The sequence below is a fragment of the Falco cherrug genome, chromosome W (genome assembly GCF_023634085.1).
Source record: "Falco cherrug isolate bFalChe1 chromosome W, bFalChe1.pri, whole genome shotgun sequence".
Lineage (NCBI taxonomy): Eukaryota > Metazoa > Chordata > Aves > Falconiformes > Falconidae > Falco > Falco cherrug.
The window spans coordinates 5,670,353-6,247,068 of NC_073719.1; the positions used below are offsets into that span (position 1 = coordinate 5,670,353).

The following is a 576,716-nucleotide window of genomic DNA, read 5'->3' on the forward strand; positions in this document are numbered from 1 at the left end:
TTCATAACAGTATTTGTCCAGGTGTCCTTTATATCAGTGGAGTAGTTTCTACATAAACATCCTAATTGTAAGGTCCATGCTATTGGTCCTAATCTTTGAACTTCTACTTCTGATGTTGAGCAATTAAAATTCTAGCACAATTCCATTTAGGAACCTTTGTGTTTCTATTAGTTGTCTTTCCTTCCTCTCCGATCCAATCAATGCACCGGGGGTAGTTTGCATGTAATCCCAATTACCTTCTTCAGGTCTGGTCCAAACTTGGGATAAACCTAATTCCCCAACTTCACTGGAACCAGAGGATCAGGTGGGGAAACTTTGATTTTCTCCCTCAGTCCCCTAACTCTCTCTTTCCCTGCCGGGTAGGACACTTGCTCTTCCAATGTCTTTTTTTTCCCCCCTGCATATAGGACACTGATTCGGTCCCATGGGTGTTCAACGTTGTGGATTTCTTCCTAACGTCATTACTATTCTTCCTCTTCCTCTACCTGTTCCTCTGTTACCTGTATCAGTCTCAGTTATAGCTGCTGCCAATAGAGATGCTTGTAATTTCATCCTATTCTGTTATTTTTGTTCCTTTTTCTCCTCTCGGTTGTTATACACTATCTCTGTCAACTGCAAGACAGACATTCCTCCTGCCCCGTCAACCTTCTGCAACTTTTTCTTATGTCTTGTGACGATTTTCCAATGAATAATGTTAAACATTTTCTGATTAGCTTCCTTATCTGGATTTCAATCTGTCTACTTTTTGGTTACCTCACAACCTCTCATAAAAAGCTGACAGACTTTCTTTAGGACCCTGTTTTCCAAAAGCGGGTTCATTCCATCAGGGTTTTCCCGATAAGAGCTGACAGATTGTTTCCAGTTCAATAAATCAGAAGTAGCAAACAGCACGTATAAAAAAAATGATAAACCCTCCACCCCCACTGCTTGTCTCAGAGCAGTCCTGTTAGAAACAGGACTAAAGCTTTCATCACCCATCTGGGTTTGGTTATTTGGTGGGGTTTTTTTGGTTTCTTGTGTTGTTTTATTTTTCCAGTTTCTGAAGTATCCTGCATTTGTACCATATAGAGGTGGGGCTGTGGGCACCAGCAATTGTACAACCTCCAGTTCCTCCCCCTTCCCACCAACATACAGTCCCATTCTTATTGCAGTTGTCACCGGATACACTCTCTTCTGTTGCAGCACATACAGCATCAACACATCTCCCCCCAGTTTACACATTTTCTGAATATCTGGTTCTCTATGCAAAGTCACCACTATTCCTGTGAACTGCTCTTGAAGTTTCCTCCTTTTGCAGAAGTCTGAGGCATATGGTGTTTTGTGGCTCTTGACTACGTGAAGCTTTTCTTATGTGGCTTATAAGGTGAGGAAGGATAGTCTTTCAAGATACAGAAGACCACAAGCCAATTTTATTATACTGGAAAAGTGTTTTCTGTTTGAAATCTTCATATGATTGCATCAGTGCAGTATGTATACTATTCCATTCTACTTAAGTCAATAAAATAATGTTTTAAGTATATATCATTGCAAAGGTTCTGTGTTACTCTTGTACATCTGGACTCTTGTCAGCACCAGCTGCTGAATATAAAAGCAGATGAAAACAGGTGTGATTGACCAGTAGAGAAAAAATATGTTACAAAGGATGAAAGAATGATTGTTGGTGAATTTATTTGGGTTTTTTTAAGTCTAAGGTATTTCTAATTGCATCTATTAAAAAAAAAATGTTGAGGAAAATTTGGTGGTGAAAACTAACGCATGTAGACTTTATTACACACTTTGAAAAAGAAGACCTTTTTTCTGTGGCACTGTTTACTTCATATTGCAGTTTTATGGGAGGGAGTGGTATAAAAGCAGGTTACCTTGTGCTGCCAGGGTACACCAGCAACATCAGCAGATTTCATTATATTTCCAAGCCAGTCGTGGGCTTGCAGTTGATGGTCTACCATTGGTTCTGACATAATAGGTATTGCACATATATAATTCTGATATCTATATCTTATTAGAGTGCTTGATGTGCACAGAAAGTCACAACAGTTTAATCATGCATAGTAAATTATGCCAGAAACAGCTGTGAACGGGTATTAGGCTCTTTCTCCCTTACAAGTAGCAATACTGTTGGTGGCTTTGCCACACCATCGGTAGCCTGACCACACTGCCGTGCTTGCGCCCCAGCCAAGGGGCTGCAGTTTGAATGGACAAACCACCTGTGTCGCTCTGCCTACCTTCCGCAGGACCTAACAGGCTGGACCCCCAACAGCTCGTACCGTCGTCGCCCTTTGATTACTCTGCTCTTTAACAAGAGCAATAGGCACCGGAGTTCAGTGGCGAGAAGCCGAGAGCAGGGCGGTAACCCTAACGTCACAGTTCACAGACGCAAGGCGTGGAGTATCCACCCTCGCCTCCCCTCAACAGCCTCAGCCCCCTGTGAGGCGCACCACCCGCCTGCACCCACCGCCCGCAGCTCCCGCCCCGGAAGCTAATCGCATTCTCCCTCCTAGCCGGGGAACAGAAGTAGCAGCGCCTCTTCCCTCATTAACTAACCGCCAGTCACAGAGCGTCACCAAGGGACGGTGAGGGCCCAGATTGGTTGACGGCGAGAAGTGAATCTGGCGTTGATTCGTTGGCTCTGCTCATGTGATACTGGTGGGGTCGTGGCCTCTGCCGTGTTGAAGGGGCTCTGTTTGTCAGGTAGGTTGGTCTTGTGTATGGTACGGTGTAGTTGGTGGTGGCTACGCCCCAGGAGTATCGTTGCTGGGGTGGGATGTGGTTATACTAAGTAGTGTCTTGTTCACTCGCGAGGGAGCTGGGTATGGTGGGGGTGACGGCAGGTAGGCTCTGCGAGCTGATTTGCCTGCAGGCCGGACGCACCCGATGCAGCTTGCGCTTTCTTCTGAGGGTGTGGTGGTGGTGTTGCCGGAAATAGTCGGGAGTGCTTCTTGCCTGATGGCGGCAGCTGGTAGTGTGGTGGGTGCGGGGTCCCGCGGTCCCGCACCCGTCCAAGGAGCTGCCGTCGAGCCCTGGCCTGGGGCCCTGCGTTGGGTCGGGTAGGCCCTCGGGTATGGGAAGCCCGGGTTCGGCAGCATCCTCGGGGATGAAGGGAAAGAAAGGGCCAAGTCAGTTCGGTTCCTGCTGTGCCTGCCTCTGCCAGTACCCAGGATGCCTGGCCTCAGAGTTGCAGCTCCCTTGCTTTGCTCTTGGTGTACCAAGGCACACTGGCTGGGCTATAACTGCTGGGGGAGAGTGCCCTAGTCACCCCTTGAAGCTTTATGATGTGTGCCTCCCCTCAAATAAATGGAGAAATAAGTCCCTGTTTTTCCTCTAGCAATGCTGTACAGCTTAGACTTCATTAACTTTGAATATAGATTTGGAGGCTGTGTAGATAGGGCCTTTTTGGTGTTACTGTGTTGGCTTTTATATTCGTGTGCCTTTTTTGAATCTGCTATATAACTAAACACATTTTCTGTTTATGGGTTTGGTACTTTAAGAATACCAGATGCTGACGTTTGGTACATGAGGGCAAAAGCTATAGAAAGGCATTAAAGATACCTTTTTGTGTTGGAATATGTTTCTGTTTTGTTTAAACTTATGTGACCATACATACTTGGAAGTGACTCGTCCCATGTGGGTTGTTTTTTTTAATACAAGTTAGCTTGTTTTCTGACTTTCTAAATGCAGTGAGAAAGAATGTTTCCAAATAGATGACATAACTTTTTCCCACTTTGTAACAAACCTACGCAAAGTGACTTGGATGTTCTGCTATATCTTAACATAGTTTCTTTTAACAAGTTGCAATGTAAGAAAAACCTGGGTGACATCTGATTTTTTTTTTTATTATTTATTTAAGGTCAGAAGAATTTACTGGGTTAATTATTGCACACGTGAAGTTATGTTTATATATATAAAGGTATGTTGTCTGGAAAAGAAATGACTGATACATTTTGCTATATGTGTGTTAACTTTTGGGAGACTCAAGAAGTTGGAAAGTTCATACTTCTAAACAGCTCACAATTAAAGCAAATTGTAATTAATGGATATACTGTAGGTTCAGTTACAATAATGATTATTGTTGGTGAGATGAGCATGTTGTGTGTTTCTCCTTCTATAAATTTCTTTTCAATGTGTTTGTAGCAGATTATCAGTCCTGTTAAAAGTTCAGAGTAAACCTTTGTGGAATGTTAACCCCCAAAGAGTTGAGTTTTCAAAGAAGATACTTCTTTGAAGGAAAAGGTATTTATATATATGCAAGGTTACTTTTAAACTGAGCAAAGGCTTTGTTAATTATCACTAAGATCCTTCCCTGCTTTCCTACAACTTTAACTATTTTTCACAGCTGAATCTGTCAAAAGGTGGTTGTTCAGTTGATATTTGGATTGTCAACGTATAAAGTGATCAGCTGCCACTTATCGATGTTTTTTGTGCTATCAGCAGGGTGAGGGAAGATAAGTTGCTTTCTCTGCCTTCAGGGTAGGGAAAGCTGGCAGTAAGCCTGGAGTTGCTCCATACAAGGATGGATTAGCTGCATGAGGTCATCACTTCTCAGGGAGGAGTCTTTTTCAGTGTGGGGGAAGTGGGTCTAGAAGGAAGGGGAATTCTTTTGCGTGGGGGTGGGAGCGGCAGCAGCAATGGAAGAGAGCTTGTGCTTCTTCCAGCAGAAAGTAAACTGCTATGTGCTTTTATCTTAAGAGGACAAGACTTTCCATTTAATACTGTCTTAATGTAAATAAATTAACACTACAATTATAGAAATGGTTTTAGAAAACTTAAGGGAGGATTATTATGCAGGAGAGACATGGGAATTGTTGAGTATTCACCATTTTGTTAAGGAATAAAAAGATCTAAAATACTGTGTATGTAAATATGCTGTGAGTTTCTGCTCTGTAACATTTGCATTAGGTCACTGCAGCATTTCTGCACCAAGATTTATTTTGGAAACTTGTTAATAGTGAAGCAATGGAATTCTTAGCTTTATTTCCAGGGTTTGAGAAAAAATAGTTAACTTTAAGAGCTTCATGTGTGTGATGGTACACAGTGTATAGAATGTTTTGGAAGTAGTTCTTAGAAAGCAACAAGGGTGCTTCTAAAATGTCTTTTTTTAATCAACATTTTTTATCACATTAATGTGATGGGGAATTTGGATTCTTGTCATCTCTCATCATAAAATTATATTTTAGGGTATGACTTATTATTTTAATATTATGGTTTTGGAAGCTATGTTAACATGAGGAGCTGAATGAAACATTAAGAAATTAAGCTTGAGCATCAAAATAAACGACCATAATTAAGACAATGAAAAGTCAGTTACCTTTCAAGTAGGGACAACCTGTGAAAAGTTTGTGATTTGTTTAGTATGGTGTAAGAGCTCTTCGCAGAAGCAAATACAATTCAAAATACTATTAAACTGCATTAATCACGAGTCCTTTTTTCCCCTGAAATTGCCTGTTGAGAAAATGGGAGAGATTGAAAAACAAAAACTATCCCTTCTTACGTATGTGACAATAGAGTTTTTAGTGAGGAATGGTGTGTTTGTGTGCAGAAAGCAAAAGATACAGTTTGTCTGTGTTAAGTGGCTTAAATCAGTAATTTGATTTAATAAATGGAATTTTCAGGCAGGGGCATCTTACCACATGCAATTCTTCAACATTTAGTGATTTGTCCACTCAAAGTGAAATTTACAATATATTATTAAATGTACATTGGAAATTCTCATCGTTGATTAGTTTGCTATTTTGGGACTGATTCTAAAAAAAATATATTGGATCTGGGACATAATTTAACTGTTAATACTTATCAAATATTGATTAGCTAATTTGCATATCCACTAATTTTTATAGTGAGATATAGATCTCATCTTAAAATAAAGATTAAACTAGTTGAAACTCATTTGTTCTGTTTGGTGCTACTGGAATTTTATTACCTTTACAAAATGTGCTAGACTTCAATTTCAGATTTCACATGTTAAATTATGCAAGCATCGTTCATGTGTGGAAAAAGAGATAAAGTGCATGGGTGTCTGTCAGAACTAGGAAAGATCCCTTTACGGTAAGGGTAGGCAATTTTTGAAGGTCTTTCTGTATTTGTCATTTTGTGTGTTCATTGTCATCAGTTCTTGATCTAGCTACTTCAAAGCATGATGCCATCTCTGCTTTTTTTTCCCCATTAAGATAAAATATTCTTCTGCCTCTTTTTTTGAGGAATATTTTATTTGTAATATCTTTCACACTTTCTTTTTGTATTTTCTGCACTGGAGTTTCAAAAAGTATCTTTGTGTCTCAAACTTCCCATATTTTGTACTGGTTCCACAGTAAATCTTTTATGGATTTAGATTTTGCTTTGGACTTCTCAGTTCTACCACTAGTCCGTAGCTGTAAAACCTGTCTGGGAGTCTGTCTTGCATATTCAGGTCTACCATTATAATGTTGTGTGAGGAAGCAAAAAATGCAACTAATAAAATATCTTCCCTAATCCAGTAACTGAATATGGGCAAGCACAAGAATGAACAAGCCACAAAGAACAGCTGGGCTCATTCACTATAATGAAACAGCATATCCTGTTACCATGGTTGGAAACAGAGCACTAGCCTAAATAATCTGACCCAGTAGGGCAGCTGTCAAGCCATCTGTGTACACCAAGCAGAGGAATATCAAACCTGAGAAAATACCAGTCTATTGATGTGAGATATGGTTGGTTTCTTTGAATGCTGACCTTTTGAAATGTACATGTGCTTTTTTTAAGAGTATTCTAACTACAGATTGCATAGACCATGTCCATTAATCTATTTGGTAATTCTTCTCTACAGTTTTGGCTTCAAGTAAGTGACGGTGATATATATTGTTTTCACTTGATTTGTATATATAATTATTGGGTTTTAGGCTATAGACAGTTAAGTGGGTTAAATCTTGATACTTGTTTACCACTTCTTTGCCTCTGCAATATTGGAGTATTTGAGATTAGCTGAATTTGGCTACTGCAGTAAAAGACAAAAAAAGTTTCTATAAATACATTCGCAACAAGAGGGTTAGGGAGAATCTCCATCCTTTCTTGGATGAGGGGGGGAAACATAGTGACAATGGATGAGGAAAAGGCTGATGTATTTAATGCCGCCTTTATCTCAGTCTTCATCAGTAAGACCAATTGTTCTCGGGGTACCCAGCCCGCTGAGCTGGAAGATAGAGACTGGCAGCAGAACGAAGTCCCTGTAATCCAAGGGGAAATGTTTAGTGAACTGCTACACCACTTAGACATACACAAGTCTATGGGGCCAGATGGGATCCGCTCAAGATGCAGTGCTTAGGGACATGGTTTAGTGATTGACTTGGCAGTCCCGAGTTAACAGTTGAATTTGATGATCTCGAAGGTCTCTTCCAGCCTAAATGATTCTATGAGTACAGGGGGATGATCAATTCCCTTGTCAAGCTGGCCACACTATTTTTAATACAGGCCAGGATGCTATTGGCCGCCTTGGCCACCTAGGCACACTGCTGGCTCATGTTCAGCCAGCTGTTGGCCAGCACCCCCAGGTCCTGTTCCACCAGGCAGCTTTCCAGCCACTCATCCCCAAGCCTGTAGCATTGCATGGGGTTGTTGTGACCCAAGTGCATGACTCTGCACTGAGCCCTGTCGAGCTTCATACAACTGGCCTCATACCATCGATCCAGCCTGTCCAGATCCCTCTGCAGAGCCTTCCTACCCTCAAGTAGATCAACACTAACTCCCCACGCGCACACACACTTAATGTCATCTGCAAACTTAGTGAGGGTGCACTCAATGCCCTCATACAGCTCATTGAGAAAGACATTAAACAGAACTGGCCCCCATAATGAGCCCTGTGGAACACCACTTGTGACCAGCCACCAGCTGGATATAACTCCATTTACTACCACTCTTTGGGCTCGGCCAGCCAGCCGGCTTGTAACTCAGTGTAAAATACACTCCTCCAAGCCACGAGCAGCCAGTTTCTCCAGGAGAATACTGTGGAAGACGGTGTCAAAGGCTTTACTAAGGTCCAGGTCGACAACATCCACAGCCTTTCCCTCATCGACTAAGAGGGTCATTTTGTTGTAGAAGGAGATCAGGTTTGTCAAGCAGGACCTGCCTTTCATAAACCCATGCTGGCTGGGCCTGATCCCCCGGTTGTCCTGCACATGCCATGTGATGGCACCTAGGATGATCTGCTCCATAACCTTCCCTGGCACCGAGGTCAGGCTGACAAGCCTGTAGTTCCCTGGATCCTCCTTCCTGCCTTTCTTGTAGATGGGTGTCACATTGACTAACCTCCACTCTTCTGGGCCCTCTCCGGTTATCCAGGACTGTTGATAAATGATGGAGAGTGGCTTGGCAAGCTCTTCCACCAGCTCCCTCAGTACTCTCAGGTGGATCCCATCCAGCCCCATAGACTTGTGCCTGTCTAAGTGGAGCAGCAGGTCACTAACCATTTCCTCCTGAACTGTGAGGACTTCATTCTGCTCCTCCTCATCCCTGTCTTCCAGCTCAGGGGGCTGAGTATCCTGAGGTTAACTGGTCTTGCTATTAAAGACTGAGGCAAAGAAAGACATTAAGTACCTCAGCCTTTTCCTCAGCCTTTGTGGCAATGTTCCCCGCCACATCCAATAAAGAATGCAGATTATTCTTGGCCCTCCTTTTGTTTTTAATGTATTTGTAAAAACATTTTTTGTTATCTCTTACAGCAGTGGGCAGCCTGAGTTCTAGCTGGGCTTTCACCTCTCTAATCTTTGCCCTGCATAACCTCACGACTTCCTGATAGTCCCGAGTTGCCTGCCCCTTCTTCCAAAAGTCATAAACTCTCCTTTTTCCCCCCTGAGTTCCAGCCAAAGCTCTCTGTTCAGCCAGGTCGATCTTCTTCCCCACTGGCTCGTCTTTCAGCACATGGGGACGGCCTGCTCGTGCACCTTGAAGACTTCCTTCTTGAAGAATGTCCAGCCTTCCTGGACCCCTTGGCCCTTCAGACCTGTCTCCCAAGGGATTCTGTTGACCAGGCTCTTTAAACAGGCCAAAGTCAGCCCTCTGGAAGTCCAGGGTAGTGGTTCTGCTGACCCGCCTCCTTACTTCTCCAAGAATCAAAAACTATCATCTCATGATTGCTATGCACGAGATGTCCTTCAACCACCACATCACCCACCAGTCCTTCCCTGTTTGTAAACAGGAGGTCCAGCGGGGCATCTCCCCTAGTTGGCTCACTCACCAGCTGTGTCAGGAAGTTACCTTCCACACACTCCAGGAACCTCCTAGACAGTTTCCTCTCTGCTGTGTTGCATTTCCAACGGACAGCTGGTAAGTTGAAGTCCCCCATGAGGACAAAGGCTAGCGATCTTGAGACTTCTCCCAGTTGCTTGTAGAATGTTTCATCTGCCTCTTCATCCCGGTTGGATGGCCTATAACAGACTCCCACCAGGGTATCTGCCTTGTTGGCCCTCCCCCTGATTCTTACCCATAAACACTCAACCCTACTGTCACCATCATTCAGTTCTAGGCAGTTGAAACACTCCCTGACATACAGTGCTACCCCACTGCCTCCTTCCTTGCCTATCCCTTCTGAAGGGTTTGTAGCCATCCATTGCAGCACTCCAGTCATGCGAGTCATCCCACCATGTTTCCGTGATGGCGATGATGTCATAGTCTTCCTGCTGCATGATGGCTTCCAGCTCCTCCTGTTTGTTGCCCATGCTTTGGGCTTTGGCATAGATGCACTTCAGCTGTGCTATCAATTTTGCCTCCAACTCTGGCATGCCACCCCCAGGCTCGTCTCTAACAAGCTTGGTCTTATTCCCTTCCCCCTTCAAATCTAATTTAAAGCTCTCTCAATGAGCCCTGCTAACTCCTGACCTAGGATCCCTTTCCCCCTTTGAGGCAGGTGAACCCCACCTGTTGCCAGCAGGCCTGGTGCCATGTAAACTGACTAATGATCAACCCCCCCCAAAATTTAGCCATTGACGCCAGGCCCAGAGCCAGGTATTGATCTGTGTGACCTTCCAATTACACGCCCTATTGTTCCCTGCAACTGGCAGGATAGAAGAAAACATTACTTGTGCTCCTGATCCCTTTCAACCAGTCGCCCCAAGGCACTGAGGTCTCTCAGATTGCTCTCAGACTTCTTGTCGTTTGGACTCAGTCATTGCCCACTTGGAAGACCAGTAATAGGCAATAATCAGAGGTCCATACCAGACAAGGGAGTTTCCTAGTAACATCCCTTACCCGGCCCCCAGAGAGGCAGCAGACTTTCCTGTGGGTTGACTCCAGTCGGCATATCGGGCCCTCTGTTCCTCTCAGAGTGGAGTCGCCGATGACAACCACCTTTCTTTTCTTCCTAGCAGAGCTGGTCATGATGTGTGGGGTTGACAGACTCTGCCTAGGCAACTCCTCTAACCTGAACAGGCTTTTGTCCACATCATCCTTTTCCTGTCCCTCAGGCTCCAGAGCTGCATACCTACTGTACAGGGGTACCTGGGAAGGTGAAGTAGGCCGGGGGGTGATTTGCCTGCTGCCCTGAGCAGGGACCTGTTTCCATTCCTCTCCATCACTTAGGACCCCTCCGTTCACCTGGTGGCGAGTAGATAAAGGAGCCTCCGCTTCTTGTGATGTGTCCATCCAGTGCACTTGTCTCAGGAGATGGTAGAGAGTGGCTTCACCAGTCTATCTCCCTCTCGCACTCCCTGATACTCCTTAACCTTTCTGCTTCCTCTTTCAGCTCTGCCACCAGGCTGAGCAGATCATCCACCTGGTCACACCTCACACAGTTGTTATCTCTGCTGCCCTCAGGTAGCAGTGACAGGCTCAGGCACTCCCTGCAGCCCAGTGACCTGGACAGCTGCATGTTTACATGGGAGCTCCGTCTGGGTCACCACATTGGCCGAGTGGAAACCATGGCTAGGTTTCTTCTGGGGGGGGCGATGACCACTACTGGAGCTCGCCTCTTTAAACCGTTAGGGAGACGTCACCCTCCCTTCGCAAACTGCCGAGCCGCGCTACTGCTCCCTGGGGGCTACTTTTGTATATGTGGGGGGTTGACCGCCTCCACTCCTGGCCCCGCCTACGCTGAGTCATAGCTGCCGCTCGTCAGGGTCCCAACGCTTCCCGCTCGGGGGGTGGGAGCTGGGGCACTGGCATCCTCTCTCTGCGCTCGCTTCTCGTTTTTTGCCGGTTCACGGAAAGCTCCCCACGGTCCCTCGGCGCAGTCCTCCGCTCCGGAGCATGTCTGCTGGAATAGCATGCCTCGGAGACTTCGCTGAAATGGCTGAACTTAATCGCAGACTTGAGAATCAGACTCCGTTTCAGGCATGGTCAGTAGCTTCAGCCTCTCCGGTTAGTAAAGAAAAAAAAACCCGACCACGGACTAATTGTGTAGTCCTCCAAGATTAGTTCTGACCCGTGTAGTTTATATGAATCTTTATTCAATAATTAGGTCTCAACTCTTTGACTCTTGTGGGTACTTTATATTGTATTTCTTCAGGGATGAATGAGCACTGAAACAGGGATAGCCAAACTCTTCTAAGCTACAGTATCCTCTATAAAACATGCGTAATATCTTCTTATGTTGGAAGGAGTACTGAGAAGAAATACATTAAGTATTACTAAGGTGCTGAGCTACTCTAGTAATAAGGCCCATGTTAAGAACGTGAAGTAGATGGTCACAGTCTCTTCCCTTCAAAAAGAAATCTCTCCTCTTTTTAGGCAACAGCAGTGCCACAAGAGAACAACTGAGAAGCACCAGCATGTGTTTGCTTAAGACCTACTGAATGTTTAACCAGGGACAGAAGACATATAGCTAAGGCTGACAACCAGCTATATTTCTATACCTTGTATGTGGAACTAGAGTAGGGCAGCTTCCAGGCAACCTGCAGTTATCCTGAATGAATGCTGATTATGGGACACTAAGCCAACTAGTGCCATAAACTACTTCAGAGGTTAGATACCCTTTCTTAGGCTATTGTCAAGTCAGAATTAAGTAGTTTACTGATCCCAGTCTCCTTTTAATTCTACTTTTGATACCATACTGAGAATATAAAAAATAGGTTTCTTAAACACCACCTGACACTATTTAATAGGCCTACATGTATGTATGCTCTGAATGTAATTAATAATTATACAGACTTTTAAACTTGCAGTCACTTGTATGTATGGATAGTACATTAGATACAGCAGCTCTTTTTTATCAAGTCTTTTATGTTTTAATGCTCTGGGCTATTTTGATAGTTTTGTGCGTTTTTTACTTTGTATTTTTTACATTTTCATTTGTCAGATCTTGCTTTGAATAGGAACAACAAAGTGTTTCATGTACAATGGTTTTCAAAATTGATTGGGCAAAGATTTGGTTTCTTTAATAAGACTAGTTGTACTTAATACAGCTAATGTTCAGTTTCCAGAGTATTCTGTATAGCTACTGAAGTCCTTTCAGGTAACTGAAATAAAACTGGATTTGTGCACAGATTTCAGAAGTTTTCAGCCTTTTTCTCCTGATAATGAAAGTCATCACTTGACTAATTTCCACATTATTAATGAACATCTACATTAATTAAAGATATATAAATCAGTATTGTCTTCACTAAGGCTATCCTAGTCATTTAGTGTAACAAGTACATAAGGGCAAAAGTAGATTATGTGTAGCAAGTCTCTTGGTCTCTTAAGTTACTGCTCATTACCTGAGCAGCAATTTAAGTTTTAACAGTATTCTTTTTAGATGAAGCACATATTTCTCTCATTGTCAAGTCCAGAAAAAAATAATCACTTTCTGAGGCCCTGTTTTCTGGGAGGCCTCTGTCCTGTCAAATTTTCAAAAAATACTTAAGCAGCGTAACAAATTTGAATGAACCTATGGCTTTGGGCTGCAACAATTACCCTTTGAGAGACAGTGGGAAGGCAGGAGGTGCTTAGGAACAATTGGGGGGGGGGCAGGGAAGGAAAAGAAAAAGAGAAAGGGAGAGATAAAGCTGGACTAAAGACAAAAGAACAAGGAAAAGCATCAGCAGTAAATGGAGAATGTCTGCACAAGGTGGACCTGGATAGCGTTACAAAGAGGGATCAAGGGAACATGTGGCCCAAACTGGAAGGGAAAGAAACATTAGAAGCCATGCCACTGCATGCATACAGAAGCCTCTGTGGTTTTTCTGGGTTCTAGTATATCCCAAAGTTCAACATGTTTCTGATTCACTGTGAACCAGTTCCTGAAGAACCTTGTCAAACCAGATGTTGGGCTTGAGCATCTTAATATGACAGGGCTCGAGTTGTGAGAGTATCACAAAATCACAGTGACTGAGGCTGGCAGGCACCCCTGGAGACCGTCTAGTCCAACCCCCTGTTTCTCAGAGCAGGGTCACCTAGAGCAGGTTGCTCAGGACTGTGTCCAGTTGGGCTTTGAACATCTCCAAGGATGAGATATTTGTCACAACCTCTCTGAGCAACCTGTGTTTAGCCATTTCCAGGAAAGCAGGGCTTCATCACATGTAATGGTTACTTGGGAAGACAGGTGTCATCACTCCAAATGTCCCCACTTTTTCCTTCTTTGCCCCAGCTTTTATTGCTGAGCGTGACATCATATGGTATGGAATATCCCTTTTGTCCACTGAGGTTGGCTGTCCTGGCTGTGTCTCCTCCCAACTTCTTGTGCAGCCTATTTGCTGGCAAGGCAGTGTGAGAAGCAGAAAAGGCCTTCATGCTGTGTAAGCACTGCTCAGCAATAACTACAACATTCCTGTGTTATCAACACTGTTTTGGTCACAAATCCAAAACATAGCACCTTACAAGCTAAAATTATCCCTGCCAAAACCTGTACACAGGGGCAGCTGCTCTAACACAGACAGAAGTTTGGATGGTGGAAGCAGCTCTCCAAGTCCCAGGCTGGAGGGAGTGCCTGGGGCCTCTCTGATTCTAGGAGAGATGGCCCTCTGTCCTGCAGAAGGTGTGCTGTCTTGGAGGAGCTGTATTGCCAAGTGGAGGAGTTACAGGAGAAAGTGAGCACGCTGCACAGCATCAGAGAAGATGCAAAGGCAGATAGACAGGATCTTCTCAGAGATGCAACAGCTTGAAGAGCCCCAGTCCCCCAACTGCAGACTGATGCTTAATCACAGACTCAGAAAGATGGTGTGCTCTTGCCAATCTGCAAAATTAAATGTATGTTCATGGCTGCCCTCAGAAGAACCCTTCAGAGAATTCTGTTGGCAACTTTGACATACCTTGTTGTCCTGGTTTCAGCTGGGATGGAGTTGGTTTTCTTCTTAGTGGCTAGTGCAGTGCTGTGTTTTGGCTCTGATGTGAGAACAATGTTGATAGCACACTGATATTTTTAGTTGTTGCTGGGTAATGTTTATACTAAGTCAAGGACTTTTCAGTTTCTCAGGCCCTGCCAGCCAGAGGGCTGGAGGGGCATGAGAAACTGGGAGGGGACACAGCCAGGTCAGCTGACCTGAACCAGCCAAAGAGGTATTCCATACCATGGGACATCATGCTTGGTGTATAAACTTGGACGGTTAGCTGGGACCTGGGGATTGTTGCTCGGGGACTGGCTGGGCATCGGTCAGCGGGTAGTGAGCAGTTGTACTGTGCATCACTTGTTTTCCTTTCTCCCTTTTCCTTTGGATTTTATCCTTTTCCCCACCTTTCCATTATAGCTGTTAGTAGTATTATTATTGTTAGTAGTATTAGTGTTATTATTTTTGTTCTTACCTTTTAATTCTGTTTAAATTATTAAATTGTTCTTATCTCAACCCTTGAGTTTTACATTCCTTTCTGATTCTCCTCCCCAGCCCTCTGGGTGGGAGGAAGTGAGCAAGCGGCTGCATGGTGCTTGGTTGCCGGCTGGGGTTAAACCATGACACTTGTGCTCCAGGAGTTCACACATTCTTTCAGCATGAAGAGTTAGTCTGTTATATTACAGTGAATGGCTAACAAAATCTGACAGACCTGGCCCTGTATGATATAGGTATTAACAAGTAGATAGGGGAGAATTTTAAAGTAGCTATGGGAGGAAAGCAAGACCAAGAACACAATGGAGATGTTTTATTTGGAAAAAGTAATGGTGCTGAAAATAGAATATGAAGGCTAAGCTTTTCTTGCTAAGCTGTGTTTAAATGAAATCAAGGACTTTTCAGCTTCTCAGGCCCTGCCACTGAGAAGTCTGGATGGGCGCAAGAAATTGGGAGGGGACACAGCCAGGACAGCCGACCCAAACTAGCCAAAGGGATATTCCATACCATATGATGTCATGTTCAGTATAATAACTGGGGGGAGTTAGCCAAGGGGGTGGGATCGCTGTTTGGGGACTGGCTGGGCATTGGTCAGTGGGTGGTGAGCAATTGCATTGTGCATCACTTGTTTATTGGTTTTGTTTTTTTCCTTTTGAGTATTATTTCTCTTTCTCTTTTTGTTATCTCCCTTTGCATTACAATTATTATTATAATATTTTACTTTATTTCAGTTATTAAACTGTTCTTATGTCAACCCACGGGTTTTACCTTTTTATTTCTGATTCTCCTCCCCATCCCACTGGTGGGGGGAGGTGGGGAGTGAGGCAGCAGCTGTGTGGTACTTAGTTGCTGGCTGGGGTTAAACCATGACAATCCTTTTTGGTGCCCAACATAGGGCACAAAAGCTTGAGATAAAGACAGATCTGACCAAAGCATGTTAAAACAAATTTGTTATAAGCATTTATTGTATTGGTTTAATAGTTGCTGGTCACAATGTTGATTTGTTTCCTCTCAGAGTTGTTGCACTCATTCTCAGAGTTGCATTATGTAACACCTTACTTGCAGTATGTGTTCCCTGTTGTGCTGTTTATCATGTCTGGGGCCTGGGCTAAGGTTATCATTTTGTTGTACTTTTTAATACTGGTTTGTGATAAGATAGAATTGCTGGTCATGAAACTAACCTGGTCTGTGTACTCAGCGTTGCTGTCACCTCTGTACTTTGGGATTCATCTAATGGGAACTATTAATAATTGCACCTTTTGCCTTATCTCCTCAGAGAGCACTTGTGCTTTAACCACAGCTGGCAACCAAGCAGCATGCAGCTGCTTGCTCACTGCCCCCTCACCCAGAGGGATGGGGAGGAGAATCGGGATGTAAAACTCAAGGGTTGAGATAAGAACAATTTAATAGGTAAAGCAAAAGCCGCACACGCAAGCAAAGCAAAGCAAGGAATTCATTTGCTACTTCTCATGGGCAGGCAGGTGTTCAGCCATCTCCAGGAAAGCAGGGCTCCATCACGTGTAACGGTTACTCAGGAAGACAAATGTCATAATGCCAGATGTTGCCCTCTTCCTTCTTCTTCCCCCAGTTTATATACTCAGTATGACATCATATGGTATGGAATATCCCTTCGGCTAGTTTGGGTCACCTGTCCTGGCTGTGTCCCCCCCCAATTTCCCGTGCCCCTGCAGCCCTCTTGCTGGCAGGGCCCAACAAACTGAAAAGTCCTTGATTTAGTATAAACATTACCCAGCAACAACTAAAAACATCAGTGTGCTATCAACATTGTTCTCACGTCAGAGCCAAAACACAGCACTGTACTAGCTACTAAGAAGAAAAATAACTCTGTCCCAGCTGAAACCAGGACAGAGAGCCAACCTATGCAGGAGACACTCTCCCACATCTTGCCCTTCCCCAGCAGTTTAATTACAGTAGCATTTGAGAACTCTGAAAATTTTGAATATCCTTGGGATGTTGAAGCCAACATGATCCTATTGCTAGGAATGCTGAATATGTTCCAGGTCTTGTTTAGGGTTAAACAACTATTTAAGAACACCACTCAGAGATCTGCCCCAAAGTTGGATAGTTATGAGTGACAGGGTGTGTGGGATAGTATGGGTAAGTACTAGGACAGTGGGTACCTCCAGTGTTTTGGAACTTCACCCCTGAACAAGTGCAGTATCTGGAAAAACTAGTAAAATATTTGTAAGAAGTATGCTGTCACCCTGGCAATTCCCGAGAGGCACAAATTACTGTAACGTGCTGGGGCTTAGCCCATGCCTACCAAGCCCCGTTCAACACTATTCAGTATCCTCAAGGGGCAGAGAAGCTCTCTGGATCTGAGGGCAAACAAAATGTTTGAAGGTCCCACCACCCATTGCTTTTCACAGTGTGGTGCATCTCAGCAGCCTGATCTACCTACTGGTTGTTTTGATGTTCTTCAGTGGCCTCACTCTTTGGTATGTGAGCATCGACATGACGCACCTTCACAACCAGGTTCTCCACCCAGGCAGCAATATCTTGCCACAATGCAGCAGCCCAGATGGGTTTACCTCTCTGTTGCCAGTTGCTCTGCTTCCATTGCTGCAACCACCCTCACAGGGCATTTGCCACCATCCGTGAGTCAGTATAGAGGTAAAGCATTGGCCATTTTTCTCATTCAGCAATGTCTAAAGCCAGCTGGACAGCTTTCACCTCTGCAAACTGACTTGATTCACCTTCTCCTTCAGCAGTTTCTGCAACTTGTCGTAGGGGACTCCATACATCTGCCTTCCAATGCTTTCATACAATACAGCAGGACCATTAGTAAACGGGGCATATTGCTTCTCACGTTCTGGCAATTTATTATACAATGGGGCCTCTTCAGCATGTCACCTCCTCCTCTGGTGACATTCCGAAATCTTTGCCTTCTGGCCAGTCCATGATCACTTCCAAGGTTCCTGGACGATTGGGATTTCCTATCCAAGCTTGTTGTATGATTAGCATGACCCACTTACTCCATGTAGCATCAGTTGCATGATGTGTAAAGGAGACCTTCCCTTTAAACATCCTTTAAACGTTTCCTCTTGTCCTATGACTTGTTACTTGGGAAAAGAGACCTACCCCCACCTGCCTACAACCTCCTTTCAGGTAGTTGTAGAGAGCGATAAGGTCTCCCCTGAGCCTCCTTTTCTCCAGGCTAAACAGCCCCAGTTCCTTTAGCCACTTCTCATAAGACTTGTTCTCTAGACCCTTCACCAGCTTTGTTGCTCTTCTCTGGATGCACTCCAGCACCTCCTTCAATATCTTTCTTGTTGTGAGGACCCAAAACCGAACACAGTATTGGAGGTGCGGCCTCACCAGTGCCAAGAACAGGGGGATGATCGCTTCCCTAGTCCTGCTGGCCACACTATTTCTGATCCAAGCCAAGATGATATTGGCCACCTGACCACATGGGCACACTGCTGGCCAACTTGGGTAGATGGTTGTGGCGACTGAGGCACGGATTTTGCAAGGATGGTGAAGCAAAGACTTTTATTGTTAGTTAGTTACAGCTTTTATAAGTTTATACTCTGTACAGACGCTGCTAAAAGCTTTATTATTGGTCAAACTCTACTGTCCACGTGCCCAGCCGCTGTTCACTATAGGCTACTCTCTGCTGTTCACGCTGTTTCCTTATCTTCTAGAGGTGAGATCACATTCCTCCTTTGTTTCTGTCTCATCCAGGTTTCTTCTCATACTCCCTCAAAGTTATTTAAATCTTTGCTGCAGGATCACAGTTGCACATCGTCATAGCAAGGTCACAGCTGCACATTATCAATGTGAAAACAACCCACTGTCTCTGTTCTGTACAATTCCCCCTTTTTGTTTTTTCATAAGGTTGCTTTAACATGTTATGGACTGTTCATTCCTTTTTTTTCTCTCTCTTTTTTTTTCCTTTCATCACTTAATTACCAATTTTAGCCTTATTTTATGTGTACATTTGTACATTTCAATCAGGTTCACAAAATGCAAAACTTTTGTTATCAGCACATTTCATACGGAGGTCAACGCATAGGTTTATGATTACTTGTCAGAACATGCAATAAGGTATGGAAATTTTATGAAAATATTATATCAGAAACTTCTAATCAAATAAATGAGCATGAGAAATTGTGTTTAACTTGTAAATTCTGTATATAAGCTGTTAAGAAACATTTTCTTATCCTAAAAAAAAAGATAAAACCTACTTAAAAGCTCTTGAAATCTTGCACTTGGGCGAGTGTTCCACTGTGCCTCCATTCTGAAGCATGGAAGTGGAAATTGTGTAGAACAAAGTTTTACTTTAAATAATTGTTCAACTGTTATTGCTGCTTTTCAAAGAACCTGCAAGCATACAATGAAAACTTAGAACTAAACAAACAGCTGAATGGACACATTTAGATCGTTACTGGAATTAAATGTAGAAGTTAACTATAAAAGTTTCTCAAAATGTTCTGGATGCTTTGTGGTTGGTTTTTTTTTTTTAAGTAGAGAACTATACACAAACAGGGAAATAAAAATGTTGCTTTTCCTAAATGCTTCTATGCATTAGAACCTAAATGATTCTATGATTTTAATGTCTGTGTTGAACGTTGCCTCAATTTACATGGGAGGAGTACTAAGTCTGGCTTGCCCAGTTAGAATCATCAGCTCTGAAACTTTATTCTTGTTAGTCTTAAAGAATTAGAATTTTATCTCTCTTGCAAAACAAAATTTTGTTATTTTGCTTCTGTTATGGTGAATGGAATTATTTAAAACAAGTATCAGAGTCCAGTATTTATATGTTTTTTGTCAATGTATCCAGGCACCTGATAGTGTAATCTGGAAACGATTTGTTACTTAATGAAGGGAGATTTTGGAGGCTGAAATGAGATATTAGTGGGTCTTTTGTTCTACTGATTTACTGTGAGTCAGTAAAAGCTGAATGAAACATGCTGAGAACATTTCCTCCCTTGTCCTCCTGTCTTTCAGTAATAAAATGGAATCTAGCACTTTACTGATAGCACAGGGCCAGACTTTATAGTGAGATTCAGTTCCATTTTTTTCTGATTCTGAAATGTAAGTAGCTTATAACCCTGAAGTGTGGTAGGAGAAAAATGAACTTAGTTGCAAAAGCAGATATAAATCTAAAGCGTGTCAAAAATCACAAATGAAGCACTAGTCATGTTATAAGGGTCTTATTTTTTTTTCGTTCATCTTGCTAATTGTTTTTGCAAGACTTCCTAAACTTTAACTGTAGAAATATTAACATTAAAACAGCTAATGACAGAGACAATACTTTATAAATAGTCAATATAAGTTTGCTTTTACTCTTTGTAACAGAGCTCTTAATCATCGGTAAGAATTCTGAATATAATATGATGCTTTTGATGTTAAGAGCATATGAAAGCTTGTGACAGCAAGACTAAGGTTACTTGTATAACCTTCATTTGTCTTTATTGTGTACATGCATAACACCACAATGCTATTTTTATTTTCTTTATAGGATCGTGGTTTCTTTAGTTACATACCATAGCTTGTGTTCTGAGAATAAATATGTAGTAAATGAGGCTTATTTCAGTAACTTTTTGGAAGAGCTAACTGAGGCAGGAAACTGCAGGAAAAGAAGGAATGGTTTTGGGAGTAAGGCTACTCTGGAGATAAAGTAATTATGCTGCTCTTACCATGATGTATAATATTGGACAAATCATATACATGAAAATTTGCCTATGCGGTGGTTGTTTTTCATTATCTGATAGCTTTCAAATTGTAGATTATGATTTGCAGAAATTCTGTGTTGTAACTGAATCCGATTATGTCTTTGTTCTAGATGTTTGATATGTTAAAAATGCTGGGCACTGAAAAGTCTGCCTTTAAGCCTTGCAAATTAGGTATCCAGTATTAGCTGGTACAATGTTGACATGAATTTCTGTGTCTTAGTTATCTGTATAAAATAAGAGTATCAGTCCTGCTTCACCTCTTGGACTGTTAGGAAGAGAAATCTATTAATGTTTGTAAAGCACTGAGCTAATTTAAGTGGCAATGAAAAGCCTATGAATAAATTAATACCTCTGTTTTCAAAAGAACTAAGGCTTGTCTAGAGTGCAGGAATTGGTGAAAAAGCAACACGCAGGGTATGTTTGTACTGCAGTCTAGAGCTGTAATCGTAGTTTATGTAAGTTTATCTGACCAAGTTTGAAGCTGATTAGTATGGGGATAAGTTTTAGATGGATACATGGAAAATGGGGTTTAGCCCACAGGGAAAAACCTATGTAAGTCTTTGGAAACTGCTCATGTATGTGGACTCAACTCTTCTGTGATGTGGCTGCATGCGTATCAGAAGCAGGTGTTTTAAAGCTAGTTCAGACTTTTCTTTGACCTGCATTGTGCTTTAGGATTTAATACAGCAATATTCAATATTTCTTATCTGATTATCAAATTATGTCCATTTTGTGCAATGAAATGGAGGCACTTTAGGGTAAAATGGTATGAAATTAAGGACTCTGTTATGATGTGTTTATTTGGGGGGGATCAATGTAAGGTTGCACGGGGGAACCTGATTTGAGATATCTTCTAACTTTTGGGAGGTTGAATCTGAAACTTTTACCACAGTATTTAGGAACAAACTACCTAGTCATCTTTCAGTTATCCATTTCTCAGAGCTGCAGTGCTCTTAGGACTTAACACTGCAATCAAATATTTTGAGTCACTAGGGCTAGTCACTTTAGAGTTAGGGAGTGTGATGGGCTGGCCACAGCCAACAGCTAAGCACCCACCAGCTGCTCACTCACTTTCCCTGCAGTGAGATGGGGAAAGAACTGGAAGAGCAAAAGCAAGAAAAACTTGTGGGTTGAGATAAATACAGTTTAAGTGAAGGGGGGGCTGGGGTGGGAACAAATGCAAAAGCAATCACTCACCACCTCGCAAAAGCAATCACTCACCACCTCCCAAAAGCAGACTGATGTCCAGCCAGTCTCTGAGCAACAGCTACTGTGGAAAGACTGCTCCCTGTTTTTATTGCTGAACATGACATTATATGGCATGGAATATATCCATTTAGTTAATTTGGGTCAGCTACCCCATCTGTGTCTCCTCCCAATTTCTTGCCCATCCCCAGCCTACTCGCTGGCAGGGCAGTGCGAGAAAGAGAGAAGGCCTTGACACTGTGGAAGCACTGTTCAGCAATAGCTAAAACATCAGTGTGTTATCAACACTGTTTTGGTCACAGATCCTAAACATAGTACCATACAGGCTGCTATGAAGAAAATTAACTCTGTCTCAGCCAGACTCAGTACAGGTAGGTACTGTTACGCTACTGTATTTGACAGATGGGAAACTGGAGGCTACATACTGAGATTTAAGCTGACAGTTCAAAGTAACATGGAGGACCTGAGATCTCTTCAAGGCATAGGTTGGTCTACGAAATTTTTTTGACCTTTCTTTCAGTTGGCTTCCAAGTGGTATATATAAGGTAATACTTAATCTTATGATTATGTTATTTCAGAGTTTAGGCATTAATAGTTGTCCTTTGTAACACAAGTTTTTCTTTCAGTATGTTTCTGATGAATCTTGTTCTGCTTTCAGATGTGGTGAAGAATATATCTTACCTGTGTGGTACAGAGTGCCTTAAAAAAATGGGGTTTGGAAGTGACCTGAAGTATTCTCATGATGCTTTATTAAAACTGCAAGACTGGGAACTACGACTGCTGGAAACAGTGAAGAAATTTATGGTTATGCGAGTAAAAAGTGATAAGGAGTATGCTTCCACTTTACAAAATCTTTGTAATCAAATAGATAAAGAGAGCACTTGTCAACTGGATTATATCAGCAACATGTCCAAGGTAAGAAAATCCTTAGAAATCAAGAGGGTTGGGTTTTTGTTAGTTTGGGGATTTTGTCTGCTTTTTTTGTAAGTAATGAAGTCCAGCAATTTTCTTTATTTTCCAATGACCTACTGAAATGTGTCACAATAAATATTATTCTCCTGGCTGCTTTGTGAAGTGGCTCTGTCTTATATTCTGTCTGTTTTATTTAGAGGGAAATGGGAAAGATAGTATATGGAATGATAACTGGCTCAGCTCATAACAGTGTTTCTGTTTGATTCCTATTGATTCAGTCTCTTGAGAATTACTGTTGCTGAAGTGTTTGGTCCCTCAGTGGAATATGCAAAAATCAAGCTCCGGTCTTGCTTTAAGAACAATAAACTAAACCAGGATCCTGAATTTTGAACTTCAATATTTTAGGTTCCTGAGTTGTCTGCTATTTTGTTTAGCATACTCTGTTTTCAAAACGTAGTAAACTTTTCTTATAAAACAGTTAAATAGTAACTATTGTTTCTGTTATAGAATTGGTGACAGTAGTAAAAAAATGCCATTAAACCAAGACAAAGCCTAGCATTCCAACTGTTATTCACACCGTAGTATATTTTTGTGAAAACAAAGCATTAATTTAGGATGTTTCTCACAGTTGTAGATTTGTTTAAACATAATTTCATACCCAATTTGAAATAACTGTCTTGACTTTTTACGAAGGCAAGGCTGTCTTCTCCCTAAATGATTAATCATGACATTTAGAGAGGAAGTACAATGAAGGTAAAGATGACTTAAATTTCTGTATTTTACTTGTTAGTAAGCTTCATTCCTGACTTGGATTCCTTCACGACTAGAGAAAACAGTTCTGTTTTAAGGGCTTATTTAATTCTTGGCCCTTCTGCTGTAGCAGTGGTTACACAGTCACTTCAGCGTGGCGTAAATCCTGTTCTCCTACTCTGCAGGAAAGCATTTTTTTCAGTCAGGTTAAGTTTTAGACAAAGCAGTTCATAGTTGGCTTATGGAGTTGCTGCTTGAATGCTAGCCTCTTATGTATGAGCATCACATATATATAGTATATCATGCTCATAGGAGTAGGAACATTACTCCTTGTGTATCAGTCTAGATTTATACTAGATTAAAGTGGTTGTTTGTGTGATTTGAAGTCTACACTGGTATAACTAGCCTGTTTCAATTGTCCCAAAAGTATCAACACATAGTGTTTAACATAATTCCATCCCTCCCCAGTAATTATTGTATTTTTAAATTGATGCTCTGCCTTTTTTCACATGTGGATTTTAATGATGTATTTGGGTGTATTTGGAATGCTTTTCACCCAGTCATGTTTTTCATTCACAGTTTGTTATAGGTTTTATCATCTAAGCTGTGATGATTTTGGTAAACTGATTCAGACATTTTCTGCTTAATGGCAGAAGTCAGATATCTTCTTTGGGATCCATTGGTATAGAATATATGGCATAGAAAACTCAGTTTACATAGATTTATTGATGATATGTTTAACAATTCTTGCTACTGCTGCCTCAGTAGCATTGCTCTTGTGTTAGCAAAACTGTCTTGCAGTTATTTTAGGCAGTGAAACTGAGAGTGACTTAAGGCTAGAACAATAAAGGAGCATAGATATTAGAGTATTTAACATTGCAATCTTTAAGCTGTGTGCCTAGCTCAGTCTAGCACAACTTGTGCCAGTAATATGAGTTGGGGTTTTTTTTGTGAGCATATAATAAAACATAAAAAAGCTGAAGACTTATCTTAAGAGGTATCTGTGTCATATTTTGAAAATTTGTTTCAGACATTGGCACCTAAGTTCTTTCAGGAGTTATTTTAGCTGCCCCCCCCCCCCCCCCATCTTCTGAGGAGGCACTATGTTCTTCAAACTGCATTCTTGATCTCTGTACATCTTTGCACAATAGCAAAAATATTCATATGCTACTGGCAAATCTTTTGTATGGGCTTGCCTTGAAGTTTCACTGTCAACTTAGATTTTAAGGTTGTTTAGCAATACATTGTCTTACTGATTTTTGGCAATTAAAATGTCTGAATTATTGTTTTGATTACTGACATCATTCTAATTTACTTTGCTATTTCATGATACCTTTTCTTGATAAGAGAGGTTTTACGGAATCAAAATCTGACCAAATATTTTTGTGGCATAAGCCCAGTATCTTACATTTCCTAACATTTGAAAAACTGCACATATATAATTGATTTTTGGTGTTATGTGACATCAGAAATAAATGCCAAAATCTCTAATCTCTTATGTTTTTTTTTATTCAAGTGTACAGCAAAAGTGAGTAATTGGAGATGTTTTTTTGAAAATGTGTCTTTTTTTTTTTTTTTAATGAAGAGGCAGTAAACTTGGAAGGCACAGTGGCAGCATCTCCTAATGCCAGAAAAAGTGGTATTTTTAACTGCTTTTTTTCTGTGTGTATGTTTAAAAACCTTACTTGTTAAACCGAACAATATTTTATTTTGTTGCTTTTGACAGACTGTGGGTTTGGGTTTTTTTGTTTGAAAGGTAATGCTTTTCCTTTGTTGTTATCTGTCCCTTAGCTTTTTTTTTTTAATAGTTTTTTCCATTTAAAATTAAAAATGCATTTGTTGGGCTTTTCAGGATCGGTTAAAACTTTGTTTCATCGGTAATAAATCAGTCAAAGAGAAAATGCAGAACTTTTACAGTGTTCTACCTTTAGCGCTCTCATGAACTCTTCTATAACCACAAGACTAATTCCTGTAATAAAGATGTTTAATGTTGTTTTTATCATACACAAATTTGAAATATGTCTTTTGATGTCATTTGGAAAGTGTTCTGTAGTGAAAGAATTAAACAGTTTTCAGATAAAGTCAGGAAGCTTTAGGCCCTGACCTTTTAGAACATTACTTTTTAAGCAGTCTGAGGCAGCTCTGTGCCAGTCCATGGAATGTGTATGAGCTAAAGGAAATGTTAAAGATTAATAAGTATACAGGGGTTATCTGGTTTTCATTTTATTCTCTAAAATCCCATGTGACTTTTAGCATAGTCATGTAGAGAATGAAATATGTGTGATGGGTACTTCAGTCAGCAGCAAAGCACCATAAAGCTTCTCACTTGCTCCCCCCAAACCCCAGGGATGGGGGAGAGAACAAGAGCAGCAAATGCAAGAAAACTTATGGGTTTAGATAAAGATAGTTTAATAAGCAAAGGAAAGAGGAAGGAGAAAGGGGTGTGTGGGGAGGCAGGCAAGGAAGTGATGCAAAGACAGTCACTCACTACTTCCCACAAGCAGGCTGATGCCCAGCCAGTCTCTGAGCGATGACTACCTTCCCCAAAATCCCCATCCCCTCAGTTTTTTAATGCAGAGCATGATGTTATATGGTATGGAATATCTCGGTCAATTTGGGTCAGTTTTTCTGGTTGTGTCCTCTCCCAACTTCTTGCATACTCCTGACCTACTTGCTGCGGAGGGACAGAGTGCAAAAGAGAGAAGGCCTTGATACTGTGCAAGCACTGTTCGGCAATGGCTAAAACATTGGTGCGTTATCAACACTGTTCTGGTCACAAATCAAAAACACAGCACCATATGGGCTGCTATGAAGAAAGTTAGCTTCATTCCAGCTAGACTCAGTATAATGAGATGTAAGAAAACTCCAAAGCTACCAAACAAATATGTTTTTGAAAGTTTGATGATTTAAGGTTAATTTGTATCTTTAGAAAGAACAAAATTTAAAAAACAGCATATCAGCTGCCTTCAAAAACTGGTAATTGTATTGCAAATAGCCATTCTGCAATTTCAAGTGTAGCATAGCAGTCTGTAAGTGAATTATCTCTTAGGAATCCAATACCGTTCCCATCAACAAAGTGTAACAGGATTCTTTAGGGTATGAAATACTTTCCTTTTGTCTGAACTTTAATTTCAGGTCCATGTCTACTGTATGTTTGAAATCTTTGTTCACATTGCGGTTTGTAATTTATACAAGGTTCAAAACCAATGTATATTTTGCTGTCCCAAAAACTGACTAGCAGAATGGCCAAGGAAGTTATTAAAGTAAGGGTACAGAAAGATGTTCAGTTACTGTGACAAATGAGTAATCTGTTAGCACCTTGTTTTGCCATTGATAGACTGAACACTGATGATATTAATTAACATGGAGCAGCTGATGAATAGTATCCTCATAAACAGTTATAAATCAAATTTATATTACTGTGAAATATTTAAAGGCAGAAAAGTCAGCTCAAAGAGAGGAACTGTGATTAGAAAACAAGAGAACAAAGAACATGGGGACATGATGTCAAAGGTGTTGAGGATGTAATCTAGAAAAGGCTGTACAGCTTTCATGGATGTTCAGAAGTACTAAAACACTGCTGAAATATGACCATGCAATATTATGTTTTGCTGCAATGGAGAGACAGGACGCTGCTTGATGCAAGCAAATGTCGATTTATTGTATACAATCACAAGTTTATATATGTTATAAGAGGCCGCACGCTTTAAACAGATTGGTTCTTTAAATAAACATTACATACTGGGTGATCCCTAATTGGTTAACTACAAACAAAGGACACTTTAAGTAAGTTTTTACAGTTATCAATTAACAGCAACGTGTTACTTCTTGGCACCATCTGTTCCTCATTCTGTTATCTTTTCTCGGCCTGACTCATCCTGTCAGTTGTTATCTGTTCACATTCCTTGTCCTCCCAAAGTTTATGGCCGACAAGCTCCAACAAGTCCCCGCTTATCAGTTGGACCATACTTGGAGACATGCCACTCAGGTCTTGTCCCACAACGTTTTGCGTCTGATTTAAAGAATCAGTCACCACTATTCGAGTGAGCGGAGGTTATCTTTATTCGGCAGCGCTGGGCGCATGGGGGATCGCTCCTCCAAAGTCATGCACACCGAGGGAGCCTTTCAGTCCCCTCTTTATACAAGTCACTCATGTCTATTCATTAACTTTCTGGGAACTCATTAACATATATTGCACCTGGACGATTAGCACACTCCCATTCAAGGACCTAGTATATCTTCAAGTTAACAACATTAACATATCTCATGCCTGGACAGCTAGCACACTCCCTATGTCACCCATTCAAGGATTTAGTGCATCCTCAAGTAAACAATAAGGGTCTCCTCAGATAAACATGAGCACACTGTTCTTTAAATAAATCATATATGGCCCATTATTCATTCCCTCCTTTTCTAACAACTATTGTAAATTCTTTTACAACTATAAAAAAATCACTATGCCCTATGATCATTCTTTGACAGCACCAAACAAAACATTGAAGTAATACACATATTGGTATTCCTAAAACTATTACAATGAGTATTATAACAAAAGCATGCTTTAACCATTCCAGACTAGGTAACCACGAAGTTAATTTGTCCCATATAGCCTTAAAATTCCATGATAAGTCATTTTTAGTAATTTCACGTAAAATCTGAAACCTGTTCCATATCTTATGGATATCTGTTTCAATTTGATTACTTTGTTCTACGTATATATCCAGTAATCATTCCACCCATCAGATTGGGAACAAGTGTTTTGCCCTGGGTTTCCAGGACATGCTCCCCCTGTCTTGCTTCGAGCTTTCCAAGGACATTTATTATCACTTCAGCAGCACCAGATAGGGTCCTTCCCACTTTTCTTCCAAAGGTTTCCCTGAAAAAGTCTCTATCACCAGATTTAAAGGAATAGACTGGTTGATCTAATCCTCTGGCCCTTGTTAATTGTCTCTGGAGGGCCTTCACATATTCACACAAATATCTGTCTCCTAACTGCCTTAAATCTTCTCCGGCAAATTGTAACTGGTATGGTCTCCCATATAATATTTCAAAAGGGCTCAAATTCTCCTTTGTTCTCAGTTTAGTTTGTATTCTTAATAATACCAAGGGAAGAGATTGTGGCCAAGTTAGATTTGTCTCTTGTTCTATTTTAGCTATTTGTTGTTTGATTAAATGGTTCATTTTTTCAACCTGTCCACTTGCTTGGGGCCTATAAGGAGTGTATAATTGCCAATCTATTCTTAATACTGTACTCACTTGTTGTATTATTTTGGCACAAAAGTGTGAGCCTCTATCAGAAGAGATTGTTGCCGCAACCCCAAAGCAGGGGATAACTTCATTTAACAATCCTTTCGTTACCTCTCTTGCTTTATTTGTTCGACAAGGGAAAGTTTCTGGCCAACCTGAAAACATATCAGTCATAACTAATAAATATCGGTACCCCCCTTTTCCTGGGAGTTCGGAAAAATCAACTTGACACTGTTGTCCTGGATAATTTCCTCTACTAATGTTCCCTAGTTTTTTTCTATTTGCTGTATTGGGATTATTACGTAAACACACTTTGCATTGCTGAGTCACCTGTTTTATTACAGTATATAAGTTTTGCCCTATCAGTTTCTGATTTAGACTTTTATATAACATATCAGCTCCCCAATGAGTCTTATTATGTTCTGTTAGGGCTGTGGTCCATATTTAATTGGATGGTACCACTATACGGCCATCTGTCAAATAAACCCACTTATTTAATTCTATCTTACCATTCATGTCCTGAATTAGCTTTAGGTCTTCTTTAGAATAGTTTGGCTCCTGATCTGTACTTACAGTTTGGATTTTACCGTCTGGTATTAAGGATAATTCCTCCTTTCCCACCTCCTCTGCTACTTGTCTGGCCTCATGGTCGACCAGGCGGTTTCCAATTTCCAAATTGGTGCCTCCTTTCTGATGTCCCTGGCAGTGCATAATAGCAACTTTATCGGGACATTTTATCGCTTTCAATAGCTTCAAGATCTCTTGAGCATGTTTTATCTGTTTCCCTTGTGCAGTCAGTAATTCTCGTTCTTTCCAAATTGGTCCGTGTGCGTGGACTACTCCAAACGCATACTTCAGTCTGTCCAAATATTTATTTTTTTCCCTTCTGCCAGTTCTAATGCCCGAGTGAGGGCAATGATTTCCGCCTTCTGAGCAGAAGTTCCTGGAGGTAAAGGTTTAGATTCGATTACCTGTTGTGAGGTTGTGATTGCATATCCTGCTTTACGCTGTCCTTGTTTCACAAAACTGTTCCTGTCTGTATACCACGAGTCATCGGCGTCCTCCAGCGGTTCCTCTTTACGGTCCGGCTGGCTAGAATATATGGCTTCTATGGTCTCAATGCAGTCATGTGTTACCGGCTTGCTCGGGGCCCCACTGAGGAAGGAAGCTGGATTTATAACGTTAGTAACCATGATTTCAGCATCATCCTGTTCCACTAGTATAGCTTGGTACCTCAGAAATCTCTGAGGTGAGAGCCAATGATTTCCTTTCTGTTCCAGAACCATTGAAACAGTGTGAGAAACTAACACTGTTATCTTTTGACCTATTGTGAATTTTTGGGCTTCCTGAATATTGATGACGACTGCCACAACAGCCCGAAGGCATCCTGGCCATCCCTTGCTTACTTCATCCAATTGCCTGGAGAAATAAGCTACTGCCCATTTATACGGACCCAGCTTCTGCGCCAGTACCCCTAAGGCTATTCCTTGTCTTTCAGAAGAGATTAGCCAAAATGGTTTTGAAAGGTCTGGTAGTCCCAAAGCAGGAGCTCTCATTAGTTCCCGTTTAAGTTGTTTAAAGGCACTTCGCGCTTCTCCGGTCCAAATTAATTTTGACTGATTTGTTTTTACTAATTCATATAACAGTTTCACCATTATCCCATAATTATATATCCAAAGTCGACACCAACCTGCCATACCCAAAAATGTTCTCAATTCCTTTACCGTCTGAGGTTCTGGAGTTTGACAAATTGCTTCTTTTCACTCAGTTCCGAGTTCACGTTGTCCTCCTGATATTTCAAGTCCCAAATAGGTCACATGTCGTTTAACCAACTGGACTTTCTGTTGGGAAACTCGATACCCACTTAATCCCAAAAAGTTAAGAAAGCTTACAGTCCATCGAACACAACTTTCTCTAGTCTCTGTAGCAATCAATAAATCATCTACATACTGTAACAGGACTCCTTCTTTGTCAGGTGATTCCCAAGTCTCAAGTTCCTTCGCCAATTGATTTCCGAAAATTGTAGGGCTGTTCTTAAACCCTTGGGGTAATACTGTCCAGGTAAGCTGTGTCTTCCTGCCTGAGTCGGGGTTTTCCCTTTCAAAGGCAAATATATTTTGACTTTCTGTAGCTAAGGTTAGGCAAAAGAAGGCATCCCTTAAATCCAGTATGGTAAACCAAACTTGATTATCTTTTAATTTAGTTAGCAAAGTATAAGGGTTTGCTACTACTGGATGTATATCTTCAGTGATTTTATTTATGGTCCTCAAATCCTGGACCAGCCTATAGCTTTTTCCATCTGCCTTTTTGATTGGCAATATGGGTGTGTTGTACTCTGATTCACATTCGACTAGTATTCCATGCTGTAGAAATCTATCAATTATCTCTTTAATCCCTTTCCTATCTTCGAGCCTCAGGGGATATTTTTTAACCTTAATGGGTTTTTCTCCTGGCTTCAGTTTAATAATTATTGGGGCTGCATTTTTAGCTTTTCCAGGAACTTTAGTAGCCCAGATTCCTGGATATACTTGGTCTATGATTTCTGAAGGTTTTTAGATTCAGTTTGCATTAATGCCAGACTCAAAACATTAATTAATTGTTCTTCTCCTATTCTTAATTCCATTTTCCCTTTTTCAAAGACAATTTCTGCTTCTAATTGTTCTAACAAATCTCGACCTAATAAGGATTTTGAGGATCCAGGTAGATATAGGAACCTATGTATCCCTATCTGTTTTCCCAATTTATATTTCAATGGTTTTAAGAAAAAGGCTTTTTCTTGTTGGCCAGTAGCTCCCATCACAGTCACAAATTCTTTATCCTCTGGTATTAGTTTTTGGTTCAGCACTGAATAAGAGGCTCCTGTATCTATCAAAACTTCCATTTCCCGCTCCGCATTCCCTAGCTTTATTTTGACCAGGGGATCTGCTAGGTTAGATTCCCCCAGTTCTTTTCATTGATCAGGGGTAATGCTGGCTATCACAGGCTGGGCTCCGCTCCGCTTAGGACACTGTCCTTTCCAGTGACCTATTTCCTTACAATAGGCACACTGATCTGATCTTAAGGGCTGCCGAAGTCCTCCCCGCCTTCCAACTCCCTGACCTCTGCCTCGAAGGGGCTCTTCCTGTTTTCTTAATGCAGCTACTGTAGCTGCAGCAATAGTTTGTCCTAATTTCTGCCTTTCATCCCCTTCTCGATTTCTAAATACTCTCCAAGCCTCTTCCACTAACTTTTCCAAATCTCTTATATCTGGTTCCTTCAATTTCTGGAGTTTCCACCTTATATCCTCGGTGGACTGTCCTAGAAACAGTGAAACCAGATGTTGTTTGCCCCCCTCAGATGAAGGGTCTAAAGTGGTATACTTTTGCATAGCTGTTCTTAATCGGTCGAGAAAATCTGTAGGAGTTTCAGATTGTCCCTGTTTTATCGTATACAATCTTGACCAATTAACCGATTTTGGTATTGCAGTTTCTAGCAATTCTTATCCATTCTTGATATCTTTTTAACAATCGATAATCATTTTCATTATTATAATCCCAGTTAGGGTCTGCTCTTGGCACATGAACTTCTACCGTACCTGGTAGAGCTCCCATCACTGTTTGATTCTGTACCTGTGTCCGAGCAGTTTTAATTACTAGTTGTTTTTCTGTCTCAGATAACGCAGCTAGCATTATTACTATATCTTTCCATTCTGGATCTAAGTTTTTTACAATTAGCTCAAATCTTTTAGCAATTGCCTCCGGATCATCTCGGTACCCTTTTACTACTTCTTTCCAGGAATCCAGATCATTTGTTGTAAAGGGTACTTTTATTCTGGCAGGACCGTTAGTTCCCATAGCTTGCTGCAAAGGAGCTTGAATTATCGGACCTGTCCTGCTCCGAGTACGAGCAGTTACTGGAGTAAATTCCTTTTTACCTAATTCATCACTTGTCCCTTCAGCTGCCGCTTCTCTACCTGCATTGCCATTTTTGTGCGCCGGAGACAAGGGTGGGACAAAATCTTCTATCCTATTCTCTGGTTCATTCAATTTTAAACATCTTTGTCCAATACTACATGCTGAACAACATCTCTTCATTCTCCTGACACTGTCTCCCCTCTGATCCTTTTCCATTGCTAATATTAAGGGATCTTGTGGAGCTAGGTTAATACTGCACTCCTTTAGCCACTCTGGGTGGTTCCTCAAAGTAAAGAACATATCAGCATACATTACTTCATCCCATTTTTCCTCTCGCCTTAAAAATAACATTATTTGTAATAAAACATTATAATTCAGTGTCCCATTTAAAGGGCCATTTTTCTCCGTCCCCTAACTTATACAGGGGCCACCACTGATTGCAGTATTTAACCAAAGTTCTCTTATTCACGCTTCCTCCGGGTTGCACTCCTATTTCCTTCCAGTGATTTAGAACACATCCCAACGGACTCTTTCTTACTATTCCACCACTTTGTTTTCCCCCCATAATATCTCAATTGCTATCCCAGCCGCAGACCACTCTAATTTCACTTACAGCTCACTCTCTCTTATCCCAAGACGTCCAAACCTTACAGTTAGGGCATTCAATGTCTTGTCCCCACCATACATACAATAATTCTTTACACCATATACACTTTAAAACATATAGAGGTTTACATTCACCCCTCAGATGTTCAAGACAATAATCACACACCAACATTCATATTATACAAAAATGTTCGCACATTTCCAACATAAAGTGAAGTATAATATTTAATATTAATCCTATAATTATAAATCTTACATACACGGATTGACTCCAAATTATCAAACGTTTCAGTCTTCCGACTAAAACACGGATTTCCAATATTACCTTAATATTAAAACAACTACTAAAACAGAATCAAATACCAAAACAGAATCAGATTTCAAATACCAAAACAGAATCAGAGTTCAAATACTAAAACAGAATCAGAGTTCCGATATTACCTCAATATCGAAACAAATAACAGAATCGAATATCAATCCTATGTATATGGATTGGCTCCGAATTACCCGAAGTTTTAGTCTTCAGACTAAAACATAAATTACCAGATCAGAATCAGATGTATGCCTGCGGTGCTAGCTACCCGGCATACGCCACCCTGCATAAGCACACAGAAATCTTATGACTTACGGACAGCTTTACAGACGGACCAGTCCCCAGAACCAGAAATATCCAGAACAAAACAGTACTGTTCTAAATATAACATTAATATAATATAATATTTGAATAAAGATAGTACCTTTGCTCTGCAAGATGGAGTCCTTGTCTGCTCCTGCGGTGATCCAGATGAGACGAGGAGCCCCTCTGGGAAAATCCCCGGGGGTACCCTAGGGAGTCCCCGCTCTCAATGGGTCCCGCAGCCGAGCAGAGGAGGTCCCACCTGGGTCGCCAAATTGATTCAAAGAATCTATCACCACTATTCGAGTGGGCGGAGGTTATCTTTATTCGACAGCGCTGGGCGCATGGGGGATCGCTCCTCCAAAGTCATGCACACCAAGGGAGCCTTTCAGTCCCCTCTTTATACAAGTCACTCATGTCTATTCATTAACTTTCTGGGAACTCATTAACATATATTGCACCTGGACGATTAGCACATTCCCATTCAAGGATTTAGTATATCTTCAAGTTAACGATAAGGGTCTCCTCAAATAAACATGAGCACACTGTTCTTTAAATAAATTATATATGGCCCATTATTAAAAACTCACCTGTTGGGAGAAGGGTTCGCCGGAGTCAAGAAATTACTCAATATGAGTTATGCATCTTGCTCATCTTTATTAGTTTCTAACACTACTTATATAGACTCTATACACATGCATATTCCCAAAGCAGAAATATAATTGGTTATTAGCCTCTAAGCGCACGCTGTTCTCACACCCCTAATTATCATGACTAAAATAAGCATTCTATCCATGTAGCTATTTGCGTTACTATGCTTCAGCCTTGCGGTTTGCTACTCCCTATATTCCCATACCGCTCCCTATCTCTCTTGGCCTTGCACCTGCCTTCCCAGCAGCTGTAGCTTGTTACAGCCACGGCCTTTTGGCACAAACTTTGTCTCAGGATTCAAGAATAGCTCAAGGCTACTTTCTTGTTAACTTCAGCACAGCAACTTCAGTACAATTCTAATTACAGGCCTATTCTAATACCAGGCCTGGATTGTGCAGATCTTCAGAGACTCTAAGGCCACGCTTCTGCAGCCATTCTTCTACAATTCCCCCTTTTTTCTTATGCACAAGCCAGGCCTGGCTGGTTATGTTAAAAACTGCTCTCTTTAAACAAGAAAAAACACAGCTAAAAACTAAAAACATTACAACAATGATTATAACAAAGCGTATTCCTTCCATCAATAACATCTTTAACCAACCTGTTGTGCCCAATCCTCTCAACCATTCATCAAAGGGATTATCATCAGCAAGAATATGCTTCATGTTTCCCTGCAGTTGTGACAACTTCTTGTGCATAGATATGGAATGATCGGAAAGGTTCATACAACACATCCCTTCAAAATCCTCACAACCGTGTCCATGTGCTAATAACAAAAAATCTATTGCAGCTCTATTTTGTAACGTAGCATGCCTAACACTATCTACATCAAGCAATAACGAACTTAAAATCTGCGATGTAAGATTAAATTGTTTCTCTCCCCAGCATGCTAACCTTCGTATATTTTTAGCATTTAATGCAGCCATTGCTCCCAGCATAAATATGGAGGCTAAGACATTTGCTGTTACTGAATGTAGATTGACTCGGTCATTACACGTTTCATCAAAGGTGCGCAGTGCCCTCCGTGATCTATGAGATTGTGGAGTTATTTTTAATAAGTCTTTCATATGTGGAGCAAACAAAGTCAAACGCCCTAAATAACATGGTCCACCGACAGGATACAAAGGAATCCCTGGCCACGCTCTGTCCCCACATATCAAAAAGACTCCCGGTGGCAGCTGATAACCCCCTGATACATTTACATGGAAACCCCCAGTTTTCAATTCACCCCAAATAGGTGAACCGGTTAGATTTTGAAACCCTGTATAAAACCCCCGTTCACCTTGACGTGTTAGCCATAACTGCCACGGGTCACCAAACCAAATTACTCCAGTGCCATTCACGGGTTGAAGTGGTGATGACATGCGGGTACAGTCTGCCATATCAGTTGCAGTAACATTAACATATTCAACAGGTACAACGCTAGCCAATAGGACTAGCTCCTGCAAAGGTAAATGATGTGGCTGATTTAAGTTCTCAATAACCGTCTTCTGCCACGCTGCATTACGCACAGAAGGCCAAACATATTGCCCATTCAGACTCATACATTTACCATTCTGATTGGAAGTCAGATCCACTGTTTTAACATTCCAAAACCCATCAAAGTTTTTTTCATTCTCTTGCAGGGGAATACCAATTAAACAAGTTCTAAAGGGGTTGTCATCTTGTTGCAGACTCAAACAAAAGCCTGTTACTCCCGTGATATTTGCCCATGTCACCCATATGTTTTTTCTAGGCAAGATGTCAAAAATACTTTGGCCAATGGGTCATCAAGACCGTAAACCAAGTCCACCACTTAAACATGTTTAGTCCTACAATTTCCACCTTTTTTTTTTTTTTTTCATTCCACCCCACAAATCTGTGCTTTCACAGATTCTGATGATGTATACTGTCTCCAATCAGCATGGTATTACACTAGTCGTATGCTTTCTCTTGCTTCATGCCCGGCTACCAATCAAACACATACACTCTTTACACCATTTACATTTAAACTTTGGCTTACAGAACCATTTTACCCCACATAGCATACATCGGCACAATACCCACGTTTTACATCCCTTGCAACACAGACAGTTTATTCTGTCTGCTCGCTCTGAGTCTTCTCTTCCGTCTTCTGATCTTGACATACAGGTCGCACAAACTTGCTAGGGACCCATCTAGGTCCTTTATCTGTGGAGATACAAAAATAACCTCTACCGATAAATAACACCGGATTAGGTCCTTCCCATATGCCTGAAGCCATATTTTTATACAGGACATTCAAACCAGGAACTGTAGTTGTTTGGTTCCCTCGTGCTGTTTGGTGATGTATAACAACAGGTGGTCCCTCTCTATCCTCCATAAGGGAGGGATAGTTTAAGGTAAACACCTTAGTCAACCCTTTAGTTCCATCTATGTCCTGCGATACTTTCTGTCTCTGAAGATAATCCTTCAGGGTATGGTTTGCCCTTTCAACAACTGCTTTCAGTTCTAAGGCTTGAAGGTTGTCCCGTGGTTCACCGGTGATCACTTGTTTCTGCCACTGATTATCGGATTGCCAAACACACGCAGCCTTCTTCATCTTTCGTCCTGCATCTGTAAACACTGTTGGCCCGTCAACTAGTCTTTTTGAGCATAATGGTCTCGCAATCCACTGATAATGTTCTAACAACTCCAGAGAGGTCCTTTTGGCCGGTTGTTGTGTACAAAACCTGTATAACCCATCAAGGCTTCCTGTATGGCTGTTGAATGTCTCAGGAGCCACTCATAACTATCACCACGGACTGGAATACTGATATCTGCTGGTTCAGTCCCACCAATTTCAACAATCCTGTCTCTTCCTTTTCTCACCAAGGCCGCTACTGCTTCAGGGTGACTTAAAATACGATGTCTGGGTTGCAATGGCAAAAACAACCACTCTAAAATGATTGCTGTATTTTCCCTCTTTTTCTTTTGCCATTTCAAAATAAGGGCAAAAGGTGAAGTGGCAACATTACAAACCAAAAAGATAACGGATGATTTGCCATTTGGCGACCACACCAGCCAGTCTGAATCTTGCAGGACACAACTTCTAGGGCAGCCCGCTGCTCTGGTGAACAAGTTTGAGGACTGTTGGCTTTTGTACCAGGATCGGAACAGTTGCAAATCATCATTAGTTGGTCTCTTTGTGTGTCATCAGGGTGTAAGGGAATTGTATAGAAAAACTCCAGTCTTTCAAGTCTATCACAACAGTTTGCCAAATCTGAGGGATCATCATAAAAGGTGGAAGAGCAGGTTGCAACACTCCCATCGCTAAAATCTGATCATTAACCTTCCATAAATCACGTCCCAGTCATGTGCATCAAGATTATTAATCAGTAGTGGACCAGCTAACGAGCTGGTCACCTGCCAATCACCCTCCAAAATAGCATCATGAATAACACCAGACCAATGCTGTAGAATTGGATCTTTTCTCGAGTTCAGCATCGGTGGGGTAGTTGGGCTGACTGGAGGAATTATAGGTATTGAAGCAGTAGGCAGGTTCATTTTAACTCGCTTTACCAGTTTTCTTAATTTATCTATTACCTCCTGTAAGGATTTCTCTGTATTGTTATCACAAGACTTTTCATCGCCTTCCTCCTCAAACCCGTCCGATGATGTTTCAGGACCAGAAGGATACGACATCGAAGGGCACTTTTGCCCTCCCTGACGTGATTGGTGCAGCAGGACTCTCTGCCCCGCCCTCCTGGGGAGGCTCGTCTGCCTTTTCCGCATTCGGCTCAGTTACCGCAGGCTCTTGAGGAGTAACTTCCGGTTTGTCCGCTGTCTTATCTAAAAGCTCCTGCACTATTGAACACGTAGGGGTGGACATACCCTTCATAGGACGAGTATGCTCAACTCCGAAAAGTGTAGCTAAGAGTGAAGGCTTAGGTGAATCACCCTTCTGCTCCACCGGCTTTTCTACCACATTTCACCCCAACGCTTCTAAGGCTGCCGCCGCTACCTTTTTTTTTTTTTTTTTTTTTCGTGCTCAGCGAAGTAAGGTCTCCACTTCTTTTTCTTTAACGCCCTCCCCTCTCCCAAGGAGGATGCCAGTTAACAGTTTAATTGCCGCGTCTAATTCCATCGCGGTCTTCTCAGAGCTCTCCCCTTTTACAGAAAGGGTATCAGCGCGGACAAGCCCCGCCGCGATTTACTCGTCGCGGTCTTCCGTAGTGCCCCCCCCCCCCCCCGACAGAGTGGAATTTAGCGTAGAGCCCTGCCGTGATTTACTCTACACGGTCTTACCACCGTCTGGGGTGCAATCTGCAGCTCCACGCCGAACTCTGGACTCCGCTTTTCGCCAGCAGCTGGGGGGATCCGTGGCGGTGGTTGGGCGGGCGAGCGGGGGGAGCCGCGGGGCACGGCACGGCACGGCACGCTGGCGGGGCGCGGGGAACTGTGCTGGTGTAAGAAGCAATCTGGCTAGCGAAGTACAGTCACTGGGTGTCATGATTTCAGAGTCAAACACTTAATTCAGCAGGTGCTTGGCTGGTTCTGATTGCAAACCATATTGTGTAACGGCTTGTCGCAGCTGCTGCATAAACTTCCAATCAAAAGGTTTCCACTGTGCGGCTGCTGTACCGTCTGGTAACGTGGTGGTCCGCACCGGACATGCAACAGCAGAAGCAGCCTGCCACTCTCCCGCCAATATAGCGTCTCGTATAACCCCAGACCAACAATTTTGGGGAGTGGCAGGCTGGAGGATAACGCCTTGGACATTACGACCGGCAGTAAGCAGATGGCATTCGTTCAGTTGCTGCAGCAAGCGGTTTAAGGTCCGGTCGGACGGTTTTGTTCGGAGACGGGGCATCGGGGCAGCTGAAGCTGTGGTGGGCTCATTTTCTTTATCGGACTCTGCGCTCTCATTCAGAGGTGCTCTCGGACCCGCCCTAGTACCCTCTTCCTCATCTAGCAGGGGGGGCGGCTCTCGGTAGCTTTCAGGTCGGCGTGGAGCACCCGTTGCGGCGGCACCCTCCGGTGTCGGGTGTAATAGCTCTGTCGCAGATTTTTAACAGGCACAATTATGCCTTTCGCAGACGGAACGCCTTGACCAAATAATCGGGTAGACTCCGACTTGGTTTCCCTACCGAGGAGGTCTGAAGCAGCCATAGCCATTTTTTTCTCTGCAACCATTGATCGTAAATGGTTCATGACCTCCCGCCAGGTTGGTCCCAAGTCCTTGGCCGACTTGCTGCCGCTAAGGATCGCATACCAAAGGGAATCCCCGATCTCTCGCCCCTCAGTCACACTAAACAGCAATTGCGGGTCTTTTAAGTGTCCTTTTTCCTTCGCCCACCTACAGAGCTCATGGAGCTTCTTTGTGCTCACGCTAGCCTCTCGCTTAGCAAGAATATCAGATAATAGCGTGAGTGCTGCCTCCCTTTCCATTATTGAGGGAAAAACGGTCTTACCGGTGCAGGTCCACGCACGACGTCAATGCCGGATTCAGACACCTTTACTTCTTACGGACGCCTTCCTGCTTGAACTCCTCTCAGCGATTCTCAGTTCGCAAAGCCCACCATCACAATGCAAAGGCAGAGTTTTTCCAGCTTTCCCGTCATTCAGGCGCCAATTGTTGGGAAAAGGGTTTGCCGGAGTCAAGAAATTACTCAATATGAGTTATGCATCTTGCTCATCTTTATTAGTTTCTAACACTACTTACACTACTTACTCGATACACATGCATATTCCCAAAGCAAACATATAATTGGTTATTAGCCTCTAAGCGCACGCTGTTCTCACACCCCTAATTATCATGACTAAAATAAGCATTCTATCCGTGTAGCTAATTGCGTTGCTATGCTTCAGCCTTGCGGTTTGCTACTTCCTATATTCCCATACCGCTCCCTATCTCCCTTGGCCTTGCACATGTCTTCCCTAACAGCTGCAGCTTGTTACAGCCACGGCCTGTTAGTACAACAAAGTTACTTGGTCTCAGGATTCAAGAATAGATCAAGGCCACTTTCTTGTTAACTTCAGCACAACTTCAGCACGATTCTGAATACAGGCCTATTCTAATTCCAGGCCTGGATTGTGCAGATCTTTAGGGATTCTATGGCCACGTTTCTGCAGCCATTCTTCTACAACAGTCTCCCGCTCTAATTTCTAATTATGCATTCCAACACTTCATAAATTGATTTTTCAATCGCTCCGTTCGTCTCTGACTGGCCCCTCGCGGGGAACACGTAAACGCAGATCGGGACTCCCCACTCGCTTCGCAGTGACACCGCGTCTCTCACACACATCACACTCTCCGGGAAGCCCTCAGTCACACAGGCATATGTTACATGGTACCGTACACTTACATACAACTCCAGGAACGCTGACGGTTCGCCTTATCACACAAAATACGCATTTCAATGAACAATTGCCATAAAACAGATTCTAATTTTTTTCTGGCCTTAAGCAGAGTGTTAAGTTTTCAGCTATTTTCCTAGAATTTCCAGATTTATTTTTTTTTTCAACATACATTTCATAACTCCAATTTTGAACATGTAACGAGACAACACATAGAACAAACAAGACACAGAGCGTGATTTCAGTTGTTACATCCTAGGAATTCCCCAAATCTTAAGACAACCTAAAGGAAGTTTTTAGCTTCCCAAATCTTAAGACAATCAAATATTCAAAACAAAGAATAAATATAAATACCTTTCATGTTGTGCAAAAGTCCTTGTCCACCTGTGTCAGAAGTCGAGGGGTAGGAGAGTCTTGCCAACAGAAGATGCAGTCGGGGGCCCTGAGGGTCCCCAGGCCCCTGGATTCCAGCACTGGTGGAGAGTTCTCCTTGCTGGCTCACCAAATTGATGCCAAAACAGCACAGAGTAACTGCTCAGAGATTAATTTTGTCTTTAAGCAGCAACCCCCACCATATACGCAATAATTCTTTACACTATATGCACTTTAAAACATATAGAGGTTTACACTCACCCCTCGGATGCTCAAGACAGTACTCACACACCCACATTCACACCTAATACAGAAATGTTCTTATATTTACAACATAAAGTAAGTACAACAATTAATATTAGTCCTGTAATTATCAATCCTATGTATACGGATTGACTCCAAATCACCGATCGTTTTTAGTCTCCAGACTAAAACACGAATTTCTGATATTACCTCAATATTGAAACAAATACTAAAACAGAATCAGAGTTCCGATATTACCTCAATATCGAAACAAATAACAGAATCGAATATCAATCCTATGTATATGGATTGGCTCCGAATTACCCGAAGTTTTAGTCTTCAGACTAAAACATAAATTACCAGATCAGAATCAGATGTATGCCTGCGGTGCTAGCTACCCGGCATACGCCACCCTGCATAAGCACACAGAAATCTTATGACTTACGGACAGCTTTACAGACGGACCAGTCCCCAGAACCAGAAATATCCAGAACAAAACAGTACTGTTCTAAATATAATAGTAATATAATATTTACAATTAATATAATATTTGAATAAAGATAGTACCTTTGCTCTGCAAGATGGAGTCCTTGTCTGCTCCTGCGGTGATCCAGATGAGACGAGGAGCCCCTCTGGGAAAATCCCCGGGGGTACCCTAGGGAGTCCCCGCTCTCAATGGGTCCCGCAGCCGAGCAGAGGAGGTCCCACCTGGGTCGCCAAATTGATTCAAAGAATCTATCACCACTATTCGAGTGGGCGGAGGTTATCTTTATTCGACAGCGCTGGGCGCATGGGGGATCGCTCCTCCAAAGTCATGCACACCAAGGGAGCCTTTCAGCCCCCTCTTTATACAAGTCACTCATGTCTATTCATTAACTTTCTGGGAACTCATTAACATATATTGCACCTGGACAATTAGCACATTCCCATTCAAGGATTTAGTATATCTTCAAGTTAACAATATTAACATATCTCATGCCTGGACAACTAGCACACTCCCTATGTCACCCATTCAAGGATTTAGTGCATCCTCAAGTAAACAATAAGGGTCTCCTCAGATAAACATGAGCATACCGTTCTTTAAATAAATCATATATGGCCCATTATTCAGTCTAATACTTTTTTATTAAAGAATAAATTCAAGGGATTGTTTTGCTGTAGCAGGAAGAACTTTTTTAGAAGATCTCAAGTTTAGGGTAACTTAAAATAAAATTACTAAATTGTTTTAAATTGACGCATTTCCCCCACAGTTCCTGTTCACTATAAGGTTATTTGTAAGCCAGAATAAGTAACTGCTTTTCTGCCTTTTTTTTTTTTTTAATAGTCTTGGTTGCTCATGATGCAGCAAACAGAACAGCTGAGTAAAATAATGAAGACACATGCAGAGGATCTGAATTCTGGGCCTTTGCATAGGCTTACAATGATGATCAAAGATAAGCAGCAAGTGAAGAAGAGTTATGTATGTGTTCATCAACAAATTGAAGCAGAGATGTACAAGGTATTTTATTCAACTATGTTTTATAGATTTATTATAGTTGTTTAGAAAAGGATGAATTTTTTTTTTTGGTTCTGTTTTTGTGATATGGTACAAGTGATAACCTGTGATATATAGACTGTGTCTAGTTTCAATTTTCAATATTTCCTCAACATTTTCTCTCCCCTGCTAGCTGATAAGGCAGAGACTGAAAATGTTCTATATGCATTTATTTGGACAGATATGGTGGGTTGACCCCAGCCAGCAGCTAAGCACCACGCAGCCACTCACTCCCCCTGCCCCTAGTGGGATGGGGGAGAGAATAGGAAAAGCAAAAGCAAGAAAACTTGTGGGTCAAAATAAAGACCGCTTAAGTGGTGGTGGTGGAGAAACAAAGAAGTGAATGATCATCTTTGCATTACTACCTCCCACAAGTAGACTGATGCCCAGCCAGTCTCTGAGTATTGGCTGCCTCCCCCAAATACCCCTCCCTTCAGTTTTCATTGCTGAGCATCATGTTATATGGCATGTAATATCCTTCTGGTCAGCTGGGTCAGCTGTCCTGGTTGTGTCCCCTCCTAACTTCTTGCCCACCCCTAGCCTACTTGTTGGTGGGGCAGAGTGAGAAACAGAGACGACCTTGGTGCTGTTCATACACTTGTTCAGCAATAGCTAAAACACTGGTGTGTTAACAGCACTTTTAGTCACATGGGGTATCAGGTGGGCAGATATTTGGGATGACCCGCTGTCCTGGTTTCAGAGTGTGGAGTGCCTCCGAGATGAGTGTAGGAGTGTGTGTTTTTGTTAATGAGTGCCAAGCTGGACTAGCCAGTGAGTAGATCTGTGGAGTGGGTAGGAGGGCTCAGGATACAGGCTGGGGTATAGGAGTATGATGGGTTGACCTTGGCCACCATTTCTTTCTTCTCTTGTGCTTCCCCTGCTCCAGTGTGGGGTCCCTCCAATGAGATACAGTCCTTCACTAATTGCTCTGATGTGAGTCCTTCCCACAGGCTGCAGTTCTTCAAGAACTGCTGTAGCATGGGCTCCTACCATGGGGTACAGTCCTTCAGGAACGGACTGCTCTATTATGGGTCCCCCCCAGACCACAGTTCTTGCCAAGAGCCTACTCCAGCATGGGTTCCTCTCTGGAGGCTGCAGCTTTCTTCAGGGTATATCTGCCTGCTACAGCATGGGGTCCTCCATGGGCTGTAGTGTGGATATATGCTCTGACATGGTCTTCCATGGGCTGCAGTGGGACAGCCTGTGTCACCATGGTCTTCAGCACAGGCTGCAGGGGAATCTCTTCTCCAGTGCCTGGAGCACCTCTTCCCCTTCATTCTTCACTGACCTTGGCATCTGCAGGTTTTTCTCTCACTCCTCTCTCACAGCTGCTGTACAGTGGTTTTTACCCTTTTTAAAATATGTTATCACAGAGATGCCACCTGTGTTGCAGATTGGCTCAGCTTTGGTCAGCAATGGGTCTCTTGGATCTGGCTGGATCTGTCTCTGTCTGACTTGGGGGCAGCCACTGGTCTCTTCTCACAGAAGCTACCCATGCCATGTAAACTCAATACATGGAGGGACAGAGAGGCTCTTCCGCTCATCAAGGGATCTATGAATGCACTTGTGAATTGTGTGGTGTGTGTGCTTTCACTGGTGACCTTTAGTTCTTACTAGCCATGGAGGAGGAAGGCGACTTGGTTGTCTATGCTTGTTTTGTGCGAGTCCTGGCTGTTAAAGGCAGTGCATTGTCTGTGGCAGTCTGTGTAGCCCTCTGTCCTCTGTGTTTATGTGTCTGGCATGCACACTCAGCTTTGCTACTGGTTGTACCTGCAAATGGGAAAGCAGCAGCGACATCCGTTGGCCTGGGGTGGAGATCTCCAGGTCTCTGGGCTGGGCTCCAGTGGCTTGGCAGAAGGAATCCCTGGGCTCTGAAGCTGCTGGAGGTGGTGGCTACTTATAACATCCCTTGATGTCCTTGGAATAAGAGTTTTAAAAACTTTTGTTCATGAGTGCTCCTTACTGTCCAGAATGTTTTGGGTGGAAGTGGGATTCTAGTCCCTATTCTAAAATGTAAATCAAGCGTAAACCAAATATTGAGTCTGCAGGTAGAGAGCTGTTCAGGACCTTTTCTGTTACTTTTAGCATTAGTGGTAGAATAAAACCTGATGGCAGTCATCCTGTTGATGTTGAGAGTGCTGTGTCTAGGCAGTGAAGCTGACAGGAATTGGTTTCATTCAGGTGCTCTGGGGAAAGGTTAGTTGAAACTATCAAAAATCAGGTCTAGAAAAAAAAATCAGTCTGAAATCTCTACTGAGAGATGGAAAAGCACTGTTTCTTTTTTCTTCCAGCAACATGGTTGGTGTTGAGGTGGAGACTGAATATTGTATAAACTTTTTCATCTACTGTGATTTTAATAAGCATCCTTTTTGGTGCTTTTTCCCACTTGATTAAAATGTACTAATATTTATGATAAACTGTTTCCTAAACATTTGTTGTTACTGTACTGCACTGATTCAAATAGGGAAACTGTTTCAGGCCTCAATTTCATCCCTTACGTTTATTGGGTTTGGGTTTTTTTTACAGCAAGTAATAGCCTTTTAAGATAACCTCAAGCTAATGAAAAAATTTAATATGCTTATATTGGAAAATAAATTCTGTAATCTTGCCATTAGCAAAAAATAATTGTTTGTAATGTTGAGGTTAAGTATTTTTAATATGTTTTATATTTCTGTTTTCTTAAAGGTCACAAAGACAGAATTGGAAAAACTAAAATCTAGCTATAGACAACTAATAAAAGAAGTAAATTCTGCCAAAGAAAAGTATAAAGAAGCTGTGGCTAAAGGTATGTCTGACTTGTATTAATTTTATTGTGGTTTTACAATGTACTAAAACTCTTGCAGTGAAACAAGATTTTTTTATTATAAGCAACTCGATTGCAGTATTAAATACAAAGTGTTTTGAGAGGCTAATTGTCATCATATATACTTGATGATACTGTTCTTGAAAATGAAAATAAATGATAGCCCTTATTTAAAATAAATGGTAGCTCTGTTCTTTTAAACTCATAATTTCTTCAGTGGACATAGTTGGTATGTAAAGTTACTCAAATCAACTGTAATAGTTGTAAGCAGGTTGCAGTTCTGTCTCATCTACATTGTAGCTGCAGCCTATTTGCATCCTGTGATCTTTTATGGTTGCTGCAGTGGCAGCAGCATCAATTCCTGACACTTAGTAGAATGGATCCAAATTGTTTAACCTTAAGCTAAAGGGGGAAAAGAATTCATTGGTATGCTGGGATGTTTTAAAGCTTTTAAAGGAATGGTGTGTCCAAATTGTGTGTGTTTTGATTTCTGTTGATTTGTTCTAATGATTAAGTAAATGAAAGCTTTTGTTCTATTGTCTGTTGAAATATCTTGTTAATTGGTGGGGGTTTTTTACATGCCTTTCTAAGATTATTTTTTTCTTTAAAGAAATTGGATGGCAGTGTGTAAATATAATTCCAAGATCTATCTTTACTTTTTGTATAGCTGCCTAAAATGATACTTATTGTCCTTGGTTCTGTTGCGCTATAATTCATGATGCAGTATAGTAGCTATCGGTGCTGAGAGAAAGATTGTTTCTTTCCAAATTTGTCCAAAATTCTGGGTGAAAACTGATAAATGAATTTGTTGAGGGATGTTAAAGAGTATGGCTTCCTCCTCCAGCTGCTCTGGCCCAGGACTTCCTCCTGTCTGGCTTCTGGAGCCCAGCCTGGTGTGCCTGGGGACCTGGGGTCTCTCTGCCCAGGCTGAGGGACATGACTACTACTTTCCCTTTGCAGGTTCCACCAGTAGCAAAGCTGAGCATGTATCCCAGAGACACATGTGCACACACAGCCAGAGGATGCTGACATGACCGGTTACACAGACTATCACAGATAAGGCATTGCCTTCAACAGCTCCTATGTATAGGACTCTCATAAAACACATAGACAGACAAGTCCCCTTCTTCCTCTGCAGCTGGTAGAGATAGAAGTTCACTAGTGAAATTACACACACAACACTTTAGGTTCACAAGCATGTGCATGTTTGCGGATCCCTCAAGTACTGACACAGCTCCTCTGTCTGTCAGGCACCCCTGCCCAGATCCTGGGCTCTCTTAGCTGCCTCATGGGTCCCCTACTTGCTGGCTAGTCCAGCTTGATGTTCACTAGCAAGCATGCACATGCTTATCCTATAGGCACTCTGTACTTGCAAGTCCCTCTAGGTGTACCAGCACAGACCCTTGCCTGTCTGATATCCCTGCCCAGATCCAGGGCCTCCTACTTGCCAGCTAGTCCAGCTTGAAGTTTGCTAGTGAATACATATGCACACTAGGTTTGGAGAAGATACAGACATTTGGCCCTCACCAGCAGCCGGCACCAGGCACATGGGTTGTGACATGCAGTCCCACTCCAGCTGCTGGCACTGAGCCCCTCACTCACACCAGTCCCTCCCAGTAGCTGGTTTTCAAGACAGACACTGTTCCCACCCCAGTGATTGGAGTTTAAAGGCACCCCTATCCCCCCCCCCCCCATCTAGTAACTGACACCAGAGGCCACAGGGTGCCTACACTCCTGGTCCTACTCCTGTAGCTTGCACCAAATCCACTCACCCGGTAACAGGCATTCCAGGCACAAAATCTGTAGTACCCTACCTATGTCTAGAGATCTATGGCCCTCTCCAACTACTGATGCTAGGACCCTCGCTTGCTCTAGTAGCTGACAGCACAGGCTGCAGGGCACCTACACTCCCTGTCTGATTCCAGTATCTGGCACCAAATTCCACTCACACACAGGTCTCACCAGTAGCTGGTGCTTAATCCTTGCAGCACACATGCATGTGACACAGAGTGAGATTATGCAGAAAGATAGTTAAGAAAATATTTAATAAGAAGATATAAGATTATAGGATAGACTGCAGTGATCAGGTGCAGGGCTTATCCAGACAAGCATACTGACTGGCCCTGTTCTACCTGTGACCAGCTCCTTTGATAGTTTGCCTGCAGTTTCTTGATAGCCCCTCAGCGTGACTGACCAGTTTTGTTTCTGGTTATTGTCTTTGTTAATGCTAATTGATCAGGTTTTATGTCTCTCTGTGTTTGTCTCCCTTTCCTTATCCTACCAGCTGAAGAAATAAACATTCTCACACTCCACATATCCTAACCAATTAGTGTGACTGGCCAGGTTTGTTCTTGTCATGACCTTCCCTTATCACTTGTCCCTCAGGTTTGTCTCTGATTTTGTTTATGGCTCCTTTGACTAGATACCCTTAAAGGAGCAGACACTCTTTCCACATACCTTTACAGCATGTAAAGACAAAATGGCATTGGATAAGAGAAATTATACTTAGTGCCATTTAGCATTTTTTTTTAAACTGGTGTTATGTTCATTTAAAAACATAAATATATACTCAGTTGTTAATTTCATTTAGTTCCCTATCTGTCCTCTGTATTGCTTTAATCTGAAGTTTATCCCCAAGTAATTACATAACATGGGAACTTATAGTACAAAATATTAAAATTATGACAGGGTGTTGTGATCTGATATGTTTTAATTCTTTCTGTTCTACTTCTAGTCATTGTTCTTCATTCCTCATGCACTAAACTTTCCCATTGAAATCAAAGAGTGTTTTGCCTATTCAGGAACTGCAGTGTTTTGATGTTCTCCTGATTAACTGATGTGGTGGGTTAACCTTAAATGGTTGCCAGGTTTCCATTAAGCCATTCTCATTCCCCCTCCTCAATAGGACAGGGGGAGAAAATAAGATGAAAAAAGCTTGTGGGTTGAGAAAATGACAGGGAGATCCTTTACCAATTACAGTCACAGGCAACGCACTCACCTTGGGGATGATTAATTTAATGTCAATGCCAATTACTAATATAGTAGGATTATGTCCAAAGACAAAATTAAAAACACCTCCCCCCCCTTCCCAGGTTCAACTTCTCTGTTCCCAACTCTTCTGCCCTCCCCTGAGCAGTGCAGGGTGGATGGGGAATTTTGTATGACAAACTAAAACCAGTTTGTCTCTGCTGCTCCTACCTCCTTATGCTCTTCTCCTGCTCCAGCGTGGAGTCCCTCCCATGGGATACAGTCCTTCATGAACTGCTCCAATGTGGGCACTTCCTACAGGCTGCATTTCTTCAAGAACTTCTCCAGCATGGGCCCTTTCCATGGGGTATAGTCCTTCAGGAATGGACTACTCCAGTGTGAGTTCACCACAGGCCACAGTTCCTTCCAGAAAACCTGCTCCAGAATGGGCTTCTCTCCGTAGGCTGCAGCTCTTGCCAGGAGCCTGCTCCAGTGTGGGCCCTCCATGGGCTGCAGCTTCCTTCAGGTCATATCTACCTACTACAGCATGGGATCTTCCACGGGCTGCAGGATGGATATTTGCTTCAATGTTGTCCTCCATGGGCTCCAGGAGGACAACCTGCTTCACCGTGGTCTTCACCATGGGCTGCAGGGGAATATCTGCTCTTACCCCAATACACCTATTCCCTGTCATGGGGGAGATTTTAGACTGCTTAAAGAATCACTGCCAAAGGTATCAGCAAAAGTGGGTTTATTGAAGTAAGATGTTGTAAAAGTGAGACTTAACAAAGTCTGATGGCAAGGTTCACTCTATTACTTACTGCACAGAGGATGTAATAACAATTCAAAGTTTCCAATTCAGAAATCTTAGTGCACTACAATGCAGTGTTATGCATGATGTTGGTCACTTATCAAAGATCTGCAGTTGGTAAGGAGGGTCTCAACCTTGAAGAGTAACCTTGAGAGATGTCCCAGCTTAAGGGGAGATCACTGCTGTGCAGCTAGCTGCTTAGCAGCGAGCGTTCAAAAAAAGCTCTCCTGGGCTGTCATATTTATGGAATAAAGTGGTTGGCTTGTAGTCAAATTACATGTGATTAGAAAAGGTAAGTATGAGACTCCTTGTATCTACAATTTTCTTTGTTCCTTGACAAATTAGTCTTGGAAGAACCACCTGGTATTCATGTGTTAATTGCATGATTGGTGTTCCAGTCTCCAAGCTCATATGCATCAATGCTCCTCATGGCACCCTGTTCCTGTGTGGGTTTTCAAAGAACAGGAACAGATTGGAACTAGAGAAGTTCAAGGCCTGGTTATGGCCTAGGCCTTTACTTTGGAGCCTGAACCAAACTACCATAAGTTTGGTCAAAGAGTGCATCAGTTGCATTCCCTCTCCTTCTTCACTGACCTTGGTGTCTGCAGGATTGTGTTTCTGACTTCCTCCCCCCTCTTTCTCTTATACCTGCCGCGCAGTGGATTTTTTGGGGTTTTTTTGTTAGGTTGGGGTTTTTTTTACCCTTTCTTAAATATGTTATCACAGAGGTGCCACCAGCATTGTTGATTGGTTCAACTGGCCAGTGGTGAATCTGTTTTGGAGCTATCTGGAACTGGGTCTGTCCAGCATGGGGGCAGCCCCTGGTGTCTTCTCACAGAAGCCACCCCTGCAGCCCCCCTGCTACCAAAACTGTGTCATGTAAACTCAATACAACTGCATTAATATTTTTTTTTAAATAAAACCCTGCTGGTTTTGGCTGGGAAAGAATTAATTTTGTTCATAGTAGATTGTATGGGGCTATGTTTGGGATTTGTGCTGAAAATAGTGTTGATAACACTGATGTTTTAGTTACTGCTGAGCAGTGCTTACGCAGTGTCAAGGCCATGTTTTCTGCTCCTCACACTGCCCTATCAGCAAGCAAGTAGTTTGGAGGTGAACAAAAAGTTATGGGGGGACACAGTTGGGCACTGCTCAGAGACTGGCTATACGTAGGTCAGTTGGTGGTGAGCAATTGTTTTCATTTGCATCGCTTGTCTTTTTGGGGTTTTATTTTTCTCTCTCTGTTATTTCCCCCCCCCCCCCCTTTTCCTTACAGTAATAATAATAATAATAATAATTTATTTTTAATTATTAAACTCTTTTTATCTCAACCCACGTGTGAGTTTCTCCCTTTTACCCTTTCAGTTCTCCATCCCACTGGGTGGGAGGGTGAGTGAGCAGCTGTGTGGTGCTTAGTTGCTGGCTGGGGTTAAACCATGATAAAACCAAAAAAGCACTGTTTTTAAGACACTTAATTCTATTGTGGTTTTCCTTAACCTTCTTATTCTTTCTTCCATTTAGTATGTCTTCTATTATTATATTTCATACTTAATTTCACTTTCCCTACTATCTTAGTGTAAATCTCAGTTAACAGACTGATCCTCAGAAAAATGTTGCAATATTTTTGCCAAGAATTGCAAAATTAAATGTCTTACAGCTTCTCTTACACACACCTCCTTCTGGGCTGTGTTCTTGACTACAAATATTTTTGTAGTTGTAGTGGTGTAGATAATAGATCAGTAAATCAGTTGTAGGTCAGCTGAGCTGTTGTAATTTTTTTAAGCCATGGTATTTTCATAGGGTTTCTGAACCTTTGAATTGTCAAGCTGGTTTGTGAGGTGAATAAATTATGAAGGTTTGAGTAACTAGTGTGGGGTTTTTTGGTGTTTTTTGTTAAAAAATTATGTGCTATTAAGAGATATGGTTTTTCTTTATATGCAAACTGGTTCAGAGCTGTCCGGAACTGGATATGTCTGGCACAGGAGGCAGCCTGAGGAGAGCCCCATGCTGGAGCAGTGGGATACTTCCTGAAGTAAATGCAGCCATAGTGAACCTACACTAGAGCAGGAGAAAGGAGCACAGCAGAGAGGAACTGTTACGTACTGACTCTTTTGGAAAAATAGGAAGGAGGAAGTTGGAGTTGCACTTTATGTAAAAGACTAGTTTGAGTGCATGGACATAAGCTATGGAGTCTGTGAACATTGTTGGATGCCTTTGGATCAAGACTGGAGGGATCGTCACCAAGGGGGATCTTTTGTTAGGTATCTGTTACTAATCTCCCAATGAGGATGACACCCTTGATGAAACCTTACTTTGGCTACTCAAGGAAGTCTCAGGCCAACAGAATCCGGTCCTCACGGGTGACTTCAATTAACTGTACATTTGTTGGGAAAACAACACAGCAGTGCACAAGTCGTCCATCAGGTTCCTGGAATACACTGAGGACTTCTTCCTGCTACAGATGCTAGACATGCTGACTAGGAATGGCACATTGCTAGATTTACTACTCACAAATCAAGAAGACTTACTTGACAACATAACTGCCAATGGTAGCCTTGGATACAGCAACCACAACATTGTGGAATTTAAGATCCCGCCGAGCACGCCGAAGGTGAGTAGTAGGACAAAGACCCTGGATTTTAAAAGAGCCAACTTCAAGATGCTCAGAGTTGGGCTGTGAGGGATTCTGTGGGAAGTATCTATGGAGGACAAAGGAGCTTGTGAGTTCTGGGAGTTGTTCAAGAACAGCTTCCTGAAAGTACAAGAACAGTCCATCCCCTACAAAGGGAAAGGAAGAAGGCAGAACAAGAGGCCACCCTGGCTTAACAAAGAGCTTTTGGGTTTGCTTAAAAGCAAAAAAGAAGCGTATTGGCTATGGAAAGGCAGCCAAATATCCATCGAGGACTACAAGAACCTTGCTAGGGCATGCAGTCAGGAAGGCTAAGGCTCATCCAGAACTGAAATTGGCCAGAGATGTAAAGTACAAGAAGAAAGGGTTCTTCAGGCACGTGAGCAGTAAGCAGAAGCAGAGGGAAGACAGAGGCCCGTTGCTAAACAGGGCAGGGAAGCTAGTCACTACTAATGCTGATAAGACAGAGGTTCTCACTGCCGCCTTTTCCTCTGTCTTTACTGATGCAGCTGGACCCCAGATCACAGGATCAAGTAGCTATGACAATGCATGCGTTGACCCACCAGTAGTGGAGGAAGGGCTGGTCTGCAGCCTCTTGCAAGGCCTCAACCCACATAAATCTATGGGAAGTGGCTGACACTAGTCAGGCATTTGGACTAGATGATTGTTGTAGGTCCCTTCCAACTGAAACAGTCTAGTCTATTCTTACGTTGCTGACATTGTTACGAGGCCACTGTCTATAATCTTTGAAAAGTTGTGATCAGGGGATGTCCCTGATGACTGGAAGAGGGCAAATGTCATACCCATCTACAAGAAAGGCCCAAAAGAGGACTCGGGAAACTACATGCCCATTAGTCTTACTTCAGTCCCTGAGAAAGTAATGGAATGAGTCCTCCTAGAAACTATCACAAGCCAAGTGAAGCAGATGACTGGGAAAAGTCAGCCCAGATTTACCAAGGGCAAATCATGGCTGACTAACCTGATCACCTTCTACAGCAAAATAATATCTTCTGTCGACATGGGGAGAGCAGTGGATGTTGTTTGCCTGGACTTCAGCAAGGCATTCAATGCTGTTCGTCCAGGAGAAGGCTGTGGGAAACTGGCAAGATACAGAGTAGATGGGTGGTCTGTGAGGTGGGTAGGAAACTGGCTAACAGACCACGCTCAGAGGGTGGTGGTCAATGTTTTTTCCTCAGGCAACAAAGGCAAATTGGATCCTGGGCTGCATCTGCAGGGGTGTTGCTATCAGAAATAGAGATGTGATCATTCCACTCAGCCCTTGTCAGGCCGCACCTGGAGTACTGTGTCCGGTTCTGGTCCTCACAATTCAAGACAGACGTGGGCAGACTGGAGAGGGTCTAAAGGAGGGCCACAAAGATAGTCAAAGGGCTGGAGAACTTGCCGTATGAGGAAAGACTGGAGTTAGGTCTTTTCTCCCTGGAGAAGAGAAGGCTTGGGGAGGTCCTCATCGCAATATTCCAGTACTTAAAGGGTGGTTATAAAGAGGATGGAGGCTCTCTCTTCACAAAGAGTCACATGAAGAAGACAAGGGGCAATAAGTACCAGTTGCAACTGGAGAGGTTTCATCTTGATATAAGAAAGAATTTTTTTTATGGTGAGATCAATCAGTCACTGGAACAACCTCTCCCTGGGACATGGTAGAGTCCCCATCACTGGAGGTTTCCAAGATGTGACTGGACAGGGTGCTGGCTAATCTCATCTAGGCTCCCTTTTCCCCATGAAAAGTTGGACTAGATGATCTTTTGAGGTCTCTTCCTACTGGGCTGTCCTGATGCTATGATTGTAACCCCTCATCCTCCCCCTGTTCTATTAAGCCTGGGAAAAGGGGTTTGGGGGAAGGTGGAGGTTTGGATTTTTTGTTGGATTTGATTGGGTTTTTCTTTCTTTGTTTCTCACTACCCAAGTGTATTTTTATTGGTAATAAATTAAATTTCCCCAGATTGAGTCTGTTGTGCCTGTAATGGTAACTGGTAAGCAATCTACCTGTCTTTTTCTTGACCCGTGACCTTTTTCATCCTATTTTCTCTCCCTGTCCTGATCAGGAGGGGGAGTGAGCAGCTGGGTGGGTATCTGGCTGTTGGCTGAGGTTAACCCAGTACAATCCATTTTTGTGCCCAATGTGAGGGACCAAAAAGTGCTGTGGTCAGTCAACTCAGCCTGCCTCTCGTCCACTTCCCTCTCCTGTGGGATGCAGAGAAGAATATAAAGAAGGTGAAGAGTTGTGAATTGAGATGATGAAAGTTTAATAGAGAATGCAAAAGCTCTCTGCACAAGGAAAGCAAAAAGAGTAATTCACTGCTTCCTATGTACAGGCAGCTATCCAGCCCTTCCTTGGAAAGCAGGGCCTCAGCATGTGTAATGGTTGCTTGGGAAGACAAGGAGCATAACTGTGACTGTCCCCCCTTCCTCTTCTTGAGCTTTTATTGCTGAGCATGATGTTCTCGGGTATGGAATCTCTCTTTGGTCAGTTTGGGTCAGCTGTCTTGGCTATGTCTCTTTCTAACCTCTTGTCTACCCCTAGCCTACTTGCTTTTCCGGGGGCAGGGGCAAGCCTTTATGCTGTGCAGGTGCTGTTCAATAATAGCCAATGCATTGGTGTGTTACCAATGCTCTTTTAGCAACAAATAACATCATATGGGGTGTTATGAACAAAGTTAATATTGTCCTAGCCAGACCCAGTAGATAAGCATATAATTTCATCTTTTTATAACACATATGTGGAATTGCAATAGCATAGTAAAAATTAAATCACGTTTGCAGTCTCTAGGTTGCCTTCTGTTCCCTGGCAATGTTATGATTTAAAAAAGACTTAATAATATTAAAGTACACCTAGCATATTATACAGTATTATATTTGCTGGGAGAATGTTTTCTGATTCCTGCACACCTCGTGATTTAATACTTCAGGACGTGAAATTAGAATTGATTCAATTTTATTGGTATATAATGAAGCTGTACAGAACACAAGCTATATCTATGATAAATAAGGATGCTGTAAAAAAGCTTTGGTTAAACTAGGTTATTGCCCTACCGCTCTTTGTAATAGCTGAATGGTCAGATAATATTTTTATTAGGTTGTTGGTGCATTTATTTTGAGCTGTTTGTATAATCATGATTATACCATTATGTTTCCTGGTGGCATATGTTTCCTTTAGATATTACTGACATCAGGGAAACTCAGGGGTTTGAGTTTGTGTTTGCCTGAAACTCTTACATTGTAAGATGAAACTAGTAATGCTGGTTAAACTGGCCTGCGTTATGTACAGATGTTAGCAGGCTCAATGAAAGAAATATGGTGTTTTGCATGTTTCCGCTCAGAGAGAGAACACCAGTACTTGCAAGGCCTAGGGTTGTTTCTTGTGAAAATAAAGCTTTTAGCATAGGGAACTCTGGGGAGGGAGCATGGTGCCAAGAGATCTCGGTGGCTTTTTGTGGAGCTAGTTTGGGTCCAACTTAGGCATATTGTTTCAAATCAACATAGACGTACAGCCCCAGGATGTGCACTACTCTGTTCTCACAGACCAACACTCATAATTTTGAGAGAATTTGTTAGTGGTATTTATTAGCTCAAGCATGTTATGGCAGTGCATAAGATTGCATTTTTATTTTTCTTTCTGTTATACTTTATTATTTATCTTAACTGCTGATACTCATTAAACAGGTAACTTTATTGACCTAACTTTTAGCTCAGAAGTTTAGACCTTCAGTATTCTGAAAACTTTTAAGTATATACAAATAGTTTTTTCCTCCATCAGAAACCTATTTGACACTTGCAGTCATGAATTTGTTAGATAAGGTTTGGGGAAAAACAACTTATACTTTTTTCACAAATATATTGAGTAGAGGAGAGAATGGGTGATTTTCTTTTTTTGAAAAAAAATATTCATGTAAGTCTCTTGCAATACATAAAGGGAAAAAAAAAGACCTTAGAGACTAAAAGGCAACATACTCTATTCTGTCCATTTTTGCGATTTAGGTCTTATAAAATCCATGTTAATTAAGAGCACTGCACTTAAATCTCTATTTGGAGAGTGATGGTAATTCAGGCTTGTCAGTAAATTTTAGAGTTTGCTTCCTGAGATGGAACTAATAATGAAAGCTATCTTAGTTTAGTTGAGGTAGTTTGCATTAAAAATACTTCGTAGATCAGTATAAATTATTTTAAAGTCTCTTGACTTCTGGTCTTGTAGAAGCCTAGTGAGGTTGGGTTCAAAATGGGAAACAAAAATGCTTAAAAATCCATGTTGTTGGTTAATGTGCTAGCAGTTTCCCCAGGATGAATAAAAGCTATCAAATGAAGAAATCATTTTCATTATCACCTATGATATTTAGATGTACATGGTATTATATAAAATACTTAATTTAAGCAGATGATGGGATCAGGAAGATCCTAAGATCAACTAAATAGGTAATAGAATAATCAATTATAAGGTAACTTCTACTAGGTGTTATGACTTGGTCTTTTCTATTTAATGATGGAAGACTAGAGAAATCAAACTATGAGGAAAGGCTTAATAGAAGAAATGGACAAATTAGAGGGTTGCCCCCAAAAGTGGTAAGCAACAAAGCTTTCTTAAGAATTCACTGTAAATTGTGTAAATTTTTCTTCAGTATTGGGAGTTGGTTACCTTGAATATACCTATCTGCTTTGGCTTGGTATATCACTCTAAGTTTAGTATTTTTTTTTCCTCCCTATCATGCCTAGGTTCCTGTTTGCTTTAATTTTAGAAGTTTTTAGTCCATACCAAAATTGACTTTCTTAAACACTGGTAAATATCTAATGCATTATGGTATGGTTTGACTTAGTTTTACACTTCAGTGCTGATGTTTAGAAAAATTTTAAATTCTGAAATAAACTGAAGGGTTGTTTTTTGTCTGAAACATACTCTCAAAACTGGCATTTTTTTCTCAAAGTAGTATTGTTGCTTCATTAAAAATAAAAACAAAAACCTTGGTACTCCCCTAATATTATTTTCAGTTTCCATTTTAAATTTTTCTGAAATAAAATGCTGTGATACCTTAGTTGAAGCTTTAATAGAGAAAATTATCATAATCCAAAACCAAATTCCTTGGCTTTTCTTGGGAAATAAACAGATATACTAACTGATGCTAGAGAATTTTGGATAGGAATTTAAAATAAAAATATTGATTGTGTATCTGAGCCACATAAAGATAAACCAAAAAATGGATGAGATGACCAAAAGAACCCTCTAAATATACCCAAAGGAGAATAACTTGTTTCATGCTTGTATGTCATGGTCTGAAGGAAAAGAGAGAGAAAAGGTTTTGTGCATGACAGTGACTGATCCTCTTCCATGCAGTTTTTAACAGAACAGATAAAGCTGAGGAGTTTGAGAGTAGAGTTTTAGCTATCATGTTCTGTAGTATATAATAGCATAGAAATGATAAGATTTAATTGAAATGTTATTAATATAAATCAAAATATAAAAAAATATTAATCTAATGTGAAAAAATGTATGTGTAATTTGAGAAGTATGAAGACAACTGCAAGGTCAAACAAAGGTATGATTCAGCTACCAACCAAACATCAAATCAGGGCAAGTTTCAGACACTGTAGGGAATTGTTACTGGAAACAAGTAGTTTTAATGAACAAGCAAGAGATAAGAAAAAGAGACTATTCTGAATTCCAAAAAATCTATAGTCTTTTTGTGTGTTTTAAGAATGTTGTAAGAACAATGCTCCTGTATGAATCTTGTTTACTTTCCTCTCCTCCTGAGTTATCATTTGAAAGGCTTGACTGAGAGACAGTAACTCACATAATACAATGGAGCTTTTTAGAAAGTGTGCAAAAGTGAAGCTTGTGCAGGCCCAGAGGGCTCTAATAGACCTTACTGGCTCTTATCAGCCTCCTCCACTCTTGCCCAGGGGCCCTATTTCAGCTCAGCACAGGGCTGTCAGTCCCTGCCCCAGCAATACCATAGGAATGCCAGTCTCCAGCTCTGCCACAGCCCTGCCTTGCCTGGCCATGAGCATCACTGAGCTGGCCCTGACCCACAGACTGATGTCTCAGCCTGGCCTCTACCCAGCCCTATCATCATGTCCCTGCCTAGCTACCCCAGGTCTGATGCTGGGTACCCTCACCAGGCCTGATCCTGACACCCACCTGCAGGCTCATGTCCTGGCTCGGCCTCTGCAAATTCCAGTGGAAGGAAGTGCCTGATTCCCTGGTCTGAGGACTGCCCCCCAGCCTGCCCTGTTGCCTTGTTTGGGCTTGGTGGGTTAGGCTGGCAAGGCCTCTCCCCTGCCAGCTCAGAAATCCACCATAACCCCTGACTCCCCTCAGCAGGTAGCCACTGGCCCATGCTATCAATGCCCTGACAGTCTGAAGTGGCATGAGGGACTACTGATTAGACAGCTTGGGTCAGCAACTGCACAAAGGTAATTGTTCTCATTGGTTATCAATCAAACCCCATATGTCAAGATCCTACCTTACAGTTCAGGTAAAGCTCCTTCATGGGGACACTTGCATACTACTGTTGCTATGTATTATTCACATACAGTTTGGTATGTGTACCACACAGATATGCATGTGTAAACCACAGTTTGGGAGCATCTGCTCTAGTGTGAACTTTGTCTAATCATGTAATGCAAGTGCCTCTAATGTAGCCAGATAGTCCATTTTTTTCTTGCTTCATCTTATAGCCTATCTTACTGTTAAAATTTTATTAGGTTATTTGTTACCAAATTTCTTTCTTAGAAGCAAAATGGCACAAAATCCTTCAGCTTTCTCTGTTGTGCATTCCATTAAGAAATGAATCTCTTGTGTCCTTCAACTCTTACTTGTAATATATTTTTAGAGCTTTGTCTTTCTGCCTTTGTGTCCTTTAGTAGTTGCAAATGTTTTGTACCCTGTAGTGGGTTGACCTTGGCTTGCAGCACCCATGCAACCACTTGCTCACTCACACCCCTCGACCCAGCAGGATTGGGGGAGGAGAAAATAGGAAGAATGAGAGAGCAAGAAGACTTGTGGGTTGAAATAAAGACAGGGAGATCACTTGCCAATTACTGTGGGTAAAACAGACTCAACTTTGGGGAATTTAACTTAATTTGTTGCTAATTAATATAAATATTTGAGTACTGATTTGGGTATTGGGAAACAAACGCACTTAAGGAAAATACCTTTCTTCCCCCATTCTCAGGCTCAACTTCACTCTAGACTCCTCCCCCCTTGTTATTGCTACTGGCTACTCTCAGTCCCTTCAGTGGAAGGGATTGCAGTGTGTGTGTGTGCGTGCACGTGTGCAGTCAGGATATAGTGGTTTCTCTCTGTCACTCCTTCCTTCTCACTCTTCCTCTACTCTGGCCTGGGTCCTTCATGGGCTGCAATCCCTTCAGGAATATCTGCTCTGCCATGGAGTACATCATACTCCTCTGACTTTGGTGTTCCCTCTGTTGTTTCTCACTCTTTTGTTGTGTGTTGTTGTCCGTCATGTTTCCCCCTGACATTTTCTGCCCTTTCTTAAATATGCTTTCACAGAAATACCATCAACTTCACTTTGACCAGTGGTGGGGCTGTTGTGGAGCTGGCTGGAACCAGATGTGTCTGATACAGGACAGCCCCTGACCTCTTCCCACAGCAGCCATCCCTGCAGCCCCCTCTGCTACCAAAAACTTTCCACATGCGCCCAATGCAGTACTCTAACATCTCTGAATTCAATCTTGATTTTTCTCTATATATTAAGATCTAAAAGCGCCTTTCTCTTTCCACTTCTAATTCAACATTTCTTATAATTTCAATATTTTCTTATTTTCCTACTCAAGTTCAGGAAGTAATAATATTTACCATATACTGGCTGTTGTTCATCCTTCTCAGGATAATTTATCATCACCTTTATATTGTTGAGCTCCAGTTGGATATACTTTATTTTTAATTGGCATTAAACTAAATTACTCTTCTCCAATTCAAGTCTGTTTTGTCTGTGATGGTATTAAGCAGTCTCCCTCTCCATGAGGTTTTTCATCTTATTTTCTCCCCCTGTCCTGTTGAGGAGGGGGAGTAAGAGAGCAGATAGCCAAGATCAACCCACCACATATCCCTTCAAATATTTTTTTTTGTTAAACCACAAGTTTTTCATGTTCACAATAACCTTGGACAAAGGATTTTACAGCTTAGCTACAATCTAGGTGAAGAATGTCCTTTTACTTGTTTGGGACAAACTACTATTTTCATATGATACCTTTTAGTTATATTAAAAGAGGTTGGGAACATCTATTCACTGTTCCCTCTTGCATGTTGCTCCTCAGTCTTCACTCCTCTAGTTTCAAGAGTCCTCATCTTAGTCATTCCTTGTGCATTCCCTGTTTTCTACCTTTCTGATGTTTGATGCCCTTCTCTAAACCTTTTTCATTTCAAATATGTCCTTGAGTTGAGAGAACTGCATATCATGTTATGTGGAGTTACTCAGTGGTGGAATAATGCTGTCTAGTCCTTTATTAATAACACCTTTTCAGACAGCTGTGGAGCACTGAGCTAATGTTTCCATAAAACTATCTATACTAATCCCAAGATCTCATTCCTGAGTGCATTTAGTAAGCTTAGAACTGATTATTAAGCTTGGATAGTTTTCCCCCATATGCATCTCTATAAATATTCACACTTACTTTCAGTAAGTGGTAAAATAGTAAATTTACATTTACCATTTTGTAGTTCAATCATTGTGTCTCAAAGTTCTTTTTCAGTTCTTTGCATTTGGCTCTCATTTTCATTTCCTTTAGTCAGCATCTTCTTCAGTATCTTTATCTCCTCATTTTTCCACCTCTTCTAAATCACTTATCAATATGTTAAGAAACACAGGCCTCAACTGATGCACTCCATTAAGTGTCTACCTTCTCCTGTAAAAACTGACCATAATATTCCAGCTATAACATTCTCAAGTTCCTCTAAAATTCTAAAGCTAAGCACTGTAGAGTCCTGGTAATTTCTTCTCCTTACATTTGTTCTGTAACCTCTTCTTCTGATACCTCATCAGAGAGAGATACTTTTTCATAGTCTTTTCAGCAAGGAAATCTCTGAAGGTCTTTCATAATGAACACAGATGCCAAAAAATTCTTTCAGGTTTTTTCCTACCAGTTCCTTTTATACATTGCTCATCAACAGCCTCTTTAAATTTTCTGACAAGCTTCCTAACTCCAGTGTATTTGAAATAGGATTTATCAGTTTTGCTACTATTTTACTTGTTGTTCCCTCAACTCTTATGACCCGCCTTAACATTTTTCCATGTTTTAATTTAGAAGAGTTCACAATCCTTTGTGTATTCCTCATTTCACACAAATTTCATCTCTTCAAGGTCTGCTTTCAAGCCTCTATGCTTCCACCCACACCCAAGTGGTGCAAGGGGGGTGGGGAATGGGAGGTTGCGGTCAGTTCATAACACTGTCAGCCATTTCTTCCTTCTCACACTTTTCCCCTGCTCCAGTGTGGGGTCCCACCCATGGACTAGAGTCTTTCACAAACTGCTTCAATGTTGGTCCTTCCCATGGCCTGCAGCTCTTCAGGATAAGACTGCTCCAGCATGGGTCCCCCATGGGATGCACTTACTGCCAGAAAACCTGCTCCTGCATGAGCTCCTCTCCATGGGCCGCAGTTCTTGCCAGGAGCCTGCTTCAGTGTGGGCTCTGCACGGGTTGTAGTTTCCTTAAGGGCATACCTACCTGCTGCAGCATGGGGTCTTCCATGGGCTGCAGGGTGGATATCTGCTCTGGTGTGGTCCTCTCCATAGGCTGCAGGGGGACAACCTGACTCACCATGGTCTTCTCCATGGGCTGCAGGGGAATCTCTGCTCCAGTGCCTGGAGCATCTCCTCCACCTCCTTCTTCACTGACCTTGGTGTCTAAAAAATTGTTTCTCACAGTTTTTTTTATCATAACTTTCTCTCACAGCTGCTGTGCAGTGTTTTTTTACCCTGTCTTAAATATGTTATCACAGAGGCGCAACCAGCTTCACTGATTAGGTCAGCTTTGGTCAGCAGTGAGTCCATTTTGGAGCCAGATTGAACTGTCTCTGTCTGGCACAGGGGCAGCTCCTGGTGTCTTCTCACAGTGGCCACCTCTGCAGCCCCCCCACTACCAAAACCTTGCCATGTAAATGCAGTACACCAGGGAAGCATGACTGATTTGAAAATATTCTGTCTAGTACAGTGTTGTGGTTTAACCCCAGCCAGCAACTAAGCATCACACACCTGCTTGCTCGCTCCCCTGCAGTGGGATGGGGGAGAGAATTGGAAGGGTAAAAATGAGAAAACTCTTGGATTGAGATAAAGACAGTTTAATAGGGAAAGAAAAATTCACATGCACAAGCAAAGCAAAAGAAGCAATTCATTCACTACTTCCCATCGACAGACAGGGGTTTAGTTATCTCCATCATATGTAACAGTTACTTAGGAAGACAAATGCCATCACTCCAATTGTCCCCCCCTTCTTTCTTTATCCCCCAGCTTTTATTGATGAGCATGATGTCATAGAGTATGGAATATCCCTTTGGTCAGTTGGGCTCAGCTGTCCCAGCTGTGTCCCTTCCCAACTTCTTGTGCACCCCCAGCCTACTTGCTGGTGGGGTGGGGTGAGAAACAGAAGAGGCCTTGACACTGTGTAAGCACTGCTCAGCAGTAACTAAAACATCCCAGTATTATCAACACTATTTTCAGCACAAATCCAAAACATGCCCCCATACCAGCTACTGTGAAGAAAATTAACTCTGTCTCAGCCAAATTTAATACATACAGGCGCAAAACTGTTTGCATAAAGCTGCTTGGAGAATGGTTATTAATGGGATCTGTTGGGAGAGGGGTCCGCCGGAGTCAAGAAATTACTCAATATGAGTTATGCATCTTGCTCAATTTTATTGGCTTCTAACATTTCTTATATAGCCTCAATACACAAGCATGCTCCCAAAGCAAACATATGATTGGTTATTAGCCCCTAAGCACGCGCTGCTCACACACCACTATTTATCATGATTGGAACAAGCATTCTGTCCATGCAGCTATTTGCGTTAGCTATGTTTTAGCCTTGCAGTTTGTTACTCCCTTTATCTACATTCCCTTCTCTATTTCCCTTGGCCTTACACATGTCCTCCCTAACAGCTGCAGCTTGTTACAGCCACGGCCTGTTATTACAATAGGGTTACTTGGTCTTAGGATTCAAGAATAGATCAAGGCCACTTTCTTGTTAACTTCAGCACAATAACTTCAGCACAATTCTAATTCCAGTACACTTCTAATTTCAGGCCTGGATTGTGCACTCCAGGCCTGGATTGTTCAGACCCTCAGGGGTTCCGTGGCCACACTTCTGCAGCCATTCTTCTACAGGGATCCTGACAGGAGGGTGATGTATCCTATCCAACATTATGGGATATATATTGAGATTAGTTTTGGATGGTATTTCAGTGTTTCTGTTTGTAATCCTCCCTCTCAGGATGACTAGTTTGGAGTATGCTTATTAAATTCCTAGGCGTCAGTATGCCTGAAAGGATTGAAAGTGCATTGGAGAGCAGTTGCAGAGTTAAATATTATTTGAGAAACTGGAGAAATGGTCTGAAAAAAAATAGTGTTACTCAGCAGGAACAGATGCCATAGCAAAGATAATCAGTAATACCATGTTGCCAGAAAGGCATGGATTTTTATTTTTTTTTAGAAATAAATGTAACTCATACAAGTGTTAAAGGGATTCTTTGGCTTTCAAAGTTAATAGAACCTCAACTGAAGTATTGTCTGGTTTTGGGTACTGCATTTGAGGAAGAGTGTGAGCTACATGCAAAAAGAAAACAGGACTTAGAAGATGCGTGAATTGTTTGGTATGAAGGTTAGAAGATTGGCAGAGAAGGAGAGTGTATAATCTTCAAATAAGTAAAAGATGGATTGCAGAGGACTGTAGAATCTATTTTTCATGTCCATGGCAGGTAGGTGAAGGAAGTAAGGATTTAAATTAAAGCAAGAAATATTTAGGTTGGAGAGTAAAGGGGGGGATTGTTTTCAGCTCACACAGCACTAGACCTGAATTGTATTGAGAAGTTGCAAAGTTATCCATCATTGGATGTCTTAGGAAGATCATAAAAATATCTGCCACATAGTTCTGCAATTAGTCTTCCTGACAAAGAATAGAATAGGTGACCTCTTGAAGTACCTTATAGCTCTCTGGTTCAGCACTGAATTTGTCTTGTCAGTGTGGACTTGAGGATTTCTAGACTCTAATAGTGTAGTACTGTGTGATGCTGACCTCCTGATCAGGATACAGACAATGATGAGGAAATGTTAAATTGTACTAGAGAAGCTGTGAGCTTTGGACAGGAGTAACAATGAGAGAGTTCAGCTAGTCAAATATGAACTGAAGCAGTGCTTCATCATGATGATATGTAGCAATGGAATTTTTGCTCACAATAAATGACAGCTTCCTAGAACAATGAGTCTTAGAACCCACAGTAGAAGATGCTATAGTGGGTTTCATCTTAAGTGATATGCACTCAAAATGATGTAGCTACTGGTATGGTCAAGGGTGCTTGACCACCCAACTCATTACCTAAGGTGCTAAGACCTGGTCTGCAGCTCCTGGGGTTGTAAAACAGCCCAGAGAAGGGGAGAAGTGCACCACCACAAGAGAAAATATAACAAAAGGATTGTGGGTTGAAATAAGGACAGGGAGATCACTCAGCAATTACTGTCACAGGCAAAACAGACTCAACTTGGGGAAATTTAATTTTTTACCAAGCAAATCAGAGTAGGATAATGAGAAGTAAGACCGAATCTTAAAAACACCTTCATAGAATCATAGAATGGCTTGAGTTGGAAGAGACCTTAAAGATCATCTAATTCCAACCCCCCTGCCATAGGCAGGGACACTTTCCACTAGAACAGGTAGCTCAAAGTCATATCCAACCTGGCCTTGAACACTTTCAGGGATGGGGCATCCACAACTTCTCTGGGCAACCTCTTCCAGTGCCTTACCACCCTCACAGTAAAGAATTTCTTCCTAATCTAAATCTACCCTCTTTTAGTTTAAAATTATTACCCCTTGTCCTATCACTATATACCCTACTAAAGTCTGTCCCTATCTTTCTTATAAGCCATCTTTAAGTATTGAAAGACCACTATAAAGTCTCCCCAGAGTCTTCTTCAGGCTGAACAACTCCAGCTCTCTCAGCCTGTCATCATAGGAGAGGTGCTCCAGCCCCCTGATCATTTTCGTGGCCCTCCTCTGGACTCATTCCAATAAGTCCATGTCCTTCTTATGTTGGGGGCTCCAAAGCTGAACACAGTACTCCAGGTGGGCCTCATGAGAGCAGAACAGAGGGGAAGAATCACCTCCCTCAACCTGCTGGCCGCACTTCTTTTGATGCAGCCCAGGATTTGGTTGGCTTTCTGAGCTGCAAGCACACATTGCCAAGTCATGTTGATCTTTTCTTCCCCCAACACCCCCAAGTCCTTCTCCTCAGGGCTGCTCTCAATCCATTCTCTTCCCAGCCTGTATATGTGCTTGGGATTGCCCTGACCCACATGCATGAATTTGCACTTTCTTTCCCCTGCCCCTCCCTTCTTCCCAGGCTTAACTTTACTCCAGAGTTCTCTACCTCCTCCCCCCTAGCGGCACATCCGGATGGGGAATGGGAGTTGTGGTCAGTTCATCACATGTTGTCTCTGCTGCTCCTTCCTCATCAGGGGGAGTACTCTTCACTCTCTTCCCCTGCTACAGCATGAGGTCACTCCCACAGGAGACAGTTCTCCATGAGCTTCTCCAACGTGAGTCCTTCCTACAGGCTACAGCTCTTCATGAACTGCTCTAGCGTGAGTCCCTTCCATGGGATGCAGTCCTTCAGGAACAGACTGCTCCAGCATAGGTCCACCACAGGTTCACAAGTCCTGCCAGCAAATCTGCTCTAGTGTGGGCTCCTCTCTCCACAGGTCCATAAGTCCTGCTCCAGCGCAGGCTCTCTCCTTTTGGGCACATTCACCTGCTTCGGTGTGGGGTCCTCCACAGGCTGCTGGTGGATATCCTCCACCATGGACCTCCACGAGCTGCAGGGGAACAGCATGCCTCACTAATGTCTTTACCATGGGCTGCAGGGGAATCTCTACTCTGGTGCCTGGAGCACCTCCTCCCCCTCCTTCTTCACTGACCTCAGTGTCTGCAGAGTTGTTTCACATTTTCTCACTCCTCTCTCCAGCTGCAGTTGCTCAGTTTTCTTTCCCCTCCCCCCTTCTTAAATATGTTATCACAGAGGTGTTACCACTGTTGCTGATTGGCTTGGCCTTGGCCAGCAGTGGGTTCATCTTGGAGGCAGCTTGCATTGGCTCTATTGTACACAGGGGAAGCTTCTAGCAGCTTCTCACAGAAGTCACCCCTGTAGCCCTCTTCACTACCAAAACCTTGCTACGCAAACCTATTATACCTTGCCTTACCTAGTATAATCCTGTTGGTATCCCCTTCCCCCATCATTTCTAGTTTAAAGCTCTCTCACTCAGCCCTGCCAACTTACACCCTGACTCATATTCCCCATTGTGACAAGTGGATCCCATCAGGCCCCAGCATACCTTGTCTCTTGAATACTCTTGCATGGTTTAAAACCCCAAACTTTTGGTGCAGGCACAATTATTGGAGTCGGGTATTGATATACTGGGCTTGTGGGTTTCTGCTGAGGTCTCCCCCTATTACTGGGAGGACTGAGGAAAATACTGCCTGTGCTCCTGAATTTTTTACTATTCTTCCCAGGTCTCTGAAGTCTGTTTTGATTAACCTCAGACGTTTTGTTGTGACATCATTTGTATCCACGTGAAAGAGCAGGAATGGGTAGTAGTCTGAATGTTGAACTAGGCTCTTCAGTCTTGTGGTGACATCCCTAATTCGGGCCCCAGGGAGGCAGCAAGCTTCCTTGAAAGAGGGTCTGGTCTGCAAACAGCTGCTTCCGTTCTGCACAGGAGGGAATCACCAATGACCATAACTCACTGTTGTTTCTTCTTGGTGCTGGTCTTACTGTGGGTTTTGTTGTGAGGGGTTGGTGTCTCTCTGATCTTGGCAAGACTGCTTGCTCAGGTTCCTCCTCTTTCTCATTATGCACTTCATCTGCTATACCCAGGGCCTTGTACCTGTTCAGTAAAGTTATCTCAGAGGGTAGCTTAGAGGGTAAGGAGGGGTTTCTCTTACTGCTCTCTACTGTAACACTCTTCCACCCCTCCTTATCCCTTGTGACACTGCTTTCCTCCTGGCACAAAGCAGATCCAGGACCTGCCTCCACAGTGGTCATGCTGAGTTTTCTCCTATGCATCATAGGTGTCAGAGTATGTCTCCATTGGTCAATCTCCCTATCAGAGTATCGAATACTCCTCAGTCTGCTCACCTCCTCCCGCAGCTCAGCCACCAAGCAGAGTAGCTCATCAGTTTGGTCACATCTCCCACAGTGTTGCTTACAATCACTTTCCACCTCTAGGAATATCCCTTCACACATCCCACAGCCGGAAACCTGGGTGGTTGCATGCTTGAACAGGAGCTCTCTCTGTGTGGCTGTATCCTGGTTTCAGCTGGAATAGAGTTAATTTTCTTCTTAGTAGCTGGGGCAGTGCTGTGTTTTGGCTCTGATGTAAGAACAATGTTGATAACGCACTGAGGTTTTTAATTGTTGCTGGGTAATGTTTATACTAAGTCAAGGACCTTTCAGTTTCTTGGGCCCTGCCAGCAAGAGGGCTGGAGGGGCACAAGAAATTGGGAGAGGACACAGCCAGGACAGCTGACCCAAACTAGCCGAAGGGATATTCCATACCATATGACATCATGCTGAGTATATAAACTGGGGGAAGAAGAAGGAAGGGGGGGACATTTGGCATTATGGCATTTGTCTTCCCAAGTAACCGTTACAGGTGATGGAGCCCTGCTTTCCTGGGGATGGCTGAACGCCTGCCTGCCCATGGGAAGGGGTGAATGAATTCCTTGCTTTGCTTGCATGCGCGGCTTTTGCTTTACCTATTAAACTGTTCTTATCTCAACCCTCGAGTTTTACATTCGTTTCTGATTCTCCTCCCCATCCCTCTGGGTAAGGGGGAGTGAGGATGTGTCTGTGTGGTACTTGGTTGCCATCTGGGGTTAAACTATGACAGGCTGCATTGGTTCTACCAGGTGCTAGAAGCTCAGAAGTAGGGGACACTGCATTTTGCCAGATGGTCACCATGCTGCCCTGCACCTGCCTGCTGCCGTGCACCTGCCCACCAATCAAAAGTCAGAGTAGGGCAATGAGAAATAAAAACTAACCTTAAAACACCTCCCCCCCTCCCCCTTCTTCCCTGGCTTGACTCCCGGCTTCCCTAACTCTTCCCTTCAAGCAGCACAGAAGGAACAGGAAATGGAGGTTCTGATCAGTTCATCACACATTGTCTCTGCTGCTCCTTCCTCCTTGCTCTCTTTCCCTGCTCCAGCATGAGGTCCTACTCATGGGAGACAGTCCTCCATGAACTTCTCCAGTGTGGGTCTTTCCCACTGGCTGCAGCTCTTCACAGACCGCTCCAGCATGGTTTCTTTCCATGGAGTGTGGTCCTTCAGGAATGGACTACACCAGTGTGGGTTCTCTCCTTTGGGTGTGTCCAGCTACTTCGGTGTGGAGTCCACCACAGGCTGCAGGTGGATATCTGCTCCATCATGGACTTCACCACAGGTTGCAGGGGAATCTCTGCTCTGGTGTCCGGAGTGCCTCCTCCCCCTCCTTCACTGACCTTAGTGTCTGCAGAGTTGTTTCTCTCATATATTCTCACTGCTGTGTCTCCCAGCTGCAGTTGTGCAGCAGTTCCTTCTCCCCTCCTCCCTTTTTAAATATGTTATCACAGAGGCACTATCACCATTGCTGATTGGCTCAGCTTTGGCCAGCAGTGGGTCTGTCCTGGAGCCACCTGGCACTGCATCTGTTGGACATGGGGGAAGCTTCTGGCAGCTTCTCACAGAAGCCACCCCTGCAGCCCCTCCACTACCAAAATGTTGCCATGTAAACCCCAATACACATGGTTTCCCTAAAAGCAGTTCCCACTATCGCTATTGGAGATAGAGTACTGGTCTAAATGGATCAGGGGTCTGACCTAGTAGGACATTTCTTATTTTCTTAATTAAAAAAATGTTTATTTACTCTGAGACAGATAAAAGATTAGCATTTGTGATAGTCATGTGTTTAAATGGGGTTTATTTAATTCTTTGTATTTATATTATTTTTATACTTATGCAGATGATGCTTTTCATATACTTTCAGTTCAAGTATTCTCACATTTGTGCTCAGAGAAAGTGCAGCGTTTTTTTCTTAGTCTTGAATAGGAACACTAAGACATTTGGTCTTACTAGTGACCTGAGAACTGTAAAATTTTAGCTTCTTCAGAGAAATTGTTTAAACTTATTGTGGAATAAAGTGCAAACTTATCATGAATCTATTAGATTTATGTCAACCACAAGTATTGATGTTTGTATACATTGAAATCACCATAAGCATTTTCTTTATTTCTTTATTCTCAGGAAAGGAGACTGTGAAAGCCAAAGATCGGTGTGATAAAGCCACTATGAAACTTCATATATTGCATAATCAATATGTATTGGCACTGAAAGGAGCACAGTTACATCAGCACCAATATTATGACACTACACTTCCTCTGTTACTTGATTCACTACAGAAGATGGAAGAAGAAATGATTAAAGCCCTGTAAGCTGTATTTTCTTATATTTTTCTCATTTCCACATGTTATGTATAATATCCTAATTAATTTATAGTATTATTAGAAAATAATAAATCTTCATCAATTATTTGTATATCGAGGATAATGAAAAAGCTGTTTTCTTCTTTCTGTTGACAACAATTGTGCATGGAGAAGTCTGTTCAAATAAATGCAGATAGTAATTTTAAGGGGTTACTTAAGCATTTTAGTGAGAGACTGTCTTCTCATAAAACTTTTAAAATCTTAGAGATTAACTTCAGTGTTTATAGTTAACCTCATGCTTTATCCTTAGCTTCAGCTGGAATACTATGGCAAATTAACATGCTTTAACTTGTTCAGCCCTGAATTGGTAAGGCAGTTGGACTAGATGATTGTTGTAGGTCCCTTCCAACTGAAATTATTCTATTCTATTCTATTCTATTCTATTCTATTCTATTCTATTCTATTCTATTCTATTCTATTCTATTCTATTCTATTCTAAAGTTAGTTGCCTCTCCTGTAGCCTTATTTTTGTGAAATTCTGCCGGGAACCAATTTGGTTTAAAATGGCCAACAATCTTGAAAGTCATTTGGGATGAGGGCCAGGCAGGTGCATGGTTACTTATTTGTGTGCAAATAGCAGGATCATATAAACCTAATTTCATTGTATGGAATCCAGCCTTAAAAATACAATTACTTTTTTCTGAAATATCATTCCCCACATCACTGATGAAGATGTGCAAATTGATCTCAGAGAACTGTCAATGAGGACTCTAAGCTATCTTTTCTGATTTGTAACCACCATGCTGTGTCTTTGACTTTCCTTAAGAATATGAGTTGGTTTGGGAGACTGTTCTGTAGATCTTTCTCTAAGACATTCTGAGGGCTGCAATTAAAAAATATTGCTTGTAAATCACTTACTCTAAAAGAAAAACAAGTTACCTCTTTTTGTAAGTATTGTTCATTTAGATGGGAGACACTCTTCTATCTCTCATTTTCTTACCTTTTCCAAAGTCTACATTCATCTTGACTTCAGCACATAGGAAGTGAAGGAGAGTTGAGGGTTTCATGCTTTATATGCTTAGGTGATACAGACGATATTAACAGCCTCTTGAAGTTTCATTGCTCCCTTTGATTCTGGTACAGTTATGTAAATGAAATAGACCTCTATAGTAGTCTCTGCACAGTCCTTTTAATCTTAATTTTGTATGTAAAATCACAGCAAGAGACTTCAGTTCAATTTGTGTGCTGTAATTAATGTGATTTTTCATAACTGTGAATTATGATAATTCACTGAAGAGTTTCATCATTGAAAAAAAATCCATTGAACCCAATTTTCTTTGTCATCTTTGAAATAAAAACCTGTAAAAATATTCTTGTCACTAAATAAACATTTTCAGTGATATCTGAATCTATTGGAAAATTACTGTTGTCTAATATCTTTGGGCTTAATTCTACAAAAGGAGATGGTGATTTCAAGTGTGGGGTTGGTGTAGCTATCTGTGTGACATATACTTTGTTAATAATCTTGGTTTTGCAAATCAATTAGTTTGGTAAACTTGAAGTGTATATTAACATCACTAATTATTTTTTTTAAATAATTAACATAGATTCCATTTCTTTTAGATCTGACATTGCTGTAGTTGACATTAATGAATTCTGTTGTTTGTTTTCTTCTTAGAAAAAGTACTGAAGGAATACAAGCTGATAATATTTTTTATAAAATAAACATAACTTGAGATCTTATCATCCAGGAAAAATCTGCTGATACTTTTTTTTCCTGCACATTCCTCTGGGATGGTCAAAATTCATCAGTATTAAAAAAAAATACTCACCATGCTTCAGAAACTGAAAAACCTGTCAAAAATAAAAATGAAATAGGAAATTATTATGAAGGGCTATTTATGGAAAGCTAAAACTTGAAGACTAGGAAGGTGTTTTGGGGAAATATCACTGTATGCTATTAAATGTAGTGGTAAAATATCACATATTATTTTCTTTTACCATTCCCTAATCACTTGCTTTTGCCCACTGTTGCGGGCAGGTCATTAGACTAGATGGCTTGTACTTTTTCACGTCAATTTTTTGTTTGATTTTTTTTCTTCTTGTAAATATATGTGAACTTGTGACTTATGCTTATTTTTGTCCTAATGACCAAATAATAAAATCAAGATATGAAAGAGAACACTTAAGGTAATGGAGAAAGCCAGGTCTTAAAGGAAATGCACACTGACTATTTTTTTTTAATCTTTTTACCATATGTCAGAATATACTTATTTTGTCAGTCAGGAGATTGTGAAAAGCTTCTGTATAAATAATAACTAGCATAAGTTTTCTGGTCATAAAGCAGGGTGTCATCAATGAGCTATATATATTCCTTTTCCCTGTAATCTCTACAGCTTTAATTTAACTACACTATATGTAGATGCACTGTAATTAGTATAAAGGAGCATGGTCTTGGAGACTTCTCTACTCATAGCCAATCTGTAAAGAAGAGGTCACAATTGATCTGTTATTTTTTTGAGTAATATGTGGTCTTTTTTTTCCTCCCTTTTTAGCCAGTTGAAACAAGAGTTTGTCATAGCAGAAAACTGAAAGCTTGAAGCATCATCGTTATATGCCTTCAATACCATGTTATACACTATAGTTTTTTTTCTCTCTAGAAAAGGAATCTTGGATGAATATAGCCAGATCACCAGTCTTGTAACTGAAGAGATTGCGAATGTCCATAAAGAGATCCAGACTTCTGTTGAACAGATAGACCCTAACTCTGAGTATAATGACTTCATAGATACACATAGGTATAAGTTTTCATCTTGGTGTACATGTTCATGTTTCTTCTGGAGGAAAAATTTGTATTAAACTACAACACTTCTAAAGTGATCAGAGTTGTATTTTTTTGTTTGGTTTCTTTTAAATTGTTATTTGTAAAGTATTGTCCTACTTGAAAAGCTAATCCACTTGCATGCACAGACAGTTGCCTGAATGTCAGGTTTTTAACCTGTTTCTTCAACCACCCATCTCTTTGGCTGTCTCCAGAAAAACAGAATTCCAATTACTATTATCACATATGAAGAGCCATAATATTGGTACTAGCAGCAGACTATACATAGAATCATAGAATCATTTTGGTTGGAAAAGACCTTTGAGATCATCAAGTCCAACCATTAACCTAACACTGCCAGGTCCACCACTAAACCATGTCCCTAAGCACCACATCTATGCGTTTTTTAAATACCTCCAGGGATGGTGACTCAGCCACCTCCCTGGGCAGCCTGTTCCAATGCTTGACAACCTCTTCAGTGAAGAAATTTTTCACAATATCCAACCTAAACCTCTGCTGGCACAACTTGAGGCTGTTTCCCCTCATCCTATCACTTGTTACTTGGGAAAGGAGACTGACACTCACCTCACTACAGCCTCCTTTCAGGTAGTTGTAGAGAGCAATAAGGTCTCCCCTGAGCCTCCTTTTCTCCAGACTAAACAACCCCAGTTCCCTCAACTGCTCCTCATAAGACTTGTTCTCTAGACCCTTCACCTGCTTTGTTGCTCTTCTTTGGACACATGATAACCCAGATTCAGTGTGAGCTAATTTAGTGTGTATTTTGTATCCTGGGCTAAGTTAAGTTTCTCGGTTATATTTCTCTCATTGCCTATATTCTAAATAGTTTAAAGTGAACTCTAGGTACCCCTGTATACACTGCAGTTATTGCAAAGTAGTGACTGAAACAACAAAATATGCAGGTAATGCAAGAAAGTTTTTAATTTAAAAAATAAACTTTATTTGCTGTTTATTGAACTGATATTGCATATTGGTACATAAGTGGATAGTCCTAAGACTTCTTGTATTATCCTTTGTTATTAATGTGCAGATTGATAACTGTCATGTGCAGATTTATAGCTGGATCAGCTATATATATTTATATCAGTGGATCTATACCCCCTTTTATATATATATATTATATATATATAATAGATACCCCCTTAAAACCTTGATTATGTTGTGATATTAATTCAAAGAATTAAGACTGTGTCCTTTATTTAACGTAAAAAGAATATGTATCCTATTGTTGTTTTTGCTTTATCTTATATGTAATTTTAACTATATTCTAGTTATTAATAATTCAAAACACCAATTTTCTTTATGATTTAAAGATACATGTTAATTTTGCAAATATAACTTTTATTTGCTAAATTAGGTCATCAGAAGTTGTTGAACAAGCAATAGAGTTTGATATGTCTTTACTAGAAGAAAATGAAAACCTTCAAGCTAATGAGATCATGTGGAATAATCTAACAGCAGAAAGTTTACAAGTCACGTAAGTTTTCTTTAAAAATTTTAATCCTTCAGAAATTGTCATACACGATGTCTAGGCTCTATCATCTCATTGCATAGCTGTGTCCTGACTTTTAAGGTCCAGTTTCTGCAATAATGTTTTTAAGCTATAGACTTTTGCCCATTGCACTTTTTATTGTTCCTTTGCACAAAATACTCTCCCCCAAATCCCCCCAAATTAAAAAAGCAGCACTTGCCTGATCTTTCAATCTAGTCTCTCCTCCTCACTAGTTAATTTTTACAGTGCCCCAAATTCAACATGAATTCTCCCTGTGAACTTAATGATTTTCTCAAAGGTGCTTCCACATTCAGTATTATAGAAAAAATAGTGAAATCTGTTTATGAAGCCACTGAGTATAGTGATGTAGTCAGTTATGCAAATTGCCAACCAGGAAATCATAGAATTATAGAATCATAGAAACATTTAGGTTGGAAAAGACCTTTAAGATCATCAAGTCCAACCATTAACCCAGGACTGCCAAGTCCACCACTAAACCATGTCCCTAAGCACCCTACATGTTTTTTAAACATCTCCAGGGATGGTGATTCCACAACCGCCCTGGGCAGCCTGTTCCAGTACTTGGCCACCCATTCAGTGAGGAAAATTTTCCTAATATCCAATCTAAACCTGTTCATAAATACATTTGTTTTACCTGTTTTGTAGGTGTTGTGTTTTGTTTTCCAAAGAAAATTCTTATTCACTGTTATAACCTTTAATATGTATTAATTTACTAACATCAATGTAGCTGTACTAACAGAGATCTAATGTAGATTGAGTGCACCCTCAGCAAGTTTGCCAATGACACCAAGCTGAGAGGTGCAGTCAACACGCTTGAGGGAAGGGATGCTGTCCAGAGGGACCTTGACAGGCTTGAGAGGTGGGCCCATGAGAACGTCATGAAATTTAACAAGGCCAAGTGAAAGGTCCTGCACCTGGGTTGGGACAACCCCAACTATAAATACAGGCTGGGCAGAGAATGGATTGAGAGCAGCCCTGAGGAGAAGGACTTGGGGGTGTTGGGGGAAGAAAAGCTCAGCATGGCCCAACAATGTGCTTGCAGCTCAGAAAGCCAACCGAATCCTGGGTTGCATCAAAAGAAGTGCGGCCAGCAGGTTGAGGGAGGTGATCCTACCCCTCTATTCTGCTCTCATGAGACCCCACCTGGAGTACTGTGTTCAGCTTTGGAGCCCCCAACATAAGAAGGACATGGACTTATTGGAATGAGTCCAGAGGAGGGCCACGAAAATGATCAGGGGGCTGGAGCACCTCTCCTATGATGACAGGCTGAGAGAGTTGGGGTTGTTCAGCCTGAAGAGAAGGCTCCAGGGAGACTTTATAGTGGCCTTCCAGTACCTAAAGGGGGCCTGCAAGAAAGCTGGAGAGGGACTTCTTAGAAGGGCATATAGTGATAGGGCAAGGGGGAATGGTTTTAAACTGAGAGAGAGTAGATTTAGATTAGATATTATGAAGAAATTGTTTACTTTGAAGTGAGGCACTGGAAGAGGTTGCCCAGAGAAGTTGTGGATGCCCCATCCCTGGAAGTGTTTAAGGCCAGGTTGGATGGGACTTTGAGCAACCTGGTCTAGTGGAAGGTGTCCCTGCCCATGGAAGGGGGTTGGAATTAGATGATCTTTAAGGTCCCTTCCAACCCAAACCATTCTATGATTCTATGATATATTCTTCATCATTACTAAATTGAGATTATTCCTGCTTGAACTATGTATTTGTTGTCCAGCTAGCTGTACTTCAGCATAGTTACAAGGAAAAAATATATACTAAAACTCTCTTTTGAAAGGTCTTTCTTACAATTTTTATAAGATTCTACCTTCCACAGCTCAAAAACAGAAATAATTTCTTTTTTTGCTTGTCTTCCATATCCCAGTGTTTAGAAGTAAGCCATCAGCATGTCTAAGCAAAGCAGCTTAAACACTGCATTTTTAGCAAATGATCTTGTTGAAATTTGTGTTTGTAAATAAGTATCTTAATATTTTCATAAATATAATTTTTTAATACAACTTCCAGTGAGTCCTGTTACAAAGCTTTTAGTCATGCACTTTAAATTCTTTGATACATTTGAGAGAGAAATTTTATGCTGTGATTTTATTTTTGGAACAGGTATCAAATAGTTCTTTGAAGTGTTGCTGCATGCCTACTTTCTGGTATGGAGTATATTAGGGCCTCTGAGCAAATGTCTGACTATATTAGGTCAGACCAAAGACTGACATAGCCAACTTTCTTATCTCTGACATTAGCCCAAAGGGAAAGTCTTGGCAAGATAACAAGAACAGGATGTGTGTGCATTCCCCAGAATGTTCTCTCAGCCTCCCATAATTTGCAGATTAGAATTTTTTTGAGCCAGAAGTAATATTTGTTTGTAATAGCCTTAGATGTATTTTTCTTCATGAATTTGTCCAGTCAGTTTCAATATGTATAAGTATCTATTGTCCACCGGTCAAGAAATTCCAAAGATCAATTTAACATTATGTGGACCTGTTACTTCCTAGTTTCATTTTATGACTCTAAGCTCCTGTTTTGGAAGACAATAGGAACAATGTACTGCTTTCCACCCCATTCATGATATTGTAAATTTTTATCATACTCCTGCACTGTCATCTTTCTTTTCAAAGCAAACAGTCTTTAGCTTTAGTCCTTCCTTTCCCAAAACTTCTTATGTTTTATTAAGCTTGTTATCTATCTTTGATTTTTTTTTCAAGGTTACTGTACTGGTTTTGAGATAAATGATCAGAATTGCACAGGTAATCCAGATACATAGATTAGAGAGAGGCATATCAAGGTTTCCTATGTTCTTATTCTGCTTAATTTTTTTAAAAAACGAGACAATCCTTCTCTTTGATTTTTCTGACCACTGTTGAGTATCAAGTCAGTATTTTAATGGAAATGTCTGTTGTAACCCCAAGATTCTCATTTCTTAGTGGTAATGGTCAGCCATTAACTGTATAAAGTTTTGGATTTTTTCCCCCTTGTATATTTGTTTATTTTAATATACATTGAGATTAATTTTCCAAATGGCAGTCCAGTTACTGATTCTCATAAGATTCAGACAAATCCTTTTGCATTATTCACATTCAGCCCCTTCTTTACTACCTCAGATAACATTGTACTGTCAACATTCTTGGTCACTTTTTAAATTGTTGTTTCATCTCAGTTGTTATAAACATATTAAGCAGTGCAGATTTTTGTGGATCTCTACTAGTTATCTCCTGGCACTGTAAAAACTGACTCTTTATTATTATCCTCTTTCTTCTTTTTTTAATTGTTTTTAATACAAGCAAGAATCTTTCTTCTTATGACTGCTTAGTTTTCTTTAAACACTTTTGCTTGATATACCTTGTCAACTGCTTTTTAGATAGCTTTTACTAGAATCTTGCTTTAAAACTACTAGAAAAATATAGCATGCTTGCATCAACTTATTCTGCATTGACTAGATGTTCTCAAATAAGGTGTATTACATCCTTTCTTGATAGATGATAGCTTTTTAAAGATCCATTCTGTATGTTCTGAAACAATAGGAATTTGACCATTGACCTTTAGAGCTGAGATCATGGTCTTGGATCTTCAAAATACTGCATCGTTATGTTTCTGCAGTGGAAAACTACTTCCAGCATCTAGCAATTATCATAAATCTAATACATATACTGGGCTTATTTCCCAGACATTGAATGGATTAGAAGTTATATGTTAATTCAGAATCAAGAATTTTTGGTCAAACCAATAATTTTTTTGAGTATATGAGAATGACAATTTTATGTGCATTATTGAAGGCTTTAATAAAATATATTCTAGGGACAAGTTATGACAAAACTGGCTCAGTTTTACGCTTTCAGGTAAGTTTCTGTTTATGAATAAAAAAGATTTGACAGAAAGAGGTAGTTAAAAGTCAAGAGTTTATTAGGGAACTTTTTAAAGTAATTAGAGAGATGTAGTGTCTCCTGATAAATCATAGAACAGGGGTCCTCAAACTACGGCCCGCGGGTCGGATATGGCCCCCCAGGGTCCTCAATCCGGCTCCCGGTATTTACAGACACCCCCCCCCCCCCCACTGGGGATTGGGGGGGAAACCAAGCAGCCGCAGATGACCTCCTGCCACTTCATCCACGCCCCGGCCCCCTGGTTAAAAAGTTTGAGGACCCCTGTCATAGAATCATAGAATGGTTTGGGTTGGAAGGGACCTTAAAGATCAAGTACTATATAAGTATATAAGTATCAAGTACTATATGTATTTTACCTTTGTCCAACTTTTTACTATAATATCTTTTATTGAAATTGTGCTTGAAAATACAGGGGAAGCAGAGTAAGATACTTGAAAATGGATAGATAAGTGCCAAGAAGGAAAGGATATTTTTTTAATTATTCTCCTAGCTTAATTTGAAGTCAAAGCATATTTTTTGTTATGTGAGCCTTATGTCTGCTTTGTGTAGAGCTGACTGACAATTATATCTTAAAGTCTCATTTTACATTTGTTGACTTTTTTTGGTATTGGAGTGTTTGCCAGTATAATTGAAAAGTGTCAATAATGGTTTTAATGTGTAATAATAGTTTCTCAGTTAATGTTGAGTATTCTTGTAGAAATTTTACCTTTATTTTGGACTTACCATTACCAAAAATTTTGTAGATTTATAAAAGTTAGTCATATAGAGAAGAATATACAGATCACTCTTATACTAAAAAGTATTGTTTTAACTTGCAAAGCAAAACCTACTGATTCTGGTTTTATTATTTCTAGAGATTAATACATCACAACTACTGATTGTACATATTTATCTAACATACTTCAACAGTCTGAAGGGTTTCATTTTTCATATAAATTCTCATGAATTAGCAATTCTGGTGGTTTGGCCCTGGCTGGATGCTAGGTGCCCACCAAAGCTGCTCTATCACTCCCCTCCTGAACCGTACAGGGGAGAGAAAATATAATGAAAGGCTCATAGATCGAGATAAGAACAGGGAGATCACTCAGCAATTACTGTAATGGAAAAAACAGACACAACTTGGGGAAATTAGTTTAATTTATTACCATTCAAATCAGAGTAGGATAATGAGAACTAAAAAATCAAAACTTAAAAACACCTTCTGCCCACCTCTCCCTTCTTCCTGGGCTCAACTTCACTCCTGATTTCTCTACTTCCTCTCCTTGCGTGGCACAGAGGAACAGGGAATGGGGGTTGCGGTCAGTTCATCACACATCGTTTCTGCCACTCCTTCCTCCTTACACTTTCCCCTGCTCCAGTGTGAGGTCCCTCCCATGGGAGACAGTTCTCCACAAACTTCTCCAACATGAGTCCTTCTCACAGGCTGTAGTTCTTCATGAACTGCTCCAGCATGGGTCCTTTCCACAGGGTGCAGTCCTTCAGGAATGGACTGCTCAAGCATAGGTCCCCTCTGGGGTCATAAGTTCTGCCAGAAAACCTGTTTCAGCATGGGCTCTTTTCTCCACGGGTTCACAAGTCCTACCAGCAAACCTGCTTTAGCCATGCTTCCCATGGATCACAGCCTCCTTCAGGCATCCACCTGTCCCAGTGTGGGGTCCTCCATGGGCTGTAGGGGAATCTCTGCTCTGATGCATGGAGCACCTCCTCCCCCTCCCTCTTTACTGGCCTTAGTGTCTGCAGAGTTGTTTCTCTCACATATTCTCACTCCTCTCTCCAGTTGCAATTTTGTATTGCACAGATTTCCCCCCCTTAAATATTTTATCACAGAGGCGCTACCTACTGTTGCTGATTGGTTTGACCTTGGCCAGCAGCGGGTCTGTCTTGGAGCTGGCTGGCATTGGCCCTATCAAACATAGGGGAAGCTTCTAGCAACTTCTCACAGAAGTCACCCCAGTAGCCCCCCCGCTACCAAAACCTTACCACACAAACCCACTACAGCAATATATTAGGAAAGAATTAATCCACATAATGCGTCATGCATTCTGGCAGATTCAGGGAGCAGATAATTCTGTATGTTTGTATGTATCCACAATCTAGTATGGATTCTATAACATAGATTAATAATATAATATAAAGGTACAGCCAGAAAAAAGGCCAATGACCAGCAAATAACATATTTTGAAGACTAATGATCATTTTCATCTTTAGGAAAAATATTTGAATGTTTCCAAATATGTTCCATGTGCGTATGCATACAATAGATTTCTGAAATGTATGTATTACAGGTTAAAAACAGTAATAGAAGAATTGATTCAGACACAGCAGACACTTTTGAGCAAAGAGAAACTTGTGCTGGAACTAGAGAAAAAATTAGAAGAGTCCTCTAAGACTTGTGAAAAAACATCAGAGTAAGTACAACTAAAATATCAAAATATAATTTGAGATAAATTTGTCTGTAATGCAGTTCCTAAGACTTAAATATGAAATAATCTGCACTAACATTGTTTTTCTTTAGTAAGAAATTATTATTATCAATGACAACAAAAAGTTAGTTTCCCATGTCTTAAATAAACCTTCCCTGCTCCAGATCCTAATTAATTAGAGAACTGAGCAGCTCCTTTAATTTGGTTTAATTGTCATACTATTGGAATGGCTCAAGAAATGGACCTTTGGTTAGCAGTGTAACTTCAACTTGATGGAAAAAAGGAATCAATTCAGATTGTCTATCTGACAGTTAATTGTATAGATATGATTTTATGAAAGACTTTTCAGAGCCATATGCAAGATATGCAAACTTTCTTATGTAATAATGTAGAACCAATGCCCTGTAATACTGACTAGTAAATAATGAAAGTGAGGGATTAATTGGTGTTTTACAGTGCCACAAATAAACATTTATTATAAATAATAAATTTTGATCAAGATTATTGGTCTTTTTTCTAACTTTGATTAAGTTTCACATCACAGTCTGAAGTTATAACAACAGATAAATAACTTCTGTCTGTAGTGATGTTTTTCCAATTTTTGTGATTGATCAGAATCTTACTAACTTGGTCATAAATATTGGTTTGCAATACCAATGAAATGGAATGCAAGTCCTCAGATAATTGTCTTAATTGAAAAAGACTTCTAAGCTCTCCATTGAAGGCATCTTGTAACTTGATACACTGAGCAGTATTTTATTCATATATGAAACTTTATATATATAATTGTTCTGATTTGATGGTTTCCTGTTCTTTCTTTGATAGTCTACACATACTCACAGTATGTATATTTTCCCATTTTTCAATTCTTGACCTACCTTCTTTGCTGTATATAGCTTAAGGGATAAACACTTTGTAATAGATGAGTTTTGTGGGGTTTTAAGCATTATGACTTTGTTTTTCCCTCATGCTTCTTTTCCCTTAGGAATGTTTCTTCAGTATTGTCTTGTCCATTATATCTCCCTGAAAGTGTTTTTTTGTCTCTGCCTTTCCTGCTGTAGGTAGGCTCCTTTGATCCTGTAGCAGATGTTTGTATTTTTGAGGAGATGATCTCAGTGTAGACTCCAGCTGTATCTGTGAGTCTTTTTAAAAAGCATGGGATCTGGCTTAGATTTCTAGGTGTAAGACATAAGCTTCCCTGAAATCACCCATTCTGTTTTGGCATTGGTTATGTCTTCCACCAACAGACTTCATTTTCATTTTTAACTGAAGAATGACCAGGACATTTTTGATAGTTTAGCTCTTCTTATACAAGTACTTATGGACCCTAGAAGGTCTCAATCAACTGTTGCATATTCTTGACTGCTGTCACATGATATAGCAACAGCCTCAGCATTGCAAAGCAAGGTCAAAGGCAAGGGCAGTTGAGCAATGAATGAAAGCTTGCCTCTTGAGCCAGTGGTCATCCTGCTGGTGGATGAGCTGGTCAAGTCAGACTGCTTGACTGAGAGTTTGGCACCTTCAAAGAGCTTTAATGCAAGTTTCTCTCATGAAAGAGAGGAGGTAACCACCAAATTCAAGAGTTTTAAAGTCTGTTATTGTTGAGTCTCACGCAAGATGCTGAGGTTAGCCCTTCAGTGCTGAGGAAATATTCCCTGGTTCTGCTTTATCTGGGCAAAATGAAGGTCAAGTCTGCAAAATTGTTTTCTGTCTCTTCACTGGAACCAGTTTGGACTTCAGCTCGCTTCTTTCTGACACAACCTCAGCATCTCCAGTTCTGAGCTGTTGAGTGACTTTGCAGTGTGTACTAGATCTGACTGGGATGGAGTTAACTTTCCTCATAGCAGCCCATATGGTGCTGTGTTTTGCATTAGTGGTTAGAACAGTGTTCATAACAGACCAATGTTTTGGCTATTGCTGAACAGTGCTTGCACAGCATCAAGGCTTTCTCCCCCCTCCCCCCACCAAAGCCCAGATGAGTGGGGGTGGGCAAGAGGTTGGGAGGGGACATAGCCAGGACAGCTGAAATAAACTGACCAAAAGGATATTCCATACCATATGACATCTGCTCAGCAATAAAAGCTAAGAGAAAGGATGAGAAAGGGGAGACATTTGTGGTTATGACGTTTGTCTTCCCAAGCAACCATTACGTGTGTTGAGGCCCTGTATTCCAGACCTGCCAATGGGAAGTAGCGGATGAATTCCTCTTTTTGCTTTGCTGGTGCATGCAGCTTTTGCATTCCCTATTAAACTATCATTATCTAGATTCATGGGTCTTCTCACCTTCCTTCTGTTTTCTCTCCATCCCATAGCAGGAGAGTAGAGTGGGAGAGAGGCAGAGTGGGTGTTTGACAGATGGATGGGGTCAAACCACCACAGTGTTTTTTGGTGCCTCATGTTGGTCTTCTCACAGAGGTCACACCTGCAGCCTCCCAGCTACCAAAACCTTGCCATATAAACCCAATACCACTTTCCAATCTGTTGCCCTGATCCAGTCTCACAAGGACTCTTCACACAAGATCTTACTCTGTGAGCTCTTGTTAGCCTCAAGGACCATAAAGTTTGACTTGATGGAAGCCACAGCTAAAGAGTTTTATAGGGGCTACTTCTTCATGCATAGATGGAACAGGGAATGTTCTGTTTTGGCAAAATGAAAATATTTAGTGTTTCAGATACTTTTCAGCAGATTACCTGGTGCACATCTTGCCACAGTTCAGGAAAGAGAACAGTTCATGTCTTGTAACTTGCAGGATCCATCTTATTATCTCTGGATCATGATGAGCTGTAACCATTCAGAGTTTGGGGTGTTTTCATTTTAGCTGATGTGGTGTATTCACCAAAGTCTTGCTGATAGTGAAAGGCCATAATTTTCACAGGGAGATCTTTTTTCTTTTTTCTCTCTCATAATGAAGACCAGATGATAGAACATTATTTTGAGTAGAGATTGTTCACTTCTTTGTGTGATACTTTTAAACTTCTGCAGTCTCATGCCAAACTTCACTTCCAGGACCTCCAGTTGTGTCTTCATACATCATACTGATCCTTTCCCCATAAATGATCATTCTGCTGATTATCAGATATTATTTTTTTTTGTGACTTAGTACAATGCACGTTTTTAGGGATATGACTTTTAATCTTTTCCTGCTAACAAGAATTTTATGACAGAGTGTTCCCTTATTATTTTGGAACCTACTTGAATAATCATCTGACTCAGGATCACTTTGTGAAGAAACAGTCTATTGATATCCATGATATTTGGCCTGTAGTGCGTTCAGAATATGTCTATTTCACGTTCAGTGTTTACATTTACAGGTTATGACAGAGCAACTTCTTGCTGCATCAACAAACAAGGTTGAATCAGGTCTCCTCTGCTTTGTTAAGAGAGGACTGAAGATGTGGATGTATGGAATTGTTGATGAGGTTGACATTTGAATTGTTTTTTCTGGATTTTCCAGATCTTTTGTGGACAGTGTCAGCAGAGCTGTGTGAATCTTGTTCATGAGTAGAACAACCAACATCATTCGTAAGAGAGGAATTACATGAGCCAGATTTGTTTGTTGTTAGGGCAAAGAGAAATACTTTAATTTCTGCTCAGGAGTGGGTTGTTGTCAGGGATAACTTCTAAATTTCCTTTTTTTCCCCCTAAGAATTGGAGGACTGGCAGGAGGGTTTGTCTTCCAGAGGTTATTCTCAAGGCGTAGAGTGACAGAATACTATTATTTTTCTCTACACTGTCCTCATTCTTGGTAGTTCTGGTCTCTCAACCTGCTTCATCTGTCTTTTCAAACCATGAGAACTCTGCGCCTCTTTCTAGACTACATATCTCTAGGTTCCAGTTGAGTGCTTTTAAGGTTGTCTATATTGCACCATGGATGGTGGATGGTTCTCTGTGTTAGCTTCTGTTCATCTTTGGTTTTGGCAGTTCTTGGGGGTAATATGAAAGTGTCCTCTAGATACTTGTATATGCTCTAAGTAGTCTGCTTGTCCTTCACTACTGTTTGATTATGTCTGTTTTGGAACATCTCTTGGAGTTGAATGTGAGTGTTCTTCCATATTTTTATGTGAAAGTTTGTCTTATGGCCATCTTAATTTAATTAATCTCTGTTCTTTCTTAGTGAAGAAATTAGTTTTTCAATATTTCCTTATTCCTGAAGATTCATGCTGCTAGGAGTGAATTTATGCTTGATACTCTCAGTGTAAGGAGGACTTTTTCCTTTTATTGACACAGGTCTAGAAAGTTTCCCAGGTTAAACTTAATTTCTTGGAGGACTGAGGACTCTAGGGCTTTTGTGGTTGTTGGTTTTTTTGTTTGTTTGTTTTGGGTTGGGTTTTTTCCCCTCTGTGCAGAATCTTTTCAAATGGCTCTCTATTTGCATGCAACAAATGTGGAAATTTTGATGATTGCAGCATAGGGGATTGGTATAGTCTTTTAACATGGCTGTTGTGAGGCCACTTGCAGGGTTGTGTGTGTCATGTCCCCCGTCCTTGTCCTCCCCCCCTGTTTTAAGCACTATCATGTCCTTGAAGTATTTAAAGCTGATAGAGCCTTCAATAGGCTGTGCTACTAGTGTTGTTTTAGAAAAGAAAATCTCGGGTCTTCTACAAAGCACTATTTATAGGGTAACAGTTTGAAGTTTGTCAGTGTAAGAATGTAGATATGAAGTCTCTCAAAGAAAGAAGAATCAGTAAATAGACTAAAAACTGGCTAGTGGGCATGAAATATAACTAACTAAATCTTGACATGCAGAATCAAACTCTATAACTCAAGGAGAGTTATAAAGCAGGTATGTTTATTGCAGTGCCAGGTGCAAGGGGGATCGCTCCTCCTAACTTGCACACCGAGGGGTTAAGTAAGCAGATACTTATTACACAGAAGCATACATATTCATTAGATTCCCAAGAAAAGGTGGGGTTATTACAATTAGTTCCAGGAACTCATTATCTCTCCTTCCTCTGGCCCAGGCGCATTGACACCTTGTGGTCATGAGCCAGGATCTCTGAGAGGAAGGCTCACAGTCTTCTTCAAGATGTACTTTTCCCTTTGGCACAAAAATGCTGAGTAGTCCACATCAGCAACCGCAGAGCCAGATTGTACTGGTTCTCTTCCCGGGTAGTACATTTTGTAGACAACACAATTCTTGCTTACAACTTAGCTATTCGTTCTGTATCTACACATGCAGACAGTGTCCTGGTTAGTCAGTCTGTTATCTACAAGTGCTGAAGCACTAGTTGCAAGGTCCACATATTTACCAAATGGTTTTCAGCTTTAACTATTTCAATCTTCTTACTCTGAAGTTTCCAAATGTAAACTTATACACACAAAAAAGAAAGCTTATAGGGATTGAGAGTGGCTGTTAGTCTGTCTTTGGGAAGGTGTTAGAGTTAATGAGGGAAATCTGAAAATGATCTTGACATCTCTAAATCTATAAATTGTGAAATACTATATCAGAAGACTGTGATATAGGTGAGACTGCTAATAGAATATAGGGTCCAGTTCTGATAGATGTTGAAAAACATGTGTGTGTGTCAGCAAAAAGCCATAGAAGCATGTAGAAGACGAGAAAGAACTTCTTTTAGCCCCTTATGGAGTTCAATTTGCTTAGATTAAAAAGAAGGTTAGAGTGTTCTGACTGCAGTCCAGAAATACTTATGCAGTAGAGGACCTTTCAGTCCAGAAGATGGAGACAACAGGTATCTCTAACACAGAGCCAGACCAATTTATACTGGATATAAGGTGAGTTTAATAGTGAAGATAATTATTATAACAGCTATTTGGATTGCAGTGGATTCCTCATCACTGGAAATCGTAATCTGAAAGTGTATTTCTTCCCAAAAGGACAGGGAACCCTAATGGTTGTAAATTCAACTGAAGTGGATGAAAAGAATTCCTTCTGTATTTACTACAACATGATTTTTGTCTTTGGAATAGATAAGTAGGTGTCTGCTTTCATTGTCTTGAAGCTTTGAGAATTTTCTAATATTTGCTTCATGTGTTCATGCCTTTGAACAAATAATTCTGAGGACTTCTCACATTCTTACTTATAAAAGGTTAATAATTTCCTTCATTACATGGATGGATAAAGTGAAAAAAGAAAAAGATATCCAGTATTAAAAATGCTTTATTCTATATAGCTTTCATGAAGCAAAATATGTATTTTAAATCATGTGTTTTAAAATTGTTATTTTTCTCTGCAGTATTGTACTCTTGCTGAGCCAGAAGCATGCACTGGAAGAACTCAAGCAAACAGTTCAGCAATTAAGATGCTCTGAGGCAAAATTTGTAGCCCAGAAAGAACTACTGGAACAAAAAATTCAAGAAAATGATGGGAAAGAGCCACCACCTGTAGTGAATTATGAAGAAGATGCCAGATCAGTCACTTCTATGGTAAGCTTTGCATTTGTCTTTTCCAGCCTAAATGATTCTATGATTCTGTATCATGCATACTTGCTATTGTACTTTAGTCCTGAGGTCAGAGGCCAGTCAGGGTGTAGTGGACCTCAGATCCTCAGTAACCCCAGCTCCAAAATGCGGCGAATGAAGAGACGGGACGCAGCTTGATGCAAGCAAGTTGTCCATTTATTAGTGATTTTCTTACAAATATATACGTTTCTACCTTCTACATATTACACACTGATTGGTTAAATCTTAAGCGTAAAAAACACTGATTGGTTAATATTTAAGGCACACCGTTAGAACAATAGATACTTACTAGTTTATCTTGACCTAGCAATAATTTTTATTCCAAGGTTAGGGAGTTTCTTTCTACGCGGCTTTCTTAATTACATATTGGCGCCATCTGTTCCCTTATCTGGCTACTTGTTTCTCTGTCCGTCTGGTTGCCTCCTCAACTGTGATGGCTCAGGGGTCTGCTGTTAGCTTGTTCCTTTGTTCCCAGGGCTTGTGCCCTACAAGTTCTAACAAGTCTCTATTCATCAGGCTATCAGTACTTGGACTCTTGTCCTTGAGGCCTTGTCCTACATCTCCCCCTTCCTGTTGCACAAAAAGAACCCCTGAAATCGAATGAGTTATTAATTTTTGTAAGCATTGTAAAAGACAAGGTATAAGTAATAAAACAAATAAAAAACCAACTAAGACATATTATCAATGTTAAAATAACCCACTGTCTCTGTTCCGTACAATTTTACAATTTCCCCTTTTTGTTTTTGAACAGCTAGTACCAGGTTTGCCATGTTCTGCAGGGCCCTTGCAAACATGACAGCAACCAAGGTAATAGCAAACAAACAATACTGCCAATTGAATGAATGGATGCCAAAAAAGGCTGAAATTTTCTCAGATTTTGATAACATGTTGCTGCAATGGGGCGCCTAAAATCCACGCAGCACATACCATCAAAATCCTCACAGCCGTGTCCTTGAACCAACAACAAAAAGCAGTGGCAATTTTGACTCACATTCTTAACTGCCTACCAAACAAGGTGATTTAACTCTTTAATGCTTTCCCTGCTGTTACTCTGGATAAGAGAAGAACCGCTGCGACACGTTCCCATCATAGCCTCCTACTACATTTGTATCTACATAAAGACAATTATTGACATTCAAAGTGTAAAGAATATCAGCTTCTTTTGGATTAACATTATACATAGATGGAAGGGCACACCAAAGAAGAACTGGTTCAGTCAAAAAGTTTGAAACATCGCATGCCTTCTCTGAACATACCTCGGGGTCATTCCCTTCATTCCTTCTCTTTTTTATGCAAAGAGAAACACTTTTACCATAACAGAGAAGCCCCTATTTACATCTGAGCCTGGACACAAACCGCAGCTGTATGCTCCACCAGGCTCAGGGCAGAAATCATTCATGCAGTTACATAGCTATATATCACTACAAGCATGCAGACACCTATTAAACACTAGATAACCATGTTTATCTTTCCTAGTCTCCTTCACAATACCCAGCTGTTCTCTCATCTCTTGTTAGGTCAAATAATTCTCCAGTTTCCTCTCCTATCTCTCTTCAGACATTCTGTAACCTCCTCTTTTTTGCTTGTTAATTGCGAGGAGGCAAAGGGTGTGTGTAGCTGGGTGACCATGACCTGCTTTAAGTTACAATCAACTAAACACTGAATACAGAAAAAAAAAACCATGGGAGACATAAGGCAAACATCAATAAGGTGGTTAAAGATAATTATAATAAATCCTGTAATACTTTTGAGTCATGGCCCAAAGTTTCCCAGCCGTGAGAAGAGACCAAAGGCATCCCGCCCCTGGCTCTGTTGCAGATCTTTGTTTTAAGGCTTTTGAGTTTTGTATACTTTTGTAAATTAATTCACAGTGGTCACTCAGATTCACGTAACACATCCTATCAAAGTCTTCACACTTGTGTCCCTGTGCTAATAATAAAAATCAATAGCAACTCGGTTCTGTAGCAACATATGATGGACAGAATCAACATCTGTTAATAAGCCAGAAAAAAAATAGCATTTGTAGTATTACTTTGTTTAGCAAGCTAGCAGCCTAATTTACTAAGCAAGTTAAGAGCGTGTACTATTCTTACAGAAGAGATTAGAGAAGCAAAAATGTGTTATGCTGCATTCCAGAACTCAGCCTGAGAATTACAGTCTGCTGTGAGTTCTGCGTTACAATCATTTGACACATGTTGGGGTTGCGATTGTGAAAGTTGCCCATTTACAATTTTCATTGACATTATCACAGCTAGTTGTTTTAAAAGCAACCCTTGAGCTTCCTGATGTTCGACTTGTTGCAAAATATTCTGAAGCCAATCAATAAAGTTAGTATTAAAGTTAGTGACTCTCTAGGACCCTGCAAGACTGTGGCAAGACTCCTGCATCCTGACTGCCTTAATAGCCATCTCATTCATTTGCAAACAGTTGTCCCTGGGATACCTTGCCTGAGTCACAGAATCGGCACAGTTAATTGCTCCAGCCAACTGCTCATAGTTAACAGCAATTCCCCGATTAAGGTTTTCAATCAAGGCCACTACACATAGCTCACAAAAATCAGATAACCACATCATAGACTGTATCAGTTAGTACCATACAAAGCAGTAACTTCCAATCGTGCAGTGTGAGTGTATAAGGCTCTGCCATCACTTCAAGAAGGGACATAGCAAATGTATTATGAATCCTCCCTTCCCGCACTGCTTTGCTTAACTCTTTAACAGCCTCGGATTGCACAGGCTGCCACTCTGCAGGTTGATTTGTCTGACAAAATACTGAACATGCCATAGCGACTCCCAAAACCCATCACTTAAGTGTTTCCCACTTGCATTCCTGCCACCGATCCCTCAGACCCCCTTTCACCCTCCCCAAAAATACAATCGATGCATCAGGAGAGACAAGGGGATGGGGGAAAGGTCTAGCTCCTTTTCCAGATCTATAGGACCTGGATCAAAAGGTTTATCAGTGTCAATAAAATCATTGTCCGAGTTGTCCTGTTCCCGTGCTTGGTCCTGTGTTGTGAGGGTCGCTGCAATCAGTGACAGAAGCTTTGGGGGCAGAGGAGGTGTGGACAGAATCGCCGTCGCTGACGGTGTCTTGAGAAGAGTCGCGCTGTCGGTGGAATTTACAGCTTCCTCTGGTTTAGCACCGTTAGTAGAATTAGTCCACACTTGGCAAAGAGTAGTCAGAATTTGCCACCAAGATGTTAAATGCATTCCCGACACGGAGTTCCCCTCCGCGGCAGCATCATACAATTGGCTGCTGTCTGTACACACTTTCATTCTTTCAAAGTCTCTAAAGTTTCTTGGCTGCTCACCTGTCTCGATGAATACAGGTGTTATCCTCGGGGTTTAGGTTGTCCGCCTGGTCCAGACAGCAAGACGATCGTTCAGCCAAGACGTCTCCTCCGGAACGCAGCCCTCTTCCACGAGCTGTCTTTTTTTCGTCCTTATTCTTCCAAGGCTTCGGAACACCACCATAGGGGTCACCATTTGAGGAGACTGAGGCACGGACTCCCTGATCTGACTAGAAGACCCTTTATGAGTCCATATACGTCTCTTTCTGGGGACGAAGCCTGATTCCCCATTATGGATTTCCCACAGCTCACCTCTCAACTCCGGAGGGATTTCAGGCCGGCTCCTGCTTCCTTTCAGCGGATCATTCAAAATTCTGTGGGATTCGCTGCATGTCGCTCAGTTAGGCGATTCGAGAGCCCTTCATGTTAGATCCTTAAACGGATCACGTCGGGGTCACCAATTTGCGGCGAATGAAGAGACGGGACGCAGCTTGATGCAAGCAAGTGTCCATTTATTAGTGATTTTCTTACAATTATATATGTTTCTACCTTCTACATATTACACACTGATTGGTTAAATCTTAAGCGTAAAAAACACTGATTGGTTAATATTTAAGGCACACCGTTAGAACAATAGATACTTACTAGTTTATCTTGACCTAGCAATAATTTCTATTCCAAGGTTAGGGAGTTTCTTTCTACGCGGCTTTCTTGATTACATATTGGCGCCATCTGTTCCCTTATCTGACTACTTGTTTCTCTGTCCGTCTGGTTGCCTCCTCAACTGTGATGGCTCAGGGGTCTGCTGTTAGCTTGTTCCTTTGCTCCCAGGGCTTGTGCCCTACAAGTTCTAACAAGTCTCTATTCGTCAGGCTATCAGTACTTGGACTCTTGTCCTTGAGGCCTTGTCCTACACCAAAACCCTAGAGGTTCATCTCTGGTTTCTCCTGGTGTTTTCTGCCAGAGGCTCTAGGTGAGGCCATGCTCCATGGGCTACTGTATAGAACATGTTTATCACAGTTGTTCCTTACTGGACCAGCTCAAGGGCTACTGCCTGAGCTATCCCATGTTTGATCTATTGAGGGCCCTAGTTGAAATAGTTTTTCTTTTGGGTCCCTTGATAAGAGGTCTCACAAGCTGACTATAACCCAGAATGCCTATTTCCAGAAAGCCACAATGACTAGGGAAAATTGTGTTTCTTTTTTATGAACTGGTGGGGACATGGCTGTTATCTTGTTGATCACATCCATAGGGAAGTACTGATGTCCATTCTGACATTTTATTCCCAGAAACTGGATCTCCTGCGCAGGTCCTTTGACCTTGCATTGTGTACTGGTTCTGGCTATGATGGAGTTAACTTTCCTCATAGTAGCTGGCATGATGCTCTGCTTTGTATTTGTATCTAAAACAGTTTTCTGTTGCATTAAAGGGGATGGAGTAATTTAGAAGAAAATACCCCCCCTCTGCCTTCCAACTCTCCTCACTGAGGTGGGAGGTTAGGTGCAGCTAGGTTTAAATTCTAAGTCATGTCCAATTTACCACTATCAGTCCAGTCACATTTAATATGTATATTAAACTACCACAGGTCTGGATACGCTAATAGCAGTCTGCACTGCCAGTCCAGTCGTACTCATGAACTAGCACGGCCACGCTCTAGGGTTTGGTCGTGTTCAATGAGAAACTGCGACGACCAGCTACTTAACAGTGCAGTTTTATTTGTGCAACAGATATACAGGTTCTTCGGATTGCCAGTGATAGTGACTGTCTGCAAAAGGCACATGCAAATTAAATGTTATAAAGTATAAAACGTGGGGAAAAGTTACAAACAATACAGCCTGGCTACAAATATTAAAGAGTAACTCTCTAGAGATATTTCTATATTTCTAAGTCTCCTGAAGGAAGCGCTTAGTTTAAGTCTCACCCAAGGCGTCCCAAGGGGGGGAGAAGAAACGCTCAGCCCATCGGCCGATCCCAGGAGTCAGTCTTGGTAGTGTCTTCCCCTTAACTTGTTCTCGGTGGTGTCTTCACCACTTGTCCCCTCATTCATTCACTTTTTATACTTCTCTTTACTCTCAGGTGGAGCTTGAGTAACTCTAGTCACTTTATTATGATTGGTGTAAAGTTCTCTCACTTTCATTTAAAGATACAGTTCATTTTAAATTTACTACGCATGCTCCCCGAGTGGGGGATTCATCCTCTTTGGGGGGGCCATTTGAATAGGAGGTCGCGATCTCCCACTACCACAATTATTTTACCCTAGCATCCTTGAGTTTTAGCTCTTCAGCAGTTATTTTTCTTTTAGCAGTTAGCACATCCTCATCAGAAGGCTTTGAAGTGCTGAGCAGGTCTAGTTCCCAACCTTCTCTCACAGATAATGAGGCTCTTGCTTGGTCTTCACCAGAGTTGTTGACCCAGCAACGGACATCTCATATATTTTATAGCCACCATGCAGCTTATCAGCTGTATGGTACTATCACATTCCCAATCCTGCAGGGAGTACAGCAGAGCCTGGCCATCGTGGCTTCACTCCAGTCCACCCTCCACTGCTCCTCTAAGATAGCAGGTTGTGTGGTGATGTAGATTCCATGCATGCCAACCATCCTGAAAGTGATAGCTGTATTTTACCCTAAAAAGCTTTCTGTAATACTACGCTTCTATTAGGATCAAATTTTTCTCTAATTCCCCCCTCAAGGTGATTTTCCCACAATAACACACAAGTGTTTTGGCTACTGCTAACTGGGCTTGCACAGTGCCAGGCTTTCTCTCTCTTCCCCCCCCCCCCCAAGTGTGTAGGCTGGAGATGGGCAAAAAGTTGGGAGGGGACATAGCCAAGACAGCTGACCCAAACTGACAAAAGGGTATTACATATTATATAACATCATGCTCAGCAATAAAATCTCAGGAAGTAGGAGGAAGTGGGACCATTTGTGGTTATGGCATTTCTTTTCCCAAGCAACCATTATGTGTGTTGAGGCCCTGTATTCCAGACCTGCCAATGGGAAGTAGCGGATGAATTCCTCTTTTTGCTTTGCTGGTGCATGCAGCTTTTGCATTCCCTATTAAACTATCATTATCTAGATTCATGGGTCTTCTCACCTTCCTTCTGTTTTCTCTCCATCCCATAGCAGGAGAGTAGAGTGGGAGAGAGGCAGAGTGGGTGTTTGACAGATGGATGGGGTCAACCCATTACAGCCCTTTTTGGCACCCAGTGTGGGGCTCAAGGTAACGACAGTATTGATCTGTGTGCAGGCTTTTGTGCAGGTCACAGAGCTTGCTTGCTTTACTGTATAATAGTCTAGGGCTTATTAGTGGCTGCTTTTAGCTCATGCCATTTGCTGCACTGCTTAACTCTCTATTTTGCTGTGCCTGGGAACAGTTTGATAAAAACAGTGAGCGTGTGCTTGACCCTGGCACTGATGCCATTCCTATTCTGGCTGGGCTGTCTTGTGGAGAGAATGAGGGATTACACCTCCCTTTTCTTCTCTGGGATTGATGCGCATAGTTTTTTTGCAATGGCTCCTGAGGGTCTTGCACATCCTTATGTAAGCTGTTTGATCCTAGTATCTAAGACCGTCAGCTTTTTGTGGGTTTGTGGAACCTGGTTTCATCCTGGTGTAAGAGGAAATAAAGTACCTTGCCTATGAGGTACCATTATGGAGAAATTCCCCAAACTGTCTCCAGGAACTCAACATGCTGGGGTGCCTCTGAAGTGCCTGTACACTAGTGCATACAGCATGGGGAATAACCATAACAAGTTAGAAGTCTGTGAGCAGTTGCAGAGCTACGATCTTGTTGGGATCATGGAGGTGTGATGGGATGAGTCCCATGACTGGAGTGTTGTGATGGACGTGTACAGGCTTTTCAGGAAGAACAGGCTGGGAAGATGAGAAGGGGGAGTTGCCTTTTATGTGAGAGAGCAGCTGGAATGCATGGACTTCTGCCTGGGGGTGGATGAGGGGCTGATGGAGAGTTTATGGGTTAGGATTAAAGAGAGGACAGGTAAAGGTGACATTGTAGTGGGTGTCTGATATAGGTCAACTGACCAGGAAGAACAAGCAGATGAAGCCCTCTACAGACAGTTAGGAGCAGCTTCACATTCTCAGGCCCTGGTCCTCATGGGGGACTTCAACCACCCTGATATCTGCAGGAGGGACAACGCAGCAGGGCATAAGCAATCCAGGAGGTTCCCATAGAGTGTACCTCCTATATCCTCCCTCTTGAGCAAAAGGATGCTTACTGTTAATAGCTGAGATGCGGGTCCATACAGGTGGGGAGTAGGATTTATCTTCGTCGAGTCACTGGACCAGTTTCTCCACAGCCGAGATGAGGAAGGAAGAAAGATTGTCTTTGTATTCCTGGAGTTGGCGAACCACTTCATCCACCGTCAGTGCCTCTTCATCTCTTCACCTCATTACTGCCAATGAGTTAGCATATGACAGTGATGCATTCCATGCAAATTTCCACCACAATGGGTCGTGTGCATTGGATTGCATCTGTATCTGTGGATAACTGCATGTTGTTCGGGTCATAATAAATAATCTCTAGCATGGCTAATTCCCTCAGATACTGGATACCTCTCTCTATTGCAGTCCACTTGCCTTGGCAACATGTAATATCCTCCTTGAAGGGATACCTTTCCTTCATGCTTGACAGGAGTTGCCTCCAGAGGCAGAGGACTATTGTCCCTCTTCCAATTGCCTTGTCAATGCCCCCTTCCCTAGAAAGTGATCTCAGCTGCTTGGCTTCCCTACCCTCGAATTCCAAATTACTAGGCCCATTATCCCAGCATCAGGGCAGCCAGGAAACCTTTTTGCATATCCCGCAGCTTGTTCAGGTGGTTACCTCTTGTTCTGCCTCTTCGTCTTGTTCCTCTAATGGCCCTGCTTCATCCTCCTTTACTAAAGGAGCTGGTTTTTGTGTCCAATTCTTGTTGCATATAGCAGCAACTGATACTGACATGGGTTGGTCCTCTGCATTACTCATCGCTGGAGTCTGAGTAACCATAGTGCCCATCGTGGGGGTTGGAGTAGCTGCAGTGCCTGTCACTGGGGTTGGAGTAACTACAGATAGTTGCTTAACCCTAAACAAGATCTAAACCACATTCAGCATTCCCAGCAACAGGACCAGGACCAGCAATAGGATGTTTTCAACATACCAAGGATATACAAAATTTTCAAAATTCTCAAACACTTCTGTGATTAGCCTGGAGGAGAAGGAGAAGATGTGGGAAGATGTCTCCCCCATAGGTTGGCTCTCCCAGGAAAAAAGGAAAAAGGTGTAATTATTAATAGTTCCCAGTAGATGACTCCCGAAGTACAGAGGTGATGACAATACTGAGTACACATACCAGATTAGTTTCATGACCAATGATTCTGTCATATCGCAAGTTGGTGTTACAAAGTACAACAAAACAAGAACCTTAGCTCAGGCCCCAAGGCGATAAATACCAAAACAGCAAACACATGCTGCAAGTAAGGTGTTACACAAAGCAACTCTGAGATCAAGCGCAACAACTCTGAGAGCAAATAAATCAACATTGCAACCAGTGACTAGTAAAACAATACAATGAATGCTTATAACAAAATTTTTTTAACACTGTCTGGTCAGATCTGTCATTATCTCAACACTTCGTGCCCCACATTAGGTGCCAAAAATGACTGTTGTGGTTTAACCCAATCTAGCAAGTAAGTACCACACAGTTGCTCCCCCCCTCCCCCCCGGTGGGATGGGGAGGAGAATCGGAAAGAGGTAAAACCTGTGGGTTGAGATAAGAACAGTTTAATAATTGAAATAAAGTAAAATATAACAACAACAACAATGATTTTAATGAAAAGGAGAGAGAAAGGAATAAAACCCAAGAAAGAGAAGTGATGCACAATAATACAATTGTCTGCTTGTTTGTTGCATGACAAGGAAATGTTCCTTGACGTGGTTGATCCCTGGGTGACAGGGTGTATGGAAGGATTTGGCAGGTTCCTAGGGTAAGTAATCCATGCTGAATTGGAGCGCCACTTGATGTAAGGGTGCCTTTCCTACTCCATGAAACCCAGCAGCTCCTAGCACTGTATTTGGGCTTGGACTGTGACGATTGAGCCTCTGTTCAGTACCATCAAATGAGTGTGATTGAGACAGGGACTGAAACCACCTCTGAGGACACCATGGTTGAGCCAGGAATTCAAAACATGTCTGAGGATGCCGTGGATGTGATAGGGACCCACACCCCAGCTACAGTAATTGCCTCAGGAGTCAAAAAGAAACATTGGACACAGAGATTGATGGGTCCATGCCATCGATTAGTAAGGGAGGAGGAGGAGGAAGGGTCTGATCAGGAAGCTGGTCCTTTGACAAGGAAACAGGATGAGGAAGCGAGAGAAATCACCCAAGAGGCAGAAACTACCTGGTCCTTGACCCTGGGCAAATTTCAAGATTTGCGGAAAGATTACAGCCACCAGGCAGGTGAGCAGATTGCTGCCTGGCTGCTCCAATGCTGTGATAGTGAAGTCAACAGTCAGGAGTTAGAAGGTAAGGAAGCCCAGCAGCTGTGATCCCTCACTAGGAACTGGGGAACTGACAAAGAAAGCAAAAAAGAGGTGAGAATCTGCAGCCTCTGGAGGCAGCTCCTGTCGAGTGTGAAGGCAATATATCCCTTCAAGGATGATCTTGTGAATTACCGAGGAAAGTGGAATACAGTGGAGGAATGTATCCAATATCTGATAGAAGTAGCTGTGCTGGAAGTCATCTACAGTGACCTGGATGACAACCAGGTCTACAAAGATCCAGATGACATCCAGTTTACAGGGGCTGGAGGTTAACAGTGGGGTGCTGTGGCCTCGACCAAGTCATGCCACCACTGAGTGTGGCCATACTGAAAATGTTAGCGTTCCATATGAACTGGAGTCAAAGTCAGCCAAGCGGTATGCCACAATCAATATTGCCAATGTGCTTTTATCAGTTCCTTTGGCAGAAAAGTGCATGCTACGGTTTGCTTTCACATGAAGAGGTGTCCAATACACATGGAATTGACTACCCCAGGGGTGGAAACAACACAGTGGAATTCATGCATATTTTGGTAACTTATTTTTTCCTGTTGTGTAAGAAGTAGACGTTTAGTAACAGTTAAATCCTGTGGCTCACTTGTGAAAAGATGAGTGAAATTAATTGATCATTCCAAGCCTGATAGGCATGCAAGCAAAATTAGACACTGTGTTGTCACCGTTATTAATGATTTATTTTCTTAAGTAATCAATGTTATTCATCAATGCCGCGATTGAGAGACGGAGACCCGGTCAGGTGGAATCAGATCAGATCTGCTTTATTGTTCTTAACATGCTTCTTTTATAAGGCTGCATACATAGTCTAAGATTATCGTGCACAAAGCTCATTGGTTACATATTGCAAAAGTGATTACATATTGCAAAAGCTAAATTCCTTATTCGCTGTTCCTCTTCACTCTGCTTATTTCGTTTCCTAGGGTTACAAGTTATGCTTCGGTACTTTCTATTGTATGCCTCAATCTTATGCTTGCTGACAGTTTCGGTTATAACCGGACCTACATCCTGTTTTGTATAACCACAGGCCCCAAGGTCGCAATGCCCTTGCGGCCTAAACCTCCACTAGTCGTATTGCATTATGTTCTTTCTCTTGCAGTCCGTTCTTCATGAGTTCCCACAGACCTCCCTCAATTAGGTGAGTTTCACTGGAGGTCTTAGACAAATCATTCCCTTCATTTCCCCCTTCTTGTTGCACCATAAGAACTCGTTTCACAGAGTTAGCTATTAGCTTCTGTAAACATTGCATAACACACGGCAAAAGCAAAGCTAACAATAACACTATTATTATTACAACAGCTATTTTTTCCAAAATTGTAATCCACCATCCAGACAAACCTAATGAAGATAACCAATCTGTAAAAGGATCACTACTTTCTCGAAGTTTTTTCATATTATCCCTTAAAATAGAAAGTTGTTTGTGTATTGATTGGGAGTGATCAGAAAGGTTCATACAGCACATCCCTTCAAACTCATCACATCCGTGCCCTTGTGCTAAAAGTAGAAAATCTATTGCGGCACGATTTTGTAACAGGGCATGTCTTATTCCTTGGACGTCACTGGCCAATTCAGACAAAACATTTGTCGTTATATTAACCTGTTTTCCGGTCCAACATGCTAATTTCCTTAGTTGTGTCAGTGCTTGTGCTGTAGCTATCCCGGGGGCAAATATGCTAGCTAAAATAACTTCAGGAGGATTCCAGAGTTCCACATTATCCTTACAATCATTGCCTAGTTCTACCAGAGCTCTTTTACTGCGGTGAGAACTTGAAGTACGATTGGCTTGAAAGATGTTAGTAATGCTTGGTGTAAACAGCGTTAAACGGCCAACATAACAAGGCCCTCCCTTAGCACTTCGAGGAATTCCTTGCCAAGCTCGATCACCACAAATTAAAAACATTCCCTCTGGCAGCCGTCCTGCGTTGGACGTGACCGCTGTAAGGCTAACATTCTTTTGACAATATGCTGTCACGTTGTATGGCTTATATGACGTGACATCAACGGGATCATCTTGACTAATATGAAAATTAAACCAAAAACATAGATCTGAGGGAGCAGAGCCTAAGAGGTTAAACTCCTGTATTTCTCTAGTTGTGGTACACAGAGAGCTATTGCATGACATAAAGGGGGAGAAGCGTCAAAGGTAATATTATTTTTGTCACAGCACAGAGGTGTCCTAAAAGGTGGCTGGTGACGGAAACCACAAGTGACAACAGAAGGGTCAAGAGTTATAGTAGAGTTGTTTATCAGGCTCATGTTAATAGGGATTCCTAATAAACACGTTCTAAAAGGATCAGAAGGAGTAGCCATTGAGAGACAAAGGCTACTCTGATTGATTTTTTCCGCCCAAGTGACCCACAGATTCTTTCTCTCCTCTATGTGCTTGAGGGTTTCCCAAGCTTTTGTACTGCTAACGAGGATGGAGGTAATGATACCTGCCAAGAGGCACATCATGCTAGAGCTACTCTTAATCATTTTCATTTTTTCCTTTTATAGGATCAGTTCTATCGCTTGGTTTTTCTTTTCCAGGCGAACCGCTTTTCACACTTTTGCTTTGTACGTTCCCAGTCTTCTCTCGAGACTAGCCAAATAGCAGGTACTAAATTAGTTTTACTACATTCTAAACCACAAATTTATATAATTTTAGCCCTCTCAATAATCACTCTTTGCCAGTCAGCGCGATAATCAAAAAAGCGACTATTTTCTAAGGGTTCATGCCCTGTTATAAGTAACAGTCTCACTGTATCAAATTCTTTCTTTAGGCAAAGATTACACCAACGCCCAAAATGAGTTAAGCGGCACCACCACTCCTTGCTACAAGTATAACATACACATAACACCCAAGGGTCACAGTGTCCGCACAAGTTGCAAAGAACTTTCCCAGAGAGTACTTCGTGGCACTCACGCGTATAGCGACTATTCATTTAAAATATTTGAGTCCTCAGGCTCTGTTCCTTTTGCGAGAGGTTCTCCTAGACGCTGTTCAGAATCTTCAGACGAAACTTGTGGTAAGGGTTCACGGAATGGTCGCACGTTCTTTGCTGGGATCCACCGGGGGCCTCCAGCATTTTGGTGGAAAAAAGAATGGCTGAGTCTAGCTTGAGCTACACGATCTGGTAACACTTGTACCGGTAATGTCAAAAGATCAGCTCGGCGATTACCTTCTGCAATGAAGCCAGGTAGAGAAGTGTGCGATCTGACATGCATAACAAAATAGGGGTAAGGGCGAGAGTCCAGAAGAAAAACGAGTTCTTGTAATAAAGCAAATAAGTCAAAGTGCGGAATGTCACGCAACACAGATGCTTCAGCTCGCTCAACTATTCCTGCAACATAAGCTGAATCAGTGATAACATTAACTGGCGTTGACCATTTTCGAAAGACTCGAACTACCGCAGCCAGTTCCACTATCTGAGGGGAGCCAGGGACTGTTTTAACGTCTGAATCCCAACGCTCACGTTGGTCGTCCCACCATACTATAACTGATTTGTGTGATTTTCCAGATCCATCTGTAAATACAGTAAGGGCTTGCAATGGTTGATCACTTCGTTTTGGTTTAAAAGTTATACAAAAATTAGCATTAAGCAGCTTATGTGAAGGTGGGTGGGATGTAATCTGGCCCATATAACCTGCTAATGCTAACATAAAAATGTCTGATTGTTGATAAAGCCATTGCAGATATATGGTTGTCACAGGTAAACAAATATAAGCAAAATCAGTTCCTGATAACATCAACAACCGTTGTCTGGCCTTAATTATCAGGTGAGCAAACATCTCGTGTTGTGTTACAATAGTTTTCGTAGACTGGTTAGATAAAAAGACCCACTCGATAATCAACAACGGATCCGATTTTTGTGGATCCCATTGAAATATTAACGCATAGGGTTGTCGAGCTGGGTTCAAAACGATTAAAGAAAAAGCGAGATTGGGATCACATCGGTGTGCTTGTCTAGAAGCAATGGCTGTAGCAACTTTCTGTAACGAGGTAACAGCCTCAGGGTTAAGACGGCGTTGAGAACGTAAATCTGTGTCTCCCTTGAGCAACTCAAACAAAGGGCTCAAATCTGCATTAGAAATCCCTAGCAAAGGCCGAACCCAATTAATTGTTCCTAACAACTTTTGTGCATCGTGTAAATTTCTTACATCAGTCTGTATCTGCAAAGGTTGAGGAACTATGGTTTGGGCTCTTATGCGCCAGCCCAGATATTTCCACGGGGGTGTTTTTTGAATTTTTTCTGGCGCAATACAGAGGCCTGCCGAGTTAACGGCCGCCGTGACAAGGGCTACAGCTTTCTCCATGACTATGTGATGTTGTGCAGCCACTAGGATATCATCCATATAATGATACAATAGGACATCAGGCATTGTGATTCGGACAGGGCTAAGTACCTTAGCTACATACCATTGACATATTGTCGGGCTATTTTTCATTCCTTGTGGCAACACAACCCACTGATATCTCTGCAATGGAGCCTGCATATTGACGCTAGGAACTGAAAAAGCAAATTTAGGAGCATCATCTGGATGCAAGGGGATATTAAAAAAGCAATCTTTGAGATCAATAACAGTTAAATGCCAATCTCTGGGAATCATTGTAGGAGACGGGAGTCCAGGTTGCAAGGCCCCCATAGTTTCCATGGCGTCATTGATTTTTCTAAGGTCATGGAGCAAGCGCCACTTGCCAGTCTGTTTTCGGATAACAAAAACAGGAGAATTCCAAGGGCTGGTAGAAGGCACAATGTGTCCCTTTTCGAGTTGTTCTGTGACCAGGTCCTGAAGGGCGCGAAGCTTTTCTAAAGGTAGGGGCCATTGATCCACCCAAATGGGAGCATCAATTTTCCAGGTTAATTTAAGGGTGTCGCGCATTTCAATGGCCCCACCTAAAAATGGGTACGAATTGTCATTCCCCACTGTGATAGCACGTCTCGTCCCCATAAAACCATGGGAACAGATAACACAAAAGGTTTAACAGAAGCAATACGCCCTTCTGGGCCCTGAATTTGGATCAGCTCCAGGCTCTGGTGGCTTTTGCCAGTTCCGCCAATCCCAGCTAATGCCTGTGGAGTATTGGTTAGCGGCCACAGCGGTGGCCATTTAGCATGAGATATTACTGTAACATCGGCTCCGGTGTCAATAATCCCATTCAAAACTACTTTTTGTTCCCCTCGAATAAGGGTACATTGGCACATAGGCCGTTTTTGAGAAAGAGACTGTACCCATAAAATTTGTGGGTCCCCAGTTGAACCAAACCCACCCTGCCTTTGTTGGAGCTGGTCCAAATTTAAACAATCTTTGCTTGTGGGCATAAGGATCAGTTGTGCTATACGGCTACCTTCCGGCACCGTGCAGGGAGGAAACGGGGTCCATGCCATGATTTTAATGTTTTCAGTACTATCAGAGTCAATAACACCTGGTAATACAAAAAGACCAGATAATGTTGTAGAAGACCTCCCTATCAATAAGGCCTGTGTTTTTGGGGGTAAGGGTCCTGAAACATCTGTTGACAATAAGTGAACCGAGGAATCAAGTAACGTTACTGTGTGGGCGGTTGCCAGGTCCAATCCTGCGCTGCCGGTTGTTGCTGGGCGAAGACTTGAGGCGCTGCTGCTGCTCCTCTTTGGGAATTGTTGAAGGGTGACGGCGTTATTTGTGTCTGCGCGCGTCGCTGTCCCGCGCTCCGAGATCGGTTTCCCTGGATTGGTTGTCCCTGCAAATCATACTTGGACCGACATTGATTAGCATAATGACGACCCTTTTTACATCTAGGACAAATTCCTGGGACTCTGGGCTTAGCGCCAGCCTTAGTAGCCAGACAATTTTTCTTTAGATGACCAGGTTTACCGCAGCTATAACAATTCCCCAACTGGCTACGCATGGCTGCAAAAGCAGCAGCCATGGCCTCAAATTTATAATCTACAGTACCGATTCTGTTACATGCCTCGATCATTTCAACTAAAGTAGGGTTTTGATTCGGGAGAGATTTTAAAAGCTTTCTGCAATCTGCATTAGCATTTTCAACAGCCAATTTTAACAACAAAATTTCCCGTGCTTCCGTATTATCTATTTGGCGTTCCAAAGCCTGTTTTAATCTATCGATAAATTGCATATAGGGTTCTCGAGGTTCTTGTGTGATAGTGGTAAAAGCCTTTTGTGGTTTTTGAGAGTCAGGAACCTTAAAAAAGGCCTTTTTTGCCTCCTCACGAATCGCTTCAAGAGCTTCTCGTGGGATTCGGGCTTGATCTGCCGGGTTAGAATGACGACTCGTGCCTGTAAGGTGTTCCAAAGTCAATACAGCAATTGCATTGTTGTTATGACCCGCATAAGTTAAGAGGAGCGCTTGGAGTCCCCCCCTCCAATGGGCCTCCCACAAAGTATACTGAGTCGGTGTTAGGAGCAGCTGCGCCAAAGATTTTAAATCATGTGGAGTCATAACATATGTATCAAAGACAGAAGATAACAAACTTGCAAAGTATGGTGAAGAAAGTCCATGTTCAGTAACAGTACGACGCAGTTCCTTAACTACCGAAAAAGATAAAGCTTCCCATTGGCCCCCTCCGACTCGCCCTCCGCCTCGCGGATAGAGTACAGGAGCCACTATCGTTTTGGCAATCTCCAGTTCCCCCTCCTGTAAGGCTTGACGTCTAATGCTGGCCCACACATCATGTGGGTCGGGGGGGTATAAATCTGGCTCCTGTTCAGGGTCTATGGGTCCCGGGTCAAAGGGGTCGTCTTCAGGTGGATACTCCGCGGCGCATACTGTCAGTGGTGCCGAGGGCTTTGCTCCCTCCGGTAACGGTGGGGACACCGGGGGGGGGTCTTCCTCTTTGTCTGAGTCTTTTTTATGATTGTTTTCCTGGGCTTTTAAAACCTCAAAAATGCTTCTCCACCACGGGAGCATACGCTGTGCTTCAGCATTCCCCGTAGTCGCCGCATCCCATAACTTCACTCCCACATTATCCCAAAGGTCTCGTGTAAAAATAGTGGATGCGGTTACAGCAGGTAATTTAACTTGAACCCACTTAAGAATTGTCTTAAGATCCTGCCCAGGAATGCTCTTCCCATGTTTTTTAAGAAGAGCTTTCATAAGCTCATATACGTCTCTCTCAGGGGCCGACGCTTGATTCCCCATGTTTCTCACAGCTCACCTCTCTACTCCGGAGGGATTTCAGGCCGCCTCCTGCTTCCTTTCAGCAGATCATTCAAAGTTCTGTGAGAGTCGCAGCAGGCCGCTTCAGCTAGGCGGTTCGTCGACCCATCACGTCGGATCCTTAAACGTATCACGTCGGGGTCACCAATTTGCCGCGATTGAGAGACGGAGACCCGGTCAGGTGGAATCAGATCAGATCTGCTTTATTGTTCTTAACATGCTTCTTTTATAAGGCTGCATACATAGTCTAAGATTATCGTGCACAAAGCTCATTGGTTACATATTGCAAAAGTGATTACATATTGCAAAAGCTAAATTCCTTATTCGCTGTTCCTCTTCACTCTGCTTATTTCGTTTCCTAGGGTTACAAGTTATGCTTCGGTACTTTCTATTGTATGCCTCAATCTTATGCTTGCTGACAGTTTCGGTTATAACCGGACCTACATCCTGTTTTGTATAACCACAGGCCCCAAGGTCGCAATGCCCTTGCGGCCTAAACCTCCACTAGTCGTATTGCATTATGTTCTTTCTCTTGCAGTCCGTTCTTCATGAGTTCCCACAGACCTCCCTCAATTAGGTGAGTTTCACTGGAGGTCTTAGACAAATCATTCCCTTCACATCAATACTGAAAAATAAATATCATCTTGCCAGTTGACTCAGGACAGAGTGTTTTACTGTAAGAAAAGTAGTTGACATGCCATATTACTTGAGTCTGATAAAAAGAATAAAAATTGTATTGATCAATGTTAATTTCAAGTGGCTAGTAAGTTCCCTTTTAGCCTTTTTTCTCTTCCTATATGAAATGTTCTTTTTCATACTCTCTTCTCATGGCATGCAAATTATGGAATATTGCAGAATTTTTCTGCTAAACAATTTATTTTACTAAGACAATGTTTAAACTATATCATGTAAACTAAATTATTTTTGGGAGTCATTTTCAAACAATGCTTTATTCTGTATACAGATTTAATAGATTTTGTTGCTCTTTTAGAATTCTTGGAATAAACTGAAACTGCATTCATTACATTATCAGATTTTCAGTTTTTTCAGTCAAGGGTGTATGTTCAAAACTTTGAAGCAATCTTTTTTTGTTACACTAAAAAAGAGATTTATTCCATTTTCATTTTCAGTTTCTTACAGCTTAATTAATCCATAGCTAATTAGAATGAGATTTTTATTGGGTGGTCTCTCTGCTTTAGGTTTAATTATTTTGCAAATATTCATTAAAATACCTCATCTGTGTCTGAGGGTGAAGTTAGTTAAAAATACATATCTACATTTTTGAAAGATTCTTTGATACTAAATTTTGAGAGCTGACAATGAATCAGGTATTAGGAAATAACCAGTTCTTGGACTAAATCAGGTTATAAACACTTTGGACATTCCATTTACTTGTGATAGAAGTAGTTTTAGTGAATGGCTCTGTTCTTAAAGAATTTAAAATTCAGATAGTGGTGGCTGCCCCTGTTGTTTATTGTAGTGCCAGAAAACAAATGGATCCTATTACTTGCAGTGATTGGTATTAATATTTACAAGTAGTGTATTATTAGAGAAGATCAGCTTAATAAAAGAATAAAACAAATTAAAGATAATGCAAGTATGTATGTATGGGTTTTATTATGTATGGTTTTATTATATGGTTTCAAACCAATACCCTTTTAAAAAAGATAGGTATTTCAGGACAGCTGACAATTAGGTCCTCTGTCTTTAGGGTACAAAAGAATTTCAGGTCCCTTATAGTTAACAATAGTGATATTTAAAATAATTGCACTAAACATATAAGGAATCACAGAATCTTTCAGCTCTTCAATTGGTATGCATTAGCATAATCCGGCTGATTTTGACACAAGCTTGGTGGTTTGTATCAGTAGCAGATCAGTCCCTATCAAAAGATAATTTTATATAATAAAGATAATAAAAATTCAAACAAAATCCATGAGTCTACATTCCATGTCCTCCAGTAATACAAATATTAATGCACAGAAGTAAATCCATACTGATTTGCTTGGTTTTACTGGAGATATTACTTTTTCTCCTAGGACAAGAAGGACAAAGTCTCAAAGTTGGACACTATACGTCACTCAATAGCCGGAATTATGAGATCTCCAAAATCCATGTTAGGCTCATCGTCGGTAAGTAGTATCAACAATGTAGAATTCTCTTATTGTTACAACTTAAGTAGGATTTTTTTCTTAAGTATCACACATTTCTATTTACATGGGAAAAAAGTAAAGTTGCATTATGAAAAGCATAGTACTGACTGATCAGTGGATATGATAATATTGTGGCATAATAGTATGTGTCATGGTTTAACTCCAGCTGGCAACTAAGTACCACATAGACGCTCACTCACTCCCCTCTGGTGGGATGAGGGAGAGAATCAGAAGGGTAAAAGTGAGAAAATTTGTGGGTTGAGATAAAGACAGTTTATTAAGGAAAGCAAAAGCTGTGCATACAAGCAAAGCAAAGCAAGGAATTCATTCACTGCTTCCCATCGGCAGGCAGGTGTTCAGCCATCCCCAGAAAAGCAGGGCTCCATCATGCATAATGGTTTCTTGGGAAGACAAACACCATAACTCTGAACTTCCCCCCGTTCATTCTTCTTCCCCCAGCTTTATAATGCTGAGCATGATGTCATATGGTATGGAATATCCCTTTGGTCAGTTGGGCTCAGCTGTCCCAGCTGTGTCCCCTCCCAACTTCTTGTGCACCCCCAGCCTACTCACTGGTGGGGTGGGGTGAGAAGCAGAAAAGGCCTTGACACTGTGTAAGCACTGCTCAGTAATAACTAAAACATCCCTGTATTATCAACACTGTTTTAAGCACAAATCCAAAACATAGCCCCATGCTAGCTACTATGAAGAAAATTAACTCTATCCCAGCCAAAAGTAGCATTTTTTATCAGAACAACTTTATTGCAGTTCAGAAAAAATAATTTGTACATTCTTTGCTGCTCCCAGATTGGTGCTGTACTTGAAAGATTACCATTTCCTGTGTGGTACATTTACTAGTAACGCTGTATATTATGATATTCTGCAGGATATTAGATGGTCAGGCATGTTTTGCCCATCACTGCATTATATTTTCTATATTTATTATAGAGTTACCATCATATAAATTATTATTATTATTACTACTACTGCTACTTATGGTGTGTTAACCTTGGCTGGCTGCCAGATGCTCACTAAGTCATTCTCTTACCCCTGCCTCCTCAACAGAACAGGGGGAGAAAATAAGATTAAAAAGCTCATGGGTCGAGATAGAGACAGGGAGATTGCTTACCAGTTGGGTAAAACAGGATTTGGCTTGGGAAAGATTAATTTAATTTGATGGCAATTAAAAATAGAGTAGGAAAGTAAGAAACAAAGACAAAACTAAAACCACCTTCCTTCCACCCCCTCTTCTTCCCAGGTTCAACTTCATTCCTTCATTCCTGAGTCTTCTACATCCTCCCACCCTAAGCAGCACATAGGTGATGGGAAATGGGAGTTGTAGTCAGTTCATAACACTTAATTTCTGCCACACTTTACTCCTCACACTTTTCCCCTGCTCCAGTGTGAGGTACCTCCCACTGGATACAGTTCTTTAAGAATTGCTCCAGTATGAGTCCTTTCCGTGGGGTACAGTCCTTCAGGAACAGACTGCTCCAGCATAGGTACCCCACAGTCCCCAATTCCTGCCAGCAAACCTGCTTCTGTGTGGGCTTCTCTCCATGGGCTGCAGTTTCTTTCAGGGTGTATCGACCTGCTGTAGTGTGGGGTACTCCATGGGCTGCAGTGTGGATATCTGCTCCACTGCTAACTTCCATGAACTGCAGGGGGACAGCCTGCTTCACCATGGTCTTCACCATGAGCTGCAGGGGAAATTCTGCTGCAGTGCCTGAAGCACCTCCTCCCCCTCCTTCTTCACTGACCTTGGTGTCTGCACGGTTGTTTATCTCACATTTTTTCTCACTTATCTCTCTCATAGCTGCTGCACAGCATTTTTTATCCTTTATTAAATATGTTATCACAGAGGCATCACCAGTGTCTCTGGCTCAGCTTTGGCTAGTGGTGGGTCTTTTTTGGAGCCAGCTGACACTGGCTCTGTCTGTCACAGGGGCAGCCCCTGGACTCTTCTCAAAGAGGTCGACCCTGCAGCTGCAGCCCCCCTGCTACCAAAACCTTGTAAACCGAATACAAGCCTCAAGAACTGGTGCTATTTATGTAATCAGATATTATACATTTTGTTTCAATTCCCACTGAAAATCACAGAATCACAGAAAGGTCAGGGTTGGAAGGGACCTCTGCAGATCATCTAGTCCAACTCCCTGCTAAAGCAGGTTCACCTAGAACAGGTTGCACAGGATCACATCCAGGTGGGTTCTGAATGTCTCCAGAGAAGGAGACTCCACAGCCTCTCTGGGCAGCCTGTTCCAGTGCTCTGTCATTCTCAAAGTAAAAACGTTCCTCTTCATATTCAGATGGAATATCCTGTGTTGTACTTTGTGCCTGCTACTCCTTGTCCTGTCACTGGGCACTACTGAAAAGAGCCTGGCCCCATCCTCTTGACACTTGCCCTTAAGATATTTGTAGATGTTGATAAGATTCCCTCTCAGTCTTCTCTTCTCCAGGATAAACAAGGCCCAGCTCTCTCAGCCTTTCCTCATAAGGGAGATGCTCCAGTCCCCTAATCATCTTTGTAGCCCTCTGCTGGACCCTCTCCAGTAGTTCCCTGTCTCTCTTAAACTGGGGAGCCCAGAACTGGACACAGTACTCCAGGTACAGCCTCACCAGGGCAGAGTAGAGAGGAAGGATAACTTCCCTCAGCCTGCTGGTCACATTCCTCCTAATGTACCCCAGGATCCCATTGGCCTTCTTGGCCACAAGGGTACGCTGCTGGCTCATGTTCATTGAGTATCTCTTCTATTTGGCTTTTGTTTAGGCCCCCCAATGGATGGAGAAAGTTTCTTGTTGGCCAAATATGAAAAAATAATTAAGAAATATAATGAGAAATGGAAAAAAAGCTGTTTTGTATTACTCCTATTTGCTTATTTGTTTTCATGTACTGGCTCGAAAGACTAGTTAAAATATTTGCTTATGTACTTAGGGTGGAGACCAGATGTTACTTGAAAACCTTCCTCCTGAAAACTTGGCTATGTTTTCCTGAAGTAGAACAGATGATTGTCCCAACCCCATCAAAACAAACAAACAATTGAGGCTGAGCAGAATTCTTAAAACTGCCCTTTAATTGTGATCTTGTCACCTGAAATATTAGATTAAAATAGCTTTTTTGAGAAAGACTTAGAATGAATAGGTCTTCTATTGGTCACTCTTAGATTACATTGAAGGACCCAGTAAAATGTATTTTAGCTAAAGAATATCTAAGATATGTGGAAGAGATTACAGTTGCATAGGCATATATACACATACATACATATATATAGTGTATGTATAGGAAAATTGTATATAGTGATAGAGAAGTGGAATAATAAATATCATAATGAGATAAAATTAGTACAGGAGCACTTTTTGTATGAAAAATTGTGAAAGTTGTTTAACATTTTAAATGTTATAGGAAATACTCTGCTAAAATATTAATATATCCCTAGTGAAAAATTGTATTTCCAAATTATTATCTTTGTATTATAAAACTTCTAATTGGTGCAAAATTCAACATTTTTTTATAATAAAAGCATATTAGAATTTATGTTGCTATGACCTCTTCTTTGCGTAGGTGAGACATAGCCTTCAACTTTCTGTTTCAATTCATTGAACAACTTGTTAGGATTTTTTTAAAATGTAAAAAATCTATCTAAAAACACTTCAGACAAAAAATGGGAGAGAACAAATTTTAAACAAGAGGATCAAGATAAAAAATTTGGAATGAAAACAGAGGAAGTCTGTCAAAAATGTCATCAGTTTTTACTAAAGCATCACTTTAAAGAGTATCTGTGCTTCATTCTGGTTCTCATGCCAATTCATATCACCATTAACTCCACTGAAGTTTGTGTAAACCTGGGTATAAATATATGGTAGGTGTGGTTACCAAAGCTTTGGAATATTTTTGGAAGAAATTGGATCAGAACTGGGTCATTTGAAGCATAAAGTCAAATCTAATTAATGAGTGTACTCTAGATTAGCTTTTATTTAAATGAGCTTCAAAGTCAGAGTATATAAATCAATCAGTTTTTTGTTTTGTGTTTGTGTGTTGTAATTTAGTGATCTCTTCTTTATTATAAAAGCTAACCATGCATATACAGATAAAATTTGCTTCATAAATTAGTACTTAGCTCTTAATGTGGTTAGTTGCTCAGCTTTTTCCTGTTGACAATTACATGTGCTAATCACTAAATATATAAACTGGTACTTCAAACTTAATATCCATCAAAAAAGCATACAACTTGATTTTGAAAGGTGTATTATTAAAAAAAAAATAGAGAAATTAGAAAAGAATTAGAGAAAACTTTTTTTTTAGTGTAACCTGAAGAAAGTAGCAGAGAAACTAAAACTGTACTTCCTCAATAACCAGTTTAGCAAAGATGAGGTTAATTGTTAATTATGTGTTAGTACTTAAATGATTTACAGGTTCTTAGTATAAGAATGTAAAAGGTAATATAGGAAAAAATAGAAAATACGAGTCAGTTGTCTATAACAGCAAGAGGTGTAAGTTTAATCAGCTGAGGAGACAAAACAAAAAAAAAGGGGCTACTTTCATGTACTTTGATACTGTTCTATGCATGAACTGAATGAAGAGTCTGAATGAATTGCATCTTGAATACCAACATTTTCCCTTTAGATAAAATTAGTCTGGTTTTTGCCAATGAGGGATTTCAGCCTGTCACAGCCATCTGTTACTGTTTATGGGATAACTGCATGCATAATTTCCTTTATTTTAAATATTTTTTCTTATGTTTAAATAATGATGATCTTAGTACACAGGGATGTTCTTTCTAAGAGAGGGGTTTTTTTCCCCAATATGATTGCTTTTATCTTATAATTTTCAGGTCTGTGCATTTTTACTTTTATATAAATGGGTTTGGATGGAATACTCAAGACTTTTCACTTTTTCAGTGAAGCTGATTTTGGTTTCATATGGTATATATGAGCAGTGGGTTGACCTTGGCTGGATGCCAGGTACCCACCAAGCCACTCTATCACTCCCCTTCCTCAGTAACAGGGGAGAGAAAATATAATTAAAGGCTCATGGGTTGATATAAAGACAGGGAGATCACTCAGCAATTACCATCATGGGAAAAACAGACTCGACTTGGGAAAATTAATTTATTACCAATCAAATCAGAGTAGGGTAATGAAAAATAAAACCAAAACTTAAAAAACCCTTCCCCCCCACCCCTCCCTTCTTCCTGGGCTCAGCTTCACTCCTGAATTCTATACCTCATCCTCTCTCAAGCAGTGCAGGAGGATGGGGAAGGGGGGTTGTGGTCCGTTCATCACATGTTGTTTCTGTTGCTCCTTCACTTTTGCTCTCTTCCCCTGCTCCAGCATGGGGTCCCTCCCATGGGAGACAGTCCTCCATGAACTTCTCCAACATGAGTCCTTCCCATGAGCTGCAGTTCATCATGCACTACTCCTGCATGGGTTCTTTCCACAGGGTGCAGTCCTTCAGGAACACTGCTCCAATGTGGGTCCCCCAAGCAGTCACAAGCCCTGCCAGCAAACCTGCTTCAGCGCGGGCTTCCCATGGGTCACAGCCTCCTTTGGGCACATCCACCTGCTCCAGTGTGGGGTCTTCCATGGGTTGCAGGTGGATATCTGCTCCACCATGGACCTCCATGGGCTGCAGGGGGACAACCTGCGTCACCATGGTCTTCACCATGGGCTGCAGGGGAATTTCTGCTTTGGTGCCTGGAGCACCTCCTCCCCCTCCTTCTTCACTGACCTTGGTGTCTGCAGAGTTGTTTCACTCACATATTCTCACTCCTCTCTTCTGGCTGTTGTTGCACAGCAGTTTTTTCCCCTTCTTAAATATGCTATCACAGAGGCCCTACCACCATGGCTGATTGGCTCAGCTTTGGCCAGTGTTAGGTCCATCTTGGAGCCAGCTGGCATTGTGTCTATCAGACGTAGGAGAAGCTTGTGGCATCTTCTCATAGAAGCCACCCCTGTACCCCCTGCTACCAAAACCTTGCCATGCAAATTCAATACAATGTGGGAATTAATCAGTTTTCACTGAGCCTAGTGGCAAGGTTCAGAGATACTCTATAGGGAAATGTCTCAAAATATCAACTAAAATGTGTTGCTTTACTTTCTAATCCATGTCTGTGCCTCTTTTTTACATGGGGAGGGAAAAAAATTTCTTGACAGAATGTTTTCTTTTTTTAAGGATGGAAAATAAAGTAGTACTCAAAGTCTGAGCTCAGAATATATATGAAAATAAAGTATTAAGTAACCTATGAGTTGTTAACATATAATTTTCATTATTATTGTCTTTTCATTGGCAGTGCGAATGCAAGAATATTCTCTCTTTTTACAGTTAGAAAGAATACAATGCTCCGCTCGGTTTTTCTCTCAAAAAAGCAGCAGCTTTGAAAAAGTAGCTTGAGACTGCTTCATTTACTGTTGGAGAAAAACTGCTGTTTCAATGGATTGCTCAGTAGGGGGAGGAAAGGAGATTAATAATAAGCAAAAAAGACATTATTGGGTACATGAAGAACATGAAGAAGTATATGAGGGCATTTCCCTCCTCACAGAAAGATAACTATCTCATGAGCAAAGTGTGGGAACAAATGGAAATCTTTAAAGAAAAAAAGAAAAGTAAAAAAAGGATTGAGGTGGAAGTAGAAATTATTCAGTGTGAGTTCTACTTTTGTTTGATTTTAACTGTTAATTTGATTGGAAGATAAAAATAACAGCAAAAATCTTAGAAAAAATTTTCTCCATCTAAGCTGTTCAGTCACTTATTTGAAAATGCTCCTGTGAGTGTGTATGTAAAAATGGGCAAAAGATCTTTTCATCAGTGAAACTGTAAAACACTGAGGCCTAGAATGTAACCTTTTTCTTTTGGATTTCTAGTTAGTAATTTCAAGCAGCTTTACTGTTCTTTAAACTTACTAAGAAAATATGTGGGAATTGTAAATTTATTTTGTGCCTGTAACATTCTTTCTTCTATCTTCTTTAGAGACTAACATTTCTTGTATTTAAAACATTTTATTCTAACTATAAAATGCAGTAGAAATGTTAGTGCTAAGTGATAAATTGAGTTGAAATCAATATTAAAATTATTATACAGCTTGCATTTTTACTGATCTTTTTGGACTTTCAGCCATGAAATAATAAGCTTCAATAAGCACTCAGGGTGAATATTGTATCATACAGAAAATATGTTGGAGTAGGAAGAATTTTTCATAAAAAATAATACAATTTCAATAATATACAAAACATGACCATTGTTTCATCAGAAAAAAATAAATGGATTTCTACCTCAGTTATGATTAACCAATGGCATATGACCAAAATTAAAGGTAACGTTAGGTAGGAGACAATAAGCATCGGATACCTTGTGGAATTTTCATGGCTTTCTTCTAAAGAAATGAATATTTGTTTAAACAAATTTAAAAGAAGGGGAAAGGTTGATGTTAGTGTTATAAAAAATACCTTAATTAGCAATGTCTAAAATGTTCCCTGTTTTTTCTGTGTAATAAAGATGTTTTTATTCTGGGATGTGAACATGATAATCTAATCAGTGATTCAGACTTGACCCAATTTGAATATAATCAGGTGTTATTATCCAGTGGCTGCCTCTTTTGTAAGCTATAAAATGAGTTCCATGGTCATAGTGGATAATATCCATTTTATAAGAGCTGTTGTTATTGTCAGACGTGGGGGTTTTAACCTTTTTTTTATGAAGGCTATGAACTAGCTTGTTGAAATTGAACTCTTTTTTTATCCTTAGACGTGTTTCTTTTGGAGTAGAAATGTGTTTCTGTGGGAATAGGTTTATTAATTTGAATCCCATAACATTTCTTGATCATGTAGCAAAGGTCAGTCAAATGTAGTGTCTTTGAACAATAAATGTTCAAATATGTAAGGGTATGTGGAAGGAGAATATGTGCTCCTTTAAGGGTATCTGGTCAAAGGAGTCATAAGCAAAAACAGAGACAAACCTGAGGGACAAATGATAAGGGAGGGTTATAAGAACAAACCTGGCCAGTCACACTAATTGGTTAGGATATGTGGAGTGTGAGAGTGTTCATTTCTTCAGCTGGTAGGATAAGGAAAGGGAGGGAGACAAACACAGAGAGACATAAAACCTGATCAATTAGCATTAACAAAGACAATAACCAGAAACAAAACTGGTCAGTCACACTGAGGGGCTATCAAGAAACTGTAGGCAAATAGGGATTTTGGATGCAAACCTGAGAGTCCAGGATGTTTGAGAGGGGTAGGTGGAACTATGCCAACTGATGAGGCAGTATCCAGGGGAAGGGGAAATAGGGATGAACAAAGAAGAGTGTAGACAGAAAAGACTATCAAAGGGGCTGGTCACAGGCAGAACGGGGCCAGTCAGTATGCTTGAGCCCTGCACCTGATCACTGCGGTCTATCCTATCTTCTTATATCTTATTAAATATTTTCTTAACTATCACTCTCTGTCTTGTGTGTGTGCGCTGCAAGGACTAAGCTACTCATGAGACCTGTGTGCTGTATGAGTGGATTTGGTGCCCACTGCTGCAGTCAGGGGTGTTGTGGGGGTAGGCTCCCCTGGCCTGTGGTGTCAGCTACTAGAGAAAGTGATGGTCCTAGTATCAGTAGTTGTAGGGGCCATAGCTCTCAATCCAGGTAGGGTCCTACAGACCTTGTGCCTGGAATGCCTGCTACTGAGGGAACTGGTGTGAATGGATGTGGTGTCAGCTACAGGAGTGAGTGTGTGTGTGTGTGGGTCTCTTGCCTCCAGCCACTGGGGTGGGAAAACCAGCTACTGGAAGGGACTAGCATGAGTGAGGCAAGTGAGGGGCTCAGTGTCAGCAGCTGGAGAGCTGGAGCAGGACTGTGTGTCACAGCCCCTTGGTGCTGGCTGCTGGCAGGAGGGCATTTCCAAGTGTCTCTAAACCTGGGGAGTAGGGGAGTGTGCGTGTGGAGTTTGCTAGCAAACTTTTACTTGCTGGCTAGTCCAGCTTGGAGGCCCTGGGTCTGGGCAGGGATATTGGGTGGGCAAGGATCTGTGCTGATATACTCAGGGGAACTTATGAGTGTAGAGCGCCTGTGGGAAGAGTGTGTGAGTGCATGTCTGCTAACAAGCATTGAACTGGACTAGCTGGCAAGTAGGAGACCTGTGAAGCAGGTAAGAGTGCCTGGAATCCAGGCGTGGTAGTGGACAAAGGGGGCCATACCAGTACTCAAGGGATCACAGTGAATGTGTGTGCACATGTGAATATAGAGAGTATATCATATGTGTACCTGTCACAGCACTCTTCAAACTAGCCAGCTACAACAAGATCTTTTACCATCACATATCAACTTACTCTTCACAACAGTCCCTCTGCTGCCTTCTCCTAATCTCTCTTCATCCAGGGCACACTCACTCTCTCTACTTCTTCCTCAGCTGCTCTCTCTTCATTGGCTCTCAACCACTTAACAGAACCAGCCACAGCTGCACCTTATCTACATCAGCCAACCCACCACCCCTGAAGCCAGCCCACAGCTGTATATTATCAATGTTAATTAACCCAGCTTCATTCCTCTACATGTACCTTCACTAATGACCTCCTATCTCTACCAGCTGAAGAGGTGGAAGGGGACTTGGCTGCCTATACTTATGTTAGTCCTACATGTAGGTGTGGTTGAAGGTAGCATCTTGTCTGTGGCAGTCTGTGTAACTGGCTGTGTCAATGTCATGTGTGTGCAGGGTGTGTGTGTGGGGGTGGTACACATGCTACTTGTCAATGTTGTGGGGGGGTGTGTGTACACGTGCTACTTCTAATATCCCTTAACAAAATAAATAACCTTTTGTCACCCAACACTAAGGGGACAGACAGGTTCTATTTGAGATCCTTGGCAGAATGATGATGACACTATTACCAGGGGTCAAGGGCAGGTACCTGTCACACCTTTTATAACATTTTGAAACATTATTTTTGTTTCAGGAGTTTCTGAAAGAGAATAGATTTGTGTCATTTAACTTCAACAATGGTAGACATCTCCAGTCTGAGAAGTATTTAACTGTTGATGAAATTGAAAAATAGGACTGCCATCTTGGCTGAACAATATTCTGATCTTTTAGTCTTTCATTATGTTAATAAATTAATTATGCTGGAGTACATCCCTTTTCTATCTTAAAAAATCTGTGTACTTTTTGTTCAAACTGTTATTCTTTCTTACACTGTCCCACTTCTCTGAATCTGTAATAGAGCATACTTATTCTTTCTAGTGATGGGTCTATTGGTTATAGTGTTGGTCTCAGATCTCATGTCTAAAGATATCCCTGATAAAATAGACACCCAGGGCTTTAGATCCCAATGTCAGTGTCTGAGACTATGAGTCTCTTTCAGACTCTTATATATATTCTTGTTTTCCATCAGGACCATGGACTAAATTAGCCCTTTTGAGATATAATTTAGAAAGAAAGCTAGGAACCCCCAGACTTAAAGGCATTTTTTATACAGAATTACAGAATTGTTGAAGTTGGAAGGAGAGACCTCTTGAGATCATCTAGTCCAACCCCTCTGCTCAGTAAGGGTCATCTAGAGCAGGTTGCCGAGGACCATGTCCAGTCGGATCTTGAATATCTCCATAGATAGAGCTTCTGCAACTTCTCTGGCAACCTGTTCCAGTATTTAATCACCCTCACAGTAAAAAAGTGTTTTCTTGTGTTCAGATGGAATTTCATGTGTTTTAATTTGTGCTCATTGACTCTTCTGTCAGTGGGCACTACTGAGAAGAGCTCTTCTTCATTCCCCCCATCAGGTATTTATACAGAGTGATAAGACACACACACACCCCCCCCCTCACCCTGAGCTTTCTCTTCTCTAGGATAAACTGTTGCAGCTCTCAGCCACTTCTCATATGAAAGTTGCTCCAATTCCTTAATCATATTTGTGGCCCTTCACTGGACTTTCTCCGGTATGTCCATGTCTCTCTTGTACTTGGGAGCCCAGAACTAGACACGGGACTCCAGGTGTGGCCTTGACAGTGCTGGATAGAGAGGAAGGATCACCTCTCTCAACCTGCTGGTAATGCTCTTCCTAATCCAGGCCAGGAGGCTGTTGGCCTTGTTTGCTGCAAGGGTGCATTACTGGCTCATGGTCAGCTTGGTGTGCACCAGGACCCTCTTCTTAGGGGGAAGGCCCTTCTCTGCAGAGCTGCTTTCCAGTCAGTCAGCCCGCAGCCTGTACTCGTGCCTGGGGTTATTCCTCCCCATGTGCAGGACTTTGCACTTCCCCTTGTTGAACTGCATGAGATTCTTCTCTGTCCATTTCTCCAGCCTGTTGAGGTCCCTCTGAATGGCATCACTACAATCTTGTGTATCAGTTACTCCTCCCAGCTTTGCATTGTTTACAAACTTGCTAAGGGTGCGCTCTGTCCCAGCCTACAGGTTACTAATGAAGAGGTTAAACAGTATTGGCCTCAGTATCAATCCCTGGGGTACACCACTAGTGACTTGCCTCCAACTGCACTTTGTGCCACTGATGACAATCCTCCAAAGTCCTGTGTAGGCTTCCGTTCTGGGGTCTACTTGTTCCTCCTGAGAGTTTGAAGTTCTTCCTAGTGTTATTTTTTGTTAGATAAGCCATCTTAACCTGAATGACTCTTCAGGGAAACCGTAAATGTGCAGGTAGCCTCTAGTCTGCCCAGAGTTACATTGTGTTACATTTTTCTCTTGCATGCATCAGTGGGATGTTTCTGTTCTCTTTCACAATTCTATATGGCAGAAATATCATATCATCCTTGATGATATGAAGAAGAAAAACCTTGTTTCATCTGGGTAGATCAGTAGCTGAGGTTCATTCAGGTTTCATTTGTATCTGTTTGATAGGCCTTTATGAGGATTTAGTTTTCATTCTGTTATCTAAAATGCAGTTCAACAGGCTTTTCTGGGACATGTTCAGATATGTGTTCATGATGCAATATGGAGTCTATTATTTTATTCAGAGATTTATCACTCTAAAAGTAAGAATTTGTATGAGCTCTGGCATTAATTATTTTGAATGACACAGAGCCTAAATAGGGGCTTCTCAGTCTATCCATAACAAATAAATCTGAAGTAGTCATTGAAAAAAATGGTTTTCTAAGTGTTTTCTTAAACAATGTAAGGTTGTTTAAAATTAATATGTGAAGTTATAGGTTAAAACTCATTATCTTCCATTTATAACCAATGAAAATAGCATCTCAGAATCTTTGTGCCTTCAGAACCTGTATGTAAGTTCATAAGCACAATATGCCCAAGGGCTGAGATAACAACACATCTGACCAGAGCATATTAAAACAATTTTTTCATAAACATTTATTATATTAGTTTAATAGTTGCTGGTCACAATGTTGATTTGTTTCCTCTCAGAGTTGCTGCGTGTGATCTCAAGGTTGCATCATGTAATACCTTACTTGCTGTATGTGTTCCTTGTTGTGTTGTTTATCATCCTTGGGGCCTGGGCTAAGGTTATTGTTTTGTACTTTGTAATACTGGCTTGTGATATGATAGAATTGCTGGTTGTGAAACTAATCTGGTGTGTGTACTCAGCATTGCCATTACCTTTGTACTTCGGGGGCCATCTACTGGGAACTATTAATAATTACAACTTTTGCCTTTTCTCCTCAGAGACCCAACCTATGGGGGAGACATCTTCCCACAACTAATTCCCTCCCCCCCTCCCTTCCTCCCCCTCCCTTCCTCCCCCCCTTTCCCCCCTTTCCTTCCTTTCCTCTCTCCCGGAGTCTCTTGGTAACTGGGAAGTTCTTATGTGGTGTGTCCGCCCATAGGTGAGTTTTCTGGCCCAGTCCTGGAGCTTGCCCGCTTTTATACTCAGCAAAATCAGAAACAGCTTACATATCTAGTGTATGTAAGCTTTTAAATTTGTGCCAAGCGCAGGCGTGCACTGTCTCATGATCCATAAGGTCCACACGTGCCAGGGATGTTGGCCAGATGTCCAGGTGTGGTGGAGTTACTGTCATGACACAGCTGCACACAACATTTACTGTCCAGATGGTCCTGCTCACATTCTGCCTGTTCAGGGGGCCCAGAACAAGCACCATCTGTCAGATTCATTAAATGCAATTTATATTTGTCCTTGAGCTCCTTGAGGTCACTGTCCAAGTTAAACAATTCCTAATTAAATACATGATCAAAGACTCTTTCATAAGCAGTAATCAATCATTATTTAATAAACTTCCACCACATTCGGTCCTTTGGTTACTGCTTATGAAAAGCATACGATAAAGGTATCATCATAGGATCTTGAGTTAGCTTACAAATTTTATACCATGAATGACAATTCCACCATTAACAACATAATAAAAATCACAATTACAGGATGAAGTAAAGCATTTAACACTTTAGTCATGGAAGGTGAATATCCAGTAAATATATCCCACCAATGATGGGCAGTTTCACGCTCTATTTGACACCCAAAATCGACTAGCTGGTGCCCCACTATCACAGTCTGTATTTGACTGTCAATCAAGGTTTTATTTCTTGTTTCCTCCAAATGTTTCCTCATGTGTTCCATGTCCTTCAAAATTTGCTTTAAAGGTTCCAAAGAGATATTCATTACTTTGGTTTAAGATATCAGGATGCCAGTACAAAGTTACTTGCTGTTCTCTATCCGGGATAAAAGTGAGGTTTCTCCCTTTCCAATATAAATGAGTCACATTTACTAAACATCCTGAAAAGGGGCTGGTCAAATTATAAATCTGAGTTGTGTTTTGATTAGAGGTCACTACACAAACATGTTGTGGCCCTATTTCAATAAACATAGAAAAGGTAGATGGTAGTATTGTCCATCGGCATAAATTTACTGAGTGTTCTAAAAGACAAGGCTCATATAATTGAGAGTTTTGACTGCATACTACTCCGTCCGTAGTACAAGAACACAAGTTCAAATTGTGTGTTTAATTTCTAGCATCTAGATACGTACCCTCAAAATGGGGTAGCCAGTATTCAGGAATAAAGGGAGACTTTTCCTCAAAAATAATGGGTAAAACTACAAACTTACACATTAATTCAGAGGGACAGCTTATATTAAAGTGTGTTATTTTCCCTGCACAATAATAGTCAGTGCATTGTACTGTTTCAGGTGACAACAGAATCCAACGTGTTGTGGGAATCCATGGTTTCAATACGGTCCACCAAATTAATTCATTGTTACTTTTTAAATCATTCTGGGTCTTATTTTGCTTCATGATTATATAAAACATTTGCAAAGTACATTCAGCCCAATTTACAAACTGACTCATGTTCTGGTTTATCTGCAATCTGCTGGCTTGTGACAAATCAAACAATTATAAGAATTCAGTATCATATTTTAATGTGAACTTTTGAGGTTGGAACACAGTAGGCATCCATTGCGCTTGTAAGCTGATCAGTTGGGATATATCCTGTCCTCCTGTCTTTAACTTATTTTGTAATGATTCCGTAACTATACAATTTACAAATCCTATACCAGCACCTGTGCTACCTAATAGTGTCCCACCAAGCTCTCTTCTTCTGACATAATGGTAAATGCAGGAAAGAGATATGTTGGGTTAAAGGGGATGGAGTAATTTGGCAGAAAATAAACCCCCTTGCCTTCTAACTGTCCTCACCGAGGTGGGAGGTTAGGTGCGGCTAGGTTTAAATTCTAAGTGATGTCCAATTTACCACTATCAGTCCAGTCACATTTAATATGTATATTAAACTACCACAGGTCTGGATACGCTAATAGCAGTCTGCACTGCCAGTCCAGTCGTACTCATGAACTAGCACGGCCACGCTCTAGGGTTTGGTCGTGTTCAATGAGAAACTGCGACGACCAGCTACTTAACAGTGCAGTTTTATTTGTGCAACAGATATACAGGTTCTTCGGATTGCCAGTGATAGTGACTGTCTGCAAAAGGCACATGCAAATTAAATGTTATAAAGTATAAAACGTGGGGAAAAGTTACAAACAATACAGCCTGGCTACAAATATTAAAGAGTAACTCTCTAGAGATATTTCTATATTTCTAAGTCTCCTGAAGGAAGCGCTTAGTTTAAGTCTCACCCAAGGCGTCCCAAGGGGGGGAGAAGAAACGCTCAGCCCATCGGCCGATCCCAGGAGTCAGTCTTGGTAGTGTCTTCCCCTTAACTTGTTCTCGGTGGTGTCTTCACCACTTGTCCCCTCATTCATTCACTTTTTATACTTCTCTTTACTCTCAGGTGGAGCTTGAGTAACTCTAGTCACTTTATTATGATTGGTGTAAAGTTCTCTCACTTTCATTTAAAGATACAGATCATTTTAAATTTACTACGCATGCTCCCCGAGTGGGGGATTCATCCTCTTTGGGGGGGCCATTTGAGTAGGTGGTCGCAATCTCCCACTACCACAATTATTTTACCCTAAAAAGCTTTCTGTAATACTACGCTTCTATTAGGACCCGATTTATCTCTAATTCCCCCCTCAAGGTGATTTTCCCACAGAGATATTAAAATGAATAACATTCTTCTGATGCTTTTGTGCAACTGAAACACAGGTGGCTGGTACTCTATTTAGTTGGTTGGCATTAACCAACTAAATCAATCATTATTTAATAAACTTCCACCACAGAAGGACAACCAGGTTTACTGGACTGTGTGGATCAGATAACCTGGCATGTCAGACCTACAAGAGTATGAAGCTCTAGTAGACACCAGTGCACATTGTACCCTAATGCCATCAAGCTATACAGGGACAGAATCCATTTGTATTTCTGGAGTGGCAGGGGGATCCCAACAGCTAACTATTGGAGGCTGAAATAAGCCTGACTGGGAATGAGTAGTAAAGTGCCCTGTTGTGACTGGCCTAAAGGTTCCATGCATCCTTGGCATAGATTATTTCAGGAGATGGTATTTTAAGGGCCCAAAAGGTGGGCTTTCATTATTGCTGACTTGGAGATAGAGGAAACTGAGCAGCTTTCTTCCTTGCCTGGTCTGTCAGAAGACCCTTCTGTTATGGGGTTGCTGAAGGTCAGAGAACAACAGGTGCCCATTACTACCACAACAGTGCATCAGTGGCAATATTGCACCAATCAAGACTCCCTGATTCCCATCCATAAGCTGATTCAGTAACTGGAGAGACAAGGAGTGATGAGCAGGACCCACTCACCCTTTAATAGCCCCCTATGGCCAGTAAGAAATTCTAATGGGGAGTGAAGACTAACAGTAGATTATTGTGGCCTGAACGAAGTCATGCCGCCAGTGAATGCTGCCATACCAGACATGCTGGTTCTCCAATACAAACTGGAGTCAAAGGCAGCCAAGTGGTGTGCTATGATTGACATTGCCAATGTGTGTTTCTCAATTCCTTTGGCATCAGAATGCAGGCCACAGTTTGCTTTCACTTGGAGGAGCATCCAGTACACCTGGAATCAACTACCCCAGGGGTGGAAACACAGCCCTACCATCTGCCATGGACTGACCCAGGATGCAACGAGAAAGGGTGAAGCTCCAGAACACCTGCAATATATTGACGATATCATCATGTGGGGCAATAAAGCAGAAGTTTTTGAGAAAGAGAAGAAAATAGTCCAAATCCTTCTGAAAGCCAGTTTTGCCATAAAATAAAGTAAGGTAAATTGACCTGCACAGGAGATCCAGTTTCTGGGAATAAAATGGTAAGATGGACATTGTCAGATTACAATGTATATGATCAACAAAATAACAGCAATGTCTCCACCAACTAGTAAGAAAGAAACACAGGCTTTCCTAGGCATTGTGGGTTTCTGGAGAATGCACATTCCAAATTACAGTCTGATTGTAAGCCCTCTCTATGAAGTGACCTGGAAGAAGAATGATTTCAAATGGGGCCCTGAGCAATGACAAGCCTTTGAACAAATTAAAGGGGAGATAGTTCAAGAAGTAGCACTTGGGCCAGTCCGGACAGGGCAAGATGTAAAAAATGTGCTCTACACCACAGCTGAGGAGAATGGCCCTACCTGGAGCCTCTGGCAGAAAGCACCAGGGGAAACTTCAGGTCAATTCTTGGGCTTTTGGAGTCAGGGATACAGAGGATCGGAGGCCCACTATACTCCAACTGAAAAAGAGATACTGGCAGCTTATGAAGGGGTTTGAGCTGCTTCAGAAGTGATTGGTACTGAAGCACAGCTCCTCCAGGCACCCCAACTGCCAGTGCTGGGCTGGATGTTCAAAGGGAGGGTCTCCTCTAATGATGCCACATGGAGTAAGTGGGTCATGCTGATCACACGAGCTCAAATAGGAAATCCCAATCATCCAGGTAACTTGGAAATTATTATGGATTGTCCAGAAGGTAAAGATTTTGGGATGTCATCAGAGGAGGAGGTGACATGTGCTGAAGAGGCCCCACTGTATAATAAATTACCAGAAGATGAGAAGCAATATGCCTTGCTTACTGATGGGTCCTGCCATATTGTAGGAAAGCATTGGAGGTGGAAGGGGTCTGTATGGAGCCCCCTATGACAAGTTGCAGAAACTGCTGAAGGAGAAGGTGAATCAAGTCAGTTTGCAGAGGTGAAAGCTGTCCAGCTGGCATTTGTTGTGAATGGAGTCATGCACTTCACTCATAAGAGAGCAACATACTTTACTGATATAAAACTGTGAGTTAGCAAAGTTCAGTGGTAAATGTGACTGTTTTAACAAGATTCAATGGCAAGGTACCCTTGATTATTTACTGCACAGAGGACAGGGTCAGACAAACTATCAGGGAGACCCTCCTGTTGAGTCATGAGGTTCAGGAAAGACCTCCTTGCTTTCTAAACTCCTTCTCAGATAAGAGTCTAGGTGCCAGTGAATCCAATCCAAGTCCCAGAATTGGTCAGTGGTTTATGTCTAAAGATTATATGTGCACAATCAATCTTTTATATCACTTAGCTAAGATTTCAAAGTTTAGCATTCTGTTAATCACTTATCAAGGATCTGTTGCGGCAAAGAATCTCTCAACCTCAAGAAGTAACTTTGAGAGGTGTCCCTACTCAAGGGGAGATCCTGGCGTGCACCCCGCTGCCATGTAGGAGAGCTCAATGGGCCCTGGGCTGTCCACTATTTATAAAGTAAAGATTTATAGTCATATTTACATACCAGCAAGTAGTCTGGGTCACCATTCCAGACAGCTCTTGGCTACCATGTTACAATCCATCCCCCAAATTCCAGAGTAAGCTGGATGCAGCCATCACAACCCTCACTGGTGGTTATGGCTTAAGCTGGGAAGGAAGCAGGGGAGGGGGAGCACACAGCCACAACATTGCTGAACAAGAAAAATGGCCAATACTTTACCTCTATACTGACTCATGGATGGTGTCAAATGCCCTGTGAGGGTGGTTGCAGCAATGGAAGTAGAGCAACTGGCAGCGCAGAGGTAAACCCATCGGGGCTGCTGCATTGTGGCAAGATATTGCTGCCTGGGTGGAGAACCTGGTTGTGAAGGTATGTCATGTAGATGCTCAGGTACCCAAGATTCGGGCTACTGAAGAGCATCAAAACAACCAACAGGTGGATCAGGCTGCTAAGATTGAAGTGGCTTGGGCAGCTCTGGATTGGCAACAGAAGTGTGAATTATTTATAGTGCAATGGGCCCATGACACCTCAGACCATCAAGGAAGAGATGGGCTTGTGATCAAGGGGTGGACTTGACCATGGACATTATTGCACAGGTCATCCACAAATGTGAAACATGCGCTGCAATTAAGCAAGCCAAGTGGTTAAAGACTCTGTGGTATGGAGGACAATGGCTGAAATATAAATACAGGGAGGCTTGGCAGATTGACTGTATCGCTCCCATAGACCCACCAAGGCAAGCTCCATGTGCTTGCAATGGTGGAACTGACCTTTGGTGGCTGTAGACATATCCTGTGCCCCATGCCACAGCCCAAAACACTATCCTGGGCCTTGAAAGACAGGTCTTATGGCAACACGGTACCCCAGAAAGAATTGAGTCAGACAAGACTCATTTTGGAAACCTCATGGCCAAAGAGCACAGCATTGAGTGGGTATATCACATTCCCTATCATGCACCCGCCTCTGGGAAAATTGAACGATGTAAGGGACTATTAAAGACTACGCTTAGAGCAATGGGTGGTGGGACCTTCAAACACTGGGATGCACATTTAGCAAAACGCACCTGGTTAGTCAGCACTAGAGGATTTGCCAGTTGAGCTTTCCCTGCCTAATCAAAACTTTTATGTACTGTAGAAGGGGATAACGTTGTGCACGTTAAAAATATGCTTGGGAAAAGAATCTGTTATTCCTGCCTCAGGCAAAGGCAAACCCATTTGTGGGATTGCTTTTGCTCAAGTACCTGGGTGCACTTGGTGGGTAATGAGGGAGGATGGGGAAGTTCGATGTGTGCCTCAAGGGGATTTGATTTATGTGAGAATAGCCAATGAAATAAATTGTATGATGTTAATTGCTATCCAACACTATAAGCCCATCACTGCACTAGGCGCCTCTTGGCACCCATCTCAGCCGCTCCGGATTTTGGGATCTGAACCCAGCTCCCTTTTGATTGCCACATTAATGAAGAATGAACTTTGATGAGACTAGACCAGCGCAGTGGTGGTGGAATCAGAACTGGCTTCAACTTCCAACAGTCCAACACCACGCCCCATCTTTCCTGCCCTGAAAGACTGTTATGACAGATGGAGCCCAATGTCATGGACTAAATGAACTCAAAGGTCTTTTATAGGGATGGCCCATAGACTAAGGGAATGATATCTCTCTATGTGTATATATATGTATCAAAGGACTGGAAAGGTGATGGTGGTTAACTGGGATGTATTGGAAAGTGTGACCTGGGCATGACATAAATAGTATGGAATAACATTGCTAACTGGGAAGGTCCCAGAAGACAGGAGGTTAGCCAATGTGTCACCCATCTACAAGAAGGGCAGGAAGGAGGATCCAGGAAACTACAGGCCTGTCAGACTGACCTCAGTGCCGGGGAATGTTATGGAGCAGATCATCCTGAGTGTGATCACACAGCACGTGCAGGACAACTGGGGGATTAGGCCCAGCCAGCAGTCCGGTTAAAGATCTTTTCCAACCTAAATGATTCTATATTTCTATGAATAAGGGGTGGATAGTGTCCTGGTTTCAGCTGGGATAGAGTTAATTTTCTTCCTAGTGGCTGGCGGTGCTGTGTTTTGGATTTAGTATGAGAATAATGTTGATAACACGCTAATGTTTTTAGTTTTTGCTAAGTAGTGCCGACTCTAAATCAAGGACTTCTCAAGTTTCCCATGCTCTGCCAGTGAGCAAGTGCACAAGGAGCTGGGAGGGAGCAGAGCCAGGACAGCTGACCTGAACTAGCCAAAGGGATATTCCATTCCATAGAACATCATGCTCAGTATATAAACTGAGCAGAGTTGGCTGAGATCCACCAATCGCTGCTGGGGGACTGGCTGGACATCATTCAGTGGGTGGTGAGCAATTGTATTGTGCATTGCTTGTTTTTTCCCCTTGGGTTTTATTCTTCTCTCTCCCTCTCCTCTTCATTACAATTATTATTATTATTGTTGTTGTTATTATTATTTTACTTTATTTCAATTATTAAACTGTTCTTATCTTAACCCACAAGATTTACCTTTTATCCAGTTTTCCTCCCTATCCCACCAGATGGAGGGGAGGGAGTGAGTGAGTGAGCAGCTGCATGGTACTTTTAGTTGCTGGCTGGAGTTAAACCACAACATCTGTTATGGTGTAAATACTGGGAAGAAAATGGCTCTTAGTATTATTATTTGATTTGGAATAGGATTTTTAAATTTGATGCAAATTATTTAGCCAATACAAATACTTTTGACACCTCAATTTCTTACTTTATGTTCTTATATCACAGAAATTTGTCTCTGGATAAAGACATGCTTAATTTGGTACTGTTGTTAATAGCATGTCAGAATATGTGAGAAAGGCTGATAGCTTCGTCAGTATTTTTTTAATAGAATAAAAGGTGGTCAGTATGCCTTTAGTGTAAAATAATTTTGTTTGTTAATAGCAATATGCAATTTAGATACAGAAATAGAAATTATTGTTGTTCATCATGCTTTTCATGGAAAACTAATCTCTAAAAATGTACTGTTACTTTAACATTTTTCTTTGACTTTTTTTCCAAGTTCTTTGATGTAATATCAACTACTGTGAAACCATTGGCAGAGCAAGACTGGTACCATGGTGCAATTCCAAGAATAGAAGCCCAGGAGCTGTTAAAACAGCAAGGAGACTTCTTGGTGCGAGAGAGCCACGGGAAACCTGGTGAATATGTCCTTTCTGTGTTTTCAGATGGACAACGGAGACACTTTATCATACAATATGCTGATGTACGTCTCTGATACAGTACTAAATATTCAATGTTAGGAAGTTAATTATTTCAGATAAACAATTTAGAATCTACATCATTTACTGTGAGATATACCTTTAGCTTTTATATGAAAATTTGAAAACTGTTGGAAATATTTCCATCAGTGCTCAAATTGGAGGAAAAGGTAATTTTGTGGAATAAAAGAAAAATATGAAGTATGAGGCTATTCTACATATTTTATCCTATGTTGAAAAACCCAAGATATTTCTGTATATGTTTTGAAATCCAGAACTTATTACTACTCATTTATGCATGTACATTTATTTATTTTTAAACCTATTTTCACAGTTGGTGCTTATTAGGCTACTTTTAGTTCAGATTGTAAAGATTCCATTGAATCTTCCTGAAAAATGGAAACGTTCACTTAGGAGAAAATATTCTATTCTGTTTTGTTTATAGCTGGGAATAGAAATCCATGCTGCTTTTGAAATATATGTTTTATTTTTAGACTTATGGATGTTGTTTTGTTCAGCAGAACACACATTTGTGAATATTACATAGCATGTATGCTTCTGAGTAAAGACCAAAATTGATCCCGTTGTTTCTCTAGCTTATGAAAAACTGGTCATTTTAAACTACATTAATATTTATTCACTTTTACACAATGTATTACTTTTAATTTTTATTACATTTCTTGTTTTTATTTATATATGTATTTTTATTTGGACCTTTCAGAATTTCAAACTCATTGAAAATAAGATAGTACTCATAACATTACTAGAAATGCTTCTAGCTCTTTACTCTGTGAATATAGGTGTAATATACCAGCAAATCAATCTCAATTTTGATTTAGTAATACTGAAAAAATATACTTCAGTCTGATGCAATAAAATCTGCCAAACTTCAGTCAAACTATACAGACAAATGCACAGATTCGGTAGTATAACTGTGTTTACACTATGTTTCCCAGTCTAAATCCGCAGCTGATGCAGCATACCTGGGGAAGTCAGTATTGTGTTGCTGGTTTATTTTTTTTTAATGAGGGGTAGTGGTATTGTTCAAACTTCATAGAAGTTGGAATGTTTTTGTAGGATCAATGTGGACACTGATCTGTCTGGGTGTTCTCTTAATTTTCACCCATAACTTTCCTTTTAGGATTTAACAATTGGCAAAAAGTCAGTGAATAACAGTGATAAAACTACCTATACCTAGATACACGCAGTCTTATAAGATCCTTGGAGCTCTTATCCTTACTCAGCAGAATTAAATGCACATTATGTGCTTAGCGTGGCTGAAATAATTTTGTGTAAATCATTGTATGTGTCATACACCAGTGGGGCTTCAAACAATGTAGACTGGGACTGGGCTTTAAAGCAAATTAAAATAGAAATATTTTTTAATAAGTATTACTTTGAGGCTACCTTTATCTGTAATCTGACACTTTTTAATATCCACTTTTCCAAGAAAAATTTACAGAATTGTAAATAAATTCCCATAATTTCACTATTTTCTTTTAGGTATTATATTAGAAATGTAAGATTGATAGTTTACTATTGCACAATCCAAACATTATCAGGTCACTAGAACTCTCTGCTTGTACATTTAGTAGTAGCACCTTATGTTCATCTGCTCTTGGGATTAATTTGTGGGTGATTTTCTTGACAATTATGGAAGCTAAAACTTTTTTTTCATAAAGAAATGCAAGACTCCTTATGCACTCTTATGGGTCGAATCATCTGCTTTTACTGTGAAAAAAAGCTTGCTTTTTTTATTGTAAAGCTTATTAACCCTGAAAAGCATTTAATAAGTGATGAGATTGTTATGGCCATATGACAAGAGTGACTGAATTCATGAACATCTTGGTAGGGAAGTCTGCTGAGAGTAAAGTGTAATAATTTTTTTTCACTTTGGTATAAATAGTGTTGAATCGTCTCTCTGTGACTGGTCAAATCACATTCTTACATCACTGACAGGTTTGGTCTCCATTGGCCTTAAATTTTCTTCTGAATCAAAGACTGCAGAGCAGAAGTATATAACATATACCCATTTTAACAGTTCTTTAATTACATAAGTATTCTTTCTAGTTTTGCAAATATTTTTAAGCACTAATCCAAATAAAAGTATTTGCATGATAAATCAGCTCATCCTTCAGTTTTAAGCATCAAAATTCACCACTGTCGCTAAGGGCTACTCTGTTTTTCACTGTTCCTCTTTGAGGCTATGCTATTTTCAAACTGTTGTTTGTTAGTGATTTTAATCAGGATCTCATGTAAATACACAGAATAAAATAATGTTGTCTGCCCTGAGGGTAAATAAGCTTAAATGGCAGCAGATGAGCGCGAGGCTGGATCTGGTATGAGGAAATGTTATGCAGGTCTGGTTATTGTGCTAGGCAGACATCTCAGGACACCCTAACCGTGCTAAAGTTTTTTTGATCATCAAACAGAAATCTGAAGGAGGTTGTTTGAAAGGAACGGAGACTAGTGTTACTGGGCAAGCAAAGCTGAGTCAGTATTAATTAGTGAATGACATTAGGGGAATAAACCACAAGTATTTTAGACTGTGAAACCATGTTTACAATAGAGAACCAGTAATAAGATAAAAATAAGTGACGTGACCAAACTCTCCTTAATAATAGTGATAAAACATTACAGGAAATGTATGTGTTTATTCCTAATGAACAGAAACTTCGTATAATGCATTCTGCAAAGAATTTAACTGTAGGTGTTAGAAAAAAAATATCTGCATGGCAGTGGTAGAGGTTTTCATTGCCCAGTTTTGTAAATTAACCTGAATCACCATCTATGCTTTATTTTAATTGTGGTCTTTGTTTATTGTTGCCAATTCTGCTGGCTGGCTTACAGGAGTTCCTCTTTTGTGGGAAGAGTCTTCTAACTGTAGATATTTAGACCTTATATAGACACAGTAGTTTATTCTGCTTCCCAATCACTTAGCCTTAATGTAGAATTTAAGATGATTAAATAAATACTAATTTACCTTTTTTTCCTCCCCTCAAGTGTAATGGCAGGGATAACCAATGAAGATAACCTTTTTTTTCCTTAGTATCTGAAAGTACCTTATAGCATTCTTTGCTAAGAAAATTTTACATGCTTCTAAGAAAATATTGAGATTCCACAGTATTGTTGGCATTATGTTGAATTATGTATCTAAAATTATATAAACTGAGAAAAAGGGTAGAAGGGGAAAAAAAAGGAATTTTGTCTTGCTCAACTTCTTTATAAATTACATGCATGACCTGCCTTTGTAGACTGTACTCCTGTAGACTGCTTTGGTATATACTTCTTATTAAAGACCAATCATGGGTGCATACTCTGTGCTAGGGATTTGTTAATTTTATCAAATGTTCTAAGTGCAGTAATATCTGGGTGAGATAGTGTTACTTATCTCTTGTTTATTAGATTGACAGATTTATATTTTTTTTTATGTTTGGGGCCTTTTTATTATTATTTTTAGAGTTTTATTTACTCTGGAAGTTAGTATCATTTCTTCCAGTTTATAATCTTTTTATTTCATTCTGTCACAGCTTAAGTATCCCAAACTGCCCCACCTCTTGCATTAGAAGAGCTTCCTTTTTTAAAAAATAAGTTTAAATAAATAGTTATTTTATTATGTTGCCTTAAATGAGTGGTGCAGTAATTTTTCATTTATTAATTTATTATCTTCCTGATCATCATTCTATTTACTTCAGTAGAAGTGTTATTAAATTGAATAGGATAGAGATTTAATTCTGTAAAAGCAAATTTTTCTTTATTTGTTACTAGTGATGGAAACTTGGTAATGTTCTTTTACAGTTTCTTCTTTGAAATTTTGCTTGTACAGAAACAATTATTTCCTTTTATGTCCATACAGAATCAGTATCGCTTTGAAGGAACTGGGTTTCAAACTATTCCTCAGCTCATAGACCATCATTATACAACAAAGCAAATTATTACAAAGAAATCAGGTGTTATTCTACTGAATCCTGTTTTTAAGGTAATGCATGCATTCCAAGAATTCTATTAAACTGAAAGTATTTTGGGGTTTGTATTATCATTTAACATATGTTCTTTGCGATGACAAGTGGTAATATTAAAGTAGGTTGTAGAATATTTGTATATGCTATTAAGTCAATAATTTGAGTACCGGAACTATCTCAGTTGCTTACTTCTTGACAGAAGACACTGCAGTTTTCTTTAGTGTTTACTTCAGCATGCAAATTCTTGGAGGATTTTTCATTCTTGCTCAGTTCTGTGAACCTCCATTCTTTATCTGAATGCTTTCAGCCTTCTATACTCTGCCCAATGCATTCCTCCAAAATAACACTCTGTCCTGATTTATATAATAAATAATTGCCACCCTGAAAGAATGGCATTCAGAGTCTCCCAAAACATCCTTGTACTGCTTTTGTTTTTTTCCGTTTTGGAGTTTACTGTTTGGATTCCACTATTCACTATGTAACTGAAACTATTAGTTCATTGTCCATAACATTGTAATGAAGAAGTTGTCAGAATAAAAATGGTTTTCTTTAAGTGGTAAAATTCTCAAATCACAGTTTCATCCCGATTTTATATCTCAAATATAAGGTACTGATATAGACATGGGAACAGGTACTGTCCTACCAGTATCATTGCAAATTTGAAATAAAACTTTTTAATCTGTAAGCCATTTCAGATGTCTTTCAAAATAGAAACAAAAAGGGATATTAAAATATATCATTATTTAGAAAACTTAACAGCTTACATTCTTCCAGTAGTTTTGTAGTTAGTATTTACTCGGTTGATATTTCATTCATAAACCAACTCTTTTCAACTTAATCTTTCCATTTTAACTATGAGTTAGCCATTTGCTCTTAATGAAAAAAATGGACTGGTTTCAAGCACACTTAAGGCACCTTCTCCATTATACAAAATTTTAGGAAGCATAACAGATTATAATTCAGAGTTAGTTTCCTTCTCCAAAATCCTAGTTATTTTCCTCTAATAATCCTAAGAAATTAAAGTGTATTTCTGTTCTTCTCAAAAATGTTTTAATGCTTACCTGTGCTTGCTTTAATAATAATTAAAAAAAAAAAAAAAAGAGACAGCAAGAGTTAGCTTTTAAACTGAAAGCCTTTTTTTCTTCATAGCTTTTAACATCTATATACCTATTCTCTATATTGCGTATATGTTCAGCATCTTTTAATGGATACTTACTAGCTTTGGTAAATGCATATGGACAATTATAATCAGATAAAAAATGAAAGTTATTTCTTCTAGGTAACTCTTAAAACTTGAATGTCCTTTGCTTTTTGTCTGCTCTGATTATAGAGATATTGAAAATTTATTACATCTTACACGAATTGCACACTGTGGTCTATTTGTGAAGTGCATTTATTCTGCTTATTTACTAGGGAATTTAAACATTTATTGAAATTGATATGCAGAGGGTTTTTTTTAGTTCTTAATTGATACATATTTTCTCTAGTCTATATATATGATTTTTAATTTCACAGAATGAGGCTTTGAAAATACTAATTTTTGGTTAATGTCTTGCTAATTACAAAACTGATATTTTATTTATTGAACATACAATATTAGTTTAATTATTGAATATATGGGAAAGCTTAGGATTTTATCTTTGATATGTAAATAATTATATTTTTATATAAATTAAGCTAAAGATAAAAGGTTGTCAAACCAAAAATTAAATCTTTCTATGTTTGTTTGCAAATTCCTTTTGTAATACTAGAATTATTTTTTAAATGTAATGCTTTGTCTGTTTCCTGGCTTTTTATAATATACATATTACTGCAGAGTTTAAGCAGTTTTCAGTGTTTAAAAGCCTGTGAGAACAGCCCTAATTTAACAAATGTAAAATGATAATGGAGCATGTTACTATGTGCTAAATGATAACAGAATTTATTCTTAGTTATTCACTGTTAAACAGGCCTGGAAAACATAATTTCTTTATTCTCTGTTGTTTACTTGTAATGGAAAAAACTTTCATATTCTTAACATTTTGTTTCATTTTGGTAATTTTTTTTAATAAAGTTAGGTTTTATTTATACATAGTTTTATGTAACTATGTATAGTTCTAGTACATACACTATTGGTAAAATATGGGCCCAGATCAGTTTCTTGGTAATTTATGCATTGCATTACTTGACCTCATGCCCTTTGAGGTGTAAATGCACTTATGAATAGTTTAAAATCACTTGGTATAACCAATCCTTATATGACATAGAGACTGTACAGACATGTATGAATTTTTGTGGCGGATCTTTTCACATCTTGAATCTATACCACTACAAATGCATTCGTCATATCATAACCCCCTTACAAAATGTATTGAGGGCCATTTCTAAAACAGACATTTTTTTCTCTTCTACTGTCACTGGGTACAAAATCAGTAATTTTCAGATGGAAAAAGAAATAGGCCCATTCCCCTTCTGGACTTGTTGATTTGAGTTAGTTTCAATATTAACTTAAACTAGAGCAAATTTTAGTACTGAGGATGATGCTAGTCTTCTGTCTTATGACCAGGTAGGTGGTAATTGCTTGCAGTTGTAGTGATAAAGTACTTTCATTACTCAGGTTTTCCCAAGTGCTGCAAATAATCTTCATCTATCCATAAAATCCCATCACACAGGTTCTATATTTGGCAATATGATTTTCTTTGTGGTGATGTGCTTCAGTGTTAATAGTCAAGAGTAATTCCTTTAGGGTTCATGAATTTTTCAACTTTCATCAGGTTACATGAAGTAACAGAAAGGATATCTATGATAATATTGATGGTTAGTGCTAAAAAGAATACTGGGCGCTAGGAAACTTTATGGTTTTAGTATCTGTGTATCACATAAATTGTATGTTTGCTTTTATAAAATTAAGAAGTATAACCTTGAGTTTCTAATAGCTACTTATAGCATGCACAAGCTAAAAACAATGTATAATGCACTTTAAATGCTTCATGACCAGCAGTTTGAATCAAATAAGAAATTTAAGTGTTAGCTAAAAATTTTTTGTTGTTAGAGCAGTTGTTTTAAAATTGTTTTAACTTAGATCTTTGCAACAACTTTTTTCTGAATTATGTTTTTATGATTTTTTTTGTTTTCCCATCTGATTAAAATGAGTTGTTAGAAAAATGTACTCCAGAATTAAAAAAAAAAGTGTGTTGTGAGCTTTCCTTTTAATTTTCAGCCTTAATGAGTTTTGCAAGTTAAAAGTTATTGTATCTGAACATAAAAGAATTTATTAGTAACTGGGGTTCTTCTCAGTGTGCTATCCATATTTGTGTTCTATCATATCTGCACAAATTCATCAAATGGTTTAACTGCTTTTGCTTTTTTGTCCTAACCTTCTGTATATAGTGTGTGTGCATCTGACCTTCCCCATGTTCTTTGCTCAGGGTGTAGTGGGCTCGTATGCTTTCTGTTCTTTAATGTTCTTTCCCAACCTTTGTCTACTAGAGTCTCCAATAGAGGACAAAGGAAGCTGGAAATAATGTATGTATAAGGATGGGAGAGTCCCAAAAAATCTACCAGTAAATGTGGTTATTGGTATAATGCTTATTTGTATACCCATTGCACTGTGAATAATTTCAAAGTGAGCAGTTCAGTCAGAAATAGCTCTTGGATTCCTAAATAAGTAGCCACTATTGATCAAACAAAACAAGTTATTTCATAAGTATCTACAGTAGCATAGCATTTGTTACAGATGTGTGTGGATCTCCAGGAGCTATCTTGCAGTTGCCAAAACTGATTTCTCTTTAAGGATTTATTCCACTCTAATGCAATTAACTTTCTTGGTAGTTCATCACTGAGATATATTATTCTACAAGATCAATCCACAAAAGAATTAAACTTCTTTGGTGAAGTCCACTGTCTTCAGACACTTCAGCTGTGGATGAGCAAAGGATAAGCTCAGAAGCAGCTGCAAACTTACAAGGACAGGGCTATTTTCTTGCATCAAATATATGTATTGAATCTGTGTAGTAGTGCCTGAATTCTCAAGAAGCTGAATCTGAGAGAAGTATTCAAATGTTGATTAAGAAGTAATTCAGTGACCACATGTGGTGGGTTGACCTTGGCTGGCTACCAGGTGCCCAGCAAACAGCTCTCTCACTCCCCCTCCTCAGCAAGACGGGGAGAAAATAAGATTAAAAAATTGTGGGTCAAGATAAAGGCAGTTTAATGAAAGCAAAGACAGCGTGTGGAAGCAAAGCAAAACAAAAAGAAGATTTATTCTCTACTTCCCATTAGCAGGCAATGTCCAGCCACTTCCTGGGAAGTAAGGCTTCAGTATGTGTACCAGTTGTTTCAGAAAACAAATGCCTTAATAACAAATGCTCCCCCTACTTTCTTTTGCTTAGCTTTTACTGCTGAGCATGACATCATATTGTATGGAATATTGGTTTGGTCAGTTTGGGTCAGCTGTCCTGGCTATGTTCCCTCCCATCCCAGCCTACCAGTCTCTGGGGTCAGGGGGAGTTGGAAAGACAGCCTTGATGCTGTGGGAGCACAGCTCAGCAGTAGCCAAAATATTGGTGTGTTATCAACACTGTTCTAGCCACAAATGCAAAGCACAGAACTATCATGGCTGCTATGAGGAAAGTTAACTCCATCCCAGCCAGACCCAATACAATCTCTGCACCTTATTCCATACTGTTTGTATCATGCTGAGGTCCCACATTAACTGATGCATTTATATATCTTCTGACCATCCCCTTATATCTTTTTCTCATTCCTGAAATCCCCTCTTACCAACACTTACTACTTATACTACATGCTTTATACCCAACAAACAGATTTATACATTCTCATTAACTACTATCCCCTCTCCCTTAACATATATATAGATATTATTTTCCCATTCCATGGGTTTCTACCACTCCCCTGCAAAATATCCATAATAACAGTCTATGATTTGGGTCCTGTCTCTCAAGGTGGTTGCTCAGGACAGGAGAAGCAGCATGTTTGAATGTTAGGTGCCAACACCAGCTTGGTTTGGGTCATTGCTGAACTCACCCAGTTCCTTGTGAAGATAATTCTCTGTCAGTTCAGGTAGTCGCTGCTACATTACTTCCTACAACATACAACTCACATCACAGCTTATTTTTTCCCCAAGGTTAAATCTCCTTGAGGCACACACTGAGTCTCCTCATCCTTCCGCATTACCCACCAAGTACACCCAGGTCCTTGAGCGAAGACAATCCCACCAATGGGTTTGCCTTTTCCCATGGGAGGAGCAACCCACATCACCTTCCCCAGCCACTTCCCCTACAAGGACCTTATCTCCTCCCACAGTATGTAGAGGCTTTGTTTGGGCAGGACCAGGACAGTTAGCAGGTCCTCTGGTGTTTACCAGCCAAGTGGCTTCTGCTAAATTTATATCCCAGTGCTTCCATGGCCCAGTGACCAACACTCTCAACATAGTCTTTAAGTCCATTATATCTCTCAGTCTTTCCAGAGGCTTTTTGGGTGATAGGGGATGTGATACACTCAACCCATGCTGTGTTTCTTAGCTCATTTTATGAGGTTATTCCAGAAATGAGTCCCATTGTCTGATTCAATTCTTTCTGGGGTGCTGTGTTACCACAGAACTTGCTTTTCACAGCCCAGGATGGTGTTTTGGGCAGTGGCATGGTCAACAGGGTATGTTTCCAGACACCTGGTAGTCGCTTCCACCATGATCAGTATGTAGCACATGCCTTAGTGTCGTGGTTTAAACCCAACTGGCATCTAAGTACCACACAGCCACTCACTCGCTCCCCCTCCCCCCCAGCAGGATGAGGATGAGGATCAGGAAAAAAAGTAAAACTCATGGGTTGAGATAAGAACAATTTAATAATTGAAATTTATAATGATTATGATAACGATGATTATGAAAATAATAATGATGATGAAAGAGAAGGGGAGAGGAATAAAATCCAAAGGGAAGGGGGAAAAAACCCCAAGTGATACACAATACAATTGCTCACCACCCACTGACTGATGCCCAGCCAGTCCCCAAGCAGTGATTGCCAGGACCCAGCCAACTCCACACCTCACCCCCAGTTTATAGTTTATATACTCAGCATGGCGTTCTATGGTATGGAATATCCCTTTGTCTAGTTCAGGTCAGCTGTCCTGGCTGTGTCCCCTCCCAATTTCTTGTGCCCCTCCAGACTTCTTGCTGGCAGGACCTGAGAAACTGAAAAGTCCTTGACTTAGTATAAACATTACTTAGCAACAACTGAAAACATCAGCATGTTATCAACATTATTCTCACACCAAATCCAAAACCATAGCACTGTACCAGCTACTGAGAAGAAAAATAACTCTATCCCAGCCAAAACCAGGACACTTGTATTCATGGCAGTGGTTCTAACATAGTCAATTTTTCAGGCCTCACCATACTGGAAATCCAGCCACCACCCTCTATTGCAAGAAGACTAGCATGGCTTGCTAGATTGCAGTGCATGTTTCACAGTGTGATGACCTCCATGGTCAGGTCTACCTCTTGATAACCAGCCAATCTGTATGTTGCATCTCTCCCTAGATGTCCCAATGTTTTGTGGGCCCATCGAGCTACAAATAGTTCACCCTTACACTCCCAGTAGCTTATTCAGTTCTGGCAGCCTGGTGTACCTGCTCATTGTTTTGATGTTCTTCAGTGGTAGGGTTCTTGGGCAAGTGAGTACCTGCATGACCTGCCTTTAGAGCAATGTTTTCTACCTGGGCAGTGATGCCTTGCCACAATGCAGCAGCCCAGATGGATTTACATCTGCGCTACCAGTTGCTCTGCTTCCATTGCTGTAGCCACCCCCACAGGGCATTTACCACCATCCATGAGTCAATAGAGAGTACTGGCTACTTTTCTCAGTCAGCAATCTCTAGGGCCAGCTGGATGGCTTTCACTTTTGCAAACTCACTCAACTTGCCTTTTCCTTGAATTACTTCAATGACTTTTTGTGTATGACTCCACACAGCAGCTTTCCACTTCTGATGGTTTCCTACAACATATCAGGATCCATTGGTAAACAGAGTATAGTGTCTTTCATCTTCTGTTAAGTCTTTATATGGTGGTACCTCTTGGGCATGTGTCACCTCCTCAGGTGATGCTGTGAAATCTCTGCCTTTTGACCAGCCCACAATCTCTTACAGGATTACTGGGCAGTTTGAGCATGAGCCCATTGCATGATGAAGGATACCCACTTACTCCATGTAGCATCAATTATAAAATGTGTAGAGAGACATTTCTGTTGAACATCCAGTGTAGCACAGGCAAGTGTGGTGCCAAGAGGAGCTGTGCTTCTGTACCAACAACTTCTGAAGCAGCTCAAACCCCCTCATATTCTGCTAATATCTCTTTTACAGTCAGGGTGTATGTAGTTGGCTTCTGATCCTCAATACCCACAGCTCCAAAAGCCTAGAGGTTGGCCTCAGGTTTCTGCTGGTGTTTTCTGCCAGAGGATCCAGGTGAGGTCATGCTCCCCAGCTGCAGTGTAGAGCACATTTTGCACAGCTGGTCCTATATGGATGGGCCCAAGAGCTACTGCATAAGCTATCTCCTGTTTGATCTGCTCAAAGGCTTGTTGTTGCTCAGGGCCCTACTCAAAATACTTTTCTTTCGGGTCACTCAATAGAGAGGGCTCACAAGCTGACTATAACCTGGAATATGCATTCTCCAGAATCCCACAAGGCCTTGGAAAGCTTGTGTTTCTTTCTTGTTAGCTGGTGGAGACATAGTTACTATCTTCTTGGTCACATCCATAGGGATGTGACAGTGTCCCTCCTGCCATTTTATGCCCAAGAACTGGATTGCTTGTGCAGGTCCTCTGACCTTGCTCTTTTTTATGGCAAAACCAGCTTTCAGAAGACTCTGGATTATTCTTTTTCCTTTCTCAAATACTTCTTCCACTTTATTACCCCACACAATGATGTCATCAAATTATTGCAGATCGTCAAGGGCATCACCTTTTTCCAGTGCAGTTTGGATTAGTCCATGAAAAATAGTAGGGCTGTGCTTCCACCCCTGGGGTACTTGATTCCAGGTGTACTGGATGCCCCTCCAAGTGAAAGCAAACTGTGGCCTGCATTCTGATGCCAAAGGAATTGAGAAACACACATTGGCAATGTCAGTCATAGCACACCACTTGGCTGCCTTTGACTCTAGTTTGTATTGGAGAACCAGCATGTCTGGTATGGCAGCATTCAGTGGTGGCATGACCTCGTTCATGCCACAATGGTCTACTATTAACCTCCACCATCCATCAGACTTTTGCACTGGCCCTATGGAACTATTAAAGGGTAAGTGAGTCTTGGTGATCACTCCTTGGTTCTCCAGTTGATGATTCAGCTCATTGATAGGAACCGGTGAGTATCAGTTGGTGTGATATTGACTGTCAAGGTGTGATATTGATTGTCATGGTAGCAATCAGCACCTGCTGTTCTTCAACCTGCAGCAACCTCACAACTGAAGGGTCCTTCGAAAGACCAGACAGTGTACACAGCTGTTTAATCACGTTCTCTGTATCCACAGTAGATACACCAAAAGCTCATTGGTACCCTTTTGGGTCCTTGAAGTACCTTATCCTGAGATAGTCTATGCCAAGAATACACAGGGCCTCTGGGCCTGTCACAATAGAATGGTTTTGCCACTCATTCCCTGTTAGGCTCACCTTAGCCTCCAACACAGACAACTGTTAGAATAACTGTGTTGCTACAGAAATCCAAATGGGTTCCACACCCTTATATCCCGATGACATTAGAGAACACTGTGCACCAGTGTCCACCAGAGCCTTATACTTCTGTGGATCCGATGTGCCAGGCAATCAAATACACACAGTCCAGTAAACCTGGTTGTCCCTTTCCTCCTCCTGGTTGAAGGCAGGGACTATTTATTTCCAGATGGAGTATTCACTGTCTGACCCTTGCACTGCCAGACTGGAGGTCCCTTCACCATAATCAAGGGAGGTGATCTCAGTCTTTTTTCTGCATCTGGGGGATCACTGATTGTTGCCTTTGGGCTCAACAGCAACTGAACTGACAGCCTTCTTGGATGACCCCTTATCAGCCATCTTACCCATCAGTTTGTACATGGACTTCCAGCTTAAAGGTGAGCTCACCATCCTCCCCCTGGTCACACAGGAAGAACCAGAGAGTGACACATGGCATGCACATAGGGCTTTCCCTCTGACCATTGTGGGAGGGGACTGACTCCATGGGGAACCCCTGACAGCCGAGGTGCTGGCCTGTGGGTACGAGGAGGGAGAGAGATTTTCTTCAAAATTTCAGTCAGGAAGATGCTCTCCCCACAGTTGTGTATCCATATCTGGGCAATACATTCTTGCAAAGCTTTTAGAATATGATGCTGAGGCATTTTGGACCTCCTTCCTCCACATGGTCCATGTACACTGGGCATCATCCAGATCTTTGGAGACCTGTTTGTTGTCCAGGTCACCATAGCTCACTTCCAGTACCGCTAATTCTCTGAGGTACTGGATACTTTCTTCAGTGGTAGTCCACTTTCCTCAGTAATTGACAAGATCTTCCTTGAATGGATACCTTGCTTTCATACTTGACAGAATCCACCTCCAGAGGCTGCAGATTGTTGCCTTTTTTCCTGATTTCTTTGTCAGTTCCCCAGTCCCCAGAGCAATCTGCTCACCTTGCTGGCAGCTGTAATCTTTCTGCATGTCTTCAAATTCTCTCAAGGTCAGGGACCAAGTAGTTTCTACCTGTTGGGTGATTTCTCTCACTTCTTCCTCCTGTTTCTTTGCCAAAGGACCAGCTTCCTGATCAGACCTTTTCCTCCTCCTCCCTTATTAATCAATGATATGGACACATCAACCTCTGAATCAATTATTTCTTTTTTACTACTGGGGCAATTACTGTAGTTGGGGTTTGGATCTCTGTCTCAATCGTGGCACCCTCAGAAGTGGTTTGGGTCCCTGTCTTAACCATGCTCCTCTGATAATACTGAGCCATGGCTCGACTGGCCTTGCTAACCAGTGCTAGAAGCTGCTGGGTGTCATTGAGGTAGGCAAGGCACCCTTCGATCAGGTGGTGTGTCAATTCACCAGGATTATTGCCTGTTCAGGTGTAAAATCCCAAATCCTACTAAATGTAAAGTAAGGTAGAACAAAGACTGGATTGCCATAGACCATATGGGAAAATTTTGTCAATCTAAATTCAGTCATATAGGAGGAAAATATATATTTGCCTAATAAAGCATTCAGAAGAACGCATGAGTACGTGGTAATAGAAGCTACTAATATTTAGCAGAGACAATTGATATTTCTGCACCACTTCCTGTGGTGTGTCTTTTATGAACTGGATTTTTTTCTGCTGTTAGAGATTTCCCAATCCTTTTGTTATCCCAAATAAGTTAATGGTATGTGAGAAGCTAGCAATATCTTGTTAAAGAACAAAGTGGAAGGGTATATCTGATGTAAGAAATTAATGCAACAAGTTTAATTTAAACTATTGGCATTTCTATAATGTTGTATGACTTCAGGTTCAAAGCCATCATCTTTCTGGCTTGGAATGAACTGACATGCACACTGAAAAAATCATGAGTTAAGGCTACAGCTTCACATTATCACTGCTTCAAATGAACAGCTTGTTGCTGCCAAAAAGGCAGCATGGGGCATGGGGTGGTGTCTGTGGCAGACGAGGCATGGACTTTGCAAGGATAGTGAAGCAAAGACTTTTATTGTTAGTTACAGCTTTTATAAGTTTATACTCTGTACATGTGCTGCTAAAAGCTTTATTATTGGTCAAACTCTACTGTCCACGCACCCAGCCGCTGTTCACTATAGGCTACTCTCTGCTGTTCACACTGTTTCCTTATCTTCTAGAGGAGAGATCACATTCTTCCTTTGTTTCTGTCTCATCCAGGTTTCTTCTCATACTCCCTCAAAGTTATTTACCTCGTTGCTGCAGGATCACACCTGCACATTGTCAAAGCAAGGCCACTGCTGCACATTATCAATGTCAAACAACCCACTGTCTCCGTTCCCTACAGTGTCCTTGCTCCTTTTTCCTTTCTGTATGGCTTTACCTTTCTCCTGTTCTTTTCCAATCACATATTAAGCTAATTAAAATGTTTTGACAGGTTAATTTTTTTCAGTTTTAGTGATCTTAACATACTATCTGAAGATTACAAGAGCCAGTGCAAGATGAGCACATGTGCCTAGGAAGGTATAGAATGGAGGATCTTAAACTTTTGATTTCAACAAATTATTAATTTGGCACAAGTTTTAATATGAAACTGCAGCTCTTTGGTAGGTATCGCCCACTAATCACTACAATTTAGAGGTGATTTTGGAAGGATTGTTGGTTTAATAAGGGAACAGTTTTGCAGGGAGTATAGTTTATCATGTGGATGTTGCCAAAAGTAGTAGTTAAATGTTTTCTCTCCTGGGAAAAAGAAACCATCTAACTGGAAACAGCCATTTGTTTTGAAGTTAAGTCAAGATGGGACCAAATATGTGGCTAACAAGTAGCTTATGTAGTTCAAGGTCTCCCAACCCTAACTGTACATATACTGTCCATAGCTGGGGCGGTGAGAAAGAAGTGTGTCTGTGTATGAAAATATTTTAGTCTATTTTAACAATTTTAGTGTATCTTTTCGTGTAAGCAAGATCTGAGTGAGCTTTCACATTCCTCTCTTAAAAGAATACTAAATGTTTCAATATAAAACTATACATATCAAAGTTTTCTTTTGCTTTGAACCTACTCTGTTCAAAGCACTGTTTCGGAGGGCATATCTAATAAAGAGCAGATTATTTTTCTATTTGCATATTTTTTATTAGTGTGTGATTCAGAGTACTTCAGTTTAGGAGCTGGTTACTATATTCAGTAGATGAATGAGAAAATACACAGTGATCAAACAGAAGACCCTTGTTAGATCCTATAAATTTCCTTGATGTATTTGAAATATAATAACTTTTACTCAGTTTATCCTTCTTTTCCTATGTCTAAGGATTTCACATTCTATCTGTTTCTGATATGGAGAAGCACTATTAGTATGGTGATATAGTCTGTATTTTCCTGTATTTCCTGTATTTTTCATGAAAGATCCTCAGGATCTTTCTAGTCATTAGATGAAAATAAGAGAATATAAACTCATGGAAATGCTGTGCATCTTTCCAAAAAATGTGAAGCAAAATGTTTTTGTATTTTTACTTTTCCAGTAATTTTTTTAATTGATCTTTAAGAAAGAATGCTCACAGAAAAGATGTGATGTTAATCTGAGATCACTTCTGCTGTTCATATGCTGTATTGTAGCTTTTGCAAATCTCAGTTCTATCCTCTTGGTTTATGGCCATTTAGAATTTGGTTTAAGAAAAAGGTTGAAGTTCAGGTTGGTATGGGGGTTTTTTTGTTTGTTTTATTTTGTGCTGCTTTTTTTTGTTGTATTTTGACAATAACAAATCAGACAAAAAGAGATTTACCTCCTTGGAAAATGTGCTATCTGTACTATTATTCAGTTTTAAAGCTTGCATTGAGTTCACATCACTGCATTCTAAATTGAATTAATACTGTGTTGATAATGCAGAATGGCTTCTATAACAAGTTTTACAGCTCATAAATATTTATACTGAACCAGTTTTAAAGAAGTTGTCAGTAGCTGCTTTTTTTAAACCCCTCTCGTAAAACACCCTTGTTCTTATGAAAAGTCATTTCCACTAGCTACCTTTTCTTCTGTACTTAATCTGAAGGATTTGATTAATGAAGGATTTGTGATTCACGAAATTCATATACACATTAAATCTACTGGCATAAGTGGTGTAAAAATAGTACTTCTCAAAAAAAATCATTTCTCATTTTCACAGTGGTAGACCCTATCAAAAGGTACACAACTGTTATTTGCCTTCAGGTTTTTTCTCTGCTTCAGCAAATTTTGACAAATTATATTAGAATAGCCACTTAAAAATCATCTGTGATGATGCAATGTGTGCTTGCAGCCCAGAAAGCGAATCACGTCCTGGGCTGCATCAAAAAAAGCATGGCCAGCAGGTCAAGGGAGGAGATTCTTCCCCTCTACTCCACTCTTGTGAGACCCCACCAGGAGTACTGCATCCAGCTCTGGGGTCCTCAATACAAGACAGACATGGACCTTTTAGAGCAGGTCCAGAGGAGGGCCATGAAGATGATCAGAGTGCTGGAGCACCTCTCCTATGATGAAAGGCTGAGTTGGGTTTTTTCCAGCCTGGAGAAGAGAAGGCTTTGGGAAGACCTCATTGTGGCCTTTCAATACTTAAAAGGGGCTTACAAGAAAGACAGAGAGAGACTTTTCACCAGGGACTGTAGTGACAGAACAAGGGGCGAGGGTTTTAAAGTGATAGAGGGTAGATTTAGATTAGATATAAGGAATAAATTATTTACTATGAGGGTGGTGAGACACTGGAACAGGTTGCCCAGAGAAGTTGTAGATGCCCCACCTCTGGATCCAAAGTCAGGCTGGATGGGTCTTTGAGCAATCTGATCTAGTGAAAGATGTCCCTGCCCATGGCAGGGGGTTGGACTAGATGATCTTCAAAGGTCCCTTCCAACTCAGACTATGATTCTATGATCTGGACTTGGGGCTGCTTCGCCCCAGCCTGCCCTATTCCCTTGCTGGGGGTGGTGGAACATGCCCAGTCTAGCGAGGCCCATGCCCTGCCAGCCTGGAGATCCTCTGCAGCTCCTGGGCCCCAAAGAGCAGATGGCCCTTGCTACACACTGACACTCAAGCTGTTTAGTAACTAATACGGAAGAATATGCAAGAAAAACTGACATCATTAAACAAAATAGATGGGAGAATATGGATTCAAAATATAGTAAGGTAATGCCTTTCACAACTAGGCCCTGGGTATATGGGCCAAGTACCCCCTTCACGTATGGAAAAAAACATGTACTAACTAGAACAATCTCAGTAAGGTTCTTGCTCATATCTTATAGTTCTCTCAAGAAGTGTCCAACTGTGAAGTGTTTCCTTCCTATCCCTTAGACATCATGTCATTTCCCTGGTATTCTTGCATAGAGTATCTCAAAAGCCTGCTTTTGCCAAATATCTCCTCATACCTGATAAAGGGTTATATCCTTAGAGCAGTGAAGCTCTAGCTGAGTTATGCTTTGTTATCAAGTATGGCATTCATGTAATTCAGCTTCAGCTTCATTCATATTTACCCTGAAAAGATAATATTGGTAATTGTGGAAACCAAAGGACATAAATAAAGTAGGCTATGATAAAGTTTCTTGAATAATCCAGTTTGGAAATAAGATATATCATTAAGATAAGATAAGGGTATGTCTGTCTGAGTGTTAATTTCTGTAATTGCATTTGTCTAAAGTGCTTTCACATTCCACTGGCCAAAATAAACGATAGAAAAGTCTAAACAAGCACTAGGTAAAGAAAGATTCATCGTGATGTTGCAAGAAGAGGATTACATCATAAACACGTTCCTTTTTGGGGAGGAATAGTAATGGCATTAATAGTATAAATAATTCTGACCTTTCTTATACTGATTAGGTTATGATTACATACAAGAATGTAGTGAATTTTCTCAGTTTGGTTTAGAAGCAAATATCTCAAAATGAGAATTTTATGACTCAGACTGATGAGCATTATACTGTCTACCTATATCTAAATTAAAGATTTTTTTAAACTCCCATTTCTGTCACTTATTTCCATTGTATCTTTCACATGATTCATTTATAAAGTAATGGTGTTTTACAACTGCTAAAATTCTTATCATCTATCCATAATCAGAAACAAGCACATGTACAAAATTATGAAATTTATGATCACAGAGAAAAAAGACATGACTATTTCTAACTTTTATGTTATAGAACCACAGAACCATTTAGACTGGAAAATATCATCAAGTCCAACCGTTAACCCAGGACTGCCAAGTCCGTCACTAAACCATGTTGCTAAGCACCACATTTACATGTTTTTTAAATACCTCCAGGGATGGTGATTCCACCACCTCCCTGGACATCCTGTTCAAATGCTTGATCACCCTTTCCATGAAGAATTTTTTCCTAATATCCAATCTAAATCTCCCCTGGCAAAACTTGAGGCTGTTTCCTCTTGTCCTGTCACTAGTTATCTGGGAGAAGAAACCTCCCCCCACCTGTCTACAACCTCCTTTCAGGTAGTTCTAGAGAGCAATAAGGTCCCTCCTGAGTGTCCGCCTCTCCAGACTAAACAACCCCAGTTCCCTCAGCCATTCCTCATAAGACTTGTGTGCCAGACCCTTCACCAGCTTCGTTACCCTTCTCTGGACATGGTCCAGCACCTCTACATCCCCCTTAAAGTGAGGGGCCCAAAACAGAACCCAGTATTCAAGGTGTGGCCTCACCAGTGCCAAGTAAAGTGGAATGATCAATTCCCTTGTCAAGCTGGCCACACTATTTTTAATACAGGCCAGGATGCTATTGGCCGCCTTGGCCACCTAGGCACACTGCTGGCTCATGTTCAGCCAGCTGTTGGCCAGCACCCCCAGGTCCTGTTCCACCAGGCAGCTTTCCAGCCACTCATCCCCAAGCCTGTAGCATTGCATGGGGTTGTTGTGACCCAAGTGCATGACTCTGCACTGAGCCCTGTCGAGCTTCATACAACTGGCCTCATACCATCGATCCAGCCTGTCCAGATCCCTCTGCAGAGCCTTCCTACCCTCAAGTAGATCAACACTAACTCCCCACGCGCACACACACTTAATGTCATCTGCAAACTTAGTGAGGGTGCACTCAATGCCCTCATACAGCTCATTGAGAAAGACATTAAACAGAACTGGCCCCCATAATGAGCCCTGTGGAACACCACTTGTGACCAGCCACCAGCTGGATATAACTCCATTTACTACCACTCTTTGGGCTCGGCCAGCCAGCCGGCTTGTAACTCAGTGTAAAATACACTCCTCCAAGCCACGAGCAGCCAGTTTCTCCAGGAGAATACTGTGGAAGACGGTGTCAAAGGCTTTACTAAGGTCCAGGTCGACAACATCCACAGCCTTTCCCTCATCGACTAAGAGGGTCATTTTGTTGTAGAAGGAGATCAGGTTTGTCAAGCAGGACCTGCCTTTCATAAACCCATGCTGGCTGGGCCTGATCCCCCGGTTGTCCTGCACATGCCATGTGATGGCACCTAGGATGATCTGCTCCATAACCTTCCCTGGCACCGAGGTCAGGCTGACAAGCCTGTAGTTCCCTGGATCCTCCTTCCTGCCTTTCTTGTAGATGGGTGTCACATTGACTAACCTCCACTCTTCTGGGCCCTCTCCGGTTATCCAGGACTGTTGATAAATGATGGAGAGTGGCTTGGCAAGCTCTTCCACCAGCTCCCTCAGTACTCTCAGGTGGATCCCATCCAGCCCCATAGACTTGTGCCTGTCTAAGTGGAGCAGCAGGTCACTAACCATTTCCTCCTGAACTGTGAGGACTTCATTCTGCTCCTCCTCATCCCTGTCTTCCAGCTCAGGGGGCTGAGTATCCTGAGGTTAACTGGTCTTGCTATTAAAGACTGAGGCAAAGAAAGACATTAAGTACCTCAGCCTTTTCCTCAGCCTTTGTGGCAATGTTCCCCGCCACATCCAATAAAGAATGCAGATTATTCTTGGCCCTCCTTTTGTTTTTAATGTATTTGTAAAAACATTTTTTGTTATCTCTTACAGCAGTGGGCAGCCTGAGTTCTAGCTGGGCTTTCACCTCTCTAATCTTTGCCCTGCATAACCTCACGACTTCCTGATAGTCCCGAGTTGCCTGCCCCTTCTTCCAAAAGTCATAAACTCTCCTTTTTCCCCCCTGAGTTCCAGCCAAAGCTCTCTGTTCAGCCAGGTCGATCTTCTTCCCCACTGGCTCGTCTTTCAGCACATGGGGACGGCCTGCTCGTGCACCTTGAAGACTTCCTTCTTGAAGAATGTCCAGCCTTCCTGGACCCCTTGGCCCTTCAGACCTGTCTCCCAAGGGATTCTGTTGACCAGGCTCTTTAAACAGGCCAAAGTCAGCCCTCTGGAAGTCCAGGGTAGTGGTTCTGCTGACCCGCCTCCTTACTTCTCCAAGAATCAAAAACTATCATCTCATGATTGCTATGCACGAGATGTCCTTCAACCACCACATCACCCACCAGTCCTTCCCTGTTTGTAAACAGGAGGTCCAGCGGGGCATCTCCCCTAGTTGGCTCACTCACCAGCTGTGTCAGGAAGTTACCTTCCACACACTCCAGGAACCTCCTAGACAGTTTCCTCTCTGCTGTGTTGCATTTCCAACGGACAGCTGGTAAGTTGAAGTCCCCCATGAGGACAAAGGCTAGCGATCTTGAGACTTCTCCCAGTTGCTTGTAGAATGTTTCATCTGCCTCTTCATCCCGGTTGGATGGCCTATAACAGACTCCCACCAGGGTATCTGCCTTGTTGGCCCTCCCCCTGATTCTTACCCATAAACACTCAACCCTACTGTCACCATCATTCAGTTCTAGGCAGTTGAAACACTCCCTGACATACAGTGCTACCCCACTGCCTCCTTCCTTGCCTATCCCTTCTGAAGGGTTTGTAGCCATCCATTGCAGCACTCCAGTCATGCGAGTCATCCCACCATGTTTCCGTGATGGCGATGATGTCATAGTCTTCCTGCTGCATGATGGCTTCCAGCTCCTCCTGTTTGTTGCCCATGCTTTGGGCTTTGGCATAGATGCACTTCAGCTGTGCTATCAATTTTGCCTCCAACTCTGGCATGCCACCCCCAGGCTCGTCTCTAACAAGCTTGGTCTTATTCCCTTCCCCCTTCAAATCTAATTTAAAGCTCTCTCAATGAGCCCTGCTAACTCCTGACCTAGGATCCCTTTCCCCCTTTGAGGCAGGTGAACCCCACCTGTTGCCAGCAGGCCTGGTGCCATGTAAACTGACTAATGATCAACCCCCCCCAAAATTTAGCCATTGACGCCAGGCCCAGAGCCAGGTATTGATCTGTGTGACCTTCCAATTACACGCCCTATTGTTCCCTGCAACTGGCAGGATAGAAGAAAACATTACTTGTGCTCCTGATCCCTTTCAACCAGTCGCCCCAAGGCACTGAGGTCTCTCAGATTGCTCTCAGACTTCTTGTCGTTTGGACTCAGTCATTGCCCACTTGGAAGACCAGTAATAGGCAATAATCAGAGGTCCATACCAGACAAGGGAGTTTCCTAGTAACATCCCTTACCCGGCCCCCAGAGAGGCAGCAGACTTTCCTGTGGGTTGACTCCAGTCGGCATATCGGGCCCTCTGTTCCTCTCAGAGTGGAGTCGCCGATGACAACCACCTTTCTTTTCTTCCTAGCAGAGCTGGTCATGATGTGTGGGGTTGACAGACTCTGCCTAGGCAACTCCTCTAACCTGAACAGGCTTTTGTCCACATCATCCTTTTCCTGTCCCTCAGGCTCCAGAGCTGCATACCTACTGTACAGGGGTACCTGGGAAGGTGAAGTAGGCCGGGGGGTGATTTGCCTGCTGCCCTGAGCAGGGACCTGTTTCCATTCCTCTCCATCACTTAGGACCCCTCCGTTCACCTGGTGGCGAGTAGATAAAGGAGCCTCCGCTTCTTGTGATGTGTCCATCCAGTGCACTTGTCTCAGGAGATGGTAGAGAGTGGCTTCACCAGTCTATCTCCCTCTCGCACTCCCTGATACTCCTTAACCTTTCTGCTTCCTCTTTCAGCTCTGCCACCAGGCTGAGCAGATCATCCACCTGGTCACACCTCACACAGTTGTTATCTCTGCTGCCCTCAGGTAGCAGTGACAGGCTCAGGCACTCCCTGCAGCCCAGTGACCTGGACAGCTGCATGTTTACATGGGAGCTCCGTCTGGGTCACCACATTGGCCGAGTGGAAACCATGGCTAGGTTTCTTCTGGGGGGGGCGATGACCACTACTGGAGCTCGCCTCTTTAAACCGTTAGGGAGACGTCACCCTCCCTTCGCAAACTGCCGAGCCGCGCTACTGCTCCCTGGGGGCTACTTTTGTATATGTGGGGGGTTGACCGCCTCCACTCCTGGCCCCGCCTACGCTGAGTCATAGCTGCCGCTCGTCAGGGTCCCAACGCTTCCCGCTCGGGGGGTGGGAGCTGGGGCACTGGCATCCTCTCTCTGCGCTCGCTTCTCGTTTTTTGCCGGTTCACGGAAAGCTCCCCACGGTCCCTCGGCGCAGTCCTCCGCTCCGGAGCATGTCTGCTGGAATAGCATGCCTCGGAGACTTCGCTGAAATGGCTGAACTTAATCGCAGACTTGAGAATCAGACTCCGTTTCAGGCATGGTCAGTAGCTTCAGCCTCTCCGGTTAGTAAAGAAAAAAAAACCCGACCACGGACTAATTGTGTAGTCCTCCAAGATTAGTTCTGACCCGTGTAGTTTATATGAATCTTTATTCAATAATTAGGTCTCAACTCTTTGACTCTTGTGGGTACTTTATATTGTATTTCTTCAGGGATGAATGAGCACTGAAACAGGGATAGCCAAACTCTTCTAAGCTACAGTATCCTCTATAAAACATGCGTAATATCTTCTTATGTTGGAAGGAGTACTGAGAAGAAATACATTAAGTATTACTAAGGTGCTGAGCTACTCTAGTAATAAGGCCCATGTTAAGAACGTGAAGTAGATGGTCACAGTCTCTTCCCTTCAAAAAGAAATCTCTCCTCTTTTTAGGCAACAGCAGTGCCACAAGAGAACAACTGAGAAGCACCAGCATGTGTTTGCTTAAGACCTACTGAATGTTTAACCAGGGACAGAAGACATATAGCTAAGGCTGACAACCAGCTATATTTCTATACCTTGTATGTGGAACTAGAGTAGGGCAGCTTCCAGGCAACCTGCAGTTATCCTGAATGAATGCTGATTATGGGACACTAAGCCAACTAGTGCCATAAACTACTTCAGAGGTTAGATACCCTTTCTTAGGCTATTGTCAAGTCAGAATTAAGTAGTTTACTGATCCCAGTCTCCTTTTAATTCTACTTTTGATACCATACTGAGAATATAAAAAATAGGTTTCTTAAACACCACCTGACACTATTTAATAGGCCTACATGTATGTATGCTCTGAATGTAATTAATAATTATACAGACTTTTAAACTTGCAGTCACTTGTATGTATGGATAGTACATTAGATACAGCAGCTCTTTTTTATCAAGTCTTTTATGTTTTAATGCTCTGGGCTATTTTGATAGTTTTGTGCGTTTTTTACTTTGTATTTTTTACATTTTCATTTGTCAGATCTTGCTTTGAATAGGAACAACAAAGTGTTTCATGTACAATGGTTTTCAAAATTGATTGGGCAAAGATTTGGTTTCTTTAATAAGACTAGTTGTACTTAATACAGCTAATGTTCAGTTTCCAGAGTATTCTGTATAGCTACTGAAGTCCTTTCAGGTAACTGAAATAAAACTGGATTTGTGCACAGATTTCAGAAGTTTTCAGCCTTTTTCTCCTGATAATGAAAGTCATCACTTGACTAATTTCCACATTATTAATGAACATCTACATTAATTAAAGATATATAAATCAGTATTGTCTTCACTAAGGCTATCCTAGTCATTTAGTGTAACAAGTACATAAGGGCAAAAGTAGATTATGTGTAGCAAGTCTCTTGGTCTCTTAAGTTACTGCTCATTACCTGAGCAGCAATTTAAGTTTTAACAGTATTCTTTTTAGATGAAGCACATATTTCTCTCATTGTCAAGTCCAGAAAAAAATAATCACTTTCTGAGGCCCTGTTTTCTGGGAGGCCTCTGTCCTGTCAAATTTTCAAAAAATACTTAAGCAGCGTAACAAATTTGAATGAACCTATGGCTTTGGGCTGCAACAATTACCCTTTGAGAGACAGTGGGAAGGCAGGAGGTGCTTAGGAACAATTGGGGGGGGGGCAGGGAAGGAAAAGAAAAAGAGAAAGGGAGAGATAAAGCTGGACTAAAGACAAAAGAACAAGGAAAAGCATCAGCAGTAAATGGAGAATGTCTGCACAAGGTGGACCTGGATAGCGTTACAAAGAGGGATCAAGGGAACATGTGGCCCAAACTGGAAGGGAAAGAAACATTAGAAGCCATGCCACTGCATGCATACAGAAGCCTCTGTGGTTTTTCTGGGTTCTAGTATATCCCAAAGTTCAACATGTTTCTGATTCACTGTGAACCAGTTCCTGAAGAACCTTGTCAAACCAGATGTTGGGCTTGAGCATCTTAATATGACAGGGCTCGAGTTGTGAGAGTATCACAAAATCACAGTGACTGAGGCTGGCAGGCACCCCTGGAGACCGTCTAGTCCAACCCCCTGTTTCTCAGAGCAGGGTCACCTAGAGCAGGTTGCTCAGGACTGTGTCCAGTTGGGCTTTGAACATCTCCAAGGATGAGATATTTGTCACAACCTCTCTGAGCAACCTGTGTTTAGCCATTTCCAGGAAAGCAGGGCTTCATCACATGTAATGGTTACTTGGGAAGACAGGTGTCATCACTCCAAATGTCCCCACTTTTTCCTTCTTTGCCCCAGCTTTTATTGCTGAGCGTGACATCATATGGTATGGAATATCCCTTTTGTCCACTGAGGTTGGCTGTCCTGGCTGTGTCTCCTCCCAACTTCTTGTGCAGCCTATTTGCTGGCAAGGCAGTGTGAGAAGCAGAAAAGGCCTTCATGCTGTGTAAGCACTGCTCAGCAATAACTACAACATTCCTGTGTTATCAACACTGTTTTGGTCACAAATCCAAAACATAGCACCTTACAAGCTAAAATTATCCCTGCCAAAACCTGTACACAGGGGCAGCTGCTCTAACACAGACAGAAGTTTGGATGGTGGAAGCAGCTCTCCAAGTCCCAGGCTGGAGGGAGTGCCTGGGGCCTCTCTGATTCTAGGAGAGATGGCCCTCTGTCCTGCAGAAGGTGTGCTGTCTTGGAGGAGCTGTATTGCCAAGTGGAGGAGTTACAGGAGAAAGTGAGCACGCTGCACAGCATCAGAGAAGATGCAAAGGCAGATAGACAGGATCTTCTCAGAGATGCAACAGCTTGAAGAGCCCCAGTCCCCCAACTGCAGACTGATGCTTAATCACAGACTCAGAAAGATGGTGTGCTCTTGCCAATCTGCAAAATTAAATGTATGTTCATGGCTGCCCTCAGAAGAACCCTTCAGAGAATTCTGTTGGCAACTTTGACATACCTTGTTGTCCTGGTTTCAGCTGGGATGGAGTTGGTTTTCTTCTTAGTGGCTAGTGCAGTGCTGTGTTTTGGCTCTGATGTGAGAACAATGTTGATAGCACACTGATATTTTTAGTTGTTGCTGGGTAATGTTTATACTAAGTCAAGGACTTTTCAGTTTCTCAGGCCCTGCCAGCCAGAGGGCTGGAGGGGCATGAGAAACTGGGAGGGGACACAGCCAGGTCAGCTGACCTGAACCAGCCAAAGAGGTATTCCATACCATGGGACATCATGCTTGGTGTATAAACTTGGACGGTTAGCTGGGACCTGGGGATTGTTGCTCGGGGACTGGCTGGGCATCGGTCAGCGGGTAGTGAGCAGTTGTACTGTGCATCACTTGTTTTCCTTTCTCCCTTTTCCTTTGGATTTTATCCTTTTCCCCACCTTTCCATTATAGCTGTTAGTAGTATTATTATTGTTAGTAGTATTAGTGTTATTATTTTTGTTCTTACCTTTTAATTCTGTTTAAATTATTAAATTGTTCTTATCTCAACCCTTGAGTTTTACATTCCTTTCTGATTCTCCTCCCCAGCCCTCTGGGTGGGAGGAAGTGAGCAAGCGGCTGCATGGTGCTTGGTTGCCGGCTGGGGTTAAACCATGACACTTGTGCTCCAGGAGTTCACACATTCTTTCAGCATGAAGAGTTAGTCTGTTATATTACAGTGAATGGCTAACAAAATCTGACAGACCTGGCCCTGTATGATATAGGTATTAACAAGTAGATAGGGGAGAATTTTAAAGTAGCTATGGGAGGAAAGCAAGACCAAGAACACAATGGAGATGTTTTATTTGGAAAAAGTAATGGTGCTGAAAATAGAATATGAAGGCTAAGCTTTTCTTGCTAAGCTGTGTTTAAATGAAATCAAGGACTTTTCAGCTTCTCAGGCCCTGCCACTGAGAAGTCTGGATGGGCGCAAGAAATTGGGAGGGGACACAGCCAGGACAGCCGACCCAAACTAGCCAAAGGGATATTCCATACCATATGATGTCATGTTCAGTATAATAACTGGGGGGAGTTAGCCAAGGGGGTGGGATCGCTGTTTGGGGACTGGCTGGGCATTGGTCAGTGGGTGGTGAGCAATTGCATTGTGCATCACTTGTTTATTGGTTTTGTTTTTTTCCTTTTGAGTATTATTTCTCTTTCTCTTTTTGTTATCTCCCTTTGCATTACAATTATTATTATAATATTTTACTTTATTTCAGTTATTAAACTGTTCTTATGTCAACCCACGGGTTTTACCTTTTTATTTCTGATTCTCCTCCCCATCCCACTGGTGGGGGGAGGTGGGGAGTGAGGCAGCAGCTGTGTGGTACTTAGTTGCTGGCTGGGGTTAAACCATGACAATCCTTTTTGGTGCCCAACATAGGGCACAAAAGCTTGAGATAAAGACAGATCTGACCAAAGCATGTTAAAACAAATTTGTTATAAGCATTTATTGTATTGGTTTAATAGTTGCTGGTCACAATGTTGATTTGTTTCCTCTCAGAGTTGTTGCACTCATTCTCAGAGTTGCATTATGTAACACCTTACTTGCAGTATGTGTTCCCTGTTGTGCTGTTTATCATGTCTGGGGCCTGGGCTAAGGTTATCATTTTGTTGTACTTTTTAATACTGGTTTGTGATAAGATAGAATTGCTGGTCATGAAACTAACCTGGTCTGTGTACTCAGCGTTGCTGTCACCTCTGTACTTTGGGATTCATCTAATGGGAACTATTAATAATTGCACCTTTTGCCTTATCTCCTCAGAGAGCACTTGTGCTTTAACCACAGCTGGCAACCAAGCAGCATGCAGCTGCTTGCTCACTGCCCCCTCACCCAGAGGGATGGGGAGGAGAATCGGGATGTAAAACTCAAGGGTTGAGATAAGAACAATTTAATAGGTAAAGCAAAAGCCGCACACGCAAGCAAAGCAAAGCAAGGAATTCATTTGCTACTTCTCATGGGCAGGCAGGTGTTCAGCCATCTCCAGGAAAGCAGGGCTCCATCACGTGTAACGGTTACTCAGGAAGACAAATGTCATAATGCCAGATGTTGCCCTCTTCCTTCTTCTTCCCCCAGTTTATATACTCAGTATGACATCATATGGTATGGAATATCCCTTCGGCTAGTTTGGGTCACCTGTCCTGGCTGTGTCCCCCCCCAATTTCCCGTGCCCCTGCAGCCCTCTTGCTGGCAGGGCCCAACAAACTGAAAAGTCCTTGATTTAGTATAAACATTACCCAGCAACAACTAAAAACATCAGTGTGCTATCAACATTGTTCTCACGTCAGAGCCAAAACACAGCACTGTACTAGCTACTAAGAAGAAAAATAACTCTGTCCCAGCTGAAACCAGGACAGAGAGCCAACCTATGCAGGAGACACTCTCCCACATCTTGCCCTTCCCCAGCAGTTTAATTACAGTAGCATTTGAGAACTCTGAAAATTTTGAATATCCTTGGGATGTTGAAGCCAACATGATCCTATTGCTAGGAATGCTGAATATGTTCCAGGTCTTGTTTAGGGTTAAACAACTATTTAAGAACACCACTCAGAGATCTGCCCCAAAGTTGGATAGTTATGAGTGACAGGGTGTGTGGGATAGTATGGGTAAGTACTAGGACAGTGGGTACCTCCAGTGTTTTGGAACTTCACCCCTGAACAAGTGCAGTATCTGGAAAAACTAGTAAAATATTTGTAAGAAGTATGCTGTCACCCTGGCAATTCCCGAGAGGCACAAATTACTGTAACGTGCTGGGGCTTAGCCCATGCCTACCAAGCCCCGTTCAACACTATTCAGTATCCTCAAGGGGCAGAGAAGCTCTCTGGATCTGAGGGCAAACAAAATGTTTGAAGGTCCCACCACCCATTGCTTTTCACAGTGTGGTGCATCTCAGCAGCCTGATCTACCTACTGGTTGTTTTGATGTTCTTCAGTGGCCTCACTCTTTGGTATGTGAGCATCGACATGACGCACCTTCACAACCAGGTTCTCCACCCAGGCAGCAATATCTTGCCACAATGCAGCAGCCCAGATGGGTTTACCTCTCTGTTGCCAGTTGCTCTGCTTCCATTGCTGCAACCACCCTCACAGGGCATTTGCCACCATCCGTGAGTCAGTATAGAGGTAAAGCATTGGCCATTTTTCTCATTCAGCAATGTCTAAAGCCAGCTGGACAGCTTTCACCTCTGCAAACTGACTTGATTCACCTTCTCCTTCAGCAGTTTCTGCAACTTGTCGTAGGGGACTCCATACATCTGCCTTCCAATGCTTTCATACAATACAGCAGGACCATTAGTAAACGGGGCATATTGCTTCTCACGTTCTGGCAATTTATTATACAATGGGGCCTCTTCAGCATGTCACCTCCTCCTCTGGTGACATTCCGAAATCTTTGCCTTCTGGCCAGTCCATGATCACTTCCAAGGTTCCTGGACGATTGGGATTTCCTATCCAAGCTTGTTGTATGATTAGCATGACCCACTTACTCCATGTAGCATCAGTTGCATGATGTGTAAAGGAGACCTTCCCTTTAAACATCCTTTAAACGTTTCCTCTTGTCCTATGACTTGTTACTTGGGAAAAGAGACCTACCCCCACCTGCCTACAACCTCCTTTCAGGTAGTTGTAGAGAGCGATAAGGTCTCCCCTGAGCCTCCTTTTCTCCAGGCTAAACAGCCCCAGTTCCTTTAGCCACTTCTCATAAGACTTGTTCTCTAGACCCTTCACCAGCTTTGTTGCTCTTCTCTGGATGCACTCCAGCACCTCCTTCAATATCTTTCTTGTTGTGAGGACCCAAAACCGAACACAGTATTGGAGGTGCGGCCTCACCAGTGCCAAGAACAGGGGGATGATCGCTTCCCTAGTCCTGCTGGCCACACTATTTCTGATCCAAGCCAAGATGATATTGGCCACCTGACCACATGGGCACACTGCTGGCCAACTTGGGTAGATGGTTGTGGCGACTGAGGCACGGACTTTGCAAGGATGGTGAAGCAAAGACTTTTATTGTTAGTTAGTTACAGCTTTTATAAGTTTATACTCTGTACAGACGCTGCTAAAAGCTTTATTATTGGTCAAACTCTACTGTCCACGTGCCCAGCCGCTGTTCACTATAGGCTACTCTCTGCTGTTCACGCTGTTTCCTTATCTTCTAGAGGTGAGATCACATTCCTCCTTTGTTTCTGTCTCATCCAGGTTTCTTCTCATACTCCCTCAAAGTTATTTAAATCTTTGCTGCAGGATCACAGTTGCACATCGTCATAGCAAGGTCACAGCTGCACATTATCAATGTGAAAACAACCCACTGTCTCTGTTCTGTACAATTCCCCCTTTTTGTTTTTTCATAAGGTTGCTTTAACATGTTATGGACTGTTCATTCCTTTTTTTTCTCTCTCTTTTTTTTTCCTTTCATCACTTAATTACCAATTTTAGCCTTATTTTATGTGTACATTTGTACATTTCAATCAGGTTCACAAAATGCAAAACTTTTGTTATCAGCACATTTCATACGGAGGTCAACGCATAGGTTTATGATTACTTGTCAGAACATGCAATAAGGTATGGAAATTTTATGAAAATATTATATCAGAAACTTCTAATCAAATAAATGAGCATGAGAAATTGTGTTTAACTTGTAAATTCTGTATATAAGCTGTTAAGAAACATTTTCTTATCCTAAAAAAAAAGATAAAACCTACTTAAAAGCTCTTGAAATCTTGCACTTGGGCGAGTGTTCCACTGTGCCTCCATTCTGAAGCATGGAAGTGGAAATTGTGTAGAACAAAGTTTTACTTTAAATAATTGTTCAACTGTTATTGCTGCTTTTCAAAGAACCTGCAAGCATACAATGAAAACTTAGAACTAAACAAACAGCTGAATGGACACATTTAGATCGTTACTGGAATTAAATGTAGAAGTTAACTATAAAAGTTTCTCAAAATGTTCTGGATGCTTTGTGGTTGTTTTGGTTTTTTTTTAAAAAATAGAGAACTATACACAAACAGGGAAGTAAAAATGTTGCTTAAAAAAAGGAAAAATAATAGTATACAGTGTTTACAGCTTAAATGTCACCCTTTTTTTTTCACATAAACTGTTACATGACCATGCAGTACATCCACAACTCTGAATGAATACCTTTTTTGCAGTGTAATATAGTCTTGTACGAACCATAAATCAACTATATGTTAAATCACTCTTCTCCATCACTGTTGTCACTATCTTTGAGCTTTGTAACAATGCCTAGGTCACAATCCTTTAGCTTAGGCTATTTCATCAGGTGAAAATACAAACATTTATTTCTAATACAAATTTGAAGAATGCATTCTGTCCACAAGACACTTTATGGAGAGATATTATGTTGCATTGTGTGTGATCCATTAGAAGTGAAATAATGGTGTTCATGAAAGAAAACACTTTAGATCATTACTTTAGAACTGGTTTTGCACCTGCTATACTGCAAGAATACCCTAAGCAGTAACATATCTTTGTGGCCTTTGAGTGTGTGTGATTACATTTAAACTTAACACGCAAGCTGATTTCAAGTATAACTCTAGGCACAAGTGTGGGAAACGGCATGCTGTCGGGACACAATCTTTCTCACTTACAAGGTATCAAATGGTATGTTACTCGGGTTAATGTCTAACTCCTATGACAACTTCATTTTGACCAAAGGAGTTGCAGTTAAGTACACAAACTAATGCTGCTCAGGGGAAGTTTCACTGCTGTAATGGAGTACAGAATACTTTTCCCACTGACCTTAAAGGTTGTGGTGGTGGTGGTGGTGATGAAGATGTGACAGATATTTGACTTTTAACACAAAACAAATTTTCAGCTGTGTGAAATTCACCTGTACACAAAGAACACTTATTCCTTCTGAAGCAACAGCTGAGGATTTGAACAGTCTTTTCACCTTGAGCTGTTCCTAATTTAGAGGTTAAAAAAAGAGAAAGAATTCAAAAGGTATTCTGTCAATATGCTGATGTAGTTGTATGCTAAATACTGGTCACACTGAAATAGGGTTATGTTCTAGCATTTATATATATGTAGCACTCCATTACAATTATAGAAACAAAATTCAGAATATCATTTTATCTCAAATTTCTTGGAATTAGATTAGTCTGCCGTTGCCATCTTAACAACTAGTTTCCACATTTTACCCCTTAATTGAAAAACACACATGATGAAAAAGCATAATTCTAGAAACAGAAGAGCAATTGAAAAAAAATTCTTATATTTACAGTTGTTTTTCTAAGTCTTACGAAAGTCACTTTTTTTTGTTTGTTTGTTTCTTATGCAACCAGAGACACTCCACTGCACAGAGAAGCTCATATTTATATCTCTGAGCCCGGATACAAATTTCAGCTGTATGTACCACCAGGCTCAGGGCAGAAACCATTCATGCAGTTATATATCTTTCTTATTCTCCTTCACAATACCCAGCTGTTCTCTCATCTCCTGCCAGGTCAGGCATTCTCCATCCTCCTCTCATATATCTCTCTTTAGAACTTCTATATCCTCCTCTCTCTTATCTCCCATCAGTAATGATTGGACATTCTCCCTTTTTTGTCCGTTAATTGTGACAAGGCAAGGTTATGTGTAACTGGGTGACCATGACCTGATTTATGTTATGATCAACTAAACGCTGAATACAGGAAAAAAAGCATGGGAGACATAAGGCAAACATCAATAAGGTGGTTAAAGTAATTATAATAAGATGATGTCTGGGTTGCAATGGCAAAAACAACCACTCTAAAATGATCACCGTATTTTCCCCCTTTTTCTTTTGCCATTGAAAAATGAGGGCAAAAGGTGAAGTGGCAACATTACAAACCAAAAAAGATAACGCATGATTTGCTATTCAGTGACCACACCAGCCAGTCTGAATCTTGCGGGATACAACTTTCAGGGCAGCCCGCTCTTCTGGTGAACAAGTTTGAGGACTGGTGCCATGCAACCAGGATCGGAACGGTTGCAAATCATCGTTAGTTGGTCTCTTTGTGTGTCATTAGGGTGTAAGGGAATCGTGAAAAAAAACCAGTCTTTCAAGTCTATCACAACAATTTGCCAAATCTGAGGGATCAGCATAAAAGGTGGAAGAGCAGGTTGCAACACTCCCATCGCTAAAATCTGATCATTAACCTTCCACAAATCATGTCCCAGTTATGTGCATCACGACTATTAATCAGTACTGGACAAGCTAACGAGCTGGTCACCTGCCAATCACCCTCCAAAATAGCATCACGAATAACACCAGACCAACGCTGTAGAATTGGATCTTTCCAATTTCAGCATCGGTGGGGTAGTTGGGCTAACTGGAGGAATTACAGGTGTTGAAGTAGTAGGCAGGTTCATTTCAACTCGCTTTACCAGGTTTCTTAATTTATCTATTACCTCCTGTAACGATTTCTCTGTATTGTTATCACAAGGTTTCTCCCCGCCTTCTTCCTCAAACCCGTCTGATGATGTTTCCGGACGAGGAGGAACTTTTGATTTGTCCGCTGTCTTATCTAAAAGCTCCGGCACTGTTGAACACGCAGGGGCGGACATACCCTTCATAGGACGAGTATGACCAACTCCGAAAAGTGTAACCAAGAGAGAAGGCTTGCCGCCGCTATTTTTTTTTTTTTTCGCTTTCATAGTTTCCAGAGTGTTAACTATCGACCGCCACGTCACGCCTAACGCTTTAGCTTCTTTTCCTTCTTTGCCTCCCTCGATCGTAGTATCCCAGAGGCAATTTCCCACTTCTCTGCATTCCGCAATACTAAACAATAACACAGGCTCGGGGATCTTATTCTTTTTTCGTGCCCAGCGAACTAAGGTCTCCACTTCTGTCTCTTTAACGCCCTCCCCTCTCTTAAGGAGGATGCCAGTTAACAGTTTAATTGCCGCGTCTAATTCCATCGCTGTCTTCTCAGAGCTCTCCCCTTTCACAGAAAGGATATCAGCGCGGAGAAGCCCTGCCACGATTTACTCGTCGCGGCCTTCCGTAGTTCACAGAGAGGAATTTAGCATAGAGTCCTGCCGCGATTTACTCTACGCGGTCTTACCACCGGCGGGGGTGCAATCTGCAGCTCTACACCGAACTCTGGACTCTACTTTTTGCCAGCAGCTGGGGGGATCCGTGGCGGTGGGTGGGTGGGTGGACGAGAGGAGGGGGAGCTGTGGGGCAGGGCACGCCATGCTGGCGGGGTGCAGGGAACTGTGCTGGTGTAAGAAGCAATCTGGCTAGCGAAGTGTCAGAGTCATACAAATAAGTCAACAAGTGTTTGACTGGTTCAGATTGTAATCCATATTGTGTAACGGCTTGTCGCAGCTGCTGCATAAATTTCCAATCAAAAGGTTTCCACACAGCGGCTGCTGAACCATCTGGTAAAGTGGTGGTCCACACCAGACATGCAACAGCAGAAGCAGCCTGCCACTCTCCCGCCAATATAGCGTCTCGTATAACCCCAGACCAACGACTTTGGGGAGCGGCAGGATGGAGGATAACGCCTTCCTGGGTCAGGACTTGAACATCACGACCGGCAGTAGGCAGATGGCATTCAGTCAATTGCTGCTGCAAGCAGTTTAGAGTCCAGTCGGAGGGTTTGGTTCGGGGACGGGGGATCGGGGCAGGTGCAGGTGGGGTGGGTTTATTTTCTTAATCGACTCCTCATTCTCATTCAGAGGTGCGCTCAGACCCGCCGTAGTACCCTCATCCTCATCTAACAGCGGGGGCGGCTCTCGGTAGCTTTCAGGGCGGAACAGAGCACCCATTGCGGCGGCACCCTCCGGAGATGGTGTCGGGTGTAATAGCTCTGTCGCAGATTTTTTAATGGGCACAATTATGCCTTTTGCAGACGGAGCGCCTAGACCAAATAATCGGGTAGACTGCGACTCGGTTTCCCGACTGAGGAGGTCTGAGGCAGCCATAGCCATTTTTTTCTCTGCAACCAGGGATCGTAAATGGTTTATGACCTCCCGAAAGGCAGTCCCCAAGTCCTTGGCTGACTTGCTGCCGCTAAGGATCGCATCCCAAAGGGAATCCCTGACCGCTCGTCACTCAGTCACACTAAACAGCAATTGCGGGTCTTTTAAGTGTCCTTTTTCCTTCGCCCACCTACAGAGCTCATGGAGCTTCTTTGTGCTCACGCTAGCCTCTCGCTTAGCAAGAATATCAGATAATAGTGTGAGTGCCGCTTCCCTTTCCATTATCGAGGGAAAAACGGTCTTACCGGTGCAGGTCCGCGCACGACGTCAATGCCAGATTCAGACGCCTTTACTCCTTACGGGCGTCTTCCTGCTCGAACTCTTCACAGCGACTCTCAATTTTGCAAAGCCCACCGTCGCTATGCAAAGGCAGAGTTTTTCCAGCAATTACCAGCTTTCCCGTCGTTCGGGCACCAATTGTTGAAAGAAGGGTTCGCTGGAGTCAAGAAGACGCTCAATATGAGTTATGCATCTTGCTCAACTTTATTAGTTTCTAACACTACTTATATAGAACCGATTCACATGCATATTCGTAAAGCAGAAATATAATTGGTTAGTAGTCTCTAAGCACACACGGTTCTCACACCCCTAATTATCATGACTAAAATAAGCATTCTATCCATGTAGCTAATTGTGTTGCTATGCTTCAGCCTTGTAGTTTGTTACTCCCTATTTTCCCATACCAGTCCCTATCTTTCTTGGCCCTGCACCTGCTTTCCCAGCAGCTGTATCTTGTTACAGCCACGGCCTGTTGGCACAACATAATTACTTGGTCTCAGGATTCAAGAATAGCTCAAGGCTACCTTTCTTGTTAACTTCAGCACAGCAACTTCAGTACAATTCTGATTACAGGCCTATTCTAATACCAGGCCTGGATTGTGCAGATCTTCAGAGATTCTAAGGCCATGCTTCTGCAGCCATTCTTCTACAATAATAAATCCTGTAATACTTTTGATCCATGGCCCAAAGTTTCCCAGCCGTGAGAAGCGACCAAAGGCATCCCGCCCCTGGCTCTGCTGCAGATCTTTGTTTAAGGCTTTTAAGTTTTGTATGCTTTTGTGAATTGATTCAGAGTGGTCACTCAGATTCACGTAACACATCCTATCAAAGTCTTCACACTCATGTCCCTGTGCTAACAATAAAAATCAATAGCATCTCGATAATCGACATCTCCTAATAAGCCAGAAAAAAGCAGTATTTGTTATTACTTTCTTTAGCAAGCTAGCAGGCTCATTTACTAAACAAGTTAAGAGCGTGTACTATTCTTACAGAAGAGATTGGAGAAGCAAAAATGTGTTTCACTGCATTCCAGAACTCAACCTGAGAGTTACAGTCTGCTGTGAGGTCTGCGTTATAATCATTTGACATGTGGTGAGGTTGTGATAGTGAAAGGGCTGCAATGCCCACTTGCAACCTTCATTGGCATTATCATAGCTAGTTGTATTAAAAGCAACTCTTGAGCTTCCGAATGTTCGACTTGTTGCAAAATATTCTGAAGCTGGTCGATTAAGTTGGTATATGACTCTCTAGGACCCTGCAAGACTGTGGCAAGACTCCCATATCCAGACTGCCTTAATAGCCATCTCCTTCATTTGCAAATAGTTGTCCCTGGGACACCTTGCCTGAGTCACAGAATCGGCACAATTATTTTCTCCAGCCAACTGCTCCTAGTTAACAGCAATTGCCCGATTAAGGTTTTCGATCAAGGCCACTACACATAGCTCACAAAAATCAGATAACCACATCATATACTGTATCAGTTAGTACCATACAAAGCAATGACTTCCAGTCATGCAGTGTGAGTGTATAAGGCTCTGCCATAACTTCAAGAAGGGACATAGCAAATGTACTATGAATCCTCCCTTCCCGCACTGCTTTGCTTAACTCTTTAACAGCCTCATATTGCACAAGCTGCCACTCTGGAGGCTGATTTGGCTGATAAAATACTGGACATGCCATCGTGACTCCCAAATACCCTCGCTCACGTGCTTGTATTCCCACCACTGATCCCCCAGACCCTGCGGCGAATGAAGAGAGGGGACGTAGCTTGATGCAAGCAAGATGTCGATTTATTAGTGATTCTTTTACATTAATATACTATTCTGCCTTCTACATGTTAGATACTGATTGGTTAAATCTTAAGTGTGAACTACACAGATTGGCTATCTTGTAAGACACATAATTTAAACAATAAGTACTGATTAGTCTATTTTTTCTTAGCATCAAATTCTAAGATTAGGGGTTTTCTTTCTACTTGACTTTCTCGTAAATAACAAAGTTCCTTATCAGCACTATCCATTCCCTTATCTTGCTGTATGTCTCTCTTTTGTCAGTAGGGTTGGCATCTCAACTGCTGTGGCTCAAGAGTCTGCTGTTAACTTGTCCCTTTGTTCCCAGGGCTTATGCCCTACAAGTCCTAACAGGTCTCCATTCATCAGGCTAACAGTGCTCAGACTCTCGTCCTTGAGGCCTTGCCCTACAAGACCCCCTTTCACCCTCCCTGAAAACACAGTCGAAGTATCATGGTGGGGGGGAGCAAAAATGTCTGGTTCCTTTTCTAGATCTACAGGACCTGGATCAAAAGGTTTATCAGTGTCAATGGAATCATTGTCCGAGTTGTCCTTTTCCCGCACTTGGTCCTGCGTTGTGAGGGTCACTGCAATTGGCAACAGGAGCTTTGGGGGCAGAGGAGGCGCGGACAGAGTGGCCATTGTTGACAGTGTGTTGAGAAGAGTCACGCTGTAGGTGGAATTTACAGCCTCCCCTGGTTTAGCACTGTTAGTAGAATTATCCAATACATGGGAAAAAGTAATCAGAATTTGCCACCAAGGTGCTAAATGCATTCCTGCCTGCCATGGAGTCCCCCTCTGCAGCAGCATCACACAATCGTCTGCTGACCACTTGCCAGGCAGGAATTTGCGAAGTGCCATCAAGTGGAAAGTCCTGCACTTTGTCATGGATCCATTCTAACAGAGTTACTGGCTGCGGACCCATCACAGCTCGTTTCTGAGCTGCAAGCAGCTGTCGCAATACATCCAGGCTGCACTGTTGATCTCAGGATACCTTCCCTCCCATTGTTCCCAACTGTTCACCTGTATTGTAGGTGATGGGTACGCAAAGTTTCTGCGGATCCTGGTTCAGTCGGGCTACGCCACCAGTTTGGGGCTCCATGAGCCTCCTGCTTAAGCCCCACATTGTCAAAGAAAAGGTTGTTGTAGAATCTCCCTTTGCTGCTGCATCAAATAGCATCTTTCCTGCTTCTTCCCAAAGATGAGTGCAAAATGCTGTTGTGGCATCTGCAGCGTGTCCCTGATTGCACAGCCAGGCAAGCAAAAGTTTCACAGCTTCATCTTCACCCCTCTCTAGTATTTTCATCATTATGTCGCATATCGATTTTTCTTCACTTGACATATGTGAACCCATAACATCCCCAGCTGCTCACCTGTAGAGGTGATGAGGTTCTGACCGAACAGCTCTCTGTACCGCTGCTTTCTTGAGTTCAGCTGGGCGTCTCCACCAACCGCTCTGTCTTCCATGGCTTTTTGACCATCACATCGGGGTAACCATTTGTGGCGATTGAGGCATAGACTTTGCAAGGATAGTGAAGCAAAGACTTTTATTGTTAATTAGTTACAGCTTTTGTAAGTTTATACTCTGTACATGTGCTGCTAAAAGCTTTATTATTGGTCAAACTCTACTGTCCATGTGCCCAGCCGCTGTTCACTATAGGCTACTCTCTGCTGTTCACGCTGTTTCCTTATCTTCTAGAGGTGAGATCACATTCCTCCTTTGTTTCTGTTTCATCCGGGCTTCTTCTCATACTTCCTCAAAATTATGTACTTCTGTGCTGCAGGATCACAGTTGCACATCATCAAAGCAAGGTCACAGCTGCACATTATCAATGTCAAACAACCCACTGTCTCTGTCCTCTATAGATGGTTGCTATCCTTTCCGCTAATATTTACTCTGCCTCACTTGCTAGGTGCATGTATGACTAGCTGGAGTACTAGCAAAGTCGTTATAGCAATAGATCTCAATGCAGTTAACTGTTCCTGTCTTGCTGCTGTGCTTCTTGTCTGTCTTTCTGAGCTTTCCAGTGCCCCTGACTTGACTGAACCTGTGCTCTGTAAGAGGCTGTCGGGTTTCTCCTTTAAATTTTAGCAGGTAAGCAAAAGAATGACAAATGTGCTTGATGTTAACTTAGTTAAGTGAAACTGTGCGGCGAATGAAGAGACGTGACGCAGCTTGATGCAAGCAAATGTCAATTTATTGTACAGAAGCACGCGTTTTTATACACTTTCAGAAGCTGCGCGTTTTAAACTAATTGGTTCTTGAAGCTAAGCCTTGCATACTAGGCAATCCCTGATTGGTGGTTAACTACCAGCAATTAACCGCAAGGTGTTACCTTTCCTTGGCGCCAACCTTGGCACCATCCGTCTCCCACTCCCCTGTGCTCTGTAAACATGCCTCATCATGTTAATTGTTGTCTAGACAAGCTCGAGCACATTCCCCTCAGCTAACTGATTGCCACGCATGGTCCTAGTTTCCAGACCGCTCCTGCAAAACTGCTTATTTTCTGTGAGAAGGGGGAAGAAGACAAGAGGCAATGAGCACAAACTGAAATACAAAAAATTCCAGTTAAACAGAAGAAAAAAACTTTACTGTAAGATGGTCAAACACTGGAACAGGTTGCTCAGAAGTTGTGACAAAAATCTCATATTATTAAATAGGTGTATATAGTAAGAAGCTTGTGTTTGTTTTTTATGTTTCTGTGGGTTGTTGCAGAATATTTGTGGTATTGGTCATCAGCACTTGAAAATATACTGTAATCAGCGTGTGTTGTCTTTTTCAACCACAAAAGGTTTAAGAGATGCAAATATGTGTGTCATTCATAATAGGAAAATTGGTTCTTTTTTCAGTACACTGAGGACAAAAAATTTTTATTTTGATCTAGCAATATGTTATTTTGTATTCTAAAATGAAGTTGTCCTTGCTGATTTTTACTTGTCTTTTTTTTTTTAAATAGAGTGCTAGATACCCCTTCCAGAGCTTGTATATAAAACCTGTATACTGTTGTTTTAGGAATAATCTGATAGAAATTTGCTGTATACTATATTTCAATATCTTATTGTATAGCAAGATTTCTAAAATATGTTTTGCAAACTCTTGAATTTATAACTTCCTAGCATGCTACTGTTTGAGTGGTCTGAATAAAATTGTTCTTTAAGTACGTTTCTACTGGCTGAAATTTATTTATAGAAAGTACACAGACTGAAAATTCTTCTTTCTTTTCCTTTCCATAGGACAAGAAATGGGCTCTCCATCATGAAGATGTCACACTGGGAGAATTACTGGGCAAAGTAAGTTATCAAGTGAGCTAAATAACATTTAAATAGGTATATATCAATCATTAAATCTCTCAATTTCCTATTTGCCTTATCTTTTAAATTACTGCAGTATGCAATTTTATACCAATTATTTTACTTTAATATGTAACACAACATTGTGGTTTAAATAAATGCAAATCGCATTTACTGGGAAACAATGTAAAGTCAGTGATGAAAATGTTTAAGTCTAGCATATATATTTTTCTTATTTGGAAAGCGTTTAAGATAAGTGGTTTTCTATAAAGTGTTATGTGGCTGGTTTACTTTGTGCAATCTTACAAAAGAATAATATTGTTGCAAAATAGGAAAGTTTTATACAAATAATCTGATATAATATGATTTAATCAACACTTGTTAAAACAAATTCTCATTGGTTTTGTATGACTTAATGAATGTTAGGTAACCTGACAATGGTATATGTATTAAATTAAGTCTTACAGTTTCTATCACAAATTGTGCTTAGTAGCTGTAAGTTTTTAAAACACTCCTACTCAGGTAATGCCCTGTGCCTCACTTTTACATTTTCAGTAGCTTTGCAACTACCAACAAATTTTGTGCAAGTGCCACTTTGGACACAATGTTCCAAAAGATTTCCCAAATCCTGAAAAAGAGGCTTAAATTAGAAGTAAAATGAAAGCAACAGTTGCCTTAGTATTAAGAGACACTATAAGAATTGATAAACTGTTCAAGAAATGGGGAATTAAATACTGTCAGAAAAATTCTGTTTCCCAGGACAAAATCTCTAACAGCTTAAGATGACAAAAAGTATTAGTTACCTTTAGACAGAGCTATATCCATATAAAATGCTATACAGGTACTATGCCAGTTTCACATTCTTAAATAGAAAAATATCAAAAATAAGGATGTTTCAGGCATAAAAAAGTTTGTCTTCCTAAAAACAACTATGAATGTCTTGATTAGTAAAGACAGTTAATCTATGTGAAAATTGATTACTTTAGTAAAATGAATTTATGTATGTTTTGCCTGGTTTTGGCACAAAGCATTTTTAACAATAAAGACAACTCAGTGCTTACAAGCGATTATAAAAGGAAATCTGGTTAAGAAGTATTTAGAAAATAATAAATAGAATAAAAAGCTTTGTTAGGTCACTAAACTTGTCATGCAACCATCTCAAAAACAAAATAGTCATACCAAAGGATGACAGGATGATCAGCTTCTATATAAGAAAATGTTAAATAAACTGTCATAATATACCCTGGAAATGAAAAATCTGAAGGTTTATAAAATCTTGAGTTGCCTGGAAAAGATCAGTAGAAAAATCATGGAAGCTTGATGTAGAAGATGATGCAAACTTTACTAAAGAGGAAGATTTTGCTTCACCTCAGGTGTGAATGCTTTATTTATTTACTCTGTATTAATTCTATAATACCCTGTAAAATGAAAGTTATATAAAATTATAATTAAATATTTTGAATTAAGGGGAAAAAACCAAATTTCAATACTTAAGTAGTCTTTAAGGTAGTTTCAGTTTTCACTGTTAAGTACTTCTAAACAGAAGGCTAGAGGAAAAGCATGTTGGGAGTGATTCAGCTACTTATCTTTGGGCATCTAGTGCCATTTTAGATATCAGAGGTAGTGTCCTGACCTTTCGAAGTGCTATTCTAGAATAATAGATGGCTGTTAAAGATCCTCTGCCATGCTTACCATCTATGTTGGTTTCTCAAACAGTACTAGAGGCTTGTATTTAGGCACCTGAATGTCTTTTCTTGTAACTAAATAGCATTACTATTTTCCATCTATGGTTATTTTTTTCTTCTTTTTTCTGTCTTCTTCCTTTGGCACTACAGTATTCAAATGCATGGTATAAATAAATCTCTATCACTGAGGAAAGAAAGGAAAACATTTCCAGCAGATTTTTGCTGTTTATTAAACTCATGTGCAGCTCCAGATACTAACAAACAGGAGAGGGATTCATCTGAAAATTTGCCCAACAAATTTAAAGTGGAGTTCTTTGGGAAATAAAAAGCTTATCTAAAAGAATGAGATCTTCAGTTTTTGGTTTTGGGATTATTTTTTTTGAGGGGTGGGGCGAGGATTTGGCTGACACCTTCCTTGTATTTCTGTCCTAAATAATTTTAATTTTGTTTTTATTTAAGTAAGAAATACATCTGGTGGAAATTATGCAAATCTCCTTACTTTAGTTTTCTTTTATGGAAAGGCAAAAACTTTGTTTACTTAAAATGATATTATTTTTTTTCCTGATTTCAGGGTAATTTTGGTGAGGTATATAAAGGAAGATTAAAGGATAAGACTCCTGTTGCTGTAAAAACTTGTAAAGAAGATCTTCCGCAGGAACTGAAAATAAAATTTCTGTCAGAAGCCAGGTAGGTTTTCTAAATATAATTAAAACATATATTTACATTGTGGTGTTTTTTTGAGTTTTATTACTAGATGAATTTATAAAATCTGACTTTCACAAGCATTTGAAGAAGCCATTATCAAACTTTTTTCCTTTTTTTCTTCTCTCCCTCAATATTTTCCACAACTGTTGTCCCAGTAACTAAAAATAGGCATTTTTTAAGGTGCGAATGCAGCAGCATCTGCACTTGGCAAAACCAACTCTTCAGCAAAGCAAGCTATGCCTATAAAACACATTTTTCTTATTTTAAGTGCCTCAATTTAAAACTTTTTCTGCATTTTGCCATAAGGATTCAGATAAAGAGACTGAAAGACACTGTTACTTTAAATATGATTATATCACAGAATAACAGAATGGTTGCAGTTGGAAGGGTCCTCTGGGGTTCATCTTGTCCAAGCCCCCTGCTAAAAGCAGGGCCACCTAGAGCTGGTTGCCCAGGACCATGTCCAGATGGCTTTTGAATTTCTCCAAGGAGGGAGACTCCACAATGTCCCTGGACAATCCTTTCCAGTGCTCAGTCACTCTAAGAGTGAAAAAGTGTTTTCTGATGTTCAGATGGAACCTCATGTGTTTCAGTTTGTGTCCATTGCTTCTCATCTTGTCACTGGACACCACTGAAAAGAGCCTGGCTCCATCCTCTTCATATCCTCCCTTCAGGTTTTTATATTCACTGATGGGATCCCCCCTGAGTCTTCTCTTTTCTAGGCTAAACAGTCCCAGCTCTTTCAGCTTTTCCTCGTAGGAGAAATGCACTATTCCCTTAATCATCTTCATGGCCCTTTACTGGACTCTCTCCAGCATGTCCATGTCACTCTTGTACTTGGAAGCCCAGAACTGGACACAATACTACAGGTGTGACCTCACCAGTGCTGAGTAGAGGGGTAGGATCACCTCCCTTGACCCGCTGGCAGTACTTTGCCTAAATCATCCCAGGATACCATTAGCCTCCATTGCCGCAAGGGCACATTGCTGGCTCATGTTGAACTTGTCCACCAACTGGCACCTTCTTTTCTGCTGAGCTGCTTTCCAGCTGGGTAACCCCCAGCATTATATCGGTACACGGGGTTATTTCCCAGGTGCAGGACTTTGCACTTCCCCTTGTTGCACTACACTGTTGCATTGTAACTGTTGAAATATACCAGTCATAAATCCTGCTTTCTCACCTGCTTGATTAATAGAGTTGACAAAATTTGGCCAGGTTATAGTATAGATCCCCATTTACTAATATTTTCTTGGGAAGAAGTATTCACTTCAGAAGAGATTCTGTGCTGTGTCAGGCAGCATGTGATTGCATATCTATTTTTCAGATTATAATCATGCCACAATACCCTAATTATTCTGAGTTTAGGCTGTTTATGTGGGTATATAAATATCTTCAGGGTATATAAATGTCATCAGGGTAGAGAGGTATATCAAGATAATTTTAAAAGTTTAAATTATCTTTTTCTCTTCTTGCTATGGAACTTGATATATTTTCATTTTTACTCAAAAAATAGTATGATCAATATGGAAAACTATAAGACATTATTTAAATCACTAATATCAGCCATTATATCTATCTAATATCTTTAAATGGCGTATAACTTGGCTACTGCAGAGATGCTTCATTTGCTAAGCAGCCTGCTGCTGGAAGAACAGTCTTATAATGAAAGAAAAATAAATGTGCTGTGTCTAAGTATGTATGTACTAACTAGGTTACTAATTTACTTTCTTTTATGAAAAAGAAGACATAGTTTAAGTTAGCAAATAGTAGAAGAAACATTTAAATTTTGTATTGTTTCTTCAGAGTTTTTCCTAGTTCTTCATTATACTTGTAAATTATAGAATGCTGGTTTAGATTGCAAATGTACTTTTTAAAGCATTGTGTAAGAAAACATGAATGTTTTGGTTTAATTTCCAAAGTTGAAATTGCTGTCTTTTAAATTATTTTAAAACTTATTGTACAAATTAATCTCTTAAATTGGAATGAGTGTGCATTTGAACAGTGCAGAAGAAAAGTATAGGTAAGTGCTGTGCAGGCTTTTTTTGACCTAACTGCTATTGGTCCACCACTGAAATGTTATTTAATTACAAGGGTTCTTGAGGAACTACAGATCTATCAGGCCATTTTTTCAGTTCTTTTGTCATGTAGACAAATAGTAGAATTATAATAAAAGTAATATAGCATTCAGTCTTGATTTATAAGTGAGTTGATGTGTCCTCATTCAAACACAGTGATGATTGATCTGTTGTATTGATTTTTAATAACAGTAATGATGTGTTCCATTAAAATAATTTTAAGGGTTTAAGATATTTTCCTATGATACTTAATCAGTTTATACAATAAAGTTTATTAATATAATAAATTTACTGTATGTTTTGCAGAATACTCAAACAGTATGATCATCCTAATATTGTAAAACTCATAGGAGTTTGCACACAACGACAACCTATTTATATTGTTATGGAACTTGTTTCAGGTATTTTTTTTTTCTTTTCTCACAGCATATATTCATATGTATTGTTTCCATAGTGTAAAATATATTTTTTTCCTATTTGCCTTTATTTGCATTCTTATGATTAATCTCAAAAGTCACCCGTGTTGCAAATCTTTGGAGATCTTAACTTCTACCACCTTAGGTGTGGAAGGAGCTATTCAAATCTGTTGTGAGTTTTTCTGTAACTATTCAAGAGCAGAATTTTCTACAATATATCTCTGCCATATCTTAATTTTTCTCCTGAAAAGATATTAAATAATACTTCCTTTAACAATAGGGTTATATTATTAATGCTATACTTGTATTTAAAGAAACTTAATGACTGGGTAGCGTTTCAATTTTAGTAACTCAAATTTGGATTATCTTTCATATAGGTTTTCTCTTTATGAAAATGCATTGTTCAGCACATTTTTTCATTTTTTCAGATGTTCTTGATTTATTTTTTAGCCTTCAGTTCATATTATTCATGAATGATTGGAGAAAGTTTCAAATTGATGGGATGATACCAGATTCAGGCAACTGTATCACTCTGATTCTCTTAGAAGCTGGAAAATGTGTGAGTTTGGTAGCCTCTGGTATTGGTTAATATGCAACACTTTGTTTTATATATTGCTAGATTTAATTCATGAAGACTTAGTAAATATTTAGACTGTTTATAATTCCTGAGTACTAACTAGCTTTAGTAGAAGTGCATTGATGAAATCTTTGACTTATTGTAATTTTCTGCCTTTATTCTATTAGATTATTATATTAGTACATGTGATTGACTTTATTAACATGGAAACTAATGGCATTGTCCTGAGACATTTTTTTCAGACATACAGTGGTAATCGGCTTCTCTAGACATCTCTGCTAATAAATATAAAGCCCCATCTTTTAACAACTTTATCGTTCTGATTCAGGGTTTTCAGAGTCTAGGGCAAGCTGTTGAAACATACTAATACAATTAGAGAAGGAATTAGTGGAAGTCTTTCACTGATTCTCATGCCCAGATTGCAGTCCAAATCCATCAAAAAATTTTGTGTCCTGACTTTGGGTTTGCAAGAAACTTCTTAATTTTCTCTGGGCTATAAGTCCTCTGGATAACTTCCATGTTTGCCTGCCTTCTATAACATTACACTGTGCTTGAATCATCACACTTTTCTGTGTTCTTTGGACAGTTAAAACTTAGCTTGCACACTGTAAAACTGGCCAAATCCGCTAGAAAAGATAAGGATGCTAACTGAAGAAGTTGGCAGAGGAAAGACAGACAAAAGAGTTCAGAAAAACAGTGGTTCTGATATTACTTGTTTTCTGTTCTCTAATTGCAAGTTTGGATGAGATTATCTAAAATTAATATTATTAGTGCTTTGATTTGATATTTAATGCTGCCCTTTGAAGAATAAAATGTTGGTGGGCTTTTTGACTTTCACTCACAACTCAGCTTTCTCAGTATCATCTTTATCTGTGCTTTGTCTTATATGTCTTTACAGTTGAAAATGTTTAAACAGAATAACTCTGAAATTATTTTTAATGACAAAAAATGGCATGTTTTAAGTTAGAATTGTATTTTGTAAGTGTACAGCAGTGAAAGTGTGATTAATACATTACAGTTTCTTCTCTGAGAAAACATTAGAAATGGCTCCATAATGTGTGGAATTCTGTGTTAGGTTTTTTAATGTTCTGTTTAATTTCACTTTTTTACAGTTTTTATTTCCCAAATACATGTACACTGAATGCTTACTGTGTCTTTTTGAGACTACTTTGATGTGGGTTTCAGTGTTTCAGTAGTGGCTTATTCTGGTTTTCATTTCAGATTCTGCTTTTCATTTCAGATTCAGGTTTCAATTCAGATTCTTACTATGTTCAGGTGTTCAAAAAATTTCTGGAAACTTAGCACTTTATGTAGAGAAGTGTTATTCTATTAGTGATTCTGTCATTAACTCTCTCTGCAGAGGAAATCTTTTTTGTTTGTTTTTTTTCCATTGTCTCAAATGTAAATGGAACTAAGGAATATGCATCTGGATAAAGTCATCAGTGAAAACAATAGAGACAGTGGCAAATGCATACTTAAGCATCTGTGCATCCATTGTTATATACAAAACTGTATTGTGTTTATGTGGTGATGTTTTGGTAGCGGGAGAATGCAGGCGTGGCTTCCCATCAGGAGCTGCCCCCATGATGGACGAAGCCAGTTTCAACTGGCTCCAAAATGGATGAGGCAATCAGCAATGCTGGTGGTGCTTCTGTGATAATGTATTTCAGAAAGGGTAAAAAAGCTATGCAGCAGCAGTAAGAGAAAGAAGTGAGGAAAACAGTGAGAGAAACAATCCTGCAGACACCAGGGTCAGTGAAGGAGGGAGAGGAGATGCTCCAGGTGCTGGAGCTGAGATTTCCTCTGCAGCCTGTGGAGAAAACCATAGTGAAGCAGATTGTCCCCTTGCAGCCCATGGAGTACCACATCGGTGCAGATATTCACCCTGCAGCCCATGGAAGACCTCATGCTGGACCAGGTGGATATGCCCTGAAGGAAACTGCATCCTGTGGAGAGCCCATGCTGCAACAGGCTCCTGACAGGAGCTGTGGCCTGTGGGGGACCCATGCTTGAGCACTCTGTTCCTGAAGGACTGTACCCCATGGAAAGGACCCATGCTGGAGCAGTTCATGAAAAACTGTATCCCATGAGAGGGACCCCATGCTGGAGCAGGGGAAAACTGTGAGGTGGAAGGAGCATCAAAGTGTTATGAACTGACCATAACCCCCATTTCCCATCCCCCCTCAGTTGCTCAGCGGGGGAGGAGGTAGAAGAGTCAGGAGATTTATTTTCTGTTTTCCATCAGCAGGCTATATCCAGCTGCTTCCTGAGAAGTAGAGTCTCAGTACATGTAGCAGTTGCTTCGGAATATGAGCTTCTAAATAATGAATGTCCCCACCCCCCTTTCTCTTAGATTTTATTGCTGAGTATGATGTCATATAGTATGGAATATCTTTTTGGTCAGTTCAGGTCAACTGTTCCAGCTATGTCCCCTCCTAAGCTCTTGTCCACTACCAGCTTTTGGAAGAGGGGGATGGAGAGACAACCTTGATGCTGTACAAGTACTGCTCATCAATAGTCAAAACATTGGTGCATTATCAACACCACTCTAACCACAAGTACAAAGCACAGTGCTATATGGGCTGCTATGAGGAAGGTTAACTCCATCCCAGCCAGTCCCAGTACAAAAAGCAGCCCAGATGTTTTGTCTGCTATCTATTAGCAACAAGTTGTCAAATACAACAATCCTTTATAGCTAGATCCCTTATTTTTTGTGTTAACAGAACATAATAAATGACATGCTTCCTAAAGAAAAGATCACACTGATGAAGAAAATTCAAGAAAGTTGACATAGCAATGAGTAACTGAAAATAGTAAGTAAGGTAGCAGAGCATGTTGCAGATATATAAACAAAATGAAAAGGTCTGTCAGAAATTATATATGTTAAATGAAAAAGAACCATCATTTACCTACATTTCAGTTTCTTCAACATGGCCAACAGCAAATTTAGACCTAACTTCATACATACACTTAGTGTCAATCCATCATAGAATACCCCAATAAAGAAATATTTTGTTATATTTTTCCCTGTCCATTGCCTATCATAAAATGAAGGAATTATCTTAATCTAATTTGTCCATGTGTGTTATAGCTTCTTTTTACTTTAAGGAGATGTATGTGTGGAAAAATACATCCTATCTCACTTCTCTTGGCTGGGTTGTTAGGGGCTGGGTCACTTCTCAGTAATGTCCTGTGGGCTTTGCAGACATCTTTACAAGGGGAAAGGGGAGGAAAATTCTTTAACCAGATTGTGACATCTTTTTCTAGAGTTGGTTGGTGTGAGGTCGTTCTAGTCCTAGCTTCTCAGACAACATTTGATGAAAAAGATAGTCCCTTAAATTGACTAAGAAAGGAGAAGGCCTGAGAAGACAGAACTTGTTATTCTAACCATGTTTTCATAATGGTACCATTGATGATGACCTGGACTTGGGAAGTTTTATCCACTGTATTGAAAACATAGGAATAAGAGGCTTAGGGTTTTTAAAGATTAAGCTTCATATGATTCTTGTATCAAATTGACAGAGTCCAGTAAATTGATTAAAGACAATTTCTCCTGATGACTCAGAGATCATAACAAATATTTTAACAAATAATATTTTATGATTGTCTAATAAAATATGCCTGTTGTCAATCACAAGATAAACTTCTTTCTTACATATTAAAAAAGCCTATATCAAGGAACACATAAAACTAAACATTACATTTTGATACAGAAAAAATCAACTGGAATATTTTTAAAAGAGCTGTGTTCTTCTGTTTTACAGATAAGCAACTGGCATCATTGTTTAAGGAGGCATAATAATTGTTTCTTTAACTACAAAAGAGAGTGTTCTACCAACCTTTTCTTATTTCTTGTGACACATATACCACAGATAAATATCTCAGTAGGTGTTAGTGATTACCTAATAACAAGAAACCCTTGGTCAGTGTTCTAAAGATCATTCCCTCTCTTTTCTCCTTTCAGAATGAACCCTGCATCTTTTTATGGAAAAGAAGAAGCTAGAATACCCTTCTGTCTCATCCTTCTTCACTATTATTTCTTAGTCCCAACTTTTCTCACTGATCATGGACCTTACTATGATATTTCTGCTTTCAGAATAAAGGGATTTAATTCACTGAAACCATGAGGATCATTTAATTCTGTTTTCATTTGCTCATAATATATCATGCAATCTCCCATGCAATCAAAATCAAATTGCAAGAGACCCTCTAAACTCCTGATGTTTTTTTCTTTTCCTAGGTTTAGGGAAAAGCTAATAAAAATCAAATTAAATTTTCAGATGCAAAAAGCAATCCTAAGCCACAAAATTCTTTGTTCTACTTTATGTTCATTTCAATTTACTTGAATTTCAGCTTGCTCTAAAGGGACTTAAGGTAGAGGAAGGAACTTTGCATGTTCATGAATTATGTGTTCTAGAGTGGAGAATTTTTAATTTAGTTGTATCATCTTGTGGAGTTACCACTTCATGCAAATACTTTGAAAAATATATCCTATAGAACCTTCAAAGATGCCTTCATTTCTTCAGCAAAGAAAATCTGCACAGGCTGTCAAAATATGCGCCTTAGTTAAGCCTGTATCAGTTCTCTCTAGAAGGATTTGTCTAATGACAGCAGATGCAAACATCTTCATAAGTTCCAACTATTGATTCAAGGTGGTAGAAATAAGATTGCAGTTACACTTTTCATGACCTACTCATTTTAGCTGTTGGACTATTTAATCACAAGCAGATAGCCTATTCTCTCTTTCAGGTTTGTGCATATTTAAGCATTCTTATAATTAACATAGTTAAAATTACATCCCTTGAAATTTTTTAAAAGAACTTTCATTTTGCAAAGTCAAGCATTCAAAAATAGACAGTTCAAAAATCTGACTTGTCTGTTGAGTCTGAATTTAGCTTCCTCTAGCATATATATTGTGATGCAGCCTTTAATAACTGAATTTCCTTTTCATACCAGATCCGTTCCTCATACAGTTCTGAACAGTTTTTCAGTATTTGTTTCTCTTCTCCAAATCCTTTCTATGGCCACAGGCCTTATTTAATGTATTCTATCAGTGATCTGCTCTTAGTGGGATTTTCCCCTCCCCTTCCCCCCTCCCCCCAGCAGACATTTCTGGGGTTTTCACTGTAATACTGAGTGCATTGCAAATGTTACTCTGGAATACTAGCATGCATTCCTGATACCACCATAAAATTTCTATTTGATAATGGATGCATGGTTCCAACCTGCCCACACACACACACATTAATTGGACACTGAGTTTGTGTTTCTTGTTTTATTTATGCTCATGCTGACATACATTGGAGTAGATTTGCTGAATGCTTGCAACTGTAAACAGGTAGAGCTATGCTTGTACATATAAAAGGCAAAAGAAGGTTGTCTGAATTTATCATTGGATTCAGGTTTCAGCTATGTATGTTCAGCTTATACCTAGACATACGTAACTAGTTTTTTAGGTGGAATTCAGCAAGGTCATCACACCCATCTCTGCAGCTGTTCACATTTGGACAGAATCATTTAGGATGCAAATTCTCTGTTACTGATGAAGAAACAAGTCAGAGGTGACAGTTTTTATTAGCTCAGGTGCAGCACTGCATGATTTCAGCTATGCTGGCATGTTCAGAAACAGCATGGCTATTTCTATAATGCCTGTAACAGGATCTGATAAGCCGTTCCTAACTCTGGCTCTCGGGCTACCTATGCACTCTGTTCATGCCATCATATCTGCAGTTGGCTTTGGTTCAGCTTGGCTTATTCACTCCAGCTCTTCTGAAATTAAGACAACTCCATTGCTGCTTTCTGTATACTACAGCACTTTTTAGCTCCAGTGGGCTTATTAGGTCAAAGGCATTTGCAAATAAAGGCCAGTATTCTGCCTGACCTAGCAAGCCTTTTTCTTGTCCTTGGAAGGGAGGGCTACAAGGTATCAAGTGGAGAAATGCCTACAGATTCAGTATAGCTGGTGCTGAGATGCAGCTAATACATCCTATTAAATCTAAGCTGAGTTTTATGGAATTACTCATATTTTCTGTATTATGCTCTGTAGTTATATTTTTGGGTATAGCACCAAATCACAGCTAACTCCATATATTTCTGCTGTTAGCTGCACTAAAGCTAACAAGCCCATTTGGAACCAAGTACCAAGGTAGGTATGTTTTATTTGTTGATATCATGTATAATATCCAGATTATCTGAGTTTTTCTGCTAGTTGGAGTGTCTAAATGAACTATTGAGTAAATGAGATCTCACTGTAGTGTAAGGGTCACTCAAATATGCATACGTTGTCTTACCTGAGCCTGAAGTTTAGCCCTGCTATCTCTGGGATACAGCCAATTCCATTCATAGGCCTGGAATGCTGACTGATGTTTAAAAAGCTTAATTTTTTTCTTTGTGTTCTGTGATTCAGTTTCTGTGGTGTTTGCTTTGTATGTTTTTTGGTTTTTTTTTTCCCATTTTCTATTGCTTATAGAGACAGTGAGAACTTTATAAAAGATCATTCATGGTTTTTTCCAATCATTTCTGTTTTGAGACCTCTTAAATCTTTAATATAGTAGTGCATGATCCGCCTCATTGGTTGTGTTGTACATCATCAGTAGCTGAGTTTTGCCAGCAAATTTGAGATCTTTATACTATCAGTAACATCCTGAATCTTTTACTTCACACTGTCAAAAATCATTGCAACACAAACAAATAGTCAAATTTTAGACAAATTCAAATTAGAGATAAGGTGCAGATTTTTAACAATGATAGTTACTGTCTGTTTTTAATTCAAGTTTTGTTTTTTCCTCTGTAATATAGTTTTTAATCAAATAAGCTATTTGGCTCAATACACAGCCTGTTGCTGAAGCCATCTTCTGTCTACCCCTACAGTTTCTCTTCACACAAATATGACCCCTGTCTCTTCCTCTAGTTTTCATCTCTCTTACTTTGTCCTTTCCTCCTGCATTCAGCTAATCTTCCAGCTTCCATTTTTCTTTCTCTCTCTACTCCTCTGCAACTTTCAATGCTTCTGCCCTTGCCACATTCTCTCCTGTTGTGCATATCACCCTATGAGTCAGACCCTCCAATGACTTTCTTCTCTGCATATATGTCCCACTTCACCCTCTCCTTCCCAAACCCTCTTGTAACACTCCCACATGCAAACAGACCCCATTTCTTCTTCCTCTCCTGTTTCTTTACTCTTATACGTTCATGTGTGGCTCTGCCTTCCTCTTATTTGCTGCATGATTTCCATCTGTGAGGATATTAAGAGAACAGGGAGAACAGTCAGATGCCTCTGTTGGGGAACAGATGATGATTAAAAATTTCTTTCAGCTCAGAGCTGCTCTTTCTGATGGAACAAAACCAAAGCCCTGTTATACAGTCTTTTTTAATTGTAATATTTGAGAGTAGAATTTGATTTTTATATTTTTAAATATTTTAGGCTTTAACAAAACTATATTTTGTATCAAGACTATACAAAAAAAGTATATTTCATCCACTGGCAAGCAGACAAAACAAATAGACAGTCTTTTGGAAATTTGAATGAAACCGATCAAATATAAAAATGTAGACAACGCATTTTGATAGCTACAAGATCTTTATATGTAGTGTTATTTCCTTAGTTTTATTTATTGGTATTCCTTCATATTCTTATTTTTTGCTTTGCCTAAAACCAACTTTTAAATAAAAATATTAATGTGTCTTCATTTGGAGATAAATGTTCATTGCTTTTCTTTAGACTAAAAAAAGTTGTTCTACATGTATGTGTCACATGGATCATTGCTACTTTCTTATCATGAGTATCTTTTAAGGTTATTGATTTTATTAATATTTTTTTAAATTATATAGTCCAATTGCAGGAATTAATGTAACCAAACTCAATAGAAGACTTCATGAAAGGGGAAGGTGATTTTCATTTTAATTAATTTCTTAAATAAGTTGTATCTATACACTCATATTCACAGAGGACAATAGATGCTGGCTGTTGAGTTCTTGCTATGATTTCTGGGTTCCTCTTAACTAGTGATCACAGGCTGGGTTTTAGACAGGCCTTTATGCCTTTTGGGAGTCAGTAGTTGCTGCGGTAGGATCATTGGCTTCAGACTAGCTTATCTGACCCACCTTAAATCTTAGGCAAGGTTGCAGACCATTGTCAATATTTAACTCATTTTGAATATATTATGTTGACAGTGCATCTTCCTGTTAACAGGAAGAGTAACAGCACATATAATGTGTTGTAACCTTGTTATCCAATTTTATTGGCATGCAGATCTTGGGCTGAGTCATCTGTGTTGTGGTCTCATCACAAGTTTTCTGCTAACAAGTCATCTGCATTGTGGTCCTGGTGTAAGCAATATCTTCTCAGTGTTTACCTGTTTTATTGCTGCTAAATCATATCCATGGCTCCCAGTGCATGACATTCTTTCAGATCTTGATCTTTTCTTCCATCTTTTGCTTTTACAAGCATGCATTTCCATTCATACTTCATTAATACCAATGTTAATATTAGTATTGCAAAACTTTACATTATTATAGCAGCTTTTATTTAGTTTGCTTAACAGAAGTTTTAACTCGGTTTTGCAACAGTAATACAATTATTTATATCTGTAGGTACGTGAAAAAACTGGGGTTTATTTACAATTTCTGTTACTACTTACTTATGTTATTTTAAAAATACTGGTGAAAGTACTGCATTACACACAAATGTTCAATTACTTGAAAAGTGAAAATTAACTATGTTGAGGAAAGTGACAACTTTAGCATTTCTAAAGTCTTAAATTTTTATAGTTTGCCAAATAGATGTTTACATTTTTTAAAAGTATTTTCTAGAATTGCTACAGATGCCTTTTTAATGTTTAGAATTCATAGTTTTAAGTAGCTGTGTTTGGCTGTATTCTGTTGATAATACATAATGCTTTAAGGTACAAGGCAATAAAGTAAATGTTAATTTCTTGACTTCAGACAGTCTGTATGAATCCTCAAATTTCTAAATACTTAGAAGTGCATATAAAAATAATTTTAATATTATTATTAAAGCTTATAAAACAGGTATGAGTATTGAATCATGGAACTCATCTGTGTTAGGTGACCATTCAGTGGTACTGCCAGAAGCATGCTGAATCCAAGTGATTACCGTCTGTAAAAAGAATAAGTGGACTCTTTAAACAAATTTCTGCTTAATATGGTTGTTATTTAAAAAAGGAACTTCTACTTTTTTAATTTTTTATATATATATGAATATATATGTTTCCCATCATAATTTTATAACTATATTTTAATTATGTTAAGTATAAATATTGGTATTAGAATAATTACAAGACTGTCTAGAACATGTGGATAAGTACCATTTTAGGCACCAGCTCAAGAGAACACTGAAGTATATATTTACAGTTGATCATAAATGCCTTAAGTTAGAGATTACCATAATATTTTGTAAACTTATTTAGCATATTTCATTGCTGTTTCCTGTTTTTTATTGTGTTCTCATTCATCATAGAAAGTTTTTTGGTCTTGGAAAAAAGTAGATTCTTTTTGCTTTCCACATTAAGTGAACTGTTATATGACGAAAAAATATTACATAAAATTTATGCTATAAATCATGAGCATGACAGGGAGATGCTGATGTAATATTTTTGCTTAAAATTTTGCTTATTTCATTTTTATTAACAGCTATGAAATCTAAGATTATGTTTTGACACTATATGCTGCAAATAGTGAATTACTGCTTTTATAGTAAAACTTGTTTTAAGAAGTAAATAAAGATATTTAACTAGAGTTCTATACTGAAGGGCTTGTAGTGAAATCCACTTTAGTTTTGAAGATATTCCTGTGGACGGTTTCTTGTGAAGATGAATAGATGAAACATGGGCCACAATAGATTGTAAAAGTCAGAATTTGCTAGTAAGAGCAATTTTGTTAAAGGACAGTCAGTTAAGCTTATGTTTGTGTTACAGTGATGAGAATAAACAGATTTAACCTGAAATGACATAATATATTTTGTACAGTATACAATGGAAATCACTTTTTTTAATTCCATGTATAACTAACAGTGCTTTCAAGTCAAGGTTGAACAGAGTATCTAAAAGATATTTTCATGACCTTTATTGATCAACAAATACCAGTAAACAGAACTACTAAAAAAACATGCCCTTGGTGAGTTTTTTTCCCTATTGTGTTTTTGAGACATTAGAATTACTAATCTATATTTTGATGATAAACATAAAATATACTGTATACAACTGAGGTATACTGTGCTATTTTTTCTCAAAAATATGGAAATTCATGCAGTGCATGTCAAGCACTGAAGATAAATTAGCAAGTCGAAATCACCTGATTAAAATTAGGATCTTAATCTGCTTGCTTAAGCATATTAGAAAGGAATTATATACAATTTTTCAATTAAAAGTCCTTGCAAGGCAAGGCTTGCAAGGCAGTTATTGCTCTGATGGCCTGGAACCTGGTTCTGACAGGACCCTGAGGTGTTCCTGTCTCATGGGACCAAAATTCATGCATCCTCCAGCATATGATTAATGCATTTATGTGATGTGGGTTTCAATATTGAAAACTGGCTGATTCTGGTTAGTTGTTTTTTAAGATGACCTTACAGGGCTTTTTTTGTAAGCTGCCTTGTTTTACTCTTCCCATACAAGCAATGCCATAATTTGTCAGCACTGGAAGAATTTCACATTCGTGTAGACGTATAATCATACTTATTAAAAGACAATTCCTATGTACTGAAGATGATTCCTATGTATGAGCAGTGAGCGCTCAGTATATAAACAATAATTTTAGTCAGCTCTAAATGTAATATTGCTTGTGTGTGTGTATATGAGGGAATGCTTAAAAATTATTTTTAACCGTCTGCTGTAATCAGAACAATTCTGTTTACACGTGGAAGAAATGACACCTATTTCAATGGAGTGGTCATCTTCCTTCTCCCTAGCTATATCTACTTTTTGTCAGTTACTAGACTGGATCAATAACCTCTCAGATTGTGTCATAGAGTATTACTTGTGAGAGAATTGCTGTAGTCAGTTCAGTGCAAAATGAAAAGAAACAAAGTCTGGAACAATGGCTGGCTATAAATTAACAAGTAATTATTGTGACATGGAAAGCTATACTATGGTTTTTTGGCATTGCAGTGTTTATATAATGTCTCCCATGTTTATCTTTGTGCTAGATCACTTTTTCTGAAACTATTTTGCAAATGCAGATTCCCTTTTGGGAATCCTTTATGCTGACACCTTCCCCTCCTCAGACAAGATGGTAGCAAGTTAGTTCCTCCAAGGCAGAAGACCGAAGTCCCAGTAATAATTGTTTGCCTTTAATTGTCAGCAGTTAATATTGGCAGTTAATATTGTCCAAGAAGTAAAATTTGTAACCTTTCCAAAAGCTTCAGTGTAGAGTTTGAGAAACACTACTACAAATGATCAATTACAAATCAATTACTTTAATGTATATAAACCTACAAGTAGAAACTAATTACTTTATTCACAATTTTAATAGACCCTTCTAGCAACCATTCTGTAATTAGAACTACATTTATCACAATTTATCAGTTGTTTTTGTCAATACTTTTCATATAAATGTGTATTTAATGTATACTAGTGAAGATTTTTAATATAACAAAACCACAGGTTTTGCTTAACTTCTGATATACTTTGTGCAGTTTTCACTTTTAAGCACTTCATATTTAAGGGAGCTTATGGAAACTACATCTGGTGATTCCTTCCTTTTTCTTAAATTAACTTCAGACTGATAGGTTGAGGAGAATAGCTGATAGCTGCATTTTGTTTGGTCTTGCATCCCTAATAACAGATTACTGACATTTCTCTCTCTTGTCTCATTGTCTGTCTGTCTGTCTGTTTCTCTAGGAGGAGATTTCCTGTCCTTTTTAAGAAAAAAGAAGGATGAGCTAAAACCCAAACAGTTAGTGAAATTTTCACTAGATGCTGCTTCTGGTATGGCATATCTTGAAGCTAAAAACTGTATACATAGGTAAGGAAGTCATTTATTTTCAGTATTGTAATTTTGATCACTTGAACTGCTAGCAAGTTAAATGTATAGTGGCAATGAATTTTAGTGCCAATGAATCATAGCAATCTATGCATCTTAAGTCCTCCCTGAAATTTTAAGATACTTGCATAGCCAATACAGAAGTTAAGGTATGTTTGTAGTGTGTTTCAGGGAAATCCACCGATATCTCAGATGATCAAGGGAGAGAAGCTGGAGTTCTATATATTAAAACATTATTAATTGTCTTGACTGCTTTCTCTGCAATATTGAAGATGATCAGGTCTTATGATTTTGGGGTACATTATATTCCTTATTGTTGTTTCTTCCACAGATTGACTCTGTTCTGTAGCTGCTTAACTCTGTGTATCAAAAGGAATGTAAATTTTTCTTTAAAAAAAAAAAATTAAAATTATCTCAAAATAACACAGTATATAACCCATATGGCTAAAATATGAGACAGAAACATGATGATAATCCCCTTTCCAGAGGAAATTATAAAATAACATTTTCATTTATAATACTGATTATTTCCAGTTTGCTTTTTTAAACATTTGTAGCTAAACTCTGTGCCACTTAACTTAAAAAATCAGCCCATTTCATACTTAGCAAAGTTTTAATGAGAGCTGAACAGCATTTCTCTTAGGTTTTTATCACAACTGAGTTGTTCTACATGCTGCCGGTCAAGAAGTAGGTTTATCTTTAAACATATTCTTCCAACAAGAATAAGTTTAAAACCTATTTATAAAATATTATAGTATTATTGTAAGTATCATTTATATGTTTTTACTAGATTTTTTTGTGTTTGACTTGATTTAAGGATACTTAAATAAAATAGTTATGCTGTTTATAAATTATTCTGAAGAACAAATTAATTGAAACACTTCTGCTAGATCATAATATATAAGTAGAACTGAAGAAAAAAACCCCATACTTACTATGTAAAACTGTAGAATATTCCTTATAGGAAATCCCAGAAAAGTATTCTAAGCAACATGGGGGAAAATATAATTGAAGTCACAGCATTCTGTCATGGTAGAATGCATTTTTGCCTGACTGTTAAGAAAATAATGGCATACAAATCAAATCAATTAACAGCATTAGTGATTTTTACTATCTTCACAAACACTGTAGTATTTACTCATTTCTTTAACTGTTGTATCCATGTTTGATGAGAAGGGCCTATTTAGATCTCATGTTCTTAGAAAATAAAATAAAGGGGAAAAGAAATATGTAAACTCTATTGGAAGTGTATTGTGTTATGTCTTACTTGGTAATTATGATTACTGAAAAAGAGTACTGCATTTATTCATTAAACGGTAATGTGACACCTGTAAAATATAAACAATTTTAGAAACGATTATTTTTTGAGAAGTGCTATTTCCCCTTCCTCCCCCTTTAAATTCTGTAAAAAGCATTCTGTTGCTCATCTGTCTTAATTAGTACTGGTCTAGTTAGTATGGCCTCAAAATACCTGTGAGACAGATACTGGCAGTTAGCATTGAATAGGAATAGATATTTTTCTGCTATTTAGAGTAAACTTTAAAGACTCACTTATAATACTACTCATTACATCAACTGCTGTCTCTCAACTATATTATATCCATGATGGCTTGTGGATGAACTGTATAGTGATTGTGCTAAAACAGCTTATGATAATGGTTAATGTCCTTTTTTAATTGCTATTTTCCTCTAACTTCTGTCTTCATAAGTTTTTTGTTATTTTTTGTTTTAAAGGTATATTTGAAAAGAATAATTTGCATTTCAAATAATCCATTTCAGAGAGAACATGTATGTAGCAAAGTCTTACCTTATGAGGGTTTCATTATGATAAATTTAGAAAGCTGAATGCAAATATGTCATGTGGGTCTAAAGCCAGGAAATAGAACTGTAATATAATTTTCTGTTTTCTTAGTACTGCAGACTTTGCCAGTGCACACAGCCTGGGTTACACATACTGTGGTATACATGGGGGGAAAAAGGTCTTTCCCTTTTGTTTACCTTTTAACTTTCAGAATCACAAAAATTGTTTATTATTATCACGGATTATCACAGAAGTTTATGATAGAGAGCTGCCACTTTCCTTTAAAGGTAGAAACAAAATTTTTAATAAACATATTCTGGAGAAAGTTGCAGTTTCAAAACATAACCAAGTAGTCAATATCTTCAGGAACACTGCTTACTTTTATGAAACACAGTTTAATAAATCAAAATATGCATTTCCAGTATTATTTTAACAATCTTATTTTCTAGGATATTTAAGATTTTTCAGACTTCTATGGTTGAGCATAGTGTATGCTTATATTTATGAGCTAATTTTCTGAATTTGATAGGAAAATATAATGAAAAAAATTGAATCATGATGACAAACAACCAAGTTTAGTGATTTTTAGTAGTAATGCTATAGGCACTACATAATTATTGGGGCTTTTTTGATTTACTAACACAAGTTAATTGGCAAATGCTCACTCTAGGAAAGTATCTCATGAAATTTTAAAATATGTTTTACCAAAGACTAAATTGCATTTTATTAAGATCAGCATACATAAAATTTTCTAGGTATGTTCTCTGTTTGAAATGTTGAGGAGCTTGAACATTTGCCCAGTATTTCTGGCCACCCTGGGGAATGATTGGAGATCCTGTTGTCTAGAAACCTTGGATATGTCTGCCACAGAAGTACAGAATGTTTATTACTTGCTATGTACTTTGAACCTATTGCACACTACTGAGTGCAGCACTCTGGTGCTATGCTGTGATTATATTAAATACAAGAGTGACAGACTACCAGGGAAAAGTCACACTCTCTAATGTTTTGTAAGAAAGCTCTTAGGTATATAGGACTCATCCTCATTAGAGTTTCAGCCACTCCTTACTTGAGCACTGAAGGTGCAACTGTGTGACTGTATGGTCTGTACAAGGAATATGGGAGACCTTGTTCCCTCCTTTACGGGTCAGGTAAAACAATGATGCAATCTAGTCATGGGTAAATTTAATGTTGAGACTGTGTAGATTAGAATGGAACAACTTAATTTATACTAGGAAGAAGATTTAGCATTATGAAAAAAAGAAAAAAAACATTTTAAAAGAACAAGAAACACTTGTTTGTCAGAAAATTCATCAACTAAAAGTAGTTCCTTAGAGAAAACAAAAAAGGTAAGAAAATTAGAGGGAAAAAAGACTAAGCAGCAGAGTTATTACTTTTTTTTTTAATTAACAGACAAAAAGCTTTGATTACTGTTTTAGCCAAGAAAAAAGGACCTTAAATAATACTTAATTAGAAGTGGCTTCTGTTGTGTAGGTTGCAATAAAAAAGTTGTTTTGCTACTATGCTATGCAGTACCCCTATTTGTTTTAAAAATCTGTTTGGAACCCTTGTGTAGGGTTTGTTTGTTGGGGGTTTTGGGGTTTTTTTAGTAATTTAGGTGACATTTATAGTAGCATGTGCATTTGGTTTGCTATTAATGTGAAACTAAGACTGCTCAGCAGCTTCTTAAAATTATTTTCATGCCACTTTTTAGTTATAGTACACTGGCTATACTTAGTTTTTATATTTTAAAGTTATATTTAAATTTGATCTGGATTTTTAAAATTGCCAATTCAGTCATGCTTTTGCTTAGTCTTTCAGCAGTTGAGACAGTGCAACAACTAATCTGCTCTCTGTTTTCTATTTTCATGTGTGCTATGGTATTTTAGTAGGTGCAGATATAAAGTTTAAATTTGTCAGGCTTAGGACACTTAATGTACATGAATGATTCTTTGATCTGCATTTTCATCTCATCTAGATTCCAGGAAGCACTAGGTTTTTGCTCTCTCTTTGTGCTAATTAAAGAGCAGAAATCAGCGGGCTTAAATAAGGAAAGCTGCATGAATAAATGTTATTAAAAGAAATAAAATGAGTGGCTAAAGATATACAAAAGTATGCAGTTATTTCATCTCCATTTAATTGTTTGACAAATTGTTTCTTGCTTTCATTTTTAAAACATTCCATTGTTTATATGGTTCCATTTTTTTTCTCTTAAATAGAAACACAAAATTAGCATAGAGATGTGATGATAATTTATGTTATCATTCTGAGTGATAATCTCATGGGTCAATAAAGACAGTTTAATAAGTGAAGGAGAAAAAGCAAGTGATGCAAAGGCAATCACTCACTACCTCCCACCAGCAGACCAATGCCCAGCTAATCTCTGAGAAACAGCTACTCTATAAAAAATCTTCCCTTCCACCACCACCCCTCCAGTTTTATTGCTGAGCATGACATTATATGGTATGGAATATCAATTTGGTCAGTTCAGGTCAGCTGTCCTGGCTGTGTCCCCTCCCAATCTCTTGTTCACCCCAGCCTACTCCCTGAGGGGGCAGAGTGAGAAAGAGAGAAGGCCTTGACACTGTGCAAGCACTGTTCAGAAATAGCTAAAACATTGGTGTGTTATCAACACTGTTTTAGTCACAAATATAAAACACAGCAACATACAGGCTGTTATGAAGAAAATTAACTCCATCCCAGCCACACCCAGTAAAATCTCCACCCTTTAATTCCATACCATTTGCATCATGTTCAGGTCCTACAGTATTCAATAAATTCTCATCAACCACCACCACACCCTTCCTTGTCCTTTGACATATGCACAGGTATCATTCCCTTAGTCTATAGGGCCATCCCCATTCAAATGTCCATTCGGTTCATTTAGTCCATGACTTGGGCTCCATCTGTTGCAATGGTCATTCAGAACAGAAAAGATGGTGTATTGTGTTGGGATTGTTGGGAGCTGAATCAGCTCAGGTTGCATCACTGCTGCACTTGCTTGGTTCCTTATGAGGTTCATCCTCCATTGGTTCAGAAGGCTCCTGCTGTAGTACTTCTAACATACAACTATGGCATTGTACAACTCAAATCATGGGTTATTTTCACCAATGGACCCTTTCTGACCACTATTTTTCCTCACACTGCACGTATAGGAGCTTCTAGGTTTGAGTTAGGTGCGCTGGCTCACTTCATGTTCTCCCTGTGGTCATGCAGATAAAACCAAGGGCTCATGATTCCCTTTCCTTTGATAGGAAAAGACAGACTCCATGCAACACAATAGCTGAGATGCTGGCCTGTATGGGTGAGGAGGAAGATCTGTTGGAACAGTTGATATAGCTGAGACAGGCCTGTAGGGTTGGGGAGGAAGAGAGATTAGAGAATCTAATTGCTGGAGCTGTCAGGCTAGTCTATCCACATTTGGTGCCTCAATCTGTCCAATCTATTATTACTAGGGTTCTGGCGTATAACATTGGTACATTCCATACACCTTCCACCACATGAACCACATGCACTGGACATCATCCAGATCTTTGGAGGCCTGGTTGTTGTCCAGGTTGCTGTAGATTACCTCCACCACCGCTAATTCCCTCAGATACTGGACACCTCCCTTTGCTATAGAGTATTTGCCTTGACAGTTTACAAGATCTTCCTTGAAGGGATACCTTGCCTTCATGCTTGACAGGAGCTGCCTCTAGAGGCTGTGGATTGTCGCCCTTCTTCCGATTGCCTTTGTTGTTTCCCAAGTGCCTAGTGATGGATCCCAGCTGCCAGTCTTCATTACTCTCTAATTCCTGACTGTTGGTGCCAATAACCCAGCATCAGAGCAACCAGGTGATAATTTTCTGGTCTCAATGATGGCTGTAATCTTTCCATATATCTTGCAGCTCACTCAGGGATAGGGACTGGGTGGTTTCTGACGTGTTTGATTTCTGTCTCTTCCCTCTCTTGTTCTTTCAGGTGTTCTGCTGCAGAACAGGCTGCCTCTTCTGATTCTTCTTCCTGTTCCCTCTCAGGAGGAGCTTCTTCCTCCCTTACTAAACAAGTCGACTTCCACTTCCATTGTTTCTTGAATATAGGAGCAACTGTTATAGTTGATGGTTGGGTCTCAGATTCTGTTTGTAAGGCCTCATATCCAGAGACCATCTCACCTACACATACACAAGCTCTGTAGGTGCAGGCCAGACCCCAGCACAGTGTAAGAAGTTGTATCTCTTTGGTATAGGCAGGGCATCCTTTCTTCAAGTGTTCTGCCACTTCAACAGGACTCCATGCCTGTTGGGGAGTTAAGTCCCACACCATTGGAAGTGAAAACTGGTCTAGGCTCCTGCCCAAATTCTCCAAGCACCTTGCCACCCATGATCAGACTATCTCAGAGCACATCCCTGTGTGTCATTCCCAACTAGTTGGTTAACCTTAGGAAAAACTGAAATCATTCACGACACACACCAATACGAGCATTCTGGGATGTTCAAGAAACTGAAGACCATTGTAACAAGGCAGAAGCATCTACCCCAGAGAAGAAGGGGGAGGTGCCTTTATCATAGCTCTCCCAGGTAAAGCAAAACAGAGTGATAAACAGCACAGCAAACAGCAAAAGCCAAAAGCAGCCATTAACAAGCCCTGGATTTTTATGCACAGCAAGAGCGGGAGAACATCACGGAGCAGGTGAGGGAACAAATAAGCCAGTGTCATGAACAAACAAGTCAACATTGCAAACAGCAACAGCAATTAACAGATAAACAGGTCTAATAATTATAAATTCAGTCTAGTGCACTCTGATCAAATTTGTCTTTATCTCCAACCTCTCGAGCCCTGCTAGCATCTAAGCCCCCACCCACTCACTTGGTCACTCCCTTGCAGTAGGATGGGGGAGAGAACCAGAAGTGCAAAAACAAGAAAAACTCATGGGTTGAGATAAAGATAGTTTAATAAGTGAAGGAAAAAAGAGAAAAAAATCAAAAGATGCAAAGGCAGTCATTCACTACCTCGCACCAGCAGATTGATGCCCAGCCAATCTCCAAGCAACAGCTACCTTGTAAAAACTCCCCCCCCACACACCCCTTTTATTGCTGAACATGACATTATATAGTATGGAATATCCCTTTGGTCAGTTCTGGTCAGCTATCCTGGCTGTGTCCCCTCCCAATCTCTTGCTCACCCCAGCCTACTCCCCGAGGGGGCAGAGTGAGAAAGAGAGAAGGCCTTGACACTGTGCAAGCACTGTTCAGAAATAGCTAAAACATTGGTGTGTTATCAACACTGTTTTAGTCACAAATCCAAAACACAGCAACATACAGGCTACTATAAAGAAAGTTAGCTCCATCCCAACCACACCCACTACAATAAGGTTAGCATAGACATGTGATAATCTCTGGTTCAATAAGCATTTATGACTGATCCTTTCCAGTATTTGATTGCATATGTTGAATGCATCTGTCCATAATTTACTTTTAGCTCCCAAAGCAACCCTGTGGCAATACAGGAGAAAAGATGAAGGTATGTTATACAGAGAATTTGAATATATGTTGTTTTATTTTGCCCTCTCCTTACCCACCATCATCTCTTAATGAAAATAAATCAAATTATTATTGAGTAAAATATTTTAACATCAATAGAAGCAGTTATATTTTTTTTCTGTTTTTATTATTTGATAGTCAGTAAAACTTCATAAAATCAACGGAACAGTTAGGTTTTGAAAATATTATTTCTGTATGAATTTTTCCAGTTGTATCTACAAGTAAAACATATATGATTCTAATTGAAACTAGCAGAAATACTTTTTTCTTTTAATTACTTTGTGCATTAACAGTGTTTTGTACATTTCCACTGTTTTACTTGAGAAGTAAATTGATTTTTCCCGTGGAAGGGGTTTACAAACAAATTAAGAACCAGCTTACTTTTTAAAATAATGTAAACAAAATTCAAGATGAATTATTATAAATATGCTATTATAAAAGTTTGAATCTTAAAAGTAGTCAATTAATAAACATTCCCAGAGCCAGTTTTTCACTGAAGTTTTCATCAATATCCTTCAACTATTCCTTTGCCAGATATAGCATAAAGTTGGTATCAGATTCAAATTACTTATTTTCCTTATAGACACCATACATGTGAGAAGATTGGTACTATCGTGGCTTAACCCCAACCAGCAACTAAGCACCACACAGCCACTCACTCATTCCTCCCCCAGTGGGATGGGGGAGACAATCAGAAGAATAAAATTGAGAAAATTCATGGGTTGAGATAAAGACAATTTAATAGGTAAAGCAAAAGCTGCACACACAAGCAAAGTAAAACAAGGAATTCATTCACTGCTTCCCATCAGCAGGCCATCTCCAGGAAAGCAGGACTCTATCATGCGTAACGGTTACTTGGGAAGACAAACATCATAATTCCAAATGTGTCTCCCCCTTCATTCTTCTTCCCCCAGCTTTTATTGCTGAGCATGACATCATATGGTATGGAATATCCCTTTGGTCATTTGGTGGGTTGGAGTGAGAAGTAGAAAAGGCCTTGAGTCTGTGTAAGCACTGCTCAGCAATAACTAAAACAACCCTGTATTATCAACACTGTTTCCAGCACAAATCCAAAACATAGCCCCATACTAGTTACTATGAAGAAAATTAGCTATACCCCAGCCAAAACCTGCACTAGTACAAACAGCAATCAATCTATATTCCTTACTCAGGCTTTCCTTTCAGTCACTAGAGTTAATGTTCTGGAAGCCTCTCATATCTTGAATTAAAGACTTATTCAATGGTAAAATGATTGAGTTCTGTGGTCCAGTTCTTCCATATATTTATTCAAATTACTACTGCTTCTTTTTTTGTATTCTGTGGCGAGATGATCAAGCTCTTTGATCCAGTTCTTCCATATCATTATTCATATTACTACTGCTTCTTTTTTACTTAGTCTGAATCTTTTCTTTCTCCCTGGACTAGTGGTTCAGTTGCTACACGAAGAATGCGTTCCTATTCAGCTTAGTGTAGATCCTGTTCAGTTTAGTATATTGGTAGGGATCTAACTCTCTTGGGAAATAGGAGGTGACGGTTTAAACTCCAAAGTTGAGCAGGTATCCTTCCTAAGTTGGTGGAGGAACTTTCCTGCTTGATTTCTGTACCTCATCTTGTAGAAGATAGGAGCTAAATACATGTCTGTGCCTAGTGCCTCATTTTGGCTGACTCCAAGCAATTCAGTAGAATAGCTGTTTTATTTCTGTTCTAAAGTACCTTATTGTCCTCAAGCACAACATGATTCTTTGAATACTACATTTCCTCCTGGGGCAGAAAGTGTGTAAAAGTTGGTATTGCAATACCCAAGATCTTTATTGTAGTTTCTGTAATTTTCTGTGCTGGTGATGACTATGAAGAAAGACTACATTTCCATGGAATGAGTTTGCCTTTCTATTAATTACATAAACTCATTAAGGTTTATTGTTCAAGCTGTAATTTCTTAAAAGAATATATCTACTCCCATAATTCATAAAATATCCTGAGGGATTATTAATGACTTCATAAAAGAAAGCAGTAGTGGAAGAAATATTAAATTTATTATTAAATTAATGTTTTATTATTTCTTTAGATAAGTATTATACAAACTTAAGTTGCAGATCCTCAGAAAATTTGTTAGTCTTTTCTGTCTCTATACTTCTGTGTACACTTATTGTCATTATTAATTAGCTTTTTATGATTCATTCAGCAATGCATGTAAAAAATTAAATTATCACGCAAAGTTCCTTTTCTGTACCTTTTTCCATAGCTAGAAAACATTTAATCATTTATTCCTCAATCAAAATATTCTATACTATTGATGGTTAATAATAATAGTTGATCATGCTTCAGCCAATAATTCTTTCAGAGAATTATTGTCAGTGGTATGGTTGAAACAGCACATAAATGTAATAAATAAGGCTTAATTTTTAATTATTCATAAGATGATGTCTTGGATTTATCTAAAATAATGTTTCAAAGCATAATGTTTTTTACAATATAAACATTTAAAAAAATATCCATTCTGTTTGAAATCAAAACTGCAAATGTATACTTTGATGAAAGAACTGTTACTTTCTGTTGGCTGCTTAACATAGGTATGTTGCTTAAAAAAGGCAACCACAAATTTATTCACTCTCATATCTATAAAAGCATTTTTAGTCAAATTTTGAATCTGATTGCCACATTGCAGTACCATGTACTGAGCTTTCATTTCTTACTATGCATATCCTTTATGAAAACTTCTTTATCGCCTCTTACCTAATTACTTTTTTTTTCACTAAGACAGGATTTCATCTGACTTTATTAGATGCAGTTATAACATTACAGTTTTTACACCGGTTGTTGATTATTTTCAATTTGGTCTATTAATCCTAAAATCTATTAATTGAAGAGCTATTACAAATGCATTACATTTACGTGGAGAAATGACACAGACTTACAGCAAGTATACAGGAAGGCTGCAGAAGCCCTCTTTCTCCTAGCCCTATTGTGGGTGGCTGAATTTCTCTATGCTAACTCTTTCCAAAGAAAATAGATTTCAAGAGCAGCTCTTGGAACTCCTAGTCGTTGCTAAGCAAAACAAGGAAGTGTTGACTGTTGACAAAACAATGATGCTGCTCCCCTCTCCACATCACTTGTCACTGATTCTAGTGCAACAAAGGAACACTGCACCCATCTAAAGGCTGCCGTGTGCGCTGATGCTCTGCTAATGCTGTACCAAGGTGTTTGGAGTCTTCAGTCTGTTTCTGTGCTCCAAGGGAGCGATGCTATTGAGGTAGTCTTTCTGAACAAGAACCTTAATTCATTAGTGGCTATTAAAAATACATTATGGACCTTAACATTTATTTTAACCTGAATTAGACAATATGAATATGTCAGTGCTCCGCAATGCTCCAGAAAATTATTTTTTGTAGTTTTCATGCTATTGTGAGCACTTTGAAGTGTGGTAATTCCAACCCTATAATAATTAACATGGTGCTCTTTGACTGTTGTCATCTAGGGAGAGAGAGATGCAGGTGAACACTGTTCCATTTAATTCTGTTTGCCATATAGCAATGGACTGGAGTATCATAGACCAGGTTTCAGGTTTTAAAAATAGATGTACTTGTAATATCTTACTGGAAATTATTGGTTTTAATCAGATAATTTGAAATGATGCTGTTGATAAACTTTTGCTGTACTTCTCAGGGATCAGCTCAACAAAATAACATTTCATTTGTTTTTTCTTCCCTTTATGAGCTCTCCCTATATTTACTGTGTCTTTCATTGTAAGTAACACTGAAAAAAGTTGTTCTGTTAATACAGTTCCAATTTGCTTACTTCCTCAACATTTAAACTACTGAGTTGTATAATTTCTAGTCATTCATTAATCATTTTAATCTTCTGGTTGAAAATTTTTCCTGTTCAACCAATTTCCTTTACAAATAACATGAAGAGCCAAACAGTTAAATATTCACTATCTGAAGTATTTAAACTTTTGGCAGCACAATGCTGCATTGTAATCTGTGTCTAAACAGAAGTATGCATGCTAAGTTAGTATCTTATTTTAAAGTTCATGTACTATGTAGTGACATGAATCTCTAAAACAGTTTATGTCTGCTATGCATCTAATGAATATAAAATTCAGGAAAACATTCTAAATATTTTCACATTTTAGCATTAAATTTTACTTTTATAATTGTTTATATATAGTCTAACTAGATTAAATTTAGGAAGATAATCATTGGCTGAAACAAATTTTTTGCAGTCTGCCTACTTTCTGTGTAATCAGTCTGTACTGCTCACACGACCTTCCATCCTTTTCCAGGGGCTCCTCTCACGGAAGCCTGTTTCAGCAGAAAATTCCGTCATTGCTTATAGAACCATAAAGTTGGTCTCTCCATGCTTTAGAGGAAAAAGATTTTTAACAAGTACTTTTTATGTGGAAAGAGGCTAAAGACCTTTTTTAATTTAAGTAATTTGAATGCCTTTATTAAAAGTTTACATTGGTATCTCTGTTAGAGATTATTCAGTTGCAGCGGTTCATGCTTTGCAACCTGCAAAACATCTCATCTACAAATTGATCTGGTCTTCACAACAAAAGTGTCTCTATTTCACAGCTCAATACTATCTTTATCAGGATTACCCTTTAGTCTCTTAATGTCATTGAGGGCCTTTATAAACATATTGTAATTTATCTGGGTTCTCTAAATCTGAAAGTGAATATTCAGAAACTTCACCCAATGCCTGCTCCTACATCTGAAGGTAATAGGTTGGATACCAGTATTCCTTTCTCAGGTTAGTCTTCATGACTAACTGTGGTGGGTTAACCTTGGCTGGCTGCCAGGTGTCCACTAAGCCACTCTCTCACTCCCCCTCCTCAGCAGGACGGGGGAGGAAAATAAGATGAAAAAACTCATGGGTCAGGATAAGGACAGGGAGATCGTTTACCAATTATTGGCACAGGCAAACCAGACTTGAGCTGGGGAAGTTTATTTTCATTTATTCCCAGTTAAAAATAGAGCAGGATAGTGAGAAACAAAAGCAAAACTAAAACACTTCCCCCCTCCCCCCCCCCCCCCCCCCCCCTTCTTCCTAGGCTGAACTTCACTCCTGACTCTTCTACCTCCTCCCACCCTGAGCAGTGCAGGGGGATGGGGAATGGGAGCTGTGATCAGTTCATAACACTTCATCTCTGCCACTCTTTTCTCTTTTCCCCTGCTCCAGCATGGGGTCCCTCCCATGGGATACAGTCCTTCACAAACTTCTCCAATGTGGCTCCTTCACACTGGCTGCAGTTCTTCAACAATTGCTCCAGCATAGGTCCTTTCCACAGGGTACAGTCCCTCAAGATAAGACTGCTCCTGCATGGGTCCTCCATGGGCCGCATTTCCTGCCAGAAAACCTGCTCCTGCATGGGCTCCTCTGTGGGCTGCAGGGTGGATATCTGCTCTGACATGGTCCTCCATGCTCTGCAGAGGGACAACCTGTGCCATCATGGTCTTCACAGTGGGCTGCAGGGGAATCTGCTCTGGTGACTGGAGCTCCTCCTCCTCCTTCTTCACTGACCTAGGTGCCTGTAGAATTGTTTCATTTTTTTCTCATTCCTCTCTCAGCTGTTTTGCAGGGGTTTCTTAACCTTTTAACAATATATTATCACAGATATGCCACTAGTGTCACTGATTGGCTCAGCTTTAGCCAGTGGCAGGTCCATTTTGGAGCTCTCTGGAACTGGCTGTTGCTAACATGGGGCCAGCCCCTGGTGTCTTCTCACAGAAGCCACCACTGCAGCACACACACACACCCCCCACTACTAAAACCTTGCCAGGTAAACCCATTACACTAACAAAACTCATTATGCATACAAATTAGTTTTGGTCTTAAGTTTAAAAAAAATTAAAAAATAATCTGTCCCTTTTGGAGCATCTGTCTGCATGTATCTACGTGACTTCCCGTGGCAAACTTTTGGATGAGAAGGCTTCAGATGTTTTTCTTGGTCTAATGACTGAAAGTCTGCTACACAATGGTTATGTAGGTTTCTGCCCCATATCCCTGCACTGGTGGCTAATTCTGTATTGTATTTGCATAGGAAAGTCCTTTCGTTTTCATAACCCTGTCCAGAATGGCAGTCTCTAATACTGCTCTTGTGGTTCAGAGAGATGAGTCGCCTAGTAACACGTGCAAGTTATCAATGTCACAGAGCTCAGAGTTCTGACAACTCAGAGCTTGTCATGTCTTCCTTCTGTTCATCTTGAAACAGCATATTCAGATAATCACAGATGACATTATCCATATGTCCTGGTTTTGGCTGGTATAGAGTTAATCCTCTTCCTAATAGCTGGTACAGTGCTGTGTTTTTTCATCAAAAGGCAGGGAAGTGCAGTTTCAAGAGGAAGTTTTAATCTAAATCTTTCAGAATTGTGTCTTCCCAGACACAAATCTTTTTTCCTCAAAGATGAAGTGTCTGAAATTCTACTGTAACAGAGGCCAGCTCTTTGATCAATATAAAATGCATTCTTGATGCCATGTTCAGAAGCACTGGTGCATATTTTCCACCCCACCCCCCTCCCCCCCCTCCCCACACACATACCTTCACTGATAAGGCAAGACCAAGGATCAAGGAACTCCTCAATCTAGTTTGTCTCACATGATTTTCTTTTGGGGACCTTCAGAGTGTCTAATTTCAGTTTATTCCTAACAGTTGAATACTCATCATACTATGAATACTAATCACCTGGCTGCTTGATATCTGTGGAATTGCCAGTTCCAGTCACACTTCCATTGAGAATCATATTTTTCCTAATCTTGTAGGAGTTGTTTTGTCTTTGGAAAGATCATCCTTTAGTCTTTATCAAATAGGGAAACTGTGAATTTTCCTTTAGGTACTGTGTTGCAGAGTACAACGGAAACACTTGCAGTCTGACTATACTTACAGACAAGGACTCAAAGAAGAGACATTATTTCTTTACTTCTGACTGCTCTGTTGGGTTGTACATGCAGTCACAACTGTAATTCCACTCTTCTTCAGTCCTCCCTAATCTTGGGAGTCTTTGGTTGAGAGAAATTTAGATGAAGGAGAATACTTTGTTCCTTCTATTACTGCATGAATTGCACATTAGAGTGCAATGAGGCTCACCATTGATATGGATATTGCTAAGTTTAAAAATCAATTCCATACAAAGCATGAAGGTACAGCTGTATTTTTGCACTAATAATGCTAATTCATCATTTCCTAACTTTTAAGTGTTCAACTTTGCAACTTGTCTGTACAAATAATATTCCCGAGTTTAAAATGTGGCAGTCAACTGCAGAAGTATTATATTGCAATATTTACTACAGTCCTGCATTTTGGACAAAGTTTGAAATCTGAAAAATGTTACCATCTGATAGCTGGTATGGGGCAAATAATTTCACTTTCTATGTAGATGTTTACATCACAAAACCCCACCATCACATGAGCCTTTAATTAGCACCCTGGTAAACAAATCAGAAGTAGTACTGAGAATTGCAGAGCACAGCCCAGAAACAGCATTACATTGGAGGCACACTAAAAATTTGGAGTCTGGGTTTGCTTTGCCTTATGTTGCAATAAGAAGCAGGTAGGAGGAGAGTATAGTTGTAGTGCTTCTTATCTTAACTGTAATATCTTTTTATTTTCTAAATCTTTTGTTAACAATGAAACACAATATCTTCTAATGTTTTTCAAAAAGGAAATACACATAAATAGGTTGTTGACAATTAGATTTGGTATTTTTTATGGAGCTCACATATATTAGAGGTATAAAGTTGACTAATTCTTTTACTGTTTTATCTTAATTTAAAAAACAAAGTGAGGTAATTACAGATATCAGACTAAAAATGAACAACTGGACATAAATATTTTCAAGGGTTTTTTTCTGCAACTTACAATTGTCTCCACTATCACATTGGTAAATGTGGTTTGATCCTAGAGTAATCCATTTACAGTTAAACTTGAATCAGTTCTGAAATGGTAGTTCTGATTGTCTGAAATGTTATTTTAGCAACACAATTGTTTTTTTCTTTAATGTGCTTGTGTAATTCTGATCTGAAAGTATTAAGGAGAAAAATATAGGAAATGTAAGCATTCAAACCCATTAAATTCAATACTGCAAATGTGTACTCTAAACTCGGTAAAACAGAATACTGAATTCTAAACATACTATAATGTAAGCAGATGTGCCTTATGATGAAGAGCTGCTTCTGAATACAAAGTGAACTTCCTTCAAATGTATTGCAAGTTTCCCTAAGTTATTAATAATCTCCAAATTTTGGCATGGCAAAATAAGAAAAGATTTTAAAAGGGAGAGAGAAGAATAGTTTTCCAATGAAAACTGTGTATTCATTGCTTGGGTTGGTACTGCTTCCTCTGGTGTGCTTTGTTTGAAATTCATTGCATTTGCTTAAAAGCAAATTAGTTATGTCCCACATCTCAGATTTAGCTTTGCCACAGCTGCAGAAATAGTTCAGAAGGCTTCTGATTTCAGTAGCGATGCATGGGTTCAGATGATCAGAGTATGATGTAAAGTAATATCTGAATATATTTATGTCTGAATCAGGCTCAGTGCTGCAGTCCTGTTACCAGAGATGTCAGTGATCACAGTGTGTAGGAAATATATATTTTAGTTGTGGCTTTTTGGTGTTATATAAATAAACAATTGATTGTGTATTATTATATTAAAATAATGTTTGTTGCATTAGTGGTAGAACTCGAAGTTCTGTTGTCTTTTATAATGCCACATTTCTTTCATCACCTGCTGTTTGTGAACAAACCTTTCTTCAACCTAAGTTTGTGACAAATAGGACAGATCTTACTTGCTATTGGGAATTTCAGCAATAAAAATCTTTGCAAATTGCTACACTCATTAAATTTTAAATTATCAAGACATCTATTAATAAAACTGCAAAGCAAAGTTGTGGTTTAACTATGGTCATTCTGAGGCTAGCATTACTAATGACTAGTTCCCAGAGGCCAGTTTAGTATAGGATATTAGATTTTGCCGTCTCTCAGTTTAGAATGGCAAACTGAAGTTTCTACATATAAAATAAATAACAAGAAATATTTTTTTATTTTTGTAATTATAAATACAATTATATTATAATATGTCATCTTATTTAATTGAATTTTCATTTATTTTTCATCCTATATCTAGTGAATACACAGTCTGTGTATTGAATGGCATTTGGGTAATGCAGTTTGATCAGCCAAAGATAGTCCCTTATATTAATGTTTTAAAGTGTCTATTAAATTAAAGGTTTTAACAAGGTTGATATTTTCATTTTACAGTAATGTTTCCCCATTGTTGATTGTGTTTGAATGTCATCCTGTATGTTTCCCATAAAATGGGTAAAACATTCCAATTCTTTCTGACCTCTGAGATTTCAGTATGTCACTTTTCCTAGGATAATGATTTGAAATGTCATGAAGAGATAAATTGTTTAATTGTGCTATTGCAGAATAATTCTGTAGACTTACTTATAAACTATTGAAATAGGAATATCTGTGGAATAGAATTCACCAATAAACATTAATGCAAGGAAAGCTTAAAAATATATTCTTTTTCACAGTAGTTAGGCTTGTATAACAGATTCCACTTTTGCTATTTGTGTTGGTATATCTCATTCTTCAGTTAGCAATTAGAGGTTAGATTTACCATTACAAGGTAACTTCTTGACTCTAATCCACAATTTGACTCTTAGTATTGTATTTTTAAGGAACCATGAATACTCCATTTATTTATATATAACTTATATATGACCTGAAAACTTAATTTAACCCTGTGAATTGGGTACTTTTGAAAGAAACTAAAATAGCAGCTCTGGTGAATGAAATCCTGTGTTGCAGGATAACAGCAGAGCAAGGTTCACATTCAGACTGCTTTTCAGTCAATCCCAACTATTATCTGCCAATGACTTCCTTAGATGTTACTGTTTCCTGAATTCTACTGTCTGTTAATGAAAAAAAACATAATACATTCTTTGCGATGAGGGAAGTGGAAATGACACTCACAAAAATTATGCTGGAAGTTATTATATTACCACTTAACCTGGAACATACTTTTTCCTCTTTTTTGAACTGGTCTGAATTGAAATGAATGACATTCTAGAGCAGGGGTCCTCAAAATTTTTAAACAGGGGGCCGGCGCGCGAAGTGGCAGGCAGTCATTTGCGGCTGCTTGGTTTCCCCCCCCAACCCCCAACGGGGGGGGGGGGGGTGTCTGTAAATACCGGGGGCTGGATTGAGGACCCTGGGGGGCCATATCTGGCCCGCAGGCCGTATTTGAGGACCCCTGTTCGAGAGGTAGTATCTGTAGCTGAAAATATTTAATCTTTTACACTACCAAGAAAATCCTCTTATATTGGTGAAAGATCATGGTACAATCTCAGGTTCTGATCGTTTGGGGGTCCTTTCACAGCTTGGGTTTTCCATTCTGTTTGTTCATAGGCAAACTACCAGGTCAAAGTTTACCCTCATCATGATTAATTAGGGACATTCACTTTGCTTTTTGTAGTAAAATTAGTTTTCTTGTCTATATATCAACTCTCTTCAGTTTGGCATCCAGTAATTTAAAACTTTTCAATAAAGTAATTTGATAGATATAAGTGATTTTTTTTTAAAAGAAAGTACAACTTCTGTAAAATTAATTCTCTGGAGAAAAAAAGGGCATACCCTTTCATAAACAAATACAATAGTTTATTAAGATTACAACGAAGTGTAAAAGTAGTACTGGAAAAACATACATTAAAAGTGCATTTTAATTTTGAGATAACTGGAAGCAAAAATGCCCTAAACCTTGGCCTAAATATGTAATTTTATTAAGTGTGTTTAAAGCAATTTTTCAGTTGCTGGAAGTGATGGAAATCATATACTCCCAAGTAAAAATAATGGCATGGAATGGCATTGAAGAATAACCACTGAACTAAAGGTTAAATCTTCATATGCTCCAGTAGCATCAAGATTTAATTCATGACTTCATACACAACTCTAACAGTTTCATTTGCCTTAATCCAGTTTCTAGACTTCTCAACCTGAATTTTTTAATTTACAATATTTTTGTGACTGCTATTAATGTCATGTAAGGTGAATCTATAAGTGTTTAAAAAAAGGCACTTTTATTTATTTTCTTCAGCACTGTATCATTCATGTAATGACCAAATGACTGTATTCCTCATTTTCCTCCAACCATTAAATTTTGCTAGTTAGAACTCACATGCTCAATGGCTGTCATGTAGATTTGAAATACTGTGCATTAAGTTCTGTTTCACTCTGGTATCCTTAAACACTTTCAGTTTTACCTATGCAAATAATACAATACTTATGACCATATTATTAGAATGGCAAAACACAAACCAATTATTTTAACTTGCACTTTTCAAGAGAGTGGAAAAAATGATCCATCAAAAAAACATGCATCAAACAAAATAGTGTGGTGGTTTGACCATGGCAGATTGCCAGGTGCCCACCAAAACTGCTATATCACCCCCCTCCTCAAACAGACAGGGGAGAAAAAATATAACAAAAGGCTTGTGGGTTTTGATAAGGACAGGGAGATTGCTCAGCAATTACCTCACGGTCAAAACAGACTCAACTTGGGGAAAATTAGTTTAATTTATTTCAATCAAATCCGAAAAAACACCTTCCTCCCACCCCTCCCTTCTTCCCAGACTTAACTTAATTCCTGATTTCTCTACCTTCTCCCACCAAGCGGTGCAGGGGAATGGGGTTATGGTCAGTTTATCACACATTGTTTCTGCTACTCCTTCCTCCTCACACTCTTCCCCTGCTCCAGCATGGGGTCCCTCCCATGGGGGACAATTCTCCATGAACTTCTCCAGCGTGAGTCCTTCCACGGGCTGTAGTTCTTCACACACTGCTCCAGTGTGTGTCCCCCATGGGGTCACAAGTCCTGCCAGCCAACCTTTTTCGGTGTGGGCTTCCCATGGGTCACAGCCTCCTTCAGGCATCCATCTGCTCTGGTGTGTGGTCCTCCATGGGCTGCAGGTGAATATCTGCTCCACTGTGAACCTCCATGGGCTGCAGGGGGACAGCCTGCCTCACCATGGTCTGGTCTTCACCACGGGCTGCAGGGGAATCTCTGCTCCGGTGCCTAGAGCACCTCCTCTCCCTCCGTCTTCACTGACCTTGGTGTCTGCAGAGTTGTTGTTCTCACATAGTCTCACTCCTCTCTTCTCCCACTAGCGCAGATATTTCCCCCCCCCCCTTCTTAATATGCTATCACAGAGCCGCTACCACCGTCACTGATTAGCTCGGCCTTGGCCAGCGGCAGGTCTGTCTTGGAGCTGGCTGGCATTGGCTCCAATGGACATAGAAGAAGCTTCTGGCAGCTTCTCACAGAAGCCACCCCCGTAGCCCACTCACTACCAAAACCTTGCCATGTAAACACACTACAGAAGTAAACATGAACTAATTTTAAAGTACGTGTACTAATTGAATAGACAGCCTTCATCATTCAAGGATCTCAATACCTGAATGATAACATGACTTAGAATCACTGAGACATAAGCTCTATAATCAGAATATTCAGGGGAGAAGGAACTATAGGAGTAATTATTTCAGATGGCAAATGATAAGTCTCCAGGTATTTGCCCATTTTTTTGTGGGAAGGAGCTAGGCTGAGAATCAAGCTGGGTTCCTGGGCAAACTGAATGGAAAGATGATTCGTTGCTGCTTTTGATGGGATCGAGAAGGAAGGACACGATAAATCCTTGTTAATCTGCATGTGTTGTACACAAATATAGCAAAACATAATAAGCTATAGCAGTTTGATACCTCACATTCAGCTTGCTGAGTCACCCAAATCAAATCAGTGGCTAAGTGCTATTCTGTTCAGTGGGAGACAGAGGGTCTTGATGGATGATTCTTATCTCTTTCCAAGAGGTGCTGCTGTCTTTTATAGTTATAACACTATGTTACCTATCCAATAATTGCTATTAGCTTCTATGTGCACATGATCAAAGCGTGACAGGCCCAATCAAAATACAGAGATTTGGCAAGACAGTAAAGTTATAGCTTCCGGTTACCCTATCTTGGTTTGCTATCAAAGCTTTTTGCAGCAGAAGTTTCATTTCAGTAAACTGATAATACCTACTTTAAAATCCTCCATAACAGAAAAAAGATTCCCCAGAGGTGCAACTATGAACAAACTATGAGGAATTTATGCTAGATAGTGGTGAGTGATGAGGAAGTCTGTGTTGGCCCCTGCTAAGGCATAGGCCTGTGTTAGCCTAAAGTAGGCCTATGACAAGGCTTTGGCAGATTTATAGTGGATTTCAACAGTGTTGATAAATGGGGTATCAGAACTAAAATAATTCATTTTCACAATTTGCAAGTCATATGCTATAAAACATAACTTACTTGAAGATAAAACTTGTTATACTACCTCATTGGTAACAGAATGCCAGGTATAATGTTAGAAATAATATGGAATTTTAGAAGAAACCCCATCATTTTCAGGAGAAAATTTCACAAAAAATAAACCTAAAGCCTCGTTTTTAAGTTCTGTTACCTTCTGATGGTAACTGATGGTTCTGATTCTCTCTCACACTGTCGTAGATATTTTTTTTTTTTCTCCTCCTTCATATGCTGTCACAGAGGCGCTACCACCATTGCTGATTAACTTGGACTTGGGCAGTGGCGGGTCTGTCCTGGAGCTGGCTGGCATTCTCTCCAATGGACATGGGCAAAGATTCTGGCATCTTCTCACAGAAGCCACCACTTAGCCCCCCTGCTACCAAAACCTTGCCATGCAAACCCATTAGACACAGAAAGCTTCGACCATATTTTGAAAGCTGAATATTAGACTGCTGAATACTTTAATCAATGTTTGAGACAGGTTATCGTCCAAACACTGCAGAAAAACTCTTAAAACTGGCTGGGTGTTGATTCATTTTAGGAAACAGCAAATAAGTAGATATGTTAATCAGCTATGCATTCTTCTGTATGGTGTGGAAAATAGCATAGTCTCATAAATACAAAATGAAGGTGTCATAAAAGCCAGTTTCCTGCTGGACTGGTATGGCTGTGGAGAAAGGGGTTCTATTATATATCAAATAAACTACAAGTACTTTTGAAACACTGAAAATAAAAATTCAAAACACCTTTTATAAGTAAAGAATTTTACTTTTTTAAAATAAATGTACTTTTTAAAAGTAAAGAATAGGTTGAACGAAGTGTTTTCAAAATATGACCTCATTCATTTAATATGCTGCTGCTTCTTCACAGCTCACTTAGAAGAACTTTTTTTTCTACTTTTACCTACAAGCTAAAAAGCTAAATCCAGATGTTTTTATTTTTGTTTTCAAACTACTATATTATGGACCACTTCACTCAATCAGAAATAATAGATTTTTTCCCCCATAACAGCATAGTAATATATAAACAAAAGCTGCAGTTTAAAAAAAATAAAGCATTTTTTTTCTCCAATACAATGATTTATTTAATCATTTATTTGATAGAGTGCTCTAGAATGTTAAATTCTTCTGCCCTTTTTCTTAAAAAAAGCCATAAATATGCAGTATTTCCCACTCACTGGAACAACTTAACAACATAACCACAGCATTATTTTACTGTTGAATAAGTATCAAATTTGAAAATAAAAATTCAAAACACCTTTTATAAGTAAAGAATTTTACTTTTTTTGGTTCAGAGCTTCTCCTTCTGGCATTTGTTACCTTTCATTTCCATTGTCACTACCATTCCAGGTTTCACTGCCTAATTGGAAAAGAAACGAATGGGAAAATGAAATTTACAAAACTCTTTTTCAGGAAGTATATTTGTTCTTGCTATACAGCATAGGTACATCACAACTGTTTTGCTAGTAAGATGGTATTCCTGGTTTTATATATCTGAGTGAATAACAATGAATACGTTCCTTATAATCTCAGCTAATGATCTGGTCTTTCTGTCATGTGGAACTCATGTTAGGATCCCAAGATTCAGGAGAAGGTCCAAAAGGGCAACACAGAATCACAGAACGGTCAGGGTTGGAAGGACCCTCTTGAGATCATCTAGTCCAATCCCCTGCCTAAAGCAGGTTCACCCAGAGCAGATTGCACAGAGTCGTGTCCAGGCGAGCTTTGAATGTCTCCAGAGAAGGAGACTCCACAACCTCTCTGGGCAGCCTGTTCCAGTGCTCTGTCATTCTGAAAGTAAAGACATTCCTCCTTATATTCAGATGGAATATCCTGTGTTGTACTTTGTGCCTGCTGCCCCTTGTCCTGTCACTGGGCACCACTGAAAAGAGCCTGGCCCCATCCTCTTGACACTCGCCCTTAAGATATTTGTATGCATTGATAAGATTCCCTCTCAGTCTTCCCTTCTCCAGGCTAAACAAGGCCCATCTCTCTCAGCCTTTCCTCATAAGGGAGAGGTGTCAGTCCCCTAATCATCTTTGCAACCCTCCACTGGACCTTCTTCAGTAGTTCCCTGTCTCTCTTGAACTGGAGAGCCCAGAACTGGACACAGTACTTCAGGTGTGGCCCCATCAGGGCAGAGTAGAGAGAGGGAGGATCACCTCCCTTGACCTGCTGGCCACACTCCTCCTAATGCACCCCAGGATCCCATTGGCCTTCTTGGCCTCAAGGGCACACTGCTGACTTGTGGTCAACTTGCTGTCCATCACAACTCCAAGGTACTTCTCTGCAGAGCTGCTCCCCAGCAGGTCAACCCCTAGCCTGTACTGGTGCATGGGGTTGTTCCTCCCTAGGTGCAGGACTTTATGCTTGCCTTTGTTGAACTTCATTAGGTTCCTCTCTACCCAGCTCTCTAGCCTGTCCAGGTCTTGCTGAATGGCAGCACAGCCGTCTGGTGAATCAGCCATTCCTCCCAGTTTTGTATCATCAGCAAACTTGCTTCATCCCTTCATCCAGGTCACTGATGAATAAGTTGAACAGGACTGGACCCAGTACTGACCACTGGGGAACACCATTACCTACACTAAATACCAATGTTTCATAGCAAGGAGATGTAAGAATGCATAGTTATGGCTGATTTGTAGTGGTGGTAATTTCACAGATTTTTTAAGCTATTTTTTAATAGTTTGTAGAAAAAAGATGGATTGCAGGATTTCATTTTTACAGTGGGTAAAGGAGGTATTAATGCAGATATGAACAGCCAATTAGATCATATGATAAAAAAACCCAGAAGTAGATGGATTAGGGAGGGGGTGAAGAAGGGCAGCCAAGAAGGTCACCTCAGAAATGAGATATAGATCATGGACCAAAATATAAGTATATGCATCAATATTTGCTAAACAAAGCCAAAACACTCTCAAACATACACTTACTTCTCTTTCCAATGTAGAACTTTTCCTGGTTTTACCTTATAATGGACAATTCTAGTTATTATTTCTAGAAAAGGAAATATACGTTGTACATGTTATGGTTCAATATTTTATTGGCTTCCTGATACTGATTCTTGACAGCCCAAAAAGGAGTGTATCAAAGGTGTCACTAATTTTAATTGAAAATTCTTAGGCTGTATGTCATTGATGATGAATAATGAATTCCTATATTGCTCTTATGAGGAGAATAAACATATTTCCCTTTTCTACTTCCTTGTACACACACATATATGCATACAAGTTTATAGCTGTTTTATGAGTTTGATGAAATTTGTCCACTGTTGTGTTTTTGGTTGGTTGGTTGGTTGGTGTGTGTCCCCCAATAATACCAATGATTATATACCTTACTCTAGTGCAGTTGTTCCCTGTGTCTTGAGAAGTTTTTCAGAAGTACTTCAGGGCCTTACATTGCTGTAGTTTTATTAGTGAAATATTATATTCAGTATATATGTGTGGCTGTGTACACAGTGAAAAATAGCAAGATGGAGGAAGAACATAAAATGGCTTTTAGTTTGCCTCCATGAAAAATTTGATTTTTAAGTTTATCTAATGGAAAAGCATTATGTTTTAGAGGGTATATTACTTCTGCATGACCATAGATGGCATATAGCTCTCCATATCAAATAACTAAGTAATTACTGTTTTCCAACCTATTATTGATCTTTCTTAGAGCATCAAGATATTTTTCTCATAAAGCTGAGATAATCTTAGGTAAGGTTATTTTTCTTCAGCTATAATGAAAGTTAGACTCGGTTACAATAGATATTGGTTAAAAAAGACTGAACAAATCTGAGCAAATGCATCCTTGAGAAATTGAATCCAGTTGGATCATACATCTTAAAGGAACCACAGTTACTATAGAATTAATAAAATAAAATATACAGTAAGCAAAGCGCATGTTATTTTCTTTCACTTTTTCTCATTACTCTGTAGTTTTTAGCCTCTTTCTATGTTTTTTGGCAGAATTACAGTGTGAGCACATACTTTTATGAAACATTTTTATACCACTGCGAGTACTGACGGAAAGAGGGACTTACGCTTTGTCAAAGGATATTTCAAAATCCCGTATGCAAGGCTGCAGTCAGTGAAGAAACTCTTATCGGCATGTTAACTGATTTGGAAGATTGAAAGAGAACATCAAGGTACATGGAGCTGTAAGAATTATTGAATCTATGTGTCCTGGTTTCAGCTGGGACAGAGTTAATTTTCTTCTCTAGTAGCTGGTGCAGTGCTGTGTTTTGTATTTGGTGTGAGAACAATGTTGATAACACGTGGATGTTTCTGGTTGCTGCTAGGTAATGTTTATACTAAGTCAAGGACTTTTCAGTTTCTCAGGCCCTGCCAGCCAGAAGTCTGGAGGGGCACAAGAAATTGGGAGGGGACACAGCCAGGACAGCTGACCTGAACCAGCCAAAGGGATATTCCGTACCATATGACATCATGCTGAGTATATAAACTGGGGGAAGAAGAAGGAAGGGGGACTGTCATGGTTTAACCCCAACCGGTAACTAAGTACCATGCAGCCGCTCACTCACTTCCCCCTCACCCTTCCCCAGCGGGAATGTAAAATTCTACAAAGAATGTAAAACTCAAGTGTTGAGATAAGAACAATTTAATAATTGAAATAAAATAAAACAAAGAGACCAATAATAATAATATCAGTTATAATGAAAAGGAGGGAGAGGGGGAGAGGAATGAAATCCAAAGGGAAGGGAGAAAAGAAAACAAGTGATACACAATACAATTACTCACCACCCACTGACTGATGCCCAGCCAGTCCCTGAGCAATGATCGGCAGGCCTCGGCCAAACACCCCCCTCCCCCCCCCCAGTGCATGCCACTGAGCATGACATCCCATGGCATGAAATACCACTTTGGCTAGTTCAGGTCAGCTGTCCTGGCTGTGTCCCCTCCCAATTCCTTGTGCCCCTCCAGCCCTCTTGCTGACAGGGCCTGAGAAACTGAAAAGTCCTTGACTTAGTATAAATGTTACCCAGCAACAACTATAAACATCAGTGTGCTATCAACATTGTTCTCACGCCAAATCCAAAACACAGCACTGCAGCAGATACTAAGGAAAAGTAACCCTATCCCAGCTGAAACCAGGACACTAACACAAGAAAGCATTGTAAGCTTCAGAAAGAGTCAAGCAGAGGGAGCCCTAAGAAAAATTTTTAGTTATGGAAGATTTTCCAATCTAAAACATAAAGACATATTTTCATCCTTAAACATACAGTTCCAGCTTTTTTTTTAACCAGGAAGTAGACACTGTATTGAAGTGCTTCAGCTTCCTTTTGGAGTCTTGCTATAAGTAACTGCTATAGTGACTGGTAATCTTTTATATTTGACTGTGAGCCAGGATTTTTCTTTGATAGTTTTATTCTATGATAGTTTTAATCTATTCTTTAAACTCTCACAGTTCACTCCTACTGGTGTTTTGATGCCTTGCAGTAGATGTCCAAACTTTGAGCTGGAAGGTAGGGCAGTCATTAGGCACAATGATATAACTCAAAATGCCATGAGAAGGAACAGAAATAATATGGAGTCTTTTGTGAGCAATGATGGTAATGATGTGGCACTGATATGCTGGACAAAGTGGTGCTCCCTAAAGAAGCCTGCAGTTTAGGAAGCCATAATTTGTATGTTAGCTTTGCAGCACACAGTTTGTGACCATGTTTGGCATGGGAGACCAGACTGCATTTAATCCTAAGTAAACCTCTCTGACTTCATGTAAGGGAAATCTGAGGAGCCTTAGCACCAGCCACTTCAGTCTGTTTCTCTTGCACTGAATTATTTGATAATGTAAACATACCTGTTGGACACAATTCAGATCCACTTCAGCTAATTTACTAGTTGCAGCTATTGGTTTAATATTAAAAAACAAACAAACAACAATATTGTTCACTTATTTCCCTTAAAATTCTGTGCTATATACACCACTTTCACTGATGCATCATATACTTCTTTTATATTCTGATATGCATATTCATGACAAATTTATTTTATTTATAGCATAGCATATCAAACATCTCCCATTTTTCAGAGTTAGCATAAAGAATAACAATAGATATCCATGCACTAGAAATAGATAGTCTGTAAGGCAACAGTGAATCACATTGAACAGAATACTATATGCAGCTCTGGACACTGATATTAAAAAGTGGTAAATAAACTGGTAATTCAGAAGAAAGCAAAAATATAGGCAAAATTCACATTCAGAGGAAGCTAAATGATAACATTGCAAAGGAGATAAAGTACTTGATTTAACTTATCCAATAAATGTAGCAAACTGCACTGTGATTAAAAGTCAAGAAAGAAAAAATGTTGGGAGAGGGGTCCGCTGGAGTCAAGAAATTACTCAATATGAGTTATGCATCTTGCTCATCTTTATTGGCTTCTAACACTTCTTATATAGCCTCGATACACAAGCATGTTCCCAAAGCAAACATATAATTGGTTATTAGCCCCTAAGCGCGCGCTGCTCTCACACCACTAATTATCATGATTAGAACAAGCATTCTATCCATGCAGCTATTTGCATTGCTATGTTTTAGCCTTGCGGTTTGCTACTCCCTTTATTCACATTCCACTCCCTATCTCCCTTGGCCTTGCACCTGTCTTCCCTAACAGCTGCAGCTTGTTACAGCCATGGCCTGTTAGTACAACAAAGTTACTTGGTCTCAGGATTCAAGAATAGATCAAGGCCACTTTCTTGTTAACTTCAGCACAACAACTTCAGCACAATTCTAATTCCAGGCCTATTCTAATTTCAGGCCTGGATTGTGCAGATCTTTAGGGATTCTGTGGCCATGCTTCTGCAGCCATTCTTCTACAGAAAAATAGTCTGATTATTGGGAAATCTAATTTAAAAAGTTTGAAAAAGTATCCTGAAGTTCTATTACTTCTAGCGTATATGTATATCATAGAATCATAGAATCGTTTGGGTGGGAAAGGAACTTTAAAGATCATCTAGTCTACCTCCCCTGCCATGCTGCCATGGGCAGGGACATCTTCCACTAGATCAGGTTGCTCAAAGGCCTGACCAACCTGGCCTTGATCACTTCCAGGGACGGGGCATCCACAACTTCCCTGGGCAACCTGTCCCAGTGTCTCACCACCTTAATCATAAAAAAAAAAAATAAAAAATCCTTCCTTATGTCTAATCTTATCTATCCTCTTTCAGTTTATAACCCTTGCCCCTTGTCCTGTCACTACAAGCCCTGATAAAAAGTCTCTCTCCATCTTTCTTAGAAGCCCCCTTTAAGTATTGAAAGGTTGCAATAAGGTCTCCCTGGAGACCTTTCTTCTCCAGGGTGAACAATTCCAAGTCTCTCAGCCTTTCTTCGTATCCCTTTCTTCAACATACCTGTAAAAGCTCATCTTATTATTCTTCACATCCCTTGCCAAATTCAGCTCCAGTTGTGCCTTAGCTTTCCTAATCCCATCCCTATGCATCCAGGCAGCGTCCCTATATTCTTCCCAGGATACACGTCCCTGCATCCACTGCCTGTGCATTTCCTTCTTACACTTTAGTTTGACCAGGAGGTCCTTACTCAGCTATGCTGTTCTCCTGGCTTCCTTGCCCAATTTTTTACACATGGGAATCAAGAGCTCTTGCACTCTAAGAAAGATGTTCTTAAAGAGCTGTCAGGTCTATTCTGCTCCTTTGTCCCTGAGGGCAGCTTCCCCAAGGGAATCCCATCCACTAATTCCTTAAACAACTAAATGCTTGCTCTCCTAAAATTCAATGTCCTGACACTACTATTCAGCTGGCCCATATCCCTCAAGATTGTGAAGTGTGTGTGTGTGTGTGTGTATGTCTGTGTGTCTAAAGTAAATTTCAGCCAAGCTATGTAAAATTAGCATTTAGATTCGGAGGATATCTTTTTTTTTATTATACTAGTTGCCATGGTCACTTCTATCATGGTTTAACCCCAGCTGGCAATTAAGAACCACTCAGCCACTCGCTCCCTCCCCACCCACTCACCCCACCCCTCCAGCGGGATGGGGAGGAGAATCAGGGAAAAGGTAAAACTCAAGGGCTGAGAAAAGAACAATTTAATAACTGAAATGAAATGAAATAAAATAAAATAATAATGAATAGGAAAGAGAAGTGGAGAGGAATAAAATCCAAAGGGAAGGGAAGGGAAAAAGCCAAGTGATGCACAATACAGTTGCTCACCACCCACTGACTGCCCAGCCAGTCCCCAAGAAGCGATTGGCAAGCCCCAGCCACCCCCCCTTCCCCCCTAGTTTATATACTCAGCATGACATCCCATGGCATGCAATACCTCTTTGGCTAGTTTGGGTCAGCTGTCCTGGCTGTGTCCCCTCCCAATTTCTTGTGCCCCTCCAGACTTCTGGCTGGCAGGGCCCGAGAAACTGAAAAGTCCTTGACTAAGTATAAACATTACCTAGCAGCAACCAGAAACATCCATGTGCTATCAACATTATTCTCACACCAAATCCAAAACACAGAACTGCACCAGCTACTAAGAAGAAAATTAACTCTGTCCCAGCTGAAACCAGGACAGAATTCACCCCTTATTCCATACCATTTACATCATGCCACACTTTCCAATACAAACTCATTTGTAACAACTAAAACATTGGTGTGTTATCAAGATTATTCTCATACTAAAAATAAAACACAGCATTGTACCAGCTACTGAGAAGAAAAAATAACTATCCCAGCCAAAACCAGGACAGCTTCCCAAAAATAATATGTGCTACCAACTCATATTTTTATTCTTTACTTTAAAAAGGGCATTTAGTTTGTCCTGTCACCAAGTAATTACTTTGGTTTTGTAAATTCTTAGGCCCCACTTTTCTGTGCATTACTCCCCTGTGTTATATCAATTCATTTGCAGAGCAAGTCTGCAGAATGCTTCCCTTTCAAGAAATTATGTATTCTTTAGAAAAACTAAACAAAGCTGGAAAAAATATAGTAAAATACTTGAACAACTTGAATTTGAAGACAATGGTTGAATTCCTGATTCCATTAAGTTATTTACCTTTAGTAGAGCCAGGATTTCACACTGTGGATCACATTTACAGTAAATAAGAAGCAGGCATTTACTGTTTTTAACTGTATGGAAAATACTTTTTTTTCCTTTCTTATTTTTATATAGGAAGAGTTAGCTCACATCTCCAACTTCATTAGCAGTTTCATAATGCTCCAGCCTCATCTCTTTCACACTTTCTTCTTTTTAGCGAGTTAGAGACCAATTTCTATCCTGAGATTTGCTTTCATCTTTAAATCCAACTACTAAAGCTAAGCTGACTTACATTTGACTTGCATTTCTAAATGACACTTACAGAATTTTAGTCTCATGGAAGTTGTCTGTATTGCAATGACTGTTCCATGCATTTTACATTACAGCTGTCATAGCTGCTGTTCACCCTTCTTTTCCCTAAATATTTCATATACTCTAGCTTAATGTTTTTCAGAGAAACTGAGGTCCAGAAGAGCAGGCAAATCTATTCACCAGTAATGTGATTATAAATTGCAAACAAGGCTAGAAAGGTAAAATTAAAAAAAACAAACAGGTACTTCTGTGATTATTATATTCTGGTCAGAGTCTATCTTGGATAATCACTTTTTAGACACATGTTTTTCCTTATAATTCAGTTGCATATCAATGAATATCAAAAATGTTATGGTTATCAAATTTATACATATTTGTGTCTGTTATGTTCTGCAGTGTTTCCAGCAGTTCAACATCATAGGAATTGCTGCAGCTGAATTTAATTTTAATAAAGTTTATCTATAGATCATCTAGCATAGGAAATATTGAAATCCAAGAGTCATTCCAGCAGTGGTATTATTCCTGTGTGTGGCATTAGGCATTCCTAAGTCTCACATTTTGCTTAGCACATTACATGCCATCAGATGCGCATGGGAAAAATGTGTTACAAAAATCAACAGGGATATCAGTACAAAGGTGGCTATATTATAGACTGACTATGATGCAGTTTTCATTAAAATAATTGTTCAGAAAAATACAAACAATAACTATTAAGTTCTTTAAAAGTTGAAAAACAATGCAGATGAAAAACCTGTAGATGCTACTGATAGGAATATTTGTCCCACATGCATACATTGTGAAGGTAACCATGGAAATAGAGAAATGGTGGGAGGAATAGCTCATATACTGGTTTATTGCTCCATTTCCAGGTTCTAAGTCTGCTATGATGATACTTACTTCTCTTCAGGAACTGCTCATTGTGTGCCATGCCCTTCTTTGCCTCTTTTAAAATAGCTGATACAGAAATCTTGCTTTACTAGGAAAATGGAGGATACATGGTAACTTACCTGAGTAAAACTCAAAGAAGATAAAAGTTTTACAATGTGTCAATAGATCTGTATACTCACTGGAGCCTTCTCCAGGCTGCAAGCAGTAAGTTAACAGTTGTTTAATTTTCCTCCATTATTACCTCTGTAGGTAACAGTTCCCATACAATGTGTGGTACCAACTTGGGTTTCTTCCTAATAAAAATGTACCCAGAACAGGAAGGTGAGAAAGCTCCAAGAAGCAGGAGTGACCCTGTCACTCATCACAGCAGGAGGCTGGATCAGCTCCCCTCTCTTCCACATAGAAATACCAATCTCGCTATTTATAAAAATGTACTGCATCATTTAAAACTGCAAAACATTCAGAAAATAGGAAGCCTGGGGTATGTTTTATTTGCCTCTTAACTCCAAGGTAACTTTCAGTCTCTTTTTAACAGTCATCTAGATTAAACTCTTTCTTTTTTAATGAAAATTGAGATTCATAATTAACACAGTTATTCAGCTCATAGAACCAGAGTCTTTATATCAGGTACCAAGTATTAGGAGATTACAAAAAAAAAAAAAAAAAAAAAAAAAAGAGGTGATAACATTATGAACATTATGTAGGCTTGTGCTTTACTTGTGTACTTCTACAGGAACAGTTTATGCCCTTTGAGATATGAGTGATCTCTATCATGGTCAAGAAGTAAAACAGAAAGTTTGTCTCTGAAACATAAACATTGGGGAAGGTATTCTTCCTAAAGTCCTACTGCCACCCCTTCTACAAAAATAATTTAATTATATATTATAATTTAGTATGCCAAATATTTTTGTATCTACCTCAAAGTATACCTTATTGTAATTGTGTATTTTTTCATTAGTAGCTAACCATTTTGCAGACTATAAAAAAGAATATAATCTTCTGATTCTCATAGTACACTTGCTCATCAGAAATGACTGTACAATAAGTAAACTTTATATCTTTATTTTGTTTCAGATATGTGTATATGAAGGCATTACCAATAACTACTGTAGAGAAAATATGAATATAGTTTTCTGTACAACAGTTCCTTAAGATTGTTCTTTGTTACTGTGTTTACAGAGTTCAGGACAACTTTCACTTGCGCAAAAAAGCTAGCTGTAGAAAAGGAAATAGCATGAAGGTGTGTACAGTAGGACTGAGGGTGAATTTCACTGCATGCAGTGGTTTCCTTATTGAGCTGTACAGTCCTCAGTAAATGAAACAATTTGCTTTGCCCTAGTAAACCAAATGCATCCCATTCTGCAATTCTGCATGGGATGCTGTAACTTTCCATCATCTACTACCATGACACATGCCACAATCTATCACATATATAGCAAAGCACTTGGAAAAAATCAGGTACATAATGGTCATCAAGTAAGTTCTTAGAGGGTGGGGATGATGACAGTAATGTACATAAATCTGCAATTTTGAATTAGGAACACTACTATACTCAATAGTGTGTGTGTGTACATACATATATATCAATATTTATCCTTACTTAGAGCATTTTTAAAAACACTTAACACCTTCCAATATCTAGTGAATACATTTTTTATTTCAATATAGTTGTTATTTTCCATAAATTTGACATTTATGAATAGACTACTTGTTTACCAACCTAAATTTCTGCCTAGACCATATTATAGTCTACTAAAGTAATTTAAATACTTAAGCTTTATTGTCAGTTCTTATTTTCTCCTGTTTTCTTTGACCTATATTACTTCCAAAGTTTGCCTTTTGATTATTATTATTATCTTTGTAACCTTAGTTCACAAGGATATGTTCACCGAAACGCTATAAATCATTTTATATGATAACTCTCACTGATTACAGTGAGAGTGAGCAGTGCAATGCAGACTATTCCTGGAATATAGGATACATTTTAGTCTTACAGGGATACATTTTAGTCTTACAGGTGGAGAAAATAAAGGTTCTGTGGAAGAATGTGTTTTTAGATATAAGCCTGGTTTTTGTGGTTGTGTTCAGTTACTGAAGACAGTTGTTTGGGGCTTTTTTGTTTTGTTTTTCACAAGTGCTAAGGAAGCTGGAAGATGTAATTGTGAGGCCATTCTTGACAGTCTTTGATCAATCATGGCCACCAGAAGTGCCCAAAGACTGGAGGAAGGCAAATGTCACTCCTATTTTCAAGAAGGTCAAGAAAGAGGACCCATGGAACTACAGGCCTTTCAGCCTCACCTCCATCCCTGGGAAGGTGTTGGAGCAGCTAATCCTGGGAACCATTTTCAGGCACATAAAGTGCTGGAAGTCATCAAGAGTAGTCAACATGGCTTCACCAAGGGGAAGTCATGCTTGACCAATCTGATAAACTTCTATGATGAAGTGACTGGCCTGGTAGAAGAGGGGAGAGCAGTGGCTATTGTTTACCTGGACTTGAGTAAGGCCTTTGACACTGTCTTCCAGCAGGGTGGTTGGACCAGATGACCTCCAGAGGTCCCTTCCAACCTCAACCATTCTGTGATACTTTTGAGTTGTTTTTGCAAAATCTTTAAATCCCTTGTCTGAAAAATCTCAAAATGCTTTACAGGGAGTAATTGAATGTCACTTCTCCTCTGAGGTGGGGAAATCTACTAATTTTATAGCTGGGAAAAACTGAACAATATCTTATGGATAGCAAGTAGAAGAGTTGAGATTATTGAGAAATCATTACTGCATCTAACTTGGATCTTCTCTAGTTTCCTAGCACTATCCATCTGTGACAATGAGGATGACATTAGGAACTGAAAGGAATGATTAGTATTACAGTTAATAGTTTCTATTATTATTCTTTATGTGTTAACTACAACAATATGGAAAAAAAAACCAAATAAAAGTATAAAGGAGAAGGCTAACACAGAACACTTGGAAGGATCTACTTCTGACGCTCTAATATTTTTTCCTGTTATTAGACACAGATTAATTGATATGGCACATACTATTGATATGATGTCCACATATAGCAAAAATAGCAGCACATGAGTAGCAAGAACTTCAGAAACTGGTATGTTTTTATTTAGTTAGCCAGCCAGAATTGCAAGTTACCTGAAGTGGCTGGAAGAGAGGAAGTGTCTGTAGTCCGCAGAAAACCAAGTTACACTTGTAGACCTGCCACCCCTTCTTTTTTGATTAGATAATAGAATATTTTGGTTGAATTAAATATGCAGTGTAGGTATACTGATTCTTTCACTAATTAATTGCTTGTTTTTATCAGCCAAGTGTATTTTAAGTACCTGACCCGGGGAGGAGGTATAAAATGGCTAATTGCTTCAGTGAAGCAATCTGTCCTGTTGGTTTAATAACATGGCTGTAGTTTTAACTGATGGAATTCAGTTGAAATCCTAGGTATTATCTCCTCTGTAGTTCTTTCCAGGGGTGTTCTTAAAGAAAAGTTTACGAGGTTTAAGTCTTCACTGACAGACAATTCTCAGCATGAAGAAATTGCCTCCACTTACTCTATAACTTGCTGTTATATTTTTAGCAAAAGTGTTGGGAGCTATCTTCTGTAGTTTCAGCATATTCAACTTGTATTAGTGACATGTGATCACTGTGCTGTTTGTTTTTATAGAAACCAGATTAGTGTTTGAAAATGAAATATTAATTTTTACTCTTTGGTAGTTGGAGGAAGGGGCTTTTTACTTTGTTCTTAATAATCACTAGAAACTTCCATAATCTTGGTATGAGAAAGTGAAAAACATATTCTTTTACTAATCAACTTGTTCTGTAGCATCTCACTGTAATTTGTGCTCAATTTGTACAGCTTTCACAATGGAAAATAAGGAACATTTGCTGCTTTTCTAAGTTAAATACTGTTTTTATGGAATTACTGCAGCAAGTAGTAATGCTGTATGAAAAGAAAAACAATTCCCCAGAGAGAAAGAGGCACTAAAATCCATGCAATTATACCTGTACTTCTTTGGGATGTTTGCTTTGGGGAAAGATAAGGAGAAGGAAGAGAAAACAAACAACATATTTGTGGGGGTTTTTTAAAGGCCATCTAGAAAGTGTGATGAGTTACTACAAATATTTAACAGCAAAGTTATCTGTAATATTGACTCTTCACAGTGGTTTCCTATCAAAAGCCCTATATATTTACAGTTTCTTGTTGAAAAGCATGTTTGAAATGGAGGGAGGGGAAAAGAAGGATGTTGATTTTTCTGAGCTTCTCATCCAACACTGAACCAAAAAATATTTTCCTATAATGCTCAGTAGCTTTTGATTTTTGATGGAAACTGTAATAGGAGAGGTAAGATAAAGCCAATTCTTTGGCTTCTCAGTATCTTTCACAATTATGAGAAAACATTTTGGGCTGCTGCTTTGAATTCTGCCTCATTTTGCATCAACTAAAGTTGTTAATCTGTGGATTTATTTCAGTGACTTCAATGGGTAGTATAGCAGCAGCAGCTCTTTGCCTTACATCTGCTTATTTCATCTTTTAAATGCATATCTATTTGGTGTCTAGAAACCTAGTCTATATTGTGACATACTCACTCTTACTGATAAATTCAGCTATGATAGAAAAGATATAGGAACCTACTTGCGGTGGGTTGACCCCAGCCAGCAACTAAACACTCACCAGCTGCTTTCTCACTTCCCCTGCAACTATATGGGGGAAAGACCAAAATTGTTAAAAACTCATGAGTTGAGATAAAGACAGTTTAATAAGTGAAGGAAAAAAGAATAAAAAATGATACAAAGGCAGTCAGTCACCACCTCCCACAAGCTGACCAATGCCCATACAGTCTCCAAACAACAACTACTTAGGGAAAACTCCAACCTCTCCTCCCCTCCAGTTTTATTGCAGAGCATGACATTATATGCCATGGAATACCTCTTTCATTAATTCAAGTCAACTGTCCCAGCTGTGTCCCCTCCCAACCTCTTGCCCACCCCTAGCTTACTCATTGACAGAGGTAGAGCAAGAAAGAGAGGCAGCCTTGACACAATGTAAGCACTGTTCAGCAACAGCTAAAACATTGGTGTGTTATCAATATTGTTTTAGTCAAATCCAAAACACAGTACCATATGGGCTGCTCTGAAGAAGGTTGACTACATCCCAACCAGACCCAGTACACTAATTAAGAATTTTCTTCACATTTTACATGACTTTTAGTAGTTTCAAATGTGTGAAAATATGGGGTGGTTATTTCTTGTTCTAACTTAGAGACCTGGCTGCAAGGAATTGCTTGGTAGACGAAAACAACATTTTGAAAATAAGCGATTTTGGAATGTCTCGTCAAGAGGATGATGGAGTTTATTCATCATCAGGCTTAAAGCAGATTCCTATCAAGTGGACTGCTCCAGAAGCTCTCAACTATGGTAAGGATATATCTTATCTTTTTGGTAAAAAGAATATACAGTATAAGGTGCAAGGGGACTATAACATGGACAATATTTGAGCATATATATATATATATAATTTTTCCTTTTTCCCAGTTCAGATCAACAGTTGTTTAAAATATTTTAGTTACCTTAAAAATAATATTTCAGCCTCATTTAAGTTATGTAAAAATACTGTTTTCCCTTCAAAAGAACAAGACAGCAACATCAAATTCGATACTTATTCAACAGTAAAATAATGCTGTGGTTATGTTGTTAAGTTGTTCCAGTGAGTGGGAAATACTGCATATTTATGGCTTTTTTTAAGAAAAAGGGCAGAAGAATTTAACATTCTAGAGCACTCTATCAAATAAATGATTAAATAAATCATTGTATTGGAGAAAAAAAATGCTTTATTTTTTTTAAACTGCAGCTTTTGTTTATATATTACTATGCTGTTATGGGGGAAAAAATCTATTATTTCTGATTGAGTGAAGTGGTCCATAATATAGTAGTTTGAAAACAAAAATAAAAACATCTGGATTTAGCTTTTTAGCTTGTAGGTAAAAGTAGAAAAAAAAGTTCTTCTAAGTGAGCTGTGAAGAAGCAGCAGCATATTAAATGAATGAGGTCATATTTTGAAAACACTTCGTTCAACCTATTCTTTACTTTTAAAAAGTACATTTATTTTAAAAAAGTAAAATTCTTTACTTATAAAAGGTGTTTTGAATTTTTATTTTCAGTGTTTCAAAAGTACTTGTAGTTTATTTGATATATAATAGAACCCCTTTCTCCACAGCCATACCAGTCCAGCAGGAAACTGGCTTTTATGACACCTTCATTTTGTATTTATGAGACTATGCTATTTTCCACACCATACAGAAGAATGCATAGCTGATTAACATATCTACTTATTTGCTGTTTCCTAAAATGAATCAACACCCAGCCAGTTTTAAGAGTTTTTCTGCAGTGTTTGGACGATAACCTGTCTCAAACATTGATTAAAGTATTCAGCAGTCTAATATTCAGCTTTCAAAATATGGTCGAAGCTTTCTGTGTCTAATGGGTTTGCATGGCAAGGTTTTGGTAGCAGGGGGGCTAAGTGGTGGCTTCTGTGAGAAGATGCCAGAATCTTTGCCCATGTCCATTGGAGAGAATGCCAGCCAGCTCCAGGACAGACCCGCCACTGCCCAAGTCCAAGTTAATCAGCAATGGTGGTAGCGCCTCTGTGACAGCATATGAAGGAGGAGAAAAAAAAAAAATATCTACGACAGTGTGAGAGAGAATCAGAACCATCAGTTACCATCAGAAGGTAACAGAACTTAAAAACGAGGCTTTAGGTTTATTTTTTGTGAAATTTTCTCCTGAAAATGATGGGGTTTCTTCTAAAATTCCATATTATTTCTAACATTATACCTGGCATTCTGTTACCAATGAGGTAGTATAACAAGTTTTATCTTCAAGTAAGTTATGTTTTATAGCATATGACTTGCAAATTGTGAAAATGAATTATTTTAGTTCTGATACCCCATTTATCAACACTGTTGAAATCCACTATAAATCTGCCAAAGCCTTGTCATAGGCCTACTTTAGGCTAACACAGGCCTATGCCTTAGCAGGGGCCAACACAGACTTCCTCATCACTCACCACTATCTAGCATAAATTCCTCATAGTTTGTTCATAGTTGCACCTCTGGGGAATCTTTTTTCTGTTATGGAGGATTTTAAAGTAGGTATTATCAGTTTACTGAAATGAAACTTCTGCTGCAAAAAGCTTTGATAGCAAACCAAGATAGGGTAACCGGAAGCTATAACTTTACTGTCTTGCCAAATCTCTGTATTTTGATTGGGCCTGTCACGCTTTGATCATGTGCACATAGAAGCTAATAGCAATTATTGGATAGGTAACATAGTGTTATAACTATAAAAGACAGCAGCACCTCTTGGAAAGAGATAAGAATCATCCATCAAGACCCTCTGTCTCCCACTGAACAGAATAGCACTTAGCCACTGATTTGATTTGGGTGACTCAGCAAGCTGAATGTGAGGTATCAAACTGCTATAGCTTATTATGTTTTGCTATATTTGTGTACAACACATGCAGATTAACAAGGATTTATCGTGTCCTTCCTTCTCGATCCCATCAAAAGCAGCAACGAATCATCTTTCCATTCAGTTTGCCCAGGAACCCAGCTTGATTCTCAGCCTAGCTCCTTCCCACAAAAAAATGGGCAAATACCTGGAGACTTATCATTTGCCATCTGAAATAATTACTCCTATAGTTCCTTCTCCCCTGAATATTCTGATTATAGAGCTTATGTCTCAGTGATTCTAAGTCATGTTATCATTCAGGTATTGAGATCCTTGAATGATGAAGGCTGTCTATTCAATTAGTACACGTACTTTAAAATTAGTTCATGTTTACTTCTGTAGTGTGTTTACATGGCAAGGTTTTGGTAGTGAGTGGGCTACGGGGGTGGCTTCTGTGAGAAGCTGCCAGAAGCTTCTTCTATGTCCATTGGAGCCAATGCCAGCCAGCTCCAAGACAGACCTGCCGCTGGCCAAGGCCGAGCTAATCAGTGACGGTGGTAGCGGCTCTGTGATAGCATATTAAGAAGGGGGGGGGGAAATATCTGCGCTAGTGGGAGAAGAGAGGAGTGAGACTATGTGAGAACAACAACTCTGCAGACACCAAGGTCAGTGAAGACGGAGGGAGAGGAGGTGCTCTAGGCACCGGAGCAGAGATTCCCCTGCAGCCCGTGGTGAAGACCAGACCATGGTGAGGCAGGCTGTCCCCCTGCAGCCCATGGAGGTTCACAGTGGAGCAGATATTCACCTGCAGCCCATGGAGGACCACACACCAGAGCAGATGGATGCCTGAAGGAGGCTGTGACCCATGGGAAGCCCACACCGAAAAAGGTTGGCTGGCAGGACTTGTGACCCCATGGGGGACACACACTGGAGCAGTGTGTGAAGAACTACAGCCCGTGGAAGGACTCACGCTGGAGAAGTTCATGGAGAATTGTCCCCCATGGGAGGGACCCCATGCTGGAGCAGGGGAAGAGTGTGAGGAGGAAGGAGTAGCAGAAACAATGTGTGATAAACTGACCATAACCCCATTCCCCTGCACCGCTTGGTGGGAGAAGGTAGAGAAATCAGGAATTAAGTTAAGTCTGGGAAGAAGGGAGGGGTGGGAGGAAGGTGTTTTTTCGGATTTGATTGAAATAAATTAAACTAATTTTCCCCAAGTTGAGTCTGTTTTGACCGTGAGGTAATTGCTGAGCAATCTCCCTGTCCTTATCAAAACCCACAAGCCTTTTGTTATATTTTTTCTCCCCTGTCTGTTTGAGGAGGGGGGTGATATAGCAGTTTTGGTGGGCACCTGGCAATCTGCCATGGTCAAACCACCACACTATTTTGTTTGATGCATGTTTTTTTGATGGATCATTTTTTCCACTCTCTTGAAAAGTGCAAGTTAAAATAATTGGTTTGTGTTTTGCCATTCTAATAATATGGTCATAAGTATTGTATTATTTGCATAGGTAAAACTGAAAGTGTTTAAGGATACCAGAGTGAAACAGAACTTAATGCACAGTATTTCAAATCTACATGACAGCCATTGAGCATGTGAGTTCTAACTAGCAAAATTTAATGGTTGGAGGAAAATGAGGAATACAGTCATTTGGTCATTACATGAATGATACAGTGCTGAAGAAAATAAATAAAAGTGCCTTTTTTTAAACACTTATAGATTCACCTTACATGACATTAATAGCAGTCACAAAAATATTGTAAATTAAAAAATTCAGGTTGAGAAGTCTAGAAACTGGATTAAGGCAAATGAAACTGTTAGAGTTGTGTATGAAGTCATGAATTAAATCTTGATGCTACTGGAGCATATGAAGATTTAACCTTTAGTTCAGTGGTTATTCTTCAATGCCATTCCATGCCATTATTTTTACTTGGGAGTATATGATTTCCATCACTTCCAGCAACTGAAAAATTGCTTTAAACACACTTAATAAAATTACATATTTAGGCCAAGGTTTAGGGCATTTTTGCTTCCAGTTATCTCAAAATTAAAATGCACTTTTAATGTATGTTTTTCCAGTACTACTTTTACACTTCGTTGTAATCTTAATAAACTATTGTATTTGTTTATGAAAGGGTATGCCCTTTTTTTCTCCAGAGAATTAATTTTACAGAAGTTGTACTTTCTTTTAAAAAAAAATCACTTATATCTATCAAATTACTTTATTGAAAAGTTTTAAATTACTGGATGCCAAACTGAAGAGAGTTGATATATAGACAAGAAAACTAATTTTACTACAAAAAGCAAAGTGAATGTCCCTAATTACTGTCTACTAATCACACAAGCTAATGTAGAGTGGTCAGCCGGAAGTGATATTTAGTTTAAGAGTAAACTGAACTTTCTGACTTCAGAACAGTTATCATATCACCAACTGTTGCTATAAATTACATGTATTTTCCTTTTTTCTAGTGTAAGTGGATTTAAAATGTTTAGCTGAAAATTTGACACAAGCTATGGGATTATAGGGCCTTTCTGGAAATGCGGCAGAAGGAAGGGGAAATAAGAGAAGTGAGTTAGTTTGGTTTGTTTAATGCTCAGAGATGAACAAACACACATTTGCAAACATGTGTATGTTTTTAAGTCTAAAGACTCTCATAGAATGTAACAAAGAAATACAGTCATGAAAAATTATGATAAATGGATTTTTAAGGTAACATTTTCATGGGGCCTGTTACAAAGGGCTAGGAGCCTACACTTTCTGATATAACGTGCATCTTGATGTGAATCCATCAGGGAAATAGAAATATCTCCCCCAAAAGCTGTCCTTCTCCCATAATATAAAGCTTTCATTCCACAAAGAGGTTTGGATTTAAATTATCTTAATTTTACCATATGTCTGAAGCATAGTTGAATATAGTAGTAGGCCAGATTATTTATTTGTAACCTGATTGGGTGCATTAGTTCTTCAAGGTCCAAATTAAACAACAGTTGAAGCAACTGTAGATTCATTTCCAGAGAACAGTTTCTCAGAGTAAGAAACCCAGGTCCTCTTTGCAATTAAGAACTACAATGACTTTAGCTCCTCTTGGAGGATTCGTGTTATATTAGGGAACTGGAAAAGGTACATTTTTTAAAAGTATGTTCAGAGTTGAAAGTTATTATAAACAAGGAAAAAAAAACCTGACATTTTTATGTCCTTTTATATTAAAAGATAATAAAAAATATTTTTGAGCAGTAAATGGAAATAAATTCTTAACTTACATGGAAAATTATCAACATAGTAAGATCTTCTCAACCATGTGCTTTGTGTAACAAGTCTCTGTCAAATTACAGAACTTTAGGTTAGCTTATATTATTCCTAGATATTAACTTTTAAGATAATTTATGCTTACAATTTGAAATACAGGAGAACATGATATCTGAAGAATGTTCATTAGGAGCTACCGCTTTATTATGCTTAAAGCTTGCCAAAATAACACTTACCTCTGCAGAAAATATGTGGCCATAATTATGTAATACATTAATTATTCTCTAATTTAAGCCACTGGTTTTCTTTCCTTTCCTTAGGGAGATACACATCTGAGAGTGATGTATGGAGCTTTGGAATCCTTTTGTGGGAGACCTTCAGTTTAGGAGTATGTCCGTACCCTGGAATGACAAACCAACAAGCACGAGAACAAGTGGAGAAAGGTAGTTAACTGTAGGGAGCAAAAGAGATGCTGTGTAGATCCATAGGGCTGTAGATACATACAGTATAAAAAATGTCAAAGAAATAACATATGGGTTATTTAGCTACTTTAGCAAAAATATAAGATTACTTAATTGCTGTTTAGCTTTCTGGGAGATGTAGTGTGATTTATAGACTTATTGCAAAAAGGAAGATAATGACTAGTGACTTGAGGACAGAGTTATAGCATGTTGGCTTCCATGGCTACAGAACTAAAAGGTGAAATGGAGAGGAGGGATTGATTGCTGTGCAAATAAAGGCTTTACCAGAATAAATTAGTTAAGATAATGCAAGTGGAAATATTCCAAACTGCTAGGGAAAAAAATTATATCATTCTATCATCTTCTCTATTAAAGTATTTCAGACAAAATTTTAAGTTATGGTGGAGATTGACAAGCTGGTTGAACAGCAAATGCCACGTATTTTTTCCCTTTTACAAAATAATCAAAAGACTTAAATAAAAGTAAATAACTGTGAACAGGGTTTCAGGTCTTTGATTTCATCATCTTTAGTGGCATTTCAGGACTCTTTATCCTCTACATATTTCTACTGCATAATATTTTTTTAATACAACAATATTGAATTTTGCTAGTTTCTTTTTAAATTTGTCAATATGTATCATTTATCAATGCTATATATTTTTCCCTTTTTTGTGTACCAGGATACCGAATGTCAGCACCACAAAATTGTCCAGAAGAAATATTTAAAATAATGCAGAGGTGCTGGGCCTACAAACCTGAAAACCGGCCAAAATTCAGTGAGATTCAGAAAGAGCTGTCTTCAAGCAAAAAAAAAAGTGACATAGTGATGAACTAGTGCCAACTCAGTCTGTAGGACTTTATTTTCCAGTAAAGTAATATTTCCCCTTAAACAATGCATTTATACAACATTATTTGCAATATCCTTCTAACTACTTTAAAATTAACTCTTTTTTTATATATACAAGTCTACCAATGATGTCTACACCTGCATTAAAGACATATTCTGACAAATGCTGTATATCCAGTCACAGTAATATTGTCATTTATGATACACATAAATAGAAAGGCACATATTGTGACTGTGGATTCTATCTATTTTACAGCAAGTAAATGCTAGTGAAATTTTTCAGAGGTTTTCTACATTATGGTGGGTTCTCTCTCTCCTATTCCTGTCTCAGATATCAACACTATGGCACTGTAATGTGGTGACTGTGTCACACGATGGCCTTAAAAGTGAAGACAGTTTTTGATAAGTATATCAATGAGACACTTTTATATTTTTTTAAATTCTTTATGCAACTGATATTTTTAAATGATACCTTGTTTAAGGATGAAGGTCAGATTCTGGATGTAAGGGGAAATCCAGAATTTTCTTTTCTAGAAAATTGAACTACATGTGTATTTCTTATCACATTATAGTAAATACTTCTGACTTTGGATGTGATTTACTTAAGCTTCTGCTTTTTTCCTATGAACCCATCAGAATTCAGTGATATGTCTCTTTTGCAATGAACTACATTTATTTAACAAACAAAAAAGCCAATTTCAAGTCTTGACTACATGTATGTTGTTAACAAATATTGCAAATCATCTGCCTTACAAAAAATAAGTAAAAGCAGTAGGTGCACACATGTAGAAAAGGTCAACAAGAAGTAGATTTGCTAAAGATAGCAGCATGTTATATATAACAAATAGGATTAGTTTTAGAGGAGTAAAAGAATGTGAATTACTAGATATGCTTTTGATCCTGTTTTTTCCTTCAATTTGCAGTAATTCTCAGTATGCAACTGAAGCCTGCAAAAGCTAAACAAAAGTACATTCCATGCATAGTATCCAAATAAAAACACTGCTTCTCTATGCCATAAGGAAATATGTTTTAAGCCTCTAGCAGACTGATCGAGGCAGAGTAGAAACATTAACCATTTAGCTTTTTAAAATCATTACAATCAGATTTCAAAAGACTGGGGACAGTAGAGCTGCAAGTGCCAACAAGAAGGAAAAAGTTTGTATAAAAAATAACATTCCTACAGAAAGAATAAAGACTCAACATTCAGAGGAGGAAAGGCACAAAGTTTGTTACTATGACTCTTGGTTTTCTTTGCAACTTGGACTATCATGTCCCTTTGTATCTTCTACATAAAATTATAATTGGAATATATGTCCAGGTGTAGAATTTATGTGTTAATTCTGATTTCTTTAATTTTCAAGAATTTGTATATTACTAGCCATTTTAGAGCACCATGTTTTTAGACATCATTTAGGCAGGATTTATGTCATGCAAAGGGGAGGGGAGATTTTCTCGACCCCTAGTGTTTGATCTGTCTATCAGCATCCCAAGAAAGGCAAGACCCTTGTGCCTGACCGGTCTGTCAATGTCCCGCTATAGGGACCCTTCACTGAGAAGTCCTGCTGGATCAGAGGGCGATTTGACTGACTTGTTCAGGGAAACGTGCCAACAGCATAAGGGGGACCCCTCAGCAGGTCTTCCCACTTTATTCAAATATGTTACCCGCTGCCAGCAACTCCTAGTGCCCACGAAGGACTAACACTAACACTTTATGGAATAATACTCTTTATTAATATAAACTTGTGACAGAATAAGGTTCGAAGATTGCAAGTAACTGCAAGTAAGCTTTAAGCAATATATCTAATAGCAGCTAGCATAAGTTAGTCATAGAAAAAAGTTCTTACCCAATAGGCATCCCTATGGGGGAGATGACAGGTTCAGCCCATCGACTGATCCCAGAAGTTACGATGGAGTCTTCCCTAACTTCTTCCCTCATCTGTCCACTTTTTATGCTTCATAGTACATTGCATATTCATTCATCATACACAGGATTGGTTACAAGTTTCTCAATTTTAATGCAAATTAGTACACATCCTCAAATAGCACTACTGAAGTTCTCTACTAACTACACATGCTCCTCAAGCAGGATTTTGCCCTCTTTTGGGGGGACTATTTGAGTCGGAGGTTGTGATCTCCCACTATCTTTGTCCTACTGTTAGCTGTATTTAAAAAAAAAAAAGAATTAATAAAATTCTCAAATGAAGTTGACTGAGGTCACAGAGTGAAAACAGAATTAGGTGAAGTTGATACTTTCTTCCTCTGCCTTCCCAGAATTGAAAGCTTTGTAAGTAAAACTTGCAACAGCTGTCTTGGTGTTTTATAGGTAAATATGAACTGTTATCCAACAGGACAACATAGGATGCATACTGCTACTAGCAAAGAAGGATTGGGGGAAAAAAAAGTATTCCTAAATTGCCACTATTTGGAACTCTCATCTAGTTTTAGAACTACAAAAGTTTATAAATCAGCTACATAGCTGAAATTTTGTGAATAGGTTGAGAGACAGCTCATGCTTCTCCATTAAAACCCTTCTTCAGTTTAAGGCAATTATGCTTTTAAAAGAAAAATCACTTTGATAGAGGTTGCTTCTAAATTGTACATGTTGAGGCTATTGAGGAAGACATTTCCACCACTAAAAAAAATATTTAAAAGATTCACAGTACTGTCTTTATACAGTCAACTCAGTCATTTCAGTCTTTCTCAACATAAAAAAAATCCACAAATATTAAATGCAATAGCAAAACAGAATACTTGGATTACTAATATGTAAACTAGTTCTCTCTGAACTTGTGCTTCAATTATTAAAGAATCTTTCTGCTCTTTAAACAGGGCTGCAGTAGGCTAACAGCTGTAGCTGCACTGTACTGCTAAACCAGAAGAATCTGGCCCTTTGCACCTCCCAAACATTTCTTAACTCTGACAGCTCTACCACAGGTACTCCCCTTTCACTTACTTCAAGAAAGTTACTCTTGTGAGACAAAATTTCTGATATATCCCTGATTTTGTTTGACTCAAAAGTTTCATAGTGATGTTATACCTTTATACCTGTGGCAATGTGTTTGTATGAAAATTTTAGTAACTGTGAATCCAAGGTGAAACATAGTTCAAATCATGGTTTAATCAAGCTACAAACCCTAAATACATATAAAATTGTCTACATCATAAAAGACATCAGAACAAGAACATTCCCCACTGCTTAATTTACAATACAGAACAACCTTTTCCTATTCTTATCGAACACTATTAAGCCAATTAAGCCCCTTTCCAAAGGAATGATGTTGTCAGACCAGATCCAAAACACTACCTTTAAAATTAATACCAATTCCTCAGTTCCATTTGAGCTTCACTTTAAACATGCCTTCTACTTATCAGAACTTTCCAAATAGGATTAGTTTTCATTATTGTCACCCATTTTGCTTTTAGAAATCTGACCTCTTTACATCATATAACCTTTAATTATGCCAGTAATTATACAACCCTCCCAAATTCTGAGACTTGAAACTTCAAACAACAAGCACTGCTAAGTCAATAAAAGTCTACAGGGAACCCAATTTTTCATTAGGTGACTAAGTTGATATGGCTTAATGCATTTTAAATATATAAATTTTTTAGTTGAAAAAATTACTGATATTTTGAACAGCAGTATTGCTTCCACAAACTATCTGTTCAATAGAAGCATTTACATTTCACTTGAATTCTACACAGAGGTATGTGGATAACTGGCTAGCTGAAAAGGGTCACATAGACATAGTCCAGCTGGCTGGACAAAAATGCACATCGCTCTCAGCTTATCTGAAGTAAAGCAAAATACACTATCCTTGGCTGTTCTTGTTACACAATAACAGGAAGATCGCGGTGGGAAAAGAATGTTGCAGGTGGGAACAGAAAACTACAGAAGAGAAACTAGGGGCGGGCTTGGTATTTAGGCAACTAACCAATAATGAGCTTAACTTTTGTAATATGTATGAGCTAATTATAAGAAGGCATAAAAGGTGACTGTAAGAGACAATAAACGAAGTCTGCTGATCACTCATATTGAGTGACTGTGTCTTCCCTCCGTCGCAACAGAGGTAAACCTGTACCTTTATTCCTCTTCAGTTTTTCAGTGAAAGGAACTGCTGAATTATAGTAACCAATTCAGGTGCTTTCAGCTGTTTTGATATGCAGCATAGATGCAGCCAGGTTGTCATAGAGAAGATCTTGCACTCTGTATGGCACCTTTTTATAGCATGTTTATGCTTGCTACAAATCACTAATAAATTCACTGGAGACTGGAAGTTTCTTGTATCTCTGTATATAGCAAATTCATTACAACACCTGAAGTTGTAGTGCTTAAGGAAAGAGGAGAGATATGACATTATTGCCTTCCCTCTACCTTCTGCTTAGTCATGCCACAGATTCAGAGTCTTCAGTAGACCTACCAACTAGAAGAAAAATATCTGTTCCCACTGTTAATTGTATCATTACCTTTAACTGAGAACTTATTTTTTCCACAGAGTTTCCCACCTAATTTTAACTAAAATGCTAAAAACATGTAATAGAAAAACCTCAGAATTTAGGCTCACTATGTGGGACACAAAAGATAGGCAGATAAAGACATCTTGGAGACTGAAAGCCAAAATCAAGCACCTATCCATCCCTTCTATTAAAGAATTGTGTAGTTATATGCATATTCAAAATCCTTCCAGATACAAAAATTTGAACTAATAGTTGTAAGACTGCTATTATTTTCAACTACGTGTTAATTTTCCTTTGTATAGTTTTAGGTATCTGGAGAAGGAGGAGGGATGCTGAGGAAGGTGGGAAGGTTGATTCGCTGACCCACTAGCACACACAAGTTTTGACACTTCTAACCTTGAGTAGGGTACAGATAAAGTTTTCAAACATGTTTAAATTTTTTTTCAAATTTGTGCCAAAGTATGCATCATCAAGTTTAATATTGGGTAAAGCATCTTTTATACTCTTTGTTGTTTAAAAAATATGTTTGTGAAACAGATCGATAATGCATAACACTGGAAATGGGTATTCTTCCCAAAAGTACACATGTAAAAACCAAAACATTTGTGATTCATCTGCTTTTAAACAAGTATGAAAATGATAACTAATACAATTGTTAGTTGTCTGTCCTTTATAATTTTAAATAGATATGCATTCAAACTTTATTTATTTGCCAATTTTTTATATACTCTAAAGCTACACTTTTCAACTTAAGCTAGCTTTTTACTTTTGTATGCTGCTACAAAACAGAATTTCGGTATTCTTGTAAACTGCAGACTGTTTTTGAATAATTCTTTGACTTTTCTCCAGTCCCTCTTTTACTGCACCCTTCCAACAAATGTAAAATATTTGCATCAAGCTGTCTCAAATTTAATTTGATATTTACAGCACATATTTATTTACTTTCTTCTGTAGTCAAGTGGAAGATCAACTTTAGTAACACTGCTCTTGAATATGCTACTATACAAAACATTTTGTATTTCACAAAGAAAAAAATAATTATGTGAATTATGTTGTCAGTTTCTGAATTTAATACCTGTGTGATCCCTGCTTACAGTTTGACTGTCACTTGTGGCTACCTTTTATAATTCATAAGGGATTGAAAGAAAGAGTAACCCAACGGGCACAAGGGAAAGGACATGTCAAAACAGGCTCAGAACTTTAGGGCTAGAACCTTGCAGCTTTGAGGGTGTGAGACCATGTATATTTTTCCTCAAACCAGAACTGTGTTAGGAAGCTAACCTCCCCATTTCTACAATCATTTCCAGGTAAGAGGAATGCAGTAATCTGAAGATATATACAAACTTTATACTGTTTCTTTTACCCATGGCCTAGTTCTCTATTTACTTTATAATAAAACCCAAAATTTTACTCATATTACTTATATTTTAAACGCTAGTTTGGTTTTAAACCAGTTTCTTTAAAGACACTTTATGCTTTACTTAGAACTGTTGGGAGAAGGGTTTGCCGGAGTCAAGAAATTACTCAATATGAGTTATGCATCTTGCTCAACTTTATTAGTTTCTAACACTACTTATATAGACTCGATACACATGCATATTCGTAAAGCAAAAATATAATTGGTTAGTAGCGTATGGATAACTGGCTAGCTGAAAAGGGTCACATAGACATAGTCCAGCTGGCTGGACAAAAATGCACATCGCTCTCAGCTTATCTGAAGTAAAGCAAAATACACTGTCTTTGGCTGTCCTTGTTACACAGTAACAGGAAGATTTCGGTGGGAAAAGAATGTTGCAGGTGGGAACAGAAAACTACAGAAGAGAAACTAGGGGTGGGCTTGGTATTTAGGCAACTAACCAATAATGAGCTTAACTTTTGTAATATGTATGAGCTAATTATAAGAAGGCATAAAAGGTGACTATAAGAGACAATAAACGAAGTCTGCTGATCACTCATATTGAGTGACTGTGTCTTCCCTCCGTCGCAACAGTAGCGTGCTGTTCTCACACCCCTAATTATCATGACTAAAATAAGCATTCTATCCATGTAGCTAATTGCGTTGCTATGCTTCAGCCTTGTGGTTTGCTACTTCCTATATTCCCATACTGCTCCCTATCTTTCTTGGCCCTGCACCTGCCTTCCCAACAGCTGTAGCTTGTTACAGCCACTGCCTGTTGGCACAACATAATTACTTGGTCTCAGGATTCAAGAATAGCTCAAGGCTACCTTTCTTGTTAACTTCAGCACAGCAACTTCAGCACAATTCTAATTACAGGCCTATTCTAATGCCAGGCCTGGATTGTGCAGATCTTTAGAGATTCTAAGGCCACACTTCTGCTTCTGCTTCTACAATTCCCCCTTTTTTCTTTTGCACAAGCCAGGCCTGATTGGTTATGTTAAAAACTACTCTCTTTAAACAAGAAAAAGCACAGCTAAAAACTAAAAGCATTACATTAATGATTATAACAAAGCGTATTCCTTCCATCAATAACATCTTTAACCAAGCTATTATCCCCAATCCTCTCAACCATTCATCAAAGGGATTATCATCAGCAAGAATATGCTTCATGTTTCCCTGCAGTTGTGACAACTTCTTGTGGATAGATATGGAATGATCGGAAAGGTTCATACAACACATCCCTTCAAAATCCTCACAACCGTGTCCATGTGCTAATAACAAAAAATCTACTGCAGCTCTATTTTGTAATGTAGCATGCCTAACACTATCTTCATCAAGCGATAACGAACTTAAAATCTGCAATGTAGGATTAAATTGTTTCTCTCCCCAGCATGCTAACCTTCGTATATTTTTAGCATTTAATGCTGTCATTGCTCCCAGCATAAATATGGAGGCTAGGACATTTGCTGTTACAGACTGCAGATCGACTCGGTCATTACATGTTTCATCAAAGGTGCGCAGTGCCCTCTGTGATCTATGAGATTGTGGAGTTATTTTCAATAAGTCTTTCATACGTGGAGCAAACAAAGTTAAATGCCCTAAATAACATGGTCCACCGACAGGATGCATAGGTATTCCTGGCCACGCTCTGTCCCCACATATCAAAAAGAGTCTCGGTGGCAACTGATATCCCCCTGATACATCTGTATGGAAACCTCCAGTTTTCTATTCACCCCAATTAGGTGAACCGGTTAGATTTTGAAACCCTGTATAAAACCCCCGTTCACCTTGACGTGTTAGCCATAACTGCCACGGGTCACCAAACCAAATTACTCCAGTGCCATTCACGGGTTGAAGTGGTGATGACATGTGGGTACAGTCTGCCATACCAGTTGCAGTAACATTAACATATTCAACAGGTACAACGCTAGCCAATAGGTCTAACTCCTGCAAAGGTAAATGATGTGGCTGATTTAAATTCTCAATAACCGTCTTCTGCCACGCTGCATTACGCATAGAAGGCCAAACATATTGCCCATTTGGACTCATACATGTACCATTCTGATTGGAAGTCAGATCCACTGTTTTAACATTCCAAAACCCATCAAAAATTGTTTCATCCACCTGTAAGGGAATACCAATTAAACAAGTTCTAAAGGGGTTGTCATCTTGTTGCAGACAAACAAGTCTGTTACTCCCGTGATATTTGCCCATGTCACCCATATGTTTGTTCTAGGCAAGATGTCAAAAATACCTTGGCCAACGGGTAAAAAATTCATCAAGACTGTAAACCAAGTCCACCACTTAAACATGTTTAGTCCTACAATTTCCACCTTTTTTTTTCTTTTTTTTTTTCACATTCCACCCCACAAATCTGTGCTCACAGATTCTGATGATGTATGCTGTCTCCAATCAGCATGGTATTACACTAGTCGTATGTTTTCTCTTGCTTCATGCCCGGTTACTAATCAAACACATACACTCTTTTCACCATTTACATTTAAGCTTTGGCTTACAGAACCATTTTACCCCACATAGCATACATCGGCACAATACCCACGGGTTACATCCCTTGCAACATAGACAGTTCATTCCATCTGCTCGCTCTGAGTCTTCTCTTCTGTCTTCTGATCTTGACATACAGGTCGCACAAACTTGCTAGGGACCCATCTAGGTCCTTTATCTGTGGAGATACAAAAATAACCTTTACCAATAAATAACAGCGGATTAGGTCCTTCCCATACACCTGAAGCCATATTTTTATACAGAACATTCAAACCAGGAACTGCAGCTGTTTGGTTCCCTCGCGCTGTTTGGTGATGTATAACAACAGGTGGTCCCTCTCTATTCTCCATAAGGGAGAGATAGTTTAAGGTAAACAACACCTTAGTCAACCGTTTAGTTCCATCTATGTCCTGCGATACTTTCTGTTTCTGAAGATAATCCTTCAGGGTATGGTTTGCCCTTTCAACAACTGCTTGCCCCGTTGGGGAGTGAGGAATCCCTTTAACGTGTTTAATTCCCCAAGCTGTCATAAACCTAGCGACTCGTTGACTACTATACGCTGAACCATTGTCTGTCTTTATTTCTACAGGTACTCCCATGACAGCAAACCAAGACATTAAGTGTCTCTCCACATGTAATGCCTTTTCTCCGGTTTGTGCAGTGGCCCATATAAAATGAGAATAGGTGTCAATTGTGACATGCACATACTTAAGCTTCCCAAAGTCAGGTACATGTGTTACATCCATTTGCCAAACCTGAAGTGCCTTCAGACCTTTTGGGTTAGTGCCCACCCCTAAACCAGGTCCATGATGACTACATGGAGGACAGGAGCGGACAATACCCTTTGCAACTGCTATGGGTATTTGATACTGTTGATGTAAAGACTTTGCATTTTGATGAAACATCTCGTGGCTGTTACGAGCTTCTTCAAACTTACTTGTTGGAGGAGTTATTGCCAGATAGCTGACTGCTTCATCAGCTCTAGCATTACCTTCGCCCAACCCAATGGTCCACTGATGACTTCTAATATGCATAATACTAAATTCATGTTTTCTCTGTCGAAGAGTACTACGCAGTTGTAGAAACATTTCACCAAGATGTTGGTTCTTTGTCTCTCTCAACAAGGCATCTTCAATACGCTGTACTACACCAACTACGTACAATGAGTCTGATACTATGTTTACAGGTGTGTTGTTCCAGCTTCCCAATGCCCAACACACTGCTTTCAGTTCTAAGGCTTGAAGGTTGTCCCGTGGTTCACCGGTGATCACTTGTTTCTGCCACTGATTATCGGATTGCCAAACACATGCAGCCTTCTTCATCTTTCGTCCTGCATCTGTAAACACCGTTGGCCCGTTAACTGGTCTTTTTGAGCATAACGGTCTCGCAATCCACTGATAATGTTCTAACATCTTCCAGAGAGGTCCTTTTGGCCGGTTGTTGTGTACAACACCTGTATAGCCCATCAAGGCTTCCTGTATGGCTGTTGAATGTCTCAGGAGCCACTCATAATCATCACCACGGACTGGAATACTGATATCTGCCGGTTCAGTCCCATCAATTTCAACAATCCTGTCTCTTCCTTTTCTCACCAAGGCCGCTACTGCTTCAGGGTGACTTAAAATACGATGTCTGGGTTGCAATGGCAAAAACAACCACTCTAAAATGATCGCCGTATTTTCCCCCTTTTTCTTTTGCCATTGCAAAATAAGGGCAAAAGGTGAAGTGGCAACATTACAAACCAAAAACGATAACGGATGATTCGCCATTCAGCGACCACACCAGCCAGTCTGATTCTTGCGGGACATAACTTCCAGGGCAGCCCGCTGTTCTGGTGAACAAGTTTGAGGACTGTTGGCTTCGGTGCCATGCAACCAGGATCGGAACAGTTGCAAATCATCGTTAGTTGGTCTCTTTGTTTGTCATTAGGGTGTAAGGGAATCATGAAAAAAAAACAGTCTTTCAAGTCTATCACAACAATTTGCCAAATCTGAGGGATCAGCATAAAAGGTGGAAGAGCAGGTTGCAACACTCCCATCGCTAAAATCTGATCATTAACCTTCCACAAATCATGTCCCAGTTATGTGCATCACGACTATTAATCAGTACTGGACAAGCTAACGAGCTGGTCACCTGCCAATCACCCTCCAAAATAGCATCACGAATAACACCAGACCAACGCTGTAGAATTGGATCTTTCCAATTTCAGCATCGGTGGGGTAGTTGGGCTAACTGGAGGAATTACAGGTGTTGAAGTAGTAGGCAGGTTCATTTCAACTCGCTTTACCAGTTTTCTTAATTTATCTATTACCTCCTGTAAGGATTTCTCTGTATTGTTATCACAAGGCTTTTCCCCGCCTTCCTCCCCAAATTCGTCCGATGATGTTTCAGGACCAGAAGGATACGACATCGGACGGCGCTTTTGCCCTCCCTGACGTGATTGGTGCAGCAGGACTCTCTGCCCCGCCCTCCTGGGGATGCTCAGCAGCCTCTTCCGGGTTCGGCTCAGTTACCGCAGGCTCTTGAGGAGTAACTTTTAGTTGTCCGCTGTCTTATCTAAAAGCTCCGGCACTGTTGAACACGCAGGGGCGGACATACCCTTCATAGGACGAGTATGCCCAACTCCGAAAAGTGTAGCCAAGAGAGAAGGCTTAGGTGAATCACCCTTCTGTTCCACCGGCTTTTCTACCACATCACCCCAACGCTTCTATGGCTGCCGCCGCTACTTTTTTTTTTTTTCCGCCTTCATAGTTTCCAGAGTGTTAACTATCGACCGCCACGTCACTCCTAACGCTTTAGCTTCTTTTCCTTCTTTGCCTCCCTCGATCGTAGTATCCCAGAGGCAATTTCCCACTACTCTCCATTCCGCAATACTAAACAATAACGCGGGCTCGGGGATCTTATTCTTTTTTCGTGCCCAGCGAACTAAGGTCTCCACTTCTGTCTCTTTAACGCCCTCCCCTCTCTTAAGGAGGATGCCAGTTAACAGTTTAATTGTCGCGTCTAATTCCATCGCGGTCTTCTCAGAGCTCCCCCCTCTCACAGAAAGGATATCAGCGCGGAGAAGCCCTGCCACGATTTACTCGTCGCGGTCTTCCGTAGTTCACAGAGAGGAATTTAGCGTAGAGTCCTGCCGCGATTTACTCTACGCGGTTTTACCACCAGCGGGGGTGCGATCTGCAGCTCCACGCCGAACTCTGGACTCCGCTTTTCGCCAGCAGCTGGGGGGATCCGTGGCGGTGGTTGGGCGGGCGAGCGGGGGGAGCCGCGGGGCACGGCACGGCACGGCACGGCACGCTGGCGGGGCGCGGGGAACTGTGCTGGTGTAAGAAGCAATCTGGCTAGCGAAGTACAGTCACTGGGTGTCATGATTTCAGAGTCAAATAATTCAGCAGGTGTTTGACTGGTTCAGATTGTAATCCATATTGTGTAACGGCTTGTCGCAGCTGCTGCATAAACTTCCAATCAAAAGGTTTCCATGCTGTGGCTGCTGAACCATCTGGTAAAGTGGTGGTCCGCACCGGACATGCAACAGCAGAAGCAGCCTGCCACTCTCCCGCCAATATAGCGTCTCGTATAACCCCAGACCAACGACTTTGGGGAGCGGCAGGCTGGAGGATAACGCCTTCCTGGGTCAGGACTTGAACATCACGACCGGCAGTAGGCAGATGGCATTCGTTCAGTTGCTGCAGCAAGCGGTTTAAGGTCCGGTCGGACGGTTTTGTTCGGAGACGGGGCATCGGGGCAGCTGAAGCTGTGGTGGGCTCATTTTCTTTATCGGACTCTGCGCTCTCATTCAGAGGTGCTCTCGGACCCGCCCTAGTACCCTCTTCCTCATCTAGCAGGGGGGGCGGCTCTCGGTAGCTTTCAGGTCGGCGTGGAGCACCCGTTGCGGCGGCACCCTCCGGTGTCGGGTGTAATAGCTCTGTCGCAGATTTTTAACAGGCACAATTATGCCTTTCGCAGACGGAACGCCTTGACCAAATAATCGGGTAGACTCCGACTCGGTTTCCCTACCGAGGAGGTCTGAGGCAGCCATAGCCATTTTTTTCTCTGCAACCATTGATCGTAAATGGCTCATGACCTCCCGCCAGGTTGGTCCCAAGTCCTTGGCCGACTTGCTGCCGCTAAGGATCGCATACCAAAGGGAATCCCCGATCTCTCGCCCCTCAGTCACACTAAACAGCAATTGCGGGTCTTTTAAGTGTCCTTTTTCCTTCGCCCACCTACAGAGCTCATGGAGCTTCTTTGTGCTCACGCTAGCCTCTCGCTTAGCAAGAATATCAGATAATAGCGTGAGTGCTGCCTCCCTTTCCATTATCGAGGGAAAAACGGTCTTACCGGTGCAGGTCCGCGCACGACGTCAATGCCGGATTCAGACGCCTTTACTTCTTACGGACGTCTTCCTGTTCGAACTCCTCTCAGCGACTCTCAGTTCGCAAAGCCCACCGTCGCAATGCAAAGGCAGAGTTTTTCCAGCTTTCCCGTCATTCAGGCGCCAATTGTTGGGAAAAGGGTTTGCCGGAGTCAAGAAATTACTCAATATGAGTTATGCATCTTGCTCAACTTTATTAGTTTCTAACACTACTTATATAGACTCGATACACATGCATATTCTTAAAGCAAAAAAATAATTGTTTAGTAGCCTCTAAGCGCGTGCTGTTCTCACACCCCTAATTATCATGACTAAAATAAGCATTCTATCCATGTAGCTAATTGCGTTGCTATGCTTCAGCCTTGTGGTTTGCTACTTCCTATATTCCCATACTGCTCCCTATCTTTCTTGGCCTTGCACCTGCCTTCCCAACAGCTGTAGCTTGTTACAGCCACAGCCTGTTGGCACAACATAATTACTTGGTCTCAGGATTCAAGAATAGCTCAAGGCTACCTTTCTTGTTAACTTCAGCACAATTCTAATTCTAATGCCAGGCCTGGAGTGTGCAGATCTTTAGAGATTCTAAGGCCACACTTCTGCAGCCATTCTTCTACAAGAACAAAACCAAGCTCTATAATTACTGCCATTTTTACCATGCTTTGATTTCCATAATCCCTTCTTAGTGTGTAATAATACCAAAATTATTACTCAGGTAGAAAAAATATACCAAAGTATTGGGCTTTAAAAAGGTTTTAATGAAATCTTCCAAGATTTCATGGCTAATGTAAAGTATAAATATTCCATTGAAAGAACTTTCTTTGCTGATGCACCTTGTTTAAACACATAACAACAGGCTTTTATGTACTTTCACCATTACACAGCATTAGGTAAGCACTGTGTGCTGGCACACTGGAATTTGCAAGATATATTGCCCAACTGAAGAAAGGGTTAGCAAAGAAGCTAAGTTCTGACACTAGTTTGTAAGTGGGACTAAGGTGCCTATTATCCCCCCACCCCAAAAATATAATGCTACTCACTCTTATAAACTTGGGTAGGTTTTCCCACAGTCTCCCAAGAATCACAAATGTGAGAGATGTAAATCCAAATTTACTCATCTATGTTGAAACAGAAGACAATGCAGCATGGGATTGCATGTAGACTTTGGTAGAATTCTCCTGAGGCACTACATTGTGTCTCAAGACTTGTGTCTACAGGATAATTTTAGAAAACATTCCTGCAACTATATATGTTCTGCTCATTGATGCCTTGTCTCCAAATAATAAAAACATTCCTGAAAGTCTGCTATAGCAAAACACTGAGCCTCACAGTCATCAAATCTTCTCATTTGAAGCATCACAGTAGTTAATTAGGAATGAGACTAAAGAAAGGAGTGGAGCCTCCAAATGATCAGGGCCTTTCTGCAATCCTAATTTTTGTACAGATTAAAAGTAGGTTTAAAGGACTTGCAGTTTTAAAGACAAAGCTCATAAAACTTCTTGGAATATTCCAAAGCACATTAGACATCTAAGTTTTGCTTTAAATGGCTGATCCCAACATTTCAATATTCTTGAGATGTCCAATTTAACCACTCAGGCATGTCTTCCCCTAACAAACCTGATAGCCTGCAGTATCAGAATGGTCCTGTACTGGAGCACCTAGTCCCTAAATCCAACAAAGCCATAAAGATTCATTTCTCATTGCAGTTTAAGCAAGACTTTCTGCTTGGGACTTTTCCTACCTATCTGAATTGCGTGTCCAAACCCAGCAGATACTGTAAAACTGGTGAAACTCTACATAGAAGACATTTGGGTACAAAAGCATTGACAATGGATAGCAGTGCTTGCATCCATCCAATTTTATTCCAATCCAATCCAAAACCCACAGTTTGCATGTCAAAGCTAGGTTACATCTTTTTCTCTGTGACAGACATACCTCCTTCCCTTTTAGATCCTAATAGTAGACCTAAAAAGATGTTTTGCAATTCAGGTACAAAACCTTCCTCAAAGTTTGGCAGAAATATTTTGTTAAATGAGTGAGAGGTGTTAATCTTCCTCAGACACCCAGAGTGCTCATGGCTGAGGACTCCAAGCAGAAGGATGTGCCTGCATTCAACCTGACATTAGAGACTGAGGGGTGGGTTGTTTTAAAGTGTGGATTTCACCCCTCCAGCGTATTCAACTTACTGGCTGAGTTAGTGGCCCACTCAATTTGCTGACTTCTTGTGAACCTTGCTCCTGGGTCCCTAATTTTCTACCACCTCCATGCTCAAGGAGCTTAGAGGTTTAACTCAGGCCAAGGACCACAGGGTACTCAGAAGCCAAATGTTCTCATATTTAAGATCTTTGGTGGATCTACCCCCAACAGTGTAGATCTAAGGAAACCTGCAATAAGTCACACAATCAGAATGGAGACAGGATGATCACAGGACAGTGGGTGTGAGGTTTAATAAGTGTAAGGGTTACAAGATACTAATATTAAAAGAGTTTGGAAGGGCTGTGTGGGCCACATCACACACTCACCAAGGCTACTCTGCAGCCATGTTTCAGTCCTCCTTCAAGTCATGTTCTAGTTATAAGAAATGTTAAAACACAACATCACTGATATGATCCAAACTAGAGCTGTACCCTTTTTACCTCAAAGGACAAAATACAGATAACCACAGAGAAAATTAAAATCAATGTCACATGCAGACACCATTAAACCTGCAACCCACAGAGCATTCCTTTAATGCACTTTCATCATTAGCCAAGTCTTCCTCCACCTCCCTCGATTCCTTACAAGTCTGTCAAACTAAAAGCACTGCTGCTAAAGAGTCCTCAGAGATGCATCCAGACTAAAATAGCTCTGTTGAGAGTACAAAATAACTAGAAACATTGTGCTGTAGTTTTCTAATAATGTAGCTCCTTCAGCTTGTGGTGTTCTAATATTCTGCAAACATAAGATATAAGAGAGGGAAGAGCAAAATCAAGTCACTAACTAGCTTTGAATGCTCAAAAGAATAGACTAACTTTTGACCACACTGTAATGGAAAGAAGCATGCATCCTGAACAGATTTTAGGCTCATGATGTTTTAGTTCTCTACCAGTTTGTTCTGGGTCTGGTTGGGATAGAGTTAATTTTCTTCATGGCAGCCAATATGGTGCTCTGCTCTGTATTTGTGGCTAAAATAGTGTTGATAACACACCAATGATTTGGCTATTGCTGAGCAGTGATTGCACAGCATCAAGGCTTTTCTCTCCACCCCCTTCACCCAAAGGCCAATAGGCTGAGGGTAGGCAAAAAGTTGGGAGCGGGCATAGACAGGAAAGCTGACTCAAACTGACCAAAGAGATATTCCATACCATATGACATTGCACTCAACAATAAAAGCTCAGGGAAAGGAGGAGGAAGGGGGGGGACATTTGTGGTTATGGTGTTTGTCTTCCCAAGCAAACACCACATGTGCTGAGGCCCAGCTTTCCAAGAAGTGGCTGGACATCTGCCTGCCAATGGGAAGCAGTGAATGAATTCATCTTTTTGCTTTCCTTGTGTGCATGCAACTTTTGTTTTCCCTATTAGTCCGCCATTATCTTGATCCATAAATCTTCTCACTTTCCTTTATTTTCTGTAGCTGGGGTTTGGTTCCCTGTCTCAATCATGATGTCCTCAGATGTGGTTTGGGTCCCTGTCTCAGCCATGCTCCTTTGATAATGCTGAATGAAGGCTCGATAGGCACAGGAAAAGCCCCAGAATGGTGCTAGGAGCTGCTGGGATTCATGGGGGTAGGCAAGGCACCCTTCTATCAGGTGGCGTGTCAGTTTACAAGGATTAATTGCCTGTTCAGGCACAAAATCCCAGGCTATTGGAGATGATAACTACCCTAGGCACCTGCCCAAATCCTTCCATACACCCTGCTACCCAGGGACTGACCACCTTGAGGCATGTTTTTCTGTCACCTCAGCAACAAGTCATCTCCTCTTATGCCAAGATGAAACTAGGTTCAGCAAACCTGAGAAAAAGTCAAATGTTAGATCATAGAATGATAGAATAACCTAGGTTGGAAGTGACATTAGTCCCCACAGTTCAGGAGGAGATGGGTAGTGACCTGCTGCTCAACTTAGACATGCACAAGGGCCAGATGGGATCCACCTAAGGGTACTGAGGGAGCTGGCAGAAGAGCTCCCCAAACCACTCTCCATCATTTATTAACAGTCCTGGATAACTGGACAGGTCCCAAAAGACAGGAGGTTAGCAAATGTGATGCCCATCTACAAGAAGGGCTGGAAGGAGGATCCAGGAAACTACAGGCTTGTCAGCCTGACCTCAGTCACGGGGAAGGTTATGGAGCAGATCATCCTGAGTGGCATCACATGGCACGTACAGGACAACTGGAGGATCAGGCTCAGCCAGCATGGGTTTATGAAAAGCAGGTCCTGCTTGACAAACCTGATCTCCTTCTATGACAAGATGACTTGCCTAGTCGATGAGGGAAATTCTGTGGATGTTGTCGACCTGGACCTTGGCAGGTTTAGTAGTAGGCTTAGTAGTAAACCTTTGACACTGTCTCCCACAGAATTCTCCTGGAGAAACTGACTGCTCATGGCTCAGATGGCTGTACTCTACGCTGGGTAAAAAGCTGGCTGGCTGGCCGAGCCCAAAGAGTGGTAGTGAATTGAGTTACACCCAGCTGGCGACCAGTCACAAGTGGTGTTCCCCAGGGCTCAGTATTGGGGTCAGTCCTGCTTAATATCTTTATCAATGATTTGGAAAATGAGATTGAGTGCACCCTCACTAAGTTTGCAGATGACACCAAGGTGGGAATGAGTGTTGATCTGCTTGAGGGTAGGAAGGCTCTGCAGAGGGATCTGGACAGGCTGGATTGATGGGCCAAGGCCAATTGTATGAGGTTCAACAAGAAGTGCTGGGTCCTGCACTTGGGTAACAACAACCCATGCAAAGCTACAGGCTTGGGGATGAGTGGCTGGAAAGCTGCCTGGAGGAAAAAAACCTGGGGGTGCTGGTTGACAGCCAGCTGAACATGAGGCAGCAGTGTGCCCAGGTGGCCAGGGCAGCGAATAGCATCCTGGCTTGTATCTGAAACAGTGTGGCCAGCAGGACTAGGGAAGTGATTGTCCCCCTGTACTCAGCACTGGTGAGGCCACACCTTGAATACTGTGTTCCGTTTTGGGCCCCTCACTTCAAGAGGGATGTAGAGGTTCTGGAGCGTGTCCAGAGAAGGACAACAAAGCTGGTGAAGGGTCTAAAGAACAAATCCTATGAGGAGTGGCTGAGGGAACTGGGGTTGTTTAGTCTGGAAAGGAGGACACTCAGGAGGGACCTTATCACTCTCTAGAACTACCTGAAAGGAGGTTCTCTAGAACCACCTGAAAGGAGGTTGGAGACAGGTGGGGGTAGGTTTCTTCTCCCAGATAACTAGTGACAGGACAAGAGGAAACAGCCTCAAGTTTTGCCAGGGGAGATTTAGATTGGATATTAGGAAAATTTTCTTCACTGAAAGGGTGGTCAAGCATTGGAACAGGCTGCCCAGGGAGGTGGTGGAATCACCATCCCTAAAGGTGTTTAAAAAACATGTAGACATGGTGCTTAGAACATGGTTAAAATTCATGCTGTTCTTGCTAGCTTACTCTTCCAGCCTATCCAGGTGTCTCTGTAAGATGGCTCACCCTTCTGGAGTGTCCACCTCACCACACACTTTAGTGTCATCGTCAAACTTGATTAGGGTGCTTTCAATCTCATCATCCAGGTGATTTATGAAGATGTTGAACAGCGTGGGGCCCAGTATTGCTCTCTGGAGGACCCCAATTGTCACAGGCTGCCAGCCTGAGGAAAAATGATTGATCACCATCCTCTGAGTGTGGCCTGTCAGACAATTTCCTGCCCATCTTGCAGACCACCCATACAGTCTATATCTTGCCAGTTTGTTCAGGAGAAAGAAGGCTGTTTAAAAGTGTTGAATACTTTGCTGAAATCCAGGCAAACAACATCCACTGCTCTCCCAATGTTGACAGAAGTTATTTTGCTGTAGAAGGTGATCAGGTTAGTCAGCCATGATTTGCCCTTGGTAAATCTGTGCTGACTTTTCCCAAATCTCTGCTTCATTTGGCTGGTGATAGTTTCTAGAAGGGCTTGTTCCAGTGGGATTGAGTGCATCCTCAGCAATTTTGTGAATGACACCAAACCTAGGGGGTGTGGTTGATACTCTACAAGGAAGGGATGCCATCCAGAGGGACCTTGACAGGCTTGAGAGGTGGGCCTGTGTGAACCTCAAGTTCAACAAGGCCAAGTACAAGGTCCTGCACCTGGGTCAGGACTATTCCAAATATGGATACAGACTGGGCAATGGGTGGATTGAGAGTAGCCCTGCAGAGAATGACTTGGGGGTACTGGTGGATGAAAAAATGACTATGAGCTGGCAATGTGCGCTTGCAGCCAAGAAAGCCAATCACATCCTGGGCTGCATCAAAAGAATCATGACCAGCAGGTCAAGGGAGGTGATTCTCCCCCTCTGCTCTGCTCAGCTCTCGTGAGACCCCACCTGGAGTACTGCGTTCAGCTCTGGAGTCCCCAACATAAGAAGGATGTGGATCTGTTGGAATGAGTCCAGAGGAGGACCACAAGGATGATCAGAGGGCTGGAGCACCTCTCCTATGAAGACAGGCTGAGAGAATTGGGGTTATTTAGCCTAGGGAAGAGAAGGCTCTGGCGAGACCGTATAGCAGCCTTCCAGTACTTAAAAGGGGCCTACATGAAAGATGAGGAGGGACTCTTTTATCAGGGAGTGCAGTGATAGGATGAGGGGCAATGGTTTTAAACTGAAAGAGGGTAGATGTAGATTAGATATTATGAAGAAATGTTTTATGATGAGGGTGGTAAGACACTGTAACAGGTTGCCCAGAGAAGTTGTGGATGCCCCCTCCCTGTAAGTGTTCAAGGCCAGGTTGGATGAGGCTTTGAGCAACCAGTTCTAGTGGAAGGTATCCCTGCCCAAGGCAGGGGGTTTGAAACTATATGATCTTTAAGGTCCCTTCCAACCCAAACCATTCTATGATTCCATGATTACTTTCCCAGGGACTGAAGTAAGACTAATGGGCCTGTAGTTTCCTGGGTCATCTTTTGGGCCCATATCTGGAAATGTTCAAGGCCAAGTTGGACTGAACTTTGAGAAACCTGGTCTAGTGGAAAGTATCCCTGCCAATGGCAGGAAGCTTGGAATTAGATGATCTTTAAGGTCCTTTCCAACCCAAACCATTCTATGATTCTTTGATAGAGAATATAATATGATAGAGATTGATAGATATCTATGATATCTATTATAGAATTCTATGATAGAGAATCAGGCTTATTACTAGAACCCCTCTAATTCCAAGATAATTGTGAAATACAAGATCTAAGTGAATGCAAAACTAGGAAATGTGGAAATTAATTTAGTCTTTTTGTTTTTCTGTAGTTTTTCTCTTCATGATCCATTTGTACGTAGTATCTGCTTTGCAGTTTGATGTTCATCTGCACTGGTTTACAGTGGAGGGAGGGTAGGGAATAAATTCACTAAGGACAAATTTCAGAATAAAACTTGTGTCATACAATTGCAGAAAAGCCAAAGTTCAGGCAGTTTTATGCCCAACTATTTGATATTATAGTAGGTATTCAGACTACTGGATATTGCCTTTTGTAGAACATTATCACCACCAGTTCATAAGGCGTTATAACCTCTCCAGCCCAGCAAGGAGTGGGGAAAAGGTATGAATGAAAAAATATACTGAATATATCAGTACTGATGTAAATGACTGTGTCCTAAGACTGTATTTCCACAAGTCACCTGTGATCCAGATCACCTTCCAACAGATACAGAGGGCATGGTGGAATCCACAGTCAGATTTCCTTGTTTAGAAATTCCCATTTGCATCATAAAACTCAGACAATTATATCAGATCGTGAGGGAAAAAAAAGCCTTCTTAAAAATCAAAACCTAATTTATTTCCACATTTTAAACTAAGGTCTAGGTACAAGTGACTACATCACGTCATTCCCCAGCTGCTGTGTACACTGCTACATAGACTGGGTGATTCCCAAAGCCTGCCAAAACAAAGGGCCTTTTTGACAAAAACTGGTGCTTGAAGTCAGGAAGTTTGTGGTTTAGTGCATGAGCTCTAATGAAGTTAACACAAGAAACCACAATTTTCATGCCAGAGTCCAGCTTCAGTGATTTACAACACAGTGCTTGTTGGTGGATGATGCAGTGTATGGCTATTGGATGTGAATGGCTGCGTTTGTCCATCTCTTTGTTAATGTGTGCAACCACTCCTTTCATGGACCCCACCATGCTAGGAGCACCATCAGTTGTCACACTGAATAGTTTACCCCAGTCCAGCTCCAAATCATTCATAGTTTGGCAAACTTTCTCATAGATATCCTCTCCTGTAGTTGTTCCTTTGATGCTTTTCAGTGCAGCAAGCTCCTCCGTGACTTTGAAAGAATCATTTGTCCCACAAATTAAAATTAGAAGTTGTGCAGAATCACGAACATCATTGCTTTCGTCGAGTGCCAATGAGAAATAGCAAAGTTTTTTTGAGGAGTTTTGCAACTGCAGATTCAAATTTTCCCCCATTTCTTCAATCCTTCGTGTAATTGTAGGTCCTGAAAGACTCACTGTGCTAAATAAATGCGCCTTCTCTGGACACATCTCTTTGGCCACCGAAAGAAAGCATTCTTTAACAAATTCTCCCTCTGTGAATGCTCTGCCAGTGCGCGCTATGAGCTTGGCAACTTGATAGCTTGCTCAAAGTGATGATATATTGAGCTGCTTTTGCTTCACAGAAGTATTTTGCTGAGTTGTCAATCCATGTTTCAGTCTTAATATTTTATCTTTTCTCACTTGTCCGACCAAAGAATCATATTTATCTTTATGTTGAGGTTGGTAGTGTCGACGCAAATTGTATTCCTTGAACACAGACACTGAATTCTGGCATATCAGACAAACAGCTCTTTCTTTGTACTCCGTGAAAAAATAATCAGAAGTCCACTTTTCTTGGAATACCCCGCACTCGGAGTCAATTTTTCTTTTTTTTTTTGACATGATGGTGCGCACGCTTCCCACTGGTGCTGGCTTGCTTGTCCTGCCTGGGAGCTGGAGGGAGGGAGGGAGAGACGGGGGAGCCGCCCCCCTCGCTGACGACGACGCCCCCCTCCTCAGCCCGGCCGCGCAGTCCGGACAGGGTGGCCAGAAGGGACTGAAGGGACTTTGCCGCGCCGGGGCTCTGGCGATTCGCCCGAGTTGGCTGGACCTCGCAGTGCAGAGGCTGCCGACTGAGCTTGCCCGGCAGAGGACATGCCCGCGCCTCTCGCCCGCCGCGCATCGCAGAAGAGGAGTGGCAGGAGGTCATCTGCGGCTGCTTGGTTCCCCCCCCCCAACCCCCGGCAGGGGGAGGGGTGGGGGGCTCTGTAAATATGGGGGGCCGGATTGAGGACCCTGGAGGAACCATATCCAGCCCGTGGGCAGTAGTTTGAGGACCCCTGACTTAAAAGGTCATGGGGCAAACAATGGGATGAAGAGGAAGTAACAACCACCATACTATCAAGACGACCACCTAGAGTCATAACTGCACAGGTGTAAAAGGACATTATAATATTGATGAAGGTCCCAGGAAGACTCATACATATGCAGATAACACCTGGAAGTGTAATGAATATGTATAGCTATGTGACATAAAATGGTAGTACCCACATATACAGTTCACATAAGACATAAACAGTCAAGTCCCCTTCCTCCTCTTCAGTTAGAGATAGAAGTTCATTAGCGAGAAAACACCCACCCACCTCACCCCTAGATTCACAAGCACATCCATCCATCCATCCATCCATCCATCCATCCATCCATCCATCCATCCATCCATCCATCCATCCATCCATCCATCCATCCATCCATCCATCCATCCATCCATCCATCCATCCATCCATCCATCCATCCCACTCCCCAAATCTCTCTTCATTGCCTGTTCTCTTCTTAGAGTTATTTAACCACTTAACAGAACCAGCCACAGCTGCACCTTATCTACATCAGCCAACCCACCACCCCTGAAGCCTAAGGATCATTGGTTTGATGATCCTTAGCAGACACACACTTATCTCACAGGCACACCACATTTGCAAGTCCACCTGGGTATACTAGTATGGACCCATCACCCACTTGATACCTCTCCCCAGTCCCAGGACATCCTCTCACCAGCTAGTCCAGCTTGGAGTTTGCTAGTGTATTACGCATGAACACACACACAAGGTTTGGGGAAGATAGACACTCAGCCCCCATTAGCAGCTGGCAACAGGCACATGGTCCTGTGACCTGTGGTCCCACTCCAGCTAAGCCCCCTCACTCACCTCACTTACACCAGTCCCTCCCAATAGCTAGTTTTCAGGACATACACTGTTCCTGCTCCAGTGGCTGGTGCCTGAGACCCCCATCCACTCCAGTAGCTGGCACTGAGACTCCCACTCACTCTAGTAGCTGACACCACAGGCCTAGGGCACCTAAACCCCCAGTACAATTCCAGTTGTTGGCTCAATATCCACTCATGCTCATACCTGACATGTGGAATCGAACTCTACAACTCCAGGAGAGTTATAAAGCAAGTATGTTTATTACAGAGCTGGGTGCAAGGGGGATCGCTCCTCCTAACTTGCACACCATTTCAACAAGCAGTCTGATATTTATTATACAAAGTCATGCATATACATAAGGTTTCTGAACATGCAGCATCTCCTCCCTCTGGCGCCTCTTCAAGATGTACTTTTCACCTTCTTGGGCAGTTACCTGAAGTTCTTGTTTATCTTTGCATACATTAGCAGTCTTTGTTATTTAGTTTCTGTCATCTTAAAACATCTGCTAGCTAACTATTAGTCCTTCCTTATTGTCCACTCTAAGCAATCAAGCTAATACATGCCCACTGGGCTGCTTTTAATCTATAGCAGCATGATACCCAGGAGGGGGAATCCACTTTCTTTGGGGTGGGGGCCATTTGAATAGGAGGTCCCTAATCTCCTACTACCACAATTATTTTACCTTGGATTATTTTCTTTTAGCAGTTAGCACATCCTCGACAGAAGGCTCCTTATTTACATTCTTGTTGAGCTCATTTACATCGGTACTAATTGTCTCTTCTCGGCATTGTCCCTTCTGGAAGTGCTAAGTGCTAAGCTCCCGCCCTTCACTCTTTCTCGGGTGTTAATGTTTCTGTTATCTATGTAGCTTCTGTCTGCAACAGAGTTCTAGGTTTTTCACTATAGCATCCCCACAGTAGCTGGCAATCTGGGCACAAAATCTGTAGGAGCCTCCCTAGATCTAGAGAGCTATAGTCCCTCTAAGTACTGACACTGTGACCCTCATTTGCTCCAATTACTGGCACCATAGGCCACGGGGCACCTACACCCCCAGTCAGACTCCAGTTGCTGGCTCCAAATCTACTCACACCAGTCTCACCAATAGCTGGCACTTAGCCTTTGCAGCACATATACACATGGGATAAAGAATGAGATTATGCACAGAGATAGTTAAGAAAGGATTTAATGAGAAGATGGGATAGACTGTGATGATCAGGTGCAGAGCTCAGTCAGACACACATACTGACAAGCCCTGTTTTAAACACAACCAGTCCCTTTTATATCCCTTTCTGTTACTCTTCTCTTTGTTCCTCCCTGCTCCTCCTTCCCCTGCACATTCCTTCATCAATTGCCACCGACCCCCCTCCAACATCCTGGACCCTCAGGTTTGCATCCTTATCAGTTGCAAAGTCCCAGTTTGGAGGCAATTTCTTGATAGCCCAATAATTGCTTGCGTGCTCAGCTTTTGTTTTACCTATTAAATTGTTTTTATCTGAGCCCTTGAGTTTTACATTCCTTTCTGATTCTCCTCCCTATCCATCTGGGTGAGGGGAATGAGTAAGCAGCTGTGTGGTGCTTGGTTGCTGGCTGGGGTTAAACCACAACAAGTGCCTTTCACCTTCTGATAGCTCATTATGTGGTGGTGCCTCTTGGGCATGAGCCACGTCCTTGGGTGTATTCCCAAAATATCTGCCTTCTGGCCAGTCCACAATCTCTTCCAAGTTTTCTGTATGTTTGGGATTCCCCATTGCATGATGAAGGCTACCCACTTACTCCATGTAGCACTGGTTGCATGATGTGTGGAGCGGACCCTTCCTTTGAACGTCCAGCATAGTGGCACAGGCAATTGCAGTGCCAAGAGGAGCTGTGCTTCTGTATCAACTTTTGAAGCAGCTCAACCCCCCCCATATGCTGCTAGTATCTTTTACAGTCAGGGTATAGGTGGCCTCAGATCCTCAATAAGCCCGGCTTCAAAACCCTAGAGGTCGACCTCAGTTTTCTTCTGGTGTTTTCTGCCAGAGGCTCCAGGTGAGGCCATGCTCCTTGGCTGGAGTGTAGAGCACATTTTGCACAGCTGGTCCTGTACGGATGGGCCTAAGGGCTACCGTATTAACTATCTCCTGTTTGATCTGTTCAAAGACTTGTTGTTGCCCAAGGCCCTGCTCAAAATAGTTCTTCTTTTGGGTCACTCAATAAAGAGGGCTCAGAAGCTGACTATAACCCAAAATGCCTATTTCCAGAAACCCACAATGCCTAGGAAAGCTTGTGTTTCTTTTTTGTTAGCTGGTGGGGACACAGTTGTTATCTTACTAATCACATCCATAGAGATGTGACAACATCCATCCATCCATTTTATGCCCAAGAACTGGATTGCTCGTGCAGGTCCTTTAACCTTGCTCCTTTTTATGGCAAAACCAGCTTTCAGAAGAATCCGGGTTATTCTTTTTCCCTTCTCAAACACTTCTTCCACTGTGTTGCCCCACACAATGATATCATCAATGAATTGCAGGTGTTCAGTGGCTTCACCTTGTTTCAGTGCAGTCTGTATCAGTCCATGACAAATTGTAGGGCTGTGCTTCCACCCCTGGGGCAGTTGATTCCAGGTGTATTGGACACCCCTCCATGTGAAAGCAAACTGTGCCCTGCACTCTGCTGCCAAAGGAATTGAGAAACACACATTGGCAATGTCAATCATAGCACACCACTTGGCTGCCTTTGACTCCAGTTCATGTTTCAGCTCTAGCATGTCCGGTATGGCAGCACTAAGTGGTGGCATGACTTCATTCAGGCCACAATAGCCTCCACCCTCCATCAGACATTTACACTGGACATATGGGACTATTAAAGGGTGAGCAAGTCTTGCTGATCACTCCTTGCCTCTCCAATTGATGAATCAGCTCATGGATGGGAACTAGGGAATCTTGGTTGGTGCAATATTGCTGCCAGTGCACCATCATGGTAGCAATTGGCACCTGCTGTTCTTTGACACACAGCAACCTCACAACAGAGAGATGCTTGAGAGGCTGGGTAAGGTAGACATCTGTTTAGTTGTCTCTGTATCCATTGTGGCTACACCAAAGACCCACTGGTACCCTTTTGGGTCCTTGAAGTACCCTCTCCTGAGGTAGTCTATGCCAAGGATACACAGAGCCTCCAGGCCAGTCACAGTAGGATGCTTTTGCTGCTCTTTCCATGTTAGGCTCACCTCAGCCTCCAACATAGACAACTGTTAGGATCCCCCTGTCACTCCAGAAATCCATATGGGTTCCTCCCCCTTTGTTGTGGTTTAACCCCAGCCGGCAATCAAGTACCACGCAGCTGCTTGCTCACTCCCCCTCACCTAGATGGATGGGGAGGAGGATAGGAAAGGAATGTAAAACTCAAGGGTTGAGATAAGAACAATTTAATAGGTAAAGCAAAAGCCATGCACGCAAGCAAAGCAAAACAAGGAAATCATTCACTACTTCCCATTGGCAGGCAGGTGTTCGGCCATCCCCAGGAAAGCAGAGTTCCATCACGCGTAACGGTTACTCAGGAAGACAAACGCCATAACGCCAAATGTCCCGTCCCCCTCTTTCCTTCTCCTTCCCCCAGTTTATATACTCAGCATGACATCATATGGTATGGAATACCTCTTTGGCTAGCTTGGGTCACCTGTCCTGGCTGTGTCCCCTCCCAGTTTCCTATGCCCCTCCAGCCCTCTCACTGGCAGGGCCCAAAAAACCAAAAAGTCCTTGATTTAGTATAAACATTGCCCAACAACAACTGAGAACATCAGCATCCTATCAACATTATTCTCACATCATAGTCAAAACACAGCACTGTACTAACTGCTAAGAAGAAAATTAACTCGATTCCAGCTGAAATCAGGACACCCTTGTACCCTGATGGCATTAGGGCACACCATGCACTGGTGTGAAACAGAGCCTTATACTCCCATGGGTCCACTGAGCTAGGCCATCGAATCCACACAGTCCAGTAAGCTGGGTTATCCCTTTCCTCCACCTGGCCAGAGGAAGGGCCTGGTTGGAGTATTCATTACCTGACTCCTGTAATTGCAAACTAGAAGTCCCTTTATCAACATCAGGAGGATCAGCCCTTCTACTGTGTCTGCAACCAGAGCAGTAAACTTCCTGGACGGACCCTTTTTGGACATTTTTTTTCTTCACAATTAATGTACCCAAGCTTCTAGGTTTGAGGTAGGTACACTATCCTACTTCCTCATGTCTCCGTCATCGTCACAGATAGAACCATATGGTGGCATGCAGCATGCACTCACAGTTCCCTTTAGCAGAGAAAAACAGATTATGCAACGCTCTTGATAGCTGAGATGCTGACCTGTATGGGTGAGGAGGAAGACATACTCTCTTTGAATTGCTTCTTCAGTCTTCATTCAGTTGTGCTCTCAAACACTTTTTGAACAGAGGTACACATGAATGCTCCGTTTTACCAACAACAGCGAAGCATGTAGAAATTCCACCCTGAGACATAGCATGAATTTCTGGATAAAACCTGAATCTTTTCTGCTGAGAACCTGCCTCTGCTTTTCCACATATTTCAGAGGATTCATAACTGACCTCAGGTTTACAGCCTAATGAGTTACAGGTTATGATTCCAGGCCACAAAGAGACTAAAGATGTTTGAGTACAAATAACATCTTAGTATCAATTAAACTATTTCTTTAAGCCTCACTCTCAGAACAGCTGGACTGGTTTTGATGACATCCTTAAAAAAATAAATCCTTCACAGGCAGCAGAGGATGCAGTGTGACTGTGACAGAATTTGAGGAATGAGTACAAATCATGGAGCCATTGCCAGGCACCTTTGTGCCTTCTCACACTATGCAGGCAGCAGTTAGGGGAATACTCATGAGAATGGTGACAGATGGTTACTAGAGCAAAAATGGGAAGAAAAGGGAGGTGTTCCTAGAGAAGCCTGTCCAAAAGCCTCGCCTTTGCCCCAGCACTTCCTCAGGGACTGCAGTTCTGGAGCCACGTCTCAGTTCCCAGCGCTTTGGTCTGTCACTCATCAGCAGATGTCTCTGGAGCAGCTCTTACCAATAGCCACTTCCTAGAATATGCATCATTTCCAGGGCAAGAGGCATTTTTAGCCCAGTCCACCAGAAGCTTTTGAGACATAGACATGCATTTACATGCCAGAATATACAGGCTGCAGCATTTCCTTCTGACTGCCCATGTATTCTGAAGTCACTCAGCTCTTCTACAGCTCCTTACCCCTCTCCTCCTTTTGTTGCTCATTTTACACCAGCTCACAGACCCACACATGGCCCTATTCAGTCCTTCTCTGCTCTTTGCTCTCCATCCACTGCTCTTCCTTCATGTTCCCTTTTCCCACAGGCAACTGCACCACATCCCAGTATCCATTAGTCCACATCCCTTTAATGTCCAAACACAACCACCACTTTCCTTATCCTTTTTCTCTTCTTTCAGGCTATGCTTTTTCATCAATGTTTTCACCCTCTCCTTGTCCAATTCCTCTTCACCCATTTTCCCTTTCCCTTCTCTGTTCCTTCTTTAGTGCTGCTTCAGCGTCCCCCGCTGGAAGGACCAGGATAGTGCAAGCAGCACCGTATAGAGACAAGTTATAATATCTTAGGGACCTCTAAAAGATCAAGCCACTTTCACTGGGGAGCCCAGGGCCCTGGGATTTTAATTTCTGTAGATATAACGGTCCCATCAGATTTTTTTGGGCTATAATGTCAATAAAACTATACACTTTAACCATCATTTGGAAGCCCAATGTAATGCACTTAGGTTTGAAAACTCAGGCCTTGAATGATTGTAGCTAAAACTCTGCATGATATTAATTGAGGCCACATTCCAAGGAAAAGTGAGCTTTCTATGTGTGCAAGAACTTGTGTATGGCATCAATTCCATCTTGATTTCGAACATTTAAGATGTCATGCACATTAGGAAAGGGAAACAAAGGCCTTGTGTCAACACAAAACCAAGTGGCTTCTTAGCATGGCAAGTTGTGTAAAGGTTAATGGGAGCACTTGGTGGAGACCTACCAAAGCTGCACATACCTTTAAGCTGTAGTAGGATAGTTGTTGTAGCCATGAGACATCTATACAAAACAAGGATTTGCAGGACAGGCAACCTCTTTTATTAAACCAGTTGATATACTTGGAAAAAACAGAGAGGTACTAAAGGACTTGTGAGACTGGCAGCTTGTCTGGTTTGGGTTGGAAGGGATCACCTAGTTGGAAAGATCACCTAGTCCACCCCCCCCCCCCCCGCCATGGGCAGGGACATCTTTCACTAGATCAGGTTGTTCAAAGACCCATCCAACCTGGCCTTGAATGCTTCCAATGATAGGGCATCCACAACTTCTCCAGGCAACCTGTTCCAGTGTTTCACCACCCTTGTAAAAAATTTCTTCCTTATTTAAATCTTCCTTCTTTCAGTTTAAAATAGGTGCCCCTTGCCCTGTCACTACAAGCTCTGGTAAAAAGTCTCCGTCTTTTTTATAAGCCCCCTTAATTATTGAAAGGCTTCAATAAGATCTCCCCAGAGCCTTCTCTTCTCCAGGTGGAACAACCCCCCCCCAAAAAAAAAGTCTCTCAGCCTTTCTTCATAGGAGAGATGCTCCAGCACTCTGACTGCTTTTGTGGCCCTCCTCTGGACCCACTCTAACAGGTCCATGTCTTTCTTGTGCTAAGGACCCCAGAACTGAACACAGTACACCAGGTGGGGTCTCATGAGAGTAGAGTAGAGGGGGATAATCACCTCTCATGACCTGCTGGCTATGCTTCTTTTGATGTGATGTGATTGGCCTTCTGGAATGCAAGCACACAGTGCCAGCTCATGTCCAATTTTTCATCCACCAGTATATCCCCAAGTCCTTCTCTGCAGGGCTGCTCTCAATCCATTCAGCCCCCAGCCTGTATTGATATTGGGGGTTGCCCTGACCCAGATGCAGGACCTTGCACTTGGCCTTGTTGAACCTCATGAGGTTCACACGGGCCCATTCCCCAAGCCTGTCAAAGTCCCTCTGGATGGTATCCCTTCTCTCTAGTGAATCAACCACACCTCTCAGCTTGGTGTCATCTGTAGACTTGCTGAGGGTACACTCAATCCCACTGTCTATGTCATTGATGAATATATTAAACAGTATTGGTCCCAGTACGGACCCTTGAGGGACGCCACTCATTACTGGTTTCCACTTGGACATTGAGCCATCAACTAGAACTTTTTGGATGTGGCTATCCAGCCAATTCTTTATTTGCCTAACAGTCCATCTGTCAAACCCATATCTCTCCAGTTTAGAGGCCTTACAGAAGTCCAGGTAGATGACATCCGTAGCTCTTCCCTTTTCCACTGATGCAGTCCCTCCATCATTGAAGGCACAATCTGCCCTTAGTGAAGCTGTGTTGGCTGTCACTAATCGCCTCTGTGTCTCCCATATGGTTTGACATGTCTTCCAGGAGGATATGTTCCATGATCTCACCAGGCACAGAGGTGAGGCTGACTGGTTGGTAGTTCCCAGGGTCCTCCTTTTTACCCTTTTTTAAAATGGGCATGTGATGAGCGAGGGGAAGCAAGCAGCCGACTCAATGTGAGTGATAGAGCAAGCTTCGATTTATTACGGCGCGATTATGTCTTATATACAGTTCCAGTTAATTATGCCTACAAATCATCTGCTGATTGGCTAAGCTCTAAAGGATTACACTTTCATACGTCCTCCTATTTGCGGTTTCTGCGGATAGCTAATTACATATATTTTTTTTTCTCTCTTATCTACGTGAATTCCTCAAAGTTATTTACAACATTAGGCACAAGGTCAGCATAACCTTATCTCTCTTCCCTTATTAGCAAGCCTGGTAATTTTCCATTTTTAGCAAGCCTGGTAATTTCTCGCTGCGGCCTAGCTTGGTTCACTCCAGACTTATGTCAAAAGCTGTATCACACAGTCCTTCTATGGAACCGTGGCCGTTCTCTTTCATCCATTCTGCAGCAATTTCCCCTTTTTCTTTTTGGACAAGGAAAACTGGTCCAGTTACACGCTCAAATAATTTTCGAATACAAGAGAGAGCACAGCTTAAACATATAAATCCAATGATAACAATTATTACTATAAGCAACACACTTTGCAACAGTCTTTTTAACCAGCCTCCTATCCCAAGCCAATTTGTTAAGCTTTCAAGGCCAAAAAATCCAACATCTTGTTGAATTTTTTGAGAATGTTCCATCAATTGTTTGATTTCTTTATGTATGGAGCTTGAATTATCTTCAAGGTCCATACAACACATGCCTTCAAAATCTTCACAGCCATGTCCATGTGCTAATAGTAAAAAGTCAATGGCCATGCGGTTTTGCAAAACAGCATGTTGAACAATAGTTAAACTATCAGCTAGGTCTGATAAAACTCTGCTGGTGAGGTTGGCTTGTTTAACCACCCAACAAGACAGCGTTTCTAAATTTTTGTGGGCCCGAGCAGCGGCGGCACCTGGGATAAATAACGAAGCAAAAAATACCTCCCATTTGTTCCAAAGTTGAACGTTATCATCACAGATGTTACCAAGGATCTGGGAAGTGTCTCTTCTCCATCTCACTGGATTTGATTTGTTAGGATGAATATGTGGTAAGGCTAAACTCAGACGACCGATGGTACATGGACCACCTACAGGCATTGAGGGTATTCCATTCCATGCTCTATTACCACAAATAAAAAACAAACCAGGGGGTAATTTCCTAGGATATAATACTCCAGGTGCAGGATTAGACAGATTTCGACTGGTATGGTTACACCAAACACTCCAATTAAACTGATTCTTAATTGGATATACGGGAGTGATAGCAGTTGTACTACAAGGCATGTTAGAGGCTTCACCAGCACAAGGGTACCGGGAAGAATTCAAATATACACAGTAAGAGGCATTTAGTGAATCGACTAGTTCAATTTCTTGAGGGCTAGGACCAATAGGGAGTTTGTCATCCCAGTTATCAAATTTTTCAAAAAAGCTGCTCATATTATTACCTCGAGCCAATATGGTAACTTTTGGCATCTGGTTAAGAGACTGGTTAAGGGCGATCCAATCTGAGTCATTTAACGGCACACCTACTAAACAAGTTAAAAAGGGTACGCTAGGGGTTGACAAACTTGCACAAAATGTGGTTGTGTTAATAGCTCTACTTAAAGTTACCCATACATTTTCTCGCAAATCAAACAATGATTTAGGCACAAAAGCTACAACTACGACAACAAAATTAATTAACACAACAATTCTCAACATTATGCTTAAAATATAGCTAAAACAATATTAATAAATCAATCACGAGTTGACATTGGTTACTGGAGCATCAGTCACTGCTGCTTTGGTCCATTTTGCTGGGATCCACTGCGGCCCTGTGGGGGTAAGTACACACATATAACCTCTTCCAGCATACTTTACTTCTGCTGGCCCTTTCCACAAACCAGTTGAAGGATCCCTGTACATAACAAACATTGGAACATCATCTTTACATGTTTTAAGATACCCATGTAACCATGCAGGTGATTCTTGCTGTTCTGCAAATATACATAGATGATTCAACACAAAAAGAACTTTAGCAAGTCTCTCTTGTACATCTGTAATCTTCTCAAACTTTTGTAAATATTGCTTTAATGTCTGATGTGTTCTTTCAATGATTGCTTGTCCCGTGGGAGAGTGAGAAATACCTGTAATATGTCGCACTCCTCATGCTTGACAAAAACGTCTCATTTTTTCACTGACATAAGCAGGGCCATTATCAGTCTTTATTGTCTGTGGCACTCCCATGACAGCAAAACAACTTGTTAAATGCCTTATTACATGGAGTGCTCGTTCCCCTGTTTGTGCTGTAGCCCATACAAATTTACTATATGTATCAATTGTAACGTGTACATATTTTAATCTGCCAAATTCAGCAACGTGAGTGACATCCATTTGCCACAACTCTCTGGCTTTAAGTCCTCTGGGGTTCACTCCGATACCTAGTCCCGGTCCATGATGACTGCACGTAGGACAAGCTCGTACAATTCCTCTAGCTTCTTCCACTGTAATGTCAAATTGTCGATGCAGTCCCCGCGTGTTTTGGTGAAATGTGTTGTGTGATTCTCGTGCTTTAACAAACTCGCTTAGTGGAGCTGCTACAGACACGAGCTGGTCAGCGCGCGCATTCCCTTCCCCCAAACCTTCAGACTATTTATGACTTCTAATATGTATAACGCAGTAGGGTTGCGTGCGCTGCTGTATTGCTGACAACAGTTGCCTAAGGAGTTCAAACAGCCGTTGACTTTGCACTTCTTTAAGGCGAGCATCTTCAATTCGGCTTACGATTCCTGCAACATACATCGAGTCCGTTACAATGTTTAACCTCGCATGTATCCATTGGGTACATACCCATACAACAGCAGCTAGCTCTAAAGTTTGTAACGAATCTCCTGCTTTCGCAGGAAGGATTTGGTGGTGCCATTGATTGTTCTCGTGCCATGTTGCTGCTGCTTTTCTTGAGCGTTTCCCTGCATCCGTATAAACTGTGATAGCATCCGCTAAGGGTCGCTCACTTCGTTTCGGACGCTTTAACCAGTCATAATTACTAATCCATTTTAATATAGGTGCTTTTAAAGGCTCAACTTTAATCTCCAGAGCTTCACTTAATAAACTTAATTGTAAAGCTGATGAATTCTGCAACCACCACTCCAAGTCTTCTCTGCGTATTGGTAGATACACGACATTTGGCTCCATTCCGGTAATTTGTAAAATTCGCGTTCTTCCTTTTCGAATGATTTCTGCCAAATTTTGCGTTTTTTCTTGGATGGTAGTCTTTGGTTGCATTTTGGTAAAGATCCACTCTAATACTCTCACAGTCTCCCCCTTTTTCTTTTTGCACTGTGTAAGTGCACCAATAAAGTGTGAGGGACCGTTTAACACAGTGAGGTCTACAGGAAGATTAGGGTCAATTCGATCCACTGCACGCTCTACAACCCGCTCACTGAGTTGTTGAATCATAACTTGTTGATCCTTAGAAACAATAACAGGATTAGATGGATCTGTTCCTTTTAATAAAGGTCGTAACACGTCTAGTTCATCATTGGTGATGCCTGCTACTGGGCGTAGCCATTGGAGGTCACCCAATAACTTTTGAGCATCATTGAGGGTATGCAGATCTTTACAAATGGTTAATTTTTGTGGACTCACTTGTGACTGAGTAATATTCCAGCCAAGATATTTCCATGCGGGTGAACGCTGGACCTTTTCAGTTGCTATGACGAGATTTTGCGTCTCTAACTGTCGTTGTAAAAAGGTCTCCTGTTGTTCAGTGAAAGGCTGTTTTTGAGCAAATAGAATATCATCCATATAATGGTAAATAATAACATGAGGCCATGCTTTTCAAATAGGTTGGAGAGCAGCATCAACAAATAGCTGACACAGGGTAGGGCTATTTTTCATGCCTTGTGGTAACACAGTCCATTCAAATCGCTGGTCAGGTCCCTCTCTGTTAACCGATGGCAATGTAAATGCAAATCGTTGAGTGTCATTGGGGTGTAGCTGAATCGTAAAAAAGCAGTCTTTTAAGTCAATTATTAATAAATGCCATTCGGTGGGCAACATAGCAGGATTAGGAAGACCCGGTTGTAAGGCTCCCATTGCTTGCATTTGTTGATTCACTGCTCGTAGATCATGTAAAAGCCGATATTTTCCTGATTTTTTCTGGATTACAAATATCGGTGTATTCCAAGGACTGGTTGACGGTTTAAGATGACCTTGTGTTAACGGGTCTTGAACTAGCAAATGTGCTTGTTGCAGACTTTCCTTTTTCAACGGCCACTGTCCGATCCAAACAGGCTCTTCTGTTAGCCATTTCAAAGGAATCGGGAAAGTCCAATTGGCAGTGACCGTTCCTAAAAAGGTGAATTTGTAGTAAGTAGTACTCCTAATTGATTCAACACATCTCTTCCGATGAGTGCATTCACTCCACTAGGTAAGGGCATAACAGTAACATGTAGTATCGCTGTTTTTCCATCTATGATGATTTGTATTCTTTGTTGACTGCGCTGAACAGGCGCTATTCCCCCTACTCCTTCAACTCCTCCAGGGACGTGTTGCAGTGGCCAATAAGAAGGCCACTGACCACGCGCGATGATTGTGATAGCGGCACCAGTGTCCAAAAGTGCAGTCATGTGTTTTTTATCAGTCCCATGTACAAGAATAATTTGGGCGAGTGGTCGTTGATTCATAGGTACAGTCAACATCACTAAGCCTCCTGTGGATCCAAAACCATCTGTCCCGCGATCGTGATTGGAGATTGCAGACATTTGGTGAGTTAAGTGTTGGAGTGGTATTAATTGAGCAATGCGACTACCTTTAGGAATATATATAGGTGGAAAACTTGTTTGAACAATTATAAAAATTTCTCCTTTATAGTCACAATCAATAAGCCGAGGGATTCCCGAGGCAGGGGGGGTAAAATAATCACCTCCTGCCGTAAGACGCCCAGCAGCCGGGTCAGACCGTTCGAGTCGGCTGGAAGCAGCTGCTGCCATTTGTTTTTCAACTTTATATCTTTTTAAACAATTAATAACTTCTCTCCAAGGTTTCATTAATTTCTTAGCAGCTTTATCATCATCAATTACTGAATCCCATAAACAATCCCCATAATTACGCCATTCTTCTACTTCAAACATATGCTCAGGATCTGCAAAATATCCTTTTGCTTTACTGAATGCAATTAACCCGGCCAGATCTTTTAAAGGGCCTACTCCCCGCTTTTCTAAAAAGCATTGTAAAAGTGCTAGCGCTACCTCTTTTTCCATTGCGCGCTCGTTAAAGTCTTCTTTGTTGCAGCCTTTTCCCTTGGGTAGCAGCTCACGGACGGCGAACCCCTTCTTGAATTATCCTGGGCTCAAGCACGGATCGGGTACGATGCCAGCATCAGCCGATCTTCTGCTCTCTGGTCGCTGCTACCAGTGCTTCTCCGTCCTCGCTGTCTGGTGAAGAACAGGGATTGGGGGTCCCTGTTCGGGTGCCACTTTGACGAGCGAGGGGAAGCAAGCAGCCGACTCAATGTGAGTGATAGAGCAAGCTTCGATTTATTACGGCGCAATTATGTCTTATATACAGTTCCAGTTAATTATGCCTACAAATCATCTGCTGATTGGCTAAGCTCTAAAGGATTACACTTTCATACGTCCTCCTATTTGCGGTTTCTGCGGATAGCTAATTACATATATTTTTTTTTCTCTCTTATCTACGTGAATTCCTCAAAGTTATTTACAACATTAGGCACAAGGTCAGCATAACCTTATCTCTCTTCCCTTATTAGCAAGCCTGGTAATTTTCCATTTTTAGCAAGCCTGGTAATTTCTCGCTGCGGCCTAGCTTGGTTCACTCCAGACTTATGTCAAAAGCTGTATCACACAGTCCTTCCATGGAACCGTGGCCGTTCTCTTTCATCCATTCTGCAACAGGCATGATGATTCCTTTTTCCAGTTGCTGGGGACTTTGCCTGACTACCATGACTTTTCAAATATGATGGAGAGTGGCTTGGCAAGTACATCAGCCAGTTCTCTTAGGACCCTGGGATGCATCTTGTCGGGTCCCATGAACTTCTGTATGTCCAGGTTCCTCAGGTGGTCTCAGACCTGATCTTCTCCTACAATGAGAGTGTGGTAAAAATGTATTAAATTGATTACTGCTTATGAGAAAGTCTTTGTCTTTAATTAGGAATCATTTAACTTGGACAGTGAGCTCAGGGAGCAAAAGGACAAGTTTAATGAGCAGGTGGTGTTTGTCTTGAGCCCCCTGAACAAGCAAGATATGAGCAGGAACAACCAGACAATATTCTGTGCAACTGTGTCATGACAGTAACTCCACCATGCTCAGGTGTCTGGCCAATGTCCCTGGCATGAATGAACCTTGTGAATCACGAGATAGTGCACACCTGGACTTAGCCTAAACTTAAAAGTTTACATACACTAGGTGTGTAAATTATTTTGTTTTTTTCGGGGAGTATAAAGGCAGGCAAGCTCCAGGACTGGGCCAGAAGCCTCACCTATGGGTGGACGCACCGTGTAGGAATTTTCCCAGTTACCAAGAGACTCTTGGCGCCAGCTGCAATGAGGCTTCCCAGCTGAAGTGTGGGCCTAGATGATGTTATTAAGGTGGTAATTGGTGATGTATCCTTTCCATAGTCTCTGTAATGCTTTTCAGTAATGAGTTGATGCATCGCTCCTATTGCTCTTTTATCATATTGTGCATAATAACTAGTACTGTTTCCTTTTATCATATTGCATGTTATTCTCCTTTATTATATTGTAATGTAATAAAATGCATTTATTCTTATATTTGGTTTGGAATTCATTTTTGCTTGGTATCCAGTCAATCAGCAAAACAGGGAGGGACTTTACTTCCACAGTCCCTGTCTTGAGGTTCAGGGGCTTAAGAGATGTGGAAAGAGAGATTACCATTGAAAACTGAGGCAAAATAAGTGTTGAACACCTCAGCTTTCCCCATGTTGGTTGTCACTAGTTCACATGTCTTATTTATTGGGGCTGGGTACATTTTCTTTAATGTTCCTTTTCTGGCCAACGTACCTGTAGAAGCTTTTCTTATTATTCTTCGCATCCCTTGCCAAATTCAGCTCCAGCTGTGCCTTAGCTTTCCTAGACCCATTTCTACACATCCAGGCAGCGTCCCTATATTCTTGCCAGGATACATGTCCCTGCATCCACTGCCTGTGCATTTCCTTCTTACACTTTGGTTTGACCAGGAGGTCCTTACTCAGCTATGCTGGTCTCCTGCCTTCCTCCCCTGAGTTTTACACATGGGAATCGAGAGCTCTTGCATCCTGAGAAAGATGTCCTTAAAGAGCTGCCAGCTCTGTTCTGCTCCGCTCCTTTATCCCTGAGGGCAGTTTCCCAGGTCACATTCACTAGTTCCTTAAAGAAATGAACGTATGCTCTCCTAAAATTCGGGGTCCTGACTCTACTCTTCACCTGGTTCATATCCCTCGAGATTGTAAATTCCCCCAGGGCATGACCACTGCATCTCAGGCTGCCAATAATCTTGACCTCTCCAATTAGTTCATCTGTGTTGGTAAGCAACAGGTCTAGTTGCTAGCTCTGGTGTAGCCCTGGTCAGGCTGTCTATCATCCGGATTAAAAAACTATCCAAATTTTCCAGTAGATGTCACGGTGGTTGAAGTCCCCCAGCAGGATCAGAGCCTGCAAGTGTGATGCTTCCTGTAGCTGAAGTAAGAACGCTTTATCAACAGGCTCCCCTTGATCAGGCGGCCTGTAGTAAACACCAGCCGCAAGGTTTCCTTTGTTGGCTTGGCCCCTAATTTTTACCCATGAGCTCCCAACCTGCTCATCGCAGTTTTTCAAGGACAGCTCCGTGTGGTCAATACATTTTTGTTTTACATAGAGGGAAGTCCCCCCCACCCCTCCTTCCTTGCCTGTCCCTTCCGAACAGTTTACAGCCATCGATTGCAGCGCTCCAGTCGTGTGATTCATCCCACCATGTTTCAGCAATAGCTATTACATCATAGCTTTCTAGCTGCACAGTGGCTTCCAGCTCCTCCTGTTTGTTACCCATGCCGCATGCATTGGTATAGAGGCACTTCAGCTGGGCTATCAGACTTGTCACCTTTTTAGAGGAACATGCCCTAATTCCTTTGAGGCTTTTCACAGGTGCTTCCCAATACATCAGCAACCCCCAGCTCCTGTCTGGTGCTCAAAACTCCATCCCCTTCCCCCACTAAATCTAGTTTAAAGCCCTCCTTATAAGTCTGTCCAGCTTGTTGGTGAAGACCCTCTTGCCCTACTTGGTCCGGTGAATCCCATCAACTCCCAACAGACCCAGCTTCTCCAAGGTAGATCCATGATCATAGAAGCCAAAACCTTGAGTATGGCACCAGCCACACAGCCAGGCATTCACCTGTTCAATTTGTCTCCTCCTTCCTGGACCCCTTCCTCTGACTGGGAAGATAGAGGAGGACACCACTTGTGCTCCAGATCCTTTTAACAGTGCTCTGAGGGACATACAGTCTCTTCTGAGGGTTCCAAGTTGCCTCGCAGCATTAGACCCTATGTGGAAAAGTAGGAGTGGATGATAACCTGTAGGGTTCACCAGGATTGGCAGCCTCTCAGTGACGCTGCAAATGTGAGCTCCTGCTAGGCAGCAAACTTTACTAGAGAAATTGTCTGGATGGCAAATGGGTGCTTTGGTGCCTGTCAGTAAGGAATCTCCAATACTTTACGTGCTTTTCTGGTGGCACTGGTTCTAATGTGAATGGGTGGTTAGATCAACTTTGCAAGGTCAGCTTTTCCTGGATCCTGTCTGTTACTCGTGTGCTCTCCGTTCTCCAACTCTAGAGCATCACATCAGTTATGTAGTCAATTTAGGGGAAGGGGGAAGGTCCTTCCTTCTGCCCCAGCAGAGACAATGGTCGAGTCTCCTTTGTCTCGTGAGTTACTTGTGTCAGTCAACTAGAAGATGAATTAATCTTGAGGTTAAATTAATTGATTTCTAAATGCTGTACTATAAATAAGAGTAAATAAATAAGCACAAGGCACATCACCTTTTACTCATAAGTGTTTAAGACAGACTTGTAATCTAGTCCTCCTAGCATTTGTGTTGAGTTTGCATGTCAAGGTTTCCAGTAGCGGGGGGGGGGGGGGGGGGGGGGGGGGCTATAAGGGGTGGCTTCTGTGACAAGACACCAGAAGCTGCTGCCATGTCTGACAGAGCCAGTTTCAGCTGTCTCCAAGGTAGACCTGCTGCTGGCCAAGGCTGAGAAAATCAGCCATGGTGGGAGTGCCTATGTGATAACATATTTAAGAAGGGGGGAAAAAACTGCTGCTCAACAGCAGCTGAGAGAAAGGAGTGAGACTATGTGAGAGAAACAACAATGCAGACACCCAGGTCAGTGAAGAAGGAAGGGGAGGAGGTACTCCAGGTGCCAGAGCAGAGATTCCCCTGCAGCCCATGGTAAAGACCATGGTGAAGCAGGTTGTCCCCCTGCAGCCCATGGAGGTTCATGGTGGAACAGATACCCACCTGCAGCCTGTGGAGGACCCCATACTGGAGCAGGTGGTTATGTGTGGTGACGCAAGTTGAGGCGGACTGAAAAAAACACTATGTCTGCGTGGCTGGGTTCGGACAAAATGGCCTTTATTGTTTATACAAACTATTTATATATCTTAGACAGTACAGGTGTCAGACCCTGATAGGTTTTTGTGTTCTTCTTGCTTGCTATTTGCTGTTGCTGTAGGTGCCCGTATGCTGCGGTTCTAAGTTCCTGTTCCACACACCCTGTTTACATACCTGAAAATTTGTGGCTGTCTTAAAGGTACACGGCTAAGTCTTTGAAGTCAACTAACTTGTCTGCAGACCCGCTGCAGACCCCAACAATTCCCCCTTTTTTTTTTTGAACAGCTAGTACCAGGTTTGTCATGTTCTGCAGGGCCCTTGCAAACATGATGGTAACAAGGCAATAGCAAACAAACAATACTACCAATTGAGTGAACGGATGCCAAAAAGGCTGACATTCTCTCAGATTTTGATAACGTGTTGCTGCAATGGGGCACCTAAAATCCATGCAGCACATAACATCAAAATCCTCACGGCCATGTTCTTGAGCCAACAACAAAAAGCCAATAGTTGCTCTGTTTTGTATGTAATGGTGGCAAATTTGACTCACATTCTTAACTGCCTAACAAACAAGGTGATTTAACTCTTTAATGCTTTCCCTGCTGTTACTTCGGATAAGAGAAAACTGCTGCAATACGTTCCCATCAGTTCCATAAATCAACTACATCATTACATGCTTCATCCAAAGTTATATTGCGTTTAAACGCATCATGCTTATCAACATGTTCACGTGTTGATTTATGTGGGTGTCATGGCCCCATCATAGCCTCCTACTACATTAGCATCTACATAAAGACAACTATCGATATTCAAAGAGCAAACAATATCAACTTCTTTTGGGTTAACATTAAACAGAGGTAATTAATTATCAAAAATATCAAGACTTTCAGTAAATTTTTCATTCCCCGCATACATTCACTTTTTTCCAACAGTGTCTGAAAGTCAGTTTCAAGGAAGGGCACACCAAACAAGGACTGGTTCAGTAAGGAGGCCACACATTAGTTGTTGGGTTGACTGGCGGCAGCAGTGCTCCCACGGTCTGGCACGCTAAGCTCAGGCTGCACACAGCGAGCAGTTATCCATTGCGGACCTTCATCTGTAGAAACACAAGCATAACCTCTCCCTCTAGTTAACAATTCATGTGGTCCCGACCAATGCCTGGTATGAGGGTCTTTCATGCGTACTAAGATGCCTTCGTGCTTTTGCTGCTTGTCACCAATTGACACAAAATATAGCACAATGGGAGGCACTGTATTGTCAACAGAGATTTTCAAAAAGTTCAAAACATAACATGCTTTCTCTAATCGTGCCTCTGGGGTCATTCCCTTCATTCCCCTTTTTTGTTTTTCAAGCTGGCATTTAAGAGTACCATTCATGCGTTCAACAATGGCTTGGCCCGTAGGGGAATGGGGAATTCCAGTTTTGTGGGAGATCCTCCATTGGGAAAGGAACTGACTGACAGGCCTGGAACTATAGGCAGGTCCACGGTCTGTTTTTATTTCAAGAGAGACACCAGGCACAGAAAAAGCACATTGCCAGTGCTGAATGACGTCACGACTAGTCTCACCTGTGTGGGCAGTAGCAATCATTGCAGTAGAATATGTATCTATTGTAACATGGACATATTTTTGTCTGCCAAACTCATTGTAATGAGTTGCATCTGTTTGCCAAAGTTGTAAAGCTTGAAGGCCTCTAGGATTAACTCCATAATTTGGCACAGAAGTAACATTTTGACAGTCTGGACAGGCTGCAATAATACTGCATGCAGCAGCCTGAGAGAGACCCTTTTGGCCAAACTGATGATACAAGGATCACCAATTCTGATGATAGAATTGGTGGGCTAACACGGCTTGCTGGTGAACATCAGGAACAGGCACTGACAGAGCCACAGAAACTAGAGCATCAACTCGAGCATTGCCTTCAATTATAAAACCAGGTAGGGAAGTATGGCTATTAACATGCATAACATAATATAGAGAATGGCGTTTCCGAATCTCTTCCCAAACTAAAGTCAAAATTGCAAAAAGCTTGGGGTTGTTGACATGGCCAAGGACAGCCATATCTAGCTTGGGAAGGAGGGCTGCCACATATGCCGAATCAGTAACAAGATTAAGAGGGCCTGGAAAATACTGAAATGCCAAAGACGCATCCCGTAATTCTACAACTTGCGGGGATCCTTCCTGATATACAATTTGGGAATGCCATTGCCCATTTTTTTTCCAAGCAACTGCGGCTTTTCCCATTTTTCCAGATTCATCTGTAAATACTGTGTCACCTTCAACTGGTTGTCTTTGACTTAGTTGCCGTGGCTGCAAAGTTAGATTTACAGTAATTTTTAGAAGTGGATGAGGTGGGTGATGGTACTGAATTTGCCCTTGAAAATTGGCAAGAGCCACTTGAAGGGCAGCAGAATTTAACAGCACCCATTCAACATAGTATTGTTGTACAGGGATAATCACAGTTGCTGGATCAGCTCCAGTCAACTCTAAACATCTTTTTCAGATTTTTATGATCAAATCGGCAACAAGTTCATACCATTCAACAGCAGTTTTCTTAGGCTGCAAAGGCAAAACCAACCATTCAAGTACATGCAGCGGATCTTCCCAAGCCTGGTTCCACTGGGCCAACATAGCATAAGGAGAAGATTGGTCCATTAAAATAAAACCCCTTAAAGGAAGTGTGATATCTACATGCCACACATGTCGCAAAGAGATCAACTGTTCATCTTCTTTCACAAGTGCTAAGGCTGCACGTGTTAAATACCTTGGGGCTAAAAGATCTGTGTCTCCTTTTAAAAGTTGCAAAAGAGGGTGTATTTGTTCATTAATAAGGCCTAAATAAGGCCGTAACCAATTTAGCATTCCTGCAAGTTTTTGGACATCATTCAAAGTCTTTATGTCCAGTTTCAATTTGATAGGTTGTGGACACACAGTTCTTTTCAGCACATTCATGCCCAGATATTTCCAAGGCTCTTGCCTCTGAACTTTTTCAGGAGCTACAACCAATCCAAACTCTGCTAAGCTATGTCTGGCATCTTTTTCAACTATGTTCAGCAGTTCTGTTGACAGTGCTGCCAGCAAAATGTCATCCATGTAATGATAACAGTAAACATCCTTGTATTTGTCTCTCACAGAGCTCAGGGCTTGGGCCACAAACCATTGACAAATGGTTGGCGAGTTTCTCATGCCCTGAGGCAGCACGGTCCAGTGGTACTTTTTTGTGGGCTCAGAGTTATTTCTAGATGGTACTGTAAAAGCAAACTTTGCTTTGTCTTTTGGATCTAAAGGAATGGTAAAAAAACAATCTTTCAGATCAATAACTAAAATGTCCCAGTCCATTGGTATCACGGTGGCAGATGGCAATCATGGCTGTAAGGCCCCCATAGGGGGCCATCACTGCGTTGACTTTACGCAGGTCATGCAATAATCGCCATTTACCAGACTTCTTTTTTATCACAAATACAGGGGTGTTCCACGGGCTATGTGATTCTTCAATGTGGCCTGCGTCTAACTGTTCCTTAAGTAATTCATGCAGGGCATACAGCTTTTCTTGGGGCAGGGGCCACTGATCTACCCATACTGGTTTGTCGGTTAACCAAGTGAGACCAAGGGTAGGCTGTTTCACTCCCTGCAGTACAGTGGCCCCAGTTAAAAATCCATGGTGATATGAACTCCCCATTGTCCTAAACAATCTCGACCCCACAAAGTGAATGGTGCGGTGGCAATGTATGGGCAGACGGTGGCAGTCTGTCCTTCTTGTGTTTTGATCTGTATAGGTTTTACAGACAAGTAGCTAGTAGTCATGCCCCCCAGACCTACAACTCCTGCTGCATTATTTATCAAAGGCCATTGAGGTGGCCAGTCTTTGCCCGATATGACAGTTACATCTGCTCCGGTATCCAGAAGACTGCTCAATCTCACTTGTGCAGGAGTGCCTCCCGATAACGCCAAGGTGCAGGTCAGGTTGGGTAGTTGTGAAGATAGTTCTTGTGTCCAACACACTTGAGGTATTCCTGTGGAGCTGAATCCTTCATCACCCCGCCACCTAGGCTCTGTTCTGGGAACACAACTCACAAAAGGCACAAGTTGAGCAAGGCATGCATTTTCTGGAATTGTAACAGGAGGCACAGGTGTAGAAACTGAGGCACATATTTGACCTGTAAAGTCTGCATCAATAACACCAACATGTACTTGGATATTTTGCAAAGTAGTACTAGATCGACCTATTAGTAAGGCACTAAGGCCCTTACCTATTGGCCCCTGAGCATTCAAAGGGACCTTAAACACTCCATGGTTGGTTAGAGTTACTGATTCACTGGTGTATACATCCATCCCTGCTGATCCCTGGGTCCTCCCTGATAATTGGTCACATAAGGCTGGACGGTTGGTATGACAACCTGAGGTACTTGTGTCATCGCGTGCCTCCTCGCAGTCTTGTGAGCGTTTCCCTGGCGTGGTAGAAGAAATCCTTCTTTATCGTAACGAGAATTACATTGTTTTGCAAAATGCCCTTTCCTTCCACAGCGGAAGCAAGGAGTTATCGCCGAGGACAGTTTATGTCGTGGCGCGTGTTGCTTTTTGGAGGGGCAGTCCTGTTTACAATGTCCTGACTTACCACAAGAATAATATTTCATTTGCATAGCAGCCATTACTGCTAGTTTGTGTTCCACGGTGCCCACCTTGGCACAGGCTGATATCATCGCTTCTAAACTGGGTTCACCTGGTAATCCTTCTATTATTTTTTGACAATCAGCATTAGCATTATCTTTGGCTAATTGCCTTACTAGCATGTCACGCAGGTGAGGGTCAAACACTTGAGAGGCAATAGCATGTTGCAAGTTTTCCACAAATGGCAAAAATGGTTCTTTTAGACCTTGCTTAATTGCTGTATAACACTGTTTTGGCTCTGCTAATTGTGCAGTTTTCAATATTGCTTGCATGCCTATATTTTTTACTTGATCTAATACTATGGTGGGCCACTGAGCCTGATCTTGAGGGTTGGCATACTGCCCAAGACCCATCAACAGATCAGGCCCATTAGCAAACCGGGGATGATCTTGTGGAAGGTTTGTTCTGCAGCCCCTGTTGTTCTGCAGCTGTCCGCCAGGTGGCGTGGAAAACGGCTAGTTGCATAGGTTGGAACATAATCTGTGCCAGCTGAGAAATATCAAAAGGAGTCAAAGCACCCATGGTTAGCAAATGCAGCAATTGCATTGTAGGTGGCGAATTCACCCTGTACTGAGAAACAGTTTTTTGCAAGTCCTGGACTACTTCCCAAGCAAATGGTGTATGAACGTGAGGATTACCAGCAGCCGCATCTCCAATACAATAATATACGCATGCGGTGCATCGGTGGAAGGAGTAGGAAGATCAAGGAGTGGTCCGCCTATCAGTTCTACTAAATCCCAGTTCCCGTCTCTTAATGCCCCATCTCTTACAGCCTGCCAAAATCGGCGAGGGTCGCTCGTCATTACTGTACCACTGGAAACTGGATTTTTACCACCTCTGTCTTCTTCATTGCCTGTGACTGATAACGTTGTCGTAGCTGGACCCGAATCCGGGTTTTCGGCATTTCCATCCTGCGCAGGCAGAGTTGGAGTAGACGGGGCGGTAGGGCCGGAGCCGAGGGGGGAAGGAGTGTGGGCTAGCACAAATGTTGGGGGGAGTCAGGGGGTTGGGATCGGTCTGCCGAGGTTTCTGCTTGTCATCCTCGTCCTCGGAATCGGTATCGAGCATAAGTCGATGCAGTTGGAGAGATTTAGAGGATTCAGGGCATTGGGGAGTGGCGCCTGGTAAGGGGCACAGACTCTCCCCCTCCCCCACCCCCCTCATCCTCTTGTCTGTATTCTGTAGGGGGATACAGGGGAGGTTTGAACTGATGTACCCTCATTCGTATTTTGCTGACTTTTTAAGCCCCCACTCACGTCTTGCGGACTCTGCAAGCCTCCACTCGCATTTTGCTGATTTTGCAACCCCCATTCGCATTTTGCTGACTTTGCAAGCCCCCATTTGTGTCTTGCGGATTCTTGAAGCCCCCTACAACATGTCTAAGCAGTCCCCAGGTAAGCAAAAGCCCCAGCGCCTTTTTGTCCCCTTTCTCCAGAGCTTCTGACAGTGTTGATCCTAAATTGTCCCAGGTTGACACACTAAGAGAAGTCGTGGGGGACACTTCCACTCCATGTGTTTTGGCCCACAATAACATATTTTTTAAATGAAGCCCACCTAAAGTAATTCCACGCTTCTCTAATACTAATTTCCACATTGATAGCACCATGGTATCTTCTTTAGATAACTTACTCCCCATGTTGTCCCTGGTGGCTCACCTTACCGGTGTCACGTTCTCCCGGGATCTTGCAGCCGCTGCGCTACTCCGCTTCACCAGGCTCTGCCTCCCCAGCAACCCACTGGTCACAGTCTCAGGATCTGCTCCTGACACCCCTTACTGGGGTCACGTCGGCACAGTCTCAGGGTCTCTTTTTGATACCCTTTACTGGGATCACATTGGCACGTCGCAGTCACCAAATGTGGTGATGCAAGTCGAGGCAGACTGAAAAAAACACTATGTCTGCATGGCTGGGTTCGGACAAAATGGCCTTTATTGTTTATACAAACTATTTATATATCTTAGACAGTACAGGTGTCAGACCCTGATAGGTTTTTGTGTTCTTCTTCTTGCTTGCTATTTGCTATTTGCTGTAGGTGCCCGTATGCTGCGGTTCTAAGTTCCTGTTCCACACACCCTGTTTACATACCTGAAAATTTGTGGCTGTCTTAAAGGTACACGGATAAGTCTTTGAAGTCAACTAACTTGTCTGCAGACCCGCTGCAGACCCCAACAGATATGCGCCCTGAAAGAAGCTGCAGCCCATGGAGAGCCTGCACTGGAGCAGGCTCCTGGCAGAACTTGTAGCCTGTGAAGAGGAGCTCACACAGAAGCAGGTTTTCTAGCAGGACCTGTGACCTGTGGAGAGATCCACGCTGGAGCAGTCCATTCCTGAAGGACTGTATCCCATGGAATGGGACCCCATGCTGGAGCAGGGCAAGAGCATGAGGAGGAAGGAGCAGCAGAGGCAAAGTGTTATGAACTTACCACAACCCCCATTCCCCATCCCCCTGCACTACTCAGGGTGGGAGGCGGTAGAAGAGTCAGGAATGACGTTGAGCCCGGGAAGAAAGGAGGGGTGGGAGGAAGGTGGTTTTAGATTTGTTCTTATTTCTCATTATCCTGCTCTGTTTAAATGGCAATATATTAAATTAATTTCCCCAAATTAAGTCTGGTTTGCTGGTGAGGTTAATTGGTAATTAATCTCCCTGTCCTGGCCTTGACCCGTGAGCTTTTCGTCATATTTTCTTCCCCTGTCCTGTTGCAAATGAGGAGTGATAGAGTGGCTTGGTGAGCATCTGGAGACCAGCCAAGGTCAACCCACCACAGCATTTAAGTCCATGGTAACAATTTCACAGTATTTAGTGGCAGCAGGATTAAGATAATTTTTCCAAGACTGCCAACTGCAGTATGCCTTTTTAAACAGATTAGCTACCACTGAACAGTAGGATTTGGCATATCTTCGTACACAGTTATCACTATTGTCAATTTAAGTTACAGTATTCTGCCATACATACCACTTAATTAAGAAACTGTTTTAATCAAATGCAAGTTACTAACCAGTGTTGTCCACTTTGTCTCAGTAGCAAGCATTTTGATTATAATACTACATATCTTGTAACAGTAGCCTAAAATAATAATAATTAAAATAATAATTATTATTGTTGTCACTGTTGTTGTTATTATTATTAACAGAATCCTCAGTTGTATTTTATTAGGCCCTGTAGCTTTCATTTATGTCATTAATTTTACATTAGAGGGGAAAAAAAAACCCCTTCCAGAAATGGTCAGGAAAGGTTTATCAAGAACAAACCCATAAAATTAAGAGCTACTCAGTTTTTTGTTGTTGTTAATCAGTCTGTATACGAGATGTTTGCCAGGTTTATTGTTTTCAGAATTCAAAGAAATTAATTTTAACAGCAAATGCTAAATTATTTCTGAGTTCTTGCAATTTTTTAATTTATTCTCCTTCTACTCAGTCTAATTTTTAAAATTGTTCCTAAAAGGGTATACTGGTTTGGACTGACAGTTAATTTTCTTCATAGTAGCTAGTATAGGGCTATGTTTTTGATTTATGACCAAAACAGTGTTGATAACACCCCCATGTTTTAGTTATTGCTGAACAGTGTTTGCACAGTATCAAGGCCTTCTCTGTTTCTCACGCTGCCCCACCAGTGAGTAGGCTGGGGGTGCACAAGAGATTGGGAAGGGACACAGCTGGGACAGCTGACCTCAACTGACCAGAGAGATATTCCATACTATATGACATCATGCTTAGCAATAAAAACTGTGGAAAAGAACGAGGAAGGGAGGATGTTTGGAGTTATGGCATTTGTCTTCCCAAGTAGCTGTTACGCATGATGAAGCCCTGCTTTCCTGGAGATGTCTAAACATCTGCCTGCCAATGAGAAGTAGAGAATGAACTCCTTATTTTGCTTTGCTTATATACACAGTTTTGCTTTACATATTAAACTGTCTATATCTTGATCCATGAGTTTTCTCGCTTTTACACTTCTGATTGTCTCCCCCATCCCACTGCGGAGGAGGGAGCAAGCAACTGTGTAGGGCTTTGCTGCCTACCAAAGTTAACCCACAAAAAAAAAAAAAAGGGAGAAAAGGGAGAGTTAGGAAAGATTTTATGAGTGACCTTTTCTATACTATTTAATTTAATGAGGCAGAATAAGAAGGTACACAGAAATTCAACTTAAAAGAACCCAAAAAAGCATGTAGGCAGGCTACCACTCACCTACTAGCTGCACATGCATTGTTGCAGGAGCTAAGACAAATCTGAACTGCTGTCTCTACTTTTGGTTTGAACAGTTATCCTGAAAGAAGGATCTTCAATGCCATACCCAAAGGCCCAGAAAATGTCAGGGAGTAGTAAGAGATAGCTGCTCCCTAAGGGACAGGATCCAAGGGGGATTACATGGGCCTCATCAGCCAGGGCCCAGTCCCACAGCACCCAAGCAAGATGAGTGGGACAGTGTGGAATGGCTGGAAGACAACAGACATATTATGAGCAATCCAGACCAAGTAACTTTGTTGTAATAGCAGGCCGAGCAGGCCAAAGCTGTAACAAGCTGCAGCTGTTGTGAAGGACATATGCAAGGCCAAGGGAGACATAGAAACTGTGTACTGGAAGAGAGATAAGAAAGTTGGACTATTAAGGAACTGTACGTGGGAAAGAGATAAAGGAGTTGGACTGAAAAATAAGAAAATAGAATGTCGAAACAGAGTGTAGGCGAGGAGCATGGATACCACGCCGTGACCAATCATAGAGTGCAGGAGAGTGAATAGACAAGCAGCTTTAGCCTATTAGCAATCTAGAAGCAATGTGTGTGCTTTGTGCTACTGTATAAATTGCTGTGTATCCCCTAATAAAGTGGCACTAACTTGATCACATTGGTCGTATAAGTTGTGTTCGAACCTTCTGCGTCAACAGGACAGAGCCAAAGGTGGATGACCAGACAAAGTCATGGTGATGAGGCAGATCTGAGGTCAAGCCAGGAAGACAATCTGAAGGTCAGGATCAGGTCTGGTGAGGGTAAACAGGGTCAGACACAGCCCAGTAATCACCAGGCAGGTCCATAGTGACAAGTCAGGACCAAAGTCAAGCTGGAAAGTCAGTCTATGGGTTGGGATCCATATCAACAGGGTCCATGTCTAGGCAGATGTACAGCTCCCAACATATCAGCAGTTCTAATAATAAACATGAGCTCTCCTAACAAACCTCACTTTGCCAGGCTTTAATGAATCTCTGCAACCAAGACATGGTTTACTTTGGTAATCATAAGCATTATATGTCATATCATTATGAAAGAATTTGTCAGTGCCCCGAGCACATGAACAGGATCTGCAATCTCTCCTTCTCTCCTAAAGGTTTGACTACCTGTGCTCAAGTCTAGGTCTGATATGGTCTAGCCATGTAACCTGGGATCAGGCTGCTGGGAAAGAGCTCGGTGGGAAAGTGCTGGGAGAAGCCTCCCTCTTCACTGACAAGCTGCATTTATGCTTAGGTCCTCATCTTTGGGCCTTGGCTGAGCTATGCTGTAGGTATGTGGTGCTCAGTGATGTATTATATTGATCCTGACTTGTTGACTTGGCTTCCTGTCTTGACCTCAGACCTGCCCCATCACTATGGATTTCTCAAGCAAACACTGGATTGTGACTGACCCCTGGTTACTATCACTGGACTTGTTCTGCTCTTCTTGTTTAAGTGCTGTAGGACTTCCCCCTATTGGTAAGACTGCTGTGAGGGCCTTTGAGTGCACTAAAAGACCTTAACGGGCCTGACCAGCCTACACACACCCTCTGCCCATGGGCTCAGTAGCTCCATTTCAGTTCAGTCCATTTCAGCTATGTTGTAGGTGTGGCTGCCTCCAGCTCTGTCACAGCTGTGCCTGACCATGGACCCTGTTGATCTGGACCCTGAACCATAAAGTGACTTTCTGGCTTTACCTCAGTCCTGCCTCATCACCGTGAACTTGCCTGATGATCTGGACTCTTGACTGACCCCAGCTGCCATTCCCTGGATTGCCCTGCTCAGGTATTGTGGGACAGGGCCCTGTTGAGGTCTCTCTCCTGCTAGTTGTGTTACTATGCCCAGCTGCCTGTCCTTTAGGGAACAGCTGGGCCTTGCTGTTCCTGCCTGCCTTGCTGTCACCCTCAACTCCTGGCTTGTCTTCTCTTGGGAAGCAGCCACTTTTGCTGCTTCTTGATGTGATAAACACAGTCATGATTCATGTCAAAATAGAATATAGTGTGATAAGTGTAATTGTTGTACCCTGTGTAAATCTAAACTAGTTTGTGACCATTATAACCTGTATCACAATTGTAATGAATAGGCACATGTGCTTCTCCTTTTAAGACAATGTAAAAACTCCCCCTTCCCCTGAGGCAATCACTACTTAGAAAAGCCCCCCAAAGGAGACAAAGAAAGCACGCCAGGGAAAGACAAAGACCCTGAGACTTTCAAAAGTGCACCAAAGAACGACCCAATAGGAGGAGAAGCTGTACCCTAACGACCCAATGGAGAAAGAGCAGGATGAACATCCGGCGAGAAGAGATTGGTCAAGATGCTGGTGTAAAAGATGCTGCTTTTAGGACTCAGGTGTGCGTGTGGTGGAGCTAATTGAGTTCTCTGCGCACCCAGCGCTGTTTTTGCTTATTGTTTCTCAACCTAAATTGATTGAACCCAAAATAAAATTGTTTTAATTTTTATCGTTTATAACATTGACAATAAGACTGTAATATAAGGCAAACATTCTCCTTTCTGTCCCTCCCCTCCCCCCAGATCTGAGCTTGAAACTTACTTTTGGATCAGCCAAATAATGTCGCCTTTTTTTTTTATTTTTGCTTTGACCAGTAAAGAGTGCACTTCCCCAAAAGCAGGAAAAACTTGAGTTTGCACAGGTCAGCGTGTGTCCTGAGATATTCTGTGATATTCAATCAGATCTTGGTGCCCTACCCAAGATTCCCAAGGAATGGAAGAAAGCAAGTGTTGCTCCATCTTCAGCAAGGAGAATCCAAAGAACTACAGGCCATTCAGCCTCAGGGTGACAAAAGAAAGTCCTCCTGGGAACCATTTGAAAACATTAATGACAAGAGGGTGCTTGGGAGTCATCAATGTGGATTTACAAAGGGGAAATCATGATTAACCCACCTGATAGCTTTCTATGACAAGATGACTGGCTCAGTGAATGAGGGGAAAGATGTAGATGTTGTTTATCTCTAACAGAATTTTCAACACTGTCACCTGTAACATCCTCATAGACAAGCTGATGAAGCACAGACTAAATAACTAGACTGTGAGGTGGATTGAAAAATGGCTGAACTGCTGAGCTCAAAGGGTTGTAATCAGTACCACAAAGTCCATCTGGAGGCCAGTCACTATCAGTGTACCCCAGCAGTCAATACTGGGTCCAGTCCTGTTCAACATCTTCATTCATGATCTGGATGATGGAGCAGAGTGTACCCTAAGCAAGTTTGCAGATGACACAAGACTGGGAGGAGTGGTTGATACACCAGATGAGTATGCTGCCATTCAAAGGGACCTTATATCCCTCATGAAACTCTGCGTATTCAGATGATGGTTGTTTGTGTCTTGGTTTTTTGTTTATTAGCAAGTGGCATGACTGTAGTCCCAATGAGGACCACAAGACTAGAGTGATCCTAGCAGCATTCCCAGCACACAATGTTACAAGGTTTATGATACTGTTGAGCATTATATATTTTGTATGGTATAGAAGAAAACTGAAAAAGTTTAACAAGAATCAGGCACAATAAACAGCTGAGAGCTTTCAAAGCTTGGTCCTGCTTCCCAAATAAATGTACTCTCCTTTAGTTGAGAGAAGTCACCATTCAATTAATGCAGCCAGGCTGCCTAAAAGACAACTTTCTCAAAAAATGATGGGTTTCAGCTTTACCAGCCTGCTCCTTTCTCACAGGGCTCTGACTGAATGATTCAGCACTAGCCATCAGGAACACCATACAGCTAGCGCATCTTTGGCACCCTAAATCTTGGAAAGGTTTTCAGCCCAGGCAGAAATTTCAAGGAGAACAAGACAGCCTTAGATTGGCACCTCTGAAAAGAGAATCCACTCTGGAAGAATGCCCCACAATTCCAAGGACTGAAAAATGTTGGGAGAGGGGTCCGCTGGAGTCAAGAAATTACTCAATATGAGTTATGCATCTTGCTCATCTTTATTGGCTTCTAACACTTCTTATATAGCCTCGATACACAAGCATGTTCCCAAAGCAAACATATAATTGGTTATTAGCCCCTAAGCGCGCGCTGCTCTCACACCACTAATTATCATGATTAGAACAAGCATTCTATCCATGCAGCTATTTGCGTTAGCTATGTTTTAGCCTTGCGGTTTGCTACTCCCTTTATTCACATTCCACTCCCTATCTCCCTTGGCCTTGCACCTGTCTTCCCTAACAGCTGCAGCTTGTTACAGCCATGGCCTGTTAGTACAACAAAGTTACTTGGTCTCAGGATTCAAGAATAGATCAAGGCCACTTTCTTGTTAACTTCAGCACAACAACTTCAGCACAATTCTAATTCCAGGCCTATTCTAATTCCAGGCCTGGATTGTGCAGATCTTTAGGGTTTCTGTGGCCATGCTTCTGCAGCCATTCTTCTACAGAGAAACAAGGAAACTCAAGAGGTACTTCAGCAACTACCTTTATTTAGAAGCAGAGATCCAGTTATCTTTCCCCTTAACAGCCTTTATGCAGAGAACACAAGCTAGATAGGCTCTAATATAACAGCTTGAGTTGCAAGGCTGTGGAGGCTCAGATGGCCATTTGTAAACAGTGCAGCGGTGCCACTGCCTGATCTTGAGTTATTTTCCTTCTGACTTTGAAAGGTTGGCAAACCTGTTCTTAATTGAACCTCTTATATGATAAGAATACTGGTTGTAGTCAAGAACCACAAGATTTCAGCTTAACAGTGGCCAAAGTCTGATGTGTGAGAGCCAGTCATATGCAGACTTGCTCATCATTTTCTACTAGCTAGTAATTTCACAATGCTCTATTGTGACACTTTGTTATATGTTGAGCAAGAATGCATGGGAAAGCCTTAAAATCAGAGCAAATACTTGAAGGCAGAGCATCATTGCAATTTGGAGCTGATTCTTTATGAGCTTAATTTTATTATAGAGGAGAACTTTGCACCATCAGTCATTACTCAAAGTAACTTTACTTGATGCCATTTTAGTGTGCTGGTTATCATGACTTTAAATAAATAAGGAAACAGTGAAGCTGCTACTAGTTAATCAGAAGAGGGAGCCGCACAGTTTACAGGTTAGATAAGCTTAGAAGACACTAAAGCAATACTAAAATAAGATAAAAAGCATTCTTAAGAGCAATCAAGGTTAGGAAACTCTTCCCTTACCCTCATAAAAATACAGTAAATATTACTATCAAATACTGCATCAAAAATAATGGTTTTATTCTTTTCTTGGTTTAGCAGGTGAGGGATTTTCAAGTTGCTTATTTGCAGAGCTATTATCTTGGAGAAAGTAATAAAAGAAAAAAAAGAGGTTTTATTATATTCTTTTGACCTGCTGGGACATGTGGTTCCATACTGCACACCACAGATGTACCAGCTTGTGCTGTAATCCCAGTTATTGGGAGCCAGCCCTAAAGGATTTTCAGGCACTGCAATAAGTTACAATATTAATTTAGTAGTCATCTGTAGAGGAATTATAGACGACTGTATGAAAAGTTTATTTGTAAAAAGTTTGTGATGATTGGTAAAAACATGAGGTATGAAATGTTAAAAAGAAAAAAAAAAAGAGGGGGGGAATTGTAGAGGAATGAAGCTGTTATTGTTCTTATCTCAACCCTTGAGTTTTACATTCCTTTCTGATTCTTCTCCCCATCCCTCTGGGTGAGGAGGAGTGATCAAGTAGCTGTGTGGTGCTTGGTTGCCTGCTGGGGTTAAACCATGACAAAGGGAGATAAGATTATCTGTACTGTCCTCTTTTTCTTTAGCTCCAATAAATAGCTCCAATAGCTAGCTCCAATAAATAGCATTTTAAGAGATACTTAGAATCATAGAATCATCAAATGGTTTGGGTTGGAAGGGACCTTTAAAGATCACTTAGTCCAACCCCCCTGCCATGGGCAGAGACATCTTTCACTAGATCAATTTGCTCAAAGACCCATTCAACCTGACCTTGAACGTTTCCAATGATGGGGCATCCACAACTTCTCCAGGCAACCTGTTCCAGTGTTTCACCACCCTCATTGTAAAAAATTTCTTCCTTATGTCCAATTTAAATCTACCTTTTTTCAGTTTAAAACTGTTGCCCCCTGCCCTGTCACTACAGGCCCTGGTAAAAAGTCTCTCTCCGTCTTTCTTATAAACCCCCTTTAAGTATCAAAAGGCCTCAGTAAGGTCTCCCTGGAGCCTACTTTACAGAGTCTAAGTGCCTTCCTTACTTGGATCATAACAAACCAGCACCTCCTGGTGCAAAACACTGCATTAGACAGATACAAGTAGCACTCAACAGATAAGACTCAGGTTATAGCAATCAATTATCTGCAGCACATCTAATCATTCAGGCATATTATTTATTTGTACTTCAAACATCACTCATCTATTTGATAAAAAGAAAGGCCTCTTAAGACTTTTCATGCAGTAATGTAACAAACACAACCAAGATAATGAAGAATTGTTCTAGGGCTGTCCTTTCATATTTGTTTATTTTATTCAATAATGATTTATGACATCATTAAAACCACACAGGCATATCTGCACAGCTTATGTAGTTGAAAGATGTCAGTACACATTTTAAAGTAGGTAGCAATTTAATCAGCTTTTCTAGTAATGAAAGCATTTGTATTAGTAGCAGAATACATTTCCTGTATTCACAGAAAGCATGGGCAACAACTGTCTGGCTCATCCCTCCCTCTGCCCAAGAAAGGAGTGAACAAGAATCCCTAACCACAAGTGCTCCTCCTCCTACTGCCCAAGAGATAAAAACATTGATACCAGCTCTGAGGAATGAATGTCACCTATGATTCAAACTATTTTACTGTATACACCTAGATAGGAAGATACTCCACATTTCAATGAAAATAGCAAATTCTGAATGTGGTTGAATTGCCAATGAGCTGCAAGCAAAATGTGCAGATAACCTTCCAAGTAACCAAACCCGATTAGAACAGGGTTTGCACAATCTCCAAAGGAAAGATACCTAACTAAAAAAGAGAAACATTCACTTGTCACAGCTACATATTGATAATGCAAAATAAGACCAAAAGGGTATGAGAGTAGTATGTAAATTAAGTCACAAAGTGAGACTCTTATTCCAGTCTAGCCAGCAGCACACACAAGGGTAACAATGTCTGGTACAGTGTGGGGTGGCTGGAAGACAACGGATATATTATGAGCAATCCAGACCAAGTAACTGTTGTAATAGCAGGCCGAGCAGGCCAAAGCTGTAACAAGCTGCAGGTGTTGTGAAGGACATATGCAAGGCCAAGGGAGACAAAGAAACTGTGTATTCACAGAGAGATAAAATTGTTGGCCAGAAAAATGAGAAAAAGCAGGATACCTGCACAAATCAACCTCCAGAGTGGCAGCCTGTGCAATATGAGGCTGTTAAAAAGTTAAGCAAAGCAGTGCAGGAAGGGAGGATTCATAATACATTTGCTATGTCCCTTCTTGAAGTGATGGCAGAGCCTTATACACTCACACTGCACGATTGGAAGTTACTGCTTTGTATGGTACTAACTCTAATACAGTCTATGATGTGGTTATCTGATTTTTGTGAGCTATGTGTAGTGGCCTTGACTGAAAACCTTAATTGGGGAATTGCTGTTAACTAGGAGCAGTTGGCTGGAGAAAATAATTGTGCCGATTCTGTGACTCAGGCAAGGTATCTCAGGGACAACTATTTGCAAATGAAGGAGATGGCTATTAAGGCAGTCAGGATATGGGAGTCTTGCCACAGTCTTGCAGGGTCCTAAAGAGTCATATACTGACTTTTATTGATCGGCTTCAGAATATTTTGCAACAAGTCGAACATGAGGAAGCTCAAGGGTTGCTTTTAAAACAACTAGCTATGATAATGCCAATGAAAATTGTAAACGGACAACTTTCACAATCGCAACCCCAACATGTGTCAAATGATTATAACGCAGAACTCACAGCAGACTGTAACTCGCAGGCTGAGTTCTGGAATACAGCATAACACATTTATTTTTGCTTCTGTAATCTCTTCTGTAAGAATAATACACGCTCTGAACTTGTTTAGTAAATTAGGCTGCTAGCTTGCTAAAGAAAGTAATACTACAAATACTATTTCTTGTTTTCTGGCTTATTAACAGATGTCAATTATGTCAGTCATATGTTGCTACAGAACCGAGTTGCTATTGACTTTTATTATTAGCACAGGGATACGAGTGTGAAGACTTTGATAGGATGTGTTACATGAATCTGAGTGACAACTCTGAATCAATCCACAAAAGCATACAAAACTTAAAAGCCTTAAACAAAGATCTGCAGCAGAGCCTGGGGCGGGATGCCTTTGGTCTCTTCTCACGGCTGGGAATCTTTGGGCTGTGGCTCATAAGTATTACAGGATTTATTATAATTACCCTAACCACCTTATTGATGTTTGCTTTATGTCTCCCATGCCTTTTTTCCTGTATTCAGCCTTTAGTTGATTGTAACATAAATCAGGTCATGGTCACCCAGCTACACAAAACCTTTGCCTTGTCACAATTAGCAAGCAAAAAAGGGGAGGATAGAGAATGTCTGAAGAGAGATATAGAAGAGGAAGCTGGAGAATATTTGACCTAACAAGAGATGAGAGAACAGCTAGGTATTGTGAAGGAGAGTAGGAAAGATGAACATGGTTATCTAGTGACAAATAGGTGTCTGCATGCTTGTAGTGATATATAGCTATGTAACTGCATGAATGATTTCTGCCCTGAGCCTGGTGGTGTATGCAGCTGCAGTTTGTGACCAGGCTCAGAGATGTAAATATGGCCTTCTCTGTTACGGTAAAGTGTCTCTGGTTGCATATATATATATAAAAAAAAAGGGGGGGGGGAATTAGGGGAATGACCCCAGAGGCACGTTCAGCGAAAGCATGAAAGCACGCTATGTTTTGAACTTTTTGAAAATCTCTGTTGATAATGCGGTGCCTCCCATTGTGCTATATTTTGTGTCAATTGGTGACAAGCAGCAAAAGCACGAAGGCATCTTAGTACGCATGAAAGACCCTCATACCAGGCATTGGTCGGGACCACATGAATTGTTAACTAGAGGGAGAGGTTATGCTTGTGTTTCTACAGATGAAGGTCCGCAATGGATAACTGCTCGCTGTGTGCAGCCTGAGCTTAGCGTGCCAGACCGTGGGAGCACTGCTGCCGCCAGTCAACCCAACAACTAATGTGTGGCCTCCTTACTGAACCAGTCCTTGTTTGGTGTGCCCTTCCTTGAAACTGACTTTCGGACATTGTTGCAAAAAAGTGAATGTATGTGGGGAATGAAGAATCTTACTGAAAGCCTTGATATTTGGGGTAATTGGTTACCTCTGTATAATGTTAATCCAAAAGAAGTTTATATTGTTTGCACTTTGAATGTCGATAGTTGTCTTTATGTAGATGCTAATGTAGTAGGAGGCTATGATGGGGCCATGACACCCACATAAATCAACACGTGAACATGTTGATAAGCATGATGCGCTTAAACACAATATAACTTTGGATGAAGCATGTAATGATGTAGTTGATTTATGGAACTGATGGGAACGTATTGCAGCAGTTTTCTCTTATCCGAAGTAACAGCAGGGAAAGCATTAAAGAGTTAAATCACCTTGTTTGTTAGGCAGTTAAGAATGTGAGTCAAATTTGCCACCATTACATACAAAACAGAGCAACTATTGGCTTTTTGTTGTTGGCTCAAGAACATGGCTGTGAGGATTTTGATGTTATGCGCTGCATGGATTTTAGGCGCCCCATTGCAGCTACATGTTATCAAAATCTGAGAAAATGTCAGCCTTTTGGGCATCCATTCACTCAATTGGTAGTATTGTTTGTTTGTTATTGCCTTGGTTGGTGTCATGTTTGCAAGGGCCCTGCAGAACATGACAAACCTGGTACTAGCTGTTAAAAAAAAATAATGGGGGAACTGTAGAATTGTAGAGAACAGAGACAGTGGGTTGTTTTGACATTGATAATGTGCAGTTTTGGCTTTACTTTAGCGATGTGCAGCTGAGATCCTGCAAAAAGAGTTAAATAACTTTGAGGGAATATGAGAATAAACTAGGGTGAGACAGAAAGAAAGAAAGAATGTGATCTCACCTCTAGAAGATAAGGAAACAGCATGAAGAGTAGAGTAGCCTATAGTGAACAGCACTAAGGAAAGTGTTGTATGAATTTGACTGATCACTCAAACTCTATTCATAAGCAGCTTGCTGAGTTAAGAAAATATGTACAGGCCGTAAAGACTGAGAAAGGTTTAACAGACTGGCTACAGAATTTAGGAATTACTGGATGGTTAAAAGATTTGTTTCTGCACAGGATAACGGTATTAATTGCCATTGTAATCTTTTTAATGATATTGGGCTGTGTGTGGAATTGCTTTATGAGAATTATGAACCGAATGATAAAAGGGGTCTGGATCACTCAAAAACAAAAAGGGGGATTTGTTGAATGGCTGGAAGACAGCGGACATATTATGAGCAATCCAGACCAAGTAACTTTGTTGTAATAGCAGGCCGAGCAGGCCAAAGCTGTAACAAGCTGCAGGTGTTGTGAAGGACATATGCAAGGCCAAGGGAGACAAAGAAACTGTGTACTGGCAGAGAGATAAGATTGTTGGCCAGAAAAATGAGAAAAAGCAGGATGCCTGCACAAGGGGGGAGTAGTGTGTGGGCACCACACCAAGACCAATCATAGGGGAGGTGGAAGCGTGTGAACGAGTAGTTTTAACCTATCACGTTTTACATAACAAAGCCTGCGTAGTGTGTGTATTTTTAGCTGGGGGTATAAATTGGTGTGGGTCTATTAATAGCACCGGTAGAGTATAAATTGCTGTTTTTCCTTAATAAAGTGGCACTAACTTGATCACATTGGTCATATAATTTGTGTCCGAGTCTTCTGCGTCAACAGTACAGTTCTGAAAGTTGGAAGTGGGGGGGAAATGCACACCACTTAAATTTCTATGAACCTAACTAATTTTTTTTCAGTGAGACAGACATACAAATGCTTGTAACAACTGAAAATTATGTACATTCATCCAAATCATGTAAATGGGCTGGAAAATTTTTATTTGATCTTGTTCCTTCTGTTAAAAAAATAAAAAAAAAAATCTGAAATAGAGAAGGAAATAGTGCAAAGAACTGAAAAAAAGACAAAACAAACAAAAGAATTAATGTTTAATGAATTAGGAAACTATAGGGGCCATAGAGTATTCAAATATTTTAGAAGACAATAAAGGAAGAAGCAAAAGCATGGAAGTAATCAAGCCTGAAAGATATAGCACAAAATTGCTTTCAAATTTGAATTTTTTTATAGTGGTTTCAGTTATTTGTTCAAGCTGTCCATTCACACCTCTGCTATGGGGTCACTAATCTCTAGCAAAATCAATGGAAAGGAACCATATGCCCACATTTTGGTCACATCAGCATTAAGTCCTGTGTCTTATCTGAACTGCCACATGAAAGGAGTCCAGTTTTATGAAGGTATCAGTCACTCTATAGTAACTGTTGAGGCACTCTACTATCAGGATAGTAACCTCCAGCAAAGAACTGGGACAGCTACACCAGTAACCTTTTGACAAGCACTTTACCAATTTAATATAGTTGGTCTGTCAACACTTTTCAGGCAGTGTTACCTCCCTCCCTTACTATGAGATGCACATAAATATAAGTGTGGAGGGAAAGAAACTCTTCAGTAGTTTCTGTAGCATTTCAGTATCTTTGCAAATGTGATGTTTGTGGCACTCATTATACCACAGCTAAAATATTCTATCCAGTTTTGGGGCCCTGTTGTGGTTTAGGTCAGGACAGACTAAACACACATTAATTACTATGTAATAATTGGATCCATGTGAAGGAGTTTGGATATTTATTGCCCTTGTGAAAGAGTGATTAATAACACAACAAAGACCACAAAGTTAAATAAAAGTGGTTATCCCTACTTCCCCTTTCCTTGCTGACAGGAGCAATGGTTGCCATAGGTCAGGAGAAGCATGGTGTTAAGTACGCTGGTTCTGACCACATCAATTTTGTCCCAGGCATCTCTGGAGATCCTCCACAGTCAGGCATCTCCAAAGGTAGAGTTGTGCCACTCCCCTTTGGCCTGAGGTGGATGAGGTTTACAAGGTGGAGAACACCTTCCAGGTTGGTTCATCTTTACTGGTTAGACTGCTCTGAGCTGTTGCTCATTGATTGCTGTAGTGAATCTCCAGGCAAATATTCTTGTATACATTTAGTTCTTCTATTTCTATCAATTACATGTTTTCTTTTTTTTCTTCATAACACCTGCCTAATTGTGCTTTATCTGACAAGTTACATCAACTGCATCTGACAAAAGTTACAATTGCACAGCAACATAGTGAAGGACAAACTGAGCCTCTGATATTGGTCTAATTACTCAAGTGATGTCAGCTCAGTAGGCCAGGACAACTCTCCAATACAGAAAATACATCAAAAAACTGGAGCAAGTTCAGCAGAGGGTCACCAAAATGGACAAGGAGCTGGAGCATTTGCCCTGTGAGGAGAGGCTGAGAGAACTGGGCTTGTTCAGTCTGGGGAAGAGAAGGCTTATGGGGGACCTAATAGCAGCCTTCCAATATCTGTGAGGTCATCAAGATGACAGAGCCAGCCTCTTCATGGTGGTGCACGGCAGGAGGATGAGAGGATGGACATAAGTTGAAAGAGGAGAGGTTCTAACTGGGCATATAGAACAGCTTTTTTACCATGAGGACAGTCAAGCAGTGGAACAGGTTGACCAGAGAGGTTGTTGTAGTCTCCATCCTTGGAGGTTTTCAAGACTAGGCTGGAGAAAGCCCTGAGGAACCTGGTCTGACCTCATAGGTGAACCTGCTCTGAGCTGGAGGTTGGACTAGAGACCTCCTGAGGTCCCTTCAACCTGATTTACCCTGTAATCCTCCTTCATGTATTTCAGTGCATCTAACCTAGCTGTCATGAGATGTAACATGGATATTCTACTAAAGGGGTTTAAACAGACCTCAATAAGGGCTTATGTGCCTAAAGACTCACATGTTCTCTCATCTTCAGCTCCTCACACAACCCCTCTGTAGACCAATTGATAAGAAACTACCATGTCTCTGAGTTTAACCACAATTATTGCACAGGAATTAATTAAAACATTTTTAAAAGGTGCTCAAAATAGTTGTGCAAGTAATAAAAAAGCAAGGTAGACCACAGCATTGGGTAATTGATCTAAAGCATCCAAAAACCCCTGAGGTTATCTAATCAAAGACAATATTCCCTTTTCTGTTCTTTCCTACTAGTAAAGTCTAGACAAAGAAAAAACCCCAAACAAAACCAAACCAAAAAAACCCTCTCCAACCCTTCCCAACCAAAAACTCATTTCACATTTTAACATTGATTCTTTTCCTTTCTAGTACTCTAGAGAAAGTTTCTGTAGAATAAAATAAGAAAAACAGATTTATTCTGAAAAAATAAATCTAGTTCTCAATAATGTTTCTATGATTTATTTGAACAGATGACAATGAAATGGTATAAACCATTTAAAAAGCCACCTTTTTCTGTACAGCACTGTTGCTGTACCCCATAAAGAGCAAGCTTAATTGGAATGTATACAGTGAAAGAAAAAGCATAAGCAAAGCTCTTCTACCAAATAAACACTTCCAAAACTATGTATCAATAAAAATAAGATCTAGACAATGTCCCCAAAATGTTCAAGTTTCATTAAATAACCACTGCCTCACGTTGGCACCAGCATAAGAAATATAAAGCTTAAAGTCTAGAAAAACATTTTCATATCACTGAATCTAAACCAGATTTCTTCCTACTTCAGTATTCCAATAATATCATTCTCCTCCAAGGCTTGATTTTAAAACTGAAGCCATTCATGTGCTTTACTTACAAAAGCATTCATATATGTGTCTTAACTCTCAATTGCAAATTGAAGCAGTAATGAAAGACAGTATTTAAAAAATATCTTTATTAATGCTAAGAAGAAAACAATTGCCATATTATGTTTATATATATGTATGTATAAACATGCACCTCTTTCAAAAGGTGCATGATTCTGGCTTTTGTCAAGCTTTGAAAAGCTTATTCATAGCTATATACTTCAGTAAGTTGTATTAGGAAACATACCATCCCCTGCCACTCCCAGGAAAATAAAAGTTCAATCTTTTTGTAACCAAGAGTTATTTTAGGCCGGTAGAGATTTTGCAATGGAAAGTACTTTGCTTACAAAAACCACAACCCACAGAGACCCTTATTTTTAAATGTAGCAGATTGACTTAAAGCCACTATTAAATGTTGAATGCTCAATATAAAATGTCTTTGTACTTAGTGCAACATGAATATACTTTATAAGACGTTTAATACCCAGTTTCTGGAACCTCTTTCTTGAGACTAATATATAAAAATTGATCTTAAGTCTAAGATACTCAGCATCTTGAACTGTCAGTAATCTCTCCTAGCCCTCTGGACTTCATCTTCCCTCCTGCACACCCTCCTTTATTGCTTACCCACAATACAGAAAAAAACTGGCCTCTCCCTCCCCAAAAATGCAGCCTGGCAGTGCAGCAAGACAGCAGAGGAAACTCTGCAGATCTCTCCTGCTCCCAGCTCAAGCCTGCATCACTTGAGGATGCAATGGTGATTAAAATCAGATATGGGAGATTTCACCAGCACTTTTGGCTTAGGTCTCCTGCTGAAATATGCTGTGCAGGTGTCTGGGTGGAGATCAGGCAGACAAGAAACAATTAAAGCACGAGCAAAGGGCCAGTGGGGCTAAACACTCCCTCAGGCACTCTCCCAATCACAGCCTCTCTGGAAATGGACAAGCACCCCTGGGCCGACCCTCCACAGTAGGCTCTCTTCCACACTGCCCCCATACAAGATCGTGGGGTCTCCTTGGTTCATCAGCAAGTTGCAACTCCTCAGCAGGTGTTCATCTCTGTCATAGCAGCCACCTAGTGGTGTTAATGTGACAGCTGGAGGAAAGGTGGCTGTGGACATGCCCCTGGAGCTGCATGACCTGGGCATGGAGAAGGTTGGTAGTGGTTGCCAGCTCAGCATTTTGCCCTTTGAGTGCCTTCACCTTTTCCTCCAGGTGGGTGATGTGCTCCAGCTTCCACTGTTGGCATTTGGAAGCTGTAATCTGGTTCCTCAGCTGTTTCCGTTCTACTTTCAGCTGTTCCCGGCTCTCTGTGTCCAGCGGAGACAGCAGCACTGGTATGCTGCTCCCATCATCACTGCCTGTGGCCACCTGCATATCAGGAACAATTTGCAGCTCTTCAAAGGGCCATGTGGGGCCTGGTGTTGGCAACAGTCGCCCATTCTCCAGTCCTGAAACTCCAAAGACCAAGCCTGGAGGTGCTATTGCAGCAGGATATGAGCTGCTTGAGGGGCTGAGTGGCCCAGCAGGATTGAAGCTGGTCAAGGTGGTGTTGACAGCATGCAGGTCAGTGTTAGCAGGCCCAGAATGGGAAGGACAGCAGGGCCCTGACAGGGAGAGTGGTAGTGCAGCCAGGAGCTGGTTCTGTTTCTGCAGGTCAGCCAGGGCCTTCACAAAGCCATTGGCAAAGCCCTCCTGCTCCTGTGTCACTGGCTGCTGGTAGAGGAAAGGCCCCTTGGCCATGGTGTCAATGAGTGTGCTGGCCCCTGGTGTGGGTGCTGTTGGGCTTGGACTGTCAAGCTAATCTGGATGAGTAACTGTTCCAAGTCAGTGGCTGGAGGCAGTTTCAGCAGCAGTAGCTCCACTGCTGACCCCAAAGGGGCTTCTGGGTCCCCTTGAGTGCCCACTCCTCCTTCTCCACTGCCCACTCCAGACCCCAGTAGCAGGTCAGCAGCAGGAGCTGGTGGGAGGAGGTGCAGTGCTATCGTGCTGCTTTGGGTGCAGGACACAGGGAGAAGGGCCCTAGAAGCAGCAAGGAGGATGCAGCTGCCACAGCCAAATCTCTCTTCTCTGCTATGCTGAGCAGCAGCTTCTGCTCTGTCACTGCTCCAAGGCTGCCAGCAGTGCTGAAGCCCACTAATAGCACCAAGTTGGACAGCAAGTCCAGCCATTCCTCGCAGTAAAATGGGGCCTCCATCTTCATGGCTGCCCATCCATTCCTCCCACTGCTCATCCTGCCCTTCTCAATGAACGACTGTGGGGACAGCCAGTATGGGCCCCAGTTCCCTTGGCAGGGCAGGAGGAGGTGGAGAGCACAGGTGGGGCTGCCCTCTCCCGGGTGCTGGACTAGAGGAGTGGGGGCTGGGAGGGGATGTCTTCTTTCGGTTGCACGCTCGCGCGGGGTGTACGATCCCCTTGTCCACCTTAGCTCAGCACCCGGGGCAAAGCACTCCACAGCAATATGCACAGTAGTGCGACGCTCTAAGTCTCTATCACGGAGGACACGAAGGCCAGACTCACCCCTTACAGTGCTATATCCTAGCAGACAGCTCCGTTGCTGCCCAGGACCTACCACCTTCAGTTCGCAGCACTGATCGAGCCTCCTACTGGCGAGATTGATGTCGAACATCCCGCCCCGCCAGTCCCTAGCCGGTGGTGACCGCCTCCTTGCAGTTGGTGCGGATGCTGGTCTGCTCTGCGTTGCGGCTCCTTTCCACTCAGAGCTCCCGACAGAGGGAGGAGGGAGAGTAGGGTCGAGTTGCGAGGGCAACGAGTGCACAGAGCAGCAGTCCAGCATGATCCAGCCATGGACCACTGCCCAATCTCAAACTTTCCCCTATAACCCCTGGTTCAAGTACCTGCAGTGAAAAAAAGTCATTGAATGGGTTTCTTTGATATAGCACTGTGCACTGCAGTTTTCAAACCTGTTACCTTTGTCTTAGAAGAGGCCATTTTTCTTTTCCAGTGTTTATACAGAACAATCATAGCAATATTCGATAATCAGCCTGCTAGTCTCTGCTGTTAAAAACCTTTTTGCAAATTGCTGCACAGCAAGGAAATACTAAGCTTGCAAAACGATAGTAAAAAAGTATTAGTACATGACATGGTTTCTCAGCTCACTCACCGTAACTTGGGTAATTTCCCTGTGGTGCTTTAGAAATGCAATACCGGGAAGGTGTTGCTCAACCTTTGCCTCCCAAATTCACTGCACAGCTAAGGTATAGGAAACTTGCTAACTGCCTTGTTTTAATCAATGGGTATCCCATATACAATGACTCACAGATGCTTTAGCTACAGTATGCTTCCTGCAACAGAAAAATAAAGAATATTATGTGTGTCTAAGACTATAGGGAGGTGGTTATGCATTGGATTTTTGATCCATAATGAAACAATGTAGGTTAATGTAGAGATCAGGGCTTAATGCTTATGGGAAGACCTACTAACAATTAGATATCATTGAGAATTTTACTGAGGAAAAAAATTTCCACCACTAAATACTGATTTGTCAAAACAAAAAAAAAGTTCACAAGAAAGGTGTATCTAATGTCCTGAAAAAATTAGAAAACTAGCTGAATTTTATTTTGCAACATTTTTAAATGTAAAGGTTCTGTTTTTCAAGTCTGTGATTTTGTTTGTTTGTTTGTTTTACTCTTCATCTTTATTTGAGACAATTTCCTCTCTTCCAATCTCTGAAAATTCTTATGGGATGAGAAAATTGTTTCCCATCCAGTCTATTAAAAAACCCATGTCAGGGGATATTTATGTGATCCTGACAATTGGTGAAAGCTCTAAGCCATTCCCTTCAGCTTGCTGACTCAATAAATTTGAGGCCTTAATGGTTAATTCACAAATTTATCAGTTGTCCTCATCACTGTATCATCCACAAGTGTCCCTTCCCTTGATTCCTCAGCAATCTACTGATGCTTTCTTCCAAGACATTTCCTCTCTGTACATAAAGACCAAGTGCCTCTTCTCCCAGGATCTAAGAACACTGCTCAGCTCTGCTACATCACCATTGCTTGTATGTGTCTGTGCTGCTGTGCCTCCACTGTTCCCAGATCTGCTTTAAAACCAGGAGGGGAAGATAGAGGGATACAGGGACCCTTCTGTCAAGCCAGGAAGATCTCCCCAGACAGATGTTTCTCATATCAGTTAGTATCAGGTAGGAGAACAGCTCATAAATGGCTACAAGAGACCGAGAGTCTATGGAAGGATTGCTGCTTAGAAAGTTATAAGCAGAGGGGACAGATTCCAGTGAGAAGAAAGTCTTCAGCTAAAAGCAAAAAACGATCCATTGGGCATGAATAGGAGTGAAGAATTTTCACAATGAGGAAGATGGTGCTAGGAAAAAGAGTTTACTTTGTTTCCTTGACTCCTGGCTGACTTAGTAGCAATAGAGTCAGATAGATAAATAGAACAGAGTTCCTGCTGTTGCTAGCTTTACTCAGGAAATACTGCTATATTCTTCACCTGCAAACAGTTAATGTGAATGGTTTTATGGAGGTATCACTGCAGCTTCTTGCTATATGGACTTTTCCTGAACCAGCAAATGATGGTTCAAAATAGACTGGCCAGCTCACGTTTCTCCTTGCCTCAGTCCTTTTCCTGCCACTTTGGATGGTCTATGTACAGGGGAAAGGCAGAGAAGCCACAACCTTCAAGCTCAAATCAGAGCAGCTTTCCTTCCTCCCTTTATGAAGCAGATAGAGAGGACAAGCAGATTGGGAAAGTGACATCTTGGATAGGGACTGAGAAAAAAACTTTGTTAGGGAGTTTAATTTGGATCTCAGGTTACTGTCAGAGAAACCCTAGGCAGTACAATACCGGATAAGAATCTGGGTAAAAATTAGGGCTCCTGAGAAAGGGGGTGGGGGCATTGTGATAGAGGTTCCTTGCAGAGGGGGGCATTTGAAAGGGATAGACGTGTTGGGGTCTGCAGCAGATCGGCAGACAAGTTAGTTGACTTCAAAGACCTAGTCATGCACCTTTAAGACAGCCACAAATGTTCAGGTATGTAAACAGGATGTGTGGAACAGGAACTTAGAACCGCAGCATACGGGCACCTACAGCAACAGCAAATAGCAAGCAAGAAGAAGAACACAAAAACCTATCAGGGTCTGACACCTGTATTGTCTAAGATATATAAATAGTTTGTATAAACAATAAAGGCCATTTTGTCCGAACCCAGCCATGCAGACATAGTGTTTTTTTCAGTCTGCCTCGACTTGCGTCACCACATTTGGTGACTGCGACGTGCCAATGTGATCCCAGTAAAGGGTATCAAAAAGAGACCCTGAGACTGTGCCGACGTGACCCCAGTAAGGGGTGTCAGGAGCAGATCCTGAGACTGTGACCAGTGGGTTGCTGGGGAGGCAGAGCCTGGTGAAGCGGAGTAGCGCAGCGGCTGCAAGATCCCGGGAGAACGTGACACCGGTAAGGTGAGCCACCAGGGACAACATGGGGAGTAAGTTATCTAAAGAAGATACCATGGTGCTATCAATGTGGAAATTAGCATTAGAGAAGCGTCGCAGCACTCTCCAAATTAGCCAGCTACAACAAGGTCTTTTTACCATCACATACCAACATATCCTTCATGCCAGTCCCTCTACTTCCTTGTCCCTCCTCACCCAGGGCGCACACGCACTCACTCCTTCTCTTCTTCCTGCTCTCCCTTTCTTGGCTGGTCTCTTCATTGGCTGCCCAACCTCTTAACAGAACCAGCCACAGCTGCACCTTATCTACACTGGCCAACCCGCCGCCCCTGAAGCCAACCCACAGCTGTATATTATCAATGATAATTAACCCAGCCTCAGTCTTCTAGAGAAGCGTGGAACTACTTTAGATGGGCTGCGGTTAAAAAGTATATTACTGTGGGCCAAGACACGTGGAATAGAAGTGTTCCCCGTGACTGCTTTTAGTGTGTCAACCTGGAACAATTTAGGATCAGCACTGTCAGAAGCTCTGGAGAAAGGGGTCAAAGAGGTGTCGGAGCTTTTCCCTGCCTATATGGGGACTGTTTAGAGATGCTGTGGAAGGCTTAAAAAGTCAGCAAAATGCGAATGAGGGTACATCGTTCAAACCTCCCCTGTATCCCCCTACAGAATACAGACAAGAGGATGAGGGGGGTGGGGGAGGGGGAGAGTCTGTGCCCCTTACCAGGCGCCACTCCCCAATGCCCCGAATCCTCTAAATCTCTCCAACTGCATCGACTTATACTCGATACCGATTCCGAGGACGAGGATGACAAGCAGAAACCTCGGCAGACCGATCCCAACCCCCTGACTCCCCCCAACATTTGTGCCAGCCCACACTCCTTCCCCCCTCGGCTCCGGCCCTACCACCCCGTCTACTCCAACTCTGCCTGCGCAGGACGGAAATGCCGAAAACCCGGATTCGGGTCCAGCTACGACAACGTTATCAGTCACAGGCAATGAAGAAGACAGAGGTGGTAAAAATCCAGTTTCCAGTGGTACAGTAATGACGCGCGACCTTCGCCGATTTTGGCAGGCTGTAAGAGATGGGGCATTAAGAGACGGGAACTGGGATTTAGTAGAACTGATAGGCGGACCACTCCTTGATCTTCCTACTCCTTCCACCGATGCACCGCATGCATATCCTATTGTATTGGGGGATGCGGCTGCTGGTAACCCTCACATTCATGCACCATTTGCTTGGAAAGTAGTCCAGGACTTGCAAAAAACTGTTTCGCAGTACGAGGTGACTGTGTTCTGTCATGCAGAAAAGCTGTTTATAATCTACTGTATTACAGTGGTTGAAATATGTTTTGCTATTAGAAAAAAAAAAAAAAAAGAAAAAAAAAAGGGGGGGAAAAAGGGAATGACCCCAGAGGCACGATTAGAGAAAGCATGTTGTTTTGAACTTTCTGAATATCTCTGCCGACCCTGTGGTGCCTCCCATTGTGCAGTACTTTGTGTCAATTGGTGACAAGCAGCAAAAGCACGAAGGCATCCTAGTACGCATGAAAGACCCTCGTACCAGGCATTGGTTGGAACCACATGAATTGTTTACTTGGGGGAGAGGTTATGCTTGTGTTTCTACAGATGAAGGTTCACAATGGATACCTGCTTGCTGTGTACGGTCTGAGCTTAGCGTGCCAGTGGGAGCACTGCCACCACCAATCAACATAACAACTAATGTGTGGTCTTCTTAGCACAGCAACTGAACTAGTACTTGTTTGGTATGCCTTTCCTTGAAACTGACTTGCAGACATTATTTCGAAAAGTGAATGTATGGTCTTGACAAAGAATTTGGGGAATGAAGGATCTTACTGAAAGCCTTGATATTTGGGGTAATTGGTTACCTCTGTATAATGTTAATCCAAAAGAAGTTTATATTGTTTGCACTTTGAATGTCGATAGTTATTTTTATGTAGATGCTAATGTAGTAGGAGGCTATGATGGGACCATGACACCCACATAAATCAACACGTGAATGTGTTGATAAGCATAATGTGCTTAAACGTAATATAACTTTGGATGAAGCATGTAATGATGTAGTTGATTTATGGAACTGATGGGAACGTATTGCAGCGGTTCTTATCTGGAGCAGCAGCAGGGAAAGCATTAAAGAGTTAAATCACCTTGTTTGTTAGGCAGTTAAGAATGTGAGTCAAACCTCTAGTGTTTTGGGATTGTTAGCTGATGATTTGCCATTAGTACAACATGCAGTTTTACAAAACAGAGCAGCTATTGGCTTTTTGTTGTTGGCTCAAGAACATGGCCGTGAGGATTTTGATGTTATGTGCTGCATGGATTTTAGGTGCCCCATTGAAGCAACATGTTACCAAAATCTGAGAAAATGTCAGCCTTTTTGGCATCAATTCGCTATTGCCTTGTTTGCCGTCATGTTTGCAAGGGCCCTGCAGCACACAGCAATCCTGGTACTAGTTGTTCAAAAACAAAAAGGGGGAATTGTTGGGGTCTGCAGATGAGTTAGTTGACTTCAAAGAGCTTAGCAAAAACTACAGGGATATCATTTTCAAAAGCTCGAGAAATTGTGTCAATGTGTCCACACTGTCAAACATCACCACTCTGGCAAATGGGAGTCAACCCACGGGGATTGGCTCCATTAGCGGTTTGGCAAACAGATGTTACAGTCTATGAACCTTTTAAACCTAATTCTAATCTATTTGTAACTATTGATACCTATAGTGGTGCCTTAATTGTTACAGCTAAAAGGAGAGCCCGTGTGAAAGAAACGATAACAAATTGGCAGACAGCTATGACGTAGCTAGGAAAACCAGATAACATCAAAACGGACAACGGACCAAATGTTGTGGCCCAATCTGTAAAAGAATGGGCAGATTGTTGGAATATCACTATCACATATGGTATCCCCTATAACACAACAGGTCAGGCGATTGTAGAGCATGCTCACCGTACATTGAAAGAATCCTTAAATCACATTATAGAAAAGAAAACACATGTCCCTTTAGATCAACAAGATATCGTCTTAATGAAAGCGCTGTATCTCTGGAATCAATTTGATAGGCATGGCACAGATTGTACACCCATGAGAAAACACTATAATCTTCCCATGACTGATGTAAAAGCAAAAGTGTTAGTGCGTTTTCCGGGAACAGATACATGGTTGCCTGGGTGGTCACTTGTAGTTTTTGGTCGGGGATACGCAGCTGTATCTCATCCTGATGAACCAGAAGTTAGGTGAGTCCCTGCGAAATGTATCAAACCTGACCTTAACTGTGATAATAACGCATGATTTTAGATTCTTTTACAGGGAAAAGGAGGGATCCGAAGTTTTTAGCACTGCTACTGGTTTTGGTGTCCTTGGTCAACGCTGATCACCCGTACAACGGGACACTGATACAACTTCAAGAATTGCGAATACCACAATCTATAGTGACTCCAGGTGCTCCCCTCCTTCAATGTCATGGTCTGTCAGCTGATGGGCCCAGATCTACTGGATGGTTGGCGAGCCCCGAATTGTGCTGGTAACAGTAGCAGATGGGACACTGGGGGTGGGAATACATATCGGTGCCCAAGTTCGAATCCCGGTAGAAGATATTGTAATTCCCCTGGTTATTTTATTGTGCCTACTGGGGCTGCGAAACTATTGCCACAGCGTGGACCCCGAGTCAACCTGATAGATTTCTTACGGTAACGTGGGGTCCCTTTGGCTGTAAGACCCCTTCTAAAACTGATGGTGGGACGGTATGGCACCATGGGACTTGTAGGTACCTCTGGATAAACGTCACTAACCCGTCCAATCCAGCTTGGTTTATTGGCAAAACTTGGGGAGTAATGCTTTGGACATCAGGTACTGATAGGGGAACCCTTATTAAAATCATAAAAGAACCCCCACAGTACACTCCTCAACCTCAACCCCTAGGCCCCAACGTAGTAATCTCAGGGCTTCTACCCCCACAGACCCGCGCCCCTGACACAACTCCTGAAGCGACTAAAGGTACAATGCGTGTCCCTCAAAGGACTCATACCGAAAGCCCTGACCCTTATCCCCTTTGGTCCATGATGCAGATGATGTATTTGACCTTGAATGAATCTAATACAAATGCTAACCCCTGTTGGTTATGCTATGACATCAAATCCCCGTTTTATGAAGGTGTTGCTTGTAATGGCACCTATAATTTCTCTACGGCGGATAACCCCGGTTCATGTAAGTGGGAGAAGTCTAATATCGGCCTCACGATGTTAGCGATCAGGGGGGAGGGAACCTGTCTGGGCCAGGTGAAAAGGAGCTGGGTCTTGTTGTGTGCTTATAACATCTCAACAGTCCTTTAGTGGAAACGTCAAATGGGTTATTCCCAGAGAAGGAGGGTGGTGGATTTGTTCCAGGAAGGGCCTCGTACCGTGTGTATCACTTGAACCTTTTAATAACATCACTGATTTTTGTATCCAAGTCTTAGTTATGCCAAGGATTCTGTATCATCCCTCGGAGGACACATATGCACACTGGGAAAAACAACCACCACCTGTCCGGGTCAAGAGGGAGCCGATAACAGCCATAACGGTCACAACCCTCATGGCACTTGGAATCACCAGAACGGCGACTGGCGTCACGTCCCTAGTTCAACAATGGAACGGCTGGACCTCCTTGTGCGCAGCAGTTGATGAGGATTTAGAAAGACTTGAACGATCTATCTCGGCCCTAGAGAAATCCCTATCCTCGTTATCAGAGGTGGCCCTACAGAATAGGCGGGGCCTAGACCTTCTTTTCTTACAACAAGGAGGCCTCTGTGCAGCCCTGCAGGAAGAATGCTGTTTTTATGCGGACCACACGGGCATAGTTAGAGATTCACTAGCAAAATTGCGTGAGGGTTTGTTACAGCATAAACAAGAACATGAGGCACAGCAAGCATGGTATGAATCCTGGTTTAACCAATCACCCTAGCTAACCACTTTATTATCTAGTCTTGCTGGTCCTCTTCTTATTCTGATGTTGCTTTTAGCTTTTGGACCTTGCATTTTTAATAGATTAGTAGCATTTATTAAGTCTCGCTTAGACACAGTAGAGGGATAGTACGTTTTGTTAGCTCACATGACTGACCATCATCACCAATGCACTTAATGTATCTTTCTTAGCATGGAAGGGGGGGAATTGTAGTAGCATGGAAGTAGGGAATTGTAGTAGCATAGGGATGTGGCGATGTGGAAGATCACATGTTGTGACGGAAACGTAGGAACTAAGTAGAAAACCGCCCATGAAGGGGCTGGCTCTGTTACTAGTATATAAGTGCCTGTGTCTTTTGCCTTCCTCTCTATGAGAGTCTGAGTGCTGATGGTCCCTCAGGTGCTGTGCTGAGGTTTGGACACATCATGAGCTGCAACAACAGTCCTCCATGAACTTCTCCAACGTGAGTCCCCACGGACTACAGTTTTCACTAACTGCTCCAGCATGGGTTCTTTCCACAGGTTACAGTTCTTCAGGAACAGAAAGCTCTGACGTGGGTCACAAGTCCTGCCAGCAAACCTGCTCCAGCGTGGGCTCCTCTCTCCACGGGTCCACAGGTCTTGCCAGGACCCTGCTCCAGCATGGGCTTCCCACGGGGTCACAGCCTCCTTCAGGGCACATCTACCTGCTCCGGCGTGGGGTCTTCCATGGGCTGCAGGTGGATATCTGCTCTGCTGTGGACCTCCATAGACTGCAGGGGGACAGCCTGTCTCTCTATGGTCTTCACCAGGGGCTGCAGGGGAATCTCTTCTCCAGCACCTGGAGCACCTCCTCCCCCTCCTTCTTCACTGACCTTGGTGTCTGCATAGTTGTTGCTCTCACATATTCTCACGCCTCTCTCCAGTTGCAGTTGCCTAGGTTTTTCCCCCCCTTCTTAAATATGTTATCACATATCAGCTACCACTGTTGCCGATTGGCTTGGCCTTGGCCAGCAGCAGGTCTGTCTTGGAGTTGGCTTGCATTGACTCTATTTGACATAGGTGAAGATTCTAGCAGCTTCTCACAGAAGCAACCCCTGTAGCCCCCCTCTTGATGGTATTTAGTAAATTTTACTTATGACCCCAATCAACAATAAGGCCAAAGATTTTGTCTTAACAATATACAACACTTTGGTATATACCATATACCCAGTCATTGCACTAGGATTAAATGACAGTGGAACTATATCTATTAGAACATAGAGTATGGGCCCAACAAAATGGAAAAAAATGGTAAACTGTTGATGTTAATGCATGCATTGTATGGGAACAACAAGGATTTATTTGTGAGCGTAACACTATCAAAGTCCAAGACATTTTTCTTGATACTGAACAAAATGTCTGACATTTTGAAATGATACCCCCAAAACTGTTCTTGTATATATTGGAAAAGGATGTGTTGATTTTATATTTATAGATAACATTACTCTAGGTACGAGTAATCACTCGAATATTTGTGTTTGTAACTTTACTAAAATTACAGGAAGCAACTTTAATTATTCAGCCTCTGTTGTGTCTTATCATTTATTACAATCTAATTATACATTGGGTCAAGATTTATTGCCTACCCCCATTGGCATGTTTCTTAAATTTGTAAAGAAACTAATGCAACACGATGTTCTGTGTCAACTCCTAGAACACGTCCAAAACAATGGACACAAAACTCTAATCACTGTTCATCATGATACAGAAGAGATACACCCTGTCTTCTAAAGAGTGAAAAAGGATGGAGAACACCATTGGTGGGAAACTCTTCCTGGATTGTCACTTGACAGTAACAGGACTTTACAATTTAACGTTTCACCCAGTCATGATTTTACTAACTCTTAACTTTAATATGTCTATTACTTATAATTACATTATATATAAAGGTTTAGTACATCATAAAACAAATAACCCAACTTCAACCATCCAAAACATACAAATTAGTACATAACAAATAGCAGTGCTTGACTATCTACTTACTGTGGGTCTGTAATTGTATAAACTATCAATATACTATTTATGGTACAGAGGCAAGATGTGACTGTTACCACCATTCTGTGAGGGTAAGATGAATTGGAGTGTGGCAGTGTGCTCCCCCCACTCCTGACCTTTGTTTCCATGACAATGCTCAACTGATAACCATCTGCATCCAACTCAAAGTGAATTGGGGGAGACAGATAACAACACAATAGCCAAGGGCTATTGTGAACAATGGTGCCCACTTAACAGTGATGGTCGAGGTCCCACTCAAGGCAAGCATGAAAAAAACTAACTTCTGTAGTCGGTATGCAAACATGGCTATGAGTCTATTTTCTTACTCCATAAATAGTAATAGTAGACAGCCCAGAGCCCATTGAGCTCTCCTGCACAGCAGCAGGCTGCACGACAGATTCTCCCGTTGAGTAGGGATGCCTCTCAAGGTTACTCTTTGAGGCTGAGAGATTCTTTGCCACAACAGATTCTCTGTAAGTGATTAATAGCATGCTAAACTTTGAAATCTCAGATAAGTGGTATAAAGGATTGATTACTGTCACGTGAAAAGGGGGAGGGGGGGGAATACTCTCAACCCCAGGTGTTTGATCTGTCTATTAGCACCCCAGGAAAGGTGAGACCCTTGTGCCCAACCAGTCTGTCAGCGTCCCGATACAGGGACCCTTCACTGAACAGTCCCACTGGATCAGAGGGCAATTCGACTGCCTTGTTGAGGAAGACGTACAGAATTAAACTCTATAAATCGATAGTTATAAAGTAGGTATGTTACTGTAAGAAACTATGGACTAGGGTATTGTTTATTAAGATTTATGTTAAGCCCAATGTAAAGATTAGGCAACAAAAGATAAGATAACCGCCAGGTGTCCAGGATGCCGCTTGTGAAAGATAAGATAACCGCCAGGTGTCCAGGATGCCGCTTGTGCATATGAATGAAGGGTCAACACCTCCACTACTTCATGAACACGAAAGTAAAAAAAAGTATAAAAAGGGACTGTTTGAACTGCTCAGTACGGCAGTTGGCGAAGCGCAGACTCCCCTGCTGTCCAGCGCTGTCTTTGCTCGTATTCTACTTGCTGTAATTAATAAAAATTTTAATTGGATTATGATCCATTGTGGTCTCAATTTATAACAATTCTGGTGCCGTGACTCGGATAAGGAACGGTGGGCTTTGGTCCTCCGGGGAGGCGCCCCGCGACATTTCGCGGCCCCGCGACCAACAGCTTACTCCAACCTTACCGACGAACCTAAATTCTAGAATAATGAGCAAAGGAGAAACCGGTAAAATCCCATAAAATTCTGTGCACGGGAGTCCGGACGAAGATGCAGGACGCGTAAGTATATTGCGAATTTGTTCGCAGGTTTGCCGTTCGGACGGGATTGGGTTTCCTGGAATATAACGAGTGAGAGGTTCGATATACTGAACCAAGCGAGTGCGGACTGTTAAGTACTGCGTTTCCCATCTCCCGCGAGGGACTGGGCCAGGAACAAGGGGAGCGAGTGAGTGTATGTTTGTGGATATTCCAGAAGATGGGGGCGAAGGGCAGCAAGCCTTCGACTCCCATGGGAAGGGTACCCATTGTACCTAAGAATACCCCTCTGGCATATATCTTAGACAATTGGAGATATTTCCCTGGAACTCTAGGGAAAGATAAGCAGAAGATGATAGAATATTGTACTAAGATATGGGGAGGGAAGAAAAATTTCTAAAAATGTCTTTTGGCCAGTCTATGGGTCAGAAGAAGATTGGGTAAGACAGCAATTAAACCTCTGGGTTAATAATAAAAAAAAACCCTTAACCCGGAGGTGAGTCGATATGCGGAAGTGTGGCTAGAAAGACCGGGAGCTAGACTTTACCCACTGAATGAAATAAAAACTAAACAAAAGAAAAAGCAGGAAGAGTTAGACCCCCCCTCCTTACATTCCTCCTCCTGCTCCCGCAGAGGTCCCCAGAGCGTCCACTCCCCCACCAGAGTCGGAACAAGGGTCTCCCCCTCTTCCTAGACGCGTAACTAGAAGTCAGAAAGGGGCAGCTCAAATGTACCCCCTAAGGGAAATACCCATGGGGGGACCTCAACCTGTGATCGGATATATTTCCGTACCCCTAAACTCGGCTGACCTACGAGATTTTAAAAGAACCGAGATGGGAAACTTAATTGAGGACCCACTCGGAGTGGCAGAAAGATTAAATCAATTTTTGGGACCAAACCTTTATACTTGGGATGAGATGCAATCTATCCTTGGTCAATTATTTACTACCGAGGAAAGAGATATGATTAGACGAGCAGGAATGAGACTGTGGGATGCTCAGCATGCCTAGGGACCCCAAGCAGATATTAAATGGCCACTCCAAAGACCTAATTGGGATAATCAGGATCCAGTGCATAGAACTCATATGCAGGACCTGAGAACTATAGTAATTCAGGGGATTAGGGAAGCAGTACCCCGTGGCCAGAATATCAATAAAGCATTTAATGAAATGCAAAAGAAAGATGAAAGCCCTACTGAGTGGCTGGAACGACTGAGGAAAGCCCTTCAGCTGTACTCTGGGGTAAATCCAGACGACCCTTTAGGGCAAGCGCTCCTCAAAACTCAGTTTGTGGCAAAATCATGGGAAGATATCAGAAAGAAGATTGAAAAGTTAGAAGACTGGCAGAATAGAGGGTTGGATGAATTATTGAGGGAAGCTCAGAAAGTCTACGTAAGGTGGGAAGAAGAGAGCAGCAAGCGACAAGTAAAAATGATGGTAGCAGCGGTCAGAGAGGATCGCAAAGGGCGAACTGGTGAACACAGATCTGCTGGAACGAAACAAGGGAACGTAGTAGTAAAGAAGGAACAGAGATGTTTTTACTGTGGAAAGAAGGGACATATAAAGAAGAATTGCAGAGAAAGGATCAGGGATGAGGAAATATTGAAAACGGAATAGGAGAGTCAGGGGCTCTATATCTTAGGGGACCGGAGTCATCATGAGCCCTTGATAAAATTAAAAATAGGTCCCCATAAACAAGGGTTCACCCTTTTAGTAGACACTGGAGCTGAGAAATCGACTATTAGGCAAATACCTGAGGGATGTAAAGCTTCCCCTAAAAAAAAAAAAGGTACAAGTAATTGGGGCAAAAGGAGAACCCTTTAAAGTAAGCAAAATCAAAAATGTGGTATTCGAAACTGAAAATAAATTTGGAATGGGTGAACTCTTGCTCGTCCCTGAAGCAGAATTTAATCTGTTAGGACGAGATTTAATTGTTGAATTGCAATTAGAAATTAAAATAAAAAATCAAGAGCTAACAGTGTCTGCTTATCCTTTGACCGTGGATGATCAAAAACAAATTAACCCCGATGTCTGGTACTCTCCGGACACAATTAGTAGACTGGAAATCCCACCGATTAAAATCCAAATTTCCGAACCCCACATACCTGTGAGGGTAAGGCACCAAGATAACCCTGAATGATAGAGACTTTATTTGATTATTTTGCCGCATTACCTTTTGGTATAAAGTGTGTATTGTTGTTTATATTTGCTATAATTATTTCTTTTTTTTATCTATTATATATGGAAGCGTACAAAGTGTGTTGAAGGAAATTGCTAAACTTATGCAACCACACAATATTAAGTATAGAAGATATGCTGATGTAAATAATATATGCACTCTAGATATACGAATTAGATGTAATAATTTGAACTGCAATTGTTATCCATTTGCTTGTTTCAGGTGTAAGGTATGCCAGAATAAATGGTGGACACACTGTGAATGTGGATACCCTCCAATAGGAGTTTGCACACAGTGTTGGAAAATCCAAAGAACTCTTACTGAGTGGAAATTAAAACAATTAGAGTCTAAACAAGAAATTATTCGAGAATCCCATGAGTGGTGGGAAATTTTTGCCAAAGGAATAAACCCTCAATATTATTGTTACCACTTCACCGAACCAGTCCCCTTTGTAGCTGAAATCTTGGCTATAAAATGCAGAAGGGAAGTACTAACCGTGTCTTGCTTTGCCCCATTAGTTAAAGCTGCAAAGTGGGAAGCCTATGTAAACAGGCAGAAAGCCCGAAGCAGCTGTTCTCCTGAAGAATTCCCTTGCTGCCGAGAAGATGGTACACCCCGTGGCTCGAAGCAACCGAGTCGACGGGCAAGGCAGAGGAGGAACAAACTGTGGAGAAAAGAACCAGAACAATGGGACACTAAAGCAACAATGGCCGAACTTCCCCAGGACTGGTAAAAATATACTTAAATTGGCAAAATTGACAGACACCCTTTTTCCTGGTATACCGTTAGTTTTGTTATTGATAATAACCCAAGCAAATGGAAACCCTCATGAACCTATGAACTGGACAATAACAAACATAAAATATCCAAGTAATCCAATCCAAGCACGAACTACACTGGGCACAGTTAGTTTCAATGTGAGTTTGCATGATCTAATTACTGAAGAAGATCGTAGAGATGAAGCGGATATATGTAAACCAATTTATATATGTCCAGCATCAAACCCTGGTAAAGGATACTGTAATTCTCCAGGTCATTATTACTGTGCATATTGGGGGTGCGAAACATGGGCCTCTGAGTGGTCCGCACCTGGAGACCAATATCTAGAAATAAAGTGGTCACCGGAAGGATGCGAGAGACCTAAATTACACGGAGACCAGTGGGGTCATTGCTTAAGTAAACCGATTCCTTGTGTGGGCATCAATATAACTATAAAAAATCCTGCTCAGGACTTTTGGCTGGCAGGGAAATATTGGGGAATTAGATATTGGGAAACAGGTGCAGACAGAGGAGGAATTTTTCAAATAATGAAGAGACCGATGCCCCACGATCCTTTACCAGTAGGACCAAACCTGGTCCTGAATCCACCCACTTTCTCTGAAGAGAAGGTTGCCCCCGTAATTGTCGTAACCCCTTCTCCAGACTCCCTTTCGAAAAAAAAACCAACTAATGACACTGTGACTGAATTCTCCTTATCCAGGGATCTAGAGTTGTCAGAATCCAAAGACCCCTTATGGAATCTCATGCAAGCCTCTTATCGTGCCCTTAATGAAAGCAAACCAAATTTAACTAAGGAATGCTGGTTATGTTATAATGTTAGACCACCATATTTTGAGGCAATTGGAAAACCAGGTAGGATTCAATGGTCTAATGGTTCAAACCCACGAGAATGCCCATGGGATGACCAGAGGAACCATACGCAAGGAATTACTATTCAATTAGTAACAAGTCAAGGAAAATGTATAGGTACAGTGCCCGAAAAGTATCAGCCGTTGTGCAACCGAACAGTCACTAACACCAATATAGAGAAACACAAGAATCAAAATGACAAATGGGCTATCCCGACACCAGGAGCTAAATGGGTTTGTTCAGACATCGGAGTAACGCCTTGCCTATCCCTAAACGTGTTTAATCAATCTCAGTTTTGCGTACAGGTGATTATTGTTCCTCGTACAGGTGATTATTGTTCCTCGTCTGATCCATCACACCTCTGAGGAGGTGTTACGCCACTTTGAAGGAGACCTGAATAGACAAAAACGAGAGCCAATTACAGTGGTAACCCTAGCTACACTGCTGATAGCGGGCAGAGTTGGAGCAGGTACAGGCATAGCCTCCCTAGTAAAAGGTCAGGAATTACAAAGTTTGCAGATGGCTGTAGATGAGGATTTAGCAAAAATAGAACAATCTATCCAAAATTTAGCCACTTCAGTAAAGTCTCTATCAGAAGTAGTGCTGCAAAATAGAAGAGGATTAGATCTATTGTTCTTAAAGGAAGGAGGGTTATGTGTAGCTCTCAATGAAGAATGTTGTTCTTTTGCTGACCATACAGGAGTAGTCCAGGACACCATGTCTGAACTCCGGAAAAGGTTAGATCAACGTAAGGAAGATCGTGAGGCGGGCAGGTCATGGTATGAAAACTGGTTTAATATCTCATCTTGGCTAACCACTTTGTTGTCTGCTTTAGCAGGACCACTTATTATGTTGATTCTGGGACTTATATTTGGGCCTTGTATATTACGCTATATTTTACACTTTATTAGAGAACGGTTTGACATAGCTAAATTGCTTATTTTAACTACGAGGTCTAGGGCAAAATATAAGAGTGTATCTATTAATGAGGATGAAGATTGTTGCGAATGCGTTATGCCACGTGAAAACTATGCCTATTGTAATTGTGAGGTATTACCTTGTGAGTGTTATGATAAATGTTGGGATTGTGGAAAAAGGTTTGTTCGCAGTGCCGAGAATGAAAGCAGCGTCTAATAAACAATAATAGGATAAAAAGAAAAAGGGGGGATTGTAAGAAACTATGGACTAGGGTATTGTTTATTAAGATTTATGTTAAGCCCAATGTAAAGATTAGGCAACAAAAGATAAGATAACCGCCAGGTGTCCAGGATGCCGCTTGTGAAAGATAAGATAACCGCCAGGTGTCCAGGATGCCGCTTGTGCATATGAATGAAGGGTCAACACCTCCACTACTTCATGAACACGAAAGTAAAAAAAAGTATAAAAAGGGACTGTTTGAACTGCTCAGTACGGCAGTTGGCGAAGCGCAGACTCCCCTGCCGTCCAGCGCTGTCTTTGCTCCAGCGCTGTCTTTGCTCGTATTCTACTTGCTGTAATTAATAAAAATTTTAATTGGATTATGATCCATTGTGGTCTCAATTTATAACATTACTGTAACAGGTAAAGCATTTTTCACCTTTCCTGGAATTTATTTTCAGATACACCTGGTTAAAGATTTCTTTTACTTCAGGGAGGTCCTCTTTTCCACTTTTCTGTTGAATTAAAGATAAGCTCAATATTTCAATTACTTGATAATTTTTAACTTTTGGTTTCATTTCTCCTTCTTTAAACGTCTAGATGTTCTAATAAATCTCATCCCAACAAAGATTTTGGTGAATTTGGCATTCTTATTTGTTTTCTTAGTTTGTACTTTAAAGGTTTCAGGATGTTTTCCTGGTGGCCAGCAGCTCCCACAACTGTAACAAATTCTTTTCACTGAAGTTTAACACCAAATAAGTTGGTTTTGTATTCACTAAAAATTCCACCTCCTTTTTCCTAGTCCCTAGTTCACCAGAACCCCTTGTTGGTTCTTTAGCTTAGAGCAATCTCACTTCCAGTGACCACTTTCCCTACAATATGCACACTGATCCGATCCCATAGTAGAGGGGTTCACTCTTTCACTTCTGCCTGACATTCCTCCCCTGTCTCTGCCTCATCTCCTCTACCAGTTTAGCACGACCCAGCTCTTCTTCTCTTACCTTCTGTACACGTTCCCTGTTCCTTCTATCAACTTTTCTATATCACGGTTACCCCTTTATCTAGTCCTATTAGATCATCCTGACAAGTCTTTCACAACCAACTTTCAAACATCTAAATTTCCCATCAAAGATTCACCTTTATTCTCCTCAGACCCATTGCCTACCCTAAAGGGGCCGTTACCGGTCCTGTTGTACTGCAAATGCTGCAACAATTGGGGTAACATTTTCAGGTCCTTCTGCTCAGTTGTCAGCAACAGCAACCCCCTCCTCCTCACCAGCAGGACTGGAGCAGGAGATGCTCTTCCTGCTCTGCAGGTTACACAAGCCTGCCTCTGCAACAGCACTTCTGTTTTAACTCTTTCTTACCCTGAATGCAAATCTGCTACCTGTTGCTTTAAGTCTGTGTTCTTACATACCATTGATATGGAGAAATAATGTGAAATGGGGATAATGGACATGGATTGTGATTGTATGTGTCTGCTTAAGGAATGTGGGTATGGTGACTAGTCATGGGTGCGGTGACAACCACAGTTTTGAGGAGACGCCTGCCCCTCTTCCTCTAACAAAGGGGAGACGGGGAGACGCCTGCCCCTCTTCCTCTAACAAAGGGGAGACGCCTGCCCTTCTTCCTCTAACAAAGGGGCTATTTAAAAGAGAATAAGAAAAGATGAGAGACATTCAAATGCTATCTAGAGGGAGGGAGTGCTAAGTCTCCTTGCTGGAAAAGATTGGGTGGTCACAATCACCTGAAGAAGATTGGGTGGTCACAAGGACATGAATCACCTGAAGAAGATCGGATGGTCACAAGAACATGAATCACCTGAAGAAGATCGGATGGTCACAAGAACATGAATCACCTGAAGAAGATCGGATGGTCACAAGAACATGAATCACCTACAAACCTGCAGGACCACCACATTCCAGGAAACGGACTGATAAGCTAATTAACATACGAAGCGGGGTTTAGGTAACAAATATGTATAGGCGTTAATTGAATATTCATTTGTTCATTGTATAAATGTGAGATGGTTCGTCACTTCGGGTATGCACGCTTGTGGAGGAGCGATCCCCCGTGCATCTGCGCGCAATAAACATACCTACTTTATAACTTTCGAGTTATAGAGTCTAATTCCGCACGTCAGTTTGGCGAGCCAGGCAGGAGGATTTCTGCTCGGCTGAGGGACCAGCTGCGGAGCGGACGCTCCTAGGCGCGCCCCGGGAGATTTCCTCGGAGGAGCCTCCTCTTCTCAGCTGTTCACCCGGGAGCAGAAGAGAAACCCCTGGATCCGCGGATAAAACGGTATGTTTAGTAACGGGGCGGCTGGTGAGACGCACGGAGACGTCCGGCGCGCAGCGTAGTCCCCAGGAGGAAAGGTACCTTGGGAGGGGGTTTGCTGACCAAGGGGTGGCCGCTAGCGATCTTGAGGGCAGATCGAGCAAACCCGAGGTTACTGCCATTCCTAAAAGCCCGGAGGCCTCGTGACGGAAAGCGGGGGGCGGGACGGAATAAGGCGGAATCTCACAGGAACAAGAGGGACCTCACAGCAAAAGTAAAAGGGAAACTTTTGCGTAGGAAAAAGAGGAAGCTAAAAACTTCCTTTAGGTTGTCTTAAGAATTGGGGAATTCCTGGAATGTAACAACTGAAATAGCGCTCTGTGTCTTGTTTGTTCTATGTGTTGTCTTGTTATATGTTCAAAACTCGGAGTTATGAAATGTATGTTGAAAAATATTAACATTCTGGTAATTTGTGGCAAATAGCGGAAAACTTAACACTCTGCTTAAGACCAGGAAAAATTGGTTTTTGTTTGTTGTTTGTTTTTTGGCAATTGTTCATTGAAATGCATACTTTGTGAACTGTTAGTGTTCCTAAAAGTTGTACATAAGTGCACGGTACCGTATAACATACTGCTTGTGTGACTGCGGGCTGCCCGGAGAGTGTGAATGGTGTGATTGAGATGCGCATTTTGATTTTCCGTGTATAGCTTAATTATTTTGACTAAGTGTGAGTGCAAGAGTGCTTGAGACAGGCGTTTGAGTGCAAAACGAGTAAAAAGCTCTATCCGCGTTTCCAACCTTGGGTGGCTAAGGCGGCCGGAGAAAAACAAAGTAATTAAAATTGCAAAATGGGAAATGGAAGGAGTAAGCCCTGTGAAAAATCGCCTTTGGGTTGTATATTAAAACATTGGAGTGATATTGTAGGACAGGGTGGTACCGAAAATAGAAGGAAATTGGTTAAATATTATAATCAGTGGTGGCCTTTGTATAAATTGGAGAGCGATGCGAAATGGCCTCAGGAGGGAGGAACGTTAGATTATAACACTCTCCTGCAATTAATGTTGTTTCTGAGAAGAGAAGGAAAATGGGACGAAGTATCGTATGCAGACATGTTCTTCGTCCTCCAGGACAAACCTGAGTGGCAAAAGGACTGTGGATTAGTACCCCCTCGGGATCCTATGGTACTAGCACTAGAAAGAGTGCGGAATTAACATCACCTGATCTTTGATTGTGGCTCTAGAAAAGGATAGGAAAAAACTGAGACCTAAACTAGAAAGATGTTCTTGTTGAAATTTCTGTGTTTAAAAGCTCAGGTTGCGGTTCCTTCTGTGGAGCAACCAGAATGAAACACATTGTAAGATATAAAAACTTGTACTGATGTATGTAAAACCTGAGGCGTGTGTGTGTGTGGAGAATCAAAGACCTTGTGAAAGTGTTGGGGTGAGTTTGTACAAACCCCTGTACCCCCTCGAAGGTGCGACTGAATCATGCTGGGATGCATGGCAGGATGTTTTCTGTTTGCCTGCAACGGCATGATACGTAATAACAACAGACTTAAAGCAACAAGTAGCAGATTTGCATTCAGGGTAAGAAAGAGTTAAAACAGAAGTGCTGCTGCAGAGGCAGGCTTGTGTAACCTGCAGAGCAGGAAGAGCATCTCCTGCCCCGAACCCTTCTGCTGGTGAGGAGGAGGGGGTTGCTGTTGCTGACAATTGAGCAGAAGGACCTGACAATGTCACCCCAATTGCTGCAGCATTTGCAGTACAACAGGACCGGTAACAGCCCTTCTAGGGCAGGGAATGGGTATGAGGTGGAATTTTAGTGAATACAAAACCAACTTACTTGTTAAACTTCAGTAAAAAAAAAAAAAAAAAAAATAAAAATTGTTACAGTTGTGGGAGCTGCTGGCCACCAGGAAAACATCCTGAAACCTTTAAAGTACAAACTAAAAAAACAAATAAGAATGCCAAATTCACTAAAATCTTTGTTGGGATGAGATTTATTAGAACATCTAGACGTTTAAAGAAGGGGAAATGAAATTAAAAGTTAAATATGATCAAGTAATTGAAATATTGATATTATCTTTAATTCAGCAGAAAAGAGGAAAAGAGGACCTCCCTGAAGTAAGAGAAATTTTTAACCAGGTGTATCTGAAAATAAATTCCAGGAAAAGTGAAAAATGCTTTACCTGATACAGTAAAATGATAAGGGGGAGGCTTGCCCAGTTCAGATAAAAACAATATCCCTTGGTCAGCAAGGCTGTGGGGATATTGGCAGAAAAACTGAAATAAAATACACTCTGTAGTAGTTCTACTAATGTAAATCTGTGTGTTTTGCCATGACAGTGACTTGTTATGGGATGTGCAGATGAAACTGCATTGACAATGAAGTACAAGGAATAAGGTTGGTCAGGTGCCTCCTACCATAGTCAAGGGCAAGACTGGGTTGGCCTCTGTGTTTGCCACCAAGAAGAATCTTGAGCTCCGCTGTTGGCTGCAACCCAGCAGGCGTTGAGCGGTGGGAACAAATGCCATGCCAGACCTTGATGTGAGGCATGGCCCACTCTGAGGCACTGATTTGGAAATTGGAAACCGCCTGGCCGACCATGAGGCCAGACGAGTAACAGAGGAGGTAGGAAAGGAGGAATTATCCTTAATACCAGATGATAAAATCCAAACTGTAAGTACAGATCAAGAGCCAAACTATTCTAAAGAAAACTTAAAGGTAATTCAGGACATGAATTATAAAATAAAATTAAGTAAGTGGACTTATTTAAGGGATGGTTGTATAGTGGTACCATCCAATTTAATATGGACCACAGCCCTATTATTAATAAGACGCATTGGGGAGCTGATACTTTATATAAAAGTCTAAATCAGAAATTGAAAGGGTGAAACTTGTATACTGTAATAAAACAGGTGACTCAGCAATGTGAAATGTGTTTACGCAATAATCCCAATACAGCAAATAAAATAAAACTAGGGAACATTAGCAGAGGGAATTATGCAGGGCAACACTGGCAGATCGATTTCTCGGAACTTCCTAGAAAAGGGGGGTATCGATATTTATTGGTACTAACAGATACCTTTTCAGGTTGGCCAGAAGCCTTCCCATGCAGAACTGCTTAAGCCCGGGAAGTGACCAAAATACTACTCCAAGAGATAATACCTAGGTTTGGAGTCCCAGCGGTAATGTCCTCGGATAGAGGACCACATTTTGTGTCCAGAATAGTGCAACAGATCAGCCACCATCTAGGAATAGATTGGCAATTACATACCTCATACCGACCACAATCGAGTGGCCAGGTGGAAAAGATGAATCATCTAATCAAACATCGAACTAGGTCGAGAGCAAAAGAGGGGCTTAGCCCATTTGAAATTTTATATGGACGACTCTATGGGGTACAAAAGGGGACGTCTTCACAGATTGGTGAAGAAACAATGACTTCCTATATGGTGGCACTAAACAAACAATTAATAAGAATTGAGAAGCATATGATGGGAACACGCAGTAGGGGTCTGGATGGACCTGTTCACGATATACAACCAGGAGACTATGTATACGTTAAGTGTTTTGCAGATAAAACCCTGGAACCACAGTGGACCGGACCTTTTCAAGTCCTACTCACCACCTACACTGCAATCAAGGTTGAGGGACAGAATTCTTGGATTCACCATACCCGGATTAAGAAAGCCCCTGCAACTTCTTGGAAAGTAACCCCAGATAAAAAAGAACTGAAACTCAAATGGGAACAATGTGGGTGGCAAGTAAGTGAACCTGAGCAGTTGCGGATCCACCATATGGGAAGGGCACCACAACAAACAATATAGAACAAAAGAGTCTGGGACTGAGCCAGTGGCCAGTCTTGCCCAACTTGTTATCAGTAAGCCCCAACTCAAACAAAGATATTTTTGATCTAAACAAATTTTAACGTTTAGATTCTTAAAATGATCAATAGTGGGTTTAAACCATTTGTGTTTTTTTGTACCCTCTCTCTTGCCTACAACCAAGAGCCTGATAATTGGCCTTGGAATCATGCCCAGAAAAAACACACTGGAATAATGGGAAAGGTGGACTCAAAGACGAAACTAGCTATGGTGGTTTTTTTCTGAAAATGAGGTGTACCAAAGGAATCAATGGGATCGGGAGGATGTACACAAAGTCGACCGATTATGGGGAAAATTAGGAGATAAGATAAAAGTAGGATGTCAAACATATAATGAAAAGGATAACACCAAGATTTCGGGAGACACCCAGATTAATGTCAGAAAGGTAGATAAGGAATTTACCCTTCTAAATACAACCGTGTGCTTTAATTCACGGGAATGTTGGCACAATTTTACCTTAACCGAGCCCATCTTTATAATATGCCTAGGAAAGGAATCCCCAAGAACAGCTCTGACTTATAAGATCAAAATAACAATCATGCTAACCACTGTTCCTACCACCACCACAGTTACAACAACCCCATTAACACTTGATCTTAAATTAACTAAACCAGATCCAAAGATGTATACAATTGGACCATATGTAATCAGAAATACAGGTCAGCAACAAATGTTGTTTAACCCAGAATGGTCTCTTAAAGGTGATAATGAATAAACTAGCCGCCACCACGGCCGATCTATCAAAACTACAACAACCACTAAAATCTTCATTATTAGCATTAGGGGCACACCAATGGTTGATATCGAAGGTACTCCCCAGGTGGGAACAAACATGGAAGATCATCAGCTTATCACTAAGGTGTTAGGTGGTTTACAGGACGACGTCGCCCCGGCTCTAAGTTGCATCCAAGCCCAAATGTGGATGCAATCAATAGCTGCATCCATAATAAGAGAAGGAGAGGAAGGCATATTTCCTACAGAAATTCGAAAGATGGTTTGGGACAGTGCTACGGAGGTAGAAAGAAAACTCCAGTCATGGTGGAATATGGTGAACTTTACCTATGACCCCAACACACACACCATCACAGCTTTTGTGTTGACCATACATAATGCAGTAATAATTACCATACACCCCATTGTAGCCCTTGGAATTAACCATGATGGGGTGCTCCTATACCCTTTTGAACATAGAACATGGGCCAGAAAGATAGGCGACAAGTGGCAAACAGTAGATTTAGAATCTTGTATTATGCGAGAACAGCAGGGCTTCCTCTGTGAAAGCAATACTATAATGGCTCAGGATACTTGTTTAGATACAGATCAGAAAATATGTCATTTTGAGGCCCGACCAAATGCAAACTTGAAAACAGTAATTATATATGCAGGGAAGGGATGTGCGTGTTTGAGAACTAAGTGTAACACAATAACCATAGATGGGGAGGTAAAAGAGACTGCACAGTATTCAAATTATTGTATCTGTAATTTTACTACTATCACAGGATGTGATTTTAGTTACTCAGCCCCAGTAGTGTCTCATCAATTCTTAAAATCCAATTTTACCCTATCACAGATAATAATTCCTACCCCCATAGGACTAAATATAAGCAGTATAAAAGAACTATTAAAACATGCAGATTTACAACGTATACTGGAAGAAATCAAAGAAAAGGGACATGAAACTCTTCTTATGATCCATCATGATGTAGAGGGGATCAAGAAAGTTTTAAAAAAGGTAGAACAGGATGGAAACCATAATTGGTGGGATACTCTCTGCAACAGGAATTCTTAACACTCTGGTACACCCCATTGTGATCTTATTGATCAGTTTAGGAATTTCCTTAATACTAACCATTATGTTATATTTGTGGGTTTGGAGAATGTTTAAAAGAGTAACACTTATGTATGATGCTTTATATCATTCAGGAAGGCTGCTTAAGTAAAAGAATTTACTTAATTTAATAGAAAAGGGGGGATTGATATGGAGAAATAATGTGAAATGGGGATAATGGACATGGATTGTGATTGTATGTGTCTGCTTAAGGAATGTGGGTATGGTGACTAGTCATGGGTGCGGTGACAACCACAGTTTTGAGGAGACGCCTGCCCCTCTTCCTCTAACAAAGGGGAGACGGGGAGACGCCTGCCCCTCTTCCTCTAACAAAGGGGAGACGCCTGCCCTTCTTCCTCTAACAAAGGGGCTATTTAAAAGAGAATAAGAAAAGATGAGAGACATTCAAATGCTATCTAGAGGGAGGGAGTGCTAAGTCTCCTTGCTGGAAAAGATTGGGTGGTCACAATCACCTGAAGAAGATTGGGTGGTCACAAGGACATGAATCACCTGAAGAAGATCGGATGGTCACAAGAACATGAATCACCTGAAGAAGATCGGATGGTCACAAGAACATGAATCACCTACAAACCTGCAGGACCACCACATTCCAGGAAACGGACTGATAAGCTAATTAACATACGAAGCGGGGTTTAGGTAACAAATATGTATAGGCGTTAATTGAATATTCATTTGTTCATTGTATAAATGTGAGATGGTTCGTCACTTCGGGTATGCACGCTTGTGGAGGAGCGATCCCCCGTGCATCTGCGCGCAATAAACATACCTACTTTATAACTTTCGAGTTATAGAGTCTAATTCCGCACGTCACCATGCCTTTGCAGGCAAACAGCAAACATCCTGCCATGCATCCCAGCATGACTCAGTCGCACCTTCGAGCGGGTACGGGCGTTTGTACAAACTCACCCCAATACTTTAACACTTTCACAAGGTCTTTGATTCTCCACACCCCACACACACACCCCGCCTCAGGTTTTACATACATTAGTACAAGTTTTTATCTTACAACGTGTTTCATTCTGGTTGCTCCACAGAAGGAACCACAACCTGAGCTTTTTAACACAAAAATTTCAACAAGAACATCTTTCTAGTTTAGGTCTCAGGTTTTTTTTCCTATCCTTTTCTGGAGCCATACTCAAAGATCACGTGATGTTAATCTCGCACTCTTTCTGCCACACAAACATATCTGCACACATTATTTCATCCCACTTTTGTTCTCTATGAAGAAACAACATAAGCTGTAAAATTGTGTTGTAATATAAGACTTCCTTCGAGTGGCCATCTTTCACCATCACTTAATGTATACAAAGGCCACCAATTCTGACAATATTTTAAAAATGTCTTTTTAGTTCAAATTTCCTCCGGGAATTCCGCCAAATTCTTTCCAATGCTTCAAAATACTTCCCAGGGGTATTATGGTATTTATTTCTTGGCTCGGTCTGCACTCCATCTTCCTAATAAGTCTGGTATTTGTCTACAATGTATTAGTTATTTAGCCTTATTTCTGGTCCTTTTTTTTTTTTTTAAAGGAGATAATATATTTTAGACACTTGCCACCCTTTGCTCGAGTATACAGACAGCACCTACGACACTAAGGGCAGAGGTTAATTCGTGCTTTTTCCAAATGATGTTAGCTCTAATGTTTTGTCCACAGTCTCCCGCTCTAATTTCTAATTATGCATTCCAACACTTCATAAACTGATTTTTCAATCGCTCCGTCCCTCTCTGGCTGGCCCCTCGCAGGGAACACGGACACGCAGATAAGGACTCCCCACTCGCTTCGCAGTGACACTCACACACTTCACACTCTCCGGGCAGCCCTCAGTCACACAGGCAGTATGTTACAAGGTACCGTGCGCTTACATACAGCTCTAGTAACGCTGACAGTTTGCGTTATCACAAAGTATGCATTTCAATGAAAAATTGCCAAAAAACAGATTCTAAATTTTTTCTGGCCTTAAGCAGAGTGTGAAGTTTTCAGCTATTTGCCTAGAATTACCAGAATTTTTTTTTTTTCAACATACATTTCATAACTCCCAAGTTTGAACATGTAACAAGACAACAACACATAGAACAAGACACAGAGCGCTATTTCAGTTGTTACATTCTAGGAATTCCCCAAATCTTAAGACAACCTAAAGGAAGTTTTTAGCTTCCCATGTCTTTATGAATTATTTAAGATTTTTTTACTCCCATGCTTTCCTTTTTTTTTTTTTTTTCCTACGCAAAAGTTTCCTTTTTACTTTTGCTATGAGGTCCCTCTTGTTACTGTGAGATTCCGCCTTATTCCGTCCCGCCCCCCCCTTTCCATCACGAGGCCTCCGGGCTTTTAGGAATGGCAGTAACCTCGGGTTTGCTCGGTCTGCCCTCAAGATCGCTAGCGGCCACCCCTTGGTCAGCAAACCCCCTCCCAAGGTACCTTTCCTCCTGGGGACTATGCTGCGCACCGGACGTCTCCGTGCGTCTCACCAGCTGCCCCGTTACTAAACATACCGTTTTATCCGTGGATCCAGGGGTTTCTCTTCTGCTCCCGGGTGAACAGCTGAGAAGAGGAGGCTCCTCCGAGGAAATCTCCCGGGGCGCGCCTAGGAGCATCCGCTCCGCAGCTGGTCCCTCAGCTGAGCAGAAATCCTCCTGCCTGGCTCGCCAAACTGACGTGCGGAATTAGACTCTATAACTCGAAAGTTATAAAGTAGGTATGTTTATTGCGCGCAGATGCACGGGGGATCGCTCCTCCACAAGCGTGCATACCCGAAGTGACAAACCATCTCACATTTATACAATAAAACAAATGAATATTCAATTAACGCCTATACATATTTGTTACCTAAACCCTGCTTCGTATGTTAATTAGCTTATCAGTCCGTTTCCTGGAATGTGGTGGTCTTGCAGGTTTGTAGGTGATTCATGTTCTCGTGACCATCTGATCTTCTTCAGCAAGGAGACTTAGCACTCCCTCCCTCTAGATAACATTGGAATGTCTCTCATCCTTTTCTCATCCTTTTTTAAAATAGCCCCTTTGTTAGAGGAAGAAGGGTAGGTGTCTCCTCAAAGCTGTGTGACTATGTGACCATACACCACACCCATGACCAGTCACCATACCCACATTCCTTGAGCAGACACGTACAATCACAATCGATGTCCATTGTCCCTATTTCCCACTATTTCTTCATATCAAGGAGATGAAGACACGGACTCCTGAATCCAACCAGAAGACCTTTTACTAGTTCAAAACCCATGCTTATATATCCTCGTTCACTGTTTACGCACACCATGCTAAAATATTGGTTAATCAATACTGTTCACACACTTCTTGGCTACATATAATTGATTAATTACTAAGCTACAAACACACTGAACTTCTTGCATTTTTTTTCTCTCTTCCTTCTTATCTCTGTGAGTTTCATGTTCTCAGCCAGCTGCCGATGTGGCATCGCACATCTGCTCCAGCCTTGCTTCATATCCCATTTTTCTTCCAGGCGTTCAACCAACCTTATCTTACTTTCTTCTTTAGCCTTCAAGGTCCTTCACAGGCATTTTGGCCTCCAGCACTTGCCATAAAGCTCTCTACACCTTGTTCAGGGAAACACACCAATAGCATCAGGGGGACCCCTCAGCGGGTCTTCCCACTTTGTTTAAAAGTGTTACCCGCTGCCGGCAACTGCTAGTGCCCACAAAGGACTCACACTAGCAGTTTACGGAATAACACTCTTTATTATAAAATCGTGACAAGTTAAGATTCGTGATTGCCAGTGATAGGACTGTCTGCAAAAACAAGCTTGAAATGATACACAACCAAACTATAAACAACCAAAACCTTAATTACTAATGACAGCTAGAATGAGTCAGTTATTTAGCACGCATAAGACAAAGTTCTTACTCAATAGGCGTCCCTATGGGGGAGAAGACAGGTTCAGTCTGTTGACTGATCCTAGAAGTTACTATGGAGTCTTCCCTAACTTCTCCCCTCATTCATTCACTTTTTATACTTTTCTTTACTCTTAGGTGGAGCTTGAGTGACTCTAGTCATACATTCTTTCATTATTGATTGGTGGGTGGAAACTTCTCTCACTTTCATTTAAAGACATAGTTGATAAGAAACAGAAAGCACATGCTCGGTGTGAGGGGTGGTCATGCCTTAGAGGTGGGTAACTTTGGGATGGAGGTGTGTGTTAGTATTGCAACGAGATTATAATGAGCAAAGTTCATGTAAGGAGAATAGTTTTGCCACAGTTGTTGGCTCATCAATGGACATATTTTCATATATTTTCCATTTGACAGCCGCTATGCAGCTTATTGGCTGTATGGTACCATCAAGTTCCCAATCCTGCACGAGTACAGCAGAGCCTGGCCGTGGTGTCTCCACTCTGCTCTACCCTCCACTGCTCCTCCAGGATAGCAGGTTGTGTTGCCTAGGGAACCATGGTGGAGTAGATTCCATGCATGCCAATTTTCTGAAAGTGGCAACTGTATTTTTCCCTAAAAAGGTTGTTATAATACTACAACTTCTATTAGGTATATAATTTCCCCCCTCCAAGCAATTTTCCCACAATTACGCATATATAATCCTTTAGTTATAAACCATTGACCAAGTCTGAGACTAAGTCTGGATCTAGCCACACCTAAATTTCTCTCTGAGAAGTTTAGAACACAAGGGGGTCCTTTCTGAACCTCATGACTCAACAGGAGGGTCTCCCTGACAGTTTTTTCTGACCCTGTCCTCTGTGCAGTAAATAATAAGTGTACCTTGCCATCAAATCCTGTTAAAGCACTGTCGCATTTACTATCAAACTTTCTTAAATCTGTTTTATACCAATAAACATATTGCTACTTCTCTCCTCTGTTTTATACCAATAAACATATTGCTACTTCTCTCTTAAGAGTGAAGTGCATCACTCCATCCATGACACCCCCCCACTACCAAAGCCTTGCTGCACAAATCCAATATGACATATTTCTGCTGCTGTTCACAGTGGTTCACAAGTGATATTGTTGCCTGAGTGGTTGGTGTAAGCATCTCTTTCAGCCTGGGGCTCTGCAGACTTGAGGGAGCAAAAAGGTAGCAATTTCCTTCCTCAATAACCATGCATAAGGGTTTCATTTGTGGACACAAAGAGCAGTACCACACTGTAAAATCTGATGGCTTTGTGTCCCTGGCTCTCATGTGAATTGGGGGCAGTGCAATCCCTGCTCAGAGCAATGGCCGATATCTGATTCCCATGACAGGCTCAGAAGGATCAACAAGAGGGCTAAAGTGCTGCAACAGGGAAGTTATGCAAATGAAGGAAAGGAGGAACTAACACCCTGAAAGGAAGAAAACAATGAAAACACATATTGTGTTCTGAAGCTATGACCTCATTAGTAGGTTGATTGGAAAGGCTCTGCCCCCACGCGGAAAGAGGCCGATCAATGAGCATGGTGGTGTTACCACAACTGCACTATCATCTTGAAGTTGAAAGATGTTGTCTTGTTTATATTAATCTTGAAGGGTCACTGAGTGGGGGAATGTCGCATGCATCCAAGACCGGAGTAAGTTTCTGCTTGTATTCTCAGGAACAGAATTAAGACTCAAAATGAAGTAAAGAGCCAAGGAACTTTATTTGTCCAACAACATGTTTGCAAATGCAAAGGAGAGAGCAAGAGATAAAGAGAGAAAGGAAGGAAAGAAAGAAGGAAAGAATGAAAGAGTTCACAGCAATAGCTACCACACGAGCTGTGGCGTCCCAACAGTCAGATCTGTTTCCAAATCTGGTGGGGGAACGTTCCGTCCAATGTTGGTTGGTTCCGTTCCTTTATAGGATTGTCACAATCTGTTCTGCTTAACCACACCTTCCACCCAGCGGTGATATGTTTGCCCAATACTGTTTGGTTTGAGGGTAATAGGGTGCACTGGGCACTGGTGTTCATGAGAGCTTCATGCTTGATGGGATAGCAAGTACCAGGCCACTATACCCAATCTGTCTGATAAATATGGTTGTCCCCCTCCTTCTCCTGGGTAGAGGTGGGGAACCCTCATTGCAGGGAGTCAATTTCACACCTCTCACTAAGCACTTGTTTGCAAGATTCCTTTCAACAAAGGGTTGGCCTGTAGCTTTCTTTGGTGTCTGCTTCTGTTTTCTGCTGTTCCTTGATTTGTTCATCTAACACCTTGGCTCAAGCTGCTACCTCAGCAGTCAGACATTTGTGAAACTCTTCCATTTCTTCCCCATGATCTTTGAGCCATCTCCAAAATTTCCTTCTGATGAGGTGACACTCTGCCTCCTGACACCCTGCCCCTTGACCAATATCATCAGCATAGGCAGGATGCTGCCCACATTCCATGTAAGGAATGATTCTCTCAAATCACACTGCCATTGGTGGAGCCAAGGGGTGGCATGACTCTTACCCACATTCAAAAGGCATTTGCACGATTGGCTGTTGCTGCCAGATGACCCAGACAGCAAGTGTCCCTGGCAGTCCACCAGAGCCATGGCATCACTTATGATCCTGTTTGCTATCAGTGATTGTGTGAGTCGCCATATGGGCACATCATTGCTCCTCTTTCTTATTGCCTCAAGAAAGCTTTGTTTTATAATGTGTTGTCAGACTCCATTACTGTTCAGACCACATGAAGTCAATTTTTTGCCCATCTGCACTGCTGGTGCAGTGCTGTGTTTTGGATTTGGTGTGAGAACAACGTTGATAGCACACTGATGTTTTTAGTTGTTCTTGGGTGATGTTTATACTAAATCAAGGACTTTTCAATTTCTTGGGCCCTGCCAGCAAGAGGGCTGGAGTGGAACAAGAAACTGGGAGGGGATACAGCCAGGACAGCTGACCTGAACTAGTCAAAGGGATATTCCATACCATAGAACATCATGTTGAGTATATAAACTGGGGGGAGTTGGCTAGGACCTGCTGATTGATGCTCGGGGACTGGCTGGGCATTGGTCAGCAGGTGGTGAGCAATTGTATTGTGCATCACTTGGGTTTTTTCCCTTCCCTTTGGATTTTATTCCTCTCCCCTTCCCTCTCCTTTTCATTATTATTTTTGTTGTTGTTATTATTATTGTTATCATCGACATTGTCATCATTATCATCATAATTTTATTTCAGTTATTAAATTGTTCTTATTTCAATGCTTGAGTTTTACCTTTTTTTCACAATTATCCTCCCCATCCCACTGGGGGACACACGGACGACTGAATGCGTGGCTGCTGGGTTGCTGTCTGGGGTTAAACCACAACAGTAAAACTCAGCACAGCTACCATCAACACTTGGTAATTTATTCCTTCTATAACTGAATCATTATGTAACTTCAAACTGTTAACTTCTGCTTGGTGACTAGCCATTCCACCCCTAAAATGTAATAATATTGTGGTGGGTTGACCTTGGCTAGCCTCCAGGTGCCCAACAAGCCACTCTATCACTCCTCCTCCATCAACAGGACAGGGGGAAAAAATTTAATGAAAAGCTCATGGGTTGAGATAAGAACAGGGAGATTACTTACTAATTACCATCATGGACAAAACAGACTCAACTTTGGGAAATTAATATATTACCAATTAATAAGAGTAGGATAGTGAGAAATAAGAACAAATCTAAAAACACCTTCCCCCCACCCCTCCTTTCTTCCCAGGCTCAACTTCATTCCCAACTCTTCTACCTCCTTCCCCTGAGCAGTGCAGGTGATGGGGGTTGCAGTCAGGTCATAATGCTTCATCTCTGCTGCTCCTTCCTCCTCACGCTTTTCCCCTGCTCCAGCACGGGGTCCCTCCCATGGGATACAGTCCTCTATGAACTTCTCCAACATGGGTCCTTCCCACAGGCTGCAGTTCTTCACGAACTGCTCCAGCACAGGTGTTTTTTTACTGCAGTGTTTTTTTACCCTTTCTTAAATATGTTATTAGAGGAGCTATCAACACTGCTGATTGATTGGCTCAGCTTTGGCCAGCGGTGAGTCTGTCTTGGAGACAGCTGGAACTAGCTCTGTTGGAAATGAGGGCAGCTTCTGGTGTCTTCTCACTGAAGCCACCCCTGCAGCCCACCTTGCTACCAAACCCTTGCCACTTAAACCCAATACAGCTATACACAGAAATATGTCTGCATATTTCATATTTATACACACTAAATATTGAGACTACAGATTAATCACCACTTGGGGGAACAGGGGGTGGTTGATCAAAGCAAGTGTAATCATCTGAATGTTATTAAATAGAGAGCTTGCTGCAGAGGACTGCACATTATTTTCATGCAACAGTAATTCCTTAGATCATAGCTCAGTCATTTAAGACCTTTTAAATCAGTCAGATACCTTAATCTGGGGATTTAAAACATATATCTTACTTGGGCATAAGAAAGCCTAATCAATTTGATGTGGTTTAAGTGCAGTCTGTTTATATGGAGTGTAATAAATCCATTTTATCAGGAGTATTAGCTAGTACAGACCCCCTCACTGCAGTTAGGCTGAGAGCATACTTTTGAGAAATCTAATTTACATCACTTACACAGAAAAACCCCTACCAATATTTGCATTTCAGTTATGCTTACAGCATTAAGCAGACATTTGGATAAATTGGAGCCATGTCATACATTTTATCTGCCTGTTCTATATATTTTATATCCTAATGATGGAAAAATGGGCAAAGCTTCGAAGGAAGAACACGCACCCACGAACACCAACTTTAGGGAAGATACAGACATGCCAACCTCCCCCCAGCAGCTGGCACCAGACACATGGGCTTGTGACAGGTGTTGCACAGGCAAGGGCAGGACTCGGGATGGCCTAGCCCATAAAGAAGGAACTAACTTTAGGTAGAGAAAGGGTAGAATTCTTGGGTATGTCATGGCTTGAGTCACTGCACTGTGTAGGCCAGGGGTCCTCAAACTATGGCCCGCGGGCTGGATACGGCCCCCCAGGGTCCTCAATCCGGCCCCGGTATTTACAGACACCCCCCCGCTGGGGGCTGGGGGGGGAAACCAAGCAGCTTCAGATGATCTCCTGACACTTCATCTGCGCTGGCCCCCTGTTTAAAAAGTTTGAGGACCCCTGGTGTAGGCTGACCAAAGTGCCACCATGACAGGCTGTGGCCTGGCAGTTCACACACATACCACCCCCACCCCCGACACCACAGGCTCACACAGAGATAAGAAGTGAAAAATGCAAGTCTTTACAAGTTCAAGGATGACAATAGGTGATAACAAGGAACGGAATAGCCAAAAAAGGGAAGGACCTTGAATATTTGTTTGTAATTGGAACATAGGCTGAGCAGGAGCTTATCACGAGTACTAGATTTACACCTGATTGGTTTGAAAGGACGAGCATGGGGTGTAACAAAGAAATAAAGAAAAAAGCTACATACTCTGTGTGGACTCAGACTCACTGTCAGCTGGCCTGGGGACTGACAACCCACCCATCAGCAGGGATGCCCCTGATGCCAACTGCCAGGGAAGATGTGATTCAACCTGGTGCAGTTCTCATTCTGGGGGAAACTAATACCAGAGGGTTCACTCATAGGACATGGGTGACTGATAATTTGTGCACCTGTGTTATTTGAAGTAAGGCCTTAAAGCATTGATCAATTGTAAATATCTATCTAGCTGTAGTAGAGAAGAACTAAATAAACTTTTTACTTTTTTTTTACTTTTTCACTTGGCATACATTTCTTCTGAGTGATTGATTGGTTAGTCCTGGAATCAGAAAGAAATCCCAGATGCTCCTCTGCTGGGGCGTCACAGCTTGTGACCCACAGCCCCACTCCAGCTGCTGGCACCAAGCCCCTCACTTGCTTCACTCACCCTGCCCCCCCAGGATCTGCACCTGAGACACACAGTGGCTGGAGCTTAGACCCTCACCTGCTCCAGTTGCCAGCACAGTCACCTCCAGACTGAATTCAATTGCTGGCCCTCAATGCACTCATGCCGGTCCCCCCCCCTCCAGTAGCTGTCATCCCAGACACACACTCCTATTATCCCAAATCTGGCTTCTTCACCTGGTGTGCAAGAGCCAATCCACACACAGAGCCAAGATACTTGTTTATTAAATGTCTGCACAGAGATGGTGCTAGGTGGTAAATCCACAAAGCTAACACAACTCTTAATACATAGCAAAACATTTTATACACTTTGAACAATTGTTTACAGTTACGTTTAGTCACACTTAAATCTCATTGGTTCTTAGTGCCTCGTCTCCATTTAAAGGTACAATATTCTCTTTTTTCACTGGCATGTTCTGTGGGAAGGTGGCTTTGTTAGTAGGGGGCTCTCTTTGCTCGAAGGTAGATCTTTTAGTATGCTAATTAGAATAGCTCACACACAGTTCCAGTAATTTTCTGTTTGGTCTCCTTAACCATTTGGTTCTCCTTGAGCTTATCTTGTTATTTCTTAGCTTGACGTATAGAATCATTTAGGTTGGAAAAAAACCTTTAAGATCATCAAGTCCAACCATTAACCTAACACTGCCAAGTCCACCAATAAACCATGTTCCTAAGCAATGCATTTACATGTTTTTTAAACACCTCCAGGGATGGTGATTTCACCACCTCCCTGGGCAGCCTGTTCCAAAGCTAGAGAACCCTTTCAGTGAAGAAAATTTTCCTAATATCCAATCTAAATCTCCCCTGGCAAAACTTGAGGCCGTTTCCTCTTGTCCTGTCACTCATTACCTGGGAGAAGAAACCTACCCCCACCTGTCTCCAACCTCCTTTCAGGTAGTTCTAGAGAGCAATAAGATCCTCCCCCCCCCCCCCCCCCCCGAGTCACCTCTTCTCCAGACTAAACAACCCCAGTTCCCTCAGCCACTCCTCATAAGACTTGTTCTCTAGACCCTTCACCAGTTTCATTGCCCTTCTCTGGACATGCTCCAGAACCACTATGTCCCTCTTGAAGTGAGGGGCCCAAAACGGAACACAGTATTCAAGGTGTGGCCTCACCAGTGCTGAGTACAGGGGGACAATCACTTCCCTAGTCCTGCTGGCCACACTGTTTCAGATACAAGCCAGGATGCTATTCGCTGCCCTGGCCACCTGGGCACACTGCTGCCTCATGTTCAGTCAGCTGTCAACCAGCACCCCCAGGTTTTTTTCCTCCAGGCAGCTTTCCAGCCACTCATCCCCAAGCCTGTAGCTTTGCATGGGTTGTTGTGACCCAAGTGCAGGACCCGGCACTTTTCCTTGTTGAACCTCATACAATTGGCCTCGGCCCATCAATCCAGCCTGTCCAGGTCCCTCTGCAAAGCCTTCCTATCTTCAAGCAGATCAATACTCTGTCCCATCTTGGTGTAATCTGCAAATTTACTGAGAGTGCACTTGATTCAAATTAACCATTTGGTTCTCCTTGAGCTTATCTCATTACTTCTTAGCTTGACATATTTATGGTGTCTATTCCTTCTCCCAAGGCCATGTCTTGTTAACTATTTGTAAGGATTAACTAACATCCTCTGTTTTTCAAATTCTTTCTTGGTTTTCATTATAGATATGTATATATTTCTTTTTTTTAAGCGAATAATTCTTATACAGAATCAAAGGGGGGATTTGATATAAGGGAAGAATTTATATTTTTCCCTTATATTAGTCTCATCTTTCCATTAGTTGGTCCACTCAAGATCAAACAAAATTTCCATGTACAATGAATTAATACATATATACTCACAAATATTAGAACTCTTACAATCACAATGCATATTACTTTCTTTATCCATGAACTTAAATCTGATACCCAAGAGGTCAGCCATTTCCACGTTTCAGCAAAGCCAATAGAAGTGTCATTCTTTTGTATCTCATGTAAAATTTTAGTTTGTTTTGGTAGATATTCTATTGCTTTGGTACACACACTCCCCTTAGACACTGACAGCATGTTAATCTAATTTACCTGTTCCTTTTGGGGAATTGCATCTTTGGCAACAAGTACAATAATTTTCTGGGAGATCAGGGGTAGTTACTTCCCATTCCTGTTCTTCTATTCCTCAGCCTATATCAAAGGATGTATTTATCCCTAATTCTCCCCAAGACACATTAGAAAGGTATTCCCCTTCCTGAGGTTTCTTGGAAGTGTATACAGACCTGGCAACTGGTTCTGTTCATTGTTTGTATTGTTTTTTGTATTAGTTTAAAAATGCATATTTTCCTCCCAAGGATCCTTTAATGGCTGCCTCTCAGGGTTCCTGCATTGTTCTATCACTATAACTAAGCAAAGGATAACAATTTCTAGTACCATTTCTCGTTACAAGAAAATTAATATTTTTCTGGATGCACTCTATTACTACTACTATTCTTTTTACTTCTTGTTACTATTACTAGCATGCAAAAATATAAAATTAATTCTTAAGCACAATCTAATTCAAGATATGGTTTTACAGAATTCTTTGTACAATTCATCAAACTTTAGTAAATTTTAATTTACAGTCCCTGGTTTGTTCAGTGATCCACTGTTTTGTTATAGGTCATTTCTTCATCTGGGTATAATGTATCCAGGAGTTGACTCCTAATTTCACTGCTGTGTAGGCAGTCAGTAAAACAGTATATGGTCCCTTCCACTTTTCTTTTAGTGGTTCATCTTTTCAACTTTTGAGGGAAACCAAATGTCCTGGTTGAAACTGATGTACTGGCAAATCCAAAGGCAAAGGACCTCTTTGATTTACGTATCTATGTACAGAGGGTAAGGTTCATGACAGAGAGATTAAATATCCCCTCAACATTTCTTCACCTTTAATATGCATTTGGTCCTCTCTTGTGGTTAGGCTATTAACTGGATATGGTTTCCTGTATAAAATTTCAAACAAGCTTACCCCTTCCTTTGTTCTAGGGGCAATCCTAATTCTCATTAGGGCCACAGGTACTGCCTCAATCCATTTCATATGTTTCCTGGCACAATTTTGTTATTTGTCTCTTAATTGTTTGATTCATCCTTTATATTTTCCCGCTAGATTGTAGTCTCCGCGAGGTGCGTGAATCTCATTTAAACTGGAGGAGTTTGGACACTCCTTGGACTATCTCTGTGACAAAATGGGGTCCGTTATCAGAGGACAATCCTTCTGGAATCCCAAATCTAAGAATTATTTCTTTTAATATTACCTTAATGATTTTTTTTGTCTGACTGGTATGGCAAGGGAAAGCTTCCGGCCATCCTGAAAAGGTATCTACTAAAACAAGCAAATACTTATACTGATTGCACCTCGGTAACTCAGAAAAATCTATTTGCCAGTGTTCCCCAGCAGAAATTCCTCTCTTCACATCTCCTGCCAGTGGTTTACTTTGGATTTTAGGATTATTCATACAGCATATGTGACAGTTCTTCACAGTGATGTCTGCAAGGTTTTGTGTTTTGGTCCTATTACATATCTTTTGATACTATTTCTAAGGCTTCTGTTCCAAAATGGGTTTCACTATGCATTTTCTGCATGAGTTCTGCATCATTCCCATAGATATTAATATTTGATGATCAGATGTAACCTACCATCCTTCAGAATTTTTGGAACATTTTAGTATTTCATCCAATTTATCTTCCTTTTTTGTATATTCTGGTAATCCCAAACTCATTTTTCTTTCAGGTATCAGTGCTCCTAGTTGTAGAAGAATGGCTGCAGAAGCGTGGCAACAGAATCCCTAAAGATCTGCACAATCCAGGCCTGGAATTAGAATTGTGCTGAAGTTAACAAGAAAGTGGCCTTGATCTATTCTTGAATCCTGAGACCAAGTAACTTTGGTGTACTAACAGGCTGTGGCTGTAACAAGCTGCAGCTGTTAGGGAAGACAGGTGCAAGGCCAAGGGAGATAGGGAACGGAATGGGAATAAAGGGAGTAGCAAACAGCAAGGCTAAAACATAGCTAACGCAAATAGCTGCATGGATAGAATGCTTGTTCTAATCATGATAATTAGTGGTGTGAGAGCAGCGCGCGCTTAGGGGCTAATAACCAATTATATGTTTGCTTTGGGAACATGCTTGTGTATCGAGGCTATATAAGAAGTGTTAGAAGCCAATAAAGATGAGCAAGATGCATAACTCATATTGAGTAATTTCTTGACTCCGGCGGACCCCTCTCCCAACACCTAGTATTGAACCTTCTATTGCTGCCCTTCTTGCCACTGCATCTGCTCGTTGATTTCCCAAGATTACATCTCCTTGTCCCTTCTGATGAGCTTTGAAATGCATTACTGCTACCTCCTTGGGTTCTAAGACTGCTTGTAATAGCTTTATTATTTCATTTCCATACTTGATAGGGCTACCTTGTGCAGTTAGTAGTCCTCTTTCTTTGCAGATTGCTCCATAAGTATGAATAATGCTAAAAGCATACTTAGATTCTGTATATACATTAATCCTTTTTCCTTTTGCAATTTCTAATGCTCGAGTTAAAGCAATTATCTCTGCCTTTTGGGCTGATGTATTAGGAGGTATTGAATTAGCTTCAATATCTTCAATCATCTGAGTCACCACAGCATATCCTGCCCATTTTGCTCCGTTATAGACAAAGCTACTCCCATCTGTGAACAATTCCACATCTGGGCTCTCCAATGGTCTGTCTTTCAAGTCTGGTCTACTAGCAAAAACTTGCTTTATAGTACTTAAACAATCATGTTGTAGAGGTTCTTGTTCTGGCAGGGTCAATAGGGTGGCAGGGTTCAGGGAGGTTACTGTTTTAAGATCAGTCATCTTGTTTCAGCAATACTGCTTGGTATCTCGCTAGTTGACTAGGAGAGATCCAGTGATGTCCTTTCTGTTCTAGAACGGCTGTTACTGCATGAGGCACTAGGACAGTCATTGGTTGTCCTAAAGTTATTTTTTGGGCTTCTTCAAATAACAATGCTGTGGTGGCTACAGCTTGTAGAGAAGCAGGCTAGCCTTTACCTACTTCATCTAATTGTTTAGAAAAGTGACTGGCCACTTCCAATCACCAAGCAGATGAATTAATACTCCCAGCGCCACCTGCTGTCTTTCATGAACATAGAGCTGAAAAGGTTTATACATGTTAGGTAAGTCCAAAGCAGGAGCTTCCATCAACTTCCTTTTTATATCATCTAATCCTTTCTGTCATTCTGGAGTCCATTCTAACAGTTCTCTGGGACCTTTTATGGCTTCATATAAGGGCTTAGCTATTAGTCCAAAATTTGGTATCCACATTCTGCACCATCCTGCCATTCCTAAAAATCCTTGTAGCACACTCTCTGACTTTGGCACTGCTATCTGACAAATAGCCTCTTTTTGCTCAGTTCCAAGTTCTTTCTGCCCCCTTGAAAATTCAAACCCTAAGTATTGAACTTTTTCTTGAGCTATTTGTGCCTTCCTTTTTGAAACTCGATAACCTGCAAGTCTCAGTAGGTTTAATAAACTAACTGTTGCTCCCAAACAGCGCTCTCTCTACTATTGGCTCCAATTAATATGTCATCTACATATTGAAGCAAAGTAATATCGAGGTATTTACCTTGCCATGGCTCCTGTTTTTTTGCCAATCCATTACCAGAGTGGGGCTGTTCTTAAAACCTTGTGGGACCACAGTCCAGCATAACTGCACTTTTCTTCTGGTAGTCAGGTTCTCCCATTCAAAGATGAAAAGGGTTTGACTCTGCTCAACAACAGGTATGCAGATGAAAGCATCTTTCAAATCCAGAACTGTAAAATAAACATTTGTCTCAGGTATGGTGGTTAAAAGCATATACAGATTTGGCACCACAGGATGAACATCTATAGTGATCTGATTTATTTCCCTTAAATCTTGGAACAACCTGTACTTGTGAGTCTTGGGTTTCTTTACAGGCAATATAGGAGTATTATACACAGATCGGCACTCTCGCAACAGTCTATGTTCTAGGAAAGCATTAAATATTGCTTCTAACCCTTTCCTAGCTTCCATCTTGATAGGGTATTCTTTTCCTTACCCGTTTTGCCTCAGGTTTCAACTCAGTTTTGATAGGAGACACATTCTTTGCTCTGCCTGGTTTCTTAGATGCCCAAACCAAGGGAATTACTGCATTCAATACCACATCCAGAATGTTGTCTTAAGGCTCCTCAAAAGTTTTATCTGTCAGCAAGCAAATTTGTGCTTTCTGTGCCGTATCAGGTGGGATGTGGAGCTGTACAGAATTCCCAGAGAAAGTTATGTGAGCATTCAGTTTGCATAATAAGTCTCATCCTAGTAGAGGAAGGGGACATTCTGGCATATATAGAAATTAATGAGTTAGTGTTTCCAGTTGTGCATTCCGTAGGTTTTAAGAAAGGCTGTATTGTTCGTTTTCCCATTGCCCCAACAATTGGGACTGTCATTTTACTTAAAGGTCCTTTACAACTAGTAATTACCAAATGAGTTGCTCCACTATCTATGAAAAAATCAATAATCTCATTCCCCAACTTCACTGGAACCAGGGGATCAGCTGGGGAAACTTCAATTTTCTGCCCTGGTCCCCTTCATTCATCATCTGAATTTTCTAACAAGATGAGGTTTACATACTTCTTGTCCACTGACTCACTCTTTCCCCGCTGCGTAGGACACTCATTCTTCCAATGTCATCCTTTTCTGCATATAGCACACTGATTCAGTCTCAATGGAGTGTGGCTCCAGCCTCCTCTCCCTCTGCCTCTTCCTCTTCCCCTACCTCTCACACTATTCCCATTTATAGCTGCTGCCAATAAGGATGCTTTTAACTTCATCCTGTTCTGGTTTTCTTTTCTTTCTCTTCTCTATTATTATATACCTTATACACTATCTCTATTAATTGAGATATTGACATTCCCCCTACTCCATCCACCTTCTGTAATTTCTTCTGTATATCTTGTGCTGACTGCCCAATAAACAACATATTAAACATTCTCCGATTTGCCTCATCTTCTGGATCTAAGTCTGTCCATTTCTTTGCCACTTTACACAGTCTTTTAAAAAGCGGAAGGGTCTTCTTCCAAACCTTAGCTTACCTCATATATGCATAAACATATTTTTTGGCTTTGGTATCCCATGCTGAATTCCATACATTATCAGTTGTTGGTATTGTTTCAGTAGGGTTCTCTCTGCCCTTATGCTGGGGTCCCACTCAGGGTCTGGTTTTGGCATAAACCGGTTAGGATCTCCTCTTTCATTTCTCCTTTCCCCTTCCTCCCTCGCCTTTTCCATAACCATCCTCCTTTCTCCTATAGTAAAAAAGGTATCCATTAATGCTTGTATATCCCCCCAGTTAGGATTATGTGTTAGCATGATGGTCTCTAACAAATGATGCAATCCTTCAGGGTTTTCCCTATATGACCCTACTGATTGTTTCCAATTCAGTAAATCAGAGGTGGTGAAGGGAACATGTACAAAAACTGGCTTGCTCTCTACTCCCACTGCTTGTCTAAGGGGGGACTTGTATTGCAGGCTGTTGTCCCCTAGTCTGACCTGCTATTGGACTGAACTTTCCATTTTCTTCTTGCATTTTACTTTTATTCTTACCCTCCCCGTGTGGATTTAGATGTTCAGGAGAGGCTACTGGTACCAGTAGCCATACATCTTCAGGTTCTTCTGACTCAGCTATGCAGCTTTTTCCCAATTTACAATTTTTGCAACAACTTGTTTTGTCTTTCTTTTTTTGAGTTTCCTCCCCCAGCACCAATATTCCATTACTATCCACAGTCAATAAGTTACATTTCTTCCATATTTCATAGCCATTTCTTAAAGAGAAAAACAAATCCACATAAGGTTCCTCATCCCATTTATCCAGCTTTCTACAAAACAACATTAATTGCAGTGTTGTGTTATAACTTAATTTTCCATTTTCAGGCCATTTCCCCCCATAATTGAACTCATATTTTGGCTACCATTGTCTGCAATAGCATTGTAATTTTTCTTTAGTTAAGGGACCCCCCTCCAAACTTATTCAAGTGTTTCAGGATGCATCCCAGAGGAGTGCACTGGGAAACTTCTTTGGAAGTAGCTGTACCTATATTACACTTACTTCTGCTTAACCCAAAGTTTCATACACTCAGCTCTGACCTTCTGTCAGCAAAGACAAGGTATGTACCCCTTTCCTTATCACGCTTCTATGTGTTGAAACTTATAACTCTTAATCCTAATGCTGCGAACATTCTGAGTGCAACTTATGCAGAGGAATAATAACAGCTACCTACCAATTCCATGATCCCACCCCCACTGTACAAATATCTCTAATGGTGTTGCACCTTTGAGTCACTTACTGCCCAACAACAGAGATGGGCCAGAGGAGTCCTCGATCAACAGGTCAGTGCATGATGGAGTCCTGCTCAGTCCATGTTCTCCATGTCAGGGATGGCAAGATGATCCAGGCAAGGCCTTATGGCAGTCCCTTTGTGGTCACCAAAACTGTTATCCCAAATCTGGGTCCTTCACCTGGTGTGCAAGAGCCAATCCACACACAGAGCCAAGATATTTGTTTATTGCATGTCTGCGCAGAGATGGGTGCTAGGTGGTAAATCCACAAAGCTAGATTTGGGATAACACTAAGACCCAAGGACACACGCACCTAAGAGTCATGGTCCCTCAAATTACTGATGCTGAGACACCCATCCGCTCCAGTTGCTGGCTCTAAGACTGCCACTCACTCCAGCTGCTGACACCACTGGTCATAGGGCACCTACACCCCTGGTCTGACTCCAGTTGCTGGCACCAAATCCACTCACGCCCATCTCACCAGTAGCTGGCACGCAGTCCTTGCAGCATACATATATACAGGGTAGACAGAGAGAGCTAAGAAAGGACTTAATAAGAAAATAGTACAGACTGTGGTGATCAGGCACAGGGCTCATCAGACAAGTGCACTGACCAGCCATAGTTTACATGCAACTGGCTCTTTTATATCCCCTCCTCTCTATTTCCCCACCTTTGCTCCTCCCCTCCCCCCTTCCCCTAAAAATTCCTTAATAAGTTTTGCATAGTCCCACGGGACCCCCTCAAAAATCCCATCAATCAGTGATTGAAAACTTCTTTTGGTCTTTGGCATCCACTCTGTTATCCCTTGTCTATCAGGTTTGTGTGTCTGTATGATCTTTATCACTTCCCCCTTTACTTATTAACTTCTTTTGCATTGAAAAGGCCCTTGTTTGGATAACCTTAATAAAACAGATGCTCTCATGTTCCACATACCCTTACACCCCATCCCCCATATTGAAAAGCAAACATGATCTAATGGTGGATAAGCAGGATCTTACTAAGAGAAAGTTAATGTCCTTTTTCAGATGAGAAAAAAACTATCTCATTTTAATGACTTCTCCTTCCACATGTCAAACTATATTACTTACTAGTAAGCGATTATTTTTGGGTGCAGTATCCTCACAAGACCAGATTATTAAAGTTGGAGATTACTGGAAGTTAGGTTATAGCACAGATTCCCTCCTAACCCTATGAGCAACCTGTCAGAGACCCATTAAATCAGTTCCTATTTATGCATTCAGACTGTAGGACTGTAGCAAAAGAGATATAAGGCAAGTGAAATCAACCTGTGGAGGACTTCTTCAGAGGACTTCTAGCACTCTTAAGGAACCTACTTTTTAATCAACAAAAATTGTCATTGCAAACTCTATAATAAAGAAAAAAGTAACCATAGCACTGTCTTTGCTAAGGCATGTGCTCCCATATCAGTTAAATATCACTAGTGATCTTCTAAGGTCTCTTATGCAGAATATATACATGCAATAAGATAAGTGTCTCAGCTGAAATGCAAATACAGACACAAGCAGCTCACTTTTTGCACTTGTCAACACAAGAGTGCCCAGGCCATCTTGGCACAGTGTGGTGAGTGCTCTGTGCCATCCACCTTTAGGGGCCTCTCCGAGGAGCCTAGACCCCTTTCATTTCCCTGCAGAGCTGAAGTCCACCAGAGCTCAGAGACTGCCTGGGGACAGGATGTTGCCTCTCCGGGACACCAATCCCACAAGGGCCCCCTCAGAACAACGCGAGTACCCCCACAGTAGCAGGGCTTGCCCGGAACGGCAGACAAACCTATCCCCAAGCCAGAAAAAAAGAAACGGCATATGCTCAAGGAAAGGGTTTCCCAGTAAATCGAGAAAAAGACAGATTCACCCGCCGAACGAACGAACGAACGAACAGACAATACCACATCCCGAGCCACCACCTCCCCTTTCCCTAAATACCAAAAGGAGAGCGGTAAGTAGCCCTCTCTCTGGGGAGTATTGCAATAACTTAATTGCTAGTTTTAGCCCCGCCCTCGTTAGCGTGACGTAGTAGCAGTGACGGAGGCGGAACCAGCGGGCAGATTTTGGTAGGTCGTAGTGACGCATCCGCACCGCAGTCTGGCTTGAGACGGGGTGAAAAGGCGACGAGTATCACTTTGGCTACTGATTTAGCCTATAAGTTACCTTGGTGGCTGTAGGATTACTGTGCTCCACTATGTTCAACGTGGAAAGTCTACAACGGGCCGAGCTTGGAGAGAGCCTCCTTACATGGGTGAGTGCCTGGGCCCAAGTAGGCCACCCAGCCTGGAGCAAGGTAGTCTGGCTGGAGGCATCCGTTGCGGTGCGCGTCTGTCCGCCCTATCCGGTCTTCCTCTCCGTAGCTCTATGGGTGGGCTCGGGGTCTCTGTCCATCACCGCAGTCCCTGCGTCCCAGGACACACCCTCGCTCTCGGATGGATTTGAGTCCTTCTGGGGTTGGCGGAGTCCCGGTGGACCTGCCCCACCTGACCAAAGCCCGGGGGCGGGATGGGGGGTCGTAACCTCCGTACGTAGAGGTATCCATAGCCTTAACTCTTCTTTTGCCGGGAAAAACAAAGGAGCTTGCTCCCCGCGCGCGCCTGCACAGGAGTAAACAGGTTTCAATGTGTCGGAGAGTCTGGTGTGTATTTCCTTCCTGTCGTGTGCCTGGACTTGGTGGGCAAGTTGTTATCCATTGCTTTGATTGTGTTTCCCCGGCTTCTCATGTTTTGTGCCTGTCCTGTTCGTGGCCGCGAAGTTCTTGTGATGTGTTTCCTAACCGTTGTCTGCGTTTGACCTGGACTACATGCATCAGTAGCTTCATGGTGTGTTTTTACTCACAGAACAGCTAGAACTTATTGGACATTGAACCTGCTTTTGCAGCTACTCTGCATTTTGAGACATGGAACATACCTGTGTAACTGTAACATAATTGTGAAACTGCCATTTCATTAGCAGTTGACTTATTGGTGTAGCTGTCTAGAATCATTGGCTTCCCAAACACACATTAAGAAAATTGCCAAGTAAATATCTACCGTATGAAATTGTGGAACGTTTCTGTTAATTCTCAACAATAACTCATTGGGCTTTTAGAAACTTATCCTGTAAAAGGTGGGAGATGGAGTAAGCTTTGAAGTTCATGAAAATTATTTGGGTTATGAAAATGATGATTTAGGTTTCTCTGTGAAAGTCAAAGTGGATAAGGAAAGGACATCCAATACCTGTTAAAAGGGAGTGGGTAGCTTGAAATGTACACAAGACTGAGTTTTATGGGAAGAGTTGTTTATATTATGCCAGCTGTACCAGGGTCTCTCTTTCCTTTGCATTCCTGCTAATTCTTGTGTCTTCACCAAGGTTGTTATTTGTCCTCCTTTTTGCTCTCTGGTGTTTTTTCCCTCTCCCCTGCAAATGTTGAAGAAGACATGGGAGTACTGGTGAGTTTCATGAGGAAGCATATGTGTGTATGAACACTGGGAAAGAAAAGCCAAGTGAAAGGCTTGTTTTAAGACTGGTACAAGGAAGGAAGGTCTACAAGGGGGTGATAGAAAGAGTTGCTATGTGTTGTTAGCATCCATGTGCTCCTGCTTTAGTTGTTTTAGGTATGCTTCCTACTTCCCCTACCGCCCCCCCCCAGTCCCAAATTGCTTCTTGGCTTGTTAACTTTTCAAATAATGTACAAATTAACTCTTGCTGTGCTTCCCGTCATCTGCATGCACCAATATCCTTGTGAGCTATTGTAATTACTGATTTTTCTCTTGTATTGTAGTGGTCTGTTAAGAATGAACTGATCTGTTGATCCTACTTCTTATCCAATTTTAGGTTTGATTAAAATATCTTTGTATTGTTAGAGCAAAGGTGCTATATGAAAGTCTGTGTCAATAATTCTTAAAGACATTTTAGGACTAGAAATAGTTTGACAGTTATTTAAAATATGCTGTTTGAATTTGGTTTTAAAATAATTTAAATAAAATTTCAGAAATGCTAAAACACATTTCATGACATTAAAGTATGTGTGGTAGTTTGACCTTGGCTGAATGCCAGGTGCCCACCAAAGCTGCTCTATCACTCCCCCTTCATCAACAGGACAAGGGAGAGAAAATATAATGAAAGGCTCAAGGTTGAGATAAGGACAAGGAGAGATCACTTACCAGTTACTGTCATGGGCAAAACAGACTCGAATTGGGGAAATTAATTTCATTTATTACCGTTCAAATCAGAGCAGGGTAATGAGAAATAAAACCAAACCTTAAAAACACCTTCCCCCCACCCGTCCCTTCTTCCCAGGCTCAACTTCACTCCTGAGTTCTATACCTCCTCCGCACCCCGAGCAGCCAAGGGGGACAGAGAATGGGAGTTGTGGTCAATTCATCACATGTTGTCTCTGCCACTCCTTCCTCAGGGGGAGGACTCCTCACACTCTTCCCCTGCTCCAGCATAGGATCCCTCCCACGGGAGAGTTCTCCACAAACTTCTCCAACGTAAGTCCTTCCCAAGGGCTACGGTACTTCAGGAACTGCTCCAGCATGGGTCCCCCGCAGGGCTATGAGTCCTGCCAGCAAACCTGCTCCAGTGTGGGCTCCTCTCTCCACGGGTCCACAGGTCTTGCCAGGACCCTGCTCCAGCATGGGCTTCCCACGGGGTCACAGCCTCCTTCAGGGCACATCTACCTGCTCCGGCGTGGGGTCTTCCATGGGCTGCAGGTGGATATCTGCTCCGCTGTGGACCTCCATAGACTGCAGGGGGACAGCCTGTCTCTCTATGGTCTTCACCAGGGGCTGCAGGGGAATCTCTTCTCCAGCACCTGGAGCACCTCCTCCCCCTCCTTCTTCACTGACCTTGGTGTCTGCATAGTTGTTGCTCTCACATATTCTCACTCCTCTCTCCAGCTGCAATTGCTGCTGTACAGTGGTTTTTTTTCCCTTCTTAAATATGTTGTCACAGAGGCTGATTAGCTCAGCCTTGGCTAGCAGCAGGTCTGTCTTGGAGCTGGCTAGTATTGGTTCTATTGGACATAGGGGAAGCTTCTGGCATCTTCTCACAGAAGACACCCCTGAACAACACCCATGCCCCAACCCCCCAAAACGTTGCCATGCAGACCTAGTACAATTTTCTGACTAGCTAGAGGACTAACAGAATGCATAGTTAGAGGTAAAGGCTTCTTTGGTGGAAAGGAGGCTTCTCTGTATGGCTAAATATTATATGAAACAATGCTCTATATGTATTCTAAAGGACTGTTGTCTTGCTCAACCTCTGTGTGTGCTCAGGTCCAGTAGAAGTTTGGATAGTGCTGATAAAAAATGAAGTAAAATAAAATAATGGTTCTTTTTTGTGGAGGGGATGAGGACCAATATATCTAGATGGATTTTGCTTGTGAACTGTTAGGAAAAACATTTTTTTCTTTCGTGTTTTTTTTTTTCCTTGCATGGCACTGAAAAGTATTGGAATCAACTAGTGGTTGTCCCTGCCATGTTTCAAATTTGAAGGTGAGGAAATCAGTTTGCTCAGTGATAAACTTTATTGTTACTTTTGAACCTTTTTTACAAATTTGAACTGTTAATAAAAATCACCTTGGGACAAGGAACAGGAGAGAACAGGAAAGTCTGAAATGTTAATTCTGCTTTATGGCATTGTCCATCTGTAGGAATTATATACTTGGACATGTGATCATTCTTAAACAATGTAAGTATTTACACTTCTTGATCATGAATTTGCATCTGTGAAGATGTATCCTTGTCTGTCTCTGTAGGAGTGGTCCATAGAGAGGGACCAAGCAGTATCCCTGAAGTTTAACATCCCATAGAACATTTATTTAAATATTCCAACTAATCTATGCCCTTTTACATTTTTTTTTCCTCATTCTTTGCATGCTGACCTAGCTTCTGGTTTTGATTAGCAGAAATATTAGTAAATATTTCTTAAATGGCATTAGAATTAGTCAACACAGTTGTGTTTCTTAGGTGAATGTGTGGGGTTTTTTTTGCTATTTTAGCCATTTCAGTGTTTTTGTGTGAATGTGGCTTTGAAAATGGCTCAGTTCAATTAAAAAAAAAAAGAAAAAAAAGTGTGATTCAGAATTGGCTTTTGTTCTGGCCCTACCTGGATTTTAAAATTGTTTTGGCTGATCTGGTTTTACAGTTGATTGGCTGGGGTGCATCTCCCCTTAAATTGCAAAACATGAGACTAAAGATCTCTTTTGCAAGTTTCAAGTGATATGGGTAATATAAATAAATAAAACTTTTCTTTGTTTGGCTCTTCCCTCAAGTCCCATAATGATTCTTGGGAAACTGCTCATTTAGATGGCAAAAGAGCTGTTACAACTTGGAAAAGACTGGTCATCTGAGATCTATTGTGCTGGGAAAATTGTTCTTAAGAACTGGTTTAACTTCCTGGATTGCTTGTAAAAGCAATTCACATCCACAGTGAAGTATTTAACTGATTTGTCAATGTTTTGAGGAGATAAGGCTTTGCAAAGAGGTCTGAGAAACTGATCAACCTAAACTGTGTTGCTGGCATTGATATAGGTGACCTGAAATTGCTCCTCTGACAACCTGTGCTTTTCTTTTGATCTATGAGAATATCTCTCAAGTATCATATAGTAATCTCAGGCATGCAATATATTTGATATCTTTAAACCAGAGCAAGCCACTTTACCTATAAATGTTTTGGTTTCATTTTTTAATACTCCCCTTACTGTTTTGAGTTATGTTAAAGTTTATTATTTGGGTTCTGTTATAGTCTCAACCATTCTGTGATTCTATTAACATCTTCATTAATAATCTGGATGATGGGGCAGAGTGTACCCTCAGCAAGTTTGCTGATGGCACAAAAGTGGGAGGGGTGGCTGATATGCCAGAGGGTCATGCTGTCATCCAGAGGGACTTCAACAGGCTGGAGAAATGGGCTGACAAGAACGTCATACAATTCAACAATGGGAAGGGCAAAGTCCTGCACCTGGGGAGGAACAACCCCAGGCACCCAGTACATGCTGGGCACCACCCAGCTGGAAAGCAGCTTGGCAGAAAAGGACCTGGGGGTCCTGGTGGACAACAGATTGAACACAGAATCATAGAACAGCCCAGGCTGGAAGGGGCTTGAAATATAATCTGGTCCAACCTTTCATGGAAAAGGGAGCCTAGATTAGATTACCTAGCACCCTGTCCAGTTCCATCTTGAAAACTTGCAGTGATGGGGACTCTACCATGTCACTGAGGAGGTTGCTCCAGTGACTGTTCAGACTGTAAAAAATTTTTTTCTTGTATCAAGGTGAAACCTCTCCTAGTGCAACTTGTGCAACTTGTACCCATTGCCCCTTGTCTTCTCCATGTGGCTCCCTGTAAAGAGAGAGCCTCTGTCTTCTTTGTGGCCACTCTTTTAGTATTGAAATACTGTGATGAGGTCCTACCTGAGCCTCCTCTTAACTCCTTCAGTCTTTCCTCATAGGACAGGTTCTCCAGCCATTTGACCATCTTTGTGGCCTTCCTTTAGACCCTCTCCAGTCTGCCCACATCTGTCTTGAATTGTGGGGACTAGAACTGGACACAGTACTCCAGGTGCAGCCTGAAAATTGGTGAGTGGGATAATCACATCTCTGTCTCTGATAGCAATGCCCCTGCAGATGCAGCCCAGGATCCAATTTGCCTTTGTTGCTGCAGCAGCGCACTGCTGACTTATGTTCAGCTTGTTGTCCACCAGGACCGCCAGGTCTCTTTCAGCAAGGCAGCTCCTCAGCCACAGAGCCTAGCCTGTACTTGGCTCTTTGGTTATGTCATCTGAGGTGCAGGACTTTGCACTTGTCTCTGTTAAACTTCATACTGTTCTTGCTAGCCCACCCTTCCAGGTCTCTCTGTGAAATTGCTCTCCCTTAGAATCATAGAATCATTTAGGTTGGAAAAGACCTTTAAGATCATCAAGTCCAAACGTTAACCCAGGACTGCCAAGTCTGAGGAGATTGAGACACGGACTCCTGAATCTGACCAGAAGACCCTTTATTAGTCCAAAACCCATGCTTATATATCCTTGTTTGTTATTCACGCGCAACGTACTAAATTATCATTGGTTAATCAATACTGTTCACACACTTCTTGGCTACATGTAATTGGTTAATTACTAAGCTACAAACACACTGAACTTCTTGCATTTTTTTTTCTCTCTTCTTTCTTATCTCTGTGAGTTTCATGTTCTCAGCCAGCTGCCGAGATGGCATTGCGCATCTGCTTCAGCCTCACTTCATATCCCGTTTTTCTTCCAGGCATTCAGCCAACCTTATTTTACTTTCTTTCTTCTTTAGCCTTCAAGGTCCTTCACAGGCATTGCAGCCTCCAGCACCTGCCACAAAGCTCTCTACACAAGTCCACCACTAAACCATGTTCCTAAGCACCACACCTATGCTAAAACATGAGCCAATGACGTGCCCTTGCCACAAAGAGGGCAAAGGTATCCTGGGCTGCATTAGGAGCATTGTCAGCGGGTCGAGGGAGGTGTCCCTTCCCCTCTACTTTGCCCTGGTGCGGCCGCATCTGGAGTCCTGTGTCCAGTTCTGGGCTCCCCAGTACAAGAGAGACATGGAGCTACTTGAGAGTCCAATGAGGGGCCACGAAGATGATTAAGGGACTGGAGCATCTCTCCTATGAGGAAAGGTGGAAATTGCTAGGATTGTTTATTCTAGAGAAGAGAAGGTTCAGGGGGGATCTTATTGATTTATATAAATACCTGAAGGGAGGGTGCATAAAGGATAGAGCCAGGATCTTTTCAGTGGTGCCCAGTGACAAAGACAATAGGCAATGGGCACAAATGGAAAAACAGGAGGTTCCGTCTGAACATCAGGAAACACTTTTTTGTATTGTGGGGACGACTGTGCACTGGAAGGGGTTGCCCAGGGAGGTTGTGTAGTCTCCCTCCTTGGAGATATTCAGAAGTCATCTAGGCAGCCAGCCCTAGGTGGCCCTGCTTGAGCAGGGGGTGTTGGATAAGATGACCTCCAGAGGTCCAACCAATCTCAGTGATTCTATTATGGCATTGCTCAATTTCATTTATCTCTTGGATTTAGAGCATTTTTGTATATGTTCCTGAATATTTTTTTCAGGGTTTTAAACACCTGAGAGAGCTTTTGTTTCCTGATTTTTCAGCAGATTTGCCATGATGGTTCTTGAGGCAGCTAGGGTAGCAGCAACTGGAATGAAACTGAGCAAGGGACTTGAACCCAACTACTAGCATATCAGAATTGATTGTTTTAAGCCTTAGCAGCGTTTGCATCCCATTGTCATTGCAGAATTAGTATCCTACCAAACAAAATTTCACAATACCAGGTCTTCTTGATCACAATCTTAATAATTATAATTATACTAATATAAGGACTTCTCGATTACAATCTAATAATTATACTAAAGTTATACATTAAACTTCTGGTACTACTGGTATCAACTCCTCCCTTTTCTTTTGAGGTTATTTTCTATGATTATAGCCTCATTTCTAAATAATCATTTTATTATATTGTCGTGGGTTGCGAGTGGCGGGGAATAACATGCAGACGACTCAGTATGAGTGATAAAGCATGATTCAATTTATTAGCCCAAATAGCTCTTATTTATACAGTGTATCTAATTATGCATACTCAGCAGTCTATGATTGGCTAGAATCACTACCTATTCATTTACATGGTCCTCCTACTTGCGGTTAGCTAGCTTAAGCAACTTCTTTATCTTTACTGCACATACCTCCCTAGAGTTGCCCGTGAAGCCTGCCAAGGTCGCGGTGTCCCTGCAACTCCGCAGCCATCAGCACAGCTGGCAACCTCAGCTGAGGCCTAGTCTTGATAGCACACCGGTTAGATTTGGCTCTGCTCGTACAAATGCTCTAATGATCTGTGACCCTTCTCATCCAGCCATTCTTCAACAATTCCCCCTTTTTCTTTTTGTATGAGCAGGGCCTGATTCACAACACGATCTAAGCTTTTAAGCATACATGACAATAAGCAAGAAAATAATAATAATAATAATACTATGATTACAATCATGATAAGCATAGCGCTTTGCAAAAGGCTCTTTATCCATCCTGACAAACCAAACCAATTTGTAAAACCTTCAAGACCAAAGAATCCCTTGTCTTGCTGGATTTTATCAGCATGGTTGATTAATTCTTTTATTTTTCTGTGGATGGAATTAGAACGATCTTCTAAATCCATACAACTGAGCCCTTCAAATTCTTCACACCCGTGCCCGTGGGCTAAAAGCAAAAAATCTATTGCCATGCGATTTTGTAAGACAGCATGCTGAGTCTGAGCTAAATCATCTGCTAGTTCTCCTAAAACTCTATTAGTCAAATTTGCTTGTTTAGTTACCCAACAAGACAGTTCTTTTAGGTTAGAATGTGCTTTACCAGCAACCAAGCCTGGAAGAAATATTGAAGCAGCAATAAATTCCCCATAATTCCATAATTTTACGTTATCATCACAGTCCTTTTTTAATTGGACCGTTGTATCTCTTTTCCAGTGTGTGGGATGAGTTTTATTGGGGTGATGCTAGATGGGGTAGTGCTAGACTTAAACGACCAATTGTACATGGGCCACCAATAGGTCGGAAAGGAATTCCATTCCATGCACTATTACCACAAATAAGAAACAATCTGGTTGGCAATTTCCTTGGGAAGGTGGTAGCAGGTGTTAGACCCTGATAGGTTTTTGTGTCCTTTTTCTTGCTTGCTATTTGCTGTTGCTGTAGGTGCCCGTATGCTGCGGTTCTAAGTTCCTGTTCCACACACCCTGTTTACATACCTGAAAATTTGTGGCTGTCTTAAAGGTACACGGCTAAGTCTTTGAAGTCAACTAACTTGTCTGCAGACCCGCTGCAGACCCCAACAGTGGGTTACAAAGAGGTACACATTGACTCAAGCAACAAGAAATGAAAATTATGATTACAATTAAAAAATTAAAAGGACTAATTGTTTAAGCCATCCTAAGTTAGGGAGCCAGGATGTTAACCATGAAAAATCCAACCCTTCTCTCTCTGCAAATCCTTTGGCTAAGTCCTTTAGTTGTTGAATCTTTTTCTCCACTAATTGTGAATTATCTGATAAATTAAAACAACACATTCCCTTAAATTCCTCATATCCATGATTGTGTATAAGTAATGAATAATCTATTGCTGCTTGATTTTCTAGTGTTGCTTCCCTAACCTGAGTAATTTCAGATCCTAAGGCTGTTAAAGCCTGTGATGTGTAATTTATATCTTTCACTAAAGCATGTGCAATTCTTTTTAAATGTGTGGTAATTCATAGCTACTCTGACTCCAGGCTCTAGAAATGCCGCTGAGGTCATTTCAGTACTACTAAATAGGGTCACTTGTGAATCGCATTCCTCTGATATAAGGTGAGTGGCCCTTTTCCCTTTGGGTTTAGATTCTAGGGGTTTTCTTTCTATCAGTAGAGGTGCTAGCCTTCCCTATAGCACAAGGGCCTCCTGTTATATTAGCTGGATCATACGTATATGCCAGTTTTCCACATAATAATCATCCCAGAGGTAGCTTAGTATGAGCCCAGGCATAACTCACTTTTTCAATTTGATTACTTAGCAAAGGGGGTTGGAGGTAAGTATAGTTCTCACACTTTTGACTACAGTTCTCAAATGTGGCACATCAATCAGCTGGAAGACAACCTCACACTTTAACTTTTATCATTACTCTTTCCTTAAATTTAGTTGGTTTTCCCATATCATATATATTTCCGTATGTCAGTTTTAAGTCATGAAAGTCTTTAAGCATGGAATATTTTTTCAGAATATCAAATGGTGTGGATATTCTTATTAGACAGGAATTATACATCTCACCTACTGAATTACCTGACCCCATGCAGAAAGAAGAAGTATTGGATATCTCTCTGGCCAACAGCTCCCAAATATTTCTATTATGATCCTACTGTGGGAATAAATCTTGAGGATTATTAAAGTTTAAAAGGATTGTAAAGATGCTTACAAAGATTAACACATTCATTTTGCTATTAATCTAAGACACTGTTACCTTATTTATTATTCTGAGTTTCCTTAGTGAATTTTATTTTCAGTGCTGGTTGTTGCTGTACTGTCCATGAGGTTGGAACCTTCTTTATTCTTGAATAATGGATCCACGGTCCTCTAACCCCAAATTTTCACTGCTGTGTAGGTGGTTAAAAGAACTTGAAAAGGTCCCTTCCACTTTCCAGTCAGAGGTTCTGCATTCCATTATTTGATATAAATCCAGTCTCCTGGTTGGAAGGGATGTGCAGGGGTATCTAATTCAAGAGACCCATTGGTTACTACAAACCTCTGTAGTTCTTGTAAAGTTTTCCCTAAAGAAATAAGATTAGCTTTAAGGTCCAAATCTCCAATTATATATGTGGAACATGGAACGTGTGGAACCTGATAGGGTCACCCATACACTAATTCATATGGGCTTAATTTACCTTTTCATTTGGGTTGAATTCTAATTCTTAATAATACCAAAGGCAACACCCATACCCAGGTCATTGATGTCTCCTGACAAATTTTGGCAAATTGCTGTTTGAGTGTATAATTCATCCGTTTCACCTTACCACTGGATTGTGGTTTATATAAGATGTGACAATCCCAGGTTATGGATAGAGTCTTACTCAATTGTTTTATAATTCTAGCAGTAAAATGCGGTCCATTGTCAGATGATATACCTAAAGGAATTCCAAATCAGGGAATTATCTCTTTCAATAAAATTTTAGTCACTTCTCTCACCTTGTTGGTGCGACAGGGAAAGGCTTCAGGCCACCCAGAAAAGGTATCGACTAGTACCAGAATATATCTATATCCTTCTTTTCTGGGTAACTCATTAAAACCTATTTGCCAATAGTCCCCAGGTGAATTTTCTTTTTGTCACTCCAAGAACCAATCTATTGTTAATATTTGGATTGTTCCTGAGACAAATTTCACACCTTCCTGTGACAGACCGAACAATTTCAGTCATTGCTCTACTCATAACTGTCTTTTGTAAATGTTTGACTAAATTCTCTGTTCCCCAATGTGACTTATGTTCCTTCTGGGCTCTTTTGTCAGTGCCGGTGGAATTATTATTTGGCCTGTGGGCATGACTGTCCATCCTCTCTTTCCTTCTTTAGCTTGTAATTTTTTAATTAGCTTAATATCCTTTTCATCATATTTTGGTGATCTGTCAGGCAAGACTATTTCTTTTTCAGGAACTAGGGTCGAGATACCTTTTTCTTCTGACTCTTTTGCAGCTTTATCCACTAGTTTATTACCCAATTCTGGAACAGTTTTACCTGTTTGATGTGATTTGCAGTGCATTACTGCAACTTCTGTTGGTTTCTGGATACTCTCCAATAGTTCTTGTATTTGTGTGGCATGTTTGATTGTAGTCCCTTGTGATAACAACAGTCCTCTTTCTTTCCAAATGGCTCCATGAGCATTGGCTATTACAAAGGTGTATTTCAAATCAGTCCATCTATTAACCTGTTTTCCTTTGCTCAAGTCCAAGGCTTGTGTAAGAGTTATTAATTCAGCTTTCTGCATAAATATATTTGAAGATAATGCCTGAGATTCAATTACCTTGTCAATGATTGTCACGGCATATCCAGACATCTGCTTTCTGTCCTGGACAAAATTGCTGCCATCCATGTATAGTTCCCAGTCTGGGTTCTCCAAGGGAGTGTCCTTGAGGTCAGGCCTGCTAGAATAAACTTCTTCAATCATTTGTAAGCAGTCATGCTCAGGTGTTCCTTCTACTTGTTCAGCAGAAAGAAACACAGCAGGATTGACAACTGTTGTGGTTTTAAGTTGTATATCATCATGTTCCAACAATGCTACTTGATACTTCAGCATACGACTAGGAGATAACCAGTGGTTTCCTTTTTGCTCCAAAACAGTAGCTACCATGTGTGGAACATATACAGTCATTTTCTTTCCCATAGTGAATTTGAGGGCTTCTTCAATCAATAATACTGTTGTTGCTACTGCTCTTAAACAGCCCAGCCATCCCTGGCTTACATTATCTAATTGTTTGGAGAAATAAGCAACTGCTCTTCACTGAAGTCCGAGATATTGTGTCAGTACCCCAAGAGCTACTCCACTCGTGTAAAAAGTTCAAAGAAATTTATAAGATAGGGCAGTCCCAGGGCAGGAGCTTTCATCAAAGATTGTTTCAATTGTCTGAATGCAGCCCTGCTTTCCTCAGTCCAATTTAAATATCCATTCTAAGAGGTTTTGAGTAACTCATATAGAGGCTTTACCAATAGTCCATAATTCATGATCCATGAATGACACCATCCTGTCATTCCCAAAAAGGCTTACATCTCCTTTATGATATTTGGTTCAGGGAGACAGCAAATAGCTTCTTTTCTTTCAGATCCTAATTGTCTCTGACCTTTTAAAATTTCGAATCCCAAATAAATAACTGCGGCGAATGAAGAGACGGGACGCAGCTTGATGCAAGCAAGTGTCCATTTATTAGTGATTTTCTTACAATTATATATGTTTCTACCTTCTACATATTACACACTGATTGGTTAAATCTTAAGCGTAAAAAACACTGATTGGTTAATATTTAAGGCACACCGTTAGAACAATAGATACTTACTAGTTTATCTTGACCTAGCAATAATTTCTATTCCAAGGTTAGGGAGTTTCTTTCTACGCGGCTTTCTTAATTACATATTGGCGCCATCCATTCCCTTATCTGACTACTCGTTTCTCTGTCCGTCTGGTTGCCTCCTCAACTGTGATGGCTCAGGGGTCTGCTGTTAGCTTGTTCCTTTGCTCCCAGGGCTTGTGCCCTACAAGTTCTAACAAGTCTCTATTCATCAGGCTATCAGTACTTGGACTCTTGTCCTTGAGGCCTTGTCCTACATCCCCCCCTTCCTGTTGCACAAAAAGAACCCCTGAAATCGAACAAAACCAAGGCACAAGTAATAGAACAAATAAAAAACCAACTAAGACATATTATCAATGTCAAAATAACCCACTGTCTTTGTTCCGTACAATTTTACAATTTCCCCTTTTTGTTTTTGAACAGCTAGTACCAGGTTTGCCATGTTCTGCAGGGCCCTTGCAAACATGACAGCAACCAAGGTAATAGCAAACAAACAATACTGCCAATTGAGTGAATGGATGCCAAAAAAGGCTGAAATTTTCTCAGATTTTGATAACATGTTGCTGCAATGGGGCGCCTAAAATCCACGCAGCACATACCATCAAAATCCTCACAGCCATGTCCTTGAACCAACAACAAAAAGCAGTGGCAATTTTGACTCACATTCTGAACTGCCTACCAAACAAGGTGATTTAACTCTTTAATGCTTTCTCTGCTGTTACTCTGGATAAGAGAAGAACCGCTGCGACACGTTCCCATCATAGCCTCCTACTACATTAGCATCTACATAAAGACAATTATCGACATTCAAAGTGTAAACAATATCAGCTTCTTTTGGATTAACATTATACATAGGTGGAAGGGCACACCAAACAAGAACTGGTTCAGTCAAAAAGTTTGAAACATAGCATGCCTTCTCTGAACATACCTCTGGGGTCATTCCCTTCATTCCTTCTCTTTTTTATGCAAAGAGAAACACTTTTACCATAACAGAGAAGCCCCTATTTACATCTGAGCCCGGACACAAACCGCAGCTGTATGCTCCACCAGGCTCAGGGCAGAAATCGTTCATGCAGTTACATAGCTATATATCACTACAAGTATGCAGATACCTATTAAACACTAGATAACCATGTTTATCTTTCCTACTCTCCTTCACAATACCTAGCTGTTCTCTCATCTCTTGTTAGGTCAAATATTCTCCAGCTTCCTCTTCTATATCTCTCTTCAGACATTCTCTATCCTCCTCTTTTTTGCTTGTTAATTGCGAGGAGGCAATGGTTGTGTGTAGCTGGGTGACCATGACCTGCTTTAAGTTACAATCAACTAAACACTGAATACAGAAGAAAAAAGCATGGGAGACATAAGGCAAACATCAATAAGGTGGTTAAAGATAATTATAATAAATCCTGTAATACTTTTGAGTCATGGCCCAAAGTTTCCCAGCCGTGAGAAGAGACCAAAGGCATCCTGCCCCAGGCTCTGCTGCAGATCTTTGTTTTAAGGCTTTTGAGTTTTGTATAGTTTTGTAAATTAATTCACAGTGGTCACTCAGATTCACGTAACACATCCTATCAAAGTCTTCACACTTGTGTCCCTGTGCTAATAATAAAAATCAATAGCAACTCGGTTCTGTAGCAACATATGATGGACAGAATCAACATCTGTTAATAAGCCAGAAAAAAAAAATATAGTATTTGTAGTATTACTTTGTTTAGCAAGCTAGCAGCCTAATTTACTAAGCAAGTTAAGAGCGTGTACTATTCTTACAGAAGAGACTAGAGAAGCAAAAATGTGTTATGCTGCATTCCAGAACTCAGCCTGAGAATTACAGTCTGCTGTGAGTTCTGCGTTACAATCATTTGACACATGTTGGGGTTGCGATTGTGAAAGTTGCCCGTTTACAATTTTCATTGACATTATCACAGCTAGTTGTTTTAAAAGCAACCCTTGAGCTTCCTGATGTTCGACTTGTTGCAAAATATTCTGAAGCCAATCAATCAAGTTAGTATTAAAGTTAGTGACTCTCTAGGACCCTGCAAGACTGTGGCAAGACTCCCATATCCTGACTGCCTTAATAGCCATCTCCTTCATTTGCAAACAGTTGTCCCTGGGATACCTTGCCTGAGTCACAGAATCGGCACAGTTAATTGCTCCAGCCAACTGCTCATAGTTAACAGCGATTCCCCGATTAAGGTTTTCAGTCAAGGCCACTACACATAGCTCACAAAAATCAAATAACCACATCATAGACTGTATCAGTTAGTACCATACAAAGCAATAACTTCCAATCGTGCAGTGTGAGTGTATAAGGCTCTGCCATCACTTCAAGAAGGGACATAGCAAATGTATTATGAATCCTCCCTTCCCGCACTGCTTTGCTTAACTCTTTAACAGCCTCGGATTGCACAGGCTGCCACTCTGCAGGTTGATTTGTCTGACAAAATACTGAACATGCCATAGCGACTCCCAAAACCCATCACTTAAGTGTTTCCCACTTGCATTCCTGCCACCAATCCCTCAGACCCCCTTTCACCCTCCCCAAAAATACAATCGATGCATCAGGAGAGACAAGGGGGTGGGGGAAAGGTCTAGCTCCTTTTCCAGATCTATAGGACCTGGATCAAAAGGTTTATCAGTGTCAATAAAATCATTGTCTGAGTTGTCCTGTTCCCGTGCTTGGTCCTGTGTTGTGAGGGTCGCTGCAGTCAGTGACAGAAGCTTTGGGGGCAGAGGAGGTGTGGACGGAATCGCCATCGCTGACAGTGTCTTGAGAAGAGTCGCGCTGTCGGTGGAATTTACAGCTTCCTCTGGTTTAGCACCGTTAGTAGAATTAGTCCACACTTGGCAAAGAGTAGTCAGAATTTGCCACCAAGGTGCTAAATGCATTCCCGACACAGAGTTCCCCTCTGCGGCAGCATCATACAATTGTCTGCTGACCGCTTTAATTTCTTTCAAAGTCTCTAAAGTTTCTTGACTGCTCGCCTGTCTCAATGAGTACAGGTTTCTAAAGCTTCTTAAAATTTCTTCAAATATTTAAAATCTCTAAGGTTTCTTGGTTGCTCACCTGTCTCGATGCATACAGGCGTTATCCTTGGGGTTTAGGTTGTCCGCCTGGTCCAGACAGCAAGACGATCATTCAGCCAAGCCGTCTCCTCCGGAACGCAGCCCTCTTCCACGAGCTGTCTTTTTTCCGTCCTTATTCTTCCAAGGCTTCGGAACACCACCATAGGGGTCACCATTTGAGGAGACAGAGGCACGGACTCCCTGATCTGACTAGATATATACGTCTCTTTCTGGGGACGAAGCCTGATTCCCCGTTACAGATTTCCCACAGCTCACCTCTCAACTCCGGAGGGATTTCAGGCCGGCTCCTGCTTCCTTTCAGCAGATCATTCAAAGTTCTGTGGGATTCGCTGCATGTCGCTCAGATAGGCGATTCGAGAGCCCTTCACGTTAGATCCTTAAACGGATCACGTCGGGGTCACCAATTTGCGGCGAATGAAGAGACGGGACGCAGCTTGATGCAAGCAAGTGTCCATTTATTAGTGATTTTCTTACAATTATATATGTTTCTACCTTCTACATATTACACACTGATTGGTTAAATCTTAAGCGTAAAAAACACTGATTGGTTAATATTTAAGGCACACCGTTAGAACAATAGATACTTACTAGTTTATCTTGACCTAGCAATAATTTCTATTCCAAGGTTAGGGAGTTTCTTTCTACGCGGCTTTCTTGATTACATATTGGCGCCATCTGTTCCCTTATCTGACTACTTGTTTCTCTGTCCGTCTGGTTGCCTCCTCAACTGTGATGGCTCAGGGGTCTGCTGTTAGCTTGTTCCTTTGCTCCCAGGGCTTGTGCCCTACAAGTTCTAACAAGTCTCTATTCGTCAGGCTATCAGTACTTGGACTCTTGTCCTTGAGGCCTTGTCCTACAAATAACTGATTCTTGAACAATTTGAGCCTTTTCTTTTGCCACTTGGTATCCACTAATTCCCAAGAAATTCAGAAGGCTTATGGTCAAATCAGTACATTGCTTCTTAGTTTCTGCTGCAATTAAAATATCATCTACATATTGCAACGCAATGCCTTAATTATTTTATTTTCTCCAAGTTTCCAATTCTTTTGCTAGTTGGTTTCCAAAAATAGTGGGGCTATTTTTAAAGCCCTGAGGCAGAACTGTCCAGGTATATTGTGTTTTCCTTTCTGTTTCAGGTTTTTCCCATTAAAATGCAAAAAGCTCTTGATTTTCAGCATCAAGAGGAATGCAGAAAAAGGCATCTTTTAAATCCAACACCATAAACCAACCCTTTTCTCCTGTAAGTGACATCAGCAGCATATATGGGTTTGCCACCAAGGGGTGAATATCTTGGACTATCTGATTTATTGCCCTTAAGTCCTGAGCTAGCCAGTAGCTCTTGCCATCGGCCTTTCTAACTGGTAAAATGGGGGTATTATATTTTGACTCGCATTCTATCAGTGACTTGTATTTTATAATTTTTTGTATCATAGGTGCTAGTCTTTGCTTTCCTTCTATTTTCAGGGGATATTGTTTAATTCTTACTGGAGTTGATCCTGGTTTCAATTCAATTCTCACTGGCTCTGCTCTCTTGGATCTTCCAGAAATTTCTCCTGCCCACACAATGGGAATTAAAGCATTTTTTGGAAGGAACTGGTATATCCTTCGAGGTTATATTCTGTAATAAAAAGGCTGCCACTTCAACACTTTAAATTTCAAGAATTAGGATTTCAACTTCTCAGTTTTTTAATTTAACTTCTGCTTCCAGCCTTTCTAGTATATCTCTTCCTAATAGAGGTTTGGGTGAATTTGGCAAGTATAAAAATTGAGTGATCCATTGCTTTCCTAATTTTATCATCAAAGTTTTAAAGAATGGTTGAGATTTACTTGACCCTGTCACACCAACAATATTTACACTTTTAGTACTTAATTCCCCTTCCAATGTGTTTAACGCAGAATATGTAGTCCCTGTTTCTCCTAGAAATTCAATTTCCTTGTTTCCCAGCTCTGCCTTGACCAGAGGTTCTGCTGGGAAGGATTCCTTCAGTCCCCTTCAATCTTCCACTTCAACCAAAATAATAGCATCAGCAGTCCCTTGTCATTCTGAGCATTCTTGTTTCAAATGTCCTTCCCTTTTACAAAATGCACGTTGATTCTTCTTTAATCTGGGACGTATCCCACTCCCTTGTGTAGAGGAATTATAGAGGAATGAAGGCAGGTTAATTAACATTGATAATATACAGCTGTGGGCTTGCTTCAGGGGCAGTGGGTTGGCTGATGTGGATAATGTGCAGCTGTGGCTGGTTCCTGCCAAGTAGTTAAATAGCTCTAAGGCAGAGGTCCTCAAACTTTTTAAGCAGGAGGCTGGTGCACAGATGAAGTGTCAGGAGGTCAGCTGCAGCTACTTGGTTTCCCCTCAACCCCCAGCAGGGGGGTTCTGTAAATACCGGGGGCCAGATTGAAGACCCTGGGGGGCTGTAATTTGAGGACCCCTGCTTTAAAGGGTATGGAAGAAGAGCACTAAATGAAGAGAGACCTAGAATAAGCAGAGGGAGGAGAGTGTGTGCCCTGCATGTAGGAGAGATGAGGAGAGGACCTAGATGGAGGTGAGGGTGGCCTGGCTTGCTGCCCAGGGGCTGGCTGGGTGATGTCTGTCAGCAGGTGGTGAGCAGTTGTATTGTGCATCACTAGCTTTCTTTTCTCTTTTCCATTTGGGTTTCACTCCTCTCTTCCTCTCTCTCCTTTTCCTTGTAACTGTTGTTATTGTTCTTTTGGTTTTATTTTTGCAGTTGTTAAAACTGTTCTTATCTCAACCCTTGAGTTCTATATTCCTTCCTGATTCCCCTTCCCACCCCACCTGGGTGAGGGAGGAGTGAGTGAGGGGCTGTGTGGTACTTAATTACTGGCTGGGGTTAAACCACAAGCAGATAATCCTGGAAACCAGGCACATGGAGGACAAGAAGGTGATTGGGAGTAGTCAGCATGGATTTATGAAGGAGAAACCATGCCTCGCTTGCCTGGTAGCTTTCTATAGTGAGGTGACTAGTTTGGTGGACAAGAGGAGAGCAGTAAGTGTTGTTTTCCTTGACTTCAGTGAAGTCTTTAACGTTGTTTCCCTTAACATCCTCTTAGAGAAGCTGACAAAGTGCAGGCTAGATAAATGGACAGTAAGGTGGACTGAGAATTGGCTGAATGGTCCCTGGATGAAGAGAGACCCAGAAGAAGTTAGAGGGAGGAGAGGGAGTGCCCCAGATGTAGGAGAGACAAGGAGAAGAGGCCCTGGGAGAAGGGGGTCTGGATGAGGTGAGGCTGGCTGGAAGAGGAGCCCAGAGAAAGAAGACTCCAGATGCAGGAGAGGCAAGAAGCAGAGTGGACTGGCCTGAAGAGGATGAAGAAACAGCACAGACAGTAGATGAACTTTTGAAACCTTGTGGAGGATTGGTGGCTGTGCTGGGGCAAGGTGTGGGAACTACTTATTGAAGTTAACCTGGTATGTGATGGTAAAAGCCTTGTTGCAGCCAGCTAGTTTTGATAGTGCTGCAATACTTTGTTCTCCTTGTCCCTGAATAGCTCCTCTATCTCTTCCTTTAAACCCTCCTTGTCCACCATTTCCAACCACCACAGCAACTAACTTGCATTCTTCTCCTTTTGAGTTACCCGATTTCTATACACTGCCCATGCAGCATCTAATTTCCCTAAATCTTGGGCATCTGCTCCCTGTAGTTACCTTTTAATATCAGTGCTATCAACATCATCTTCCTATCTTTGTACCTTTAAGCATCTATGCCTGATACTATAAGCAGAACAACATCTCTTCAGTGTCTTTTCCTTCTTTCCCTAATCCCAATGGTAAAGGATCACTAGGAGGTAGATTAATACCACATGCTTTCTGTCATTCAGGATGACTTCTTAAAGTAAAAAAAAAGTCTGCATACATCACCTCATCGCACTTCCCACCTTAAAAGCAACATAAATTGCAACAAAGTATTATAACTTAAAGATCCATTCATAGGCCACTTCTCTTTATAAACTGGTTGATGGGGAGGACACTATTGAATACAATATTAATTAACATTCTTAAATCTACTGACCCACCTGGGGGCCTGCCAATTTCTTTCCAATGTTGTAGTATAGATCCTAAAGGTGACTTATTCATAATAATCCCTCAAGATGAGCCCACCCTTATGTTACCAAAATCTTTAGCACAGTCTTACACAAAATAACAGAGCCAAAAATTTAAATAAGAAAAATCACCCAAAACCTCCTCAAACCAGACCAGTAACCTCAGGCTTTCACCACATCATTCAAACAGGAGGGATCAAACCCCTTGGATGCCCTTTAGGCCAGGGGTCCTCAAACTTTTTAAACAGGGGGCTGGTTCACTGTCCCTCAGACACTGTCGAGGGCTGGACTATAGTTTGGAAAAAAATGAACGAATTCCTATGCACACTGCACATCTTTTATTTGTAGTAGTGCACAAAAAACAGGAAAAAGAATGCAATATTTAAAATGAAGAACAATTGTAATCAACAAAACCAAATAATATTTCAATGTGAACTATGGGCCTGCTTTTGGCTAATGAGGTGGTCAATGTTAGGTTCCATATTTGTCACTGCTAGTCGTAGCAAGTGATGCAAGTGTTCATCAGTTAGTCTGGATCTGACTGGAGATTTCAGATGTTTCATTCGGGGAAAAGTCTGCTCACAGACATAGGTGCTGCCAAAGATGGTTGCAATTTTGAGTGCGTGGTTCCTGAGATTATGATATGTCTCTGAGGGGAGAGATGCATAGAAATTAGTAAGGCTGCTTGATTTGAATGCATCTTTCAGCGATCACAGGTCTGTAGTTCGGCCAATTCCATTTGGTAAATCGGATCAACAGTTTCAATGTCAACAGAAAATGGGTTCCGGAAAAGCTGTATGTCCTGTTCATGGAGACGAAGCTCTTTAAATCTAATTTGAAACTCCTTTTGCAACATTTCTAGTACATCCATACATGTTTTGTTTGGGAATGCAACTGCTGTTTTTTCTGCAGACAGGTTTTGAGTTGTGGGGAGATGGCAGAAGTTTTCCTCCTTTGCTTGGTTAATGAGCAGGTCTAATTTGACTTGAAATGCTTTCACATGTGAATACATATCACAGATGAGCTTCCCCTTTCCTTGAAGTTGGACATTGAAATTGTTGAGTAGCTCTGTTACATCTGTCAGAAACGCATCTTTGAGCTCTGGTACTTCTTTGTTTTTAGAAAGCACAAAATCATAAACCTGTGGAAGTAAGTCATAAAATTGTTTCAAAACTCTCCCTAGACTCAGCCAACGGACTTCTGTGTGGTACAGAATATCTTCATAGGCAACATTTAGCTCAGACAGAAATTCCTGAAACTGTCTGTGGTTTAGTGCATGAGCTCTAATGAAGTTAACACAAGAAACCATAATTTTCATGCCAGAGTCCAGCTTCAGTGATTTACAACACAGTGCTTGTTGGTGGATGATGCGGTGTATGGCTATTGGATGTGAATGGCTGCGTTTGTCCATCTCTTTGTTAATGTGTGCAACCACTCCTTTCATGGACCCCACCATGCTAGGAGCACCATCAGTTGTCACACTGAATAGTTTACCCCAGTCCAGCTCCAAATCATTCATAGTTTGGCAAACTTTCTCATAGATATCCTCTCCTGTAGTTGTTCCTTTGATGCTTTTCAGTGCAGCAAGCTCCTCCGTGACTTTGAAAGAATCATTTGTCCCACAAATTAAAATTAGAAGTTGTGCAGAATCACGAACATCATTGCTTTCGTCGAGTGCCAATGAGAAATAGCAAAGTTTTTTTGAGGAGTTTTGCAACTGCAGATTCAAATTTTCCCCCATTTCTTCAATCCTTCGTGTAATTGTAGGTCCTGAAAGACTCACTGTGCTAAATAAATGCACCTTCTCTGGACACATCTCTTTGGCCACCGAAAGAAAGCATTCTTTAACAAATTCTCCCTCTGTGAATGCTCTGCCAGTGCGCGCTATGAGCTTGGCAACTTGATAGCTTGCTCAAAGTGATGATATATTGAGCTGCTTTTGCTTCACAGAAGTATTTTGCTGAGTTGTCAATCCATGTTTCAGTCTTAATATTTTATCTTTTCTCACTTGTCCGACCAAAGAATCATATTTATCTTTATGTTGAGGTTGGTAGTGTCGACGCAAATTGTATTCCTTGAACACAGACACTGAATTCTGGCATATCAGACAAACAGCTCTTTCTTTGTACTCCGTGAAAAAATAATCAGAAGTCCACTTTTCTTGGAATACCCCGCACTCGGAGTCAATTTTTCTTTTTTTTTTTGACATGATGGTGCGCACGCTTCCCACTGGTGCTGGCTTGCTTGTCCTGCCTGGGAGCTGGAGGGAGGGAGGGAGAGACGGGGGAGCCGCCCCCCTCGCTGATGCCGCCGCCCCCCTCCTCAGCCCGGCCGCGCAGTCCGGACAGGGTGGCCAGAAGGGACTGAAGGGACTTTGCCGCGCCGGGGCTCTGGCGATTCGCCCGAGTTGGCTGGACCTCGCAGTGCAGAGGCTGCCGACTGAGCTTGCCCGGCAGAGGACATGCCCGCGCATGTCGGCCGCCGCGCATCGCAGAGGAGGAGGAGGAGGAGGACGGGGCGGCGGCGGCGCGGTTTGTAGCCGAGAGGCGCCCCCTGGAGGGGGGAGGGGGGGGCAGGTCGAGGACGAGGCGCTGGTTCCAGCCCGGTCCCGGCGGGTGCGTGGGGGCTGCGGAGGCCGGCGCGCGGATGAAGTGTCAGGAGGTCATCTGCGGCTGCTTGGTTTCCCCCCCCAACCCCCGGCGCGGGGGTGTCTGTAAATACCGGGGGCCGGATTGAGGACCCTGGGGGGCCGTATCCGGCCCGTGGGCTGTAGTTTGAGGACCCCTGCTTTAGGCCAACATTGCAGGGCTTTCACTGCTGTCTTGCAGGCAGAACCAGAATAAATCCAAAATAAATACAGAAAAGAATGCCTTAAATCTTGCCAATATCCTTGGCTCTAAGATCATTGGGTCAGGAATCAGGAAGTCTCTTTGAAAAAGCTTCCTGATGGCAGCTGGAGGGCCTGCGATTCCCTGAGCTGCTGATCATTAGGAGCAATGCCCTATCTGGGGTGCCAAAATGTTACTGAAAGATCGGTGACAATATCATGTCTGCAGCAAGGAGTTAATGGGTATTATTTGTGCCATCTAACTAAGCTTCTGACTAGTACTGTATATTCTGTGTGGAGGTCTCATTGACTGTTGGGAGCTAAGACTGTCTGGGAACTGAATTTAGATATCTACATTGGACAGCAAGTGTGTGTTTACAGTTTGTTTCTGGTGTTAGAAGATCTGGGAAGTTAAAGTCTGTATTTTGCATATTTCAGAGTTGCAGAGCATTTAATGGGGCATAGCCTTTCCTCTGTTCTAGGGTTACATAAGATAAAGCTTTGAGGGAGATTGTTTGCCATAGGCAAGAAGGTATTCTTAGCTTTATTATGGGGGAAAATGTGAGAGGGAAGGAGTGGCAGAGAAACTGTTATGCATGTACTGTGGTGCTTGGGGGGGAGGAGGAGTCTAGAGTGAAGAAGTAAAGCTGGGCATGAGAAAGATTGGAGGAAAGGTGTTGTTTTAATGTTTATCTTTGTTTTTCATGACCTGAATCTATTTTAGCTGGCAATAAATTAATTTTCCCCAATTTGAGTCTGTTTTCCCTGTGACTGGTAATTGGTAAGCAATCTCCCTGTCTTTATCTCAAACCAGAGCTTTCTCATTCTAGTTTCTCCCAGAGTCCTGCTGGGGGGGGGGGGGGGAGGAGGGAGGGAGTGGCTGGATGGGTGTTTGGGCCTTTAGTCAAAGTTAACCCACCACAATACCTTTGGGAGAAGAGTTCTTTATTCCATCTGTCAATAAAGATGGTGCTTTTAATCTAAGCTATACCTGCGAGAAGGTGGAGTTCTGGACTTCAATTTACTTCTTTATTCTGCAGAGGCACAACTGTTATCTGTTGTTCATCTATGCTTTTTAACATAATGTTTGAAATGTGTTTTAATCTGAACTGCTAGTCTTCTAAGCTTTCTGCTCCAAACCCTATTGAAGAAGTTAAAGGACTTTGCTTTGCCTTATGCTGTCAAATAAAAACTATACACCTTTGCATGTCAAACATTGTTTAAATTGGAGTTAAAAGGGGTGCACTTTTCTGGTGCTGTTCAGTTTTTCCAGTAATCTGGCAGTCTTCATCTGTGATAACTGGTTTTCTTCATGGGTTTGAATGCTGTTCTGACACATAAACCAAGACTGCTTTTAGAAAATAGTTGCATTATTTTTGATAGATTAAACTTTGTGGATTGTTGCAGGGAAAAACTTTTCAACTCACATGATTTAAACCAAATGAGGATCAAAGTGTTTTATTGATTTATTAACAATACATGATTAAACAACGACTGAACTATACATTCAGAATCCATATCAATAATGCAACAGATAAACACGTAAAAATATTAATAAACACCTACACATTTTGAAATATGCTTCTGTTGCTACTCTTAAACTAATTACACCTCCTTCTGGTAGTGTGGGTGAATAGTGAATGCTGTACCACTTATGTAAAGAATGACACACCTATATTTAGTTAAAGTCAGGAAATGTCCAAGCACCCTTATTGCCACATGACGGATGCACAGACTGCTAAGTCCTTGGGTTGGTTATCTTTAGAAGGGACATTTTGTCTTAGATTCCTGTTGTACATGCAACGTGGTAAAGATGGAGACTTTAAACATGGCCGCTAAGGAATAGAGTCTGTGCAGAGACAACTCCTCAAGGACATTGCGCAGGCACGAGATATGTAAATGAATTCTCAGAATTGTAATGAATATGTAAACAATTTCTTGGAAAACTAATGAATAGGTATGAGTAGCTTGTATAAAGGGGGGACTGAAAAGTCCCCTCAGTGTGCATGACTTTGGTGGAGCGATCCCCCATGCACCCAGCGCTGCCGAATAAAGATAACCTCCGCTCGCCTGCATATTGCTGACTGATTCTTCAAATCAATTTGACGACCCAGATGGGACCTCCTCTGCTTGGCTGCGGGACCCATTGAGAGCAGGGACTCCCTAGGGTACCCCCGGGGATTTTCCCGGAGGGGCTCCTCATCTCATCTGGATCACTGCAGGAGCAGACAAGGACTCCATCTTATGGAGCTAAGGTATTACCTTTATTAAAATATATTTTGGTATATTATAAACACTACTGTTTTGGATTCTGTTCTGGGACCGGTCCATCTGTAAAGCTGTCTGTAAGGCGTAAGATCATTGTATGCTTATGCAGGATGGCGTATACCGGGTAACTAGCATCCCAGGTATACATCTGATTCTGTTTTGGTACCTGTTCTGATATTAAGGGAATATCAGAACTCTGATTCTGTTCTGTTTTTGGTACCTGTTCTGATATTGAAGAACTGATTCTTTTTTGGTCGGAAGACTAAAAAAAAAATATTTTTTAAAAAATAATAATTGTTATAATCATTTATGCAGGAAATGTGAGTACATCTCTGTATTAAGTATATTGTAAAAGTTGGTATATGGTTAATGTCTTGAACATCCGAGGGGTGAATGTGAACCTCTATATGTTTTAAAGTGTATATGTGACATGCGGAATTAGACTCTATAACTCGAAAGTTATAAAGTAGGTCCCTCAGCTGAGCAGAAATCCTCCTGCCTGGCTCGCCAAACTGACGTGCGGAATTAGACTCTATAACTCGAAAGTTATAAAGTAGGTATGTTTATTGCGCGCAGATGCACGGGGGATCGCTCCTCCACAAGCGTGCATGCCCGAAGTGACAAACCATCTCACATTTATACAATAAAACAAATGAATATTCAATTAACGCCTATACATATTTGTTACCTAAACCCCGCTTCGTATGTTAATTAGCTTATCAGTCCTTTGCCTGGACTGTGGTGGTCTTGCAGGTTTGTAGGTGATTCATGTCCTTGTGACCATCTGATCTTCTCCAGCAAGGAGACTTAGCACTCCCTCCCTCTAGATAGCATTGGAATGTCTCTCATCCTTTTCTCATTCTTTTTTAAATAGCCCCTTTGTTAGAGGAAGAAGGGCAGGCGTCTCCTCAAAACTGTAGGCGTCTCCTCAAAGCTGTGTGCCTATGTGACCAGTCACCATACCCACATTCCTGGGCAGACATATACAATCACAATCGATGTCCATTGTCCCCATTTCACACTATTTCTCCATATCATATGGTGTAAAGAATTATTGTATGTATGGTGGGGATGTAAGAAACTATGGACTAGGGTATTGTTTATTAAGATTTATGTTAAGCCCAATGTAAAGATTAGGCAACAAAAGATAAGATCACCGCCAGGTGTCCAGGATGCCGCTTGTGAAAGATAAGATAACTGCCAGGTGTCCAGGATGCCGCTTGTGAAAGATAAGATAACCGCCAGGTGTCCAGGATGCCGCTTGTGCATATGAATGAAGGGTCAACACCTCCACTACTTCATGAACACGAAAGTAAAAAAAAAAGTATAAAAAGGGACTGTTTGAACTGCTCAGTACGGCAGTTGGCGGATCGCAGACTCCCCTGCTGTCCAGCGCTGTTTTTGCTCATATTCTACTTGCTATAATTAATAAAAATTTTAATTGGATTATGATCTATTGTGGTCTCAATTTATAACAGGGACAAGAAATTGAATGCCCTAACTGTAAGGTTTGGATGCCTTGGGATAAGAGAGAGAGAGCTGTAAGTGAAATTAGAGTGGTCTGCGGCTGGGATAGCGATTGAGATAATATGGGGGGAAAACAAAGTGGTGGAATAGTAAGAAAGAGTCCTTTGGGATGTTTTCTAAGTCACTGGAAGGAAATAAGAGGGCAACCCGGAGGAAGTGTGAATAAGAGGACTTTGGTTAAGTACTGCAATCAGTGGTGGCCCCTGTATAAGTTAGGGGACAGAGAGAAATGGCCCTTAAACGGGACACTGAATTATAATGTTTTATTACAGTTAATGTTATTCTTGAGGCGAGTGGAAAAATGGGATGAAGTGATGTGTGCAGATATGTTTGTGTGACAGAAGGAGTGTGGGATTAACACCACCTGATCTTTGATTATGGCTTGAATAATGGGTCATATATGATTTATTTAAAGAACGGTGTGCTCATGTTTATCCGAGGAGACCCTTGTTGTTAACTCGAAGATATAGTAAATCCTTGAATGGGAGTGTGCTAATTGTCCAGGCACAAGATATGTTAATGTTGTTAACTTGAAGATATACTAGGTCCTTGAATGGGAATGTGCTAATTGTCCTGGTGTGAGATATGTTAATGAGTTCCCGGAAAGTTAATGAATAGACATGAGTGACTTGTATAAAGAGGGGGCTGAAAGGTTCCCTTGGTGTGCATGACTTTGGTTGAGTGATCCCCCATGCACCCAGTGTTGCCGAATAAAGATAGCCTCCGCTCGCCTGCATATTGCTGACTGATTCTTCAAATCAATTTGGTTACCCTACTTGCACACCCCTCATGTGGAACATGTGGGTGCTGCAGCTTTACCTGTGCCCATGCTGCTCCCTACAATCTGCTAATGCGCATGTTAGTGAGAAAGCCCCCCCAGAAGTTTACTTTGCACCCCTGAGGAGTGGACCCCTACTTGGTGCACCCTGTACTGCCAGCCCAGTAGTTGGATGCAGGCTACTCACGAGGGAGGAGGCTGCTTCTCTAGGTTACCTGGAGGTTGCAACGCCAGCAGGGCCACTTCTGGCAGCATTTAACCCAGTTTTACCGTTTCTCTGTTGCCATTTCTTTTTCCCCATTTGCAAAATTTTACTGCTTCTTTTCTACTAATTTTTTAAGCTGACACCACCCACCGCCACTTCCTGCCAAGTCTCTTTTGTAATTCCCTGGTTACTGTTTAATCCACCTGATGGTCATCATCCTCTTCATTGTTATCAGTTTGAGGCAAAAGCCTTCTCAGACAGTTGTGGGTGTCCCATTCACACCTGCAGTTACACTAACATCCCTATCTTATCAGTGTTTGTTATCTAGGCATTTGTTGTGGTTTAACCCCAGCCGGCCACTGGGCACCACGGAGCCGCTTTATTCACTCCCCCCAGCCGGAGGGGTGTGGAGGAGAATGAGAAAGGAAGGCCTTGGTAACGTAGCCGAGTGGTCCAAGATACTGGATATAGGTTCCCCGCGGGAATTTGGGTTCGAATCCCACTGCTGCCAACTGGAATTCCCCCCTTCCTTTTTTTAATCCAAAGGAAAAGGGAAAAAGGAAAAAAAGTGATGCACAGTACAACTGCTCAACACCCACTGACTGATGCCCAGCCAGTCCCTGAGCAATGATCACCCCCACAGCTAACCCCCAAAGTTTATATACCAATCATGAAGTCCCACGGTATGGAATACCTCTTTGGCTAGTTCAGGTCAGCTGACCTGGCTGTGTCCCCTCCCAGTCTCTTGTGCCCCTCCAGCCACTGGCAAGGAGGCCTGAGAAACCAAAAAGTCCTTGACTTAGTATAAACAGCAACAACTAAAACCATCCGTGTGTTATCAACGTTGTTCTTATATCATAGCCAAAACCCAGCACTACTAGCTACTAAGAAGTTAACTCCATCCCAGCTGAAACTAGGACAGCCTTGTTGCCAGGAAGAAGCCTTACAGACTGCCCCACAATAGTATTATTCTTTGGGTTATGTTGTTATCTAGATTTCCTTAAGAGCCTTGTAGAAGACTAACAGTGGTTGTGGGTTGTTTTTTTTAGAATGCGTTTATATGATTATATTATTTGACATATATTATTTTGACACTGGATAAGTAGAAATATAGGTTTTTAGAATCTGATGCTCTAAAGGTTAAACTAAGTGGTTCACCTCTTGAAAAATCTGTTCTCAATATTTTGTTCTATGATATATTTCTGGTTTTAAAAGACAGTTTTTTTCTGTGGTGTTTCTGAAATTAATCAGTGCTTGATGAGGTGTGTATGTATGTGTCCTAAAAAACTGAATGTGCACAAACAAAGTTGTACTATATTTGCAATTGACAGTATTGCTTATGATCTTTTTTTTTAAGAGAATAAATAAAAGAATTTGGGCAAATTATTTCAAAGTATGATTAAGTAGATGAAAGCTCAGAAAGAAGTGTTGATTTAGGCTCAGGCTATTCAAATATTACCTATTGTATACTGTCTTTTCATTTTATCATCACAATCGCTCTATTGGGTTTTTTTGTTATATAAATACCCTGAAGCCATGCTGACTACTCTTGATGATTTTTATGTCTTTAATGTGCCTGGAAATGGTTTCCAGGATTAGCTGCTCCATCACCTTCACAGGGAGGGAGGTGCAGCTGATCAGCCTGTAGTTTCCTAGGTCCTCCTTGAAGATAGGAGTGACGTTTGCTTTCCTCCAGTCCTCAGGCACCTCTCCCAGTCACCATGATTGATCAAAGATTTTTGAGAGTGGCCTTGCAATGATATCTGCCAGCTCTTTCAGCACTTGTGGATGCATCCCATCAGGCCTCAAGTCATATGTATTAGCAGTGCTTGCATCTTGTATCTTAACTTCCATCTACAGCCCAGAAACTCTTCTGCATACAGCCCTTAATGTCTGTTACTGTAATAACTGAGTGCTTCAAAATATTTGGAAAACTAGCAGTATAAAGGCCTGCTAGTATTCAAAGAATTATGCTCTTTTCCATCTCATAATATTGAGGAGTTAGGTTTGGAGTACATCTCTCTGGAACATGTAGGAGCTCTGAGTGATCAGTGTTGTGTAACAGCAAATAAAATAAGCACCAAAAGGTTTTCAAAAGTAAAAGAAGAAAATAACTTCTTTTTTTCCCCTTCCTCTTCAGATCCAGACATTTAACATTGAAACACCATGCCAGACTGTGGAAGACTTAACGAATGGGGTTGTGATGGCTCAGGTGCTCCAAAAGATGTAAGAACAAATTTGTTTTCGTGATTTTTGGTGCACAAGTTTATCACTTGTACATTTCTCTGAATTTGAGTATATTTTCTTATTTCAAATTTGGCCAGTATTCAATAAGTACTCAACTAAACTATGTCTAGCAGTGCTTTTAATCTGGAATATGGGTACTACTTTTTTCTCCAACTTTCAGATAGTTATTTTAACAGCAATTAATATAAGCCTAAAAATATAGTACTTGGATAAGGTGTTTATCTAATGCTAATTTTATTGAAAAGTAAATTGGGTTAAACCTGATCTTATATGTTCACAAAACTTAAATTTAATCTTAAACATTTGAAGCCAGTGCAAGGTAAGTTATTAGCTTGGGGCAGTGTTTGAAGTTATAGTACACTATCACATATTAGAATTGCAGTAGATAGAAAAGATGAAGCTGTTAAAATTGTCTGTGTTACTGCTCACGCTTTTGCTATCATTTTTATGAGTGTTAGAGGGGAGTGCAAATACTGAATAGGCACCAAAAATAACTCTGAAACTGCAGTTAGTCTTTCCAGGTCATGTCTTAGTTGTTTTAACAGGTCAGCATGGGGAATCTGGATCAAACAATAAAACTTCTGTGAGAAGGGAGCAAGGCAAAAAGCAGGATCACAGCCCTGGACTTCAGGAGAGCAGATTTTGACCTCTTCAGGGATCTGCTTGGAAGAATCCCATGGAATAAGACCCTGGAGAGAAGAGGGATCTAGGAGAGCTCATTGATTATTTTTTTTTCTTTCCAAGAATCACCTCCTCCAAGCTCAAGAATGGTCCATCCCAAAGAGCAGGAAATCAAGGAAAGGTAGCAGGAAGCCTGCATGGATGAACAAGGAGCTCCTGACTAAACTCAAGCATAAGAAGTGGTAGTAGGGAAAGGAGACCCAGGAGGAATACAGAGTCACTGTTATGAGTGTTCAGAGATGGGGTTAGGAAAGCCAAAGCCCACCTGGAATTGAACCTGGCAAGGCATGTGAAGGGTAACAAAAAAGGATTCTACAAGTACATTAACAGCAAAAGGGAGTCTAGGAAAAACATGGGCCCACTGCTGAATGGGGTAGGGGACTTGATGACAAATGGCATGGAAAAGGCCATGGTACTCAATGCTGCCTTCTCCTCAGTCTTTCCTGGCAAGACCAGCCTTCAGGAGTCACAGCTACTGAAACCAGAGGGAAAGTCTGGAGCAAAGACGACTTGTCCTTGGTGGAGAAGGATTAGGTTAGAGAACATTTAAACAAGTTGAACACACACAAGTCTGTGGGACCTGAAGGGATGCACTCATGAGTGCTAATGGAGCTGGCCAATGTAATTTGAGGCCACTCTCAATTGGTCTTTGAAAGGTCCTGGTAACTGGGAGAAGTTCCTGAGGACTGGAGGAAAGCAAATGTCACCCCTGCCTTCAAGAAGGGAAGACCCAGGGAACTACAGGCCAATCGGCCTCACCTCACTCCCTGGGAAGGTTCTGGAGCAGCTAATCCTGGAAACCATTTCTAGACGCAGACAAGAAGGAGTGAAGAAGAGGGAGCCAGACTCTTCTCCATGATGCCCACTGACAGGAGAGGAGGCAATGGGCACAAACTGAAATACAGAAATTAGAATACAAGAAATTCCATTTAAAGATTAGAAAATACCTTTTTACTGCGAGGGTGATTTGAACATTGGAACAGGTTGCCTAGAGAGCTTCTCTTGCTGTAGCTGCCCCTGTTTGAGCATGATTTTGAGGAGCCTCTTCCAGTCTTAACTATTCTGCTTCTATAACTGGATTAACTCTTAATCCAGTTTCATCACTTTGCATGCTTGTGTTATGAAGATATTGATTCTCATACATGGATTTAACAATAACCTGGACTGTATTTCTATTGAGAAAAGCTTTGGAGCAAAGGAATTGCAGCAACAAGTTGATCTTAGAATTCTAAAACAATGATAAGGCATGCATGATTTCTAAGGAAGAATATGATTGCTTCTCTTCTTATAGTAGTAGTGGATACCTCCAGTGGATCCTTGATGTAGCCATTAAGGGTAGCAAACACAATAGACAGCTGTGTCTCTGAATGTGAAAGGTGGGCACATGGATGTGGTCACTATGTTTCATCTAAATAGTTTGTTTAAAAAAACTGATAGGGAGCCAATAGACAAAGCCATTGTAGAGAATACAAAGATAAAGCATTCATTGCTTTTAACAATTTGAAAAACAAATTTGAAACTAGTCAAGTTCTCCATTTTACTACTTCAATTCAAACAGGTACTACAGAAAGGATACTTATTTAAGTAAGGTAGGAGTGTTCAGACAAATAAAAGTAGTTGGAATAGGAGTCAGTCTTCTGCATCAGCAGTACTGGTTCCCTCCCTATCCCCAGAAGGAGCACTAAGTAGAATAAAGTTGACACATAAGTAGAAATGTATAACAGCAAGGCAGGTGCATGTTAGAAGTTATTCAGAAGTCATGCATTAAAGTTTAATAGTGAAGAATAAATTAGGCCTAAAAGTAGTAGATTACTATAAAGAAGGGAATGGAGCCTGGATCATAAGCATGTAGTCTGTGACTTACAGGTGTCATCTTCAACGAAGAACTGAGAGTTTTTTCACCTCACTCTTCCAATCCTTCAGCAAGTGGATCTTAAAGACAAATTTAAATGGACACTGGAGTCAAAATCCACTTAAAATTTGTTTCTCTTATTCAACTGAGAAAGGCAAACTACTACTTCTGTAAATGATGTTTCCTGAAGTTTTGGGTGATAGGGGTGTGTGTGAGTACAGCTGCCTCCAATTTAAGGACCTCCACCAATGTGTGTTCATTGAGGCTAATAACATTAATTGTATTGAGGAGGGAAAGAGATTTCTGATGACTTTTCAGTGCATCAGGAATTTCATCATCATTGTACTGGGACTGGCTGGAATGGAGTTAACTTTCTTCATAGCAGCCCATATGGTGCTGTGCTTTGGATTTGTGACTTGCATTAGGAACAATACTGAGGTTACTTTCTAACAGCAGAAGAAAGTATGATTTTTTAGACTCACTTGGTGATTACACTCTTACAACTCTCAGAGATTTGCTGGTATCGTACTTTCTCTAGATGTTTCTAGCTATTATTTAATTTGGCATTGAGGTACTGTAAAGAGAATTGTTGTTGGCACTTTTCTGACTGTTGTTATGTGTGAATTTCTTTGAATGGATTGTTCATCAGCTGTTAGTCCTTCTATCCTTCATGAAGACCAGATGGGACACTTGCATTTAACTTAATTGCATTTCAAAGACCCTTCCAAAAATGAATGTCCAGAGAGCTAAATAAAAGTATAGGGAATCCATGACTTGTGTCAAGAAAAAAGTGAAGGTAGAGTGATTATCTCTGTGCCAGTCATTGCTGCTGTAGCTAAGAAAAGCTTTTTTAATCACTGTTGAAATATAGGATTCCAAGGGTGAACTGAATTGGTGCTGAACCCTAAATTTTGTGGTTTTTCCTCAACTGATGCCTGCCTTGTTGAATATTGCATATGCAGTGTTAGTCATCAAATTCCTCCAAGCAAATGTCTCTGTGTGGGTGTTTCCATCTTGTTTTCCATCTTGCTTTTCAGAGTAGGCTTTTTTTTTTTTTAACTATGAAAATATAAGACCAATAATTGATATAATCATGGCATTGCAGCCTTGAAGCAGCTGAAAATGTTTGTGACCTACCATGGCCTTTAAGAATGATAAGATGAGGTCACTAAGGAAGTTCTCTTGGTCTTCTTTGCCAGTGAAGCACAGATAATTATGTCTACTTGGTGTCTCTGGAGAATACAGCAGTAAATTGAATAGTGTTTGGCAGCAACATGTGATAGTTGAAGTCCAGAAGTTAGGATTGCTTTTTGTGAAACTGAAGTCTGGAGATTGACTACTACATTAACTCTCAGGAGCCTTACCCTTTCAAAAACTCATTCTTTTTTTGGACTGTAGTGACTATTCTTTGTCCGAAATATGAGTCTTTCCTTATGTTGGCATATTGCTTTAATACCACTTATTTTTCATTCCTTATCTCTCTTTACTTCTGATCATAACACTGTCCTAAATCTGTGTTGTATGTGGAATGGAAAATATTATTTCAGTGAGCATTAGGAAATGTTACCCTTTTAGATAATCTTGTCTCTGAATTGGGGGGCAAGAGGGAGGGAGTGTTAGTTGTCATGAATAAGTAGCTCACAGAAGATGTGCAAGAGAGGAAGGAAATTTATAGAAATAGTAGAATGCTATACAAGCAATAGGTGTTCTCTTTTTCTATGCCTATCTTGATTGCTTCATCAGAGGGCAGAAGATGGAAAATCCTTTAAAGAAAGCTAATGGCAAATCTTTTTGTGAAGAATTGCCATGAAGAAATATTTGGAAAAAACTGTGATGTTTGATAGAAAGTATATCAGATAAGTATGTTCTCAGTAGCAAATACTTAATTCTAGTGCTGCTTTTAATATTTTTGAGTGTATGAAGGCAGAATATTTTTGTTCACTCTCAAGCTTTCCTGTTTGAGTGTTGCAGCTAGCATCTAGCAATGGCAATTCTTGATGTGTGGGGAAAAATCGCACCTTAATTTTGCTAATTTTTTCAAGTGTTGCAAACATGGTAGTTTACCCTGAGAGTTTAAGCCCCAGCATTAATTTATAATCTGTAACATTAAGAAAGGAACACTTTTGACTTGGAGACATGGAATAAATTTGCAAGATGCTTTCTAAGTGTTGCAGTTTCCTCAAAAGTATTAACCTACCCATAGCATGAAGATAAAGCTGGGATATGAATAGGGTGAAAATACTTAGATAAATGAATAATAGCAGATTCTGAACTTTTGTATACTGACCATATCTATATAGGTAGTCACTTAAATCTGCCTGAAATAGATGTTGAGTCACTGACTAAGGTATCAGTACTTGAAATTTGTGTTCTTAACAAATGTTCTAACTTTTTATGTATTTTCAGAGATCCGACTTACTTTGATGAAAACTGGTTAAACAGAATCAAAACAGAAGTAGGAGATAATTGGAGGCTAAAGGTATTTGGTTTGTTTTGCTTGCCTGCAAATCTGTTTATCAGTTCTTAGTACAATATTGTTTGTGCTTAAATAGTAATGTATTTTTAAATTACTGTTTTGCTTTATAATAGAGTATATTGAATATAAGATGATTTTAGTTATTTGTTACATTATTATTATTACCCTGTACTTTAATGAAGAAAAAAAACAAACAAAAGTTGAGTTTGTAAATGTTTCATTAGCTGAAAAATAAATGATGAAAAATAAATCTTAAAATAGATTGTATGTTTAAATTAACATTTGAGCAACTGAGAAGTGTGAATAAAGGGATTTACTCTTTTTATTAGAAAGTGTGAAAATAATTACCCTTTCAAACAAAGTTTGTGCTCTGAGAAATGACTGTATAAAAATAGCAAAGTAATAAGTAATTTATTTCCATAAAAAAAAAATTATGTTTCTTTTTACTTTGACAGCTCTGCAAAATTATTGAGTAAATATAGAGTAAAAAGTGATGCTCTTCTGTTTTGTGTATAATCAGCATATATGTTAACAACACTGTATTTGCTGGATCATTTCTATCACCTGGTATGCTAGTACTTTTTCTTGATCCTTTCTTATGCGAACCTTCAGGGCAGTAGAAATTTCACTGGTGTAATTCAGGAGCATTTGGGCTTAAAACCTGAAAGAACACAGCCATTTATATGTCAGTGTAGCTTTAGGTAAAAAGTAAATTAAAATGTATACTGGCCACATTTGATGGGAAAATCAGGATATATGTGACTTCCTAAAATGCCATTTCCAACATATTTTCCTGGGGAAACAATACTGGCATGGTTTGTCTGTCAGTTCATGTGTCCCATAAACTCACCTTGTTCTGGTGTGCAAAAGCCTTTCTGAACCTGTTTCAGCCATTTTGTTACCGAAATCTCGGAATGAAGAACTTATTGACACCAATGTGATGCAGATAAGCAGACACTTCTTTATTGACGGCCGGGTGCATGAGTGAGTCCTCTCACGATCAACGCACACCAAGTCTCAAAATTAGACACCATATATAGAACTTATTCATACATATTCATTAACTATTCATGCATAATCATAATACTTCCCGAAAATCATTAACATACCCTCCTCCCATATCCGATTCTGCGCAGTAACGGTTAGAAAGGTCTAGAAATGGGTCTGGGGTACGATTTGGGTAGGTGGTATATGAGTCGGTGGTTGCGATCTTCCCCTGCCGGAATTACCTTTTACTAAAGTTCACGGTTTCTTGGCAGGTAACTACAAGCTGTTCCAGTCGACTCTCCCCAGTTCCCATTAATCCTATATTCTGACATTTCAATACACTTTCTACATACAGAAGACTAGTCAAATACAAAGAAATCTGTAAAACCCCACATTTGTTACCTAAGTTTTAAACAGTGATTGTAGCCCATTCTTCTGGCCTTGGTACAGGACTGTACAAAGGATTTCATAACAGCTTTTACTGTGCAACTATAAGTTTCATTAAAATATATTTCTTATCCCTCTATATTTCTATTAAAAATGATTTTATAAAATCAAATAAAGTCAATTAATTCTAACTTATTAGCAAATCTGTAACATTTCCCCCCTTTGAAAGTGTTGAAAATTATTATTTCTATACTTTCACATTATTTACATAACATTTGTTTCAGCATATCTTGGTGGTCGACTATACCTTGCTGGAATAGTTGGTACTTCTCTCATGATCATGCAGTTGTCTGCAATTCTATTGATAAAATGTTTCTTCAAACAAGCATATACTAGCATGATCATCAGAAAGACAATTAGTAACAGAAACAAAGTTTTGATTATGGACTGTATCCAAGAGCTTAGATTCCATCCTAATTTGCTAAAAATTTTCCCCAGCCAGTCTTCTGACATATCTTCTCAAATTGATTCTGTTTCCTTTTCAATTTTACCTAATAGGTCCAGATCATGTTCCACATCTTGAGTGACATTTGGAATGTGAATGCAACAGTGGTCTAGTCTATCCTTGAGATATCCACATACCCCATACTCTTTAAGTAGAAGCATATCTAATGCCATTCTGTTTTGTAAGGTCATCTTGGAAGTCGCCTGTAACTGTATGTTCAATTCCTTAAACCCTTTCTTGGTGATGTTTGCTAACTTTCCTACTTGACCTGTTAACTGATAAAGCCATTCTCTATTTCTATATGATGCTATAGGATTCAAAAGTGATGCAAGAGTCCAGCCAATTTTTACTCCTGTTGATGGTTCGTTCCAAGTATCATCATCTGTTTCAGACCTCTTGGTTCGTTTTAATTTCAAACTTTCCAAGGGTCCTTTAAATGCTGATTTTTTCCAAATCGGGCACAATGTTGGCATGCCTAAAGTAATTTGTTTCACGTTACCATCTAATGGTAAATGAGTTGTCCAGGTTCCATCACTTAATGCCCAAATTAGATGTCCTGGCCTTTGAATAGTAGATTTTCTACAACTAAACAGAGTTACTCTTCTGGGTGTAAAGGCACTAGTTAAATTGAGAGTATTCTTAAGACCTCGGCAAAAACAACCATATTTTAAAGCAGCGGCCAAAGGAGGAATTCTTTGAATTATTAAGTCTGCATTGCTGCAATCATACACTTTTTCACATTTCCACCATGACACTATTTTATTCTCCTTCTCTCTCAATGAAGTTGTTTTATCATTGACTGAGGGTAAAACTGCAAAAACTTTTCCATCCCAAATAAAACACCAAGGAGTTCTGGCCATGTACTGAAATTGGGAAAATATGGACATGGACCATATAGAGTCCCATTGTTCTACTAATTGCGTACCTTGGCCAGTTTTGTTACACTTCCATTCCATGATACTTTTGCTTACATTGGTTTTAAGTTGTTCATCATAAGAACACCATCCTAACTGGGGATTTGGAACCCCAGGAAAAAGAACTCGAGCTATGGCACTAGGTCAGGATCCTGTTATAAAATCATAATTCAATAGTTTTTTACAATCTGTTTCTTTACCTGGCGACTTCCACTGTTTTCTGATAACCTTTACTTGTTCATACCATTGAGTTACTGCCCTTTGTTCACAATAAGGGGTTTCATTTTTATGTTCCAGATTGGTCCGATTCATAGTTAAAATTCCCCATGGAATAGATTCACCTACTGCCCTCGGTATTGGTAAACAAGCAGTAATCTGCGTAACATTTTGCAAATTGGCAAATCCTTTAATCAATCCCAATATCAAATTTTCCTCAAACATTTTTTTGGGAATGTTAATCACTTTTTCTGTTTCTAATTGTCTTTTGTTCCTGTCCACCAAGTCAGTCCATGATCCTACCAACACTACCGACCAAAATAAAATCCAAAGAATAATCAAAACCTGATATAAAAAAATTAGACATGTTTCAGTGTCAGTTTTAAAGTCTCTGAGTCACGGTTAACAATCTTCCATGGAGTAGGTACTTTCTTCACCCGAGTATAATGTATCCAAGCATCTGATTCTGCAGTCTCGATAGCTGTAAAAGTGGTTAACAGTATCTGAAAAAGGTCCTCTCCAACATTCCTGCAGAGTTTCGGAGGTCCAGGTCTTCACATAGACATAGTCTCCTGGTTGGAAATCATGCACTGAATTCTCCAGGGATAAAGGTCTATTCCAAATTATTGCACTCCGAATTGTAGCCAAAGTTTTCCCTAGAGAAAGCAAATAGTTATACACATCTTGTTTTCCTTTTACATGTATGTTTGGATTTGGTTCTGGAGACTCATATGGTTTTCCATATAATAATTCATAAGGACTGACTCTTTGGCTGTACCCTGATTCATAGTAATACCAATGGAAGTGCCTGAGGCCACTTTAGATTAGTTTCTTGACAAATTTTACTTATTTGTCTTTTTTTTTTTAAGTCTGATTCATCCTTGCTACCTTCCCACTAGATTGTGGCCTCCAGGACGCACGTAAATCCCAATTAATACCCAATACTTTTCTAATGCTTTGAACTACTTCCACAACAAAGTGTGGACCTCTGTCAGAAGAAATTCCAATAGGAACTCCAAATCTTGGAATTATTTCTTGTAATAACCACTTCACTACTTCTTTTGCTTGTGTGGTGCGACAGGGAAGGGCTTCTGGCCATCCTGTAAAAGTATCAACCCTTACCAGGATGTACCGGTACCCATTTTGTCTAGGTAACTCTGAAAAATCTACTTGCCAGTAATCTCCAGGTTCTGTACCAGATTTCAATCTACCCATTTGAACTTTTTTCTTAATCCCTGGATTGTTTTTCAAACATACTTCGCATTTTGCAGTTAACATTTTAGCTATTCCCAATATTTTAACTGATACTACTTGTTTCCGTAAAGAAGCTACTAAGGCTTCTGCCCCCCAGTGACATTCCTGATGTCTTGTTTGAATTATCTCTCTCATCAAAAGAGGTGGAATTACTACTTGTCCATTAGGAGTTATCCACCACCATCCAACTAGGCTTTTCTTAGCATTCAATAACTGACCCATTTTTTCATCTTCTTCTGAATATCTTGTTTTTTCCCTGGGAAGGGTTACTGTTTTAGAAGGAATTATTGCAATCTGTAATGCTTGTTTCTTTGCTACCTTTCTTGCCGTTTTATCAGCCAAATTATTCCCAGCTATTATTTTTGTGTTCCCAATTTCATGTGCCTTACAGCGCATGATTGCTACTTGATCTGGTTTCTGAAATGCTTGCAATAATTGTAAAATTTCCTTCTGATGTTTAATGTTTGATCCTTGAGAGGACAATAGCTCTCTTTCTTTCCACAAAGCCCCATGGACATGCACTACCCCAAAGGTATATTTTGAATCTGTCCAGATATTCACTTTCTTGTCTTTGCTTAATTCTAAGGCTCGAATCAAAGCAATAAATTCCACTTTCTGAGCTGACGTGGTACTCTCCAATGTTCCTGCTTCTATAACTGTAGTATCTGTTGTTACCACATATCCTGCGTATCGGATTCCTTGCTCCATAAAGCTGCTCCCATCTGTATACAATTCCCAGTCTGGTTGCTCCAATGGTACATCCTTCAGATCTTCACGACTGGAATAAAAATACTCGATAGTAGCCAAGCAGTCATGTTCCAGTTGTCCTTCTTCCTGTATGGAACTTAAAAACACTGCAGGGTTTACCAGGTTAGTTGTCTTTAGAATCACATCATCCTGTTCAGTCAATACCACCTGGTACTTCATCATTTGGCTCGGAGACAGCCAGTGTCCCCCCTTCTGTTCTAAGACAGTTATCACCATGTGTAGTACATAGACTGTTACTGTTCTTCCCAAGATCAATTTCCGAGCTTCTTGTATGAGCATTACTGTTGCCCCTCACTGCTCGAAGGCAGTTTGGCCACCCTTTACTCACTGTGTCCAGTTGTTTGGAGAAGTATCCGACTGGTCCTTTCCAGCTTCCTATCTTCTGAGTTAACACTCCCAGTGCAAGGTGTTGCCTCTCACGGACAAACAAATGAAAATCTTTGGTTAAATCTGGAAGTCCCAAAGCAGGTGCAGACATTAAGGCACGTTTTAACTCTACAAAAGCCTTTTGCTGTTGTGGGCCCCATACCAAGGGAGAATTCTTTCGGGCCTCATACAACGGTTTAGCTATTAGCCCATAGTTCATAATCCAAAGGCGACACCACCCAGTCATTCCCAAAAACACTCTGAGTTCATGAATATTTTTCAGCTCAGGTATATTGCAAATGGTTTCTTTGCGATCTTTTCTAATTGTCACTGCCCTTTTGAAATTTCAAAACCCAGATATATCACAGTCTGGCAGGCTATTCGGGCTTTCTTCCTGGATACCTTGTAGCCATTTAGTCCAAGAAAATTCAAGAGGTCAATAGTCACCTGTATACAAGTAAACCTTTCTTCTATAGCAATCAGTATGTCATCCACATATTGTAAAAGGAAATGTCCAGGCCTTGATTTGTCCTGTTTCCAGATTTCAAGCTCCTTTGCCAGCTGATTTCCAAAAATTGTTGGGCTGTTTTTAAATCCTTGGGGTAATCTTGTCCATGTTAACTGCATTTTTTGCCCAGTTTGTGGATTTTCCCATTCAAAAGCAAACAGTTTTCTGCTTTCCCTTTCCAAAGGTATACAAAAGAAAGCATCTTTCAAATCAAGCACTGTAAACCACTGGTAAGTCTCCTTTAACGCTGTTTACAGCGTATAAGGGTTTGCTACTACAGGATAAATATCCTTAACTATTTAATTCACTGCTCTCAAATCTTGCACCAGCCCATATTCACCCGAAGGTTTTCTGACTGGTAAAATAGGAGTATTATACTCAGATTCACATTCTTCCAAAATTTTATGCTCCAAAAATTTATCAATCAATTTCTTTAGTTCCTGTCTAACTTCTGGTTTGATTGGATATTGCTTAATTTTTACAGTCCCTGCTCCTTTAAGTCTATTTTGATAGGCTCTGTTAGTTTCAATTTTCCAGGATTATCTGCTTCCCATACTGTAGGGATCACTGCCAAATCCACCTCCAGTGGATTTTCCTGCTCCTTTACCTTTTCTTGTATCATCAGGATTTCTCTCGTTTTTGACTCGGGTATTTTCAAGAAAAATTCTCTTTCCTCAAAAACAATTTGTGCATTTAATTTGGATAACAAATCCCTTCCTAACAAGGGTATCGGACATTTTGGTACATACAATAATTCATATATAATTATTTTATTTCCAAATTTCAAATCCAGGGGTTGCAGGAATGGCCTGTTTTCTTCTTTCCCGGTTGCTCTTATTATATTGGCTGTTTTTTGTTCCAATTTTTCCTTTACAGGTATTTAATACCAAAAATGTCGCTCCTGTATCCACTAAAAATTTAACTTCTTTTTCTCCCAGCTTAATTATAACCAGAGGCTCAGCTGGGTTCCCCTCCGGTCCCCTTCAATCATCTAAAACCATTACTTTGGCTGTCTCCTGCTGAACATTTCCATGCCATCAAATCCATAAATGAAAAAGGCACTTTCACATACACTGGCCCATCGTTACCAACTCCCTGTCACAGGGGAGCTATTGTTTGTGTCTGCTGTCGAGTTCTCCGGGAAACAGGGGTATGAATTACAATCTCGGATAATCTCTCCTCCACATCTTCTATTCCACTGCTATCTGGTTCCCCCACCTGTCCTCGTGCCCTATATTCTTGACCCTGATTCCTTTCTCTCCTAGGAGGGGATATATCTAATTCTGGTCCGTCATCAATTTCAGAAACAATTCTCTTCTTCAAACAACCTTTCCCGATCTTACAAGTTGAACAGCACTTTTTCACTTTCTTATTATCAGCAGTTATAGCCATCACCAAATTATCTCCAACAGTTAACTTGCATTCATCCTGCCAGTCTTTTCTCTGTCTTAAGTAAAAGAACAAATCCACATATGGCATTTCGCTCCATTTCCCTTCTCTTTTACAGTACAGCATTAACTGCAGAATAGTGTTATAATTTAGTGTCCCATTCATGGGCCACTTTTCCTGATTATCCAATGTATACAGAGGCCACCAATTATTACAATACTCAATCATCTGGTTCTTTCGCAAATCATCATGTAAATCTCTCCAATGTGCCAACAAACATCCCAACTGAGATTTTTTTCGGGACTTTGTCATTTGCAGCAAGATTACTTATACTTTTACTTTTAAACAACTGAGTTAACTTAGATGCCATGGTATAATCACTTTACAGTACAATACACAATCACTCAAATCTGTCACTCCGATCTGCGGATCCGAACTCCACACTCGCTTTCGTGCTCAATTGCACATTTCACCCTTACAGCCACACTCACACTTTTCCACAATTGTTACTTTAAACAAAGGTATGTAACACAATATTATACACTTCTTAATTTTCTCCTCAATACACAACCAAAAAACCAATTCCGTAACACAAAAAACCCCTTCTATCTTCTTGTTAAAGGTGCTACCTTAGCGAACACTATAGCATATAGGTTCTTTTATCTCCGCTATGTTCTTTTATCTCCACTGTTGTCCAATCCTGCAATAGCTTTCACTTATGTCTTACGGGCAGACGCCTAGGCTTCCACTTCCACAAGGATCCTTTTAGTCCAACCCTGCAATAGCTTTCGCTTATGTCTTACGGGCAGACGCTTAAACTTCCACTTCCCCTAGGATTCTTTTAGTCCAACCCTGCACAGCTTTCACCGCGTCTGACAGGCAGACAAATACAGTGGGACTCTAACCCACTTCCTCCAGTGCACTTACTTTAGTGGGGCTCTAACCCACTTACTACAATTACAAAAAAAGAAGTGTCTTACCAAAATCCAGGGAATGTCGCGAAGAGCCTTACGGATCAGGGATCAATGGGTATCCCCGAGAAATCCTCGGTGCCGGCTGGAACTGATCAGGTCCCCGACTCCTCCGGTCTCCTTCAGTGAGGTCCCATCTGGGTCGCCAAAAACTGTTACCAAAATCTCGGAACGAAGAACTTATTGACACAAATGTGATGCAGATAAGCAGACACTTCTTTATTGACGGCCGGGTGCATGAGTGAGTCCTCTCACGATCAACGCACACCAAGTCTCAAAATTAGACACCATATATAGAACTTATTCATACATATTCATTAACTATTCATGCATAATCATAATACTTCCCGAAAATCATTAACATACCCTCCTCCCATATCCGATTCTGCGCAGTAACGGTTAGAAAGGTCTAGAAATGGGTCTGGGGTACGATTTGGGTAGGTGGTATATGAGTCGGTGGTTGCGATCTTCCCCTGCCGGAATTACCTTTTACTAAAGTTCACGGTTTCTTGGCAGGTAACTACAAGCTGTTCCAGTCGACTCTCCCCAGTTCCCATTAATCCTATATTCTGACATTTCAATACACTTTCTACATACAGAAGACTAGTCAAATACAAAGAAATCTGTAAAACCCCACATTTGTTACCTAAGTTTTAAACAATGATTGTAGCCCATTCTTCTGGCCTTGGTACAGGACTGTACAAAGGATTTCATAACAGCTTTTACTGTGCAACTATAAGTTTCATTAAAATATATTTCTTATCCCTCTATATTTCTATTAAGAATGATTTTATAAAATCAAATAAAGTCAATTAATTCTAACTTATTAGCAAATCTGTAACATTTTGACAAAGGGCTTAGAATTCTGAGATGTTTTAGTTCTTACAGGCTTATGAATATCAGTGGCTTAATAAAGAATATGCACAAATAAGTGCCTTGTGACAAAAAGGTAGGGAGGACTGCTGTTGTACATGTTTTGGTTTGGCCAACAGACCTGTTAGTATTGTATGTGCTGCCAGGCCAGTCACATGTAACTCTGGACTTATGTATAGCATGTACTGTGTCTTGACTAATAGGGTTGCCAGCAGAAGTGAGGGAAACTGATGAGGCAGTGTGGGTGGGCTGGGAAACAAGGGACATTCCTCCCCAAACCAGCTCTGTTAGTTCTGCTGCTCATAGAGCAGTTTATTTCAAGTAACTGATAGCTTGTTGAGGCATAGTTTTGTTGCTAGACAGTCGCTCTCTGTATCCAACACTATATAGTGTAATAGTCAGCCAGTTGTATGAGCTGTCAGTATTACAAACCATATAAAGGATCCAGCAATCCAGCCTAGAATGAAAAATGGGTGATGACAGAATGTGCAGGGGTTTTTGTCGCACTTCTCTGATACCTTCCCTTTGACCAGTAATCTTGGCAGCATTGACACAACTATTTAGAAAACTACCCAATTGTAAACTTTGATTGAATGTTCTTGCGTATGGAGAATATGGAAGACTCATGGATACATGGCTCCCTCCTCCCCTGCCACCTTCCCCCTGCACTGTAAGTTATCTTTCTATTCAGTTAGTTGGTTTACTTGCTGATAACTGCAAGGACAGTGTTTTATTAAAAGTATTGTTCTATTACTATACTGTATTGGGTTTACATGGCAAGGTTTTGGTAGCGGGGTGGGGTGGGGGTGCTGTAGGGGGGTGCTGTAGGGGTGGCTTCTGTGAGAAGACACCAGAAGCTGTCCCCATGTTGGACAGAGCCAGTTCCAGATGGCTCCGAGATGGACCTGCTGCTGGCCACAGCTGAGCCAATCAGTGATGGTGGTAGCGCCTCTGTGATAACATATTTAAGAAAGGGTAAAAAAAGCTGCACAGCAGCAGCTGAGGGAGAGAATATGTGAGAGAAACAGCCCTGTAGATACAAGGTCAGTGAAGAGGGAGGGGGAGGAGGTGCTGGAGTAGAGATTTCCCCTGCAGCCCATGGAGGTCCCCACACCAGAGCAGGTAGATGTGCCTTGAAGGAAAACACAGCCTGTGGAGTGCCTATGCAGGAGCAGGCTTCTGGCAGGACATGTGGCCTGTGGAGAGGAGACCATGCAGGAACAGGTTTTCTGGCAGGACCTGTGACCCCGTGGGGGATCCACGCTGGAGAAGTCCATTCATGAAGGACTGCACCCTGTGGAATGGACCCATGCTGGAACAGTTCCTAAAGAACTACATCCTGTGGGAAGGACCCACATTGGAGAAGTTTGTGAAGGACTGTATCTCATGGATGGGACCCCACGCTGGAGCAGGGGAAGAGTGTGAGGAGGAGTTATGACCTCACTACAACTCCCTATTCCCCATCCCCCTGCGCTGCTCAGGCAGAGGAGGAGGTAGACAAGTCAGGAGTGAAGTTGAGCTTGGGAAGAAGGGAGGAGTGGGGGGAAGGTGTGTTTAGATTTGTTCTTATTTTTTTCTCATTATCCTACTCTGTTACAATTAATTGGCAATAAACTAATTTCCCCAGCTCAAGTCTGTTTTGCCCATGATGGTAATCGGTGAGTGATCTCCCTGTCCTTATCTTGACTCATGAGCTTTTCCATTGTATTTTCTCCCCCTGTCCTGTTGAGGAGTGATAGAGCCAGCTTGGTGGTTACCTGGTGGCCAGCTAGTTTCAAGTAAATCTGTACAGTCACAAGTCATTATAATCTTGGTTTCAGAGCAGACTTTGGCTTCAGAGATTTGAGTAATGGATAGAATAGGATAGAATAAGAGAAATGTTAGAACTCTAGGGACTGGCAGAGTAGAAAGCATCCAGCCACTTAGTATACTGTATATTAAAACTGACACATTCTACTTAAATATTGTGTTTCTAATACAAATACAGTTTGCTTCCTGGAAGATAGAATTTCAGGGGCAAAACTTATGTAAACACTAAGCTTAGCAGTTCACTTTTTCCCCCCCATTTGGGAATGAAAACTCTACTTTTCATTAACGGCTTAAATATAATTTTGTTGTGTCTAACAAAAAGAAATCTATGAACATAGAGAGAACTCTTTCCTGATTAAGAACTGAATACTTCTAAAATCTCTTTTTGAACTGTATGCAAACCAGTATTTCCTACTGACACATTTTGAAAACAAAACAAAACAGCCTTCACTGAAACTAGGAAATAGCACCAAAAAGTGACTTAATTTTCTTGCTAAAATTTCTCAAGAATGAAATTCCTTAAACAAAATTAGTTCAGTGGTCAAGGGATGCTGATATGTTTGAACAGAAATTTTCAACAATTAATGACTTGTGATTGACATTTGTGCCTATATGTTTAATTTTATCATGCTATGTTAGAGAACAGCAGAAGTGAGTGCTCTGCAAAGGCAGATGATCTTGGAACCAAGGGTGACAGCAAGGCAGGCAGGAGCAGTGGCCTCAGCTATAGGGCATAGTCCCACAGCAAGGAGAGCAGGGCAGGTCTGGTCACAGCAGCCAGGTTCAGTCAATAGTCCAGTAATGGTTAGGCAAGGCTATAGTGACAAGGCAGGTCTAAGGTCAAGCCAGGAAGTCAAGTCAGTGGGTCAAGTCAGCATTAGTGAGGGACATGGCTAGTCACAGCATATCTGCAGAGTAGCTCAGGCCCAAGGGCGAGGCATCTGCTGCACCTGAGCAAAGTGAGGAGGCCTCTGATGAATGTTCTCCTGGCTCTTTCTCACCCGACTCTTTCCCAGCAGTCTGATCCCAGGTTGCATAGTTGCACCATGTCAGAGCTGGCCTTGAACACAGGCAGCCAAACCACTAAGGGAAGGGAGGAGAGGTTGCAGAGACTGTGTGCTGCTCCGGCATGGTAAATATCTGCCCTGGCACCATGGAGCACCTCCTCCATTTCTGATATTCAGGTTCCCTCTGTTGCTTATCACTCTTTTTGTTCCCTCCTCTCTCTACCTGAAGTTTTCTGTCCTTTCTTAAATATGTTTTCACAAAGGTGCCACCATCTTCATTGATTCACTCAGCTTTGGCTTGCAGTGGGTCTGTTGCAGAGCCAGCTGTGTCCAGCACAGTGCAGCCCCAATGTCCTTTCACAGAGACCACTCCTGCTACCAAAACCTTGCCACATACACCCAATACAGTTATCCTGTCTGGGGTCCTTTCAGGGCTGTCCCAGGAGAATGACAGCCCTGTGCTCCAAGCGTGAAATTCAAGACAAGTCAATGCTGGAGCACCTTTTGGACTGAGGGGGGATTGCTGCCTAGGGATATAAGACACATTATGGGATGCAGGGGAAGACCATTTTGGGATTGCACAGGACTTCTTATGGAGTGTTTAGGGGAGGAACAAAAGGCAGGAAAAGAGAGGGGCTTAAGTGATTTGGGGAGGAATAACGTGGGGAAAAAAGAAGAGTAAGGGGATAAAAAGGGTCGGTTGCATGTAAACGAATGCCTGGTCAATAAACTTGTCTGGCCATGCCCTGTACTTGATCAGTGCAGTCTGTCCTATTTTCTTATTAAATTCCTTTCTAACTCTCCCTGGGTGAGGGGGGCTCTAGTCTGTGTGCATGTATGTGTGTAAGGATGTCTGAGTGCCAGCAACTGGAGTCACTCCACAGGTTGGAGGGCTCATGTGCCTTAGTACCAGCAACTGGAGAAAGCTGAGTGAGAAAAATCAAGTGCCAGTCACTGGAGTGGGACATGGGGCCAGAGCACCTGTGTGTCTATAGTGCCAGTAACTGGACCGAATGATGCCAGGGTGTAAGTGTATGATCACTAGCACAAACTAGCCAGTGACTAGATGAAGTGACCTGGGAGTCAGGGGGGTGGGGGTGTGTCTCTGAGGGTGAGCCCATGGTAGGAGCTCAGGGACCAGTGGAGTCCCAGCCAGATGCTGGAGAGACTGTAGGGTCTGGGGGTCTCTAAGGGTGAAACCCACTTGTGTATGTGTGTGTCTGTAAGGGTGAGACTATGGAGGGTTGGCTACTGGGGAACCAAGAGAGTTCCAGACAGCTCTGTGCATGTGTATGTGAGTGAGTTGATCTCTATCACTAACTTGAATGGGGCTGCAGCCTCAGGGGGTTCATATGTCCAGGTGCTAGCAGCTGGGGAGACTGGGATCAAAGGGCAGCTACTGGGCAGACTGAATATCTGAGCTCTGCTGCTAGAGGGATCCACATTATACTTATGTACATACATTCCCACTAATGGACCTCCATCCTGCTCAGGCAGAGAGGGGAACAGCATAAGGCCATTGGTGCTCTTTGTATTCGTGTGAGTGCTGAGTGTGTCTGTATGTGTATATATATGTATATATGTGGTGTATATGTGTGCTTTGTGTGTGTGCCTACTGGGAATACATCTTCAGCCTTGCTACTGATTAGACCTGGGCATGGAGTTGGGGCAGCCTCGTGTCTCTTGGGCTGTTGAATCTGGCCTGATATTCACCTAACGTCAAGAAGATAATTAGTAACTAACATAGTTATTTCTGTTTCTGTGTCTTTAACTTCTGAGACACTCTATGTCCCAACATAAATATAATCTGAAAATGTGTTCAGAGCTACCTCCTTCTTTAAAAATATATCTTGGTTTCCAATTAAACTCAAGTGCCCATACCTGCCCATGCCAATCAAAAATACAGGCATGTTCTTAGGACTTATTTTCATAGAAGACAGGTGTGTGTGTGATCAGGGTGGGGTGGGCCCCAAAGCTAATAGATTGGTGTCTTTCTTGGCCCCCTATATTTTAAGTGGAGAGACAAAGATTCCTGCAGAATGCAGTTCAGAGCAGAAACCCTAGCATAGGCCATTGGAATTGTGGATACAGCTGACTTGGAACCAGTGAGGAGCCAGTTGGGAGCCTATGGGTCAGGAATAGAAGGCAGAACAACATGGGTGATGTTGTGATGGGTGTCTGCTAGTCTGCCTAATCAGGAAAAAGAAATAGATGAGGCCTTCTTCAGGCAACTGGAAGAAGCCTCATACTCACAAGCCCTGGTCCTCATGGGGGAATTTAACCACCATGGTATCTGCTGGAAGGGCAATTCAGCAGGGCATAAGAAATCTAGGAGATTTCTAGGGTGCATTGATGGCAACTTCCTGACACAGGTGATTGAGAAGACAACAAGGAAAAATGCTCTACTGGACTTCATGCTTACAAGCAAGGTAGAACTAGCTGGGGTTGTGAAAGTTGGAGGTAGCCTTGACTGCAGTGACCACGAGATGTTAGAGTGAACTCCTAAGAGAATCTTAAAAGGAGGGAGCAGAATAAAAAGCAGGACTACAAACCTCGACTTCAGGACAGCAGACTTTGGCTTCTTCAGTTATTTACTTGGGAAAATACCATAGGATATGGGTTGTACCCATGAGTGCTGAGGGAGCTGGTTGATCTCATTGTGAGGACACTCTCAATTGTCTTTGAAAGGTTGTGGAGAGCGGGAGAGGTTCCTGAGGACTGGAAGAGAGTAAATGTCACCTTGATCTTTAAGAAGAGCAAGAAAGAGGTCCCAGGGAACTACAGGCTGGTCAGCCTTGTATTGATCCCTGGGAAGGTGATGGAGCAGCATCCTGGGATAAAGTTAATTCTCTTCTTGGTTACTAGTGAAGTGCTGTGTTTTGGATTTGGTGTGGGAATAGCATGGTCAGAGACTTTTTGGTTTCTCAGACCTTGCTGGTGAGAGGGCTAGAAGGGCACAGGAAATTGGGAGGGTGTAGAGGAATTATAGAGGAATGAAGGCAGGTTAATTAACATTGATAATATACAGCTGTGGGCTGGCTTCAGGGGCAGTGGGTTGGCTGATGTGGATAATGTGCAGCTGTGGCTGGTTCCTGCCAAGTAGTTAAATAGCTCTAAGGCAGAGGTCCTCAAACTTTTTAAGCAGGAGGCTGGTGCACAGATGAAGTGTCAGGAGGTCAGCTGCAGCTACTTGGTTTCCCCTCAACCCCCAGCAGGGGGGTTCTGTAAATACCGGGGGCCAGATTGAAGACCCTGGGGGGCTGTAATTTGAGGACCCCTGCTTTAAAGGGTATGGAAGAAGAGCACTAAATGAAGAGAGACCTAGAATAAGCAGAGGGAGGAGAGTGTGTGCCCTGCATGTAGGAGAGATGAGGAGAGGACCTAGATGGAGGTGAGGGTGGCCTGGCTTGCTGCCCAGGGGCTGGCTGGGTGATGTCTGTCAGCAGGTGGTGAGCAGTTGTATTGTGCATCACTAGCTTTCTTTTCTCTTTTCCATTTGGGTTTCACTCCTCTCTTCCTCTCTCTCCTTTTCCTTGTAACTGTTGTTATTGTTCTTTTGGTTTTATTTTTGCAGTTGTTAAAACTGTTCTTATCTCAACCCTTGAGTTCTATATTCCTTCCTGATTCCCCTTCCCACCCCACCTGGGTGAGGGAGGAGTGAGTGAGGGGCTGTGTGGTACTTAATTACTGGCTGGGGTTAAACCACAAGCAGATAATCCTGGAAACCAGGCACATGGAGGACAAGAAGGTGATTGGGAGTAGTCAGCATGGATTTATGAAGGAGAAACCATGCCTCGCTTGCCTGGTAGCTTTCTATAGTGAGGTGACTAGTTTGGTGGACAAGAGGAGAGCAGTAAGTGTTGTTTTCCTTGACTTCAGTGAAGTCTTTAACGTTGTTTCCCTTAACATCCTCTTAGAGAAGCTGACAAAGTGCAGGCTAGATAAATGGACAGTAAGGTGGACTGAGAATTGGCTGAACAGCCAGGCCCAGAGGGGTGTGATTGAATGCACAAAGTGAAGTTGGAGGCAAGTCACTAGATGTGTACTCCAGGGGTCAATAGTGAGGCTGATAGTGTTTAACCTTCTCATTAATGAGCTGGATGATGGGTCAGAGTGTACCCTCAGCGAGCTGGATGATGGAACAGAAGTGGGAGGAGTGGCTGATAAGCTACAGGATTGTGCTGTCATCTAGAGGGACATGGACAGGCTGGAGAAATGGGTTGACAGGAACCTCATACAATTCAACAATGGGAAGGGCAAAGTCCTGCACCTGGGGAGGAACAACCCCAGGCACCCAGTACATGCTGGGCACCACCCAGTTGGAAAGCAGTTTGGCAGAAAAGGACCTGGGGGTCCTATTGGACAGCAGGTTGAACATGAGCCAGCAATGTGCACTTGATGCAAAGAGGCCAAATGGTATACTGGGCTGCATTAGGAGGAGCATTGCCAGCAGGTTGAGGGAGGTGATCCTTCCCCTGTACTCAGCACTTGTGTGGCCCCAGCTGGAGTATTGTGTCTAGTTTGGGGCTCCTTAGTGCAAGGAGGGTATGGAGCTACTGGAGTGAGTCCAGCACAGGGCCATGGAGATGGTCCAGGGACTGGAGCAATGTCTTCTGTGAGGAGAGGCTGAGCATGCTGCAACTCTTCAGTCTGGAGAAGAGAAGGCTTGGGGGGTGTGGGGTGGGGGTGTGTGTGTGGCAGGCAGGCAACAGGACTTATAAACGTATATAAATACCTGATGGGAGGGAGTGAAGAAGAGGGAGTCAGACTCTTCTTGTGATGCCCACTGACAGGACAGAAGGCAATGAGCACAGATTAAAACATAGGGATAGAGAGGGAGAGGAAGGAAGTTAAAACTCCCCAGAGATCAGCTGGGAAGAGAAGTGGCAGTGCTCCACATGTGAACATCCTTTAGAGTGCAGCAGGAGGGTCACAGTTGCATTGTGGAGGGGTGGTGGTGGGACAACCCCTGACATGCAGAATCAAACTACAACTTAGAGAGTTATATAGCAGGTATGTTTATTGTGACGCTGGGTGTAAGGGGTCCTCCTAACTTGCACACTATTTCAACAAGCTGATGGGTGTTTATTATACAAAGTCATGCATATGTGTAGGGTTTCCAAAAATTCATTATCATAATCTTCTCCCTCTGGTGCCTCTTCAAGATGTACTTTTCACCTTCTTGGCTGGTTACCTAAAGTTCCTGCTTATCTTTGCATACATTAGTAGTCCATTGTTTCTGTTATCTAAGAGTTCTTTAAGTGTCATCCATCATCTAACCTTTTGTTGCAGACCATAATCTATCTTTTTGTTCAAGTGTAAAACATCTGCTAGCTAAAGGATGAGCCCTTCCTTATTGCCCACTCTAAACATGTCAAGCTAATACATGCCCCCTGGGCTAGTTTTTAATCTATATCGCCCCCAACCATTTTGCTGCTTCCCCCCCCAATATTAAAATGACTGTTATTTGCTTATTATCTATCATGTCTATTCTAATATGGAGTCAGCAGTCCAGAAGCTACTGGGTGGATGTGGGGGAGGGAATGACAACTGAAAAGCAGTGCAGTAAGAAGATAAGAGGAGAAACATGGCCTATTGTTTTCTGTGGTGCTTTCTACAGCAGCCTGAGGCAAATCACAAACTGGAAGGTTTTTAATGAATCAAATTTGAAAATTATATCCCAATCAGTACAGTATTCTTTGCAGTGATATGAAAAACAATTGATAAAATTCTTAAATTTGCTATGGACTTTGGTTATGACAGTGCATGATCACTGAGAGAGGTGGTGGGGCCTGAACCATTTGGCAATAATCTAGGAAATTTTTGAAGTTCTTGGACTAAAAACAGTGCGTTTGATGGCAGGAGAGGGGGGTTTAAACATGGAGATAAACTCATAATTTGTGTACATCCAATTAAAAGAGATACCAGGAACAGCTGTTTTCTGCAGATTGTCATGTAGAATCTCTATTTCTTACCTTAGGTTGCCAGAGTGTTTGGTATGTCTTTTTAGATGTTTAGGTGAATGCTTCAGTATAACTTTAGGTTCAACAATTATGAAGACTAGGAACATTTCCCAGGAATGCTTTATATATGCTTGTAGTAAGTCAGGTTTTGACTCCTGCTTCTGTAAGGGTGAGTTTAGTAGAAATGAAATGGTCAGACCATCATAATTAAGTGCAGGGCTCTCCTTTTATCTTTTGGGATGAATAGCCTGTTGCATTCTTGAACTTTTCTTTGGAGAGAAATAGAGATGAGCTTTCAGCAGCTCTCATTTTGGCTATGCCGGAGTTCATAATTTGTCCTTGATTATCAGTATAGTGTTGACGCAGAAGGCTCGGACGCAACTTGTACAACCAATGTGATCAAGTTAGTGCCACTTTATTAAGGGATACACAGCAATTTATACTCTACGGGTGATATTAATAGACTCTCACCAATTTATACCCCCAGCTAAAAATGCACACGCTACGCAGGCTTTGTTATGTAAAAGGTGATAGGTTAAAACTACTCATTCACATACTTCCATCTCCCCTATGATAGGTCCCGGTGTGGTGCCCACATGCTGCTCCCCCCCTTGTGCAGGCATCCTGCTTTTTCTCATCTTTCTGTCCAACTCTCTTATCTCTCTGTGAATACACAGTTTGTCTCCCTTGGCCTTGCATGTGTCCTTCACAACACCTGCAGCTTGTTACAGCTTTGGCCTGCTTGGCCTGCTATTACAACAAAGTTACTTGGTCTGGATAGCTCATAATATGTCCGTTGTCTTCCAGCCACTCCACAGTATAGTGCTTCCTAACTTATTTTCTGCTTCTCCTGGTTTCAGCTGGGACAGAGTTAATTTTCTTCCTGGTAGCTGTTACAGTGATGTGTTTTGGTTTTAGTATGAGAATAATGTTGATAACATACTGATGTTTTAGTTGCTAAGTAGCGCTTACTCTAAATCAAGGACTCCTCAAGTTTCCCATGCTCTTTCAGTGAGTAGGTGCACGAGGAGCTGGGAGGGTGTATAGCCAGGACAGCTGACCCAAACTAGCCAAAGGGATTTTCCATGCCATAGAACATCGTTCTGACTATATGAACTGGGGGGAGTTGGCTGGGAACTGCTGATCACTGCTTGGGGACTGGCTAGGCATTGGTCAGTGGGTGGTGAGGAACAGTATTGTGCATCTCTAGGTTTGTTTGGTTTTTTTTCTTGGGTTTTATTTCTCTCTCTCCTCTTCGTTACGGTTGTTATTGTTATTACTATTATTTAACTTTATTTCAATTGCTAAACTGTTCTTATCTCAACCCATGGGATTTGCCTCTAATTCTCCTCTCCATTCCACCGGATTGGGGAGTGGGTGAGCAGCTGCATGGTACTTGGTTGCCGTCTGGGATTAAACCACAACACTGCTGTGTGTTTTCATATCTTTTTGAAAGATAGATAACTTAGAGATATATAAGAGACTATTGACATAGCTATGTTAATATCTCTTTAAAGACAGTAAAAATTTGTGGTGCTTCATTTCCCCTCCCTCTTCCATCTGTTATATTTTTGTATTTGTTGTAACAACATGTCAGTAGTACGCATCTTGTAAAATGTAATCAACTGCAGTATAAACTTTGTCATAGGGCAGTATACTATTTAGGTCTGAGATAATGAATTGACCTGGGACGTGATTACCCAGGGAAATTAAACTTTTTTGCCATTCTCTCCATCCCTCTTAAAGAAGCCTTTACAGAAGTTGTTTAAACATCCTGTCAAATGAGATAACACGTTGCTTCTATTGTTAAATTCTTTGCTAAATATTTTATCACACTAATAGGCTGATAATCTGTAGAGGTTATTTTCAACCAGAAGATTTGTTTGTTCTTAATATAACCTATGAAACCCATACAGTATCTTCATAAATTTAATGTGCTCCGTTTGATACTTGTTCTAAACTAATTTTCAGCAGACTGAACTGAAACCCTTTAGTACTATAGAAATTTGGCATAGATACAAGCCTCCTGCTTATATGAAATTTAACTTTGGCATTGATTGTGCAAGTGTTACAGTACTTATTTTTGCATGGGATTGAAGACACTGCCAAGAAATGTGGGATTGTCTTGATTACTGTAAGGAAGGCATTTAATTGTAAAGAAGTCGTAGATTAGCAATGAAAAAAATGTAGGAACTAGGAGAAATAATTAATGAGAACATGAAAAAATTTCTGTAGCTTAGAGAGGAAGGAGTATGACTGAATAGTGAAATATGAGCTTATTAGGAGTTTTGGCTTGGAGGTGTATGTTTCTAGAGTAAGAAGACTTGCCAGGATATTTCAAGAAAAGCGGAGAGGAAAAGAAAATTTTATTTTTTAAATATAAAAGCATCTGAAGATAAACAAATACTCTAGAGGAGACTTCTTTTAGAAAATCAGTGTCTGATCTAAACACCATTCAAGACAATGTGGTGTGTAATCTTGTGTGTGTTTGTGGTGGTGAGGTGGTCTTTTCATAGACTTAACTGGGTTCCATTGTTTCATGTGGACTTGTGATAACATCTAGAAATTTGATCACAAGGGACCACTGCTTAACTTTATGCTAATTTAAACTGTTCAGGCATAAATTCTCATGGAAACTTATAGATGTATATTGTGTGATTCATGATGGGGGGAGGTCTTTTTTTGTGTGACTGTCAACTCTTTGACCATATAGTATTTGTGTAACTTAACATCTATTTAGATCTTCCCTGCATTTTTAACATATTTCCTTCCTTTTCCTGTTATAGGTAAGCAACTTGAAGAAAATTTTAAAAGGAATAATGGATTATAACCATGAGGTAAGAATATTCTTAAGTAATCTACATTCACTTATCTTTTGTTATATATCTTCAATGTACAATGTAGTCTGCTGATTTTTAGGTCTGGACTTTTTCAGTGTTGGGCACTCAAGGAGTCTTGTAGCCTGTTCTCATGTGTTAGCCCTCTCAAAATTGATTGCCCACATTACCATACAATCATGTATGATGGAAGGTACCTCCAGAGGTCATGCAATCCAAAGTTGTTTTGTTTTTCCAAAGCAGGGCCAACAAGAGATGATTGCTCAGGGCCTTGTCCAATTGATGTTTTAATACCTCCAAGGATGGAGATTCCACAGCCTCTCTGGGCTGGAGTTCCAGCGTTTAACTACCTTCATGGGGGAGAAAAAGGCTTTTCCTTGCATCAAACCAGAATTTCCTCTGTTGCCTCTCATTCTATCACGGTGCATTTTTGAGAAGAGGCTGGCTCCATCTTCTCTACACCTTCCCTTCCTCTAGGTAGTTTTAGACAGCAATACAAAACTCACCTGAGCCTTCTCTTCTCAAGGCTGAACAAACCCAGATCTCTCAGCTTTTCCTTGTACATCACATGCTCCAGCTCACCAATTGTCTTGGTAGCCCCCACTGGACTTATTACGGTATGTCAGTATCTGTTTTTTACTGAGGAGTCCAGAACTAGATACAGGACTCCAGGTGCGGTCTCACAAATACTGAATAGAGGGGAAGAATCACTTCCCGTGATGCATTGTCTGTGTTCTTGCTAATATGTGGTTGGCCTTCTTGGCTGCAAGGATACACTGCTGCTTCCTGTTGTTGTCCACCAGGACCCCCAGGTTCTTTTCTGCAACATTGCTTTCTAGCCAGTTGGCCCCAGCCTCTACTGGTGCAGTGTGTTACTCCTCCCCAGGTGCAGGACTTGGCATTTGTTCTTGTATTTCATGAAGTTCTTGCCAGTTCACTTCTCCAGCCTGTCAAGGTCCTTCTGGATAGAGGTTCTACCTTACAGGATATTGATAATTTCCCCCAATTTGGTATTGTCTGTGAACTTACTGAGAGTGTACTCTGTACCATCGTCCAGGTGATTAGTAAAGATAGCAAACAGTACTTGCCCCAGTATCCATTCCTTAAGGATGTTGCTAGTAACCATTTGTCAGTTGGACTTTGTACCACTGATCACAACCCTCTTAGCTGAACAGTCCAGCTAATTTTGCATCCACCCTATTGTCCACTTATCCAGTCCATATTTCACCAATCTGGCTAAAAGGATACAATGGGAGACTGTGTCAAAGGCCTCATTACAGTTGAGGTAAATGACATTCACTGCTTTCCCCTTAGTTATGAGTTTCCTGTTCATCCATAGTGACCTTCCATGGTTGCTCAATTTCTTGCATGTTGGAATGGATGTTTGCTGTGCTTTGAGAAGGTTGTCCTTGAAGACCAACCAGCTGTCTTGGGCCCCTTTGCCTTCCAGGACAATTTTCCTAGTAGCAGATACAAGCTGAAATCTATTCTCCTGAAATCCAGGGCTGTGATTCTTCTATTTCATTTGTCAGGATTTTTATCTCCACCATTTTTTGATCATTACAGCCAACCTACCCTTGATTTTTCACATCCCTTAACAGTTTTTCCTTGTTTGTAAGTAACAGGTTCAGGAGAACATCTCCCCTAGTTGGTTCATCAGTCATCAACATAAAGAAAATTATTTTCATTACTCTCAATCTTCTGGATTGCTTGTATCTAGACATGTTGCCCTTTCAGCAGATATCTGTGTGTTTTAAGCCTTACAGTACCAGGGCCTGTGATTGAGGCTGCTTTTTTGCTTTCTAAAAGAGGCATCATATACTACTTCTTAGTCAGGCTGTCTGTAACAGACACCTACCACAATGTTACCTGTGTTGGTCTGTCTGCTCAACTTGACCAACAGGTGTCTGACTGGCTTATCACTCATTCCAAGGCGAAGCTCCATGTATTCAAGCTGCTCCTCTGCATAGAGCATCCATGGCAACACTCCAGCTATATGAGCTAGCCTTCCACTCCTTTGTGCCTTTCCCATCATACTGTCCCCCATGCCATGACTTCAGGTTATGGTAATCCTTCCCCGACTTAACTAATTTAAAGTAGTCCTTGCTATCTTAGTGAGCCTATCAGCAAAGACTCTCTTGCCCTGCTTTGTCAGATGGATTCTGTACCTGATCAGCAGTTTTCATTCCTCAAAGTGAGCCTCATGGTCATAAAAATGAAAGCCCTGCCTGTGACACCAGGTTTTGATCTTCTGTGTGCATCCACTCATACCTGAGCCTTCTTCCCTCACTGGAGGGATTGAGGAGAACACCTCCCTTCCCCTCTGAGACCTGAGTCTCTGGCAAGCAGCAAACCTACCAAGACGTCAAGTCAGGTCTGGAGATGGACACCTTCATCCCCTGCAGGAGAGAGCCTCCAGTAACTATCACCCTTATGTTGTGTGGACAGTTGGCTGAGGCTCACTGGCTCTGATGCCTTCCCTGAAGGGAGGTAATCTTCCTCACTTGTTCCTGGTGCAAATATTCTGTCAGAGCTTCATTATTAGTCTGATAGTTAAGTTTTAGAATACAAACAGGAGACATTTTTGATAATGATTCTGTTTTGGTGATGTCTTTAAACTGTGCCTCTGAACTTTCTCCTCTCTTCCAACCGAAGACTGCTTCTTTCTCCTCCCCTTCCCTGGGAAGAGAAGAGGGGGAGGAAAAGCACTTTTTATCATCTCCCCATTGTAGTTAATTAAAATGTTTTAATTGAGTGTTAGTCTAACCACTCTGTTATATAGGAGGGTGTTATGCAAATTTAAAGATTAATCACTCCATACGACAAAGTTTTTCAGTGGTGAATCTTCATCTCTGAAATCTGAATCTAGTTTGAGTGATGTTTTGTAGTAAATTGGTTAGCACAGTGTGATGCATAGTCTGTTCATTGCATGGGAATATTTCTTGTCCCAAGAAACAATATTCACCTCTTATAAATATGATGAGGAAGATGACTGCAAATACAATGCTTTAGAACAAACAGATTTTTCTAAAAAACTGAGTACCTGAAGTCAGATTCATAAGTCCATATTCAGTAAATGGTCACCCCTCCAAGTGCTGAATATCCATGCTAAAGTTACTATTTTGAGAATAGATGTTTGAGTAAATGTTTTCTGTCCTGACTTATTTGATCATAGTTGAACTTATTGGCAGGCTATAAGTACATTTTAGAATTAATTTTCATGGTTTTTGACATATGTTTTTCAGTATGTGCCCTTATACTTGCACCAGTGCCCAAAGTCTGTAGCTACTTTTGACTTTTCATTTAAAGTTTAAAAGGATCTTTCATTGTAGTCTTTTGGTACACACATCTTCACTGTTCTTCAAAGAACAGTTTGCTTTTAGCTTCTGAATTAATGAATACTGATAACTATAATTAAAATCATTCAGTCATAGAACGTTAGTATAGCTATGACAGAACTATGGCAGCTCCTTTTCAGCTAGTTGGTATATATGATTGTTAGGAGTCTAACAACTTTATTACCTAAGTCAGCAAGCAATAATGATTGATTTACTAAATTGTACAAATATAAATCTACAAGTGTGTTAAGTGTGACACAAACACATGCCCCCTACTGTAGTGATGATTTTGGCAACAGCAGATACGTATTTGATTCTGCTACTTAGCCTTATTTATACTTTTGTTACCAGGGTCTTCCTCCCTGCCTCTGCAAAGCCCTTTTACACAGTATAGGTGAGAAAAATGCTTGGGTTTTACCTGGTGCAGCTAAAAACCTTTGAAAAGCTTTTTTATGACAATTTATTTAATTGTAGAGAAGTGTCATAACTTCTTGCTTGAAAGAGAAAAGTCTCTCGGTAATCTCTCTCTACACTGGTTGTCTTGTCTATTATAATATGGAAGAACAACAAGCTAAAGGAGGCCCCTGGAATCTTGCAGCTTTGGACTCCAAACTTTCATACTTTTTGTAAAATGTTCTGCTATTTATTTTCCTCAAATAAATGAAAGGTGTCTGTTTCATCACAAGACATTTATTCTGGAGCCTAACCTTCCTTTTGTTGTATATGTCATTGAGTTTTGTTGCAGTATTAAAATTGTCAGTTACATTTATTCCATAATCCTAAATGACTCTTTCACTTCCATGTGCCCCCTCTCTCTCACCATGCCTCCCTCTACCCCTTGTACTCACTTGCCTGCATTCTCCTTCTAGTCCACCTTCTCTCCTGCACCCACCTTCTCTTCCTAGCTCTACCTCCCTTTCTCTCTCGTCTTCTCTTTTGCCTTCCCTCTCTCATTCTTTCTCGCCTTCTCTTAGACTCCTTCTCACTGCTTTGCTCACCTTTTTACCCTCTCTTGCCTACTCTCCCTCACCTTCTCTCTCACTCTGGCTCTTTTGCACTCACCACTTCTCTCACAGTCATCGTGATCCACCCCCCCGCCGCAGATACCTTTTCTCACCCTCTCATGCTTTCTCTTCATTCTTTTTGTATTTACATTTACTCTCTTTAATTGCATGTTGTACACTAGGTCAGGTCCTTTACTCATGGCTGAAAAATTAGTTGGTTTTGGCTCTGGACGTGCTAAGTATCCTTAGATTAGACTTACAAAACTTTTAGACCAAGTGTTTTACAAACTGAGATTTATTATTCACTCATGCTAGATGTCTTTTATTGAAGTAAAACATTTCTTACTTTGCAATGGTATGATTTAGGAATTCAGACTTACTTTATTCCAGATGGAAAGCTTTTAGGCATTAGATAATTTTAATGAAAAAACTTAAAAATAATTAATTCATCAAGTGCTGTTGATTAGCTTTTTTTAGGCCTACCTACGTTACCTTTCCTTACCTGGACAAATCTTGTTCTTGATAACCTTGAAACTAAAACTTTGTTATTAGTTGAGACAGCTTTCCAAAATGTCACCTTTGTCAAGTGATAAGGATGGGTTTATATTTTGAAATGCATATATGAGCTGGTGCAATTTTTTTTTAGTTTCTTTAAAGATGGATTTGAAAACTATGCCAAATTAGAGTAAGTGCTTCCTATTGCCTCTGAATCATCTTTGTATTTTGTAATGCATGTGTACGTATTTATAGTGATGTACATATGTATGCAGATTCTAGGGCAACAGATTAATGACTTCACTCTTCCTGATGTTAACCTGATTGGAGAGCACTCTGATGCTGCAGAGCTTGGGAGAATGCTTCAGCTTATTTTGGGATGTGCTGTGAATTGTGAACAGAAGCAAGGTATTAAATTTTGAAAGTATGTTTTGCTTCTAGGGTAGTTAATGAAAATCTAACTTACTTTTTAAATCACTGAGGGAAAATGATACGCTGCTATGAGACACAAGTTTACTTTTTCTAAATCATAATACTACTTTATTTTACAGGCAATAAGTGATGTTATATTATGAGCTTTACTAAGCGTACAGGCTGGAAATGTGGAATTGGTTTTGCTTTCAATATGCATATTTTTAGTTTGGGTTCCCTGAGCTGAAAAGGGAATTCACAAATGAAAAGTCTCGCCCCCAACCTTTAACTATTCATGTGTGAGGTAGCTCTGTGAAGTGAAGAATCAACAAATGTAATTTACACATCCTTCGCTGTGACCCTTGCATTCAGGAATGTATCCCAGTATCTTAATGCATGTCAGAGAGCCTTCATTGTCACCACATGCCATCTACTGACAATTGAGACACTAGGGTTTCTGAGACTTCTGCACAGGGTTAGCACTGGAGTATGGGAGATAGTGCACTTCTGCACCAGTAGCTGGAGTCCAGGCAGGATATCCCAAGGACATCTAAACTCTCACTAGAGGCCTATATTTAAGCTACTAAATACCACCTCAGCAGTTAGTGGAAAACACTTCTGTCTCCTCTGGCTTCTGTGGTGCCAGTTCCTTACCTGACCTACAAAGTAAAATGGGGACCCATTCTGTTTCTCGCCATATATGGCAGAGTATTTGCTAAATGGTAAAAGCATTTCTTAAGGTGTTCCAGGGCCCTTGTCACATCCTTGGGTGTGTGATGTCTTATTGCTATCCAGTTCCCTTAAATTATGTTTAACTCCAGTCGAATTCAGGTAAAAATACAAAAAGTAATTCATAACACTTAAAATCACAGAATCGCAGAATGGTTGAGGTTGGAAGGGACCTCCGGAGGTCATAAAGTCCAATGTCCCTGATCAAGCAGGGCCACCTAGAGATGGTTCCCAGGATCATGTGCAGATGGCTTTTGAACATCCCCATGTATGGAGATTACACAACCTCTCGGGGCAACCTGTTTCAGTGCTCAGTCACCCTCACAGTAAAAAAGGGTTTCCTGATGTTCAGATGGAACCTCCTGTTTTTCCATTTGTGCCCATTGCCTCTTGTCTTGTCACTGGGCACTACTGTAAAAAAGCCTGGCTCCATCCCCTTTGCAGCCTACAGTAGGTCCATATCTCTTATGTACTGAGGAGCCTGGAACTGGACACAGGACTCCAGGTGTGGCCTCACCAGTGCTGAATAAAGAGGAAGGATCACCTCCCTCGACCTGCTGGCAACACTTGTCCTAATGCAGCCCAGGATACCATTTCCCCTATTTGCTGCTGCCAGGTGCCCACCAAGCCACTCTATCACTCCCCTCCTCAGTAGAGGGGGGGGGGGGGGGGACGACAGGATGGATGGACAGGGACGGGACAAAATAAGATTAAAAACTCATGGGTTGAGATAAAGGCAGTTTAATAAGAAAAGCAAAGGAAACAAAAAAAAAAATATATTCTCTGCTTCCCATTGGCAGGCAATGTCCATCCACCTCCTGGGAAGTAGGGCCTCAATACATGTAGTGGTTGCTCCAGAAGACAAATGCCTTAATAATGAATGCCCCCTCCTGTAGAAGAATGGCTGCAGAAGCATGGCCTTAGAATCTCTGAAGATCTGCACAATCCAGGCCTGGTATTAGAATAGGCCTGTAATCAGAATTGTACTGAAGTTGCTGTGCTGAAGTTAACAAGAAAAGTAGCCTTGAGCTATTCTTGAATGCTGAGACCGAGTAATTATGTTGTGCCAACAGGCTGTGGCTGTAACAAGATACAGCTGCTGGGAAAGCAGGTGCAGGGCCAAGAAAGATAGGGACTGGTATGGGAAAATAGGGAGTAACAAACTACAAGGCTGAAGCACAGCAACACAATTAGCTACATGGATAGAATGCTTATTTTAGTCATGATAATTAGGGGTGTGAGAACCGTGCGCGTTTAGAGACTACTAACCAATTATATTTCTGCTTTACGAATATGCATGTGTATCGGTTCTATATAAGTAGTGTTAGAAACTAATAAAGTTGAGCAAGATGCATAACTCATATTGAGCGTCTTCTTGACTCCGGCAAACCCTTCTTCCAACACCCTCCTCTTCCTCCTTTCCCTTAGCTTTTATTGCAGAACACTACTTCATATGGTACTGATATGTGGAATCAGACTCCACAGTCTTATGAGATTGTAAAGTAGGTATGTTTATTCAGCGCTGGGCAGCACGGGGGGGTGGGGGGTGGTGTCACCCCACCAAAGCCGTGCACGCCTGGGGCGGCAACAACTTGTCTCAATTTATACAATCAAATGTTGCATATACATAAGGTTTCCAAATATGCCTATACATATTCATGACCCATCCCACTTCATATTAAAATTAGTTCCAAGAAGTCATTTCCATAAGTCCCTCCCAACTGTGCTTGTGTGGTGCCTCTTTGTGGGGATGAAGCTTGGTAGTTTCCCTCGCTCTGAACGTTTTACCTTTTCTCTTTGCGCAGACTCAGTTGTTCCTTGGTCTTTGTCCAAATTATAGAGTTGGTTTTAGCTACTTCTCATCAAGAACTGTCCTTCAGGAGGAGCTGTAGACTCCTTGCTTCAGTTAATTTACACAATGGTTAGTAAAACAAAGCATTATTTATCAACAACAATCTAGATAATTGTTAAGCAATTAGATCTACTAAAATTTCTTTAACCCTTTCCCTCAGTATGGAATATCTCTTTGGTCAGTTTGGGTCAGCTGTCCCATCTATATCCCCCCCAAGCTCCTGCCCAGCCCCAGCCTACTGGCCTTTGTGGGGGGAGTTTGGAGAGACAGCCTTGATGCTGTGGGAGCGCTGCTCAGCAGTAGCCAAAACACTGGTGTGTTGTCAACACTGTTCTAGCTACAAATACAAAGCACAGCACTATGAGGGCTACTATGGTGTCCTGGTATGGGGAACATTAACTGTGTCCCAGCCAGACCCAGTACAGCACGTTGCTGGCTCATGTTCAACCTGCTGTCCAATAGGACCCCCAGGTTCTTTTCTGCCAAGCTGCTTTCCAGCTGGGTGGTGCCCAGCATGTACTGGGTGCCTGGGGTTGTTCCTCCCCAGGTGCAGGACTTTGCCCTTCCCATTGTTGAATTGTATGACGTTCTTGTCAGCCCATTTCTCCAGCCTGTTGAAGTCCCTCTGGATGACAGCATGACCCTCTGGCATATCAGCCACCCCTCCCACTTTTGTGTCACCAGCAAACTTGCTGAGGGTACACTCTGACCCGTCATCCAGATCATGAATGAAGATGTTGAACAGGACTGGACCCAGTATTGACCGCTAGGGTATGCTGCCAGCTGCTAGTGTTCAACTAGACTTTGTGCCACTGATCGCCACCCTCTGGGCCCAGCCATTCAGCCAGTTTTCAATCCACCTCACTGTCTGCTCATCCAGTCCGTACAGCTTCTCTAAGAGGATCTTATGGGAGACAGTGTCAAAGGCCTTACTCAAGTCAAGGTAGTCAACACCCACTTGCTCTCCCCTCATCCCACCAAGCCAGTCATTTCATCACACAAGTCTGTCTGCCAAGTTGGTCAAGCATGACTCCCCCTTGGTGAAGCCATGCTGACTAATCCTGATGATTTTCTTGTCCTTCATGTGCCTGGAAATGGTTTCCAGGATTAGCTGCTCCATCACCTTCCCAGGGATGGAGATGAGGCTGACCAGCCTGTAGTTCCCTGGGTCCTCCTTCCTGACCTTCTAGAAGATAGGAAGGGATATTTTTTTTCCTGCAGTCCTCTGGCACTTCACCATGATTCTTCAAAGATTGTCAAGGGTGGTCTCTGAATGACATCAGCCAGGTTCCTCAGCCCTTGTGGTTGCATCCCATCAGTGCTCATGGACTTATGTATGACCAGTTTGCTTAAGTAGTCCCTGACCTGATCCTCTTCTGCTAAGTATATATCTTCCTTGCTCCAGAGTTTTCCCCTGATCTCTTGGAAATGGGATTCCTGAAGTCCTATCTTGCTGTTCCCTGGATGATCAGTTAATGTCTCTGTATTCCTCCCAAGGTACCTGTCTCTGCTTCCACCTTCTCTATTTTTTAATTTTGTGTTTGAATTTTGTCAGGAGCTCCTTGTTCATCCATGCAGGCTTCCTGGATTTTTTGCCTCATTTCATATTCATTGGGATGGAGCTATTTTGAGCTTGTAGGAAGTGATCCTTCAGTATCATCCAACTTTCTTGGCCCCTGTTTCCCACCACATCCTAGGAGAATGCCATGGGACTTTACCAAGCAGATCCCTGAAGAAACCAAAGTCTGCTGTCCTGAAGTCTGGTCTTGTGATCTTATTTGTTACCCTCCTCTCAGTTTCCTGAACTCTACTATCTCATGGTCACTTCAGCTAAGGCTGCCTTTGACTTTCACAGCCCCCATGAGTCCTTCCTTGGTTTTGAGTATGAGGTATAGCAGAGCACCTCTCCTCACTGTTTCCTCTGTCATTGGAGTCAGGAAGTTGACATTGATGCACTCCAGGAACCTCCTGGATTGCTTATGCTCTGTTGTGTTGTCCCTCCAGCAGATATGGGGTTAAGTTGCAAGAGTCTTTTAAAAAAAGATGTAGGTGGATAAGTGAAAGAAAAAGCTATGCTTACTGTATTTACGATAAGGATCTAGCAAAGGCTGTCTCTCCCTAATACACCTCACTTCTGTTTCCTTTCTGGCAAAATGGCAGATAGGTTTTGAAGAGTGTTGTCTTCCTCTTGTATTGTGTATCTTAGCTTTTATGTTTATTTCCTCTTTCCAGTTTTCTCAGGGTTCTAAATTGCTTTAATCTCTCATCCTGAAACTCCTTTTTTTCTTCTCTTAAGCAGGAGAAAGTCTGGCCATCCTCTTATTTAGGACACAAGTGTTTTCCCTTCTGTAAGTACATAAATAACTATTAATTTAAGCCATCTCTCTTCCACTTGACTGTTTAGTTAACATCTCTGAAGTTATCAGTCAAATACTCTCTGACCAAGTTATTTTAGATATTCCGCACAAGGAGGGTTTAATGTTTAATATAAAATTTACTTATTTGAAGATATTTGATGTTACGTGGGATTTTGATTTAGCAGAGTGATACAGCAATATACTGAAATCACAATACAAGCATAATATAGCAATTGCAACATACAGTTGAATCACAATACAGATGTGATTCCCATTACCGATCTCTCTACGCTCACTGTCACAACACTGGGTGTCCCCTGGAAAGAATGTGTTTTGAATTTAACTCAAACCCATTGCTCTCCTCAAAGTTTATTTTATTAGTTGTCCAGTTTTTCTACTTTGTTGGGCTGAGGCATGTATACACTTCCCCCCATGTTGGTCGGGCTTGCTCAGGGAAGCCATTACTTTCTACTAAGTATCTCAGGGAAGGCTGTTTATACAACCTGATGACCCACTGGTACAGCCTTGTAGATAAAACAAAGGCTACCCTCCAGTCCCCCTTGTGTTGAGATAAGTTGAGCTTTCTTTACAGTAATTGGTGATCATTCCTTACATTCTTCCCTGAGCTCAGCATTCTTCAGGTGTTAGGTTTATGGTTGGGCTCAATGATCTTAAAGGTCTTTTCCAACCTAAATGATTCTATGAGTCTATGATTCCTCTGATCCTTCTTCCACTGTAGGGGTGTGTTCGTTCATCACAGAAGTGTAAATTTCTCATTCTTTATTTTGGTAGCTGCTTGGCATTTCTTAGTGAGGAATGTATCTTTCCCTGAACTTTACATATCCTGTCAGTCTAAACATTAATGGGTTAGATGAGTTAGATTAATGGGTTAGACTGAGGTGGGCTGAGATCTGACTGAATGGCAGAGCTCAGAGTCTAACTGGAGGTCTGTAGCTAGCGGTGTTCCTCAGGGATCAGTACTGGCTCCAGTCCTACAGAGTGTACCCTCAGCAAGTTTGCTGATGATACAAAATTGGGAGGGGTGGCTGATTCACCAGACGACTGCGCTGCCATTCGGCAAGACCTGGACAGGCTGGAGAGTTGGGCAGAGAAGAACCTGATGAAGTTCAACAAAGCCAAGTGTAGGGTCCTGCACCTGGGGAGGAGCAACCCCATGCACCAGTACAGGCTAGGGGCTGACCTGCTGGAAGGCAGCTCTGCAGAGAAGGATCTGGGAGTCATGGTGGACAGCAAGTTGACCATGAGCCAGCAGTGTGCCCTTGTGGCCAAGAAGGCCAATGCTGTCCTGGGGGTACATTAGGAGGAACATGGCCAGCAGGTTGAGGGAGGTGATCCTCCCCCTCTGCTCTGCCCTGGTGGGGCCTCACCTGGAGTACTGTGTCCAGTTCTGGGCTCCCCAGTTCAAGAGAGACAGGGGACTACTGGAGAGGGTCCAGTGGACAGCTGCAAAGATGATTAGGGGATTGGAGCATCACCCCTATGAGGAATGGCTGAGAGAGCTGGCCCTGTTTAGTTTGGAGAAGACTGAGAGGGGATCTTATCAATGTCTACACATATCTTAAGGGCAAGTGTCAAGAGGATGGGGCCAGACTTTTTTCAGTGATGACCAGCAACAGGACAAGGGGCAATGGGCACAAACTGCAACACAGGATATTCCATCTGAATATGAGGAAGAATTTCTTTGCTTTGAGGGTGGCAGAGCGCACTGGAACAGGCTGCCCAGAGAAGCTGTGGAGTCTCCTTCTCTGGACACATTCAAAGCTCGCCTGGGTGCGACCCTGTGCAGCCTGCTCTAGGTGAACCTGCTTTAGCAGGGGAGCTGGACTAGATGATCTCCAGAGGTCCCTTCCAACTCTGACCATTCTGTGATTCATTGATTCTGTGATATGTAATACAGACATCTAAACAGTCTAGTTATATGTAGTTTGAGTATTTACTGTCGTGCCTCTTCTAAATTACTTTGAGGTGGCCAATTTCCAACATCTTCCTCTTAGATAAATTATAGCAATTATATGCATGGCATTTGGAGAAAAAAAAAGGTCATGATACCTGGCTGTGATGCATATGATATTGGACAAGTCACAAACTCTGACTCCATACATGAGATTTTGACATCCCAGCCACTCAGTCTTCCTACTGCATGCTTCCAATACAGGTCACATCTATATATAGAAAAAGAAGTGAAAATGTGGAGAGCATTTATTGTACTTAGTTCTGTGTTTTCTCAAGACTTCATATGGAAATTCTGTGAAATGAGGATGCTGTATAAAGGCAGAACAAGGAGTCTAAGTCATGGAAAAAGACAGCCCATCCTTGGACCCTGTTCTTCTATTGCCTGAATAATTCAGGAACAAAGGGAGAAATGTACTTGGAGAGTAGACAGTTCTTTTAGGAGGTAATGGGGAATTAAAAATGGCCATCATAGGCAGAAAAACCCCAAACATTGTACTGTTCCAGTGAGCCTTGATTTATGTCTAAATAGACCTTTTTTTTCCTATGTGTTCTCGAGTTTGCTGACTGGCCTGAAACCTGAAAGGTAATTACAAATTTCAGTTTCATCTGTACCATGGGCTCAGCTTGTAGGAAAGGTATGACTATTGATCTCATGTTCTGTGTGACTTTGTCAAGCTATTTAGTAACACACCTGAATGCTCTTATTTTCAGAATACATACAGACCATAATGATGATGGAAGAATCAGTTCAACATGTTGTCATGACAGCCATTCAGGAGGTATGTTAGAGTGTCCATAGTGTGTAGAAATTAAGCCTTTTAATATTGCAGAAAAATATACTTTTTTCCACTGTGATGAAAAAGGGGCACAGAGTTTGTAATTTTACAAGGAATATTTTCCTCTTTTCAGTTAGAAAACCAAATCAAGCAAGTCTTCTTCATGTCAAAGAACTTTGGTTGCATGCCCCACTTCTAGAGAAGTTTAAATCTCAGCTGTGGTAGGTTGTCCTTGGCTAGCCTCCAGATGCCCACCAAGCTGCTCTATCACTCCCTCTCCTCAATAGGACAGGGGGAGAAAATACAATGGAAAAGCTCATAGGTCCAGCAAAGGATAGGGAGATCACTTACTAATTATCATCATGGGCAAAATAAACTCGAATTGGGGAAAATTAAAATATTGTCAATTAAATTAGAGTAGGGTAATGAGAAATAAGAACAAATCTAAAAACACCTTTCCTCCACACCTCCCTTTTTCCTAGGTTCAACTTCACTCCCGACTTCTCTACCTCCTCCCTCCCCAAGCAGCACAGGGCAATAGGGGGTTACAGTCAGGTTATAACACTTCATCTCTGCTGCTCCTTCCTCCTCATGTTCTCCCCCTACGCACACGATACAGTCCTTCACAATCTTCTCCAACATGGGTCTTTCCTATAGGATGCAGTTCTTCAAGAGTTCCTCCAGCATGGGGTGCAGTCCTTCAGGAATGGACTGCTCCAGCGTGGGTCCCCCACGGGGTAACATGTCCTGCCAGAAAACCTGCTTCTGTGTGGGCTCCTCTCCACAGGCCACAGTTCCTGCCAAAGGCTTGCTCCAGTGTGGGCTCTCCATGGGGTCACAGCTTCCTTCAGGGCACATCTACCTGCTCTGGCATGGGGTCCTCCACAACCTGCAGGGTGAATATCTGCTCCACCATGGACCTCCACAGGCTGTAGGGGGAAGCCTGCCTCACCATGGTCTTCACCACAGGCTGCAGGGGTCTCTCTGCTTTGGTGCCTGGAGCACCTCCTCCCTCTCCTTCTTCACTGACCTGGGTGACTGCAGAATTGTTTTTCTCACATATTCTCATTCCTCTCCCTCAGCTGCTGTTGCGCATAATTTTTTACCCTTTCTTAAATGTGTTATCACAGACATGCTACCATCATTGCTGATTGGCTCAGCTTTGGCCAGCAATGGGTCTGTCCTGGAGCCAACTGGAACTGGTTCTGACCAACTTGGGACAGCTTTCAGCGTCTTCTCACAGAAGCTAACCCTACAGCCCTCCCTGCTACCAAAACCTTGCTCCATAAACTCAGTACATTGACTTAAAGAATGTTTTGATAATGGGCTCCCCTTCCTTTACCTTTCCTATGTGGCTCCTGAAGTGTATTATACTGCTTTTATATGTGACCAAATACTGTACAATTTTTTCATTAAACTCAGAATATCTCAAGTTGAAAGGGGCCCATAAGGATCATCGAGTCCAACTCCCTGCTCCTCACAGGACTACCTACCACTAAACCATATGACTAAGAGCATTGTCCAGATGCTCCTTGAACTCTGACAGGCTTGGTGCTGTGACCACTTTCCTGGGGAGCCTGTTCCAGTGACCAACCACCCTCTCAGTGAAGAACCTTTTCCTAATGTCCAATCTGAACTTACCCCAATGCAGCTTCAAGCCATTTCCTATTGCTGGTCACCAGAGAGAAGAGATCAGCAACTCCCCTTCACTGGCCTTCTTGAGGAAGTTGTAGACTGCAATGAGGTCACCCATCAGCCTTCTCTTCTCCAAGCTGAACAAACCAAGTAGCCTCAGCCACTCCTCCTAAGTCTTGCCCTTGAGACCTTTTACCATCTTGGTCACCCTTATCTGGAAACACTTTGATGTCCTTCTTATATTGAAGCACCCAAAACTACACACAGTACTCAAGGTGGGGCCACAGCAGTGCAGTGTAGAGTGGGAAAATCACCTCCCTTGACTGGCTAGCTATGCTGTGCTCAATGCACCCCAGGGCACAGTTGGCCCTTTTGGCTGCTGGGGCACACTGTTGACTCATGTTCAACTTGCCATAAACCCAAAGATCTCTTTCTTCAGGGCGGCTCTCCAGCCTCTTGTCCCCCAATTTATACATATAACCAGGGCTACCCTGTCCCAGGTGGAGAATCCGGCACTTGCTCTTGTTAAATTTCATATGGTTGGTGATTGCCCAGCAGTCTGTTCTATCCAGATCTCTCTGTAAGGCCTCTCTATCCTCAAGGAAGTCCACAGCTGCTCCTACTTTAGTATCATTGGCAGATTTACTTAATGTCCATTTGGCTCCTGCAACCAGATCCTATATAAAAACATTAATGAATGCTGGCCCCAACACTGAGCCCTGGGGAACCCCACTGGTGACTGGCTGCCAGCCTGATGTAACCCCATGTTGTCATTTAACCCCAGCTGCTAATGTATTATACAGTGGGGCCTCTTCAGCATGCGTCACCTCCTCTGGTGACATTCCGAAATCTTTGCCTTCTGGCCAGTCGATGATCACTTCCAAGATGTTTGGATGACTGGGATTTCTGATTCGAGCTCATTGTGTGATCAGTGGGACCCACTTACTCCATGTAGCATCAGTTGCGTGATGTGTAGAGGAGACCCTCCCTTTAAACATTCAGCCCAACGCTGGCAAACGGGGCACCAGAAGGAGCTGTGGTTCACCACCAATCACTTCTGAAGCAGCTCAAACCTCTTCATAAGTGGCCATTCTCTCTTTTTCAGTTGGAGTATAGTGGGCCTCAGATCCTCTGCATCCCCAACTCCAAAACCCTAGGGGCACACATCAAGTCTCCCCTGGTGTTTTCTGCCAGAGGGTCCAGGTAGGGCCATTTTCCCTGGCCGTGGTATAGAGCACATTTTTTACATCTTGCCCTGTCTGAACTGGCCCAAGGGCTACTGCTTGAACTATCTCCTGTTTAATTTATTCAAAGGCTTGTCATTGCTCAGGGCCCCCTTTGAAATAATTTCTCTTCCAGGTCACTTGATAGAGAGGGCTTACAATCAGACTGTAATTTGGAATGTGCATTCTCCAGAAACCCACAATGCCTAGGAAAGCCTGTGTTTCTTTCTTACTAGTTGGTGGAGACATTGCTGTTTTTTGGTGATCACATCTATTGGGCTCTCACATCATCCATCTTGCCATTTTACTCCCAAAAACCGGACCTCCTGTGCTGGTCCCTTGACCTTACTTTGTTTTATGGCAAAACTGGCTTTCAGAAGGATTTGGACTATTTGGATAATCAGAAGGATAATTGTCCTTCTCCTCCACCTGGCTGGAGGCAGGGCCCCTCTAGTCCTGGTCATAGGATTCTCCACCAGGGCAGTGAGTGGTGTGAAACAGATGTAGTGTGGAGCAGCCCTGTCTGCTTACTTCCTGTAAAAATGGATTAGAATTCCTTTCCATAGGATCAGGAGTAAGATCAGCCCTTCCACTCTGTCTGGGAAACTGCCCACTGGAGACTGGAGCAGCAACCTTTCTGGAAAAACACCCATCTGTGCTTGTTTTCCTTGTAAGTCACATACTCATGTCCCTAGGGTTGAGGTAGGTTTTCCATGCCACTTCCTCATGTCCTCTTTGTGGTCCCGCAGGTAAAAACACAGGTTATGCCATGTTGTGCACCTTCTATATCCTCTCTCTTGAGGAAAAGGACGCTTACTGTCAATAACTGAGATGCGGGTCTGTTCAGGTGGGGAGTAGAATATATCCTCATCAAGTCACTGGACCAGCTTCTCCACAGCCAAGACTAGGGAGGAAGAAATATTGTCTTCATGTTCTCGGAGTTGGCGAACCACTTCATCCACTGTCGGTGCTGCTTTGTCTCTCCAGCTGATTACTGCCAATGAGTTGGCACATGACGGTGTGCTCCATACAAATTTCCGCCACGTGGGTCGTGTTTATTGGACTTCATCTGGATCTGTGGGTAACTGCATGTTGTTCGGATCATAATAAATCATCTCTAGCATGGTGAATTCCCTCAGGTACTGGATACCTCTCTATTGCAGTCCACTTGCATGGGCGACATGTAATATCCTCCTTGAAGGGATACCTTTCCTTCACGCTTGACAGGGATAGCCTCCAGAGGCTGAGGACTATTGTCCCTCTTCCAATTGCCTTGTCAATGCCCCCTTCCCTAGAAAGTGATCTCAGCTGCTTGGCTTCCCTACCCTCGAATTCCAAACTATTAGCCCCATTATCCCAGCATCGAAGCAGGCAGGTGACAATGTGTTCACCTGGATGATGGGTAAAATCTTTTAGCATATCCTGCAGCTCACTCAGGGATAGGGATAGGGATAGAGTGGTTACCTGACGAGCGAGGGGAAGCACACGGCCGACTCAATATGAGTGATAGAGCAAGCTTCGATTTATTACGGCACGATTATGTCTTATATACAGTTCCAGTTAATTATGCCTACTAGTCATCTGCTGATTGGCTAAGCTCTAAAGGGTTACATTTTCATACGTCCTCCTACTTGCGGTTTCTGCGGATAGCTAGCTACATATTTTTTTTTCCTCTCTTGTCTACGCGAATTCCTCAAAGTTATTTACAACATTAGGCACAAGGTCAGTGTTTTTCTCAGCTTCCTTATCAGCATGCCTCAGCATAGCTGCAAGGCCTGCTTCAGCTAACTTACGCTAACTTTGTTTCACAAAGATCTTTAAGGGAGTCATGGCCATGATCACACAGCCTTTCTGCAACATTTCCCCCTTTTTCTCTTTGCGCAAGCAAAACTTGTACAGTTACACGCTCGAGTAATTTTTGAATACAAGAGAGAGCACAGCTTAAACATACGAGTGCAATGATAACAATTATTACTATAAGCAACACACTTTACAACAGCCCTTTCAAACTACCAGAAGACCGCCCTAATAATAGAGCACCATAGCTTTGTCCATTAATTATCAGAGGTCCTCGGACACGAGTTGCGACGTTTTGTGGTCGGTTGTCAATTAATGTTGTATCTACTGCTGTTGCCAGGTCCAGGCCGAGGCTCCTTCGGGTGGCGGGTTGTAACACGGTGTCTGCCGATAAGAGTTGGTCATGTCTCCTGGAGGGGGTGTCGTGAAGGTGACAGGAGTCGCGATTGGGGTCGACGCGCTGCGGCTCCTCGCGCTCTGTTTCTCGTTTCCCGTCTGCCGACAGACATTGGTGCTGTGGGTCCCTTGCTGACAATTTTGGCACCACACTTGATGTTGTCGACATCGGTCACGGGTATGTCCTGGCTTCCCGCATCGATAGCAGAGGAAGTCTCGGTGCGTGGTGGTCGCTGGCTTTGGGGGCGCGGTAGCCCCAGGGGGGCGCAGAGGCACAAGCGCTGCAAAAGCCTGACTTTGGGCTTGCACTAAATCTCTCCCTACTGCTTGGATTGCTTCCACTAGCAAGGCTTGCTGACCTACTGGCACCCAACTCATTTGCTCTAGCATTGTTTCTACAGAAGAATCTAAGGGCAGGGTTACTAAAATGCCTTTGGTGTAACTGTTACTATTCTCCAGAATACACTGGCACAATAACGGCCCTTTCATAAAGTTAGGTATATCTGATGGGCTCACTGTGGAGGCCTGACTCATTCACTGTACTACGTAACTGACTTAATATTTTCCAATCGAAGCCTCCCAGGTTCCCTGTCTTTGGTTAGCAGCATTCATCTGATACGTTACAGGGAAAGCTTGTGGGGGGTTGACTTGCTCAGCAATATCAAATATTCCCTGAGCAGCTGCTTCTTGTGCTATTTTTTGCCAATTAATGCGCGTAGAACGCACCAGTTTGTTTACTGGGGGGTTTTTTTTGTTTGTTTTTTGGTTTGTTTTTTTTTTTTTAGAATTTTGTATTGACTGCCCACTACTATTTTCTTCCTCAGCAGCACTTTCGTCAGATGTGTCCCCGCCCTCTGGCCCCCCCGAGGCTACTGCGCCGGAGGGGGGGGCAGAGGACACGAAGGGTCTGGAGGTGGTGCAGTGGGCTCTATAGGTGGTACAGAGGGCACTCTTTGTGATAAAGGGGGTATTGGAATGTAATTTTCACATGGCATAATTTTTCCTGCATTAGGATCTGCGCTTGCAAGTCGGCTTGTTACTGCTGAAGCAAGGCGCTTTTCTGCTTGATATCTTTTTATACAATTAATAACTTCATGCCATGATTTCATCAATTTTTTTGCTGCCTTATCATCATCAATTACTAAATCCCATAAACAATCCCCATAATTACGCCATTCTTCTACTTCAAACATATGCTCAGGATCTGCAAAATATCCTTTTGCTTTACCCATAGTAATTAATCCGGCCAGATCTTTTAAAGGGCCTACTCCCCGCTTTTCTAAAAAGCATTGTAAAAGTGCTAGCGCTACCTCTTTTTCCATTGTGCACTCGTTAAAGTCCTCTTTGTTGCAGCCTTTTCCCTTGGGTAGCAGCTCACGGACGGCGAACCCCTTCTTGAATTTTCCTGGGCTCAAGCACGGATCGGGTACGATGCCAGCATCAGCCGATCTTCTGCTCTCTGGTCGCTGCTACCAGTGCTTCTCCGTCCTCGCTGTCCGGTGAAGATCAAGGTTAGGGGTCCCTTGTTCGGGCGCCACTTTGACGAGCGAGGGGAAGCAAGCAGCCGACTCAATATGAGTGATAAAGCAAGCTTCGATTTATTACGGCGCGATTATGTCTTATATACAGTTCCAGTTAATTATGCCTACAAGTCATCTGCTGATTGGCTAAGCTCTAAAGGGTTACATTTTCATACGTCCTCCTACTTGCGGTTTCTGCGGATAGCTAGCTACATATTTTCTTTTCCTCTCTTGTCTACGCGAATTCCTCAAAGTTATTTACAACATTAGGCACAAGGTCAGTGTTTTTCTCAGCTTCCTTATCAGCATGCCTCAGCATAGCTGCAAGGCCTGCTTCAGCTAACTTACGCTAACTTTGTTTCACAAAGATCTTTAAGGGAGTCATGGCCATGATCACACAGCCATTCTGCAACAGTTACCTCTTGTTCTGCCTCTTCCTCCTGTTCCTGTGGTGGCCTTGCTTCGTCCTCCTTTAGTAAACGAGCTGGTTTTTGTGTCCATTTCTTCTTCTGTATAGGGGCAACTGATACTGACATGGGTTGGTCCTCTGCATCACCCATCACAAGGGTCTGAGTAGCTGCAGTGCCTGTCGCAGGAGTTGGAGTAGCCACAGATAGTTGCTTAACTCTAAACAAGAGCAGAACCACAGTCAGCATTTCTAACAGTAGCACCAGGACCAGCAATAGGCTGGTTTCAACATACCAAGGGTATGCAAAATTTTCAAAATTCTCAAACACTTATGTGATTAGCCCTGAGGAGAAGATTCTATCTCTTTAAGTCAGTGTTTTCAGGAACAGGCAAGTGCCAGATTTCCTGCATAAGTTTTGGGATATTTTACTTTTGGTTTGTGGGTTTTTTTTTTCAGGGTATGAAAACATTTCTTTTTGAGCTATTTGCAACATATCTGTTATATATATATATTTAAAATTTCTTATGGTACTGCTTTAAACCTTAACTTCACCTTAACTGGTGTCAGTTACTTGGCTATCCAGATGTTTTATAAATATTGTGTCTATAGCTTCCCTTGGTGTGTTATCAGGGGAGCTAATAGAACTGGCTAGCAGTCAGAACTCAGCCTCTTTAAGCTATTGCTTGCTAGAACTTTCAAACTTATGTCTTTTTTCTTGTTTTGAGCCTGCTCTGACAATTTGTTTGCTGGGGATGGATTGTTGTTTGACCTCAAAATATTTGTATTATTTAAATCTATTTCTAGCCATTTATCCGTTGTAATTGATGAGTGGGTGAGGTTCCTAAAAGAAAACTTTTTTCCCCCAACAAGCATGTCAGTCAATTTGGGGGCTTTTTAAGAAAGTAATGACTTGAAAATAATTTTTTTCCTCACTAAAATCATTATAAACCATTCTTCTAGTCAGATTAGTCAGATTACAAAGAATTTTAATGCTTGTTTCAAAAATACTCATTCTAGAATATAAACTTTTAATCTGCAAATTCCAGACAAATTTGAGACCTATCTTGCCTGCCATGTAATAGCTGCCACCAGTCTAATGGTGCTTAAATACAGATCTCTGCAAAGGATAGTGTAGCTTTCATGATAGATAATGAATGTGCTTTTTCAGAAGAGAGAATGACTATGTAAGGTAATGTTTTTCATATTTTAGATATTCTAAGTCCTGAATATGTTTTTCTGTAATTCTTTTTTAATATACCTCATAAAAATGAAGTAAAAAATGTTACTGTTGTCAGAAAAAAAAAGCTTTCCTAAAGGTTAGATGAACCTGATTTCTTATTGAAACTTACCTTTAATATGCAAATAAATCTTTTTTCTAATCTAATGTAATCTAATTACAGTTGATGAGTAAAGAGTCTCCAGTCTCTTTTGGAAATGATGCTTACATTGACCTTGAACGTCAGGTATCTAATATGAGGTGTTTCTTTTCCTTTAATCACAGGAAATCAGTGCCTAATCACTATGATTTATTGTTAAGCAGTCTAACTTTTTCTATTGTGGGAAAGTTTTGTGGAAAATTTGAATAATGGATACAAAATAAAACTTTACTGTGATTTACAGTTATCTATGTTGAAATATATAAATTCTGGTAGATGGAATTAATTTTTGTGTTAGCTGTCCCTTGTAAACTTAAAAATGAAAGATTATGATCCTGTCTGTGAAAAGTAGAAAGCCCATCTAAAATTTATTATGCATAATAAAATATATACATATGCATTGACTACATGCATATTTTATCAGATCAATTTTCTTGTAGGTATTTCTTTATTTCCCTGACCACATTCATACAGAAAATTGGAAGATATAAGTGTTTTAATTATTATATAGTCCCTTAAAGAGATGTAACTGAATGTTTCCACACTGCTTATAAGATTCAGTGTCTTTTTTCAGATGGGTAGGTTTCTCCACTACAGTGTTGATTGTTTCCCCTGTTGTACAGTGAGAGTAGTTCCCAGTGACTAGACAGGTTTTACCTTAACTGGTTATTCTTTGTGTATCCCAATCTTTTGTGTATTTGAAAAGTAGATTAAAAACTGAAATCATATAATCTTTGCATCTATAAAGAAAAGAGATATTGATGCTTTTTTTCCCAGTGTACAGAGCCAATAGATTCTTCAGAGCTAAGCTGTTTGGTTTGGGGGGGCCCTCAGTTTACAGCATAAATGTGATAACTTCAATGTTTTGTTTCAAGATCAAATATCACCTTCAGCTATATTTACCTTTGTTAGACAAATTAAACAATGATTACATTTGCTATTTTGTTTCGTTGTAGAAGCAGAATTGCTTTTCTTTTTCCCCCAAACATCAATATTACATAAATGTAAAAAAAGACTTTACAATCATATAATTCATAATTTTGCTATATCATTTATAGAGATATTCTTTTATGAAACTAAAAATGATTGTTGTTTGTAATAGTTGAAGAAAACTACAGAAGAATTAAATGAAGCCCTAGCAACGAAAGAAGAAATTGCCCAGAGATGTCATGAGTTAGATATGCAGGTAGGTCATCTTTAAATCAAGAAAAAAGCATGTTAATTCTTGGACAGCTGAAGAAAGGGCTTATTGTTTAAATCTACCTTTTGTATTTAAAAAAATATTCCTCAATTGCTGTATTTCTTTACTCATCATAGCAGAGCAAAAAGTGCATGCCCACTTGTATTGATTCAATTATGTTAGCATTAAGGCTATTGGTACTGACAAAGTTTTTTTGCATTCAAGTGAGAAATGAGCTGCATTGCTCAACTCATGAGTTACAGAAATCCTAGGAGTTTTGCTGCTATAATGATTTCAGTAAAATGTTACAACTAACTCAAAGTTATTCTATACTATCACCTGTGCATAAACTAAGTTTTACTGTAAACTGAGCATATCTGATCTGGAAGACATCAACAGATTAAACCTGGAACCCAGAAAAGCCATTTCAATCAATTCCTATTTTGGTGTATAATTTGGCTTTTTTTTTTTTTTAGCCAAGCAGTAATGACCGGAATTAATGAAGCCTTGTGCCTTATTGATTTGTGTTCAACCATTGGTTGATTTTGTTGTGTTGGATGCAAATTCTGATCAAAACTTTCCTTTCTCTTGGGATACTTATATTCTTTCTTTTCCCCTCCTACCTACATTTTGATTGTATAGTGTCTAATAATATAAGCTTACGTTTCAGATGTTCTTTGAATCACAGCACTTTGACTTCTCTGCCCCACTGCCTGTTTTCACAAAGCTGTCAGAAATTTAATCATCTTTGGGACCTCTGTTCTTGTTTCAAGTCCATTTGCAATTGGCCATTGGAATAAAAAAATTCTTGGAGAGGCATGGCCATGAGAGACTTGAATAGTCTGGTCTGTGTGATTTTATAAACATTGTTTCCTTTGGAAAACATTTAAAAACCTTACTATGGTGTGTGCATGGGGTAGTGGTGCTTTAAAAGTAGGCAGACTTTAATACAGTGACGTAATCTTCTTTGATAACTAAGATATTTTTCTTTAGATAATTCTGAGAAATAAAGGTAAGAACACTCTTTTCTTTATGGTAAATCCTGTCCCTAATGCTGTAGTACATTGGTTACATCAAATATCAAGTATTAAAGTTACAATGTGTTCCTGTGAAATAGTTTTGTGAACTTCGACGTTTCCAGTTATGAGTTGTGTTAATGTTTTGCTGTGTGCACCAAAAAATTGCTCTTTATAGCTAACAGCTCCTTTATTCCAGTCTGTTCTTTTATTACAACAGGTTGCAGCACTTCAAGATGAGAAGAGCATTTTACTTGCTGAGAACCAGATTCTGATGGAACGTTTGAATCAATCTGATTCTATAGAAGATCCCAACAGCCCTGCAGGTCGTAGGCACTTGCAGCTGCAGACCCAATTAGAGCACCTCCAAGAGGAAACATTCAGGTAAAAAAGCCACAAGTGGATAATCTGCAGTTGGCAGCCAGTATGACGTCTATGCTTTTGGTTCTACTGGCATTTATGCTAAATTATAACGGGTGGGATAATAACCATAGTAGTGAAGTTTCTGTTATGATCTACCTGTTTATAAGCTCAGACTTTGAAAAATATGGATTTTTTTTTAAATACTGAAATGATGCAAAAATACTGAAATACTGAAAGGCTCCCATTGACCATCTTGTCTCCATTCTCCTTGAATTAACTGCTTGAATTAACTGGACTCCTTGAATTAACTGCTGCTATGCCTCTTTCTTGACTGCATCCCCTTTTATGTGTATCTTTATTATTTTTTATTTTAATTTTGGATCAAATTCACAATGGTGCTTTGCGCTACCAAGTTGTCTTCTCCACTCATTCACCATGTTTTGTCAGTTTCTCTTGATTATTCCTTTCACTCACTGCCAACTTCAAGCAACTTTTCCTACATATATTGATGAGTTTGTCATACCAGAGACTTTGTTCTCTACTCTTCACATGCTAGTCAAAATACTTGGTTCTTCAGAAGAACTGAACAGGCATAGCATCTAAAAATAAAAACTGAGAGCTGCAGCATTCAGAACATCTGAAGATCAGGCCTGGCTGCCAACATTGATGACAGTATAAGGGAGTTGGACAGCTGGACAAAATCCTGGGATAAACCCTAGGATAAATTTTTCATGTTCAAACTCTGTGCCCCAAAATATGCAAGAACTTCCAATATTATCATAGAGAAATCTCAGATTTTTTTCTTTCCAGCACAACTGACCCACACATTTCCTTGTGATATTTCAAAGTAGAAACTGTAATTGAATTGGAAGCATCAGAAAAGTGATCTGCTTCAATGTTTTTGAATAAGCAAGGCATTTGAGAGCAAAACTCCATTCTGTGTGGTGTTGTGCATTGGACTGTTGTTTCCTTTTCACTGTGCATCAGAAGGCTTTGTTTATGGTGTTTCTAGAGAGGATGATGATCATGGAGAAAGGTAATAATGGCTCAAGGCGAGAATCATAGAATATCCTGAGTTAGAAGGGACCCACAAGGATCATCAAGACCAACTCCTAACTCCACCCAGGGCAACCTAAACATTAAACCATATATCTAACTGTGATATCCAAACACTTCTTGAATACTGGAAGGCTTGGGGCCATGAACACTTTCCTGGGGAGCTTGTTCCAGTGCTTGACCACCCTCTCAGTGAAGAACTTTTACCTAATATATAATCTGAACTTCCCCTGATGTAGCTTTAATCCATTCCCTCATGTCCTATCACTAGACACCAGAGAGAAGAGATCAGCACCTCCCTCTCTGCTCCCCCTCACAAAGAAGTTGTAGACAGCAATGAGATCACCCCTCAGTGTCTTCTCTAAGCTGAACAAACCTACTGTCCTCAGCTGCTCCTCATAAGTCATGCCCTCTAGTCCTTTCATCATCTTTGGTGCCCTCCTTTGGATGCACTGTAACATTTTTATATCCTTCTTATATTGTGGAGCCCAAAACTGCACACAGTATTCAAGATGAGGCTGCACCAATGCTGAGTATAGTGGGACAATCACTTCTTTCGACCAGTTAGCTATACTGTGCTTGATACACCCCAGGATACAGTTGGCCCTTTTGGCCATCAAGGTGCATTGTTGACTCATATTGAGCTTGCCATCAACCAAAACTCCCAAATCCTTTTCTGCAGGGCTGCGCTCCAGCCTCTTGTTCTCCAGTCTATACATACATCCAGGATTACACTGTCCTGGGTGCAGAATCTGGCATTTGTCCTTGTTAAATTTCATATGGTTGGTGATTGCCCAGCACTCTATCCAGATCTCTCTGTAAGGCCTCTCTACCCTTGAGGTAATCAATGGCTTCTCCTAATTTAGTATCATTGGCAGGCTTACTTAATGTACATTTGACTCCTGCAACCAGATCATTTATAAAAACATTAATGAGCGCTGGCCCTAAAATTGAGCCCTGGGGAACCCCACTAGTGACTGGTCACCAGCCTGATGTAATCCCATTTACTATAACTCTTTGAGCCTGACCTGTCAGCCAATTGTTCACCCATCATGTTGTGTACACGTCTAGCTGTATGCTGGACATGTTGTCCTCCAGAAGGATACTGTGAGAGACAGTATCAAAAGCTTTGCTAAAATACATAAAAAAATCCCACACATCCACTGCCTTCCCTTCATCCACCTTGTCAAAAAAGGATATTAAGTTGGTTAAGCAAGACTTTCTCTTCATGAACCCATGTTTGCTCTGACCAGTGACTGCATTATCTTTCAAGTGTTTTTCAATAACTCCCAGAATAATCTTCTCCATTTTACTAGGCACTGAAGTGAAACTGACAGGCCTATAATTACCAGGGCCTTCTTTCTTGTCCTTCTTGAAAATTGGAATAACATTCGTTAGCTTCCAGTTGACTGGGACCTCTCCAGATTCTCAAGACCACTGATAAATAACTGAGAGGTCTTGCAATAACGTCAGCCAACTCTTCCAGTACCCTGGGATGAATCCCATCAGGCCCCATAGACTTATGTGCACTCAGTTGCAGCAGCAAATCCTGTACAAGTTCAAAGTCAACTGGGAGCTTATCGCTCCCTGAGTTATGGTCCTCCAACTCAGGGCTCCAGGAGTCCCAGAGCCCATCATCAGTGTTAAAGACAAAGTTGAAGAAGGCATTAAATGTCTCTGCTTTGTCTACATCCCTATTTGTGAGGCGACCAACTTCATCAAGTAACGCACCAATATTTTCTTCAGTCCTCCTTTTGTCTGTTAGCATACTTTAAAGAACCTTTTTTTGTTATTCAGCAAAGTACTGGCCAGCTTCAACTCCAGTTGAGCTTTGCTGTACAAATTTTATCCCCACAGTGGCAAACATCTCTGTAGTCCTTCTGTGTAGCCTGACCTTGCTTCCAAAGTCCATAGACTTTCTTTTTCCACCCAAGTTCCAGGAAATCCCTGCTCATCTAAGCCAGCCTTCTGTCCCACTTGCTTGACTTCCGACACATTGGAATTGCCTGCTCCTGCGCTTTTAAAAGGTGGCTCTTAAAAAGCGACCAGCATTTATGGACCCCAATACCCTCAAAAGCAGATCTCCATTGGACCTTACTAGCTACTTCCCTGAGCAGCTTAAAGTCTACTCTCCCAAAATCCAAGGTAGTAGCTCTGCTGACAGTTTTTCTCATATCACTGAAGATTTTAAACTCAACCATTTCATGACTGCTGTGGCCAAGAGAGCCACCAATCATCACATCACCCATGAGACCATCTCTATTTACAAACAACAGATCTAGGAGGGCACCTTTCTTAGTCAGCTCTCTTAGTACCTGTATCAAAAAGTTATCTTCAACATGCTCCAGGAATTTCCTGGACCTGTTTGTGTCTGCTGTATGATCGTCCTAGTTAACATCTGGGAAGTTGAAGTCACCCATAAGAACAACAGCAACTAATCCTTACCCAGAGGCTCTCAACCATGTTGTTCTGTTTTATTTCAATTGTACAGGTTAGAATCTGCCAAAGATGACTATCACATACGTTGTGAAGAACTAGAAAAGGAAATTGCAGAACTGAGACAACAGACTGAAGAGCTTAGTACATTAGCAGAGGAGGCTCAGTCTTTGAAGGATGAAATAGATATACTCAGGTAAACTACATTCTATTAGCTTTGGTTTTTTTTCTTTTTTAGAATATATAAATAGATTTAATCCACAGTAAAATTCATATAATTAAATTTAGTCTTCATTAGCTTTTGGTGTAATAGTTGGATGTTGTAAAAAGGATGGATATGTATTAAAACACTTCTTAAGCAATTAAGTAAAAGCCACACTGTGGTGTTGTGGTTTAACCCCAGCTGGCAACCAAGTACCACGCAGCCGCTCCCTCACTCCCCCCCACCCAGAGGAGTGGGGAAGAGAATCGGAAAGGAATGTAAAATTAGAGGGTTGAGATAAGAACAATTTAATAATTTAAACAGAATAAAAAGGTAAGAACAACAATTGTGGTGACTGAGGCACGGACTTTGCAAGGAGAGTGCAGCAAAGGCCTTTACTGTTAGTTAGTTACAGCTTTTAGAAGTTTATAATCTGTGCACGCGCCACTAAAAACCTTATTATTGGTCAAACTCTACTGTCCACACACCCAGCCGCTGTTCACTATAGGCTATTCTCCACTGTTCATGCTGTCTCCTTATCTTCTGGAGGTGAGATCACATTCCTCCTTTGTTTCTGTCTCATCTGGGTTTCTTCTCACACTCCCTCAAAGTTATTTATTTCTTTGCTGCAGGATCACAGCTGCACCTCGTTAAAGCAAGGTCACAGTTGTACATTATCAACGTCAAACCCACTGTCTCCGTACTCTATAAACAACAACAATAATAATAACAACAGTTATAATGGAAAGGTGGGGAAAAGGATAAAATCCAAAGGAAAAGGGAGAAAGGAAACAAGTGATGCACAGTACAACTGCTCAACACCCGCTGACTGATGCCCAGCCAGTCCCTGAGCAATGATATCCCCTCCCCAGCTAACCCCCCAGGTTTATATACCAATCATGAAGTCCCACGGTATGGAATACCTCTTTGGCTAGTTCAGGTCAGCTGACCTGGCTGTGTCCCCTCCCAGTCTCTTGTGCCCCTCCAGCCTTCTCACTGGCAAGGAGGCCTGAGAAACCAAAAAGTCCTTGACTTAGTATAAACAGCAGCAACTAAAAATATCAGTGTGTTATCAACGTTGTTCTCACATCAGAGCCAAACCCCAGCACTACTAGCTACTAAGAAGTTAACTCCATCCCAGCTGAAACCAAGACGTGCCCATCAAAATGATTGTTCTAACTTGTGTGTCAAGTAATCTATTAAGTACCAAAAAGTTAATTTAAGCTGAATTCATTCTAGTTTCACACTGTTGAGTATGGCTGTGGCTATTCATTTTTTAATGTTAGCTTACAGGTTTTCAGTGTTTGAAATTTTTGTGAAAGCTTTCAAATTAGAGGATATTTTCCTCATATTGTTTGTTTTCAATCAAGCTGTTAATTATTTAGGAGTTGGTTACAATTTAAAGTAATGATCCATTATTAAGAAAACTTTGAACGTATTATAAACTGAGCCCTGTATTGCATTTTTGTTAAAAAGGATTCAGACTCCAAATCTATTATGGTAATCCTGTATGACAGCTTGGGAAATTGATATAACAGCTGTTAGCATAAATTTGCCATTTCTTTTTTCAGAACATGTTTATCCCTGGTTATCTTAAAAAAAAAATAAGTCAAGGGCAGAAAATATTATTTTTACTCTGGTAAAGCAGTGGCTTCTGAGGATGAATTTAGAGTTGGAAGGAAATAGGTTGGAATTGTAGGAGTTAACAATTTATTTTTTAATTAATATTGGAAGCAGATAAGGAAATTATAGGAAGAATTATGCCATTAAAAAGCACTTCTGATAAGAGCATTTTGTGCCAACTAATGGAGGGGAGCAGTCAACTTGAAAACCAAGACATTTAGTAGTGCATGAGGATGTTTGTGCTCTTGTGCTCCCTTGATGTCTGGAAATGTTTTCTACACTGATTTTAGTCTTCCAAGTACAGATTTGATACAAATATTCAATCTCTTGTCTTCCCAGGCATTCTTTTGATAAAGTGGCCAAGTTAGAAAGCCAGGTGGAGTCATACAAAAAGAAGCTGGAAGACCTGGGTGATTTGCGGCGGCAAGTGAAACTATTAGAAGAGAAGAATACAGTGTACATGCAAAACACTGTGAGTCTGGAGGAAGAACTAAGGAAAGCCAATGCAGCACGTAGCCAGCTGGAGACATACAAGAGACAGGTGAGAACATCATCAGTGTAATAATTCTCTGCATTTCTCAACATTTCTTCTTTGCAGCATGGCTTATACCTCAAAGCAAAAAAACCCAAACAAAACCAGCTCCTTGTGTTTGCTTCTTTTGTAAATACTTTTCTTCCTCCCTCCCTACATTGCTTATTGGTCATTATGTCAGTTTTGTGTTACTTTTGTCAATGAACAGTCTTACCTCTCAAAAAGTAACAGATTTATCAAATTATTCTTAATTCAAGTTCATTAGTGGGGCTAGAATTAGAGCTTCTTTCTCAGAAAAAGCATCCACTCTTCATTTGAAAATTTCCAGCAGTGGGGAATCCAGCATAGCCTTGGTAAGTTATTCTAGTGGTTAAGTAATTTTTTTTTCTTTAATTTTCTAATCTGGATTTGTCCATCTGTGGCTAGAAAGTATACATCCTCCTTCCTCTATATCATCCCTGTTGCATAGATGCATCAAGAAAAGTACCTTGTGTATCACCAAAGCCCTCAGGAATGGAGAACGTTTTTATTTTCCTGTTCCACTGAGAGAGATGTGACTTTTTCTGTAAAGGTGGAGGACATGTGCATATCTCCTTTTTGCATTTACAGTACATTGACCTGCCATCGTTCTGAGATCTTTTTTGCAGGGCCAGCTTGAGCTCAATTTATGTGAACAGTGCCTTGTCTTTATTCTGACTTCCCTTAACCTTGAATGGTCACACTACAGGTGTCCCTACATGTCAATCCACAGCAGAATTAAAAAAGATACAAAAAAAGGCACCAAGAGCATTGCAAGCCCTGGAGTGATGTGCATCCTTCAAACCTGAAAGCTGTTTCCCTGCATTTGGCCATCTTGATTGTGGTGTATGAAGGCACGGACTCACGTTGTGGTGCAACCAGAGACACTTTATTGTACAGAGGTGCTCATATTTATATCTCTGAGCCCGGATACAAATTCCAGCTGTATGTACCACCAGGCTCAGGGCAGAATCCATTCATGCAGTTACATAGCTATATATCACTACAAGCATGCAGACACCTATTTGCTACTAGATAACCATGTTTATCTTTCTTACTTTCCTTCACAATACCCAGCTGTTCTCTCATCTCCTGCCAGGTCAGACATTCTCCATCCTCCTCTCATATATCTCTCTTCAGACGTTTTCTATCCTCCTCTCCCACACTTGATAAGTAGGGCAATTAGCTTACACCTCCTTGGGCTGATTGTTATTATAGTCCAATTGATTCCACCAGGAAAAAAAACAGAACTTGGATAGTTCAGCTACTTGGCTGAAGTAGCATACAATCAAAAGGAAAAGGAAATCTAGGAGACACTTTCATACACCATTTATATCTCGTTTGCTCATAAAAGGAATAAGTCCTCCTAATAACAGAGCACCCATTGCAGTTGAGTTATCCCTGATGTTTGCATCTGTTCATGCTTATTTCAATCATGATGCAGATTTTGAAAGGGGAAACTTTGTTCTTTATGTCTAAGATGTGCATCTGCAAAGAATATCTCTTCTTCTCCCTCATTCCCAACATTTTATGGATGAGATTTTACAACTGAGGAGCTGATGTGTTACATAGAATTTTACTGCTGGATGAGACTGGAACAAAGCCCAGGCCTCTAATCTGGCAGACCTGAGTTTCTGTCACTTTAACCACACTGTCTCAGAACAAACACACAGTCTGTTTGCCTTCAATGTCTATAAAGTTGGGCTCCTCTTGAATACACCTTTGAGACCAAAATTTGAATGAAGAAAGTATAAATATGAAATGTCGCAAACAAGTTTTCAGGAGTCCTAACTCTGTGTCCTGCTATAAGAATTAATTCTATATCTTCAGCTGAGTATTCATTCAGCTTATGTGTTTGCCAGTCAGTCTTTACTCTGTTTACTGCTTTCACACTCTGTGTTATGTTATTAACATTCTGGGACTGAGTCTACACTAGTAAAGGCTGAGAACTTTGCTGAGTTGTCTTGTGCTCACTGATCTTTTCTGCTGAGCTTTTATACCTCTTTTTTAGTTTTAAAACCTGTTTGCTAACTTACAGCTTGAAAAATATCTACGAGATTTTGTTAGGAACATATTGCCCCTTGCAAGAAAGAAAACTGATAATGAGCCCTTGGCTGAATTTTCATGTTTGTGTACTAATAAACAATAACAAATGTCTAAGCACAAGAAAATTTACCTAACTGCATGAACTGGTGCTTGACTTCTGAGTGAGATTTGTAGAAAAAGAGATGAAAAAAGGTTTCTTGAGATTTTTTTTCTTTTCCTTGGCTTCTCTGAAAGTGGGATTATTCTACTATTCCTAAACTCTTTGGTTCATAGGATTATACAGCTTTTCCTGTAAACCTCACTTGTATGTAATTTTTTAAAGATACTTTGCATCTTTTTGTTGTTTTTTTTATTTGTGCTAAAGGCCTAGTATTTGAATTTTTTGGTTATACTGAAACATATAACAATTGATGAAAAAGAATTTTAGACTGTCCTGTAGGTAAAGATTTCACTTATTTGCCTCATGGTGCATGGTCCTTAACTACTTGCTTTCATATGCTTTCTTTTAATGTTAATAATTGCAGGCAAATTATTGCTTCTTGCTCTCACAGGCAGTGGAATTACAAAACAGATTATCTGAAGAATCCAAGAAATCTGATAAACTAGATTATGAATGCAAACAGTTGAAAGAAAAAGTAGACAGCCTCCAAAAAGAAAAAGATGTAAGTTTCATTATATTATTTTTCTAGTAGTAGTGAAAGCAACATTTTTCCTTTATTGCACAGAGCTATGGTTATCAAAAAAAGCTTCTATGATGAGCTTTTTGAATTCATACGTTTTATTTTCCACTTAAAATTTTCTAATGTTTGTGTACAAATATATTTTTAAGTTTAATGTTTATATTGCATGGGATAAAGTGACTGTATTAAAATATATGCAACAGATTTTCAAGAGGAAAATCCCTCACATATAGTGTCTGAAGTTGTTTCTTCACCATTCACCATGAAAAAGATAATGCCAAAGATAATTGTAATGTATTTGGAAAAACTATTTAAAGTAGGTTTTTTGTGGTATCTCCCTAGAACTAAACTCAGAAGTGATTTTTTTTTCCCCAAAGTAATGTTCCTTGAGGTAACATCTGTATGTTTCTCTTTGTGAAATCAAGGCCTCTGTAGCAAGAAGCTTAGGAATCTTGTAGAAGGATGTGTCCTTTATTGTGATTTCCCCTTTCTCTTGTGATCACTAATCACTGATTTAATTTCTGGTGTCATCATGGATATGCAGTATAGATACCAGTTTATTATCTTCCTCTCTAAGCCACCTGTTGCAACGGAGGGAAGACACAGTCACTCAATATGAGTGATCAGCAGACTTCCTTTATTGTCTCTTACAGTCACCTTTTATGCCTTCTTATAATTAGCTCATACATATTACAAAAGTTGAGCTCATTATTGGTTAGTTGCCTAAATACCAAGCCCGCCCCTTGTTTCTCTTCTGTAGTTATCTGTTCCCACCTGCAACATTCTTTTCCCACCAAAATCTTCCTGTTATTGTGTAACAAGGACAGCCAAAGTCAGTGTATTTTGCTTTACTTCAGATAAGCTGAGAGCGATGTGCATTTTTGTTCAGCCAGCTGGACTATGTCTATGTGACCCTTTTCAGCTAGCCAGTTATCCACAGCCACCAACAGACTGAGGCTGATTGTTCTTGCTCTCTCTTGCCCAGAATGATCCTCTATGTTTCTCTGGCATAGTCCAGTTTCTTTGTCAGTTGGTTTCTGTTTGTGGACATTTTGGGGGGAATCTGCATATTGGCACTTTAAAGTACCACATGAAACAAGGCCAACACTTTCAGTTACTAATTGCTCAGGCTTATTTGAAGTGTAAGTCTATTTTTCCTTCAAGCAGAATCTTTGTAGACACTTTCCTGAAGATATCCTATTTCCTGTCTAATCTTTTAATAAATTTCCAGGTTTTGCACTTAGGTAGCACTTGAGCTGAAAATTCCGTTATATTCTGCTCTTGGATCTTGGATCTAAAATCTTCTGTCTTAGATTTCTGTATATTGCCAAATTTATTAAATACTATATATACCTGTCCTTGTCATCACTTTTTTCTGCTCCTCACTCAAATTGGAAAGGCTCACAGTAGTCTTGTTCATTTCTTGCTTTGCTTTTCTTTCCTGTTTTTTACTGGGTCCTGTTGTGTTTTCTCCCCTCCCTTCCACCTCCATCCCAGATTTCAGGGGAAGTTTGTATTTTTGGCTTACCTGTTGTTTGGTGGAAACCTTTTCATCTTGTATGAAGGACCTGCATTTCAAGTCATTTCAGATATGGTTTTCTGTTTTGCCACCTGGCAGGAAGTGTTGGTTTTTAATGCATTCTTTTGAGTGAATAGGTGCCTGTAAAAACTATATCATAGCTAAAGTAGTCTCTCGGTGTTTTGGTTAGTGATTCTTAACCTATTATTCTTCCTCAGTCCCATTATTCTTTCTGTTTCCTGATTATCACATCTTAATGTGGCATCAATGACATAGATACTGGGATTGAGTGCACCTTCAGGTTTGTAGATGACACCAAGCTGAGCGGTATGGTTGATTCACTAGAGGGAAAGATGCCATCCAGAGGGACCTGGGCAGACTTGAGTAGTGGGCCCATGGGAACCTCATGAAGTTCAACAAGGACAAGTGCAAGGTCATGCACCTGGGTCAGGGCAATCCACAGTATCGGGACAGACTGGGGGCTGAATGGATTGATAGCAGCCCTGCAGAGAAGGACTTGAGGATATACTGGTGGATGAAAAATTGGACGTGAGCTGGCATTGTGTGCTTGCATCCCAGAAGGCCAACTGTATCTTGGGCCGCATCAACAGAAGCGTGGTCAGCAGGTCGAGAGAGGTGATTCTGCCCCTCTACTCCACTCTCATGAGACCCCACCTGGAGTACTGCGTCCATCTCTGGGGTCCCCAGCACAAGAAAGACATGGACCTGTTAGAGTGGGTCCAGAGGAGGGCCACAAAAGCAGTCAGAGTGCTGGAGCACCTCTCCTATGAAGAAAGGCTGAGAGAGTTGGGGTTGTTCAGCCTGGAGAAAAGAAAACTTCGGGGAGACCTTATTGTGGCCTTTCAATATATAAAGTGTGATTCTAAGAAAGATAGAAACTTTTTACCAAGACCTGTAGTGACAGGACAAGGGTCAATGGTTTTAAACTTGAAGACAGTAGATTTAGAATGGATCTAAGGAAGAATTTTTTTTACAATGAGGGTGGCGAGACACTGGAACAGGTTGCCCAGAGCGGTGGTAGATGCACCATCCCTGGAAACATTCAAGGTTAGGTTGGATGGGTCTTTGAGCAACCTAATCTAGTGAAAGATCTCTCTACCCATGGCAGGGGGATTGGACTAGATGATCTTTAAAGGTCCCTTCCAACCCAAACCATTCTATGCTTCTATGAATAAAATTGCCCATCACAGATATTACGTTATGTTGTGTTGTCTTGTCCTTGTGTCTGTTCTGTCAGAGTATCATAGTATGTGATTGATATCTTTAATAATAATCTGTCTTGGAATTTTCTATATATGTTGTGTTGGCTGATAGATACCCATGCAATTTGATGAGTTAACTTTTTCTTCAATATCTGCCACAAGCACTTTTACCACTGATTGCAGCTCTAGTGCTTTTTCTGTTCCTTAGAGTACTTCTTTTCTGTACCTGTAACTTTCTGCTACCTGACATTTCAAGTTCTCAGATGCCTGTTTCTCTTGTGATCTATCAAGTTTAAAATATTCTTGCTTTCCAGTAATAAACTTCAAGGTATTTTCTGGCTGCCAGTATCAAACTTCAGTATTCCCTGCTGAGTGGCTCTTTTTAATACAATGGTAAAACCAATCAAAGCTTTATAATCTAAGGGTTTTGTGAAATGACTGTTGATAAAATCAGCATGCCCACTATATTCGGGTTGAACCAACAGCTAAACCAGAATTAACCATGCAAGGTTCAGGCAACACAAGTCCCTAATGCACCTCACCAAAGTGCTGTTTGCCAAAGGGATCACAAGTCCTGAATCCATTTGGGTTGACTTGTGTCTGGTGTGAGCAACTACCAGCCAACACAACTCTGTACCTACACAGAGCTAAGGGTTGTCCTAGAACTCTTAGTGACATGGGGCACTTCCTAGTTCTAGAACAGATTACCATTTTGATTTTTACATAAATTGTCACCCTCTTCTCTTATGTTGGAGTCTTGGGATCCTTTTGGGCTACTAACCTGGTGCTACCTGTAGCTTCTTTTCCTTTGCCTTACTCACAAATGGGAGCATACAGACCTGACAGTACAAAAGAGTCAACATATCTACACTCCAGGATGGTCCAGTAATGTTCTTCAGTTGTCTTTGGACTGAGCCTGAAACAACTAGTTTCCTTCCATGTCTGAAATGCTGAGATGATGGCAAAGCCAGTGACACAGATCAGGAGGAGGAAGTGGGACTGCTGTCTAACCTCCCACTGTTGGAAAAGTGACAGTGTCAAGTTACTGTATTTCATCTGTTGTGTTGACTCTGTATATCCCTGAGCTACCTTACATTTCCCTCCTCGTCTACTGAATCTTGCTTTCCTGGGTAAGGGGAAATTATCCTATGGTATTTTAGCTCACTTGCTTTTCCCTTGGAGCCACGTGTAAGGGGGGAAAGCAGGCAGGTGAGTGGTCCCGATGGATGCTGTTTGCTATCTGGTACCTGAAGTTTGCATCATTAATATCTTGAGTTGTGACAGGAACGGAACACAAAATCAACAAAATGGGACTTAAGTGGGGTCATCTCCAGCACTTGTATGTAAACACAGAAGTGCCTACAAGGCACCATTGTGGAGAAATCCCTCAAACACTTTCTAGGACGTCAACATGCTGGGATGCATCTCTGAAGTGCCTGTACACTAATGCACGCAGCATGGGGAATAAACATGAGGAGTTAGAGATCTGTGTGCAGTTGCAGGGCTACAATTTTGTTGGGATCATGGAGACATGGTAGGATGGCTTCCATGACTGGAGTGTTGCAATGAAGGGATACAGGCTCTTCAGGAAGGGCAGGCTAGGAAGAGAGAGCAGCTGGAGTGCTTGTAGCTCTGCCTGGGGATGGATGAGGAGCCACCTGAGAGTTTATGGGTAAGGATTATAGAGAAGGTGGGTAAGGGTGACAATGTAGTGGGTGTCTGCTATAGGCCACCTGACCAGGAAGAACTAGTGGATGAGGCCTTCTACAGACTACTTGAAAAAGCCCCATGTTTGCAGGCCCTGGTCCTCATGGGGGACTTCATCTACCTCGATATCTGCTGGAGGGACAACACAATAAGGCATAAGCAATCCAGGCAGTTCCTAGAGAGCATCAACAACTTCCTCATCCAAGTGGCAGAGGAGCCAAGGAGGAGACTGGCTCTGCTGGACCCCATACTCACCAAAAAGTAGGAGCTTGTTGGGGATGTGAAGGTCAAAGGCAATCTTGGCTGCAGTGACCATGAGATGGTGGAGTTGAGGATCTTGAGGGGAGGGAGCAGGGCAAAAAGCAAGACCACAACCCTGGACTTCAAGAGAGCAGGCTTTGGCCTCTTCAGCGATCTGCTTGGAAGAGTCTGATAGGATAAGTTCCTGGAGGGAAGAGAGGCCCAAGAAAGCTGGTTAATATTAAATGATCACCTTAATCCAAACTCGAGAGAGCTTCATCCAAAGGAATAGGAAGTCAGGCAAAAATGCCAGGAGGCCTGCATGAATAAATAAGGAGCTCTGACCTAGCCAAACTCAAGTAAAACAAGGAAGTGTACAGAGAGTGGAAGCAAGGATGGGTAACCTGGGAGGAATACAGAGACATTGTCTGAGCATGCAGGGATGAGGTGAGGAAAGCTCAAGCCCAAATTGAATTGAATCTGGCCAGGGATATCAAAGGCAATAAGAAGGGCTTCACTAAGTACATAGGTGAAAAAAGAAAGTAGAGAAAATGTGGGTCCACTGTTCAATGAGACAGGGGACCTAGTGACAAAGAACATGAAAACAAGGCTGAGGTACTGAATGCTGCCTTCGCCTCAGTCTTTCCTGGCAAGACCAGCCTTCAGGAATCCCATTTCCCAGAGACCAAAGGGAAAATTTAGAGCAAGGAAGACATACTCTTGGTGGAAAAGGATCCGGTCAGGGAATACTTAAGCAAACTGGACATACATAAGTTCATGTGCTCTGATGTGAGAAACCCATGAGTGGTGATGGAGCTGGTAGATGTCATTGCAAAGCCACTCTCAATAATCTTTGCTTGATCATGGTAATTGGGAAAGGTGCCTGAGGACTAGAGGACAACAAATGTCACTCTGTTGTGAGTTAACCCTGGTAGGCAGCTAAGCAGCACAATGCTGCTCACGTACCCCCCTGCAGTGGGATGTGGAAGAGAATCAGAAGGGTAAAAGTGAGAAAGCGTGGGGGTTGAGATAAACGTTTTAATGGGGAAAGCAAAAGTTGCCCACACAAGCAAAGCAAAATATTGAATTCATTCACTCCTTCCCATCAGCAAACAGATGTTCAACTGTTTCCAGGAAATCAGGGTTTCATCAAGCATAGCAGTTACTTAGGAAGACAAACAACATAACTCTGAACAACCCCCCTTCTTCCTCCTTCCTCACAGTTTTTATTGCTAAGCATGATGTAATATGGTAGGTAATATCCCTTCAGTCAGTTGAGGTCAGCTGTCCTAGCTGTGTCCCCAACCTACTTCTTGTGCACCCTCATCCTACTCACTGTCAGAGCAGTGTGCATAACAGAAAAGGTCTTGACACTGTGTAAGCCCTGTTCAGTAATAACTAAATCATGGGTGATTTATCAAAACTGTTTTGGTCATAAATCCAAAACACAGCACCACACAAACTACTATGAAGAAAATTAACTGTAGCCCAGCCAAAACCAGTACACCTTCCTATCTTCTAGAAGGTCAGGAAGGAGGACCCAGGGAACTACAGGCTGGTCAGCCTCATCTCCATCCCTGGGAAGGTGATGGAGCAGCTAATCCTGGAAACCATTTCCAGGCACATGAAGGACAAGAAAATCATCAGGATTAGTCAGCATGGCTTCACCAAGGGGGAGTCATGCTTGACCAACTTGGCAGACAGACTTGTGTGATGAAATGACTGGCTTGGTGGGATGAGGGGAGAGCAAGTGGGTGTTGACTACCTTGACTTGAGTAAGGCCTTTGACACTGTCTCCCATAAGATCCTCTTAGAGAAGCTGTACGGACTGGATGAGCAGACAGTGAGGTGGATTGAAAACTGGCTGAATGGCTGGGCCCAGAGGGTGGCGATCAGTGGCACAAAGTCTAGTTGAACACTAGCAGCTGGCAGCATACCCTAGCGGTCAATACTGGGTCCAGTCCTGTTCAACATCTTCATTCATGATCTGGATGACGGGTCAGAGTGTACCCTCAGCAAGTTTGCTGGTGACACAAAAGTGGGAGGGGTGGCTGATATGCCAGAGGGTCATGCTGTCATCCAGAGGGACTTCAACAGGCTGGAGAAATGGGCTGACAAGAACGTCATACAATTCAACAATGGGAAGGGCAAAGTCCTGCACCTGGGGAGGAACAACCCCAGGCACCCAGTACATGCTGGGCACCACCCAGCTGGAAAGCAGCTTGGCAGAAAAGAACCTGGGGGTCCTATTGGACAGCAGGTTGAACATGAGCCAGCAACGTGCTGTACTGGGTCTGGCTGGGACACAGTTAATGTTCCCCATACCAGGACACCATAGTAGCCCTCATAGTGCTGTGCTTTGTATTTGTAGCTAGAACAGTGTTGACAACACACCAGTGTTTTGGCTACTGCTGAGCAGCGCTCCCACAGCATCAAGGCTGTCTCTCCAAACTCCCCCCACAAAGGCCAGTAGGCTGGGGCTGGGCAGGAGCTTGGGGGGGATATAGATGGGACAGCTGACCCAAACTGACCAAAGAGATATTCCATACTGAGGGAAAGGGTTAAAGAAATTTTAGTAGATCTAATTGCTTAACAATTATCTAGATTGTTGTTGATAAATAATGCTTTGTTTTACTAACCATTGTGTAAATTAACTGAAGCAAGGAGTCTACAGCTCCTCCTGAAGGACAGTTCTTGATGAGAAGTAGCTAAAACCAACTCTATAATTTGGACAAAGACCAAGGAACAACTGAGTCTGCGCAAAGAGAAAAGGTAAAACGTTCAGAGCGAGGGAAACTACCAAGCTTCATCCCCACAAAGAGGCACCACACAAGCACAGTTGGGAGGGACTTATGGAAATGACTTCTTGGAACTAATTTTAATATGAAGTGGGATGGGTCATGAATATGTATAGGCATATTTGGAAACCTTATGTATATGCAACATTTGATTGTATAAATTGAGACAAGTTGTTGCCGCCCCAGGCGTGCACGGCTTTGGTGGGGTGACACCACCCCCCACCCCCCCGTGCTGCCCAGCGCTGAATAAACATACCTACTTTACAATCTCATAAGACTGTGGAGTCTGATTCCACATATCAGTACCATATGAAGTAGTGTTCTGCAATAAAAGCTAAGGGAAAGGAGGAAGAGGAGGGTGTTGGAAGAAGGGTTTGCCGGAGTCAAGAAGACGCTCAATATGAGTTATGCATCTTGCTCAACTTTATTAGTTTCTAACACTACTTATATAGAACCGATACACATGCATATTCGTAAAGCAGAAATATAATTGGTTAGTAGTCTCTAAACGCGCACGGTTCTCACACCCCTAATTATCATGACTAAAATAAGCATTCTATCCATGTAGCTAATTGTGTTGCTGTGCTTCAGCCTTGTAGTTTGTTACTCCCTATTTTCCCATACCAGTCCCTATCTTTCTTGGCCCTGCACCTGCTTTCCCAGCAGCTGTATCTTGTTACAGCCACAGCCTGTTGGCACAACATAATTACTCGGTCTCAGCATTCAAGAATAGCTCAAGGCTACTTTTCTTGTTAACTTCAGCACAGCAACTTCAGTACAATTCTGATTACAGGCCTATTCTAATACCAGGCCTGGATTGTGCAGATCTTCAGAGATTCTAAGGCCATGCTTCTGCAGCCATTCTTCTACAGGAGGGGGCATTCATTATTAAGGCATTTGTCTTCTGGAGCAACCACTACATGTATTGAGGCCCTACTTCCCAGGAGGTGGATGGACATTGCCTGCCAATGGGAAGCAGAGAATATATTTTTTTTTTTGTTTCCTTTGCTTTTCTTATTAAACTGCCTTTATCTCAACCCATGAGTTTTTAATCTTATTTTGTCCCGTCCCTGTCCATCCATCCTGTCGTCCCCCCCCCCCCCCCCTCTACTGAGGAGGGGAGTGATAGAGTGGCTTGGTGGGCACCTGGCAGCAGCAAATAGGGGAAATGGTATCCTGGGCTGCATTAGGACAAGTGTTGCCAGCAGGTCGAGGGAGGTGATCCTTCCTCTTTATTCAGCACTGGTGAGGCCACACCTGGAGTCCTGTGTCCAGTTCCAGGCTCCTCAGTACATAAGAGATATGGACCTACTGTAGGCTGCAAAGGGGATGGAGCCAGGCTTTTTTACAGTAGTGCCCAGTGACAAGACAAGAGGCAATGGGCACAAATGGAAAAACAGGAGGTTCCATCTGAACATCAGGAAACCCTTTTTTACTGTGAGGGTGACTGAGCACTGAAACAGGTTGCCCCGAGAGGTTGTGTAATCTCCATACATGGGGATGTTCAAAAGCCATCTGCACATGATCCTGGGAACCATCTCTAGGTGGCCCTGCTTGATCAGGGACATTGGACTTTATGACCTCCGGAGGTCCCTTCCAACCTCAACCATTCTGCGATTCTGTGATTTTAAGTGTTATGAATTACTTTTTGTATTTTTACCTGAATTCGACTGGAGTTAAACATAATTTAAGGGAACTGGATAGCAATAAGACATCACACACCCAAGGATGTGACAAGGGCCCTGGAACACCTTAAGAAATGCTTTTACCATTTAGCAAATACTCTGCCATATATGGCGAGAAACAGAATGGGTCCCCATTTTACTTTGTAGGTCAGGTAAGGAACTGGCACCACAGAAGCCAGAGGAGACAGAAGTGTTTTCCACTAACTGCTGAGGTGGTATTTAGTAGCTTAAATATAGGCCTCTAGTGAGAGTTTAGATGTCCTTGGGATATCCTGCCTGGACTCCAGCTACTGGTGCAGAAGTGCACTATCTCCCATACTCCAGTGCTAACCCTGTGCAGAAGTCTCAGAAACCCTAGTGTCTCAATTGTCAGTAGATGGCATGTGGTGACAATGAAGGCTCTCTGACATGCATTAAGATACTGGGATACATTCCTGAATGCAAGGGTCACAGCGAAGGATGTGTAAATTACATTTGTTGATTCTTCACTTCACAGAGCTACCTCACACATGAATAGTTAAAGGTTGGGGGCGAGACTTTTCATTTGTGAATTCCCTTTTCAGCTCAGGGAACCCAAACTAAAAATATGCATATTGAAAGCAAAACCAATTCCACATTTCCAGCCTGTACGCTTAGTAAAGCTCATAATATAACATCACTTATTGCCTGTAAAATAAAGTAGTATTATGATTTAGAAAAAGTAAACTTGTGTCTCATAGCAGCGTATCATTTTCCCTCAGTGATTTAAAAAGTAAGTTAGATTTTCATTAACTACCCTAGAAGCAAAACATACTTTCAAAATTTAATACCTTGCTTCTGTTCACAATTCACAGCACATCCCAAAATAAGCTGAAGCATTCTCCCAAGCTCTGCAGCATCAGAGTGCTCTCCAATCAGGTTAACATCAGGAAGAGTGAAGTCATTAATCTGTTGCCCTAGAATCTGCATACATATGTACATCACTATAAATACGTACACATGCATTACAAAATACAAAGATGATTCAGAGGCAATAGGAAGCACTTACTCTAATTTGGCATAGTTTTCAAATCCATCTTTAAAGAAACTAAAAAAAAATTGCACCAGCTCATATATGCATTTCAAAATATAAACCCATCCTTATCACTTGACAAAGGTGACATTTTGGAAAGCTGTCTCAACTAATAACAAAGTTTTAGTTTCAAGGTTATCAAGAACAAGATTTGTCCAGGTAAGGAAAGGTAACGTAGGTAGGCCTAAAAAAAGCTAATCAACAGCACTTGATGAATTAATTATTTTTAAGTTTTTTCATTAAAATTATCTAATGCCTAAAAGCTTTCCATCTGGAATAAAGTAAGTCTGAATTCCTAAATCATACCATTGCAAAGTAAGAAATGTTTTACTTCAATAAAAGACATCTAGCATGAGTGAATAATAAATCTCAGTTTGTAAAACACTTGGTCTAAAAGTTTTGTAAGTCTAATCTAAGGATACTTAGCACGTCCAGAGCCAAAACCAACTAATTTTTCAGCCATGAGTAAAGGACCTGACCTAGTGTACAACATGCAATTAAAGAGAGTAAATGTAAATACAAAAAGAATGAAGAGAAAGCATGAGAGGGTGAGAAAAGGTATCTGCGGCGGGGGGGTGGATCACGATGACTGTGAGAGAAGTGGTGAGTGCAAAAGAGCCAGAGTGAGAGAGAAGGTGAGGGAGAGTAGGCAAGAGAGGGTAAAAAGGTGAGCAAAGCAGTGAGAAGGAGTCTAAGAGAAGGCGAGAAAGAATGAGAGAGGGAAGGCAAAAGAGAAGACGAGAGAGAAAGGGAGGTAGAGCTAGGAAGAGAAGGTGGGTGCAGGAGAGAAGGTGGACTAGAAGGAGAATGCAGGCAAGTGAGTACAAGGGGTAGAGGGAGGCATGGTGAGAGAGAGGGGGCACATGGAAGTGAAAGAGTCATTTAGGATTATGGAATAAATGTAACTGACAATTTTAATACTGCAACAAAACTCAATGACATATACAACAAAAGGAAGGTTAGGCTCCAGAATAAATGTCTTGTGATGAAACAGACACCTTTCATTTATTTGAGGAAAATAAATAGCAGAACATTTTACAAAAAGTATGAAAGTTTGGAGTCCAAAGCTGCAAGATTCCAGGGGCCTCCTTTAGCTTGTTGTTCTTCCATATTATAATAGACAAGACAACCAGTGTAGAGAGAGATTACCGAGAGACTTTTCTCTTTCAAGCAAGAAGTTATGACACTTCTCTACAATTAAATAAATTGTCATAAAAAAGCTTTTCAAAGGTTTTTAGCTGCACCAGGTAAAACCCAAGCATTTTTCTCACCTATACTGTGTAAAAGGGCTTTGCAGAGGCAGGGAGGAAGACCCTGGTAACAAAAGTATAAATAAGGCTAAGTAGCAGAATCAAATACGTATCTGCTGTTGCCAAAATCATCACTACAGTAGGGGGCATGTGTTTGTGTCACACTTAACACACTTGTAGATTTATATTTGTACAATTTAGTAAATCAATCATTATTGCTTGCTGACTTAGGTAATAAAGTTGTTAGACTCCTAACAATCATATATACCAACTAGCTGAAAAGGAGCTGCCATAGTTCTGTCATAGCTATACTAACGTTCTATGACTGAATGATTTTAATTATAGTTATCAGTATTCATTAATTCAGAAGCTAAAAGCAAACTGTTCTTTGAAGAACAGTGAAGATGTGTGTACCAAAAGACTACAATGAAAGATCCTTTTAAACTTTAAATGAAAAGTCAAAAGTAGCTACAGACTTTGGGCACTGGTGCAAGTATAAGGGCACATACTGAAAAACATATGTCAAAAACCATGAAAATTAATTCTAAAATGTACTTATAGCCTGCCAATAAGTTCAACTATGATCAAATAAGTCAGGACAGAAAACATTTACTCAAACATCTATTCTCAAAATAGTAACTTTAGCATGGATATTCAGCACTTGGAGGGGTGACCATTTACTGAATATGGACTTATGAATCTGACTTCAGGTACTCAGTTTTTTAGAAAAATCTGTTTGTTCTAAAGCATTGTATTTGCAGTCATCTTCCTCATCATATTTATAAGAGGTGAATATTGTTTCTTGGGACAAGAAATATTCCCATGCAATGAACAGACTATGCATCACACTGTGCTAACCAATTTACTACAAAACATCACTCAAACTAGATTCAGATTTCAGAGATGAAGATTCACCACTGAAAAACTTTGTCGTATGGAGTGATTAATCTTTAAATTTGCATAACACCCTCCTATATAACAGAGTGGTTAGACTAACACTCAATTAAAACATTTTAATTAACTACAATGGGGAGATGATAAAAAGTGCTTTTCCTCCCCCTCTTCTCTTCCCAGGGAAGGGGAGGAGAAAGAAGCAGTCTTCGGTTGGAAGAGAGGAGAAAGTTCAGAGGCACAGTTTAAAGACATCACCAAAACAGAATCATTATCAAAAATGTCTCCTGTTTGTATTCTAAAACTTAACTATCAGACTAATAATGAAGCTCTGACAGAATATTTGCACCAGGAACAAGTGAGGAAGATTACCTCCCTTCAGGGAAGGCATCAGAGCCAGTGAGCCTCAGCCAACTGTCCACACAACATAAGGGTGATAGTTACTGGAGGCTCTCTCCTGCAGGGGATGAAGGTGTCCATCTCCAGACCTGACTTGACGTCTTGGTAGGTTTGCTGCTTGCCAGAGACTCAGGTCTCAGAGGGGAAGGGAGGTGTTCTCCTCAATCCCTCCAGTGAGGGAAGAAGGCTCAGGTATGAGTGGATGCACACAGAAGATCAAAACCTGGTGTCACAGGCAGGGCTTTCATTTTTATGACCATGAGGCTCACTTTGAGGAATGAAAACTGCTGATCAGGTACAGAATCCATCTGACAAAGCAGGGCAAGAGAGTCTTTGCTGATAGGCTCACTAAGATAGCAAGGACTACTTTAAATTAGTTAAGTCGGGGAAGGATTACCATAACCTGAAGTCATGGCATGGGGGACAGTATGATGGGAAAGGCACAAAGGAGTGGAAGGCTAGCTCATATAGCTGGAGTGTTGCCATGGATGCTCTATGCAGAGGAGCAGCTTGAATACATGGAGCTTCGCCTTGGAATGAGTGATAAGCCAGTCAGACACCTGTTGGTCAAGTTGAGCAGACAGACCAACACAGGTAACATTGTGGTAGGTGTCTGTTACAGACAGCCTGACTAAGAAGTAGTATATGATGCCTCTTTTAGAAAGCAAAAAAGCAGCCTCAATCACAGGCCCTGGTACTGTAAGGCTTAAAACACACAGATATCTGCTGAAAGGGCAACATGTCTAGATACAAGCAATCCAGAAGATTGAGAGTAATGAAAATAATTTTCTTTATGTTGATGACTGATGAACCAACTAGGGGAGATGTTCTCCTGAACCTGTTACTTACAAACAAGGAAAAACTGTTAAGGGATGTGAAAAATCAAGGGTAGGTTGGCTGTAATGATCAAAAAATGGTGGAGATAAAAATCCTGACAAATGAAATAGAAGAATCACAGCCCTGGATTTCAGGAGAATAGATTTCAGCTTGTATCTGCTACTAGGAAAATTGTCCTGGAAGGCAAAGGGGCCCAAGACAGCTGGTTGGTCTTCAAGGACAACCTTCTCAAAGCACAGCAAACATCCATTCCAACATGCAAGAAATTGAGCAACCATGGAAGGTCACTATGGATGAACAGGAAACTCATAACTAAGGGGAAAGCAGTGAATGTCATTTACCTCAACTGTAATGAGGCCTTTGACACAGTCTCCCATTGTATCCTTTTAGCCAGATTGGTGAAATATGGACTGGATAAGTGGACAATAGGGTGGATGCAAAATTAGCTGGACTGTTCAGCTAAGAGGGTTGTGATCAGTGGTACAAAGTCCAACTGACAAATGGTTACTAGCAACATCCTTAAGGAATGGATACTGGGGCAAGTACTGTTTGCTATCTTTACTAATCACCTGGACGATGGTACAGAGTACACTCTCAGTAAGTTCACAGACAATACCAAATTGGGGGAAATTATCAATATCCTGTAAGGTAGAACCTCTATCCAGAAGGACCTTGACAGGCTGGAGAAGTGAACTGGCAAGAACTTCATGAAATACAAGAACAAATGCCAAGTCCTGCACCTGGGGAGGAGTAACACACTGCACCAGTAGAGGCTGGGGCCAACTGGCTAGAAAGCAATGTTGCAGAAAAGAACCTGGGGGTCCTGGTGGACAACAACAGGAAGCAGCAGTGTATCCTTGCAGCCAAGAAGGCCAACCACATATTAGCAAGAACACAGACAATGCATCACGGGAAGTGATTCTTCCCCTCTATTCAGTATTTGTGAGACCGCACCTGGAGTCCTGTATCTAGTTCTGGACTCCTCAGTAAAAAACAGATACTGACATACCGTAATAAGTCCAGTGGGGGCTACCAAGACAATTGGTGAGCTGGAGCATGTGATGTACAAGGAAAAGCTGAGAGATCTGGGTTTGTTCAGCCTTGAGAAGAGAAGGCTCAGGTGAGTTTTGTATTGCTGTCTAAAACTACCTAGAGGAAGGGAAGGTGTAGAGAAGATGGAGCCAGCCTCTTCTCAAAAATGCACCGTGATAGAATGAGAGGCAACAGAGGAAATTCTGGTTTGATGCAAGGAAAAGCCTTTTTCTCCCCCATGAAGGTAGTTAAACGCTGGAACTCCAGCCCAGAGAGGCTGTGGAATCTCCATCCTTGGAGGTATTAAAACATCAATTGGACAAGGCCCTGAGCAATCATCTCTTGTTGGCCCTGCTTTGGAAAAACAAAACAACTTTGGATTGCATGACCTCTGGAGGTACCTTCCATCATACATGATTGTATGGTAATGTGGGCAATCAATTTTGAGAGGGCTAACACATGAGAACAGGCTACAAGACTCCTTGAGTGCCCAACACTGAAAAAGTCCAGACCTAAAAATCAGCAGACTACATTGTACATTGAAGATATATAACAAAAGATAAGTGAATGTAGATTACTTAAGAATATTCTTACCTCATGGTTATAATCCATTATTCCTTTTAAAATTTTCTTCAAGTTGCTTACCTATAACAGGAAAAGGAAGGAAATATGTTAAAAATGCAGGGAAGATCTAAATAGATGTTAAGTTACACAAATACTATATGGTCAAAGAGTTGACAGTCACACAAAAAAAGACCTCCCCCCATCATGAATCACACAATATACATCTATAAGTTTCCATGAGAATTTATGCCTGAACAGTTTAAATTAGCATAAAGTTAAGCAGTGGTCCCTTGTGATCAAATTTCTAGATGTTATCACAAGTCCACATGAAACAATGGAACCCAGTTAAGTCTATGAAAAGACCACCTCACCACCACAAACACACACAAGATTACACACCACATTGTCTTGAATGGTGTTTAGATCAGACACTGATTTTCTAAAAGAAGTCTCCTCTAGAGTATTTGTTTATCTTCAGATGCTTTTATATTTAAAAAATAAAATTTTCTTTTCCTCTCCGCTTTTCTTGAAATATCCTGGCAAGTCTTCTTACTCTAGAAACATACACCTCCAAGCCAAAACTCCTAATAAGCTCATATTTCACTATTCAGTCATACTCCTTCCTCTCTAAGCTACAGAAATTTTTTCATGTTCTCATTAATTATTTCTCCTAGTTCCTACATTTTTTTCATTGCTAATCTACGACTTCTTTACAATTAAATGCCTTCCTTACAGTAATCAAGACAATCCCACATTTCTTGGCAGTGTCTTCAATCCCATGCAAAAATAAGTACTGTAACACTTGCACAATCAATGCCAAAGTTAAATTTCATATAAGCAGGAGGCTTGTATCTATGCCAAATTTCTATAGTACTAAAGGGTTTCAGTTCAGTCTGCTGAAAATTAGTTTAGAACAAGTATCAAACGGAGCACATTAAATTTATGAAGATACTGTATGGGTTTCATAGGTTATATTAAGAACAAACAAATCTTCTGGTTGAAAATAACTTCTACAGATTATCAGCCTATTAGTGTGATAAAATATTTAGCAAAGAATTTAACAATAGAAGCAATGTGTTTTACAAAAAGTATGAAAGTTTGGAGTCCAAAGCTGCAAGATTCCAGGGGCCTCCTTTAGCTTGTTGTTCTTCCATATTATAATAGACAAGACAACCAGTGTAGAGAGAGAATACTGAGAGACTTGATAAGGGACATCAGATTTCATGACCTCCAGAGGTCCCTTCCAACCTCAACCATTCTGCAATTCTTTTATTTTGTAAGCTTTTTCTCTGATATCTTTAGCCTAGCAAGTGTGATATGCAGCAGCAAACCTTCTTAAAAATATTGTTGTTTCCACAAATTGTTTGATATTAATTCTATTCCAAAATAAGTTGAAATTCCTTCACATGAAAATCATCTCTTGAGTTGCATATAATTTCTTTTTTAAGTGTTGATGCTAGCCTTGTGGCGATGTGCTTAGTGTTAAGGATGGATTTGTAGTTCCAAGACTAATATTATTGTTGTTCCTATTATTCAGAGATTAAGAGCAGAAAGAGATTCTTTAAAAGAAAGTATTGAAGAGCTCCGATGTATACAAGCACAGGAAGGTCAACTCACCACTACAGGTAAGAGACAAAAAACGAAATTAAATATATCTTTTCTAAAGTACACAGATGTCTTCTGGAGAATACTGGATATGTCTTTATTTAGCAGATAGTAAACCTATAGCCTATATGTATATATAAACATATATATATGTATGTATATGTATGTTTATATATATGTATATATAAACCTATATGTAACAATTTCGTCATGCCTACATAATTATTCATATGCTGCAATTCATTTCCATGTGTTACGTTGTATTGTTTTAATTTTTATGTAAACCAATCAGTAAACTATCCAACATAAAATCAGTTCTCTAAAATGGGTGAAAATAGGATCATTGATTTTTCTCCACATTGTGTTGTGCTTGCCTTTCCTTCTTGCTAGAGGCCTGACATTTCTATTATTTCCCAATTACTCAAGAACATTACTGTAAATCTATCAACTTGTAGAAAAAAAGTTTATTCCTGGTCTTTTAAAAGAAAGTTACTATTTTTCCTGGTATACTTTATATCTCTTTCTTTTCCTGACACAGCACTGATGCCCCTGGTAAGCCATGAACCTTCAGACAGTCTAGCAGTGGAAATTGTTACTCCTGAAATCAAGTAAGTTAACTCATATTTTTATTCTGCTTAAGCCTTAGAATGTGCAAATAAATGACCGTTCCTATCTGGTTTTCAGTGTTCGAAAAATTCTAAGATTAGCGTTTGTTCTCCTTCCCTTTGGATTTTCATACAATAGCACCCTTTATGCTTATAGACAAGATTCACTTGATCTCTCTCAAGTTTGTCTTGTTTCAAAAGGAGAAACAAAGGAACCCTTCATATTCAAGTTGGGTTTCTCCTCCTGCAAAGAATTCATACAATTGCAACTTATGTACTTTAACAGACAAAAATGTTTGTAACAATGGAATATATTGTTATTGTATTGTTATTGGGATAAAGGCCTGGAGGGAAGAAGGGCTCAAGAAAGCTGGTTAATATTCAAGGATCACCTCCTCCAAGCACAGGAGTGATGCATCCCAACAGAGGAAGTCAGGCAAAAATGCTAGGAGGCCTGCATGGATGAACAAGGAGCTCTAGGACAAACTCAAACACAAAAAGGAAGCCTACAGAGGGTGGAAGCAAGGACAGGTAGCCTGGGAGGAATAGAGAGAAATTGTCTGAGCATCCAGGGACCAGGTTAGAAAAGCTAAAGCCCTGACAGAATTAAATCTGGCCAGGGAAGTCAATTGCAACAAGAAAAGCTTCTACAGGTATATTGGTAATAAAAGGAAGACTAGGGAAAACATGGGCTGTCTCTGGAAGGAAACAGGAGACCTGATTACCCAGGAAATGGAGAAGGCTGAGGTACTCAACAACTTTTTTTGCCTCGATCTTCACCAGGAAGTGCTTCAGCCACACCGCCCAAGTCGCCGAAGGCAAAGGCAAGGACTGGGAGAATGAAGAGAGGGCCTACAGGAAAGCTGGAGAGGGACTTTTTACAAGGGCATGTAGTGATAGGACAAGGGGTAATGGTTTAAACTAAAAGAGTGTAGATGTAGATTAGATATTATGAAGAAATTCTTTACTGTGAGAGTGGTGAGATACTGGAACAAGTTGCCCAGAGAAGTTGTTGATGCCCCATCCCTGGAAGTGTTCAAGTCCAGGTTGGATGTGGTTTTGAGCAACCTGGTCTAATGGAAGGTGTCCCTGCCCATGGCAAGGGGGTTGGAACTAGATGATCTTTAAGGTCTCTTCCAACCCAAACCATTCTATGTTTCCATGTATGGGGAAAAAATATTAAAATTGTCAAAATGAAGAATAGATTTTAAAATGCATTTGCATTATGGCATTAGAACAGCCATGCACTATTAGAAGAAAGAGAAGGGACAGGACTGAAAATCACTATGGTTTAAAATGTTTGTGTTTAGCCTTGCCAGAGTGCCTGGTATCACTGTAACTTGAAGTCATTAAGGGCCACTCACATCTCAGAAGTCTGCAAGATCTTTAGGAACTCATGTTTTCCTCTGCAAAAGTTGGTAAAACTATTTCAATATTTGGAAAGTTGCATATGGGTTTGGGAAACTTTATAGAGTAGTTAAAGGATATCTTGCTAGGTAAGTAATAACAGAAACAAGTTGTTTCTCTTCCAGCCATGTTGCTGTGCATTGCTATAAGAGTAGTTCCTTTCAGTTTTGTTCTCTAGCAGCAGAGAAGGAGAGTAATGCTTTGAGGCAGTATTACAAAAGTAGGGGGTTATTGCATGAACATTCAAATGATTTGTACAGGAGAGAACAGGATCCTAAATGCTGTAAATACCTGGGCAAAGCCATGTAGACTTCACTGCCTCTTTACCTTCAGCAGCTCCAGAAGCTTGGTTTCAGGCTAACATACATCTGTGCTGGCTGTCTGGACACGCTAAACTTGGCCTCCTTGCTTACTTCAGAAAGATGGACAGTAGTAGTGGTTGAGCTGGGAAGATTGCTTCGTCCTGATCTACAGAGATGGGCCGCTGCCACTGATTCCAATGAAGCATGAAGGTTGCAGGGGGCCTCTTTTGCTGATGGGAAGGGGCTCCCACTCACAGGAATAGCAACTACTGCTCTTCTATCTTCTCCATGACAACAGAGTTTGAATCTCTCCACTGTAAGCTAGCAAAAAGAGTATCTGGCCATTCAGAAAAGATTTTCTGTTCAACCATCTTTTCTCATCCCATAGAGAAAAATTGCAGACTGGGTGAAAGTGTTTCTTTCACAAAGTAGATTCAGTCTGTGGGCTCTTGGTTGGACTCATTCTAAATAAACAAGTTAAGCAACTATTGTGGGTTGACCTTGGGTGGCAGCTAAGCACCCACACAACCCCAAAGGGACAGGGGAGAGTATAGGAAGAGCAAAAGCAAGAAAACTCATGGGTTAAGATAAAGACAGTTTAATAGGTGGAAAGAGGGAAAAGAAACCCAAGTGATGCAAAGGCAGTCACTCACCATCTCCCATAGGTAGACCAATGCCCAACCAGTCTCCGAACACAAAAAAATCCCTCCCCCTTCTTCCTCTACCCCAGTTTTTATTGCTGATCATGACATTATATGGTATGGAATATCCCTTTGTCTAATTCTGGTCAACTGTCCCAGCTGTGTCCTCTCCCAAACTCTTGCCCATGCCCAGCTTACTCACTGGGCTGGAGAAGAGTGGGGAAAAAACCAAAAACCTTGATTCTGTGCAAGCACTGTCCAGCAATAGCCAAAATATTAGTGTGTTATCAACACTGTTTTAGCCACAAATCCAAAACACAGCACCATATGGGCTTGTATGAAGAAAGTTAACTCCATCCCAGCCAGACTCAATACAGTGACATTCATGGAGGCTGCAGGGGGGAAGGCCAAGAGGAGGGAAGTGACTTGCCCAGGTTCATGCAGTAGTTTATTGATAGCTAAGTTTACAACCTGTATCCTTTGATACCCTGATACCCAGCTCTGCTTACTACCTGTCTGTCTGACCTTGTTCTCAGATCTAATCTGGGCCCTTAGGCAATGTTCCTCTTCTGTGTTTTGTACAATTGCAGTCTTTTTTAATCAAGTTTGAATTTGGAGATCAAGAGTGAATTGTAGTTTCATCTATTTCTAAAACTGGTAAAGATCTTTGTTATCTTTATACATCCTGTGGTAAACTGTTCTATTCTTTATAGAAAATGGCAAGCTGCTTCTAGTAGATTTTATTTGTTTAGGGAGAAACTTATTCGCCTTCAGCATGAGAACAAGATGTTAAAGCTGAACCAAGAAGATTGTGACAATGAAAAGATCACCTTGTTGCAGAGCTTGCTTGATGGTACAAATTTACGGAAGAATGAATTGGAGACAGAGAACAGGTAAGGAAGTATTGTCCTTTGTTCCAGTGACTTTCCTAACAATGCCGTACACTTCTGTCTTAGCAGACTGTTGACAAGGCCATGTTCCTTATGTAAAAAAATGTGGTTAGCCCTATCAAAAAGTATCTCAACCAGCCTGTGAGTCTACTTAGTCATTCAATGCTGTTCCAGTGTCTGGAGCCTGCAGTGTGAGCTAAAGAATTCTGTAATAGACTGCAATTGGAATGATGCAAAAGCTCACAAAATGAACCATGTATTATTTCAGCTTCTCCTTCTGTAAAGCAAGTATAACAAAAAGAATCCCCTATCTTCCCTACTGATCATCCATTCCCTGTACATTTTCCATCTTCCCTTCTGTTTCCTATTTTGTTCTTTAAAAGTATGTTCACAGATGTTAGAGCTTCTGTCAAGATGATCTAGTTTTTGTAAAACTGAGTATTTTATGAAAATTACGGTGATAAAAAAATGTCCATTATTTTATGTACTGAATTTTCTCTTACTGTAGTATGCAGTAGGTTTTAGCTGTCTTGCTTCATCCACAGAATACTGTGATCAGTGAGGACAAAGTCAGCAGAAAGAATCTTAGACCAGTCACAGCCAGTTCCAGCTGGCTCTGCAGAAGACCCACCACAGGCCAAAGCTGAGCCAATCAGAAAAGTTGGTGGTACCTCTGTGAAAAACATATTTAAGAAAGGGCAAAAACACTGGACAGACAAACAGAGAAAAAGAGTGAGAAACAGCAGTGTGAACACCAAGGTCAGAGAAGAAGGAGGTGCTGCAGGCATTGGAGCAGATTCCCCTGCAGCCCATGGAGGACTTCATTCTGGAGCAGTTGGATATTTCCTGAGAGAATTGCAGTTCGTGAGAACCCATGCTGGAGCAGATTTTTCCTGAAGGACTGCAGCCTGTGGAAGGACTCACGCTGGAGCAGGGAAAAAGCATCAGGAGGAAGGAGCAGCAGAGAGGAACTGTTATGGACTGACTGCAACCTTGCGTTCCCCATGCCTCCTGTGCCACAGGCCCTTTGGGGAATATCCACCTGCTCTGGCATGGGGTCCTCCCTGGGCTGCAGTGTGGATATCTGCTCTGGCATGGTCCTCTCCACAGGCTGCAGGGAATACCTGGAACACTGTGGTCCTTTTGACTAGCTGCAGGGGAATATCTGCTCCGACACCTGGAGCACCTTCTCTCCCTCCTTCTTCTCCAACCTTGGTGCCTGCAGGATTGTTTCTCATACTTTTTTCCTCACTCCTCACTCCAAGGCAGTGTTTTGCTCTTTCTTAAATATGCTTTTTCAGAGGTACCACCACCTTCTCTGATTGTCTCAGCTTTGACCAGTGGTGGGTCCATTTCAGAGCCAGCTGTAATGGCTGTGTCCAGCACAGGACAGCTCCTGGCTTCTTCCCACAGATGCCACCCCTGCAGCCCCCCTCCCCCCACTACCAAAACCTTGTCACATAAACCAAATGCAATTTTGAATAAAGAAATAGTGTTGTATCTCTTTCATAGATGTCCTGATAATGCTTCACACTAAACATCTTGAATTTCATCATGTTGTAATTCATTGTTTCTGAAAAATAAATTTTATCTATTTCCTAGGCTGGTAAATCAGAGACTGCTAGAAGTACAGTCCCAGGTTGAAGAACTACAGAAGTCTTTGCAGGAGCAAGATGCAAAAGCTGAAGATGTAAGTAGAAATGTATGTAAAACTTGTGTTCAAGTAATTGCTATTATCCTACCTTTCAGCTTTACATAATATCTCTTGCTCTTGTTACATCATGAAGAAATAATGCAGATATGGATTTCTGGTAGCTTTCCATATGTGCTGTTATGGCCTTACTTTTAAACTGTATTTTTCTCAATGAGAAATTTAAAATGAAATGTTTTTCTAGAATAAATAAAAACTTTCTTTGTAGAAAAGGAATTAAATATTTTTTCCCCTTCAATGTGCCCATTCCAGTGGTAAACTCAGCTTTATTTAAAAAAATGTTATTAGAGACATTTTTAGGAAATTAAGGATACATTGATTTTCCATTTCTTAGCAAAATATCCCAAGGTATTTCTGTTTAACTGTTCTTCATAGTAGTAAATACCTTTCTTGCCAATGGAAACCCAGTAATTGCTGATATAAATGTGTATCTCTAAGGCAAGATGTCATGCAAGCCAAAACTAAAAGTCAAATGAGCAGTCCTTTGACACAGTGCAATATTTTCTATTTCTGTATACCTAGATACTATACATTTTAATATTTAAAATAAAGACATTGTCACAGGGTTAGTGTGGGAACACAAATTATAATCTTCCACTGAAAATTTTATTTGCCACCTCCCTTATTTGAGAGTAGAAGCTATAGAACTGTCCTGAAAGCAGTGATTTCCTATTTAGAAAAATATTATTAAGAATTAACTTATAATTAATTTTAAAATGGGTCTAGACTATTATGTCATTCCATTATATTCTTTGCTGTCTTGGTTACAAGTCAAAACCAAATTTTTCAGGGTGATTAAAATCTGAATATACTCTTTGCATGTTTTGTGGTAAACAGACTCAACAGAATCTTTGATCTTTGGCATCCTTAACAGGGGCACTGTTTAATAGTGTCCAGTTGAATGGAACCCTTATTACTAACACTATCACTATCATTTTTATGTAGGAAGTCTTAAAAAGCCCAACCCAATTGATATTGTTTCTGTTATGCATGTACGAAAGGCTGAGAAATCTTAGGGTTTCCTCAGCAGTGCAACAATCTAAGTAATTCTCAGCTAAGTCTTCACCTTTCTCATGCTCTCATAAACATTTCTGCCTTGTTAGCTCAGTGAGATCAGAGCACAGATACTTTGGTATTGGCATGAAGAATAACACAACTTTACTGACATGCTGTTAGTCTCTCGGAAAAAGGATCTTTGTTGCTCTCAGCTCCACTCTGGCAAGAAGAGTTGTGGGAGCTGAAGGCAAATCATGGTCCCACTGAAAATCAAGAGGAAAACCTCTGTTCACTTCATTGGAGTCAGGATTTCATCCTGTCTTGTCAAGGAATGCATTTAAATATACTTGAAATTCAAGCTTAGTGAATACAGACAGGAGTTTTTAGCAGTTCCATTTGACAAGTTTGATTATAATATTGCTAAATTTAACATTCTCCTGAAAACTTCTGATGATATTTCTTAAAATGCACCTAGCCTATTATATTTACATACCAGAAAATGAAACTTCACTTTTACAGTTTAGGAACCCAGAGAAAGCATTTATGATAAGACAGGTCATTTTTTTTTTTCTTGTGAGTTTTGTTATTTTCAGTAGTTGACATATAAAGCTTTGTTTTGTGATTTACTTTTTGAGCAATGTGTTTATGAAAGATATTCTCAGATGTAGCGAGTATTGTAAATAATCTCAGTCTAATGAAATATACCTTTATTTATTGTAATTTTAAATCTAGCCTTTTTTTGAGGCTTTGGTTTAGACAGTGATTTAAGATATGTCTACAGTGCACTTAAAGGACTGACTACAGCCCATGTAGGTATAATCTGAGCTGGTTTGGGTTCTGTTATCAGCAAAACCATGCCAGCACAGGTTTACACATGGAACTGTACAGTCTGATGTGGGTACCAGGCAGAGCTTGAAGCTCATGATGCACCAGCTGCATTCCTAGCTTCAGTATAAATTTGACCACATGAGCAGTGATATATAGGCACTACCTCCATGGACCTATCTTGTTGGGTTCTGAATATTTGCCTACATGTACTCTTAAACGAGCAGAAAAGAAAATGTAGAATCGTAGAATGGTTTGTGTTAGAAGGAACCTTAAAGATCACCTAGTTCCAACCCCCCCCTGCCATGGGCTGGGACACCTGCCACTAGACCAGGTTGTTCAAATCAGAAAATACTTTAAGTTGGAAGGTACCTTTAAGGGTCTGGATGTTTGCTCCATCTTTCTACTCAAAGCAGCCAACCTGTTAAATCTGTTAGGGGAATTTAGGCCAGATTCATCAGCCCAAGAGAGACGAGGCTGCCACAGCTCCATGTCTCCAGGTCCAACCAATATATTCCCAGTAAGCATACGCACACAGAGCACACTTATATACCACATATATGCATATATACATGGCTGGCCATACAGATCACAGACAGACACACAGAGCACTCACATGAACACAGACAGCACCAACAGCTTCATCCTGCTCCCCTCTCTGGCTGAGCAGGATAGAGGTCCACTAGTGCAAATATATGTATATATGTATAATGTGGATGCCTTCAGCAACAGGGCTCAGACACTCAATCTGCCCAGTAGCTGACCACTGGATCCCAGTCTCCCCAGTTGCTGGCACCCAGACATAAGAGCCCTTGAGGACTCCTCACCATAATACATGTATCTCTACATGTTTATCACAGCCCAACATACTGTCTGCTGCTTTGCTACTGTTGTAGTTTAAACTGGGTAGGCAGTGAGGCACCACACAGCTGCTCACTCGCTCCCCCAACAGTGGGATGGGGGAAAAAATTGGAAGGGTAAAAGTGAGAAAAACTCATGGGTTGAGATAGACAGTTTAGTAGAAATAAAGACAGTTTAATAGGTAAAGCAAAAGCTACACGTATAAACAAAGCAAAATAAGGAGTTCGTTCTCTACTTCCCATTGACAGCCATTTCGAGGAAATCAGGGCTTCGTCGTTCCTTGGAAAGACAGACACCATCACTCTGAACATCCCCTCTTTCCTTCATTCTTCTCCCAGCTTTTATTGCTAAGCATGATGTCATATGGTATGGAATATCCCTTTGATCAGTTGGGGTCAGCTGTCCCAGCTGTGTCCCCTCCCAATTTCTTGTGCACTGCCTACTCACTGACAGGGCAGTGTGATAAGCAGAAAAGGCCTTGACTCTGTGTAAGCACTGCTCAGCAACAACCAAAACACCCCTGTATTATCAACACTGTTTCCAGCGCAAATCCAAAACATAGCCCCATACAAGCTACTATGAAGAAAATTAACTCTATCCCAGCCAAAAACAGTACAGCTACTAATGTGACTTCAATGTTAAAATTACTTTTCATGACAGCAACTGCATTTCTTTGAAACTGTGGTTTGAGTATGATGTTTGCATATGTATGAAAGTGGAAAAGCCTTCATATACTTGAACACAGTATGGATAATTTTTACTGGCTTTCCCAAACTCTCCAGAAAATATGACAGGATTAAACTGTTAATGAGAACAGAGAAGTAAGAAAAATGTACATGTCTGGAAAAAATGCATGGATTTAAGCTTTTCTGTTCATGAGTTACTGAATAGTTTCTTCTGTTGGTTGCTGGTTTTGCTTTATGCTAATATGTCATCTTTGTTTCCTGGCATGGGTTTCTGCTCAAGGCTATTGTGAGTATGGCTTTCTGTTTACTTAATACTACTTTTACTTTATAGGCATTTATGGTTTTGATTTTAAAAGATGCTTGATGTATATAAAGCAAGTTTATGATTAAACTAAAATTTATTTTGAAGCGCATCACCACCATCCCCCCTGACAAGAGCTTATTCAAATGTGACTTAGCCAAAAATCAGAACACCATAAGGTGTATTATATTTACATATTTTTAGGCAAAGAAAAATATGAAAACAAAGAAAAGCAGAGCAATTGAGGATAAAATTTCTGCTGTCCTCTGGTCAGTAGCATTCTACTCCATCTAATTTTTGCAGGGACAGAATTTTACCTCGAGTCTTTATGTGAAATTGCTTTGATGCATTGGAAAGCTCTTCAAGCAAATTTTCCACTATCTAATTTTAAATTAATTTAATTGAGTCTAATTTAAATTAGTCTAATCTACAAAAGTACTGAATCACAAAGCAATGAAAACAACTGAAATACAATTTTGTCATTAATGGATCTCTCATATATTGATCCAATTCCAAGAAAGTATTTGTGAAGTTATAAGGCATTCTGATTTTGGGGAAGTCCACAGCTATCAAGGAAAGAACAACTACAGAAAACTGCTATACAATTATGACCTAAAAATGGGTGAAATTAAATGTCTGTGTTCTGGTTATAATTGTTAAATTATATATTTTAATAGAACTGAAATCATACTAAGCACCATAACATATTAAAGTAACTGACACCTTTGACTTTCTATTTTAGTCCCTGCTTCTGCAAAAGAAACTTGAAGAGCATCTGTAAGTAATAAAGCTTTCCATATTTTGCTTGCCACATGAAATTATTTGCTTTCCATATGCTTAGCAGATGCTTAGCCACTAACAGTAGTGGGCAGGCAGTAGTGCATTTGGAAGATATATATGAAGAGAAATGCATATAGCTCAGGAATATGTAGAGAATCTGTTATTGAAGCATTATTTCTGGTGATTAGAAAATTATATTTAAAATAGTGTAAAGCTTAAGTTAAGAGGAATAATTAATTTTGCTCTGAGGAAAACATTTCAATATAAACAATATTTACCTTTTTATATTTTAGTATACATTATGGAATAAAAAATAACATTTTAGTGAGTGTGATCTTTCTGTTATACTATTTCTGCACTGTTCTTAATTTTACACTTTTTTTAAACTGGAAGTTTTACTTAAAGAATTGTTTGCTTGTTAACTGGCTTACTAGAAAGTATAGTCTCTCTGTAACTTTGGGAGGGGGTAAGCCATTCTTCCCAAATCTTATCACAACTATTGATATTATACACTTCAAGCATGCTTTCTACAATTTATTGTAAATTCTAAAGTAAGTATATAATTCTGGGCTGAGAATAGAGCTGTTTGATTTTATAATTCTGCATATATGGTAATGCTTTTTAGTATATTTTATAAACATTCTCATAGACATTAACACATATGTCCTCGTGCCTCACAGCCAAGTCAACTATACTCCCAAAATATACCATACTACTCCCAAAATATACCATACTCCAAGGGTTTGGGTTTTTTTTATTTTATCATTTAATGTTCATCCAAGAGGATAAGAGTATTGGAAAAATAATGCATGTTTTTATGGCTTGTAACAGTGAGAAGCTCCATGAAGCTAACAACGAGCTACAGAAGAAACGAGCTATTATTGAGGATTTGGAACCAAGATGTAATAACAATTGTGAGTTTTCTGATATGCACTCCATTTCTTTTAACTGTAAAATGTTTTGCATGCAGGGAATGATCTTTAATTAATATTTAATTTAATATCTATGAAAGCTGTAAGAAAACCAAAATATGTTTCAAGTGGTAGTGGTATGTGGTGTTAATTACTCTGAAAGCTATAATGACCAAAAACATGCTACTAATTCTTGAGATGTAGCAGATCACATTTTAGAGCCCACCATGGCAAAGAATGATAGAATCATAGGATCATTTAGGTTGGGAAAAAACCTTTAAGATCATCAAGTCCAACCATTAACCTAACACTGCCAAGTCTACCACTAAACCATGTCCCTAAGCGCCATGTCTACATGTCTTTTAAATGCCTCCATGGATGGTGACTCAACCACTTCCCTGGGCAGCCTGTTCCAATGCTTGACAATCCTTTCAGTGAAGAAATTTTTCCTAATATCCGATTTAAACCTCCCCTGGCACAACCTGAGGCCATTTCCTCTTGTCCTATCACTTGTTACCTGGGAAAAGAGACCGACACCCACCTGCCTACAACCTCCTTGCAGGTAGTGGTAGAGAGTGATAAGGTCCCCCTTGAGCCTCCCTGAGCCTCCTTTTCTCCAGGCCTAACAACCCCAGTTCCCTCAGCCGCTCCTCATAAGACTTGTTCTCTAGACTCTTCACCAGCTTCATTGCTCTTCTTTGGATGCACTCCAGCACCTCAATATCTATCTTGTAGTGAGGGGCCCAAAACGGAACACAGTATTCAAGGTGCTGCCTCACCAATACAGAGTACAAAGGGACAATTATTCCCTAGTCCTGCTGGCCACACTGTTTCTGATCCAAGCCAGGATGCTGTTGGCCGCCTTGGCCACCTGGGCACACTGCTGGCTCATATTCAGATGGCTGTCGACCAACACCCCCAGGTCCTTTTCTGCTTGGCAGCTTTCCAGCTACCTAATGATTGCATAATCATTAGGTAAATTTTAGATCCAAGAAATTTTCATTAGTTTCCAGTTAAAACCACAGAACAATATTATGTTACAAAATTCCACATTTTAGAAAATGATAACTGGAGATGAAATTCAGAGGCTGAGTAGTTAATGAGTATGTAATACTTCCATACTTAACAGGCCTCAGTTGTGGGGGCAAGGCAGAAAGGGGCCTGGTTTTCTGAGTCCCTAACTTCTAAAATTTAGAGCATAATCAGACTTTTCTGTTTAGCTTACTTGAATTGTAAGTTTTTTGTGGAAAACCTTGGGCTGAGCTTCTATCTTGATATGACAAAAACAGTTATAGTAGTTATACTTCTTCCTTTCTTTCCATGAGTAGGGTAAATGGTGTGTGGGTTGTTTCTTTGGATTCTTTTAACTGGATTGAATTATAGCCAAGAAGTTTGTGCCAGAATTATACAATATTGAAAAACAGATTCTATAGCCTTGATGAATACCTGCAATTGGTTCTGTAACAGATCAGTGGAAGAAATCTTACCCAGTCATCATCTTTGTGTTTTCCTTATGCATAGAGAGAAAACTGTAAATAAACATAAATAAAAACTGAAAAATGAGGTTACAAAACAAATAGATTGTCTTGTCAAACATTTATCATTGTCTGAGAACCAGACACCAATGTTATATACTATTTGATCAACAATGACAAATTTGATCTTTCTCTGACATGCAAGTAGTATGTATAGCTTGCACAAGTAGTAGTGGCTTGGCACATTCTTAAATCAACACAGGAAATTGTCTGTACAGTGAAACTGTCCTGTTGGTCTGCATCACTTCTTGAGAATGATGTGAAGATGTTGTGATTTAACCCTAGCTTGTAATTAAGTACCATGCAGCCACTCGCTCACTCCCCTCTCCCAGAGGGATGGGGAGGAGAGTTGTAAAGGAATGTAAAATTCAAGGGTTGAGATAAGAACAATTTAATAATTGAAATAGAATGAAAATGAAAGAACAATAATAACAATGATGACAATAGCAGTTATAATGAAAAGGGGAAGGGAAAGAATAAAATCCAGAGGGCAAGGTAGAAAGAAACACGTGGTGCACAATGCAACTGCTCACCACCCACCAACCAATGCCCAGCCAGTCCCCGAGCAACAACCTGCCTGCCCTAGGCAACCTCCAGGTATATATACCAAGCATGATGGCCCATGGTATGAAATACCTCTTTGGCTAATTCGGGTCAGCTGACCTGGCTGTGTCCCCTCCCAATTCCTTGCGCCCCTCCAGCCTTTTCACTAACAAGGCCTGGGGAACTGAAAAGTCACACATCAAAGCTAAAACACAGCACTGAACTAGCTCCTAAGAAGATAATTAACTCCATCCCAGCTGAAACAAGGACAGAAGAAAACATAATTGGAGTGTTTTCATGTCACAATTTGAAGAATTTTGTTCATTACTACCTTTGGGCAGATATGAGCAACAACCTTGCTTCTCACTGCGCTGTTAAACTTCTGTTCATTTGAACTACAATATACCATTTTTCATATGCGTTTCTGAGGTTTTGAATTAAACTTATTGTGTCCACTGCATCAATAAGAATTTTTAATTCCTTATGTAAGCTTTTCTTAACCGAATTAAAGTCCTGCTGTGGGTTTAATGTCTGTTTAAATGCGTGTAAATAAATTTAATGCAATTATTTTATTCTCTAATCCTGACATAAAGCACTCAAAATTGAAGAATTACAAGAAGCTTTGCGAAAAAAAGATGAAGAAATGAAACAAATGGAAGAACGATACAAAAAGTATTTGGAAAAGGCCAAAAGTGTAAGTGTCTGGGTTCCAAGTTAACAATCCTTCCCCAACAGGCTGTACCACATTTTCACTCTGTGGGAATAAAACTAAATTAATTAACTATACTCATGACTACTATCTAACCAAAACCCTTTGTACTACTTCTGTACATGTATGTACCCCACTGATACAGATTTATATTAGAGTTACCCAGACAAAGCTTCTTAAGAGTCGTAAATGCCAGTGGATAACACAGAGATGGTGTTAATCACTTCCTGAAATTATGATAACCTATTTCTTGGTGGGAGTTCTTACAGGCTCATCAGTGAATTATGCAGTTTGGCTGAAGTCATGTCCATGCTAGGAATCATATGTTTTTAAAAATTTTTTCAGCTGTTTACTAGGACAAACTTTAAAACCTCAGCCTTTACTGGAATAGTTCTTGAGTATTTGTTAGCATTCAAATGCTGTCTCTGATGGGCACCACATAAGAATGTAGTTAGTTTTTCCCCTCATCTTACTTAGTGGCAGAAACTTCATCACACATGCACTACCATGGATTTTTCTTGGCTGTAGCGGAACTTTCTAAAATTTGCATTACTGATACTCCAGATCCCTGAATCTTTCCAGCCTCTTTCCAGATAGAAGTAGTCCTTGAGTCCACAGTGAAGAGTGAGTTGAGGGGTAACAGATAGGTAATCTTTAGCTATAAAGAGAAAAAGGCTTCAAGGAAAGGTTTCACATGCTCTGGCCCCATGGCGGTACAGAATTGGGGGGAGGAACTGCTTCCTTGTGTTCAAGATATTGAACCTCTGAGGTCTTGCTTTCTCCTATCAACACTTGTTTGACAGTCCTGTTAGAGTACATTTCAGATAATGTGTGACACTTCCATGGCTGTTGTTTAGAGATAGTCTCCATCATCCTGGTTGACAATTTAGATCCTCTGTTTTATTAGGGGAGAGATGTATTTGTATTATATGTCAGCTTTTTAAAATTAAGCATTCTTTTGTTTGACATTTTAAAATGGCATTTTACTTTATTATATTGACGTGGTTTAAGTCACTTCTATGTCTCTTAATTTGCCCTATGCAGTTATAATGCCTTGATGCCTTTTCCAACACTGAATTAAAGACAAAATGGTTTTCCTCTCACAGGTTATCCGCACCTTAGATCCTAAACAAAACCAGGGTGCAGCTCCTGAGATTCAGGCACTGAAAAATCAGTTGCAGGAACGCGACAGAATGTTCCATTCATTAGAGGTAATAATCTCCACGTTTCCCAGTAGATCTTTTGTGTTTCCTCATTTTTGGGTATAGACTGTGCTTCTCTAATATCTACTTTTCTCTGCAGTTAAACAATTTTAAATAAATGGGATTTTGTTTTTTTTAGAAAGAATATGAAAAAACAAAGAGTCAAAGAGAAATGGAAGAGAAGTTTATTGTTAGTGCCTGGTATAATATGGTAAGAATCTGCAAACTTAAAAACAATTAAAAAATCTTAGTTGTTTCTGTGGTGTTTATCAAGGTCTTCATTTATTTATAATATTTTTATATGTAAAATATTTTCAAATATATATGCAGATGAAAGCATTCTCTTTTAGTTATCATTATATAGCAGTTAACTCCTAGTGGAAACCAATAAACTTGTAAAAGGCTTGACAGAGTTCATACTGAAAAACAACAAAGTAAACCTCAGTTCATAATATAGAACCCAACGTGGTTGTTATTTTCAAGTTTCAAAACCTGAAGCATCACTTTGTGGGTGGAAAGGAAGCCTCAGTTTTCTTTTTTGGAATTTCAGATCTTTAATTAGTTTTCTTTTTTTGTAATTTCAGATATTTAATTAGACTGTCTTCTAATACTCAAATTAATTCTCTTCTTTTCCCCCTCCCCAATCTTCTGCTTGTTTCTATTTCATTAGAGTGACAATGCAGGTAGTTTTGTGCAAACCTGATACATTTCTTAGGGCATTTACCAAGCTATACATTTTTGGTTCTTTCATTCTGTTTACTACATATGAAAAGGGGTGAGTGCAGGGTCAAGCCTCACTTACACTACCCAAAGCATAAGGGAATTGTATAGCAATCACAGTGTTAGATATTTTTGCAAGGAATTGTTCATCTTCAGCAAATGTGTTCAAGACTTTACCTTTGATAGAGTGTGGCTGCTTTGAAACTGCTCTCCTGATAGGAGTCCCTGACCTCCCTGTAACATGTTTCTGTTTCATCATAGAGGTTAAATTATTTCACTCTGTCTTCTCTTGGAAGAGTTTCCTTCTTGCTGTTTTATGTTCCTGCTATGTTCATGAGTAGGAGAGTAAAATGGTGTTTAAACAGAGCATTTGATTTTTTTTTGGTATTGAAGGCACTTTCAGGTTACCTGGTGCCCTTGTCCAACTACATAATGTTGGTACCACTGGTAAGCAGAAGACAAGGTTGAGCTGAGAGATACAGTTCAGTAGCCTGACTCTCATATGGACGAAGATGATTAGTGATAGCTTCATCTGCTTCTTCCTTTTAGTTAGTCTCTGATTTTATCCACAGCCCACCATAGCTTCTATCATCTCATACTGGTTAGGGTCTCCCAGTCAGTATGTGATTTTCTTCTTTTCCCTGCCATTCAACAGTGGAAATATTTCATAGCTCCAAGCTTCTGCTAAAGACAGATTCTATCAAAACCAGAGAAACACAGAATAGCTAAGGTTGGAAAGGCCTTTGGAGATAATCTGGTCCAACCCCCCTGCTCAAGCAGAGACACCTAGAGATGGTTGCCCAGGGCTACATCCAGATGGCTTTTGCATCTCTGCAAGGATGGAGGTTCCACAACCCCTCTGGGCAACCTGTTGCAGTGTTCAAGCACCCTCACAGTAAAGAAGAGTTTTCTTATGTTCAGAGGGAACTTCCTGTGTTTCTGTTTGTGCCCACTGCCTCTTGTCTTCTCACGGGGCACCAATGAAAAAAGCCTGGCTTCATCTTCTTTACACCCTCTCTTTAGGTATTTGTACACATTAATGAGATGATTCCCCCTGAGCCTTCTTTTCTCCAGGCTAAACAATCCCAGCTCTCTCAGCCTCTCCTTGTATGAAAGATGCTCTAGTCCAGGGGTCCTCAAACTTTTTAAACAGGGGGCTGGTTCACTGTCCCTCAGACACTGTCGAGGGCTGGACTATAGTTTGGAAAAAAATGAACGAATTCCTATGCACACTGCACATCTTTTATTTGTAGTAGTGCACAAAAAACAGGAAAAAGAATGCAATATTTAAAATGAAGAACAATTGTAATCAACAAAACCAAATAATATTTCAATGTGAACTATGGGCCTGCTTTTGGCTAATGAGGTGGTCAATGTTAGGTTCCATATTTGTCACTGCTAGTCGTAGCAAGTGATGCAAGTGTTCATCAGTTAGTCTGGATCTGACTGGAGATTTCAGATGTTTCATTCGGGGAAAAGTCTGCTCACAGACATAGGTGCTGCCAAAGATGGTTGCAATTTTGAGTGCGTGGTTCCTGAGATTATGATATGTCTCTGAGGGGAGAGATGCATAGAAATTAGTAAGGCTGCTTGATTTGAATGCATCTTTCAGCGATCACAGGTCTGTAGTTCGGCCAATTCCATTTGGTAAATCGGATCAACAGTTTCAATGTCAACAGAAAATGGGTTCCGGAAAAGCTGTATGTCCTGTTCATGGAGACGAAGCTCTTTAAATCTAATTTGAAACTCCTTTTGCAACATTTCTAGTACATCCATACATGTTTTGTTTGGGAATGCAACTGCTGTTTTTTCTGCAGACAGGTTTTGAGTTGTGGGGAGATGGCAGAAGTTTTCCTCCTTTGCTTGGTTAATGAGCAGGTCTAATTTGACTTGAAATGCTTTCACATGTGAATACATATCACAGATGAGCTTCCCCTTTCCTTGAAGTTGGACATTGAAATTGTTGAGTAGCTCTGTTACATCTGTCAGAAACGCATCTTTGAGCTCTGGTACTTCTTTGTTTTTAGAAAGCACAAAATCATAAACCTGTGGAAGTAAGTCATAAAATTGTTTCAAAACTCTCCCTAGACTCAGCCAACGGACTTCTGTGTGGTACAGAATATCTTCATAGGCAACATTTAGCTCAGACAGAAATTCCTGAAACTGTCTGTGGTTTAGTGCATGAGCTCTAATGAAGTTAACACAAGAAACCATAATTTTCATGCCAGAGTCCAGCTTCAGTGATTTACAACACAGTGCTTGTTGGTGGATGATGCGGTGTATGGCTATTGGATGTGAATGGCTGCGTTTGTCCATCTCTTTGTTAATGTGTGCAACCACTCCTTTCATGGACCCCACCATGCTAGGAGCACCATCAGTTGTCACACTGAATAGTTTACCCCAGTCCAGCTCCAAATCATTCATAGTTTGGCAAACTTTCTCATAGATATCCTCTCCTGTAGTTGTTCCTTTGATGCTTTTCAGTGCAGCAAGCTCCTCCGTGACTTTGAAAGAATCATTTGTCCCACAAATTAAAATTAGAAGTTGTGCAGAATCACGAACATCATTGCTTTCGTCGAGTGCCAATGAGAAATAGCAAAGTTTTTTTGAGGAGTTTTGCAACTGCAGATTCAAATTTTCCCCCATTTCTTCAATCCTTCGTGTAATTGTAGGTCCTGAAAGACTCACTGTGCTAAATAAATGCACCTTCTCTGGACACATCTCTTTGGCCACCGAAAGAAAGCATTCTTTAACAAATTCTCCCTCTGTGAATGCTCTGCCAGTGCGCGCTATGAGCTTGGCAACTTGATAGCTTGCTCAAAGTGATGATATATTGAGCTGCTTTTGCTTCACAGAAGTATTTTGCTGAGTTGTCAATCCATGTTTCAGTCTTAATATTTTATCTTTTCTCACTTGTCCGACCAAAGAATCATATTTATCTTTATGTTGAGGTTGGTAGTGTCGACGCAAATTGTATTCCTTGAACACAGACACTGAATTCTGGCATATCAGACAAACAGCTCTTTCTTTGTACTCCGTGAAAAAATAATCAGAAGTCCACTTTTCTTGGAATACCCCGCACTCGGAGTCAATTTTTCTTTTTTTTTTTGACATGATGGTGCGCACGCTTCCCACTGGTGCTGGCTTGCTTGTCCTGCCTGGGAGCTGGAGGGAGGGAGGGAGAGACGGGGGAGCCGCCCCCCTCGCTGATGCCGCCGCCCCCCTCCTCAGCCCGGCCGCGCAGTCCGGACAGGGTGGCCAGAAGGGACTGAAGGGACTTTGCCGCGCCGGGGCTCTGGCGATTCGCCCGAGTTGGCTGGACCTCGCAGTGCAGAGGCTGCCGACTGAGCTTGCCCGGCAGAGGACATGCCCGCGCATGTCGGCCGCCGCGCATCGCAGAGGAGGAGGAGGAGGAGGACGGGGCGGCGGCGGCGCGGTTTGTAGCCGAGAGGCGCCCCCTGGAGGGGGGAGGGGGGGGCAGGTCGAGGACGAGGCGCTGGTTCCAGCCCGGTCCCGGCGGGTGCGTGGGGGCTGCGGAGGCCGGCGCGCGGATGAAGTGTCAGGAGGTCATCTGCGGCTGCTTGGTTTCCCCCCCCAACCCCCGGCGCGGGGGTGTCTGTAAATACCGGGGGCCGGATTGAGGACCCTGGGGGGCCGTATCCGGCCCGTGGGCCGTAGTTTGAGGACCCCTGCTCTAGCTCCTTTATCATCTTCATGGCCCCTTTCTGGATGCTCTCCAGCATGTTCATGTCTCTCTTGTACTGGGGAGCCCATAACTGGACACAGGACTCCAGATGTGGACTCACCAGTGCTGAGTAGAGGGGAAGGATCACCTCCCTTGACTTGCTGGCAACACTCCTTATGCAACCCAGGATGCTGTTGGCATTCTTTAGCACAAGGATGCATTACTGACTCATGTTCAACTTGATATCTACCAGCACCAAAATATGTTCCCATCACTTCTATTATGTTAGTATTTCCACAGAAGGAGAATATAATTGAGAGCTCTTCTAGCTCAACTTACGGGAGTGAGGGTGGGGTGGGGGTGGGTGGCTTTTCAAAAGGTTTGTCATAGCACCATGTGTTCATGTGTGGAAATATAGATTCAAGACCTGGCACATTGGGAGTCCTTTTTCTCAAGAATTACTGCAAACTTGCATGATGATTAAAAGTGAACTCCTCAAAAAGGCTCAGGAAGAATGTTTTAACCCCATTCTTGAAAATATAATGCTTGAAATTAAAACCAGATTAGCTTGTGTTTGTGAAGAAGAAAGAATAAATTGTAAATGAGTTGTTCATCATTATTTATTGGTATTCACTGATAAGTTTCTCTTTATAGGGAATGACTCTGCATAAAAAAGCAGCAGAAGACAGACTGATTAGTACAGGCTCAGGACAGTCCTTCCTAGCCAGACAAAGGCAAGCCACAAGCACAAGGAGATCTTACCCTGGTTATGTCCAGCCAGCAACAGCAAGGTAAAGAAGCCTTACCTTTAGAAAGAAAACTGCCCTGTGATCCAGGCCACTTTTGTTGCACATAACATTTTTGGAAACTCAACCAGTATCCTATCTCTTTGTCCTTTGTAACCACTGTTATTTCTCAATTCAAAAACGGGTTTTATCATGGTTTCTCATTGTTCTAATGTATTTTGTTCATGTTCTTTGGAGTCTCTGTTACTCTTTGCCTTTCTGATTGTGCAAAAGTTTTGGAAAAAATCTAGATAAATGTTGTATAATAATGGAGTCATTAAAAATTCTATGAAGCCTTATCTCATATGAAAAGCCTGATATAGGCTGTATAGCAAACAGATTTGTCACAGTTGATATATTTGTGTCTACATGTATTATTATCCTATAATGTTATTGTGAAATGTATTTGCAGCCATAAAACCTAATATTGGCAATGAGAGTAGCCTAGCCACATCCATTGCTCCCTTTTAGGATGCTTATGAGTTTTAAAAAAAGCAGAAAGCAAACAGCCCCCCCAAAACAAAACCCTAAAACAAACAAAAAACCCTAAGCCCAGACACATCTCCTACATACAGAGGTTGCTCCTATTCTTGATGCTTGACATTTAGTAGGGAAGTGGAATTTTTGTAGGCTTTCCTTTATTCTTCCCTTAAAATGGTTCCTATCTGCTTTTGTTTATCAGCTACTGTTATGTTTGCTGACAGGTGAATATTTTCAAATGGTTTGTTCCACTCATGTTGAAGTTTGTGTGTGTGTGTGCATGCATGTGTATGCACATATAAATAAATAAATATAATATAAAGTTTTAAATACTCAAAATGCTTTAATATGACACAGCACCATTCATTTAAAAGAAGGCATTAACAGTACATAATGGATCAATCCATTGAGGTTCAAATGTGTTAATGTTCAAATGGAAGTTAATGTATTCAAATTGTTATCCCCTACTAAAAGATCTATTTTTAACATATTAATTCAGAGGATGATATCAGTTGCCTTACTAACGGTACTAGCTTCTTGAGGCATGTTTCTTTGTTGCTAACTGTTGAAAACTGACTGTTGTTTATTGTACTAACTTTTAAACATGTAACTGTCCAATAATATCTCGCCGTTGTAGCACCTTTTTGTTGGTCAGTGGAATGGATGTGGGTGCCTATTATTAATTTAGGCCCTGGTCCTACAAAGTTCTATAGCATCCCCTGAGTAATTCTTAGCTCTCCCTATCATTTATTTCAAGTAATTGATGGTGCTGGACACAAAGCACATCTGATCATTTGTTGTAATACATTTGCTCAAGGGAGAATTTCATACGCATGCATTCTGTGGCAATTTCATCTTAACTTTTTATTTAAACTGTTTTGTTCCTAATATTCATAGTCTAGTTTATAAATTTATCTTTTTAACATTATTTTAATACTTTCTCCAGTGAAAGCTTTTACTTTTTATATATCTCTTCAGATAAAACACACAATAGCTTTTACTTTAACCATCTCAAGATATATTTTAATCTACACATACCATGAAAAAGGCAAAGGATCATTTAAAACCAGCATGCTTGAATCAAAGGATAGGTATAGATGAGTGGCATTTATAGAAACTATTTTAAAGCATCAGCTGTTCATATCAAATCCAGGCAAAAAACCTGCATATGTTTGAAAAACTTTTACTCTATTTTATTTGCATTTTTTTCCAGCAATGTAAACAATGTCTTCTGAAGTCTTATCACTGATGTATATGTCTACCATAATTGCTCTTGTTCAAAGGAGCAAGTATAATTTTTCTGAATGAATTTAACATTCTTGATTGACAACACAGCATTTATATACCATCCAAATGAAAAGAAAACAAGAATATTTAAAGTTATCTTTTTACTTTTATCTGGCTGGGTCTTCTTGTCTGTTACCAAACTGCCAAAATCAATTTGTGAAAGAAAGAGATGCCAAGACTTTAATAGAAGGTTATATCTCCTTGATTTGTCTACTAATACAGTTTGCTATTGCCATTAATTTGATTGTGTCTATCTATTGATGTGTATCTAAAAGAAACTCTATCAGAGCACACAGCTATCAATATTTTAAAATTAAAGAAGTACATATCAGCTCTCAGGTACTTTTATCTGATTGGAGTTAAGCAATTGGGAATCCTTTGCGATTCTGTTGTCACCTGAAGATAATCCTTGTTCTGAAAGTTGTCTGGAGCTTTCTATTCAAGTAAGGAACACTAGCAATTTTATATTCATTAGACTATGAAAGAATTAATGTTGACTTTTTCTGTTGCTGTTTTATGAACATCTTAGCTTGCACATTACCAGTGTTGTCAAGAAAATTCAAGAGGTTTCTGGCAATTTAAATGGTTCCTGTATTTTAACATGTGCCAATAGCTTTTGCATTTTCTCAGTACTCTTGTATATGATACTGTCCACTTAGCAATTTCCTGGAATATTTTTGATGAGTTTGATTAACTCAATGTTTTCTTTGTAGATATAGTAATTGGAAAATATTTACTTACCACTTGATTTTCCTTTAGTTAGTCATTCTGAAGAAGAATATCCTGAATGTGTCTTTCAAATTTTTTCCTACAAAGCAAACAATACCTGGATTTCACTCCTCTTATGGAGAATTTTTTCCCCAGAACTCAACTCTTCTCCTTCTCCTTCTTCCTCTTCCCTTCCCCATGGATTGAGGGGAAAGGTTTTTTGCACTCAGTCAGGTATTTAACTCTGACTTCTAGGGTTTGTGCACATGTCTTAGGTAGCATGCAGACCCTGTATTTAGCAATAATTTTGTATTGACAAACTTTGACACCTCCAAACCAAGCTTAGGTAATTCTGCAAGCTTTTCCCTCACCTGTACTGTGTAATAAAGAGTGGAAAGAGGTTCCTCCATCACCACATACTTATATAACCATGTGTTTTTCTGCAAGTCTTAGGCATTCATACTGCAGGGATGTCACCTGCAGAGAAGTTTTGAGAGAAGAATTCTGACTGAAGTGTGATCTCAGGAAATCAAGAGCTTCAGAAGAAACTTTTTCAGAAACCATTCCTTAGAATGATTGTATTAGCTAAAGCTGGAAATGTGACACACAGGTATTTTTTTCTGATAAAAAGAAAAGTTAAAATATAACATAAACAAAATGATCAGGTAAGTAAGGAATTTGAGTGGGGATTTGAGACAGGCAGATTGCACACAGCCAAGGTACACTTTCCCTTCTAGACCTGAGCAGTCCAGCTCCCTTCTGGACTAGAAATGATATTGCTTTCCAATTTTATGGCTTATGTGAGAAGGTAGAAGTGAAATTTTGCTTGTTCTTGTAAGATGGAGGTATGACCTCTTCTTATATTGAGGGACAAATCTCCCTTGAACTCAGAATATCTCCATGGGCTACATTCATGTCAACTTGGGGGGATAGGATGAAGAGAGAGGTGTCAGATTATACATAGGATCCAGCAATATCTGGTTGCCATTCTCAAGGAATTTGAGAGCTTTCTAGCATATTTAATTGTGTTGCCTTGCATCTATGATGTCTTCCCTCTCTGGAAGTCCAGAAAAACAGCAGGAGATTGTGAGTCACCCCTGCACGCAATAAGTAAGAATATGCGATGATTTCCTAAGTTTGGAGGGAAAGGAAGCAGAAGATAAAAGAACCTGTTCCAGGAAGTAATATGTCTACCTGCATCCTGCTTTTTCACTGTAGTTTGAAAAAGAATCATGAGCTCTTGGAATGGCTTTTTTTTTTTTTTTAATTAACTTTGAGTTACTGTTGACTATTTGAGGTTTCACCCTATATGAATAAAACTGAAGTTGTTTTATCAGCCATGTCAACCTCAGACTTCCTGCACCTGATACAGTAAATTCTTGGAGATCTTGTATTTGCAGTGTTTGGAGAATTTCTGGACTTCTCTGGTTTTGTCCCTTTTTTTTCCCCACCCTTTACTTTCATAGGTTCACTGAAAAATGAGACACAAAGTTCTTTTAAAAATGTATCAATTGATTAAATTAGTGAATGAATGAATACAGACTGAGAAGATTATTGATCTTAAGCAAGCCTGTAGATGACACAAAACTGGGAGGAGTGGCTGATACACCAGAGGGCCGTGCTACCATCTAGAGGGACCTGGACAGGGTGAAGAAATGGGCTGACAGGAGCCTCATACAGTTCAACAAGGGGAAGTGCCAAGTCCTGTACCTGTGGAGGAACAATCCCATACACCAATATATGCTGGGGGGCCACCTAGCTGAAAAACAGCTTGTCAGAAAAGGACCTGGGGGTCCTGGTGAGCATTAGCCAGTAACGTGCCCTTGACACAAAGAAGCCAAATGGTATACTGGGCTGCATTAGAGGAGTGTTGTCAGCAGGTCGAGGGAGGTGATCCTTCCCCTCTACTCAGCACTTGTGAGGCCCCACCTGGAGTATTGTGTCTAGTTTGGGGCTCCTTAGTACAAGAAGAGAGACATAGAGCTACTAGAGAGAGTCCAACAAAGAGACACAAAGATGATTAATGGACTAAAGCATCTCTCCTATGAGGAAAGGCTGAGAAAGCTGGGACTGTTTAGCCTAGAGAAGAGAAGGCTCAGGGGAGGGGGGAGAGATCTCATCAATGTGTGAAAATATCAGAAGAGAGGGTACAAAGAAGACAGAGCCAGGCTCTTTTCAGTGGTGCCCAGTGAGAGGAAAAGAGGCAGTGGGCACAAACAGAAACACAGGAGGTTCCCTCCAAACATAAGAAAACTCTTCTTTACTGTGAGGATGGTTGAACACTGCAACAGGTTGCCCAGAGGGGTTGTGGAATCTCCCTCCTTGGAGCTACTCCAAACCTGTCTGGACATGGTCCTGAGCAACTGGCTTTAGGTGGCCCTGCTTGAGCAGGGGGGTTGGACAAGATGAACCCCAGAGATCCCTTCCAACCTCAACCATTCTAAGATTCTGTGGAGCCCTAGAAAACTTGGCAAAGCACACAATTCCACTGGACATCAAAAGAACACATGGCAATAGAACCAAGGCAGCTTCCCAAATTGATTTGGTATCAAACCACAGCTTGGCAGGAACTCTTGGTAAATTCTGCAGTGGAGGGATCTCATCCACTCATCTGTGGAGGCTAGTGGATGCTTTTCTTCTTAGGGTGCAGAAAGGGCTGTGTGGGCTGACTTAGGGCCCACACTCTTTTTGTAGGGCCTTGCTAATGCAATGGGATTCACAGAATCATAGAATAGGCCAGGTCGGAAGTGACCTCAAAAGATCATCTGGTCCATCCTTTTGTGGGGAAAAGGGAGCCTAGATGAGATTAGCCAGCACCCTGTCCAGTCACATCTTGGAAACCTCCAGTGATGGGGACTCTACCATGTCCCTGGGAGAGGTTGTTCCAGTGACTGATTGATCTCACCATTAAAAAAAAAATATTTCTTATATTGAGATGAAACCTCTCCTGGTACAGCTTGTACCCATTGTCCCTTGTCTTCTCCATGTGACTCTTTGTGAAGAGAGAGCCTCCATCCTCTTTGTGGCCACCCTTTAAGTACTGGAATATTGCGATGAGGCCCTCCCCAAGCCTTCTCTTCTCCAGGGAGAAAAGACCTAACTCCTTCAGTCTTTCCTCATAGGGCAAGTTCTGCAGCTCTTTGACCATCTTTGTGGCCCTCCTTTAGACCCTCTCCAGTCTGCCCACGTCTGTCTTGAATTGTGAGGACCAGAACCGGACACAGTACTCCAGGTGCAGCCTGACAAGGGCTCTATCTCTGATAGCAGCACCCCTGCAGATGCAGCCCAGGATCCAATTTGCCTTTGTTGCTGCAGTGGCGCACTTCTAACTCATGTTCAGCTTGTTGTCCACCAGGACTGCCAGGTCCCTTGCAGCAAGTCTGCTCCCCAGCCACACAGATCCTAGCCTGTACCGAGCTCTGTGGTTATTCTGACCCAGGTGCAGGACTTTGCACTTATCTCTGTTAAACTTCATGCTGTTCTTGCTAGCCCACTCTTCCAGCTTGTCCAGGTGTCTCTGTAAGATGGCTCACCCTTCTGGAGTGTCCACCTCACCACACAGTTTAGTGTCATTGGCAAACTTGGTTAGGGTGCTTTCAATCTCATCATCCAGATGATTTATGAAGATGTTGAACAGTGTGGGGCCCAGTATTGCTCTCTGGGGGACCCTGGTTGTCACAGGCTGCCAGCCTGAGGAAAAAACATTGACCGCCACTCTCTGAGTGTGGCCTGTTAGCCAATTTCCTACCCACCTCACAGACCCCCCATATTCTCTGTATCTTGCCAGTTTGTCTAGGAGAAGGCCATGGGGAACTGTTGAATGCCTTGCTGAAGTCCAGGTAAACATCCACTGCTCTCCCCATATTGACAGAATAAGTTATTTTGTTGTAGAAGGTGATCAGGTTAGTCAGCCATGATTTGCCCTTGGTAAATCTGGGCTGGCTTTTCCCAATCATCTGCTTCACTTGGCTTGTGATAGTTTCTAGGAGGACTCATTCCATTACTTTCTCAGGGACTGAAGTAAGACTAATGGGCATGTAGTTTCCTGGGTCCTCTTTTGGGCCTTTCTTGTAGATGGGTATGACAATTGCCCTCTTCCAGTCATCAGGGACATCTCCTGATCACAACTTTTTAAAGATTATAGACAGTGGTCTTGCAACAATGTCAGCCATTTCTCTTAACACCCTGTGGTGGATTCCATCCTGGTCCATAGATTTATGTGGGTTGAGGCCTTGCAAGAGGCTGCAGACCAGCCCTTCCTCCACTACTGGTGGGTCAACACATGCATTGTCATAGCTACTTGATCCTGTGATCTGGGGTCCAGCTGCATCGGTAAAGACAGAGGCAAAGAAGGTACTGAGAATCTCTCTCTTGTCAGCATTAGTAGTGACTAGCTTCCCTGCCCTGTTTAGCAACAGGCCTCTGTCTTCCCTCTGCTTCTGCTTACTGCTCACGTGCGTGAAGAACCCTTTCTTCTTGTACTTTACATCTCTGGCCAATTTCAGTTCTGGATGAGCCTTAGCCTTCCTGACTGCATGCCCTAGCAAGGTTCTTGTAGACCTCGATGGATATTTGGCTTCCTTTCCATAGTCAGTACGCTTCTTTTTTTGCTTTTAAGCACACCCAAAAGCTCTTTGTTAAGCCAGGGTGGCCTCTTGTTCTGCCTTCTTCCTTTCCCTTTGTAGGGGATGGACTTTCAGGAAGCTGTTCTTGAATAACTCTCAGAACTCACAAGCTCCTTTGCCCTCCATGGATACTTCCCACAGAATCCCTCACAGCCCAACTCTGAGCATCTTGAAGTTGGCTCTTCTAAAATCCAGGGTCTTTGTCCTACTACTCACCTTCGGTGTGCTCGGCGGGATCTTAAATTCCACAATGTTGTGGTTGCTGTATCCAAGGCTACCATTGGCAGTTATGTTGTCAAGTAAGTCTTCTTGGTTTGTGAGTAGTAAATCTAGCAATGTGCCATTCCTAGTCAGCATGTCTAGCATCTGTAGCAGGAAGCAGTCTTCAGTGAATTCCAGGAACCTGATGGACGACTTGTGCACTGCTGTGTTGTTTTCCCAACAAATGTCCAGGTAATTGAAGTCACCCATGAGGACCAGGTTCTGTTGGCCTGAGACTTCCTTGAGCAGCCAAAGTAAGGTTTCATCAAGCTTGTCATCCTCATTGGAAGATTAGTAACAGATACCTAACAAAAGACCCCCCTTGGTGGACGATCCCTCCAGTCTTTATCCAGAGGCATTCAATAGAACTTTTGTGGTCTCCATAGCTCACTTCCATGCACTCGAATTTCTCTTTCACATAAAGTGCAACTCCAACTCCTCTTCTTCCCTTCATATCTTTCGGAAAGAGTTTGTAGCCATCCATTGTGGTCTTCCAGTCATATGAGTTTTCCCACCAAGTTTCTGTGATTCCTATGACATCATAGCTCTCAAACTGGGCATGGAGCTCCAGTTCCTCCTGCTTGTGGCCCAGACTACGTGCGTTGGTATACATGCACTTGAGGTGGCTGGACTTGGGGTTCTTGCCTTTGGAGAGGGTTGGGGAGTGTTCCTCACTGCTCTGGTAGTAGTGGTTCATCCACCCTGTTGCTTATGGATATACAGGTGTCACAGCCAATCTGCTAGTGAAGATTCTCCTGCCTCTTCTAGATAGGTGGATTCCATCTCTTCCCAGTAGTCTGTATTCATTGAAGAACATCCTGTGACCATAGAAACCAAAGTCTTGGTGATGACACCAGCCACAAAGCCAGGTATTGATCTGCAATATGTGTTAACTTCTGCCTGCACCTCTATCTCTGACTGGCAAGACAAAGGAGAAGATCACTTGGGCACCTGCCCCTTTCACTTGGGCCCCCAGGGCTCTGAAGTCCTGCTTGATCTTACCCAGGTTTTGCTTTATCATGTCATTGGTGTCCACACAGAAGTAGTGGACAGTAGTCTGTACTTTTTACCAGTTGTGGCAGTCTCTCTGTGACATCCTGGATCTTGGCTCCTGGCAAGCAACAAACTTCCGTTGGCTGTATATCAGGCCAATAGATGGGCACCTCAGTGCCTCTCAGTAGAGTCACCCATTACTAGCACTCGCTACTTCCTTTTGCAGCTTTTAGTATATGTTGCTGCTGTGGTTTGTCCCTGTGAATCTTGTTCATTGGTATTGTCCACTGCCAAGGCTTCATATCTCTTGCTGGTTGGCACATATGGGGAAGGGGAGTGAAGCAATATCCTATTCCTGTGGGTCACCAGAGACCATGGCACCTCCTTCTCCAAGGTGCTGTCTGTTCTCTGTGGACGCTCTTTGGTAGTCCTTGGAGGACAGTGTCATGGGGACCTAGTATTTCTTCTTGCAACAACTTGAATAATACTGTTTTTTGTTCACCCTCCCTAATAAAGCATAGCCTGCTGACTTCCACCTGCAGCTCCTCCACCTGCTTCCTGAGTGACTCTACCATAGCACACCTTGCACAGGTGGAGCTTCCACCTTCCTCTACCCAGGAGTGTGGGGTTCAGTCTTTGCAGCCCTCCACCTGAACAGCAGCTTTCCTGACAGGAAGCTCCACCTGGGTGGCTACTGCCACTCATCTCAGGCTAGCATGGCTAGTTTGCAGATTCCTGTCTGCTGCAGAGTGCAGCCCTTGCCTGGTCTCTACCACCATTCTTCTGACAATCTCAAAGCACTGCCTAATAAGCCCTTCTAGTTCCCTAGAGATCTCAAGCTACTGGGTAGGCTTGCACAGCCATCAGTTAGTTGGGGTGACCATTGGGGCTGCAGACTAAGCCTGTGAGTGAGCAGAGAAGGCAGCAGCCCAACAGCTGGCAGGGTGCTACCTTTCTCATGCAAAATGCAAACTACTATGCCACTCCCTGTTTGCATGCCAGTTATAGGCAGCTTTCTGTGGTTTGAACTAGCTGTGACAGCCAGCACCACTCAACTCTCGCCCGCCTTTTTCACGAGACGAGTTGCATGCCATCTGAATCCTTCCCTACACAGTGCAAGGGTGCCAGGGGCCCAGAAGCCCTGTCAGACACCTCCCAGAGAACTCACAAGCCTCTCAGTCTTTTCAGCACACAGCAACAACTGCTGCCGCTGGCATTGGCTTCCTGTGGTTTGAACACTGTTTCTCTGAAATAGTTCTCTCTATTTGTTAGCCATGATAGCAAATCAAGAAATTCCGCTGCTGCCATTTACTGTGTATATGCAAAATTATGTGGGAAACTGATAGCATAGCCTTCAGTCTCCTTAGCACTATTGAGTTGATCCCAGACTGAAAGTGGATTGTATCTGACAGTCATAGAAAATACTCTTGATGCTGTTCTGTTGCCTCTGGTCCCATAGCATGATCCAGACAAAGTGAAAAGTGTGTCTAATAAAGGGGAAACATGGGGCAGTCAGGAAACCTTTCCTGTTCGGTGTCCACATTATAAATTGTTTTCCCATGGAGTGGTTCTTGACTGTCAGATAAAGGTAGACTCATATTTCAGAGAGCGCAACATGGTTACTTTGATTTTTACAGAAGTGGAATTTCCAACTTCTGGTTCCAGCTGTGAGCTCTCCAGTTGTGTCCAGGTCTCTTTTTGTTGAGTCATTTCTATGTTTGTTCTTGAAAACTTTTGTAGAGATTACATCCGTTTCAAAATTCATAACAAACCAACTTTTCTAGGTGCGAAAATGTGCTGCCCCCAGTTCAGAAACAACACTGGCTATCTATTACTCAACCACTGTGCATCTCAGCATATCATGCTAAGTCACTGTGAAGAGCTGTTAACTATTGTAGCATGGCACAAATTTGAACTATTGCAACAGCAGATATTTCCACAGGTAGGGAGCAATACATGAGATTAGCAAACTAGAAATGGCTTTCCTGTTACAAAAAGAAAGAACAGTGATGAGCAGGTCTTGAAAATTCTTGAAGTTTATAGGAGAGAACTTGTCACAGGTACTCAGTGACCAATTAGGAAAGATGCCCTCCTAGACTTGTTATTTATGTACAGAGAAGGACTCGTGGGGGATGTGATGGTAGGTGGCTGTCTTGGCCACAGTGACTGCAAAATGGTTGAGTTTAAAATTTTCAGTGTAATGAGAAAAAAGGACAGCAGAGTTGCCACCCTGGACTTCAGGAGAGCAAACTTTGAGCTATTCAGGGAGCAGTGTCCCCAGGAAATCTGCTTTTGAGGGCTTAGGAGCCCACAAGTGCTGCTCAGTCTTTAAGAGCCACCTTTTAGAAGCACGGGAGCAGGCAATTCCACTGTGTAGAAAGTCAAGCAGGCAGGGCAGAAGATCAGCTTGGCTAAACAGGGAACTCCTCGTAGAGCTCAAGAGGAAAAAGAAATTGTATGATCTCTGGAAGTGAGGTCAGGCTTTGCAGGAAGATTACAGAGCTGTGGTTCATATATGCAGGGAGAAGACATGAAAGGTCAAAGCTCAACTGGAGTTTAAAATGGCCAGTGTTGCTTCAAACAACAAAAAAAGGCTTTTTCAAGTATGTTAATAGCAAGAGGCGGTCTAAAGAAAACATTGGACCGATACTTGTTGAAGACGGTCACCTGACAAATAAGGATGAAGAAAAGGCAGAGGCATTCAATGCGTGCTTTCCCCCCCCCCCCCCCCTCGGTCTTTAATAATACTGATAGACCTTGGCCAATGTTATTCCAATCTACAAGAAGGGCATGAGGGAAGACCCAGGGAACTACAGACCTGTTGGTCTAACCTCAGTACCTGGAAAAATTATGCAGAAAATTATACTGAGTACTACTGAAAGGTATTTAAAGAACAATGCAATCATCAAGCACAGTCAACATGGGTTCACAAAGGGAAAGTCCCGTTTCAAGAATCTGATATCCTTCTACGTTAAGGTCACCTGCCTAGTGGATGAAGGAAAGGCGGTGGATGTAGTTCTTCTGGATTTTAGTGAAGCTTTTGATACTGCCCCTCACAGCATCCTTCTGGACGAGTTTTCCAACTGTGGGATGAGCATGCGCTGGGTGAAGAACTGGCTGAACGGCAGGGCTCAAAGGGTTGTAGTGAATGGGGCTACATCTGGCTGGTGACTGGTCACCAGCGGTGTTCCTCAGGGCTTAATTCTAGGGCCAGTTCTGTTTAATATTTTTATCAACTATCTGGATGCAGGAGTTGAATGCAGCATTAGCAAGTTTGCTGATGATACTGAACTGGGGGGTGCTGTTGATTCTCTTGAGGGACAAGAGGCCTTGCAGAGGGATCTAGATAGATTGGAGCATTGGGCTATGATTAATGGGAAGAAATTTCACAAGAACACATGTCCAATTCTGTGCCTGGGACAGAGTAATGCTGGGCACAAGTTGGGAGAGGAATGGCTGGAGAGTGACCCTGCAGAAAGGGATGTGGAGGTGCTGGTTGACAGGAGGCTCAATATGAATCAGCAGCGTGCCCTGGCAGCCAAGAGAGCAAACCGCATTGTGGGGTACGTTAAACACAGCATAACCAGCAGGTCAAAGGAGGTGATTATCCTGCTGTACTCGGCTGTAATCTTGCTGTATTCAGCATTGGTGCGACCTCACCTTGAGTTCTGCGTGCAGTTCTGGGCTCCACAATTTAAGAAGGATGTGAAGGTCCTTGAATGCATCCAGAGGAGGGCAACAAAGCTGGTGAAAAGGCTGGAAGGCACGTCCTATGAGGAGCAGCTAAGGACTTTGGAGAAAAGGAGGCTGAGGGGCAACCTCATTGTTCCCTACAGCTTCCTGAGGAGGGGAAGTGAAGAGGGAGGTGCTGATCTCTTTTCCCTGGGGTCCAGTGTTAGGATGCCCTATGCCTGTCAGTGTTTAAGAGGCATTTGGACAATGCCCTTAACATCACACTTTAACTTTTGGTCAGCCCTGAATTGGTCAGGCAGTTGAACTAGATGATCATTGTAGGTCTCTTCCATCTGAAAACTCCTATCCCATCCAGTATTGATAAGCCTCCGCTAGTCTCTGCAGTCACTTCCAATCACAAAACACAGCACGAGCCTAGTCCCTGGCCCATCAAATGAGGCTCTAGGCCAGGGATCCTCAAACTTTTTAAACAGGGGGCCAGCACGTGGATGAAGTGGCAGGCACGATACCTGCGTAGGTAGTCATGTGCAGAGTGATTTGGAAGTACAGCTTGTCCTTGCCTCCTTTTGCATTATAAGGTCTCTGCCAATAGTATGAGGGGAAGTGCAGGTAAGGACTGAGCTCCAGGCAGATTGTAGTAGAAGAGAAGGCTCAGGCTAAGTTACCAGACCATTTTCTCTCCCTACCCCTGCCTTGGAAGTAGAAGAAGTATACAGACTGGGCCTGTGTTCTCGCTTCTGCTTTTGGGAGATTTGAGAGCTCCATTGCTGCAGATGCACTCTGGCTGACAGCAGTCTGGGATGTCTCCTCACTGTTTAGGAAACAGAGACATGTCCTTCCTGATCCCCCAGCATTCAGGGGCAGTGGAGCCTGACTCGGCCACCAAGGAATAATTGAGTTCTGGACAGTAACATATCACTTATTCACCCAGCAGAAATAAGGAGTGTTCTGATCAGCCTGAATCCTGAAGCAAGTGGGTCTCAAACTGTATGCCAAGCCTGGGATTTGGTTCAAGACCTACTTCTCTTGTTAAGTATCAGAGCAAACTGTATGAAAAACGTGTCCCCCTTCTTCTTGGGAGTTTGGAGTGTGATGCATTTTCCATTTGCAAACACTGCTGCAATTAGGACCTCACCACTTCTACATCCAATGTGGTTTGGGGGAATCCTGATGATGATAGTTCCATGTTGGGTGGCAGGGGTCAGCTGTGCTTTGTCTTGATGGGCATTCTAAGACATAGTAGAGCTGTACCTCATTTTTTTCCAAGTGGCATTAGTGACCAACTAGCAGTTGGTTTTGAGCAATAAGGCATTTATATGGAAGTGAGTTTAGCTTGACAAAAGCAGAGTCCACTAAATGCAGCAGAGAAACATCAAGTGGCACTAGTAGCTTCCAGCAACTGTGCTGGCTATTTTAATTAGATTAGCATTTCTGTCATTAAGTGACTGCAAATTTCAGTCACAACTCCGCAGTGATCTCTACCATATCTATGATATGCTAACTTCATTTGTGCTGCATAGAAAAGTGTTTTACTTCCTTAATAACAAACAACTTGTTTGATAGTCCTGAATTAGGTTTTGACCAGTTACCAAGATACCTGTTTATGAAACTGACAGTGATATATTTTCATATGTATGTATTCCTACAGTGTCAAATAATTTCCCCATTTCAGTTCACTTATGCCTTCTGTAACTACCAGGTTGTCGTAGTAGTGGTAGCAATATACATATTTGTATATAGACAAAAATACTTGGTAATGGTCATTAGAATTAAAACATTTAATGTTTTTCCCAAATAAACTAATGCTTCTAAGGCAACAGAAAAGTGTACAGTTGTTAAACAAGTTGTAAATACAGGTTTCTAAAATTTTAATGCTCATTTTCTGGTTTTTTTTTTTTTATAAGGAACAGTTAAAGCACAGTTCATGTTAAAAATATGGTTTTGAATACAAAGTGCTCTTTGGTGTTATAAGATGTCAGCTGGTGGTGCCTTCTGGATCCAGCAGGTGATAATCCAGGATCACACAGATAATGCAAAGCATATGTAAACTATATAATAAGAAATTTAGTCAATCTGCAATGGAAAAGAGAACAGTCATTGATGCTGTTGCCTATAGTGCATGGAGATCTGTATGTTACCACTGACTTGAGCCATAAGGCCAGGTGAAAGTGACTCTGCTGCTTCCAGAGTTGAAAAGAGTCAGCTCAGGGCTCTCTGCACTCACATCTGGGGATATTAATCATGCCATGAGCTCACAAGCCTATTCTGCTGTGGTTTTAAAGTTTAGGATTGGTGTTGCATGCAGTCAAATTAAATCTTAAAAGCAATTATTTTTGCTTGCTCCATCTGAAAAGCAGCAAGGGAAAAAGCAGAAGGACAAGGTTAAAACACACCTTCCTTCCCAAAAAGGGAGGGAGAGGAGGGGCAAAAGAGGAGGGCACATGGGCACAAGAGCCAGGACAGGGAGAGGTAGAGACGAAGAGAGACAGCTATAAAGCTAGATAGGGGGCGTGTGTGAGAGCTGAGAAGGCAGAGACAGCAAGAGGAAGAAATAGAGGAAAAGAGAAAGAATTAGGGAGAGGGGCAGATCGAGAAGGAAAGAGACAGAGAAAGGATTAGAATGTGAGATGAGGAGAGAGAGAGAGAATGAGTGAGGAGACAGGGAAACAGAGATAGAGGTGCTGAGAGAGAGATATGGACAGAGCACAAGAGCATGCAAGAGTGCATGCGGGGTGGAGAAGCATGGGAGAGATACCGAGAAAGCACGAGTGAAAAAAAGCGGAGAGGGGCAGTGCGACAGACAAGCAGAGATAGAGGGCAGACAGAGAAAATCGAGAGGGAAAGAGATAAGGGAGAGAGGGAAGAGGGATGGGGAATGTGCAAAGAGAGCCAGAGGCACAAAGAGCCAGGGAGACAGCGTGAGTGACACAGTCAGGAGAGAGAAAGTATGTGACAGACAAGGGAGGAGGAAGGCATACAAATAGAGAATTATACAGAAAATAAATGGGAAAAAAATTCAGAATGAGAGAAAAGGAGAAAAGCAAGAGAAAGTCAGGGGGAGAGCTATTGAGAGCGGGGGGGGGTAGAGTCAGATACAGATAGAGAGGCAGATGAAATAAGGAGAGACACAGAAGAAGGGAGTGGACAGAGAGGGAAAGGCACAGAGAACAAAGAGAGAGGCAAAGAGACTGAATGAGAGCACTAAAGAGACAGAAAGGGAGAATGTCAGACAAGAGGGGAGCAAGAAAGACAAAGAGATAGAAATAGAACCCAAGAAGAAGGGCAAAGGGGGAAGGGAGAGACAGACAGGGAAAAGAAGAGAAATTATGAGAGAAGTTTAAAAAGGCACCGCTAGAATGTGACAGAGAGACTGTAAGACTACTCGATGTCCAGTGGCCTTCTGGTCAGGCTTACTACAGAGGCTGATAGGGGGCGAGGGTAGGGGCGCACAGAGGGCTGGAACAGGCAGGAGGACAGATAAGTCTGTCTTGCTTGATCCCCACCCCTACCACAGCTGAGTGGAAGAGAGAGGACATGGCTGGAGAGGGAGAAGAAAGGGACACATTCTCTCCCTCTCAGACCTTTGGAGGGTGAGAGAGGCTAAGAAATAGTGGGTGACACCAAGGGAAGGGAGTAGGGGAGAAATAGAGGGGATCAGGAATCCAGATGCTGGGGGGGGGCGCGCGCGAGAGCACAGGAATGGGGGGATCAAAATGCAGGTGTGCAAGAGTGAGACTGAAAGACAGAGGCTGGGGGGACAGAGAGATGGTGAGGGCAAGAGAGATTGAAAGAAAGCAAGTAGTCCAAAGGTGGGGGGGGGGGCAACACAAGAGAGTTATGCAGAGGGGTACAGAGAGGAAGAGATCCAGATGCCACAAGACAGTGAGAGAACAAGACCAGAAGGGGAGGGGGGAAGGGCACAGCAGGACAGAGACACAGAGAGGCTGAGACCTGCCAAGAGCACCTAAGGATGAAAGAGAGGGTGAGAGCATGACAGTAGGTGGGAGAGACGAGACATGCCAAGAGAGGCTGCAAGAGAGAGTGAGAGGGGATGAGAGTTGCCAGCACCGAGAGAGTGTGCATCTGGGGGGGTCAGAGGTGAGACAGGAGGGAAGCAGAGGTGAGCAAGCTTGATACATGCCAAGAGAGGTTGAGAGAGGGGTGGGCAGGGAGAGGAGACAGGAGAGGTTGAGAGACAGAGGACAAGATGGGGAAGTAGAGAAAGGGAAAGGGGGGGGGGCAGAAAGGGAATCAAGAGGATGTGAGAGAGACCCAAAGACAGAAGAGGAGGTCAAGATTGAGAAAGAGAAACAGAGAGAAAGGTGCTTAGACCAAGGACTGAGGAAAAGAGAGAAAGACATCCAGAGGCAGGGGGTCAAGACAGAGATGGTGGGGAGAAAAAGAGATCCAAAGGCTGAGAGAATGTGCTGCCAAGAGACGGGTGAGAGGCAAGGGCAAGAGAGAAAGCAATAGACTGGGAGGAAGGAGAGAGAAGCAGAGACAAAGAGACATTCAAAGGCTGAGGGGGGTGAAACCAAGAGAGGGACAGAGAGGCAGAGATTGAGGTGAAGCAACCCGAGACAGAGGGAGAGGTGTGAGAGAGAGATGCTGAGAAAGACAGCATGGTCAACAGAGCTTGAGACCAGAGGGGGAAGAAAAAAAAAAAAGAGATGTAGGGAAGAGGGATCTAGATGGGGGTGTCTTAGAGAGAGAAGAACCAAAAGAAAGAGGCTGAGACTGAAGAGGGGGGAGAGAGGGAGACTGAGGTCAGAGGAGAGGCTAAGGACAAGAGTACACATGAGCACAAAACCAAGAGAGCATAAGACTGATCCATGCTGAAATAGACCACAAGAGAGGGGCTGAAAGAGAGAGTGTGGGTGTGCTGGAGGGGGGGAAAAAAGAGAGACACTGGGCAGAACAGTTATACGCACCACAAGAGACTTAGAGTATAAGAGAGGACAAGATGGGGAGAGAGGCCAAGGAGTGGGATCCAAAGGTTGAGACAAAGGCAGGAAGTGAATGGGGGGGGGGGGGGGTAGGCCAAGAGAGAGGGCACTACTAACAAAGCTCAGAAAGAGATCAACAAGTGTTACAGCACAAACAAACTAGCAGGCTGCAACAAGGCCTTACCACTGGTCAGAGTCTACTGTCCATGCTGTATCACCTTTCCCCAGAAGTCAGACAACACTGCTGCTGCTCTACCTGGCACCCAACAATCCTCAGGGCTCTTTAACCACTTAGCAGGAACGAGCTACAGCTGCACATCATCCATGTCAATCAACCCACTGCCTTTGAGGCAAGGCCACAGCTGCATGTTATCAATGCTGATTAACCCACTGCCTGCATTCCTCTACAGACAGGTGCCAAGAGGGATAGGGGGAGGAGAGAGGTAGGGAAAAAGGGGGAATTCAAATGAGGAGGAGGGGAAGAGAGAGATATCTGAAGGCTGGGGGGGGGGAGGGGGAGGGGGAGGATGAGGAGGCCAAGACAGGGGGCATGGGTGTCTAAGAGAGATTGCTACAAGCAAAGAGAGAGAGAGTGTGAGAGCACTTGAGTGGGGAGCTGAGACTGAGGGGGGCATATGGGGGGGGGGGGGGAAGAATGAGGGGAGCAGAGAGAGGCCAAGGGCAAGACAGAGAGTGGGGGAAGCCAAGACAGAGAGAGATGTAGAAGGAGCAAGAGAGGTGTAAAGGCTAAGAGGGGTTAGAGAGAGGAAGAGGTCCAAATGCCATGTGAGAGAGAGCCATAACTGAGAGAGACAGGAAGGGGTTGAGACTGGGGAGATAGATACACACATGCACAGAGGCCAGGCATGAGAGAAAGAGGGGGGGTAGAGGTATGATAGACTGATACATGAAAAGAGAGACTTAAAGATAGAATGAAGAGACAGAGGGTGAGGTGGAGAGAGGGAGAGGAGGAAAGGGGGAGGCTGAGGCAGAGAGAGGCCAGGACCAAGATACGGGGTAGGGGGGGGATGATATTGAGAGCACAAATGAGATGGGGGTGGGGGAGCTGTAAAGGCGGGAGGGGGAGATGGCAAGATGACATCTTTCATAATCAACATTATTCTCACACCAAATCCAAAACACAGCACTGCTGTGATCGGGTCACTGCTGCACTTGCACTGCTTCTTGTGAGGCTCATCTTCCATTGGTTCAGGTGGCACCTGCTATAGCAATTCCTAAAACATGCAATGCAAATCATGAGCTACAACAATTTAAAGGTATATCTATGCCCTGGTTTCAGCTGGGATAGAGTTAAATTTCTTCTTAGTAGCTAGTACAGGGCTATATTTTGGATTTGTGACAAAATCAGTGTCCATAACACATAGATATTTTAGTTATTGCTGAGAAGTGCTTACACAGCTTCAAGGCCTTTTCTGCTCCTCATGCCACCCCACCAGTGAGTAGGCTGGGGGTGCACAAGAAGTTGAGAGGGGACACACAGCTGGGATAGCTGACCCCAACCAACCAAAGGGATTTTCCATACCATACGACATTGTGCTCAGCAATAAAACGGGGGGGGGGGGGAAGGTTGGTGTGGGCTGCCATTGCTCAGGGGATTGGCTGGGCATCGGTCAGTTGGTGGAAAGAAATTGCTTTCTCTTCTGTCGCTTGTTTTTCTTGGACTTTCTTTTCCTCTCTCTTTATTGCTTTGGGGTTTTTTTCCTTACAATTTTTGGGTTTTCCTCAACCTACATGTTTTCTCACTTTTACCCTTCCTACTCTCCCCCCCATCCCACTGCAGGGCGAGTGAGTGAGTGGTGCTTAGTTGCTGGCCGGGGTTAAACCATGACACTGACCATTGCTTACACACTGTCAACACTGTCTCTCCTTCTGCCCCACCACCACCAAGTAGGCTGGTGGTGCACAATAAGCTGGGAGGGGATGCAGTTGTGACAGCTGACCCCAATTGACCAATGGGATATTCCATGCCATATGACATCTTGCTTCAGCAATAAAAGTTGGGGGAAGAAGGAGGAAGGAGTTTGGAGATATGGCATTTGTCTTCCCAAGTAATCATTATGCGTGGTGGAGTCCTGCTTCCCTGGAGATGGCTGAACACCTGCCTGTTGATGAGACAGAGTGAATGAATTCCTTGTTTTGCTTTGCTTGCGGGCACAGATACTAAACTGTCTTTATCTCAACCCATGAGTTTTCTCACTTTTACCCTTCTGATTCTCTTCTCCATCCCACTGGGAGCGAGTGAGCGAGTGGCCGTGTGGTGCTTAGCTGCCTATCAGGTTTAACCCACAACACTTGTGATGGTAACTGGTAAGTGATAACCCTGTCTTTATCTCAGCCCACAAGCTTTTTCATACTATTTTCTCCCCCTGTCCTGTTGAGGAGGGGGAGTGAGTGAACAGCTGGGTGGGTATCCGGCTGCAATCCAAGGTCAATCCACTACACATACTGAGGCTGGGTACTTCTATGCACATGCATTTACTATCATGGGGGATTAATTGCATATCCATTTTTTCCTTTGGAAACTGAGTAACAGCAAAGTAGCTATCGTAGCCTTTGGTGTTATGCTCTAGGAACATGTAGCCCCAAAACTTTGTGTCCATAAACAACTGAATAAAGTCTGAGACGTGCCCCCTTTAAACTCCCATTCTCATTCGGTTTTCCTTTCTGCCCCTTCTTCTTCATCCCATGGGGCATTCAGTGCTAACTCCATGGCAAAAATGTCATTCAGGATATGCATTCTGGTTTCCTGCATACGTTCCATCTTGTAGATAATATAGCCCTGCCCTCCTTCTAGATTTCTGAAACACTGGTGCTTGTAGAAGAATGGCTGCAGAAGCGTAGCCATAGAATCCCTAAAGATCTGCACAATCCAGGCCTGGAATTAGAATTGTGCTGAAGTTAACAAGAAAGTGGCCTTGATCTATTCTTGAATCCTGAGACCAAGTAACTTTGTTGTACTAACAGGCCGTGGCTGTAACAAGCTGCAGCTGTTAGGGAAGACATGTGCAAGGCCAAGGGAGATAGGGAACGGAATGGGAATAAAGGGAGTAGCAAACCACAAGGCTAAAACATAGCAATGCAAATAGCTGCATGGATAGAATGCTTGTTTTAATCATGATAATTAGTGGTGTGAGAACAGCGCGCGCTTAGGGGCTAATAATTATATTCTTGCTTTGGGAACATGCTTGTGTATCGAGTCTATATAAGAAGTGTTAGAAGCCAATAAAGATGAGCAAGATGCATAACTCATATTGAGTAATTTCTTGACTCCGGCGTACCCCTCTCCCAACAGGTGCTGGTGTACATTACAGAGCTGTTTATAGCACATTCTGCACTTCCAACCTTTACATTCATGATAGATTTCTACATAGGCCTTGCACTTCTCACAGAAAATCATAGCTGAACAATCAGTTTCTCTTTTAGTAGCCAGGGCCTCGTGCCTATCTAAACATTTCCCCAGACCTGCTCAGCAGTCTGCAGTTGGGGCACCTTATCCTTGTCCCTAAGTTAACTGTATAGTCGTGAGACAAGCAGAGACAGCAATAATATTTACAGCTATGGCCATGGTTCTACAGTGTATGAGAAAGATCACAAACGTTTCTCACCCCAAATACCTTCCTGCCACCCTTAACACCATAATAATGTTCACAATGTAAAAGAAGGAAACAGGTCTTGGGTTATCGTGGTGAGTTGACCTTGCCAGGATGCCAGGTGCCCACCAAGCTGCTTCCCCCCTCAATCGGACAGGGGGAGAAAAAATACGATGAAAGGCTCATGGGTCAAGATAAGGACAGGGAGATCACTCACCAATTACCGTCATGGGCAAAACAGACTCAACTTGGGGAAATTAATTTAATTTATTACCAATCAGAGTAGGATAATGAGAAATAAACCCAAATCTTAAAACACCTTCCCTCCCACCTCTCCCTTCTTCCCAGGCTCAACTTCACTCCCAATTTCTCTACCTCCTCCCCCCTGAACGGTGCAGGGGGGTGGGGAATGGGGGTTGTGGTCAGTGCATCACACGCTGCTGCTGCTGCTCCTTTCTCCTCACACTCTTCCCCTGCTCCAGCATGGGGTCTCTCCCATGTGAGACAGTCATCCACAAACTTCTCTAACATGGGTCCTTCCCCCAAGCTGCAGTTCTTTGTGAACTGCTCCAGTGTGGGTCCTTTCCATGGAGTGCAGTCCTTCAGGAACAGAGTGCTCCAGCATGGGTCCCCCTGTGGGGTCACAAGTCCTGCCAGAAAACCTGCTCCTGCGTGGACTCCTCTCTTCACAGGATCACAGGTCCTGCCAGGAGCCTGCTCCAGCACAGGCTCTCCATGGGGTCACAGCCTGCTTTGGATGCATCCACCTGCTCTGGCACTGTCCCCTCCACGGGCTGCAGGTGGATATCTGCTCCAGCATTAACCTCCATGGGCTGCAGGAGGGACAACCTTCCTCCCCGTGGTCTTCACCACGGTCTGCAGGGGAATCTCTGCTCTGGCACTTGGAGTACCTCCTCCCCCTCCTTCTTCACAGACCTTGGTGTCTTCAGAGTTGTTGTGCTCATATTCTTACTCTCTTCCGACTGCTGTTGCACAGCAGGTTTTTTTCCCTTCTTAAATATGTTATCACAGAGGTGCTACCACCATTGCTGATTGGCTCAGCCTTGGCCAGCAGCAGGTCCATCTTGGAGCCAGCTGGCACTGGCTCTATCAGACATAGGGGAAGCTTCCAGCAGCTTCTCACAGAAGCCACCCCTGTAGCTTCCCCCCCCCCAACAAAAGCTTGCCACACAAACACAATACAGATATCTAAGACTGTTGTTTGGCTTTAAAATCCCTCAACCCTTTTCCACCTCAGTTTTTTATATAGCTTGTTTGCTCCACTTATCAGTTCTGCATATGTCAGGTCCCTCGTGGCTGTAAGCACTGCGAGACTCTCAGCCAAACAGAGACTATTGTCACTGTTATTTAGATCAATCAAACAACACCACTTTTAGTCTATAATTTTGGAATGGGGGACAGACTGCAGGATTCTGTGTACCCCACCCCCAACAGCTTTTACAATATTGATAGCCAGGCGGAAAGTCTGATCAAAAGACAGCACTCCCTTACTTTGCAGGAGAGAACTGACCCAGTCTAAACATTTTGCAGCATTCATATTGCTTAAATTAATACTGAGAGAATATAAAGACTCATGCATGCTGACAGCTTCAAGATGGAGCTCAGTGTAATCACCAGGTTCAAACAGCTGGCATAAACTGTCAGAAATTTGCTCTACACCCTAAACAAACGTTTGATAAGCTTTGTGTAAGTGATACCAGATCTAAATTAACAAATCTGTATTCTTCTACATAATGTCTATCCCCGAACCTCTGGATTGGCCATTCCCAATGCAAAACATGCTCCATAGAAGCCACGGGGCAGTCTGTTGCCTCCTCCGCCACCCCTGCTGCATTTGAGGGTGGGGGTAAAGCTGGGTTTTCAAATGACCCCTCAGGCCTTGGGAGTACAGCTGTCGGTCCTCCCTGGAAAATATCCTCACTCTGTTCAACAGCCTCTCGCTCTGCAGGGGGCCGCAGTAACTGGGAAGTCCCTTCCAGGGGGTCATCTTCTACCCTAGTGGGAGACATGTTCAGTGGCCCACCAAGTTCAGAAAAGCAGTTTGCATATGGGGCCCTTGTGGTCCCCATAACCCCTTGCAAACAAGATGCTTGCAGTGACGCAAAATTCATTTCTCTTTTGTAATTAGCAGGTTTGTTGTGAGTTTTTTCTGTTTTGCTAGAAACAGGAAAACAGTCCCACCAGCCCTTTTAGCAACCCCATCAGTTCTTTTATCACTACCATCCTACCTGCTACTCCTTTTTGCCTGGAAATAAATATGGTCTTTCAGCTCTGCAGCACCCCCATTGCTCTTACTGATCCACTTGCTCTTTCTGCAGCAGCTGTGATCTCTAAGAGCATAGGGATGCAATCTCTGTCCCAAAGCCTGGGTCTTGCTGCTTTCACAGTAATCACTAACAGGACAGTCTTGATTGCATACTCAGTCTTCTGCTGCTTCTTTGCAGCAGTACCCTAAAGATAAGGAAACACATATAGGACAAGCCTGCACACCATAGTGATCTCACAGGTAGATAGCTGTAAGATTGCCCACAACCATGGGCAAAGGGATCTCCCCCCACACACACTCTCTGTGAGACACCTCAAAATCCAGTTTGGGATTCACAGTCCCATTGACCAAACCTTCTGGTTTGCATGTTTGTTTTCAGAAGCCCTTAGGGTCTTGTCCTTATTATCCCCATGCACATGTTCACCAAATCACAGAACGGTTGAGGTTGGAAGGGAGGTCTGGAGGTCACCTGGTCCAAAACCCCTGCTCAAGCAGTGCCACCTAGAGCCAGTTGCACGAGACCATCTCCAGACAGCTTTTGAATATCTCCAAGGAGGGAGATTCCCCCCTGAGCCTTCTCGTTTCTAGGCTAAACAGTCCCATCTCTCTCAGCTTTTCCTCATAGGAGAGATGCTCCAAACCATGAATCATCTCTGTGGCTCTTTGCTGGACTCTCTCCAGCATGTCCATGTCTCTCTTGCACTGAAGAGCTTAGATCTGGACACAATACTCCAGGTGTGGCCTCACCAGTGCTGAAAAAAAAGGACAGATCATCTCCCTCGACCTGCTGGCAAGAGTTCTCCTGATGCAGCCCAGGATACCAATTGCTGGCTCATGTTCAACTTGGTGTCGGTATTGGCTTTACATGGCAAGATTACGGCAGCGGGAGGGGCTGCCGGGGTGACTTCTTTGAGAAGACACCAGGAACTGCCCCCATTTTGGACAGAGACAGTTGCAGCCGGCTAGAAGATGGACCAACTGCTGGCCAAAGCTGAGCCAGTCAGTGACGTTGGTAGCGCTGCTCAGGGAGGGAAGAGGAGGTAGAGGAGTCAGGAGTGAAGTTGAGCCTTGGAAGAAGGGAGGGGTGGGGGGAAGGTGTTTTTCAATTTGTTCTTATTTCTCATTGTCCTACTCTGTTTAATTGGCAATAAATTAAACTAATTTCCCAAAGTCGAGTCTGTTTTGCCTTTGATGACAATTGCTGAGTGATCTCCCTGTCCTTATCCCAACCCATGAGCTTTTTGATGTATTTTCTCCCCCTGTCCGATCGAGGAGGGGAAGTGATAGAGTGGCTTGGTGGGCACCTGGTGACCAGTCAAGTTCAACTCACCACCCTGTCCACCAGGACCTTCTCTGCCAAGCTGCTTTCCAGCTCAGTGTCTGCCAGCATATACTGGTGGATGGATTTCTTCTTCCCCAGGTGCAGTACTTGGCACTTCCCCTTGATGAACTTAATGAGATTTAGAGAGAGGGTGAGACTGAGATGAAGAGGGACTGTGACGGGGGGGGGGGGGGTGTGGGGGGGGGGGGGTGTAAGAACGCTAGGCTAAAGGCCAAGAGGGATATATTCAGACATCCCAAGGGACACTAAAAGAGGGCGGAACGAGAGGTCAAGAGAGAGGCTGATGCCGCGAGAGAGAGAGAGAGAGAGAGAGAGAGAGCGGGTGAGGGGTGCGAGGCAGAGAGAGGGGCAGAGAGGGGGAGATCAAGAAAGAGCCCGAGATGGGGGAAGAGAGAAGTCAAGGGCAAAAGACCGGGGGTGGGTGGGGAAGAGAAGGTGAAAGAGGGAGATAGGCAGAGGTTGAGACCATGGGCAGGGAAAGGGGGAGGGGGGCAGAGAGAAGAGCCTTCTCACTGGTGGGGTTGGGTGAGAAGCAGAAAAGGCCTTGACTCTGTGTAAATACTGCTCAGCAATAACCAAAACATCCCTGTATCATCATTCCTGTTTTCAGCACAAATCTAAACCATAGCCCCATACTAGCTACTCTGAAGAAAATTAACTCTATCCCAGCCAAAACCAGCACAGAGGGAATAAGATTAACTCATCAGAACAAGCTATTCCCTTTTATTTCATTAAACAAAGCACAGCCACCAGTAAAGCTGAGGTTGCCAAGAGAGGAGGAAAAGAAATGATGCAAGAAGAGAGTTAGCAAATACCAAACACATTCACTGTTTAGCACCCTCTGACAGGACTGAGGCTTCTCTGTGTAATAGCAAAGAATTGCCTTTATTCCCTCCCAAAAGCACAGCCAACAGAGGCAGCAGCTTGTACAGCAGTCTCTTGGTTCTGCTTTGGAAGCTTCTGGATCTTCTAGGGACAAGATCCAGGACCACCAAGGAACGCCGGGGAACCCTCTGAGACATGAGAGTGCCTGCTGCTGCTATGTAAGGATGCAGTAGGGGGAGCTACAAGAATGTGGGTCTGAGGAAGCTCTAGCAGCTTCTAATAAGCATGATCAGCTGCCCTTGAACCCAAGGGTACCTGGAGCCTTTGTTACAACTGCCCCCTGATTAGGGAGGGTCAAGCACCCTGTTCGCTGGTGCTAAGAGGCCTATATAAGAGACAGGCCCAGAGTACAGCTGACAGGTGAAGTAGTTTGCATAAAGGGGTGGTGAGGAGAGGGGCCTCAGTTGAATTTGTACCAGCATAACAGTCTCAGATACGGTGGTAACATGCCACAGGGCAGTTTTCCCTAGCAGGTGCTGGAGCAGCTGCCCTTGCTGGGGCAGAGGCTTTGTTGTAGGCAGAGCTTGGGATGGTGGATGCAGCCCTCCAAGTCCCAAGCTGCTGGGAGTGCCTGGGGCCTCTCTCTGATGCCAAGAGAGACGATCTTCTTTCCTGCAGAAGTGCTCTCTTGGAGAAGCTGCGTTGCCAAGCGGAGGAGTTACAGGAGGAAGTGAACAGGCTGTGTGGCACCAGAGAAGATGAAAAGGTGATAGATAATGTTCTCTGAGAGGCAATAGCTTGAAGAGGCCCAGACCCCAACTGCAGTAGAGACACAGGGCAGTGTCCACACCTAGTACTAAGGTAAGTGCAAACTCTGGAGAAGGCAAACATATTGGGCTTGCATGGCAAGGTTTTGGTAGCAGGGGGGAGGGGGGCTATAGGGGTGGCTTCTGTGAGAAGATGCTAGAAGCTTCCCCTGTGTCTGATAGAGCCAATGCCAGCTGGCTCCAAGAGCGACCTGCTGCTGGTCAAGGCCAAGTTAATCAGTGATGGTGGTAGTGCCTCTGTGACAAGATATTTGGAGGGGTAGGGGTGTGGATGGATGGATGGATGGACCCCTGTGTAACCACAGCTGGAAGAGAAAAGTGAGAATATGTGAGAGGAGCAACTCTGCAGGCACTGAGGTCAGTGAAGAAGGGGGGGGGGAGGAGGTGCTCCAGGTGCTGGAGCAGAGATTCCCCTGCAGCCCATGGTGAAGACCATGGTGGGGGCAGGCTGTCACCCTGAAGCTCATGAAGGTTAATGGTAGAGCAGATATCCACCTGCACCCATGGAGGACCCCATGCCAGAACAGGTGGATACGCCTGAAGGAGGCTGTGACTCTGTGGGAAGCCTGCACTGTAGTGGGCTCCTGGCAAGACCTATGGACCTGTGGAGAGAGAGGAGCCCATACCACCAGAGCAGGCTTATTGGCAGAACTTCTGACCCCGCAGGGGACCCATGCTGGAGCAGTCCATTCCTGAAGGACTGCACCCCATGTAAAGAGCCCATGCTGGAGCAGTTTGTGAAGAATTGCAGCCCTTGGGAAGGATTCACGTTGGAGAAGTTTGTGGAGAACTGTCTTCCATGGAAGGGACCGCAACTGGAGCAGGGGAAGACTGTGAGGAGTCCTCCCCCTGAGAAGGAAGGAGCAGCAGGGGGTTGCGGTCACTTCACAGTTGTCCCATTCCCCATCCCCCTGCGCTGCTCAGTTGGGGTGGTGGTGGGGAGGAGGTGGAGGTATTTGGGAGTGAAGTAGAGCCTGGGGATAATAAGGGAGGAGTGGGGGGAAGGTGGTTTAAGATTTGGCTTTATTTCTCAATGCCCTACTCGGCTTAATTTATTACCAATCAAATCCAACTTCCCCAAGTCGAGTCTGTTTTGCCCATTGCAGTAATTAGTGAGTGATCTCTCCCTGTCCTTATCTTGACCCCTGAGCTTTTTGTTATATTTTTCTCTCCCCTGTCCAGCTGAGGAGGGGAGTGATAGAGAGGCTTTGGTGGGCACCTGGTGTCCAGCCAGGGTCAACCCACCATAGCAAAGGATGGAAGTTGATGACTTCTGGCACCCAGAGGAAGGTTCCTGACCCCACCTAAGGGTTTACAACTACAAATTGGGTTCACCACCCTCAAAGTCGAAGAGGCGCTAATGTTCCCACAAACAAAGAACCTGGTCCACCTGACCCTAAACCATGCAAGACTATGAGGAAGAAGCAGCAAGTGATCATAATGGGTGACTCCCTGCCACAGGAGTCAGAGGCACTCATCTGTCTACCTGACCTGTCATCTAAAGAGGCTTGCTGCCTGCTGGGGGCCAGGATCTGGGATGTTGCAGAGGGACTGCTGAAACTTGTTCAACCCTCCGACTACTAGCCCTTGCTGTTCTTCCACGTGAGCACCAATGATATTGCAAGGGGAAACCTGGACAGTATCAAAAGTGACTACAGAGCTCTGGGGGTGCTGGAAGTGGGCAAGGGGGGGCCCAGGTGGTGCTCCCCTCCCTCCTGCTGGTGAGGGGGAGGGTGCCAATAATGCAGGTCAATAACTGGCTGTGGAACTGGTGCTGGCACCAGGGTTCTGGGTTCTACAACCATGGAACCCTGTTTGCAGGTCAGCGTCTGCTTTGGAGAGATGAGACCCACCTTGCCAAGTGGGGCAAAGGTATCTTTGCCAGCAGGATGGCTGACTTCATAAGAAGGGCTTTAAACCAAGAATGAGAGAGAGAGTAACCAGCAGCCTTGTGAAGGAACAACAGACAGGGCTGACGTGCAAAGGACCTGAAGTGATGTGACTGAAAGGGATCACAAAACCAACAAAAGAGGGCCCATGTTTGCAGGTCCTGGCCCTCATGGGGGGACTTCAGCCACCCCAATATCTGCTGGAGGGACAACACAACAGGGCATAAGCCACCCAGGCAGTTACTGGAGAGTATCAACAACAACTTCCTCATCCAAGTGGCAGAGGAGCCAAGGAGGAGACTGGCTCTGCTGGACCTCATACTCAACCACAAGTAGGAACTTGTTGGGGATGTGAGGGTCAAGGGCAGCCTTGGCTGCAGTGACCATGAGATGGTGGAGTTGAGGATCTTGAGGGGAGGGAGCAGGGCAAAAAGCAAGACCACAACCCTGGACTTCAAGAGAGCAGGCTTTGGCCTCTTCAGCGATCTGCTTGGAAGAGTCTGATTGGATAAGGCCCTGGCAGTCAAGAAAGCTGGTTGACACTGAAGGATCGCCTTAATCCTATTCTTTGGGATGGACTGCTCTTGAGCTTGGAAGTCAGGTAAAAATGCCAGGAGGCCTGTGTGGATGAACAAGGAGCTCCCGGCCAAACTCACAGAAAGGAAGCATACAGAAGGTAAAGAAAGGATGGTGTACTGGTGGGTTTATGTGGCAAGGTTGGGGGGGAGGGGCGCACGGTGCTCTAGGGGTGGCTTCTGTGAGAAGACACCAGAAGCTGCCCCCCTGTCCAACAGAGCCATTTCCTACCTGCTCCAAGATGAACCAACTGCTGGCCAAAGCTGAGCCAATCAGTGATGCTGGTAACCCCTTTAAGAAAGGGTGTGGGAAAACAAACAAAAAACCCCCAAAACCCAAACCACAAAAAAAACCACCAAAAAACAAAAACGCTGGAGCAGTCCATTACTGAGGACCTTACTCTGGGGAATGCTCCCATGTGGGAGCAGTTCATGAAGGAGTGTATCCTGTGGGAGGGATCCCATGCTGGAGGAGGGGAGTAGTGTGAGGAGGAAGGAGTGGCAGAGATGAAGTGTTATGAACTGACCACAACCCCCACTCCCCACCCCTCTGTGCTGCTCAGGGAGGGAAAAGGAGGTAGAAGAGTTGGGAGTGAAGCTGAGCCTTGGAAGAAGGGAGGGGTGGGGTGGGAGGTGTTTTTTTGACTTGTTCTTATTTCTCATTGTCCTACTCTGTTTAATTAGCAATAAATTAGTTTCCCTAAGTTGCATCTGGCTTTGTCTGTGGTGGTAACTGCTGAGTGATCTCCCTGTCCTTATTTTGACCCATGAGCTTTTACTTTCTCCCCCTATCCTGTAGATGAAAGAGGAGGGTTAGAGCAGTGTGGTGGGCACCTGGCGGCCAGCCCAGGTCAACTCACCGCAGATGGGTAACCTGGGAGGAATAGAGACACTGTCTGAGCTTGCTGGGAAAGCCAAAGCCCAAATGGAATTGAATCTGGTCAGGGATATCAAAGGCAACAAGAAGGGCTTTTTTGAAGTACATGGGTGACAAAAGGAAGACTAGGGAAAGCATAGGCCTGCTGCTGAATGAGGCAGGGGACCTGGTGACACAGGATGTGGCAAAGTCTCAGGTACCAAATGTTTTCTTCACCTCTGTCTTTCCTGGCAAGACCAGCCTTCAGCAATCCCAGGTCCCAGACAGCAGGGGGAAAATGTGGAGCAAGGAAGATGTACACTTGGTGGAAGAGGATCAGGCCAGGGAATACTTAAACAACCTGGACATACATAAGTACATGGGCCCTGATGGGATGCATCCACAAGTGCTGAGGGAGCTGGCTGATGCCATTGCAAGGCCACTCTTGATAATCTTTGCTTGATCATGGTGATTGGGAGAGGTGCCCGAGGACTGGAGGAAAGCAAGTGTCCCTCCTATCTCCAAGAAGGGCAGGAAGGAGGACCCAGGGAGCTACAGGCTGGTCAGCCTCACTTCCATTCCTGTGAAGGTGATGGAGCAACTATTCCTGGAAACCATTTCCAGATGCACAAAGGACCAGAAAGTGATTGGGAGTAGCCAGCATGGATTCACCAAGGGGAAGTCATGCCTGACCAAAACTGATAAACTTCTATGATGAAATGACTGGCCTGGTGGTTGAGGGGAGAGCAGTGGGTACTGTCTACCTAGGCTTGAGTAAGGTTTTTTGACGCTGTGTCTCCTGTAAAATACTTCATTAGCTTTTGTATGAGTATGTGCTGGACAAACGGACAGTGAGGTGGACTGAAAATTGGCTGAGTGGCCAGGCCCAGACTGTGGTGATCAGTGGCATGAATTCTAGTTGGACACCAGTGACTAGCACTGTACCTCAGGGGTCAATACTGGGTCCAGTTCTGATCAACATCTTTGTTAATGATCTGGATGATGAGCCACAGTGTACCCTCAGCAAGTCTTCAGATGACACAACACTGGGAGGAGTGGCTGATGCACCAGAGGGTTGTGCTACCATCCAGAGGGACCAGGACAGGCTGGAGAAATGGGCTGATGGGAGCCTCATACAGTTCAACAAGGTCCTGCACCTGGGGAGGAACAACCCCAGGCACCAGTATATGCTGGGGGTCACCCAGCTGGAAAGCAGCTTGTCAGAAAAGGACCTGGGGGTCCTATTGGACAGCAGGTTGAACGTGAGCCATCAATGTGCGCTTGCTGAAAAGAAGCCAAATGGTATACTGGGCTGCATTAGGAGGAGCACTGTCAGCAGGTTGAGGGAGGTGATCCTTCCCCTGTACTCAGCACTGGTGAGGCCCCACATGGAGTCTTGTGTCTAGTTCTGGGCTCCTTAGTACAAGAAGAGAGACACAGAGCTACTAGAGAGAGTCCAGCAAGGGGCCACAAAGATGATTAAGGGACTAGAGCATCTCTCCTATGAGGAAAAGCTGAGAGAGCTGAGACTCTTTAGCCTAGGAAAGAGAAGGCTGGGGGGGGGGAATCTCATCAGTGAATATAAATACCTGAAGGGAGGGTGAAAACAAGATGGAGCCAGGCTCTTTTCAATGGTGTCCAGTGACAGGACAATGGGCACAAGCTGAAACACAGGAGGTTGCACCTGAGAATCAGTAAACAGTTTTTCACTGTGAATCATTCCATGATTCAATGTGAATCGTTCCATGATTCTATGAACAGACAGGGACCCCAAGACAGAAGTGCATGCACACACTTGGCTTTTGAGGCAAGCCACAGTGTCCTGAAGTATTCTGTGAGTAAGAGTCCACACCCTTAAATAATACACCCAAGACCCGTTAAAAAAAAAGGCTCTAATTTCTTTCAAAGACAGAGGGAGATACACAAGTTAGAGCTACTGCCAAAGCTCACAGTTTGGCTTCCAGCCTTGTTGCATGTCAGATGAGCAGTTGTGCTGGTCCCTTCTGCATAGAATCACTATAAAAGCATTACCTTTGTGTGCTGTCCCCAGACTGCTGAGCACATCCCATGCTTAGTTTGCAACCCATCACGTTTCCATCCAAGACCCAAATCTCATCCATACCAAATGTCATGTTTCTTCCCCCACTCATTTCCCAGACAAAGTATTTGCTAAGGGACAGACTGTCCTTTCCATGCTACAGCAGTAATAACTTTGTCCGTCTCAATAAACAGGAGCAATGACCCAAACAGAGCCAGAGCCAATACTCTTAACTCCCACAAACCAGAAAAGCTTCCAGTAGGTGAAGCTGGCAAAGACTAACAACATTATAGAAGTGAGAGAACCAAGAAGCTCCTATGGGAAGAGCAAAGCCTGATTTCCAAGAGAAACTACCCAGTGAAAGTAGTGACAGCCATAAAGGCTTTCTACTGAGACATGTAGTAGGTCTGACAGTCTCCAGAACCAGTTATAATACTAGTAAGATGTAGTTAACCACTTCACCTCCTGGCCATCTCATTTGACTGATTACCTCCAAGTCCCCAGAGATGTTTAAGTTAAAATGCAATTTCATTCTGTTCCATGTTCCACCCACCTCATGCAAATGTCTGGTTCTGGCACAATACCAAACAGATGAAAAAAACACCTGGTTAAATCAGATTAGAAGAGTTGCAAATAGTCTGAATTGCACCATACATACTAAACATATGTACCCACAGGTGTAGTGGAATGAAGCTGGGTTAATTAGCATTGATAATATACAACTGTGGGTTGGCAGATGTAGATAAGGTGCAGCTGTGGCTGGTTAAGTGGTTGAGAGCCAATGAAGAGAGAGCAGCCAAGAAAGGGAGAGGGGGAAGAAGCAGAGAGAAGGGAGAGAACATGTGCCCTGGATGAGGCGAGATGAGGAGAAGGCAGCAGAGGAACTGTATGAAGAGTGTGCTGGATGAGATGGTAAAAGACTTTGTTGCAGCTTGATAGTTTGGAGAGTGCTGCGACACACAGGCACCTAAAGCAGGACTTGTTCCCCAACAGCTTCAAAAAAGTTCACATCTCTTCCCATTTCTATATATGAATATGCCCTTATCTCCCCAAAAGGGGATCATTTTTGCAGCACTTGTAAGCTCAATATCAGCATCACACTAAGGCCAGCTACAGTGCTTTCAGTCAGCACGGAATGCAGGTCACTGGTCTCCAGAGCCAACACACACACACACACACACACACACACACACACACACACAAAGGTCAACATCCTTACACAGGTAGTCTCTCATTTGCCATCTTGCAAGACTCAGTCTAAGGGCACATGGGCACCCTACTCTCTCTTAAGCAGAGGAAGCAGAAGCAAGCCACATCTGAGCTCTGAGGTGCAAATTCATAGGAGAGGCACGCCAAATTCCAGATGTGTTTTCTATTCATAGATGTAGCCTCTCTACAAAGATTGTCACAGGCTGTGCCTCATTTTTTGGGAAAACAAACTTCTCTCACACAAATGCACAGTATTCAACAGACTTCTTGTGAATGTCAGGTATGCCAAATGCTAGGGCCCTCTTTTCTGAAGCAGTGGTCTTAAGGTAGGAAATTCTGTGATATCCCATCCAGGCTCCCCTTGAAATGTTCTCAAAGGCTATTTTCACTTTAGCCCACAGCATTATGAAAATAAACATCAGTATTTTGAAAGTAACAATAATATAATTCTGGGAAACATTCTTTCAATGAAGAACACTTCCCTGCAAATACTCATCGGCAGAATGCTAGAACAGCACTCCCCCAATCGCTGTTTGGCATTATTTCTAAGCTAACAAAATCTAACACATTTGTGATTCTTAGAGGAGTTAATGCAGTAACTAAATTAAATTTTAAATGTAAGCCAGATTCTATCTAATACTCAGATTCTAATAATAAACATGGACAGTAAGAGTTCACAGGCTTTCCAAGTGCTTTATGTAAAAGAAGAATGGAGTTTGCAAACCCTGCAATGTAAACATCTTCAATAGACCAGCTATATATATATTTTAAATAAAAATTAATATTCATTGAGATACTGCTTTTAAGCAAGCCTTTTCTAGAAATTCAGTGCATGTACCTATGAAACAATAAGATTACATGCTTAATCACTGCTACATGCACTGCACAGAATACGCACTTAAAAAAGAAAAAAAAAAAAGTGTTTACGTAAATCACCCAAGGTTTTACCTCTGCATACAGTTGTGAAGGACAGTTTCATTCCAGAATTTCTTCTACAGCTATCTGGATAATACATCATCATCAAAGAATCAACTGAACAACAGCCCTTAAAATGCTTTATTGAACTGAGTCTTTTTGTAATGTGCAGAAGATGTGTCTGAAAAGACTGCAGTTTGATTTTTAGGGCTTTTTTTTAACATCCTCAACAATCAATTAAAAATTAATCTTTATTGAGGGTAACTCCTGAGATAACCATAAGACTATGTTCTCTTAAAACATTTTCTGTTGCAGAGACTAAAAGACAAACAACGCTAATACAGTACAAAATGGAAACAATCGGAAACTGAGAACTGAGAAAATAAGAATGGAACTCGAATGTCAACCTATGGGGTAGCTTCTTTTGTTGCTGTTATCTTAGATGAACATACATATCACAGTTCTCTTAGGAACATCATCAGGTTTTCAAGTCTAATTTTCAGAAGTTGTGTGCATTTTTATCTTTATAAGCTAACTTTACATTCCAAATAATTAAAGCCTTGCTGTCCCTTGCTTTGGGGCTATTATAATAATCCATACCAAAAAAACTTATAGGATTAACAGTATAGGCAAATGGGTAGCATGACTCAATTAAACAGGCTTTATTTTTTATGTCAGAAATATAACCCAAAACCCCAATAAATAAAAGTTGATAGGAATTAGCATTAAAAATTCAACTGTAACATATGGAGATATCTGGGAAGTCAAATCCTCAAGCTCTCCTGACACTAAGGAGTCTCTGCAAACTATGAAGCAAGTACATAAATAACTCAAAATGATAAGGACTGTGAAGGCTTAGAACCTTTAAGACAACATAATCCAGGTTAACTCCCCCCCCCCCCCCCCCGACAGCAAATATAGGAATCATTTACACCTAAATAAAATATGTTTAACATAAAAAGGAAAACTTTAAAGAAAGGTGAGAAAAAAAAAAAAGTGGGTTTAGGGCACACAGAAGCCCTTTGTGGTAGATTCCAGTAGTGGCCCTTGGGTTTTGTCTCCTACAGGTGAATACAAAGTTCGATTCCACATGGATATGATGTCTAACAGGGCAACATACTGGTCATAGTATAGCAAAATGTCACACTCTGGAAGCAAAAACATAGCCCGCTGCAGAGTTTGCATCAATACGCAGGGAGATCACATAAAAAGGTTACTGGTCATGTGTTACTCAAAAGGCTAATTCACAGCCACGAACTGCTAGCGAGCATTATTTTTTTTTTTTCTTTTTTTTTTTTGTCACATTACCTTTGAATAATGGGAAAGCTTTGGGATTTTATAGTTTTACTCCTTGTACTTACATTTTTTAAATGACAAGGTCACTAAAACTCATGCACGCTGCAAAAAAAATCATGCTGTAGTTAAGGTAAACCATCCAAGCAATTTTTATTCATTAATATTCATAAATACACACAGCAGCTTCATTAGAGATTTTTCATTTTTTCCTCTTCAGTTTGAATGTGGAGTATTAGGAGAGCTTTTTGCACGTCAAGCTACAGGACGCAGAGCTTTTTCTCTGCAACCTATATTTACCTGCTAAAAGTAAAAATTGGTTAAGTGGAAATGATTATCATATATATCTTTTCTCTCTTCCTTTGAATGTACACAACGTAACAAGAGTGACAGACCTGAAATTACAATCACCAAAACAAACCCAAAATAGTTGTTGTCCACTTTCATTGGCAAATACAGCACAGAGGACATTGTCTGCAAAGTGGGATGCCATCAAAGAGGAGGCTCATTTCCTTTACTATTCTCTTTTAAATTTAGGTTTTCTAAAGCAACATCTAGAGGCATAATATCTACACAGCCCATAGCACCAAAATCAGCAATCTCTCCCCGTTCTTCCTCATCTGAGGAGGAACTTTCTTCCCGCATCAAAGTGGACAGTAGAAGCTCTTGAACAAACAAGCTGCGGTCTGCCCGTTCACTTTCCTTTGACTGACGCTCTGCTTCTGACATCTTAGGATCATTCAACCTGCATGGCATCACAGAAAGAGAGAAGACAGGACATGTAGTATCATCAACAAAATGAGCTTTCACTAACTGCCTAAACAGCTGGACTGATGCATGCTGAACAACATCTGAAAGCCGTTCCTTTGAGAAACAATATAGGTACTGCTGCACTTCTCTTGACACACACAGATCTGACAACACCTGACACTCCTGATGCAAGAATCCAGACGTTTAACAAACTTGTTCCTAGATGCTTCAAAAAACTTCACAAAAGTAGACTCTAAGGCTGAAGGAAAAAAATAGCTATTTCTGAAGTTTCTTTCCCTTCAGAGGGGTTTTGTTTTAAGGGATGTTAAAATTCTCTAGTCATCCCTTAAGTGCTCATGGCAGAAGAGTTAAAACCACAGAACAAGTTACCTCGTAAGAAGAAACTGGGAATGCTGTATAGTCTGCTGATTGTTTTCCGTGTTAGATGTATTGGTTGCTGCTATAGACTGTGTAAGAGTGGTGGGGATGCTGCTTGTGTTAGTGCGTCTAGTTGCATTGCGTGCAGTCTCCAGTTGTTGTCTTGCTGCCTGTGCATGCTGTCGCTCCAACTGCAGTTGCATCTGCAGCTGCTGTAACTGAGAAGCAGAAGGGCCAGAAGAATTCAGCTGCCCTGCAGAACGTCTCACACCTGATAACTGAGATAAAAGCTCTGCCAGAAGAGAGAAAAGTTTCTACAGTGAAATCTGGTTAAATACATATCGCACAGCAGTATAAATATGTTCTGAATACCAGTATATCAATTCCTTTGCTTTCTAAAAATTTTCAGAAATTAAATTAATGAACAAATTGTATTGATTCAAAAAGCTACATGGGCTATCCATTACAAACATCCCATGTCTCAAACCCCATAGGGTAAGGAAGATTAAGAATCATCTAGAGTAAAGAACCATACATAAATAAGAGAGTCAAAGTTTAAAGCTTTTTAAACCAATAAAAGTAAACCTATGAGGAATACCATATAAGCAATATCCTGTGCAACAATTCTCTAAAATTTTATCTTCAAGTCAAAATAGTTATTGAATAAGAAACCACTTCAATTCTTCAGTTGGTGGCTTTATATACCCCCATGCACCTTCAATGCATATTCCAGAGGGAAGCTGTGCTGCAGAAAAGACAAATGTTATAGCATAATTCCAGACATTTTTAGAAAATATTCAGTTCAGAAAGGTTTTTCAAATGTTATCTTATATGAAAAATATTTGACCACAGCGGGAGTTTTTTGTGAGTCTTTCAACCTCTACTGGAAAAAAAGATAAATTCTAACAATAAAAAAAAATGAAAAAAAAGTCATTTGATTCCTTTCCTGCAAAGATTAAGACGGTGACAAATTCTGTCCATACTAAGCATTTCCCCAAACAAATGTTAATAATAAATTATTGCTCAGTGATTTACTACAGATTACATTCCACACAAAGTTGAGTACTACTCTGTTATGTTTGATGCAAGGAGGGTAGAAATAGTAGATTATTTTTTCCCCCTATCCATCCAACCCTCATTAAAGCTGCAAGTCATTATTACAGGTCATAAAAATATTCCTTCCATCTTACTTTCAAGATATAATCCTTTGAAATTAGGCTTTTCTTAGGGGAATAAAGCACAATGCAGTAGCTCTTTTCATCAGGAACACTTGGAACGCCAACAGTAAATGCTCAAGTCACTTTTAATCAGCACAGCTAATTATATTCAGATTAACTATCAATAATACTTTATTTCACTAATTACTGATAACCACCACAAAGAGAATAACTAATGTTTACAGGTCTGTTACAAGCACAAGTTCTAACTTCTGGTAGCATGTACTAATTATTACCATAATACAAAGGAAGACTTATAACACTGCCAGGTAAGACAGATGTATTTATCCACACTGTTTGCAAGATCACTTTGAGTACAGCTTAACAGAACCCTGGTAGAGATGTGAATTTGAGACACAGGCTTGGCATGACAGAGACAGCCATCCACACTGCACTACATTCTCTGAATGAAAAAAAATAATATTACTTCCACCAACAAAAATAAAAGACAAGACTAAAAGGAGTACCATTTTACTAAACACGCTCCTAAAAGGGAAGGCCTTGTGAGGCTGAACCAAAGGCAGAAATTCTGAAGTTTCCCTGACACTTATTATCTTTAACTATATGAGTGTAACATTGATATCTTAATATTTAACATTAGGACAAAATATAGATCTTTTAAAAAATAAAAATCAACCAAGGAGTTGATTTTACCTCTTTATAGAGAACTTATTTTTCAAAATCACAAAGTTGAAAAAATACAGATTATATCTGCAAATCCTAAACACATGCCTGCGTGATTGTTGCAAATTAAAAATGAGACATCTTCCCCTTGAAAATTCTCCTAAATCTGACCAAAATATGACACAAATCAAATAATGGTTTAGGTTGGAAGGGACTTTTAAAGATCATCTAGTCCAACTCCCCTGCCATGGACAGTAACATCTTTTACTAGATCAAGTTGCTCAAAGACCCATCCAACCTGATTTTGAACACTTGCAATGATGGGGCATCTACAACTTCTCTGGGCAACCTGTCTCAGTGTCTCACCACCCTCATGATAAAAATATTTCTTCTTTATGTCCAATTTAAATCTACCCTCTTTCAGTTTAAAACTGTTGCCCCTTGTCCTGTCACTACAGGCCCTGGTAAAAAGTATCTCTCGGTCTTTCTTAGAAGCCTTCTTTATATATTGAAAGGCTGCAATAAGGTCTCCTCTGAGCCTTCTCTTCTCCAGGTTGAACAACCCCAACTCTCTCAACTTTTCTTCATAGGAGAGATGTTCCAGTCCTCTGATCATTTTTGTGGCCCTCCTCTAACACATCCATGTCATTCTTGTACTGGTGACCCCAGAGCTGGACTCACACTGGATGCAGGACCTTGCACTTGGCCTTGTTGAACTTCACGAGGTTCACATGGGCCCACTTCTCAAGCCTGTCAAGGTCCCTCTGGATGGCATCCCTTTCCTCTAGTGAATCAGCTGCAGCACTCAGCTTGGTGTCATCTGCAAACTTGCTGAGGGTGCATTCAATCACACTGTGTCATTAATAAAGATATTAAATAGTACTGGTCCCAGTACAGACCCTTGAGGGACACCACTCATTACTGGTTTCCAATTGGACATTGAACCATTGACTGAAATTCTTTGGATGCAGACATCCAGCCAATTCCTTATCTATTTAAGAGTCCATCAGTGATATCCACCTCCCTCCAGTTTAGAGGCAAGAATGTTGTGGGGGACCACATCAAAGGCCTTACAAAAGACTAGATAGATGACATCCATAGCTCTTCCCTTGTCCACTGATGCAGTTCCTCCATCATAGAAGGCCATGAGATTAGTCAGGCACAATTTGCCCTTGCTGAAGCTATGTTGGCTGTCTCTTATCACCTCTCTGCCTTCCATGTGCCTTGACATGTCTTCCAGGAGGATCTGTTCCATGATCTCACCAGGCACAGAGGTGAGGCTGACTGGTTGGTAGTTCCCAGGGTCCTCCTTTTTACCATTTTTAAAAATGGGCATGATGTTTCCCTTTTTCTCTGGTCACTGAGGACTTCACTTTACTGCTGTGACACTTCAAATATGATGGAGAGTGGCTTGGCAACTACATCAGCCAGTTCTCTCAGTACTCTGGGATGCATCTTGTCAGGTTCCATAGACTTATGTATGTTCAGGTTCCTCAGGTCGTCTCAAACCTGATCTTCTCTTACAGTGGGAGGGACTTCATTCCCCCAGTCCCTGCCCTGAGGTTCAGGAGCTTAAGAGATGTGGAAAGAGAGATTACCATTGAAAACTGAGGCAAAATAAGTGTTGAACATCTCAGCCTTCCCTATGTTGGTTGTCACTAGTTCACATGTCTTATTTATTGGGGCTGGGTACATTTTCTTTAACGTTCCTTTTCTGGCCAACGTACCTGTAGAAGCTTTTCTTATTATTCTTTGCATCCCTTGCCAAATTCAGCTCCAGCTGTGCCTTAGCTTTCTTAGACCCATTTCTACACATCCAGGCAGCGTCCCTATATTCTTGCCAGGATACATGTCCCTGCATCCACTGCCTGTGCATTTCCTTCTTACACTTTAGTTTGACCAGGAGGTCCTTACTCAGCCATGCTGGTCTCCTGCCTTCCTCCCCTGAGTTTTACACATGGGAATCGAGAGCTCTTGCATCCTGAGAAAGATGTCCTTAAAGAGCTGCCAGCTCTGTTCTGCTCCGCTCCTTTATCCCTGAGGGCAGTTTCCCAGGTCACATTCACTAGTTCCTTAAAGAAATGAATGTATGCTCTCCTAAAATTTGGGGTCCTGACTCTACTCTTCACCTGGTTCATATCCCTCGAGATTGTAAATTCCCCCAGGGCATGACCACTGCATCTCAGGCTGCCAATAATCTTGACCTCTCCAATTAGTTCATCTGTGTTGGTAAGCAACAGGTCTAGTTGCTAGCTCTGGTGTAGCCCTGGTCAGGCTGTCTATCATCCGGATTAAAAAACTATCCAAATTTTCCAGTAGATGTCACGGTGGTTGAAGTCCCCCAGCAGGATCAGAGCCTGCAAGTGTGATGCTTCCTGTAGCTGAAGTAAGAACGCTTTATCAACAGGCTCCCCTTGATCAGGCGGCCTGTAGTAAACACCAGCCGCAAGGTTTCCTTTGTTGGCTTGGCCCCTAATTTTTACCCATGAGCTCCCAACCTGCTCATCGCAGTTTTTCAAGGACAGCTCCGTGTGGTCAATACATTTTTGTTTTACATAGAGGGAAGTCCCCCCCACCCCTCCTTCCTTGCCTGTCCCTTCCTGGATCCTGTCTGTTACTCATGTGCTCTTCGTTCTCCAACTCCAAAGCATCATATCTGTTACATAGGGGAACTTTAGGGGAAGGTCCTTCCTTCTACCCTGAGCAGAGACAATGGTCGAGCCTCCTTTGTCTCGTGTGTTACTTGCGTCAGTCAGCTCAAGGTTGAATTCAGGCTTCCCCTTGCACAATCTTAAGGCAGGGCTGTCACTCAGCTCTATATAAAACGCTTGTTAAAATAGTTATTTAAGAATTTTAGAAGTGTTAGAAGACCTCCTAAAAAATCAGGAAGCCTGTCATCCAAACTGTACTTTTAAAATAAACTGAGCACATTTTAAATGTCTATCAATAATATTCCAATTGAACAAATTTCATCTTGATGAATTCAAGTACAGTACTTTGTTTGCACTAAAAAAAATAAGATTAATTTCTAATACCTCTATGCACATGGCAAATTAAAGCTAGATGCATTGAAGCAGTTAATGGTGGTTAGAAACAATTACATTTAAAAATACATACATACATATCATGAGGAGAGGCTAAGAGACCTGGAACTCTTCAGCTTGGAAAATAGAAGGCTCAAGGGGGAGGAATCTTATCATTGTATATAAATACCTGATGGGAGGGAACGAAGGAAAGGGAGCCAGACTCTTCTCTGTAATGCCCACTGACAAGGCAAGAGACAATGGGCACAAATTAAAACAAATGAAATCCATCTGAACACAAGAAAACACTTTTTACTGTGAGGGTGGTCAAGCACTGTAACAGGTTGCCCAGAGAGGTTGTGGAGTCCATCCATGGAGATATTCAAAACCTGACTGGACATGGTGTGGGCAACCTGCCCTAGGTGGCCTATCTCGGGAAGGGGTGGGGTGGGTGGATTGTGTTTGACTAGATGATCTTGAAAGGTCCCTTCCAACTTCAACCATTCTGTGGACAAGTCAGTCATGGGAACGAACCTAGAAGTCTCTACATTTGAAAGCACAAGCTAAAGGGGGAGTGTTTTTCATTTCAGAAGTTCCAAGTTCAGTCCCTGTAGACAGTCCAATTAAAGATACTTTTCAACAGTAAACACCCATCAATTACAACATTGGGAAGCGCCTTTTTTTTTCCTAAAACACACAAAAACCCAAGGCAACTATTATCATCTTGGATTTTGATTCAAAGTCTATTTAAGGACTCTGAGCTAACATCAGTGGTTACAGCTCTTACCAGCTATAGGATCCATGGTTTCTCTATTGCTTGGAGAATATGAACTCTGAGAAGATGAAAGCCCACCGGTGGAGCTGCTAGTAAAGTGCATGTTTGATCTACGTGCACGGGGGCCTCCCAAACCCCGGCCTGGGTGAAACATTCTACGTACGTGCCGAACACCACTAGATTCATCGTAACCAAGCAGTTAAGAAAAGTCTTTTGCTATCAAGTATTAAATAACAAGAATATTTACAAGGTGGAATAATAAGGCAACACACTATTCCTCATTGATTCAACTTTATAAGTGTGATGCAATCATAGCTACAGTGATAGTCAGACCTATAGATATGAACCCATGGCACCCAGGGCTGCTTGCACCAAATTCATCTTTCCCAGGCTTTTTATCATGTCTAAAAAAATGTCAGGATGGATTTTCTGCCTTCTGGATCAAAGTTTTCTACTAGGTAATTTAAACTGATAATGCATATTTAGCAAAACACATTACTCAATAGACATAAGGGTTTTAACATCAACATTGGGAAAGAAGGGTATTTAAATACTGAAAATAATCTAAAAAGTTTTACTGTCATTCTTATGAAGAGCACACAGTAATTATTGCATTTTATACTTTTATCCAAGGAATGTCACCCACTCCAGCCTTCAAGGAACTGCAGATCAACAGAAAATTCAGCACTTCTCTCATACCCCTTTGCTTCATCTTCCCTCTCATTCTCCACACAAATTCCACTTGCTCCAATTATGAAAACAAGCCCTTTCACTTTATTTCCCACATTTCTTAGGAGATGTCTATAAAAGCTATGAATTGAAATAAGTGTTTTCATACATTATTAAAAGACTATCAGCAAATCATTTAAAGATGATCTTTCCCAGAACAGTGTTAACATATGAGTTCTCCCAAGAAAGTCTATCTAAAGCTTCCTTTTATCTTAAGAAGCACTAGTGCAATTAACTACTAAGCTAGGAAATAATGTACTTGGACATATTTTATTTTTCCAATTTCTAAATTAGTAGCTTTAGCTCACCTTATGTCCAATTTTCTTATTTTCAAAAATAGTGTGTTTATCACTTGTATAAAATCTATTATTTGTAGCAGACTGGGACCCAATGTACTTATCCCACAATGTACGATTATGGTGTAGAAATAATTTCCTCATGACATCACTAAGTTGAGAAATTTAAGACTGAGAAATTATTAGACTTCTTCTGGCAAGAATATCCAGTTACTATAATAAATACTTTCAGGAAGAATTAACTCTTTCAAATATATTATGCTACAGAGCATAAAACATTTCACTTGCAGGATTTAGGAGGGAGGAAAAAAATATCTCCCTTAGGACAGAATATAGTTGTCTAGCACAGATTGGTTTGTTCCTCCTTTGAATCTGTTGATACTGGATACTGGCAGCATGTCCTGGTTTTGACTGGGATAGAGTCAATTTTTTTCCTAGTAGCTGGTACAGGGCTGTGTTTTGGATTTAGTATGAGAATATCATTGATAACACACTGATGTTTTAGTTGTTGCTAAGTAGTGCTTACTCTAAATCAAGGACTTTTCAAGTTTCCCATGCTCTGCCAGTGAGCAGGTGCACAAGGAACTGGGAGGGTGTATAGTCAGGACAGCTGACCCAAACTAGACAAAGGGATAGTCCATGCCACAGAATGCCATGCTGAGTATATAAACTGGTGAGTTGGCCAGGGGCTGCCAATCGCTAGTCGAGGACTGACTGGACATTGGTCAGCAGGTGGTGAGCAACTATATTGCGTATCACTTATTTTTTTCTTTTTTCCCCCCTTGGGTTTAATTCCTCTCTCTTTCTCTCTCCCTTTCATTACATTGTTGTTGTTATTATTATTATATTTTACTCTATTTCAATTATTATTTTTTTCTTATTCAACCCATGAGTTTTACCTTTTCCTGATTCTCCTCCCCATCCCACCAGGGGCATGGGAGGGGGGGGGAGTAAGCAAGCAGCTGCGTGGTACTTACTTGCCGGCTGGGGTTAAACCACAACATAGTGATAGAACGTTGTCAGTAATATTTTACTGATTGACTAATACTCTCATGCAGTTTGGGAAGCTTTCTCCAGCTACATCTGACAGAAAAATGCCCCTGTTCTGGGATTTTTTTTTCAAGTAAACTTGGGGAAATAAGAAAACTAGAACATCTTTAATATAAATCCTTTAAACAATTCCAGCCTTGGTCTCATTTAGAAAAGGATCTTAGTAGCTGCTAACTGCACCTTTAAAAGTGTTTTTAAGATAAACAACATTATTTAAATACTATTTAAGAGTATATTGATGTCTCACCCAACTATGTTAGGGTTAAAAAAAAGCATTTGGAACTCTTAATTCATTGCAAACATATACTGAAAACAATCCAGCTAGAACCATTTACACGGTCAAGACTAAAGTCATGTTTTAAACAGTAAACCAGTTGAAAATTGTTTAAGAAAGAAACTGGAATTTAAAGAGCTGTCCAGAGTCTCCAGGAATAAAGGTGATATCTTGCAGTGGCTGCACAGGATTCTCACAAGAAATACGTGCAGACATTTAAAACATCTTAAAAAAATCCTTCTAACTGCTACACAGAAAACAATATCCTTTCCTAAACTGCTAGCAACTGGGTGGGGGAAAAATCTCTCCTCCTTTTTTCTTCCTTTTAGGCTTAGCTGTCAGAAGACATGAAATAGCACTCAACATGGAACAGCTAGTCCAGAAAAATTTTCTCTATCAAGTTTTGTGGACTTGGCAACACTGATTGCTAAAGCAACGCTGTACAGAAACTTCCACGTGCATTTTCTATAATTATTTATAACATGGTCTAATTTATAAAGCTCCCCCCCATCAGATTTGTGATGACTGACACTGTGGCCTTATTCAGTAACTGAAAAGATTAATCTGATTTCTCTAGCTCTTATGTAGCTAGTAATAAACACACATTTCCCAATTAAAAGTTATCTGACATCACTGATGTGGGGAGGGGGAAGAAAAACTCCAGAAGCATGAATTCTAATCCAACACTTCATCCACTTCAATAGGAAGTCACTGTGTAATTTGGACTGACAATTTAAATGCTAACAAATTTAAATGTAAATACAGATCACAACCAAAGTGAAACCATTTCCTCTAATGCTACTAGCAGTAGATATAATGAACTTTTTTTTTTCCTTGTAAGAAGCCCTGAACAAAAAAGGCACTATCAAATTATACTGGTTTGATTTTTAAATGAGATACAGAAAGATAAATAATTTATAGAAATCACTTAACAAGAGTTTTTCATGATGGCCTGTACTTCCATGAAGTAAGAGTACCTTCTGAAATTATGTTGTAGGTATTTGTATAGCAAAAACCAAGCCACATTACTATTCCTAAGACCAAGTAGCACAAAAGAAAATTGTACTTAAAGTGCAAAGAAACTGACAGTTTGAGCTCTTCAGTCATTAAGAGTAGTTATATCACTACAATCTGCAAATAACTGAAAGACAGCCCTAATCCCTAGGAAGTCTCCTGATTGCTCTTCTAGTTACAGCTTTAAAAAAGTCAATAAAACCCAGGCTGAAACTACTGTATGAAATATGGTGATAAAACTAACCAAACACTTAAAATCACTCAATTTCAAAGTTCAAAACATTCTCTAACACATTTGCTTTTGGTGAAATTTGCTGCTTTTGGTCTTGTAATTACTTATAATACACTATTGCATTCAGATTGCTGCTTTCCCATACACAAAGCGGCATCAAAACTAATGACAAGGAAGGGTAAAAACTGCAGTGCAGAAAGAAGCAACTAGGTATTCAAAAACATCTTTAAAAGGTTTTCCTATCAGGAATAAAACAAAAACACACACCCACATTGTCAAGCTACACCTAAAGCCCATTCACAGTCTGATAGATATAAATATTTATACATATAAAAAAATCAGACATATAGACCCCCTATAACTAAACATCAATTCTAAAAAATAAGCAAAACTGATGTAGCCACTTAACTACGGAAGTCAAAACAAGTAGTTATAGCTATCATAAGGAACAGTCTATCCCTTTTCCCTCGACTTAGGAAAGGATATTAAATCTCTAGGAGCTCTGTGTTCCAGTGTAAGATGAGCTGCAAAGTCATCTGTGACATGATTCGGATCCCCTCCAGGTAATGCTGCACATATTGGACAGATCTGAAAAAACAAAGTGAGAAAAAACCCAAACACAACCAATTTCTTTACACAAATCACAAAACACATAATTCAGAGTTGATCACTTGACATGGATTCTTATACTTTAAATATCACATTTTAATCCTATATTTAAACAGCCACAGATTTAAAACAGTAAATGTGTTCAAAGGCAGCTGTTAATTTTAGTATTTTTTAAGACCCAATTTTCTTTGTAATTATGCTTTTAATAATACCACAGAAACCAAAAAGTAAAAATTTCAAATCCTATCTGCAATGTTTTGGCTTTCAAACTTGTCTTTATATGTCAATTCCAACACAGACAGCAGGCCTGGTTACACATGATTACTGCTTGTATGTACCTGCATATGACATTATCAAGTTCATTTACCACTCTTTGAATCCCCAAGCAAATTATTCATCTCACCAGAGAAGTGTGGGAAAGAGAAATCCAGATAGAATATTCATTAAAGTATCACCACTGAGACTACCCATTTAGGTAACATGCAAGTAGAGATTTGGCAGAGAAGAGAAACTCCTTATTCCTACCAAGTATTTTGGGAGATGACATTATAGTTTTGTTTTTTCCTTAAGCCTAAACACACATTTTTAAAAAGTCTAGGGGACACTTACTGCCATAGTAACCTTCATTTATTATTTTTATTTTTCCTCCCAGTGACTTTGCATCTACCTCAGAGAAGCGTGCCTTAAAAGTCCTTTGCAACAGTTTTGCAGGCCAGTCTTAAAGTTTGACAGATCACAGGATAATAAGCCAGAGAGGATAAACTTCCACGCAATACGTTAGATCTTAACTACACTTCCAGAGAAATGAACCTGGACTTTGCAACTGATAAGACTGTAAAGTAGGGGGGAGACACTGGACACCAGACTGGGAGGGGCGAGGGAATCAATAGAACCATACAAACCAATGAAAAGACATGCAGGGGAAGGGACAGCAGGGAGGAACAAATGGAAGGGTAGATGGAAAAGGATATAAAATGGGACAGTCGCATGTAAAACAGAGCTGGTGAGTATGTTTGGCTGGCTGAGCCCTGAGCCTGATCACCGCAGTCTGTCCTGTCTTTTTATATCTTCTTATTAAATCTTAACAATCTCTCTGCATAATCTCACTCTATCCCATGTGTATGTATGCTGCAAGGACTAAGTGCCAGCTACTGGTGAGGCCCAAGCATGTGTGAATGAAATTTGGTGCCAACTACTGGAGTCAGACTGGGGCTGTAGGTGCCCCTGTAACCTATGGTGTCAGCTACTGGAACAAATGAGAGTTTTAGCATAAGTAGTTGGAGGGGCCATAGCTCTCTAGACCTAGGGCAGGTACCAGAAACTTTGTGCCTGGAGTACTAGCTACTAGGGGGGGCTTCCATGAGTGAATTTTCTGCCGGCTACTCCAGTCAGACCAGGGGTGCAGGCACCCCTGGCCTGTGGTGTCAGCTACTAGACTGAGTGGGGTCTTAACATCAGCTACTGGAGCAAGTTGTGGTCTCTGCCTCCAGCCACTGGGCCAGGAATGGTATGTCCCAAAAACAGCTGATGGGAGGAACCAACATGAGTGAGGGGCCCAGCACTGGTGGCTGGAGCAGGACCACCAATCACAGACCATGAGGTGCCAGCTGCTGAGGGAAAGGGGGGGGAGGTGTCTGCATCTTCCCCAAACCTGGAGCATGTGTGTATTGGCTAGCAAACTTCAAGCTGAACTTCAAGCTAATGAGTAGGGAGGAGCCTCAAGTCTAGGCAGTAGTATGAAGCAGGCAAGGGTCTGTGTGGATATTCCCAGGGGGACCTGCAAATGTAGAGTGCCTGTGAGACAAGTGCACAAGTGTTTGCTAGTGAGCATCAAGCTGGACTAGCTGGTAAGTAGGAGACCTGTGAAGCAGGTAAAAGTGCCTGGAATCCAGGCGTGGTAGTGGACAAAGGGGGCCACACCAGTACTCAAGGGATCACAGCGAATGTGTGTGCGCATGTGAATATAGAGAGTATATCATATGTGTACCTTCACTAGTGACCTTCTGTCTCTACCAGCTGAAGAGGAAGAAGGAGAACATGGCTGCTTATACTTATGTTTTATGCAAGTCCTACATGTAGGTGTTATTGAAGGCAGCACCATGTCAGTGGTTGTCTGTGTGATGGGCCATGTCAGTGTCGTCTGTGTGTGTATGGGTCTCTGGAATATATGCTCAGCTTTCACTACTGGTTGAACCTGCAAACAGGAAATTGGCAGCTGCATCCCTCAGCCTAGACAGAGGCCCCAGGTCTGGGCTTCAGCAGCTGAGCAGAAGGGAATCCTGGACTGGAGAAGGCAGCCATGCTCTTAACATCCCTTAAAATTAACAGATCACCATATTACTTTGAATGAAATCCAGGAGATGATTAAAAAGCCTTAAGCCAGTTAGGCTCCAAACATCACAGTTGACAGTTTCTAGATTTGTTCTCTTATTACCATCACCTCCCTATTTATACAAATACTTGTGGTTTTGGCTGGGATAGAGTCAAAATTCTTCACAGTAGCCCATATTAGTGCTATGCTTTTACTTTATGACCAGAAGAGTGTTGATAACACAACAATGTTTTAGCTATTGCTGAACAGCTCTCACACAGCATCAAGACCTTTTCTGTCTCTCACATTGCACCAACAGCAGGTAGACTGGGGATGTACAAAAAGTTGGGAGGGAACACACCTGGGACAGGTGATCCCAACTTAAAGGGATATTCCATACCATATGCCATTATGCTCAGCAATAAAAAACATGGGGAAGAAAAAAAAAAAAGGGGAGGGAAGGAAATGTTCAGAGTTATGGTGTTTGTCTTACTAAGTAACCATTATGTGTGATGGAGCCCTGCTTTCTTCCTGAAGATGGCTAAACACCTGCCTATCAATAGGAAGGAGTGAATGAACTCCTTATTTTGCTTTGCTTGCACAGGCAGCTTTTGCTTTATCTACTAAACTGTCTTTATCTCAACCCACGAGTTGTCTCACTTTTACCTTTCTGATTCTCCCCCACCCCCCAAGCTCACTAGGGGCAAAGGGGGAAGTAAGCAAGCAGCTGTGTGATGTTTAGTTGCCAGCCAGGGTAAAACCATGACCAGCATTTTTGGTACCCAACATGGGAATCAAAGGGTTTGAGACAATGAAAGATTTGACCAGAGCATATTAGAGGGAACATATAATTATCATAGCTGTTTCACCACTGCTGACCACAATATTAACTTATCTGTTCTAATATTAGTTTATCTGATCTGCACCATGCTCCTTTTTTTTGCTGTACATATTAAAGACTCTTTTGGGCTTCTGTAACAAGACACCAGAAGCTGCCCCCCATGGCCAACAGAGTCAGTTCCAATCAGCTCCAAGACAGACCCACCCCCAGCCAAAGCTGAGCCATTCAGTGATGGTGGTAGTACCTCTCTGTAACATATTTAAGGAAGGGTAAAAAAGCTGCACAGCAGCAGCTGTGAGAGATGAATGAGGAAATGCAAGAGAAACAAACCTGCAGACACCAAGGTCAGTGAAGGAGGGGGAGGGAGGTACTCCAGGCAGCAGAGCAGAGATTCCCCTGCAGCTTGTGGAGAAGACCATGGTGAGGCAGGCTGTCCCCCTGCAGCCCCTGGAAAAGCACATATCCACACTACAGCCCATGGAGGACCCCACACCAAAGGAGGTGGATGTGCCCTGAAGGAAACTGCAGCCCATGGAGAGGAGTGCCTGCAGGACCAGATTTTCTGGCAGGAACTGTGACCCTGTGGGGGACCCATGCAGGAGCAAGCAGTCTATTCTTGAACTGCAGCCTGTAGGAAAGACCCACGTTGGAGCAGTTTATGAAGGACTGTATCCCATGGGAGGACCCCCATGCTGGAACACTGGAACAAGCTGCCCAGAGAGGTTGTGGAATCTCCTATGAAGACATTCAAAACCCACCTGGATGCAATTGTGTGACCTACTCTAGGAGAACCTGCTTTAGTAGGGGGTTGGACTAGATGATCTTCATAGATCACTTCCAACCCTAACCATTCTGTGATTCTGTGGAGTGTGAGGAGGAAGGAGCAGCAGAGAAAGCATTATAAACTGACCACAACCCCCATTCCCTGTCCCCCTGTGCTGCTCAGGGAAGGGAAAGGAGGTAGAAGAGTTGGGAGTGAAGTTGAGCCTGGAAAGAAAGGAGGGGTGGGGGGGAAGGTGTTTTTTAGATTTGTTCTAATTTCTCGTTGTCCTACTCTGTTTAAATTGGCAACAAATTAAACTAATTTCCCCAAGTCGAATCTTACTGAGAAAGCCAGAAGCAAAACAATTGTTCCAGTAGTCTATTATTACAGTGTATAATTGCTCTGCACCAATCGTTATTGTTGAAATAATCAGGAAAATCAAGTGGTAAAGGGAAACAGCAAGGGCCACTTTTTATAAAGAGTCAATATATTTAAAAGCTATTTATTTTTAAAAGGGTTTAACCCTCTCTGTAACACCAGTATTTAGCAGCCTGCATACCAAGGATCCAAGGACTCAGCTGCATAACCTTAACTCAGACTGCTGAGAGAGTACTGTGAGAGTCTGTAGAGGTAAAGGTGATATTGTAGACAGATGTAGGGTCGTTATGTTGGGGACTGTTAGTAGCGCAAAGAGTCAAGAGGGGAAAACACCAGCATGGTGTGTATGTATGGTACACACCTTCCTAGTCAGTATTTAAATGAACGCATATTTCAAGAAAAAAATACTCATTTTCCGGAATTTTTTATATACTTTCATTGTAATTGAAAAGCAATGCTGAAGTGACTTGGCTTACCACCTCTGATGATGTTTCTGTGTGTTCAGAAGCAACGTGTTCTTGAAGAGATGTTTCTGTATAACCCATCTTTCCACAGTAAGGACAAGTAAAGGACTGTGGCTGCTCTACAGAGAAAGCTTCTCCACCATAATACAAATCTGGAAAAAGATGTTATTTTATGAGGGATTATTTTCAAGCAGCATTATTATATTTATATAACCTCTTTATATATACACCTATGTGCACGTAATCACTGTCAAATTAATCCATTATTTAATCAAAATAAACATATTAATTCTGCACAAAGTGCATATGCCAATATTATAAAGTTGTTCCATGACTCAACTTCCAAAAGAATAGACAGACTACACAATTTTCACTAGCAAACAACATAACTTTCTAATATTCAGGAAGAGCAAAGTCTGATGGTGCTGCCAAACCATCACTTTTCCCTCCACCCTTGTTTTTACTATAGGTGAGCTTGTACTACATATAAGATCACTGTAGATGTACTGTGCTCTCACAGCCTTACTTGCAGCAAATTTATATTAAATATTATAATTTTAAAAGCCTCAGTGACACCAGCACACAATATGTTGATATTGGTGCCATAGCCGTTAACTAACAATATGGGGAAATTTTAGTGAAGCAAAAGGAGGTGTTACATACCAGTTTCAATACTTCAACACTTCTTGACTACTGAAGTAGCAGCCTCCCTTAAGCTACTGATTTAGCAATTAACATGAGACAAACTGATCATGAAGATTTAACAAACCATGCTAAATTCATACTAAATTGCATCACTCCAGGAAATTTTTCCTTCACTGCTTACAGAGGAAGAGCACTAAGACGATGCTTAGGCTCAGAATGTTCTCTAAAGGGGACTTGATGGCATACTAAATTAGATTTCGAGCCTAAGAGTATTTGGAAACTATAGTGTTTCCTAAAGGAAATGGCTTTAGGATGTTTGACAATCTCAATGGGGAAGTAAAAGAACAATTTTGCTTCATCAACCACAGAGCTAGCATATTCTTCCCTCTAGTTGCAAACCTCCTGGCACTCATTCAGAAATACACTAGCATTCCTTCGACAAAACCAGTATTTCAAGAAGCTGATTCAGAACTCAATGTAACAATTTGCCCTTGTAGACAGAGGAGACATATTACTTTAAGAAAGTACACAGAAACCAGAGTAATTTTAATAACACTTATTTTCATAAAGTACAACTTAATTTCAATTTAATATGCATAAACTAAAAATGTTAATATTATACAAGTAATATGCTGATTTCACACTAATATTTGAACTAAAAAGTTAAAGAAAATTAATGCTGACAATCTTTTTTCCCTCCCTTTTTTTTTTCTTGAGGTGGTACTTTAACAGTGATCAATAAGCTTCATTAATCAGAACAGTATTACTCTTAAAGCTACTGCATCTTCCGTTTTGCTTCACATTTTCTAGCTATAAAGATTCTGTGTTTTTTAGTTTCTGCTAAAGCAAAGTCTGGAAAAAGTTGCCAATTGCTTCCATATAGCACATCAATATTTCAACCTTTTTGAAATATCTCAGAGTATAGTAATAGCAAGAAACAGCACAATCTCTGGTTTTCTTCATACAAATTCATCAGTTTCTCAGTGTTCAGCTACAGAGCTAAGTAGTGCTTGCTGGGCTAACTACTTGAGAATCAGAAACACTCTGCTGGACATTCTGTTGTTGATACCACATACCAAAGCCATGAACACACTGAGGTGATGATGCAGATTACAAAGGATTTGATTTGATGCCCAGCTGTCAACGTCTAACACTGCCAACACAGCTGTCACTAACTGACTTAGCAAGACATGCATGACTAAATGGATCATCATCTAATAGTTTAAGACTGGTAAAGCCTCAAGCTGAATTCTAGTCAATTTATCCAGACCTCAGACTTGGCATTTTAAAGCTTAACTTCATGTACACAGTTCATGTTTTCGCAAAAGGTAGCTGGAGGGTTTTGATCTTGTACCCTATAAGCACCTGAGCTGAATTTACACTGGGGATGTGAACAGAAGTAACACAATATAAGCTCTTAATACAATTTTCCAGGAAAATCATATTACTTTCTTTGCCTAGTCTAACCCCTTGAAAATGGCAGGGATAGTGAGGAAATAACATGCTTCCACATAATACAAATCAAGCATCCTAACAGCTTCAAATATAGAGTTTGTGGCTCACTGTCAACAATTCTTTTTCAGGAACATGGAAACTGGAAAGTCTGCTCTGAACTTCTATGCTGCTCTAGCAAAAAGTATAATTTCTATAGACTACTAGACATGCACATCCCTATTCTTAAAGTAGACCTATTGCAATGCTTTCTGTCCTTTGCTATGACAGCATACCAATGTTTGTGCCCATTCAGCATTTTAAACCATGTCTAACAAGTATCTTTTCCCAGCATCACTCTAGGAACTGAAAAACAATACAACTGTCATCATTCATAATTCCACCTTCCTCATTCAGAAGAAATACTAGATTGTGCATTGACTTACGGTACTAGTGAGCCAACTAGGCTCATAAACACAAACATGGGTGAAGCTGGAAATCACTAGGTGCTGCTTATTCATTTCCAAGTCTCACATGAGTTCCTATACTGATCAAAGTCTCTGGAAATTCAAGGCCATGACGTCCTGGTTTCATCTGGAACGGAGTTAACTTTTTTCTTAGTAGCTAGTACAGTGCTATACTTTAGCTCTGATGTGAGAACAATGTTGGTAACACACTGATATTTTTAGTTGTTGCTGGGTAATGTTTATACTAAGTTAAGGACTTTTCGGTTTCTTGGGCCTTGCCAGCCAGAGTGCTGGAGGGGCACAAGAAACTGGGAGGGGACACAGCCAGGTCAGCTGACCTGAACCAGCCAAAGAGGTATTCCATACCATAGGACTTCATGCTTGGTATATAAATTTGGGGTGTTAGCTGGGGCCCGGAGATCGTTGCTCAGGGACTGGCTGGGCATCGGTCAGCAGGTGGTGCTGTGCATCACTTGTTTTCCTTTCTCCCTTTTCCTTTGGGTTTTATCCTTTTCCCCCCCTTTCCATTGTAACTTATTATTATTGTTATTTATATTATTGATGTTCTTTCTTTTTTATTCTGTTTAAGAACAACTGAATAATTTCTCTCAAGCCCCAAGTTTTACATTCCTTTCCAATTCTCCTCCCCGCCCCTCCGGGTGGGGGGGGGAGCAAGCAAGCAGCTGCGTGGTACATGGTTGCTGGCTGGGGTTAAACCATGACACACAACTAAAGCTCCTCCAGCAACCTGTCATTAGTATATATTTCACAGCATTTTAAAGCTCCTATGCACTGTAGTAATTGACCTTGGCTGGCCACCAAGTACCCACCAAGCCACTCACTCTCCTCCTCTTCAACAGGACATGGGGAGGAAATAAGATGAAAAAGCTTGTGAGTTGAGATAAAGATGGGAGATTGCTTACCAGTTATTGTCATGGGTGAAACAGACTCTTACACGGGGAAAATAATTTATTGCCAATTAAAAATAGAGTAGGATGGTAAGGAATAAAGACAAAACTAAAAACCCATCCCCCCCCGCCACCCTCCTCCTCCTCCTCTTCCTAGGCTCAACTTCATTCATAGTTCTTGTACCTCCTTCCCCCAAAGCAGTGCAGGGTGATGGGGGGTCGCAGTCAGTTTGTAACACTTCATCTCTGCCACTAATACCTCCTCATGCTCTTCCCCTGCTCCAGTGTAGGGTCCCTCCCACAGGATTCAGTCCTTCACAAACTGCTCCAACATGGGTCCTTTTCCATAGGGTACAGTCCTTCAGGAACAGACTGCTCCAGCACAGATTCTCCATGGGCCACAGATCCTGCCAGAGAAACCTGTTCCTACATAGGCTCTTCACTGGCTGCAGTTCCTGCCAGGAGCCTGCTCCAGTGTGTGGTCCTCCACAGGCTGCAGTGTGGTATCTGCTCTGATGTGGTCCTCCATGGACTGCAGGGGAACCTCTGCTCCAGAGCCTGGAGTACCTTGTCCCCCTCCTTCTTCACCAACCTTGGTGTCTGCAGGGTTGTTTCTCTCACATTGTTCTCACTCCTCTCTCCCAACCGCTGCACAGTGTTTTTTACCCTTTCTTAAACATGTTATCACAGAGACACCACTGACACTGCTGATTAGCTCAGCTTTGGCCAGTGGTGAGTCTGTCTTGGAGCCAGCTGCACTGACTCTTACAGAGTTATACAACTGCACAGTAATTTCATTAGATGTCCCAAGCTATTCCTGACACCTAGGAGAATCTACTTGGTTCACTGCCCCATCACAACCCATAACTTTAACAAGGTTTCAAGCACAGATTACCAGTACAGTCTCTCCACTTTCTATACAGAGACAATGCTGCCTACTGGTTAGCATGCTGAATGGAAGCAGAGATACTTAGGTCCTTCCCTTAGGTCCATCTTCATCACCAACTACAGATGAATCTTGAACATATCATCTCTATGACATATCTTCCCCCCCATGTTTAAAGGGGGTGGGGTGGGTGGGTGGTACTGGCCTCCTCTGAGCTTTCAGTTTTGCAATAAAATATATATATATATAGTCTCCTGCCTCCCTCTTTACCACAAAATAAAGTGTTCACCATCTTGCCTACTGTCCACTCCCCAACTCCATCAACTAATAACCACCACAATGAGCTTATTCCCATTAAAACAGTCTCCACACACGCACAACCTTACATATTTTATTCAAATCTGACTGCAAGCAACAATTCTCATTTTTGTCAATAGAAAGGTATTCTAGTAGTCACACATCTACCTCCGTTAAGTCTTCAGTCTTCCACTCTGTTTTTACTTCAGGTGTTTTCCTCCCAGTGTTCTTTATTCTTATGTTTCCCACCCATACTTCCATAGACAGCAAGTGACATCTCTGTCCAGTTCCATCTTTTTTTCCATTTAGTTTTATACTGCTGATGTTTCCCTTCAGGATGTTTTCTTTTAACCTTCTTGTACATCTTTGGTTAATTATTTTTAGTTTCACTAGAACAACTAACCTGACAACTCTGAAACAAATTTAGACTAACTGCAGCATTAATTATATTTTTTCATTATCTACTAAATACCTCTATGTTCCTCTAAATCACATTACCTCCTTATTTATACAACACCCTTAAAAAACTTACTACACTTTCTCTATGCATCCAATTTTTAACCACACTGTACATACTTTCTTATATTACAATCCTGTATGGAATGTAAGGTAAGGCATAAGTATTTCCAGAATGAAGTCATAAACCTTCCTAAAGCCTAAGCAGAAAGACATTTATAAACATTCTTTATTTTAAATTGGTGCATAAATCAACAAGGTGAACTGTACTTTGGCTTTCTCTGCCATTAGCCCTTGTTGCAGTTCAGAATACAGTGACGTGCTTTCCTCTCATGCTGTTCCAGGTTTAATAAAACAAAAAGTCTTGTTGAAGGGCTGAGCTTCAGCATTTTCTTCTTTTACTATCACCAATTCTAAGGGAACAGTGTTCAAGTATAAGCTACATGAAAACACTAGAAGAATATTTTAAATTCTTCTGACAAACTACAGAAACATCTCCTATACTCCATAGAAACCAAACAATTTGTAAGTGGTCCTAAAAACATTTCAGATCAGCCCCCGTCCCTACTTCACTGCAAAGTTTCTTCCACCTTCCTGGCTTGTTTGTTCATAAAGACTTAGAATAGAATCGAATAGATTATTTCAGTTGGAAAGGACCTACAATCATCATGTAGTCCAACTGCCTGACTACTTCAGGGCTGACCAAATGTTACAGCATGTTATTAAGGACATTGTCCAAATGCCTCTTAAACACTGACAGGCATAGGGCATCAACCACCTCTCTAGGAAGCCTGTTCCAGTGTTTGACCACACTCTCAGCAAAGAAATGTTTCCTAAAGTCAAGACTGAACCTCCCCTGGCACAGCTTTGAACCATTCCCATGCATGCTAACACTGGACCCCAGGGAAAAGAGATCAGCACCTCCCTCTTCACTTCCCCTCCTCAGGAAGCTGTAGGGAACAATGAGGTTGCCCCTCAGCCTCCTTTTCTCCAAAGTCCTTAGCTGCTCCTCATAGGACGTGCCTTCCAGCCTTTTCACCAGCTTTGTTGCCCTCCTCTGGATGCATTCAAGGACCTTCACATCCTTCTTAAATTGTGGAGCCCAGAACTGCACGCAGAACTCAAGGTGAGGTCGCACCAATGCTGAATACAGCAAGATTACAGCCGAGTACAGCAGGATAATCACCTCCTTTGACCTGCTGGTTATGCTGTGTTTAACGTACCCCACAATGCGGTTTGCTCTCTTGGCTGCCAGGGCACGCTGCTGATTCATATTGAGCCTCCTGTCAACCAGCACCTCCACATCCCTTTCTGCAGGGTCACTCTCCAGCCATTCCTCTCCCAACTTGTGCCCAGCATTACTCTGTCCCAGGCACAGAATTGGACATGTGTTCTTGTGAAATTTCTTCCCATTAATCATAGCCCAATGCTCCAATCTATCTAGATCCCTCTGCAAGGCCTCTTGTCCCTCAAGAGAATCAACAGCACCCCCCAGTTCAGTATCATCAGCAAACTTGCTAATGCTGCATTCAACTCCTGCATCCAGATAGTTGATAAAAATATTAAACAGAACTGGCCCTAGAATTAAGCCCTGAGGAACACCGCTGGTGACCAGTCACCAGCCAGATGTAGCCCCATTCACTACAACCCTTTGAGCCCTGCCGTTCAGCCAGTTCTTCACCCAGCGCATGCTCATCCCACAGTTGGAAAACTCGTCCAGAAGGATGCTGTGAGGGGCAGTATCAAAAGCTTCACTAAAATCCAGAAGAACTACATCCACCGCCTTTCCTTCATCCACTAGGCAGGTGACCTTAACGTAGAAGGATATCAGATTCTTGAAACGGGACTTTCCCTTTGTGAACCCATGTTGACTGTGCTTGATGATTGCATTGTTCTTTAAATACCTTTCAGTAGTACTCAGTATAATTTTCTGCATAATTTTTCCAGGTACTGAGGTTAGACCAACAGGTCTGTAGTTCCCTGGGTCTTCCCTCATGCCCTTCTTGTAGATTGGAATAACATTGGCCAAGGTCTATCAGTATTATTAAAGACCGAGGGGGGGGGGGGGGGGGGGGGGGGGAAAGCACGCATTGAATGCCTCTGCCTTTTCTTCATCCTTATTTGTCAGGTGACCGTCTTCAACAAGTATCGGTCCAATGTTTTCTTTAGACCGCCTCTTGCTATTAACATACTTGAAAAAGCCTTTTTTTGTTGTTTGAAGCAACACTGGCCATTTTAAACTCCAGTTGAGCTTTGACCTTTCATGTCTTCTCCCTGCATATATGAACCACAGCTCTGTAATCTTCCTGCAAAGCCTGACCTCACTTCCAGAGATCATACAATTTCTTTTTCCTCTTGAGCTCTACGAGGAGTTCCCTGTTTAGCCAAGCTGATCTTCTGCCCTGCCTGCTTGACTTTCTACACAGTGGAATTGCCTGCTCCCGTGCTTCTAAAAGGTGGCTCTTAAAGACTGAGCAGCACTTGTGGGCTCCTAAGCCCTCAAAAGCAGATTTCCTGGGGACACTGCTCCCTGAATAGCTCAAAGTTTGCTCTCCTGAAGTCCAGGGTGGCAACTCTGCTGTCCTTTTTTCTCATTACACTGAAAATTTTAAACTCAACCATTTTGCAGTCACTGTGGCCAAGACAGCCACCTACCATCACATCCCCCACGAGTCCTTCTCTGTACATAAATAACAAGTCTAGGAGGGCATCTTTCCTAATTGGTCACTGAGTACCTGTGACAAGTTCTCTCCTATAAACTTCAAGAATTTTCAAGACCTGCTCATCACAGCAGTATGGTATTCCCAGTTGATGTCTGGGAAGTTGAAGTCTCCCATAAGAAGAGCTATGATCCAGAGATTTCTCCTAATTGCTTATAGAGTAACTCACCAGTGCCAATATCTTGGCTGGGCGATCAATAGTAGACACCCACAGCAACATCTGTTTTGTTTTCCTTCCCCCTAATCCTTACCTAGAGGTTCTCAACCACATCATCACTAACTGAAAGGGCTGTATATTCAAGCCTCTCCTCTACATATATAGTGTGACACCTCCACCTCACCTGCCCCGCCTATTCCTCCTGAACAGCCTGTAGCCCTGTCCATTCCAATACTCCAATTGTGGAACTCATTCCACCAAGTCTCACTAATACCAATGCCTTCCGGTTCACCCTGTTTGTTCTTCCTCCTGGCACAAAGCAGATCCAGGACCTGCCTCCATAACAGCCACGCTAAGTTGGTTTCTATGCATCAGAAATGACAGAGTACAGCTCCATTGATCAATCCCCCTCTCAGACTCTCGAATACTCCTCAGTCTACTCACCTCCTCCTGCTGCTCGGCCACCAAGCAGAGCAGTTCCTCAGTCTGGTCATACACCCCCCAGTCTTGCTTGCAATCACTTTCTACCTCTAGGAATATCCCTTCACATATCCCACTGCCAGAAACCTGGACAATTGCATGTTTGAACAGGAGCTCTGTCTCTGTGGATGCGCTGGTTTTACTAGGTGCTAGAAGCTCAGGAGAAGCAGAGGACACTGCTTTTTGCCACGTGCCTGCCTGCTGGGAATACATATGCTCCTGGGTTGCAATCAGCTGGGCCAATTATTTTCACCTGCTTAAGTCTCCAGCAGTGCAGGCTCCACCCCTTGCTGTCTCTTGCAATCAGCTGTCTGGGGTCAGTTGTTCAGGGAATACCCCCCGTTCAACTTGTCCACTTATAATTTTAAAAACCCCATGAGGGGTACATCAGCAACACACTCTAATCCAAAGGTGTGTTTAGAGTCTTTCAAAGAAAAATATTGAGGTTTCCAAGAAACAAAATGTTTTCTAGATGCACAGAACATTCACATGATTAGTCACTTTAACTTTTAAAAGTCCTTCCCACCAATACAATGGGAAAATTTATTGCAACATTCAAACTTTTAACACTGATTGTTAACTTATGGCTTCGTAGCAAGCATACGTCAGTCCTCTTTTCCCTATGAATCACGTACACTTAATGTTTATGATGATGCTGCCATTTAACCTTATATGTAACATGCAAGAATAACTGTCATCAGGGGACAAATAAATCTGAACCATACATCTCAAATAGTGACCAGAAAATTGAATTAATATAGATTGTTGCACAAATATTTTTACCTCATGAATAAGCAAAAAAGTGAAGCCCAAGAAGAAATATCTAGAAACTTAAATTATATGATTTTCAAAATTATATTTGTATATTTAGAATTGTCCTTCCAAACTCTAGATTCTCAGAGCACAGATTTCAAAGTCATTACAAGGCAGGCTTAGGGAAAGCAGGTACTTGAGAATTACATGTGAATGAGAATTCTCTGCTCAGAGAGCTCTGAGAAAGCAACTGTATATTGGCATATTCAGCTGTTCTGAGCTTTAAATGCATATAGGAAGGAGCATAATGTGTATATTCAATTTTTTTACCTTTTTGATTAAAAAAAAAAAGAGCGCTGAAAAACTTCAAAACTAACATAGTTTGAATCACTGCAAACAGTTTTTAATAAAAATTACCCATGCAGGCTTAAAACAGGTATAAAAAGAAATAAGCATCCAACGTCAAAAACATCTTAATGCAAAGATCTGCTATGGAAATACCTCCTGAATGACAACACTGGTGTTATAAATATGACACAATAGAAACAACTCAGGGAAAACGGCAAATAAGACTATTACTTCCTAGCCCTTGCCATTAGTCTTCCACAGTCAGTACAGCCTACCACCCCTGCTGCATTAACATCCCCCGATGTAACTAGAAAACAGCATTTTCCCCAAACTCTCGCCACTATTTCTCTTCTTCACCATGGTACTTTCTGGTACAACATATTGAGGGAAGGGGGCAGGGGTGTGCATGTAGTTTTGTTGCACCTTTTGTAGTGGAAGTTAACTTAGGAGTAATCCTTTTTGTCAGATAGATATCTAACAGTCTGATAATTTGCTGTGTGCCAAAACACTTAATCCAAAAGAGTAAAGCTGATTTCAGATGCTAGAACCAAAGAGAAAACAAGCTTTTTATCACAGAGACAGGAACTTGCTATTATTTTCAGCATGCTATTTGGGGAAAAAAGTTCCTAAAGCAGTGAAACAAAAATACAAGTTTTTAACCACTGCAAACAGCTCTAATATGAATTAAATTATTACTTACCAAAATCTACTCTTGTTAGTATGCACTGCATTGGATGGTCAGTTGTATGCCTTGTTGTTGTTGCACCACTTTCATAACAAGTCGCACACAAATCGTAATCATAGCAAATTAAACACTTGTATCTGCGACCTCGAAAATTTCCTTTTAAACATGCATCACAACTGACACCTGTGAACAAAGATAATTGCTTGAAAACAATAATTTCACATTGTTTTAATGATCTAGATTTGTTGCTATTGCCCCCCAACAACAAATGGAATTCAGCCGAGAAGCTTTTATGCAGCTGATGCACAATAACATTCAATTTTAAGCATATTTATATCTTTAAAAAGGCAATAATCATCCAAAGTGAAAGTCAAACTCAAAGTAAAAAAAACCCAAGCCAAACAGTCAAGCACTCAAAATTATAATTGGTTAGGCTATAATTTCTTTTTAACCACTTCCCCCCCCCCCCCCCCCGGCCTTTGGAAGCTTGGTTCAAAACACTCTCAAGGTTAAATAGTACAGTGGTTGATCTGAAAGTTTTGTGAAAACGAGCAAAGAAAAAGGCCACAGCAGACCATCCCAGAAGCTGCACAAGAACACACACCACCACCACATAACACCATCCCTTACTGGCTTTTGTGTTTATTTTTATACTTTCTAATAGTTCAATTCTGAAGAATACCACAACCATTTTTCACAACATATACATATCTGGGAGCAGAAATTTGGATATTCTATTTTGAAGTACAGAACAACTTTAAATACATCTTAATTTTATGTTGCATCAGCTCTTCAGCTTCTTCCTTTTGGAAGTTCAATCTTTGCATGTAAATCAGTCACACTGCCTGTATCAGGAAAAGGCTTCATTATCTTCTGAAGGTTTTTAGATTTTTCTCTGTGTCATTTCAGCTCTCTGCTGTTAATTTAGATAAAGACAAAAGAAGCATCGTCATCTTTTCATCTGTCAAGGCCCACAACTTCTTTCACTAGCAGTAGTAAATTAAGGGCCTTCATGAAAATAACTAGCGTGTACATACAACACATGCGATATTTTGATTGAAGTCCTCTTTCAGGATCAATTTAAACAAGCTTTTCATAGTTCAGTGCAAATGCAAAATATGTTATAGAAACAAATTATTGGAAGAAAGCACTGACATTGACTCCAAGAGGATCAGTAGAGGAAGATCAACAAGGTCTCAAAAACTGCAAATATCCCAATGATCATTTCCTAACTATAAATTCTACAATCAGATAAAAATTTAGTATTAACACAAATCACCACTACTACTTGCAACATCAGGTTCAGAAGACAAAATTAAATTACATAGAGAATTATCTCAACATCTCTCCATGCTAGTATTTCTTCACTCTGAATTACTATGTTTTCATTTTGATAACCTGACAGCAGATGGCATAACACACTACTTTCATATCCTTTAATGTAACAGGAGAGGAAAGCGTCAAGAAAAAAAAAAAAAAAAGCCATATAAGTTCAACTGTTCTTTTTAACCTATAACTGTGTTAATTAACATTTTAGAAGTTTGGCTCTCTGCCCCTTAAAAAAACCCACAAAACAAAGCCACACACACACAGAAAGATAACAATGCTAAATTGAACTGGATGCATCCATATTAATCTCAAGTTTTGATGAAAAACACACACTCATTAAGGGTTCCATTATAAGCAGGGAACAAAGAAAGTCGTTGTGAAAAGAATTCAGATTCTTCACAAAGTTCTGATTTACATGACATGTTAGTGACTTTTAAAAAGCTTTTAAAATTAATTCCTATTCAATGGAAACTGTTCTCATGCATCTTCTCCAGAATGACCTTATGGAAACGATGACAGAAGAGAAATAATCCAGTTTATTTAAAAATAAAGTTTTTGATACATTTTACATTAAAGAACAAAGACTTTTTCAGTTTTTCTAGTATCAATTATCAATACAAAAAACCCACGTGCAGACTGATAAAGAGGCCCAAATAATGACATTTATACCAGTGTAGCCTCTCCTCACAATCAGAATAACTAGGCCTACCAGGTCTAGTTAAAAAACTTGTTGCTGATGGACAAAAATGTGCTAGCTTTTTAATGCAACAGTATTACACTAAAGGGTAGCATTGAGCTAAAAACCTAAAGATTCTCAATACATTATACCTTTTAATGATCAAACCTCACTCCTAAAGGCATTGTCAGCAGTATTCCTTTCTTAGTAATATCAATAAATTTCTACAGGTAAGCATTTTGAATTTATGGACAAGTCAAGAGATGCATAACAGTCCCATGAATAAAAATTAATAATAATTAAAAAAAGGTGCTTTCCTTTAACACATTGGACTCACTATTCTGGTATGTCAAGTTAACCACATTTTTCACCTCTATCATGGCTGAAAATTTCAAAGAAGAAGTTATCACACAAGCATTTTATGTGCAACATGCTTAATACTATCATATTAATTATATATATAGTTCCATATTTATTTTCATCTTCCCAATCAAATATAACTTATTCTTATACTATAACATTTGGTTAATCCCCAATAAAAGCAAACAGAAGAGAGAAATATTTATTAAGATCAACATCTAACCTAACATCAAGAAAAGGAAACTAGTACTAGAATAATATTAGGGTTCAAATGCCACCTCACATTGGGATTATTTTTTAAACCTACAAACAAAACTCGGGTGTGAAATCTAATAAGATAACCTGAACATCCAAATCAAAAAAATTAGTAGCCTTGAATAAACAGAAATAACTTGTTTTCTCTCTGAACAGTAAAAGACTTTTCCATTTTGCTTCCCTAAATACTATGGACAATCAAGATAATATTAGGAATGGGTAAAAATAACATTGAAAATTTCACATTCAACTCTCACAGGATATGCAAGACTTCAGGCTTATCAAAAGACCTCAGGAATAGCATTTCGAGGATATCAGTCCAAGACAAAGTTTTAAATAACTTGCTTCCTTTGTCAGTCTTATCCAAGACTAGCTCTATCCTGTTTCAGTATTTCATAGGAAAAGCACAGAAATATTGAATTCCACTTAACTAGCGGACAAAGTAAAAACAACACTTCGACGTAAATATAAAACAGTTAAAGATAACACATCCGTTTAAAGCAGCACTCTTTACTTGAAGACATTAAGCTCCAATTACTTCCTACTCAGAATGTATACCTAAGAAAAATAAGATTTTAATTAGAATAAATAACAGTTACAAAGTAAGGAGTAATACCTCATCCCCTTACAATCAAATTAAAAGACATAGTTTATGGTCACCAAGGTGAGCAGCACCAGTGCTGGCATGATCTGCAGTGGCTCACTGAAGTACTGAGGCCTGAACAACAGGCCCTGAGCCAAAGCTGACCTCTAGATGAGCCCACCAAGTGAATGTTATATATATATTTAGTATCCAATCATTAGCAAAATATGCATGATCATTAGTGAAAGATGTAGCTTAGAATATAATCACTAGCAAAGATATAGCGCATCCTTCCTTGCTTAGATGTAGGTAGTCAAGGCTACGAAACCAGATATATGGCCTTGTTTGCAAACCAGTGGTTAAAATCAAGTAGATAAGGGAAACTCCCTTGGTTCCTCCCTGAGCCCTGGGCCAGGCTTTGGTGGGATCCAAGAGGAGAGTGAAACCAGATGTTTCCGCATCTGAAATTAGGTGAGCTTGTTTATTCAACAGCATAAAAGCTAGACACTCTTACAGTGACTTTAGAAATCTCCCAATTGCTGGGAAAGGTTCTCCAAATCCTTGCTGTAACTAGGGCTCCCCAGCAACTGTGGATCTGGATGATGGTAAAGTATTAGGGCAATTAGCGATGTATCTTTCTTAACTGCTATAGTCTGTCATATGCAATAATGACTAGGTACACTACCTTGTTTTATTCTTGCTGTATTATTTCACTTACTATTCTATTGCTTTAAACATATGTAAGTAAAGACAAACTCGCTTCTTTAATTAGGCTTCTACATCCTTTGTACTGACCCAGTCTATTGGTAAAACAGTCACTCTAGCATTGGGGGGGGATCTGAACTAGGGAAATGTCAGGGGAGTGAAGAGACCCACCAGGAGCCAGCAATAGCAGCTGATGAAACCTGAGCTATGCCAGGAGTAATAGCAGCCAAGCCCCCAGGCTGCCCCCATATGTATAATAGAGGCCCCTAGGAAACACTAGTGACCAGGGCAGGGAAACAGGGTGTGGCATAGCAGTTTGCACAGAAGGGTGCTGTAACTCTGCTGGCCACGCCAGGGAGCAATGGTATCTAGCTGGCAGAAGGCCATATCCTCTCTAAACTCTGCACCTGCCACAACTTCCCAGACAGCACCGTGTTTTCCATCGCAGCTCTACGCAGGTATCAGACTGCAGGGTGTGCACTACTCTTATGACAGTACCAGAGAGCAGTAGTGAGCACAGCTGTGGGAGGTGCACCCAGGTAGAAGAACTCCTCTGCTTAATGGCAGAGCTCTGGGAGGAGGCAAGTAGGTTGAGAAGTATCAGGGAGTCTGAGGAGATAAGCTACTGGAACTGCACCTTACCTTCCCCAGGACAGATGATACAGAGTTCCCTGTCCTCTTTCCACCCAGCACATTGCAGTGACTTAAGGGATAGAAGGCAATGGTGACAAGTTCCTGCCTGGTGCAGCAGGCATGTCTCCTCTGTGACTACCTTTACCTTCCCAGGTGCCCCTGCATAATAAGTATAAGGCTATGCAAGTGGAACCGAACAATTACAAGGATGAGGGTTCATCTAGCATGGAGGTGTCACCAAGGTTAAGTCAGCCTATGCACCATGTCAAAACCAATTCCATAAAAAAAGATGAGTCACTGTCATAGGAGAGCCTCTTTTGAGAGGAACAGAAAGCCTAATTTCTTAGGGAAGTCTGCTGTCTCCCTGGGGCCCAGGTTAAAGGTGTGATGAGAAAACTTCCTACCCTGGTACAGCCCTCATTATTATCCGTTAATGCTTTTTCATGTAGGTAGTGTCAAAGTGGCAATAGGAGATCCAAAGACAATCAAAAGAAACTTCTGGGCCTTGGGACAACTGGTTATGGGATCAGTAGCAAAAGTACATTTATTTTTTTTCCCCCCTCTATCCTTCTAGTTGCAGGGAATAATGCTGGGAGAAACAGAAAGGCCCAGCTGATCAATATCTGGCTCCAAGCATGGTATCACCAGCAGAATTTTGCTGGTTTTTATCATGGGTTGATCTATATGACACCAGACCTGCTGGCAATGGATGAAGTATACCTTTCTCAAAGGGGGGAAAAGGATCTTTGCACAAGAGTTAGAAGAGCTCATTGAGAGCACCTTAAACTAGATTTTATGGGGGAAAGGCATAAAACAAGGTTCACTAGAGATAAGCCATGGAGCAGCATGCCAATATTTGAGGGACAGTGGGCTAGTGAGATCATTCAGCCTGCTCCCTGATGTGCTGAGTACACTGGAGCACATTTGAAATGTCCTTATACTAATACACACAGCACCCTAATCATATCAGTAGCAGATGGAGATCCCCATGGCAGAAAAGACACAAGGGTTATTGATGCAATAGAAACCACAGAAGTACCTGAGTGGTCACATTGGGCTTCTCCCCCTAAAAAGGTGGCAGGGCCAATAGCCCAACCAAATTGCATATACACCAATGCATGCAGCATGGGCAACAAACAGGAGGAGTTGAAAGCCACTGTGAAGCTAGAAAACTATGATGAAGTTGCAATTGCAGAAACATGGTGGGATGACTTGCATGACTGGAGTGTTGCAATGGATGGCTATAAGCTCTTTAGAAGAGATAGGCAAGGAAGGAGAGGCAATGGGGTAGCCCTCTATTTAGGGAGAGTTTTGACTGTCTAGAGCTTGACAATGGTGATGAAAGGGTTGAGTGTTTATGAGTAAGAATCAGGGGAAAGGCCAACAAGGCAGATATCATGGTGGGAGTCTGTTATAAATCACCCAACCAGGATAAAGAGGCAGATGAAATATTCTATAAGCAGCTGGGAGAAGTCTTATGATTTCTAACCCTTGTTCTTATGGGGGACTTCAACTTACCAGATGTCCGCTGGAAATACAATACAGTGGAAGGGAAACAGTCTAGGAGGTTCCTGGAGTGTGTGGAAGATAACTTCCTGACACAGCTGATAAGTGAGCCAAGTAGGGGAGATGCCCCGCTGGATCTGTTTTTTTTGTGAACAGAGAAGGACCTGTGGGTGATATGATTGTTAGAGGCTGTCTTGGGCATAGTGATCGTGAAATTGCTGGTTTTGATTCTCAGAAAAGGAGAGAGCTTAGCAGAACTGCTACCTTGGACTTCAAGGGCAGACTTTGGCCTGTTTAGGACCCTAGCTGATAGAGTCCCTTGGGAGGCAGTCTGAAGGATAAAGGAGTCCAGGAAGGCTGAACACTGTTGAAGAAGGAAATCTCAAAGGTGCAGGAGCAGGCCCTCCCCACATGCCAGAGACCTGCTGGCAGGGAAGACTACCAGCCTGGCTGAACAGAGAGCTCTGGCTGGAACTAAGGGGGGGGGGGAAAAAAAAAAAAAAAAAAAAAAAAAAAAAAAAGAGAACTTATGACCTTTGGAAGAAGGGGCAGGCAGCTCAGGAGGACTATAGGAAATTGTAAGGTTACACAGGGAGAAAATTAGAAAGGCTAAAGCCCAATTAGAACTTCATGTGGCTACTGCCATAAAAGATACCAAAAAAAAAAATACATTCCTACAAATACATTAGCAACATAAGGAGGGCTAAGGAGAAACTCCATTCTTTATTAGATGCAGGGGGTATAGTGACAAAGGATGAGGAAAAGGCTGAAGTACTTAATGTTGCCTTTGCCTCGGTCTTTAACAGTAACAGCAGTTGTTCTCAGGGCACCCAGTCCCCTGAGCTGGAATACAGAATGAAGCACCCAAAACCCAAGGGGGAAACTGTTAGCAAACTGCTACATCACTTCTTAGACACACGCAAGTCTATGGGGCTGGATCAGATCCACCCAAGGGTACTGAGGGAGCTGGTAAAAGTGCTCACTGAGCCACTCTCTATCATTTCATATCAACACTCCTGGCTAACCAGGGAGGTCCCAGAAGACTAGAGGTTAGCTAATGTGATACCCATCTACAAGAAGGGCAAAAAGGAGGATCCAGGGAACTACAGGCCTGCCAGTCTGACCTTGGTGCCAGGGAAGGTTATGGAGCAGATCATCTTGAGTGCCATCACGCAGCATGTACAGGACAACCAGGTGATCAGGCCCAGTCAGCATGGGTTTATGAAAGGCACATCCTGCTTGACAAACCTGATCTTCTATGACGAGGTGACTCACCTAGTGGATGAGGGAAAGGCTGTGGATGTTGCTTACCTGGATTTTAGTAAAGCCTTTGACACAGTCTCCCATAGCATTTTCCTGGAGAAACTGGCTGCTCATGGCTTGGACAGGTGTACTCTTCACAGAGTAAACTGGGCCTGGCCATCCAGCCAGTTTAAGAGTTACATCCAGCTGGTGACCAGTCACAAGTGGTGTTCCCTGGACTTAGTATTGGGTCCAGTTCTGTTCGATAACTTTATTGACAATCTAGATGAGGGGATTGAGTGCACCCTCAGTAAGTTTGCAGATGACACCAAGTTGGGTGGGAGTGTTGATCTACTTGAGGATAGGAAGGCTCTGCAGAGGAGCCTGGACAGCCTGGACCAATGGGCCAAGGCCAATTGTATGAGGTTCAACAAGGAGAAGTGCCAGGTCCTGCACTTGGCTCATAATTCCATGCAATGCTACAGGCTTGGGGATGAGTGGCTAGAAAGCTGCCTGGTGGAAAAGGACCTGGGGCTGCTGGTTGACAACTGGCTGAACATGAGCCAGCAGTGTGGCCAAGTAGGCCAATAGCATCCTGGCTTGTATCTAAAACAGCGTGGCCAGCAAGACTAGGGAAGTGATCATCCCGCTGTACTCAGCATGGACGCCAGCAAGGCCACACCTCCAGTACTGTGTTCAGTTTTGGGCCCCTAACTTCAAGGGAGATGTAGAGGATGGAGTGTGTCCAGAAAAGGGCAATGAAGCTGGTGAAGTGTCTGGAGCACAAGTCTTATGAGGAGCAGTTGAGGGAACTGGGGTTTAGTCTTGAGAAAAGGAGGCTCAGGGGGGACTTTATTGCTCTCTACCTGAAAGGAGGTTGTAGACAGGTGGGGGTCAGTCTCTTCTCCCAAGTAGCAAGCGGGGTGATTGAGTCACCATCCCTGGAGGTATTTAAAAGACTTGTAGACATGGTTTAGTGGTGGACTTGGTACTGTTAACAGTTGAACTCAATCTTAAGGGTCTTTTCCAGCCTAAATGATTCTATTTCAATTGGCATGACTTAAAAGCAGCCACATGAAGGATATTTTCAAAGCACAGTAAAGATGTCTCTAACATGAATTGTCATCTGAAGTGAAAAGCTCAAGATCTAAGCTGCCAAAATTATAAAGCAGTGCAAGCTTCACTTATCAAAAAACTAAGTCAGAACTAGAACTTAGGTTAATGGTTGGACACAATGAAACTAGCTACTAACACTCCCAAGTTAACCACTTTCCTGGGCAGCCTGTTCCAATGCTTGAAAACCCTTTTGGTGAAGAAATTTTTCCTAATATCCAATCTAAACCTCCCCTGGTGCAACTTGAGGCTATTTTCTCTTGTCCTAGTGCTTGTTACTTGTGAGAAGTGACTGACATTATCCCCCAATCACTATAAAACCTACTTAAAATGGACATGAAAGCTGCATCTGATATTCAAGTACAAAATGTTCCTGGCTAAGAAAGCTCAGCGAGGACAGCAAGATTTAGCTGTGGATACAGAACAATATCTCAAGGTTAGAAAAAAAATTTAGACTAAAACCCTTTCGTTTTAACAGGACACTGAAGTACTGCAATGTTTGTGGGTAGTTCCCCTATAACATTCCAGTTAAGCATTCAAGAACTAGCCTTCTGGCCTGTAACTTGATTACAGTCCTTCCTACATTAATACACTAAGAAAGAATTACCAAATCCTTTAGGTATCCAACATACATACAAAACTAGCCTAACACTCATCTCTTCTCCAGAAGAGAAGTGCCAGTTATCTAAACTTTTCTTTGTAACTTATACAGAGTGCTAAGCAGGTTGATCCTTCTCAAAGACTAATGGAATTACATACAAGAATACTACTGAATTTCAACACGCAACATCATTGTACAGCAGCACGGAAAAGGAAGTAACCTGACTAAAGTGTTTCCAAAATGAATTTGTAAGACTGAGGCTGCAGCCAAAGGCAAGGTAGAATTATAGTTGAATAGAAAGGAAGAAGAAAACCAGGCCTGTACCAGGCCAGACTGGCAGAAGAGGAGTTATTCTCCAAATGAGACTCCTTTTCTCTCCCACATCCTAACCTGGAGTAGAAGCAGATCCCCAGATCTTGTTCTCTCTCAGTTATCAAACTTGTGGAGTCCACTGCTACAGTATCTGATAGCTGTCTGACCCTATTGTAAAGATATGAGCATGAGTTTCAGCTCTGCTCATAATACATATGGGTGTAAACACAAGGTTAAAAGGAGTTGTTTCACTTCACTTTCACCCCCCAGAATCCAGAAGTTAGACATAAAAAGTACAAGTTATCTAGAAAGCAAGTAACAAGTGATTAATAAGCACCCAATAAAGTTTGACTTGCCTGACACTGTACAATAGACATGTGGCAGAGGTACAGTTGGTTTTCTACAGCAGTATCTTAAACATGAACGTATAATTTTTTTTTTCCTGGACTTCCCAACACATATATCAGCTCTTGCAAAAAAAAGCAGCAATGATTTTTATGGGTGTGGGTTTGTTTTGGTTTTTTTTTTTTTTTTTGGGGGGGGGGGGGGGGGGCAGGATGATGACACACAGGATGGGACACAACAGGACACACAGATATCACCTCCCTCAACCTGCTCATCACATTTCTTTTGATACAGCACAGGATACAGTTGGCTTTCTGGACTGCAAGCACACAATGTCAGCTCACGTCCAATTTTTCATCCACCAGTATATCCTCAAATCCTCCTTTGCAGGGCTGCTCTCAATCCATTCAGCCCCAGTCTGTCCTGATACTGTGGATTGCCCTGACCGGGTACAGGACCTTGCACTTGGCCTTGTTGAACTTCACGAGGTTCACATGGGCCCACTTCTCAAGCCTGTCAAGGTCCCTCTGGATGGCATCCCTTTCCTCTAGTGAATCAGCTGCAGCACTCAGCTTGGTGTCATCTGCAAACTTGCTGAGGGTGCATTCAATCACACTGTGTCATTAATAAAGATATTAAATAGTACTGGTCCCAGTACAGACCCTTGAGGGACACCACTCATTACTGGTTTCCAATTGGACATTGAACCATTGACTGAAATTCTTTGGATGCAGACATCCAGCCAATTCCTTATCTATTTAAGAGTCCATCAGTGATATCCACCTCCCTCCAGTTTAGAGGCAAGAATGTTGTGGGGGACCACATCAAAGGCCTTACAAAAGACTAGATAGATGACATCCATAGCTCTTCCCTTGTCCACTGATGCAGTTCCTCCATCATAGAAGGCCATGAGATTAGTCAGGCACAATTTGCCCTTGCTGAAGCTATGTTGGCTGTCTCTTATCACCTCTCTGCCTTCCATGTGCCTTGACATGTCTTCCAGGAGGATCTGTTCCATGATCTCACCAGGCACAGAGGTGAGGCTGACTGGTTGGTAGTTCCCAGGGTCCTCCTTTTTACCATTTTTAAAAATGGGCATGATGTTTCCCTTTTTCTCTGGTCACTGAGGACTTCACTTTACTGCTGTGACACTTCAAATATGATGGAGAGTGGCTTGGCAACTACATCAGCCAGTTCTCTCAGTACACTGGAATACATCATCGCATTGGGTCTCATGGACTTGCATATATTCAGGCTACTCAGACAGTCTTAAACTTGATCTTTCCTTGCGATGGGGGGTGGGGGTGTTCCCCATCCCTGCTTTGAGATTCAGGGGCTTGAAACGTGGGAAGAGAGAGAGATTGCCAGTGAGAACTGAAGCAAAAAGAATCGCTGAGTACATCTATCATACCAGGAGAGGGCATGCCACAACTAACACCAATGCTACAAGGCCTAAGATTGCAATCCGAGTATAAACACAAAGTGCTTAATTTTCCCCTTTTAAATCAGTGAAGCAGTTTCACTACCACTCTAGGTGGAACAGTCTGTTGGCCAAAGATTTCTTACAATCCTAGGTGGATGTCATAACATAGATTACTAGTAGACCCAGAGAATGCAGTTTATTTTTTTAAAAATTTATTCAATACAAGGTTATATTCAAACAAGTGATTAAATTCACTGAACTTTGTGTCCCCTCCCCAATCCCACAAATCACTAAACTACTGATGTTATCAAGTTGATTATCATAAGAACCAAGCCACTGAGAGGATACAATATATTTTAACCCAGAGAAGTATTTGTAAACATTACCCATTTATACTGAAGTAGACCAGAACAGGTTCTATATCAAAACACTTTAGGTGGATCAGTTTCTGCCAATACTAAACATATACACTCTCTCAGTATGCCAATAAAATAAATCAGTTCTAAAGATTCACATGCAAATCTGCAGATGCTTTCAGCTTTTCAAGTATACCTCTGGGGCACCAAGCACATGAATCGGAGACTCCTCTAGTTCGACACTTGAAAACAGGACCTGCTCTCTAGACAGCATTTGACACCACCACCACCCCACCCCCCTCAAAAAAAAAATAAATCATTCAATCTAATACAACTATATTCCTGACGAGCCAGGATGAATACTTCCCAGTCTCAGCTCTAGTGAAGAGCAAGCTTCTATCCACTTAGAGAGAAAAACAGACAAAAAACTGGACACCCTTATGTCAAATTCAGAAAGCAACCATAGAGGAGATGATAATTTTAAAATGCTTATAGGATTCCCAGGCAACTCATCTAGATAAAACAGATGCAGAATACTTCATCTCAAGAATGCTTTAATTTGTTTAGCAACATGCAATTGCTCAATTCACATTACTGGAGAAAAGCTACTGCTGAAATCTCCAAGAGTAACACTTTATTTGCTGTCTTAGATACATTTTTTCACTAGCTTTACAACTTCCAGAAAACACTGCAAGAGACACAAACCATGTTTTTCAGAGTTGAATAAGCAAAGAACTCTACATTAGTAATACTGACCATCCAAAATTTATCCTTTATGCCTGATGCCCTAATCAGTCTCTTTATGATTATAGTCTACTTTTCTCTGAGTTAGTTCAAAGAACTATTAATGAAGCACTCTCTCCTACAGCACACAGACATACCTGTATTCAGACTATGGATAGGCCTTTGCATTTAAGAAAAAGTTAGGTTAAATCTAATATTTTTAGAAGATACCTATCTAAACATTTAGAAGATAACAGAAGTCATAAGCTGTAAGCAAAACTTATTTACAATAAAAGTTTTTTCATACCTAATAATCTCATAAAACAGAAACACAAACTTAGCGGACAATGCAAGGACTTTTAATCAAGCAGACTTTGTTTTCATTAAATATCTGACATTGTCTCAGTAGCCTTATCTTTCAATTAAGATAATGTAGTCTTCAAACACCAGCACATGAAAGGTTGCTAAACTACTATAAATACAGTAATTTAAGTAAATAGCAAGGCATTGTATCAGCACAGACAGACTTACATGGCAGCATAAGAATTGGCACTGTGTGGTCTTACTTAACATTTCTGTTAGTTTGGAAATTGGTAAACAGCACACGAATTCTACAGAAATTACTTGAACTGAGGAGAGCTCTAAACAATAACAAGTGCAAGAAAATATTAATAGCAGCATCCAAGTCCTGCACTCATTAAAATCAATGATGAAGTTTCTTACTTAACAGCATGAGATCAAGGTCCTGAGATTTTTGTAGTTGTGAAAAGGACAATAAAGATTCAACTTGGGAGAAGACGGGGGGGGGGGGGGGGGGGGGAATATAAGGACTGAAAGTTGTCTGTCAAATCCTGTGGGGCTTAAGGGTTGTCATTCTGAAGAAAATCTTTGAAGTTTTTTAAGAACTTGCCTTAATCCACACAACAAAACACACACAGAAGAGTGACAAAAAAGGAGAAAGCAAAGCAAACAATGGAAACAAAGTGATATACCTGCTTAGGCTTCAGAGAATTAAATAGTATGGTTCAGTTGAGCAGACAGACTACCTTCACCTTAACTCATACTTTTATAAACTTAACCAAGCTTTTTCTTTCAGCCACTGATTATTTAACCCATCTGGCAACAGTACAAATGAATTTTCCTTGTAAACTCTTACCTTTACACACAGTTATGTGGAAATTTACTATTTATTTAAAAGGTACACTCTGTTAGGAGGTGCTGAAGCTGGTAGCTCAGTAAAGGCAAGGCTACCACAGTGCCATACCCCCAGGTGCAGAGTAGCAAGACTGAGTGAGCATGTATTTCCAAATAGGCACACATGCTACAATACATACACACAAAGCCAGCCACACAGATCAACACTGACAGAAAAATGCAGCAGCACTCTTGATATAAGAATTATTTACTTTTAAAAAGAAAAAGGGGGGGGGGGGGGAAGTAAATATCTATAGTGAAAAACAAGAAAGAATTTGAAAAACAGAGGATGTTAGTTAAATCCTTACAAGCAGTTAACTAAGCACGGCCTTGGGAGAAGGAACAGACACCATAAATACCTCAAGCTGGGGCACAAGATAACCATTTGGTTCTCCTTGAGTTTAAGGAGACCAAACAGTAAATTCCTGGAACTGTGAGAACTATCCTAATTAGCATAGTAAAAGATCCACCCCCGAGCAAAGAGAGCCCCCTACTGACAAAGCCACCTCCCCACAGAACATGCAGGGTGGGAAAAAACACCAACCACTGTACCTTTAAATGGAGACGAGGCTCATAAGAACCAGTGAGAATTAAGTGCAACTAAACATAATTGTAAACAATTGTTTAAAGTGTATAAAGAGTTCTGCTATGCGTTAAGAAGTGTGCTAGCTTTGTGGATTTACCACCTAGCACCCATCTCTGCAGACATGCAATAAACAAGTATCTTGGCTCTGTGTGTGGATTGGCTCTTGCACACCAGGTAAAGAACCCAGATTTGGGATAACACTCTCTCAAACAGCACCAATGACCTGTTCCTCTCTCTGGCTGATCAGGATGAAATCCTGTTAAAGGAAAATACATACGTATATATATACACACACAGTATGGCCCCTAGATCCCTAGTCTCCCCCATTCCTGGCAACTAGGCATGCGAACTCCCAAGGCATGCAGGCACACTCCAGCTGCGGGTACTCAGACCTCATGCACCTACACACACATATACCGTGGATTCCTCCAGTAACTGGCCTTAGACAGTGTATCCAGTAGCTGGCCCCTGGATCCCCTGGTCTTCCAGCTGCTCGACACACACAAATAGGTGTCTCTGGTAGCTCATCTGGACTTATGGCCAGTAGCTGTGTCTCAGACCCTGTAGCCTTGCCAGTAACTGACCCAGACTTACCACCTCTCCGATACCTGGCTCACAAGCCTCTCATCCTACTTTCTGGCTAGTCTGGCTTGAAGTTTACTGGCTATTACATGCGCTCAAACAACTGGAAGGCACTCCAGTTGCTGGGACCTCAGGCTTATGAGGCCCTTTCTCCAGTTGCTGGCATTCAGACCTCCATACACACACATGCACACAAAATAGAGAAACTCCTCACCTAGGAAAAATAGGGAGTTTAATAAGACAGGTTAGACTGTGTTGATCAAGCACAGGGCATGGCCAGGCAAATGTAATGATAAGCAACCTGTTTACACGTGACTGGGCCTTTTATCCCCTTATTCCACTATTTTCCCATGCTTATTCCTCTCCAGTTCACCTCTATACCTCCCTTCCCTTGCCTTTGGGCCTTCCCCTAAATACCCCATACTAAGTCTTGCACAACACCAAAATGCTCTTCCCCTGCATCCCGAGTACTATATCCCTGAAGGCAGAACACACACACACCCCCCATCCCCCAGAGTCTGCACGGCAATAAGGAAAGCCTTTCTTTTTGACTACTCTCAGCAGGTCTCATACCCAGACAATGATCTGATTTGCAAAAATAAGGGTTTCTTTAAACCCAAATACAAGTGTACTGAAAAATGTTATAGTAGAACATAAGAAAAAAACCTACACTGGATCATTTAAGTATTACCCATGTTCTACCTTCAGGAATTCTCAAACATGGTCTTACAATGGAAACAACAAAGAGAATGACTTCACAACCACTCCCACTCATCCTCACAGAGAACCTCTTTTCAGTCAGATAACACACCCACAGAAACTACAACTGCTTACAAGGAAAAGCAATAGAGAAAGTAGTCTTTAATATGGGATTTGAGGCTTTTATAATAAAGAATGTACAAGAACTTTCATGCCTACTTCAGTCAAGCTTTAAACTTGTTGCATTCTTCTCCTCCCCTTCTTTCACTCACCACTGCACGTGCTTCTTAGCTACTGGCTTGTGCTTTCCCCAAATACACAGCCCGACATACCACACATCCATCTTGCTTTCTCTTGGTCTCATAAGCAAGGGTCACCCCGTTGGCTTCACGATTCATAATTTCTAATTTCTTTCCTGTTGTCATACACAGGAAGTATCTAAAATATACCACAGTATGTTCCCCTTCCAGTCTTGAATCATTTTTACATGCCTCAGACCTATTTCTCAACAAAGTGCCTGAACATTCCTCCCTAACAGTACGCTAACACAAGGAAATTAGTAAAAACAAGTGACAAAAAAGTATTGTTATATGTAAAGGTAAGAGCCATCACTGACCTATGGATCACAGTTGATGCAATCAGAATAACTTATGTGGAAGGGACTTCTGAAGGTTTCTGGTCTAACCCCCTACTCAAAGTAGGGCCAATGAGAGCAGATTGCACAGGGCCTTGCCCAGTTGAGGTTTGAATACCTCCAAGGATGAGGATATCACAACCTCTCTGGGACCCTGTTCAAGCATTTAACCACCCTCATGGGGAAAAAGGTTTCTCCTTATATCTAATCAGGATTTAACATGTTCCAACTCATTGCCCCTTTCTTCTTGTCCTATCCTTGCACACCTCTGAGAAGAGGCTGGCTCCATCTTCTCTACTCCCTCCCATTAGGTATTTAGACAGCAAGGAGATCTCCCTGAGCCTTCTCTTCAAGACATCTGGGTTTGTTCAGTCTCTCTTCACATATCACATGCTCCAGTCTCCAACTGTCTTGGTGGCCCCCATTGGACTCACTCCAATATGTCATAGAATGGTTTGGGTTGGAAGAGATGATCTTTAAAGGTCATCAAGTTCAACACCCCCTGCAATGAGCAGGGACATCTCCAACCAGGTCAGGTGGCTTAGACCCCATCCAACCTGACCTTGAATGTTTCCAGGGATGGGGCATCTACAACCTCTCTGGAAAACTTGTTCCACTGTTTCACCACCCTCACTGTAAAAAAATTCTTCCTTATATCTATTGTGAATCTACCCTCTTTTAGCTTAAAACTATTGTCCCTTGTCCTATTGCTACAGGCCCTACTAAAAAAAGTCTGTCCCCACCTTTCTTATAAACTCCCTTTAAGTAATGAAAGGCTGCAATAAGGTCTCCCTGGAGCCCTCTCCAAGCTGAACCACCAAAACTCTCTCAGCCTGTCTTCACAGGAGAGGTGTTCCAGCCCTCTGATTATTTTTGTGCCCCTCCTCTGGGCCCACTCCAACAGGTCCATGTCTTTCCTGAGCTGAGACCATCATCAGATGCCTGTGAGGAAATGCTCACCCTCACATGAAACACCTCCAATAGTTAGCACCTTCTTTAAAAACATAGGATGCACATAAGATGTCAACGACTCAATGTCCAAGTGGAAACCAGTAACAAGAGAGGTGTCCCTCAAGGGTCTGTACTGGGACCAGTACTGTTTAATATCTTCATCGATGACATAGACAGCAGGATTGAGTGTACCCTCAGCAGGTTTGCAGATGACACCAAGCTGAGTGGTACAGTTGATTTGCTAGAGAGAAGGATGCCACCCAGAGGGATCTTGGCAGGCTTGAGGAGCAGGCCCACGGGAACCTCGTGAAATTCAACAAGGCCACATGCAAGGTCCTGCACCCCGTCAGGGCAATCCACAGTATCAGGACAGACTGGGGCTGAACGGATTGAGAGCAGCCCTGCAAAGGAGGATTTGAGGATATACTGGTGGATGAAAAATTGGACGTGAGCTGACATTGTGTGCTTGCAGTCCAGAAAGCCAACTGTATCCTGTGCTGCATCAAAAGAAGCGTGGCTAGCAGGTTGAGGGAGGTGATTCTGCCCCTCTACTCTCACAAAACCCCACCTGGAATACTGTGTCCAGCTCTGGGGTCCCCAGTACAAGACAGACATGGACCTGTTAAAATGGGTCCAGAGGAGGGCCACAAAAATGATCAGAGGGCTGGAACACCTCACCTGTGAAGAAAGGCTGGGAGTTGGGGTTGTTCACCCTGGAGAAGAAAGGTCTCCAGGGAGACCTTATTACAGCCTTTCAATACTTAAAGGAAGTTTATAAGAAAGGTGGGGACAGACATTTTACCAGGGTCTGTAGTGACAAGACAAGGGACAAGGGTTAATAAACTGAAAGAGGATAGATAAGATTGGACATAAGGAAGGATTTTTTTATTATTTTTTTTTATGATTAAGGTGGTGAGACACTGGGACAGGTTGCCCAGAGAAGTTGTGGATGCCCTCCCTCCCTGGAAGTGATCAAGGCCAGGTTGAATGAGGCTTATCTAGTGAAAGATGTCCCTGCCCATGGCAGGGGGGTTGGACTAGATTATCTTTAATGTCCCTTCCAACCCAAACCATTCTTTGATTTGATGTTGCACATATGAGGGTCTCACCTGTGTGCTGTATTCTCAAGTTTCCTTTTAAGAATGCACATCACAGAAAAGTACAACTGTATCACCCTACTAGTTTACCACATCAAGACAGCAGTTTTCTATTCTAGGAAATTATGTACACACATACATGAACTTGATATTCCATCAATTAATTTCAGAGAAACTTTTAAGAAGGTGGCATTTGGGGTGTGCTCTAGCCTAGAATAAGTCTACCTGTAGCACAGAACCTCTATATTCCTAGTACTACTCTACACTTATTTTCACATCTTTTATGAGCTTTCTATATAGAGAGTTAGCCCACCCTGGCTCCTGCAGGAGATTCTAAAGGATGAATTGCTCTCCTCCTACATTCTGCCACACACACCATAGCAGTCACTACCTTACAGCACTGGCAACATAGCTTTGCAGAACACAAATTCAAAAACAGCTCAGCACCCTCATACCAACACCTCCTGTCAATACCAACAGATGTCCAATACTTTTTTAATCCTGCATTACCCTGTCAAAGAAAGAGAGGTATAATACAGCAAAGGCCCTAGTGTAGTAGCTGTAATACCGACCACAGAATGCTTTTCTTACAAAAATAGCTCAAGCTTTTTCAAGTTAGAGCTTATTAACAAGTCTGCTTTTTTTCTGCAACATTTGCAGAGGCCTTAGAACAACCACAGGTAGACAACAGAAGTATTCTCAACCCTATTGTTCATATGCAACTTCTCTAGCATCCTGAACTTCTAAGTTGTTGGGGTTTTTTTCTCTCCTTGAACTATATAAATCTAAATTCAAAAGTACTGCCTCATTTTAACCAAAAAAACTAAAGCAGCATAGACTACTGTAACTGCATCACACAGCTGAGATTCAAGTCCTTAGTGCCACAAAAAAGAACGCAGGCAACTTCTTGCAGTCTAGAGAGGTTTAACACATTATCCTACATAGTTAAAAAATTCCATTGACTTCAAAAACATTAACAAAAAGAACATATGAAGAAAGGGGAAAAACATGTCTGGAACAAGTTTAACATGAAATTCAATGCAAGCATCACAAACAGAAGCCATTAGCTGCTGATCTGATGCAGTTGCTCAGAAAACTGCCATTGTGGCATCCCTCCAAGCCAGAATTCAGAGTTCTGTACCCCCAACCAATTATTTCAAAGTGGTTCCATTTTGGTTGTTGGGGTTTTTTTTGAGGGAGGTTTGTTGGTGGTTTTTTTTCATTCCTGAATAGACTTGTATTTTTACATGTTTTTCAACAATCCTATCAGAGATGAGCTCCTTATTCAGCTTTCTTTTCACACCACTTAAATCATTCCTGCTTCCAGAATACAAGAAACAAAAGAGTAACTAAGCTCTATATTACAAGGAACCAGCAAAGCCCTGATTCTCCGTTATGTAAAAGACTGAATAATTTATTTTCTCACACCATTACAGACTATAAAACATGCCCATATATGTCAAAACACCATTTAAATATGATTTCTTTTATATGCCACCATGTGTTAAGCCTAATAACCTGTGCTCTGCAGATCCCCTGTTCCTTCAGACAGCTATCTGGAATAACATCGACAGCAACACCTACCACTAATAGTTTGACCCATGAGGATCACAGAACTACTCTAAGAACATCCTTTACTTATAAAGCACTCTTCTATAAGAAGGTTTCATATTGCTTTTTCAGCTCCTTGCACCAAGTCTTCCTTATCCTGGAAGTTTTTGGTTTGTTTTTTTTTTATACTGTTGGGTCCTGCCTACCAAGTAGTTTGACAGATTTGTAGACCTTATAACAAGAGACCCGAAAGAGAACATTTTGCAGATCATTGCATCTATTCCACTTTCAGTATCCAAAAAAACACAGGGCAAAAAGCTTTTCATCCTTAGAATTCTCTGAAATTGAAAATAACCAAGGGAAAAGCGTGCTAGGAAACATATCTAAAGTCTTTAGGAATTAACTGATACCACCCAGCTCCCAATTCAACTTAATAAATCTGCAGTTGATTTAATGAATATAGTTTACAATTACAAGTCTATAAGATGAAAGATTGTCATGGTTTACAGCAGGAGTAAGAGTCTGGGGACGAGCATTCTATCTGTACAGCAGTCAACTTACATTTGTTGATATTTTCATCTTACATGGGCAATACATACAATAGCAGAAGACAGAATTAAGATGTATACAAGGTAGTTCACACACACTCTTAAGGTCGTATGTGTGTGTTTTAAAAGTTTAAACTGCAAAGGGTTGTTCTCTATGGCTTACATTGCCAAAGCTTTGGTGCCCTTCTTAAAGGGCACCTTGAATTTTTATTTCAGACACCTACCTTTCCATAGTCAAATTTAGAATGAAACCTGCCATAAATGAACCTGTTGTCTGGCTACAAGAACTTTCTAATAATCATAGAAGTCCAGTTGAGTCCGTATTGAGACTCCCAGCAATTTCAAGATCCACCCAAGTAAAAAAAATACCACCAGCGTACACAGAAATACATAAATTATGCAATAAATGTGTAGGAAATAAACCTGAATGCTTCTTAATAATTTTTTTCCTCAGCAAAGATTGAAGTTACTGACAAGTACACAATGAGTCCTTCTACTAATATCTCTTAATACATTTTCAACCTTGAGAAACTCCTATGATCCGCTGCTTCTGGGGCTGGGATATTTGAGATAGGTATCCAGACGTCACCACTAATAAAGCAGTTTAGATCATATCTATCCAGTTGGATACCTCCAAGACACTTATGTCCAGACCCCAAATAATACTGAAGGCTTTCTAGCACACTTGCACATGCCCATATATTTATTCACAGAAGCTACTACCAGTTTCCTGCCACACTACCATGAATCTGTAGAGAAACTCAAATGTTTCACAGAGGTAAAGACATCTTTAGTTTAAACAAACCTAGTCACTTTTCAAAGTATCTTGAGGGTTTTCTTCATGTTCAAAAAGAGCTCCAACCTCAACCAAAGACTGCAAAAGGTACGAGTCAAGCAACTGCTTGTACTCACTTCTGAACTCTATGAATGAGGACCACTTACGCAAGTGATAAGGAAAGCTGAAGCCACTTCTATGAGGGAAAAAACAGTATTTTAACTTTGCAGAGACCTCACTCGCTTTTAGGCTCTAGACAGTTGTTGAGCTTACACAAAATAAAGCTTCATGAAATAGCTCAAAACCAAAAAATTCGTTTACACATACTGGAAACCAGTGAAACTACTGAGCATGTCACTATACCCTGCACTGAAAGAAATTCAAAATTACTTTATTTCATTGTTACTTTATCACAGTGTTATCATAATTAACTTTGAAACAAACGTGTTGTGGTGGATTAACCTCAATTGGTTACCAGATAGCCACCCAGACACTCTCACTCCCCCTCAAGAGGTCAAGGAGGGGCAGGGGTGTGGAATAGGATGAAAAAGCTTGTGGGTGGAGATAAAGATAGGGAGATGACTTCCCAATTACTGACACAGGCGAAAGACTTGATTTGGGAAAAATATTTTTTAATTGGCAATAAAGTAGGATGGCGAGAAACAAGCCCAAAAAACTAAACCACTCCCCCTCCACACTTCTTCCCAGGTTCAGCTTCACTCCTCCATTCCCAACTCTTTACTTCTTCCCCCAAATAGAGACACACAGGAGGGAGACAGAATTGGGGGTTGCAGTCAGTTCATAATAGTTTTTCTCTGCCACTCCTCCTCCTCACACTTTTCTCCTGCTCCAGCACAGGTCCTCTCCACAGACTGCAGTCCTTCAGGGAAAAAAGACTGTTTAGCATGGGGTCCTCTCCATAAGCTGCAGTTTCCGCCACTAGCCTACTCCTGCACCAGATTCTCTCCACAGGCCACAGCTCCTTCCTAGAGCCTGCTCCATTGTGGTCCTCTCGACAGGTTCCAACACTGGTCTGTTCCCATTCCTCTCCATAGGCTGCAGGGAAATATACCTGCTATAGCATCCAGAGCACCTCCTCCCTCTCCTTTTATTCTGACCTTGTTGTCTGCAAGATTGTTTCTTACACTTTCACTCCCCTCCCCTGTTTCTTACACACACTGCTGCACAGCATTTTTACCCTTTCTTAAATTTGTTTTCACAGAGGTGCCATCAGCTTCAGTGACTGGCTCAGCTTTGGCCAGTGATGGGTCCTTTGCAGAGCCAGCTAGAGCCAGCTCTGTCCAGCACATGGGCAGCCCTGTCTCTTCTCACTGAGGCCACTCCTGGAGCCCCCCCACCAAAACCTTGCCGCATAAACCCAATACACGTGAATGACGTTAAGGATCATATTTACATAAGAACATAGGAATTAACATGAGTTCAGATCAGAGATTCAACTATTCATGGAAGGTTGTAGGAACATCACAGAATATCAGACGTTAGATTCTCTACACAGCAACCTTTTAGTCTCAATTAAGAGACATGAAATATTAGGTTTGAGATAGAATCCAAAGTTTTAATCCTTCAAACTAGAAACCAGGTGGTATAACTTTTTCTGTGGAAAAAGTATTGCACAGTCTAGTTACGGTGTGAAAAAGCACTTCTGTTCATCAGTTGTGAATCAGCCTCTTTAATTGTATAACCTCCTGTTCTTGTATTACAATAAGCAAAAGTTATAGGCACTCTTCATCTGTATTATTTAAGCTATTCATTCTTTTTAGATTCTCTTTGTCAACCTTGAAGATAAGGATTTTTTTCAGTCTTTATTCATGCAGTAGTCTTTTGTCTCCTTCCCCCCCTCCCCCCAGTCACATCACTTCTTGAGTTGTTTGGAGGGGATTCAAGCTGCATACAATAGTTTATATTATAAACTTTTTTATATGTTATAAATTTTATAACACTATTATACTGAAATCTGACAGTGCTGCCTGAATTTAACTGTTGGTCTTATGACACATTTTCACAGACTTTAACTATCACATTTGTCCACCTAGTTAAAGTTCCCTAGGCCAATAATGCATTTTGATTAGATGTTTTGGTCAAAACATTCCTAAGAACTAAAATAGGAGAAAAGCCACTGATTTACAGGTATTAGTTGCAGCTTTGAACACCCAGAATTTTCAGTTGGGCCTTCATGAAACAAGCAGCACACAGATAGTAGCCACCTGTAAACTCCTGTCCAAGTGATTTGCCTGGCATTTCCTAAGAACTCCATAGAAGAGGAAGGAATGAATCCAGCTTTCCACAGCAAAATTCAACTATCAACATCACAAAAATAAATCCTTTCTATAATGCCTCATCTAGTCCTCCCCTATATACAACAGCCTCCTTCCCTATACACCACTGACAAGGCAGAGTGCAACAGATAATATGCAGCTATGTAATTTCATAGTGCATGTATTCAAAGAGGGCTGAATTAGGTTTCTCTGCACAAGCTAGCTCTGGCACATCCCGACTCCAGAGTGCTCAATTTGACAATCTTGCTGAACAGCTTCATGAATGCAGTAACATTTTTCATCTTACCAACAAACAGTAGCAGTAAAAACAAAAGCATGATTATCTACAGTGATACCCCACAACCTTCCCCAAGTTGATACCGCTGAAGTAGACACTTTAAGGTACCTGAAAAGTTAATTTCTCCCTATTGTTTTCCTTTAAACACAAGTTAATTTCACTCATCTAGCACTGCTTATTGAGAGCTTATTTAGCTCTTTCTAAAGTTCCTTGGAAGACCTTCTAGTCACCCCTAGCTCAAATAACTGTCTTATTTGCAAACATTTCTATCCCACTATTCCCTTTCCCCACATTCTCCACTCGCTGGATAAAGTTCTATACCAGTTCCATTTCTGAAGGTATTAAACAGTCAACGGTTGAATTCTCCTCTCTTTTCCCGTCTCCCAACCAACTTCTGAACCACAACATGACTTAATTTCTTGTCATAAAGCAAAGAAAATTACCAAGAGACTGATGAAAAGTAAGCTTATACCTCCATCAGACACTTAAGAGCCCCGAGACATTTGAATTCCAAGTTCTCCAGTATTTATCTTCTCAAATACATCCTTCCCCATGACAAAACTGATTCTTGCAAAACCAAGCTATTTTGACAAAACGCACACAGCAGAGATACAATTTATTAACATATTCAAAACTCACTTTTCTCCTATACCTTATCCTTGCAAAAACAACTTCCATCAACTTACAGATTAAGAACTCTCAGCTAACCACAGACCCTATATCAAGGCAACTTATTCTAACTTTATAACTAAAATAAACTTAACACTTAAAACATGTTAAAAGTGGAATAAAATAAAAACATTAAGAAAACAAGACAAACCAGGTTCCTATAAAAAAAAACAACCTATCAAAGTACAACTGTTGCTGCAGCTTTATATCTTTTCAGTTTTTATGAGGTTTTTCCTTCTTTATATAAAAATATGTCAACAATGTAACATTACCATCAACAGTTTTAGAAGATGTTTTCATTTTTAAAAACATGTAACTTCAAAGAACATTGATATACCCATTTCCAATTTTTAACAAAACCATATTTTACATTATTTCCATACTTTGATTTTGATGAAAAGACTGAGAAAAAACCTATTATTCCCCATGCTATAAACAAAACCTAGCATCCACTAGAAAGACCTCAAAATGTAACCTCTATCAATCAAAACCACTTTTGATAATTCTCCTTTATTAAAATTTCACAACACTGAACAATGCATCATACCACTTTTGTAGCTTTAACCAGTGCAATCTAACAAGTCACATCATACTACCCTGCTTTAAATAGCATACCATGGATATCTATCAAAGCAGCAGTTTACAGAGTATTTTCTCCAACAAAGCCACAAACAAAAAACTTTTTATTAACCCTTCTTTTACTCACTGCTTTTAGCATTTGCCTCATTATCTACATAGGATGCGGATAATCCAACAACCCCACCCACCCTCTGGAAAAAGCACCAACATACATATACACCCCAAACAAAAACCACACACACAAAACCACATCTTAATCAGAGTAGAACCATGAGGCTTTGGTACCTTTACTAGAAAAAAGGGTTAGTAGATTCAGGCAAGACTGGTCTTAGATAGGCAAGCACACACAGTAACAAAATGCTGAATAACCATCATACTCTAGTTCAACATCAAGCTACCAACCCTCCATCTAGAACTCAGTATTATTATTCCCAAACATTAAAGTCTTCTAGCACATTGCTTTCAAAACATTAAGATTAAATAAAGATATCTCATTCCTTTTAAAAAAGATTATTCTCACAGCTCTAGGAGAATCAAAATTATATATGGAGACAGGTTCCTAACAGAACAAAATATTATCCTTTTAAGATACAAGGAAGAACTTCTATGTAATATGTTATACTAGTGTAACTACCAGTAAGAAAAGGCAGAAAACCAAGCAAGTTTCCTTACAAATATCATACACGACTTCTCACTACATAAATTTCCCTCTTTCATTTTCCTCTCCATTCTTCTCACTTTTAATTAATCCTTAACTATTCACTTCACTTACCCATAAAAAAATAAAATACAGAAGAACAAACACACAAAACAATTGTATGGTGACCTCTCTACAAAAGCTGCTGCTACATCAGCATGTTTCCTCTTTAAAATACAAAAAATGTACATTACTTCTCAACCTGCCAAAGCTATCAAAATACAAACTACACATGAACAAGGCCATGAACATTCTATAAACTTTTTCTCCCAATCCCAACACCACAGCCAATTATGTGCATGAGTTCCTTCTGCACCTACCATGCACATACCCACCCACCCTTCATTATACCAAAGCAAACCACACCCCAATCCAATTCCCCTGGATACCAGGCCACCTCTCCTTGCATCGCCTCCCCTCAAATACTATTCTTCCCATGCTTTATGCCTACGGTCCCTTCTCTTCTTTCTCCCTACCCTAAGAAACCTGGGGGTACTTCCCATCGTCACAGGGAGCATATCATGCCAAACCTGCCTCCCCTTCCCCTCCTGCGCCCCTTCTTCCTTCACATCGTGCCATTCACAACTCCCAAGACACATCAGCAAGCCACCCTGACACACATTTCCCACCCCCCTTACACCTTCCTCCTTTCCCCCCAAAACAGATTCCTCCAGACCCATGTCTCAGGCCCGTCCTTCAAACAGTGAAGTAAGAGGAGTGAAAATAAACAGCTCTCCTGTCTCCTCCCCTCTATTATCTGCCTCGGACACACTCCTTGTCCGGGGCAAGCCAAGGCCCGAGTGGCAGGCTAGTGAGGGGTGACGGTGAATAGGCCTACTTCAAGCTGTAGCAGGCCCTTCAAACTCAGTGAGCACAGGCCTGGCGTGCATGTTTAGTGGCGACAGAAAAGGGACTCGGGGCCTAGGAGCCTACTCGTAACGGCCACAGCCACCACCTCTCCTCCCGCGACACTGCAAAGCGAGGCCTGGCAGCCGCCTTCCTCCTCCCACCACAACCACTTTTCGCAAGCGACTCCACAGACCTCGCTCTCAGCGACGGCGCCGCCATGTTGACCCACCTCACACGGCAACACGCGAGGCCCTAACGCCGTACAGGGCTCAAGGACATCTCTTTCCGATTGATCCCGACACCCCCCTCCCTCCCCGCCCCCCCGCGGACTTGGGTCTCTCACCTTCATGTCGGGACATCCTAATTTTGAGGCTGCAGCCCGAGCCTGTCCCTAGGCTCCTACTAGGCTGCTCGGGCGTCGCTTTAACCTAGGTCCCTCCCTCCTTACGGACTGACCGCCAAGCGAACAAGCAACAAAAAGGTGAAGGGGGGGGGGGGGGGGGGGGGGGAGGAAGGAAGCAAAGAGATATCTGTTCCAGCGGCGCCGGCCGGCTAGCCAGCCTGCCTCTCCCTCCCTCAGAGGGGCGGATCCACCAGCAATAACTTCCCAGGCGCCGCGATACGGTGAATCTTAGGCCCCTCTTCCTCTTCCGCCGCTTTAATCTACACCCCTCTTCCTGAGTCCCCACTTCTGTTCCCTTTTCTGTTATTGTAAGAACAATAACTCCTTCTTGCACCCTTCAGCTCTTTCCCGTCCTAAGCTTAATGTCTCCCAGTTTCTTTCCTTCTCCATCTGTGTTTTATTTTTAAAGTCTTTCTCTCTCTCTTTTTTTTTTTTTTTTTTTCTTCGTTCCTTCTCTGTCCAATAGCCGCTGCTACTGCACACAGGAAGGAAGAGAAATACACAGCCAATGGAAAGGAGGATCGGCACCACCCAACGCAGGGAAAGCTGTGGGATTGGGCATAGTTTACGTGTACTAGATGGGGCTCTTCCCTTCTTCCTCTAAACTAGGAAAGACTGCTGTCTTTCCACCAAAGGCACAGCCTCCTCCACCATTTCGGCTTCTGACAACTGCCCGCGTGCCGCGGGAGGCGGAGAGAAGCGTCTCCCCGCTCGCCCCTGTTGTAGAACACACTGCTGTAGCGGTGAGGCTAAACCTTTGCGGGTGCACGGAGATCTCCTCCCTCATCCCCTAGTAAGGATGCCAGAGAGCAAGGAATTGCAGCAACCTGAGAGCAGCCTTGAAGAAGGGGACAAGTTCAGCGAGGTGGTTCATGGTACTTCCCATTCCCTCTCCTTTCCAGTATGGCTTGCAAAACCCTTTCTAATTCGAGGAGGTGTAGCAAATAGTGATGAATCTGACAGGTCCTGGTGCTTCCTGCCCCATCCTGGCTGCCTGACTCCTGCAATGCTGAGGGTGCTCGGGTAACCTCTTAATCAGTCGAGAAAGGTAAATGCCAGCCTGCCTGCAACAGGTGCCATATTGCACATGTGTGAGTTTTACCTAGTCTTGATAATTCTCAGTGTTTCTGCTTAGGCTGTGAAGTGCTGAGAGGTGGAGAGGGTGACCTTGTGGCCACAGTAACATACTGATTTATCATAGGTGAACTAAGCCATTTTAGTGGGATATTCCCATACTTTTCTGTGCATTTTTTTTTCATTCTGCCTCTTACTAGTGTTAGGCTCCAAAGGACAGGGTTGTGTGTTTCAGAATGCAGAGGAGGAGCTCCAAACCTTGCACAGCTCCTGACTGCTGCAGGAGCTTTCCCATAAGAGGATTAAGATAGCAGCAGGGTGCCTGATTACCGTGACGTGCTGAGAAGTGAGAGCCACATAGTTTGGAAGGGGGGAGGCAGAACCTTATAAAGAATGATGAAAAAGCAAAGTTTGTGACTTGCAGAATTTTATTTGCTTTCCCTGCAACTTTTTGTCTTTTGCGAAAAGACATTAGTCTAGAGAAGAAATTGTAAAGGTAAAACATCTATCATGGGAGGGGGGGGAAGAATGGATCAGATGGGGGAGGGGTGGTAGGGGGAAGGAAGGAAAGGGTGGGGAGAAGGGGGAGGGGTAAGAGAAAGATGGGGAAAATGGGGAGGGGTAGTAGGGAGGGGGACAGGAAGTGAGACAGAAGGAGGTGTAGGGAAGGGAAAAGAAGGGGGAGTAGGTAAGAGGGTAGGGAGAGGGAGAGCGGAGGAGACAGGGGTGTAGGGTTGAAGGGAAAGGGAAGAGGTGGAAAGTAGGGATAGGGGGTTGTGGGGAAGGGGGTTGGGGATAAGGGGGAGCGGAGGGATTTGGGAGTAGAGAGGTAGGAGGGTGTTTTGCACCAGGAGGTGCTGGTTCATGATGATCCTGGTAAGAAAGGCACTTAAACTCTGATGTATCATTTAAAATGCTATTTATTAGTCCTAACACTATAAAGGAGAGGATAGTATAGATAATGTTATGTCCTATAAGGTGCTGGGAACACCCAGTTGCGCAGCATTGAATGGGTCTCTGATCAGTGCAGCACACCATGAAAACCCTATCTGTAGAGACAACCCTTTTTGGTCATTTGAGCTCTTATAGGGTTTTCTTACAAGAAAACAACTCTGTTCATTTCTACTGTCAAACAGAAAGGATGTTTAGAATCATAGAATCATTTAGGTTGGAAATGACCTTTAAGATCATCAGGTCCAACTATTAACCCAGGACTGCCAAGTCTACCACTAAACCATGTCCCTAAGAACCACATCTACGTGTTTTTTTGAATGCTTCCAGGGATGGTGATTCCACCATGTCCCTGGGCAGCCTGTTCCAGTGCTTTACAACCCTTTCAGTGAAGAAATTTTTCCTAATATCCAATCTAAACCTCTGAGAAGAGACCTACCCCCACCTGCCTACAACCTCCTTTCAGGTAGTTGTAGAGAGCAATAAGAGCCCCCCTGAGCCTACTCTTCTCCAGACTAAACAACCCCGGTTCACTCAGCCACTCCTCATAAGACTTGTTCTCTAGACCCTTCACCAAATTCATTGCCCTTTTCTGAACACACTCCAATACCTCAATGTCTGTCTTGTAGTGAGGGGCCCAAAATGGAACACAGTGTTTGAGGTGCAGCCTCACCAGTGTGGAGTACAGGGGGACAGTCACTTCCCTAGTCCTGCTGGCCACACTGTTTTGGATACAAGCCAGGATGCTATTGGCCTTCTTGGCCGCCTGGGCACACTGCTGGCTCATGTTCAGCCAGCTGTCAACCAGCAGCCCCAGGTCCTTTTCCACCAGGCAGCTTTCCAGCCGCTCTTCCCCAAGCCTGTAGTGTTGCATGGGATTGTTGTGACCCAAGAGCAGGACCTGGCACTTCTCCTTGTTGAACTTCATACAATTGGCCTTGGCCCTTTGGTCCAGCCTGTCCAGATCCCTCTGTAGAGCCTTCCTATCCTCAAGCAGATCAACATTTCCCCCCTCCCCCCAACTTGGTGTCATCTGCAAACTTACTGAGGGTGCACTCAATCCCCTTGTCCAGATCATTGATAAATATATTAAAAAGGACTGGGCCCACTACTGAGTCCTGGCGAACACCACTTGTGACTGGCCACCAGCTGGATGTAACTCCATTTCCTACCACCCTTTGGGCTCAGCTGTCCAGTCAGCTTTTAACCCAGTGTAGAATACACCCCTCCAAGCCATGAGCAGCCAGTTTCTCCAGGAGAATGCTGTAGGAGGCAGTGTCTACCCATCTCCTCCTGGACTGTGGTGACTTCATTGTGCTCCTTGTCCCAGACTTCCAGTTCAGGGGGCTGAGTACCCTGAGGGTGACTGGTTTTGCTAATAAAGACTGAGGCAAAGAAAGGCATTAAGTACCTTTTCCTCATCCTTTGTGGCAATGTTCTCTGCCACATGCAATAAAGGATGGAGATTATTCTTGGCTCTCCTTTTGTTTCTAATGTATTTGTACAAACATTATTTGTTATCTTTTATGGCAGTGGCCAGTCTGAGTTCTAGCTGGGCTTTTGCCTCTCTAATCTTTGTCCTGCATAACATCACTACTTATAGTCCTCCTGAGTTGCCTGCCCCTTCTTCCAAAGGTGGTAAACTCTCCTTTTTTTCCTGAGTTCCAGCCAAAGCTCTCTGTTCAGCCTAGCTGATCTTCCCCACTGGCTCATCTTTCAGCACATGGGGACGGCCTACTCCTGTGCCTTTAAGACTTCCTTCTTTGAAGAATGTCCAGCCTTCCTGGACCCCTTGACCCTTCAGACCTGTCTCCCAAGAGACTCTGTTGACCAGACTCTTTAAACAGGCCAAAGTCAGCCCTCTGGAAGTCCAAAGTAGTGGTTCTGTTGATCCCCTTCCTTTACTTCTCCAAGAATTGAAAACTATCATCTCATGATCGCTATGCCCAAGATGTCCTCTGACCACTAGTAATTCTATCCCAGCCAAAACCAGCACAATGGCCATTCTGGTGGTTTGGGTCGGCCGTGAGGGCTTCTTGTTTCAGTTCACAAGATTGGTCTCCTCTTTGCCCTGGGGCAGGGATTAGATGGATGCCCCTTGAATAGCCTCCTAGGAGGGTTCCATACCCCTTGTGCATGTTCAAACTTCTTTGTGTCTCTCCGATCCTTTTGGCACACCCCATTCTCTTAAACTACTCTTTACAGAGAACAGAACAGATAGAGCAGGGGCACAGAGAGACAAAGCACTTCAGAATAGGAATAATGCTCTAGGCACTAGTGAGCACAAACAAAACCCTTCAGGAATTCTTCAGAGGTAGGTGAGCCAAAGCCTTGTTGTCTGCATGTGATAGTTACTGGAGACTCCTTCTTGCAGGCGATGGAGGCATCAATCTGCCAACTTGACCTGATGTCTTAGGTGGTTTGTTGTTTGCCAGGAGCTAGGATCCAGAATGTTGCAGAGGGACTGCCAGGGTTTGTCCAGCCCTCCAACTATTACCCCTTTCCTGTTTGTTGTGGTTTAACCTTGGCCAGCAACCAAGTACCATGCAGCCGCTCACTCACTTCCCCTCACCCAGAGGGATGAGGAAGAGAATCGGAAAGGAATGTAAAACTCAAGGGTTGAGATAAGAACAATTTAATAGGTAAAGCAAAAGCCAAGCATGCAAGCAAAGCAAAAGAAGGAATTCATTCACTACTTTCCATCAGCAGGCAGGTGTTTGGCCATCCCCAGGAAAGCAGGGATCCATCACGCATAAGGGTTACTCAGGAAGACAAACGCCATAATGCCAGATGTCCCCCCCTTCCTTCTTCTTCTAGTTTATATACTCAGCATGACGTCATATGGTACGGAATATCCCTTTGGCTAGTTTGGGTCACCTGTCCTGGCTGTGTCCCCTCCCAGTTTCCTGTGCCCCTCCAGCCCTCTCGCTGGCAGGGCCCAAGAAATCAAAAAGTCCTTGATTTAGTATAAACATTACCCAGCAACAAATAAAAACATCAGTGCGTTATTGACATTATTCTCATACTAAATCCAAAACACAGCACTGTATGAGCTACTAAGAAGAAAATTAATTCTATCCCAGCTGAAACTAGGATACTGTTCTTCCATGTAGGCAGGAATAGTACTGTCAAGGGTATCCCAAAGCGTATCAAGAGTGACTACAGAGCTCGGGATGAGGGTAAAGGGCATGGGAGCTCAGATGGTGTCTTCTCAGTCCTGTCAGTGAAGGGGAAAGGCTCACATAGAACCAGATTCATTCAGCAGATCAACACCTGGTTGTGGGGCTGGTATCACACTGATAGATGTTTGACTTCTATAACTATTTGACCCTGTTTGAGGAGTGAGGACTACTGAGCAGGGATGGGATACATTTGACAGTGGGGCAAGAGTGTCTTTGCAAAAAGGCTTGCTAACATACTGAGGAGGACTGTAAGCTAGGTATGTTGCTGGGGGTTACTACAACCTGAAGAGAAATGAAAGTGCAGAAGGCAGAGCAGATATGTCTAGGGGACAGCATGACAGGAGAGGCTTTCATACTTGGCATGTGTAAGGGGCTTAAGGCAGTCCTGCCGAGTTATAGGTTTGGGATATGGTTAATATGGTGAGTTAGTCTTGGCTAACAGCTAAATGCCCACCCAGCTGCACATTCATTCCCCCTCCTCAGCAGGACAGGGGATAAAATAGGGTAAGAAAGCTCATAGGTTGAGATAAACACAGAGATTGTTTACCAGTTACTGTCATGGGCAAAACAGACTCAACTTGGGGGGGGGGGGGGGGGGGAATGCCAATTAAAAAAGATTTGGATAGTGAGAAACAAAGACAAGAATCAAAACAACACCTTTCCTCTCCTTCCTCTCCTAGACTCAACTTGACTCCTTCACTCTGATATCTTCTACCCTGCCCCACCTTGCTGAGCGGTGCAGGGGGATACTGGGGGGTTACAGTCAGTACATAGCAGTTTCTGTCTGCTGCTCCTTCCCTCTCACACTTTTCCCCTACTCTGGTGTGGGCTCTCCAACAGGGTGCGGTCCTTCAGGGTAAAGATCTTCAGTGTGAGTTCTCCTTGGGCTTCAGTTCCTTCAAGAAATATCCATCTTCTTGGGCAGGGGTCCTCAAACTACGGCCCGCGGGCCGGATACGGCCCCCCCAGGTTTCTCAATACAGCCCCTGGTATTTACAGACCCCCCCGCCCCCCCCCCCCGCCGGGGGTTGGGGGGGGAAACCAAGCAGCCGCAGATGACTGCCTGCCACTTCATCCACGCACCGGCCTCCTGTTTAAAAAGTTTGAGGACCCCTGGTCTTGGGTATTGGTCCTCTATGGGCTGCAGCGAATATCTGCTCCAGCACCGTGGAACACTTCCCTCTCCTTCTCAGCCCTTGGTGTTCCCTCTGCCGTTTCTCTTTTGGGTTCCCCCCTCTTCTCTCTCTGTCTGCTCTCCCCCCTCTCCCCCTCCCCCCCCCTTTCTTAAATGTGTTTTCACAGATTTATTAGCTCAGCTTTGACCTGCAGTGGGTCTGTTGCCAAACCAGCTGGGACTGACTGTGCCTGGCACAGGGCAGCCCCTGACCTCTTTCCACAGAGACCACCCTTGCAGACCTCCCACTACCAAAACATTGCCATGTTGTGACTGATTAAGGAACCCCTACAACAGAAGAAGTCTCAGAGAAGATAGGCAAGGATGATGTGCTCATGAAGCTCAGAAAAGAATACAGGAAATAACCACAGCTATTGTAAAGGAAGCTGAACTTATCTGAACTTTCTTAAGACCAAGGGGACCAGAGGGTCACCTTTGCTCCAGATAAATGGCTGTATCAGTTGAGTGGGTCAACTGGTTATGTAAATGGCCTTCCCTAAAATAATCAATAGAAAGTATTATCTCCCTTGAGACAGCCAGACTTACATGGGGGAAGGGTATATGTGTCTCAGCCCAATACAGAGTATAAAAATCGAACAACCAGCAAATTTAACTTTGAAGAGAGCAACTGTCTTGAGCTGACTTCAACCCATGTATTCCTTTCCAGCAACTAAGGATGCCCAGTGTTATGACAATGAGCAGAAAGAGACAGGTAATGGGAATCGTGTTTGTTTTGTGATTCAACTGTATATTGCAATTGCTATATTATGCTTGTGTTGTGATTTTAGTATATTGCTATATCACTCTGCTAAATCAAAATCCCATGTATCATCAAATATCTTCAGCTAAGTAAATTTGGTATTAAAACATTAAAGCCTCCTTCTGTGGAGTATCTAAAAGAACTTGGTCAGAGAGTATTTGACTCTAACACATGTACACCCAATACAGTTACAAGATACCAGACCAGCAGCTTTAGGGCTAAACAATTTATCTCAAAATAACAGTAAGGTAGCAAATACAAATCAGTAGTACAATTACCCAGGTCAAAACAACAGTAAATCTAGTAATTCACTGGGCTAAACTTAATATCCAGGCATGCGAAGACTTACATAACTAAAGTTATCAGGCAGGATGGCTGGAAGCAGGGCATAGTTTCTGTTATGAGTAACTTGGACCAACTGGTGGGATTGGGAATTCCAAATTCCCTAACTGGACTGTCCTTTATTGTGGAGTCACGGAAGCACTATCTGGACTTGATAACCGATCATCACATCCCAACTCTGCTTCCCCTCTGTGCTGGTTCTTTCCATTGTGTGCACAATGGTCAGTTGCTACCTAAATATGTTACGCAAGCTCCATATGGAGTTATAGCCCTATATGGTGCAGGGTCATAATGTGGAGAATTAGCATATAAGGTAGTAATATAGGGACAACTTTTATCCAAGACAAGAAGTGACAGGTGCCCTGCCCCCCTGCAGGCATCCATGTGTACCGGTCCCCAGAAGGCAATCCCCTCTTCTGCTCATATGTTCTGTTGTGATTGGCTGACAGGACCAGCCATGCCTTCCAGTTTACCTAGAAGTACATCAGACTAGAAAGTACCTTCTCTACAAACAAAAGGGGCTGCCATTTTGTTTAAGATGCCATTTTATGGCAGAGAGTTGCCATTTTTTACAATATCACACCTATATGTTCTTAGATCTCCCTCTGATAGGCTGCCCTCATCCTTTGGACCAAGAAGTGCTCAAATATCACAGACTCACAGAATGGTTGAGGTTGGAAGGAACCTCTGAAGGTCATCTAGTCCTACCCCCCTGGTCAAGCAGAACCACCTAGGACCAGTTGCCCAGGACCATTTCTAGAAAGCTTTTGAATATTTCCAAGGAGAGAGACCCCCAAAACCTCTTCCAGTACTCAGTAACCTTCACAGTGAAAAAGTGTTTTCTGATTCTCAGACAGAACCTTCTGTGTTTCAGCTGGCCTGAAGGGGATTCTTCTGTTTTCAGAAAACCAAGTCCAACAGCTGGCCACAGAAATAGCTCATGGAGTCTCAGTGTTGGTAAAAGTGAAAGGCAGTCTCACAGGCACACTGCATTTCTTCTACATCCCTGTGGAGTGGCTGGAAGACAACGGACATATTATGAGCAATCCAGACCAAGTAACTTTGTTGTAATAGCAGGCCGAGCAGGCCAAAGCTGTAACAAGCTGCAGGTGTTGTGAAGGACACATGCAAGGCCAAGGGAGACAAACTGTGTATTCACAGAGAGATAAGAGAGTTGGACAGAAAGATGAGAAAAAGCAGGATGCCCGCACAAGGGGGGAGCAGCATGTGGGCACCACACCTGGACCTATCATAGGGGAGGTGGAAGCGTGTGAACGAGTAGTTTTAACCTATCACCTTTTACATAACAAAGCCTGCGTAGCATGTGTATTTTTAGCTGGGGGTATAAATTGGTGTGGGTCTATTAATAGCACCTGTAGAGTATAAATTGCGGTGAGTCTACTAATAAAGTGGCAATAACTTGATCACATTGGTCGTATAAGTTGTGTCTGAGCCTTCTGCGTCAACAAGTGGCGCCCAAACAGGGACCCTCTCGTCCATGCTTCCAGGAGCGAAGAGGCAGCTCAGAGGGGGCGGAAGAAGCCGGCAGTAGCAGGCACTGCCCCGGTGCCTGGGAAGATGCGCACGCACAACTGTCGAAATTTCGCCCTGATCAGGTGAGGGGTCGGGGAGGAGATGGGGTCCACGCTAAGCAAAGAAGAAGCGGCAGTGCTGAAGTTCCTCCAACATATCCTCTCTAAGAGAGGGTTATCTTATGATGAGGGAAGCCTGAGAAAGTTGCTGTCATGGGCTTCGCAGTGAGGACTGATACCCTCAGTGAGTGTGGCTTTTGAGTTAACGACTTGGGATAAGATCAGCGCAGCACTGTGGGAGGACATTAGTTCAGTCTCTAAAGAAACTGCAAAATTCTCCACAATGTGGAGGTTGATTTTCGAAACTTTGAAAGAAATGAAAGCGGTCAGCAGATGATTGTATGATGCTGCCAGGGAGGGGAACTCCGCGTCAGGAATGCATTTAGGACCTTGGTGGCAAATTCTGACTACTCTTCGCCAAGTGTGGACTAATTCTACTAACGGTGCTAAACCAGAGGAGGCTGTAAATTCCACCGACAGCGTGACTCTTAACACACCGTCAACGATGGCGATTCCAATTCACACCTCCGCTGCCCCCAAAGCTTCTGTCACTGATTGCAGCAACCCTCACAGCACAGGACCAAGTGTGGGAACAGGACAACTCAGACAATGATTCCATTGACACTGATAAACCTTTTGATCCAGGTCCTATAGATCCAGAAAAGGAACCAGACATTTTTCCCCCCAGCATCCCCCCCGATGCACTGACTATTTTTGGGGAGGGTGAAAGGGGGTCTGAGGGACTGGTGGCAGGAATGCAAGTTGGAAACGCTTAAGCAAGGGATTTTGGGAGTCGCTATGGCATGTTCAATATTTTGTCAGATAAATCAACCTCGAGAGTGGCAGCTTATGCGATACGAGGCTGTTAAAGAGTTAAACAAAGCAGTGCAGGAAGGGACGATTCATAATACATTTGCTATGTCCCTTCTTGAAGTGATGGCAGAGCCTTATACACTCACACTGCACGATTGGAAGTCATTGCATTGTATGGCACTAACTGATACAGTCTATGATGTGGTTATCTGATTTTTGTGAGCTATGTGTAGTGGCCTTGATTGAAAACCTTAATCAGGGAATTGCTGTTAACTAGGAGCAGTTGGCTGGAGAAAATTAACTGTGCCAATTCTGTGACTCAGGCAAGGTATCCCAGGGACAACTATCTGCAAATGAATGAGATGGCTATTAAGGCAGTCAGGATGCGGGAGTCTTGCCAGTCTTGCCGGGTCCTAGAGAGTCACTAACTTTAATACTAACTTTATTGATTGGCTTCAGAATATTTTGCAACAACAAGTCGAGCATGAGGAAGCTCAAGGGTTGCTTTTAAAACAACTAGCTATGATAATGCCAAGGAAAATTGTAAACAGGCGACTTTCACAATCACAACCCCAACATGTGTCAAATGATTGTAATGCAGAACTCAGCAGACTCCCAGGCTAAGTTCTGGAATGTAGCACAACACTTTTTTTTTTTGCTTCTCTAGTCTCTTCTGTAAGAATAGTACACACTCTTAACTTGCTTATTAAATTAGGCTGCTAGCTTGCTAAAGAAAGTAATACTACAAATACTATTCTTCTTTTTTCCTGGCTTATTAACAGATGTTGATTCTGTCTGTCATATGTTGCTACAGAACCGAGTTGCTATTGATTGTTATTATTAGCACAGGGACACAAGTCTGAAGACTTTGATAGGATGTGTTACGTGAATCTGAGTGACCACTCTGAATTAATCCACAAAAGCATACAAAACTTAAAGGCCTTAAACAAAGATCTGCAGCAGAGCCAGGGGCGGGATGCCTTTGGTTGCTTCTCACGGCTGGGAAACTTTGGGCTGTGGATCAAGAGTATTACAGGATTTATTATAATTATCTTAACCACCTTATTGATGTTTGCCTTATGTCTCCCATGCCTTTTCTCCTGTGTTCAGTGTTTAGTTGATGGTAACATAAATCAGGTCATGGTCACCCAGCTACACAAAACCTTTGCCTTGTCACAGTTAACAAGCAAAAAAGAGGAGGATAGAGAATGTCTGAAGAGAGATATAGGAGAGGAAGCTGGAGAATATTTGACCTAACAAGAGATGAGAGAACAGCTAGGTATTGTGAAGGAGAGTAGGAAAGATGAACATGGTTATCTAGTGATAAATAGGCGTCTGCATGCTTGTAGTGATATAACTATGTAACTGCATGAATGGTTTCTGCCCTGAGCCTGGTGGTGCATGCAGCTGCGGTTTGTGTCCGGGCTCAGAGATGTAAATATGGACTTCTCTGTTATAATAAAGTTTCTCTGGTTGCATTAAAAAAAAAAACAAATGGTAAAATGAAGGGAATAACCCCAGAAGGCACGATTAGAGAAAGCATGTTATGTTTTGAACTTTCTGAATATCTCTGCTGACCATGCAGTGCCTCCCATTGTGCGGCACTTTGTGTCAATTGGTGACAAGCAGCAAAAGCACGAAGGTGTCTTAGTATGCATGAAAGACCCTCATACCGGGCATTGGTCGGGACCGCGTGAATTGTTAACTAGAGGGAGAGGTTATGCTTGTGTTTCTACAGATGAAGGTCTGCGATGGATACCTGCTGGCTGTGTGCGGCCTGAGCTTAGTGTGCCGGATCATGGGAGCACTGCTGCCGCCAGTCAACCCAACAGCTAATGTGTGGTCTCCATACTGAACCAGGCCTTGTTTGGTGTGCCCTTCCTGACTTGCAAATATTGTTGCCAAAAAGTGAATGTATGTGGGGAATGAAGAATCTTACTGAAAGTCTTGATATTTAGGATAATTGATTACCTCTGTATAATGTTAACCCAAAAGAAGATGGTATTGTTTGCACTTTGAATGTTGATAGTTGTTTTTATGTAGATGCTAATGTAGTAGGAGGCTATGATGGGATCATGACACCCACATAAATCAGCACATGAACGTGTTGATAAGCATAATGCGCTTAAACGCAATATAGCTTTGGATGAAGCATGTAATGATGTAGTTGATTTATGGAACTGATGGGAACGTATTGCAGCGGTTCTTCTCTTATCCAAAGTAACAGCAGGGAAAGCATTAAAGAGTTAAATCACCTTGTTTGTTAGGCAGTTACGAATGTGAGTCAAATTTGCCACTATTACATACAAAACAGAGCAACTATTGGCTTTTTGTTGTCGGCTCAAGAACATGGCTGTGAGGATTTTGATGTTATGTGCTGCATGGATTTTAGGCGCCCCATTGCAGCAACATGTTATCAAAATCAGAAAATGTCAACCTTTTTGGTATCAATTCACTCAATTGGCAGTATTGTTTGTTTGCTATTGCCTTGGTTGCCGTCATGTTTGCAAGGGCCCTGCAGAACATGGCAAACATGGTATTAGCTGTTCAGAAACAAAAAGGGGGAAATTATAGAATTGTAGAGAACAGAGACAGTGGGTTGTTTTGACATTGATAATGTGCAGTTTTGGCCTTACTTTAGCGATGTGCAGCTGAGATCCTGCAGCAAAGAGTTAAATAACTTTGAGGGAGTATGAGGAGAAACTAGGATGCGACAGAAAGAAAGAAAGAATGTGATCTCACCTCTAGAAGATAAGGAAACAGCACGAACAGTAGAGAGTAGCCTATGGTGAACAGCGCTAAGGAAAGTGTTGTATGAATTTGACTGATCACTCAAACTCTATTCATAAGCAGCTTGCTGAGTTGAGAAAAAATGTACAGGCCATAAAGATTGAGAACGGGTTAATGGACTGACTACAGAATTTAGGAATTACTGAATGGTTAAAATATTTGTTTCTGCATGGGATAGCGGTATTAATTGCCATTGTAATCTTTTTAATGATATTGGGCTGTGTGTGGAATTGCTATATGAGAATTATGAACAGAATAATAAAAGGGGTCTGGATCACTCAAAAACAAAAAGAGGGATTTGTGGAATGGCTGGAAGACAACGGACATATTATGAGCAATCCAGACCAAGTAACTTTGTTGTAATAGCAGGCCGAGCAGGCCAAAGCTGTAACAAGCTGCAGGTGTTGTGAAGGACACATGCAAGGCCAAGGGAGACAAACTGTGTATTCACAGAGAGATAAGAGAGTTGGACAGAAAGATGAGAAAAAGCAGGATGCCCGCACGAGGGGGGGGAACAGTGTGTGGGCACCACACCTGGACCAATCATAGGGGAGGTGGAAGCGTGTGAACAAGTAGTTTTAACCTATCACCTTTTACATAACAAAGCCTGCGTAGCGTGTGTATTTTTAGCTGGGGGTATAAATTGGTGTGGGTCTATTAATAGCACCTGTAGAGTATAAATTGCGGTGAGTCTATTAATAAGGTGGCACTAACTTGATCACATTGGTCGTATAAGTTGTGTCCAAGCCTTCTGCTTCAACACGTCCCTAGGAACGTATTTAAAGATTTATATTGGAATATGAATTAGTTGTTTTCTGCAGAACTTGGAAAGGAGATTAGTCTTAGAATTTGAGCTATGGCTTCATGAGCTGCTTACAGTTCCAGCCATGGCACTTCTTCTGCCAGATCCCTAATGAAGTTTGTAGTTGAGATAGTATGCTTTCGTTTGCATTTCTAACTTCTCCTTTTCGACCCTGCTTGTGTGTTTGTTCCTAGGCAATGAATAAATGTTACTTCCTGTTTCCGAATTTGAAGAGAAACATAAGGGATATTACTTTGGTAAACCATGCTTGTTTACCCTACTACTTCTGATAAAACAAGAGCCTTTACAATAATATGCTTGTTGCGACGGAGGGAAGACACAGTCACTCAATATGAGTGATCAGCAGACTTCGTTTATTGTACCTTACAGTCACCTTTTATGCCTTGTTATAATTAGCTCATACATATTACAAAAGTTAAGCTCATTATTGGTTAGTTGCCTAAATACCAAGCCCGCCCCTAGTTTCTCTTCTGTAGTTATCTGTTCCCACCTGCAACATTCTTTTCCCACCAAAATCTTCCTGTTATTGTGTAACAAGGACAGCCAAAGACAGTGTATTTTGCTTTACTTCAGATAAGCTGAGAGCGATGTGCATTTTTGTCCAGCCAGCTGGACTATGTCTATGTGACCCTTTTCAGCTAGCCAGTTATCCACAATTCCCCCGTTTTTATTTTGGGCGACACAGGCCTGGTTGACCATTTTCAATAACAGCGTTTTAACACAGGAACATACACAGCCAACTTATAAAATCTCAGTTCAGAAGTATAATTCCTGAAATACTTGAAAAATAAAGTTAGCTTGAAGCTTTACTTTAGATGCTCTTTCTGTTCCAGTGATATAAAAAGTTTAAAAAATTCAAGGGTAATTTTAAAGTTCTGAACATGGACTAATGCAAGCTCAAAACCCAAAAAGAAACCAAACTGATGTTTGACTAGGAATATTTGCAAATATTTTAGTGGAAAATCCCTGACCATTAACAATTTTCTGTCCAAATAACAACTGCCCTTATGCAACCAACCAGTCCATACATTTTCTGAAGAATACCTCATTGATATCAAAGAATTAACAAAGGGAAAAAATTAGTTCTAAGCTATATACATTCATAAGTGGATTTTTCAATAGTTACATACAGATTTACACACTAAGCCATAATGGCTTGTAGGTGATACACACAAGAAGAGTATGTTGCTTATCTGTCTGAATGTCTATGCTAAATTTGACAACTGTGCCACAAGCCAAGCCTACATGGGTGCTGTATGTTATGCACGTTCCTTAACAAACAGAAGTATAATAGACAAATTCCCAAGATCTAGTCCCCAACCTAATTATATTATTTTGTAGCCAATTAAGGAAAATAACACAAATGTGCATATCTACATGTGCACACACCTTTTAGTTCAGAACCGATCTGTGATAAAAGGCCTTAGCCTTATGGCATCATCGAATCTTAACGAGTACAGTAATTAAAAATGCAGTCTTACTGTAAGTGCGATTTATGCTGACATTCCCTCAAATGCTACACGTGAGTATTTCTCACTCAACTGCCTCAAGTTAAAATAGTAGTATTTGTTAATATGTATTAAAAAATCATTAATTCTCTAGAATAGCAGTTGACTTCCATAACACTATGTAAGCAAAAGAGGCTTAAGATGGGTTTTCTGAATGCTAACAATTTATTTTAGACTGTCTAAACTCAGGTCTTGAAAGATTTCACTCTGCCAGACGTAGAAACACTGTTGCACTCCAGTTGTGATATCCCTTTTCCCAAGTTGTCACATGCACATCTCGCTCAAGCAACATTATTGTTAAAGTTTCTCTCTGCTACATAAAAGCATATTGCACTTGTAGATATAAAAGACAGCACCCTTACTTAGATTATTACCTTATTACCTCATAACTCTTAGTATACCTTGTATCTCTGATTTCATCACTTCAAAAATTCACCAGAAGCAGATAAAACCACAGCATCAGACTAAACTACACCTTAACTGCTGATTCAAATAAAGGCATTCTCTTCAGATATGCCTAATGCTTACAAATAATTTTGGCTGGTTTTGATCAAAAAACTATTATTACAATAATGATCAAAAATAATAATCCCGTTTGCAAAATGCCTTTAAGCCAGCCTCCTAGTCCCAACCAATTTCCACATTCAGAATACAGCATAAATACAGAATACAGAATAAATTATCTCCATCAAGGCAAAAAGGCTTCTCGTTAAACACAGAGATGTTTGCTAGTTCAAGGCAGAAACCCATTTCTTGTAGGGGACATCTGAAGCACTTTTTTTTTTTTTTTTTTTTTGTGGGTTTGTAATCAAGTCCGTATTTTTCCTTGAGGAGCTTAAGCTGTTCCTCTTGTTTCAGGAGTGTTTCCAGCTCTGATTTGTCGAATAGGTCCGTATTTCCCAAAAATATCACACATTTCCTCCGCTGTGATTTTATACGGCAGGTTCCGAATATAAAGGATCCGATTGACCTCTGGGGGCAGCCGGATGTCAGCTCGCTTGGCCGCTTGCATCGCCATGGCGCCGATCGGAGGGGGGGGGATGGTGCCGCCTTGGAGAGAAACCGCGGCCGGGAAGGGGCCTGCCGGGCTGCGCGCCGCCGCTCGCCGTTGCCGCGGGGGTCACGGACGCTATCCCATACGCTAATAACCCGAGGAATTCCTTTTTACAATCTATGTCCTGAACGCTCCGCTTTTCTAAAAAGCATTTGAGCGAATCGTACGTCGCTTGTCTCTCCGTATCTTCGTCAGCGCTGTTGCAGCCTTTGCGAGACTTCGGCGACGCGTGGCCGGCGGGACCCTCTGTAGGTGCTCCCGGGCGCGGGGACTGTGCCCTTCCGCCTCCTGCGCTGCTTTCAGCACCGGTACCCGAATCTCCGTCGAGCCGTGGCTCGCAGGTTCAGCCCTCTCTAGGGTCCCTGTTCGGGCGCCATTTGTCGCGACGGAGGGAAGACACAGTCACTCAATATGAGTGATCAGCAGACTTCGTTTATTGTCCCTTACAGTCACCTTTTATGCCTTCTTATAATTAGCTCATACATATTACAAAAGTTAAGCTCATTATTGGTTAGTTGCCTAAATACCAAGCCCGCCCCTAGTTTCTCTTCTGTAGTTATCTGTTCCCACCTGCAACATTCTTTTCCCACCAAAATCTTCCTGTTATTGTGTAACAAGAACTGCCAAAGACAGTGTATTTTGCTTTACTTCAGATAAGCTGAGAGCGATGTGCATTTTTGTTCAGCCAGCTGGACTATGTCTATGTGACCCTTTTCAGCTAGCCAGTTATCCACATATGCTTCAGATTTTTATGCTGATAATGTGAGGGGAGAGAACTTTAAAGGTAGTTTTATGTAATAGGGAATGAATCCTTAATGAAGGCTGAAGGTTGAATAGAGGTTTATATGCAAAGTATTTTGGATGAAAAAAGCAAATAAGGATTGTGCTATTAATAAGCAGAATACATATCTGTTTCATAAAGTATAGTTAGATCCTAGAGTTCTATAGAGTAGAATAGTTTAGTTGGAAGGGACCTACAATGATCATCTAGTCCATTCTGCTATAGAAGAGTTGTCCACTCTCATTCTAGCTCTTTTAGGAGGTTTAGAATATTGATTTTTTTTCTGCATTCAAGGGTGGGTGGGTGGGTGTGATTTTCAATTACATGTTGAGAAAGAGCACAGGGATTTAAACGGTTTCTGTGTCTAGAAACCTGGGTTGGGACAAGTTATTGCTGTCACACTGATTTTTATCAAAGCTTGTGATAATATCTCAATCTAAAACTTTTTTAAAAGAATAACTTTAAAGAAAGTATCTGCAAATGTCAGTCACTGATCTTGTGAGCTAGGATAGAACTGAAGCAAGCAATTTCCTTGCTTCTGTTAGGTGATGGTGCATGCATTGATAAGTGAAGTGAATGATGTACCGTGCTTTGGGAATCTCTGGGCATTATGTGTGTGGTAATGTATTTTTTGTCATGCTTGCATTTAGAAGTTGTCCTGGGGACAAAATGAGCACTTAAGGGATGACTAGAGAATTTTAACATCCCTTAAAACAAAACCCCTCTGAAGGGAAAGAAACTTCAGAAATAGCTATTTTTTTCCTTCAGCCTTAGAGTCTACTTTTGTGAAGTTTTTTGAAGCATCTAGGAACAAGTTTGTTAAACGTCTGGATTCTTGCATCAGGAGTGTCAGGTGTTGTCAGATCTGTGTGTGTCAAGAGAAGTGCAGCAGTACCTATATTGTTTCTCAAAGGAACGGCTTTCAGATGTTGTTCAGCATGCATCAGTCCAGCTGTTTAGGCAGTTAGTGAAAGCTCATTTTGTTGATGATACTACATGTCCTGTCTTCTCTCTTTCTGTGATGCCATGCAGGTTGAATGATCCTAAGATGTCAGAAGCAGAGCGTCAGTCAAAGGAAAGTGAACGGGCAGACCGCAGCTTGTTTGTTCAAGAGCTTCTACTGTCCACTTTGATGCGGGAAGAAAGTTCCTCCTCAGATGAGGAAGAACGGGGAGAGATTGCTGATTTTGGTGCTATGGGCTGTGTAGATATTATGCCTCTAGATGTTGCTTTAGAAAACCTAAATTTAAAAGAGAATAGTAAAGGAAATGAGCCTCCTCTTTGATGGCATCCCACTTTGCAGACAATGTCCTCTGTGCTGTATTTGCCAATGAAAGTGGACAACAACTATTTTGGGTTTGTTTTGGTGATTGTAATTTCAGGTCTGTCACTCTTGTTACGTTGTGTACATTCAAAGGAAGAGAGAAAAGATATATATGATAATCATTTCCACTTAACCAATTTTTACTTTTAGCAGGTAAATATAGGTTGCAGAGAAAAAGCTCTGCGTCCTGTAGCTTGACGTGCAAAAAGCTCTCCTAATACTCCACATTCAAACTGAAGAGGAAAAAATGAAAAATCTCTAATGAAGCTGCTGTGTGTATTTATGAATATTAATGAATAAAAATTGCTTGGATGGTTTACCTTAACTACAGCATGATTTTTTTTGCAGCGTGCATGAGTTTTAGTGACCTTGTCATTTAAAAAATGTAAGTACAAGGAGTAAAACTATAAAATCCCAAAGCTTTCCCATTATTCAAAGGTAATGTGACAAAAAAAAAAAAGAAAAAAAAAAAATAATGCTCGCTAGCAGTTCGTGGCTGTGAATTAGCCTTTTGAGTAACACATGACCAGTAACCTTTTTATGTGATCTCCCTGCGTATTGATGCAAACTCTGCAGCGGGCTATGTTTTTGCTTCCAGAGTGTGACATTTTGCTATACTATGACCAGTATGTTGCCCTGTTAGACATCATATCCATGTGGAATCGAACTTTGTATTCACCTGTAGGAGACAAAACCCAAGGGCCACTACTGGAATCTACCACAAAGGGCTTCTGTGTGCCCTAAACCCACTTTTTTTTTTTCTCACCTTTCTTTAAAGTTTTCCTTTTTATGTTAAACATATTTTATTTAGGTGTAAATGATTCCTATATTTGCTGTCGGGGGGGGGGGGGGGGAGTTAACCTGGATTATGTTGTCTTAAAGGTTCTAAGCCTTCACAGTCCTTATCATTTTGAGTTATTTATGTACTTGCTTCATAGTTTGCAGAGACTCCTTAGTGTCAGGAGAGCTTGAGGATTTGACTTCCCAGATATCTCCATATGTTACAGTTGAATTTTTAATGCTAATTCCTATCAACTTTTATTTATTGGGGTTTTGGGTTATATTTCTGACATAAAAAATAAAGCCTGTTTAATTGAGTCATGCTACCCATTTGCCTATACTGTTAATCCTATAAGTTTTTTTGGTATGGATTATTATAATAGCCCCAAAGCAAGGGACAGCAAGGCTTTAATTATTTGGAATGTAAAGTTAGCTTATAAAGATAAAAATGCACACAACTTCTGAAAATTAGACTTGAAAACCTGATGATGTTCCTAAGAGAACTGTGATATGTATGTTCATCTAAGATAACAGCAACAAAAGAAGCTACCCCATAGGTTGACATTCGAGTTCCATTCTTATTTTCTCAGTTCTCAGTTTCCGATTGTTTCCATTTTGTACTGTATTAGCGTTGTTTGTCTTTTAGTCTCTGCAACAGAAAATGTTTTAAGAGAACATAGTCTTATGGTTATCTCAGGAGTTACCCTCAATAAAGATTAATTTTTAATTGATTGTTGAGGATGTTAAAAAAAAGCCCTAAAAATCAAACTGCAGTCTTTTCAGACACATCTTCTGCACATTACAAAAAGACTCAGTTCAATAAAGCATTTTAAGGGCTGTTGTTCAGTTGATTCTTTGATGATGATGTATTATCCAGATAGCTGTAGAAGAAATTCTGGAATGAAACTGTCCTTCACAACTGTATGCAGAGGTAAAACCTTGGGTGATTTACGTAAACACTTTTTTTTTTTTCTTTTTTAAGTGCGTATTCTGTGCAGTGCATGTAGCAGTGATTAAGCATGTAATCTTATTGTTTCATAGGTACATGCACTGAATTTCTAGAAAAGGCTTGCTTAAAAGCAGTATCTCAATGAATATTAATTTTTATTTAAAATATATATATAGCTGGTCTATTGAAGATGTTTACATTGCAGGGTTTGCAAACTCCATTCTTCTTTTACATAAAGCACTTGGAAAGCCTGTGAACTCTTACTGTCCATGTTTATTATTAGAATCTGAGTATTAGATAGAATCTGGCTTACATTTAAAATTTAATTTAGTTACTGCATTAACTCCTCTAAGAATCACAAATGTGTTAGATTTTGTTAGCTTAGAAATAATGCCAAACAGCGATTGGGGGAGTGCTGTTCTAGCATTCTGCCGATGAGTATTTGCAGGGAAGTGTTCTTCATTGAAAGAATGTTTCCCAGAATTATATTATTGTTACTTTCAAAATACTGATGTTTATTTTCATAATGCTGTGGGCTAAAGTGAAAATAGCCTTTGAGAACATTTCAAGGGGAGCCTGGATGGGATATCACAGAATTTCCTACCTTAAGACCACTGCTTCAGAAAAGAGGGCCCTAGCATTTGGCATACCTGACATTCACAAGAAGTCTGTTGAATACTGTGCATTTGTGTGAGAGAAGTTTGTTTTCCCAAAAAATGAGGCACAGCCTGTGACAATCTTTGTAGAGAGGCTACATCTATGAATAGAAAACACATCTGGAATTTGGCGTGCCTCTCCTATGAATTTGCACCTCAGAGCTCAGATGTGGCTTGCTTCTGCTTCCTCTGCTTAAGAGAGAGTAGGGTGCCCATGTGCCCTTAGACTGAGTCTTGCAAGATGGCAAATGAGAGACTACCTGTGTAAGGATGTTGACCTTTGTGTGTGTGTGTGTGTGTGTGTGTGTGTGTGTGTGTTGGCTCTGGAGACCAGTGACCTGCATTCCGTGCTGACTGAAAGCACTGTAGCTGGCCTTAGTGTGATGCTGATATTGAGCTTACAAGTGCTGCAAAAATGATCCCCTTTTGGGGAGATAAGGGCATATTCATATATAGAAATGGGAAGAGATGTGAACTTTTTTGAAGCTGTTGGGGAACAAGTCCTGCTTTAGGTGCCTGTGTGTCGCAGCACTCTCCAAACTATCAAGCTGCAACAAAGTCTTTTACCATCTTATCCAGCACACTCTTCATACAGTTCCTCTGCTGCCTTCTCCTCATCTCGCCTCATCCAGGGCACATGTTCTCTCCCTTCTCTCTGCTTCTTCCCCCTCTCCCTTTCTTGGCTGCTCTCTCTTCATTGGCTCTCAACCACTTAACCAGCCACAGCTGCACCTTATCTACATCTGCCAACCCACAGTTGTATATTATCAATGCTAATTAACCCAGCTTCATTCCACTACACCTGTGGGTACATATGTTTAGTATGTATGGTGCAATTCAGACTATTTGCAACTCTTCTAATCTGATTTAACCAGGTGTTTTTTTCATCTGTTTGGTATTGTGCCAGAACCAGACATTTGCATGAGGTGGGTGGAACATGGAACAGAATGAAATTGCATTTTAACTTAAACATCTCTGGGGACTTGGAGGTAATCAGTCAAATGAGATGGCCAGGAGGTGAAGTGGTTAACTACATCTTACTAGTATTATAACTGGTTCTGGAGACTGTCAGACCTACTACATGTCTCAGTAGAAAGCCTTTATGGCTGTCACTACTTTCACTGGGTAGTTTCTCTTGGAAATCAGGCTTTGCTCTTCCCATAGGAGCTTCTTGGTTCTCTCACTTCTATAATGTTGTTAGTCTTTGCCAGCTTCACCTACTGGAAGCTTTTCTGGTTTGTGGGAGTTAAGAGTATTGGCTCTGGCTCTGTTTGGGTCATTGCTCCTGTTTATTGAGACGGACAAAGTTATTACTGCTGTAGCATGGAAAGGACAGTCTGTCCCTTAGCAAATACTTTGTCTGGGAAATGAGTGGGGGAAGAAACATGACATTTGGTATGGATGAGATTTGGGTCTTGGATGGAAACGTGATGGGTTGCAAACTAAGCATGGGATGTGCTCAGCAGTCTGGGGACAGCACACAAAGGTAATGCTTTTATAGTGATTCTATGCAGAAGGGACCAGCACAACTGCTCATCTGACATGCAACAAGGCTGGAAGCCAAACTGTGAGCTTTGGCAGTAGCTCTAACTTGTGTATCTCCCTCTGTCTTTGAAAGAAATTAGAGCCTTTTTTTTTAACGGGTCTTGGGTGTATTATTTAAGGGTGTGGACTCTTACTCACAGAATACTTCAGGACACTGTGGCTTGCCTCAAAAGCCAAGTGTGTGCATGCACTTCTGTCTTGGGGTCCCTGTCTGTTCATAGAATCATGGAACGATTCACATTGAATCATGGAATGATTCACAGTGAAAAACTGTTTACTGATTCTCAGGTGCAACCTCCTGTGTTTCAGCTTGTGCCCATTGTCCTGTCACTGGACACCATTGAAAAGAGCCTGGCTCCATCTTGTTTTCACCCTCCCTTCAGGTATTTATATTCACTGATGAGATTCCCCCCCCCCAGCCTTCTCTTTCCTAGGCTAAAGAGTCTCAGCTCTCTCAGCTTTTCCTCATAGGAGAGATGCTCTAGTCCCTTAATCATCTTTGTGGCCCCTTGCTGGACTCTCTCTAGTAGCTCTGTGTCTCTCTTCTTGTACTAAGGAGCCCAGAACTAGACACAAGACTCCATGTGGGGCCTCACCAGTGCTGAGTACAGGGGAAGGATCACCTCCCTCAACCTGCTGACAGTGCTCCTCCTAATGCAGCCCAGTATACCATTTGGCTTCTTTTCAGCAAGCGCACATTGATGGCTCACGTTCAACCTGCTGTCCAATAGGACCCCCAGGTCCTTTTCTGACAAGCTGCTTTCCAGCTGGGTGACCCCCAGCATATACTGGTGCCTGGGGTTGTTCCTCCCCAGGTGCAGGACCTTGTTGAACTGTATGAGGCTCCCATCAGCCCATTTCTCCAGCCTGTCCTGGTCCCTCTGGATGGTAGCACAACCCTCTGGTGCATCAGCCACTCCTCCCAGTGTTGTGTCATCTGAAGACTTGCTGAGGGTACACTGTGGCTCATCATCCAGATCATTAACAAAGATGTTGATCAGAACTGGACCCAGTATTGACCCCTGAGGTACAGTGCTAGTCACTGGTGTCCAACTAGAATTCATGCCACTGATCACCACAGTCTGGGCCTGGCCACTCAGCCAATTTTCAGTCCACCTCACTGTCCGTTTGTCCAGCACATACTCATACAAAAGCTAATGAAGTATTTTACAGGAGACACAGCGTCAAAAAACCTTACTCAAGCCTAGGTAGACAGTACCCACTGCTCTCCCCTCAACCACCAGGCCAGTCATTTCATCATAGAAGTTTATCAGTTTTGGTCAGGCATGACTTCCCCTTGGTGAATCCATGCTGGCTACTCCCAATCACTTTCTGGTCCTTTGTGCATCTGGAAATGGTTTCCAGGAATAGTTGCTCCATCACCTTCACAGGAATGGAAGTGAGGCTGACCAGCCTGTAGCTCCCTGGGTCCTCCTTCCTGCCCTTCTTGGAGATAGGGACGACACTTGCTTTCCTCCAGTCCTCGGGCACCTCTCCCAATCACCATGATCAAGCAAAGATTATCAAGAGTGGCCTTGCAATGGCATCAGCCAGCTCCCTCAGCACTTGTGGATGCATCCCATCAGGGCCCATGTACTTATGTATGTCCAGGTTGTTTAAGTATTCCCTGGCCTGATCCTCTTCCACCAAGTGTACATCTTCCTTGCTCCACATTTTCCCCCTGCTGTCTGGGACCTGGGATTGCTGAAGGCTGGTCTTGCCAGGAAAGACAGAGGTGAAGAAAACATTTGGTACCTGAGACTTTGCCACATCCTGTGTCACCAGGTCCCCTGCCTCATTCAGCAGCAGGCCTATGCTTTCCCTAGTCTTCCTTTTGTCACCCATGTACTTCAAAAAAGCCCTTCTTGTTGCCTTTGATATCCCTGACCAGATTCAATTCCATTTGGGCTTTGGCTTTCCCAGCAAGCTCAGACAGTGTCTCTATTCCTCCCAGGTTACCCATCTGCGGTGAGTTGACCTGGGCTGGCCGCCAGGTGCCCACCACACTGCTCTAACCCTCCTCTTTCATCTACAGGATAGGGGGAGAAAGTAAAAGCTCATGGGTCAAAATAAGGACAGGGAGATCACTCAGCAGTTACCACCACAGACAAAGCCAGATGCAACTTAGGGAAACTAATTTATTGCTAATTAAACAGAGTAGGACAATGAGAAATAAGAACAAGTCAAAAAAACACCTCCCACCCCACCCCTCCCTTCTTCCAAGGCTCAGCTTCACTCCCAACTCTTCTACCTCCTTTTCCCTCCCTGAGCAGCACAGAGGGGTGGGGAGTGGGGGTTGTGGTCAGTTCATAACACTTCATCTCTGCCACTCCTTCCTCCTCACACTACTCCCCTCCTCCAGCATGGGATCCCTCCCACAGGATACACTCCTTCATGAACTGCTCCCACATGGGAGCATTCCCCAGAGTAAGGTCCTCAGTAATGGACTGCTCCAGCGTTTTTGTTTTTTGGTGGTTTTTTTTGTGGTTTGGGTTTTGGGGGTTTTTTGTTTGTTTTCCCACACCCTTTCTTAAAGGGGTTACCAGCATCACTGATTGGCTCAGCTTTGGCCAGCAGTTGGTTCATCTTGGAGCAGGTAGGAAATGGCTCTGTTGGACAGGGGGGCAGCTTCTGGTGTCTTCTCACAGAAGCCACCCCTAGAGCACCGTGCGCCCCTCCCCCCCAACCTTGCCACATAAACCCACCAGTACACCATCCTTTCTTTACCTTCTGTATGCTTCCTTTCTGTGAGTTTGGCCGGGAGCTCCTTGTTCATCCACACAGGCCTCCTGGCATTTTTACCTGACTTCCAAGCTCAAGAGCAGTCCATCCCAAAGAATAGGATTAAGGCGATCCTTCAGTGTCAACCAGCTTTCTTGACTGCCAGGGCCTTATCCAATCAGACTCTTCCAAGCAGATCGCTGAAGAGGCCAAAGCCTGCTCTCTTGAAGTCCAGGGTTGTGGTCTTGCTTTTTGCCCTGCTCCCTCCCCTCAAGATCCTCAACTCCACCATCTCATGGTCACTGCAGCCAAGGCTGCCCTTGACCCTCACATCCCCAACAAGTTCCTACTTGTGGTTGAGTATGAGGTCCAGCAGAGCCAGTCTCCTCCTTGGCTCCTCTGCCACTTGGATGAGGAAGTTGTTGTTGATACTCTCCAGTAACTGCCTGGGTGGCTTATGCCCTGTTGTGTTGTCCCTCCAGCAGATATTGGGGTGGCTGAAGTCCCCCCATGAGGGCCAGGACCTGCAAACATGGGCCCTCTTTTGTTGGTTTTGTGATCCCTTTCAGTCACATCACTTCAGGTCCTTTGCACGTCAGCCCTGTCTGTTGTTCCTTCACAAGGCTGCTGGTTACTCTCTCTCTCATTCTTGGTTTAAAGCCCTTCTTATGAAGTCAGCCATCCTGCTGGCAAAGATACCTTTGCCCCACTTGGCAAGGTGGGTCTCATCTCTCCAAAGCAGACGCTGACCTGCAAACAGGGTTCCATGGTTGTAGAACCCAGAACCCTGGTGCCAGCACCAGTTCCACAGCCAGTTATTGACCTGCATTATTGGCACCCTCCCCCTCACCAGCAGGAGGGAGGGGAGCACCACCTGGGCCCCCCCTTGCCCACTTCCAGCACCCCCAGAGCTCTGTAGTCACTTTTGATACTGTCCAGGTTTCCCCTTGCAATATCATTGGTGCTCACGTGGAAGAACAGCAAGGGCTAGTAGTCGGAGGGTTGAACAAGTTTCAGCAGTCCCTCTGCAACATCCCAGATCCTGGCCCCCAGCAGGCAGCAAGCCTCTTTAGATGACAGGTCAGGTAGACAGATGAGTGCCTCTGACTCCTGTGGCAGGGAGTCACCCATTATGATCACTTGCTGCTTCTTCCTCATAGTCTTGCATGGTTTAGGGTCAGGTGGACCAGGTTCTTTGTTTGTGGGAACATTAGCGCCTCTTCGACTTTGAGGGTGGTGAACCCAATTTGTAGTTGTAAACCCTTAGGTGGGGTCAGGAACCTTCCTCTGGGTGCCAGAAGTCATCAACTTCCATCCTTTGCTATGGTGGGTTGACCCTGGCTGGACACCAGGTGCCCACCAAAGCCTCTCTATCACTCCCCTCCTCAGCTGGACAGGGGAGAGAAAAATATAACAAAAAGCTCAGGGGTCAAGATAAGGACAGGGAGAGATCACTCACTAATTACTGCAATGGGCAAAACAGACTCGACTTGGGGAAGTTGGATTTGATTGGTAATAAATTAAGCCGAGTAGGGCATTGAGAAATAAAGCCAAATCTTAAACCACCTTCCCCCCACTCCTCCCTTATTATCCCCAGGCTCTACTTCACTCCCAAATACCTCCACCTCCTCCCCACCACCACCCCAACTGAGCAGCGCAGGGGGATGGGGAATGGGACAACTGTGAAGTGACCGCAACCCCCTGCTGCTCCTTCCTTCTCAGGGGGAGGACTCCTCACAGTCTTCCCCTGCTCCAGTTGCGGTCCCTTCCATGGAAGACAGTTCTCCACAAACTTCTCCAACGTGAATCCTTCCCAAGGGCTGCAATTCTTCACAAACTGCTCCAGCATGGGCTCTTTACATGGGGTGCAGTCCTTCAGGAATGGACTGCTCCAGCATGGGTCCCCTGCGGGGTCAGAAGTTCTGCCAATAAGCCTGCTCTGGTGGTATGGGCTCCTCTCTCTCCACAGGTCCATAGGTCTTGCCAGGAGCCCACTACAGTGCAGGCTTCCCACAGAGTCACAGCCTCCTTCAGGCGTATCCACCTGTTCTGGCATGGGGTCCTCCATGGGTGCAGGTGGATATCTGCTCTACCATTAACCTTCATGAGCTTCAGGGTGACAGCCTGCCCCCACCATGGTCTTCACCATGGGCTGCAGGGGAATCTCTGCTCCAGCACCTGGAGCACCTCCTCCCCCCCCCCTTCTTCACTGACCTCAGTGCCTGCAGAGTTGCTCCTCTCACATATTCTCACTTTTCTCTTCCAGCTGTGGTTACACAGGGGTCCATCCATCCATCCATCCACACCCCTACCCCTCCAAATATCTTGTCACAGAGGCACTACCACCATCACTGATTAACTTGGCCTTGACCAGCAGCAGGTCGCTCTTGGAGCCAGCTGGCATTGGCTCTATCAGACACAGGGGAAGCTTCTAGCATCT

The 576,716-nt window shown here is 41.6% G+C and overlaps 5 protein-coding genes and 2 long non-coding RNA genes across 21 annotated transcripts; 3 read left to right on the plus strand and 4 right to left on the minus strand.

Annotated features, from left to right (window-relative positions):
- Positions 1-2,504: 2,504 nt before the first annotated feature.
- LOC129734462 (tyrosine-protein kinase Fer-like) lies at positions 2,505-234,289 on the plus strand. 10 transcript variants are annotated; one of them, XM_055697996.1, is made up of 20 exons: positions 2,505-2,688; positions 3,845-3,904; positions 22,257-22,513; positions 42,507-42,680; positions 45,402-45,501; positions 69,438-69,621; positions 72,277-72,414; positions 73,813-73,932; positions 80,126-80,248; positions 86,459-86,648; positions 105,708-105,800; positions 126,896-127,099; positions 130,951-131,073; positions 167,493-167,549; positions 169,806-169,921; positions 172,321-172,415; positions 184,863-184,986; positions 221,115-221,269; positions 226,869-226,991; positions 227,690-234,280. In XM_055697996.1, the coding sequence occupies exons 3-20, from the start codon at positions 22,307-22,309 to the stop codon at positions 227,842-227,844; spliced, it is 2,481 nt and encodes an 826-aa protein (XP_055553971.1). In that variant the 5' UTR covers positions 2,505-2,688; positions 3,845-3,904; positions 22,257-22,306; the 3' UTR covers positions 227,845-234,280. The 10 variants fall into 10 exon arrangements, 9 of the variants coding, with proteins under 9 accessions (XP_055553971.1, XP_055553973.1, XP_055553970.1 ...); XM_055697998.1 differs by lacking the exon at positions 3,845-3,904; XM_055697995.1 differs by lacking the exons at positions 2,505-2,688; positions 3,845-3,904 and adding an exon at positions 3,920-4,227 and having other exon boundaries at positions 227,690-234,281.
- Positions 234,290-291,858: 57,569 nt separating this feature from the next.
- On the minus strand, positions 291,859-292,539 carry LOC129734624 (transcription factor Jun-like). The gene has a single exon (XM_055698259.1). The coding sequence runs from the start codon at positions 292,537-292,539 to the stop codon at positions 291,859-291,861; it is 681 nt and encodes a 226-aa protein (XP_055554234.1).
- A 45,091-nt stretch (positions 292,540-337,630) lies between these two features.
- Positions 337,631-462,585, plus strand: LOC129734464 (protein Hook homolog 3-like). 4 transcript variants are annotated; one of them, XM_055698008.1, is made up of 22 exons: positions 337,631-337,839; positions 367,077-367,162; positions 372,123-372,195; positions 392,896-392,946; positions 398,059-398,191; positions 405,818-405,885; positions 414,263-414,325; positions 415,341-415,424; positions 416,655-416,818; positions 420,345-420,485; positions 422,454-422,655; positions 425,262-425,372; positions 442,124-442,211; positions 442,730-442,799; positions 445,899-446,039; positions 447,639-447,726; positions 452,159-452,193; positions 453,028-453,110; positions 455,779-455,879; positions 457,001-457,105; positions 457,236-457,307; positions 462,156-462,585. In XM_055698008.1, the coding sequence occupies exons 1-22, from the start codon at positions 337,783-337,785 to the stop codon at positions 462,294-462,296; spliced, it is 2,157 nt and encodes a 718-aa protein (XP_055553983.1). In that variant the 5' UTR covers positions 337,631-337,782; the 3' UTR covers positions 462,297-462,585. The 4 variants fall into 4 exon arrangements, 3 of the variants coding, with proteins under 3 accessions (XP_055553983.1, XP_055553984.1, XP_055553985.1); XM_055698009.1 differs by lacking the exons at positions 398,059-398,191; positions 405,818-405,885; XR_008730057.1 differs by lacking the exons at positions 457,001-457,105; positions 457,236-457,307; positions 462,156-462,585 and having other exon boundaries at positions 450,678-452,193; positions 455,779-455,806.
- Positions 434,274-440,672, minus strand: LOC129734487 (uncharacterized). The gene is made up of 2 exons (XR_008730067.1): positions 440,617-440,672; positions 434,274-435,504 (listed from the first exon to the last, which is right to left on the minus strand). It is a non-coding gene; the product is annotated as an uncharacterized LOC129734487 (long non-coding RNA).
- Positions 462,586-497,074: 34,489 nt separating the features above from the next.
- LOC129734467 (E3 ubiquitin-protein ligase KCMF1-like) lies at positions 497,075-549,834 on the minus strand. 3 transcript variants are annotated; one of them, XM_055698019.1, is made up of 7 exons: positions 549,398-549,834; positions 522,923-523,090; positions 512,690-512,826; positions 507,795-507,896; positions 503,726-503,900; positions 498,087-498,366; positions 497,075-497,691 (listed from the first exon to the last, which is right to left on the minus strand). In XM_055698019.1, exons 1-7 carry the CDS (start codon positions 549,411-549,413, stop codon positions 497,439-497,441), a joined length of 1,131 nt encoding a protein of 376 aa, XP_055553994.1. In that variant the 5' UTR covers positions 549,414-549,834; the 3' UTR covers positions 497,075-497,438. The 3 variants fall into 3 exon arrangements, with proteins under 3 accessions (XP_055553994.1, XP_055553993.1, XP_055553995.1); XM_055698018.1 differs by having other exon boundaries at positions 512,687-512,826; positions 549,398-549,829; XM_055698020.1 differs by lacking the exon at positions 522,923-523,090 and having other exon boundaries at positions 512,687-512,826; positions 549,398-549,829.
- On the minus strand, positions 518,182-519,799 carry LOC129734474 (uncharacterized). The gene has a single exon (XM_055698033.1). It carries the CDS (start codon positions 519,182-519,184, stop codon positions 518,474-518,476), a length of 711 nt encoding a protein of 236 aa, XP_055554008.1. The 5' UTR covers positions 519,185-519,799; the 3' UTR covers positions 518,182-518,473.
- A 13,203-nt stretch (positions 549,835-563,037) lies between the features above and the next one.
- LOC129734486 (uncharacterized) lies at positions 563,038-567,950 on the plus strand. Its single transcript, XR_008730066.1, has 2 exons — positions 563,038-563,194; positions 567,334-567,950. It is a non-coding gene; the product is annotated as an uncharacterized LOC129734486 (long non-coding RNA).
- Positions 567,951-576,716: the final 8,766 nt, after the last annotated feature.

Coding starts and splice junctions, on each gene's coding strand:
- LOC129734474 (XM_055698033.1), bottom strand. CDS start 519,184: ATGATTAATGGGAAGAAATTTCACAAGAACACATGTCCAATTCTGTGC.
- LOC129734624 (XM_055698259.1), bottom strand. CDS start 292,539: ATGGCCAAGGGGCCTTTCCTCTACCAGCAGCCAGTGACACAGGAGCAG.
- LOC129734464 (XM_055698008.1), top strand. CDS start 337,783: ATGTTCAACGTGGAAAGTCTACAACGGGCCGAGCTTGGAGAGAGCCTC. Junction 442,800..445,898: donor ATTGTTACTCCTGAAATCAA/GTAAGTTAACTC, acceptor TTATTTGTTTAG/GGAGAAACTTATTCGCCTTC. Junction 446,040..447,638: donor GAATTGGAGACAGAGAACAG/GTAAGGAAGTAT, acceptor TCTATTTCCTAG/GCTGGTAAATCAGAGACTGC.
- LOC129734467 (XM_055698018.1), bottom strand. Junction 498,367..503,725: donor AACCATGGATCCTATAGCTG/GTAAGAGCTGTA, acceptor CTCTTCTGGCAG/AGCTTTTATCTCAGTTATCA. Junction 497,692..498,086: donor TCCCAGTTTCTTCTTACGAG/GTAACTTGTTCT, acceptor GATGCCATGCAG/GTTGAATGATCCTAAGATGT.
- LOC129734462 (XM_055697995.1), top strand. CDS start 4,173: ATGTTAACCCCCAAAGAGTTGAGTTTTCAAAGAAGATACTTCTTTGAA. Junction 73,933..80,125: donor GCAGAAAGTTTACAAGTCAC/GTAAGTTTTCTT, acceptor TATGTATTACAG/GTTAAAAACAGTAATAGAAG. Junction 86,649..105,707: donor CCAGATCAGTCACTTCTATG/GTAAGCTTTGCA, acceptor TTTTTCTCCTAG/GACAAGAAGGACAAAGTCTC.